Source organism: Triturus cristatus, chromosome 3_1 (genome assembly GCF_964204655.1).
Source record: "Triturus cristatus chromosome 3_1, aTriCri1.1, whole genome shotgun sequence".
NCBI classification, from domain to species: Eukaryota; Metazoa; Chordata; class Amphibia; order Caudata; family Salamandridae; genus Triturus; species Triturus cristatus.
The window spans coordinates 873,378,990-873,804,061 of record NC_140583.1 but is presented as its reverse complement, the minus strand read 5'-3'; the positions used below and the strand labels follow the sequence as shown (position 1 = coordinate 873,804,061).

The following is a 425,072-nucleotide window of genomic DNA, read 5'->3' as shown; positions in this document are numbered from 1 at the left end:
ACGGCGCCCCACCGTAAACGTAACCCCTTCAGGGGAAAAAACTTGCCGAGATATCCAATGCGCGCACATCAGAGACCTGGCGACAGGAAATCAGGCATAAAACCATGGCCAACTTGGCCGAAAGTTCTTTCAAAGAAAGTAATTATTGGGATGCCAAGAAAGGAAGAGATTCAAGACCATATTGACATCCCATAGGACAGAATAGCGCGGCTCCGGGGGTAAAGAAAGCCAAATACCCCTCAGAAGTCTCCTGACAGAGTCCCAACAGGAGCTCCGTCCACCGGACAACGAGCCACCGAAATTGCAGAATGTACCGCGTTAATGGTACGATACGCCAGGCCGTCCGTCGCCAATTCTGCCAGAAAGTATTGAATGAGAACGACACCTGCGACCATGGGATCCAAGTCCCTTCAAAAACACCAACGCATCCACTTAGTCCAGTCGGAACGATAGCTCTTTGAGGTACTGCTAGCCCAGGCTTTTGATAAGAGGGCCTCACCCGGTCCCGAAAGGCCCGGGAGCGACCAACGTCGCCTGAAATCCGCCATACCATGAAGCGGAGAGAACCCTGGGCGATGAGGTGATGCTGCTCCTCGTCCGGATTGAGAAGATGATGAGGAAACGGGGGGAGTAGGATTGGAAAATCCCAAGAAAGTTCCAGCAGAACTGGAAACAAAACTTGGTACCTTCAAAATGGTGTCACCACCACCACCTCTGCCTTCTGTCGGCGGATCTGTGCTGCCGCCCGCACGATCATGGAAAAAGGAGGGAAGGCATAACTCCGCTCCTGACCCCACTCATGGAGGAACGCATCCGTGGCCTCCGCGAGGGGATCTGGCCTCCAGCTGAAGAAGCATGGGATCAGGTGATCCAGGCGGGAAGCAAAAAGATTCAGCGAGAACAGCCCCCATAGGTTGTTCAACCACTGGAAGACCTGTGCATCCAGCTTCCACTGGCTGGAGTCCTGCAGATGCCTAGAGTGCCAATCTGCCACCTGGTTGGCTTGGCCTGGTAGATACTCGGCCGACACGGATATGTGAAGAGTCAGGAAGAAGTCCCAAAAGTCCTTTGCTAGGTTCGCTAGCGAACGAGGACCTCCCAAGTGGTTGATGTAACGGACCGCTGAGACGTTGTCCATCTTTAACAGGACACAGGAATAAACCTTGTCTCTCGTCCAGTATTGAACTGCTAGGCGCTCCAAGCAATTGATGTGTAATGCCTGTTCGTCTAATGACCAGGCGCCGCCGCCAGTGAATTCCCCGCAACGGGCGCCCCATCCCGACCTGCTGGCGTTGGATTCTATAACTAGGTCCGGGACCGACCCGGAGATCGCCCGGCCGTTCCAGGCTTTCATGTCAGTGAGCCACCATGACCTTTCCCCCTTCACTTTCGTTGAGAGGGGAACCGTCTGATCGTATGACAGATCCTTCCTGAGATGGTGCGCCTTCAGGCGTTGTAGGGCACGATAGTGCAGGGGCCCCAGAAAGATTGCCTGGATGGACGAAGAAAGAAGGCCCACCAGCCGGGCAATGTGACGGAGCGAGGTATGAGTTTTGCAGATGGTCTGCCTCAACTCATGCCGAATCATGGCCATCTTTCGAGTGGGCACGCTCAAGGAAGAGCAAATTGAATCCACGACAAACCCCAGGAACACTATACTCTGGGTAGGAGCGAGGACTGACTTGTTGTCGTTGATGACGAAGCCCAACCATTGCAAGAGCGAAACCGTCCGTTGTAATTGAAGAGCCAACTTCCTGGGACATTGAGCCATGAGTATGATGTCGTCCAGGTACAATCATCCGTATGCCCTGGCTCCGAATGAACTCCACTGCTGGATGGAGCACCTTTGTGAAGCACCGAGGTGCAGAGGCAAGCCCGAACGGAAGGGCGGTGACATTTGGAATCTGGTTGTTGCATTGAAACTGCAAGAATCGCCGGTGCAGAGGATCGATGGGTACCATCAGATAGGCATCTTTGAGGTTCAGCCGTACCATCCAATCGCCTGGGAGAAAGATGTTTCGAAGGAGGTGGATCCCCTCCATTTTGAAGTACAAGTTACTTACCTTCGGTAATGATGTATCTGGTAGAGACTATGCTAACCGCAGATTCCTTCATGTAGAATTATCCCCTGGCGTGAGACTGGATCCGGAATTTTTTTTCTCCCACAGCATCTCTGCGCGCCGGGGGGCGTCCCCTTGTGACTCCGCCCTGACGTCGTCCGCGGACATGACGTCAGCGAGGTCACATAAGTCCCACCCCAGGGCGCTGACGTCCGTTTTCTTTAGAGAACTTTTCCACGCCACAACGCGGAGCCATCACAAACAAAACTGTGAGAGTATGGGAACAGTGTTCAAAAAAGTTAGTGAAACAGAAAGGGAAGAAGCGAATGGTGAGGAACAGCACCATTAGGGACAGTGCCAAGCACTGCGTTACGGAAGTCATGGAAAGGAAAGACCAGAGCACCGCTCCGAGGAGCAACCCGGCACAGCGAAGGCGATTTCCCCCTTGGAGACAGAAAAACATGTGAAAAATGTCGGGCATAAGTCTGCAACTCCAATCTATAACAGTGAAGGGCAACCAGTCCAGAACAGAGGAGGAATGACAATTTATCCCAAGATAACACCATCAAGGAGTGTCGTATCCCCTGTAAAGAACTAAAGGCCGAGGCACAGCCAAGGCACCCCAACCCAGAGGACTGCAAAGGAGTCAGAAACCCCAAGCAATGAAAAAGGGAGGGGATTATAAGGATAGGATAACCATTTATAAAGCGCAACGAATGCCGAAGCGTCTTGGCGCTGGTGAGTAGAGAGAGAAAAACCCCATCTTAGCACCGGATCTCATCAAAAAGCCGTGTTTTTTTTAGCAATTTTCTGAAAGCTTGATGACTATCTATTAGTTTCAGAGAACAAAGAAGCTTGTTCCAGAGACTAGCAGCATGAAAAGAGAAGGCTCTGCCGCCCCATCTGGCTTTCCTGACACGTTTTAACTTAATAAGGCTTTGAGTGGAGGACCTAAGTGCCCGACCCTGGGAGTAAGGAATGAAAAGCTTCTGAACATCCTTAGCTCCCCCCCCAAACACAGCCTTGTGTACTAGGCATAAAGCCTTAAAATCTATACGCTGCTGAACTGGGAGCCAGTGAAGTGCTTTGATTCCCTCAGCAATAGACTGATCTCTGGGCACGTCTAACAGGAGTCTGGCTGCTGCGTTCTGCAGAATCTGCAATCTCCTCATCAAAGTCTTGTTTATTCCTAATAGCAATGCATTACAGTAATCCATTCTAGATAGCACTAAGGCCACTACCACATTCCTGCGAAGATCAGGTTCAATAAAAGGGAAGATCTTCCGCAACGTCCTTATTAAATAGGAGCAGGAGGACGCAAGATTACTGACATGCGCTGAGAAATTGAGCTGATTGTCGAACAACACTCCCAAGTTTCTGACCTTGGGCACGGGACAGGGGCATTCGCCAGCCTCTGCCGGCCACCAAGAACCATTCCACACGGGATTGCCCAGGCCAAACTCTATAATCTCTGTTTTCTCCGTATTGATTTTGAGGAAGTTCTCTCGCATCCAACTCTCAATTTCTGACAGGCAACTATGGAACTTAATAGCCGTGTCATTAGCTTGTTCACCAGCTGACACAATGAACCCCATAAGGGGGCCCCACACTGGAAAACCAGGGTGTACGGATTCAGAAGTACACATGAACCTACCATCCGATCACCAGAAAGGAAGGAGTGGAACAAATAAACAGAACTAAGCATCCTGCCAGGGAGGAAGTGAAAGAGGGCACCCGCAAAAGACAAAGCCACCCGGAGGGCGAGTGCCGAAGACCAGCTGAAAGGTCCTTGCAGAACGGGGAGGAAGGGCGGGTCTCTACCAGATACATCGTAACCGAAGGTAAGTAATTTGCACATCTGATAGACTACTAGCCGCAGATTCCTTAACGTAGAATAGATACCCCAGCCATACCCAGAGGGGAGGAGGGTCTGCGAGAGAACCTCACCAGCTTGGAAGAACACAGAGCCCCAACTGGGCATGTGTCATGGGGACAGGAAGGACAGCCCAGCCCCCACCAAGCAGAACAAGGAGAAGGAAAGGCCAGGATACCACAAGCCTATTCGGGGGGCAAAGGGCGTCCGTTAGAAAACCCGGAGGGACAGACGACACCAAGAGAGTACCAGAGGAAGAAAAGAATCTCCCACAAAATCCAAGGAGAAGAGGTGGAACGGAGGCAGAGCCCGCCTCAGGAGAACACACACACACAGCAAAGCGGACAGCCGAACAGGCATCAGCCCCGAGACAGGGGACAAGGCAGGAACGGCTCCACAGCCAATAAGCGCATACGTGAGAAGGAAGACACAGTTGCGCAAAGCTCCAGCAAAGCACCGGACAGGCGCACACGAGTACACACCGGGGCCCATGGAGGTGGACCGTAACGACCAGGCGTGCGCAGCAGACCGCTGGTAAATACTATGAAGTAGTGTGCCCAGAACAGCAGAGCGCCAAACTAAGACAGAGGCAAGGGAACCCCAGAACAAGCCCCAGAGAAGGACCGTCCCAAAGGCACAACCCGGCCCACAAAGAGAAGTGGGACCGGCAAGGAGATAAAGAGGAGAAGAACCAGAACACTAGGAAACAAAACCTATCTCCCTGGAACACAAGGCAGAGGGCCAGACCGAAACGTCGGAAAATAAGGTGGAGACACCAAGACACGACGCCGTAGACGGCACAACAAAAGTCGGGCTGTCGACCCAGCAGCTGAAGGCGCAACGCACAGAAGCAGACATCCTGCTGGAACAAGGGCAAAACGTACGACAGGCAATCCCTGCAGAAGAAGGGTAGAAGCACCCTCGGATACTGAGCGGGACAGAACCCGGAGCAGCACAAGCTGTTCCAAGGCAAAAGAGACCGCACCAAGAGGCATACAGTGACACCAGGAAATGCGAGGAACCCGAGAGGGTAACCACACCCGCTCAGCGGAGGATAGAGCCATACAATAGCCAACAAGTACCCCTAGGGTATGACACATCCCGAAACAAACCGGGGGAACACCTCTTAGGGAAACCCGCAGCAGAGGCCAAGAACAGAAAAGACCTGTAGGTATCACCACAGGCAGCTTATCAATCAGCCAAAAATACACAGATGGTCCAACCTGAGGACCTATACGAGTTCTCTAACAGCCAAAAATCACACAAAAGTCAAAGTGCTGTACCAGCAGCCAAAGTACAGAGGGGCCAACGTAAGGACCCCGAAGGCATTCCAAGCCACACACAGCACACAGACGGGCCAACCGAACACTAGGCCCAACGAGAAAGGTGGGAGAAACACCTCCCATAAGACTCCTGAGGACTGACAAGCTGAAGCTTACGGAGGGGAAGAGGACGGAGCCCCGCAAGAAGGCGCTGAATAGCGGAGTCCGCATGGGTGTTAAACAAAAGAACTCCATCAAAGGGCAGATCAACAAGACACTCCCGAATATTCTCCGGGAAGACACTATCCCGCAACCAAGCATGGCAGCGGAGGGCCACAGAACTCGCCATAGCGCGGGCGAGAGGATCAGAGACATCCAAGGCTGAACAGAGAATAAATGCAGCTAACTCCCGACCATCCAGCACACGGTGCCACAGATCAGCACGGGCACCTTCGAGTGAAGTAAGAGACAAAAGGGACTCCACGGAATCCCATAGGTCGGAGGTAGCCCTGGCCAACACACAAAGCGTGTTGAGCGCATGCAGAGCAGCACTAGTGGAAGCGAAAATGTTACGCCGCACGCAGAGCAGCACTAGTGGAAGCGAAAATGTTACGCCCCCAGAAGTCCAACCACCGGGACTCCCGTGACGGAGGGAGCACCACTGAAGGCAAGGAAGGAAAAGCAGTCTGCAGGACAGGGCCCTGGGCAGAGGGGTGGGAAAGAAGGCAGACTAGGCTGTGCGGAGCAGGACGATGGCGGTGGAGGAGCGACTGAGGCACCGGATCCCCTGTAGCAGGACGCCCCCAGAAGAGTCGTGGAGCGAAGCTTCAAATGGAAGAAGCGGCTCCCCTCCACCAGAGCCCTGGTGGAGAACCTCCAACATGTGGTCTGTCAGGAGTGGAGTGATCGGGTTGCCCATCTGCAAAATGCCGGCGGCCGTGGTGATGGCCCGGGCAAAGGGCGCACTCGCCTCGGTAGGGCGTCGTGGGGAAGAGAGCAACTCTTCCGTGGGCGAAGGCTGCAAACTAAGCCACCCATCCCCGTGCCCTGCTGGAGGAAGTAACGGCCAGCCCCTGTGGTATGGAAGACCCATGAACGTGTGAGGGGCTTGAGGGGTCTCCGGAGAAGGTGAAGCCGGCGGGGCAACCAACAGCAAGGAGTGGGAGAGTGGTTCTGGGGGACACGGAGACGGAATAGAACATGCCCCGGAGGCCGCAGGGGCAAAGGCCACAATGCGGCGTCCAGTCTCCAGTGAAGAGGAGACAAGGAGACGACAATCCTCCGGAGAGGAAGGTACATCCGGAGAAGAGTCGATGATCTGACATCGGAACGGCGCCGGGGAGTCCGCTATGGGCACCGGCGTGGCCTCGATGGGCGCCGAAGTGTCCACCAAGGGTGCCGAGTCGACCTCCAACACCACGTGCCTCAGAGGAGAAAGCGGCGGGGTCGGCACCGAAGCAGCCAATGAACGGCACCGAAAAGGCTCTGGCTTGACCTCTGACGAGGCAGCCACCTGCACAGAGGACTGAGAGGGACTCAGGGAGTTGCCCCGAGTCTCAGCCTCCACCTTCAGCGCCGCCAGGGCCGGGGAGGAAAGCTATCGGCGCCGGAAGGGCGTCGGCTCGGCCTCTGCTAAGACAGCCACCTGCCCAGAGGACCGAGGGGGACTCTGGGACGAGCTGGGAGTCCCGGCTACCTCCTGCGACACCACAGGGAACCCCACGGGGTTTTGCGGCGAGGTGGGGACGCCGTGGGTCGAAGAGAGGAACCCCGTAGGGCCGCACCTCGATGACACCACACCTCCAAAACCTGAAGCCGAACTATTCGACGCCATGCCCGAAGCCGCCGGCGAGTCGGCAGAAGGCCCCACGCATGGCGAGAGATCCGCAGACGTCCCAGGGAGAGGAGGGGAGCCCTAAGAAGCCTGCAGAGCCGTAGCGTAGTCCCTCATTTGGGCCCGTGTTGCCCCAAGGCCAGGCAACTGCGGATAGGGTGGCGACGGGCGAGGGCGCACGTCCTGAGAGGAACCCGCACCCTCCGTCGATTGAGGACAGGGCCACGGCGGCAAGCTGCCGGACTTACCGACGGGCGAACGACGCCCATGGGGCCTCAGCGAAAGATGACACCGCAGCCGGAATCGGCAACTTCTGGACCCTTCCGGGGACGGGCGCTGTGACGAAACAGATCTGGACAAGCGGGCTGAAAGCAATTTCATCCGGCGCTCCCACTGGGACTTCGGCTTGAGATGCTGACAAGCTTTGCAGTCCGTCGAATCATGGTGCTCGTTCAAACACCACATACAACCAGAGTGAGGGTCCGTCACCGACATCTGACGCGAACAGGAAGCACACATCTTGAAACCCGAAGGTGTTGAACACTGTTCCCCAACGCAAAGGCGTTAAAAGAGGCCAGAGACACTCTGGATCCGCATAGCACGTGGAAATGAAGGAAACTGACATCAGCGCGCCGGAGTGGGATTATGTGACCTTGCCGACGTCACGTCCGCATACAACATCAGGGCAGAGTCACGAGGTGATGCCCCCCGGCGAGCAGAGATGCTGTGGGTCCTCAACGCAAAGGCGTTAAAAGAGGCCTGACAACAGGCCAAGGGAACACACTCCGGATCCGCGTTGCACGCGGAAAAGAAGGAAACTAAGGTTAGCGCGCGGGGGTGGGACTTATGTGACCTTGCTGACATCACGTCCACGGACGATGTCAGGGCGGTGTCACGAGGTGACTCCCCCCGGCACGCAGAGATGATGTGGCCGAATTTTTTTTCCAGAATCAGTCTCACGCCTGGGGATAATTCCATGTGAAGGAATCTGCGGCTAGTAGTCTCTATCAGATATGTTGGTATACCAACCACCCGTTGAAGTTTTTGAGGTTGATTACCGGACAGCGGCCTCCATCGGCTTTGTCCACCAAAAAGAGGTTGCTTAAGAATCCGTTGGGATTGCAGAGCTGAGCGACAAATGTCCCCTTTGCGAAGCAGTTCGGAAACCTCCTCGTCGACCAGCTGTGCATTGGCAGCGGAAAATATGTTTGGATGCAGAAAGCCTTCTAGGCGGGGAAGATGGTAAAATTCGATATGAAACCCCTGGATGGTTTGCAGGACCCAAGCGTCCTTTGTAATGGCTGTCCAAGCATCCTGGAAGGCGGCTAGCCGGCCCCGATATGAACCTGAGTAGCCGGAAGGACACTTACCGTTGACACCACTGCCTGTGTTGGTCTTAAAGCTGCCTCAGCCTCGGAGTCGTTGCTCCCTGGTGGGGTAGAAATTTGTGTAATTCGGGGTGAAGTTGTACTGCCACCGTCCGGAGCCTTATCCCCTACTGGGAGTCTGCTGTCTGCCACGACCGATCGCACGGCCCCTGCCACAACCGGCCCCTTGGGAAAAACAGGGCTGAAAGACCCTCTTGATGTTGGATTGGGCCTTGTCCAGCGAGGTGAATGTGGTCACAAACTTGGCCAGTTCCTTGACAAAGGGGTCTCCGAAGAGACCCCCTTGTGCCACTGCCCCTGCCTCCGAGGAGGCCAAATCACCCAATTTGGGGTCTAGTTTAATCAGGAGTGATTGCCGCCGCTCTGTCGAAAGGACGCAATTGGCGTTGCCTAAAAAGATATTCGCCCGCTGGGCCCAATTCGACAAAACGTCGGGGGATATGGTGGAACCAGTCACCTTTGCCTCCTCTGCCATATCCAAAATTTATGTTAGGGGTCCTACCGCGTCCAAAAGCTTGTCTTGGCAGGAGCGCCAAGAACGATCAATGCCCTTGTGGGGATCCTTCATGTATTTGGCCAGGAAGGTGGCCATCTTTGTGTCAAGCGCCGGTGTAAAGGCCGCCTTCCCGTCCAACGTGGTCCATGGACACTCTGCCCTCAGACACCCCCTAGCCTCCTTCTCCAGGGGTTTGCAGAGGCGGCCTGCCACAAACTCAGCCACCTTGTCCCCAGGCGTCCAGGCCGCTGACCACGGATGAATTATCACATCCGGGTCTAGCATGCCTGTACTATCCTGTGGCAACGTGGAGGAAGAACTGGCCGGGTGTCAAGACCGCGAGGACCCCTCATCATCTGTATCTGCTGGAGAACCCCATCATGAGATGGCGACTCTGTCACAGGAGATTCAGAAGGTGCCGGGGCAGGAAGAGGCGCAGGAGGGGGGACAACCGTTTTTGCCAGGAAAGCACTTCTGAGGTGCTCAAAAGCATATTTGTCCACACCCTGCGCCCATTCCGGTCCACCCTCACTTCGCTCTTTTTAGGTAATGGGAGACCCTCCCCAAGATTTGAGTTATTAGAGGGGACCGTGCCCCCTAAGTGGGCGTATGCCAGCTTGGCGCATTCCACCATAATGCGTTTGGACAAGCGTTCCTCCATAGGCCCCACAAGCTCATTTACACATCTGTAAATGGAGGTGTGCACCGCCTCAAAAAAATCGTCTTCGTATGGAAGGTATTGCTGGACTTCCTCCTCCTCATAAAAATCTCCCTGATCCATTATGCCCAGTCATAGGAGTAAACACCCTGAATATGTGTGATACATTTAGGGAGGGAAGACAACTTGCAGGATGCCTCGAGGCTAAAAAAAACTCAATTCAATAATAGGCTGGTGAAGACCAGAATTCTGTGTGGGCAGACCAAATGACTGCGAGTATATGGCGCGGGACAAAACCGCAATAGGGGCTGCACTCGCCCCAAAGCGTGCCGGCCCTCAGAATACTGCCAGGGCCCAACCGCCACCCAGCGTGCAATATGTTTATTAAATTGAGTGCATGAACTTTCCTGCAGGTGATTTACGCGGTCGAGCCGCAGTACGGACCCCCGTCGGGCGTAAAGAATGAAATACGGGATAAATCCAGATACCGTAGGGCGTTTTGGGTGTAGCGGCAGGGGGACAGGGCTCACGGTGCTTGTGGCTCTCGCAGTGCGGCTTCTCATGTGAGGAGACCGAGCCGCGGGGGCAACGAGATGCACGAGCTCCCCCTAGCGGGCCCGAGAGGCACCACCTGGCAAAAGGAGAACACCGCGTAATGTTCGAAAACACTCCCACGGCCACAAGGGATCTGTGGAGGCTAAGATCAGCCAAATAACAATGCAGTCTCCCCCGGCACAGTCCGAAAAAGAACTCGTGCTGCGGGGCGCTTAAGAACAAGATATAGGGCAACACAATGCAAGAAAAAAGGGCACCTAAGATGGAGGAACCTTCTATATGAAATGGACACTGTGAAAGGACTAGTATTGTGTCATGCCCTATGGACTCATGGGATTTGTAGTCTGGATGCAGACTTGTTCCTTTTTTCTTGTCTTTAAATGATCTTTTCTCCCTATGTTGTTGGGATAAAATCTTATTTTTTACTGCATTTCTGGCTGCTGAAAAATTGGTATAGCGAATAAAGTGAAGAAAAAAAAGCATAATCGGAGCCTCCTGTCCTGACGTAGAATCTCAAAATAGTCACATCCTCAGGGCTTATGTGGAAAATTCATATTTTAGTTACCACGGTTGACATAGAATATTACATTTTCCCAGCTACCAAAGATCAATAGCCCCTGGCCAAATGGCACATTTGAAATTAATCTTGTAAAGAATGTTTCTGGAAAATGATAGAGAAATAGGCACTTGTTAATGAATATATATGTTTCAAACTCTCTCTGCAAAGTATTCTTCACTGTTATGGATATGTAACTGAGCATGAGGAACATGATACTCCTCCTGCAGTATTGTGGTTCAATACTTCATCTCATATCTGCGATCTCTTCTCAACAATATGAGATGACTTTTCCAACCGCAACGTTGCAGGAACCTTCTCATGAGCCAGGAAGTGTTGGCTTTGTATTGAAGATGATATGAATAAAATTATACAGGTGGAGAATATCTCAATTGTACATAACGATTCTTCACTTAATTGATCATTTAATAAATCTGACAAATGTATTGGTGGCTCTTTTTCTTCTGCATTTGGATACATGGACAACTCCAGAGGAGAGACACTGTAAGTTTGGGGTTCACTATGAGGAGTGGCCCAAGTCACTGTTCTTTGCAAGTGTATGAGATATAAGGTAGGTGACTGGTTTCATTCATGCTCAATCTAAAATATGAACGATACAAGTAATAGAAGCAACATGCAACTCCTTTTCCATATTACTTCGCATTGGATGTTATGGAAACTGTATTTATTACCACAAGGCATGCACTTAATCATTGCTTCATATTTTAATAAATACATGATTGAAATTTGATGAAAATATTTTCCAGTTTTAATAATATTTGCTTGATGCGTGCTTTTTTTTGTACTATATTTCTCAAATTGCAAGTCATAGTCCTGTTTGCCTTCTGTTCAATGGCCTTAAAATGATGAACCAATTAAAGACATTGATTAAATCAAATTTCAAGTTGGAGATAGCAAAAGGTTATACGTCTCCTCTTACAGTAGTACATACGTACTGTATAAAAAGTAAACAATAGCAAATGTGTTACATCTGTCCAACTATAACAAGGTGACCTGTATGAAAACAGTCACAATCAGCTACCTCTATAGCTCATAAACAAAGGATAAATAACAAATTGTAAATAGCATAACACATAAATTACTAAGCTTATCATACTGATCCAAAGGAAATATATACAGCAACGTTGTTAAAAAAACAAGCCAGTATAGCATAACAAAACAATTCAAAATAAATAAATTTATAGGGGTGTGTGTATGTATGTATGTTTGTGTGTGTGTGTGTGTGTGTGTGTGTGTGTATATATATATATATATATATATATTCACTTAAAAAACCATAGGTTTCACACATGTTATAGTTAGCTGGACATTTCCCTCGTAAAAAACTAATGAAATTCCCCCGTTGTAGTTAGTGCAGGCAACTATAACTCACGCGACCACAATCCTCTGCTGATGACGTCAGATATTACATCACTGTATTTAGACACCTATTTACCCATGTCTTCTTCCATTAATCTTTAGCTATACATATATTACAAATATTTATTTTTCAGAAAGACACATATGTAATCAGTGATGTAATATCTGACGTCATCAGCAGAGGATTGCGGTCGCGTGAGTTATAGTTGCCTGCACTAACTATAATGGGGGAATTTCATTGGTTTTTTACGAGGGAAATGTCCAGCTAACTATAACATGTGTGAAACCTATGGTTTTTTAAGTGAATTTGCAAGGTTTTTTAAATGCTAAGTTATGTATTTATTAATATTTTTTTTTCAGGTTTTTCACCGTGCGCACGGTGAAAAACCGCCAGTAGATAATATATATGCATATATATATGTGTGTCTGTATATATATATATTTATATATATATACATATGTATATTAATAAATCACTTTTTAAAGGTTAATTAGTGTCCCTGCAATCTCAGCACAATAAACACATACAAGCAATATTCTACTTATTCAACAAGCAGACACAATCTCAAAGCAAAAAGGGGAAAAAATTATCTGAGAGCTTGCACACCCACAAGGCGGGGGTTGTAGCCTGACCACGGAGATCAGGTGTCACAACCATTCAAGAGGAAGAAAAAAAAAAGCAAAGTACTTTCCGACTCCAACCATTACATGGCGGAATATGCAAAGTATGTGAATCTAGAAGAGTCTCTGCTGCAAAACAATTTTATTACAAGTAAGTAACTAGTTGTGTTTTCCGGTGCAATATCAGCAGACGCTGTTTGTGCCATTTATGCAGATGACCCAGGTATCCTAGCCTCCGGCACTGCAGAAGGAGATTCCGCCAGTCAAAGTTCAACAGGAGGCACCGGTTGCGCCCTTTCCGAAGTCGGATGGATCCGCTCCGGTGTCATATCACTTGACTCCAGTTCCGTTAGCTTCGTCTATGCAGGTGTTGAAGTCACCAATGCCGTTACCGACATCACTGATGCCGGTACTCGCTTCACTGATGCCATTGTTGAAGTCGAAACATAGATCGCAGAGGGAAGCTCAGAGGCTTCTTGAAGAGGAACAGTATTCCTTTGGAGAAAGAGAACTGGCAGACGGAGAAATAGTATCACTGGATCCAGAATTCGAAGGTTTAGGAGTACTAAGTGGGTTGTATACTTCCCCAGAATGGGAACTGTTGTCTCCAAAAGGTATTCCTCCCCTGGAGGTTACATCATGTCATTCAGTGATAAGGAAGGCAGCTGATATGTTGGAACTGCCTCTGCCATCAACTGAACTCAGTCTAATTTTCTAACAGAAGTGCTTCATTCTACTTCTTCCACATCAGAGCCTTTGTTACCTTTTAATTAGGCATTGACTGAGCCAATTCTAGAAATTTGGCAGACACCTCTGTCATTCTCTGCGGTATGCAGACCATTTGAGAGGAGATTCAAGCCTGCTCTAAGAGATCCTCTAATTTTATCCACTTATCCTTCACCTGAGTTTGGTGGTAGAAGCTTCCTGTTTGTCCACTTTATCCCTGGGTCTTTTCTGACATCCACAGCAGATAGGGAGTCAAAAAAGATGGAACAGTTGATGAAAAAGGTGTTTTCTTCTGGTAGCCTAGCTTAGAAGTCAACCAACGCAACTTGGTTGTTGGGATGCTATATTCATGCTTTCATGGACACGGCTAGAACAGTTCATCCGAAATTGCTTGAGGATGTTCAGGATTACTTTTCTCAGCTGCTGAACGACAGCCAGGCTGCTGCCAGACAGGTCATTCAGTCGGGCCAGGATACCACTTATTCGATTACAAGAGTTATGGGGACATAAGTCGCTACAGGGAAGCATGCATGGCTGAAGGTGTCTGGGTTCATACCGGACATACAAAATAACTTGATAGATTTGCCTTTGGATGGGTCGCGACTATTTGGGGCCAAAACGTACTCTACCTTGGAGAGGTTCAAGGATAGAAAGGCAACGGCAAGATCTTTGGGCCTTCAATAAAATGCCAGAAATTACAGATTCAAAGGTTCCATAGGTTTGGCAGGAACTTCTCCTTTCAAGGAAGGCAGCAATAGCAGTTGTCCAATCCCCTCTGTGCAATGCTAGAAGGCAGGCAAAGGTAGACAACGAGGAGCCGCCCAAAAGCCATCCTCCTCCTCCTCCTCTTCATCCTCCTTGGCCAACATCACAGGAAAGTAGCCCTAGTTTTACGGTTTTGGAGCACCCTTTGCTAGGGGGAGGATGGGTGTCCTAATTTCTACCACAATGAAGATCCATAGCGGATTTAAATATTGTTGAAAATGGGTACGCACTGCCCTTTTCTCCCTAACAAGGTATTTGTTCAGAAGACAGCCTTCTACTCCAACAGGAGGTCCAATGCCTACTTCAAAAGGGTGCAGTAGAGTTGGTTCTAGCACAGGAACAGTGTTAGGAATGCTATTCCTGGTAATTCCTGATTCCCAAAAAGAACAGTCCTTTGCGGCCGATCCTATACCTCAGGATTTTGAACTGGTTCCTCAAGCAGAAAAAGTTAAGAAATGCTGACCCTGCCACAGGTTTTTCTTGCGCTAGAGAAAGAGGACTGGATGGACTTTATCAATTTGCAGGATGCGTATTTTCATATCCCCATTCGATCGCACAGGAAGTATCTCCGCTTCATAGTGGGGTCTCAACATAATCAGTTCAAAGTCCTTCAGTTTGGTCTTATTTTTGCTGGATTCATGCTAGCCTAGCTGATGTGGGTGTTACCCGGGATGATAGTTTCTGGTACAGGGAAGACCTGGCTTGGCATTTCAGGCTGGACTGTTTCCATGAGGCACAGGGTCAAGACTGATTTGCATATGGCTGGGTCTCAACTGGGGTGGTGAAGTGAGCTAAAGAACGATGATGGATTCAACCCAGATCTGTGACTAGGGCTGAGTGTCTGAAAAGTTTCAGCGCTCCGTCCATCATCTCCTAATTTCTTTGTTCGCCCTAATTTGGCAGGATGTTCCCAGGCGTAGGTCCCTTGCTCACTTTGCCACTGTATTCAAGCTAGGCTGGCTGTTGAGGGGTGTTAACCCGAAACAGGCCCCAGGATGCTTGTTTCCGTTCCAGGGAAGATCTGGCTTGGCAGTTCAAGCTGGACTGTTCACATGAGGAACAGGGTCAAGACTGATTTGCATATGCTGGGTCTGAACTGTGGAGGTGAAGTGAGCTAAAGAACTATAATGGATGGATTCTGCCCAGATTTGTGACTGGGGGTGAGTTCTGAAAAGTTTCCACGCTCCGTCCATCATCTCCTTGCATTTTCTTTGGTCTTACTTCCGCACCTCGAGTCTTCATGAAGGTGATGGCAGTGGTCACAGCACATCTCAGAAGGATCGACGATTGGCTCCAGAGTTGGTGTTGCATCACTTGCAGTTGACTACTCAGGGCTTTTCTATCAACAAGCCTAAGTTCAACCTAGAGCCCTCTCAGCGCACCCTGTTCATGATGGTAGATGAGGGCCCTCCAGGGCGCCTCCACAGGCAGTGGTTTCAACACAATGGTAATCTCAAGGAGTCAGTCAGAATCTCCAGAAACACTGCAGCTGATCTTTGATGGTGCGGTGTGTCTGGCAATCTGTCTCAAGGAGAGCCCTTTTGCCCTCCACTTCCGGTGGCCACAGTGATAACAGATTCTTCTACTCGAGGGTGGGGAGCTCTTCTGGAGGTTCTGGAGATCAAAGGTCTTTGCTATCCAGAGGAACGATTGTTTCATAGCAATCTGTTGGGTTTGCAGGCCATACGACTGGCTCTCAAGGCCTTCCTCCCTTCCATTTGCGGTCAGTCAGTGCAGTTCTTAATAGAAAATCTTACCGAAATGTGGTATATAACCAAACGGGGAGGAGTAGGCTTGTATCTTCTATGGATAGAAGCGCTACAACTCTGGTCTTGGGTCATCAAATTTGTATCCTAGCAAATCACTTGGCCGGAGTTCTAAACGTGCATGCAGACAGTCTAAGCCAGCATTTTTCAGCTGACCACGACTGGTGTCTTCATCTTGAAGTGGTTTGTCACATTTTCTGGCTCTGGGGGACCCTTCAGATAGACTTATTTTCCACTCACAAGAACCCACACTGCCCGTCAGTCTACACCCTCCAGTATCCAATGCATTTTTAGGACACGTTTCAATTGGAACGGGGGCTCTCAGCTGTTTTTGTGTTCCCCCCCCCATACACTTGATTGCTCGGGTTCTGAGGAAGATTCACCCAGACCGGGCCCAAGACATATTAACAGCTTCGGACTCATCTCGAAGGGTGTGATACGGTACACAGACCTTCTTAACTCTCACTGTGCCCTCCACTCCCTCACCGGGCAAACCTTCTCTCACAATCACAGAGGCAAGTTCTACACCCCCATCTCCAGAGTCTGCACCTACATGCCTGGAGATTAAATGGTGCAACCAGAGTTCTTTCTCACTCCCCCTTGATGTGGTGGATATTATTTTATCAGGCAAAAGATACTCCACCAAGTCAGTTTCTGCTGGCAGATGGGCTAAGTTTGTAAAGTGGTGTGGTGAGATTTCTATAGACCTTTAAAGGCCCATTTGTCCAATATTTTACATTTTACACTGTCCTTGGCGCAGATAGGCTGCATAGTTGCAACAGTTAAGGGATATTTGTGTGCCCTTTCAGCATTCCTTAATTTACCTGATCAACCTTCTCTGTTTAAGTCTACTATAGTGTTAAGGTTTATTAAGGGAGTTACTAACAAATACCCTCCAATGCCGTTTATCATGTCTCAGTGGGATCTTACTTTAGTACCAACTTCCCTTATGTGTTCTCCTTTTAAACTTTTACGTAGTTGTCCTTTAAGGCTACTTACTTTAAAGACCATTTTTCTAGTTGCTGTATCGTATGCTAGACAAGTAAGTGAGTTGCAGGCCCTAAGTGTGAATTCTCCCTTCACGACTTTCTATGCAGATAAGTTAGTTTTAAGAACGAGGGCTGCCAAAAGGTGGTTATTCCCTTCCATTTGGGCCAGTCTATCGCCCTTCCTAGTTTACATCCTCCTCCACACTTATCTAAGGATGAGGAAAAGGCTTCATCATTTAGACCCTAAAAGGGTAGTTAACTTTTATGTGGACAGTACACGTGATATCCGGCTGGATTATCAGCTGTTTTTTGGCTATGTGAGCAAGATGAAAGGAAGAGCTGTGCACAAAAAAAAATTATCGAGATGGATCGTCCTTTGCATTAGTATCTGCTACACCATGGCTCACAAAGAACCTCCAGAAGGTATTGAAGCTGATTCCACTAGAGCGAAGAATCATCTACTTTTGCTTTAGCTAGAGGTGTTCCTATAGTTGGCATCTGTAAAGCTCCAACTTGGGCCTCCCCCCACACTTTTGCGAAGCGCTATTTCTTAGACTCTGCAGTTGGACGATCACTTTGCCCATTCTGGTTTACAAGATTTTTTTGTATAGACAGACAGGCATCGGCTTCTGAGTGCGGAACTGCTTGGGGATTCTATTCAGTAGGCGAGGAATCCACTGGTAGATGTATTCATCAGAAGAACAAATTACTTAACTTCGGTAACACTATTTCTAGTGGATACAAGATCTACCTGTGGATTCCTCACTGACGCACCCGCCTCCCCGTTGCAATGGGCACTTGTTTTGCCCCCAGCTTGGCAAACCTTTTCCTAGGCTGGTGGGAAGATTAGGTAGTGTGGGTGGAGGAAAATTAGAAGTACACAAAACATATCCAATCTGGATGGACCCAAAGCTTTGGCACAAGAATTTATAAATAAATTAGACATTAATGAGCTGAATCTAAGCTTTACACACAAACTTTGTGCCAGTTACTGTGAATTCCTTAATGTAGCCAACAACATTGAGAATAATCAAATGGTCACCAGTCTTTTCAGAAAGGACACAGCGGGCAATACTCTCCTACACGCCCACAGTAACCATCCTACTCCACTCATAAACAGCATTCCTTATGGGGAGTTTTTAAGGGCTTGTCGGAATTGTAGCTCAGAAGTGGGGTATAGAAAAGAGCAAAAAATCATGGAAGAGAGGTTTGCTCAGCGCAGCTACAGCAAGAAAGTGGTGTCTGAAGCCATAGAGAAAGTTGGTTGCTCCACACAAAATGATGTATTGTTTTGCCTCAAAAAAGACATGAAAGACAAGGTCATTATCCCTAGAATGATCACTACTTATAACATCAGGCCCAATCCCATTAAAAGAATCATGGAACGTCATTGGGGCTTGCTGGAAACGGATCCCGTAATAGGGAAACACATTGGCAAATCGCCCCAGGTAACCTACGGAAAATCCAAATCACTAACGGACCGTTTGGTCCATAGTTATCAAGGGACACCAGCAATCAATACCTGGCTAGGTTCACCCAAAGGCTTTGTCAGGTGCAGCACATGCAAAGCATGCAGGAACAGCAAAAGCAGAGATAAGTATAATATCTATGGTGATAGAACGAAACAGATTACTAAGCTCATAACATGCACAAGTGATTACGTTGTATACGTGCTGGAGTGTCCGTAGATATATTTGAAGCACCAAGTTACAACTAAAGACCAGAATTTTTCAACATATGAGAGCTGTTACTAATCTGGATTTCAGCTATCCCGTGGCCAGGCACTTCTATGAAAAACATCAGAGTAACAGCAAACTGTTTTTAGGAATTGACAGAACCCTGACACACCCAAGGGGCGGGGACAGGGAAAAGCAATTGGGTATCATGGAATCCAGATAAATAATTGAGCACAATACGAAAATTCCCTATGGGCTCAACAGTGGGGAAGCCACACATATAGGACATGGTTAACCTGTCTGCTAATCTGTATCTTCCTTTCAAAATAAGTATGCAGTATACTCACAGCCATAGGTTAGTTTTATTCTCACCTTCACTTTTATTAGGGATATGGAAGTAGCAAAGTAAAATCTGATCCGGATCTAATTTTATTGATCAGATATGAGCACGATTAATTTGCATATTGGAGATGCCAGCTCAATGGATGTGTCAGCTATATTTTGTCCATCTACTTTGCGTCTGAGTTAACGATTGATCTCTGGTAACCAGGGGGTAAATATTGATTAAATCACTCCCCCCTCGATCCCCTTTTATCACTTTTGTTTACTATTGTAAATACAAAGCATTGCATTCCGTGAGAGCGCACACACGTGATCCTGTCTCTGTACCACACATAGAGGTAGACATGGTTCAGGTGAGGGCAGAAATATCCTTGCTGCATAGAGATTTTTGAGGCACACTAGTGTACGTGCAACTAGATTATTGTGTGAGTACATTACCCATAATCACTTTCACAAATTGTTATCACTTTCACAAATTGTTATTCCTATTTGTGCTAATGGTTTAGGTGGCCATGATATCAATTGCTTTATTGCAAGTACGTTCTAGTCTTTTTTACTGCCTATGATTTTTTGTAGCGCAGTACTGCACTGAAGAATGTATTAATGTTGATTATAAATTCCCATTGTAATTAAGACTGTATATTTTTTCAGTCGATAAGATTATGGCATAAATAGTTTTGTTGCAAATTAAATCAGCGTGTGATGACAACGAAGTATTTCTTCACTGCCTATAATCGATTAATACGACAATGTAATAGATGATTGTATTTATATGGACATGATGAATTGACACTCATTTCTGCCACGTTTATTTACAAACATACAGATATACATGTTTGTTTATTTATATCTAGTTCCACAATTGTATGATTTGACTTCACAGTATGTCTTCCCTTTCCATGAACCCTGAATTGCATTTTTAGATGAGATGGAGCACAGGTTTTTCATTTGAGAAAGGCTTCGCTGAAACGCTTCGTTCGTTGTGTGTGCACAATAAGGTTGATTGTGCTGTCCTCAGTTGTGCCGCTGTATTTCTTCTGGATTCCCCAGAATTACTTGTACCGTGAATATTGGACGCAGCTGCCACCGTCGCAGGCACCGGCATAGCAGAAAGCGGAACGTCTGAGTGCAGCAGCTGTTGGGAGATATATATCGTCTTTCGGTGTTCTCTTTCACCGAAACCTCGCGCAGTGGCACAATCCAGGAAGGACAACGACCTATGAGTTTTCCATTCAATTTTATTTTCCCATTAATTCATGTGCAAGACTAATACACAATGTTCTGCTACATAGTTTCATCTCACACCGACGCTTTTCGGCTGACTCCTTCTACTATATATATATATATATATATATATATATATATATATATATATATATATGATTTAAAGTTATTGCATCCGTGTTTTGTTTCACCTAGAAGGCACGAGGGCCTCTTATTGACCTCACGCAGAGCTGCGTGTGGAGCCATGGGCCTTTTGACATCAAGAAAAGTTTCCAGGTATGCTGGCGCATTGGGATATTCAAAAGGTGAGGAATCCAGAGGTAGATACTGTATCCACTAGAAAAAGTGTTACCAAAGGTAAATAAGTTCTTTACTAGTAATGAGAATGGGGATTTTCTGCAACAATATCATTTATAACTTAAGAGTACTCTGGACACATTTTTGATCTTTCAAGTGCTTTTTTACAGATTGAAGGGCAGTGATCAGAAATGACAGCTTTTTGGCAAAAAGATGAGCATCTTCTTTAGTGAAATATTAAATGCATTTTTCATATACCCTGGTGACCTGCATTTATGTCTTGCATTCATTGTTGTTTAAGTTCATGCTCATACAATTAATACTGAAATCATTGCAAATGCCATGATTTTGGTTATTTTCCAATCAAGAGGTATAGATTGTGTGAACTTTACTTCCTAAGTTTTTAGGATTCCACCATGTTGCTTGAAGGATTTTTATAAAATGTACATAGTAATTTTAATATATGTTTCTAGTAATTCTAATACATTATTCTACCTACTTCATCTGGCAAAGCAACCTATTACCAACCAGGGTTGCTCAAAAGTTGGACAGTATTTTACGAAACCGGCATTGCTATAATTTAGGAGAAATAAATGGACCATAACATTTCCCCCATGTTTGGTTCCTGATTAAGGAATATCGAATACTCATCTGCCTATCTCCGGATAACACATGTTTGCATTAGTTGTCTAAATCAAAGTAGAAGTATAGGGGGGAACACCGTGACTGGTCTGACAGCATCATTTTTAATCTTGGAAGAGGATTCTCAAGCCTTAAATATATGCAGGTCAAACACTCAAACTTAAAACAATTATGGAATTTTGAAAAAGGCTTTAAAACCTGTAGCATTTCTGCGTTTTCAGATTTATTCACCTGATGGGACCCTTTATGCTGCAGATAAGCTGTTAGAGTGTAGTGTCCCCACAGTGAGATAGCCAAGTTTTTTCCTGTGATGCAACAGACATTTCAGTTTTCTTATTCTTGGGTCCAGTGTGATGCATGATTTACCTTCTCTTCAGTGATTTTATTTTGCACCAATGGCCTTTAGTACTTGCATGTAGCCCACTCTTTTACCCTTTTGTAAAATGGAACATAGCGGTAAGGCTCCTTCACCGAAAAGGAGTTTAGGTGATGTGGATTCTGATCCATAAAAAGAATGTTCTGAGGTGCTTATGAAGTGAAATTACCTAGTTATTGTTGCAGTTAACTATCAAAGTTGGTTTACTTTGATATATTCTGGCCTAGGCTGTTTTTCCCTAGTGGACTCAAGAATCTTTGAGCGCTGTGTTTTGCATTTGCCGATATGTTTGCCAGTTGTACATACGGTAGCTCTGAAAGTTACAACGTCCCAAAATTCTGGGTTGAAACCAGAATATGGCAGGCCTGACCTGACTTCTGGTGGCAGCTGATCGCAGTTCATGGACACCTTTTACCTGTACCCCTGGAGGGAAGATATCCTGCCTAACTCTTCCCAGAAAATTCAAAGCAATCTCCAATAACCGGATCTTTCTGTTCCCACGTGGTATGTGGCGAGACCTGTGACAAGGCTTGTTGCATGTGTGTTATACAATATAGATAGCGAAAGTACAAATAGGGCCCGATTAAAATGTACAGTAAGTACCTGGACAAAATGTTGGGTCCTTTCCATATTGCCTTTGTCCTTCCCCCTATGGATGTGACCGTCAGCATGGACAATGTCTTAGCGACCCTAGTGTGAAATTCTGTTGATGTCCTGGGAACTCTACCTGTGCTTCCCGCCTCCCAGTTTCTAACTAATTGGAAGCACAGTACTGCTGTGTTTTATCTCCTTATGGGTAATGTTCCCCAAGGGGACATATAGCTTGAAGAGGAGTAGCAGGAGATCCTCTTAAAATTGTTCATACTTCCCAGACTGACCAACTGGGAAGGCAGGGTTCTCAAAGAAAGAGCTCATCTCGGTGACAGAATGGTCTCAGACTTCCTTTATGTTTTTTTTCTGTGGGACACGTGCTTTAACTATCAGTACTATGCAGGACATTTTAGTTTAAGGGTCTGCCTGCCATGAGGGGTGGGGACAGGAGAAAACCCGGGCATCTGACCTGGATGCTTCCCAAAAGCGAGAGCCCGTATTTGTTTATCTACACCATTGTGCACAGCCGTGTATGTCTTGGTCATAGAATTTTTCTCTCGAAGCCCCACCCCATCTCAAAGCCCCTCCCCAAGTGCACTTCTCTGTCTTCGCTTGCACTAATTCTATTATCTATGCCCTCTTCCCCTTGATTGTCTGCTGCATATACTATCTATATACCCTGTCTGCACACTCCCTATGCCATCATCGCTCTGTCTGTTCCTGCCTCCTCTTACCCTCCCTCCGTTTATGTATATTCCCTGTGTCTCCTCTTCCATTCTGTCCACTGCCTGTCTTCAACATTGCTTGTGCTCCATCACTTCTCTTGTAGGGGATTTCCATGTATAGTCATAAGTGATGAATTGTCCCGCCCAACTGCGGGGACCCCAGAGCACTTTGTTCAGTATAAGTTCTTAAGTGATGAATTGAATTTCGCCTTTCTTCAGGAAGGCCTTGAAAAGTCACTTAAGAAGTCATAATGCAGCCTAGGGGTAGGCTACAGTGGTCAGAGTTCTTCATCTTCGAATGGCAAAAGAAGAGATTGTAATTATATAAGCTCTCAGAAGATCTATTTTTTGTAATGGCACAGAAAAAGAACCTTCACAAACCCTTTTGCTATGAGAACACTGATATGAAGAAGTGCAGGGCCATGTAGCCCATAAGCTGCCATTATAAGTGAAGAAAAAGAAAGCTGTGCCTTTAAGAGCAGAGAGACCAATATCTCATCATGCTCAGCTAGAGGCAGTTACCTCGGTTCTTTTTTCCAGCTCCTTCGGACAGGATCCTTGGAGCACTGAACTCGACCTTTTTAGTTTTTTTTCTTCAAATTTTGTCCTCTGTGGGGCAAAGTATTTCTCTCATAGAAAAGAGCTTTTTCCGGTTTAAAATGCCATCTCTTTTCGACAGATGTCCTAGATGTGGCAGAAAGAAAGCTAAAACAGACCCACACGCGGTCTGCTTTCTTTGTTCTTCCTCTCATCTTCCTGCCTTCTCTGTCATCTGTAAAACCTTCTCCAGATGTACCCTGCGTGACAGGGAGAAGATTCGCCTGCAGAGACGAGGAGAGGAGAAAACAGCAAGTAGCCGGTGGAACCTTTGAGCGAAGGAGACGTATATCTTCCACCAGAGCTCTTCCCTCAACCTCAAGTGGAAGTGGGAGGTCTGAGAGGCGTTCTTCACCCAGAAAACGCTTTCGCTCCCGGTCGACGTCAATTGTCACAAAATAACAGAGACATAAGGATATGATTTTATTTGAAGCTTATTGATATGATCTAAGCATCAATGAATGTATTCATTCATATGTTTTCAACCTTGATAAAGTGGCTTTCCATGACCCACTTGTTGGTTGTTGCTTGGATTGTGTTCCTCTGGACTGTTTGTGACTCGTGTCAGAAGGCTCCATGAGTGTTTTACTCTTGGCGGTTAAGCAGTTAAAAGAAGAAACAAGAAAAAGAAGACATAATAAAGTATATATGCAACAATGAATGTATATTTAAAATTGTTCACTTTTGTATATCCATTCTCATAAAATGTTTTAAAAATGTAGGGCAAATTGTGTTGGTGAGAGCATCTTATAAAAACAGTGGACCTCGTCACTTTACCCTTATAATCGCTGTATATAGTGGCGGCATTGATTGCATCCATGGCTGATGAACAAGGTATGGAAACCCTAGGACTTTGACAGATAATCTATTTCGGGTTTCTCACAAATGCCTTTTTTTTCAGATTTGCTTAAACGTCGACGCTCGATGTCCAGATCCACTCGAGCGACGTCGAGAGCTGCTTCGCACCTGCGACCAACGCCGAAACATGGATACGACTCACCGTCACCGAGAGTTAGAAGATTGAAATCAACAGCGTAGTTGACGACTGGATTGGTCGACGTCAAGAAGTCGGTCTTCGTCAAGTGGGCTACGTCGAGGAGCAGGTCGTAGTGGAAGGCCAGTCGACGACTGAGATAGATATCGAGGAGAGGAAAAGCCTCCAAGAGAAGATTAATTTACTCCTCATCTGACTGATTCCAGATCTCCATTATTGGTTGAGATACCTGGGTCTCCCACCCCGGTTTCTCCTGCACTGGACCCAACTGTCCCAACAGCACCACTTCCTCTGGCGCAACCAGCTCCTCCTTCTCCACTACCTCAGTTTCCGGTACTTCCAACATTACCAGAACCGGTCCTGCCTGCTCCGGGGTGCCTCAGATCACACCGGCTCCTAGGAGATCACGTTCCAGGACACACCATTGATCTCGACATGGATGCTCTCACTTCTCCACGAGATCACGACACTCACGTCGCCACTCCTACTGCAGGTCTAGATCACGCTCACAACGTCGGCACCATAGAGATATGTCTTTGTCTACTAGAGACTATTCTCCTACATTGTCCGATTCGCCGCCAACCTCGGTCCTCCCCGATTGATGACATCTATACGTTTCAGGAGGTCCTGGTTCGTGGTGCAACAAAACTAAACATACCTATAGAGACACCTACTCCATCAACATATGTCGTTTTTCAGACACTCCACCAACACACGGCCTCTAGACCATTGCTTCCGCTAGTGCCAGGCCTGCTGGACCCAGCCATGGAATTATTCCTTACACCTGCGGCACCAAAATCAGCACCATCAAGATTCCAAAAGAAATACCGACCACCGGAGCAGGATCCGCTGTCCCCCCTCCTGATTCAGTGGTGATTCTAGCGGCACAAAAATCATACGCCACTTCTCCATCTGCTTCTACTCCTCCGGATAAAGAGAGTAGGAAGGTGAATTCAGCACGGCTGCTACGTCCATGAAAGCGGCAAGTACCAAAGCCCTCTTAGGACGGTACGACTGTGCCTTGTGGGATTCCATCCTTCACTTTGCAGACCACCTCCCCAAACAACACCAACAAGACTTTCAAGAAATCGTCCAGGAGGGAAGGGGGCTATGGTCTCGAACCAAGTCATTAGCGCGCAAGCAGATTCTTCGCTTCTAGCTGCCCACGACTTCTGCCATGGAATCTCGCTACATCGGCACACATGGCTGCATTTAACATCTCTGAAGCCAAATGACCAGTTACGGCTGCAAAACGTACCCTTTTCTGGCTCCACCATCTTCGGCTCACACGCTGATGACAAAATGGCGCGAATGAAAACAGAAATGGATACCTTAAAAGCGGTAGGACAAGAGAAATCCAAAGAACGACGTTCATTCAGCCCTTACCACCGACGTTTCTCCGCACAAACCCCTCAAAGGCAGTCAAGCAGGTTGCAACAATATCAGCGGCCTTACCAGTCACAGCGCAAACCCCAGAATAACTAGCTGGGGAGGACGTCAACCCGCGGCAGCAAAACCCTAAATCCTCTCTTCCCCCCCTCTTCTGTTACCCACTCCAGTAGGGGGAAGCATTGTACATTATCTGGCCGAGTGGCAAAACATTACAACAGATGTCTGGGTCTTGAATATTGTCAGACGTGGCTTTCGTCTCATATTTACTGCCCGCCACCATCCATTCCTCCGAAGGCATCCATGTCTTGCCTCAAGCTCTTACAGGAAGAAGTCAACACTCTGTGACTCCAGATACTTCCTAGTCCAAAAGAAAGGCAGAAACAAGTTCAGGCCGATTCTCGACCTTTGCATTGCAAACAAGTGGATCCAGAGGGAAAAATTCAGGATGCTGGCTTTACACCAAACTTACCATCCGCTTCAAAGGGACGACTGGCTGTGTTCAATAGATCTCCCCAATGCCTATTTTCATGTTCTGATCACAAAGTGCCATCGGAAGTTTCTCAGGTTTGTCGTGGGACAGAACCACTGCCAATACCCGGTTCTCCCATTCGGCCTCAAGTCAGCGCCCAGGACATTCTCCAAATGCATTACAGTGGTGGCAGTGCACCTTTGGAAACAAAAAATCTTTGTATATCCCTATCTGGATGATTGGCTGATCAAAGCATCTGCATTCACAGAAGCACAAGAGCATTTCCTAGGGACGTGCAATCTGTTTCATCGCTTGGGTCTACACGTCAATGTCCAAAAGTCCACATTCTCTATCTTCAGCAGATAACCCATCTGTCAGTACGCATAGTCTCCTCCCTTCTCGGCTCGATGGCCTCCTGCATATTCCTGGCTTCCAATGCTCTCCTCCACATGCGTCCTCTCCAGGAGTGCTTGGAGGACAAGTGGAACCAGTTCTCAAGGAACTGGGAGGATAAGATCACCCTCTCAATTCATGCTGTGAAATCTCTCCAATGGTGGTGATCCCAGAAGAGTCTCCTGAGCGGAATGCCTTTCCACTAACACAGAACTTGGTCACAGACGCTTCACTGCTCGGTTGGGGAGCCCACATGGATCACTTACAGATACAGGGGACATGGTCCTTGAGAGAACAGATGTATCATATCAATCTTCTGGAACTCCGAGCAGTACACCTGGCACTCAAGGCGTTTCACCCTTCATTCATGACCAACCTGCTTCTTCAAACGGACAATGCAACCACCATGTACTAACTGAACAAGCAGGGGGGAACGAGGTCCAGAGCCATGTCGCAAGAAGCCCAATCGATTTCGTACTGGCTCATCGCCAGGTATCTAACGCTGGTAGCTGCGCATCTTCCAATGGAACAGAATATACACGCAGACGTGCTCAGCAGGGTTCTCGATGAAAACCACAAGTGGATACTGAACGAAGAAGTTGCACAAAGTATTTTCACTTTATGGGGCACACCTTTTATAGATCTGTTCGCCATAGATGAAAACAAAAAATTCCACAACTTCGCCTCCAGATTTTACCATCAAAGGTCTCTAGGAAATGCCCATTGGATCGACTGGTCAAACAAATTTCTTTACGCTTTTCCCCAATACCATTAATACCGACCATCTTAGAGAAACTGGTGTCCACAACAGCCCAAATGATACTCATCGCCCCAGAATGGCCGAGACAGCTGTGGTTTCCAGAGCTCCTTCACCGGTCCATCCGTCCACATCTCAGACTGCCTTGTAGACTGGAACGAAGTTCAGAGAAGTCAACTACTACACCCCAACATTTCATCTTTGAATTTGGCAGCATATCTCCTGAGATAGTGCAGTATGGTCATCTAAACCTGTTTCAGGACTGTATGGACATTCTAAAGGAAGCAAAGTGACCGTCTACACGAAGAGCTTATGCTTTTAAATGGAAGCAATTTTGTACGTGGTGCTCTTCCAACCAACTTGATCCTACATCTTGTCAGAAATACGTAATTCTCCCTTATTTATTACACCTTGCCAAGTCTGGCCTTCAATACTCTTCAGGCAGAGTCCACCTGTCGGCTCTCATGGCATACAGGAAAAGTCGTTCACAAATCTCTTTCTTTAGGATTCAAGTTATTAAAGATTTCCTAGAGGGGTTAAAGAAGGTCTTTCCTCCCATTAGATGCCCTTCTCCTCCATGGGAGCTGAATGTAGTACTGTCTGGACTCATGCTTCCTCCCTTTAAACCCATTCACAAAGCTTCATTACAGCATCTCCCATGGAAAACTGCTTTCCTGGTGGCCATTACTTCAGCGAGGAGAGTTAGTGAGATTCAGGCCCTTTGCGCATATGAACCTTACACCGTATTTCATTCCCCTAAAGTAGTGTTGCGCACACATCCTAAGTTTCTCCCTAAAGTAGTCTCAGATTTCCATGTAAACCAAACTATCGCTTTTCCCACGTTCTTTCCAAACCCTTCATGTCCAGCAGAGAAGGCTCTCCATTTGCTCGATGTTAGAAGGGTGTTAACATTTTATTTGGACAAGACCAAGGCAATTCGTAATTCACAACAGTTATTTATCAATTAAAGTCCAGTCCGCACAGGTTTACCTACTTGTAAACAGTCAATCTCTAGGTGGATTGTCTCTTGCGTTCTCTGCTGCTATCAGCTAGCCACCAAACATCTTTCTGGTAGGCCAAGAGCTCACTCCACCAGGGGCAAGGCAGCTACTACTGCTCTAATGAGGAATATTCCAGTAGCTGATATTTGCAAGGCAGCTACATGGAGGTCAGTTCATACATTCACTAGGCACTGTTGCCTGGACACAGATGCTAGAGCGGATGTGCAAGTAGGACAGGCATCCCTCCGAAATCTGTTTTCTTAACGGGGTTCATTTCTGGTATTTTTCTGTCTACTCCACCGCCTCGGGGGGGGGGGGATGAGCTTACCATTCTATTAATCGTTTATGACTATACATGGAAATCCCCTACGATAAAAGGTATAGTTGCTTACCTGTAAATCTGAAAGAAACACGTTAGTTAGATTCCTCACCTTAGAATATCCCCAGGCGTCAGACTGGATCCGGAAGATTTTTCGTCAGCAATACCCCTTGCGCGTCGCTAGGCGTCGTCTGCGGCTCCGCGTCCGTCGTCGGCGTCGTGCGCCGGAATGACGTCGTCGGAGTACTTAGACGCCGCCCTCGCGCGCTGACGTCAGTTCTTCTTTTTTCCGCGCCAGTAAGCGCAGATCCGGGAGAGCTACCCCTTTTAGTCTTTTTTGACTAAATCTTTTTTGATCACTTTTGATCCTTGTCTGTCGACATCTGGTGCCGGTAGGATGCCTGGGTTCAAGGCTTGCGAGGATTGCCATCGACTGATGTCGGTGACCGATCACCACCGCCGGTGCCTCTACTGTTTAGGCCCCGACCACGACGCGGAGTCGTGCTCCGATTGCCAGGCCCTGATTTCGAAGGCTCGGCGGGAGCGGTCCCGCAAGCTTCTCGAGCTTTGCCACTCGGCTCCGCGTCGTGCGCGATCCCGGTCCAGGAGGAGGTCCAAGGATCGCTCGCGGAGCCCTAGCCGACGCCACCATCGATCGTCTGGCTCCAAGTCGTCGGGTAAGTCCAAACGCTCTAAGAAGTCCAAGAGGCGACATCGCTCTTCGGACTCCCCTCGCGCGACTCGGCCGAGGGTCCGGGTGGTTCCACCCCCGCGGCTCCGGCGGTGCCGCAGGCGCCGCGCCCGTCCCCATACCCTCCGGTCCCTGGGACTAACGCGACGCCGGCGGAGGTCAGTGCCTTCCTCTCGGCCATGAGGAGCCTGGCCCCGCCGTCGACGCCCGCTGGCGCGCCTTCGGGCCCCGCGGACTCGACTGGGCAACCTTGCCTGCCGGCGGCTTCGGCCCCGGCGCCGTCGACGACTCCGGTCTCGACGCCGCAGGTCCCGCGGGGCCCATGCCTGGGCCCCCGTCGACGCCGGTTGACCTAACCACTCCTGCGCCGGCGAATGAACCACCGACGCCGCCACCGGTGCCGCTGGCGCAGACGCCTACACCTCCGGCGCCGCCGACGCCTTCGGTGCCGACTCCGGACGGCGTCCAACCCCAGTTTAGCCCTATTCCGGACCCGGCGCCGCAACTGCGTCGACCGACGCCGCGTCCGGCGCCGCTTGAGACCTATCATCTCTACAGTCCGGCTCCGATCATTTCTCCTGTTTATCAGGAATCGGAAGACGGGGGCGACTGGGAGGGGTTCGAGGACCCTATGGCTGTTCAGTCGCAGCTTTCACAGGACTGGGCAGATGAACTGGGGGAGGCCAGTGGTCTGGATACCTCGCCAGACACTGGATTCACTTCTCCTCCGACTGTGGCTTCGGAGGAGGGTGCAGCATTTTCTGTGGTGCTGCGCAAGGCGGCCGAAGCCCTTGGGCTCGAGCTGCCTGCCGTGGCTGTGAGGACTAACATCCTCACTGAGGTGCTTCAAACCGCAGCAAGCTCCACTGAGCCTCTGCTGCCGTTCAATGAGGCCCTCACTGACGTTCTGCAGGGCACCTGGTCCAAGCCCTCCACAGTTCCTCCTGTGGATAGGAACGTTGCCAGGCGCCACCGCCCTGCTCCGGGCGACCCCAGTTTCCTGTCCCAACACCCCACCCCCGAGAGTCTGGTTATCCAGGCCTCTACCTCCCAATCCTCCTTCCCGACCGCTCCGCCGGACCGGGATTCCAAGAGACTCGAGCAGTTTGGCAAGAAACTGTTCTCGTCCCTTAGTTTGGGCCTGCGGTCTTTGAACACCGCCTGTCTCTTGGACCGTTATTCCCATTCTCTGTGGGATACGGTGGAGGACGTGCTGCCCCTGTGTCCGGAGGAGGTCCGGACACGTCTTACCCAGGCTTTGGCCGATGGGAGGGATGCAGCGCGGCACGCCATGCGATGTGGGCTTGACACCACGGACTCGCTGGGTAGGGCGATTTCCACCACGGTGGCGCTCCGCCGCCACGCCTGGATGCGGTCCACATCATTTTCCGGGGATGTCCAGAACACCCTCATGGACATGCCCTTTGATGGCACTCGCCTGTTTGGTGAGAAGGCGGACAGTGCGCTGAACCGCTTTAAGGACTCCCGGGCTACGGCCCAGTCCTTGGGCCTCTCGGCTCCGCGGGCGCACACCTCCGCTTTTCGCCCCTTTCGTGGCCAAGGAAGGGGCGCCTCCTCACGTCCGCCAAGCCACCAGCCGCAGAACCAACCTGGTCGTGGACGTGGTTTCCGCCGTGGCGGATCTGGAGGACGACGTGGTCAGCCCACATCCACCCCGGCAGCATCCGCCTCAAAGCCTTCCTAGTCCGAGCTTTCAGGCCCATTCCACGCCAGTGGGCGGCAGAGTTCGCCATCACCTGCTCCACTGGCGGTCCATTTACATCGGACAGGTGGGTGCTGCAAATCGTCCGAAGGGGCTACTCCCTCCCCTTCGAGACGACCCCTCCAGCCATGCCACCGCAGCACCACCGTATCTCGGGGGATCATTTGAATCTTCTCCGCGAGGAAGTTTCGGCCCTCTTGGCCAAGGGGGCCGTCGAGCGCGTTCCGAGTCCAGAAGTAGGTCGTGGTTGTTATTCCCACTACTTTCTGGTTTCCAAGAAGGGCAAAGGGGGCCTACGCCCCATCTTGCACCTCCGGAACGTCAATGCCTTCCTCCGAAAGGAAAGGTTCAAGATGTTAACCTTGGCTCAGGTTCTAGCTGCCCTAGACCCCGGAGACTGGATGGTAGCGTTGGACTTGCAGGACGCATATTTCCATATCCCCGTCCTGCCGGCCCACCGGCGTTACCTGCGGTTCACGGTGGGCCAAGAGCATTTTCAGTTTACCGTGCTCCCCTTCGGCCTCACCAGTGCCCCTCGGGTGTTCACGAAAGTGATGGCAGTGGTCGCAGCTCATCTGCGCAGATCAGGGGTTCCAGTCTTCCCCTATCTCGACGACTGGTTGTTGAAGGCGGGCTCGCCCCAGGCAGTCGTCTCCCACCTCCAGACTACGGCGGATCTCCTGCATTTGCTGGGATTTTCCATCAACGTGCCGAAGTCACACCTGAGTCCCTCTCAGAAGCTCCTCTTCATCGGAGCAGTTCTCGATTCGGCGCAGTTCCGGGTCTATCCACCGGAACAGCGGGTCCGGGATATACAGGCCCTGATTCACATCTTTCGGCCTCTATCCTGGGTTTCGGTCAGGCTAGTGTTGCGGCTTCTGGGGCTGATGGCCTCCTGCATCCTACTAGTGCATCACGCCAGGCGGCGCATGCGGGCTCTGCAGTGGGACCTGAAGTTTCAGTGGGCCCAGCATCACGGCAACCTGTCCGACCATGTCTTGATCTCGGAGGGCACTGCACAACAGTTGCAGTGGTGGCTCACGGACCGCGATTGGGTCATGGGCAGGAGCCTCTCCCTTCCCCAACCGGAGCATGTCGTAGTGACGGATGCGTCCCTCCTGGGCTGGGGTGGCCATATGGGAGAGGCGGAGATCAGAGGCCTCTGGTCTCCAGCGGAGTCTCGTCTCCACATCAACCTGTTGGAGTTGAGAGCGATCCGACTTGCACTGAACGCCTTCCTTCCCTCTGTCAGGGGCAGTGTCGTGCAGGTGTTCACGGACAACACCACCGCCATGTGGTATTGCAACAAACAGGGCGGGGTGGGGTCGTGGACCCTTTGTCAGGAGGCTCTGCGCCTCTGGACGTGGCTGGAACCCCAGGTCGTCACCCTAGTGGTTCAACATCTGGCGGGCTCTCTGAACGCCAGAGCGGACGAACTCAGCCGCCGGTGCATGATGGATCACGAATGGCGTCTGAACTCCGACGTGGCGCAAGGTCTCTTTCAGCAGTGGGGAGAGCCTTCGTTAGATCTATTCGCCACCGAAGAGAACGCGCAATGTCAGCAGTTCTGCGCGTTGGAATTTCCAAGGCGGCACTCGCTCGGCGACGCTTTTCGTCACGAGTGGAGTTGCGGTCTGTTGTACGCCTTTCCGCCTATACCACTTCTGCCCAGAGTGCTGAAGAAGATCAGGCACGACCGAGCCCAAGTCATCTTGGTGGCTCCGGATTGGGCTCGAAGATACTGGTATCCCGAGCTACTCAGTATGTTGACCGATCCCCCGATACGTCTGCCCCTTCGGGAGGATCTTCTGTCGCAGCAGCAGGGGACGGTCCTCCACCCGAACCTGTCCAGCCTCCACCTCCATGCGTGGAGATTGAGCGGCGGCAGTTGATGCCATTTGACTTGCCTCCTGAAGTCTGTGATATCATTCTGGCAGCCAGGCGTCCCTCCACAAAGACGGTATACGCCTGCCGGTGGAACAAATTTGTGGCATGGTGCACAGCAAAGGCTGTGGATCCCCTTTCCGCCCCTCTTTCTGAGGTTCTCCTCTTTCTTCTTTCTCTGGCCCGGCTGCCATCTCCGCCTTCTTGCGGCTTCCTGATCAGCCTTCTCTTTTCAAGTCCCCTGTGGTTACACGCTTTCTAAAAGGCATTGCTCACACGTTCCCTCCTGTCCCTTTTGTAATGCCTCAGTGGGACTTGAATTTGGTCTTGACATTCCTGATGTGCGCTCCCTTCGAGCCTCTTCACAATTGTCCTCTTCGTCTTCTGACCCTTAAGACTGCTTTTCTGGTAGCCATCACCTCGGCTAGACGGGTGAGTGAGCTCCAGGCTTTATCTTCAAAGCCTCCTTTTCTCTCTGTTCATCCGGACAAGGTTATCCTTCGGCCTCGTCCTTCCTTTCTTCCGAAAGTGGTGACTCCATTTCATCTTGGGCAGTCTGTCACCTTGCCCACCTTCTTTCCGCCTCCGCATCCTTCCAAAGAGGAAGAGAGGCTCCACCGTCTGGACCCAAAACGTGCGCTCTCCTTTCATCTGGACCGCACAAAACAGTTCCGGGTGGACGACCAGCTTTTTGTTGGGTACGTGGGCGCTAAGAAGGGGAAAGCTGTGCACAAACGGACCATCTCTCGGTGGGTCGTTTTGTGTATCAAAATTTGCTATTCTTTGGCAAAAAAGGACCCTCCTGTTGGGCTGCGCGCCCATTCTACTCGGGCCACAGCGGCTACTACTGCTTTGGGACGAGGAGTCCCTTTGCAGGACATCTGTCAGGCGGCGACGTGGGCTTCGTTACACACGTTTGCCATGCATTATTGCCTTGACAGCCAAGTCCGGAGGGATGGCTTCTTTGGCCGTTCTGTCCTCCAGGACTTTCTGGTGTGATCTTGGTTCGCAGACCCACCACCGGGGATGGTATTGCTTTGGTATCTATTCTAAGGTGAGGAATCTAACTAACGTGTTTCTTTCAGATGAACAAGTTACTTACCTTCGGTAACGATGTATCTGTAAGAAACATTAGTTAGTTAGATTCCTCACCGACCCACCCATCCTCCCCGTTCTGCGAACTGACATCTAGGGTTAAGGTTGTCCTTTTCAGGCCCCTATATTTTATTTTTGGCACCAGTGTCGGTCTTTGCATGGCTCTGCGTTCCTGGCGCGGAAAGCTATGTACAAGAACTGACGTCAGCGCGCCGGAATGACGTCGTCGGAGTACTTAGACGCCGCCCTCGCGCGCTGACGTCAGTTCTTGTACATAGCTTAACCTTAACCCTAGATGTCAGTTCGCAGAACGGGGAGGATGGGTGGGTCGGTGAGGAATCTAACTAACTAATGTTTCTTACAGATACATTGTTACCGAAGGTAAGTAACTTGTTCTTCTAGTTCTCTCATAGGGGTATTTCCATGATAGTCATAAGCAGCCCTTCCTCCTCCCCGGTGGAGTGGACAATTAACCTCCCCCTTTGTTATTATCTGTTTAGTGTATCCTTCAAAAAGAACGGAGGTAACTGCCTCTAGCTGAGCATGATGGGATATTGGTGATCTCCCTGCTCTTAAAGGCACAGCTTTCTTTTTCTTCACTTATAATGGCAGCCTATGGGCAACATGGCCCTGCACTTCTTCATATTTGTCTTATCATAGCAAAAGGGTTTGTGAAGGTTTTTTTTCTGTGCCATTACAAAAAATATTCGGAGAGCATATATAATTAGTCTTTTCCTTTGTCATTCCAAAATGAAGAACTCTGACCACTGTAGCCACACCGAGGCTGCATTATGACTTCTTAAGTGACTTCAAGTCTTTCCCAAAAAAGGCGAACTTCATCACTTAAAAAGTATATTGGATAAAGTGCTCCGGGGTCCCCGCAGATGGGCACGACTTTTCATTGCATATGACCATCATGGATGTACCCCTATGAAAGAACTAGAATTACAGGTAAGAAACTATACCTTCTTCATGTCCTTTGCCATTCTCTCCATGTCTGTCTTTTTTTTTTCTGAACAAATTTTACCTCCTGCCTCTCCAACTTAGTGGGATTCCCTCAACTCCCCCTCCCCCTTCTATACATGTCTATCTGTCAATTGGCATAAAAGAGTGCACTGAATGGTCCTTCCAGAGCCCTTGCTGAGACCGCTTCCACAACTGGCATGTGAACCGCAGCCAGAGGGCATGTTTGTGGCTGTGCTTTGTACTCTGATTTGACACTTCCCACACAGCTCTGCCTGTCCCAAACACTACATGCTCCACACGTTCATGTGTGCGTCTCTGCTTTCCTTCCCCTGTGTCCCTCTTTTACCGCTGGCCCTACAGCACTTGCACATGTGCCTCTCTTCCCCCACCCTCGCTATATGTACTCTGGAAGTAGTGGTTAGACCATCACCCAGTTTTCCAGTCCTTGCGTTTGAGCCTGTGGATCCATTGTCCTCATTCCTGTGAGTGAATCACCAACAGAATATCTTAGCACCAATCTTGTGTCATTTACTTGAAACTTATTGGCCTAATAACTGCTGGCACCTTAAACTGTATCCCAACATGTGCACTGTCTACTAGATCGTAATACTTTTACACTGCTTGCTCAGTGGCACCCTCATACATCACTTTAGGCTAGGATGGGACCGCTTTTCTTATTCAGGCAATGGGCGGTTATGTTACTGGTATTACTGTACACAGCTGCAGTAACTCTACTCAACTCAGAGACCATAGGACAAGCACAGATGTATTCTATGAAACTTGAAACATTGTTGCATTCGGTCTCGTCCGTGTACCCTTTAAACTCATTGAGATAATGTCTATAGTGATCCTGAAAGTTCAGAGTTTATCAAGAACACAAACTCTTTCCAAAAGATCGACATTGACTATAGTGTCTCTTTAACTTCCTTGTTTTGTGAGCTCTGTAATGGTGTTAGGGGGCATTTTAAGCTCCAGCAGGTGTTTTCTCCTTTTTGTGTTTCATTATTTGAGCTGCCTATGTTTCCATCATGCATCTAAAGACCTCTCAAAGATCTGGGTCTTACTAGACACTTGGAATATGAATTTCTTGTGTCACAGACAATTGGTGGTAAATCCTCAGCTTGCTCAAGAAGTAATCGTTTACTGTTTGATTCGCTATCTTTGGAGTGTGTTTTACAAAGGTAATTTGGCTGTCCCACTAAGGTACCTCTGGCCCTTGGATGGCAATCTTGAAAGACACTACCTACCATGGATACTTCCTTATCCTCTGTTCCCTCCCTAGGACTTATTGTGTTTCCACAGCTGTTAGGCATTTATGCTGAGAACTATGAGAGGTACCATGATTGTTACCTTTACATCCAGGAAGTAGCAAATATGCCTTTAACCTTAGTTCCAGGTTTTATTTTAGAACATACATAACTGGATTTTGGGTATTTAATCACTATCAGGAGTCAGAGTTTGTTTTACTGAAATGTGGCATTACATGCATGTTTTCCATACTCTCATACTTTTTGATATTTTTATAGTGAAAAAACATTTCCCTTATGTGTCCCTTTCTTTTCTCTAGGCAAGTTTCCCTTCAGCAATTTGTTCTAAGGTTAGGGGAAAACAGTGTTAAAAATTCAAACGAGTATTGCAAATGTGATGCCTATTGGTGAAACGTTTCAAAGCAAAGATGTCCCCACATTTGCCATTTTTACATTTAACTTTGGATTGCCATTCCAAACTTTGGTTGTGCAAAACCGCTGGAAAAAAGTTCACCACATTTTTGTGTGACAACCTTTCCGTCACTTGGTTCTTTTGGTTGGTTTGGTGAATTTTTGTCCAGCCATTCTAGTGATATACGGCAAAATGTGCACATGTGCCTGTTATGCAACTTTATTTTTTGGCTTATGATCTTTAAAAAAAAACAAAGTAGAATCAATCACTAAGAATTAATATATATATTTTTTTTTTTAATGCACGTATACCACTTATGAGTATGCACAATAGACACTCCCACTCTCTTTCTTTGTCTGCAAACGTAGGGAGGTTAAAACACAGCAGCGTGCCACAGGGCTCCATATTAAGCCCCACGCTTTTTAATCTTTATGTGTCCCCATTTGCTAGACTAATTAAAGCGCACGGTTTTGAAACCGTGTCCTATGCCGATGATACACAAATTCTCATCACTCTTGGAACCGATCCCAGCAATGTCAAACTCAGATTTCAACAATGTATGATTACAGTAAAAGAATGGATGTCTAATAATTATCTGTTACTTAACGCAGACAAAACAGAGATTCTCCTTTTCGGAAATGCTCACAAATTCTGGAGCAACGACTGGTGGCCCCCATCCTTAGGCCCATGTCCCCCTCCCAAAATGTCAGCCCGAAATCTGGGGATAGTGTTGGACAACAAACTATCTATGTCTGACCATATTAATAGCATCGTACGTTCCAGTTTCGGGCTTATGCGCAACCTGAAGAAAATTTTCAAATGGATCCCTCTTCCCTCCCGTCTGCCCCTAGTCCAGGGACTAATTATCAGCCGCCTGGACTATGGTAATGCATTATTTGCTTCCATTAATGAAAATCTACTGAACAAGCTACAGGTCCTGCAAAACACTGCGGCTAGGATGGTCCTCAATCTCCCCTCTCGCACTCCCTCGGCCCCCAGTTTGAGGTCGTTACATTGGCTTCCGATAAAAAAGCGCATTGAATTCAAACTTTGTTGCCTGGTTCACAAAACTTTAAACGGCAAAGGCCCTTTATATCTTGCCAACAAGCTCATAGCCTATCACTCGACTAGAACTCTCAGATCATCCTGCAAGCAGTTCCTCTCCGTCCCCAAAGTTCGGACGGTCAGAAATGGAGACAGATCCTTTTCTAAAATAGCCCCTCTGATCTGGAACTCTCTCCCTCTCCCTATGAGACTTGAATCTAACCACCTAAAGTTTCGTAAACTTCTGAAAACCTGGTTATTCTGATTCCACTTGACCATCTGTTTATTATAGGAGTTTTCTGCGGGCGCTATGAAACCTACGGGTGATTTATGCGCCTTATAAATGCCAATACAAAATACCAAATACAGAGGCGTCGATACACCTGGGTGCATAAATGGGTAGGTGTTTACCCGCCTAAATATGCCGATCTCTTCCAAGCCTTTCATATATGCTAGGGAGAGATTCAAAAACCTAAAATGCCCTTCAATTCACTTGTACACCCCTTTCCCTAGGGCAGGAGTGCAACAGGCAATGTTCTAGTTGCTATCCAACATAGGGATTCTACCATGTATTATGTGAATATATATGCACCCATGTGTGTGCTGCTATTTTTATTTGAAGTGTTTAGTCATATGTGAAAAATAGTGCAAAAGGATCAGAGCTCCTTCTCTCAATTTGTGGGAAGGGCAATGTTTCGAGCCACAAGAAGGTACTTCCTTTGGTGATCGCGCTCCTTCCAGCATTGTCTATTTGAAGGCACCCTACACCGCTCGTGGGCACTATGCAGCCTCTGTTTCCTGCTCCTCCATGACCCCCAATACTGCCGCGGCACAAGGCCACCAGATGCCCACAAATGCACATCATCAAACGTCCAAACACACCATCAGAAACATAAACAGAAATGCCCCCGATCCCTTGGGCAAGGTGTGTGGACCAACATTTGCACTTGGGTAAGGTGAGGGTTGGGGGTAGGAAAAAGGTATGCTCCCGCCCTTCAGACCTGTGCAAGTGCATAATGTACCTAATACCCCCATTGAACAATGTGTACGGTGAGTAAAAAAAAACAACAAAAAAAACATTCACATGATTTTTTATTGTTTCTCAATATTTACACACATTGGGAGATATTAAAGAAATACCCTGCTGCATTTGGGAAGGATGGAGGGAGTGCGCTTCAGAATGTCTCCTGACATCCCCACACACATACCTATGCATACATATACACACCACAAATAGCCCTATGCACAGTGGACAAGCGTACACTATCTGGCAACCATGCACACCATCAGACACACATGTACAGCATAACACAACATTTGACATGCACTCACCATCATACCCCTATCTACACCATCAGACGCCAATCCCATTCTATCACACACTAGCGTATGCTATCAAAAACATGGATGGCACTGGACACCCATGCATGTCATCACACAGCCATGAGCATGATTGACACCCACACACATGGTTAGATACCCAGGCAGATTCACATGCACAAGGCCAAGCACCCATGCACATGGCCAGAGAGCCACTTTCCATCTGATTTGCACACATTTCACCCCCAAACATACACACGTCAGATTAGACACCCACCACCTCACACCCACGATCACACCAGCAACACCCACGCACGTCCCATTATTTGCCCACGGAAGCACCACCAAATGTGTGTACACACACACACACACGCGGAACGCACACACGTTAGGCAACCACACAGACATCACACAATCACATACCAACGAGCACAGCATCAGGCAACCATGCATACACCATCAGATGCCAACATCCACACAAATCACACAAAAAAACATCAAATATTAATGAATAACATGAAATTGACATTAAAACTACAATTAAAGGGGAATTGGAGTTGATTGATAAGTTGACTGGCTATGCCACTAAAACCTCTCAGAAATGAAAATGTTCAGGTATCACAGATTCACCTATATTTCGGAAAACTTTCACTAGAGCACATTAGTTACATAATACATTTCTGTTATATAAGATAAGGTTAAGTGATTAAATGGCTGGTGAAGGATGACAACGAGGACTTAACTTGTGAATGTCATGTATTTTTTTTTAGGTTTTCTCACTGACACCATGTCAGTCAAACTGAGCTCTCATTTTAAATTCATTAGGGAATATGCATCGGCATATAAAACCGTATTTCACAGGGACTGGAGAAATTGCCCTTATTTTGTAAATTGCATCATGAGGACAGCCTCTGCAGAGCTTTGCAATTGATTATTATTTAATTGATCTGTGAACGTTCAGCAAATCACGAACATTCTGAATGTTATCTGGGCCCATTGTTAGCTGAGCATTGCAGGAATAGCTTCAAAAACCTCTGAGCACAACCATTGTGTAATCAACTGTCCATTCATGAAAGCTGGGCTCTAATTGCAGTCCATGCCAGTTGTTTCTTCAGCCTTGCTGGAAGAAGCTTCAACAATCTGATTTGTGTTAGCAACAATGTGTTTCGTTAAGAAAGATAAGCCTGTTTTATCTGAAACACTGTATGAACTACATAATTACTTTTCCTCTTTCACTTGCAGACAATTAAACTGGATAGCCCAGTATTTCACTTACTGTCTTCAACAAACTTTTCCCTCTTTGAAGAAAGTATACATTTCAACCAAATTTGATAAACTCTTGTGTAATTTGTTCCTACATTTCCATCTCTGAGCTCTGGTGACATGTACATTACCACTGACCTGTGGTTTGTTGTTAATAAACCCCCTCAATGACAACATAGGACACCTAATTTATAAGGCCAGGCCCTGTTCCCTGCATGCCAGACCGTGAGCACCGGCTGCACACAGAGCTGGCGTCAGCCATGCCCTGTGCCCATCCTCCTGTGAGCCCAAACTTGCTAAATACTGTTTTAACCATGCCACAGACCCGAACTCGTACACACCCAGCCCCTGTTGTGCTGTGTAATAGACATGCTTGTTTTCAGCCATTTATAGCAAGCACTTGAAGCAGACTTTGAACTAGCCAGGTCATGTCTCATCCCCTGTGCTACCGAATCCGCTGCCCCAGTCTTTCAAGCAAATGGAGTGGGCTCTGGGAGTCTAGCCAGTCTCCGTTCCCGGTGCATGTCGTTGTGTATAAGCATCCTTTGAGCCATCCTCGAGGTCTGCACTGTTCGCTGTGCTTGGTCTTTAACATGCATAATTGCATTGTGCACTTGTTGTTTTATTTTGTAACATTTTTTTTAGTATTTTTGTTTGGTGGCTGGATCTGCCCCCTTGGCATCAATCCTTCAATCCCACATGCTCTCTGGGGTCAGGAGATGGTCACCCAGCTCTTATACTCACTGTCACATTTGTCAGGAGGCTGGTATTAGTGTGTAGCATTCTTTAATGGCTACCGTGTCACAACATATATACAAAAGTCTCAAACTATGCAACAGATCTACACCCAATAAAGCTAAAACACTCCCCTGAGAAGTTAACTATTTATTCCAAGTTTGATACGATTTCAGCATGTTTAGCTGTGAAATATTATGACCCCCTCGCTTAATATTTTTAATTTGAACGTTTTGTGCAGACTCGACAGATGGCACCAAAGTTATCTGCAAAGAAAAAGCAGCTTTTCAATGGAACTGGTTCTTAACCATAACTGTGCAGTGGCTGTTGCCACCGAGTCATAAATTGTATTAATGCAGATGTACAGCTTGTAATAGGCCATTTATAACTGTTATTGAGTGGGGAGTGGGGCAATGAATGACAAGAGGCAAAGCCTCAAGTGGATCATGATGCTCTTCCCCTCCTGGGATTTAACCAAAACTAGGATTGAAGGTGCAGTGAGGTACAATCACATTGAAGAGTCCTTGTGACTCTTAGCAGAGCTGCTTCAGTGTGCAAAGCCACTGTAATGCAATCTGTGAGGCAGCAAATCAGTGTGCAGTGTTCTTGAAATATCAGTTTTGTATGGCGGTATTGACATGGAATTTTACCTTTACACTGTAGTAATAAATGTGCAAACGTGTTTATTAGCATAGTTGTTCTAATTAATGTGTTATTGGGCCACATTTCTTATCCCAGCATGTAGACTATGTCGACAGTGGCGGTGGACACTGTCTAGTTCTTGTTAGGTCAATTTCCATAGGAAGGTCGTTTCTTGTTTTGCTAAAAACTTTGATTTAGTTTTATGAGCCTTCACAAAACTTTCCAACAAAAAGTTCATCCAGCACAGCTCCTTTCTGGAAAGTTTCAGAGTGATTTGACAAGCGCTGGCCGAGAAATAGGGAGAGGGTGGCAAAACATGGTTTCTCAATGAAAATTCTCATAGACATTTTTAAGAAGCGATACAGAAAAAGTAGCTAAACAGAGTTACACCAAATTTGGCAGGGAGCTAGGTTTTTACTCAAAGCGTACATGCTGTGATTTGGTGTAAATCTGTTCCGCCGTTTTGAGAGATTAAGCTTTCAAATATAGTGATATCTGGACTGTTGGTGTCCAGATATACTCTGAATGGCCACTTTAAAGGGGATTATTTAGTCCATCCCGATTGGTTGGTCAGAACCTGAACAATAATGTTGTGATAGCCATTACAAGAGTCTGGGACATGTTCCCTGTATCATGAAAATAATTTAAAAAAAATATAAGGGGTCATGGTGCACACACCCTAATCCCAAATGGCATGTGAGGGGTGCCAAAGGGACCGCCCCTCGATTAGCTGGCCATAACTAAGGAAAATATGTTGTGGCAGTCACATGCATGGCAACAAACCTGATTCAGGCTGGAGCCTAGATTTGTAAAGCCAAAAGTGGCTTTAATTTAGCTTTCCCTTCGCTGAATTTGTCCCCACTTCAATACCAGTCAATGAGGAAAATATATCCCCCGATTTATTATTTTTTCTTTTGAATCTTCCTCTTTCTGCTTTAAAAATGTTGGCATGCATTTAGCCATTCGAGCACTCTGGGACATGGTCTACAATGAATTGCATTGTAGTCAAAGCCTGTTTTTTGAGTGTCATTAAAAATGAGCACTATAAAGGGGGATTTTAGTAACAATATAAATGATTTATTGCTGCTACTATACTAATTTTAGGAACTGTATTGTTTTCCAATATAATTTTAGCCCTGTGTAAAATGTTGATAATTTGCTGGGATTTGATGAACGATGTTTGAGGGAAAATTGTTTTCTTTCACGATTTACTTTGTCCATATTATGAAAGATGCTCCAGAAGCTAAAATGAAAGCATATTTGTTTTTGCAGCGTGAATTCACATGCTGTGTATTATTCAACTGTCTAGTGGTTGGGTCTGGAACTCTCCTCTGGTATAATAGTAATTGTTTCCTTCCCCCTTTTTTTGTTGTTGGTCGTCGATGGTCCCCACCATTTTGTGCTTGTGACACCCTCCCCTGAAGTCCCCATGCATGGTCACCATCTTCTGATTCAGGGGGATATTCTCAAGAACGAGTGATAACTACCACAAAAGTAGCTTAACGTAACTCTTCACATCGCAGTCTATCGAGGGAAAATAACACTGTGTTAATGTGGTAGTCTCAACACGGCTGCACCATGCGATAGAACCACCACAACGCATCAAATGAACGCTCTAAAATCAACGCGACGCTGCAAAAATGTGAAACACAAACACGAGAAAAGCGGCAATGACGCAAATCACGATACAAAAATCAGTGAAAACCAGCCACAGGCCTGCAATCCCCAGGCGACATGCGGGAAAAAGCACTACAAAGTAGAAAAAAAACACATACAAAAGCCAAACAACAGCGAAGCACAATGGAGTCAGCTGAAGCAAGTGCAGAGGACAACCAGAACCACACAAGCCCCCCCCCCCCGCCGAGGACCAGCCTGGGACCTCGGGGTCAGGGAAGGGCAAGGACAAGAAGAGTAGGCAGAAGCAGTTCAGTCGCAGGAAAACAGGATCTTGATAACAGAGGTGATAGAACTCCATCGACTATTGTTCGTCACCTCCAATGTGTGTCTGGGAACTAAAAATAGAATATAAGATCAATCCTTAGCACACATATGCTAAGGATTGATCTTACTGGTTAGGGTTAGGGTTTTACCCATAATTCTAGGAAGTCTAGGTGGTTCTTCCTACCTTGTAGCACCGTTCGGATAAAATACACTAACTACTACAAATGTGAACTTTCTCTTGGCGCCAGATACCTAAATTAAATCCACCAAACAGGTTTTGACCTAAAAATAGAATATGGCAGACCATCATGGAGAAGGTGAATGCTGTCTGAGTGCTGAAGAGGACAATGGAATGATGTCAAGCGCAAAACCAAGCAGAAACTCGCAAACAACCGGAAGGCAGCAATGCAGACTGGAGGTGGGAGTCCTGCGCCACAGGAGGAGCTGTACGAGATGAAGGAAATGGTGTCCACAGTCATCATTGGGGACACGGTGGCAGGAGTCGGGGGCCCGGACACTGCTCAACATGACCAGACACAACAGCAACAGGGTGAGTAACGACCAGGGACTGGGGGGATGGGGGGAGATGGGCACAATGGCACACATGCACAATTAAGCATAGCACATCTGCGGACAAACCATGCTCCAGACCCCCAACTCCCACCAAGAGACCAATGCACCCAAGTATGCAACATCCCGGCACTGTATAAGCACAGAGGTCCGAAGCACCCGCATGCAAGGGATAAGGGGCAGCCAAATCAGAGCCGCAGGAGCGACTCCCCCAAAATGCGGCCCACACGCATCACATGCAGAGCACATCAACATTGACAGCGATGTGGCACAGTCCACGACACGTCCACAACAGAACAGAGGACACAACTGGTGCCGCTTGTGTGCAGAAACGGGCCAATCACATATGGCATCGCAGGGAAATATGAGTTGACAATGTACAAGTACAAACACACATCCGTGATTGTCGAAATGTCCACTGCCCCGCATCACATAGGCAGCTCCCCACAAACATTCACAATGTACACTGTCATCCAGTCCGAATGTAAACATGTACAATGCGTCGACATACATGTGAACACAATGTTAAACTGCATCTCCCCTTCACATTGAAGAGGGAAATTCAACACCTCCTGCAGAGCAGTCCCAACCTCTCTTCTCTGATGACGAAGAGGACCACCACACCTTCAACTCCAATGCCCTCCAATAGCTCGTGGACAGCCTCCGCCGCCCACTTCAAGGAGCAGGGCAGCCTAGCTGCTACGAGGAGGACCCACCCCCTGCACAGAACACACAGCAGTCAGAACCTACCACCACGGCTGCCTCCCAGGAACCCCACGACGAACACATGGCCTTCCAACGCCGTGTGTTGGGGTGCCAGGAGAAGCTGTTTGAACAGGTGCAGGTGGGGTTCGACTGCATGGCCGACAAACTGGACGCCAAACGTGGGTGTCTAAGTCCCATCAGGGACCACTCAGAGTCCCTAACAGACACCGACAGTCCGCTCCATGGCCTCCATTGAACCATGCCTGACATCGCGAGAGTCCTGACTGTGCGACAAGAATGACCGTCTAGTCAGAGTGGCTCCAGTGAGCTCACCCAGGAGTTGGGACTCATGCGGAGGCACATGGAGAACACGGAGCGGATGCATGCGGAAAGAGCGGCTGACACGGCTGCACACCAGCGAGATGTAGCTGGGTCCCTCAATGGCATAAAGACACTCCTCATGGCATTGCTGCCACAAGGCCGGGTGCTGATGCATGCCGCTGCTATCACTCCATCCACATCTCCGGCCCCTGATGTCTCAGTGCCACACAGTGCTGCACACATTCCACCTCCGGCCCCTGCCACACAGTGCTGGAGACGGAACACCACCACCCACATGTGAGGCACCTGAAACGGCAGAGGACGAAGATGCGGATGAATCTGCCATGGTGGTGAGAAGAAAGCAGTAGCATTCATCTCCGCCATATGGCCTGTTTCTGCTTGGTTCTGCCCTCTGCATCATCACCTTTCACTGTCCCCCAATGCACTATGCGATACTCCCCTTGGACCTCGACATGGACTGACGTTTTCTGTTTGCTCACCAATGACACAGCTATCAGACTGCAGACTGAACTCCTCTTCTTCTGATGTACCTGTCCTTCCCTCCACGGGCTATCAATGTAAAGCAGGGTTTGCATGGGCCTGTACTGCTCCAGCTACGACACTCCATTGAATGTGCATTAAACATTCATTGTCACACTGATGTGTCATGTCTATGATCTTGCAGGTGTGGAGGTACGGATGAATGTAGGGTCAATGATTCCCCCCTTACATTCATGTTGCTCATGTTGTGGGACTTGGGTCACAGGGTGACACATTGCCGATTGCGTTCCAGGTGGCGCCGACACTAGAATGGAGACACACTTTAGTCACTTCCTTGTCCAGCCCAGAATGGAAGCATGTGCTGGACACCATTTCCACTCTGTCACTGGGTTTCTACGTGTGGGTATCATTTCTGCCTGAGGGCCTAGGGCCCGGGTACAGCACATTGCCCGGTGCCGGGGGTGACATGATGGCGTCCTCACCACGGGACTCAATCGTAAAGGGTCCATGGCTTGCAGTGCACAGACTTGGTGGCACCAGATACACTGCGGCAGGCACAGGCACACCGCCACGGGAAGGTTTCTTTGGGTGCACTGAGGTAGGGGCACCTAAGGTGCCGAGCGGGTGTGCAGCCTACGATGATGTGCCGTTCCAGGCGGTCCGGAAAGGTGGCATTAGTGTGAGCCCTGCTGGACCGCAGTGTAGGCCAGAGCCAGCGGGCAGTGCGGGCCTACCGACACCTGGCATCGCCTCGCAGTTCGCAAAGTTAGTGGCACCTCTAGTGCTGAGCCGGTGTGCAGCCTGCGATGGGGCCGGGTGCACGGATATGTTCTCTGCCATAGCGAAATCAAGACCCAGAATCAATTGTGTGACCTGGTGGACACGGTGCGGCGCTGCATGATGTGGAGGGTGCCATGGTCGCAGCCCACGGGCTTGGGGCTCCCAGTGGCACTAGGTGGGCCCTCTTGGAGACACACTGGTGGGTGTCAGAAGGTGAGCAGGGAGTCCTAGTTGCGCTGGGGCAGGCAGTTTTTCTGCTGTTGGGTCTGGAAGCTCAGTTGAAGCTCTCGTACAGGATTTCTTTTGAGGAAATCTGAGATTATCGTCATAACTAAGTAAGGGAGATGTACTCAGAGATTCCACCAAATAAAACAAAAAAAAACACATCGAAGTGGAACTTGCTTTGAGCGAAGGACAGAGAATGTGCAGATATGGGTCTCCTTGCTCTGTTTGGAGAACACACCTTCGCATTTCTGCCTGGAATGCCTACATAGGTTTCACCAGTAGACAACCACCAGGTGTGCAACCTCTGCTTGCCGAGAGACAACAAGACCAACACATGCAAACAGTAATGCCCGGCATGCCTCTCAGGTGGCAGGGTGGGTGTGGTGGGGTCACACGGGGGGAATAAAGCAACAAAAAACTTTGCTTGAGGCCAGGTCCGGTGTCTCTGCTCCTGCCTCTGACAGCAGGAACAGAAAGAAGGCAGCCAGGCTCCATTCCCAAGTCAAATCACAATGTTGCAACGCAGCATTGTGATTGGTCTGAGCGCCTCGGAGAAGAGGCCAGTGTCGAAAGACAATCGAGGTGGAGAAGGCAGACAAACTTTGGAGACGAAAAAGAGAGTGGTGACTACAATCGAAAACAAAAAACGCAGCCTTGAAATAGAGTGCAAGAAAAGACGTCTGGAACCCAAAATGGCGGCAATTCTTCAACAAAAAGAAGGAATTTGATGCCTCCCTCTAGGGATTTCGCATACTCACCATACAAGAATCATATATGCAAATACACAAGGACAGAGTAGTCATCAAGACCGACCAACGCTTACTCCCGTAGCTCATATCCCACTTCACATAAATCAAGCTATTCAGATATAGAGTTTTTTCCAAGAACCAAAGACTCTAGCAGAAAGGCCATTACACACACTGGACGCCGGCAGGGCAATAATGTATCACATGGAGAAAACAAATGCAATCAAGAAAGGGAAAAAAGTCTTCAAATCGTTCGCAGAGAATAACAAAGGAGAACCAGTTAACAAGAGCACCATCACAAGGCGGGGTAACTCGGACAATTCAAATATGTCAATAGAGACTGGGCATACAACTAGAGACAAAACCAAGAGCACATTCGTCCAGAAATAAAGGTGCGCCTTCCTGGCCAACGTGCCAAATAACGACATATGTATGGCAGCCACATGGTCGTCAGTACACATGTTCACAAAACACTACTGCATTGACATATAAGTGAACAGAGAGGCACAAATGGGGTCATCTTTAGCCCAGCCACCACAATGAAACAATAGCTACAAAGTCAATGCATGGCATTCGAATCCAGAAAAGATTCATGCCGCAAAACGAAATGGTTACTTATCTGTAGGAGAAGTTTTGCAGCTTGAAGAATTTTCTCGATTCACATGCGACCTACCCGCCTCCCCAGGAAATGAGGCGAGACAAGTAAGCTAGGAACAATTAAGGAGTACAGCCAAAAAGCGCTCACGGGACATTAAATATACAAAAAATCGCCACAGGTTAAAAAAAGAATCTGAAGATAGCGACCACATGTGGGGATTCCGGGGAGGGTGTCAGATGTCAGGGGAGGCTGGAACAAGCACCAGATGGTGGGGACTGTCGCTGTCATACAAAAAAAAAAAAAGAACGATTATACAAGAGGGGAGTTCCAGACCCAGACACTAGATGGCGGAAAAATGCACAACATATGAATCCAAAAAAACACTGTAAGATACAAAACTACTCCTACAAGTAGATAACAATTATGTTCTGTAACTTAACACTAACTTCCACAGCCAGGTTGGAATAAAGTTGGACATACTGAATAAAACATGGACTTCCAACAACTGCAGCAGCCTGTCAGTTGAGTTTATGGCAAGACAGTAGGCTAGCACTTTGCAATACCTTTTATTCACTACCTCCAAGCAGCAACACTTCAAAGTTCTATAAGTAGAACACTGTATGAACACACAAAGAAAAAAAGAACACGTACTCCATAAAAACCTTCCCTCCATTTTTTACCTCTTTTGTTGCTGTATCTTAGCATGTAAGTACACACTTTTTAATTCTATATATTAATGCATGTTTTATAAGGCTTGGATGGAGTATATGAGGCAAAAACTCAGGTGAGCTGGGTTATGAAGAGAGTGCTGTTGGTTAGATTCTCATTTGATTTTAGGTTTTATATATAATATATCGAGTTTATGGGTTTTCATATCTATCAGGGAAATAGGGATACTTAAGATTTAATATTTTGTTCAATGAAGGGAGACATATTTATTAAAAAACACAGGAGGGAAACTGTGTATTAATGCTTTTTGTCTTTCAGTCAGCAAAACCGCTTAACAGACGTGTGCAAACTCATTTGAGACGTGTCCCGAACATGAAGTGCAAGTCCTTTAGTAAGGGCAAATAAATACAGGAAGGTTTCGAGGCGCCATAACTCAGGTGGCCATCTTTAAGAAGGCATCCAATTACAATGGGGTGTTTACCTATGGTAGGCCTTTTCTGAATGGTTTATATGAATTTCTGTAGCCAATGGGGTTTTTAGGACATGCACTGTTTTTAGGTCTCGCCTGGCATTAGCAGTGCGCATGCGCTGCTCTCGCCATGCTAGAGCCTTTTGGAATCGATACGGATTACAAGCATGCAAGTTGACGGACAGAAGATGTGCACGCGGGGACTGGATGCTTCACTGGCGACTTTTGTTTTGGGCTCGGCAAACTGTATTTTTTGCATGCTTGAGGCTGGACAATTTGGGTAATTAGCCCTCGGCTTTTCCAATTTCTGACAACCGTAAAAGAACTTTGCGAGGACACTAATTCTGCTAATTGGGAAGCAGAAAAGTACTTTATTCAACCTACTGAAAAGACCGCAAACATGCATACTTTTCCCTGATTACTACCTAACCGTTTACGTGATGGTTTCCCACCTCCTCGCAAAGATTAAAAAATCTGTATATTATTTTGCAGTTCTTTTATAAAGTGACATGCTCTGCAGAGGAACCGATATACAATTTTACACGTCACAAATTTCGACGGCAGTACAAGCCCAGCTAATGCCTCAGTCGGTGCTAGTGACAGAATTATGCAGCTGAGGCCCAGGAGCAAAAAACCCTCGCTCAGTGAACTGCATCTGAGAAACGAAAAAGCTGACCTCGAATCGCGAATTTTGCTTTCGATGCGGGATTGTTCCATTGCCTGACGTGCTCTTTTCGGCTGCGCACCTGTGACCTTTGGCAAGCACGCAGAGAGTAGGTGAATCCAGCAGAGACGACAAAGGCAGTAAGCTCACACTGATGATGTTCACCCACCTCTTTGCACTATCTTGCAGAATGGAAAATGGAAACAAGCATTTGCAATGCAATAGGTCTCGCATTTGCGAGAGTTTAAGCTATTGGCATTGTAAATGAAAATGCCTTTCATTTATGTTTTAAAAATCAACACATAAATATAAGAAATTGTCAAGGTTTTTCCACCATGTCCGCTCTTGATGACGACATGCCTACTTAAGTGTCCTAAGCCTGTCGTACCAGGGGGCTGATGGTGAGCGTCTTTTTTGAAAGGTTACCTTAAAGGGGGCCAGTTTGTTGGCTGCTCTCTCCAACCATTTAGAAAAGACCTCTGCCCCCCTATCTGAGTCAACTGGGATTTTCCAGGGTATACTATTTAAAGTTCTGGCCAGTGCTTCGGCCAAAACACCCTTCCGGTTTCTTGATTTATCCAACGAGCGAGGGGTTTTATTATTTCTGGCTGCGGGTAAGGATAAGAGAGAAAAGGCTACTGCGCTATGATCAGACCAGCTGATGGGAATGTTTTTTTGATAAGCCAATCTAGTATCATTAGTAAAAATACTGTTCAGTGTATGGCCTGCCCTATTAGTGGGGGCAGGTACCAATTGTGACATTCCAAAATTAGGAAGAGCCTCTATAAGGGTGCATGAATCTTAATTATTCAACTCTTCTAGGTGAAAGTTAAATTCTTTTGATCATAAATTATTTGATCCAAATTATGTGAAACATCCAAGTTCAGACTGGATGGCCTTTGGAGCATGTTGCGGAATATAATAAACAGCACATTAGAGAATCATTGGCAAGAGACAGAGAAATTTCACGAGAATGAAATGCTCCTGCCCAATTATTGACACTATGAAATAATCTAGATCCTGAATTAATAACTTACCCCTTTAGGTTAGGCAGAGATTCAAGGAAAGGATTGGAATGTTCAGTAACGCAATGTGAGGACAGGTTATTAGATGTTTCAGGCTATTTAGCCAGGATATTTGATGTGGTTGAAGAGACTTATGTCAAAGGAAATAGCATTGAAATAATACTGTTGAGAGGCGGAAGACAAAGACCAATCTGCTTTTTAGGTAATTCAAATATGAGCCTCATAGCAGAAAAAGGAAATCAGTCCTATATATGCATAAGCCCTAAATTGGGCCCCCTGAGCACGTAGAAACTCAGGAGAGGTATCGTTGGAAAGAGGAGGAGGGCTATCCCCAAGCAGGGATCCACCCACTAGGCACCAGGGAGGGGGAGTGGCCCCTTGGGCAAGGGCCTTTGCTCCCCCATACATTTTTTGGCACCATTAGTCTTTCTGCCCCCCCGGGGGGTAGATGGGGCCAGTAGCCCCCAATCTGCCCCCCAGGGGGGTAGAAAGCCCACTAGACACCATGGATTTTGTAATGAGGTATTCATTAGGGGTGGGGGCTGACTAAAAACGGGCATGCCGATGCCCCCACCCCGGCACAAAATGAGTCTTTCTTCCCGCCCTGGGGTGCAGATGGGGCAGTAGCCCCCAATCTGCCCCCCGGGGGGGCAGAAAGCCGACTAAACGCCAGGGAATTTGTTTTTGCCCCATTTTTTTTTTTTTAGGGATGGGGGCTGCCCGAAATGGGCACGCCAATGCCCCACCACCATTACAGCCTTTCTGCCCCCCCTGGGGGGTAGATGGGGGCAGTAGCCTCCAATCTACCCCCCTGGGGGGTAGAAAGCCCACCTGACACCAGGGATTTTCTTATGGTGTATTAATTGGGGTGGGGGCTGCCCAAAACGGGCATGCCAATGCCCCCCACCACCATTACTGCTTTTCTGCCCCCCGGAGGTGTAAAAAGCCCACTAGACGCCAGGGTTAGTTTGGGGCAAATTTGAATTAGAGTGGGGGCTGCCCAAAATGGGCATGCCCATGCCCCCACACCCTCCCCCGCAAAAATTACAGCCTTCTTGCCCCCCTGGGGGGCAGATGGGGCAGTAGCCCCCAATCTGCCCCCAGGGGGGCAAAAAGCCCACTAGGCGCACAAAAATTAGCAAAAATAGGCTACGTCCCAGAAAAATGCCAAAACTGTGTAAAAAATGTTGGTTTTCTGACAAAAGTCTGTAATTCTCTAAAAGCTGGGAAAATGGTGATTTCAGCCCCACAAACCCTTTTTTGATACCATTTGCAGAGAAAAACCCAGACGCTTTCATTTGCAGCCCGTTTTTTCCATTTTTCCCCCAAAAAACAAAATGTTGCTGTATTTTGGCTAATTTCTGGGACCCCTCCAGGGGAATCCACAAACCCTGGGTACCTTTACAATCCCCATGATAGTGGAAGAAAAGGACGCAAATTTGGCGTGGATGCCTTATGTGGTAAAAAAGTTACAGGGGCCTAAGCGCGCACTACCCCAAATAGCCAAAAAAAGGCTTAGCACAGGGGGTGGGGAAAGGCCTTGCAGCGAAAGGGTTAACAAACAGTGCAATAGCATAAGAATAAATAGCAAATGCACATATAACCCAAAATCAAAGTGTGCCAATAACAAGAGAGGAGGAGGGAAGAAAGGAAAGCTCTCCACTCAGTGGAAGAGGTTCCTCAGGACCGCCTGGCCTACAGCAGTGTCTTCCTGTGTTGAGGCCTCCAGGCAGTAATGTCTTGTGAAGGTGTGCACGCTGCTCCAAGTTGCAGCACTGCAAATATCTTTGATCTGGACCCCAGCAAAGAGGGCCGTAGAAGAAGCCATGGACCTTGTAGAATGTGCTCGGATTCTACCCTCTAGGGGTTTGCCAAGCTGCTAAATGACAAAAACATATAGCACTGACCACCCACCGAGCAATACCCTGATTGGACAGGGGCAAGCCCTTGCAAGGAGCGCTGAACGAAGCAAACAGTTGAGAAGATTTTCGGAATTCTTTAGTACGGTCCAGATAGAATTTCAAACATCTCTGCACATCCAGAGAGTGGAGTGCTCTTTCCGCCGGCGTAGAGGGCTGTGGGAAGAAAGCCTTAAGAATCACCGGCTCATTTAAGTGAAAGTCCGAAGGCACCTTAGGTATGAACCTTGGATTAGTCCGTAGAATCACTGTATTTCTTTTGAATTGAAGGAAGGGTTCCTGGATCATCAGAGCTTGAAGCTCTCCAATTCTTCTTGCTGAAGTGAGAGCTAGAAGGAGCGCCACCTTCCAAGAAAGGAATTTCAGATCTGCTCGATGAATCGGTTCAAAGGGATGCTTCATCAGCTGGGTGAGTACCAAATTCAAATGCCACGTCGGGGGCGGAGGCCTCACTGGAGGAAAGACTCTAAAGAGGCCTTTGAGAAATAGTTTGACAATCCTGGCTGACCATAGAGAAGGTCCAGATGCAGTGCGTCTATAGCGAGAGACTGCTGCCAAATGAACCTTTATGGATGAATGAGCCAGCCCCGCTTTAGCCAAAGACAGGAAATATGGAAGAACTTGGTGAGGTTGAGACGAAAAAGGGTCGAAACCCTCCTGCTGACACCAAATACGGAATCGTTTCCGTTTTAAACGGTATGTCTTGATAGTAGAAGGAGCTCTAGCCTGAGAGAGAACCTCCTTAATCTCCTCCGAGAGATCTAGGCCAAGAAACTCTCGCTGCTCAGGAGCCCTGCTGACAGGTGTAAGGAGTGAGGGTCTGGATGCCAAACCTGGCCTTGGGACATTGTGAGAAGGTCTGGAACCAACCGTAGAAGCCGTGGAGGTTCCAGGGAGAGCAGGTGAAGTTCCTTGAACCAGATCTGCCTCGTCCACTTTGGAGCTATTAGGACCATCCGGCACGGCTCTGTTTTGATCTTCCTGAGTATTCTGGGTATCAACGGAATGGGGGGAAAAGCATATACAAATGTGCCTGACCAGGCTATCGAAAGCACATTCCCCAGCGATCCGCGATGGTGTCGCTAGCTGGCGTAAAACTGGCATTTTTTGTTCTCTGGGGTGGCAAAGAGATCTATTGAGGGTTTGCCTCACCGGTGAAAAATTTCCTCCAAGACAGTCTGGTTCAGTTCCCATTTGTGGCTGACTGACGACAGTCTGCTGAGCATGTCCGCCTTTTCGTTTAGTACTCCTGGAAGATGTTCTACCTTCAGTGATATTCCGTGCAGGATAGCCCACTCCCAAATCTTCTGGGCTTCCTGTGACAACGGAAGAGATCTGGTACCCCCTTGTTTGTTTATATAGTGCATGGCCATGGTATTGTCCGTGCGGAACGAGAACCGCCGACCCCTGCAGCCATGGAAGAAAGGCCTGTAGTGCCAGACGAATCGCCCTGAGTTCCAGGAGGTTGATATGGAGAAGGCGGTGCTGTGGCAACCAATGTCCGCTTACATGCACGTCCTGTAGTCACTACCTGAGGAGCTGGATTGATTACGAAGGATAGACTTTGGGATATATTCTCTTCCTTCGTCCACCACAAAGCGGCCCTTCTCATAGCCGGAGTTATCACCACCTTGTCGTTGAAGGATCCGTCTACTTGTCGCCTTTGCAGGTCGAGCTGCTCCTGAAGTGAACACATCCGCAACCTGCAGTGAGGTATTAAAGGAATGCAAGAGGAAATTGTTCCTAGCAGGGAATTGTAACGGCGAACTGAAAGATACTTTCTTCTTCGCAACAGCTGAGCCATGGACATCAGTTTCTCTTGCCTTTCAAAGGATGGAGAAGCCTTGTTGAGAGACGTGTCCAGGATGGCCCCTAGGAATCATGCTTCCGTGGACGGACAGAGAGATGACTTCTCCCTGTTGAGAGTCCGGCCCAGATTGCTGAACAGACGCGTACATGCATCAACTGTATCTTCCGCTGCACGTCTAGTCGGGGCCTTCAGCAACCAATCGTCCAGGTAGGGGGAAGATCTGGAAATGCTGCTTCCTGAGGAAGGCTGCCACCGGCACCAGCACTTTGGTAAAGATTCTCGGAGCAGACCGAAGTCCAAACGGTAGAACTTTGAATTGGAAGTGGCTCTTGGCTACTGTAAACCGTAGAAACCTCCTGTGGGCTGGATGAATGGGTATGTGAAAATACGCATCCTCGAGATCGAGAGTGGCCATAAAGTCCCCAGGGATGAGGAGACGTAAAATGTCCTGGAGAGACACCATCCGAAAGGATTGTCTTATGAGATAGGTGTTTAGCTCCCTGAGATCTAAAATGGGGCGCCACTTCTCCAGCATCTTCTTGACCAGAAAAATCCTGGAGTAGAAACCCTCACCCTGCTGAGAAAAGGGGACCGGTTCTACAGCGCCCTTGAGGAGCATCTGATGAACTTCGAGCCGCAGAAGATGTTTCGAAGGCATGGCAGCAGGGAGCTTGGAAGGTGGAAGATGAACAAACTCCAGCGTTTGGCCACATTGAATGATGTTGAGTACCCAACGATCTGATGTTATCCGTTGCCAGTTGTGGAGGTATTGAGATACCCTGCCCCCCATAGATGTTGTCGGGGAGGGGGGTACAGCAGGAAGAGCCAGAACGCCGCTATTGTCGTTTAGTGGTGTCACGTCCCTGGCGATTCTGTTTCCCTCTAGAGTTAGACCTAGAGAAAGAAGAGGTCTGGCCTTTTCTTTGATGGTAAGATGGACGATAAGACTGAGGCGTTGAACTATAAGAAGAATATCGTTGCTGCTGGTATGAACCCCTGTAGGTTGTAGTACTTCCTCCTCTGGCTCCACAGAAAGGAATCTTTCAATATTGTAGGGTTCCCAAGGATCTTGCTGTCTCTGTATCCTTTTTGATGTCTTGGAGGGTATCATCAATATGTTTACCAAATAATGCCTCCCCATCTAACGGAAGGTCCAGGATTTTGTTTTGGACCTCCGGCCGAAACCATGTCGCCCTGAGCCAGCCTTGGCGATGAAGAACAGCTGCGCCTGCCAGCGAGGGGAAAGCCGTTGTGGCAATGTCCATTGCGCAGTCAATAATCTCAGCTGATGCAACCTCTCCCTCTTGCAAGATTTTCTTTGCATCCACCTTGGACTCCTGAGGCAGCTGGTCTAGAAATGGTGAGAGGTCACACCACATCTGACGATCATATCTGCCAAGAATAGCCAACGCATTCGCCACTCTAATCAAAAGACTTGCGATTGAGGAAAATCTTTTCCCAGCATTATCTAGGCATCTGCCTTCTTTATCAGGAGGAGTAGTAAGGGGCGCAGAAGGGTTGCGTGATTTCCTCTGAGCCGCCTGCGATATCACCGAATCCGGCTTCGGTTGACCTATTAAGGATGCTGGACTGTCATCAGGGGCCTTGTATTTTTTGTCCAGGCGCGGCAAGACTGGAATGACAGTAGCCGGATTCTTCATTGCCCTTATTTCTTCCTCCCAGACGTGGTTGACAATAGGAATCCTATAAGGTTCTTTAAAATCATAAAGAAAACACTCAGATTGAACTAAAGGCATGGGCAGTTGAAATCTGTGTGAGGCTCTCTCCATCAATTTGTGAAACCCCCCAATGTCTGCCGGGGGAGAATAAACTGCATCCGGTGTAGGAGAAGCTGGGTCCGGTATCACATAATCATCCCATTCCACATACTGGTCCGGCCTGCTGACATCGCCGTGATCCTCATCCGAGGAATCATCCTGCACCTCTGGAACCACCGTAGGTATAATTGGGCTGGTGACTTGCGGCTGTGATACCATCTGGGACGGTGGCCTTGGCAAAGCCACAGAAGAAGCTGGCAGAGAAGACACATCTTGTGTCAAAGGAAGCGAACAAGGAGGAGGCTGGGAGAATCTCCTCCTATAGTCCACCAATATGCCCTGAAGAGCCGCCAAGAGGGAAGTAGGAACAGAAGTCCTCTCCTGGCTAGTGTCCTCTTGACGATTAAAAGAGTGATGATATGAATGCCCATGAAGGTATTCACCTTCAGAATCAGTGTCCTGGCACTTGACTAGAAGCTGTGAGGGGCTATTGGCATAGCCAAAAGAATCATCCTCTCCCTCAGAATCCTCTTCCAGCAACAGCGTGGGAGGTAGGGGGGGCCACCCTCCTTGTCGAAGTCATGTCCGGCATGATTCTCTTCAAAGAAATGGTGATTCTTTCCGTCGACGAAGACGTCGTTGACGGTGGCGGAGAAGAAAAAGAAACCATTGTCGACGAGGTCGTCGACGGAAGATCCAGCGTCGATGAGCAGATCGTCGACGAAGAGATGGGCGTCGTCGACACTCCTGCTGTCGTCATCGTTGTTGATGCCCTAGTCGACGACACCGTCGTTGCAGCTACCGCCGTCAACACCCTCAGCGACATCTTCATCAACGTTGATGACCTAGTCTTCGACGAGCCCGTCGACACCGGCGTAGACAGATGGAGACTCGAAGGTACCGTCGACAAGCCCATCGACGGTGGTACCATTTTAACTTGTACCTTTGCCGCCTTCATCGACGGAGTCTTTCACTGCGTCGTCAACGATTGACTATCTTTGTCAGACTTCTCAGATGTTAGAGAAGAAGGCTTTTTGAAAGTTAAAGCAGACTCCACCACTGCTGCTGTTGATGGCAGTCCTTCTCCTTTGCACAATGGTGAGGAGATTTGCTAGGACTCAGGCTCTCAGACTCACGGGGGGTCTTTTTTGAGGTCTTTGCGTGACGCTCTGTAGATGGTGATGAGGAAGTCCTACCCCTCTTCACTGACCTTCTGGATGAAGTGGCAGATGATGAATCCTCGCTGTCACTTGACAGTGTTTCCTTCCTCGACTTCAGCTTTTGGAGCCAGGTGAGGAGGCGACCCTCATGGTCCCGGAGAGTCTTCGTTGAAAAGGTGCGGCATATTTTGCAGTCTGCTGCCTTGTGGTCAGGATACAGGCAGTAGATGCAGTCTTTATGCCTGTCCTCCACATACAACCTTTTCTTGCCACAGTTGGAACAAGCCTTAAAAAGGGCTTTTTTCTCTTTGTCAGACATTCCCAGAAGAAATACCCAACAATCCTGAAGAAAAAAACTGCTGAAAAAACAGTATAGAGTTGAAGTGAGCAGAGCTCAAAGGAGACTCCCTTGCACAACGTGCAGTAGAAAATCTGAGGCTCTGAGGTTCTCTCAGGAGCGTTCTATGGGGTGAGGCTAATCTGATTGGTTGTTGCATTATTTTGGTCTCTTTTACCATAAGAGGTGGATATGCTGCAAAAGGAGATGAGGCCTAGGCCTTTTCCTTTCTCTTTTGTACCTACTGCTATGGTATTTTGGTTACCAAGACTCCCATTCCGACGACGGGGAATGATACAAGCTATGGGAATCTATGAAAGTTCCAATACTGGAGTAAGGGAAAAGTAACTCACTCGCCCTATTGCTACAAGTACCTTATAGATGTTTCTGTAGAGCGTTGTTCCTCACCAGGCATGTAAAACCATATGCCCCTGCGATTCCTTTAATTGGGATGCCCAGGGGGCCCAGATCCAACACCCCTTTCGACTTGGTAGACTGGCACAATACAGGAATCCATACACTCGGAGACCTGTACTTCAACGGACGATCCGTAAAAATGTAATGATTTGGTGCGAGAGGAAGGGATGCCCCCGGGACATTTTCTTATGCACACCTCTTGGATTCGTTTATTACAAAACAAATGGGGGGATATTATGTAAGAATTACAAACTAGCATGGTACTCCAATACATCCATGTAATGGGGAATGGTAGCCACCTTATTTGCTGGTTCGCGGACGCCCTTTGCCTCCACACAGCGGCGGACCTGAACCCACTGCATACAAAAAGGGAATCTGATTTAGGTTGCTCCTGCACAGATACAGAATGGAATGTGATACAAGTCCCACACATGTTCCCCGCAACACTAGGCTTAAATGAATACAATTTTCCATAGTACATCATGCATACCTTACCCCAGAGAAAATCATCAGTATTTTTACAGAACCGACTCACACTGTCCTTGCTGCACCCATTTAGACGCAGACATTGTACTCATGTTATGGACATGTCACAAGCTTAGACAATTCTGGGAAAAGGTTATAGTACACCTATCTGAGTGCACAGGTAGACAACTTCCAAACTCCTGGGAATAATGCACACTGTGGTTATTCCCCAGGGGTAAAGCGCACAGGCCTACAAGTCTGTTCCTAGATTTGGGCCTTGCGGTGGCTAAAAGACTTATAACATAACTTTGGAAGTCTAGGGATCCTCTGGTGTTTTTAGCCTAGTCCTGCTCTGTCCAAAATTGGGCGACAGCTGAGGGCGTATCCCTCAGAAAAGAGGATACACTAGGGCTAGGGAAGTTTCTGCTCTTGGATAGCTGGAACACAATTCTTGTAGCGCTGTGACTAAATCTACAGTCTGAATCCGAAATACAACACTCACAACAAACCGAACACGAAATCAGTTAAGTTGAGAGATGGGAATTAGCCTTATGTGCGCTGGGAGGAATGCAGCGTCAGCACATATATATGGGACACTGCTTTATTTGGAGAGTATTGGATACATGACTTTGTGATTATACACAATCTCTGCTAAGGGGGATGTCTTGAGCCCTGTTGTTCACTGAAGATGTTAAGTTTGTTAATTTAGTATATGAATTCATCTTTAAATAGCATGTGGGAAATTGTCATGGTCTATGTAAACGAAGTGGGAAGAACAGAATACAATTTGGAATTGATAAGTATATGTACAATAATTAGTTCACTGAATGTAGTCAATTTATATGTTTCCCTGCTAAACCTGAGTAAAGATGCCTTATACACGTGTACCATGCACCTGGAAGAAATTACTGTATTATTATGTATTACTGTTAAAGTGACAAACATTAAAAAAAAAATAACAGCAGTGACTTGTATAAAGGGTTGGGAGGAAGCTTGTGAAGGACATTAACAGATATTGTAAAGGAACTGTAGGAGCTTTGCTAGAACATAAAAAAATGATTTAAAAGCACCATATTCAGGGAAGGAGAATGTGATAGTAGACTGGATTACATCGATTGGAAGTTGATAAGTTTTATTTTTTGGGGTCTATTAGAGGTAGATTTGTTTGTTTCCCATTTGACTTTTCAAATGAAGAAATATTTCAAATGGCATCCGGATCCAGGGGCATTAGCAATGGATGCATTCAGCCAGGGTTTGAAAGGTATAAGAGGCTATGCCTTCCATCCTTTTCAATGATACAGTAGGTGTTGGTCAAATAAGAAAACAAAGGTGTCTATCTTAGTGACTCCTTTTTGGACAATTCATTTTCGGTTTCCATCATTTATGAAATAGCTGTGTAAAATCCTTTTCTGATTCAGCTTTGCAGAGGACTGTTGGCAAGGCATTGAAGGGGAAGAAAATGCTGAGTCAGCTGTGCTCAGCCTTCCAGGCTGGAGAATTTCAGGAATTCAGGAAAATTCACAGAACTTTCTGGAGAGGCTTCAGAACTCCTTAACAAGTCATGGTCTCCTGGAACAAAGAAGATATACAGTAGTGCATGGATTGTCTGGTTAGGTCGGTACTTGGAAAGGGATTTGGATCCTGTGGAGGATGATGAGGTAGATGTTGCACATTTCTTGGTAGAATTATTTGGAAAAGGCATAAGTGATACAACAGTTCTTTGTTACAGGTCAGTTACAGCAGTAGATAATATGTAGAGTTATGAAGGGAGTTTGGTTGAAAAGGCCTTGGTATGAATGTCTTTGTGATGTCAGTTTAGTCTTCAAATTGTTTTGTGTTTTGGCAGATGACTTCGCTTTTACCTTTAAAGTAGTTAACATTGAAATTGGCTACCTTGATTTGATTTCGTTTGGAAGGGTATCTAATGTGAAAGTGCTGGATTTGAGTAATAGGTTTCATCTACCATTTTTTTAATTTTATTTTTCCTTTGGAGAAGAACTAAGACTGTCAGTCAATTTGACTTAATCTGGAATTTGAGGAATATCTAAAAGTTGTGTGGTAAAATGCATTATAGAATATGAATCAAAGGAATGGAAATAGATGGGCAGGTGTAGATCAATTGCTGATTTAGTATGTTAAGCCATATAAGGCAGTATCTATAGAGGCTATTTCAAGATGGGTTAAGTAGGTAATGAAGGAAGCAGAAGTAGATATCAACAATTTTAAGACTCTGTCCATGAGAGGCGCAATGGCCTTGTAGGTTATTTGTGCAGAGGGTAGATTAGAAGTGATAATGAAAGCAGCTGACTGATCAATTGCATAGGGTTTCATAAAAAATATTTTGAAATACTTTGAACATGCTTAATACTAGCCTCTTGTGTTGCCATGAAGTGCAGATTCTTAAGGCAATAGTGTATAAAGCATCGGATCGTGATTTATTGAAGACATGGATGCTAGCATTATATCCAACACCCACACTGGTGGAATCAAAAAATAGGGGGTTTAGTGGTAAGCGTGTGTTTGTGCATAGGAGGAACCTATAATCTAAAGTGTTATAGTAGTTTTTAAAGTTTTAAATTTGTAATGGTAAGTGTTTGTATAGAGTGAATATTACGGAATGATTTTATTTTATAGAGAATCAATATAAAGTGTTGGAAGATACAAAGTGGGAGAACTGGATGAAGAAGAGAGCAGCTCTAAAAGAGGATGTAAATGGAGCCGAGAGAGCGCTTGTGGACGAGACATTCTTTTCTTTTTTTTTGTGTGATGTGTTCATACAGTGTTCTTCTCATGGAACTTTGAGCTGTTGCTGTTTGGAGGCGGTGAATACAATTTAGGGAATAATTATAGCCTCTTTGGCTTTAAAATATATCATAGCATAGCTTTGAGAATCGGCATTCCTATTGTTCTACTGTGGCCTCCTGCAATGTTCTATTGAACAATTATATGTGATAATATTCTTATTTATGACAAAAGTTTGGGGCACCTGAAACCACCTTGGTTGGTTTAAAGCTGATTGAACTTAAAACATTTCCTTTTGAAATGAACAGAGAAAGGGGGTAGAGGCATGGACTCAGACGATGGAAGGTGGGAAGGAGGAGTGAGAGGGCAGTAAGCTGATCATGCTGGGTAGGTGGGAGGGGCAGTGGCAGGACAATGGACTGAGCACAGCCAGCAAGAGTAGCATCTCAATGGACTATGGCGGGCAGGAGGGCGGGGGACAGGGGCACAGACAATGGAGTGCGGGAAGCAGGGTAGGGACAGCAAGCTAACCATACAGGTCAGGCAGAATCGGCAGTGGCAGGAGAATGGACCATGGAGGGCTGGAGTGAGGGTGCAGGCATGGATTTTTGACAACAGGGTAAGGGACAGAGAAAAGTAAGTGGAAGGGGCCGTGGCATAAACAGGCTTCAGGGCGGATGTTGATAGGGGCAGCAAGATAAGCACAACGTACAAGCAGAATGGGCAGTGGCAGCACAAAGGACCATGCAGGGCTGGAATGAGGAGGAGGGCATAGATTACAAGCAGACTATGGAGGAAAGGCCTGCAGGCACTGCTCAACACCCCATTGAGAGCAGGAGTGAGGGGGCAGAGCGCACACACAGTGAATGAATAGCAGGGGGGCGAGGGACAGCAAGGTAACCATGAAGGGCTGGCGGGATGGGTAGGGGCACACAATATCTAATTTTACTTTTAAAAATCGAACCTCAGTGGCGCGGTGTGCATGCGGTGTTGCAAGCGGTCACGCATGTGACGCTGTTTCCCGAGGCTAGGAGATGTCTGTTGAATGTGTGGGAACCGACTGATTACACGGTGTCGCAAACGTGGTGGGTGACGCTGGGATATATGGTGGCCAAGCGTGACATAGCACAATTGTGGGGCTCCCAGAGGTCACCAACGGTTTCGGTATGGAAGGACAACATGGATTGGTGTATGTTTCGGGAGGAGGTAGTGTATGTGGCGAGAGGTAAGCCTGGGAAATGGGTGAAGGTGTGGGGCCCCTGGAACTCCTATCGTGGCGGGATTTGTACCCCGCCACTGACGCCTGACTTGGCAGCGGCCCAGTCTCCCTAGTCTGCTTGTTACCTTGATTCTGTGTCGTCATGCCCACTTTGTTTCTGTCCCGGCCCGTCCCCCCCCCTATTCCTGTGGATCGGTGGGGTCCTCCCGAAGGGAGCACATAATGCTGCTTAGACTTCTGCTGCCTTGTGGGTTTGTTTGTAGTTTTTCATTTAAAAATGGAACCGCCATTTGGGGGGTCTGGACGGTGTGGCCGCGAACGCTTCCTTCGACTTCTGGGACCTTTACCACTTACCGCTTGTGTTTTATAACTGTGTTTTATGGTCCCACTGCTTGCTAGCGGCCGGCCTGAAGGTTGTAGGCCCATACTTGTATATCTATTGCATTCTGTAATAAAGGTTTAAAAAAAAAAAAATCGAACCTCAGAAATTCACTTTAAACACCTAAGGTTAAACATACGTTATAGCATAACATTAAACTAAAAAAAAGTCTGAAGTTCACCAGTTATGACTTACTGCACTGACTAGAATTTGTGTCTCCACCATTCTCTGCTTATGACCCCACAGACTGCATCCCTCATGACATGTTCAATGACATAATTGATAACAGTTCAAATGACATCACTGATGACAACACTGAGCATGGTGAGACATAAGTTCTAGTTAGTTTAGTAAATTATAATTAATTTCAGAGTGTTATTTTTGTTTAATTTTAAATAGCTATGTTTTCACTGCCATTTCCACCCAACCATAAGGTCAATTTAACCTTTATTTTTACAGTGAATTTCTGAGGGTTTTATTTTTAGTGTAAGGTACGATCATATTGCCATGCACTATAACCCTTGTTGTTTTTTTTAAATATCCATTAAGGATTTCACCGCACACCAAGGAACTTCTTCAATAAAGTATAATGCATCCTAATGTGCTAATATGGGTATAATACTATAAATAGAAACTAAAGATGGACTCACATTTACCGTGAACAAGACCTGTCTGGGTTGAAATGAGTAGGTGGTGGTCGTGGGTTAATTTGCATGTTTAAAATTTAAAATAAAACTTTATTGAAGAAGATCCTTGGTGTACAGTGAAATCCTTAATGGATATTTGGTGATATATAGAATTATGAGGAGCAGTTTGCCCTCGATACCGGCACCCTCTGTGGGAATGAGCGCGTCATCACGAACGAATTGGTGGCAAATATATATATATTTATATATATTACCTACTGCGCCAGTAGGTAGTTATAGTTAGGCCCTATAATCCATAGGAAATCCGCAACATTCTATTTGGAATAACTTTGGTGCCGGTTAACGAATCTTCGCGAAATTTTCAAAACTGGTGGGCGCTCCGGTCCGCTCCTATCCTGAAAGTCTCGGGGTGATTCGTCAAGCGGGGCCCGAGTAAAAAAGGCAATTTTCAATAGGAACCTTTAATCGCAGCTACAGCCCGAACTGCTGAATGGAATTACACCAAATTTGGCAAAGAGGTAGGCCTTGGTTCACACTCGTGCCTTTTGGGTAAATGGTTTAAATCCTTTCAGGAGTTGCTGAGAAAATCAAAAGTAAAATCACATATATATCTATGGCCTCGGAGGATCCGCGCACCCTATGCGCACCCTCCCGATCACGAGCTGCATGCTAATTGGCTGTCAACTGGCTGTCAACACTCCAAAACAGGAAGTGTTGGCAGCCATTTTGTGCCTCGGTAGAAGCGAGGCTCAAGAAATCAGTGGATCAAGTGTGCAAAACGTATAAAGGGGGCAGGGTAGAAATACCATGACCCTCTAGACCTGCTTAGGGGGTCCCACAAGGATCCCCAGGGCCCCCCCAATTTTTTTTTGTTGAAAAAATGGCAAAATGCACACAGGGTGCGCGGATCCAGCCGTAAAAAAATAAATAAAACGAAGCGCAGGCTCCCGTGCTTCTTTAATAATTAGCCCTCGGGTGCCAAATCCCGGGGGCAAAAATATTAAATTTGATGGGGGCCCAGAGGGGCCCCCCAGCCCCGGGGACTGCCACCCCCCGGGGCTACAAAATAAATAGGTGGGGGGCTCAAAGGCCCCCCCAGCCCCGGGGACCACTACCCCCGGGGGCTTTGAAAAAAATGGGTGGGGGGGCTTAAATGTCCCCCCCAAGCCCCGGGGACCACCACCTCCCGGGGATTTTTATATTATGGGAGGGGGGCCGCGTGGAGCCCCTCCTGGAGCCGTGGATGGCCCTGGGGACTGCCACCCCCCAGGGCCGGCTCCTGCAGTGTCTCAGGGTGCCCACACCCGGGACACTGCTGTTTGCTATGGCAGGGCGGAAGCCGAGGCTCCCGCCCTATCAGAGAAAACTTGGTTTGGATCTTGAAAGAGAGCGCAGGAAAATCTGCTCTCTCTTTCAAAATGCAAACCATATTGCTTTTCCACACGGGGAGCTGCATGTTAGCAGCTCCCCGTGTGGAAAAGCAATGCCGGCTTCCGAAGGACGCTGGGAGCCGGCTGCAACCTTGGGGGCATTGGGGCTCCCCCCACGGTCCCCAATGTTGTATATAGGCCACAGGGGATGGGGTCCCCGGGGGAGAATAGAAATTAGTGATAGGTGCAAATTATTTTTACGGGCAAATCAGGAGTCGCGCGGCGCTCAGCGCGGCCCCCTGGTGTGCACGCGCTGGGTGCACGACTCCTAACGCGTCGAACACGTATATGACATCATGCGCAAGCGCAATGGCGTCGCGTAAAGTAATACGTATGTGTCGCGTATGCGCCTGAAGTCGCATACCGGTCGCATAGCGATCACGCATGAAAATACACACACATCGCACATCCTACGCGGATCCTGCACAATAATAATAATAAATGGCTGCTAGGTTCCGCGAAGCGATCGAGAAAGGTACGATTTGGGTGCGCGACTCCCTCAAAAAATTTGAAGAAAGAAAAAAACAATAAAGAAAATAATATAAATATATTAAACAAATATATAAAACAAAAAAAAATTACTTTCAATATTTAAAACATTTTTTTTCCATTTATAATAAAAATATGTCATTTAAAAAATAAAATATGTAGAAATAAATAGCTAAGAAATGTAGAAAATCAGTATCAAAAAAATAAATATAACTATTATTACATTTAAAAATTGTCATTTAAGAAACCTTTGAAATTCACTGAAAAAAAACATAGGTTTCAGACATGTTATAGTTAGCAATTAGCATTTAAAAAAACCTTTGAAATTCAATGAAAAAACCATAGGTTTCAGACATGTTATAGTTAGGAATAAGCATTTAAAAAACCTTTGAAATTCACTGAAAAAACCATAGGTTTCAGACATGTTATAGTTAGGAATTAGCATTTAAAAAACCTTTGAAATTCACTGAAAAAACCATAGGTTTCAGACATGTTATAGTTAGGATTTAGCATTTAAAAAACTTTGGAAATTCACTGAAAAAACCAAAGGTTTCAGGGGTGTTATAGTTAGCTGGACATTTCACTCGTACATAACCATTGAAATTCATCCGTTATAGTTAGTTCTACTAACTATAACTCGCACGCCCGCAATCCACTGCTGATGATGTCACATATTACATCATTCATGACATGGTCAGTGACATCACTGATGACATCACTGATGACATCATCCAGTAGATGTAATATGTGACGTCATCAGCAGTGGATTGCGGGCGCGCGAGTTATAGTTAGTAGAACCAACTATAACGGATGAATTTCAATGGTTTTGTACGAGTGAAATGTTCAGCTAACTATAACACCCCTGAAACCTATGGTTTTTGCAGTGAATATATAGATATATATATATTATCTACTGGCGGTCGCCAGTAGATAGTTATGACCGTGTTTCCATAGGAAATCCGCAACATTCTATTTGGAATAACTTTGGCGCCGGTTGACGAATCCTCGCAAAATTTTCAAAATAGGTGGGGCGCTCCGCTCCGCTCCTACCCTGAAAGTCTCGGGGTGATTCGTCAAGCGGGGGCCGAGAAAAAAGGGGGGTCCCAAAACACGTTTTCCCCATGCATTTTTCCATAGGGACCTTTAGTCCAAGGTACAGCCCGAACGGCTGAACAGAATTACTTGAAATTTGGCAGAGAGGTAGTCCTCAGGTCAGGGAAGTGCCTTTTGCAGGTCTGGTGTCAATCTGTTCAGTAGTTCCTGAGAAAATCAAAAGTAAAATCATATATATATGTGGGCGGAGCCTAACCACACATCTCATCCTGAGATCTGATTGGCTGTCAGCACTTCATCCAAGAAGTGTTGGCAGCCATCTTGGGACCAATATACATGATAGCTCCTCATTAAAAATCATTGCAGTTAATAGAAGGTTTTAAGACTTTAGTTGCATTATAAATCATTTGTTGATGGTACCATACTCATTTTAGGAATTGTGGTATGTTCTAAGGTGATTTCACCATGTGAAAAAGCCTTCTGCTGGGATATCATGATTGAGAGAAAAATATTTTCTCATGCTTTTCCCACAGAGGTTTGGAAGGTGATCTATAAGCTAAACTGAGAGCATATTTTCTGTAAATTCACATTATCTTTCTCAGTCATGTGAGAATGAAGTCTGACATTCTCAGTAAAACATGTACATCTAACAAGGGCAGAGACTGTCAGTTGATTCCTTTGTGTTCTACTGCAGCTTCCAGAGTGTTCCAAAGAACAACTAGAGCGCTAACAGTACTACTTATGATAAACGTATGGCACACCTGAAGCCATCTTGCTTGGATTAAAGTGGTAACTCTTAAAACATGTAATTTAAAAAGGAACAAAATGAGGGGGTTCATTTTTCCATAAAAAGTATGATTAGTGCTGCAGAAAGAAAAATTAGGGCACATTTTGAGTGACTTCTCAAATCCTCTTCTATTTCATTAAACAATTCTGACATGCAGACTGAAACATGCACTTTCAATACCAGCAGCAGTTTTCCCTGGTGAGCAGTAGCTTTACTACAGTGATCTAATGAGCAAAAAGAGTGCTAACATTCTGAATTTATGGCAAATGTGTGACACATCTGAATGCCTTCTTGATGGAATCAAAGTAAAAAACTGAAAGCATTTCCTACCGAGGAGACTGCAGTACATGAGGAAATTAGGAAACTTCATAACAAATAAATCTCCCAAAATGGCCACCGGAGACAAAAGAGCCCAAATGTAGCCCAAAATCACCCAGATGTAGCCCAAATATAGCCCAATGACAGAAGTGTGCATAACACTTATTATTTTGTGTTTTTGCAGTGTTATATAGTGCAGACTTGTCTGGTATTGGAGTGCTTTACATGAGCATTGGTTACATCACACAAGAACAAATTCATTTTGGTTGTAGACATGGGGAGACTAAGTGATTTGACCAGAATCACAGAATGTCGAGCTGAAGCAGAAACTCCAACCTGGTCCCCAGTTGCAAAGTCTGCAGTTCTGGAAGTAACACCACATCCTCTCCCCTAAGTGCAACATTTAATCAAGTGGTCAACTGGATAAAAAACATAAAGATAACAAATAATTTAAAAGTGCTTTGTCGCTATTTGAAAACTCAGAAAATATGTCCTTATTTTAGTCTTTTAGAGCACTAACCATAATTTTGATGCCAATAAGACCCTCTCATATATGTAATTTCTAAAGGAAATGCTCTAGGTATTACAGTTTTGATTACATCAAGATGACGTCAGGCGTTCCACACTTTTGTAATAAATATAGAATGTTAGCAATCTAGTTGTTCATTAGGATACTGTTGAGAGGCAGAGGCCAGGGGCACGGACTCTGAAAATTGAAGGCAGGTAGGAGGGTGCAAAGGCAACAATTTAACCACACTGAGCAGGCAGGAAGGGCCGAGGCAGCACAACAGACTATGGAGGGCAGTGGAAAGGGGGGCAGGGGCAACAAACCAACAAGACTTGCAAGAGAGGCTGTGGCAATGTAATAGACCATTGTGGGCAGAAGGAAGAAGCAATGGTAGTACAACCATACATGCCAACAGACCCGATTCAGCCAGGAAACGTCCAATGTTTTTAAGCTCAAATGGGCTTTATTTGATCTGTCTCCTGTCTACAATCTCCTCTTTTTCAATGTAACTCAAAGGGGAAAATCAATACCCCAGCTTTTTTTCAAAATCTCCCTCTTACCAAGTTCAAAATGTTCGCAAGTATGGTACATTGGATCATGGAAGGAAATGGGGTAGGGACATGGACTTGGATAACAGAGGACAGGAGGGACATGGAGAGGTGCACCAAACTGACCCTGCAGGGCAGGCATCAGGGTTTGCAGCAGCACAATACACCACACAGGGCATGCGGGACGGGAGTGCAGCACAACAATCCATAGAAAGCAAGAGGGAGGGGATAGGACCATGCACATGGACAACAGAGAACAGAGGGGCAAGAGGCAATGGTAGCTAGCTGACCATAATGGACAGACAGGAGAGAAAGCTGCAGCATAACAGACCATAAAGGGCAGGAGGGACGGATCAGGGGCATTACAATGGAACAGACAAGCCAGGAGGGAGGGAGTAGGGGTCTGCACATGTAAACAGAGGGCTGGGGGCAAGGGGCAGGGCAGGAGCAGCAAGATAGCCATGGAGGTCAGGCAGGATGGGCACTAGAAGCAAGACACACCATGAAGAGCAACAGTGAGACTGTGATGGCATACACACAGACCATGGAGGGAAGGTGGGAGGGGGTCAGGGGCAGCTAACTGACCACACAGGGAAGGTGGGAGGGGCCATGGCAGCACAGAAGACCATGCATGGCAAGTGGGAGGGTTAGTGGCAGCACAATGGCTATGATGGGCAAGAAGGAGGCTGCAGGGGCATGCACAAAGGACGATGGAGGATAGAAGGGAGGGTCAGGACCTGTGCACAGACAAAGTTCAGGGGAAGGGGCCTCACAACAGACCGCACGGGGCAGGCAGGAGGAGCAGTTGCAGCACAACAGACCAGGGAGGGCAGAAGGGTGTGGCAGTACAATGGACCATGTGGACAGGAGGAAGAGGATAGGGGCATGGCATGTGGACAGGCAGGGTGGAGGTGGCAGGGACAGGTTACAGTCATCTGACAATGCTAGGCAGGTGGTAGGGCAGTGGCAGCTCAACAGAACACTCAGAGTAGATAGGAGTGGCAGGTCCATGGAACATGGTGGGCAAAAAGGATGGAGCAGGGGCATGCACAAAGACATCGGAGGGCAGGGGGAAGGAGAATAGGGGCAGCAAGCTAAGCACAGAGTTTAAGCAGGAGGTCAATGATGGGACATAGAATTGGGCAATGGAGGGCAGGAGGAGTGGACTGGTACATCATACTAAATTGAGGGCAGTGGCAGCACATCAGACCATGCATGGCAGGAGGGAGGAGGCTAGTCCATGGATTCACACAACAGAGGATAGGGAGGAGGGGGATGGGGCAGCAAGCTAACTGTTCAGAGAAGGCGGGTATTAGGAACTTTATTGTTTTTAAAACGTGTGTCTGTGCGAACTACTTAAAATATGAACAAGTATGCAGCATAATCTCACTTTTATTCAGGAAGAAGAGGACGTTTGTGACTGTGACTCCGGGCTCACTTGGCAGAAACACCCCTTGACCCTCCACCCCCTATCGCAAAATGTAATGCCCGTGAAAAGGGTAGGTGAACACAGTGTTATATAGAACATAGTCCTGAGAGCACGATTGAAAATGAAAACTAGATATAGTGTATGGTATAAACTATGCACCAAAAAGTGTGATATAAGATGAACCGGACGTGAAATATAATATGCAATACATTGTGCGCAATGACAGATTCATTGGAGAGCGCGAGATAGCACAGGCACTAGCGCGTGCTATGCGATATGCGCCTTGGAGTGTAATATGCACAGGGCAGTGTTGTGTAACCTAACTAGTCTCTAAAGTTGTAATATAAAATATGTGCTGGGGAGTGTAACGTTGCATATGCACTGTGACAAAGATATGGATCCCAGATTGTAATATGTATGGCATAGCACTGTGCGTTAAAACATAGGCATCGAGGAAGGCACGTTAGATGGGGCAATATAACCCGCGCGAAGACAAGTGTGGCATGACATATTCACGGGGTGGTGTTACAGTGCACATGGGCTAGAGAGTGTCATAGCATATGCACTAGCTAGTGGAATACAACACAGAGGTGTGTGGCACTCAGCAGGCAATGGTGGGTGTAACACAGCATTGGGCTCTGCCAGGAGCACGCTGTGACTCTCAAGTGATGTTCGTCCCCTTTCCAGAGAGTAAAATAAAAAGTATTATACATCCGGCAGTGGATTGTGTTTTATTAATCGTGAGGGGGGTTTCTTGCATAGTTTTGGTCGAATTTTTGTCGAATCCCCTTTGAATGGCTTGGTGTGCATGTGTATTAAATGTGCCCGTCAATAGCTACCCATGTTTGTATAAATAAACGACAAGGGTGTCTACCGGGATTAGGCACGGTAGGGCATCAGACATGTCAGAGCTTCACTAGTGGTGTAAATACATTCCACGTGGATTCATTGCATGCATAGTCGCCTTTTAATGAATATCACGCAAATCGTCATGGTGATAGGTACGTACGGTTTGTCCAGCATGTCCTAGGTGTGTCTATAAATATATATTTTTTTTAAATAATAAAAAACAGTGGCCGGCCCTGGGGATTGGGGTCAAAAAAATATAATTAGGAGACAGGCCCTGGGGGATGGGGTCATCAGGGCCAATAAATTAGAATAAGAAGGGGAACCACACAGCCCCCTTCTTAAAAAATTAAAATAAATAAAAGACTGGCATTGTGCCGGAGGCGACGCCCCCTCCTTGCAGCACTCTGCAAACGCGCCCCCTGGCGAGTTGTAAGTTGGGGAATTAAATGCTGAGGGTCCCGGAGGGCCAACTAGCCCAACAGGCATCTCCAGTATGCACCAGGGAGCTGTGCTGCAGACAGGTGTTCTGAGGCCAAGCCCCTTTTTACACCTCTCTGCAACGCAGCTCTGTGGCGCTTACTGGAGGTACCTAGTGGTCTAGTTTGACCCTAGGGACCCTTAGGATTCAAGGGGACTTAATCTCTCAACTTAGAACAGCCACAGGGTGCGTTTACACAGTGGTGAAGGGATGGGACGGGGCCTGAGGTGACGTGTGCAAACACGCACTATGGCACGTTTTAAATTGGGGATATAATTTCCCTTCAATACTGAGGGCCCCTGGGGGCTAACTAGCCCACCAAGTGCTTCCAGTAAGCACCACTGAGCTGCATTGCAGAGAGGTGGTCCAGGCCGTGCCACTTTTTACACCTCTCTGCAACGCAGCTCTGTGGCACTTACTGGAGGTACCTAGTGGGCTAGTTGGACCCTAGGGACCCTCAGGATTCAAATGAACTTAATCTCCCAACTAAAAACGGACACAGGGCGTGTTTACACAGTGGTGAAGGGAGGGGACGGGGCCTGAGTTAACGTGTGCAAAAACGCCCTGTGGCCTATTTTAAGAGGTAGTTTTTAATCCCCCTGCCCTATTATATACTAGGGGTTACAGAGGAGGTCATGCTAATCACAGGGGGACCCCAACGCATAATGTTCCCTAGTGTATGTAGGTGTTTTCACTGTATTCTAAGTGTCTTTTAACATAGCACTGGCTCTAGGACTGGCTAGTCAGACTCAGTTACCACCAGTATCCGTCTGAAAAAGTTGAGGGTACAGGATGATTTTGCAACAAGGCTTCTTTCTGCTCTTCTTTTTGTTCTTTCTGCACGTTATCCTTCTTCCTGCACTTTTCTTCGTCTTTGAGGACTTCTGTTGCTTCTTTCTGCACTTCTTTTTTTCTTTCTGTGCATTTTTTCTTCTTTCTTCACATGTCCTATCTCTGTAGGCATAGTTAGAAATTAGCATTTAAAAAACCTTTGAAATTCACAGAAAAAGCCATAGGTTTCAGGCACATTATAGTTAGGAGTTAGCATTTAAAAAACCTCAGAAATTCACTGAAAAAAACATAGGCTTCAGGGGTGTTATAGTTAGCTGGACTTTTCACCTGTACAAAACCATTGAAATTCCCCCGTTATAGTTAGTTCAGCTAACTATAACTCGCGCGCCCGCAATGCACTGCTGATGACGTCACATATTACATCACTCATGACATGGTCAGTGACATCACTCATGACATCACTGATGACATCTCAAATGACATCACTGAGTCCAGCTAACTATAACACCCCTGAAACCTATGGTTTTTTCAGTGAATATATATATATATATATACACACACACACATACATGCATATAACGTTTTTATAGTTAGGAAAAATAAATTATGTATTGTTCCTATACAAGCCAAAGTCAAGCTATACAAACATTAGAAATTCTAAAGTTATAGCTATAACTTACATTTATAATTTATGCAACACCTTCAAGTTACTACAAGTCGTACACCTCCGAACAGTCTTATCGCCTCACGTGCCATACTACAATAACTATAACTCACCCCTTCTCCGTGAACTAATTATACCTTTGCATATTACATCACTTATATCATGTGAAATCATAGCAATCTTAACCATTATAACATCTCAAATTACATGATTTGTGAGAACACAGTGTATGATAGAGTAGCGAGTTATAGTTAAAAGGTCAAACGCAGCAATGTTGTTTTTATCACAGGTTTGCTTCATTCTGCGTTTTGCTGCTTTCTAAGATAGGTTCTTAGATATAGAAATTAGGTTTTATTGTTCGACACTACCTATTACTAATAGGTAGAATAATGTATTTATTATTTTCTACATATTTTTATAGCTGTTTAGCAAGAACTGTCCAATTTTTAAGTAGCTTAATAATTTGTAGGTATTACTGTGTTACTCTGTAGACTTTTGTTTTTGCATATTTAAATATGTTAAGAATAGAAAATACATTTTAGTACAGTACATTTGTAAAATATAGTGTACTATAATTTTTTTTTAATGAAATTTAAAATGTGCTTTTGGTACTCCTGAGGCAGTAGCGCGCTACTCTGTAAAACGTTAAAAAAAATATATAGAAACTTTTAAATATTTTCCCATACCTATTACCACTTTGCTAAAGTGGTAATAGGTACCGGAAAAATACCAAAACTAATACTTGCCTACATCTTAAGGCTTAATGCAGAACACAGCCAAACTGTACCTAAAAACAACATGGCTGCTTTTACCTTTTGTAATGGCAGTCATCAACGGCAGTCATTAGCCAATCACCTAATGACTTGTCATCGCTATTTACCATGGTACTTCTGCAAAATAATGTGAAATTTCGCAAACATTCCTACAGATATCACAAAGTTAAAATACCTCATTGCTTAAAAAATACTTACCCTATTTGCCTGTAGTACCCACAAAGATCATCTGTGCAACATATTGTCTAACCCTGCCAAATTTCATGTAAATCCATTCAGCCATTTTTGCGCTATGTCCAATACAAAAGTCTGGAAAATACATTGGTGGCAAACCGCGTCTTGGGATCCCCTTTTACCTTTGCATCCCCTTGACCAATCAATATTTGCATCTTCTGCCAATGTAGAAGGAAGCATAGGTTTGCAAATGTTTGTGGAGATTCATCAAACGGACACAAAGCTGATAATGGTGAAAAATTCGAGGACCTCCTATCTCTGTTCACTCAAACTACAGAGTGGCCACTCTGTAATTTATATATATATATATATATATATATAAATATATAAAATCGTGACCGTCAAAATCACAATCCAACTCGCAGTTCAAGGTTGCTTGCTGTGTAGATTTAATGGTGCAATCATAGAAAAAGTGGCCAAAGTATGTATAAGACAATTTCATAATGATAAAAGATGCATCAAATAACAAACCAATGGGTGTCTCATGCCTGTGACTCGCAGCACCATTGTGGTGGCTGATAGGAGTAATCAGTGAGAAGTATACACTGGTGATATTTTTTGTGTGCGTGTATATTGCGATTGCCACTCGGTAGTTATTGTATCGTTGCTTTTTCATAGACATGGCATTTTCAATAACTTCCTGGAAAGTTTGTTGTGACTGTCATCTGGGACAGAGGAAGAAAATGGGGGTTACTAAAAGCACATTTTCCTATGCATTTTCCATAAACTTCTTTAGGCAGCACTACCACAAAAACTAAATTTGGTAGGCTGCTAGCTATTGGTCTCCATATTGGGCTTTTTGTGATTTGGTGTAAATCCAGGAGATTATTTACCTTGGGCCCTCTTGCTCCAGTGGGAGTGAGTGCTTTGACTTGCTGCCAGCAACATGAAAAAACATGTTGCTGGCAGCTAATACAGGGCTGAGAGGCTTAGTCCCATGTCCTGAAGTAAAATAAAAGAAGAATAGGTGAAAGGGTAGGGATAACCTGCCTCTTAGGCCCTGTGTTTGGAGGACCCTTCTGGGGCCGAAATGAAAAAAACTAAATGGCTGATTTTTGCCGCAATCCTGTGAGATCGTGGCAAAAAAAAAAAAATGGTGCCTGCCATTATATATATTTGGAATTATTTTTCATTTCTGTGGAATTGCGACACCCACTGGGGTAAGAGACATTTCTGAGAACTACCAGCCTATAATGCCCTTTGATATAACGTCACATGACAATGTCACATGCAATCAATTAAAGGAGGTGTTACTAAAGAGGTGGTTTTTGGTGTGAGTCGCATTCCGCCTGCTGGCAGCCTGTAATCAAGCATATATGGTTCCAAAATGCGTTAGGATTTGGTGTAAATCCATTCAGCAGTTTTTGAAAAATCAAGGTTAAAAAATATTTGTATATGTGGACGGTTGGGTGCGCGAGAGTCTCTTAAGAGTCTTGCTGGATTGCCAATTAAAAAGTAAAGCATTCTTATTGGCCCAGGGAGATTATTTACCTTGGGCCCTCTCGCTCCAGTGGGAGTGAGTGCTTTGACTGGCTGTCAGCAACATGAAAAAAATGTTGCTGGCAGCCAATACAGGGCTGAGAGGCTTAGTCCCATGTCCTGAAGTAAAATAAAAGAAGAATAGGTGAAAGGGTAGGGATAACCTGCCTTTTAGGCCCTGTGTTTGGAGGACCCTTCTGGGGCCAAAATGAAAAAAACGAAATGGCTGATTTTTGCCGCAATCCTGTGGGATCGTGGCAAAAAATACATGGCGCATGCCATTATATATATTTGGAATTATTTTTAATTTCTGTGGAATTGCGACACCTACTGGGGTAAGAGACATTTCTGAGAACTACCAGCCTATAATGCACTTTGATATAACGTCACATGACAATGTCACATGCAATCAATTAAAGGGATGTTACTAAAGAGGTGGTTTTTGGTGTGAGTCACATTCCGCCTGCTGGCAGCCTGTAATCAAGCATATATGGTTCCGAAACGCGTAAGGGGATGTGCCAGTTCTATTGCAGATTTTGCAGTTGCCCTGGAACCAACACGAGTGCAGCTTTGTTCTCAGAGAAACTTTTATATATATATATATATATATATATATATATATATATATCAGGAGTACAGCCCCCTCCCATTATGGGCCCGGGGACCCAATCCCCCAGGGGCGAGTAATACAATCAAGGGAAGGGATGTGCAGACCCCTCCCAGAGCCTAATTAAGACCTAGGGACACCATCCCTAGAGGTGAAATGTAAATAAAAGGGGAGTAGTGTCGGAGGGTAGGGCTGTCCCCCCACTCCAAGCCTTAAAAAGGCCCTGGGGACCCCATTCCCCAGGCTATTACTTTAATTAAAAGGGAGGAAGGATGCACGGCCCCCTCCCTGACTCTTTAGAGGCCCTAGGCTGGCTCACTAACTGTGTCATTAGGGTGGGCAGGGAAACGTGTTTGCTCCCGCATTTTTAGAACTGCCGCCAAACAGATGCAAACACTAAGGGGCTTATTTACAAGCCCTTTGCACTGCTGGTGTGTCACTTTTAACATGGAAAAAAGTGACATACTGGCGGTGGAAGGGGTTTGTGTATAAGCCCCTAAGTCTGTTCTCAACCGCCAGGAGATTTAAAAATGCTCCCACCGGCTGGGAGCAGACTTGTGTACTGATGCACTGATGCTGCTGGGAGCAGACTTGTGTTCTTATGAGGGCAAAGAAACAGAATCTATACTGTTCCTGCCTGGAGCTGCTACCTCCAGGCGGCAGCAATGCTGACTTTCGCACCCTGCGGAGAGCCAGCCTGGACTACATCGGCCCCCAACGTGTGCTCTGTGGGTGCCCCAGTTGCACGAGCAACCAGCTCCTGCCCCAGGGGATGGGTTCTCTGGTGCCTATGAAGGCTCAGGGTGGTGCCCCCCCCTTTTTTTTATTATATCTAGCTCCAGGAATGGGGTCCCCAGGACCAAGAGAGGCTCAGGGAGAAGGGCCCCCTCCTGTTTAGAGAAAAAAAACACATGGCCCTGGGGCATAATACGCCTCGGGAGGAGGGTCTGCGCAGCCACCTCCCCCCCTTTAAAAAAAATCATATTTGGCCCTAGGGAATAGAGTCCCCAGGGCCCAAGAAGGCTTGGGGAGTGGGGCCGGGAGGCCCTCTCCACTTTAAAAAAAAAATTGTATTTGGCCCCAGGACATGGGGTCTCTAGGGCCTTTTAGTTCTTGGGGAGGGGCCCAGAGGGGGCTGCACGCCCCTCCCCTTAATATATATGTATAGACCCCAGGGGATGGGATCCTCGGCACCCGAAGGCCAACCCTATGGTGCAAACACCAAAGACTCTGTGCAGCTTGGGTTTGGCGACCTGCAGGGATTGGGATGCAGCCATACCCTATGGTTAGCACGACCAAAGGCCCTGCACAGCATCCAAATGGCTGCCAGTGTGGGGACTTGCTGCAATGTCTGGCCACAGACTATGCTCTGCAGCCAATATGCCACAGTGCGTGGCCTAGCTTCATTTATCATAATAAAATATTACTTAATGTAAAAAAACAAACTAGAATTTCACTGAAAAAGTAAAGTTTAAAGTAACGTTATAGTTAGGTGAAATGTTCAAGGACAGTGTAAAGTTTTACACTAAAAAAAGCAGGGAAATTCACCTGTTATTTTCATCTCAAGTAACTGCAACTCATGTCCTGAGGTAACTATAACTTGGGCCTTCGCCACGCACTGCAAATTACCCTACATATTGCATCACTCATGACATCTTCTATGACCTCATAAAATAATATCGCTGAAACATTTGCAATGAAATTATTGATGAGAAAACTATGTATGGCGGGGGCACGAGTTATAGTTACCTTAGGGCACAAGATATAGTTATTTAAGTAAAACTGGTGAATTTCTATGTTTTTCTCTTTAGTTTACATATTTACGTTGTTACTAGCTGTAATGTTATTTTAACCTTTATATATAAACAGAGGTGACAATAGCATCTGTGTAGTCATAGTTAGATTATAATTTCCTTTGAACATGTGCTTTTTGTTTATATCCATTCCAACAAACGTTATTTCGGTCAGTATAGACCATAAAAAGAAAACAGTACAAACAGTAACAGAGAGACTACATGGCAAAAACCAATACATAAAAGTAAAATGGAAATATAACTTAATTATAAACAGCATTCAATTCATCATAAAACAAGCATTGGCATAGCCAATAGGTCTCGCTTTTGGGACATTATAAGTATTTAGTTATGCAGCACAATATCCTTGGTGCACCAACATTAACTGTTGCATGGTTAAACACTTATAAGGTCCCAAAGGCGAGACCTATTGGCTATGCCAATGCTTGTTGCTCTTTCTTAGCCCAACAGCAGCAAATAGGAAGCGAGAAATGGTGGCACAAGGGATCAATCAGGTGATGTCATGAAGGCGGTAAAAGGGTACATGATGTCACTTCCACTACCGCTGGCCTTCTGCTCAAATGACATACAGAGGAGCTCCTGCTGGTGACATGTCCTGAACTCCCAGACCAAATAAGTATGTCTTAGGACATGCACCGTGAAGACATGCCCCAGATATGTGCACTCCAAAGAATTTTCTTACAGCATGCACCCTGAAGACATGCCCCAGACATTTGTGCCCCAAAGACATGTCTTGGCACATGTTCCCTAAAAACATACCCCTGACACCCAGACCCTGGAAACATGTCTTGGAACATGCACTGACACCCGTATCCCAAAGTTATTTCTTGGAACATGCTTCCTGAAGACAGTCCCAGGACACAAGCACCCCAAAGACATGTCTTGGAACATGCACCATGAAGACATGCCTCGGAGACTCAGAACCTAAGGACATACCTTGGTACAAATATCCTTAAGGCATACCCCGGACGTGTGAACCACGAAGACATATCCTGGAACATGCACCCTGAAGGCATACTCTCGACACAAGCACCCCAAAAACATCCTGAAGACATGCCGAAGATATGTGCAGCCCACACAGATGCACTTGAGGAGTTCAGTCATAATACACAGCCTGTCCACGTGCACCTGTGGGAGGAAGGGAGCCCAGGACAGCTCCATGTTAGCCTGGAGTTCAACCTTCTGCGTGACATTAAGAAGTGGGCACAGAGTGGTGAGTTCTGAAAAGAGGACAATGGATGCGCACAATTCTCACCCGCTGGACATGAAGCGACCCCCGTCACTCGGTCCGGACATCTCTCCATCCCTCCGCAGCTCTCTCCCATCTCCTGCGGTCCTCTGTGCTCTCCAGCTTGGGGTGCAGTCTCAGCTGCCTCAGCAGAGCAGGGCTGCAGCTGCCACTGCTCCAGGAGAGGGGTGCATAACAGAGGCGTGAGTAAGAGCAGAAACTGAGCCAGAGTCTGAGAAACGGAAGGGGGGCAGAGCATCTGAAAACATGTCCCCCAAGCAACCTCCCTTTAGCAGGGCATGGACCGCTCGTCAAGACAACACAGCGATATTGTATCGAATGGTAGCGTCTTCTTCCGGGAGAAAATAGCAGGGAGAGCCGTAAACATAGAGGGAAGAAGAACAGGGAATGAGCAAAGGAAAGGGGTGGAATGAGGGAAGTGTCAGGACGAAAGGAGAGAGAAGACAGAGAGAGGGAAGAAGGGCGAGTGCTGAAATGGACCGTCGGCAAAAGTGAAAGCGTTTCCCTTGCAGGAGCGATAATTGCTAACAAATGGTGCCAAAGCTCGCTCCCGCAAGGGACTCGCCAAATGTGTATGCGTCGTCATTGAAAGCAATGCAACGCGTGCATATTTTTAGGCCGAAAAGTGAAGCGATTCCAAAAGGTCTTTTTCGTATACAGCCCAATGCGCGCTGCGTAGGCGAGACCTAAAAACTCCATGAAGAAAATAGTGCTTACAGACTAAATAATACTTACCGTGCAACAACCTAGGTAAAAGGGCCAGTCCTCATGGGAGGATACAAACGAAGACAAGGCGGTACTAAGGAGAGACCAAGAAGCCCAATAAGGAATCAGAAGCCAGCATTTACTAAGGACAATAACACTAGCCACTGACAAATATGGGCGGATAGCGGGCACGACTTCAAGTACATACTCCAATACAGCATGGCCCGCAGCACATGCACTGCCCAGGCTCAACCTAAAAAGGAGGGCAATTTGGATTATTGGCACTGTAGGGATTTTGTTCCCCTGGCTACACTATCCAAGTTCAAAAGCAGCATTGTTCCCTAGATGCCGAAGAAGAAAACAAATAAATAAAATCAGCAGAAACTTTAACTTAAAATACATGATTTTTCTTTCAGACTAAGGTTGAAAATAATGCATGAAAATGAAACAATTTTTCACAACAGCAGATCAGGCATCGGACTAGTTCAGAAAATAGACATGAGAAGAAGGTGACAACAACATCTGAATTGGTGACCATCAGTTGCTGAGAAAGAAACTAGAGCAGACGAATCTTGCAAGCGACAGGGAGATCTACTAAAAACTGATGTGGTAATGGCTAACAAAGAAACTAGATCAGCCGAATCTCGCAAGCAACCGGGAGATCTAGTAGTAATGGATGTGGGAGATGGGGCCCTGGGCAATTAAAAACGTAAACGTATAAGGAGTAACAACAAAGAAAGAACAGAGGATGGTACAGGAATGGTACCTGTGACTGGGTGCTGGATCAGCAATAGCATAAGACTACACTGGACTGTTTTATTCGAGCAATGCTGAATGTATTTACTTGTTAGAGTAGTTCAGAGCACCAACGATGCCATCAGACAATATGAACCCACTGATTGAGAACATCATGCTTAGGTTAGTACAGTTTTGATAGAGGAAATCAGGGTGGGGTTCTATTTATTGTTACAGTTGACTGCATTAAGTGTCAAGAGATCCAGGTGTTCAATAGGAGGAAGAAAAGGAAAACCGGGCATATAGCGAAGATAGCTCTAGCTGAATGGTATAGATGGAAGATACAACTGTGTTGTTACTGATAAGGAACGTTTAAAAGATTTAAATAATTATGCAAAAAAAAAAAAGAGCGAGAATGGGGCGTAACAACCCAGACAAGGGATTCAGTTTGCAGGAAAGTCACTTACTCCAAGAGGAGCCAAACAATATGCATAGAAACCGCAATAAATAAATGCTTGCTGTTCATTTAACATCTTTCCAATGTTACTACAGAGTCAAGTAAACAGCAGCCCCCTGCTGATGTTGCCAAGAGGGTCACATGTAAAGGTCAGGAGGGCCGTACTTTGAGTATCACTGTACTAGAGGAACCCATCTCAACAGAAAACAAGCCTTGGAAATGCAATAGTTCTCACATTTGTTGGAGTTGGAGCTATTGGCATTGTAAATGGCAATGTTTTTTTATTTATCCTTGGAGTTTATATAGCGCGAACTTAACACTAAGGCATCAGATCGCATTACATGAGCACCAGTTGCATTACACAAGGACAACATCAGATTTCCATCACACAATTAACTCACGTGCTTAGGATTTGTTATCTCTCTCTCCGTCCTGACTGCCAACATGACCTTTTCACCAAACACCAACGAAATTATGCTGGAAGTCAACTATGTAAAATAAACCTTTTCTCAACCCCACAGGTGAAATCCTCACATTTTCAAAGAGCACCTCTGCTGACCTGACAGTGCACACATTTGACTTTTTCCCAATTATTGCATTCCCAAGTTAGCTATCGGTATCTGTAACAAGCATTGGGACATTTTTGTTATTGCCTTCTGCACTAAACATTTCCCTTTTAGACTAAACGGCTAATTGTGATATATTGTCATCAACCTGAAATGCGGTTTTGAAATTGACATTTATCTCGTATTGTTAGATTTTATAATGTATATTCAACTTTTAATCCTTAATTTTATTAAGTACCAATATGATGTTTGTATGTTACGGTTTTATTAACTGTATAATAAAAGAGGAGTCGGCAGACCACAGCTTATAATTAACACAAGAAAGGAATGCAGCCTCAAAAGAAGAGCAAGCAGTAGCAAGGAAAAGATGGGTAAATAGAAAAGGGAATGATGAAAGGAATATTGAATGAAGGGAAGGGTGAAAGAAAGGAAGGATGGAGGAATGAATGAGTAGGCGGTTCAATTAATCAGTGGTTGAATGAGTGTGTAGATGAATTGGTGGGTGAAAGGATGATTGGATGGATGGGGTTGGGTTGGTGGATGCATGGATGATGGCAGAGTGGATGAATGAGTGAATGGATGGATGGATATGTGGATGGATAGGTGGATGGACATGTGAAAGGATGCCAGAGTAAAGGGATGGATGAATGAGTGGGTGAAAGGATGAGTGAATGGGTAGCAGAAGGAATGGATTGGCGCAGATGGCTGAGTGGATGGATGTATGGATAGATGGATGGTAGAGTGGATGGATGACAGAGTGGAAGGATGGAGGGAAGTGTGGATAGATGGAAGGATGAATTGCATAATGGATGTATAGATGGCAGAGTGGATGATTTTCTGGCTACTCCCATGTGTGTGTTTGGGGGGGTACGTATGCAGGTGTGTGCATATCTGTCTCTGTTGCTGAGTGTATTGGGTGCCAGCATAATCTCTCTAAAGTAAGATTAGTAAATAACGAAGTCACTGGTAAGCATTAGAAAAACAATATACCTGTGTTCATTTCGACCTTATGGTACAGTTCTCATGATACAGCACACTGATGATGGCTACATAAGCGATGCTTATTAAACACTGACAAAGCGAGTAGAAAATGTTTGAACATTGTACACATTCTGAACATTCTTCAATATACACAAGGCAAATATTTTAAATCCGTTTAGAGACAGAATTTGCTGACAGCGGCAGGATTTGGATTACTGCTACTTCTCATTTTATTATTCATTTATGATAATGCAATTTCTCCTTTTTGCTGCCTTTGCTCAAAATGTGGGCACCCTATTATGGGCACATAAAGCTTTTATGCGCAACTAGCCAGGCAGTATAGGATCAGTGCTGCTGACAGATTCAGATACCTTGAACATACGACTGCTTACAAGAGGTGTCCCAGCTCTGGTGTTTGGACTCTCTGTGGGCTTTTCAAGCTTCCATGATTTATAAACAATACCACGGACACGAGCCTGCTTATACAGTGCCCCTGCTCCGATGTTTGGCCTCTCAGTGGGGTTTCAAGCTGCACTATGAGTAGGTCGGTGCGTTTATTGGCCGTCTTCCAGGAAGGCCTGAGGCTGGAAACAAAGGGACCAGCTCTTCTTGCAGCTGCTCCTCGCCTGGAGCCTCGGAGCACTCAGAGGAGCAGGGATTTTCACCGTATCGTTTACACGCTATTAATCAGGATATCCTGGTGACAGGAAGCAAGGGATGCGCTTACCCCATTGTACACCGTCATGTTTCTTCCAGTGCGATTAAAAAACTAAAACGTGGAAACAGATAAAGCATTGGCTGTGACAGGATTATCGTCCTCAACTAATATATTATATCTCACTCAAGCTCCTCCTACCACCCATGTTGTGATATAACTCCAGAAATTGTAAAAAATAAAATATATCTATACAGCAATAAAATCGGCTGGGCATAGGGGAATAATGTCCTGTTATTTATATATATGTATATAAAAAAAGCTTAGGGTTTGTGTGTGTATTTTTGTACGCTGTTCATGTTGACATGGGAACGTAAGCACGTGGAAATAGCTTGATTTGGCCAAGATCACACGGCATGTGGCAGCAGGGATCACAATCCATAGCTCCTGAATACAAAGGCAGACAAGTGGCTCCTATCGCAAAATGGGTATGAAGACTAAATAAATAATAAAGGCGGAGGAAGCATTCGGGAAGAAGGAAAGAACTTATATGTTAGAGAACACGTCGGGTGAAAACAAACAACGCAAGCGGGGCCGCTAAATTATATATATAAACAAGCACGCGCTTGCGCTGCAAGTTAAACAAGACAAGCCCGGCTTAGAAAAGGGTGCGAGCGCAATACTGGCTCACTGAGAACAGCGCGAAAGTGAAAGTGACCGTGATCAAGCGCGGCGAGCGATGAGCTAAATGAGCATGACTAGGAAAGCCATATGGCGCCTCTGCTCGTAAGCGCGCGCCTGCACACATGCACGCAAGCTGTAGGCCGGCCATGGTAGCATTTTTTGAAGCCCTTACTAAAAGACTCGCCAGTCCAGCGCATGCGCTGGGTCAGGCGAGACCTACAAAAGGGAGGGTTAATAAATTTTAAAACTTCTTCTCGTCATCCAACATTAGCACCATATCATGTTGATTAAATCGAGTTTCAGCTCAACAATAATACTAGTTTTTGGAAAGTGAAAAGGTTAAAAAGTGAGTTAAGAATTGGTAAAAAAGTTAAAATGATAAAAAAAGATTAGAATGCGGCCTTTGAATAACGGGGGCCCACAAACACGAGTGCAACTTGAAACGCCAAAGCAACAATAAAACTTTAACTGGGAAACAGCGGGAACTTTGAAGGCAAATAATATAAGCATTACAAAATAAATAAAAGTATTACAACATTGCTATCCGCATATTGGAAAAGAAAACAAAAGACATTGATTTCCCGTGACAAAAATGTGAGTCCTACAAATCCCAGCATGCCTGAAAACTGCATAAGAGCAGGCTGTAATTAGCAATTATTGAAATCAGACGCAAATACCACGGAGAAGAAGACGGGTTGTCGAAACACGTTGTGGTGTCTGAAAAACGTGCACAAGAATGAGGTTTGGTGAATGAAAGAAGTTGCCCAAAATCAGCCTGTGGGAGTGCAGCGTCTCAGTGTCTTGGTTTTGATATTATGAGTGTTTATGGTCTCAACCCTAACGCTGGCACCAGCAGTGAAGTAAGTGCACCGCATGTAGACCGCTTCGGTTTCGAATATATACATTTATATATACACACACGCTCATAACTTGATTTTGCCGTGATACAAAATGACAATTTGTTTATTAATATGAATATTTACTGTCCCCAATCCACAATTTTTTTTTATGTATATACGCAAATTCTGACATACAGAGCAAATAAAACAGTCCACAACTTACTTTATTACAGAGACAACAGTGAAATGTTTTGTGAAAATTAGGTGTTGCGTTGGAGGCCTAAAGTCATATAGTACACAATAGTGACACATTAGCTGCCAGACATGATATTTAAATTAAAGTAATGCGAGAAAATTAACACATTGAGGGAAAACAGTCACTGGATTACTATAAGTCACATTAGAAAGATAGCAAAGTTCATGCAGAGCACCTAGATTTTATCCCAGCTGTACTTAATTGGTTTTTATACCTGTTACTTAAATGTGTATTTTCTCTTTAAGGTTGTAAGCAAAGCATTTGCAAATATGTCCTCCTTTACCACGTAAAACCCAATTTTTTTCTTGACTTATTAATGTCACAGGGATCATAGATTTCTTTGATTTGTTGAGTAGTGCTACACTGGTAGGTAGGTAACTCAACCCCACTGCTATCTTTCGCTTTGTAACTAGGCCTGATTCCCCCCCTGTCTGCATACACTGGCCCTCGGCCGCCTCCAAAACCAGCATGAGCTGCTTTGACAAGAGGGGAAGGGTCTCCGCCAGACTCTATAACTGCGTCAATTACATGCTTTGCATACTCTTGGAATTTTTCTTCCTCCAAAGCAAGGATTTCCTCATTCTCTCTTTCATACTTTAATATCGCGTTTTTCTCATCGATGGATTTGCATCTCCTCTCAGCCTAGGGAAAAACAGAAAAAAACTAGTTACTCATTTATGAACGATCTGTGTACCATAAGAGGCTTGTTGCAGGAATGAAATTCCCTCTCAACATGTAGCGCCTTCAAGTCTTAAGGCATTAATGGTTCAGGGTGTGAGAACACAGCTTGACAGAGCGGAAAAGGCTGGGTGATAAATGTGCAGCGGCCACAGGTTATTACAGTAGAGAGATGTCATACCTGTGCATCTCTTTCGTCCCATTCATTATATGTTGACCCTCGCCTCGTACCGTAGACAAAGATTACCTAACCCAGCTAAATCATTTAAAAAGGCAAAAAACTATTTGTTGACATTCCCTGACTTTAGCCCCGCCCCATACCAATAGCACTCACGACAAAATCGGGAGCAGAACTAAACATTGGCTGTTTTGTTTGTATTTGATAAGGAGATGTGTTACCTGCTCCTGGTGTTTAGCAAGTAACCTTATCTAATTTGTTCTTATAATAGTTTGTGTTGAATCTGGTCCTGCTTCATTGCTTCTTAATGTATGTCTTTTATGGCAGCTAGCGAATTTGTAAAGCGTGTTTATCTGTGTATTTGAGGATCCTGCTTCAGCATTCCCCTTTTGCTTGAGTCTATGTGTTCTTTGTGCCTGTCTGGGTCATTGTTCTTTGCTTTGTCATCTCAAGTATTTTTGTTGGGCCCTGGCCAAATATATGTTGTGGCCCCCTGTCCATACCTACTTCGAATATTATTAACCATTTTCTGCGAATTGAAGCCCACATGATGCCAACCAGAATCTTGTAAATTGAGTTCACAAAAAACACTTGAAATATGTCTTTCCAGGACCTACAGAAATCTTAAAGGTACCACTGGGCAAAGAAAGACAAACTCGGAAGTAGAGGTAAGCAGAAAAAGAGGTGAGCTAGATCTATAGAAAGCTCACTTTCCAAGGTGACCCGTGGAAGCCGAGGGTCCTGGGAAATTGCCTACTTTGCTCATGCCTTAAAACATTTCTGGTTCTTTGTAGTTTTTAAATGTGTGTGCCTCTTCTACCGATGTGTCTATTTCCATGCGGTCTTAAAGGACAATACTAAAAAATCTCTCTTTGTATAGCTGCCCTTTTCCAGGTCCAAGCTGTGTGGTCTTCAGCTTGGAAAGATGGTCAAAGAGGTCTGCTGAGGATTAGAAATTGATGACTCCCTTATGACCATTCAAGTAGAGGTTAAGCAGGGGGTTTGAGAGGGAATTTGGTCTGTCCTTTTCTTCGAGACAGCAGAACCAGCCCTTTCAAGGCAAGGGTTGAGGCCAGGGGGAGGGGCACCTGATTCCAAAAAGCAATGGTACAGGTAATCCTCCACCCTCACCCGCAGATCTCCAAGTATAACTGTGCAAGGAAGTAGTAGGGGGATACTAATAAAATATGCAATGGTTTTAGGCTCCGCCATTGTGGACTCCTGTGTTCATTAAAGTTACAGAGTCCAATTTTTAGAAACTTCTCAAGTTTTCTAAAACACTTGAGCTCCTCTTCCCTGCAAGGCTGTGCTATAGGATTCAAGACTTGCTTGCCGGATCAGCCATTGTTTCCGTTCCAGGAAAAAAACTGTTTAAGAGATGCAATTCATTTATTTGGTTCAAAAACATTGAGAAGATTACTGCCCTGTCTTAGACCTCAGGAACACCATAACTTAATTTCACGTACTCCATTGAATATGGTGATACTTCAAGCAATTCTTCCATTGGTTACTTCACGGACCTGCCTTGCATCTTTCGATTTAAAAGTTGCTTACCTCCACATTCAGATGGACCCAGAATCCCAAAAGATTCTCTGTTTTTGCTTTGCTATCGACTTTTCCTCAGGTACCACCTGGAAAAAGTTTAATCTGAATTCACCTCAGGCTCTCCAGTTTATCTGGCAGTATCCCGCACTGATTCAGAAAAGCTTTTCTCTCTCCCTGCAGTAAGCATGAATTGACATCCTGATTGAAATTTCTGATGGAAAGACTGGGTTTCAGGAAAGCTGTAGCAGGGTGTTCAGGGAGAAATGGCAGCTTCCATTGCTGGATTTCCTTGGTCAGATGCCTTCCAATCTTTTGGTCTCCTACCGCCAAGGGCCACAAAGACAATTTGGCAGCCTCTTCAGTGGAGCTTAGTGCCAGACAATTTTGGAGTGGACAAAGGGGTTGGTCTTTTTGCTCCGGTAATAACCAACATGGATACCCGCAGCACAAAGCGATTCAGTCCCACTGGGCTCACATATAAAGTCTGGATCCTCCCAATTGGAATGAAGTGACAGCTCTTTTCTGAACTCTCCTTCATTTTCAGTCTGAGATATGCTGTGTGTATAAAGACAACAACAGGGTGTCCAGGTCCTTTGTGAACCATCATGAGTGACTAAGAATTTTTCCGTGAGCTTCCACAGGAGTGAAGAGGTTTTGCTGGGGAGACCAATCTTGGGTCACTGACAGCAGTATGTCGCTAACAGGGATACTGGGTCTTCCAATAGACTGAGTCGGATTTTGCCAACATCAACTAACTTTTAGGTCGAGCCTAGTGGCAGCACACATGCGCTGCTCACTCTGCGAAGCATGCTGTAACAGAGTATTATACTGTGTAAGCCCCGCCCATTCTCTGCCCATATATATATTTTTTTTTATTCATTTTCACAACTTCTTGTACAATGTACAGTTACGGAGAAAAAGAGGAAAATGAAATGATAGAAGAACAGCAGTATACAGTATATCTTGATCAAATTAAACAATAAACAAAAAGAAACAACAAAAAACACGTGACTATATCTGAAGCATACATGGGAAAGAACTTAAACACATTGACATCATTACGTACAGCATGTGGCATACATGTTTACATAGAATCAGCGACATGTGAGTCGGGCCCAGCAGCAGTACGCAAGTATATTAACAGGGGCTCCCAGATGTCAATGGGCCTTGAGGACGATGGTAACTCCCCCCCCCCCCATACAGGACTACATTTTCTTTACAAAATGACAGATCTTTAAGCCACTGTTTCGCTGTGGGGCTCAGTGCACTATCCCACACCATCGCCACCTGACGTTTGGCGACAATCAGTGCCACTCTCACTAACCTACCCACGGCACCTTTTATGAAGGGAACTAGACCCAGTAAGCATATCTGTGGAGAGCCCTGCAAAGCAATCCCAATGATCTTTGATAGAATGGTAATCACAGCAGCCCAGTATTCCGACACCCGTCTACAGGTCCACGCTAGATGCCAGATATCTGCCCCCAAAGCCCCGCATCGCTTATAAGCATCTGTGTCCCGAAGCCCATATTTAAAAAGCTTGTATGGGGTGTAGTAAACCTGGTGCAGATATTTAAAATGTATAATACGCACATTTCCATTAGAGGTGAGGACGCTAGTAAGTTGGCAGCTGATTTCCCATTCTTTCTGCATGAGCGGTGGGTCGAGATGCTCATTCCAGGTGCCAAGGCTCTTGCCCAATGTGAGGGGCAAGTCTTCCTGAGCAGTGCGATACAACTTAGTAACTAGCTTGTGTCAGGTGGGGGCCATGGTAAGTGTGCGCAGCGCCAATGCCTCCGGTGGCTCCATAGGGGATGTGGGGTAGTGAATCTGCAACGCCTTTTTCAGTCTATGCATGTAAAACACAAAGAGCAGTGTCTTATTCTGCATATAGTCCAGGTCAGTGGTAGTCACAAAAGTGCCTCCCGGAAATAGATCTGGCAGCTTAGTTATTACCACTTGCGCGAGTGTATGCAATGCTCCCTGCTCCTGTGTTACGGATATGCTCGAGTGGTAAGCCACTGGCAAGAGCGGGGAATATAATGGTAGTTTTCCTGCCTCTCGACCTAACACCTGCCAAGCGGCAATCGTAGAATTAATAGAGTTGAAAATATTGCGGGTGTAGGCCTATGATTGAGTTAATAATGAGCTCAATGGGGTGGGTGTTAGAATCAGTCCCTGTTCCGATACTCCTCAGGATTCGGGCGACGCTATATGGGGTCCACCTCTCGACGTCACCAACTTCCTGCACTAAAGGCACGGAAGACTGGAGCAATCAAGCGAGGGAAGGGAAGGATGGGAACAGCGGGGATTAGAACCTGTAAAGAAAGAATTAACAGGCAACACAAAACACAAGTACACTGCCAATACAGTTTACTACTCTCGATAATTCTCGCTACCAATTCAACAATTCTAGTAATGATTTCTTTAGTTCATTTTAAACATGCACACTCAGACTCGTATGCGCCAACACCCATTTGGGAGCCTGCTGACCCCAAAACAAATAGTAACCCCTGTGTCTTAGGGAATGTATGAAGAAAGATACATATAAACACAATGCAATAACAGAACACCCGACGTTTCTTTCTCTGGAACTTAGGTGAATTGGTATCAGGACGTTGCAACTGGACACTCCTTTCTATACTGCACACTATCCTATGGAATACCCTCTAACTTAACCTAAATGAAATGTTCTACTGTTCCTGTAGGACAAAGTCTGGAAGGGCTGCCTTACTTGTCCTGGCAGCCAAGGTTATGTACTATACACATCCATTACTCCCAGCTTGTACTAGAAATAGTGAACCGGTCGTAAATCAGGACGGTAATATGGCGGTTTCGTCACCGCTCAATCCCGACACCCCACACGAGAGAAGGAATATCCAGACCTTTCAGGAAAGGTAATTGAGGTGCTGTCGCTAGACGGGAGCTTAGATATAAAGTACTGAGTCCCCTTCTTCGAGGACTTAACAATGGCCACCACCCATACTTGCAGTTTGTGGAAACTCCGGTATTCGCCCGTCTCCTACACGCAGCCTGCGCGCGGAACTCGTACTCCGGAGGACACACTTCTTCGGTGTCCAAGTGAAGTGAAAAACAAAGGTCTCCGGTCCGTCCTCGTGCTGCAGGCAATCTCGCCGGTGCGGCCTTTCTCTTGGATGTGCGGTCTCTGCCGCCTGTGACTCCTAATGCCGATCTCGTCGGCTTCCACGAACAAAATTGCGGGAAACACCGTAACAAGGTCCCCGCTCCTCGAGTCTTCGGATTCGATAATTACGCACAACGTCGTGCGCGCGTTCAGGGCGTTTTAAGCCCGTGGCTCCTCCCACTCATGCACATTGCATTCTGGGAATCGTAGTTGTGGCAGGCGCTTTGAGCCCAGATCCTGACAGTAGGTCCCCCTCCAGGCGCCTCCTAGAACCCGGTTTATCGGGGTATTTCTTGTAGAAAGACTTGAGTTTAGCTGGCGCGTGCACGTTGGCACTGGGCACCCACGAATCCTCCTCAGCCGAGTACCCCTTCCAGGAGATTAGGAACCACAGGTTACTCCCTCGATACTTTGAATCTACCACACGTCGTACCTCATATTCCTGACCGACATCCGTGGTTAGTGCAGGTGGAGGCTTTCGCACTCCTCCCTTTGCTGGTTTTAGCAGACTACAGTGGAACACTGGGTGTATACGTAAGGAGCCTGGAAGCCTTAGCTTATAAGCTACCGGATTCACCTGTTTCATCACACTATAAGGGCCGATGTATCGTGGGTGAAAAACACTCCGTAGCTTAAACCGGAAATTCCTGGTGGACAACCACACCCGGTCCCCTTTTTTGTACTGTGGGCCCTCCCGTCTATGCTTATCCGCCCAGTTTTTATATCGGATCTTGGCCTTCACCAAATGCTTCTGTACTCTTAAGTGTCCTTGACGCAACACTCTCATGTGGTCTTGGATCGAAGGATGGTTGAGGACCCGGCCGGGCATGACAAACGGCAAAATCCTCGCATCATAACCGAAATTGGCCCTGAAGGGCGACATTCCAATGGAGCTGTGTGGGGCGTTATTATATGCCAACTCTGCCATCCATAGCATGTCCACCCACGATTCATGAGCGTTTTCTGCATAACATCGTAAGTACTGTTTTAAAGTTTGGTTTAACCTTTCGGTTTGTCCATCCGATTGAGGGTGGAAACTGGAGGACAACGCTGAGTCAATTTGCAGAGCCTTACACCACCCTTTCCAGAAACGTGCCACAAATTGAGGGCCTCTGTCAGACACGATAACCTGCGGTATGCCATGGAGCTTCACTATGTTTTTTAACAACAGTTGTGCTGTCTGCCCAGCGGTAGGCAGTGTCTTGCAAGGGATAAAGTGGCCCATCTTGGTGAGACTGTCGATCACCACTAGTATGGCCGTATACCCTTGATCCACCGGGAGGCCTGTGATAAAATCCAGGCTGATGTTCTGCCAGGGTGCACCTGGGGTAGGTAAGGGAACCAGTTTGCCTCTACTTGCGGAGGTGTCCGTCTTCCCCCTTGCGCAATCTTCACACCTCGACACCCAATTCTTTATGTCCTGGACTAATGATTTCCACCAAAAATATCTTTGTACCAACAGCGTGGTCTTTAGAATGCCCGGATGCCCTGCCAAAGGAGAGTCGTGGCACCATTCAAAAGCCCTTTTTTGAAGTGCCTGTGTGGGCAGGAACAATTTCTTGTTCATGAACGGCAGTCCCTCCTGGATCTTGCGTTCTGGGCCTTTGTCCGCCCAACGGCTCCAAGCCTCCTGACTCCTGTTTGTTCTTATGCCTTCCAGATACTCTTCCGCTCGTATGGTACAAATGACCTTGTGCGGTGGTATAATAGACTCTTTTACATCCGTCTCTGTTCCTTCCACCGCCATTACTCGGGACAATGCGTCTGCCTTTCTGTTGTCGGCCCCAGGACGGAAGGTGATGACGAAATTATACTCTTCAAAGAAAAGCATCCACCTCATTTGTCTAGGTGACAGACGTCGAGCCGTTCGTAGATATTGTAGATTCCGATGGTCGGAATAAACAGTTACCGGAAACCTAGCACCCAAGAGATACGGGCGCCATTCCTGGAAAGCCTTTTTGATCGAGAGGAGTTCTTTTTCAGCAATATTATAATTCCTCTCAGCAGGCAACATCTTTTGTGAAAGGTAGGCCACCGGGTGAAGCTGCCCTGTGTCTTTGTCCCTTTGTGAAAGGATTGCCCCTATCGCTTCGTTAGATGCATCCGCCTCTACGATGAATGGGACATCTAATTGTGGGTGTCTCAAGACCGGTGCAGATGTAAAGGCCTCTTTGAGATATTCAAAGGCCTGATTGGCTTCGTTGGTCCAGGCGAATACTACTCCCTTCCTAAGCAACCGGGTAATCGGAATGGCCCTTTGTGAAAACCCTTGTATAAATCTCCGATAGTAGTTCGAAAACCCCAGGAAGCACTGTACCTCCCTCACGTTTTGGGGAACCGGCCAATCCTGTACAGCCTGCACCTTTCGTTCCGACATACTCATACCATCCGGACGGAGTATCACTCCCAAAAATTCCACTTCTTTCACCCCAAACTCGCACTTGCTTAGTTTGCAAAAAAGGCTGTGCTTTCTCAGCTCCTGTAACACCTGTGACACATGTTCCTGATGACTGTCGACCTTCTCTGAATAAATCAATATGTCGTCTATATATACGACCACTGTTCTGTCCACGAAATCTTTAAGGACATCGTTCAAAAAGTACTGGAATGCCGCCGGGGCGTTACACAACCCGAACGGCATTACCAGATACTCAAACAGACCATAGCGAGTTTTAAACGCCGTCTTCCACTCATCCCCGTTACGTATGCGCACCAAATGATACGCCCCTCGGAGATCCAACCTCGTATAAATTGTTGCTTCCCTAACTTGATCCAAAAGAACCGGTATGAGTGGTAGAGGATACCGGTTCCGTACTGTATTCTTGTTTAGCATGCGATAGTCGCAGCACGCCCTCAAATCTCCATTAGCCTTTTTAACAAAAAACAAAGGCGATGCCGCCGGTGACCGGGAAGGGCGAATGAACCCTATCTCCACAAAATGGTCTAAATATTCTCTGAGATGTTTCGTTTCGGGTTCGGAGAGCGCATATACTCTACACGTTGGAATCGTAGCACCTTCTACTAGATCTATTTGGCAGTCATACGGACGGTGTGGTGGAAGAGACTCGGCCTGTTCTTTGCTAAATACATCAGAAAAGATCCGATACTCTTTGGGTAAGACCACCTCCTTTTCTGCGGCCGTGGCTGCGACCCATGTGTTAGCCAACACGGTGGCCCCCGAACACCCACCTAGCATCATATGCTCTTGACAATCCTCCGAGAAGAACTGAACGGTTCTACGTCTCCAATCAATGGTGGGATTGTGAAGGCTGAACCACGGCATCCCCAGAATAACCTCATACTGAGGCGCATCAATGATATTTAAGGCCAACCAGTCTATGTGACTCATGTTGCCCGCTCTACAGGTTAACTTGACAGTCTCGGTTTGTTCTATGAGCAGTCCGGAGGTGAGAGGCTTGCCATCAACCGCTAATACTTCCTCGGGGATATCGCGCTTTGTCTTTCCTATAGCTAATTTGTCCACTAATCCTTGATGGATAAAATTACCCGTGGCCCCTGAATCCAACATAGCGGTGATCTGAAAGGTTTGCACTCTGGTTTCTAACCACATGCTCAATTCCAAATGTCTTTCTGTCTCACCCTGTGGTTGAGTGTCCAGGGAGGGAATCGTCCACCTGGGAACCACTACTATCTCTGCTGTTTCACTCTCCTTTACGGGAACTTCTACTCCCGCCACCGTGGCGATAGCCTTTTTGTTCCTGTAGTTTCCCCCTGGTCTTTTGGGCCTAGCTGGACACTCACGGACATAGTGCCCCTTCTTTCCGCAGTACATACACAAGCCTTGTGTTCGTCTGCTCTCTCTTTCAGTTCTTGACAATTGAGCACGGACCGCTCCCACTTCCATGGGCTCCGCAGCTGTCTCACTTACCGTGGCCTCCTTCCTACTTCTCTCTACCCTAAACCGATCCCCACCTCTGTCGGTAATACGACCATCCAACCGCAATGCCAGACTAATGAGAGCCTCGCATGTCCTGGGCTGAGGATCGATTCGAGCGATTACGTCTTTTAACTCGTTACATAATCCCTGATAGAAAAGAGACATTCTCTTCTCTTCTGGCCACGCCGCTTCCGCTACCAACCGATTGAATGTGGTTAAGTAAGTTACTAATTCCGTTCTCCCTTGTTTTAACTCCAATAGCTCCTTGTCAGCGCTAAAAGTGGTTGTTCTCCTGTCAAACACCCCCTCCAAAGCGGCTCGAAACTCGTCCCAATCCGATAATACCGGATCATTATGGCGTACTAAAGGCACCGCCCAATTGGCTGCATCTCCAGCCAAGTAGGAGATAGCAAACGCCACCCTAGAATGGTTAGTAGGGAATGAGGAAGGCCTACAGGAAAAATGCATCAGTATCTGAGTTAAAAATACCTGTATTTTCTGTGGGTCACCTAAGTACCGCTCAGGATTCGCTAAAGGAATGGGAGGAGATACATTAACCTGAACGGGATGCACACTTGATCCCACATCAAAAGGGTTCCGTGACAGTCTATCCACTTTATCACGTAGGTCCGCTGTTTCGGCCCTAGAGGCCGCCAACTCTCGCTGTACTGCGGCTAATGCAACTAAGACCTCTTCCATACTGCGTCTTTACCCACCCCCCGAACCGGGAGGAGTCTCAATACATGGGTGCGTAATTCTGTTAGAATCAGTCCCTGTTCCGATACTCCTCAGGATTCGGGCGACGCTATATGGGGTCCACCTCTCGACGTCACCAACTTCCTGCACTAAAGGCACGGAAGACTGGAGCAATCAAGCGAGGGAAGGGAAGGATGGGAACAGCGGGGATTAGAACCTGTAAAGAAAGAATTAACAGGCAACACAAAACACAAGTACACTGCCAATACAGTTTACTACTCTCGATAATTCTCGCTACCAATTCAACAATTCTAGTAATGATTTCTTTAGTTCATTTTAAACATGCACACTCAGACTCGTATGCGCCAACACCCATTTGGGAGCCTGCTGACCCCAAAACAAATAGTAACCCCTGTGTCTTAGGGAATGTATGAAGAAAGATACATATAAACACAATGCAATAACAGAACACCCGACGTTTCTTTCTCTGGAACTTAGGTGAATTGGTATCAGGACGTTGCAACTGGACACTCCTTTCTATACTGCACACTATCCTATGGAATACCCTCTAACTTAACCTAAATGAAATGTTCTACTGTTCCTGTAGGACAAAGTCTGGAAGGGCTGCCTTACTTGTCCTGGCAGCCAAGGTTATGTACTATACACATCCATTACTCCCAGCTTGTACTAGAAATAGTGAACCGGTCGTAAATCAGGACGGTAATATGGCGGTTTCGTCACCGCTCAATCCCGACACCCCACACGAGAGAAGGAATATCCAGACCTTTCAGGAAAGGTAATTGAGGTGCTGTCGCTAGACGGGAGCTTAGATATAAAGTACTGAGTCCCCTTCTTCGAGGACTTAACAATGGCCACCACCCATACTTGCAGTTTGTGGAAACTCCGGTATTCGCCCGTCTCCTACACGCAGCCTGCGCGCGGAACTCGTACTCCGGAGGACACACTTCTTCGGTGTCCAAGTGAAGTGAAAAACAAAGGTCTCCGGTCCGTCCTCGTGCTGCAGGCAATCTCGCCGGTGCGGCCTTTCTCTTGGATGTGCGGTCTCTGCCGCCTGTGACTCCTAATGCCGATCTCGTCGGCTTCCACGAACAAAATTGCGGGAAACACCGTAACAAGGTCCCCGCTCCTCGAGTCTTCGGATTCGATAATTACGCACAACGTCGTGCGCGCGTTCAGGGCGTTTTAAGCCCGTGGCTCCTCCCACTCATGCACATTGCATTCTGGGAATCGTAGTTGTGGCAGGCGCTTTGAGCCCAGATCCTGACAGTGGGATGTGCATTCCAGTGTTCCACAGCCATATGAGGGACAAATGCATGCGGTTCGAACCAGAAATGTGCGTATTGTGCATGTGCACAAGGATAATAAAGATAAAAATCAGGTACATTGAAACCTCCGTGTTTGTAATCTAGTGTGAGAGTCTTCCAGCTCACCCGTGTCTGCCGGCCCCCCCAGACAAGGCGAAGCAGCAGTGTGCGCAGATTTTAAAAAAATTGTTGCGTGAGTTGAAGCGGTATGTTACTGAAAAAATATAAAAATGTGGGTAACACCACCATTTTGACCAATGCAATACGGTCTGCAAGCGAAAAGGGGAGTTTTACCCATCTAGCCACATGTTGTTCCAGCATCGCTGTGGGAGTCTCGTAATTCTCGCGTATAACAACCTCTGGATTACGGTGGATCCATACCCCCAAATATTTTATTGAATCTGTGGTCCATATGAGGGGAAATTCAAGTTTGTGTGAGATGGTGCTCTCCGTCAGCGGCATCACTACGGACTTGAACCAGTTAACATGGAGGCCACAAAAACGGGCGAAGAGGATATACTCACGTAGAACTGGTGCTAAGTAAGTGCAGGGCTCTCATATAAAAAGCAGCATATCGTCTGCGTAAAGAGATATCATGACAGGCCGATGAAAAAAATTGAGAGCTGCGCACCTATGAGATTGTCTAATAAGGCAAGCTAGGGCTCCAGTGACAGAGCAGATAACATCGCTGATAGTGGGCACCCCCGCCGAGTGCCCCTGGTGATTTGTATTGGGTCTGATGTGTAGCCCTCCACCCGCACGCGCGCCGTTGGTCCAGCAAACAAAAGACGCACCCAGTTAATAAAGAGAGGTGAAAATCCTATCCGCTGCAAAACATAAAAAAGATAGCCCCATTCTATAGAATCAAATGCCTTTGCGGTGTCAAGCATGTCCGCCGCCGCCGGCAATTCAGGATTGAGAGTGTGGAGTGTAGCAAATAGCGTCCATAAATTATGGGAGGTAGAGCCCTTTGGAATAAAGCCAGATTGGTCGGGCAGGACCAATATTTGCATGAGCGGCTGAAGGCGAGTAGCCAGAATCCGCCAGATTTTACATCTATATTAATCCGTGACAGAGGCCTTTAAGATTCACAACTAGTGGGGATTTATCTTTCTTGAGTAGCGTTATGATTAGTGCCTCGCAGAGTGACGGCGGTAGTCTGCCTACATCATATGCTTCAGCATATATTTCTAATAAATAAGGGGTGAGTTCTTCAGCATAAGCCTTGTAAAATTCACATGGGAAGCCGTCAGGGCCCGGCGCTTTCTTATTAGGTAATGCTTTTATCGCCATTCGAATATCTTCCACCGTGAACGGTTGATTGAGGTATTCCCTCTGACCATCTGATAACCATGCAATGGCTATCTGTGAGAGGTGTTCATCAAGAACGGCAACATCGGTCCCATCTTGGGAGGTGTACAATTTCTCATAAAATTGCAGAAATTGATTTGCTATGTCTGGAGCACTGTAATAATCTTGGCCCGCCTCATCTGTAACTTTAGTAATTATCTCTCTCTCCAGGTGGTGTTTAATCTTATTAGCTAAATGATTTCCCGGCCTGCCACCCTCTCCATAGGCACAAGCTCTATGTCGTTTAGATATACATCTCATCTCTTCCTCCGCCAAGATTGCGTGTTCAAGAACAGCCTCTTTAAGGGAAGCTAGGGTCGACTCACAAGGCACGGCTTCATAATCCTGCTCCAGTTTTTTTTAGAGTAGCCTCGAGCTTAGATAATTGTCCTCTCAAATGCTTTACTATACCAGATGTCGTGCTGATACAGGTGCCCCGAATAGTGGCTTTAAACCCCTCCTGAAGCACCCCAGCGCTATCCACAGACCTGTGGTTATGTGTGAAGTATTGTGTTATGGCTTCTCGGATCGTCTCTATGTAAACTGGGTCCAACATTGCTTCAGGCCTAAAGCGCCACGTGAAGAGCCTAGGGACAGCCTGCGGGACAGAGAGAACGAGGCGGACAGGACAGTGATCTGAGAGTGTACGCGGCAGCCCAACCACGTCCTCCACCCAGCCCACTGCCTCCTCACTCAGCAACTAGTAATCGAGACGGGACCAGCTGCCATGGATGGTGGAAATGTGTGCCCTCCAGTGTGTCAGGGTGTCTATGGCGCCAGACATCTAGCAATCCTAAGTCTGCAATTCCATCATTAATTGCACGCGCTGCCCCAGGAGAGTGACCCTCCCTGCCACTAGATTTATCCTTAGTTGGATGCAAGTGTGTATTAAGGTACCCGTCCCAGAGAATTATAGCATCCGGGCGCGCATGGAGAGCAGCAAAAATACGTTCATACAATATAGGGTCATCAATGTTAGGAACATAGGTATTGACAATAGTAACGAGCGTGCCCATCAGCTTCCCATGCAGGATAGTATAGCGCCCTGCTGTGTCGGCATGTGTTTGGATTGCAGTGAATGGGAGACCTTTTTTGACAAGGGTGAGGACGCCACGGCTGTAGGATGAATATGAAGAAGCAGTCCGATATCCAGCTCAGCGACACCCCACTAGCCTATCCGTGATTTGTGTCAGATGCGTTTCCTGTATAAGGGCAATGTCAATACCATGGCGATCCAAGTGTGCCAGAACTTCACAAATCTTTTTGGGCGAATTGAGCCCCCGTACATTCCATGTTAAACAGGAGATGGACATAGCATTACTATGGACAATTACAGCAAATTATATCTCAGACGCACATAGCCCAGTGCATCAAAAAGCCTATCCTCACATGGAAGCGAGAACTGCTGTGGTTGTTTGAACGTACATACATGCCGCTGTTAGAGGATGTAAAAACAAAGACAGTCACGTTAACAATCCCTACCACACACTCCCACACCCCCCACCCACTTTAGCGGCCCCAATATGCCAAAGCCTTCCCAAGCCTCCATGAACAATTCCCAAGTGTAATACCAAGGGAGAAACCAGTTGCGGGGATCACCCATAAGGGAGGCGCTTGAGCACAGTAACCCTCCCAGTGAGAACAGGAGGTGGCCAAGCCATCATTATAACACCCGCTTGCTAATTGTTACATCACCTCGCAATAACTGAACCATCAGCGCAAAACAAATATTTCAACCAAACATCAGGATAGCATTATAACAGTACATATCAGTTATCAACACACTGATGTTAAAGGCCAGTGTGGCAGTGCGGGTAATGGACGACAATGCAGCTCAGCAATAACACAATAAACAAAGTTGAGGCATCACATGCGGACAGTGGACATTATTACTCATCCATCAGTTCACTACTTCCTCCGGCATCAGGCCCCGCACTAGAGGTTGGGGAGCGACTGCGTCGTGTAATGTTCTTAGCAAAAGTCATCGCCGACTTCGGGCAAGTGAAGATCTTGTGTTTCCCATTGTCTTCTATTCGCAACCTTGCGGGGTACAGCATGGCATAAGGTATTTTCGCTGCGATGAGAAGTTTCTTTACAGGTTGATACTCTCTCCGAGCCTCTTGAACCGCCACTGTGAAATCAGGGTAAAAGGCTAGATTGTTCCCTAGATGTGTGATGGAGCCCTTCTCGCGTGCCAGCCGGAGCACAGTGTCCCGGTCTCTATAATTCAAAAGGCGGGCAATGATAGGGCACAGAGGCGCACCTGGAGGTGGGCGGGCAGACAGAGAACGATGAGCACGTTCCACTATCAGGACCTGAGACAACTGTTCCGCCCCGAAGAGCTCACGAAGAAGATTCTCCACGTATGTTTATAAACGTACTGTGTTCGTGGATTCTGGTAGGCCCGTAATGCGCACATTGTTGCGGCGCGATCTAGCTTCCAAGTCTTCGTTACGGGCCTGTATGACTGCCAGCACCTTCTCCATAGATGCCGCTTTTTCATTAACTTGTTGCAGACCATCCTCCCGTCCGATATGCGGGTCTCCGCTTCTCCCAGAAATTGCGCGTGCTTATCCAGTTTCGCGGACATGTGGTCCATGCGTAGATTCAGATGATCAATCTTACCATCTATTGACTGAAGACTAGCCTGGACCGCTAGGAGAGTTTTGTCAATGTTAGTAAGATGATCAGCGGGAGCGTCCGCCTCAGAGTCAGAGGCTGCATGTTGAGAGGCCCGGTTGGTCTTACGTGGCTCAAACGTGAGCCGCAGCTGGCCGCGTCCGGATTTGCCCATGATGGTCGGAGCAAGGCCCAGACAGAAAAATAAAAAAGGAGGTGAGTCCCTCTTTCTCTGCCCATATTTTTAATTGGCATATATCATTGTCGTAAACGCTGGCTTCCGATTCATTATGAGGCTTGTTAGTCCCTCCTTGGTACCGCCTTGTCTCCATTTGTTACCGCCCATAAGGACTGGACCTTTTACTTGGCTCATTACACGGTCTGCTTTATCTAGTGGGGAGCACTTTTATTTTTTTTATTGCACCCACAACCTGCTCTCTCCTAAACCTGCAACTTCTTTTTTGTTTAAGCAGCGGACCCCTCTTTGTTATTTTGTGTGGTTTTAAAGTGATGCGGTTTTAAGACGAGCTTTATGTTCTTTTGTCATGTTCGAGAATGGCGCCGCTCATTTGCTTGGCTGGCCGAAATCAATTTAAACCCACTTAACAATGGCGCACAATCCTTGCCCCTCATCCACCTCCTGCCTCCAGGTGCCGTGCTTTAAGTTCAAGCACGGCGCCCGCTTTCATAATAACAACATGGGCACTGAGCTCAATATTTTAGCGCTGCACCCGTTTGTATGATTGTGTTGTTTTTTTTTTAGTTAGCATGACGCCCGTTTCATGGACCGCCATGCACATAAATCTGCACGGGCACCAAGCTGCCCGGCAAAAAAGCTTCTCAAACCTGAGCCTGTGGCTGTTAAACCAGTTCAAGTGGGTGATTATTTTATAAAGATGTTTTTCTTTTCTTTTTTTTTGTGTGCAAAGCTATATAAACTGCTTTGGTTAAGACATGAGTACAAACGTTAAAAGTTGCTTTAGTCCTTCTGTGCTGTATGTGTGCTGCACGACAGCCTGTAAAAATAGACACACCCCGTTTTACTGTTGTCCTTGTCGCCCACAGAGATCAAGTATTTGCAATGCAATAGGTCTCGCATTTTCGCGAGTTTGAGCTACTGGCATTGTAAATTACAATGCCTTTTATTTATGTTTTGAGTTTTAAAACATAAATAAAAGGAATTGTCATTTACAATACTAATATCTTAAACTCGCGAAAATGCGAGACCTATTGCATTGCAAATGCTTGTTGATTGTTCTCATAGGACTTTCAATAGATTACTTTTTGGTTCTGGCTCCCTTGGCTGGACCTTTTGCCACAAAGAGCAACAGTATACTCCTCAATTTCTTCTCTCTTGTTCTTTTATCTCCAAGAGCTTGGAAAAGGGGGTAGAGGAGGGAAGGGCCCTATAACTAGCATGCCCCAGGCGTCTACTTTATCTGTTCTCTACATTTCCCTTGCTCTCCAGGGTCTTGAAGAAGATACAGGATAATCAAGCTCAGGTGTTTCTAGTTGTGCCACATTGACTCAGATGTCCCTGGTTGCATTTTATTATCCAAATGCCATCCCAACATCTGGAGAACTTCTTTTTGAACCACATCCCCTCTTCAAGCTCCATCTCTTCAACTGATCATTCTCAAGGCAATGTGGTTAGGGGGCTTGACACTCAACAGGAGGACATCAAGGGTCTTCAAGCTGTTCATCAGAAGTTGCAGAGTGTATACAAAAGTCTTGTCAACCTTAGACTCTGAAAGTCTATGGTACACTCTGGGAAAAACTATCAATCTCTCACAATGTAATGCTGCATCTTGTGACCCTATGAAAATTTTGGACTTCCTCAGGAATGGCTTATTGTTTTAGAAATCAAAGGGCAGTTATTGGAGCCTTCAGGAGCAAATATATTTCTTCTATTCTTTTTATGCAATCGGCTTCTGAGAGGTTTTTTTCTACAGTGTCCGACAGTCGACTCGTGTCTACCTTCCTGAGATTTAGTGGTTGTTTTTCAATGTGAGTAGACTTCCCCATTTGAACCTCTTATTGCATTTGACTTGAAATAACTGTCAGGCAAAATTCTTTTTTTAAGTTCCCATCTATTCAGGAATAAGGGTGGGAAAGTTAGAAGCCTTAATGTCTGAAGAACCAGTGAAATGCTTTTTACCAGATAAGATGGTTTCAAGAGCTTCTTTGTACTTTCAGTTTTCCCCTGATCCCAAAACCTGTTCTCTCAGTTTTGCTTCACTTTCCCTCTTCAGAGACAGAGGAATGCTTGCACATTTTAGATCATTGGACCATAGCCATTTATTTGAATAGAACTTCTGCTTTTCACAAGTCAAGCGTATTCTCATCACTTGTGGTTCAACAGGATAAGGAAAGCATCCTTCTTCATCTACTATAAGCCATTGATGAATGTTTGCTATATCTGCATCTTATCTTGCCATGGGTGTTAATATCCCGGATCGACTTCAAGAGCGTTCAACCAGATTTATTACTGCCTCCTTAAATACCTTTAGGGGACATTTGTAGTACGGTTACCTGATTTACCCGCCACACATTTATGTTGTATTAGAAGTTACAGGTGGACGGGGAGAGTGCAGAGAATTTGCTACCCATTTTCTGAGTGCTGTAAACTCATAATATGTTTTACCTTTGATTTTCTTCTTTCCATCGCTGTGTATGTGACGGCATGATGGTGTCCCAGTGAGAATCTTTTTTTATGCTTTAGTACTGCCTAAACATTTAAGGAGTGGGAATAGGAAGATAAATGGGAAGGTAATTACCCAGTTACTTACCAGTAACCTTCGTTACTCCAAGTCCATGTCTTCTGTTTTTGGTTTGTTATTCAGAATGTATTTAGATCTGTTTCAGCTTTGCGGTGCGAGTGGCATGGAGCACGGCTATAGTCATGGTACGTCAACAGAATAATAATCTTTAGCCTTTGTCAAGGATTTAGTTGAGATAGATAATCGCTGTCAATGGTAAAAGATAATGTTCAAAATGTAAGGACTGTGATGAGGAAGACATGAAATCTGAGTAATGAAGGTTACCTGCAGTGCTTAATTTAAGTCAGTGTTTGCCGTTGCGGTCCACTGGCACTCAGTGTTGGGGCCCAACACTTATTTTTATTCATAAGACATTTACCAACAGCAACAGAGAGAAAAACACACAAAGGAAAATGAAGGAGAAAGAGAGATAGAAAAAATGTCACAGAGGCAGAAAGCAGGAACCTGCAAGAGGGCGATAAATGGGCAGGAAGTGACTGGTCGTGGATTAAAGAGGCAGTAGATGGGTTCCAGACTATGAATCTTTAATATTCGTTTTTTTTTAAGTGTTTAAAAAAACTTTCAGCTTTCATACAGCTTATAGATTAAAAGCAGTGCGTTTCATATCTCGTCAAAACAACAGTGTAAAACAAACAAATCCCACCCTCACAGTGATCGATCAATTCATTACTGTGGTTGTTTATAGACACATTCCGACAACCCATGTATACATAAAATAGTACATGTCATACGCAGACAAATTCAACCCTCCATTGAGGTGGTGGTGGCTTCTTGATCTTTAGTCCGCAGATAGTGCACTAGCGGCTCCCAAATGTCTTTTGGTCTCGACGTTGCTGGTAGATCCTCAGCATAGAGCGCAAGATTGTCCCTGCAGTATACCAGGTCCCTAATCCAGTGATCCGGTCTCGGTGCGAGTGAGCTCTCCCATGTCATTGCCACCCTCCTCTTCGCCATTAACAGTGCAACTCTAATAAATCTGCCAGTGGCACCCTTCAGGTGTGGTTTGAAAGTTAGCAGGCAGGTCTGGGGGTGTGTGGCAGCGTGACAATGGCAATTGCCTTGATTCTGACTAGTACATATGCCCAAAACTCAGCCACCCGGCCAGATTTCCAGGCCAGGTGCCAGAAATCTGCACCGGGAGTACCACATCTCTTACATGCATCGCTGTCGCGGAGGCCATATCTAACCAGTTTAGTTGGCGTGTGATATGCCTGATGTAAATATTTTAAATGATTTATTCGCAAATTACCATTTGAGGTGCACTACCTAGTGAGCTTACAACAACTTTCCCATTCCTTTTGTTTGAGCTGAGAATTGAGCTTAGCGTTCCATCTGTCCAGACTTGTATGGTCTCTCGTTACTTTCTCGTCCCTGGCTGTCCTGTATAATTTTGTTATGAGCTTTCACCGTGTTGGGATGACTAGGAGTAGTTGGAGCGTTAGCAGTGTCTGTGGCTCCTCCGGAAATGTGGGGTTGTGTGCCCGGACTGCCTTCTTGTGTCTGTGGAAAATAAACTTGAAAAGCGGGGGGCTGTTGTGAACATACCCCATCTCCTCATCCGTGAGGAAACTGCCATTAGGGAAGAGGTCATGCATTGTGTTTATCCTTGCCCGTGTATGCATAGCGCCTGTTTCCCGCGTTACTGATAGCGCTGCATGCTGTGCTAACGGGAGCGATGGGGCATACAGTGGGAGTTTCGCAGCCAGTCGGCCTATATCTTGCCATGCCGCTACAGTGGTGTCTATTGTGTTGATTTCTTGTCTAGGGGTGCCGCTGCGTGTTTGCGATAGTATACACCTTAGTGGAACTGGAGGAGCATCTCCGTCCTCCACCGCAACGTGCGGCATGAATTCGTGGTGACTACGCCAGTAATGCGCATACTGCGCTTGCGCGCACAGGTAATACAAGTACATGTCAGGCACGCCGAACCCACCCTTGTCATAATCCAGTGTTAAGACGTCTAGACTCACCCGGGCTTGCTTCCATTCCCAGATTAATCGCATCAGCAGTGAGCGTATCGTTTTGAAGAAATGTTGCGTCAATTTTAGTGGTATGTTGCTGAACAGATACAAAAAGCGGGGCAGGATGACCATCTTGAAGAGGGCTAGGTGGTCCGCCAGTACCAGTGGCACTGTTGACCACTGGTCAACTTGCTGCTCTAGTTTGACGCATGCCACCCCATAGTTCTCACATATGACTATGTCTGGATCTCAGTGTAGCCACACCCCCCAAATACTTGATAGGGTCAGTGGACCATACAATGGGGAATTCTATTGGATATCTCTGCGTGCATTGAGTCAGTGGGACCACCAGAGACTTACTCCAGTTTATGCTAACTCTAGAGAAATACCCAAACCTGATGTGCTCTTGCATTACAGGTGCCAGGTATACTTGGGGTTCTCGGACGAAGAGCAGCATTTCATCGGCATATAAGGAGATGCTCACAGGTCTGTGTGCAAACCTCAATGCCGCTTCCCTATGCCTTTGTCTAATAATGCAGGCCAACGGCTCTAGCATCAAGGCGAAAAAGAGTGGTGATAGGAGACACCCCTGGCGGTTGCCACTACCAATCCATAGGGGGCCCGACGTGAACCCTCATACTCATATACGTGTCATTGGGTTTGTGTATAGTAACCTCAACCATATAATGTATCCTGCTGGAAATCCTACAAGGTGGAGGATGCGGAATATATACCTCTATTCAATCGAATCAAACGCTTTGGCCGCATCTAACATGACTGCCACTGCCTGCAAGTCAGGGTCAAGTACATGAAGCATCGCAAAGATGGTACGTAAATTATGTGATGTTGATCTTTCTGGTATGAAGCCACACTGGTCTGGCAGGACCAGGTTCGGCATCAATGGCTGAAGCCTGTTGGCCAGAATTAATCTTTAATATTCGTTGCGCTGACATCTAATAGCATGGCCACGTGCTTCTGAGCAGAGCTTTAGTCACTGGCGCTCATTCTTATACAAGTTAAGCACTGATTACCATTAAGTAACTAACTGGGTCATTAGTTTGAAGACTCTCTGAAGAGTATTAGTTTTAAGCTATGTTAAGGGTAGCATGTACATATATAGAAATTATGGAAAACCCATTTAGTTGAAAAACAAATTAAAATAAACATTTTCAAGTTTCAAATGAAACTGTGCACTCCACAGTGAATCCTAGTTAGAGAACATTGGTTTAAAATGTAATAGGAAAAAAGAGGTGAGCCAATAAAGGCAGAGTGAGGCATGGTAGTATTAGGGTTAAGTGAAAGAACAAGAGTATGGAATGGGACACCGAACAAAAAGCAAGAATTAACAAGACAATAGGTCAGGCTTCAAAGTACCAACACATGTCAACACAGGTATTCTTAAATGCTGTTTGGATGCACTGTATGCACAAAATGTTATCACATTAAAGCTTGTCCAACTGGATTTGCCAATGCTGGGAAAAAGTAGCAAAAAAGGTTGCTTTCTCTATATAATGCATATAGGAGAAAAATAACTGAAGGTGACAAATAGCATAGTTTTGTTTAATTTTCTTTTTTAGAATAATCCCTCATGCATTCTAATACAAACACTTCCTGGAAGAAGTATTGATACATGTTGATACAAGACCCTTAGCACACAACATAAATAACATCACAGTGTTCTTAGTGTAAAAATTCAATGAACAGCCAATTCAGAAAGAATTTTCTGATGCAAGACTTGTTCTTTTTGGTTTTCTTCGAGGTCCTTCTTTAATAACAAGAGCTGTGATTCAGTTGGAAAGCCAATGCCAAATGCCAACACGTGTTTCGTCGCCTTCAATAATTTACATGTGACTTTTTCAAGGCTGTATCCGCTATAATCAGTATATATTAACGTGTGGTTTTAATTCCGACCCACACGGTCCTCCGGCGTGAGTAATATTTCTCTACAGAAGTATGGTACATGGAAAGTAATATCGTGCGTAGATAGCGAGTCCACGCTTGAAAATGCAAAGTCCACCTCACGCCGGTTGCCTCGAGTACAAGTTGTGTACTGTATCTTTCAGTCACAGTCTTGTTAGTCCAGTGGTTCTCCTCTCCCCTTTTAGCACCATACCAAACACTTAGACCCAATAGATATTTTTAGTGAATATTTCCAGGAGCGCCTTCCCTATTAAAAAATACCACTAACTTTGCAATTGAAGTATTGATACATGGCCAGCTGATAGCACAAGGTGAGACAGTAACACTCCTTAAGTGGAGCCAAGAAAGCCCGCTCTATGTACATTTTAAATTGCGGAAAATACGTCATCTGGACCTAAAAAGGGAGGTTTAACATACCTAGGTAGGCCATTATTATGAACAATGTCATGGACTAATATTTGGTGCATTTTGTCATTCATGGACATACTACTTGGAGGTCACTTGAATATGTGGGAAGCTGTAAAAAGTCTGGCGTGAAAAGAGGTTTTGATTACATTTCAAGGTATTTTTAAATTTACAGAAAAGTACTGCTTTCCATAACTATTGGTAACAGAGTACAAGCAAAAAGCTGGAGCTAATGTTATACAGATAACTGTGTAATGACAGAGAGAAACAATGCTTGCACATTTTTGTCAAGATGTGCAGTGATGTCAGGATAACAGTAAAACATCTGCCCACCTGGCATCTGGAACAAATTCTGTGATTCTTTTCCCACCCCCACCCAGTCTAAAACTCCTTCTGTCTCATGCCTGCTCCAGGTGGCACACTACTCCTTCCAGAGAAGCCTGCGCTTTACAGCCACAACTGTTTCCTATGCCCGTACGTGCTAGGCTACCCGGGAACATGGGGCTCTCTAACATCCTACAGCGCTGGCATTCTGTGTGAATAACGACCGTGGGTTATCCTTTTCAGGGTGGCAATCTGGTAGGCTATGATGAACTAGTAGACCACTTCAACATTCATGAGAGGCAGTTCCTAAAATATTGAGCATTGGTTTATGCTTTGTGCATCAGCAAGAATATTGCGAGAACGAAAACACCCACCCATTCCCTTGCACAATATCTTCACACTATGGGCAATGGGTGAAGACTTACCAGCTAGTTGACCAAGGCTAACTGAGAGCCCACTTAGGTCTCTCTCGTCATCCTTCAGGACAGGTGGGAAGAAACAAGTTATCTTTCATAGATTCACATGCCTGAATCATTCCCCGTGGTCGTAGTGGGAGTCCCACGGTACATAAATAACAAAGTAGTAAGTAGTAAATGGTACCTTTCCATAGGCTATTATGGTAGCAACCATCTATTCTATAGCCTATTAGTCTCCTATTACAAAAAGGACCAAACTGAAAACTCAGCCAATCAGCACCCAGCACCCTCTAGAACCTTCCCAAGAGAGAGGAGTCCCTCAGATTTTCCCTCACAAGTGTAGTCAGTACTGTATCCTAGAGGTGCCTCTCCGGGGAGGAGTGTGGGTTGCATGTGAATCTATGAAAGATACCAATACTGGATAACTGTAGTTACAGGTAAGTAACTTGTTTCTTATTCAGTATTGGGGTATCTTTTATAGATTCACATAAATATATATATATATATATTATCTACTGGCGGTCGCCAGTAGATAGTTATAGTTAGGACCCTGTTTCCATAGGAAATCCGCAACATTCTATTTGGAATAACTTTGGCGCCGGTCGACGAATCCTCGCGAAATTTTCAAAATAGGTGGGGCGCTACGCTCCGCTCCTACCCTGAAAGTCTCGGGGGGATTCGTCAAGCGGGGGATGAGAAAAAAGGGGGGTCCCAAAACGCGTTTTTCCCATGCATTTTTCCATAGGACCTTTAGACACAGCTACAGCCCGAACGGCCGAACAGAGTTACTTGAAATTTGGCAGAGAGGTAGTCCTCAGGTCAAGGAAGTGCCTTTTGTAAGTCTGGTGTAAATCTGTTCAGTAGATCCTGAGAAAATAGCATTTAAATCAATATATATAGCTGAGCCAGCTTACGGTGCGCTTACTGTGCGCTTACGGTAAGCTTACCGTACGCGTACGGTGACGTGCGCGAGCGCGATTCTGATTGGCTGTTAGATCTTAGTAAACATTCGAATCGGTCGAAACCAGGAAGCGGCGGCCGCCATTTTCTCTCTCGCACTCTGAGGGGGGGAGGAAAAACAAAGGCAAAAAACATGTAAAGGGGCTGTTTGGACAGCTCCTAACCACCTAGCCTTGATGATGGTGTCCCCAAAGAACCCCCAAGGCCAAAAAGTCAATTGTATTTTTTTTTTTAAATTCGCCGATTACGCTTACCGTACGCGTACGGAAAAAATAATTTACAAAAAAAAAAATCATCCATACTCTCCCCACCCCGTGTGCAAATGGTGCATTTGTGCATTGCCTACACATAACCAAAAAATTTAAAAGATTACCTTTCACAACGAAGCGCATAATATGTCCTCCATGTGCGCACGGTGCGCGAAGCGCATCGTGCGTACATGGCCCATCCAGCGTAACGTGGGCACGCGGTGCGCGTAGCGCACCGCTTGCTCATCGTGCGTGCACGGCACTAACTGCGTAAAGTGGGCGCGCGGTGCACGAAGCGCACCGCGTGCTCACTGTGCGCGCACGGTGCGCGCACGGAACGAACTTAGCATTTAAAAAAACGTACAAATTCACTGAAAAAACCATAGGTTTCACACACGTTATAGTTAGGAATTAGCATTTAAAAAACCTTGCAAATTCACTGAAAAAACCATAGGTTTCACACATGTTATAGTTAGCTGGACATTTTACTGATAAAAAACCAATGAAATTCCCCCGTTATAGTTAGTGCAGGCAACTATAACTCACGCGACCGCAATCCTCTGCTGATGACATATGTGTCTTTATGAAAAAAAAATATTTGTAATATATGTATAGCTAAAATTTAATGGAAGAAGACATGGGCAAATAAGTGTCTAAATACAGTATTAGCATGGACTACAGATGCGTCCACTTCAACTTCAGGAGAACCATGACCCACAACCACCCTTAACAGGTTCCCCGCAGAACCTGGAGCAAGATCACCGCCGACCAGCTCACCACCTCCCTCAGCCAGAACCCCCCCACCAATACGACGGACCCCAACGAAGCAGCCCGCAACCTCACACAGTGGCTCACCAACTGCCCCGATGACCTCGCACCACTGAAGAACCCCCCCAGCAGACACGGCAGCAAGAAAGCCTCCTGGTTCACCAACAACCTCAAAAACTCCAAGAAAACCTGCCGTACCCTCGAGAAAGCCTGGCGCCACGACCAGACTACAGAAAACATGACAGCCCTCAAGAACGCCACCGGCAAACACCACCAACTGATCCGCACCACCAAAAGGACCACATTCAAAGAACGACTGGACAACAACTCCCACAACAGCAAGGAACTCTTCAGCATCGTCAAAGAGCTCTCCAGCCCCAGCGCCTGCAACAACGACATCACACCCTCGCAGGACCTCTGCGACTCACTCGCCTCGTTCTTTCACCGCTAGATTGCCGACATACACAACAGCTTCGGCGCACAGACCGCGCACCCTACCACCGATCCGGCGTCCCCCACCACCACCCTCCGCACCTGGACGACGGTCAGCACCGAAGATACCACCCACACGATGAACACCATCCACTCCGGCTCCCCAACCGACCCCTGCCCACACCACATCTTCAACAAAGCCGACTTCATCATCGCACCACAACTCCGGAACATCATCAACCGCTCCTTCGCATCCGCCACCTTCCCAGAGAGCTGGAAACACGCCGAGCTCAGCGCCCTCCTGAAGAAACCCACCGCGGACCCCACGGACCTCAAGAACTTCCGCCCCATCTCGCTCCTCCCCTTTCCGGCCAAAGTCATCGAGAAGATCGTCAACAAACAACTCTCCGCCTTCCTCGAGAACAACGGATCCCTCGACCCCTCGCAGTCCGGCTTCCGAGCAAACCACAGCACCGAGACCGCCCTCATCGCAGCCACCGACGACTTCAGGTCCCTGCCCGACAACGGGGTAACAGCTGCCCTCATCCTCCTGGACCTCTCGGCAGCCTTCGACACCGTATGCCACCGCACCCTGATACAGCGCCTCAGCAACATCGGAATCCAAGGAAAGGCCTTGGAATGGATCATCTCGTTCCTCGCCGGCAGAACCCAGAGAGTCCGCCTTCCCCCGTTCCGGTCCGTGGCCACCGAAGTCATCTGCGGCGTCCCGCAAGGATCCTCGCTCAGCCCCACCCTCTTCAACGTCTACATGAGCCCCCTCGCAGACATTGCACGCCAACACAACCTCAACATCATCTCCTACGCCGACGACACCCAGCTGATCCTCTCCCTCACCAACGACCCCGCCTCAGCCAGAGCCAACCTCCAGGAAGGAATGAAAGACGTCGTGGAATGGATGAAGCTCAGCCGGCTGAAACTGAACTCAGATAAGACGGAAGTCCTCATCCTGGGAACATCCCCCTCCGCCTGGGACGACTCCTGGTGGCCTCCTGCCCTGGGCTCCGCTCCAAAGCCAACGGACCATGCTCGCAACCTGGGCTTCATCCTGGACTCCTCCCTCACGATGACCAAGCAAGTCAACGCCGTCTCGTCATCTTGCTTCAACACCCTGCGCATGCTCCGAAAGATCTTCCGGTGGATCCCCACCGACACCAGGAAGACGGTCACCCACGCCCTCGTCACCAGCCGACTGGACTACGGAAACACCCTTTACGCTGGAACCACAGCCAAACTACAGAAAAGACTCCAGCGCATACAGAACGCCTCTGCACGACTTATCCTGGACACCCCCCGCTTCAGCCACATCTCTCCCCAGCTGAGAGACCTGCACTGGCTCCCCATCAGCAAGAGGATCACGTTCAGACTCCTCACCCACGCACACAAGGCTCTCCACGACATGGGACCCACATACCTCAACAACCGCCTCACATGCTACACACCCACCCGCCACCTCCGCTCCGCCAGCCTCACCCTCGCCACCGTCCCGCGCATCCGCAAGACCACCGCCGGAGGAAGATCCTTCTCCTACCTGGCGGCCAAGACATGGAACTCCCTCCCCACCCACCTACGACTGACCCAGAACCATCTCTCCTTCAGGAAACAGCTCAAGACCTGGCTCTTCGAGCAGTAGCGGATCCCCCACCCCCCAGCACCTTGAGACCCTACGGGTGAGTAGCGCTCTTTACAAATTCATTGATTGATTGATTGATTGATTGATAGAATACTTGCAGTATTAACAAGCAAAGTAGTAAAAACCATTATGCATAGATACAGTTAAGAGACATAGACTGCAATCAAACCTTTCCTGAAAGAGGCTTACCTTAAGAAAATAGGTTTGTTAACACTGCCTGTCCCACAGATGCGTCAGCACGTTGTGATGACTCCAGTCAGTAATGCTGTGCAAATGTGTGCGTCGTCTTCCACGTAGCAGCTCTGCAGATTATTTTCAGGTGGCACTCCAGCAAATAGAGCAGTAGATGCTGAAACTGCTCTTGTGGAGTGCGCTCTCACAGTTCTTGATAACGGCTTACCAGCCTTGTCATGGCAAAATTGAATTGCGCTCGCTATCCACCTGGATATTGTAGCTTTAGAGACTGCAGTGCCCTGACAGCCTTGACCATAAGCTATGTATAGCTGATTTGATTTCCTTATGACTTTAGTTCTTCGCAAATCAAATTTAAGGCATCTCTTGAGGTCTAGAGTGTGTAGTACTCTTTCCGCAGGCGTGGAGGGGTTAGGGAAGAACGTCCTCAGAATGACTGGCTCATTCAAATGGAATTGTGTAGGGACTTTAGGTATGAATTTGGGGTTCATCCTCAGAATGACCATTTGATCAGTGAAGCGCAAGAATGGATGGGATATGGTGAAGGCTTGTATTTCACTAACCCTTCTTGTCGAAGTAAGTGCTAGAAGAAGTGCGACTTTCCAGGTCAAGTACTGCAATTCTGCCTTATGAATGGGCTTGAATGGTGGTTTTAGCAACTGAGACAACACAACATTAAGCTGCCATTCTGGAGGTGGAACTTTGATGGGTGAAAAAGCTCTAAACAGTTCTTTTATAAATTGCTTTATGACTCTTGATGACCATAAAGGTGGGGTATGAAGCGATCGTCTGTATCTTGACATAGCAGCTAGGTGAACTCGGACTGACGAGTGTGCAAGACCAGATTTCGCTAGAGAAAGCAAATAAAGCAGGACCTCTTCTGGAGCAGAGAGAAATGGATCTATCTTCTTGTGTTTGCACCATACACAGAAACGTTTCCACTTAAGCCTGTAAGTCTTCTTGGTGCATTCAGCTCTAGATTTGCCAATAATGTCTCTGCAGTCTTGTGCAATGCTCAAATCTCTAAATTCAAAGAATTCAGGAGCCATGCATGCAGTTGCAGAGAAGCTGGCTCCGGGTGGCGCACTTGGCCTTTGTTCTTTGTCGACAGCGTTGGTGTCAGCAACAGACGGATGGGCTGCAATTCCGACAGAAGGAGGAGCTCCGCGTACCAGTGCTGTCTGGGCCACCTTTGGGCAGAATGCTCCCATTTCATCTTCGTGAGGACCCTGGGTATCAGAGGAATGGGGGGAAAATCGTATGCATAGATCCCTGACCAGTGCATCAAAAGCGTATTCCCCCGTGAGTTTGGGAGAGGGAATCTGCTTCCGAAGAACCAACATTTGGAGTTGTGCTGGGTCGCAACTAGGTCCAGCGCTGGTTTCCCCCAGAGTGCAAATATCTCGCCCAGCTGTGCTTGTTCGAGCTCCCATTTGTGACAGCTCTCGATTGTTCTGCTCAAGGTATCCGCCAATATATTACGGAGACCCGGGACATGTTCTGCTGTCAAATAAATGTGGTGAAGCGTCAGCCAGTTCCACAACTGCTGCGCGTCCTGTGACAGAGTTAGAGATTTTGTGCCTCCTTGCTTGTTGATATAAAACATGCTTGTGGTGTTGTCCGCCTGGATCAACACCGATGATCCCTGTATTCCAGGAGGGAAAGCCTGAAGAGATAGGAAAATGGCTTTCAGTTCCAGTCTGTTTATGTGCATCTGCCTCTGAGCCAAGGACCACTTCCCTTGTACTTGAAGGTCCAGTAAGTGTCCTCCCCAGCCTTCCATAGAAGCATCTGTTGTTACCACGTAATCTGGGATGACTGGAAGAAAAGACTGACCTTGGGACAGATGTGAAGTCTGAGTCCACCACCTTAGGGCCTCCTTCATCCGAGAAGTGACGTTGATTACGTCGTCGAAGGAACCTGAGGTTTGAATCCATTGACGTTGCAATTCCTCTTGAAGAGGCCTCATGTGCAATCGAGTTAGCGGCACGAGATCTACTGCGGAAGAGAGCATCCCCAGTAGAGATTTGAACACTCTCACAGAAACACACTTTTTTCTGTACAGCTTGAGTGCCAATGCTCGTACCCTTTGTTGCCTTTCCTCGGAAAGGAAAGCTTTGTTCTGGATGGTGTCCCGCTTGGCTCCCAGAAATGCGTTATCCCGTTTGGGAATATTGAAGATCTCTGAAAACTGACTGAGAGACCCAGTTTGTGAAAAAGAGTGAGGCAATCGTTTGTTGCATTCTCCACTAGGCGAGAAGATGGCGCTTTTAGCAGCCAGTCGTTGAGGTAAGGGAATACCTGATGATCTTTGCTTCTCAAGGCTGCTGCCACTGGAGCTAGAAAGTTTGTGAACGTCCGTGGGGCCGATTTGAGGCCAAATGGAAGACTCGGAATTGATAGTGGGTACCAGCCACTGTGAACTTTAGGAATTTCCTGTATTTCGGATGAATAGGGACATGGAAGTATGCATCCTCTAGATCCAATGAAGTCATAAAATTGCCACTGTTGAGGCGCCGTAGGATGTCTGTAAGAGTAACTATCCTGAATGATTTTTGAGAAATTTGTTAAATTTTCGACGCCGAGGATAGGCCTCCACTCTCCCGACTTTTTGCGAATGAGAAAGAAGCAGGATTAAAAGCCTTTTCTCCTTTGGATAAAGGGACCTTTTCTATCGCCCATTTATGAAGCATGACATGTGCTTCTTTTTTTTGAGTAAGTGAAAGTGAGGGGGGTGCGATCCCCTGGGAGGAGTATTGAGAGGTTTTTGGATGAATTCCAATGTGTGGCCATAAGAGATGAGATCCAGGACCCACTTGTTTGAAGTGATGTCCCGTCACTGGTTGATATGCTTGGAGATTGTCGCACCATTCGGGGGAAAGGAAAAGCAGCTGGTACCCTGTTGTAATCACTGCTTGCGGCTGGTGTCACGGCCTTGGGATCCAGGCTTTCGTTTGGAGCCTTGCCTGGAGAAATCAGCTGTATTCGCTTGGCGGTAGGATTGCTGCTGATATCCCTGACAGTATTGCGGCTGGTAGGTCTGACAAGACTGCGAACGTTGGTAAGTCCCTCTATAATTGGAGAAGCCCCTACCTCGGGCTCCTCGAAAGGGCACCTTGCGGTACTGCAGGGTTTCAAGAGCAGTGTCAGTATCTTTCTTAAGGGCAGTAAGCACCTCATTAATATGGCTGCCGAAAAGGCTGTAACCATCACAGGCCATATCCAAGATCTTGGTCTGAACTTCTGGGCGGAAATTTGTCGCCTTTAACCATCCTTGACGTCTTAAAACGGCAGCTAATTGCCTAAAACCAATTGTGGATATGTCCATAGCGAAGTCAATTATTTCTGACGCTGCTCGCTTTTCTTCCGTGAGTATTTTAAGAAACTCTTCCTTGGTATCTTCTGGAATTACATCCTTCATTGAACTGATGACTATCATAACGGGCTAAAATGGCCAAAGCGTTAGCCGCCCTAACTGAGACTGCCACCATTGATGAGAACTTTTGCCCATTTGAATCAAGACATCGACCTCCCTTGTCTGGTGGAGAAATGATAGGCATAGTTGGATTTTTTGATCGTCTCTGAGCTGCCTGAGAGATCACAGAGTCCGGTTTAGGGTGACTTGTAAGGCACGCCAGAGAGCCGTCCGGTGCTCTATATTTTTTATCCAACCTTGGCAGCACAGGAACCACAGAAGCTGGTGCCTTCATGACCTTGATTCCTTCTTGCCAAATATGTTATGTTAATTTATTTTTATAATGCGCACAACTTCCCAAAAAGGGTTTCCCAGCGCAAGCCTGGAAGGAGCCTCTGAAAAAGATAAAGATCATTGATTAAACAGCCAAGTTTTTAGTTGTTTGCGAAAATTTAAATACAGTGTTTCTTTGCGAATTAAAGAGGGGAGAGAATTCCACAGGAGTGGACTGAGGTAGGAAAAGGAGCGGCCACCCATTCTTACAAGTTTGATCCTAGGAATCTCAAATTTTTCTTGAAGAGAAGAGCGTAGCAAACGAGAAGGTTGATAGGGGCATACCAAGTTTTGCAGGTATTTAGGTGCAGTGCCGGTCTTGATCTTAAACATGTAGCTCAGGGCTTTAAATTTTGTTCGATTTTCCACCCTGAGCCAATGCAAGTATCTCAAGGCATTAGAGGTAGGGGACATTCTTGGGATTCTGCAGAGCAGTCGCTGCAGAATTCTGTATCACCTGAAGATTACGCAACACATTCCTATAAGCGCCCAAAAAGAGGATGTTCGCATAGTCCAGTCGGGATGTTACAAGTGCCTGGACAACATTCTTTTGGGTAGCAACAGGGAGCATCCAAATGATTTCCTTTAACCATTTTAAGATGGTAAAGCAGGTGGCTGCAATTTTTACTGCATGTTGTTTCATAGACAATTTATTGTCAATAATGCATCCCAAATTGTGGACCTGAGTAGAGGGCATGGGTAAAGGCCCCATTACATCAGGCCAATGTTGAGGACCCCAAAGATCTGTATTTTTTCCAAGAATAAGGACTTCTGTTTTTTCCCCATTGAGCTTGAGTAGATTTAATTGCATCCAAGATGCGATATTACTCAAGCCCAATTGCAGGGTAGAAGGTCCAGATATTTCTTTCACCGATAGGGAAAAAATAATCTGGGTGTCGTCGGCATAAGAAAAAAGCGACAACCCCGCTTCTTCTGCAATTGCATCAATGATGGGTATTGATCTGACAGTCTTTCTTGCCTGGTCCTTAAAATCATAAAGCAAGCAGTCCAATTGATGCACAACTGTTGGAATGTGAAACCTGCTAGCGGCTCTGTCCATAATATTATGGAATCCTCCGATATTCTCTGGGGGGGGGGGGGAGGGAGTCCGAAGGATGATGAGGCGATGGGGATGGCGTTGGCGCTATGTAGTCATGCCACTCATCCACTGGTGGAGGAAGTTCTGGTATCTCTCCTTCCTGCTCCTCCTCAGATGTAGTAGGGTCTTCTCTGGGAAGAAGAGGAGTTATAGGACATGGTGCCATCCCAGGAGTGACAGGAGGTGGAGGCAGAGGTGCTTGAGGAGCTACCTGCGGAGGTGGAGGAGGTACGACAACATCCTCTTGAGGAGGAAACCTTCTCTTATAGTCTGCCAACATATTCTGAAGGTCTAGAATTAGTGCCAGAGGAAATTGTGCAGACTGCTGTCTAGGCTGCTCAAAATATTGTTGGTACTGATCAGGAGGGGCCGAATAATGCTGGTAATACTGTTCTTCCTTCTCTTATTCATCATCCTCTTCCTGATATTTAACGTTCAGTTCAGATGGACTACTTGCGGTTCGAAACTGACCTTCATCCAAATCCGAATCCTCAACATCCAGAAGATGGCTGGGAGGTAAGGGAGAAATTTTTGGTGTCCTGAATTGAGACTGTGCAGAATGCTGGAACGGGGTTGATGGACCTGCATAATAAACCTGATTTTTCGAGGTTAGTGTAGTCGTCGACGGAGAAATTCTCGTTGTTGACGGGGCCATCGTCGATGGCAAACCAGTGATAGTCGACGGTACTGTCACAGCCGGTGGGATTGCCATCGATGGAGCAACTCCAGTCGATGACGGTGTCGTCGTCAACGGTGGCATTGTCGTCGTCGTCGACGGTTTCATGGTCGTCGACGGTTTCGTCGTCGACCTCATCGACGGTGGTGTCATCGTCGATGTCTTCGTCGACGACAGCTTCGCTGACAGGCTCGTCGACTATGAGGTCTTTACTCTCATCGACGGTCTAGTGGTCGCCGATAAAGGTAGCGTCGACGGTATGGAACCTTTTATACTTGCCGTCGATGTGGTAAGCGCCGTCAACGATTTCAACGACGAGAGAGTCACAGTAATTGTCGTCGAAGTAGAAACAGGTGTCAACAGTGAACTTGACCCAGAAGAAGACTTGTGGCCAGTTATTCCTTTGGCATGGCTAGTAGACTCTGGTTTAGCCTTTGACGTTCCTGAAGTCTGAGGGGATCCAGTCTCTGAGGAGAACTTGGGCTGTTTCTCCTTTCTAAGAGTTTCCTTGGCCACATGAGAGACTTTAGAGTGTTTCTTTCTCTCTTCAGGCTGACCCTCAGGCGACCTGGGCATCTTGAGTGACATAGAGGACGTGTCGCTATCCACATCAGAAGAAGCAGATTGCTTTTTTTTAAGCCAGATTAGAAATCTTCCTTCTCTATCCCTCAAGGTCTTGGTTGAGAAGGTACGGCAAATCTTGCATTGTTTTGTCTCATGGCTAGGATAGAGACAATAAAGACAATCCTTGTGGCCATCGTCCACATGTAACCTCTTCTTCCCACAGGTTTTACAGGCTCTAAATAATCCTTTTTTATCACACATTCTTCTTAAAGAAATCTAAAAGAGACTAATCTGAGAAACTGAAGAAAACTGAGCAGAGCTCAGGGAGACTCCCTTACACAACGAAGTGCGGTGAAAATCTGTGGGACTCAGCCTCTCTTGGGATGGTTCTAGAGGGTGCTGGGTGCTGATTGGCTGAGTTTTCAGTTTGGTCCTTTTTGTAAAAGGAGACTAATAGGCTATAGAGTATATGGTTGCTACCATAATAGCCTATGGAAAGGTACTATTTACTACTTTGTTATTTATGTACCTTGGGACTCCCACTACGACGACGGGGAATGATTCAGGCATGTGAATCTATGAAAGATATCCCAATACTGGATAAACAAACTGAGCTGAATTAAGGAATGGGAAAATTGTGCTGACTTAGCCGGCTGCCTTCTCTAGGAGCACAAGCTTCACACTCCTCCAATTCTTCATGGTACATCGGGGCATACCTACCACCAAGAATAATTAGTTTTTTCCTGGGGCGGCTACCTGCTGCCCTCATCTCCACTTCCCTAAAGCCGACTTGTACCAAATGTTATGGTCCTGCCCGTCCCTGTCCCAACACTGGTCAGCAGTAACTTTGCAGTTTTCACGGAGACCAGACTCGCCATCCTGCACAGTTGAGAGGTCTATGCCTTGGGTGTTTACCCGCATACAAAGATATACAAAGCAACAGCTCTTTTTTTTTACCTGGGCCTGCTAATCAACAAGCGCACTGTCACACACCAGTAGATGGCTTCCCTGACCCCTACTGTAACGGTGAGGCAACCACTGCTGTTTTTTTGGGCTATGGTAGAGAGTGCTGTGAGGCCTCCAGAAGCATCTAATTTCTTTAGCATGGCCCAATCTGCTACTCCGCATTCAAGTGTTGACCAAGGAGGACTTTGGCTCCCTTACGGGATGCGCACCTTCCCGTGATCACCATCTCCTTCCCCAATCGCATGTCTAACCTATCCTAACCAACTCCCACTCGCTATCAATGCCTATGTTACACTTTTATTTTTATTTTCCATTGACTTTGTTTATTTGTGCTATGGTAGCGATAACTCAATATTAACGTCCAATGTCTTAAATGTTTTTACTTGATAAATTCCAGTAGCCCAGACCTCAGAAGCAGTAATGTATATCGTTGTCACAATGCTATCATATTGTTTGCTACTGTATTCATAACAAAAAACAATAAAGAAAAAAAAAAAAAAGAAAAACATCTGACATTCTGTAATTCACTCATGTTCACGCCCATGTCTCTTAAATGACAATGCAAAACAGCTCCACTGTACATAAACAGCAGAATGCAGTCTAGAAATGCTTCCACTTCATGACCTAAAAATTTTCTTTTAGCTCTTTAAAGAGGTAATATTTTTCATTTTGCTTGACGTCATAAAGTGCCTTATGAATACGTCCTGATATCACAAAGTAACTCCTCCCCAGACTTCCCAATACCGGGGGCATTCATAACTCGTGGGGAAGGAGGTGGCAATAGAAATAACAGAGATCACAAGTGGGACTCTGATGGCCCTCTTAGAAATGAGGAATTACCTTGGGAATAAGTAATTTGAGTCCCATTCCTTCCCATTATTTCATCCTTAGGCTCCAGGTGCTTGATGCAGACAGTTCCTGAGTGAGTGTTAGGGTTCAGAGAAGAGCAGCATTAAAGGTAGTGAGGGGAATTTAGGGTTCAGGGAAGAGTAGCACTAAGGGATAGTAAGGACTTTTAGGATTCAGGGATGTGTACTGTTAATGGGTAGTGGTGCTTTTTAGGTTTCAAAGAAGGGTAGCGTTAAGGGGTATTTAGTGTTTTTAGGTTTCAGGTATAAGTAACATTAAGGGATAATAAGGGGTCTGTAGGGTGCAGGAAGGGTAGTGTTAAGGGGTGTGTAGGGTACAGGGTAAGGTATTGCTAAGGGGTGGTAAGTGTTTTTTTGAGTTCAGGGTACCATAGTGTTAAGCAGTAGCAAAGGGTTTTTAGGGTTAAGGGGTAGCAAAGGGGTCATAGCTTCAAGTAAGGGTAGTGTTAAAGGGTAATAAAAACCTTTTAGGTTTCAGGGAAGGGTAGCATTAAGGTATAGTAAAGGTTTTTGAGATTCGGACATAAGTAGCATTAAGGGATAATAAGCAATTTCTAGGAGTCAGGAAAGGGTAGCAAGCAGAGGTAGTAATGTTTTTTAGGGTTCAGGGATTACACTCTTAAAGGGATGTACAAGTCTTTATGATTCAGTGAAGGGTATAATTAGAGGGGTAGTATGGGGTTTTAGGGTTTAGCAAAGGGCAGTTGTGAAAGCTAGTAAGGGATTTTTAGGGTTCAGTGAAGGGTGGTGTTAAAGGGTAGAAAAGGTTTTTTTTTTTAGAGTTCAGGGAAAGGTAGCCCTAAGGGGTAGCAATGTGTTTGTAGGGTTAAGGATTAGTAAGGAGTTTTTATTGTTTCATTAAGGGTAGCTGAAAGGCTAGTAAAGATTGTTTAGGGCTCATGGATGGGTAGCATACCTATCAAGGAAGTGCAGTGTCATTGGTTAGTACAGTTTTCAGGCTTCATTGAACAGTCCCCCTAAATGGTAGCAAGAGGATTTTAGGGTTCAAGGAGAATTGTGTTAAGGGGACAGTTAGGGGGTTATATGGTTCAGGGATGGGTAGCATTAAGGGGAGGTGAAGGGACTGTAGGGTTTCAGGGGTGGGGAGTGTTAAGGAGTTTGTAGGGATCAAGGAAGAGTAGTTTTAATGGGTAGAAAAGGTTTTTAGGGTACAGGGAAGGGTGGATGTAAGGGGTAGTAAGGGATTTTTAGGGTTCAGGGATGAGTTGCATTAAGGAGAAGTAATGTGTTTTTAAGGTTCAATGGTTGGCTACGGGGTAGTTAGTGTTTTTAGGGTTATGGGGTGGGTAGCATCAAGGGGTATAACAGGGTTTGTAGGGTACACAAAAGGGTATCATTATGAGGTAGTAAGGAGTTTTTTTATAGTTCTGGGCAAGTAGTGTTAAAGGGAAGCTAGGGACTCTTAGGGTACAGGGAATTATACTGTTAAGTGGTAGCAAAGTCATTAGGGTTCAGGGAAGAGTAACGTTAAGTTGTAGCATAGGGATTTTAGCGTTCAGGAATGGACAGTGTTAAGGAGTAGTAAGGGTTTTTTAGGTGTCAAGGAAGGTAGCTTTAAGGGGTAATAAGGATTTTTTTTTAGTTCAGAGTTGGGTAATATTAAGGGGCTTTACGGATTATTTGGAGTTTGGGGAGTGTTACTGGGTTGTAAGGGTTTGCAAAGTTCAGGGAAGGGTAGAGGTAGGTAAAGAGCTTCTAGGGTTTAAGGATGGGTAGCTTTAAGGGATGATATGGTTGATAAGGATGGGTAGCGTTAAAGGGTGGTAAGGCCTTTTAAGTGTTCATGGATGGGTTGCTATAAGGGGTGGTAATATTTTATTTATATTTCAGGGATAAGTAGCTTTAAGAGGTGGTAAGTTTTTGTAGGATTCACTAAAAGTTAGCATTAGTTCAAGGGTAGGTATCGTTAAGGGGTAGTAAGGGTTTTTAGGCTTCAAGGATGGGTACTGTTAAGGGGAAGTAAGGGAATTGATTTTAGGGTTCAAGAAAGGGTAGTTTTAAGGGGTGGTTAGGGTTTTCAGGGTTCTATGATGTGTAGCATTAAGGGATAGTAAGGGCTTTTTAGGATTTAAGGAAGGATAATGTTAAGGGATGTTAGGGAGGTTTTAGACTTCAAGGCCTGTCTTCGACCAGTAGCATCCCCCCCCAGCGCCTTGAGACCCTCACGGGTAGGTAGTGCGCTTTACAAATGTTATGATTGATTGATTGAAGGAAGGGTAGTGTTAAGGGGGTAGTAAAGGTTTTAGGGTTCAGGGATGAGTATCGTTAAGAGGTAGTAAGGAGTAAAGTGTTTTTAGGGTTCAGGGAAGGGTAGCTATTTAAGACCAGTAAGGGTTTTTAGGGTTTCAGGAGGGGGAGCGTCAACGGATATTAAGGTGTTTTAAGTTCATGGAAGGATAGCATTAAGTAGTAGTAAGGAGTTTTTAGGGTTCGGGAAAGTGTAGTGTTAAGCAGCATTACGTTGTTTGAGGGTTCATGGAAGAGTAATGTGAATTGGTAGTAAGATGTTTTAGTGTTCCGAAAAGGGTAGCGTTAAGAGGCAGTAAGGTTTTTTTTAAAGTTCAAGTAAGGGTAGCGTTAAGGATTAGTATGGGTTTTTATGATACTTCGAAGTATAGTATTAAGCAGTAGCAAGGAATCTGTAGAATTTAGGGAAGAGTACGTTAAAATCACACTGAGTTAACTAAGTAAATACATTTTATTTAACATATAAAAATAATACATTTGAAGTAAATTAAATATAGTTTTAGTAATGTAATTACAAAAATTAAATACTAAATTAAAATTATTAATGAAATTAACTTTTGGGAGTCAAGAAGCTTAAAAAAAGTATCTCCAGAACATAAATCTTAAAACTAGAAATTAGAAATTAAAAACATATATATTCTTTCAAGGAGTGACATGTTAAGGTATCTCTGAAGTTGGTGATGGGAAGGAGTATGGCTGGGACTGCAACACAGCCACACATTCCTCCTGACTGCCCTCCTCCCATCTGCAATGCTGCCAGAGAAGAACAAACATCACAATTATATAATTATCTAGGAGATATATAGCATTGTATGTGTTTGATGTGAAGGTCAAACTCTTATAACATATTAGCTAGACTTGATAAAGAGTTCTGGCTCACACAACTTGATAAACAAGTTATTACGGCTCTTGGATGGTAAGCTACCTTTTAGGTCGAAGTCTACCAGACAGTGCAGCTGTCCGGTTGCAAAAAGACTTCTTGGGGACATTCTGAAAGCTTCCCTGTGCATGCATTCCATGCATAGCTTACCACTGGCTCTTTGCTGGCTTTATTTGTTTTAGGCTGTTCAGTATGTCTTTGCCCCTTCCTGGAGCATAGCTTGTTTAGCATCCCTCATTGTATTCTTCTATGAGTGCCGGCATTCTGTAAAGAGGACTTTAAATGTTGTTCTTATCTTGTCCTATTTACTTCGTATTCAATTGTCAGGCTGTGCCTTCTGAGGGACCTTGTTGTTTACTTATCTTTCAATGACTTCAAAATGAGAGGATTTATGTGGCAATCTTGTTGGATACTGGTGGTGGGAAAGGAAAGTTTTTGTTCTAGCACACAACAACATGTAAATGTCTGTAGATGAACTGTGCAAATATTTCAGAATATATCAGAATTAGGAAAGCACAAATGAAGCCCTTTTTATAATCCTGAAGTGTGGTGGAAACAAATATTTTAATAGGATCAAAATAATACACTAGGTAAGTCATTTCTACTCATGGTCATTTGTGTGCTGTATTGTTTTATCAGTAAAACTGTATGTGCAAATGTAATGTTATGTTAATTTTTTTTTATATAGCAAGCGTGTACTCGTGGGAGTCTTGGTGCTTGCTGAGCTTGAGCATACTGAGAATGGAGCCAATTAGTTGTTGAACAGCCACATTTTAAGCTTCTCCCTGAAGGAGAGCAGGTGGGAAGCAGCTCTGAGATGTGGAGGGAAAGTGTTCCATACCTGGCCGTGCTGGCGGCAAAACTCCTTCACCCTCAGTTAGCTGTTTTGAGTCTGGCAGTGGCGATAGTTCAGGTTGTAGCCAAACGCAGATGTCGGTTAGAAGTGTACCACCTTAAATGGTCCCATCAGAATTCAGGTCCAGCCTGATGTACGGCTTTGTGAGCCACACAAAGGGCCCTGAATTTAATTCGCTTGTGAACTGGCAGCCAGTGGAGCTATTGAATTCCTGAGGTGATCTAATTACATTTTGGAAGATTCCGAATCATTTTGGCTGCTGCATTTTAGACCAACTAGAGCCTTTTAATCAATTTCTCCTGTAGATTCATATACAGTCCGTTGCAGTAGCCCAATTTTGAGAGGACTAGTGCTGTAATCATGATTTTCCTGGTGTTGCAGGGAATAAAAGGGAGGATTTTCCTTATTATCCTAAGGGTATGAAAGGAAGACAAAACTACCTTAGATACTTGTGCTCCAAATTTGAGCCTATCGTCAATAATGAAGCCCAAATATGTGGCCTTTGTCAAAGGTGAAAGTGGGTTTCCAACACTGCCTGGCCACCAAGCTGGGGACCATGCAGGGAGGAGGTTTCCGAACATGATTACCTCGGTTTTACCAGAGATGAGTTGTAAGCAATTCTTACTCATCCATAAGCAGGTGGCACCCATGGAGTCTTGATGGACCTGAGGAATCTATCAACTGCTGTTACTACAAACTGGGTGTGTCATGGGCATGGGAGGTGGGATTCAAATTGAAGCTTTTGGTTAAGGATGCTAGTTCTGAGACATAAATGTTGAACACAGTTGGGCTCAAGGAAGAGCCCTGTAGATCCCCACAAGGCCATGTAAAAGGTAGAGAATCATATTTGCCCAGCGTCAGTTTGTGTCCGCTCTGAGAGGAAGGACGAGAGGTGGGAAAGGGCCTTTTCTTTGACTCCTAAGGCATTCAGGTGGTGGACCAGAAGCTTATGGTCAACTGTATCGAATGCCGCAGATAAGTCCAGCAAAATGAGGGCAGCTCAACTGTTATCTGCAATGCCAGTGCGCTACCCCACCATGCATACTCCACTCTATGCCAATCCACTCTATGCCACTTAAATCTACTTCACGACCCTTCACTCTATTCCACGACCCTCCACTCTATTCCACGACCCTCCACTCTATTCCACGACTCTCCACTCCACAACTCTCCACTCCATGACCGTCCACTACATGACCCTCCACTACATGGCCCTCCACTACATGGCCATCCACTACATGGCCCTCCATGACGCTCTACTCCATGACGCTCTACTCCATGACGCTCTACACCATGACGCTCTACTCCATGACCGTCCACTCCATGACTCTCCATTACACGACACTCCACTCAACTCTCTCTACGCCACTTTACTCCACTCTGCTCCATGCCACTCCAATCTATGCAACTCCACTCTGACACTCTTCTCCACTCTACCCAAATCTACTCTATGCCCCTTCATGTCACTCTACACCACTCCACCACTCAACTCTTCCCCATTCCACTCTACCACACTCCACGCCATGCTACTCTACTCTATGCCACAAACTTTTTTTTGATTGATCACATAAGGTTTGGTGACAGCTGCACTGTCAAGCCAGACCTGAAACGGCACATAGGAGAGGCAATTATTAATCAAGTTTAAAAGTGGGTGAAAATAGAGGTTTGCGGATGATTGTCAGCCCACAAAAAGTAAAATCAAGAGAAAAGGTAGGCAAAAGGAGGAGGAAACCTCCATAGAGAATCCATGTTAGCGATAAATGACATTTACATTTTACAAAACGCGCAAATGTACTAGTAATTTTAGAAAAAAATCACATTCTATCAATTGGTTTCCACCAAATGGTAAATGATACTCGTCTAGAAAAATTCTATTTAACAGTTTAGCTGAAATACTTTCTCAGTGTTGGCATTCTATGAATCTGCACAATCAACCATGGGAAGGTGGCCATCTCTTTCAGATGTTTGTTTATCTCTTGCTGATACCAGGTGGTATTGTTCTCTTAGGTCTGGGTAATATGCCAGCTCATGTTTCTAAAACTGGCAGGGAGAGTGCAGTCAAGAGGGATAAAGGGAAAGGATGAACTGACCTGCCTAATGGGAGTGCTAGGGCGAAGGTGGCATTTACTGCCCTTTAGATGAGCAGAGTTGAGGGCCCTTGTCAGATGCTGCATGTGAAGCCTTCTGCTGTCAAATGGCCATATTGGTAATTACCAGTAATAAATACAATAACATCAATTTATTTTGCCACATGTTGTGTGCTATCTAATACTAATCTAATAATTCTCTCCTGTCACCCCAGTCCTAATACTTGTATAGGGGGCAGAACCTACGGCACAACTCAGGAAATCGACATTTTCAATATTTACCATTTGCTGGATATGGACTTCTTGTGTCTTTTTACTTTCTTCCTCTTGTCTTTTCACTTTTTCCTGTTCATGGAACATAAACATTTGTTCTGCTTGTTTCATGGCATAAAGAGCTTGTAGGCCCTTTATTTTTTCCTCCTTTGCCTCGTCTTCTTTTCTCTTTATCTGAATGTGTGAAAAAGAAATAACCAAGAGAATCCTCATTAGCACCTGGCTCTCTAGTACCGATCCTTGTGGTAAGCGCAGCAACACACAAAATAAATGCAAAATAGTTAGTGGGGTAGGGTGAAGTGCCCACTCGCATAAAGAATGAATTTCCGTCCAATCCTAGAATAATGTCAGCACTCTGATTAGCAAAAAGGGTGAAATCTATGGAACCAGTGACGGTATCGGGATGCCAAATAAATGCATGTCTCCTTTTTCAAATCTAACACACTGTAATGTAAATCTTTGTCTGATTAATAAAAAAAGCATTACAATCAAAGGAAGTGTAAAACCATAAGCACGTGAATTCGCAAAAGAAAGAGTTAAGGAGGAAAACGTAAAAGCAAAGCAAATGAGAAGTTTCATGGAATTCCAAACAATTATCCTACAGATATTAAGATTATTTAGGGATAAATCTAACACACATAAAGGATGAAAGGAATGCTTCCAATTATTTCTAGCCACTGGCAGTTTATCCCAACCCATCATTTAAAAAAAAAAAAATTATACCACTGTCCCACCTCAGATAAGACCCAGTGATATGCATATCTGCCTTGGCTCTGCTCCAGTAGGAACAGTCCAGCCCAAACGTCCAAGCCAGGTTCTCTCTTAACTGTAACAAAAACATCCAAAGACCTACTTTGGCCAAGTTTGGTCCCCTTCATTCGGGTGCAACTTGGTTCCAGTAGCACAGTGAACTCTCTTTTAAGCAAGCTGACATTTCTGTACCAAACAAGTCAAACAGGCGCTGCCTGTGAAGTACAAGCTATAGCACAAGCTGCTGTGTACCACTAAGTTAAAGGGAAATGCACCCACTCATTTTTTAAGATGAATGAAACACTGAAAACAGTGGATCAGGGGATAAAAATATATGCAAAGAGTTATGAAACGTTGTAGCTAGATATGAAAACCCTTCTGCCCACTGGGTAATTAGTTCTGTGCAAGAACCCAAGAGAAGGCTTTCGTCTATCGTTACTCCTTGAACCCGTCCCCTGATTTGCTGTCTTTCCGTACAAAACCCTAAACTTACAATGAGGGCCAAGCTATCAGTGGCAGATTTTCTGATACTGTAGGTCAATTTTCCAAATTTTTCAAATCCTGTGAACCAGAATGAGAAATTTCCAATCACAGTTGCTTATTTTTACATCTATGGTAAATAAGATACAAATACCACTGTAAACTGGGGCCTTTAGTCATTTCCGCCAGGTGCTCAGAGTTTAAAACTGTGTCTCATCCTATTCTTAAATAAGCATTGACGAAAACAGAGTCTACATTTTCGTTTTTCAAATAAAAAAGTTTTCTGTTTAGGATGTAGGCAGCATTAAAAATCTGTCAAAAAGGTAACCCTGAGAATGCTAAGAGAATGGTAATTGATAAGAGATTTGGCAAATGCTCTGCATGGGAGGAGAGTGTTGCTGTCCATCCAGCATAGACCACACTATTGTGAAATACTGGGTATTTTAATGGAGTCATCCTGTAAATTATGTCACAATATGTCTCAAAACCCAAGCTGATATCAACAAACATTCTGGACAGCCTATTGTTGATGACTATTACCAACGCTGGACTGGGTAAATAAAACTGTAATTTTTCCTTTACATTGATGGCCCTTGCAAAAGGCCATCCAATTTAAAATCCCCATTAACCACAAAAACTTAAGTTGACCTCATCAAACCAATAGACAGGCTATAATCTCTATTATTGGTCATTGTTGGTGGTGCAGGAGTGGCTAAATAGAACTGTTGCTTTTACTTTTCATTGGAATGCCCCTTTAAGGTATGCACAGTTGCTCTGTTGCTAAGTAGACTAGTCACAAAACGTTATCTTGTTTTTCCAAGTAAAATTTACCATCTCAATTCGGTGGTCTGCAATGGACTTCAAGTCCCCTTTTAACTTTTCTTCTTTTTCTCTGAATTCTCGTTGTGCCTTTTCTTCAAGAAGTGCAATAGCGTTTGCAATGCTGGTATCTTCAGTGTCCAGTTTTTCCTTCAGCTGAGCGGATAGGAGCGCACCGATATTGTCTCTATGTTTTTGCATATCCCTGCAACAAAGTGCAATTTGTGTTACATACCAAATGGAGATAAACACATCGTTTATATTTCAAATCCATCAACGGACTGGAATGCACAGCATTCTCACTTATTTAGTTTACAGAAAAGATATGGTCACAGATACTGTAATATGCTTTTCTCTCCTTCCAATTCTTTATTGAAGATTATTGAAGTGTTTAATGAGTTGTTTTTTTTTCTTACCTCCACTTCACCTGCGTATGTAGAAATATTCCATGGCAGATGGCAGAGGTAGGTTTTTACCACTGAAATGTAACGGTTTGTCAGGTGGTGACAGCAACTCTATAGTTACAAGTAATTTTCCTAAAGAAATATCTGGTGCAGCTACAGCAAAAACTGACGGATGGATTTTAACGAAAGCTAGATGAGGTATGGTGGCCTGGACAGTTCACCTGCCATTTTAGATGTTAGATTTGCTATGACAGATAATCAAAGATAGAAACATTCGGTTCACTGTGTATGAGGATATCTTCCCCCCCCCCGGTCCTATTTGGATTTGAGGACCTGGGCAGGGTCAACAGGCCTGGCTGGCTGCAATGGAAAACATTTGATGCAAGGGTCATTACAGGATGAAAGGCATTGTAGCCAGCATCCTAAATCAAGAATTGTCAAAAACGACATGTCTTGCCTATGTGAGACCCATTGGCATTGTCAATGTCTTTTAGCGTGGCTGCTGTTCAGCATGGCTAAAGGGTAGCATATAGTAGAGTGGCGTAGAGTAGAGGGAAGTGGAGCAGCGTAGAGTGAAGTGGTGTAGAGTGGAATGGAGTGGCGTGGAGTAGAGTGGCACAGAGGGGAGTAGAAAAGAGTAGACTGGTGTAGGGTAGAGTGGCTTAGAGTGCCGTAGAGGGGCAGTGTGTGGAGCGGCATAGAATGGTGTAGGGTAGAGTGGAGTGGCATGGAGTGGAATGCAGTGGCGTAGAGTGGGGTGGGATGGTGCAGAGCAGAATGGCATAGAGTGGGGTGGCGTAGAGTGGTGTAGGCTAGCATGGTGTGGTGTAGGGTAGTCCAGTTTGGGTGCAAGTAAATAAAGCTCCAATAGAGACGGCAGATAGGGTGAAACCAACATTAATAAGTATCCGTATGCCTGTGCTAAAATAGGAAAGCACATTGCACATCCAGGAATACTGAAACACTCATACAATAAAAACAATTGTGCACGGCAAAAAGATGAGGAATGGTCCAGGGAGAAGCTAACGCAAGAAAGGATGGGAAGCCTATGGGAGGTGAGCAATTGAAAGATTGCAAATGAAAGTGATAACGAAAATAATTAATGGTATGCTTTGGCGGGTTTTAGGCCCACTGAATTGTAAACGCAATGCATGTTGTATGCTGTGTGTAGGCAAGACCTAAAAATGTACGGTCCATTAGGGCCCAGGAAGGAGCATGCCTGGATTCCAGGGAGCATGTAGGAGGTTTCAGGGGACAGAATCTGCCTCAAAAAAGAAAAAAAACACCCCCGGTTTTGCTACAGGATTTCTGTTGATTTGCAGATCCCTTGAGTAGACATTTTACAAGATTCGCAGAAACAGTGGAATAATTATAAAAAATAGACTTTTTTTCAAGTTGCTAATCCTGAAAAAAGGAACACAAGAAAATCCACAGTACAAAAGGCTGCGCACAGTAAGCAACTGTGAACACGTAGGATAGACGTAGGGTATATAGATAGTGAAGGTGGAATGGGTGCAGGGCCTGACAGTAGTCCTAACTTTGAGCCCAGGGCACATAGCTAGGCACACTTGGGTTGGCAGGGATAGAGGCTTAAGTAGAGCATTCCAGTGGCCTCTGGCCAGGGGCAGTGTCCAGAGACTGCTGTGCTTGGCTGAGCTGGTTCGATGTGACAGGGTGGGAGTATATATTGGTTTTATTTTATGAACTAATTTATTATGAGCAAAGAAAGGTTGCTATAGCTATGTCATCTTTTTTTCAGTTGCACAGTTTGATAAATGTGCATATTGGTAGCTAATTGGAGCGTATAGCTAGCTTAGTGTTGGTGTGTTCAGTATTGTGCACATTCGTAAAGGCCGAGATGAACAAGTTACTTACCTTCGGTAACGCTTTTTCTGGTAGATACAGTATCTGCCTGTGGATTCCTCACCTTGGGAATATCCCCTGCGCCAGCAACATTCGGAAACTTTTGTGAGCAGTCCACGCCGATGTGGTCGAAGGCGACGTCACAGAGACAAGGCTCCGCTCGCGACTCCGCTGACGTCACCGGCTCCATAAGAAGACCCCATCGGCGTGATGACGTCAGTTCCGCCCCTTTTTTCCGTGCCTTCGAGGCACACGGACGGACTGACAGCAATATGTACATAAACAGTATACACAGTACACAATATGCATATCAACACACACAGTGTGGAGAATAAACATAAAAGCACTAGAAATAACATAATGCCCTTGACAGTAAAAAACACATTTGAAACCATCAATAGAATTACAGCCATAGAATTACTGGTATAGAAGGATGGACAACGGGGAGGCGGGTGGGTCAGTGAAGAATCCACAGGCAGATACTGTATCCACCAGAAAAAGCGTTACCGAAGGTAAGTAACTTGTTCTTCTGATGGATACATCTGCCAGTGGATTCCTCACCTTGTGAATAGATTCCACAGCAGTCCCCACTCCCGGAGGAGGGTGTCCAACCTTCTACACCAGAAAATCCTGAAGAACAGAACGAGCAAAATGCCCGTCCCTCCTCACCTCAGTATCTAAGCAATAATGTTTTGCAAAGGTGTGAAGGGTGGCCCAAGTTGCCGCCCTACAAATATCCTCCACAGGAACCCCCTAGACAAAGCAGAGGTGGAAGACTTTGCTCTAGTGGAATGAGCTCTTAAACCCTCCGGAGGCTCTTTACCGGCCAAAGAGTAACAAATCTTGATGCACAAGACAATCCACCTGGAAAGGGTGCGCTTGTGCACCGCTCGGCCCTTCCTGCAGCCAGCAAAGCCCACGAAGAGCTGATCATCAATTCTGATGTCCTTCGTCCTGTCCAGGTAAAAGCTCACCGCCCTCTTAGGGTCCAAACGGTGAAGCCTCTCCTCCTCCTTGGAAGGGTGAGGGGGAGGATAAAAAGAAGGAAGGGTAATGGATTGCCCCAGATGGAAGAGAGTTACCACTTTAGGCAAAAATGCAGCCCTGGTCCGGAGCACCATTCGTTCAGCATGCACAGTCAAGAATGGGGGTTTTGAACTAAGAGCTTGAAGCTCACTTACCCTCCTTGCCGAGGTGATTGCAATGAGGAAAACCGTTTTAAACAATAACAGTCTCAAGGGACACTTATGTAAGGGCTCAAAGGGAGAACCCATAAGATAAGTCAGTACAAGGTTTAAGTCCCATTGAGGTACAATAAAGGGAGTAGGAGGAAATTTATTTGTGAGGCCCTTGAGAAACCTAAGCACAATAGGTGATTTAAATAAGGACGGCTGATCCGGCAGGCATAGGAAAGCCGACAAAGCCGATAAATATCCTTTAACTGTAGCCACAGCAAAGCCTTGCCGAGCAAGAGAAAGGGCAAACTGCAGAATGTTAGACAAACGAGCCTTCAAGGGATCAATTGACCTCTCTCCACACCAGAGAACAAATTTAGACCATCTATAGGAGTATATGGATTTGGTGGAGTGTCGCCTGGCCGATAAAATAACGTCCACCACATCTGGCGGGAGAGAAAAAGAATTCAGGTTGCCCCGTTCAATCTCCAGGCATGAAGGTGTAAGCTCTGGAGGTGGGGGTGTAGAACCTGCCCCTCCGACTGCGAGAGGAGGTCTGCCCTGAGAGGGAGACAGAGCGGAGGGCACGAGGAGAGGTGGAGAAGATCTGTATACCACACCCTTCTTGGCCAATCCGGGGCGATCAATATGACTTGGGCCCGGTCTTGGCGAATCTTCCTCAGAACCCGAGGAATCAAGGGTATGGGAGGAAACGCGTAAAGGAGTCGTGAGCCCCAACTCAACTGAAACACGTCCCCCAATGCTCCCTGCATCAGATACTGGAGACTGCAGAATGACGGGCAGTGAGCATTCTCGTGAGTGGTGAACAGGTCCACCCGAGGAGCTCCCCACATCCAAAAGACATGACGAACTACCTCCGGATGAAGCCTCCACTCGTGGTCGGCGGAGAACTGTCGACTGAGATTGTCCGCACGCACGTTCAGAACCCCGGCCAGATGATTTGCCATCAGACTCATCCGATGGTCCTGAGCCCAGGACCACAGACACAGGGCCTCTCTGCAGAGACAAAGAGACCCCACTCCTCCCTGTTTGTTTATATACCACATCGCGGTAGTGTTGTCCGTCAGGACTTGAATAGACTGACCGCGAAGGGAAGGGAGGAAGGCCTTGAGTGCCAAACGTATCGCCCGTAATTCCAGAAGGTTGATATGCAGCAACCTTTCCTCCGGAGACCAAAGACCTTTGATCTCCAGATCCCCCAGATGAGCACCCCACCCTAGAGTGGATGCATCCGTTATCACTGTGGTCACCGATGGAGGTAGATGAAAGGGCTTTCCTTGGGACAGATTGCCCTCCACGCTCCACCAAGACAGATCCGCTGCAGCTTCTCTGGAGATCCTCACAGACTCCCTGAGATCTCCCCTGTGCTGATACCACTGCTTGCGGAGGCACCACTGGTGTGCCCTCATGTGCCAGCGTGCATGGTTGACCAACAGGATGCAGGAGGCGAACAGACCGAGCAGGCGAAGGACCTTCAGAACTGGAACGACCGCTCCGTTGAAAAATAAAGGAATCATTTCCTGTATGTTGAGAATCCTTTGAGGAGGAGGGAATGCTCGACACACAGTAGTGTCCAGTACCGCACCTATGAACAGGTTGCGCTGAGAGGGCACCAGGTGAGATTTGGGCACATTGATCGAAAAACCCAATTTGTACAACAGCCGAGTTGTATCCTGCAGATGGCGCAGCACCTTCCCTGGCGACTCCGCCTTGATCAGCCAGTCGTCTAAATAAGGGAAAACTGAAATCCCCGACCTTCTGAGATGGGCTGCCACCACCGCCATCACCTTTGTGAAGACTCGTGGTGCCGAAGTAAGACCAAACGGGAGGACCGCAAACTGATAATGTTGCGACCCTACCGTAAACCGGAGATACTTCCTGTGCGACTTCAGAATGGGGATGTGAAAATACGCATCCTGCAAGTCGAGCGACACCATCCAGTCCTCCTGATTCAGCGCCTGAAGAACCTGCGCAAGGGTGAGCATCTTGAACTTTTCCTGTTTCAGGTAAAAGTTCAGGATTCTGAGGTCTAATATCGGACGCAATCTGCCGTCCTTTTTCGGAATCAGAAAATACCGGGAGTAGCATCCCTGACCCCTCTCCTGCTCTGGGACCACCTCTATCGCACCTTTCTGAAACAACTTCAGGACTTCCTCCTGCAGGAGAAGACGGTGGTCCTCCGAGCAAGCCCCTTGGCAAGGAGGGTAATTTGGGGGGAATTCCCGAAAGGGAAGGGCCTACCCATTTTCTACAAGATCCAGAACCCAGAGATCTGTAGTTACAGAATCCCAATCTTGTAGAACATGGGTAAGCCGGCCCCCCACAGGACCAGCATGATCCGGAATGTCGAATCTAGGGCTGCTTTGCGGTGGTGGGAGGGGCTGAGGAAGAGGAAGAGGAGGAGGAGAGTTGCCGGCCACGTGAGCGACCCCTAAGTCTTCCTCTATATCCCTTGGAGCCTTGCTGCTGTTGCTGCTGCTGCTGCTGCTGCTGGGTTGGTCTATAAGAACGAAAACTCACCCTTCCAAATCCTCTGTACCTCTTGAAAGTACCTCTCGGCTGGGATTGAAGGCCCAACGACCTAGCCGTAGCCTTACTCTCTTTGAAGCGCTCGAGAGCAGCATCAGCCTTCTTCCCGAACAGACCAGACCCATCAAAAGGTAAGTCCAATAAAGTTGACTGGACATCAGAAGAGAATTCGGAGGACTTAAGCCATGCACCCCTCCTGGTGGTAACTGAAGACCCCATGACCCTGGCAACTGAGTCTGCTGTATCCAGGCCACTCTGAATAACCTGGCGAGCAGCCGCCTGGGCATCCGATAGAACTTCATTGAAGCCTCCTCTATCCTCCTCTGACAGTTTTGGCGCCAACTTTTTAGCCGAGTCCATAAGCGCATTGATATAGCGCCCCAACAGACAAGTCGCATTTGAAGATTTTAATGCCATACTGGCTGATGAAAAGACCTTCTTGGCCGATTGGTCCACCTTTTTTGCCTCCCTGTCCCCTGGGACTTGAGGAAATGCCCCTTTCGACCGTCCAGAACAAGCCGCCTGAACTACTAGGCTTTCAGGTGAAGGGTGTGAAGATAAAAATTCAGGATCCCCTGGAGCCACCCTATACCTTCTTGCGACTACCTTGGAGACTGCAGGAGCTGAGAAAGGCTTGCGCCATACATCCAGCACAGGTTCCAAAATTGCTTCGTTGAAAGGCAACAGAGGCTCTGAGACCGCAGTTGGAGAATGCAACACCTCAGTTAAAATATTGGACTTGAATTTGGTGGATGGCAATTGAAGGTCCAACAACTCCGCAGCCTTTCTAATTACTGCATGATAGGGTGCTGCGTCTTTAGAGGGTTCGTCTGATGGCGGAGTGATCTCCCACTCCGGAGACAAATCCAGACCACTTGCCTCCTTCAATTCGTAGAACACCTCATCGGATTCGACCAATTCCCCCTCTTCAGCCTCTTCCATCAGAAAGCGTCTCTCCTCCAGCACTCTCTGCGCCTCCCTTCTCGAACGGATCCGCACCTGCGGCGTCGGCGGCGCCGTGATCGAATCCGACGGCGCCGGCAGTGGAGTCGAACGCGGATCAGCTGGAGCAGCCGGCGTCGAACGAAGTCGAGTCGGCGCCGGCGAAGAGGGAAGCGGCGTCGATGTTCTCGGCGCCGGCAGCTGCCAAGACGGCGTCGCTGGGAAGAACGGCATAAACGGTGCTTGAGGGTAAACCTGCGGCACTCCCAGATTGAAAGCCATCGGACCCATAGGTGCACCAGAGGTATACATGGCCCGTGAGAACACCCCATACATTGCATTGAGATAATGCGAGGGGTCCTGACCTGGAGTAGGGAAAGCAGGATACTGGTCAGGTAGCACCGGACTCGGGCCTATCGGCGCTGACGGTGGAGCAAGCGGCATCACAGACTCACCCGGAGCCTGACGATCCTCATCCTGGGCCGGAGCCGGAGCCAGAGGACTTGCAGGATCTGGAGATGGAACCGGCACCGGGGATTCAGCCGGAGCCGGCGAAGGCACCGGAGAAGATGGAACCGGAGGCGAAGTCGGGACAGGAGAAGGAGACACTGACTCTCTCCGACGTCGAGCTGGCGATTTCGACTTTGACGTCGAAGCTTTATGATGCGACGAATGCCTCCTCTTTTTCTTATGCTTCTTGCTCTTTGAAGCATGTCCCGAAGTCGACTTGGAAGCCGACCTCGACCTGGATCTTCTTCTTCCTCTTGTCTCCTTCTTCTTCATCCGGGCGATAAAGAGCTTTGCTTCTCTCTCCTTAAGAGCCTTCGAGCTCATTTTCCTGCAACTCGAACAACCTCCCACATCATGGTCCGAGGACAAACACCAAACGCAATCGTCGTGCGGGTCGGTGATGGACATGTGCTTGCCACATTCTCGGCAAGGCTTAAACCCAGACTTCCTTGTCGACATTTTTAGAAGATAGACAGAGAAATCCAGAAAACATACAAAGTAACCAGAACAGCTACCAGTAACGACTCCCGAAATCCGTTGGCGTCGTCGGCGCGGAAAAAAGGGAACGGACGTCATCACGCCGATGGGGTCTTCTTATGGAGCCGGTGACGTCAGCGGAGTCGCGAGCGGAGCTGTGTCTCTGTGACGTCGCCTTCGACCACATCGGCGTGGACTGCTACAAAAGTGTCCGAATGTTGCTGGCGCAGGGGATATTCACAAGGTGAGGAATCCACTGGCAGATGTATCCATCAGAAAAAAATAGAGGCATTTTACATCCAATAGGAATGTTTTGCTCTCTGCTACAGAAAAAAGTGCTAAACGGAAATAAACCAAATATAGCATTAAGACAGAACGTTACCCAGTGTAAGCCCTTTTTAGGTCTCGCCTGGCATGGGCTGCGCACATGCGCAGTCTCGCTGGCGAGTTTTAACGTTTTGTGGTATTTTCTGTAGAGGGCGTTAAGCCCCGCCCCTCTTTTCCATTGGCTGGCGTCACCGTTTATGCTAAACGGTGGCCACCCATTGGGAAAGAGCTGTTCATGACGTTTTCGTTTCGCTTTTTGAGCCGTCCCATTTGGACAGGCTCGTCTGCCTTCCGTGCGTCGCGAAAGGTTTCTTATCTTTATGGTAGGCCATGTGTTTCAAACACATGGCCCCATAAAGACAAGAAAGCTTTCACAACCGACGAAAGTGAAAGCGGACCGTGCTTGCTGTTTTTGTTGATACGCTTGTTTCATTTCCAGCACTGCCCTGGGAAAGTTGCGTGACTGAACACTCCCTACTGAGGATCTCTTGTACAGTGTCAAGGACGAGACATATGGGCGCTCTCTGAATACAATTGTATTTATTTATGTATTATTATTTTATGCAGTTTTATGTAGCGGGGATCTGGCCCGAGGGTATGAAAAAAGACCCAGATTATGTTAAACATGTTTTAAGGCGTGGTGAGATTCAGTGATTTGTCGAGAGTCACGGGATGTTGAGCCGACTCCGGGATTCAAGCCTGGCCCCCTCCTTCCAAAAAGGGCAGCTGAGGCCGTAGGGCCTGATCTCCTCCCAACAGCTGCGTGATTTGAATGAAGGCACGCACACGGCACCGAGACCAATCTGAGGGAAGCGCACGCCCTAACGCTGCCCACGAGGGATATTCTAAAATGAGCCTAACAGGCAGAGAGCTTGGCGGGCTCCTCGCATCTCCAAGCGCCTCTCAGCGAGGGAGTCATTAGCTCTCTGCTGAACCATAACTCATCAGAATAATGAAAACGCGCTCACGAGAGGCCCTCTCTGGCGCGCGGCGGAGAGGGCCCGGGTTCCTCCCCGGCGCACATGCACCCAGAAAGCCAACTTCCGCGGGCGACAGAGCCGTGCTTCTTGGAGCGAAGGCATATCCTCATTGGCAATTACAGCACTTGGCCATAACTGGGAGCCTCGTTAGGAGCGCCATCTCGTCAGCCTCGTTCTCTGCACCCCATTATGCCGATGGCGGTGCCGCACTGACCCGTTCCACATGGAGCGTCGACACAGGAGCACCTTCCCGCGCTCGACAGCTTTATCGCGGGCCATCATCCAGGGCCTCCTGTCCCTGATATGGGAGAGATGTACGAGTGTGGAAGGCAACAGAAGAGATGTGTGTGTGTGTGTGTGTGAGAGAGATAAAGGGAGAGAGAGATGAGAACCTATGAAAAAAGCAAGAAAGAGAGCTTCAGTGGAAGATCGGGGTGAGAAATGAAGGAACGAGGACCGTGTGAGGAGAGGGCTCATTTGGAATTGCCTGAGAAAGAGAGCAGTGGTGCAGCAATGTGAATCACCCGAGAGACGTGTGAGAAAGAGCTGTGGAGGAGTGGCAAGAAATAGGGAGATTGAGACACTTCGAGAACGCCCCCCCCCCCCCCAAAAAAAAGAAAAACTCACTAGAGTCCTGTGTGAGAAAGAAAGCAGCACGGAGCTGTGTGAGAAAAAAAGAATGAAAACCATTTTTATGAAAAAAACAAGCATTGAAAATGCAATAGGTCTCGCCTTTGATTAAGTTAAAGCCATTTCCTTTGCTAATGGTATTGTATAGCAAAGCAAATGGCTTTGACTTAATTAAATGTGAGACCTATTGCATTCTCAATGCTTGTAAATCCGTCACTTTTGGGAATGCCTAACAGGGCGTGTAATGATTTGGAAAAACAATGAAAACCCCTTGATTGTCTATTGTTGCAGAAACATTTCTGCCGCAACAATAATGTGCTTAATGCGCAGACTGCGTGTCGAAAAAATAATAATTAAGTTTCCTTCAAAAAAGGGCTTCAATCCACCCACACTTTCCTTTCCCGGTAGTAGGTTTTTTAAGGACACGCCTATCCTCTGCTGAATTAAGGGCAGCTTTGTGGGTTACCAAACGTGAAGTTGGGGTAGGTAACTGGTAAGTCATGGGTTAAATTCCTCCGCTACCATTCCTTATTCCGCAGTTAATTGTGTGCCAATGAGTTAGTAATAATACTGCATGTAAATGCACTGCCACACACCTGTGCTACACTAACAAAAATCCAATGGTTATTGTTAGCATGTTACATTGAACAGTTCCCATATATGTAAGCATATATAGCCACATTCAGCGGGAATGCAAAAGGCGGTTATTGACGAGCTGGCAAAAAAGTTGACTTGTAGGGAGTATAATGGGCAGAGGTGCCATTCTCAATGGCAGAGGTCTAGCTAACTTCAAAGTTATTTTTTAAGAAGATTTGTCCAATTCAAAGTCTCTGGAGAGATGGACAGAATCAAAGGTAAGGAAGAGGTAAAGTAATAGGCATGTTGATGCTCCATTTGAATCCATTCCAGTGTTTAAATCAACCCGTGTGGAAGTCTGTGTTGCTTTTGTGCTACAGCCATACCAGAATCTGTTTTGGTATTCTAAGAGAAGTTTACTTTTTTCAATGAATGTAGCTTTCTGTCTTGACGCCAAGCCTTTACTCTTTTTCCCTAGAAACAGTTTGTTATTGCCTGGAAATTAGAAGGAAGCCTTGTTTGAAGTCCTCTTTGTTTAGGGAGTTAGTTTAAGACGAGGCCTTTATCCTAGGAATTGTTGATAATTCTGGCTATATTAGTTGCAGAGATATTAATGCAGGTGTGACAGGCATGCAGCAAGGGAAAGTCCAGAGGCCTTTGACAGTGGTGCCAAGGTATTAGGATTTCCTAAGGTACTGCCACTTCAGGTACTGTGGTTAGAGGACCCTTGTACATGTGAACTCTTCCAGTGGCTCTGTCATCTAGAGGCCCATCGTGGGGGCGTGGCCAAGCAGGCTACGATGGCGGACGTGCCGAGCTGAGGCTCTGACAACAGGCATGAATCTCGCCAGCCACACCGCGCCAAAAAAGCGGAAAACAAACTCACAGCCACTGGAACATCACAGGGGGCATATACCGGACTCCCTACCTCACAGGGGCCATAAATCGGTTCTAACACACACACTGAGTCGAGACTGGCATGCGGGAAGGATGGCAGCTGCCAGGCTCCGAAGGCGGCGTACACCCCAGCAGGCTCCAAGGCAAGCGAGTCCGGGGTCCCCACGAAGTTGTCCCAGGGACCGAAGAAGACATCCCTCAAGAACACCGTAACTCAGTGCTATTACGCGCACAGAGGTAAGACGGGCAAGGAGTTAAGATGGAGGCCGCCGGGCGGCATCGGAGACCCCGAAGATAACGCTCACTCTTACGAGCTACCGGATAAACTCCTGCTACTGCGTCCTGGACAATAGGCGATCCCATCACGGATCCGAAGAGGATGAGTGGCAGTGAAGGGGGGGAGGTTACTGGCAGAAGTGCATACGCTTCCGCCCGACACTCTGCCACTCCCCCCGCAATCGGCAACACAACGGTGGTGAGTGTGGGTGACCACAAAGCACGGAACTGCGCACCTGAACACGGGGTGCTAGTGCAACAGCCCCGGTGAGCAGCAGTGACAGCCACAGCGCTAAAGACATTGATAGGTCCCCTGCGACAGGGCCCCCGACACACACTGCGGGAGCAGACACTTGCAGCTCGCCCACGCCTACCCGAGCAGCTATACTGGGACACGCAGGCACTGGCCAAAGCATTGGGCCACAAACTGGAGGAACCAGAGCCCAATATCGCACTCAAAGGCCTTTCCCACGGCAACACGCGACAGAACAGAGCAAAGCGGCCCTTTGTGCCGGCCGCGCCCAGATGTGCCGGCTGCCCCCAGATTAGAGAAAAGAGTTCTAGGCACCCATCAAACCCGCTCTTTCCCGACTCCGAATATACAAGGCGCAGTGGACTGAACACACTGCACGCAACCACCCCAAAGCAGGGCACGGTTGAGCGAAGCAAGCAAACGTGTGCCATAAATTCCCTACACCCACATGCATTCTTGGATGACGCCTACCGTAGAGAGAGGATAAATGGCTAAATAGGCACATTTCCATCCTAACATAACGCCCGTCCACTGAGTCCAGATCAGAGGTCTACCGAATAATCGTCCTTCCATTCCGGGCCGGAATACAGACCTCCCCAGAGAGCAACCGCAACTAACTTGACATCATGGGTAAACAGTGCGCCAATGCGAGCTCAATGACACCGGCGGCAATGCAAGACCATCCTACAGCCGCTAAAATACCACAGAAGGATGCGCCAGCTGTTCCAGAGCTGACCCTTTCTGAAAAGATGGATAAGGTATTGGACGCTATCGAACATTCTAGAGTATCAATTGAGGAGCGATTTGGTACTTTGACTACGGATCTCAGCTTGCCTAGGGACGATCATCGTAAGCTTGCAGACAGGGTAACAGATGGAGAGAAAACAATCACCACCATGTAACCCACAGTCAAGATGCATCAAGAGACTTTACAGACGCGATTATGCCAGATGACAATTATGGAGGAACGCACTGATGACCTTGAAGTTCGTTCAAGACACTGCAGTATTCGAGTGCTGGAGCTTCCAGAAGGCGTTGAAGGTGCAGATTCTATTAGCAAACACAAGGAGATGATGGACGGAGCGCTGAAACATTTCAGACACTCACCCCCAGTCACAGATCTGGGTTGAATCCATCATCGTTCTTTAGCTCACTTCGCCACCCCAGTTCAGACACAGATATATGCAAATTAGTCTTGACCCTGTGCCTCATGGGAACTGTCCAGCCCGAACTGCCAAGCCATGTCTTCCCTGGACCGGAAACAAGCATCCTGGGACCGGTTTCGGGCTAAGAGCCCTCTTCAGCCAGGCTAGCTTGAATCCAGTGGCAAAGTGAGCACACATGGAAACATGGACTAAGTCATTCACTCCAGATGCAGACTGCACAGCATTCTCTCCATAGAGAGGGCCCACAGAGAGCCAGCCTGCAAACCTCCGCCTGGATCCCCACCCAGCCTGATGCTTGCAAAGTTCTTACACTACAGAGATCAGGAAGCTGTGCTTAGGGCAGCCAGACAGCCTGGCCCCATCCAAGTGGAAAATAAACAAATAATGCTCTTCCCGGACTACTCCCGAGAGGTGCAGTGGCAACACTCCTCGTTCCTGGAAATAAAGCTCGACTTCAGCAAGATGGAATTCAGTACTCCTTCTTGTTTCCAGCCAGCCCGTCTCAAAATAATACATGGAGGAACCACTGTCTTCTTCACAGATCCAGAGGAAGCCCACGATTGGGCGGACCAACACTGTCACAAACACCCAAGTGCAAGCGTCAAGTATGTAAGACGTCCCTCAATACAGCGTGGCAACATGCGCCATCCAAAACGACAAAGCAAATGGCTCCACCCTGAACTCCATAACCAGTCCTTAGGATCGCCAGACTTAGAGCACATCGTAATTGAACGTTGATAAGCCCTGCAAGCCGCGGCGGAGCTGCGGCTGCCCTCACTTGCAACAGACACAGACAAGGGACCACACATCTTCTCATCGAGAGAAGAAGAGGGCAGCGAAGAGACGATGTCACAGCTGGACTCTGTGACCCCACTTCTGGTCACACCACAGACTGCTGACACTCTGATATAGCCAGGTGACAGCTGGCCCTACGAACTATGCAGTTTACTGAGCCACAATGTAATGACAATTGAGGTATGTGACAGATAGACACGCATAGCCAGTGCTAGAACCTCACTAGGCCTACAAGCGCACGATAATCCTACAAATGCCACGGCATAGAATCGCCCCACAGACACATACCGCCACCCCCACAATACATTAGAGTTCTCTTCTTACACCATGCTAAGTTTGGATATATCACCAGTTGCGATAAGTCTCCAGTATTGGGATTGCATCCCAACCCAGTTGTTATTCCCTACCATGTCACCAATCACTACACTGTATATCCACCTGCAAACAGATGAGGCACTACAGCTAAATCAAGAGCACAGGACGAGGGATCAGGAGGGATGGGGTCCGCAACATGGATCTGCAGTAACACCCCACCCTGGACCCTCCGAATACCCCATGTCACATAAGGGTAGAGTTACCATCTGAACGTGTGAGATATGCACACGGCGCGAAAGCGATACGCGGTATATGCATACATAAAACGGCAGAATGCGCAGATTGCACTACTGCAGAAAACTCATCTAGTGGCGGGAGAACTCGAAAAGCGCTGGTGAGGGATATTTTGTGCCACAACATATTCAGCGTATGCGCAGGGAACACTTATTTGGCTGCGACCTGGGGTTCCATTCCAGGAATTGTTCAGAACAGACACAGAGGGTCGCTATGCTCTGCTGTAAGGGCTCCTTGATAGGCCACCAATAGTAGTGGGAAGTCTTTATGTGCCAAACACAGACCAGGGGAAAGTCTGGGACTCCCTCTTCCATCCATTCAGCTCACACACCCAGGCACCATGGATATTAGGTGGAGATTATAATTGTGTGCAAGAGACCCTCCTGGATAGATCCTACCCGCCACACCCAGCCTCCCCGAAGATGGCACAAACATAGCGCTTTACTGCATGGATAGCGCAATGGGCACTAGCCATACTTCCCAAGGTGCGGGAAGCTGAATAACTGGGTCCGGTCCTGTGAGATCATGATGCCCACACGATTACCCTAACCTGGCAACCCCCCAAGCCACCGGTAACTGCCTGGCACCTGCCCAGGGAGTGCCTAGAGGACTCAGTGTTTAGGCAAACCCAAGCAACACATATACACAATTACTTACGCGAAAATGCCCGCAGTTGTAGTTATAAGGGGCAGGTGCATTCAACACATCTCAGGAGTTTGTAAAACCTTAGTGAGGTGCATAGTAGAAAGGGGACCTACTTTAGCCGCATTGACCAAAGCAGCAGATAGAGATGAGGCCACACCGGCCCGAGTGGCGGAAGCTAAATCTGCATACGCGGAGGTGCTTGCAGATCTCTGCAGATATCATTTCAAAGTGCATGCGGCTAGGGTACACAAGGAAGGTAACAGGGCAGGGGCACTGCTAGCATGGCTCGTGAAACAAGGCGCCTCCATGCAGCCGATCACTGTGATACGCACTGCGGCAGGAACCCTAGTCCACTCTCAAGCCGCCATAATGGACGTATTCAAGCAATATTACATGCAGCTATACGCTGCCCCTAATCCGGTGGCCCCAGAGACACTAAACAGATTCCTGGACATGTATCCCCCATGTATCCCCTGCCCTGTATAGTGCATAGTGTCTGCCACACCCTAGAGGATGGTATAACCATGACAGAAGTCACACAGTCACTGCAAGCCCTGGCTACATGCAAGGCGCCAGGACTGGATTGCCTTCCACTAGAATTCTTTCGCAGCTTTTCATCACAGCTGGTTACCGGACTAGTAGAAATCTACAAGGCAGCACTGGACGAGAGCAAGTTACCACAATCCATGCGCCAATCAGTAATAGTCTCATTAGATGGAGTTCCAAAGGACCCCCCATGATAAAGAATGGGAACAGGCATAAGAATTTCCGAAAAAAGTATTGCGCAACTACTGCTTCAAAAACATACAATATTTCATATTACACCGCGCATATTTAAAACCCGAAACCCTCCAACGCTATTATCAAACACGCAATTCACTTGCCCCAGGTGCTCGGAACCCATTGCATCTTTTCTTCATATGTTCTGGAGTTGCCTGACGCTCCAGTCCTTTTGGGCCAAGACACATGCCACATTACGTGAGGTAACAGAACTCACTGGTATCAACACATGGGAAACCTGTGTGCTGGGCATAATCAAACACCGGAAAAACCACAAAGTAGAGTCGCGATTCGTGACCCTAACCATCTGGTTAGCCAAGAGAAGCATAGCAACGCACTGGAGGACACCAGCAGGACCACCGTTGGCGGCCTAGAGGGGAGCAGTTAGTAAGTGGGGGGCATCAAAAGAGGAAGCACTGAGGCTAGAAGAAATCCGAGGCACTTGCAAACACCACATATCTATGCAATGGGCAACACTATTACACACCTTCAGACAAGAAGCGCCAAATGCAACGCCCACACGGTCTACCCCGCCCCTCTCTCAAGCCACATGTGAGGAAGCGTGTCTGAATGATGTGCAGCACATCCCCTTGACGACGACTAACCTGCAGAACGCAGACACCACGCCAACACAAATAGTAACCCTCGCACCCATTCCAAGCCACTTCCCCCTAGAACCCAGGTCCATAATGCCCATGTACTGAAGATTTTTAAGTAGTCCACCTGCCTCCAATACAAAGCAGGCCCTCCTACACAGTGTATCCCAGTTGTTGTTCTCCTGTTACACCGTTACGTTCTCCATTGAGATACACTGATTCGTGCTTCCAACATCACTATCACTGATAAGTACCCTAACTGTAGAACACTATACAGACAAAAGCTCTTACTATCCTAACACATCTTTCTCACACGGTTTCTTAAATAACAGCTGTACCAGTACTATACTAACGAATGATTATGCCCGATGTTGACACGACGATGCACTGCATTGTATGCAGAAACTCTACTGTGTAACTCCAATGATTATTTACCATGTTTGTAATTTGAATACAGCAAAATTCTAATAAAAATAATTAAATCTAGAGGCCCATCGTCACCTCCCCCTGTTAAGATCTCCTATCTCATGCTTAGGTCTCTTGACCATGGGCTACTCCTCAGGACAATGGTCATCTCTATAGGTCATAGGGCAGGTTCCTCTAAAGGAAGGCAGGCATCAGGTATCTTCGCTCCAGTCAGCTTTCCCTGCTACCTACTCGTAATTCTAATACATATTCCGGCAGGACAACTGTGCACTACCTAGCTCCATGGAGTCACTGTCATTCTCTTTTTTAAGATTTCAATGAGAGTCCAAGGCACAATGGGTGCAGATAGTAACTGTGTAAGATTAGTGGCAATAAATGCGACAAAGGAAAGAAATGGAAACTATGATTTTGAATAAAACTAAGAGTGTTAAAAAACCATTGCACTGCTTCTGGATAATGAGTTATACCATGGCAACCCAGGACATACCTTCATGCGGTAGTCTAGAAATTTTAAGATACTTGCATATTGCTGTGATGCCCTTTTTTAAAGCACCATTGCAGCATTATACAAGTAGTAACACTATGGAAGCAGATTAATCCACTTTAAAAAAATGAATATTACAGCATCCAATTGATCTTATGAAATGCTTACTACTTTGGCAAACATTGCCTTTTTATCCAGTAACACTTTGCATGTTGGTATTTTCAGACCCAACATACAATATGAAAAAAAAGAACCATTGTGGTGAACGGAAAGCCAGGAGTGGCTGATGGTGTCAAACAGTACAATGGGTAACTATGTAACAAGTTTAAAAACAAGTTTCACTTTGCAATTTTCGGTCTAATTTTTTTTAACCAATCAAAGATTAATCAGTGAAGTGGTGAACACGCAAAGATTCCATGTAATGTGCAGATGTTAGAATTCAAGTGATAGCTGACAAACTAATCCTCAATCCCCCAACATCCTCTAAAGCCTTAGCCCTGATTTCCCTTCTTTTGCCATCACTCTCCCCTCTTGCACCGGCCACGTAGTACCAGTTAGAGCTGGGTACAAATCTAGTTTTGTGGAAAGAACAGGTATTCTGCAGGTGCCTTTTCTAGAAATGTAGATATTCATGCTAGTTGGGTCATTTTTAGGTCTCGCCTGACCCAGTGCATGCGCTGGGCTGGCGAGACTTTTTGTGAGAGCTCAAAAAAGTGCTACCATGGCCAGCCTAGAGCTCCAGTGCATGTGCGCGGGCGCGCGCGTCGTGCTTGATCGCGATCCCTTTCACTTCTGTGGCCGCACGGCCGCTTTGATGTTCTCCGTGAGCCAATGCTTGTTTTTTTCTGTTTATTACTTCTATGTAGTAATGGTGGCACCCGTGCTTTAGCTTAAAAATATTAGGCTAAAGTCGGGTGCTGAGATTGCTTCAAAAGTAAAGAAATAGACAATTCTTTACTTTTTAAGCAATCTCGGCACCCGACTTTAGCTTAAGATGTTTAAGCTAAAGCGCACGGGTGCCGCCATTACTACAGAGCAGTAATAAACAGAAACAAGCATTGGCATAGCAAATAGGTCTCGCTTTTGGGACCTTATAAGTATTTAGTTATGCAACTGTTGCATGGCTAAACACTTATAAGGTCCCAAAAGCGAGACCTATTGGCTATGCCAATGCTTGTTAGATCTTGCCAGTGACAGAGCATGCGCGGTTTGCGCATGCACTCTCACTTGCAAGACATATTTTATACAACAGGGGGCTTTGCCAATGCTTGTTGTGTGTGCAGCATAAGAGGTTTACTCATGTAAGTGCTAGGTGATTGTGAATAGTGTGAGTGAATGCAGTGTGAGTTTTGCAAGCGTAAGAGGAAAGCTGTACCGATGAGAGAGCAGGGTGAGCTAAATGAGTGCAAGGGGGGAGAAGGGTCCATGTGAGTATCGGGTGAGAGGAATGCATATAGAGTCAGAGGAATGTGTGCACAGTGGGTGGTTCAAGCAATGTAAGCACAGAGTGCGTGGTGTGCCTGTGTGCTTTCTGGGTGACCAGGGTGTCTATGTGAGTGCAGGGTGAGCGGCGAGAGTGAAGGATGAGCTGTGGGAGTGACTGGTGAGCGCATCAAAAGAGCAGTTAGTGCAGTGTATGTAGTGTGTCTCTGTGAGTTCTGGCAGACTATTGTGCCTGTGTGCAAGAAGCGTGAGCTGTGTGAGTGATGCGTGAATGGAGTACCTGTGTGAGTGCAGGCATAGTGCGCCTGTGAGAGAAGGAAGTGTGGGGTTAGTGGTATGAGTGCAGGGTGAGTGCTTTGCCTATTTGAGTGGTGTGAGTGCAAGGTGAGTGGTGTGCCCATGTGAGTGAAGAGTGTGCTGTGTGAGTGACCGAGTGCCTATGTAAAGGCAGGATGACTTATGTGGCAGTGTAAAAGTAGGGTGAAAAGGAGTGAATGCAGGGTGAATGATGTGAGTGCAAGGTGAGTGATGTGCCCATTTGAGTTTGAGTGTGGGTGAAAGTGCAGAGGAGGAAGAATGAATGCATGGTGACTAATATGCATTTTTGAGACTGAGTACAGGATGAGTGGTGACACTGCAGGGTGAGCAATGAGAGTGACAGGTGAGTGAAGTGTCATGTGAGTGCAGGGTAAACGACGTGAGCAGGGTCAATGCCGTGAGGGGTATATGTACAGTGTGACTGCTGTGAGTGTAGGGTGAGTAGGGAGACTGAAGAGTGAGAGTGACAGGTTAGTGCAGTCTCATGTCAGTGCAGGCTGAGCGGTATGTTCCTGTGGGTGCAGGATAAGAGGAGAGTGAACAGCGTGAGTGCATGGTGATTATTGTAAATACAGTGTGATCGCTGTGAGCTCAAAGTGAATGCTGAGAATGATGGGTGAGTTGTCTGAATGGTGGCAAGACACTCTGTGTAACTCGGCATGTTTGTTATCCGTGGTCGTGAGTGGGGTCTCAGATATAATTTTTTCTGTTATGGCAACGATCAAGGATGGAGGGTGGAAGAAATAAATAATTTGTGGGTCCTGCAACAAACTTTCAGACTACTGATATATTGATATGCCTTGAAATTGGGAAGGATGTGGCATAACTGCCAGAGCTACTGGCTTTGAATTGGCGAACCAGGTTCGAGTCTCAGCGCCAGCTCAACCTCTTGTGATTCTGGGGCAAATCACCTAAACTCACCGTGCCAACAAAATGAATGTGTCCATGTATAATGTAACTGGTGCTCATGTAGAGTGCCTCATACTTTCAGGTCGAGTTTGAGCTATATAAAACTGAAAAAACCCCAAAGCATAAGGTTACATTTCAGTAAATGCATTCTCACACTGCTGCAGCAAACATAATTTGCAAATGTAAGGAATAGGCGGAGTGGAGACATGGGGGCTCCAGGAACCGGTGAAAAAACAACAAAGCCTTGTTAACAGGTAAATGGTCTTTTAAACGCGACGGGGGGGCTAAAGCCCTTTCAGTCCTATGGCTATTGCACGCCTGGTTGGGATCATATGTCAAGTCCCACATTGCACTCCTGATATTGTAAAACCATCTGGTTCTGTGCTTAGGAAGGAATCTCTCTGGGGTTAAGCATTCCCCCCCACACTTCCTTTTAAACCATTGCCAGCCAGGCCCGGAAGATAGACAGACACTCAAAGAAAATGTCCCCCGGCTACTTGTGGTACACTGGCCTGCCCAGGGTCCAGGGAGGAGGTGGGGCAAGTAGTATGGTACCTCATTTGCTTACAGCCAATCCATTACACCACTGACTTGACCAAGGGTGAGTCGTCAAGTACGTGCACGCCTGTGCCCCTTTTTTTCATCCTCTCATACTGACAGGAAGCAGTAATCACGTAATACATAATAAAATTGTGCGTGCTTGAGTAGCAGCAATGGACACACCTAAATAATTCACTGCCTGCTGAGATCCCCTATGTTATCAAGATGTGTGGCATCAGAAGCCAGCTGGGCACCCCAAGCCCACAGGTAGGGAAGCGGCCCAAATCAGACGGTTATAGAGATACCCTCTCATAGAGTTGGGACATGCTGGTCACCATAACAGGCAGCAACAGACTGTCAAGCATTCCCAAATTCTCAGAAATTATGAAGAATATAAATTCAATTGTACCCTCCCCAATAGAATTTGACAGTATGCAAAAACAAAATTGCTAAATCCCAACAACACAAGTGTTACATTTCTCTGTACACTTATAAACCAAAAATAAACCAAAAGGTCCACCCTGACCAAATAGTAGATGTGCACGGTCTGTAGAGGTTTATCACTGACTTTAGAAGTTTTATATACAATTATAAAAAAGAGAAGAGAGTAAGTGAATCCATTCAGGGCTACGGACTAGTTGTTAAGCCTGCAAGTGTGCGTACAATGATAAGCAGAGAGTGAACTCCTAGCAAATCCCTCTGGCTGTATGCAATGTCATGAAAAAATGTAAACTAAGAAACCCCAGTAGAGGAAACCAAAGTATGGAAAACCGATTTTAAGGATTATTAATTGAGGAAATACAAATAAATTGAAAATTAAAGGAAACATTTTAATGGAAAGATAATTTTGGAATTGTAATTGCATGTATATAGTGCCTTCTACCACTGACGAGGTGTTGAAGCCTTTTACGTCAGGCAGCATTCTGATCCCTAATCCAAGGTTAGTGGTAAGTCTAGTGTTATTTTTTACTATTGTTTTTTGGGATTAGTCTAATGTACTCAAGCAAACCATTGCATGCCTTCACTCCAGTTTCTCTGTGAACGATTAAATTAATATGAGTTTGATGTTATAATTGGGGGGGTAGAGTGCAGATGGTTGGTGGGGTTAATAGATGTCTAGATGAGGTTAGGTGTTGTAGGTTACAGGGGTGTGACCTTTAAAACACGAGAGGTGGTGATCTTTAAAATCAGTTGTGGGCGAATACCTTAATAGCGATTAAGGTAAACAGGTAAGTGACTGGGAAAAGTTGTGCTCAGATAAAAAACACGCAGAGTGTGGGAAAGGAAGATGATCGTCAATTGAAGGAAAAATGAGAAGTTCAACATTTTAAGAAAAAGTTAAAGATCAGTTTTTTATGCTGGAGTTTATGAATAAAAAATACATTTTGAGACAGCAGGCAATTTTAAGATGCAAGACTTTAAACAGAATCAACATTATTTGCAAGTAAAGATAGTGCTGTAGTCACTACTTTTGATAGGCATAAGAATTGGGTGAACAGTTTGTGCGACAATGCTAGGCTGCCACTAGACCACCACATCAGCAAAGAAAACTGATTAACTCAGAGGTTGAAAGCTTAAAATAATGCCTGGGTGCAAACCTTGAAAGGAGGTGCTGGAGTGGATGTCTACTCAAGTGTGGCTCACAGTATATTAATTGTAAAGCAAGATGGGATCCATGTTCCATGCCTCTGGTATGACAAAGCACAAGATGGAGGGTGAGTACAGCTTTCCATGAGAGTGGAAGTGTATCACAGGCATTCCAGTAGTTGGAGGTTGGACACACTGACACTGAAATTCAATAGAGACTTTGTTAGCAAGGGGCTGCTGATTAGACTTAATGAAACAATCAGCAATCCATAATTACATTACCCGTGGGGGAGTTTAGGGATAGTGAAGGTTTTTTGGGTTCAAGGATAGGTGATTTGTATGGATGATGAGGAGTTTTTAAGTGTCAGGGATGGGTGGAGTTCTGGCATTGAAAGGAGTTTTTAGGGTCCATGGATGGATTGAGTTTGGGGTGATCAGGAATGGGTGAAGTTAAGGGTGGTGAGGAGTTTTAGGGTTCATGGTTGAGTGGTGTTTATGGGTGGCTAGAGGTTATTGGAGTTCTGGGATGGCTGGAGGTTAGGGGTGTTGAGGATTTTTTAGGGGTCACAAATGGGCAGATGTGAAGGCAGGTGAGAGTTTTTAAGGTTCAATGATGAGTAGAGTTTAGGGGTAAAGATTTTTTATGGTTCAAGATTAAGTGGAGTTTAGGGTGGTGAGGAGTTTTTGACGATGATGGATAGTGGTATTTAGGGGTGGTGAGGAATTTCTAGTATTCAAAGATGGGTGGAGTTTAGGGGTAGTGAGGAATTTTAAGGATTCAGGAATAGATGGGTTTTAGGAATATAAAATATATTTTAGGGTTAAGGAAGGTGTGGGGTTTAGGGGTAGTGAGGGGTTTTAGGGATCAGAAATAGACAATTTAGAGGTATGAAGGTTTTCTAGAGGTCAAGATGGGATGGGTGTAGTTTAGGGCTGGTAAAATAAAAGGTTTTTAGGTGTCGGGATGGGTGGTATTTAGGGGTGGTTAAGATTTATTTTAGAGTTCAGGAATGGGTGGAGTTTAAGGGTAATGAGAGGTTTAAAGGGTTCCCGGGATGGGTGTGGTTTAGGAGTAGAAACGAGTTTTTAGGTATCAAGGAAGGGTGTAGTTTACGTCTAGTCAGGGGTTTTTAGGACTCGGGAAGGGTGGAGTTTAGGGATGATATTGGCTTTGAGGGTTTAATGATGGGGTGAGTTTAAGTAAGTCAGGGATAGTGGAGTTTAGGTGTGTTGAAGGCATTGCAGTGGGCAGGGATGGATGGAGTTTAGGGACTGTGAAGGGTTCAGTGATTGATGGTGTTTTGAGATAAAAGGGGTCAGCAAATTAAAGAGATCCGAAGTAGTTGTTAGTCAATGTGAAAGACATAAATCTAAAACAATGTCCTCTGAAGCAAAGCATGTAAAGAAATACTTCAGACAAAAATATTTTTGAGGCTCCACCCACAATGACTGAATGGAGAATGGGGATGGACTAGTGCGGGGCACTAGAGAAGGCCATCTGCCCGGCGCAGGTTGTCCCCCATAAACATGAACGGATATGGGGATAATGGTTGGACCATTATGGTCTGAGATCTCTCTGTGTCACTGTGTAAATATATATTCTTGCTTGGGAATGAGGCAGTGCTTACAACTGTTCTGGCGATCAAAATTGTTTATAATTTGTTCATAAATTGGAAAGTGATAAAATAAATCCTTTAAAAAAAAGGTTGCTGAAAGTAAGACCTGCAACCATTACGCAAAAGCCATTTTCGAGAAAAACACATGCTAAGAATTATTTTCCATTAAAGAGGAAAGGAAAATCATCTTGCAAATTTATATAAAAATGTTTAGGTGAAATGATTTCTCAGTAATGATATTCCATGAAATCTTTTTCGGTTGAGCCCAGGGAGCGCATAAGCTGCTCTGCGAGGCATGCTGTATCCAGAAAATCTGCTTGAAGCACATCCCATCTTTTCTATTGGCTCCTGTTAGTGCCCTTCCTAATGCCTGATTGTGTTTGGTGGATATGCTTAATTAGTCCTGCCTTTTGGTGTTTCAGACCCTCCCAGCCAACTGACCATGTTATGTGCAATCGTACTCTTTTTTTTTATGTATGTTCCTTCCTGCACACTCTTTTTTTTTTCTTTCCCTTGCCTCGTGTATCAGCAAGGCGCCCGCTTCACGTACAATGCACTTCATGTTTTGGATGGTAACGCTGTTCTGTGCTTAGCTGACAGCAATAGGTTTGCTACTTAGCTCGTCTTTGGTCTACTCACAATGAATCCAACGACACACATGGATTTATTTGCCTCGCCACGGTGTTGGGCCCCCTTCGGAATATGTTGAAGCCGACCCCCCTTACCCTCACTACACTCATCTCACACCGCCCATCTTCCTAGTGTGTTCACTTCTCCTGCTCTGCAGCTGCCCCCTCTCTCTCTTTCCTCTTCTTCCCTCTCTTTCTGTTTCTGTCTCGCTCCTCCTCACTTGCTGAAAACCATGACTTCAACAAACGGCTCTTACCTTCACTTTCCTCTCCTTTCCTTTATTTGTTCCCCTGTGAAATAGATCCAAAAAAGAAAGAAACACTTTGGCTGCAAATGTTATCTTTTTCTGACATTTTTCTATTCCAAAGTGCAGCCTCGGGACGGAGAGAAAAAAGGATAAAAAAACTAAAAATAAAGCAAGACAGTCCACATTACAAAATTTGCCAGTGAAGTGCTACTTCCGTTTTATTGTCTTTCTTTGAAAAACATTGTTTCCCCGGGTGGGGAAGTGCACCATTCTTGGAGGTACTGCAATACCTGGTTGGTGCGTGCAGTGGAAAACGTTTAAGTTTGTTTCTGCTTTGGTCTACTCGCAATAAATCCAACCAATCTCAGGGATTTATCTGCCTCACTATGGTGTGGGGGCCCCCCTTCTGAATGTGATAAGCTCCTCCCCCTCACCACACTCATCTCACACCACCTACCTCCCTTTTTTTCAGCCAGCATATTACTTTTATTTCCCCTCCCTCATAATATATTTCCCATTTTCTGGTTCTCTAGCGATGCAAGGTCATACGAATGGCAAGAGCGCTATGCAAATATCATCACTCCACTGCATACAAAAAAACAAAACTAAAAAACATTGTCAGTTTCAATGACAAGAGCTCTCACTTTCACAAATAACGTTTACGGATGAAATTTTGCTATTAACCCCTTGCATGTTGAGGACGTAATGGTTACGTCCTCAGCTGCGGTGCTGCTGTGCCAAGTACGTAACCATTACGTCCTGGCACCTACCCACGGGGGAAATACTGGCACTCCCCGTTGGGCCACCTATTTTCACCCCCAACTGGTGGTGGCAGGGGAAGGGCTTCCGCTGCCACCCCCAACCCCACCCTCGGGTATTTAATGATGTTAGCGGGCTCACGGAGCGCCAATGTCATCAAGTGCAGCCAGGGATGGGCTGGAAGTTATTTGCTTCCATCCCATCCAGGGAGAGGACGTTATTTTGGTAAGTCCTTCGTGTCAAAATACAGATGCAGGGGGAAAGGACTTTCCTCCTGCGTCTGTATAAAGTGGATTCCTGCTCCACGATAGCGGGTGGGGCCGCGATCCTGGAGCAGAAATCCACCCACCACACCACCAGGCTTTGTTTTTGGGCAATTTTGGGGGGAGCAACCACTTAGGCAAGGGTTGTTCCCCAGGGAGCATATTTGGTTCCATGTTTCGCCACCCTCTAGGGGTTTGATTCAGCCCTTTTCTAGGCCGATCAGCCCCTCAGGGGATCGAAACCCCCTAGAAACCAGGTATATTTTTTATTTAAATGCATACGGGGAGCGACCTCTTGGGAAATGGTCGCTTCACCCGGAAGACTATTTTTTTTAGGAATTCCGCCCCCTCAGATGGCAGGTGTTGGACCTATATCCTAGTGGTAGCTTGGCTCAAGCCAACAGGCTTCCATTCCCTCAGGGCATCTCGTGCTTGCATCACACTCAACTCACAATCCAACGCAGCACCTCTTAAAAATGACACTACACCGATTAAACTTCAAAAGTCACCTGAAGTCTTTATCTTATTCTTCTCAAACAGGGTTATTCGGGATCATTTCACAGGATACAAACATTTCATCATTTCACAGGATACAAACATTTCATCGCATTTTAAATAGTCAATACTTGTACATATGTAATTTTGCACAACAACTACTTTTCATAACATTACAAATGGTCATCTAGCTTGCACAGGCCTCGCCTGCCAGATGGACTCCCTAATAGCCACCGACTCCCATGACTATCTTGTCTTCAACAACTAGCTGATTTTCCTCAGACACTGACGAGTCAAAGACCAGGCGGCTGGCAGTTGCCTAGGGACAAATATGCAGTCTCGGGATAGGTTCGCTGTCACCCAGTGAATTCCCTACTGCAGTACCCCCCAACCCCTCACTGTTCACCAAAACTCAGGTTGCGGTTTGACCCACTTAGGCACAAAAAGCTCTACTTCCTCTGCTGCCATTACACGTGGAATTAGGACCAACAGTCATTATTTTTAAGCTGGGCCCTCGTTTCTCCACTACCCAACACTCGGGTTTACCTGGGTATGTCTGTTCGTTCATACGGACACTCAGGGCCTTGATGTCCGCTCTTTTCCCTCCCTCTGATTGTAAGCCCCACTTACAGAGTCTCAAAACTCCTCTTCTCCTGTCGACGGGCGACGAGAACCCACCTCCTTCAGGTAGGCGGAGCTCGCTGGGTCGGTGAAGTCCCCACAGAGGGAAGATGCAAACGAGGCCCCACTGACCACCCGCCTTCCACCAGGGTTACCTTTCAAGGGGGGCTTCTCTTCGGATGGGAACCACTTTGGCGGGGTTTCAATCCCTCACTTTCACCCCTGCTGACTCCGTGACTCTCCTCAGGTCGGGGAAGGGTTTCCTGGCCAATCCACTTCCGCATCCACGGCTCCGGGCTCCCGCAGCCGCCAGAACAGCGCGGCCTACGGGGGCACGGCCTCCGCCTCACTTGAATCCGCCCTCCGATGACAACGGCGGGGGCGGCGCTACTGCTGCGGCCCCGCTCACGTGATACGAGAGGTCGGCCTCAAAGCCGGAATCGCCCTGCACTTTCACACCGGGGGTTTCTCCTCAGCGGCCTCACGCGAAGCCGGTCAGCGCTTCCAGAGGGTCCCGATCACTTCTCTTCCCAGTTTCTCTGAAGTCCACGCAACACTCCCCAATAGCCACGGCCAGTTTGTCAGCCCTGGGGGCGCGGCGGTGAGTACTCTGGGAAGGGGATGCGGGCAATGTTGCTGTTAAGGACGCCGGACCCACATCACCGCTGGTAGGACAGTTAGCCAATCATTATAGATGGAGCTAAATCCCCTTTTCAGTCGCCAGGGACAGTGGGCAATCACTAGTGCCAGCTGGTCGGGGGTTCCCACGTTAGCTATGAGGGACAGGTGGTTCCGGTTGGCTTCTCTCTCCTGGATCCCAATCTGCCAGGATTCTGACCACCTTGGGGCTCCCAGGAAAACGTCCTCCCCCACAGACTTGGGCTGTGTTCAGGGACCGGTCAGAAGGTTGGGGGTGGTATCAGCGGAATTGGAAGTCATGCAGACCCTAGAACCTGTCACTTCCCTATCCAGTGCCGCCACCTCCCCACACAGGTGCCTTCCTCCTGACTAACTGGCCGCCCAGCTCTAATTTAAAATGGCCGCCCTCCTGTCACCTCTATTTATCACCTTGGGCCTGACTTGCCAGAGGGGTCCAGAAGGTTCCGGAACCTCCCATGGCAGTCATGGTCCAGGTGCTGAGGTGACAGTTGGTGCCACCATTTTGTGAATCTCACCTCCCTTCTCTAGTTTTCCTCAGCGGAGCACCTTGCGCCTCCCCCTCAGGTAGTGAGGGTGAAGCGCCCAGAACCTCTACATCAGCACCCAAAAAGTTTGGTAGACAGAAAAAATGAGAAGGGGGAAAGGGACAAAAATAATAAAAATGAGGAGGGAACTGCCAAAGGGCTGACAGGTCTAACAGCAGGTCAGCCATTTTTAGGACAATCTGCAATCTGGTGGGGGCAGAAGCCTACTAGACACCAGGGATATTATGTTGTATCTGTCGAGGAGTGGACTTTTGACTGTTTTCTGCCCCCCTAACAACCCTCCCCCCACATAAGGAGCCAATCAGCCATATTTTTAGGTCCATCCACCCCCACAGGTGGCAGAAAGCCTCTAGACAACCATGTATTTTATTCTATTTGGTGCAAAATGTTTTGGGGAGCGGCCCATTGGGCAAGGGTCGCTCCTCTTCTGGGGGTGAATATTTTTGCTGCTTCTGCCCCCTTATATGTTTAGGCCCACTTGCCCCAAAGGAGGGCAGAAGCCACCAGACAACCAGGGATTTTATTATATGTCATGCATCATGTTTTGGGGAGCGGCCCCTTGAGCAAGGGTCACTCCCATTTTTGGGGTGAATGTTTTGCCTGTTTCTGCACCCCTTGGAGGCAGATCGGCCATATATTTTTAGACCCACTTGCCCCAAAGGAGGGCAGAAGCCACTATACCATCAGGGATTTTATTATACGTGGTGCATCATGTTTTGGGGAGCGGCCCCTTGAGCAACGGTTGCTCCGCTTTTGGGGGTGAATGTTTTGGCCATTTCTACCCCCTTTGGGAGCAGATAAGCTAAATATTTATAAGCCCTGGAGACACCAGGGAAAGTTTATGTGTGAACTGTAGTTTGGCTGATGGTCTGCGTGATGTGGCGTTTGGCTGGCTGTGTGTAGACTGGTGCTTGGCTGGCATGGGCAGACTACAAAGTGTCATCATTTGCATTTGTGATCATAATGTTTTTTCTCCTTTTTATTCTAGTGCAAAGCTTTTGTTGTGTTGGAGTTTCGTGCTTGCAGTTTCATCACTGGTTGATCTGAAGTTTGTGTTTGTATAGATGCATCTGTTTGGTAAGAACATGTTTTTTCTACTGCTTACTCCAAATGAATATGATTGCCCTGCATGAATGTGTTTTTTGTAAATGGTATAATAGCAGAAAATGTAGCTTCTATTTTATTTGTGTGAAATTCTCCTTGTATTTGTGAACGGTGTGTATGGTGTTGTCTTGTGTGTAGTTTTCTGTTGTTTGTCCTTTCTAGTGGGAAATCGTTGGTCCTTGCTATGTCTGTGCAGTGTAGGTGCTGGTGAGTCTAGCCATCTCTGGCAAGTGAGTGATATTTACAGTGTATAGGTCTTTGTGTGCTTTGATTTGATTGACTTTACCTTGCAATTGCTATTTGCCAATAGTTTAACTTTTTGTTTGATCAAGCCACACTATCGTTATTACTTATTTTACACAGTGTTGGGCACTGTTGACTTGTTTGTCATGGTACTTGTTTTAGTAAGGATTATGGCTAGCCGCAGGATGACTGCTCAGCAGGTTGTTGGTATGCTTTTCGAGTCTTCTTTGAGCATGATTTAGAGACTGACTCTGCAACTGAGGCAGAGGATGAAGGCCAGGATCCTGGTAGTGAATTTTCTGTAGGAGAGGAATCATCTGATGATGAAGCCACTCTTCCGCTTTTAGAGGACGACACTGATGTGCCAATAGTGTAGCAAGAGGCCTCTAGATTGCAGCCTGGGGCTGAAAGGCTTCCCACTGGAAGTGCTGGACTCTGGGTTGCCCCAAACATGGTGCAACCGGTGTTGCCTGCCTTTAGTGGTGTGGCAGGCTGTAGAGTGAGTACTGAAACCTTTTTGCCTTTACATTTTTTTCAGTTGTTTATGGACAATGTATTTTTGGATGAGATTGTTGAGCAGAATAATTTGTAGGCTGAACAGTATTGGAGGGACATCAGTGCCAGACTTAAGCCCCACTCTAGAGCTAGCCAGTGGGCTCCCACAAATCTAGACGAGTTTAAGAAGTTCTTGAATGTAACTTTTTTGATGGATTTAATAAGAAAGTCGTCACTGTCTTCATAGTGGGCTACTATTCCCTTGATGGCAACGGCTGTTCAAGGGCCGGTTGGTTTTTAGGCAGTACATTCCTAGCAAGAGGACACGTTATGGAATTAAAATGTATATGCTGTCGAGAACAGTACTGGGTATGTCTATAATTGTAGGATGTACACTGGTTGGGATTACAGTATTGACCTCCCTGGATGTCTGTCTGCTATCAGAGTTTGTGAGAAAATTGAGTGGGAACCTGGTAGAGGACTCTCGAACAAAGGTCACCATTTACACACAAATAACTTCTACACTGGTGTGTAATTGTTCTGGAAATTGTTCAAAATGGACCCTGTTGCTTGTGGCACAATCTGGTCTAATCGTAATGGTTACCCAAAAGAGCTTGTTTGTAAAGAAAACTGGAGAAGGAACAGTGCAGTGCCTTGTAGTGATGAATTTCTAGCTGTGAAATTTTCTGACAGGATAGATGTCTACATGCTGACTACCATCCATGATGAAAGTACTTCACCTGTGACTGTTTGGGGTCTGGTTGCTGAAGTGCGCATACCTGTGTGCATTTTAGACTACAATAAGCAAATGGGTGGTGTAGATCAGAGGTTGAAACCTTACACTGCTTTTGTAAGGCTTACGTGTGGTATAAGTATCTGGCTGCCCTTTTGTTCCATTTAGCAACCTTCAGTGCTTTTGTTGTATTCAAGGATTATTCTCTAGAGTCACAGATGGATAAATTACTTACCTGTAATCCTAGTTCTCTTCCAGGGGTATCCTCATCAAAGTCATAAGCACTGAATATTCCCGCCCATGTGCGGGGACCACGGAAAAAATAAAATTATATATGAAAAACACATATATATACAGCTCTGTATATGTATAACCATATATTATTTTTTCCAAGCAAATGCAGCCCCCATAGTAGGCTAGACAATGTAGATATAAATATCCAATAAACACACCATAGGTATAATAATACACCTAAATCTTTCTTTTTTTTTTTTTTTAAATGAGGTAAAACTCATGAGAAAGAAAAGAAAAAACACTGTGTAAAACAAAACACAGATCCATAAAACATTGTCTGCCTGCAGGCTGCATTGCAATACAATACCATAGAGGCTGAAAAGCCTTGTACAGGTAAAAACTGGCACCGTGCCTTTAAGGCAGCCCTGATTCCAATATCCCATCATGCCTCAGGGGTGACAGTTGGGTCAGTTGTTCTTTGCGGGACCGTAGTCCTAAACACAAAGATATACTTCTTCCATATTTACTAATACAGTCCTCTCATTTGCCTGGGGAGGCGGGTGGGTTGCTTATGACTTTGATGAGGATACCCCTGGAAGAGAACTAGGATTACAGGTAAGTAACTTATCCTTCTCTTCCAGGGGATCCTCATCAATAGTCATAAGCACTGAATAGAAAAGCAAGCCCATCTTCCACCGCAGGCAAATGAGAACTGCATTATACATTGAAGATAACAACCGAAATAATCAGTTGTTGAACAGATTCCTCAAGGAGGCTTGCCCTACTTGAGTGTCTGCTCTGGTGTCCGAGTCCAGACAATAATGTCTCATGAATGTATGGACAGATCTCCAAGTAGCTGCTTTACAGATCTCGGAGAGTGGGACATTATTGAGAAACGCAGCAGTAGCCGCTTTCCCTTGTGTGGAATGTGCCTTAGGTAGAGGCCACAACGGTTTTTGAGCTAGTTGGTAAGCCAATTTAATGCTTGACACAATCCATCTGGCAATAGAGCGTTTAGATGCTGCAAAACCTGTACGGACAGCACCATAATTCACAAACAGCTGGTCAGACTTTCTGACAGCCTTAGTTCTGTCTAAGTAAAATTTGAGAACTCGTTTAACATCCAAAGAATGCAACGCCCTCTCAGCTGGCGAGGAGGGATTGGGAAAGAAAGTTGGTAGTGAGATAGACTGATTCACACGACAATCGGACACCACCTTAGGTAAAAATGAAGGATGAGTTCTCATCACCACCCTATTAAGGTGAAAAACTGTATAGGGTTCTTTTGAGCAGAGGGCCTGTATTTCACTCACCCTACGTGCTGAGGTGATAGCTACCAAGAAGGCTGCTTTCCACGTAAGGTGCTGTAATGTAGCCTTATGTATGGGTTCGAAAGGTGGACTCATAAGCTTAGAAAGAACCAGATTCAGCTCCCAAGGAGGCGAGGGAGGCCTCACTGGAGGGTAAACCTTCTTGAGTCCCTGCAAAAAATCTTTTACCACTTGAATCTTAAAGAATGATTGCTGAGATGGAGAGCGCCTATAGGCCGTAATGGCCGCTAGGTGCACTTTGATGGAGGAGAATTTTAACCCCACCCTGGCTAAGTGAAGCAGATAGGGTAATATCACATCTTCTTGGCATTTAGTAGGATTATGATGATTTTGCATACACCAAAAATAAAATCTCTTCCACTTACAGAAGTATGAGTGTCTCGTAGAAGGCCTCCTAGCTTCCTTCAATATGGTCATACATTCCTGGGGAAGGTTTAAATGGCCATACTGGAGGACTTCAGGAGCCATGCTGTTAAGTTCAGCGAGGGAAGGTTGGGATGGTAAATCCTCCCCTGCATCTTGGTTAGCAAGTCCGGCCTGCACGGCAGACGCTTGTGCGGCCGGATCGATAGGTGAAGGAGATCTGGGTACCACCACTGCCTCGGCCAGTCCGGTGCTACTAGGATCATCTTGGTGGTCGAGTGTTGCAGCTTGGTCACCACTTTCGGGATTAGCGGGAGAGGAGGAAAGGCGTACACAAATGTAATTGACCAGTCGATCAAAAGGGCATTCCCCAGAGACCCTGGTCGATAGTACCTTGAGGCGAAGCCTCGGCATTTTGTGTTGTTTTCGTCCGCGAAGAGGTCTACCTGCGGACAGCCCCACTCCTCGAAAATGTCCTCTAGCACTTCGTCGTTGAGGACCCAGTCCTCTGGGTCTTGAAAATGGCGACTGAGTGAGTCCGCTAGAACGTTGAGCTCGCCTGGCAGGTGCACCGCCGTTATGGAAATGTTCCTTGCCAGGATCCAGTGCCACAGGGATTGAGCCTCCAGCGAGAGTGTCCTGGAATGAGTACCTCCCTGCTTGTTCAGGTAGTACATCGTGGTGGTATTGTCCGTTTGTACTAGAATGGAACTCGTCCTGATTGAGGGCAGGAACGCTCTGAGGGCTAGGTGGACTGCCCTGAGCTCCAGCATGTAAGATGTGATACAGCTGTTTGCTGCTGGACCAAAGCCCCTGAGTCTGCAGGGATCCCAAGTGCGCACCCCAACCCTGCAGCGATGCATCGGTGATCAACGTCTGTGATGGGGGTTCTTGATGAAAAGGAATCCCCACCTGAAGATTGAGTGGTTTTAACCACCACTTGATCGACTGCCTGGCCGCTGATGAAAGACAGACTTTTTCCTCCCACAGGGAATTCTTTTGGTTCCATTTGTCCTCCAGATCTTGTTGGAGAGGACGCATCCGCAATCTGGCGTTGGGCACTAGGAATATGCAAGATGCCATGGCCCCTAGCAGAGATGATATCTGCCGCGCTGTAGACAGACTGTTGGCTATAATCTGCCTGCCTTTTTGGGCAAGGGATAATCGTCTCTCCTCCGAAGGAAACACTTTTCCTACTGCGGAGTCTATAATTGCTCCTAGGTAGTGAATCCTCTGCGTTGGTGTGAAGGTGGATTTCTTGTAGTTCACCCTGAGTCCCAATCGGTGGCACAAATTCAGGCAGCGTGTCAGCTGTGAGTTTACACTCTGAGGCGATGGACCTTTGAGTAACCAATCGTCTAGATAGGGATAAACGAAGACTCCTACGCGCCTCAGTGCAGCCGCTACTACCGCCATGCATTTTGTAAACACTCAAGGAGCTGATTTCAGGCCAAATGGTAGAACCTTGAATTGGTAGTGAGAGGTCCCCACTACGAATCTTAGAAACTTCCGATGACTCTGGAAGATGGGAACATGAAAGTACGCGTCTTGCAGGTCCAGCGAGCACATCCAATCTCCTCGACGGAGATGTGGATATATTTGGTGAAGCGCAAGCATGCAAAACTTTTCCCTTCTGATATGCTTGTTGAGTGTTCGTAAGTCCAAGATGGGCCAGAACTCTGCTTTTGTATTTCTTTTTTGAATTAGAAAGTATCTGGAGTAGACTCCTTTCCCTCTCTGCGCCCTGGGAACTCTTTCTATTGCTGATTTGAGCAGAAGGGTCACCACTTCTTCTCTTAGCATCTTGAGTTGATGAGATGAATGTACAGGGTGGATCGAGGGAGGGGGACTCCGGAAACGAAGCGAGTATCCATGTCGCAGTATATTTAGAACCCACTTGTCTTTGGTGATGGATTGCCACTCTCGAAGATGTTGTACAATGCTTCCTCCCACCGGAGCGGTGGACGGCATTGGAGGAAGCGATCGCTCATTGCTTTACTTGAGCCTTGTTTCCGCCGCTGGACTGGCGGTTATTTCCACGTCCCCTAGATGATCTGCGGGACTGAAATTGCTGCTTTTTCTGCCCTTGCTGGTCTTGATTTTTCTGCCAGTGAGGGGTTTGAACCCTCTGTTGGTAGCTACGCCTGTCGGTTCCCCTACGACGACGGAATTCTTTTCGTTTCTCTAGCCCCACGGCTTTCATGGTCTCGAGCTCTGATTTCATGCGAGCCATCTCGTCATCCGTATGTGAACCGATAAGCGAGCTCCCAGAGAAAGGCAGATTCAAAATTCTTGCTTGTGCTTCAGGCTTCAGAGCCGTTAGCCTTAGCCAAGATGATCTTCTGGCAGAAATCCTATGGGCATAAGAGTGCACTGCCAGCGTCGCTCCATCCGCTGCTGCACTTATCACCTGATTTGATACTAGACTGCCCTCTTGCAATATCTCATCAAAGTCCTTTCTATCTTCAGGAGGAACTTTTTCTATAAATCTTTGAAGAGAGTCCCAGAGTGATCTGTCGTAGCGCCCCAGAAGCGCTGAGGCACTGGCCACTTTTATGCTGGAGGCCGCCGACCCACATACTCTTCTCCCCCAAGAGTCTTGTGTCTTACTTTCCTTATCCGGCGGCACTGTGGATGACAAAGCCACTGAGTGAGTTTTTCTGGCTGCAGCAGTGATCACAGAGTCCGGTGGAGGGTCTGCCTTGAGAAAAAGAGGATCCTCCGGGGCTGGACGATATTTTTTTAGTATTCCCGCCGGAGCTGATTTGATAGTTGCCGGCGTGAGGAAGATATCCATGACTGGTTTAAGCAACCCAGGGACCAGAGGCAACAGTGGACGAGACGCCGCTTGTTCGTGAAGGGTCTCAAAAATGACAGAGGAAGTGGTTTCCTGAACAGGCATTGGAATGTTCAATTTTGCCGCTCCTCTGCACAAAACATCTTGGAAGGTGCTAATGTCATCCACTGGCAAAACTCTAGATGGTGGCGTATCTGAGAGTGTGGGTGAATAATCTCTTCTGGACGACTGGCTTGACGAAGAGGATGTAGGAGACCTACGTAGTATCTCTCCGATCCCACCGACTCTCTCCTACGAGAGGTGGACCTGGATCGTCTCCTGGGCGAACGTGAACGCCGTTGATATTCTCTTCCTCGAGAATGGGAACCTGCTGGTCTTAACGGTTGAGCCAGATTCCTCAATCTTGCTAAGGAAATAGTAACCGCCTGTGCCATAGAAGTGTCCTGAGGCAGTACTCTGGTGGGGCTGTGACTCAGAGTATGAACCTCCTCCTGTCTTAATGATCTTGTCTGCGTTCTCACTTGAGAGCTCTTTTCTACTGGAAGAGCTGGAGAGAGACTCCTCACCTCTGGCGATCCGGATCTTGAAATAGACAAATGAGATCCTGAGCCTTCTGAGGCTGAAGGTGAAATTGAAATAGGTCGAGATGAACCATGTTCCGATGTGGTATAAATCAGTCTATGCGGAGATTTGCGTCTCGACACTGGTTTGAACGTCAATCGAATGTGTGACGTTTCGTGGTACTCCTCCGCGAAGGACCGTCTCGACGGTGATACGCCTATCACTGGAGATCTGGACTTCGACGCCGAGTGGATAACCGGCGATATGTCCTGCCTCGACGTCGAGAGCATTGTCGTCGACGGAGGACTTGCCCTGGACGGAGGCCTAGAACCCAACAGGGAACTTCGCCTCGACGTCAGTCTCTTCTCCGACGTTTTGGAGGTCTTTGACGACGGAGGCACCCGCCTCGACGTCGACCCCGACGGAGGCACCTGCCTCGACGTCGAGTGTTCCGATGATGATCCTCGTCTCAACGTCGGTAATGCTTTCGACGGCGATTCAGGTCTTGACGTCAAAGATCTTCCCTGATCTTTTGACAACGATCTTTGCCTCGACGTCGCTGTAGATTTCGACGCCGAACGCTTACGTTCTTCTTGCGACATCGACTTTTGCCGTGATGTTGATTTCGACGTTGATCGACGATGTCTATCCTTTGACGTCGAACGATGTTTTCTTGACGTCGAACGATGATGTCTCTCCTTCGACGCCGATCGATGTTTTCTTGACGTCGAAGTTGCCGACGACGAACGAAAGCGCTTCGCCGCCGGATCATGTGTCGACGTAGATTTTCTCTTTGATGCATGACTCTCCCTGGACTCCTCACCTCTCAACGATGATCCCGCTGCTGGAGTCTTCGACGCCGAGCCCGACGCCGATGGAGAACACACAGGGATCAGCTGCTTCGACGTCGACCGTTCAGAAAGGCCATAAAGCCTAATTCTCTCTCTCTCTTTCAAAGTCCTCTTTGAAAGATCCTTGCAGTGACGACAGGACGCAGGAGAGTGTGAATCCGGTAGACAGACGATACACACATGTGTGTCTGAAGAAACCTTTTTGCCACAGGAAGGACAGGGCATGAACAAAGAAGGCATTTTTCTGACAGAAAAAAGTTCTTAAATCTTGTCAGAAAACACAGGAAGTCTGCTTCTCCAACAGGATATATTAAGAGGAAGCAAAAAAGTAACTTGAAAAGTAACAATTCTTGACTAGAAAGTCAAAAATGAAGAGAGCTGAATTCCAGGGTCCTGACTGAAGGAGCCGGAAAGAAACACTTACCCAACTGTCACCCCTGAGGCATGATAGGATATTGGAATCAGGGCTGCCTTAAAGGCACGGTGCCAGTTTTTACCTGTACAAGGCTTTTCAGTCTCTATGGTATTGTATTGCAATGCAGCCTGCAGGCTGACAATGTTTTATGGATCTGTGTTTTACACAGTGTTTTTTCTTTTCTTTCTCATGAGTTTTACCTCATTAAAAAAAAAAAGAAGAAAGAGATTTAGGTGTATTATTATACCTATGGTGTGTTTATTGGATATTTATATCTACATTGTCTGGCCTACTATGGGGGCTGCATTTGCTTGGAAAAAATAATATATGGTTATACATATACAGAGCTGTATATATATATATGTGTTTTTCATATATAATTTTATTATTTCCGGGGTACCCGCACATGGGCGGGAATATTTAGTGCTTATGACTATTGATGAGGATCCCCTGGAAGAGAAAACATTTGTTCAGTTTCTGCAGTCTGTGATACGCAGCCTAGTTGTATGGGAACAGGCAAGAGTTCCTAGAGTTGCAGTGGTGGAGGATGTGGTAAGATTAAGAGTTCACCATTTTCCTGATCACATTCCTTACACACCGAAAAAATACTTTCCTGCTAAGAAATCTGTGCCCGAAGAGGTGTGCGGAAGGAGAGTCATATGTACTGCCCTGATTGTCCTTCCAATCCTGGGTTGTGTGTTCCCACATGTTTTAAATTGTACCACAAGCAAAAGAGATTTTGGTTGCAACCATGAGCATAAAACCAAAGTAACTGGTCTGTATTGTTTTATATTTTTTGTTAAAATTTCTTGGTTGGCATTTGTGTGATGTATTTAGTTAGAGCTGTTGTGTTTGAAGTTATAGTTTTGTATCTGCCTCCAATGGGTTTGTGTTTTCTTTTTTGTTGAAAAAATGTTATGGGAGTAAGCGTGGACTGGTATTTGGCTGGCGGTGTGCATGAACTGGCGCTTGGCTGGCGGTGTGCGTGGGCTGGTGCTTGGCTGGCGGTGTGCGTACACTGGCGCTTGGCTGGCGATGTGCATAGACTGGCGCTTGGCTGACAGTGTGCGTGGACTGGCACCTTGCTGGCGGTGTGTGTGGACTGGAGCTTGGCTGGTGGTTTTTGTAGACTGACGCTCGGATGGCGGTGTGTGTGGACTGGCACTTGGCTGGTGGTATATGAGTAGTGACTTGCTGCTGGTCACTACACACCCTGATAGCCAAATACCAGTTCACACACTCCGTCAACTGCCAGTCAGTGAGGTTGCTAAGTCAGTCATGTGGATATATGAAAGTGATGGGCCCTTGACTGGCGCTGTCTGTTGATGTGAGGGTTGTAATATGCTGGGCCCGCGTGTGAATGGTCTTGTATGTGTCACGTATGAAATGTGTGTGAATGGCCAGTAAAGAGATTGGTGCCTTGTCGCAGCTTTACAGCTCATGAGCTGCGAGTCATTGGTTCAGGTTTTTTATCTTTCAATTGTTAACAGTGCATTTCATTTATGTCAAATGTCTGGTTATTAAAATGTTATGCTCTGAACCTTTACTCACCCTCATGCCAAATCCAACCAGTATGTGTGTGTACTTGAGGAGTCGATGGATGGGAAATCATATTTGTCTTTTTTGTCTTTCTCTGCCAATGTGTACATTGTCTCTAGGGAAAATCTTCCAATTCTAGTTATTTTCATGAACTAAAAACCCAGGGGATGGTGTGCCTCTTGTGGATCCCAACACGTTTTTTTACCCACATTTTCCTTGCATTACTGTGCCATATTCTTCCAGAATCATAAAGAACCACACATTTCCTACAACTCAGTGTTCCCCCATGTCTCCCGATAAAAATGCTACCTAACTTATGTTGGTGGGCCAAGTGACAGGGAAGGGCCCAAACATACTGTGGAGAACATATTGTAGAGACATCAGAAATTATCGATCACAAGGGAGTCACCTGCGTTTTTGGTCATGGGTTTGGCGGCTATGTAGAGAAACCTACCAAACCTAGACATTTCTGAAAACTAGACACCTGGGGGGAGTCCAGAGACGTGTGGCTTGTGTGGATCTCCCAACTTTTTCTTACCCAGAATCACCTGAAAACCTTAAATTTTGCTAAAAAAAATCATGGTCTTCCCGCTGCTATTCTTTATTTCTACAGCATGACTTTAAGAGTGGTGTACTTAAATCTGATCTCAAATTTATGAGTTAGCCGTCAATTAATGGTCCTTATTGGGGAAGAAAGGAGGGTGGGGCTCCATGCCAACAAGGACCAACACTCTACCCCATTTCTTTTTTCTTTTTGGTCTGCTGGGTTTTCTGCCCCCTAATGGGGTGGTCAGACCAGTGGTAAATTCCACAATCTGACAGGCTGGGGCTGTTTAAAAGGTTTTCCCTCATGGTGTGCCCGGGGCTGGGTGGGCAGAATGGCATGTTTGCCCTCAATCTGCTCATCAGACCATCAGGAAAAAAGTTTGACCATTTCTTTTCTCACATTTTTCCCTTGTCATTGGGTTGCACCCATCACCCTAGGGCCCCAGGAAGTCTTTATGCCCCTGTTTTGGGGCAGACTAGATCATTCACCTCCAATCATCCTACCACTGGGGACAGAAAGCCCACTAGAGATTAGTGTCCAAACTGCCTGCATGGGTACAGAAAGACTGTGTAGGGTATGTGGGTAGGGGCCGTCTCAATGCCAGGATGCATTAGCCCGCCACCCACTCCCAGGTGGGCAGATTGGTGCTAAATAACCCAATATGTTGCTTGAGGGGGCCAAAAGGCAGGCTGGGATCCAAGGAATTGGTGGGCAACCTGATGCCAGGAAGGGCTGTCCCCACCATCCATTGTTTTTAAAAATATTATCCCTGTTATCTAGTGGACTTTCTGCAGCCTATGGTGTAATCACATTGGGGGTAAGTCACCTAATCTGTCCCACAAGGGGCAAAAAAGACTACAATGAGTCTGGGCTTGCAGCCTGATGCCATGATGATCCCCCACTCCATTTCTTTTTGTGGTCACCAAACTCTGATGTCTAGTGGGCTTTCTGCCCCACTTGAGTAGTTAGATTGAGGATAAACACCCTAACCTGCTGCCCAGGGTGGGGCGGAAGACTGTCAAGAGCATGGTAGTGGAGGAGAAGGCTCAATGGCAAGGCAGGCCGTTCATCCACCGCTTTTCTAATTGTTAGACCTGGCCCTTTTTGCAGGGTTCTCCCAAACCTTTTGCCTTCTTCTGTTTATTGGTTGTTTTAGGACTCTGAGCACTTTACCACTGCTAACCAGTGCTAAAGTGCATATGTGCTCGGTCTAAATTGTATTGGTGAGTGGTTTTTCCATGATTGACATATTTGCTCTATTAGAATGTCCCTAGTAAAGAGAACCAGGTGTGCTCAGTGCTGTAAATCAAATGCTACTAGTGGGCCTGCAAAAGACACACAATTGATGGACGGAATGCAGAACAAATCAAAACATTCACCCCCAGTCAAGAGATCTGGGTTAAATCCATCATTCTATTGCTCACCATGCCAGTCCAGCCCGAACTGCCAAGCCAGGTCGTCCCTGGACCAGAAACAAGCATCCTAGGACCGGTTTCGGGGTTTCACCCCTCTTCAGCCAGGATAGCTTGATTCCAGTGGCACAGTGAGCCCAGCACCCACGTGGGCCTGCAGCACTGGTTGTACCATCCACATGAGTAGTCTTGCAAACATGTCTCAGACCTGCCACTGCAGTATCTCTGTGTGCAGTTTTAAACTGCCATGATGACCTGGCAAGTTGCAAGGCCAAAACCTTCCCTTTTACTTCATGTAAGGCACCCTTAAGGTAGGCCCAAGGTAGCCCCATGGGCAGGGTGCAATGTATTTAAAAGCTAGGACATGTACTGTTATATTATACATGTCCTGACAGTAAAGTACTGCTAATTTTGTTTTACATTTTTGCAAGGACTATCTCGCCCATAGGTTATCATTGTAGCTGATTTATAACCTCCTACAATTGTTGCTTCAAATTGGGAAGAGATAGAGATATGGAGTTTGGGGTCACCAAGCTTACAATTTAAAAATACATCTTTTAGTGAAGTTGGTTTTTAAATTGCGTACTTGAAACTGCCACTTTTAGAAAGTGAGCATTGTCTTGCTTTACCATTCTGTGCCCTTGCCTGCCTGTGTAATCCACATCTAAGGGAGGGTGACAGTTGAGCTGTTTGTGCATTTACTCTAGACAGTCATACAAAGGGAGCTAAGGTGGGCACTGCATATTCTGATGGCCATTCACCAGGCTGATGGGTCTTCCTGAGCTAGAGTGGTGGGAGAAGTTGACAATGACACCTGAATCGGGCTGTGTCTGTCCTCATACAAAGCTGTCTCCACCCCTTGTAGTGTGCCTTGAACCAGGTCAGGGAAAGGCAGGGTATTGTGCACTTCAAAGACTTTTCTTTGAAGTTTGCCTACTTCAAAGGCAGGAACTGGTATAAGTACTGGAGCTATGACACCATAACTTTGGAACACTTCTGGACTAAGAAGACATTCTGCCAGGAAGAAGAGCTGTGCTGTAGGAGTAACTGACACTTTTCTTGTTGCTTAGTTGCGCTGGCCTGCCTCTTGCTGCTTCTGTCCTGGGAGTGAAAGGACTGTACTTTGCTTTCTATATCCTGCTTCCCAAGGTTCTCCAAGCATTTGTGTGTGCTTGCCTCCTGTTACAAAGTCTCAGGGGCATCACAGAGTTCACCTACCAGTATATTGGCTCTTCTGCTGAGAGCCCTGACTTGCTGAGTTGTGCAAAATCCAGTTCCTGAGCCCTTGGAAGTAGAATCTGGTAACCGAAGACGAAAATCGATGCATTAACTCCCAGCGCCTGATGTGCAGCAAAAAAGTCACCGCAACCCGAGCCCCGTGTCACTGACGTCCGTGGTGCACGCTCCGACTCGGGCCCTACTGTGTGGCTGAAAAATTGGTGTACCACCTGCTTTGCGGCTATGAAATAGATGCAGTGCCTGTGACGCCGCAGCAATACAGCGTGACTGGATTTTCAACGCATAGTCCCTAGGTGCCTAGTTCTTCATTGACGTAGCCCAGCAGTAGGGAACCGAGGCCATGGGTTCGGAGATCGACGCATCACCTCCCCACACAGTAAGGAACCGACGCCTCACCTCCCCTGACAGAATGGAACCGATGCATCACCTCACCTGCACTGCACTATGGAACCAACGCCTTACCTACCCTGCGCTGCAGTAAGGAACCAACGCATCACCTCTCCTGGCAGTAAGGAACTAACACATCACCTCTTCTGGGAGTAAGGAACCATTGTATTGCATTGCTTTTCTGCTGCCTCACCTACCCTGCGCCTGTTTTCATCTTTGATTTTGACACATCCCAGGTACTTTGTGATACAAGTGATGCATCCATAGTTTCCTATGGACTGAACTATTTTGAACCTTTTTAAAGTAATATCTTTACCTGTGTATGTTGGAATTGTGTCCTTTTGGTGCTGTTTGATTTAGATAACCTGATTTAACCTGGTGTGGTGTTCATTTGTAGTGTTTTCACTGTGTTATTGTGTGTGTAAGTACAAATGGTTTACACAATGGCTCAAGAAAATCCTTGGCTGATTCCTCTAAGTACCCAGAGTGCTACAGGCCCTGTTAATGTCCAGATTGGACTATGGGAATGTACTGTATCTGGGCGCTGATAAATCCTTGATTCATCGCTTGCAGATCATCCAGAACATGGCCGCCCGCCTTCTTTTACGGCTGCCTAGATATGCTTCTGTCTGTCCCTTGTTCCACAAATTACATTGGCAGAAGGTTGACAAACTTATTAAATTCAAGGCCTTATGTTACATGTTTCGACCTAGACACGGTTTCGCCCCTTCTTACATCTAAGATATGGTGTCTCCTTAAGTCCCTACCTGATCGCCGAAATCAGCTAACCTCGCACTGTTTACCACGCCTAGGTTTCGTCAAGCTCGTATTAAGGCGCGCTCCTTCTCCTTTTTGGACTGAAACTCTGGAACTCTCTTCCGGTAGCTCTCAGGAACTGTAACTCATTGTTTACTTCCCATAAGAACCTAAAAACCATGCTCTTGGGGCGTGGCTAGCAGCCGACAGTGATGGCTGCAGATTAACGCGGCTCCGTAGCCCTAACCACCTATCCTACATCAATCCGGCAGAATCCTGTAGCCTACTCCAAGGGAAAGTGTGGTCCCAGCCCCAAAGCTCGGGGGAGCAGTATGTGGCAAGAAAACTGAGTCAAACATCACCGCAACCAGCGATAGCCTGCCGACGCGGCCGGAGCCCGGTGGAGCACTATGGCGGCACGCCCTTGCTCCGCAGCCTCCTGATGCAATTACACAGTGGGGCTATCGGCGCTGAAGGACTCCTGGAGAGCTGCTACTCGGCGGAGGAGAACCTTGCGTAGCAGCCTTAATTCACGGCATGTTGGGACTGACAATTGGGCTGCTGATGGCTCCTTGAGGCAGGGCAGACCCCTCTGGGTCCCACAGTGATAAAGCGGGGATCAGCAGTGAAACAGTCCGCATAGCAGTGAAACATTAGAAACGATCTCGGGCACAACCCATAACTTTTTGGGAGTCCCTGCAGGCCTGGGCACCTGAGTAATCACCCCCAGAAACGGGCAAGAAGTATGAACCAACGACGTGGGGCTGGCTTTAATTGGATCTGAGACCCAGCAGGGTGGTGTGTAAAGAGCACATAAGGTTTATTGGGCTGCCTTCTTGACTTGGCTGTTGCCGAATATATTGCTTGGTACACCAGGGGCGCAATCCTGGCCTGTTCCTACCGCACACTCAATCCAGGCGCGGGAAAGCCCAGAGGAGGGATACCGGTGGGGAGCTGCCACCATACGAGTGTTCCACACACCTTTATCAGCTGTGGCCCCCCGGCAAACTACCCCTGATCGGCCTCTCTTCCACAGCGGTGGCGCATTGACTCAGCGTGCCGCCGGGATTGTCCTGAGATTGAAGCGCCCGGGAGGGGTTCGTGGAGCTGGAAGTGGCGGCGAAGACCGAGTCCCGCTGGGGGATGCTAGAGAGGACTTGGGGTGCACAGTTTTGAGCAGGGCAGGTGCGCTGGCATTGCTGTGGTCAATGGAGGCGGCCCATCCTTGAGGCGGAAGAACATCCCTTGCCTGCCTTGTCTCGGCCGGCCTCGCCCATCCGTGGAGGGTTGCTGCCTGTGGTGGGGCCCGAGGCCAGGACCCATAACTGCTGTACCGCCCTGACATCGTCCAGGGGCGCCACTGTGATCCCAGTGCCGCCGAAACACGTGTGCAACTGGAGCGCCTGGGAAGGGGTTCCTACGGGCCTGTAATAGCGACGTGGATTGTGGCATGGCTGAGGTGTGCTCGAGTGGATAAAAGGCCAAATTTAAGAGGCGAATCTCCTGGCAGCCTGCCCTGCGGAGGATCCCTGCATCTTATCCAGAGACGCTCTGTCGTTTTTTAAATCTACCAGCTACAGAAGTTTGGAGGAGGTCAGGATGGACCGCGTCAAGACCGGGGGAGCCCGTGGTCCCAAGAATACGCAATCGAACAAACTGGACCGATATACTGTCCCTAAGGATGCACAACAGGCCCGAACGCCCAGCGACTCCGGGCCCAGGGGCCTGGGCGAGGAGGAGCAAGAACTCTCGCTTAAGGACGTCATGGCCGCCATCGCTGGGGTTAAGACTTCTCTGGACATTGTGGCCATAGATGTCAACATCATTAGGGCTGATTTGGGAAAACTGAACGAAAAAGTCAAGCAAGGAGAACTCACGACTGCTAGCCTCGTACAAGATGTCTCACAGCTCCGGGGAGAGATCCGGGAACTCCACGATTTCCGCAAGTTTGCCGACCTCAAGTTGGACGACTACGAAGGCCGCATGCGTCGAAATAATCTACGCATCCTTGGGGTTCCGGAGAAATCGGAGGGGCAAGCACCAGATCTTTTTGTGGAGGACCTCATCCTTAAATATTTGCAACCCAAAGGTTTCAGTAAGTTTTTTGTCGTTGAGCGCGCCCACAGGGTCCCGGGCAGCCGTCCCAAGCCGGGCGCTCCCCCGCGGCCCACGTTGGCGCGGGCCCTGAATTTCCGCGACAGAGACGTCATCCTTCAACACTCCAGACCTTGCGCCCCCCTGCGCTACGAAAACTCGAACATATTCTTCTTCCCGGATTTCACTCAAAGGGTCCAACGACAGCGACGGTAGTTTATGTCGGTCAAGCGCGTCCTCAGAGACCAGGGAATGAAGTATTCCATGTTGTTCCCGGCCCGTCTCTGGATCGAGGCGGATGGAAGAGTGTGGTTTTTTGAACATCCTGAGGCAGCAGCAGACTGGATCGAGAGCAGAGGAATGAGAGATCTGGCTGACCGCAGTGGGAGAGACAGCGAGTGTGGTCAACTGGCCTGAGCAGATACCCGTCCAATGGCTGGGATCGAACTAATTGTAGTGAGTGGTGGGACTGGGTGGGGGGCTTCTGGATTCATGGCCTTCGGATAAGTGGACTCAAATAGACCTTTATTTTCTGTTTTTGGGTGGTATAAAGGTAGACCTGTTGGGCTGGGATGGGGCGGGCTCTGTTTTCACCCCCCCCTCGTTTTTCATTTTCTCTCTTGAACTTTTTTAGGGCGATAGGCACTCTGCAAGTTTTCCATGGGCATTTGTATGCCTAGTGGGCAGGGCAGCGGGGTGGGGGCTTGTTGGGTGGGACTGTTTATTTTTTTATTTGAAGTTTTGATTACATCAGCAACTGCTATTGATACAACGATTGAGGGAGTGGTAATGCATTTTGTGATTTCCAGTGTATTTAGTTATGGCACCAGTGGGAGACAATGGGGTTAAACTGTTAAGTTGGAATGTCAATGGGCTGGGGGACAAAATCAAACGTAGTGTGGTTCTCCAGTGTATAAAGCGCCATGCTCCTGACATCGTCCTGTTGCAGGAAACCCATCTAGTGGGAAATACATTTAGGGCGTTGCATAGAGGGGGGTACGTATTACTGGCTCATGCAGGTTTTACCACGGGCTCCCGAGGAGTTGGTATACTGATGAAAAAGTCCTTGCCCCTTGTAGTGCAGGATACTTGGTCGGATGCTAGAGGGCGGTATGTTGGAGTCTCTGGCACGAGGAAGGGCCACCCTGTCATCTTACTTTCGATTTATGTTCCCCTGGGTCTTCAGGGAACTACGTTCGGAGACCTGGGTACACTGCTGTTGGAGATTCCGAAGGGCCTCTTGGTGTTGGGAGGGGACTTGAATTCGGTGGTCTATGGTGGCCTGGATCGTCACCCTCCGCATGACCTCCCTCGTTCGCAATGCTGGCTGCCGGACTTCCTGGAATCTATGGGGCTGGTGGATGGGCGGAGGGCATTTCACCCCGACACGTCTCAATACACCTTTCACTTTGGGGCTCACAGGAACCTGTCTAGAATGAGACTTGTCCCTGCGTCTCAAATTTCCCATGTCCGGGAGATAAAACACCTAGCTAGAGGCATCTCAGATTATTCGCTGGTGTGGCTCCAGATGGTGCTTGGTTACCAACAGGTGGGACGGGTAGCCCCCATCAATCCGTGGTACCTACGGGATCCTCATATCCGTCGAGAGCTCGTTACGACCATTGCTAATTATTTTAATGAGAATTAAGGCTCGGTGGAATCCCCACAGGTGCTTTGGGAGGCCTTTAAGGCACTGATATGAGGCCATGCCCTCTCCTTGATTTCGGGGGAAAAGAAGGAACAGCGCAAAGAGTTGGTGGCGCTGGAGGCACAGGTGGGGAGACTGGAGGCAGACCTAGAAATGGATGTCACACCCGATAAGCTCCACCTTCTCAAACTTAAACAACAGGATTACAGGGCACTAGTGACAGACCAGGCTAAGGCCATGGGAAGGGCGGTTCAGGGTCGGTTGTACGAGGTGGGCGACAAAGCCGGGAAACTCTTGGCCTGGTTGGATAAAAGAGAGTGGGCAAGCAGACTAGTACCTGAACTCAGAGGGCAAGAGGGTGATTCCCTGTGGGACCCGCAAGCTATTGTGGACCGCTTTGCGGCCCACTTTAAGGCGGTCTACACCTCAGTTGCCCCCTACCCTATAGAGGCTCCAGCCAGATGCTCGCTGATGTTATTCTACCCAAGCTGTCGGTGGTCGAACGTGACTTCATGGACAGCAACTTATCCAACGAAGAAATCGCGGCGGCAGTGCGGGCGCTCAAACCGGGCAAAGTCACTGGACCTAACGGGCTACCAATTGAGCTGTACAAACTCAAACCAGACAAGTTGGCCCCGTACCTGAGGGCCATGTATGAGGACTCGAGGCAAGCGGGTCTCTTGCCATTGAACCAAAGTACTGCCACCATAGTTACCATTTACAAGGAAGGGAAGCCCAAGGCCGAATGTGGCTCTTATCGACCGATATCCCTATTGAATGCGGAGCCCAACATCCTGGCTAAGCTCCTTGCTACTCGCCTCTTGACGGTGATTGGGACCTTGGTCCACCCGGATCAGTCAGGTTTCATACCGCACCGCAACACTGCGCTTAATCTACGCAGAGTTCACGGGGTATTGGGCAGAGCGGCTTTGCTACTGGAACCGACTGTTATAGTCTCCCTAGACGCAGCCATGGCCTTTGATACCATTGAATGGCCATACCAGTGGGCGGTATTGGAGAAATTGGGGTTTGGTCCTAAGTACACACAATGGGTGCGGTTACTGTATTCCCAACCTATGGCCCAGGTGGTGGTCAACAACAAGAAGTCAGCCGCCTTTGAGCTGGGCAGGGGGACCCGTCAGGGTTGCCCCCTGTCCCCATTGCTGTTTGCCCTAGCGCTGGAGCCACTGGCAGCTTGGATACGTCCGGATCGGATGATCCGGGGTATGCGCTGGTCTTCGGATTGGAAGGACCGTATTTCCCTCTACGCGGACGACATCCTTCTATATTTGCCCTTCCCCAGAAGATCTTTGATAGTGGTTATGGATATCTTCGAGATCTTTGGGCGGTACTCCGGTTATTCCATAAACTGGAGCAAATCCCTCCTGTTCGTGGTGGCAGGCGAGCCTCCGATCCCGCCACGTGGGTGCCCACTTCAAATCTGTTCCGAAGGCTTTACATATTTGGGTATTTTCCTGTCTCTAGATCCCTCTCTCCCGCAACCTCCAGCCCCCGCTCATTCAGCTGCGCAAAGATACCAACAGGTGGAAGTCGCTTCCCCTCTCCATGTTAGGCAAGGCTGCCCTTTTTAATATGAGGTCTCTGCCCGATTCCTGTATGCGCTTCAGAATTCCATGGACCCGATACCTGAATCATATTTCTGGGAGGTTGAGGGCCTCCAGAGGGACCTACTGTGGAACGGCAGGCCCGGCATCGCTCTGAGCAAACTTTCCCTGGAAGCATAAGCCTCCCGGACATCAAGCTGTATTACTGGGCGTCCCATCTGTCCTCCATTAACCACTGCACCTACGCCCAACCTTACGACCCGGGATATAACATGGATAGGTGGCTCCTCTCTGGAGGAACCTTCAGTAGAGCCCTTTACTCTAGGCCCCGGCGCTATCCACTTACGGGCCCCACCAAGCATGCAGTACATGTCTGGCATGCAGCCAGCAATCGCCTGGGTTGGAGACGTAAGCTAACGTTTGCAACACCGCTGTGGGACTCTGAGCAATTGGGCGATCTCTGGAGAAGTAAGGGATTCGACAAATAGGATCTCATAGGTATCGCATACATAAGGGACTTGTGGGACAAATCAGATATTAAGTCTTTTGCAGCGCTGGTGGGCGTGGTCTGCCGAGCAGCGAAATGGCCGCTCTTTGAGTTTGCTCCGCGGGCTGGGACAATGATCCTTTCAATATCCTGCATTACGGTGGGGCCATGAGACTGTCACCGGCATCCTTACCTCCTTGACCAGTTGCACATCGATACGCTGTTTGTCCCGAGCTCCGGGCGGGCTCTACGACGTTGGATCGTGGGAGAGTCTCGCTGAGCCCGTGGTGCCTGCCTGTGGTGGTTGCTGCGGCCGGAGAACCTGAAAATTGAGCCCGGGGCTGGAGTGACGGAGCAGACCTGTACGAGCGGCAGTGCTGCTGATGCCTGGATCGGCAGACGCGGGTCGCAGCTGCAGTATTTGAGGCGGACCTGCGCTGGAGGAGCGCAAGAAGATCGGGGAGTTTGGACGCGCTCCGTGCTGGCAGAAGACCCGGAGGGAGGCGAGGGATTGCTTCGGCGAAAATAGGAGGGCCTGAGAGTGCCATCTTGAGGAGTCGCGTACGTCACGGAGATCACAGCAGTCCCATGAGTACTGTGTTCCTCTTTCTCCCCTCATCTGCGGTGGACCCGGGCGGAGTGCTGTGAGAAGCTGGGCCCCGTGTGATGTCTGTTGTGGTCCCAGAAACAACAACAGGGGTATACCCAAATGACCCTTAGATACCTAGGTATAAACACGTAGTTATATACAAAGAAAAAGAGGTATCAAGGAAGCAATACTGATCAATTATATGGATCGAGCACATTTAATTACCCTCTCCAGAATAATTCATATTTACACTGAATATATCAAACTCAATTTACAACACATATGGGCAAAACGCCTATTCAAAGAGAAAGTGCATGACATATATCACATTACAAATTGCATGACATAAACAACATAAAATATATACAACAAGGCCAGTAACCCTAAGATAATTTGTTCGTAATAGTGTCCCCCTTAGAGAATTCTGGGCGATCCACTTGGAGGTACTCGAAACGTAAAACACTGCAGGGCTAATAACGAATTAACCTAGCTTATAGTGTGTCACGGTAAGGATTTCAAGAATCACTAACAGTCCTATGACTCCTCCTTTAAAGGGTCTGTCGACGTGACCACGTTTCAGCCATATCTTCATTGGCCTCTTCAGGACAAGGGTTATACAAAAATATCTGCGTAAAATAGGACGCGCAAGGTCCCACACGCTGAACAAGTTTCTTACCTTCGGTAACGCTTTTTCTGGTGGATACAGTATCTGCCTGTGGATTCCTCACCTTGTGAATATCCACTGCGCCAGCATTCCACTGAACATTTTTCCCCAGCTCTCTACGCCGACGTGGACGACGTCACAATGCATCGGCTCCGCTCGCGACTCCCTATGACGTCACTGGGGCCATAAGAGAGCCACGTCGGCGTGATGACGTAAGTTCCACCCATTTTTTCCGTGCCCCCGAGGCGCACAGGTGGACCAACGACAAAATCAAAGTATACACAGTATACAACATACAATCAAATATACATAGTACAATACAAAAGGAAAGCTAAATAAAACAAGCATTTCCTACCAATGTACCAGAAAGCATTACAACATCTCAAACAAGACTACTTTTAAGGTATACAAAGGTGGACAACGGGGAAGCGGGTGGGCCATTGAGGAATCCACAGGCAGATACTGTATCCACCAGAAAAAGCGTTACCGAAGGTAAGTAACTTGTTCTTCTGATGGATACATCTGCCAGTGGATTCCTCACCTTGTGAATAGATTCCCACAGCAGTCCCCACTCCCGGAGGAGGGTGTCCACCTTTCCTATACCAGAAAGTCTTGCAAGACAGAGTGGCCCTCCCTCCTCATCTCGGAGTCCAAGCAATAATGCTTTGCGAAAGTATGGAGGGAGGCCCAACATAGCCCACGAAGAGCTGATCGTCCAGACGAAAGTCCTTCGTTCTGTCCAAATAAAAGCTCACAGCTCTCTTTGGGTCCAGGCGATGAAGTCTTTCCTCCTCTTTGGAGGGATGAGGAGGTGGATAAAAAACAGGGAGAGTAATAGACTGCCCCAAATGAAATGGAGTAACTACTTTAGGCAGGAAAGCAGCCCTGGTCCTAAGTACCATCTGTTAGACCTGTCAGCCCTTTGGGTGGTCCCTCCTCATCATTATTTATTTTGTCCCACTTCTGCCTCAAACCCTGTTTGAATTTTTCCTTTTTGGGAACCACCAGACTTTTTCGTGTTGCTACAGATTCAGGGAACCATTTTAGCTACCCCTGAAACTTCTGTCTGAGGGCCTGGAGCACAAAATGGTGGCCACCTGTGACATCACCAGCATCCACTGGAACCTACCAGCACCTTCCAGAACATTCCAGGAGCTTCCAGAACCCTGTGACCGTTGGAGGCGGTTTAGAATGTTGGGAGGATAAGAGAGGCAGTTGGCAGTTGGAGCTGGCAGTTGGCACCTGACTGGTGAAGAGAGAGGAGCACAACAGTGAAGGAGGAAGGAGTGAAGCAGCAGGGGTGGAAACTTGTGCCTGGAGTGGGGTCCATAAACCCACCCTTGATACTTGTCCCTACTGATGGATCCCAGCCTATAGCCCTGTGTGGGAAGAAGACAGAAGAAAACCATCCTAAGGACCTGGACAGCAGGAACAGGCCTTAGAACCAAGAAAACAGCAAGATTCTGACCTGAGAACTGGTTTCCCTGGAGTCCGGCGTCGAGTAGCCTGAAGACCTGGAGCCCGAGGTGGAGAAGCGGCGCTGACTGAAGTAGCAGACGTCGTACCCGGAGCCGCCTGAGGTCGTGAGAGGGCGCCGACGGGGGTCGAGAGGAATACCAGAGGTCGAGGAGGAAGTGAACCGAGGTCGAGCGAGCGGCGTCATCGGAGGAGTGAAGTCCGCCCTCCGGAGTCGTCGGAGACCGAGGTAGAGGAGCACCGGAGGTCGGGAGTGAGGATCGCACTCCGGAGTCGCCCGGAACCTGTGAGGAGGAGCACCGGAGGTCGGGGGTGAGGATCGCACCCCGGAGTCGCCGGAAGTCGACATCGAGGCCAGGCCGGCCGACGTCATCGGAGCCGAGAGCGCCATCGGACCGGAGCCGCCCGAAGTCGACATCGTGAAGAGACTGCCCGACGTCGTCAAATCGGAGGTAGAGATCGAACCGAGGCCGCCGACATCGGACCGGAACCGCCTGCCGGCGTCGTCAAAGAACTGACATTGTGCCGAGGCCGCCGAGACCGAACCGGAACCGCCTCACGGCGTCGACACGACTCCAGCGGCGTCGGAACATCAGAAAAAGGGCAGTAAGTGGAGTAGAGGGCGCCTAAGGCCCTGTGGAGACCTGAGAGACTGCTCTAAGGGGCTAGGGAGGTGCTGAAACCCACCTGACTGTGCCTGGGGTGAACTGGGACTAACCTAGAGAGGTTGTGTGGAGAAGGAAAGCCAGGGCATTGGTATTCCCCCCCTTTGATCTACCTCAGTTTAGGCCTCAGCCTTGTCCCAGCCAGGGAGTAGCCTCCCCCCTCAAGCCTTCCACAACCCTACAAGCTGTGCCTGGGCCAAATCAGCCCTTAAGAAGTGAAGTGTCATCTGATTATATGAGGGGTGCTGTATACTTGTAATTATTTATTGGGGATACTGTATTTATTGAATTTTTATCTATTTATTGCTGCACTATATTTATAGGTCCACAGGACTTGTTGGTGTACAATATTTATTGGTACAGTATTTATTGCCTCAAAGTATTTAATTGTCTGTATATATTGCACTTGTATTTATGCCCTGTTATTTATGATCACCCCTATTTATTTCATCAAACAGCCGATATTTATTTGACCTGCACTAATTGAAACTTGTATATTGTGATTGACCTATTTATTTTTCCAATCAGCAACTAAGAGAAAAAGATAAAGAAAGAATATTTTCATAATTTTTACGGTGTAGAGTCGTTTTTGGAACGGATGCACGCATGGTTATTGTATGGGTATATTGTATGCTTAGCACTGCGCCTGTTTCCTGACCACTCGAGCCAAGCTACCACAGTGTGTTCGGGGAGTCCACCACCACCCTGCGGAGTGGGAGTGGGCTGTTTCCAACATAAATTGGTGTTCAGTGGTGGGATAGAGCTGTGCCTACATATACTCAACAATAACTGTGGGTAGTCCATAGGCCTACACCGGGAGTTTTCTCACAGCGGCCTTCCTAATTGTGGGTTTTTGTTTTTTCCAAATTTACTCTGGTGGTGGGAGGAGGTATTACTAAAGGTACCACCCTACATTGTTACTGCACAAAACCTGTCCTCTAACCTGAGTGGGCAAGATGGAGTTTGTACTAGAGAATCTAGAAACGTACACTGTGGCCCAACTCAGGGAGTTTTGCCAGCGGGAGGGGGTGTACTGTCCCCCAGGAGCAAAGAAGGGTGCACTCCAAACCAGCTTAAGGGCTTGGGGGGAGGCACGCCGAGAAAGCAAGGCTGAGGAGGAAGACAGGGATGGAGAGCCTGACCCCGAGGGGGCTGAGATGTACCAACCTGAGGTGGGGAACCTGTCAGCAGGGCCCAGGACACTTTCTAGGAAGGGCAGCACTGTCTCTAGTGGGGGCTTATCCGAAGTGGAGTTAGCAGATCGGAGGGAGAAAAGACAGCTCACATGGGACTTAGCAAAGCTGGAGAAGGAGAAGGAGGAACAGAGGATGGCTCATGAGACGGAGAAACAGAAGATGGCTCATGAGATAAGACTGAAAGAGATAGAGCTTCAGATCTTAAGAATTGGAGCACCAACTGTTCCTAATGGTGGCAGCCAAATCCAAGAGTCCACCAGGGAACCCAAACCTTACCTGCCAAAGGACATAGTAGCTAGCTATGGGGCGGGTGACGACATCGCCAAGTGGCTAGCAGCCTATGAGGTCTCGTTGAGGGCCCATGGGGTTCCAGTGAAGTACTGGGGAGGGGGATTGTATAAGTACATGCCTCCAGCTGGTAGGGATGCTTTATTGGCCCTCGAAGAGGATGAGCAGACCCACTACCCCGCCATGAAACTGGCGCTCCTCAGAAAGTTTGGACTAACACCTGAAAAGTACAGACAGAAGTTCAGGGGTAGTCACAAGCTGGGCACACATAATTGGGTGGACTTCCTGGACTATGCAAAGAAGGCACTGGAAGGTTGGATTCAGGGCAGTGAAGTAAGGAACTACGAGGAGCTGTTTGACCTAGTACTGAAGGAACACCTACTCGAGAAATGTTTCCCTGAACTGCGGCAACACCTGGTGGATAGCAAGCTGACCAGCCCCCGGAAGCTTGCTGAGGAGGCGGACATTTGGGCTAGTACCCGGGTGTCCACAAGGGGGACTGGAGGGGATACTCAAAAGGCCGGACAGGGCGCCCCCCAGAAGAAAGAAGGAGGGGAAAAGAAAAAGGAGTTCTCCAAAGGCCCCCAAAATAACTTCCAAGGGAAGGGAACAGGATTCACCTCTAAGGCTAACCCACCCAGAAACCCTAATCCTGGCCAGAGTCAGCAGCCAAGGGTTGTCCATTGCTATGAGTGCGGTGGCGTTGGACACTATAAAGGAGATCCGAAGTGTCAGAAACGATCACCCCCTCCCACTGGAGGAAAGCCCCCCGGAGTAGCTAGTGTAGTGCTCGGGGAGGAGATGCCCTTAACTAAGGGAAGGGAGTGGGCGGGTGTCACTTTAGTGTCCCTGGGAGAACGGGAGATGGTTCCTAAGATCCAGGTGCCCGCAAATACCGCAAAGTATGGGCAGTGGATCACCATCAACGGCCAAAGAGGGGAGGCTCTGAGAGACACAGGAGCCAGTATGACTATGGTGCGTAGCCAGCTGGTGTCTCCAGAGCAGGTAATTCCCGATGTACTCCACCCAGCCGCGATGGCTGACGGCAGAACAGGCCACTATCCCGTGGCCGAGGTTCCCTTTGAATGGGGGGGGGTTGCAGGTTCACTTCGAGTTGCCGTAAGCCCTGCCGTGCCAGTCGATTGTCTGCTGGGCAATGACATGGAGCACAACGCTTGGAAGGAGGTGGAATACCGGACTCACACCGAGATGCTGGGTACACCTGACTGGGCCTGTGTTAGCACAAGGTCCGAGACTACCCGAAGAGGGAGTTCATTCCGGCTGGAGCCTGGAACAAAGGCCCAGCCAGCTGCCAGTCAAGGGAAGAACCGAGGACAGGAGGAGCCTGCCTCGGCGTCTCCACCCCGTAGGACGGATAGGCCACCGGAGGTGGTGGACCAGGAGTCTGCGGAGGGGGACGTTACCAACCTGGAGGACCTACCCATCCCGGCCGAGTGGCACGTGGAGGGAGGCCCGTCCAGGGAGGAATTCTGCCAGGGCCAGAGGGAGTGCCCTACCCTTGAGGGGCTGAGGCGACAGGCCGAAGCCCAGGCAGCAGGGAACGTTGAAGGGAACTACAGTGTTTACTGGGAGGATGGCCTCCTCTACAGTGAACCCAAGGCACCCCTACATGGATCGTCACGAGCCTTGGTAGTTCCTCAACGTTATCGAGCCTTCCTTTTAGAGTTGGCTCACGAGATACCATTGGCAGGACACCTGGGGCAAGACAAGACCTTCGCCCGTCTTGTCCCACACTTTTATTGGCCTCAGATGAAAGTGTCGTCCGATACCTACTGCCGGACATGTGTGTCTTGCCAAGCCAGTGGGAAAACAGGGGTGAAGCTGAAAGCTCCCCTGGAACCACTCCCTGTCGTTAGCACCCCCTTTGAGAGGGTGGGCATCGACATTGTGGGTCCATTAGATCCACCAACTACAGCTGGTCACAGGTTTATCCTGGTTCTGGTGGATCATGCCACACGGTACCCAGAGGCAATACCTCTGAGGACCATAACAGCACCTGTTGTGGCTAGGGCCCTGATGGGAATCTTTACCCGAGTGGGTTTTCCCAAGGAAGTTGTGTCCGACAGGGGGACCAACTTCATGTCAGCATATATGCGGGCAATGTGGAAGGAGTGTGGAGTGACCTACCGGTTCACAACTCCTTACCACCCCCAGACCAATGGTCTAGTGGAAAGGTTTAACAAAACCTTAAAAGGCATGGTCAGAAGTCTGCCTGAAAGCCTGCGGAGGAAATGGGACGTCCTCCTACCCTGTTTACTTTTTTCCTACAGGGAAGTGCCACAGAAGGGAGTGGGCTTCAGCCCCTTCGAGCTTCTGTATGGGCACCCTGTACGTGGACCTCTTAACCTGGTGAGAGACGGATGGGAAAGAACTCCCAGAAAGCTCCCCCAGGATGTGGTGAGCTACATGCTGGCCTTCCGGAGCCAAATGGCTAAGTTGTGGAAGCAAGCTTCTGACAACTTGGAAGCCAGCCAAGCAGTAATGAAGGCGTGGTATGACCACAACGCTCACCCGGTGGAGTTGGAGCCTGGCCAGAAGGTGTGGGTGATCGAACCAGGAGAGCTTAGTGCCCTCCAGGATCGCTGGTCAGGACCCTTTGAGGTGTTGGAGAAGAAGGGTAAGGCTACCTACTTGGTGGACCTGAAGACCCCTCGTCAGCCCCTGCGGATGCTGCATGCCAACCGCCTCAAACCCCACCACGAGAGGCCCGAAGTCATCTTGATGATGGTGACTGACGGAGGAGAGGACGTGGAAAGCGAGCCTCTCCCTGATCTGTTTGCGTCTCAAGAAAAGGATGGGTCGGTGGAGGGAGTGATTCTCTCCCCATCTCTAACTCCTGAACAGCAGGAGGACTGTCGCCAGGTCCTGGGGCAGTACTCTGCGTTGTTCTCCCTTGTCCCGGGTAGGACTCACCTGTGCGTCCATGACGTGGACACAGGAGACAGCCCACCTGTGAAGTCCAAGATCTACCGGATGTCAGACAAGGTGAAGGCCAGCATTCATAGTGAAGTCACTAAGATGCTGGAGCTAGGAGTGATTGAACCTTCTAGCAGCCCCTGGTCTAGTCCGGTGGTGTTAGTACCGAAAGCTGCACCACCGGGTGCCCAACCAGAACTGAGGTTCTGTGTGGACTACCGGGGACTGAATTCAGTGACAAAAACTGATGCTCATCCGATCCCTAGGGCGGATGAATTGATTGACCGGCTGGGAGCTGCCCAATATCTAAGTACCTTTGACCTTACTTCGGGGTACTGGCAGATCTCTTTGACTGATGGAGCAAGGGAAAGGTCAGCCTTCTCCACGCCCAATGGCCACTACCAGTTCTGTGTGATGCCCTTTGGGCTCAAGAACGCACCTGCCACGTTTCAGCGCCTGGTAAACCAGATCCTCACCGGAATGGAGAGTTTCTCTGCTGCTTATCTGGATGACATAGCCGTCTTCAGTAACAGCTGGGAGGATCACTTGCGTCACCTGCAAGCTGTTCTCCAGGCCCTGAGACAAGCTGGATTGACGATCAAGGCCAGCAAGTGCCAGATCGGGCAGGGGTCGGTAGTGTACCTTGGACACTTGGTGGGTAGGGGAACGGTGCAACCCCTCCAGGCGAAGATCGAGGCCATCATGGCCTGGGAACCCCCCAAGACACAGACTGAGGTCCGAGCATTTTTGGGCCTCACGGGATACTATCGCCGCTTCGTGAAGGGGTACGGTACCATCGTAGCCCCTCTCACGGAGCTCACGTCCAAGAAACAACCTCGACGGGTAGTCTGGACGGAGGCTTGTCAGCAAGCCTTTGAGAGATTGAAGAAAGCCATGTGCGAGGCCCCGGTCTTAAGGGCCCCAGACTTTTCCAAGAAGTTCATTGTCCAGACAGATGCATCAGAACATGGCATTGGGGCAGTGTTATCGCAACTCAACGAAGAGGGTCTGGATCAACCCGTGGTCTTCCTATCCCGGAGACTACTTCCCAGGGAACAGAAGTGGAGTGCAATAGAGCGTGAAGCCTTTGCAGTGGTATGGGCTCTGAAGAAGTTGCGGCCATACCTGTTTGGCTCGCACTTCCTGGTTCAGACCGACCACAGACCCCTTCGTTGGCTGATGCAAATGAAGGGGGAGAATCCCAAGTTGTTGAGGTGGTCTATTTCCCTACAGGGGATGGACTTTCAGGTGGAACATCGGCCTGGAGTGGACCACGCCAATGCAGACGGTCTCTCAAGGTATTTCCGCCTTAGTGATGAGAACTCCCAAGGGGTTGGGTAGCTCTCCCCACTTTCAGCTGGGGGGGACGCGTGTTAGACCTGTCAGCCCTTTGGGTGGTCCCTCCTCATCATTATTTATTTTGTCCCACTTCTGCCTCAAACCCTGTTTGAATTTTTCCTTTTTGGGAACCACCAGACTTTTTCGTGTTGCTACAGATTCAGGGAACCATTTTAGCTACCCCTGAAACTTCTGTCTGAGGGCCTGGAGCACAAAATGGTGGCCACCTGTGACATCACCAGCATCCACTGGAACCTACCAGCACCTTCCAGAACATTCCAGGAGCTTCCAGAACCCTGTGACCGTTGGAGGCGGTTTAGAATGTTGGGAGGATAAGAGAGGCAGTTGGCAGTTGGAGCTGGCAGTTGGCACCTGACTGGTGAAGAGAGAGGAGCACAACAGTGAAGGAGGAAGGAGTGAAGCAGCAGGGGTGGAAACTTGTGCCTGGAGTGGGGTCCATAAACCCACCCTTGATACTTGTCCCTACTGATGGATCCCAGCCTATAGCCCTGTGTGGGAAGAAGACAGAAGAAAACCATCCTAAGGACCTGGACAGCAGGAACAGGCCTTAGAACCAAGAAAACAGCAAGATTCTGACCTGAGAACTGGTTTCCCTGGAGTCCGGCGTCGAGTAGCCTGAAGACCTGGAGCCCGAGGTGGAGAAGCGGCGCTGACTGAAGTAGCAGACGTCGTACCCGGAGCCGCCTGAGGTCGTGAGAGGGCGCCGACGGGGGTAATGTAATGTAGCATGTAATGTTAGAAAAGGGGATTTAGAACTTGAAGCTCACTCACCCTCCTTGCCGAGGTTATGGCTACAAGAAAGACCGTCTTAAAGGACAAAAGCCTCAGAGGACAGCTATGAAGAGGCTCAAACGGGGACCCCATCAGAAAAGTTAAGACAAGATTAAGGTCCCACTGTGGCATTACAAAAGGAGTAGGTGGAAACTTGTTTGTAAGGTCCTTGATAAACCTTAGTACAATCGAAGATTTAAATAATGACGGTTGATCAGGAAGACATAGAAGAGCCGATAAGGCCGAAAGATAGCCCTTGACCGTGGCCACAGCACAGCCCTGCTGAGCCAAGGAAAGAGCAAACTGAAGCACATCAGAAAGATGGGCTTTTAAAGGGTCAATGGATCTCTCTCCACACCATTTAACAAACTTAGACCACCTATATGAGTAAATGGACTTGGTGGAGTGTCGCCTGGCCGATAAAATAACATCCACCACATCTGGCGGGAGAGAGAAGGAATTCAGGTTGCCCCGTTCAATCTCCAGGCATGAAGGTGTAAGCTCTGGAGGTGGGGGTGAAGAACCTGCCCCTCCGACTGCGAGAGAAGGTCTGCCCTCAGAGGGAGACGGAGCGGAGGGCACGAGGAGAGGTGGAGAAGATCTGTATACCACACCCTTCTTGGCCAATCCGGGGCGACCAAAATAACTTGGGCCCGGTCTTGGCGAATCTTCCTCAGAGCCCGAGGAATCAAGGGTACGGGAGGAAACGCGTAAAGGAGTCGTGAGCCCCAACTCAACTGAAACGCGTCCCCCAACGCCCCCTGCATCGGATACTGGAGACTGCAAAATGACGGGCAGTGCGCGTTCTCACGGGTGGCGAACAGGTCCACCCGAGGGGTTCCCCACGTCCGAAAGACGTAACGAACCACCTCCGGATGGAGCCTCCACTCGTGGTCAGCGGAGAACTGCCGACTGAGACTGTCCGCACGTACGTTCAGCACCCCGGCCAGATGATTTTCCATCAGACAAATCCGATGGTCCTGAGCCCAGGACCATAGACGCAGAGCCTCTCTGCAGAGAAAATGCGACCCCACACCTCCCTGCTTGTTGACATACCACATCGCGGTAGTGTTGTCCGTCAGGACTGGAACCGACTGACCGCGAAGGGAAGGGAGGAAGGCCTTGAGCACCAAATGAATCGCCCGCAATTCCAGAAGGTTGATGTGAAGCAACCTTTCCTCTGTAGACCAAAGCCCTTTGATCTCCAGATCCCCCAGATGCGCACCCCACCCTAAAGTGGATGCATCCGTTATCACTGTGGCCACCGATGGAGGTAGATGGAAGGGCTTTCCTTGGGACAGATTGCCCTCCACGCTCCACCAAGATAGATCCGCTGCAGCTTCTCTGGAGATCCTGATCGACTCCCTGAGATCTCCGTTGTGCGGATACCACTGCCTGCGGAGGCACCACTGGAGCGCCCTCATGTGCCAGCGTGCATGGTTAATCAACAGAATGCAGGAGGCGAACAGACCGAGCAGACGAAGGACCTTCAGAACTGGAACAACCGCTCTATTGTGGAATAAAGGGACCATCTCCTGAATGTCGAGAATTCTTTGAGGAGGAGGAAATGCTCGACACACGGTAGTGTCCAGTACTGCCCCTATGAACAGGTTGCGTTGAGAGGGCACCAGGTGAGATTTGGGCACATTGATCAAAAAACCCAAGTCGAATAACAGCTGAGATGTTACCTGCAGATGATGTTGCACCATCTCTGGGGACTCTGCCTTCAGAAGCCAGTCGTCCAGGAAGGGGAAAACCGGAATCCCCGACCTCCTGAGATGGGCTGCCACCACTGCCATCACCTTCGTGAAGACTCGAGGTGCGGTAGTAAGACCAAACGGGAGGACCGCAAACTGGTAATGTTGCGACCCTACCGTAAAACGGAGATACTTTCTGTGCGACTTCAGGATTGGGATATGGAAGTACGCGTCCTGCAAGTCGAGCGACACCATCCAGTCCCCTTGCTGCAACGCTTGAAGAACCTGCGCAAGGGTCAGCATCTTGATTTTCTCCTTGTTCTCTGTTCTCTGAGGTCCAGTATCGGACATAATCTGCCGTCCTTCTTGGGAATCAGGAAATACCGGGAGTAGCATCCCTGACCCCTTTCCTGCTCTGGAACCACCTCTATCGCACCCTTTTGAAGCAAAGCTAGCACCTCCTTCTGCAGAAGAAGTAGATGGTCCTCTGAGCAGTAACCCTGGCAAGGAGGGTAAGGGGGAGGAAACTCCCGAAAGGGAAGGGCGTACCCAGTCTCCACGAGGTTTAAAACCCAAAGGTCGGTTGTAACAGATCTCCAACCTCGCAGAAAGTGGGACACCCGACCCCCCACAGGTCTTACATGTTCCAGGATGGGGGATCTAGGGCTGCTTCCCTGAAGCTTCATTGGGAGCAGAGGAGGTAGAAGATGAAGAGGGGTTGCGGCCATAACATCTCCGACCTCTTTGTCTCCCTCTATAGGACCTATAGAGGGGATTCTGCTGCTGCTGTTGCTGCTGAGGCTGCCGGAAGGAGCGAAATGAAGACCTCCCAAAACCTCTGAACTTTTTAAGCCCAAATCCTTTAGCAGGAGCCTGCAGACCTAAAGATTTCGCCGTCACCCTGCTCTCTTTAAACCTCTGCAAGGCGGAATCAGCCTTTTCACCAAAAAGTCTCTGTCCGTCAAATGGCAAATCCACCAATGTGGCCTGAACGTCCGTAGAGAAACCAGATGAACGAAGCCACGCTTGCCTCCTAGTGGCTATAGATAACCCCATTATCCTTGCCACCGAATCAGCCGTATCAAGCCCCGACTGAATCACCTGCCTTGCAGCAGCCTGAGTGCCCGTGACCACTTCCATAAAGGATGCCTTATCACCTTCTGGCAACTTAGGGGCTAAAGATTTCATTGAGTCCATAAGAGCATGAACATAGCGCCCTAGCAAGCAGGTGGCATTAGTGGACTTAAGCGCCATGCTCCCAGAAGAAAAGGTCTTTTTAGCCGCCTGATCCGCCTTCTTAGACTCCCTATCCGCAGGAGTCTGAGAAAAGCCCCTGAAGCATGCTTCGAGCATGACGCCTGTACCACCAGACTTTCTGGAGAAGGGTGTGAAGATAGAAAACCTGGATCCCCAGGTGCCACCCTATATCTTCTCGCCACCTGCCTGGAGACTGCCGGCGAAGACAGTGGCTTACGCCAAACGTCCATAACTGGCTCCAAAATAGCCTCATTAAAAGGCAGCAAAGGCTCACTAGTCGAGGTAGGCGAATGTAACACCTCCGTCAGAAGGTTAGGCTTATACTCCGCAGAGGGCAACTGCAAGTCCAGCAACTCTGCGGCCTTCTTTATCACAAGATGGTAAGGAGCCAGTTCCTGCGGCGGAGAGGACCTAGAGGAAGAATGCTTCCACTCCAGAGTCGTATCCAGGCCACTAGCCTCTTGAATCCCTTCAAATTCGTCGGAAGATGTATCCACCTCACCTTCTTTCACCTCCACTCTATAACGCTCCTCTTCCAAGACCCTCTGGGCCTCTCTCCTTGAACGGATCCGAGGAGCCGGAGTCGGCGGCGCCGTACGCGGAGTCGGTGGAACCAAACGTGGAGCCGGAGGTGTCGGGGTCGGCGGCGCCGGAGTCGGCAACGGCGTCGAGGAAGGCTCCGAAGAAGGTCGATCCAATCGAAGCCAAGATGGATCCCCAGACGGCGCCGGAAACTGCCACGAAGGCGCCATCGGCAGAAAGGGCATAAACGGGGCCTGAGAATAATGCTGCGGCACTCCCAGAGTATATGTCATAGGACCCACGGGACCAGTAGGTGCGCCGGATGGGAAGGCAGCCCGTTGGAAAATCCCATACATCGCATTTAAAAAATGCGTCGAATCCGCACCCGGAGTCGGGATCTGCGGATAAGGGAATAATCCCGGATCCGGCTGAGGAGTACATGGTACCGGAGCCGCAGTGTCCTCAACAGGCGCCGCAGGATCATCCAGCTGTGTAGAAGGCTCTTTCTCTTGCTCTTGCTCGGCCTCCGAAGCAGAAGACTCCACTGGAACCGGTGACTGCGCCGGTGACTGCGCCGGGGACCGCGCCGGAGTCCGCTTCGGCGAAGGAGATCCCTCCAGAGACTTAGATGGAGAAGGAGACACATCCTTACTTCGACGTCGAGGCGAAGTCGATCTCGACGCCTTGCTCTTCGAAGACCGGCGCTGAGAGGAATGCTTCCTCTTCTTATGATGTTTCTTCGACTTCGAAGAATGCGAAGTCGACGACTCCGGTCTCGATCTTTCCTTCTTCCTACCTCTCTTCTCCTTCTTAGCCTTGGCCATGAAGAGCTTCGCCTCCCTTTCTTTCAAGGCCTTGGGATTCATCCTCCTACAGCTGGAACAATCTTCCACGTTGTGGTCAGATGAAAGGCACCACAAACAATCTTCATGGGGGTCTGTCATTGACATGTGGCCCCCACATTCCCTACAGGGTTTAAAACCCGACTTCCTAGTTGAAGACATGACAATTTTCTCCAACAGTAACACACTAAACGACTGCAAAGGTGCAGGAGAGTGCTGGAAAAACCTTTGTGCGTCGACTGCGCGGAAAAAAGGGAACTGACGTCATCACGCCGACGTGGCTCTCTTATGGCTCCGGTGACATCATACGGAGTCGCGAGCGGAGCCGATGCATTGTGACGTCTTCCACGTCGGCGTAGAGAGCTGGGGAAAAAAGTTCCGTGGAATGCTGGCGCTGGAAATATTCACAAGGTGAGGAATCCACTGGCAGATGTATCCATCAGAAGAACATATTTACTGCGAACAGGTGGCCCAACCTTCCCGTTAGTACGTGGGGCACACCCTCTGCAAAGGTATCTAAGATAAATAGGGGTTTCTCGAAACTGGCACCTCCCGAATTAAATGGGAATACGACTTGTAAAGTAGATATACGATCCCTCGCTTGATAGAGATTCTCTCACGCCGCCCGACTGAATCCTAAACGCGCGACTGTTGTGGTCCCGGCGCTGCCCCCGGAATTATCTAAGCGACGAGCAGTGCTCGAGGTGCAGTGAGGGCCGAGGGCAGCCGATGAACTGGTGACACGGCGGATGGGCACATAACCCCAGGGCAGAGATTGGAGGTGTTGCAATAGGCCCTATGCTACCGGGGAAGGCAAGGAGCCCAGGTACACTGTCATTGCAGAGCCATGTGGATATGATCCTTACCAGTAATATGCTGTATTTGAGCCCTGCTGAATTATCCCCCCTGATTGTATTGTAAGCGCCCAGGCGTCGTACACATTTTGCAACCTCAGGCGATTTGCACAGAGCACTGCTGGGACTTGACTTCCGACCTGTCCTGCCACTCCTGATTGTGGTTTGCTGCCGTGGGTCACTGCGGGTGATCAAGAGTGGTGTTGAGGTGGCGCGGTGTGCTTCGGGATCGAGGTGAGCTGCGCTGCTGACCCACGCTGGGAAGTTTGCTCTGTGAAGATCCGAGGTAGGGTAGTCTGAAGACACACTTGAGCCCTGGGGTTCTGGTACTGTCCTGGCGCTCGTAACTTGGCGCACGATGGGCAAGCATGATGCCAAGCAGCCGAAGCTGACTTTTGACAAGAGAGCCACGCGCCAAGCTGAGTTGACTTCTGACGCGCAGTTGGAGGAACAGCAGGAAATGCGCTCTGAGGATGGGGGAGAAGATTTACGCACTTTAATGTTAGAAATGCGCTCTAGCCTGCGCAATATTGATTCCAAGTTGGACACCCTGACCTTGCAGTTGGACTCGGTGAAAGCCCAGGTTCACGTGCACGACATTCAATCAGATGCTCTGTGTTAGACCTGTCAGCCCTTTGGCAGTTCCCTCCTCATATTATTCTTTTTTTTTTCCCTTTCCCTTCTCCCATTTTTTTTCCTGTCCACTAACTATTTTTTTGGGTGCTGATGTAGAGGTTCTGGGCGCCCTCTTCTTACTATCTGAGGGAGAGGCGCAAGGTGCTTCCATGAGGAAACTAGAAGAGGGAGGTTAGTCTCACAAAATGGTGGTTCCAACTGTCACCTCAGCACCTGGGCCATAGACTGCCATGAGAGGTTCCGGAACCTTCTGGGCCACTCTGGCCAGTCAGGCCCCAGGTGATAAATAGAGGTGGGAGCGGGGCGGCCATTTTAGGACTTAGTTGAGCTGTGAGGGAGACAGGAGTAAGGCACCTGAGTGGAGAGGTGGTTGCGCTAGGTAGGGAATGGACAGGTCCTAGGGTCTGCGCGACTTCCCTCATCAGTTGACACCACCCTTCACCTTCTGACCGGTCCCTGAACACAGCCAATGACTCTGGGGGCTCGCAGTGTGGAGAGACCCTGAAGTGGGACCAAGGGGAAGAATCGCCGTCCGGGACTACCCTGCCCTCATCCTGGTTGTTGCCTGGGAGTTTGACCCCGATCGGCCCTAGTGACTGTCCATCTTCCCTGGTTGTAGGGGAAGGGGTCGTGCCCAATACTCCACAGACTGGCGGGCCTACTCAACTGCTCTAATGAGAGCCTCGCACCCTTAATTTCCGCCCCCCTCTGCCACTGATCTCTACCCAGTATCCTCACCGCCGCAGCTCCGAGTTTGTGGGGTTGCCTGGGAATCCCCCGTGGTGGCCTGGGAGCGCCGGGAGGTCTGGGGAGGTGTCAGGACTCCTCGGCGAAGCCCCCGCAAGCCGCGCTGCCACTGGCGGCTGCGGGTGCGCCTGACTGAGGAAACGGAGCGGAGAAGAATCGGCGCCTGGCCGAGGGGGAATCCACTAAAGAGTGGAGCGGCAGCGGGGTAGTCGGCAGGAGTGCGCCAGCTGAGGAAATCACCTCACGTGGAAGCCCTTTGGGGAGGTGGTCGGTGGGTGTACCCTGTCCTCAACCCCAATAAAGAAGTCCCCCTCTTGGACAACCGGCGAGCCCCGCTGCGTGAGGAGGACTCCGGGTGCATACAGTAAGCTGGGCATGATAACAGGGGGAAGGTTCTGGAGAGTATACGTTCTAGGTTAAAGGATGATCTGTTAAATCCAAGTACTGATGTATTGAAGAGATAACGGTTCAAGCTATTTATACCGGTGCTGTGGTAAAACTCCCCACGTGTGACTGAAGTAAATACATTGACGTTTTCAAGCATAGCACCAGAGATAGCAGTTCGAAGCCTAGCACCAGGATACGTTGTATGTGCTGCTTAATTGTAATGGAACTGTATCAGTGAGAAAGGAACCTGCAAGTAAATTGCCTTGATGTGGCTAATTAACTGCCAACAACATTGTTGATCTCAATATGTACCTCAATATGCAAAGGGGCTGATTAATAATGACGGTATAAGGGTTAGAAGGTATAGCAGCTAGGGAGACCATCTATCAGACAAGCGCTGTATAGACTGAGGTGAACATCTAAAGTCGTGTATTATATAAATGTTCTTTGGAGCGCAGTCTGAGGGGATTCGAATTGGCACTCCAGCATTAAGGCAGGGTGGAAGCCTCAGGGAGTGTTTAAGTATCTGCTGTGCCAGAGTTAATATCGAAGGAACTGTCATTGTCAAATGAAATGAAATGTTTTATCCTGAAGTGAAATGAAATGTTTTAACCTGAAATGTAATGAAATGTTTTATCCTGAAATGTAAGGAAATGTTTTATCCTGAATTGGGAAATTGAGTAACCATGTTTGAGAAGGAAAGATAAAGACTTCTCGGAAACTTTAAAATTAATCGGTGTAGTGTCCTTTTTAAGTGGTGTTGCGTTAAGCTGTGAGCTGGGTGTGATGCAAGCACGAGAGGCTATGTTGGGATAAAAGCCTGTTGGCCTGAGCCAAGCTACCTCTAGGACGTTAGGTCCAACACTCTGGAAAACCGGCATACCGAATTCCACGAATTTCAAGTGGAAACGAAAGAACAACTGTTAAAGATGGACAAACTCTTGGGAGTTATTCGCACCAAAAATGACAATTTAGAAGCGAGGTCGCGCAGAAATAACCTACGCATTACCGGGATTCCGGAGACCACTGCGATCACTAGGATGGAGAGCTACGGGACGGAGCTCCTGCATATGCTGTTCGACCCTCAGCTGTCCCCGGTCTTCTTGGTGGAGAGGGCGCACAGATCCCTGGGGCAACGACCACCGGTGGGGGCGCTGCCTAGACTGATACTGGTCAAATCGCTGAACTACCAGGACCGGGATACTATATTGAGAGATTGGCGAGAGAAAAAGGTCAATTGACACATCAGGGTAATGCCGTGTCATTCTATCCGGACTTTACACCGGCTGTGCAGGCAGCAAGACGTGAGTTCCTACAGGCTAAACGTATACTCCTTCAGGCGCAGATCCCGTACTCCTTGCTTTACCCCACAAGACTGAAGGACTTCTATGATGGTACTGCACACTATTTTACTGATGCCAAGTCCGCACTAAAGTTTGCCAAGCATGTTGGAGGGAGGAAGGGTAAAGAGGCCAGCGGATCGTCAACGCCAGCGTCTGGACACCTGAGTGATAATGACTGATACAGAGTTTGATCCTCATTGAGTTACACATGTACTCAGTATAATTCCGTAGTATGTGGTTATTCACTCAAATACAACTGTGGGTCATTTTCTAGTAGCGTGCTTTTGGGATGCCGGGGGTGGATTTGTGGCCGCACTACTGGGTTCCCAGCCACCCTGTTTACTCAGGGGTGATTGCTGACACCACCATGCCCCCATGGGAAGTTTCCCTTACAATGTTCAAAATTGGGTATGCTTTTGGTTGTTAGGGTGGGTTATTCTGCAACCTGATTGGGGGGTTGGAATGGGTGAGGGGTGGGGTTTGGGGATTGTTTGGGTTTTTGACGCCAGTATGATTCTGAGCTGTGAGCCACTGTACACCTTTATTGCTTTGCTGGTTCGCACAGCGGCACACCAGCCTCTTACTGAGGAACTTTGTCTGGGGACTCTCACGCACAACCACTAAACTTGTTAACATGGAACATCAGAGGGCTGAATGATTGTCGGAAGGCCAGATTAGTCCATGCTTATTTGGCTAGGCATAATATTGACATTTGTCTGCTGCAAGAGACACATCTGAATACTGCTCGTTCTCCGAAGCTGCGGCATCGCAGGTGGGGGCACACGTACATGTCCATATATTCCAATTATGCCAGAGGGGTGGCTGTGCTGATCCGACAGGGGATGGACTGGCGAGTGAGGGAGGAACACAGGGATCCTGAGGGTAGGTTTGTTATCATCTGTGGACTGTTGGGGGGGCTCCCCCGGTAATTGCAGCGCTATATGGTCCCAATACCGATGCCCCGGACTGCTTCCATGATGTATGGTCTAGAATTAAGGCAACAGGGTATGACACCTACTGTGGGGGGGATTTTAATGCCGTTCTAGACGATGCTACAGATAGGAGGGGCGCGGCTCATGCCCTACATCCGGCGGCTAGCACAGCTCTGCAGTCCATAATTCGAGATGGGAACTTAGTAGGCATATGGCGTAGCAGGCACCCCCTGGTTAGGGAAGGCACATGTATATCAGATCATCACTGTGTGTGGTCCCGCCTGGATTTCTGGCTGGTATCGAGGGATGCGGCAGCCTGGACTGCTGATGTTTCGCACTTGCCGCGCACGTTGTCGGATCATGCCCATGTCTGTTGCAATTGACACTCCCGGGGGCATTCCCCCGAGCGTTCTCCTGGCGGCTCCCACCGCATGCTCTGATGGATGAGGTCTTCAGGGAAGAGATACGGAGAGATATCCTTGACTATTACACTAATAACGAAGGGTCGGTAGAGACTGAGGCTTCACTCTGGGAGGCATTTAAGGTGGTGATCAGAGGCCAATGCATTGCGAGGCAGGCAGGGGTACTTAAGGCGATTCGTGGCACGTTGGCGTCCTTGGAGGCCCGGATCAAAGAACTAGAGGGGGTATTTTATTCCGCCAGTGACTCCCATGTGGCGCAGAAATTAAAGGCTCTTCTGTTGGACTATGCGGAGGAGGCGCAGCGTGAAACGAAATTCCTAGGCAAATACGCTGAAGCGCGTAGATATGGTGAGGGCGACAGACCGGGTCACACACTCGCTGGTATGATTAGACCATCTAAATCAGCGACGTTTGTTCATGAGATCTGAAACCCGCAGGGAGATATGATTAGGGGTCACATGGGGGTGTCGGGTGAATTTGCTGCATTTTATCATAAATTGTACACGACCACTCAGGGATCATGTACAGAGGAACTGGATGCATTCCTTGATACCTTGGCGTTGGTCTGGTTTAATGGTTCCCATAGGAAATATATGGACCTCCCCTTTACAGTGGAGGATGTGGCGCAGGTTATTAAAAGCCTACCTATGGGTAAGGCTCCTGGACCGGACGGTCTAACCACTTCCTTTTACAAGACTTATGCTGAGGAATTGGCGCCTCGCTTATTGGAGGTTTATGGAGAAACACTGGAGGTGGGGATACTGCCTCATTCCATGAGAGAGGCGACGATCATTACGCTCTTAAAACCTGGGAAGTCGGCGGAGGAGCTGGACTCCTACCGTCCACTTTCCATGATCAATGTGGATGTAAAACATTTTGCAAAACTTTTGGCTAACAGGTTGCAACCACTCTTACCAATGATAGCCCTCCCGGACCAGTCGGGTTTCATTCCGGGGAGATCCACATCCCATAATTTAAGAACGATTTTTTCAGTCCTCCATTACCTGCACCCAGACGAAAAAGCTGCGGTGGTATTCTTGGACGCCACCAAAGCGTTCGACACACTTGAATGGCCACAATAGGCCACCAGGACGAACATATGAATATACCGCCGGTGTGTCTTCACGTTTTAAAAGAAGGTAAGGATGCTAAATGCGAGTGCGGGGTAGAATTATTTTCGTATGAGATAAACTCTATACAAGGGAACATAAGAGCTGGCTTTTTCACATGTAATTGAGGCCCAAAAGATAGAGACACGAGGTTCATAATCGGATAGGAATTAACAACAATCTGGATGGTTGTTTTGATAGATTATGGCTTTTGAGGAGAGTGAGTTCTGGGAAACATGATGTCTGATAGAGTCCTGGTCTCACTCGAATTAACAAACAATTTCGTGAATGGCCACATGTAAATAAGAGGCCACATCTGTGGCACGAAGATAATGACGGGCAAATGAATTAGAATCAGCCTTAAAAAATATAATACTTTTTTGACAAAAAAAGATAGCACTGAAGTGTTAAGAAAAATGGGTGATAAAAAGTTTAGTGACATGCGTCTAATACTAGTATAAGGAGATTCCAGATTGCTAAGGAACAGCTTGCTCTTCTTTTAAAACCAATAGTTTAAAAACACTACACTCACTAAGACCCTGGTCTTATTTTATTGTAGCGGATGATGTCTCCAAGAACAACTATATTGGAGCAGTAAAGCAAGTACTACGAAAAAAACTACAAATGGAAATCCATTGATTGAATTTATGAATATAAGGCTGAATACAAGGTACGCAAAACAATTAGGAACTTGTCAATTATTTTTTAGAATTGAGTTAAAGATACAATGAGGTCAATAAATATGAAACTTAAGGTTGAATTTCTATTTATATATCTTATATCAAGGCGGAAACGGTTGCAGTGACTGTATAAATCCTATATAAGAAAATACACCAAATAGGACACCAATTACCGATTAGAAGGTATGTATGATATAGAAATATTAAATCGAGTTTAGATTAATGAATTAATACTCCACAATGACTCTATGAATTAAAAAAGTATTTTTGTTTGATTTAGGTAGCAAATAGCAAAACCAAAACAACTGCTGAAATTGGGTCGTTGACACACATTGAGGGCTCCATTTCACACAAAGGGTCCATGGTAAGAGATGAAGGTCCAACTTTAATTCAGGCCTCCTAGTAATGAACAGCTGAGTAATATTGGATCTGAGATAATTTACAATTACTAATACATCTGACATATATATATATATATTGTTTAATTTAACTACGTGACTCCCAACATGGTTGTAGAGGAGAAAAGGATTGTTTGGGATTGTATCTATATGAATAGGTTCCATTAAGGACATTAGGGCAAGTGATGGTATCTTTGCCCCAAACGAATCATTCTTATATTGTAGATATCTCTAGAATAGAAACATTGATATATATAAACCAGGGAAGAAAAAGTAAAAAATACCAAAGAGGTTTATATTACCCTAGTTTCTTAAATTTAAATCAAAATGAGAGATGTGAAGTATGATTGGTGGTTGACATTGGTCTTTACCAAGGGACATCCTTCCTTTTGGGTTTATGGTACTGGCATATAATATTCTTCTTGGTCTAGCTCACTTAGAGAGAGACAAATGCAAATTTTTTAAAACTGTTCTTCATAGCACAAATATGAATTGTATTATAAATGATATAACTTTACTGAATTTTTAATTGATTCATTTATTTTTGTAGATTCGAAACACGAGAGTAACACAATCCATTGTCTTGAGAAAGAAGATTCCATATAATTATCCCTTCGAAACGCGTCGATGCTTTTATGTAACAACAAACCTGGGTGTATGAACATTTCCCCAGATATATAATAATTAGGGGATATCGGGGTTTATGTGGTTAAATAGATACACCAGTTGTGGCAAACAATGACAAAGAATATTGTCTAGGCAGTATACTCTCATGTATAATATGCTGTAGATAGTAACTTGATGAGTTGGTTTTTAATATTGATTACATTGTAATTGTTTTACTGTTTATTGTTTTTTACCTTGATAAAATTGTATCTAATTGTGGTAAATCTGAGGAATAAATTGCTTTGATATATTTAAAAAAAAAAAAATTTGGGTGTATTAATTTCAAGTATTTGTGCCAATACGTAATAGACTCAGAGAGGGTGAGTTGTATGAATGAGATACGAAACGCGAGTAAGGACGAAGGTGTGGTTGATCAATTCCCCCAGAGGACACTTCTATTTCAAAAATACTTTGTTTGAACCCCAGTCCTTTGGGTTACCAAGGGTTCCTCTCTTTCTTTTTATACCTATTTATTCTGCATCATAAAGCGAATGGGTTTCAGCCCGCTTTTTATGCAGTGCATCCAACTGCTATACACCTCTCCCTCGGCGCGCGTACGGGTAAATGGTTTGTTATCTGACCCCTTCTTGATCTCGCGTGGGAATAGACAGGGGTGCCCCCTATCCCCTCTCCTGTTTGCTATTGCAATGGAGCCCCTAGCGGCCCGAGTCAGACAGCACCACACCATGAGAGGTATCGGTTTTAGCTCCCGGAACCTGCTCATATCTCTATATGCTGACGATGTCACGTTATATATCATAAACCCAGAAGATAACCTGGACCCGTTGCTGAGGGAATTTATCCGCTTTGGTGGGCTTTCGGGTGTTTGCATTAACTGGACTAAGTCTGTGATCTTCCCGTTGACTGATGGCACCCCCAGGTAACATCGGAATTCCCCTTGCGCTGGGAGGCGGGGGAAGCTAAGTACTTGGGTGTCTGGGTGAGCCGTGACACGCAGGAAGTGTGGTGTCTAAATTACGGCCGTACGATGGTGTGGCTGGAGGACAAAGTGAAAATATGGGCGAGACTGCCGCTGTCCCTGACAGACAGAATGGCCCTCGTCAAAATGGTCATTCTGCCAAAAATGTTATATTTGTTTGTCAACATACCAATCCCGGTCACCAAGCACTTTTTGAACACACTTAGGTCTCATCTTCTCACGCTGGCATGGGCGGGTGGGCAGGTCAGAGCTTCCTGGGATCTTCTCACTCTCCCACTGAGGCAGGGCTGTCTGGGAGCCCCAGATATGCACCTATTTGCGCTGTGTGCGCAAGCCCAGTTCTTGCATTATTGGGTACACCCGACCCCATTCCAGCCGCATGTAGCGGTCGAGGCGGAAGTAATGGCCCAAATCCCACTTAAGGTGGCGCTGTATCAAAAGCCCCGCCGCCCTCGCGGAGATATAGATTCGGCTGGAACCCTGTGCTGGGCGTGGGACGAATTGCGCAAGAGGGCGAGACTCCCGTTGATTTATGCTCCTTCAGTCCCTCTGCCACAGAACCCAATGATGCCTTGTGTACAAGACAGCATAAGTAGGACACTAGTTACGACAATGAAACTCCAGACGTTTGGGGACTTATACCCCAGAGACACATTTCGTCTTCCGCCTGCCGCGATCGAGGGACAGGCAGTGCCTTTTGCTGAAATCTTTTTATATCATAAAATTCGCACGGCGTGTCGCTCCTTATGGGTGGACTTCCCGAGGGCACCGCTGACTATGTCTGCACTAGACAATCTGCTGAAATTTCCCTCCTCGCGGAAACTGGTTACTCGCTTGTACTCCCGCATGCAAGACACTGCCCCGATCGTAACACCAAAATCTCTTAAAAATTGGAATGCGGAGTAAGATGTAGATTTATCTGAAGAGCAATGGGGATATTGTTGTGGACAGTTATCGGAGCTTACCCCGAATTATAAGTTACGTTTGATACATTTTAAATATTTCCATAGATATTATAGAACCCCGGTTAGTCTTCATCGTATGGGTCTTCGAGCGGAGAGTGATTGCTGGAGATGTGGCTTTGCGCTGGCTACGTTTCTGCATGTGGCATGGAATTGCCCCAGGATAGCTGATTTTGGGCGGAAATCTTTGATGCAGTGAATGACATATTGAGGGTGGCGCTGACTCCATCTCCAGTGATAGGCCTGCTGGGATATGTAAAGGACACGCCACCTAAGCTGCGTAAACTGCATGCCCTCCTCCTTCTATTTGCAAAACGTCAGATTGCAGTGCACTGGGGTAGGCGGAGGGTGCCCTCCGTCAAGGAATGGTTCAGGGACATCACATACGGCCACACCCAACTAAGTACATATTGGGAGTTGCTGCCACCCGCTTCCAGATCCTGGAACATCTGGGATCCATTCTTAACTTGGACAACTAACTCACAAGGGGAAGCTGAGACGTCGGAGGTGGCAGCATCGTAGTCACCCTTGTAGTTGTATTATATTATTGCCTTACATTTATTTTTATTATATAATGCAGGAGACACAAGTCTGGGTGAATAAAGGGGTGTGTGACTCTGGAACCGGCCCTCTCAGGCAAAGACAAGTCAGGCAATCATATGTTTGTAGCACATCCGATATACTGTGAGTATACTAAGACATTGAAATTCGATGCACCATATATGTGATTTTGGGGAGGTGGTTGTGGTGCGTTATATCATTACTATTATGTACGAAGTGGACTCATTTGAAACGGACTGTTGATTATTTGATATGTAGCTGGCTTGTTCGACTGGTTTGTATTTGTTGAGCTGAAATGGCAATAAAAAAAAAAAGTATTTTGCAGCGCTGCAACAGCAATATAACCTGTCCGAATCAGAGCGCTTCCGTTATACACAGGTTCGGCACGCAGTCCGTACACACCTACAGCCCAAGACCACACTGCCGGAATCATCCCCACTGGAGGATAGAGTGCTAGTCGGTCATCTCCCTGACAGCACCATTTCCCTGATATATAAAAAACTGATCAATAACATCTCAGACCCTCTCCGAGCCCTCCGAGAGAAGTGGACAGGGGATGGCATAGAAATGGATGACGAGGAGTGGCAGGAGGCCGTTTCCTCTCCCAGAGTTGTAGCAATACCAGATCGTCTCCGACTTGTACAACTAAAACCCCTCCACCGTATTTATGTAATGGGGCCCCAATTGGTACGAATGGGAAGGGCAGATGGGAGTGCCTGCAGGCGGGGATGTGGCCAGCTGGGAACCTTCTTACACATAGTTTGGGAATGTGAACTGATCCAACCCTATTGGCGTGAAATTCATGGCATCATCAATACCGTTCTGTCAGTGCAGCTCCGAGTGGAGGCCCGTAGGTGTCTCTTATATATCTGGGAACCAACTGATTTAAATGTTTGCTTGACGCAGTGGGTTACGTTGGGGCTAATGATTGCCAAGAGGAATATCGCCCAGCGATGGGGGGCATCGCTCCCACCTACAGTACATGACTGGGAAAAAGACTTGGACTGGGCAATGTTCAGGGAAAAGACTGTATATGTAGCTCGTGGATGCCCCGGCAAATGGTCTCGTGTGTGGGGCCTGTGGAACTCCTATTGTGGAGATATATGTCAGATACCCTTGGCTCCTGCAGTGGATGACCCCCCATCACCCTAGACCTTCCATCATGTATGCTTGTATTCTGTAACCTACCTACTGTACCGCGGATGCTTATCGTATTGCTCCCTTATTGATGTCACTGTAATGCTGATGTTTGTTTTTTTCAATAAAAAAAAATGTTTTACAAAAAAACAAAAAACAAAAACATGCTCTTCAACTGCCCTGACTGAGTCCTTTTGTCACCTGGTATGTTACAGTGTCTCCAGCTTGATTTAGTATCTCTGCTTACTGTCTGCCTCAAGCGCCGGGAGACCCTTTTGGGTAACTGCACGCTCTATAAGCTTCTTAAATAAATAAAGTAAATGCCTCTGAGATAAACCTGACTGCACGTGCCAAGCTACCAAGGGAGTGAGCAGGGGTTATCTTAGCTATCCCCCTAACCCTGACTAGAATAAGGGTCCCTACTTGGACAGGGTACAAACCACTGCCAACTACAGACCTCCGTTTCTAACATTTATTATATATCAAAATACCTATTTAATTCAAATATGGTTCATAAAAAACCTTTCTGAAATTTTTTAGACTCAAAATTGAATACAAACATTTTTATTATAGGATTTCCCCTCCTTATTCAAACTATTATTTCAATTAGCTGAGCAATTTCAAAGAAGCTCCACATCACTTGTGATTTGCGAGACTTAGAACAGTGTGCAATGATGATCACAGTTGTCCCACTGCCTTCTAACAAAAATACAAAAATGATTTTAAAATGTTGCAATGGATTAAATGGAGAAAATACTAGGCATACTTTTTTGGTAAAATGCATGCATTACACATCATGTCTCTTCCTTGCCACATTCTTCAATAACGGCGCCATCAAGTGATGAGAAAACACAGTTGTCTTTACCCAGTCCTTCATCTGTAACAGTCGGCAACAATAAGCATTATAAAATGTTGCTTTATTTGATGTCAGCTGGTGTTTTGACATGTACTGTGGCATCATTTACTGAATGGCGCTTTTAAGGGAAAGATTAAGAATAATGGAGGTTACCAGTTGGTTATGAAGATTATCAATAAGTAATCAGAGTATTATGAATTCATGCCTCTTTGTTGTAACTATCCTTCCAGTAGAAATCAGTGCAATGAAGATTACTTGTCAGTAACTGAGGCATTGCTTCTTTTTCCTCATGAAGATCCTTACTAATTCAGCACTAGAATGAGTAAGAGGACTCAGTGTAATGACGGTTACCATTCAAGAAATCACGTCTTTTTGTCTCTTCTTCATCACACTCCTGCATTATTAAAGTCTTTGAGGATGAAGAGTAAGGACTGGTATGAGGAACAGTAGGACTAAGTGTAATAAACATTAATAGTAAGGAATTGGGGCAATACTTGTGGCTAAGCTACCACCATGAAAAGTTGAGGAGTTGGACGAACAGATACCTGGAAAACCCCTCATGATTGATTGTTCATTTGTCGAATTAGCAATTTATCATGAAGCTTTCTCCCTGAATAATTGACCAAGAAATCCTCACCTTACCTTTCCATTTCTATTTCTTTGTTCAGCTTAAGCTGGGCCATCTTCTTCTTTGCCAGAATGAACAGTCTGATTTTTTCATCTTCTGCCTCTTGATTTTGTTTTTCCAGGGCCTTGAGGAAATTTCTATCTTCGAGATACGACTTAAAAAATAAAATCTATTAAAACGTGTATATAAATGAGTGAGTCCAACATGCATAAAATAATAAAACAGCAATGCCACACCCCAGGCTTTGCAACGTTTAGCACATAGACATATTTTCAAAGTGTAGTTATGGAAATATGAATGGCGTCTCATTTTTTAGGTGCTTCATTTTCTACTTACAAGATAGTTCTTCATATTTTCTTCCTTTCCTCTTTTATTCATTTCATGAAATTTACGCATTTCCAGCTCATATAATCTGGTTAATCGTTGAATTTCAGCACCTTCTTTTCTATCCTTTTCTTTAAGTAGTTCTAGCTCATGCTGGTGTTCCTTTATCCTAAAAGTGGCACAGAAATGTCTTATATTTAATAAATGTTAAAACAGAAACATTTCCTAACAACAAATATTTTTTGCGCAGCAGGTCTTATCAGATTCTTATTTACTTATATCACTTCCAAAGTGACTCTGTATAACCAAGAGCGATAAACAATTCAACTGATACTTTAGACCAGGTGAGTCATACCAGAAATCTATGGAAGATATTCTCAAGAACTTGTGATAATCATCGCAAAATTAGCTTAACGCAACTTTGCACATCGCAGTCTATCGCGGGCAAATAACAACGTGTTAACGTGGCATTCTCAACCCGGCGACACCAAGAGATAGGCTCACGATAACGCGTCAAATGACCGCGTTAAAACCAACGCGACGCTGAAAAAATGCGAAACACGAACGAAAAAAAAGCTGTGATGAGGCCAAGCGTGATACAAAAATCAGCGAAAACCAGCAACAGTCCTGGAATTCCCACGCGTCATGCGGGAAAATGCACTATAAAAGCAGAACAAGAAAAACACACCAAAAACAAAAGAAACTGCTTAGCAACATGGATGCAGTGGCCACCACGAACCCCACAAGCCCAACAGACCACCAGCAAGGAACCTCGGGGTCGGGGAAGGGAAAGGAGAAGAGGAAGAGGAAGACTGGGTGCAGTTCGCAGGAAAACCAGATCAGCGTCACGGAGGTGACAGAACACAAACACCCACTGAACGTCAAAATGACAAACGTGAATGCAGTTGGAGTGTCGAGGAGGTCTATGGAGGAGTACGGGAGGCGCTGGCATGATGTGAAAAGCCAAACCAAGCACAAACCCGCTGCCAACAGGAAGGCTACAACGGCGACAGGAGGTGGGAGTCCTGCGCCACAGGAGTGGCTGGAGAAAACGGAGGCCACAGTCATCAGAGTGGAGATGGCACAAGGAGTCAGGAGTCCGGACACAGCTCGATAGGACCTGACACAACAACAACAGGGTGAGTAACGACCAGGAACTGGCAGGACAGTGGGGGGCGGGCACAAAGGCACACATGCACAATGACGTGTAGCACACCGCACACCCACAATGACCCTCGGTCATGTCGCTCATCCCTGTGGCACACTGCAGCACACATACAAACATCAAGTAGGCCCCCGTCCAACATGTGCCCAAAGGGGTCACACCCTACACATCGCCAATTCCCCAACACACATGCACCCGTGCAAAACACAGCAAATATGCGTATGTGAGAGCCAGACAGTGCTTTAAATGGGAAAAAATAAGTGGAGGTACAAATGAGCTAGAGGTGTGGCAAGTGGGCGGGGCTAGGGGCGGGGCTAAGGGCAAGACATGATGATACATAATGACTTCTATACCAGTTGCAGCACATATTAAACAAACAGGAGAAATGTGTTTATGTAAAGGTTTACTGATTACACAAGATGAAAGCCAAATATATATATATATATATATATATATATATATATATATATATATATATATATATATATATGCCTGCTCCAATGCACCTTTCGAAACGGATCACTCGCTGGCGGGTGCTGCTCACACGGTGGTGCCCCGTGTATAATATCTCGCTCCAAGGTTTTCCTCTCTCCCGTCCGGGAAGAAGATAGCTGCACTCGGGTTATGTTGGTAACCAGTTTTTATTTAGCGCTTCACAAACGCTTTTCGGGTCTTCCCTTCGTCAGTGTGTTGTATGACAGATACAGCTCGGCGCCATTTTATATACAAAAAATACATCACATTGTCCATTACGGGCACTAGAAAGCAAGGAAGGACTATTGCCACATAGTTTGTGTGGGCGCCATCTTTCAGTATACATGTATCGTATTCACACTTGTTTGTTAATAAAGTTATATACAATATTTACAACAATGTTATCGACAGAATTCATTCTTTATCAAGTGTACTTCATCATAAGTTAAATCTTAACGGAATTGATATCTCGCCGTGGATCGGCATTAATGGTTCCATTGAACCACTCTATTCCTCCTCACTTTCATTTATCTCGCCGTGTATCGGCTAAAACCCCCAGAATGTGTGTACTTTATATTAAGAGGTATATACAGATTTGTCTATCTTTTTAGTTTCTCACCTAGACCCCCAGGTGCACCGTTAACTCTTCATTACTATTCAAACCTTTCGGGCTTTTTGTTTGTAGATCAATGATAAATCTCGACTCCAATCTCCTCAATTTAAGTACCCTGTCCCCTCCTCTGGTATGGAGAGGCACATGATCTAGCCCAAAAAATTGAAGTAGGTTCCTGTTGCTTTGGTGTTTGATGGCAAAGTGTCTCGCCACTGGATAGCTCATGTCCCTGTTTTTTATAGCACGCATGTGCTCTAGAATCCTGATTTTAACACTATGTATAGTGCTCCCAATGTATCTTAGCTTACAGGGACACATCAGACAATAGACTACATGTGTAGTTTGACATGTGATGAATTTTTTGATGGTTTGTTTTTCTTTCATACCCTTAATTTCATAGTTAAGGGTTCTTTTACTGAATGCACAGGCTTTGCATTTCCCACACGGGAAAAATCCCCTTAATTCACCAAATGCCCCTTGTTTGGCTGTAGGATTTTCTAGATGGCTATGGACCAATTTGTCTTTTAGTGATCTCGCCTTTCTAAAAGTCATTAATGGGACAGATGGAATATCTTCCCCAATAATCTGATCAGTTTTCAAAATGTGCCAATTTTTTCTGAAAATGTGTCTTAAGGAATCTGCATCTTCAGAAAAGGTCGTAATTATACGGAATTTGCCCTCTTCTTTCTTTCCTTCCTTTGTGTTAACCTCCAGCAGTTTTTCTCTCGGTATCTTATTGACCTTTTCTAGGGTGTTGTCTAGTAACTTCAAGTCATAGCCTCTGGCAGCGAATCTATCAATGCTCTCTTTGGCTACATTTAAGAAATCGCAGTCCCTTGAGCAGTTGCGTTTCAAACGCAAGAGTTCCCCGTATGGGATGCTTCTCTTCAATTTTTCTGGATGGCCACTAGTTGCGTGTAAAGTACTATTGCCTGCAGTCGGCTTTCGATATAGAGCCGTAGTAATCCTGTTCTCTTGAATCCTCACTTCCAGGTCGAGGTAGTTCACTGCCACCGAACTAATCTCGCCTGTGAAGTGTAGATTAAGATTGTTGTTGTTTAGATGGGCTATATAGTCTTTGGCACTATTGGCAGACCCTCTCCAGATTATAAAAAGGTCGTCAATGTACCTGTGCCAGGTCACTATGTTGGCTGTCCATACGGCATTAGTGGGGGACCGGACCACCTGCTCCTCCCACCAGCCCACGAACAAGTTTGCGTAGCTGGGGGCGAAGCAGGTACCCATCGCGGTCCCCGACACCTGCCTATAGAGGTCACCTTGGAAAAGAAATATGTTGTTATATAGGCAGAACCGTATGAGCTCAATTAGCATCTTACTATGTTCTAGTAGTTTGATCGCCCTTTTATTCAGGAAATATTCCACCGCCTCCAGTCCCTGTTTGTGGTCTATGCATGTGTATAGCCCTGTGATATCCAGTGTTATAAGGACAAATGATGACTCCCATCTAACATTTTCAATACATGCAATGAAATCTTTAGTATCTCTTATATAAGAGGACAACTGTAGGACAAATTGAAATAAAAAATGATCCACAAAGACAGACAACTTTTCTGTTAGACTACCCAATGATGAAACTATGGGTCTGCTAGGTGGATTTACTTTTTCCTTGTGGACCTTGGGCAAATAGTAGTATGTTGGAATTATAGGATTGATGACTCTCAGAAAGAGAAACTCCTCCATAGTTAGCATCAGTTTGTCCTGCCATTTTTTAATCATTTGATGGTACTCATTAATGCTCTCCTCATATCTCTTCTTGGTTGTCAATTCGTAATTATGTGTGTCAGTCAATTGACGTAGGGCTTCCCTCACATATTGTTCCCTCGGTATCAGGACAATGTTACCCCCTTTATCGGAGGGTTTGTATACTACTGCCGGATCCTTTTGTAGTTCTCTTAAAGCTTCTTCTTGGGCTTTAGTCAGGTTGCGTTTTGTAGTTGGAGAAGTGTGGCTCAATGGTTAGAGTGGCAGACCTCGATGCAGAGCACTGGTCCGGGACCAGGGTTCGATTCCCGTCACGGCAGGGTCTCGGGCTATAAATTCCGCGGACCGGATATTCTCGCCTCAGTGCCTATTCTAATCATGGGTCCCACGCTGCAACTCTGGGCAATAGCTTGCTTAATCTCCACAACGGCCCCAACAGCGCTGGGATGCCTGGCCTCACCATGGGGGTGCCCAGGAGTGGACACCTCACATGGAAAGCCAGGAAGGGTTCCACAGCGGTATGAGTAAAAGCGCCAGGATGCCCCCGTTGGGGGTGGCAGTGCGCTATACAAGTACAAACACATTTACACATTTACATTTAGTTCTATGGTTTTCTATCTCTCGCAATTGAACGAGATCCTTTATCACCGATTCAGAAAAAACATCAATTGCATCTTGAGGCATTTGAGGTAAAAATTGTGAAATCGGTTTAAAATTGCTACGTGGTGCCTCCTGATCAATCCCCAGGGTCCTGGCTCTTTGTGTTGTTGTGAATTCATTATCTTCTGTAGTCAATTCCTGTCCTTGTCGTAGTTCTTCTAACAGTTCCAATGTAGTGAGATCGTCCACCGTTAGTAAATCAGTTTCTTTCGCATTACCTTTGATTAATCTGGCTTCTTTGTTCGTTGGTTTTATTTTAAAGAATTTGTGTAGCTTGAGTTTCCTAGTGAATTTAAATAAATAAATCCTCGTTTGTGTAAATTCGAACTTCGTTTGTGGACAGAAGGATAGCCCCAACTTCAATACTGATTCCTCTGTCTTTGTTAGTTGTTTGGATGTTAGATTGATGATGGTAAGGTTGTCCTCTTTATTTACCATCTTGCGCCTCTCTTGTTCCGTTTCGAAAGGTGCATTGGAGCAGGCATTTAAATATAACGGAAGCACCGCCCTGGTAAAGAAGATATCCAAGAGAGGCAGTTCAGGAACAACGGACGACGGAGGCCAACCGGGTATGATACCTAAAGACAGTCCGGTAAGCTGAATGCCGTAAAGGACTTTGAATGTAATTTGACCAGGGCTTGGCGAGGGGAAGACGGAAGAGACCAGTTTTTGAGCGCAGGAGCCCGGGACCGGTGCTCCAGTTGAAAACAAACAGCATGTTCAGTGAATCAGCGCGAAGGGAAGCGGCTGCTGATATGTTTAAGAGGAAAAATACAGATATAACAAGTCTAGCCACTACGGACAAATCGACTACATGTAACAACTTGCAAATGAAGTTTATCAAGTTAGAGAGACTGTATGAACGCGAAATGCGCAAATGGTGGGAGGCGACCTCCCTCCAAAATTATATCGAGGTTGAGAGGGTCCCACGAGGTTTGCGCATTTACACGGTGCCTGCCTACGAAAATCCGGATCCACTCCTGCTGGAGGAATGGGCTGCACATATAGCCTTATCATGCAAGGGGAGTTTGGAAATCCTGGTTAAGTTCGCGTGGAGCGACAGGACAAAGACCTTAGCGGAAATCGAGAAGGTGGCGGAAGAGATCGTAAAAGATACAGATAAAAATAAACAGGATGAACTGAGGGACAAAATGAAAAAACGATTACAACAATATGAATTAAAAATACGGCACAGAAAACAAGAAAAGTTTGAACGCGACGAAAGAGACTACCTTATGGGGAGAGTACTAACGTTCGCGAAGAAGTTTGATGGACCCCGGAAAGAGATGTCTAAGAGTAAACAGACACCAACACCAACATCAGAAAGAATAGAGACCTCAGAATCAGATGTGACCGAAAACGAGCAGTCCGGAGATGAAACAGCGGGCCCTTCTGGTGAACCAACTAAAACTCCTTTTCACGAAGAGTTCAATTTGATTCGACAGTCATGGTTGAGGGGGGGGGGGAAGAGCAAGCCCCCAGAAGTGGACGGAGGCAGACCAGAAGGAGCGGCTGGAAGAGGAAGAGGAAGGGGCAAAATCACCCGGAACAAGAGAGGCCCAAGATGGTAAATAAAGAGGACAACCTTACCATCATCAATCTAACATCCAAATAACTAACAAAGACAGAGGAATCAGTATTGAAGTTGGGGCTATCCTTCTGTCCACAAACGAAGTTTGAATTTACACAAACGAGGATTGATTTATTTAAATTCACTAGGAAACTCAAGCTACACAAATTCTTTAAAATAAAACCAACGAACAAAGAAGCCAGATTAATCAAAGGTAATGCGAAAGAAACTGATTTACTAACGGTGGACGATCTCACTACATTGGAACTGTTAGAAGAACTACGACAAGGACAGGAATTGACTACAGAAGATAATGAATTCACAACAACACAAAGAGCCAGGACCCTGGGGATTGATCAGGAGGCACCACGTAGCAATTTTAAACCGATTTCACAATTTTTACCTCAAATGCCTCAAGATGCAATTGATGTTTTTTCTGAATCGGTGATAAAGGATCTCGTTCAATTGCGAGAGAAAGAAAACCATAGAACTACAAAACGCAACCTGACTAAAGCCCAAGAAGAAGCTTTAAGAGAACTACAAAAGGATCCGGCAGTAGTATACAAACCCTCCGATAAAGGGGGTAACATTGTCCTGATACCGAGGGAACAATATGTGAGGGAAGGCCTACGTCAATTGACTGACACACATAATTACGAATTGACAACCAAGAAGAGATATGAGGAGAGCATTAATGAGTACCATCAAATGATTAAAAAATGGCAGGACAAACTGATGCTAACTATGGAGGAGTTTCTCTTTCTGAGAGTCATCAATCCTATAATTCCAACATACTACTATTTGCCCAAGGTCCACAAGGACAAAGTAAATCCACCTGGCAGACCCATAGTTTCATCATTGGGTAGTCTAACAGAAAAGTTGTTTGTCTTTGTGGATCATTTTTTATTTCAATTTGTCCTACAGTTGTCCTCTTATATAAGAGATACTAAAGATTTCATTGCATGTATTGAAAATGTTAGATGGGAGTCATTATTTGTCCTTATAACACTGGATATCACAGGGCTATACACATGCATAGACCACAAACAGGGACTGGAGGCGGTGGAATATTTCCTGAATAAAAGGGCGATCAAACTACTAGAACATAGTAAGATGCTAATTGAGCTCATACGGTTCTGCCTATATAACAACATATTTCTTTTCCAAGGTGACCTCTATAGGCAGGTGTCGGGGACCGCGATGGGTACCTGCTTCGCCCCCAGCTACGCGAACTTGTTCGTGGGCTGGTGGGAGGAGCAGGTGGTCCGGTCCCCCACTAATGCCGTATGGACAGCCAACATAGTGACCTGGCACAGGTACATTGACGACCTTTTTATAATCTGGAGAGGGTCTGCCAATAGTGCCAAAGACTATATAGCCCATCTAAACAACAACAATCTTAATCTACACTTCACAGGCGAGATTAGTTCGGTGGCAGTGAACTACCTCGACCTGGAAGTGAGGATTCAAGAGAACAGGATTACTACGGCTCTATATCGAAAGCCGACTGCAGGCAATAGTACTTTACACGCAACTAGTGGCCATCCAGAAAAATTGAAGAGAAGCATCCCATACGGGGAACTCTTGCGTTTGAAACGCAACTGCTCAAGGGACTGCGATTTCTTAAATGTAGCCAAAGAGAGCATTGATAGATTCGCTGCCAGAGGCTATGACTTGAAGTTACTAGACAACACCCTAGAAAAGGTCAATAAGATACCGAGAGAAAAACTGCTGGAGGTTAACACAAAGGAAGGAAAGAAAGAAGAGGGCAAATTCCGTATAATTACGACCTTTTCTGAAGATGCAGATTCCTTAAGACACATTTTCAGAAAAAATTGGCACATTTTGAAAACTGATCAGATTATTGGGAAAGATATTCCATCTGTCCCATTAATGACTTTTAGAAAGGCGAGATCACTAAAAGACAAATTGGTCCATAGCCATCTAGAAAATCCTACAGCCAAACAAGGGCCATTTGGTGAATTAAGGGGATTTTTCCCGTGTGGGAAATGCAAAGCCTGTGCATTCAGTAAAAGAACCCTTAACTATGAAATTAAGGGTATGAAAGAAAGACAAACCATCAAAAAATTCATCACATGTCAAACTACACATGTAGTCTATTGTCTGATGTGTCCCTGTAAGCTAAGATACATTGGGAGCACTATACATAGTGTTAAAATCAGGATTCTAGAGCACATGCGTGCTATAACAAACAGGGACATGAGCTATCCAGTGGCGAGACACTTTGCCATCAAACACCAAAGCAACAGGAACCTACTTCAATTTTTTGGGCTAGATCATGTGCCTCTCCATACCAGAGGAGGGGACAGGGTACTTAAATTGAGGAGATTGGAGTCGAGATTTATCATTGATCTACAAACAAAAAGCCCGAAAGGTTTGAATAGTAATGAAGAGTTAACGGTGCACCTGGGGGTCTAGGTGAGAAACTAAAAAGATAGACAAATCTGTATATACCTCTTAATATAAAGTACACACATTCTGGGGGTTTTAGCCGATACACGGCGAGATAAATGAAAGTGAGGAGGAATAGAGTGGTTCAATGGAACCATTAATGCCGATCCACGGCGAGATATCAATTCCGTTAAGATTTAACTTATGATGAAGTACACTTGATAAAGAATGAATTCTGTCGATAACATTGTTGTAAATATTGTATATAACTTTATTAACAAACAAGTGTGAATACGATACATGTATACTGAAAGATGGCGCCCACACAAACTATGTGGCAATAGTCCTTCCTTGCTTTCTAGTGCCCGTAATGGACAATGTGATGTATTTTTTGTATATAAAATGGCGCCGAGCTGTATCTGTCATACAACACACTGACGAAGGGAAGACCCGAAACGCGTTTGTGAAGCGCTAAATAAAAACTGGTTACCAACCTAACCCGCGAGTGCAGCTATCTTCTTCCCGGACGGGAGAGAGGAAAACCTTGGAGCGAGATATATATATATATATATATATCACTGAAAAAACCATAGGTTTCACACACGTTATAGTTAGCTGTACATTTTACTGATAAAAAACCAATGAAATTCCCCCGTTATAGTTACTGTAGGCAACTATAACTCACGCGACCGCAATCCTCTGCTGATGCTAATACTGTATTTAGACACTTATTTGCCCATGTCTTCTTCCATTAAATTTTAGCTATACATATATTACAAATATTTTTTTTTCATAAAGACACATATGTCATCAGCAGAGGATTACGGTCGCGTGAGTTATTTATTGGCCTTGTGGGTTGTTTGGGGGCCCGTATATCATTGCTGGGTGATTATTATTTCAATACACTGCCCCTTTACCCATTTTTGGGCTTCATTTATGCTGCCCTACTCAGAGTGCGAGAGAGAAAATGGCGGCCGCCGCTTCCTGGTTTCGGCCGATTCGAATGTTTACTAAGATCTAAGAGCCAATCAGAATCGCGCTCGCGCACGTCACCGTACGCGTACGGTAAGCGCACCGTAAGCTGGCTCAGATATATATATTGATTTAAAGGCTATTTTCTCAGAATCTACTGAACAGATTTACACCAAACCTACAAAAGGCACTTCCTTGACCTGAGGACTACCTCTCTGCCAAATTTCAAGTAATTCTGTTCAGCCGTTCGGGCTGTAGCTGTGTCTAAAGGTCCTATGGAAAAATGCATGGGAAAAACGCGTTTTGGGACCCCCCTTTTATCTCAGCCCCCGCTTGAAGAAACCCCCCGAGACTTTCAGGGTAGGAGCGGAGCGTAGCGCCCCACCTATTTTGAAAAATTCGCGAGGATTCGTCAACCGGCGCAAAAGTTATTCAAAATAGAATGTTGCGGATTTCCCATGGAAACAGGGTCCTAACTATAACTACCTACTGGCGACCGCCAGTAGGTAATATAGATATATATCACCCTCTTTGTCAAAAAGGATGTCGCACTCTCGGGCGTTTGAATGTAGTTTATTAGATCAAATGACCAGCAGCACAACAGACGCGTTTCGGCGAAATGCCTTTTTCGATGTTACCAAAGCATCGGAAACGCCATGTTTTTCAACATCTCCCACGTCCACAAAATAGAAAAAGGACTGAAATGAGCGCAGTAACATCAGCGCCATTTTGTAATGGGTGCACATTCATATTCACTGCACCTTATCAATTATTCAAAAATAACAATTTATATTTCAGTTAAGCGTGTCAGTTTTCGAACACATCTTATATTAATAACGAAGAGAATCGGCCTCCGTTAGAAAATTACAATTCCTCCATTTCAACTGGACATGTCAATTTTCGAATACATTGAACATTGATAAAGCCGTGGATCGGCCCATATCACCTCTGTGTATATGTGTAACAGGGATGGTTTCATTTGATTATATAATACTATACATGTTCTTATTTCTTTGTCTTTGATTTTCATTTTAGTGAATTACAGTGCTAGACATGTTCAGACAACATACATGATTACTTTCAATCTTATTTCAGACAAATTATATAGTTCCAACAGCCGTTGGAAATATTCATATATATATATATATATATATATTCACTTAAAAAACCATAGGTTTCACACATGTTATAGTTAGGTGGACATTTCACTCGTAAAAAACCAACGAAATTCCCCCGTTATAGTTAGTTCAGATAACTATAACTCGCGCGCCCGCAATCCACTGCTCATGACGTCACATATTACATCACTCATGACATGGTCAGTGGCATCACTCATGACATCACTGATGACATCATCCTTTTGATAGAGTGGGGGTCGCGCGAGTTATAGTTATCTGAACTAACTATAACGGGGGAATTTCATTGTTTTTTTACGAGTGAAATGTCCACCTAACTACAACATGTGTGAAACCTATGGTTTTTTAAGTGAATTTGCAAGGTTTTTTAAATGCTAATTCCTAACTATAACGTGTGTGAAACCTATGGTTTTTTAAGTGAATATATATATATATATATATATATATATATATATATATATATATATCTCCACCTCGAGTTGGCTCGCTTTCCTGGAAATCGGCGCTCTGTGGCGGTGCTGTTTAAGATACGGCAGAGCCAAGCCGTTTGTAAATACACGATTTTACCCAACAGGAAAAGTTCCAAACAGCACTCACGGATATAATCGGTGTCCAATTCTGTTAATTTTCCTTCCTGGCAACAACATAACTGGGGCAACACAGCACAGCCCAACGCGTTTCAGTCTTATAAAGACCTTGCTCACAGGTACATAAAGCGCTGCCTTCTCGCATTGAAAAAATACAATTTCAACATGATTATATCACTTCCATTTGGTTACACGCTTTGCATTGTGGGTGATGTAGTGTGAAATGTGGAAAACACCTCGTTTTGTTGGTACCACCACCTTTTGTGTAGAATTTAGTGCATTTTTTCTTGTTTTAGTGATCTCATTCAACATATAAATTGAATACCTGTGCATAACGCATTGTTTCTAATGGTAAAACTGTGGCCAGTTTTTCACTATATGTGTAAAGTATCATTGTTGGAATAGTTCCCTATCACAATACATCCAGTTCGGGACATTTTTGGAATAGTTCCAAATTTCAACTGAATCACGCCCTCCAGTGGGCAGACTGTTTATACATGTATTTTGCTCAATGAGCCACTGTATATTCCTTAGATCAAAACTTTTTTTCAAACTTATGCACTCTGCATTATTTATCTTGATGAACTGCAACAAACTTAAAAAGGCGCCTCTGGACTTTAGCAGCGTCCCTGCAAAAGTCTGCTTCACAGGCTCAGTGCGATTGCGAGATCCGGAAGTAGAGCAGCATCTGTCCTGCGTTGGACGAGATACCGAACCCGAACCTGCCGTGCCATCAATCAGGGTACTGGTACGCTCCCTGACTCAAGAAAAGTGCCGGTACTGACGGCTAGAAAATTTGGAAGTGCCGGTACTCAGTACCGGTGAGTACCAGCCCATTTAAAGCACTGGAGCCACACTGAGACTGCAAGTGATACCACATGACGAGCAGCATGGCTGGAGTACAATCACCATGACATTGTGCACACCACAACACTGAGGTGGCAGAGTGTGGCTGGACCACATCCGGAAAGGAGCAGGTCACACTCTGACACATCCACGTGCCCAAACAACCACTGACGTCAACAATACATCTGCACAAGAGTACAAAAACCGTCCAAGAGCACAAATGCTCCGAGTCGCCAACATCACAGCACCTTAAAAGCACAAAAGCCAAAGGCACACTGCCTCCAAGGGATAAGGGGCAGCAAAATCACAGATGCAGGTGCGACTCTCCCACAATGCAGCACACACACATTGCAATGACAGCACATCCACATGGACGACAATGTGGTAACACAGTGCAACACTTACACTGTAGAACAGAGGACACAACTGGGTCCGTCTGTGTGTAGAAAATGGCCAATCACATCTGACATAGCAGGAAACTGTGAGATGAAAATGTACATGTACAACCTTACCTACGGCATGTAGTACAAATGTCCACTGTCCCGCATCAAATATTCCGCCCCTCCCAAACAGTCACAATGTACATTGTCATGCAGTCTGTATGTAAACTTGAACAATGCGTCAACAAACATGCCAACACAATGTCAACAAGCATCTCCCCTTCACATTGCAGAGGGACAAACAACACCTTCAGCAGAGCAGACCAGACAACTCCACAGTGATGCTGAAGAGGACCTCCACACTTCCGACACAGACGCCCTACAACAGTCCATGAACATCTTAGGCAATCGACCTCCAGGAGCAGGGCAGTACCACTGCATCGAGGATACCCCACCCCCTGCACAGACGCACCCACCACCCCGGCTGGCTCCCAGCAGCCCACCGAAGCACACATCTCATTCCAAGGCCAGGTGTCAGACTGCCAGAAGGAGGTGGCCAAAAATGTGCGGGTGGGGTACTACCTCATGGAAGCCGAACTAGATCACTTATGTAGGTGTCTAAGTACCATCAGGGACAACCTACACACCCCAACGGAGACCCACACTGCGACAGAGACACATGCCTTTGCACATTTCCAGTACTGAACCACACCCAGAGCCAAGGGATAATCATCCACACCCCCACGCAGGAACGGCGCACGCCGGCCCAGTTCACTCCTCTTACGTATTGAGTGGGGGACGAAAAAGCTACATGTGCAAGGTCTCACCTGCTGCCTGCGGTGACATAGCTGCGTCCGCTGTACACGGCATAATGTAATGTTGTAATGCATACATAATGAGCACACAGACACACTCAGTTCGTTGAACTGGCTACGGGCACGTGCGCTCCACACCTTTATTGACATGGTCACATGTACAGTGACACATGTGCTGGATGTGTGTGGGGTGAGTGTAAGCCAGCACACATGGAGTTGTTAGTGCTGGCAACAACTTGAACAGTGATCACAATTAAAGCAGAAACAAAAAACACCAGCATGCAGGCAGAATGGTCCATGATTTGTGGTGCACTGAGTTAGTGGCACCTGAAGAGCTGAGCAGGGTATCAAGCTGATGATGGCATCCACGACACGTATGAGCAACTTTGATAGTCTGGCAGTAAGACACTTCCGACTCTGGCACCTGTTGTTTGGAGTTGGTCCTGGTGGTGGTGGCGTGTGCATCCTGCAGTGATGCGACATCCAGGCAGGCCAGCATTAGATGTGTGAGCCCAGGTGGACCGCAGTTGAGGCCGGAGGCAGCGGACAGCGCATGGTCACAGACACATGGCCTTGATGACCCCCAGTTCATCGACCCAGAGGCCATCCAATATGCTATCGGACAGGGCCCATGACTTGAGCTGCACAGAGTTAGTGGCCCCGGATGCACTGCGGCTGGCACAGGCACACCGCCACGGGACGGTGACTTGCAGTGCAGTGAGATAGGGCCACGCGAGCTTAGCGGGTCCTCGTCGACGTTGAAGGTGAATGTAGCGGAGGGTTGCAGGAGACAGTGGAATGTGTCCTTCAGGGCATGATACAGAGGGCAGAAGCCGTCAGGAAGCGGCAAATGGAGGAGTGGAATGCTACAGCCTTGTTTTTGCCACAAAGTCAGTATCACCGACATGATGATGACAACCCCCAATCCATCGACTCAGTCGCCACCAAAGTTCAACCAGAAAGTGTCCAATGATGTAGGGGAACGGACTTAGTGGCACTGGAGCTGAAAGGGTATGCAGCCTGCGATTATGCCAGTACAATGATATCAAGGGTGCCATAAATAAATCATGACTGAGTTCCCAATGTGAGACCTACTCGACCACAGTGTAGGCCGAGGCAGCGGTCATTAGGGGCCCACAGCCACGTGTCGTTGGCCCGCGATACACAGAGTTAGTGACACCAGGGCAGTTGTCTGCAGTGTTCGATCACCTCCGTAACGAGGATCCTTTTCTGCTCTGGACTGAACCGCGTCTTCCTCTTACTCGTCTCCTGGTGTACAATGATATTAACTCCGCCGTACAGAAATCAAGGCTCAGTTGCAAGTGTGTGACCTACTCGGACTCGGTGTAGGCCAAAGGCAGTCGTCAGCAAGGGACCACAGACAGGTGTCGTGCGGATGCTTTGCACAGACTTGTTGGCACCACATCGAAGGGAGTCTAGTGACATAAAATCAGCCATAAAGTGTGTACTCTGCCATTGCATAATCAAGACTCAGTTCCAAATGTGTGACCTACTTGACCGCAGTGTAGGCCGGAGGCAGCGGTAGAGTACGTCAACGAGAAAGGAGTATAGCGGGCCTGTGTCGCGGAGGCCGTGATGGTCTGAGGAGGCTGCCAAGGTCGCGGGCCTCAGGCTTTGAACTTGCGTCAGCACGTGGTGGGCCCTCAGTGACACACGCCGGTGTCGGCAGGTGAGCAGTGAGGTCTGGCTGAGAATACCAATATGCATTTTAATTTATCCTTTAGCAGCTTTGATCCATGTACTTGTCACAACTTTATAGTAAGTAGGCCGGGCCCCTAATTTCTCGGCTTTTCCCTGCTTAGATTGTTAAGTGCGTGGTGCGAGTGCAAACATTTGAAGGCAGGGAGTTAAACTGTTTCCACAGCGCCTGAAAAACACGGATCATGCTTGCATGGTCCGAACATGGAAACTTCCAGAATCAATCAGCACTGAGTGGCTTCATTAACCCTTGGATGAGTTTGAGGCTGTGTGCTTTGCTTTGGAATTTAATTTAATTTAATTTTGATTATCGAATGCAGCCGGCTAAGACCAGTAAAGGCTGAGATATGGTGGTCAAACTTTCAGCTGCCTGTCAGAAGTTAAAAGTGCTTGAGCAGTACAGCTCTTTTTTAACTAGTTTTTTTTTATCAGACACCATACCTCACATGCAGACAAATATAAAAGTTATTTTAAAAAATCCCGTCCGTTCAAGTGGGGCCTGCTTCAGCTTTCATACTCTCCATCTAATAGTTTCTGAATGGGCCCCATCGTTTGGTCTGGCTATAATCTGTTGCAATATTGCGTGTTTTGCTGCCATTTCACTGCAAGTGGTTGCGTGTCTCAGCCCTTCTTGAACTTTTTGGGCTGAACCCTACATCTATATTTTACCTGGCCTACACTTCAGTCATAATATTAGCTGCACAGCACATCCACCACACACCCTAACGTTTCGCTCTTTTCTGTGTGTGCTTTGGGGGTTATTTCTGAGGAGCGCCTCTTCGGGGAATTGCAGCTAAACCCACTTGTGTTGGCTACGTCTCTGGGAGTACTGTGCTGGTATTAAGTACTCCATGTCGAGGCATTGTTATTTTATCGGGGGTCGATATTAATGTTGTTTGGAAGAAATAAGTATTGGTGTGAGGCTCACCTATGGGTCTTTGTTTGCGTGAACTGCAGAGCTTTGGTGACGTTGTGGTGGTTGGGCACTGTCTGCAAATATACATTTTTCGGGGCAGTGTCAGTCATATGTATAGGGTGACCAGATGACTCTCACCAGGGCACAACTTTTCCAGTTTTGATTTGCCATACCAGTGCATTCTGGGAGATGTAGTCTAGGTTAATTTTAGTTCAACCAATTGGTCCAACACACTAGCTAATAATGTAAAAGCAAAGCCTAGGTCTGGAAAAGTTATTCTCTCCGTAACTTGCAGGCATCTTGTAGCCTTACATATGTAGCACCAACGGGCAGTGTCTCAGAAAGGAAGAAGTCTTCCTTGGTGTATTTGAGAGATGCAGTTCTTTTGAAGAAGTGTCTGCAAAGCGCTATGCTTCGGTTGGGATCTGTGTGAGGTGTCACTATTTTGGACAAAATGTAACCTGCAGCTCCATAGGGGCCTTGTCGGTGTAAAGTGCAGCTCTTTAGGCAGGAATGGGTGTGGAGACTACGTATGTGTGTGTATGCAATGGTGTCAACATGGGGTGTGCATATTTGAAGCCACTTCTATTGGGCTAGCACCTGGAGAAGTATCTCTTTGGGATCAAACTAATTAGCTTCTCATTGAAGGATGAAAAGGAGCAATGAAATCAGCACAGACAAACTTTACAGTTGAATAAAGTTTGTGTTATTAATGAGACAAGAAAAAAATAAAAATAATTCCCCACTCCTTTAGTGTTTAAATTAATAGAACGGTCAACGAAAAACTAATACATCATACCATTACCATCTACTATGTAATAACCTAGCCTGTATGTGACTCTCAGCTATCTCTCTCACCACACCACTTTACCTAGTTCTTTGGGTTCTAGACCCTGTCCACTTTGCATTGGCATATTGGTCTCCTCTTAGGCCTACCAGACACCTTCTTCACACTGATCTTTTAGTCCTTTCTCAAACTTACCGGTATCAGGCCAGCACTGCCATATCTCAGTGATTCCAGGGATTATGTCTGACCCGGACCCTCTAGACAAATTAAGAGGTAGAATGTTCACTTGACTGGCTACCCTACCCCCTTTTTGTTAAAACTAGAAGCAACTGTATTTGTCCATCTCCACCTTTTGGTCATCCCTCATCAATCCCCAGCAAGTCTTACTTGATATGATTTATTTCTTCCGGCCCTGTCTCTTTAGCAGATTACTTTTCTCCTAAATGTATCTGTTAGCCCTGGGCATCTGTGTCCTTGCTTTAGCAACACCAGAAAGAGCTGGGGCTACCTCATAATCCCCCTCCTCCCCTGCTCCATCTACAGTACTTTTTAACTCTCACCACATCACCTTTTTATTAAGTGACCTCAAAACACGGTTTCTTCACAAGAATGGGCAAGGCCCCTGAATAACGTAAAATACGGCATCAAGCTCGTCCTCCATTTAATTGCCCCCCTACTCCTAGCTGAATGTAACTCCCAAGTCTCTCAGAACTCCATCTCATCAAACCCATGAACTCCATTCTGTCGATCCTTATTGTTTGCCTTTTGGTCTCTGCCTCTGTTCTAAAGAGGTGTGCATTGGAGGACATGTAGCCCTGCCACTTCCATGTTCAATGACTTGCAGAGTACACCTAAAACCTACCCATTTATCAGTTCACTGCTTTCCTTGTTTCAGTTTTCCTGCACATGGCCTTTACTTCTGCACTGAGATCTCCCTCTCTAACTTTTCCACAGACTCTAAAGAGGAGGTAGGCATTCTTCTGTCCATGTTGAAACCTGGCTTTCCCAATGACTCGTGCTGTGTGAGAATATTACAAGGAACTTCTACTACCAGTGTCTAGGAAATTGCCAATATTCTCAATGCATTGTTCACAGCTGGACATGTCCCCAAAGTTTGGAAATCCAGTGTTGTTAGCCCTCTGCCTTCAAAAGATGGTTTGGATGTTCCAAATGTTTATAACTCTGATCTCATGGTGCTGTAACCCACTTTGGAAAAAATAGACAAAGCAAATAATGTCTGAACAACTTACCCACCAACTTGAAAAATCCAATGCTCTGGACACTCCTCTGTGAGTTTCTGTCCAAGTAGATAGATGGAATCAGTCATGGCTTTGGTACTTAATGAGTTGCTTCATTAATATTGTTTAAGACAATGTGGCTTAGCGAGGCCGATCCTACTAGCTCTTGAATTTGACACAATCGTCCACTGTATCATCATTGAAAGGTTTGATGATGTGGATCTCTCTAGAACCACATCAACATGATTTAGACTTTTTTTTGTTTTTTTCCGGACATTTTTAGTTTTTCCCTCTGTTTCATTGTAGTTGCCAGGTCGTCTGCTGTGGCGCCTCACAAGATTTTTCTCTTCCCCCTACGGGTTTCTTTGTTTATTTAAGCTCTTTGTCTTATTAGATTTTTTTTAAATGTATTTAATAATTGTGCTCAATCATGTCGGAGGATGGTGCTGAAGTTAAAAATTTTGCCCCCCGTGGAAACATTTCTGCGGATGCCCATGACGACAGGTGTGAGGAATTTGGATGGGGCTGGCTGTGAGACTCCTCCGACTCTGGCGGTTGTTGGTTGGGAGGTACCAGAGGCCAAAAGGTGCAGCACAGCCAGCAGCTTTGTCTGCGGAGCGATGTTGGCTGTCCGCTGTGTTGGTACCCTCAGCCTGTATTGGGCATTGACATTGTCTGATGTTGGGTCTGTGAGGCTGGTTCATTTCCAGAAGGTCAGCCGTCTTTGTCTGCGCTGCCTCAGTGGTGGGCCGGGGGGGATATCTGGGGCGGGGCATTCCTGGGGGTGGTGGCGGTGGGTGTTGTTGCCCTCTCGGGGCTGCGGGATGCATGGTGAGTGGCTCCATGGCATCTGTTGTTCTTCATGTTTGGCTCTGGGCTGTGCTCCCTTTGATGGTGCAGGTTGTCGTCCGACTTTACACCAGGTCAGAGCAGGTGTTAATTTCCTGCTGCTAAAGCGCCTTATCACCTGTTTTGTGTTCTTATCGCTGATGTGGCTGGTCGTTGAGAATGTTGAGGTGTGGTGTCGCAGCTTTTTGCTTGGGAACGCCAACTCTACATCTCATTAGCGATAGTTGCCGGGGTCATCTGTAGCAATGCTTTTTACGGATGCTTTCGCAGGTAAACTGGTGGTATCGTCTGTTAGCACCAGCTTGTGAATGGGGCGATAAATTTATCACGACGTTAGGTGCGATAAAGTGCCGATAACTCGGCGATAGCTCCTAGAGAATATGCTCCTATGTTGTACAAATCCTCAGGTTCCTGAACTATTGGTCAGCACTCGAGAAGCAGATTCAGATATATTTAATTTTCAAAGCTTCAACTCTATGAATTAGTCCTTTTTCCAATGTACCCTTTTAATAATTTGTATTCTATGTTTTCCACTAATATCCCAATGAATAGTTGGTTCCGTAGTTCAGTTCATACCCATATCACAACTTCATTTGATTTTATGATTAGCCAACCTTTACCAATTTGGTCTTTTCATCATTCTTTCCATTGGCTTCATATATTTTCTTTATTTTTCTTAAATAAATATATTTCTACACATTCCTGGGTTCCTGGCACGAACGCACCAACTGCGCTAGTATCCCTGAGCTTACCTGAGCTCTTTTGAGTCTTGTGGGGCTGCTGAGTTCCTTGCTGCTCGTTTTTTCTCCCTCCCGCCGCTGCTGGACACTGCGGCCGCTGTATGGGGGAGACAAAGACTACAACACCCAAGATCCCTTGCCCGGAAGGGGAAGTGACGGATTTCGCGCCCGCAGGCGCTACAAAAGTAACCCCACCCCCGGCAAAGCGGGGGGGTCCTGGCACGAACGCACCAACTGCGCTAGTATCCCTGAGCTTACCTGTGCTCTTTTGAGTCTTGTGGGGCTGCTGAGTTCCTTGCTGCTCGTTCTTTCTCCCTCCCGCCGCCGCTGGACACTGCGGCCGCTGTGTGGGGGGCGACAAAGACTACAACACCCAAGATCCCTTGCCCGGAAGCGGAAGTGACGGATTTCGCGCCCGCAGGCGCTACAAAAGTAACCCCACCCCCCGCGTCGCAGGACTGCGCGCGGGCTAAGCCCGGGCATAGGGCGGGCCCTCTGTGGCCCTCAGAGGCACAAGGAGGCCGGGCCGGGCCACATCCATTGGCGTAAAACCCAGGTATTGGGGCTGACATACATGTAAGACTTCTTCGTTCCTCCTGTTAAAATCAGACTGCTGTATAGACGCTATAGAACTTAAAAGCTGGACACTGAGGTTGTGTTGCATGATTGGTCATTTTACAAATTGATATACACGACATGCCCTTTGTTTCTGTGTAGCCAAATGTTAAATGCTAAACACTGATTAATATTTGGCCATTCTGCTTTGACCATATTGGGAGAAAGGGGGCTGTTAATTGAAAGGGCGCTATGGCTACGAAACCTAAAACAAGATCAACTAAGCGTAAAGCAAGTACCCCGCTGATTACCACACATAGCCAATCGGACACTGACATTGCAGTCGGATATTCGGCTCCTCCAACGGCCATAGATTTAATGTTAAGGAAGGTCATTGGGGCAGTAAATGGGGAAATTGAACGCACCCAGAGACGCCTATCAATGACCCCTACAAATAACTCCCACACACAAATGCAAAGCAGACCTCTGCAAGCCCCAGAAGTAAACCTTTGTGATAGTTTACAGGAAAATAGCCTGGATATTTCATATGGAAACTTGCCTTGTGGCCAGCAGCCACCAGAGGCCGAACCATCTGTTTGCAAGGCAGCAAAAAGACCAAATTTAAGTAAGCCTAGGTTGCCTAAAAAAGGCTCAAAGATTATGTAAGCAAGGAAACCAAAATCCATCAATAAGGGTGGGAAGAAACAACCATCAGAGGATGAGGTCATAGAAATAGGTGTACCAAGCCCATTAAGTCCGCCAGGATGGCTACAATCAGTCATAACTGATTTGCAAAAACACCTGGAAACCTTCATTATTGCCCAAATAAAACCACTGATTAGCAAATTAGATAGAATGACTAATGAGCTCCAAAAACAGGCGAGGCCGAAGGAAACTATTAATCCCACCCCTATTGAAAATATTACACCAACCGTGATTCTCCCCCCAAGGCCACCACCTACGAATAATATTACTACAAGAAATGTGCTATTTACTACCGCTCAGGTTCATGTCCCAACCATAAGTAGAAACCACTTGCAGGATAGATGCCCTGCTGAACATATGAAAGATTGTCACCCTAAAACTCATGATCAGCTTAGAATACCTCAGATGCAGCCAGGACAGGTTGCATCTCATGGCCCGGTTGAAGCACAGCAGAAAGCCCCTGATAGTAAGGGAAAAACTTATCCTCCCCCTCCCGGAGTAAATTTACCTCCCCAAGCTAGCCCCTATGTTGTGGTCTTTGCCGGGGTTCCTGAACTTAGGGTGGGCCAAAGGTACCAATACCAAGAGTTAAAAAACAAGATCATAAACTGGCTAAACACACATAGACCTCTCCAAGGGAGGAAAAGGGGTGAAATCATCCATGTGAGAAGAGTTCCATGGTTGGGCAACAGAGGGAAGGATATTGAAGGGGACTGTATTATTGCAAATTTCAGAAATCCAAATCTAGTGGGGTATGTACTGGGCAATTACAACAAAAATATAACCAGCACCATACGAACCATGCCATTGGGATATTTTTACCCTAGAAACAGAACTATGTACCCCTCGCCCCATAATCTAGGTTGGATGGAAGGAGGAATAGATGGATGTCTGAAAAAGAATCATGAATACAGCCATCCACCATTACTAAATTTGGATGGCCTACAGTGGAAGAACAGATTTACTCCCCTCCAATCCCTGGATGAAAATGAATGACTAACTAAGGTAGAGACTTGCCCGGTAGGGAAGGAAATAAGGACGGCCACGAATACAAATGAAACAATATCTGAGGGAAGGCATACACTGAATCCCCAAAAAACTTTCCCGCAAAAACAGACTGGGGAGAGGAAAGATCTCCTGCCTGAAGGGAGGGGGGTAGATAAACCAGATTCCAACGGCCCAAGTTTGACTGGGATACAGGGAGGTAAGGTGAAAATTACGTCTTGGAACATAGCAGGACTAGCTGGAAAAATAGCTAATGTAGAGTGGAGGAACCAACTAAGGGACTTTCAAATAATAGCCTTACAGGAGACTTGGGCAGTTGAGCCCGACATTTATCACTTGGAGGGCTATAAGTCCTTATTTGTCCCAGCGCAGGAGAGTAGGGTGGGTAGAGCAAGAGGAGGCTTAATAATATATGTTGATGTTAATTTAAAGGGGAGATGGACCGAGCCATCCTGGACTTCAGACAACTTGCAAGCAGTAACTTTTCAGGGGCAAGGGCTGAGGGTACAATTATTTAATATCTACAACCCTGGCGCAGGAAGTGGCACTAATACCGTGCTTGAGGAATTGGATGTTAGACTGAAGCAGGAAACCGACCTTAGAAAAGGTGGGGAATACTCATTCGTCCTTTTAATGGGGGATCTAAATTGCCATCTTTGCTCACGCCTGATACCGGTAACTATAGACTGGGATGCTTGCCCACGTAGAAAAGGGCCACATTTTGAGCATAGCTCTGAGGGCACACTATTAACAAAATTGATAGGTAGTCACTCATTAGCACACACCATTGACTTGATAACCCCAGGACCAGAGGGCACCCTGATACCGACTTTTAAAGGAAGGGGATGTTCGTCTATTATAGACTACATTTTGATATCCACCTTCGCCAAACACTGGATCGGGATGGTAAATATTAAATGGAGTCCCTTTAGTGATCATAATCCTTTGTCCATGGAAATATTGTACAAGGGCTACACTAAAATGAATAAGCAGTTGGACACCATTTTACAACCCACAGATCAGGGAAGGCATTTAAAATGGGCAAAAATCAATGCCCCTGAATTTTACACTGCACTGGTCGTAAAGGGGAGAAGGTGGGTGGAGGATTGTTTAGATCTCCAAGTAGAGGGATTTGACCTAGTTGCCGCTTTTAGGGAACTAACTAAACTCGCTGACAAATTACTAGAGGCAAAAGGTCCTAGAACATCAGGGACACATCCTAGATGGTTCGATGTAAACTGTGCACGAGCATTAAGAAATTTAAAAGCAAGTCTTAAGGCAAATCCAAGGGACATAGTGGAAGTGGCAAAGTATAGAAAAATCTATAAAATTAAGACCAGAGAAAGGAAGTCCACTTTAAAATTAGAACTATGGGCAGATTTAAGAGAGGCTGGAGAAAACAGGGACTTCACTGAATTTTGGAGGATCATAAATAGGCCCTGTTTTCATGACTGTACCACTCCGGTCCTCAGTACAAATATTCTCCCACAGCAATGGGTATCCCATTTTGAGAGCCTTTATAATCATTTTAATGATTCTAAACAAGAAGGGGTATGGGTCGGAAATAGGAGCTGGGTGCAGGATTTCACACTTACTGAGATTACGCAGGCAATTAAACGGCTAACACCAAACAAAGCCCCTGGGCCCGACGGCACTCCCCCAGATCTGTATAAAAGCAATGTCGATCTATGGGCGCCAATTTTAACGAGAGTGCTAAATGCAGCCATTAAAACAGGACTCCCGAGGTCGTGGTCCACTGCCCTAATCGTACCCATCTTCAAAAAAGGAAATAAGGACAACCCCCAATGTTACAGACCTATATCATTGATTGATGTCTCGGCCAAAATATTGGGGCGGGTGGTTTTAAATCATTTAATGGCCTGGACTGAAGAGCATCATACAATAGTTGACACCCAGTATGGCTTCAGAGCAGGAAAATCGACCAGTGATCAATGCTTAAATTTATACCTACTGGTCGCCAAATATACCAGAGCAAGTAATGGTACTATTTATATGGGGTTTATGGACCTGGCGGCGGCCTTTGACAATGTGAATAGAAGCAAGCTCTGGGAAAGGATGAACTCTTTGGGGATTGACCAGGGACTGATAAATATCCTGAGAGAGCTACACTGGAACACTACAGCGAGAGTTCGCTATAGTATGGAGGGTGGGCAAACTGATCCCTTCCCATGTTCCAGTGGAGTAAGGCAAGGGTGCATCGTTGCCCCCTTCCTATTCTCACTATATATTAACGACCTGGAGTCATCACTCATAGCCCAGGCAACTGATTGTCCTAGGGTAGGACAGCGTCAAATACCAGTCCTTTTGTACGCGGATGACGCGGTCCTCCTCGCTCGGACTCCGCGAAGTCTACAAATATTGATTAATGGATTTGTAAACTTTATGGAAAAACTGGATCTTTCCGTAAATTTGAGTAAATCCTTTGCATTGATCGCAGGCAAGAAACCGACTAAAAAAACGGTATTTAATATTGGGACACATACTATGGGCACTGTAACCACCTTTCCGTACCTAGGCCTATTATTTGATGGGAAAATCCAATTTGACACACTGCTGGAGGAACATTGTACCAAAATAGTTTCGTCTTGTGGTGCAATAATGAATTTTGCCCAAAGACTGGGACGCTGGTCCCCGGAGCAAGTAATGAGCTTATATAGCTCAATAAGTATAGCCAAAGCAGTGTATGGAGCCGAGGTGTGGGGCTTCAGGGATGTTAAACAGCTACAATTAGAAGAAGATAAATTCATCCGTAGAATCTTGAAGATCCCACCCACAATACCAGCTGAAATTGGTCATTCTGAACTCGGTATCCCATATATCGCAGATCAGGTTATGATTAGACCAGTTTTGGCTTGGTTTAGCATCTGGGCTAACCCGGATGCTGAACTAAGCAAGGAAATTCTTACGGATTGTTTACAAAGGGACAAAGGAATGTTAATCCCATGGCTGAAATATGTCAAAATATCCTTAGAATCCGTAGGCCAGCATACCCTTTTTAGTACCCCTGCTCTAATCTCAAGAAATAGCAAATTACAAATTAAGAGATTATTGCTGGATAAATGGGAGATGCTCAGGGAAACTAAAGCCTTAACATTAAAACGTTCAGTTGTAGCGCATCGCCTAGTTAAAGACACAGCGGGTATGGAACCCTACCTATTTTTGCTGCATAATCAGCAGGAGAGATTTTTAATGTGTCGTTTTAGGCTCAATTTGTTGCATAATATTTTATCTTATCCGTCTGGTTTTACTGCAACTATTGAGCAGAAGGGTGCCTGCGGCTGCGACAATTTGTCTCCGCAGGACACCCTTCATTTTGTATTATTGTGTCCATTTTATCGTTCCCCTAGGCGTATGTTTTTGGTCGATATTCAAAAACATGGAAAATTCCGTCATGCGAAAGTAGCCCTGTTGTTCCTACAAAGAGCAAATGACACGCATACTTTATGCTCAATAGTAAGCTTTTTGAAAGCTGTTGTAAGATTAAGGAACACTAGAGACTAACCTATTTTTAATTCTACATTGTATTTTATAGGAATTGAAACAGTTTGGTCGATGGTTATTTTTATAATAATGAAATGTATACATTATATGTGTTATTGTATTTTATATTATGTACTTTTTATGATGATTTTTTAAACCATCGAAATAAAGAACTTGAACTGAACTGAACATTCCTTTAGTGTGTTTTTAAATCTTTGAATACTGATCACAATACATTTCAAATGTGTTTTTTATATGACGATTATTTTATGTTGCTAATCAATTGCCTTGTTTGATTTAGCATATCTGCATTCTTGTTCAATTATTCTTCACTCTTGTATTTTCTTTAGACAAAATGTGTTTATTACATATGGACAAAAAGAAGAAACAAATTGGAAAGGAAAAACAAGACGAGAACAGGAATAAGGAAACGAAGGAATAAATGGGCAACAAGTATGGAGAAGAGAAACGAGACAAAGTAAAAAAAGAACAATACAAAATAAAGAGCAATAAATCTATTCCAACATGAATTAAGAAGTGATGAAATACAGGTATTGGAAAAAGGCCTCAACGTTTGCCCAGAGTCTCACCATGACTTGCCCGAAACCAGTACAGACACATAAAAAAATTAATGAATGAATTTTGAACTTATAAGGCACACTGTCACTCACAATAGAGCATCTTGATGCTAGAAATTAAATCCGAGTAATCTGCTGAGAAAGAGGGAATGTTAGACCCTCACTAAATAAGGGAGTGGCAAAGAGCATCCGAAGCAAGGAAGAGTCAGGTCTTCAAGAGCTTTTTGAATAGGGCTTCTGATTCAGTGGAATTCAAGGCGTTTCGGAGCTAATTCCATGCCTTAGATCGTAGGACCAAGAAGGATTTACCGCCTCAGGTTTTTAGTCTGTAGAGGGATGTCTTGAGAAGATTTGCATGGGAGGATCTCAGAGTTCTTGAGGTTGTGTAATGTCTGAATCTGGCAGTCAGGTTTTTAGGTCCAGAGGCTCTGAATGCTCTGAAGACCGTCAGAAGGAATTTAAAGAGGATACTTTTGTGCACCGGTAACCAGTGTAGAGTTTGTAGAGCAGCGGAGGCCGAACTCCATCTAGGGAGTTTTAGCACAAGTCTGGCTGCGGCGTGTTGCACCATCTAGAGTTTATGAAGGGTGAGTTTTGACACTCTTGCATGAAGGCTGTTATAGTAGACAAGTCTGAAAGTGATGAGAGCGAAAGCAACTGTTTTCCTGGAAGCTAATGAGACACATTCCTCCCACTGCAAGAACTTGAGGGCGGAACGAGAGGGAGGTGTAAAATTGTATTCCTAAGTTTCTTGCCACTTCTACCGTGGCAGGGGTGGGGCCACAGCGTTCGGCCACAATTGAGTTGGGGAGAAGGAATTGGCATAGCCGAATAACAGGATCTCTGTTTTATCTGTGTTGCAAGACGGTTTGATTACATCTACAGAATAACTTTGGTGAGACTGTTTCTAAAGTTTAGTTCTGACCAGTTTCTAAAGTTTAGTTTATCCAGGGAAAGAATTAGCTGTGTGTCATCGCATAAGATGTAGTGGTGATTCCAAATGAAGCAATCAGGAAGATTAGGGGGGCCATGTATATACTGGCTAGTGCAGGGCTAGTGATGAGCCCTGAAAACACCTGATGCTACTGATCTTTCTGCAGAGGAAAAAGGTCCAAATGTGACTGTTTGTCTACGGCCAGTTAGGAAAGATTTGATCCAAGCTAGGGCTTTATGGGAAACACAACAATCCTTGATTCACTGTAGGAGTATGCCATGTGAAATGATGTCAAAAGCAGCAGAAAGATCAAGTAAAATCCATACCACATAATTTCCAGCGTTCAGGGACAATTTTATGGTATCCAAAACTTTCAACAGGGCTAATCTGGTGGAATTTTTCGGGCGAAATCCAGATTGGTGGGGGTGTAGAGCATTGGAATTTTTAAGAAAGGATATTCGTTGGGCGTTAGTGAATTGTTCAAGCATTTTGCTCAATGCAGGAATTAGTGAAATGGGGTGGAGGTTAAATAGTGTGGAAGTGGCTGTAGGAGATTTGTTTTGCAAATGTTTCATGACTGCTATTTTCCAGGCTGCAGGGACATCAACCATTGTTAGTGAGGTGTTGAGGATTTTATTAATATGAGGGTTGACAATGTCAACTACCTTGTGAGGAATGGCCGGGGTATACAAGGGTCATTGGAGGAGCCAGATTTACAAGCGAGGATGGCCTATCATGACTGTGACAAGGTCATCTCCTTAAAGAATACCAAGGTTGCGGTTCCTGCTTTAGGGAGACTATCCGATAAATCCTCATCAGAAGGGATCGCAATGGTGGAAAAATCCCTTTGAATGGCCTGTATTTTTTCTTTTAAAAAGAAAGAGATCTTATCACATAGCATTTGTGAGGGGTGATATCCCTGGCCAGTGACTTTGGTTGAAGAAAAGATTTGGAAATACTAAAAATAGTTCTGGGATCAGACCGGGCCTCTTCCATCTGGGTGGAGAAGTATGCTTTTTTTTGCTACCTTAATCTGGGCATGAAAGAGTTTGTGCACCTTCTTGAATCTGAGCAGGTCCTCGGGGTTATATGCTTGCCTCCATTTGCTTCCTTATTGTTTACAAAGCAACCATTGCTCTGCTACAGTTGGGGAGATCCATGGAGCTGAAGGGTGGGATTTGTGCTTCTTCGCAGAGGTTATCCGGATAGTTCATTGGCTGCTTTGGTAATGCAATTGTTAAATAAAGTGAGATCTGCAGCTAGAATCCCTATGGGGGTAGGAGCAGAGGTTGAAAGACATGAGGTTAATTGGGGGCTAGCTCCATCTTGATCCATTCACATAGGGAATGGGGGCCTATAGTAGTAGTGGACAGAGGGGGGTTGTCTGGGTTAATCAGGGTTATAAGAGGGATAAGGTAGTGATCTGATCAAGACTGTTGAATCGGGCCTTCAACTACCAGGATGGGGTTATTAGAGCACACCCCATCCAAGATGTGTCTTGGGGTGTGCGTAGGAGAAGTTACTAACTGATTAAGGCTGAGAATATTTAGGGTGTCAATTAGATTAGATACAGCAGGATTATTGCTAATCTCGACGTGATAGTTAATGTCTCCAAGAATGGTAAACTTAGTAAATTGAAGTAGGAGGGGATTCAACACTTCTCCCAAAGAGGTTAGGAAGATAGATCCAGAGGCAGGAGGGCGACAGATTAGACTTTCTGCAAAGGACTGCCTGGGTCTGATCTTAAAACAGAATCCTTGGCTCTCTGCTTCCTTCAGAGAATTAAGGTCGAAGGTGCAGCATTGGAATGGATCACAGAAAATGATAGCCAAGCCGCCTTCACGTGACCCACCTATCTTGCCTTAGGATAGTATATCCTGATAGAAGCGCTGTGGCACTATCCGGGTTGCACCATTCTTTAACCTAGGATTCTGTAATGAAAAGGAAGTCAAAATTGAGATCCTCGGTCAAGTCGTGGACCTCTTGTGCATGTCTACTTAGGGAGCAAGCATTGATAAGTCTGACAAATAATGATTGGTATGGGAAATATGGGTTTGAATAGTAGCAAATGACTGCTGTGCTGGGAGTCCAAACTCGCTTTTACACATTATATAAGACAGCGGACTATTGAGACCGGATGGATCTAAGGTGTGGCCACAGTAGGGTGTGAGATACCTATAGGATTTCAGATAGTCTGGAGAAAGAGAAACATCTGAGGTGACACAGACAGGGGGGCTGGCCGTGGTCTGGACAGGCACACACGGGCGCCAGTGGTGAATCCGCACTGTAGTGCACACTTAAGGGCTATGAGCTCCAACAGGCTACACCCACCCTTTTGCTGATTTGAAAGTCCTAAACCAATCAGAATGCACCCTCAAGCATCGATGAACAAATGACGATGTGGCAAAGTAAAAACATATCTGATTTTAAAAAGCCTCCAAAGTGTTTTAAGTATTATGTCCCTCAAGATTTAGCAGTTCTGACAGCAAAATAGTGAAAAGTATGTGAGAAATATAAAATTGGTGAAGATTCATGCCATGCCATGAACAAAACAGAGAAGTAAAAGATACACAGAAATATACTTGGAGCGAGTTTGACAATTGGTAATTTGGAAATATTGAGAACCCGATACAAATTGGAGATTCATGAAGAAACAAACCCATACATTTCAGTCACACAGATCTGTGGTTCTTAATCTCGCCTAACCCATTTCCACAATTTGATCCTCAAAGTAGTACACAAAATACAGAAAAAGTGTACATAATACAAAAACATACAAAATAAAAAAATATTCAAAATGAAAAATGTAACATAAAGGAGAAATTTGAAGCTTTTAAAATGTTTATTTTATTTCTTTATTTGTCAGCACAGTCTAGCAATTCAGCTGAAGTCACCAACCATCCATACAACTGTTTGCTGTAATTGCACTGCTCCTGTGAATCAAGCTAAGGATATCACCTTTATTTTTAGCCTCTAATTTCAAATGCCTTCAGATTGACAAAGGTTTATGAAATTATCAGTTTTCCATTTTGCAGTTTTATGTGTATATACTTTATGAATTTGCTAATATAAATTTTCAAGACAGTTGCGGACCCCTGAGTAGTCCTTGTGGTCCCCCAGGAGTTCACGTACCACTGGTTAAGCACCGCTGATATAGATACAACTAATTGTTGAAGAAAATACCAATGTATCAACTGAGCTAAAGAGAAAATCCTGACTTTGTCCAACACTTTCAGCAAGAAATAATTTTGATTTATTTAATGTAGTTGGGGTAAAGCACCTAAATCAGTTGAAAAAATAAGAAATAAAAAGAAAAGGAAACTAACAAAATAAGAAAGAGAAGCCTTTACATCACTAAAAAATTATGAAGAATTGAAATTTAAGCTGCGGACAAAAGAGCAAACATAGAGATAATGAAAATGTAATGCTATCAGGAAGAAGCTATGAGACAACTTGGTAACTATCTGAACAAAGGAAACTGGGACAAGTCTGTTATTATTCCACTGACTGAATCTACTGGGAGACCGGATGTGGAGTACCCACTGGTGTGGTCTACGGAACTGGTTAAATACTTAGGGGTATGGATCCACAGGGATCCATGCACAGTGATACGAGAAAATTATGGACAGGCATGTGCTAGATTGGAGACGCAGGTGGATAGATGGATTCAGATGCCGTTGTCACTGGCGGACCGCATCGCACTCATTAAGATGGTGGTTTTACCGCGGTTTTTATATTTATTTATCAACATCCCGGTGGTGCTCACACAGAGGTTTTTTCACGAGATTCGTAGGGTCCTATTACGACTGGTTTGGAGTGGCAGACAGGCTCGCGTTAAATGGACAACTCGCACTAAGGGATATGACAAGGGAGGGTTTGACGCGCCAGATTTTTATGTATACTATCTGAGCGCTCAGGCTCAATATATATATTATTGGCAGAGACCGCATGTGTTCACGCCACATGTGGCAGTGGAGGAGGGAGACGCTGCTCCAGTGCCGTTGCGCAGTGTGCTGACCCACCACAGGCGGGGCACATCGAAAACTGAAATAAATGCAGTGGATACTACCATAGCTGCGTGGCACGCGATCGGGCAATTGGCACGGAAACTGCCATTATATGCGCCAGCTATGACCATAGAGCAGCATGCCGCGATGTCAGTTACTAAGGAAGAACCATCGATGAGATTGTTTCGTGAGGCGGGATTTAGCAAAATGCAGGATATATACCCGGAGGGGAAGTTTGTCATGCTGGACTATCTACGATTCATTAGTAATCAAACCCTGTTATTTCGATTTGCAATGCACAGATTGCGATATGCGGTCAGGGAACACTACACCACATATCCACAGGAGCCACCCACGCTAGTGTCCTTACAATATGCTCTTACCACCCCCACCAATAAAAGAATGATATCCCGACTATATAAAATGATAAAAACTGAAAGCGTGTCTGCATCGGATGGAAGTCTGGAGAGATGGAATGACTGTCTTACTGAGCCCATTGTAGAAAAAGACTGGCACTATGTGTGTGGACTGACGGGGACTCTTAGTATAAATGGGAACCTCCGTATAATACACTTTAAGTTCTTACATCAAGTGTACTACACTCCAGTACGCCTACACAGGTTTGGATTGCGTGAGACGGATAGATGTGTGCGATCTGGACAGGCGGGGGCAGATTTTCTGCATCTTGCCTGGAGCTGTGGTAAGGTGTATGAGTTCTGGGGAGAGGTGGTTGAAAAGGTGAAGACCATGACTGCGGTAGAGCTCCAATGCAACCTGCTTGTCTGTCTGTTGTGTTGTGTGCCGCAGATTCGGGGAGTGAAAGGGAAATTTGTTCGGCTGGCTCTGTTGATGGCGGCGCGCAGGGTGGCGGTCACGTGGGGAGGAAGGATACGGCCGAAAGTGGAACATTGGTTAAAGGACTTGGCATACTGTAGGGAAAATTTGGAGACGTATGCGGAGGAGCTGCCAACACGGTCGCGACCGAGAGACATTTGGGAACCTCTACGATTGTATCTTCTACGTGGCACAGAGGAAGGGGATCGAGGGTGTAGGGAGGAGGAAGGGCGCAGCCTATACGAGGACAAATAGATGATATACTAATCCCATAGGGTGATGCATTGTTGGCATAGAAAATGTGATTGGATGTGGTGAATCTTTTTTTTGTTTCGAATTTCTTTTTCATATTGTATGATTTGAGAATATGATAGTTTTTCACATTGGCTGAGAATACACAGAGAGTAGTGTTGTATTGTTTTTGTGAAAAAAAATTAAAAAAAAAAATTATAAAACTGTCAAACAAAGGACAATTAAAAGAAATCTCAACACTGAAAATCAGGGAAAGGTTTGATGAGAAACCATGAATCTTCCTTGAGTCCTCCGTTATTTAATCTATATGTTAGACCACTGGCAGAGATAGTGGAAAACTTCAGCCTTGCACTTTTCTCATATAAAGATGATACACAAATTGTGAGATGTGTGATATCAGATAAGGCATTATAGGCCCTGCAACTTTCAAACTTTCTAACCACTTCCCCTACTCTTCCTTGCCTGAAATACTAAGAAGACTCTCCCAGGTTTGGCTGAGTCTCCTGGCCTTTGGGCTGGGGGGACTTGTGTAGGAAGCTGGGTTTCTGTTGCAGTAATCCCCCTTTTTGCCATACTACCGATGCACTTTGACTTAATGTGCCCTGGGTCCCTGCCAATAAGGTTCCCATGGACTGTGTTCTTTCCCAAATATACCCCAAATTGGCACTCTCTGGCCACAGGGCAGTCCTTTGTAAATGGTACCACAGGTACCGAGGGCACTGAGGCACTGTGGCTAGGAAAGGCCTCTAAGAGCTGCAGCACTTAATGTGCCACCTTTAGAGCTCCTTTACCTTTACACTCACAGACTGTCTTTGCAGGCTGTGTGTTTTGGTGCAGAGCAAAGTGAAGAGTCGGCATGGCCCACATCCCTGTGTACCATGCCTACAACTCACCGCCCGGGCATAGATCATCCACCTCTCTAGCTGGGTGCACTATACCAGTGGTGAGGGTACAGGTGCATGAGTCCTGTACCCCTGCAGTGTCTAAGCCAATTCTTAGACATTGTAAGTACAGTACTGCCATTAAGAATATATGGTGCTGGGAGTTTGTCATTACGAGCTCCACAGTACCATAATGGCTTTGCTGAAAACTGGGAAGTTTGGTATCAAACATCTCAGCACATTAAACCCTCACTGATGCCAGTGTGGGATTTTATGAGAAATGCACGCAGAGGGCATCCTAGAGATGCCATCTGAAAAACGACCAACCTCTGGTGGGTTCCCTGACTGGTACACACCAGCCTACCACCACAAGACATATTTCCGGAACCCTGGTGTGGGAGCACTTCACTCCCGGAGCCCAGAAACAAAGGCTTCCCTGGACGGAGGAGTTCACACCTCTCCAGGCCAGGAAGAGCCATCTGTGGCACAGGAGTTTCAAAGCCCTTGCCCCCTTTGTAATGCAACCCCCAGCCTCTCCTGCGATCAGGAACAAGGCCCTTTCTTGTCTCCCCTCTTTTTCGGCTGGAAGACACGCAGAAAAAACTAGCCAGCCCAGGCGAGGTGAGGACCACTCTTCAGTGCCCGCCATCTTGCAGATGGCAGGCACTCCCCAATAAGGATTAGGGATTGTGCCCACTCCCCCACATGGGGTGAACACACCAAGGATGTAGTCACCCTCAGATCAGTAGCCCATTGGCTACTGACCTCACGACCCCTAAAATGCCCCCTAAATTCAGTATTTAGGGGGCAACCCTGAACAAAAAAATAAGATTCCCGCAACCTAAGAAGAAAAAGGATGAAAGAAGACGCCCAGTAGAGGAGACTGCAGAGAACAACGGACTTGGCCCCAGCCCTACTGGCCCATCTGCAGTTTCCAGAGATCCTGCGCCAAATGTCGCCTTGTCCTGCAGCCAGCGTCCTCCAGAACCCCTGGAAAGACTGACTGCCTTCAACAAAGACTGCCTGCTGAGGACAAAGAAACCCGATTCCTGGAACCACCACTGCACCCGTCGCCTACGGCCCGAGTTGCCCACCAGTCCCAGCAAGGTCCCCCAGTGCTCCAGAGGCCGAGTCCACTGTGGGATGACCCCTCCAGGACTCCCGGATGTCGCCTGCAGCCTCTGCACAGAGACCCCCCCCAACCGTGAGTAGCCCAGTAAGGTGAAATCCGGCCTCAAAAGACACCCCTGCATCCAGCCGCCCTGCGGCCCGGAGAAAAGAACCCGAGGTGCACCTACATCCCCGAGCCTTCAAACCAACCCGACGCCAAAACAGCACCCTGCACCCAGCCACCCCTGCGCCGCTGTGGGTGCACTTTGTGTGCTAAACCGGATCCCCCTTTGCCCTGAGCCTAACACCAGGAGCTTGGCTTCCACAACCTTGTGGCCTGCTCGCCAGCAGCCACCAACCGGAGGCCCACATCCCCCATTGGATAACATTGGGCCTCAGCACCCGGCCGCCCTAGTGCCGCTGGGGGTGCTTTGAGAGTGCATCCTCGACCCTGGGGGGCCCCTGAGTCAAACCCCAGAAACCCAACTCCCACAACAAAGTACTTACCTCTGAACCGATAACACAATATTCTCCCATAGGATAACATGGACTGTTTTTCTGTGAAAAAGTTTTTAGGTGTGGAGTTGGAATATCTATAATAAATCTTTAAAAATAAAACCAACAGAGGAGGAGCCTAGCGCTTGACCAAGATGGCCGCGTGAGCCTTGAGCTCCCGCTACCCTTGCGCCCTCCTGCAATCATCCTGGCCTAAATCCTGATTTACATGCACGGCATCCTGCAGATGAGTCACAGCTGGGGCGACTGACGTTATCCGGGCTAAGATCGCCCACCGGGGACCGGAGTTGTGCGCGGCGGAAGATTGCGGCCTACCCCCGAAGGATGCCAGGGGCTTGCGGTGGCAGGCTGCCCGGCCACTAATTGAACAACAACGGCCTTGGGAGGAGTGAACTGACGGGCGGACGCTGCCGCACTTTCACTTTCGCTTTCTCGCCCTTTGTTTGCTCAGGGTGGGGAGTGCTCCGTGCAGGCCCTCTATTGTCTGGAAGACCTCCACACGGTCCTGACTAGTGGCTGAAGACCTAGTTGGCCTTGTTTCCTCTAGCGGAGTGAGGGACGTCCTTTTGCTACTGACCGTCCTGCTACTCGAGATGTCGACCAAATCAGAGGCGGACAGGTCGAAGTCTAAGACTACCAGGCGAGGCGGCTATACCCAATCCAATAATATGGATCGTTATGCCCAGCAGAAGGGGTTGCCTGGTGGATCGGGACAGTCGCTGGAAGCACAGAAGGCCGATTCATCCCCTGCCTCGGAGTTATCATTGCAGGATATCAAGGGGGCGATAGATGGGATGCAATCTTCGAGTGGCTGGCAGTTCGAGACCCTGGCGCACAAGGTGGATATGATCTTGGCTGATGTCAACTTGATTCGCGCGGATCTGGGCAAAACCAACGAGCGGGTCAAGTCCTTTGACCTCCAGACCACTGGCCTCGCGGCCGACGTCTCGGAGCTTCAGGCCGAGGTTCGCAAGTTACGGACCGCGAATGACCTCTCCGCCCGCCGGCTCGAAGACTTTGAAGGTCGGGCCCGGCGCAACAATGTGCGCATTATTGGGGTCCCGGAAACTTCGGAGGAGCTCTCTGTGGATTTACTCGTCGAGGACTTGGTGGTGAATCATCTTGCGCCTAAGGGCCTCGGCAAGTTTTTTGCGGTGGAGCGGGCTCACCGAGTGCCTGGCGGACGGCCTAAGGTGGGAGCCCCCCCACGGCCGATTGTCGGCCGGATCTTCCATTTTCGAGATCGGGACGCTATCCTGCAAGCATCGAGGGTGACAGGCCCGGTGCCTTTTCAGAATGCCTCTGTGAGCTTTTACCCTGACTTCACCCAGATGGTGCAGAAACAGAGGCAAAGTTTTCTGGGGGTGAAGCGGCGCCTCAGGGATATGGACCTGAAGTATGCCATGCTTTTCCCAGCCAGGCTGCGTGTGGTATATGAGGATCGGACTTTCTTCTTCGAATCACCGGACATGGCAGGGGACTGGTTGGATGCACTCCCTCGGCGACAGCCCCGCCGGGACAGCGTGAATGGGGCGGAAGGCGACCGGGATGGACAGAAGTGATACCTCCGGTGTTGGCCTGTTTTGATTCAGCCCCGGACAGTGACTCGCACCTTATTGCAGTAATGGGAGGGCGGCGGGGGGAAGATAGGGGCTCTTTCCTCCCTTGGGGTACTTTTTGTAGATTTGTTTTTGATAGGGCGACAGGCACACTGCAAGTTGGGGGGGCTTTGTAAGCTGACGCAGGGGTGCAGGGTGGGGGGGGGGATTTAGGATGTTGGGGTTGTTGTTTGAGGTTGTTGTTTTTTTTCTTGCAAGGCGTACCAATGACTGTCAGAATTGTCCGATTGTGGTTCTCCGGGGGGGGGGAGGTCTCTTTGTGTTCAGGGATGGGGGATAGGGGCTTAAACATAATTAGCTGGAATGTTAATGGCTTAGGGGATCGTATTAAACGGGGGATAGTACTGCAATTCTTGAAACGGACCTCGCCAGATGTGGTCCTCCTGCAGGAGACCCACCTTATAGGGAATATGTGTTATGCACTTAACAGAAAGGGCTATAAATTCATTGCTCACTCAGGGTTTTCCTCGGGATCCAGGGGTGCGGGCATACTTGTTAGAGCTTCCCTACCATTTGAGGTTGACTCCACCATTGCAGATGATAGGGGGCGCTTTGTGGCCGTGGCGGGGAGGTGGGAGGGCAGAACGTTGGTATTGGTTTCTGTTTATGTCCCTCCTGCCCTGCAGGCCTCCACGTTTGCTGATCTGGGCAAGGCCTTGTTGGAACTCCCCGAAGGGATGCTAGTTGTGGGAGGAGACTTTAATGCGGTTGGTTCTGGAATGCTCGACAGGTACCCGCCCAGAGACACCGGGGGTGCTCAGAAGTGGCTTCCCGACTTTATTGATACTTTTGGTCTGGTAGATTGTTGGAGGCTGCGGCACCCCACTCAGAGACAATACACTTTTCATTCTGGGGCCCACGGGAGTCTCTCTCGGATTGATTATTTGCTCACTCTGGCGGCACACGCCTCTTTGGTATCTGAGGCTAGGCACATGGCACGGGGCATATCTGATCATTCACCGGTGTGGGCCTGTCTGGACATTGGCCGGGTGGTGGGGGGCAGGGTGGCTCCCATTAACCCCTGGTACTTTCGTGACCCCAAGCTGCGCAGCGCATTGCTGAAGACAGTCGACCACTATTTTCGGGATAATCAGGGCTCAGTTGAATCCGCGGTGTCCTTGTGGGAAGCTTCTAAGACTGTACTGAGAGGGGAGGCCTTGTCCTTGGTAGTGGCCGCCAAGCGGCGGAGGGACGCCGAGGTGATACAAGTAGAGGACGAGATAGCGGCCTTAGAGGTGGCCTTGGAGGGGGATGTTGCGACGTCCACACTGCATAATTTGAGCCTGAAGCAATTGGAATATAGGGATCTGGTGACGAACGCCGCCAGGACCCTCCACAGGGAGCAGCAGGGTAGATTGTACGACGTTGGTGATAAGGCCGGGAAATTGCTGGCATGGCTAGATAAAAAGGAGCGTGTTAATCGTGTGGTGCCGGAGTTGTTGACGGATGGGGGAGAGGTTGTCACTGATCCCGACGGTATAGTTCGGTGTTTCTCGGACTATTTTCGTACAGTATACACCTCGGTCTCGGATAGGCCGACTGAGGACTCGTGTGATCTTCTGCGTGACATCGCTCTGCCCTGCCTTTCTGCCGTTGATAGGGAGGACCTCGATGGTGATATCACGGTAGACGAAGTGGCGGGTGCTATCCGTGCGTTGCGCTCCGGTAAGGCTTCGGGCCCAAATGGTCTGCCGATAGAGCTGTACAAGCTTTGTCCGGATAAGTGGGCTCCTCACCTGCGCGCCATGTTCGTGGGAATGGGTTTCTTCCGCTCGATCAAAGGTTGGCGACGATTGTGGTGATACATAAAGACGGAAAGCCCCGGGATAAGTGTGGCTCCTATCGGCCGATCTCACTTCTTAACGCCGAGCCGAAAATCCTTGCAAAGATTCTCGCCAACCGCCTGGTCCGGGTGCTTGGCGACTTGATCCACCCGGATCAGTTGGGTTTTATCCCGCACCGTAACACTGCACTAAATCTTAGACGCCTCCATGGAGTGATTGCTAGGACGGGCACGATGCGAGAGCCGGCTGTTGTGGCGTCCCTCGATGCCACGATGGCCTTTGACACGGTGGAGTGGGCATACCTGTGGGCTGTGCTAGCCATGTTCGGATTCGGGCCTGGATTTGTGGGATGGGTGAGGCTGCTCTATGAGGGGCCTCTTGCGAGCGTCGTGGTGAACGGGCGGGCGTCGGCACCGTTCGAGCTCGGGAGAGGCACCCGGCAGGGTTGTCCCCTGTCGCCGTTGTTGTTCGCCCTTGCTCTTGAGCCGTTGGCGGCGTGGATACGGTGGCACCCGGATATACGTGGAATTCGTTGGTCGCCTGACCACGAAGACCGTATTTCACTCTACGCCGACGATATTCTGCTATACCTTGCCTCGCCCAAGAAATCTCTGATAGTGGTTTGTGACGTCTTGACATCTTTCGGTAGAAACTCGGGCCTAGTCATTAATTGGGGGAAGTCATACTTGTATGTCCTGTGTGGGGATGTCCCGCCTGTCCCGCGCAACTGCTCGATCCAGATAGCCCAGCAGGGCTTTTTGTATTTGGGGATCTATATTTCCACCGACCCCGATTAACCATGGTGTATATGGTCCGGCGCTGAGCCCCGGCTTCGCCATGGACCGATGGTTGCTCCGTGGGGGTAATTACCACAGAGCGTTGTACTCGAAGTCGTCGGACTTCGCCCTTACGGGGCCCACCAGAGTGGCCGTTCATGTATGGAAGGTGGCGACGGACTCGTTGGGCTGGAAGGGTAAGCTTACCCTTGCCACCCCTCTGTTTGACTCCGACATTCTGGGGAAGCTTTGGCATACAAAAGGGTTCGAGAAATGGGACCTGATCGGCATATCTAGGGTTGGAGACCTTTTGGTTAAGGGTAGGATAAAGTCCTTCGAGGAGTTGCAGAAGGAATACGAGCTGGGGAGCACGGAGTTCTTCCGATATGCTCAAGTGCGCCACGCCTTGCGGTCAGTCCTTGTAGAAGGGGAGAAGGTGCCCGAGTCCTCCCCGTTGGAGGACCGGATCCTGGATGGCCATATGCCAGAGAGCACGATTTTGCTCATTTATTAGAAACTTATTAATGTTCGGGCGGATCTTCTTCTAGGGTTGCGGGATCAATGGACCAGGGATGGCCTTGAACTAGACGATGAGGATTGGCAGTATGCAGTTTCTTCTCCCAAAGAGGTCGCTATCCCCGCGCGCCTGCGGCTGGTGCAGCTCAAAATACTCCATAGGGTCTATGTGACGGGGCCCAGGTTGGTCCACATGGGTTTCTCTGAGGAGGGCTTATGTAAGAGAGGCTGTGGTATGGTGGGTACCTTCCTACATATTATTTGGGAATGCGGTGCGATTATGGAGTTTTGGAGGCGAGTTCACGAGGTGATGGGGGAGGTGACGGGAATTGTCATGCAGCCTGAGGCGCGATGTTGTCTCCTGAATGTCTGCAGTCCTACTGACCACAACGCGGCACAGACTCAGTGGGTGACCCTGGGGAACATGGTAGCCAAGCACGATATTGCTCGGCTGTGGGGCTCCAATAGGCCTCCTACATTGACAGCGTGGATGGAAAACATGGACTGGAGCATGTTTAGGGAGAAGACAGCGTATTGTGCTCGAGGGCGCCCTCGGAAATGGCACTCTGTATGGGGGCCATGGAACCAGTACAGAGGGGACATATGCCTGCCCCCAGACCCGGACCTGCCTGAGGAGCAGCTTTCCCCTTAGCTTTCTTTCCGGCTTTGAATTTCTTGCTGATGTGTTTGTTTTCTTGAGTCTCTGCCTTTCCCTCCTTTCCCTTACTATAGACCTGTGTCTGTTGGATGGAATGGGGCTCGTCCCCCCTGATGGGAACCTCTTTCGGTGCTTATGGTACTTATCGCCTGGATTGCGTTTAGGGTTGGATTTATGTTTATTCAAAACAGAACCTTTGACTCTCCTGTCAGTAAACTGTGGACGCAAGCATGTGTTGAGTCTGTAAAGCTGCCGTACCTCCGGGTTGTCGGCTGAATAGCTGTGTCACTGATTTAAAATAAAGGTTTAAAAAAAAATAAAAAAAAAATAACTAAAGCACTTTTACTTACCTGTTTACAGGAAATGTTCCAGTTTAGTATCCAGGTATACTACACGGTGTAAGAAAAGCAATCTGCAAAGTAACTTGTTTGAATTCTAACTGAAAAGCCTATACAAAGTTTATGTACAATATCTCAAAGTAATGCATTACTAGTGATTACACTGTATTTCAAAAGTATATTTACTACTGTAATTCAAAAGTGCATATACAATTGCAATTCAAACTGTTTACAAACTGCATTACTACTGTAAAGTATTTATTGCTTTCCTTTGCCAGGCTTACTTGGTTCTAGAAAATAAAATAACTAAAATAATATTTTTATACAAAACCAATTGGTCTGAAGTTCAGTCTTTGAGTATGTGATATCATTTGCTGATTGAGTGTGTACAACAAATGCTTAACACTACCCTCTGATAAAGCCTTACTGCTACGTTTACCTCTGCCTGCCTTCGGGGATCCACTGGACTCTGTGCACACTATGCCTCATTTTGGTATAGTATATACAGAGCCAGCTTCTTACACCATGCCACTATCAAGTTCTAAGTATCAAATGGGTAGGTCTGTGGCGGATGCTGTGTGAATTGTGTTAAAGTGCCCTTGCTTTTAATAGCTACCAATATCCAACTATGTGCCAGTGCCGCATGGGAACTTTGTGTTGTTTCATTTCCCCATAATGGCCTTTGATCTTTCTTTGAATATCTCTAGAAACTTTACCATCTGGATGTTTAGGCGTGTATAATCCGAATTAAGTGCAGTTTTTAAGAGCTTGCCTTCATGATCGAATGGTGGCCTGGTTGAAAGCACCAAACAGCATCCTTCTTTAGTCAGGTAACATTGACAGACATATACAAAGAACGTGTATTAAAGTCTCCTTTTCCACGCCATAAAGTCTGCATTCTGTTTTGACAGATTTTCGCCAGGTGGGTAATTGGTCCAATGTTGGTTGGATTCCTAAGCGGAGACACATAAGCTTAAGCTTGATATAGAATGGGAATCTAAAGTCGAAGTAGGGCTGTGGTTTTAAGACTTGTAGGTATTAACGACTTGCCAGTCATGGGCTCGCTTTGCTAGAGTTGCTTTATCTTCTTGCATATAGAGGAATTTGGTGGTTCTATTGGGGACTTTTTGAAACACGCCAGTTGATGCCTACGCAGTCCATAAATCAGTGGTTTACAGAGCCTGCAGGACATCGCTTAAGCAGTGACTGAATACTGACTTCAAATTTTGCTTGTTTATTTCAAGCCAGACGCGTGCAGCTAATGAACTGACCTCTGCCAATCTGAATCTGTGGCACATTTTTAGATAAGAGCATTTCATGGCAAAAGATTGTTTTATTAAACCCAAATCTAGGCGCAGTTGTGCCTGGGATGTATAATTTGGGAGCCTCTAGCCCGTCCGATACGCTTTTGTGATTAGCAAATCTAAAACCCTTGCCACCTTCTTTCCTACGATCATTTTGCAGCCATAAGTGATGGATGGGACCAACTTTGCCGCTATGGCCTTTTGTAGTGTCCCTAAAATGGGCCTTTGAAGTGATCTTGAGAGTGCATAAAATCCTAGTCAGAGGCGGCTTTAGATTTTATTGTGTACCTGTGTGGAACGAAAAAGTGCCTCTAGAATCAAACACTATCTCAAGATATTTATATTTTTATTCAACAGATAGCTGGCACCCATATACAATTCATGATCCAGGTATGTTTAATTTCTTTCTAAATTTCACAGCTTTTGTTTTTTTATGATTGATTTCAAGTTCATCTCACATTGTGCAGCCTGACAGAACGTCTTAAAGCTGTTGCAATCCTACCAGGGTACTGCTCATCAAGAGTAAAACTCCTTGAGAGTTGTTTCCAAGATCGGTTGGGCTGCAGACTTTGCCTTGTAAGCAGGATTAAGATAAACATTCAGTAGCATTAATGGATGTTTTTTCTCTTGGGACCAGCCCTCAATTTTGACTGTCTGCAGACAATTCTATCAGCACATTATCTGTTTGACCTATAGTTTTAACTGGAATAAGATGTATATTGCTAAGCTCCATTTCGGCCATCCTTTGAGACTTGATCTAGTTCCAGTCTTTGAAAATACCATATACCCCTTCAGCGGCACCGAATACTCAGCTCATGACTCTTGTAACAGTATGAATGGAAACCTCATAAAGAAATCAACCACTTACCAGTTGGTAGCCATGTGAAGGATTTCTGACATATTCCATAAGCAGATGTGAATTGGAGTTGCAGTCAATTCGTTGTTATCAGTTCCCTGTTTTCTGATAACAAAAAATGAGCTAGGTTCCCCACTAGCAAATCCCTTTTTCTGCCAGTATCGAGGGGAGCTAGGACCAATCAGGTTTTACAGGGAGCACTGACACGATGGAATGCTTCCGAGATGGATTGTACGATCTCTAGGTCTGTCCGAGATTCATTCCATTGACTCGAATTTGCAGTGCCAATAAGGTTTTTAAGAATGGAAAAATGATTTTGTGACAACTGCTTCTTTTCAGTCTGTGACCCATTAACAATTGTTCTCTGTAATAATGAATTGCCCAAGCTAGGTTTTCGTTCAACTGATGCAGTCTAATGTGACATTCTCACTGCTCACATTACCTTTAAAGACTCATGAACAATGGCAATTTTGGTAATAGAGCGAGATCTTCATTCCCCATTGCCAGTATTTTCCCTGGGTGGATTAACTTTTATCACACTGATACTTGATGTGCCATAGTTACCCTCTGCAGTGATGGCTTCAGCCAGGCTAAACTGATAAGTGGTGTCCCCTGCCACAGCTGATCCTCCTGACTGGGCTGCGTTTTAGATGAAAATTGGACATTTCTTTTCAGAGCTCTTCATTGCCTGGGCACCAATTTTGAAATTGTGCTTTCTTCGTTTACAGAGCATTTTGCGCACTTGCTTTGACAATGGGTCACATGTGCTCTTGATCTTATCGACTATCGACCCTTTGTTGCGGCCTCCAGGGTTTGATGTGTCTGATTCTGAGTGCCAGTTATTGATATATCATTATTTCCAGACTTAGCAGGCACCTGTAGATGAATATTTGAGTGGCAAATATCATGTTTATTCATTTGCCAGGGGGGCCACTGGAGGGGCCAAGTGGACTATTGGTCTCAAAGTGGCCTCCTTTGCATCCATGGTATTATCGGTAAGGGGATCCAGCCATGGACCAGATGTTGCTCCAGGTGTAAGGGTTCTTAGCCTCAAACGTATTGCTTTAGGTGAGAGTAATGCTGTATGAATCCCATTGTGTCTCCTTCTCCACCTGCTATGCAAATGTGACCTGTTGAAGAGAGTACATTTAGTATACGTCTTAGCTTTCCTTTTGAACTTAGCATCTTTTTCTAATGGTGGTTTGCACATGTTTTCCACTAGTACGAGAATGTGTTATGCATGCATTTATTTCTGTTATTCTGTTAGACACAGTCATAGCTTCGGCACTCCGTCTATGACTGTGTTGCCCTCCGTGATCAAGCGTGTTCAGGATGAGCACGGTCAGGAGGCGGCGGTCGAGTGGGGAATGAGGCTTGTCGGTGTGTTCGACGGAGTTGCTGATCTCATCCTTGCTAACGTCAAGGGAGATGCGGTTAACTTTCAAGTGTTGAATGCCCTGCGCCTCGTCGACGACGTCGATAAACCCCGGCAGTTACCGAAAATTATTGCGGAGGCTTATAAGACCATTGGCCGCAATAGTTTGGGTGTTAAGCCTTTTGCTAAAACAACAGCGCAACCGCAAACTCAGACGGTTAAGTCTACTAAAGACGACCGTCCAGCTTTTCCTAAACAAAATTGGAAAACTAAGAAACAGGGGAAGCAGCAACAGAAACAAGGGTCTCGTCCCGAGTCACCGATACCAGTGGCTACTGAACGCACTTATGAATTGCGCGATCGCACTAGAATTAGGTCTCCTGATAGATTTCAGGTTCCTGAACAACTTTCTCCTCGTTCTTCACAGGAAACTTCGGTCTCACAATCCGGTGGAGGAGAACGTGGCAAAGGTCGGGGTGACCCTCAAGGACGAGAGCAGCCCCTCCCGGCTGATGGTAAAGGCAAGCAGGACAAATCTGCACATCAACGACCTCCGTTTCAGAAAAAGAAAGTTGCTGCACTAACAGCGAGGTATGCCACAGATAGTGAGAACACAGCTTCAGAACCTGACATGGGCACTAACGCTGCTAGACAGCGCAGCGGAGGTTACAATTGTGCGGCAAGCACTGCGTCCATATCTGAAGGCGACAGCAACTGACACATTTATTACTGTAGAAACTGCTGACCCTCGAGTGGCTCCCCCTGACAGACTATATGACATAGTCCTTTTAATTGAAGGTGACATACAGCGTACCGTAAAAGGGATTTTTTGGGAGAATCTGACCTCTACTATGACATCTTGTTAGCAGAGGCGGACTGGCCCCCAGCTTTCGTTTTGGCCGCCCCTAGAGGGGAGGAGGTAATCCTCCCGTCTTTCGCGCACACAGTGCCTAAGGAGCAAGCTCAGAACTTTGCAGAAGAGTGGGCACAGGTGCTTGCTCCGGCGTTATACCGTACTCCGGTTGGGTGGGATGAATTATGACCAAGCCATGAGATTCCGTTACGGTCTTTGCCACAGCCACAACCCCAATATCCCATACGCCGAGAAGCTAGATCTCACGTTGCAGAAATCCTTGAACAATTGGAATATCAAGGTGTAATTGAAACATGTGTGTCACCCACGAATAATCCTCTTTTCACTGTAACCAAACCTGATGGGTCGTACCGCCTAGTTGTGGATTATCGGCATTTGAACTCTCACTGTCAGACGTGTGCAGTACAAAAGAACTCAAAGTTCAGCCCTCTTTGATAGTCTCATGAGAAAACGGTTTAAGACCCCACTTGACATCTCCAATGGTTTTTATAGCCATAACCTGTCCTCTATTAGTAGTCAATGGACAGCATTTACTTCGGGCAGCAAAAAGAAACAGTTTAAAAGATTAGCCATGGGCTATAAAAACAGTCCTAGTGTCTTTACCGCACATGTAGTCTCTCTGTTGGAGAGCATTGACCCTGATACGTACTCGTATGTTGATGATATTTATCTCACAGACGACGAATTATGGCCGCATCTGTATCGCGTTGACTGCATCATTGTCATGTTTGCGGACTACGGTTACAAAGTTAACTTTGCAAAATAACACATTGCAGAGTATACAGTGTTGTTTTTGGGCTATGAACTCAACAATGAAGGTCGAGGTTTAGCACCTCACTTCCTGGAGAAATGTGCATGTTTGCCCGCTCCAACAACTCTGAAAAAACTACAATCGTTGCTGGGTTTTTTGAATTTCGGGCGTACTTACATTCCCGATTATGCCCAGCGTATCAAGCCGCTATATGCCTTGGTACAACCAACTTTTCCAAATCGAGCTGGCTGCCAGAACATTCAGCTACCCTGCAATCTTTGCAGGCTGATCTTCTTGCTTCTAAATACTTGATAACCACACTAACATTGTAATAAGAATTGTGCCTGGCGCAGTGGGTTTCGCGTACGTAACGTTTAATGAGGGAGATACAGTCCCTATTGCTTACAAATCACACTTGTACCCTTCGGCTGAAATGCGCTTTTCAGCAGTCGAAAAGGTTTTGACTGCAGTGCAGATGGCGATTCTGAAAGAGAGAGCGCTGTCGCAAGGGAAACGCAGGTTGGTTGTCACACTGTATCCTGCCCTTGAGGCAGTGACGAAAGCCAGTGTACCGAATTCAAAAGCTTTGCATCCACGTTGGATACAATGGGCCACTTCTTTGACATCTCCGGATGTCACTTTCATCTTTGATGCCTCATTGCAGACTCAGCAGTATTTGCAGTATGAATTTGTTCATCCAGCTCCTCTGTCTTTGCGCCCGCTTGAGGATTACCATTGTATCACTTACACGGACGGTTTGGCGCAACCGGCGACGGATTCTAAGCACGCATATTCAGCGGCCTGCGCAATAGTGGCTGGTACTTTTGTGAATGGAGAATTCAAGTCTGATGTCTTGCATACGCAGACATTGGGTGATAGTACCGCTCAGTTGGCAGAGCTATGTGCTCTGGTGCTTGCACTGGAGTTTGCTGATCCTCGAGTGACTACTCTTATTGTGAGTGACTCTTTTTACTGTGTTCAGTCTTTCAACAACAATTTATTCTTTTGGTCTCAAAATTAATATTGGGATTCCAAAGGTAGCACAATCATACTTGAAATACTTTGGGTTCGAGTCGCAGAACTTAAACAACGTCTGCCCCTCGTGAATGTAATTCATACTCTTGGTCACCAGCGCGTAGATGTCCACGCTGTTGGCAATAGTTTAGCTGACAAAGCTGCGAAAACGGCAGTGGCAACATATCTGGTAGCAGCAGTTACAAGATCCAAAAGTAAGATTGATGATGACATCTTGGCAGCTATTGCTGCTACAGAGAAGGGCGATAATTACCCTAGAGGTACCAGGGTCCAGCGTTCGCCTCTAAGGCGTACAAGGGTGCCATGAGATCTTTGGAGGTCCAAGTCAAATTTTCATCTCCATACCGGCCTGAGGGCATTAGTGTTGTGGAGCGAATGAACCGTGACTTAAAACAGTCCTTAACAGCTAGGGTTTTAGGTACTGGCAGGAACGGGTTGGCCCATTTGTATGGCGTTCAACGTGCACTTAATGAACTCCCTAGAAGGTCTCTGGGTGGGCGGACCCCATACAAAATGCTCTTTGGCATAAAATTGTTTGTCCTGGACCTTGATGGTCTAGACATGGCGGCGGCGTCCGCACCCTTTGACATAGATGATCATTCTGCTGTGTTACAGAATCTACAAGAGACTCGAGACAGCCTTGCAAAGGAACACTTGCCCTCCACAACTGATGCTGCACTTTAGATTCCGGTAGTTGGCTGGCTACCTCGAGTTGGTGACCTGGTCCATGAGAAGGTGGAGAACAAGGAGGAGTTTGGCCCCGCTTATCGTGCACCGGTTCCAGTGCTTGGCGTGCAGGGTACAAGAACAGTCATTTTAACTCCACTTCCTGGTCGCAAGGATAACAGGTACAGCTCCATTGACAATGTCAAACTACGAGTGGCCGATTTTTCTTAGTATGACTCCAGCATTCTCTTGTCCAGCAATGCTGACAAATTCTGTTTTGGCTCCGGCAAGTACCAACAGGCCTGACATTGCCATCGAGATACATACAATTACTAATCCTTTATTGACTCCACTGGCTGATGGTCCCCATGAAGATACTGAGTATACCTATCCCACAGATGTGTCGTTGCCTGGTGTGCAATCAAGTGCAGTTGACCAGTCACGTTTTTTATTTGACACTAACTCTACAACATCAAATGCCCCATCGAAAATTTCTATTTTTGCTGTTTGGTTTAAAAGACATTTTTTAATTCCCCCTTGGACTTACATTTGGCTGGTGCTCATATCTATTTTTTTGTTCATGTCAATTGGATTTGTGGTTGTATTTTTTCGTCTAGTCAATGGACATTATCTTACAGAAAGATCTGCAATTAGATTAATTGATGGAACTTTGGCACCCCACTCCTCAACACACATCATGAAGAGGGTCCAGAAAAAAAATCGCATTCTTCTGTCTTAATGCAGAATAGAAAGCATTAACCTTAAACTTTATGTCAAAAATATAAAACACCAGTATCTATGAGAGGACAAAGATTAGCAATGACTTAAAAGCTGTTCAGACCAGTACTGACATTTTTGGGAACTATGGCAATTTTGCATGTGTCTTCCACTGTTCAGTGAAGACTCAGTAATGAGTAAGACCCCTTGAAGATCTTGAAACACAGCTTTGTTTGGGCTCAAAGTATAGTGTGGGGGGATGGGGAGGCATGGCCTGTAATAACATTAAGGCAACTACAGGCAGCTGCCTCACAGCACCACCATGAAAGGCCAGAAAAGGACCTGAGATAGTCACAAATAGCCTTAATACAGACTTGTTGCTAAAGACAGTGGCGTACTGAATTAGAAAAATATTTTTGTGGTTGCTTGCTACCTTCTCTTTGGGCAGTCAACGCTAAGTTACTCCAACTATTTAAGGGAAGTTCTGACTCTGATACGCAAATCAATTCTCTTTCAATTCAAGAAGACGTGGTTGATAATAATGGGTGATTTCTCTTTGTGATTTGGGCTGGTACATGTCATCTGTTTTTGTTAACAATTTGGCTTAATGCTAACTCACCCACGACCTATGAATATACTGGACGGAAATGTATTGCTTATCCCAATACTTTGGTGATATGGAGAGGGTGGTTTCAATCTGATGCCTGACCACAGCAAATCTAGGACAGTGGCCATCCAACTTTGATCATTGAGATCCTTGTTCCCATAGAGCACCCGGGAAAGCACTTTACCGCCTACAACATAAGGACAACATAATACCTGAGAACATATTCTACTTGGTACCAAAAACTGGAGACACCCTCAGTGGATCAGGCAATTTTTCTGGACAAACTATGTAATCTCACATGCAATGCCTCTGTAGGATTTGACTAAACTGAGTTTGAAAAACTGAAATACACTAGAACTAGGATACGCGGGACAAGAGCAAACAATTTAGAAGGCATATGGTAAAACCACATTTATGTTGAGGCAGCATCACAGCAGTGAAACACTGTGATCCATTGGCAGCAGAAAAAGACTGGCAAGAATACCCTCCAGAAAACGCCTACCCAAAAACATGCTGTAAATTGAATGTTAAATTCACTGTTTATGTCAAACAAGCAGTTAACACTGCCCCTATGCGGTCATCTACAAGATATGTTGGTCACAGGCCGTGCAAAGCTTCAAGCCTTAAGCAATGGCTTAGTCGCATGCACCACAAAAAGGAAACCAAGAGAAGAGGACTAAAAAAGGAACTGTGTTGGGTCAACGTTCTCCCACAGATGCTTAAATAGAGAAAGGAAGAAAAATCTGGAAAACAATGACTAGACATTCAGGACCACAAGCACGCTTCAGCAGGGCCAGGATGGCTGAGAAGAAGAATGAGGTGGATTTGTAAATGACGCACTTTAGGAGGAGAATTAGGTAATGGAGTGCAGCAATTACGCTGCAGTGGCTTCAATTGTTGTTTATAGAACCTCTGTAAAAGAGTATTTGGTCCTACCAATGGGCGGCAGCATTTCCCATGTGCTGGGAAAGGACGGGGACATAAAATTAATTTAAAAAATAATACTCCTAACAGCACAAAAATATTGAAACAGGCAGTCAGCAAGCGATGATATGCCTATGGAAATTGGCATAATTAATTAAGAGATGTTCTGAAACAATGTATAGAATTAGCGCAATGTAAAAGTGTTAGACCTGTCAGCCCTTTGGGTGGTCCCTCCTCTCCATTATTTATTTTGTCCCACTTTTGCCTCAAGCCCTGTTAGTATTTTTCCTTTTTGGGAACCACCAGACTTTTTAGTATTGATGCAGATTCAGGGAGCCATTTTATCTACCCCTGGAACTTCTGTCTGAGGGCCTGGAGCACAAAATGGTGGCCACCTGTGACATCATCAGAACCCACTGGAACCTACTAGAACCTTCTGCAACATTCTGGAGCCCTGTGACAGTTGGAGGCGGTTTAGAATGTTGGGAAGCTAAGACAGAGAGTTGGCAGTTGGAGCTGGCAGTTGGCACCTGACTGGTGAAGGGAGAGCAGCAGAAACCTGAAGGAGGAAGGAGTGAGGCAGCAGGGGTGGAAACTTGTGCCTGGAGTGGGGTCCATAAACCCACCCTTGATACTAGTCCCTACTGACTGAGCCCAGCCTGGAGCCCTGTGTGGGAAGAAGCAAGAAAAACCATCTTAAGGACCTGGACAGCAGGAACAGGCCTTAGAAGCAAAGAACAGCAAAGTCCTGACCTGATTATTGGTTTTCCTGGAGTCCGACGTCGAGAAGCCTAGAGACCCGGAGCCCGAGGTGGAGAAGCGGCGCTGACTGGAAAAGCAGACGTCGTACCCGGAGCCGCCAGAGGTCGAGAGAGGGCGCCGACGGAGGTCGTAGAGAGTACCAGAGGTCGAGGAGTAAGTCACCCGAGGTCGAGTGAGCGGCGTCGACGGGGGAGTGAAGTCCGCCCTCCGGAGTCGCCGGAGACCGAGGTGAAGCGTGCCGGAGGTCGGGAGTGGAGATCGCACTCCGGAGTCGCCGGAACCTGAGGAGAGGAGCACCGGAGGTCGGGAGTGGAGGTCGCACTCCGGAGTCGCCGGAACCTGAGGAGAGGAGCACCGGAGGTCGGGAGTGGGGACCCCGTTACCACCACCCTTTCCGGTGTGGGAGTGGGGTATTTCCAACAAAAAGATATTTTCAAACCAAGATACCGATGCCATCTAGATACATTGGGACTTTGTTTGAGCCTCATTCATGAAACGTAGATATAGCTGTCGTGTCATGCAACATATTAACAATTCATTTCTGACATCAGCACTGCCAGAATTAATATAAAAGCCATTTGATGCAGAATTTCTTCCTTGATGAAAAGTTCTCTGGACAATGACTTCTGCAATTCCACTGCATTGGAGAAAAACGAGCGATGGCTTCTCATGTAGAGTTTGTCACTTTACCGGTGCTGATAAAAGTATAGAAGGTTCCTTCAAAAACCCATTATAAAGTAGACAATGAAAACAAGGTGTACTGGCAAGAGGCTGTATGGGCGATGCTTCCGTAAGCAATCTAAAGATGCTGTCCAAGGTGCCACTATTAGGTGGAGTCATATTACAAGGTAAACAGGGAGGAGCTTCAAAATCGAATTTCTATTTTGCTTTCAGAGCTGAGAATCCACGCATATTTTCTGGAGGACATAGCCAGCAAGTTCTCTTTAAGAAAAGAAGCGCAGAAAGACGAATGCAACAACAACACAGTAAGTTTCTATTGCATATAAACTCTGGTGTATCTAAGATGCATAAATTACACCAAATCAGGTTGTGACTAGCCTACCTAGAAGTCTGAACAATTAGACATATAGCTGAATATTTCAAGAGTTAATAAAATAGTAAGTTAGGGCTTTAATATGCTTGAAGAATAGACCAAAGCAGTCAAACCAACCCAAATGAGTGGGGTATGGTCACACAAAAAGAGACTGGTTGAAAAGTATAAGAAGTTGGATGAAGTGCAAAGAAAGGCTTCTGCCACTATTAATCTCACATCTTTTACCAACTAACTAGCCTCATCAAAGCAGGGCCTTTTGTATGCAGCCATCTTGGAATTCCAAAGAAAATCGGTAAATTCCCTCAATTCCCTTGAGGTTTACTGGGTCCACACCATCTACACCAGCCCTCGATAACTTGGATCCGGACACAGTATTACTACACAACTCAGGTCAGAGTAGCAAATCACCACCACTTAAGTGCTCACGAAGCACACACGGAACAAATTTGCCCTTCCTTACTTTTGTAACATTTGTCTCAACTCAAGTAGTCACTGTCCTAAGGTGGTGTTTTAAAGTAAAGAAAAACACAGCAGTGATTATGTCCAATCAAAGGGGGGCGGATCTACATATGTATAATAGATAGATTGTTCTCCATTCCCTTTCACATGCCATGTAAGATCATTATTTGTATTTCTAATTTGTTTGTAAAGTTCTATCCACAGCCTAGAACTGCAAGCTATGAATCATTAAAATGTAAAAAAAAATAAGTTGGGCCTCCCATGGTTCTTAATATTATTATTTATCATGATTTATGTTAAACACCAAATTTAAGTTTGGCCAATATTCACTAATTAAAAATAGACTCCCTTACTTACTGTTGGAGAACATCATCTGCATTTTGTTTTCTTTCCATGAGTCGTTGACATGCCTTTTGTTGGTCCTTGATTGTGTCTTCTTCAATTTTACGTTTTAGTTGATCATCATCCTGTTTTTTTCTAGAAGCTTCAATCTTTTTTCTAAGTTCAATCTGAGCTCGTCTTTCCTTAATCGCCTCAGTCAGCAAAAGAGCGCCCTACAAATAATAAATGGATCACACACAAATTATTTCATTCACTGTTAATTCCTTTTTCTTAAAAACACACCAGAAAGTACATTCAATTGTACAAGTAAATACATAAATACATTACATGAAATGTTTTGACTTTGTCATTCTGACAGTAGAGCTTTGTTTTTGCACTCTCAATAGCTTGTCTCCGCTTTTCTGCTTGGTACTCTGCTTCTTCCAAATCAATCTGTTTTTTCTCCTCTTCTTCCTTTTCTTCACGTTCTTGTTTTGCTTTAAGCCTCATTTGTCTTTGGCCCTAAAGTATCATAAATCAATAAATAATTAAAACCTATAAAAACAAGGAATAGAATATACATGATACATTTATCTAGATCATTGTCCTTCACCTAATAGGCAACAGGATTCTCTTTGTGAGTTTTTCTAAGTAACCTTTTATTCAATTAACAATTATTTCACAACTAGTGGGATATTTTCCACAATTGAGCTTCGTATTTCACAAATACGCCAAATACAAATCTCTTAAAGGAAACTCAGAATTGTCAGCTTGGATCTTTAAGGGGAAAATACCAGCCAGCTTGAGAAGATGAAAGTCAGAAGCCAGACCAGATAATCCTCTCTATGTTTAGGAAGGCTTCTCATTACTACAATACATATCAGGGTACATTAGAAGATGGCGAAGACTTTCAGAGAGTCCTGAATGTGGATACATGATGCCAAAGAGCCTGCGACTCGCTGCTAAAATGGAACCAGATAGCCTATTCTCATAATTCAGTAAATGGTGATTGAAGGTATGACTGGGGAATTGCAGTGTGGCACTACACCTGTCTGCGACCAGCGAGGATGTTGGGTAATCTATACTGACTTCTTGTGGGTGTGCAGAGCCAGCTTCAAACAGTGCTAAACTGGAAAGGGAAACTGAAATGCAGGAGAGCATAGCTTGAAAAGACATTGCTCAGTTAGAGAAGGAACACTTTTGGCTTGCTTCTTACCCCCTTAATTGACTTCTAATTACAGCCTGGTGACACAGAGGGCTCCTAGCCTATTTAATGCCCCTGATGCACCTGCCCCAGGTCCACAACTACATAAACACCACTGGAAACAATCAAAGGAAGCATTTTGAGACTTTGGCAATAAGGCATTACTGAAAGCCAGAAAAAGATTTATGGAAATTACAGTGCACCCTTAGCCTGATAAGGTGAGCTGGTTTTCCAGTTGTAAAAGGAACGTTTACGCTTAGTACTCCTGACAACGGTGAAGCACAAATAGCAGCATTTGCTCAAAAATATTTAGTTTCATTATTTTCTTTTGGGAGAAAAGTTCACTGCTGAAATACCATGCCAATGGTTGAACTCGACTGCTATGCCTACTAACTGCATGATGGAGCTGGCATTACATATGTCTCTTTATCCTCAAAGTTCCCATTCTGCCCTCAGTAATCTGTTGAGATGATTCTGATTGTGATAGTGATTTATGGTGCAGTCAGTGCTGGTACCCACACTTCCTGTTAGAAACATGCATTTAATTCCCAACGTGGGAAACCCTGGCAGGGGGGATTGCCAATAAAGGTTTTAAGAAAACCCTTTTAAACTTGACTGGCTAGAATTATAGTACTCCATAAATTAATGATGCACCAATAGGAAACAATTAATTGCTATTGGAGGCTATTAACGTACCCTCACTCTAATGAAATTTGTAATTCCTCTCTAATGCCGGCAAATATACCAGAGCAGGCTACCCTGGGAGCAAGGGTGATTAGAGTAAAGGCGCAATATATGCTTATACTGCCATCAATGTTTATTCTTCGCTGTTAGAACTCCATGTATTTCTCAACAAATTGAATAACCGTGGGAGATACCACCTGAATTTCAGCTATCCCTGGATGTTATACTATTATGACTTTGCACCAGACATATAATAGCCCTGACTGCTCATTGTGGTCAAACTCGGATAAGAGACTAGGATGATGCTGCCGCCATGACATATAACCACTCTGACCAGGCACTGACAATTATCTACTCTATTTCCAGCATTGCACCAACTTGAGTGAAGACCATCATCTATATGGTATCCATCTTTAAAGTGAAAATAGAATAACTTGCCAGATTATTAAGACGAACATTACAATGATTTGAAAGAAGAAAACTTATAAGCCACAGCATATTGAGAAACACATACCTGGAAGGTGAACTAGTAACAGGATGGATACCTAGCCTAATTAGTGAGCAGTAAAAAGATTTACCCTTCATAGAGTAATTTAGTCTATTAGACTCAGTCGAAAGCAGCTGTATGCAAAACAGAAATGTAATGCTGACAACATGCAATTTTTCCAATTACAAACAAATAGTTCCTAGCAAGGAGGTGAAATACTTCCTGCATCCTTGTCCATCATATTGTAACTCTACTGGACGTTTTATGGTGTGTCCTTGCACTGAGGAAGCATTGTAGAAAATGGATTTCAGTGCCCTAGAAGAACCTGGATCAGTTTAAGTTATGGTGAGGCTATGGTGGCGTCCGTAATGGGAATGCTAAAAGCAATGGGGATGAAAACACACAATAACATTATCCAGGCTGGAAAGAAAATTAAAGTACTACATTAAACTAAAATCTAAGTTTGAATTAACTCAGATCCAGAGACTTCAGGTCAAGGAATATGACTCAGCATGCAATAACTCTTCAAAACAGCATTTGGCAAACTGGGCAATGTCAAGCTCAGATAAAATGAAAATAGACAAAACCTGAATATCTTGTACTCTTGACAAGTTCTTCCTACTTCGGGGTGGGGGTCACTGAAAGTACTGAGGCGATAATCATTTTAATAGCTCCCTACCCTCTAATAGACAATTTTACTGCAATCACGTCATACATAAACAAGAATGCTCCAGGCTTGTGTTATGGGGAATAGTATTTTAGAAAAGCATCAACATCTGTAATTCTTGCCCTGAATATCCGACGGGGCTATGTGAACATAAGCGCATGTGCATCTTCTACAATGCACACTCATAGTACTAGATTTGTGTCAATCGCTGTTCTCACTTGAACACACACAGGCCATGTTGAAGATCCACTACATGCTTGTTGACAAGAGTCTTCGTTTGCCTGCAGCAATCTGCCCGGCATTTTCCAGTGTTAGTTCCTTCAAAAGCTGACACTATTTTCTCTGTGTACTGAGCATTAGGTTTATAATTTAAGACAGTAAATGAGAGACAACAAAAATCCTGTTTAAACCATTATGTCAAGAAACACAATGAATATATATAAAAAATAACATATTAGGAAACAGAAAACCTGTTTTTTTTATTCTTGAATTTTAGTATATAATTTAGAATTTGCAAAATGAAAAATTCTCTACTTCATGTAGCTAGCCAGTGATATTTCTAGAAATTGTTATTTAGACGTTGTTGTTTTGAAGTTCTGAAGATTGGAATAGGAACAATCTAAGAACTTCAGGATTTGGAACATGATCTGTTGATACTGGCACACATTATAGAAATTAACTGAAAAGTTTAATATCATTATAGAGCAGGAAAGGAATGTTTTTCCGTTAGCCCTTAATGTCTTTTCAGATTTGGATTTAAATATTTACTTCTTGTTTAACTTCTCGAGTAACCATGATGTAAAGTTTGACTTGTCCATTTGTAGGAAGACATTGAACTCAGTGTAATTCTGATCTCTGGTTGTTGCAGATCTGTTTTCATTAGGTCCCTGCCTTAAACCATAATCTCCTAGCTATAGTGTACCTGCTGGCGTGTGCAACAATCAATACTCAGCAGCAAGGATTTGGTAGAATGCGCCTTTCTACCTTAATCAATGACTGTGGGGGATTTGCAGTTTTAAATACTCTTCCAGCTCTAGAAAACGTAATTAATCTCAATAATGAATTGGCCATCTAATCACTCAGGGAAGGGAGATCTTTGATTCCTATATCAATGGAAGTGTATCCCAAAACCGGTGTCAGGACCTTTGGGAACACCCTTTAAAATTGATCCAGAAAAAACTAAAAATGCCTGATGGGCCTCCAGATTGGGTGCATGAAAGTACATAATCCATGTATACTATGAATTCCACTGGAAATGATGGGCTGAATGGAGCTCATCGTGAAATGGGCTGTTTGTATGTTTGAGTGCCATTTTTGGGGTTAACATCCAGTGGCCACCCAATATTTATCTGTACATCAAACACACAAGAAACATTCCCTACCAAAATTCCAGTAGTGGTACTGAAATGATGGCAGCTGATCCTGAAACCCTGTGAGATGCTACCCACTAGACTGGGATTGCTCTTCAGTTGCTTGGATACCGGTATCTTTTGTCCAGAGCGAGAGAGGGAAAACACACACAAATGGGAAGGAAGAACAATAAAGAGAAAGAAAACCATCACAAAGGGAGAAAGCTGAGACTGGCAAGAGTGAAATAAAAGGGCAATGAGTGTCTGGCAGTGGAGAAAAGAGGCCAGTGGTGAATTAAAGACTACACAGCCCTGGTTTTCGTCCCACCGCCATTTTATAATGCCGGCCACACAGTACTTCGTAGAGCTGTGGCACCGTCACTTATTCTTTCACACATTAAACTCTGCCAGTAATGGCTTGCTGTTCGAACTTCTTTGCTTAGAAAACAGAGCAGCCAGAAAAGGGGCAGGGCAGATACATCGCAGCAGCAGCAGTAGGGCAGAAGCAAAATGAACAGCGGGAGTCCATGCTTCTTTGCGAACACATACATACATACATACAAACACACACACAAACGTACTTGCACGCACACAGACACACACACACACACACACACACTGCAGTGAACAGTTTGTTACTAACACAAGAAACACACAGAAGAGGTACAATGAGGCAGTGCTAGTCACACACACACACACAACGGCTATAGACAAAGTTTTTAAAACAGAAGTGCAATGCAATTGTAAACATTTCGACGTATCACTGAAATGAACACACCTCCTCTTATGTTTTTTTTACATTTCTTTCTTGTTATTCTGCTGCTTCCTATGGTTGCTAACAAAACACACAGAAAACTCCAATATTTGAACAAAATATGCACTACCATATCAGGAGAAGTGAATATAGTTTTTAATTATCAATGAATGCATTTTCAATGCCAATAGGTCTGTGTCATTGGTGGACTCAGTAAGTCATCATTCATACCTCCGTGTCTCATCTATGCATTCATGCATCCATTGTCTATCGCTGTTCTAAAATTCCAGCATGAACGATACATTTAGAACCAGCGAACTGGTCATCTTGGAATGGTAATTCAATGATACACTATGGACAATAGCATTTCATAATATTCGCCAGATGTAAAGGAAGTGGCCACGCGGAATGTGTCGCACTGCAGCTAAAACGAGCTGCATGCAAACAGCCTGTTAGCATTGGCTACTGAGCTGCAGTGTCCTCTTAAGAAAAAATTAAATGAAAAAAGGAGAACTAAGAAATTAAAAGGGAACTGTAAGAGAAGAAAATTAAAAACAAAATAACTGGTCAATCAGCCCTGACGCCTAAGTGCACTCATTTTTAAGTGGATGTGCACGTGATCAGAAACGGTCATCATTCACAGGGCAAGAGAACCAATTACTTATGAGTGCTGAACCATTACTCCATGCAGTGCACTGTCATGGATAGACGCAGAGTGTAAAAGACACTTTGACCAATGGCAGAAGCCGACTGACCCAAAGGCCCTCTATATATCCATAAGGACATATATTTATGTATGTATTTTTTTTAAAAAAAAGATTCTAGATGGCGATTAAGCCTGTCAGATCTTCCAAAGAAATTCTACCAAGAATTATGACAGTGTAAATTTTCAACCCTTAGGGTTTGTCACAGGGGGCAGCCAACACAAACATCCTTCCCTACAATGTTAATCTGTGAAATTTATGTAATAAAATACCAATCTGTAGGCTTTAATATAGAGTAATAACAATCCACCTTTAAATGCCTATTAACTTTAACTTATGCCTTTCATAATCAATATGTAAGGCCTATTTCCTTTATGAAACCTTTTCATTATAAACAATCAGGCATATAACCTTCATCAGTATCTTGTCACCATAACCACCTCAGACCTATTGTGTTGAACATAAGCTTTCCCACAAGGCGTCTATCAGGCCTACCTAAATAAAATTTAAAATATGTACAAAATTACAGTTGTCAAAACAATATAAATTTCCTACTAAAGGAGCTTAGTGAGGATTACCATAGTGCAGTTGTGATTTAAATATTATAGTATTCATGTATTTTTCCAGTGTTTCTGTGGAGTGTACCATATCAGGGTTGTCACATAGGGGAAGCAGACATGCTGTTTGACAGTGGACCCTCTCTTTTCAGGGCCTTGTGCTGCCACTTCTGTGAGTTTTTGTGATTTTGTGATATATTCATGATTATTAACTTCTTTTTTATTGGCATTTATTATTACAGGTGTTACATATTGATATTTGACCACATTAACATGAAACATGTATGTCCAATCAGCTAGTAGCATTATAGGCATTTACAATTACTTCAACTTCATGTGGATGCTGTATGCGTTATAGCAGGTGTTTGCCAAGTAAAGAACAAACCGGGGCTGGGAATCGAACTAGGGGTCGTCATGGACTTTCAGATGGTGTAGTCAGGCTAGGGTACGTATGGCCCCTCAGGCAACTAAGTAGCGGTACGGTTACCTCCCCCTACCTAGAACATGGGTGAACAGACGGGCTTGCAGTATAGGCGAATGGGTCGGGATGGTGGGTGCGGGAGCCCACCAGCCCCCGGATAGGTGTGAACTGTCGGGGGGGGGGTTCCGCCTGCGTGGGCTTGTACCGTAGTCGGCTGTGTAATATTAGGGGTTGTCGCGCTTGTGCTCGAATCATCCTGGGACTGAGACTGTTTGAATTGATGTAGTAGGAGCGCCCATTCCAGGGACATTGGGTTTTTACGTATGCCTTTCGCTTCCTCCTCCCGCAGGGCATTCTCCTCAGCTGCGGCCCATTTGAGCACCGCCCCCACCCATGCTGCAATCGGGGGGCCTGAAGGGGAGCGCCAATGCATAGCTATGCAGCGTTTAGCCAGTAGGTGCGCTAAGGAGACAAAACGTATGGGCACTTTGTGACGTTTCCTCCGGCCAATTATTCCCAGCGCGCAACACACCCATGTGGCCAGATGGGGGAGTCCGGTAAGATCGCGGAGGGTCGTGTGGATAGCTGCCCAGTAGGTCTGGATATCCGGACAGGCCCGAAACATATGGTGGAAATCTGCACCTTGCGCCTGACAGCGGGGGCAAAGGAAAGTTGTATCAGGGTAAAAACGCTGTAGGCGTGCTGGTTTCAAGTAGGCCCTATGTAGAATGTAAAATTGTATATTCTTGAACCAGGCGTTCCTGGACACTTTTTGGGGGAATTCGAGTGCCCTTTCCCACTGATTATCATGGAATGCCCGTCCCACCTCCCCCTCCCATAGAGTCCGGAGAGGTTCTAGTAATGGAGGTGTCAACTCCCTGATTGATTTATACAGCCATGTGGTGAGGTGGCGGCCCGCTCCCATTCGTAATATCGTATGGAGGACTGGGTGTGTGGGGGGCTCCCCTAGTGTAAGATCATAGTACGGTCGGTAGTGGCTGAGGAGTTGACGGTGCCGCAGAAATTGCCCCGGGGGGAGATCATAGTCGTCGATAAGTTGTTGGAATGGCCTAAGTTGTCCCTCTTCGAATAGTATTTATGCTTCGGTGACATCCCTGGATGTCCATTCCCGGAGCATGGCAGGAGTAAAGAATTGGGTGTTTCTACGCCAGCCCACCAGTGGCACAGCGGCGTATACGGGGGTCGGTCTGGCGTCATGCGGTGTATGCGTTGGATACACCTCCGGGCTACCCCCACCTGGAGGGGACAAGTCCCTGTGGGACGGGATCCCAGTATGAGCAGGCGGCACAGTTCCGGCGTCGCTACCCGGCCCGCGACTGTGTATGTTTCGGACGTGTACCTGTCAGCCGTCCAATAAGAGAGCCACTGAAGCTGCGCCGCCAGGAAATAGGCCTCGAATGATGGGGCTCCAAGGCCCCCCTGTGTCGTGGGTAGTTTTAATTTTGCCAGTGCGATTCTGTGTCGTCCTTTGCCCCATATCAGGGACCCCAGAAGTGTGTCCAAATCTTTAAAGAAGGAACGGGGTGGGATTACTGGAAGGTTGGTGAAATAATAAAGTAGTCGTGGAACCAAAATCATCTTCGCGAGGGCCACTCGGCCAATCGGGGCCAGCGGGAGATTCCGCCAAAACCCGATGGTGGATCGTATACTGGCGAGTGCCCTACGATGGTTACCCTCGAAGATGTCGGTGGGTGAATGATATAAACGAATCCCCAGATAATGAGGGGCCTCCGCGGTCCAGCTGATTTCCTGGTCACCAATCCAGACCTCCTGAGGGGTAGCGTTCGGATGCAGGGGGTACACCACAGATTTTTCCCAGTTCACCTTCATTGTGATATATTCATGATGAAGCAGATAATATTACTTAGCAGTAAATAGCACCATATAGTGGAGTTCTATCGAAATGTGTCCCAGGATATTGTTTATCTTTTGAAGGAGGTCCTTTTGCACCAGAGAGTGAGCCCGCATGACGTTTGTGACTCAAGTCACATAAAATCATCTGAAAGTCTTCTATCGTAGCAAATTATGCACAAAGCAGCTTCAGGAAGACAGGAGCGGCTCCTCGTGAGAGCGGTGGATCGTCACCCCCCCTAAAAAAATTCCCCAGAGCAGCTAAAAAATAAAATGGTATTAAAGTTTATTTATTACCATTTTGTTTCGAAGCAACCCACCCTGAACCGAGTGTCAGGAGGGGGTGGGGCCAGTGCTGCAGACTGGCAGCATGGAGCTGTGCACTTATGTTTAAAGTGCACCTGTCTCTTTGGCCAGCCATTTGAGATGGCCAGCCAGACATGCGCATTTTAAACTTCTCTAAACTAGCTGTCTTAGACAGATAGGCTCGAGAATGCACAGGCCTCCAGTGCTTTTAGGAGAGGTGCGAGAGACCGCTCCATCCTGATGAATCAAACACACAAAAGGTGATGGAAAATGCTTGCAATAAGTCTAACTGACTTATTGCAAGCATTTGTCCATCACCTTTTGTGTGTGTGATTAATAGAAGAAAACATGCTAAAATAAGTGGCTAAGGTAAATGATTGATGGTGGAACACTTGGTTGAAGAAGTAAACTCCGTACACATAAATGAGTGCATGCATGTGGAAATAGATGAACACACCGCTCGGGGTAGCCTTGCAGTCCATTGCTCTTTAGGCCACCATGTCACCTCTGATTAGATCCAGTCATATGCAAATCAGTCTTGGTCCTGCTACAGTGGCAACAGTCCAGTCCAAACTGCCAAGCCAGGTCCTCTCCGAACTGGAACACAAGCAACTCAAGACCAGTTTCACCCTGACTGGGGCTCTTTAGTTGGGTGCAGCTTGGTTCCAGTAGCACAGTGAGCAAGGGACCTACATCTGGACATACCCTGGGCCACTTAAGGCGGCACATCAAACATAGAAAAGGTGATGGCAGGATACTTGCAATAAGTCTAACCACTGGCAAACGTTTGGGTAGCAGTCAAACCCAGCGTTCTTATTCCCACCATGCCACCTTAGATTAGGCCCAGCTATATGTAAATCAGTCTTTACCCTGCTCCCTTGATCACTGTGCCACTGGAACCAAGCTACACCCGACTGAAAAGCCCCAATCACGGCAAACCTAGTCTCTGGTTGCTTTAATTGACTTGGCAGTTTGATCTGGACTGTTCCCACTGGAGCAGCACCAAGACTGATTTGCACATGGCTGCCTCTAATATGAGGTGGCATGGTAGGCAAAAGAATAATGAGTTGGAGTGCTATCCTGAACGATTGTCAGTGGTTAGACTTATAGCAAGCACCCTCCCATCACCCTTTGTGTATTTGTTGTTCTTCTAATAACATATAAAATTATTTATTAGCACATTTATTCACTAATTAGTTAGTTCATCCATTAACATATCCATCCATTCACTGGCATAGGTGTAGTCTCTTCCTTAGCAGTGCATGGCATACATAACAAGCATTGGCATAGCCAATAGGTCTCGAGTTTAGGTCCTCATAAGTGTTTAGCCAGAGCTATTGGCTTTGGCAATGTTTTTAAGATTTGTTGTAGAGCAGTGTGGCTGCTGTGAAGCATGTTAAAAAGTTGCAATAAAAAAGTGTTATAAGTATTTTTGTTACAGTAGATATAACACAGAAGACATTATGAACAACTAAATGACCCTATTAAAAAAGAATGATCATTAAAAATGTCTTTTTTTTTTTCTTCTTTCCAATGCTGGCAACGTCTTCCTGTCTTTTCTAATGCTTATTATAACTAAATTTTGCTATGCGGGTGGCGGGGGAAATATAAACATTGGGAGGGTGGAGGTTGGGAAATAGTACCTAAATTACAACACGAGCAGCAGACGGACACTAGGGGAGAATCAACAGATGCCAGATTCCGAGGGCAGGCTGAGGTGGTGCGGAGTGATGCTGAAGTAGTGGTGTGCTGGTGCAGAGGTGATGCTGAATGATACTGAGGTAGTGTTGAGTGGTGGTGTGTTGGTGCGGAGATGATGCCAAGTGATAATGTGGTGGTGCTCGGGTGGTGCTGTGCTGGTGCTCAGGTAGTGTTGAGTGCTGCTCAGTGATGCTGAGTTGGTGCTGTCTTAGTGCAAAGTTGATGCACTGGTGCATAGGTGATGCTGCAGACATGGCGTTGAGCTAATGCTGATTTGGTGGTGCACTGATGAGGAGGTGGTGCTGTGTTGATGTTGAGCTGGTGCTGTGCTTATATTGGGAGGGACTGGACCAGCACAGACAATGTTGGCGGTAGGATAGCATCGTAGGATGAATAAATTACTAACCTGTAGCCATGGAAAATCAGTTTTAGATTATGTGCGCCTTACATTAGAAATATATGAAATTCCACAATCTAAAACAAAAGATGACCAAATCCCACACTTTGATTTTCAATGCACTTTCAACCCAGAAATTCAGATGCTTGTTACTTTCGCTTGGTTGTGTGACCTCTTTTAAGATGCTTCACAGAAAGAAACCTTCCTCACCTCCAATGGCCCCCCAGTGCCCTTTCTTGTGTCTTAAAATTTGAAACTGAAAACAAATTTTACTCAGCCTTCGAAATTACTTAAAAAAAACTCCAATGTATAGCATCCCGGGCTAAATTGGCTAGTACAAAGTTAGCACAGAGTATGTTATTACAAGTGTTAAAATGAGAGACTGAACACAATGAACGACAAAGAAAGCAAGTAAGAAAGATGCAAACGGTGGAAGGAAGTTATGCAGGCAGGCTGGCTAGGGAGGGGTGAAAGGCGAAGGAAATAGGAATAGAGAGATGGGTTGGAGAAATTAGCCTAACATAGAAAATGCAATGAGAAAGGGTGAGGGGATAGATAGGGAAAACCAGATAACATTTTAAAGTCAAGTGAAGGATGAAAGAAAAGAGGGACAGAAGAGTAAACCGAAGGAAAGAAAAAAATGAGAGCGAGAGAAAGGAGGGTGACTAATATAAAGATGAGAGGACAAAGCGTGAAGGGAGGGAGATATAGAGATAGAAACAAAGAATGACACTTGTGAGCAATATGCAGGGGTAAAAAACAGAAGACGTGTAGGAGAAAGGAAATAGGCTGGGGCAGGAAAGCAGGGATTAAGGAGATACAGAGGAATACAAGGAAAGAGGGTCACAGAATAGAAAGAAAATGAAGAAGAAACGGTGAGAGTGAGACAAGTGAGGGACAAGTCGAGGAGGCGAACAAGGCTAGATTGAGCGGAGGTGGAAGAAGAGAGGTGGAAACTCTGAGCTCAGCAGCCATCGGGGGCTGGTAGCGTGAGAGAGGAGAGGCTAGTTAAGACAGAGCATGGGGCGCGCCCAGGAGGAGGGAGCGAGTGGCATTGCAGAGACACCTCAACGAGGAGCAGCACCTGCTTGGGACACTCGCCGAACACCTGGGACCCCAGGGCGCTGGACCCAGCCCCTTCACTAAGTTTATCCGCTTCTGTGCCGAGGTAAGTGGTGCGTCCGCGTCAGTGAATCCCTCCGCGACAGTTTCCTGTACGACAGCCCGAAAATGATTTTTCCATTCCCAATGCATAAAGCAGATGGTTACGGACGGGGTGGAGCAGCGCTGACGGTTTTGCATGCTTCCGTTTTATTATCGGCAGTGACAGGAAGAGGACAGCGGTTCACAAAGTAGTGTCGAGTAAAAATAAAACATTAGCGCCGATGCCAATTCGTGACTAAATGAAAAACAGAAAAAAGCACATGTGCACTACAAATTTCCGGAGCCTCGTGACTATCTACTTAAGGTTGCGCCTCTGATGGCAAGACCAGCGCTGTGCTGTGTGATGAATGCAGATAAGTCAACAAAAGAGATTATGGGATTTGAGATGCAAACAAACTATGTAACCAGAAGGCATTGTCCAAAACTTGGGGCTGGTGTAGAAATCGGGCAACCTACTTTACCATTTTTGCTGGGATACGGAATGGGCGGATTTTACTCCAGTTCCTACCGCTGAAAGGTTATTGCATCAGGGCTAGAATGTAGAACAAGGACTGCGGAGCAATGTGCAAAAAATAATAAATTCCTTGAAAATCATTTTTCATAAGCCTTAGATATTTTAACAAAGAAATTCGAATACACGAGGAACCCTTAAAAATAAAGCTACCTGACAAGCCCGGCTTTGAAAGTGGTGCGCGCGAAAGCGCCCGCCGCGGCGAAAGGGAAAGCAGCGCGTTTGCACATATGTTTCCAATGAACGCGAGATGCGGCGGGGGAGGGGTGGGGGAGCGTTGAGAGAGCAAGCGAGAGGGAAGCCAGATAGCGCCTGATCGGGCGCTGAAAGCTGGCGGCTGCTGGCGGCTGCGCGCGCGCCCACGCGCATAGCCGCCAGCCCTAGGCCAGCAAAAGCGTGTGGTAGCACTTTTAGAAGCCCACTTACTAAATGTCTCGCAGCGCATGCGCTGGCTCAGGCAAGACCTAAAAAGGGACAAAGGAGGGGGGCGCTGCTGCTCTTTGTCCTCTTCAATGGAGGGTACGTACTTTAGGTTGCCTCAGCTGTGGTAGTAGTGCGTCTACTGGACCATCTGCGCAGATTAAGTTGTGTGGTATCATGTCGATACTGCTTGGACAGATGCTGGGATAAAAACAAAGGCAGGGTGCAATGGTGATGCCTGCTAGACTGGAGAAAGCACAATGGGCAAACTAGACAAAGGACTATATGGGGCAACTGCATACACTCTCATTGGTCAGAACCAAAGGCTTCCGTTGCAATAGAGTAAACGGTACAAAAGGGGGTGGTGATGGACGGAGCATCAGAACCAATCAAACACTCACAACCAGTCAACAGATGTGGGTTTGATCCATCACCGTTCTTTAGCCCACTCTGCCACCCCAGTTCAGACACGGCCATATGCAAATCAGTCTGACCCTGTGCCTCATGGGAACAGTGCAGCCCGAACTGCCAAGCCATGCCTTCCCTGGACCGGAAACAAGCTTCCTAGGACCGGTTTCTGGCATTTCAGCCGTCTTCAGCCAGGCTTGCTTGAATCCAGTGGCAAAGTGAGCAAGGGACTCACGTCTGAGCATACCCTGCCAACTTATGGCGAACAAAGCGGTACAAAAGGGGATGGTGATGGACGGAGCATCAGAACCAATCAAACACTCACAACCAGTCAACAGATCTGGGTTTGATCCATCACCGTTCTTTAGCCCACTCTGCCACCCCAGTTCAGACATGGCCATATGCAAATCAGTCTGACCCTGTGCCTCATGGGAACAGTGCAGCCCGAACTGCCAAGCATGCCTTCCCTGGACCGGAAACAAGCTTCCTAGGACCGGTTTCTGGCATTTCAGCCGTCTTCAGCCAGGCTTGCTTGAATCCAGTGGCAAAGTGAGCAAGGGACTCACGTCTGAGCATACCCTGCCAACTTATGGCGAACAAAGCAGTACAAAAGGGGGTGGTGATGGACGGAGCATCAGAACCAATCAAACACTCACAACCAGTCAACAGATCTGGGTTTGATCCATCACCGTTCTTTAGCCCACTCTGCCACCCCAGTTCAGACATGGCCATATGCAAATCAGTCTGACCCTGTGCCTCATGGGAACAGTGCAGCCCGAACTGCCAAGCATGCCTTCCCTGGACCGGAAACAAGCTTCCTAGGACCGGTTTCTGCCATTTCAGCCGTCTTCAGCCAGGGTTGCTTGAATCCAGTGGCAAAGTGAGCAATGGACTCACGTCTGAGCATACCCTGCCAACTTATGGCGAACAAAGCAGTACAAAAGGGGGTGGTGATGGACGGAGCATCAGAACCAATCAAACACTCACAACCAGTCAACAGATCTGGGTTTGATCCATCACCGTTCTTTAGCCCACTCTGCCACCCAAGTTCAGACATGGCCATATGCAAATCAGTCTGACCCTGTGCCTCATGGGAACAGTGCAGCCCGAACTGCCATGCCATGCCTTCCCTGGACCGGAAACAAGCTTCCTAGGACCGGTTTCTGGCATTTCAGCCATCTTCAGCCAGGCTTGCTTGAATCCAGTGGCAAAGTGAGCAAGGGACTCACGTCTGAGCATACCCTGCCAACTTATGGCGAACAAAGCGGTACAAAAGGGGGTGGTGATGGACGGAGCATCAGAACCAATCAAACACTCACAACCAGTCAACAGATCTGGGTTTGATCCATCACCGTTCTTTAGCCCACTCTGCCACCCCAGTTCAGACATGCTCACTTTGCCACTGGATTCAAGCAAGCCTGGCTGAAAACGGCTGAAATGCCAGAAACCGGTCCTAGGAAGCTGGTTTCCGGTACAGGGAAGGCATGGCTTGGCAGTTCGGGCTGGACTGTTCCCATGAGGCACAGGGTCAGACTGATTTGCACATGGCCATGTCTGAACTGGGGTGGCAGAGTGGGCTAAAGAACGGTGATGGATCAAACCCAGATCTGTTGACTGGGTGTGAGTGTTTGATTGGTTCTGATGCTCCGTCCATCACCACCCCCTTTTGTACCGCAATAGAGTAAACAGCAGATTTTGCTTAAAAATGATCACTGCAACATGCTTACAGTGGTGGTATGTAGTGTCACATAATGCAAATCCATGAAAGCACTCTTACATAAAGGGAAGAAAAAGAGGAAATGTTATTTCATTGAAGTTAATAATTCCTTCCAGCTTACGATACCAAGGCAACCATTTGCCTCTGATGCTGCCAAAGCACAAATAACCAAAATTTCAAAAGAAGATAATTAGCCAGCATCCTAGTCGATTTCTCTAATACTCAACACTATCAGTAGGGGCTAAACGGCAGACAACAATCTTGGGAACACACCACTAAGGACCATAAGGATATCCTGGTGCTTTCCCAATTAATTTCTAGCCATCTCCCTTATGATCTCTTAAATATGAACTGAGTGCAGTGTAATGTATGCAAGAAACCATCTTACTGCTAACACTGAATTTATAGGAACTAGGTTTCTATCTTTAAAAAATATGCTTGAAATAAAATGATCTCATGTCCTGGTATCACATATAGGTGTTGAGCCTTTTTTCACTGTTTTAGGTTTGAATCTCTTTTATTGGTTTCAAAGGAATATAAAAATACAAACATGACCGATTTTAAAACTTTTTGAGGGGTACTCTGGATACCGGATCAATTGGGATAAGTCCCTCCCATATATGTTGTCGAATGGGCCACCACCACAGCTGGGTGCTGACTCCAAGCTCTAGATTAAAGATGGGTTTAAATATCTGGGCATACAGATAGAAAAAACATATACAGCATTTTTGGCGGGGAATCTAAAGCCACAACTGGATTGCCTGAAGAGAGATGTCGCCCACTGGAGGAAATAACCGATCGCCCTTATGGGAAGAGCGGTCCTCTTCAAGATGATGTCCTTACCACGATTATTGTATGTAACACAAAACACTCCCTGTCAGATACCAGACAAATTCTTCAGAGATGTGGATAGCGAGTTGAGAATGTTGTTATGGGACGGGGGGGGAGGGGTGGGCGGCGCACAGATCGCACTGACCAAATTACAGAAGGGGGTATATGAGGGAGGATTAGCCATCCCAGACCTTCAAAAGTATTATTGGGTGTCACACCTAATGGTCATTAATGACTGGGCTTTTGCAGATAGGAATGACCCGGCGTACAGGGTGGACCACTAGGCGATGGGGGCCGGCGGCTATTTAAGGGCACTGTATGGCCGGGAGAGATAGGGTGGAATGCCCCCGCACACTCAGACAGTGTTGACAGAATGGGTCAAGGCTAATCGGTTCCTGGGTTGGGCTGGCCAGCTGACGGAACAGACTCCTCTGTGGACTAGTGAAAGGCTTCGGGAGGTGGGGCAATTACAGGGCTTCTCGAAATGGAAATTAATAGATATCATACGTCTGGAAGACGTGAGGCGGCGACAGGCGGTGCGGTCGTTCTCAGAACTACAGATAGATTTTCAATTGACACCCACAGAACACTACAGATACTTGCAATTGAAGCATGCGCTGGGCAGGTACCTCAAAGATGATGATCAGATTCCTGAATTTAGCCCAATAGAGGATAGGTTATTGCTGGACCCAGTTCCGGAGAAAACACTGTCCTGCACATATAAGAAAATATTAAACAATTCACTAGACTTACTGATAAAGTTGGGGGAGGCGTGGGAATCCGAGGTGGGATTGCTAGAGGATGGTGATTGGGCAGAGGCAGTGCAGAGTCCTTGCGAGGTGGCTATCCGGGCACGATTTAGATTGATCCAGCTGAGGATACAGCATAGGTCCTATTATACCAGCACACTTATGTTTAAGCTGGGGCAGATATTAACTGAGGAATGTCAGAGGGGGTGTACTCAGAGGGGCACATTCTTCCATATCTTGTGGGACTGCCCGATCATACAAAACTATTGGAAGAAGGTAGTTCGAATTATGTCAGATGTAATAGAACAGGAAGTCCCCCTGGACACCAGGTGGCATATACTGGGCGTTTCTGGGGAACAGATTTGGCCCAAATATCAAAGAATTTATTTTGAAAGTTTTATATAGCGCTGGCTAGACCCAGATGTATCAGAGTGCTTTACAAGATAAGGAGAGTATAAGGCAAATAAGGTATAAAAGCATATGAAAGGTAAAGCAACAAACATTTGAAATATACAAAGTAAAAACAACACAAGCATTATGCAAATCAAGATAGATAAACAGGGGCTGGGGCTATACATTTCAAGTAATTAGGTAGATGGTGTACAGGAAAAAGGACACATATTACTGAACAAATATAGTATGGTGATAAGAGATCAGGTGTAGGACACAGGTTAGGATCCCCAATAATAATTGAGGAGGTGGGTTTTGAGGTCTTTTTTGAAACTGGAATAGGAGGGATTAAAGAGAAGGTTTTTTAGGAGGGCATTCCAGATAGTAGGGGCATTGCCAGAGAAGGAGCGAGATTGTGTGGCTTTCTTTTTATGCAGAGGTGGGATTACGAGGAGGGTGTTGGTGCTTCTCAGAGGTCGAGTGGAGCCCGCAATGAGGAGTTTCTTTGAGAGGTACTGGGGAGTGTTTTGGTGGAGGACTTTATGAGTAATGCAGGTGGTTTTATAGACAGATCTGCCTTCGATAGGGAGCCATTTAAGAGATTTGAGAGCCGGGGATATATGATCTGGCTACAGATGGCTGCAATGGTCGCCAAGAGGAATATTGCAGAGGCATGGGGGGCAATTGGGGGCAATTCAGCCGCCAATAGTGTCCCAATAGAAAAGAGATCTGGATTGGTGCTGTGCGTGGAAAAGACAATCTATGAGAGTCGAGGATGCCCTAGAAAATGGGGGAAAGCTTGGCAACAATGGGAAGATTATAGGGTGTATGGGGAGGCATTGAATAGCTAGGAGGGGAAGGGTTGGGGGAGGGCGATTTTACAGGCGAACACAACTTGTATTAGTATTATTCTAACATATCTATAAGTCGCAGATTGTGAAAGTCACAGTGAAACATGTAATTCAATCTATGATTATGTAAATGTTTATGGATGCTGACACCTGGTTAATAAAAAAATAAATTTTTTTTAAATACAAACATGGACTTCATCTACATCCACTGGCCAGCAAGGTATAATACTAAGGGAAGAAAATAGACAAACCAGGGTGGGTAACACGAAGGGGGAAATCTTGGGGGGAGCAGATGAATCCAGTCCAATGTGTGGGGGGAGAGGAGGGAAGGGATTGTAAAGGATAGTGAGGGAAGGGAAGGGAACTGCTCAACATTTCTAGATGCAGTGGGGAACCATTGGTATTAGGTTGCTGGAAGAGCATGGAAATCCCTAGTCCATTTTTTCTTAGTCACTCATTATTGGACTCTGTGCTTCTGAGTCTAAGCATCCACAGTTATGCCGGGAACTTGAACTTCTGGATAGTTCTCACAAAATGGTAGGAGTTTATGGTCTACAACAGCTGTCAATTTTTCCATGCCTAATAAGTCCCATAGTTTACGTAGCCAGTCAGTATGAGATAGTGTTGTCTCTGTGCCCGACTTGGGCAAAATAACTTGTTTGGCCGCGTGGAGCGCTAGGATTATCGTCTTCCTATCGCCAAACATAAAGGGTAAGTCAGGGTGTTGGGGAGCCGCTGCAGAATGCAGCTGGGAAACTTAGGGATAGCTGTGTCATATATTTTGTTAATATCGGCTATCATGTCAACTCAGTATTGTTGTAGTTTAGGGAAGTGCCAAAGAAGGTGAGTTAGAATACCTGAGAGGCTTAGACACGTAATTGAAGATGGGAGCAGTGTCAACATATTGATGGGTGTTTGACACAACATCATCCCCTTTGTTCACAGAGCGGGCCCCCTACCCTGAGCTGTCGCCAGGTTTAGGTGTGGCCACTTGTCCAAGAACTTTGGTTGAGTGCAACAAGAAAAGACATACTCCTCATTCCTTACTTAATCTAAAACATAACATGAGTGACTGATTGATAAAAAGTTCTTTTGTTTTCTCCCCTTCTTTTTTTTTGTCTCACTTTTATAGGCACAACCAGTAATATCCGAAAACTGAAACTGATGGGATAACTGGTTTGATATTACCACTACTTATACACAGTCTTTTCCACCAGGCAGCAGCAATCTTCTTAAAGTCCTGACGAAAACCCAGATATTCTTCGGATCACCTAGGGCAGAAACATGTAGACCCCTCTTTTTGAACACAGAGCAGTTTATATCCATACTGCTTCTTGCACTGTATTTTTAATCCTGTCAGGAGGAACAAGCTATTAAAGAATCTTTTTGTTCCTGACTAGGTAGTTTTAGCTTCACCATTTCACTAGTTCTATTGTTTTGCGCTGCGTCCTCACCATTTATCTTTGAGCATCTCTCATCTATGGGATTTAGTGTATCTCCCATAGGGTAGGTCCATTTAAAACATCTCTGAGCTCCCTCTTCTCAGAGAAGAGGTTGTAGCCCTTGGTGGGACTAGGTTTTCCCACTAAAGAGGAGATGTCCAAATGATGAAGCATGCCACCTTCGATGGGTGAGGGCATTCGTCCTGAAAGGGATTTCTCACACTAGGGAATAGTGTGAGACTCTAGTCTGTCACTCGGCATGTTCAGTTTTGTAAAGTCTAGACCCAAGGATGTCTGTGTTGATACAATTTAATCCTATCTCATGTCCCTATGGTTGCCCTTACCCCGGGTGGACGGTGTTTTTTGGGCAGCCAAAGGATTTTCCATATATGGATCCCGGCCATCGATTGATCAATAAAACCCCAGTGCTTTTCTACATGTGTCCTACTCCATTCCACTATAAAATCGCAGTTGGGCTGCTAGTAGTAATGGGTCAGATTGGGAATGCCCAGGCCACCCTCTGCCACAGGTAAGGAGGCTTGTTTCTTCATCATTTTTGCCCTCTTACCGTCCCAAATGTATGATTCAATCAGTATCTGCAATTTCCCAATGATGTGTGAGAGAGGTTGTAAGGGGTGGGCCTGCATGGTATAGAGCAGGGGTCGCCAACCTTTTTAGCAATCAGAAATACTTAAGTTGAATTAAAAACATCCCAAGCTACTCATACTACCACAGTTGTAATGGTGACCATGTTAGACAAGATTACTTTAGTGGCCACCATATGCAAGGCTTCTAGCAGTGATCAGTTTGGTGCACGAGGCAGAGTTGCCAGGATTAGATAAAAAAACAACAAAAAAACAGATTTGGTTAATTGTGAATGCCTCTACATGGGTAACACATAAGCACCATATCTGCAATGGCCCTCGTACCAAATTGATTATTTTAGTAATTAGTCTTCCCTATTATGCCTGATGATTTTATCATGCAAATATGACCCTTGAATACCAACCAATGAGTTTTAAAAATACACACAATTTCCTCTTGAATACTCGTTCTCAATTTTGGTATACATATATTAATTCAACCAAGCAAAAGCTTCTAAGTTAGTAGGCTCGGCTGCACAGAGGAGAGATACTCACAGGTAACTGGAGAGCTACCAGTATCTTACGAGCTACTCGTTGGAGAAGCCTGGTATAGAGAATCGTTGGAAGAGGTTCATCTTAATTGTCGGTATTCTATTATATTTGACGGCCTAAATATTGGACTCCCCGTGTAGCCCATAGGAACAGACAGAGACGCTCTAGCTAAAGTCTGTTGCTCTGAGAAATATTGAGGTTCAGGGCCTGTGATTTCTGTATGTTGATTGTGAAACCTGAAGCTTTGCCAAAGGTCTTAAGCTACTGCAAAAGTGGGGGTATCATGCTGTGGTGCTCCGTGTGTGCGATCATTACATCGTCCACATAAAGTGCGATCGTATGTTCCTGGCGACCCATAGTGATACCCGGGGGTATTTACAGATCCATTCAGCAAATAGTTCCATATATAGGGCAAACAAGAGTGGGGATAAGGGGCAGCCTGTCTCGTTCTCCTTGCGATTTGGAAGGATCACAATGTCAATCCGTTAACCCTTACAGTGACTGTGGGCTTTGATCAACTGCACCATATCCACTTCCGGAAACTGGTGCCCAATCCTGCCTTAGCCATTATGAGCTGGAGGAAAGGCCAGTGCACACAGTCAAACACTTTCTCAGCCTCAATCAATAGCAGAAGAGCTGTGATCCGGGAACAGTGCATTTTATTTATAAGTTGCAGGAGTCGTTTCGGATTGACATTGCAGCCTCTTTTGAGTATAAATCCAGGCTCGTTGGGATCGACCAACCCTTGCATATAAGGGCTAAGTTGCGCCACGGGGTGTTCGTGAAAATCTTGGCAACTACATTAAGAGAGAGATAGGCCTATACAATGAGCAGGGGGTGGGATCTTTCCAGGCTTAGGGGTTACAGTGATAGTGCCCCTCCTATCTTGTCAGTGAGTGTGCCCCTGTCACTGAAGGAGTTATAGAGGCGGGTGAGGATAGGTGTCAAGTGTGCAGTGAAGGTTTTGTAAAAGTCGGTGGTGAACCAGTCTTGCCCTGGGGCCTGGCCTGCTTGAAGCAGAGCTGTGAGGACTTCATCCTCCCATATGTCCGTCTCCAGCTGGAGGGCATTGACAGCCAGTAGGTACACAGTGGATGTGCGTGCCACATATTCTGTGGGGCCCTTATAATTTAGTACTTCTGCTCTGTATAAGTCAGCATAAAAGCATTCAAATTTCTGTGCCACAGATTCATTTGTTTGCACGTGTTGGCCCTGCGGTCCCCAAACCTTAGTTTTTCTCTATTGTGTGCCTGGGCCCTCAGCCGGTGGGCAAGAAGTCGTCCTGCTTTCTTGCCCCCGCACATTATTTCTGCTTGTATGGAGGAGAGTATACTCTGCTTTGTCCATAGCTAGTGCTTTAAATTGCCTTCTAGCTAGTGTTAGTTGCCTCCTCACTTTATGAGAGCCTGAATGTTTATGGGCCTCCTACAGTTCCTTCACCTGGGTTTCCAGGCTGGTGTGCTTATCCTTTCTATCTTTGTTAAATCATGCAGAGAATGGCTATGAAAGCACACCGCAGGACCACTTGAGTGTCCCAGAGTAAAGTTATGGAAGCGCCAGGTATGTCATTTGTGCTGAGGAATGTGTGGATGGCTTCCTTAACTTCTTTTAGAATGAAGATGTGGTCCCCGCTCCGCATTCTGGTTCTCTGTCCGGGGATCGCGCCTTTGAACTATTCCACAGGCTTCACTGCGACCCCATCTTGGCTATGTTCACAGCCCCACAGCATCCGAGTCCTTCCACCACGGCAGCCACCATCAGTGGAGGGCAGTCCCAGCCGCTGGAGACTTCGCTGATATGTACCCCTCTGTAATAAGGGGTCTAAGCAGTGGGGTGCCAGCCAGATCTGCCCATTTGCTATTTCGGGCAGCGGAACTCCATACGGGTGCCCTTGCACAGCAACATGTTGGACACTGCCCCCTTTTTTCATTGTTTGTAGATACTATTTAAAATGTTACTAATGCATTTCTATGGATATAATTGTCCTATTGTTATTCTGTGTATGCAACTTCTTAATGATCTTATTTACATCTAATTGAACAACAATGTATATTCATATAGTTAAATATAACGATGATCAATTAATTGATTGTTCTTGGTCATTTTCATAAGTTAATAATTTGAATGCTGTACACAAGGTCTTTCTATTTTATTTAACTATAGATATCAGCACATCATAAATATCCACATATGGGGCACTCGTCTATAAAATCAAAATAAGCTTCATTATGTTGCACTTACTGCAATGGTGTTAGTCCAGTGCTTCACAACTTCTTTGGAACGCTGATGCAAAGCTTCCTTTTCTCTTTTTTCGGCACAAATCCGATTAGCTTCTTTGTCCAAAGTGTTGAGGTTGTTTTGAATTCTTTCCCACTCTGCCTTTGGAAGCAGAGTCATCTGACGAACATCAATACCTTTTGGGAATAATGATCCTGGCTGCTCATTTTCCAGAGGCCGGCCAGCTGCAATGGAAACAATGGAATATCATTAACAATGCTGTTGATAGAGCAGCTCAGCAGGAAGATATTAGTATTTTAATAAAATGTCAGCATTTTGGTAGGCTGCAATGTGTGACAACTCTTGACAGTCAACAACTTGAATGTTCAACCCAAGTTACCATTTGCATGAAGACAATTTGTCTACAGGAAACTGGGTTAGCCAAATTGCAATTTATGGTGTTCTATTCAGAGAAACATATTAAAGTAACATTATGACCTTCACTTACTGATAACAGCATGCATGACATCACTTATGGCAAATGTGTGACATCAGCTATGATATTAGTGAGCACAATATAATGACACAAAAACACTGTGGTATGTTGGAAGGCATGACTTGCCAGCTAGCAAGATGGGCAAGCTCTGTCTGACCCTTCTACATTCTGAGCTGAAAAAACAGGAATAGCATAGAAAGTGAGGTCAAAGGCATAGATTTAGGATTCTATAGCATTGTGGACAGAGAGAGAGAAACACCAGACATGTAACAACAGTACGACAACCAAATGGTGCAAAAGCGCAGAACAAAACTAAGAGCATTTATACATTATATAATGGAATATATAGTAGCAGATGAATACCCATCACTATTGCATAATAACCTTTTGACCAAAGAACAGGACTTTCATGGTTACCAAGACAGTGAAAGGGTTCAGGCTTTGTATGATGCAACAATGTCAGCCACAAACCAAAAGATTACGAGCTAACCTTACAGTATCAAATTTCCCTGATAAATACTGCTACTTCTCCTGCTCATCCTTCTTTTTCTCAAACTCTGAAGCCCCCTAACTCTTACTATGGGTCAGGTATTCTCCTCCACACTTCCTAGAATCCTTCTAACTCTTTTCTTTTGTTCCCTGTTTTAGCTACCACTGAATTTCACTTTATTTCATTTATTCACTCACTTCCTATTTAATTATCTTGACACTTGTCCTCCTTCTGCAATCATTTGGACACGCTGCTTGAACACTTCCTTCTGTCTGTTCTGCACTTTTCACTTTCAGGGACTTTAATATTCACCTTCTATCCGCACATGCTGACTCCATACATTTCTATTCTAGACACCTATCATTAGTCCCAACGTTCCACCACATCGTCACAAACCTCTGGTTCCTCGCATGATGTAATCTTTTGTCTCCTTAATGATTACCTGTCTCAACTCTCCAACTCCTATCCTCCAACCACTCTCATCTTTCCTTCTCCTTTCTATTTGGAACCACACAAATTTTGACAGCACCTTTCGGTCAATCACATCATCAATTTTCTGTTGCCATTCTACTAACCCCTTCCGTTAGCCTCTCCTACAAATGCACCAACCTCTCTGCTCTCACCATGCATAAGTAGGTAAGGCTGAGCAATGGTGGTCCAAAATTTGCTCTTCATTACTTTCTTTATGTAACTCCACTATGCTGTCCACGAACCATTCTATTTACAAACACTTTTTACTTCCCTTTCCCCCCATGTTCCTCCACGTTCACGTCTCTACTTTCAACCATCTTTTAGAACTCCCGACTCTCTGATCTATTATCCCGCTCATTTTGTTCAGTTTCTGATTTCACCAACTTTTGCACTTACAAGCTAAATTCTTTCTTTGCCTAACTTGCCTCCTTCTCACTTTTTTTCCCTCCCACCTGAAACTCCAAACTCCCTTTCTTTCTCAAATCATCTACACCGACCACAGTTCCATCTAACATATATCCCTCACCTTTAATTCCCAAACACTATCTTCTTCTCCTTTCCTTTATTACAGCTCTGTCCAATATTTCCATAATTCCTGGACCTACCCTCACTCTTTCAGGCATGCGGTTATTCTACTTAACAAAACATCCTGCCCTCCATTCTTCTGTGTCCTTTAATTTTCGACCCATGTCTTTACTTCCTTTCCTCTCAAAACTCTTGGAATGCACTGTATATCATAAACTGGGAACGTTCCTTTATTCCAACCTACGTTTCAAGCATTTATTGTCTGGTTTTCTTCCCATCCACTCTATTGAAATTGCCCTTCTTGCTGTCACTAACCACCTTCACTGAGCCCACTATATCAAACGCTCCTCTTCTTAACCTGTCTGCTGCTTTTGAGCCATAAGATCAACACATTCTACATACTACCTTGCACTCTCTCTGCCTTGCCAGCATATCTTTCTAATCATATTCATTCAGTCTCTTTGGGGGGCTCCTGCCCTTCCTCCTTTCCACATCTTTAAAGGGTACCAAAAGAATTTCTCTTCTGCTTCCTCCTTTCCCTTTTTTTTCCATCTACACCTCTCCTGTTTCTTCCATTATTTAATCGTTTAATCTTTCGTACCATTTCTATGTCAGTATCTCCCAGTTTTTCCACCTCAGAAAGGTCCTTACGGGCTGGGTGGATAATCATTACTCAACTATTTGCCCCGTTGTTCATTGTCTCGAATTGGGGGCCTATCACCACGTCAATTGTTATGCTAGGCTCTCTCACGGTTTATGTATTTCAAAAGACCAATAACCTGTTTTAAAAGACATCTCCTAGCTTTTTATCTCATTTTAATCTTTCACTTCTAATATTAAAACTCTATTTTCCTGCCACGTATCTATAAACTCTTGGATGTTCTTCCACCCACTGCACTCAACCCAGCTAAAACTGACATTCTCTGTTTTGCAGCAGCTTCCCCCCATTTCCTCCCACTGCTTTCCTCAATCTTCTTTGGTCCTTCATTTCACTCTCCTTTCTTTAACCCATCATATATGTTATTTGTGACTCCAACATCTTTCATTTAGCACACCTCTACTGTCTCTCAGTCTTGCCATTATTAGTTTTACACCCTATGCGAAATTTGTATGTATCAAAACTCTAATTCTAACTCTTACCTTTTCTCATCTTGATACTGTTCCTCATTACACAGTGCCATTCCTGCTCATGCTTTTGCCACTCTAAAATCTTTTTACGCTTTCTCTTTAAACCTCTTCAGCCAGTAGGAGTTAGAAACGGGGTTTCTGGTAGGCGGAGGTATCCACCCAGGCCAGGCAGGAACCACCACTCTAGTCAGGGTAAGTTGGTACACAATACGAGATAGCTATATTCACCCTCCCGTAGCTTGGCACAGAGCAGTCAGACTTATCTAAAGAGGCAATGTGTAATGTATTTGTGAAACACACACACACACAATACACCACAAAAAGACTAAACAAATATTTTATTATATTATAAGCCAAAAAAGACTAAAACGATAAAAATACAGTTAATATGTTTCAAGTTATAACTTTCAGAAATTGCATGTAAAAATAGTGCTCAACACAGTCTTCTTACTGCAATGAATATGGACAGTCATGCTGGACTGGTTGGCAGCGACCACGATCCAATCTCTGGTCCACCTGAGAGATTGCCGCCTAGTGTCTCTGTCACAGTACCTTTGTGGGGATGTCAGCAGGCCTCGCAAACAGGTCCTACATTGCCTGGTGATTCCAGACAGGGAATCACCAGCGTAGAACACACAGCATTGGTCGGGAAGGTGGAGACGGGTTGACGAGCCTTTTGTCTCGGGCTCGCCCCTGGTTTCCTGGGCAATGCGACGTTGAAGAGCTGCAGTGGAAGGTGCTGCAGATGCTTCGGCAGTGATAAGCACACACAGCCTCGGAGGGTTGCAGCATGGGTCAAATCTGATGCGCTGCTCTTTGAACAGAGCAGAAGCGCTTGTCAATCAATAATAGAACTGGCAATCCAGTACGGTCCACTCCCGGCCACAGGTTCAAATGTGCAGCGATGATCCTGAGCAAGCAAAGCGCTTGATCTGTAGGCAGGCAAGCTGACAATCAGGCACGCTCTGCTCAATGCCGGACTCACAGATCGCAGAAGCCTACGGTGATGGTAGAGTGATGAAGTGTTTGATGACCTTGAGACTCCATGAACAGGGAGTAAGCCAGCAACCCCTTGGAGATCACTGGGAAGAATGCAGTCCAGCTCTCCTTCAACAGATTCAGAGAGCAGCAGGGCAACAAGCAGAAAAGCAGTAGTTCCAGATAAACAGTCCACATGAGTCCTTTGGGCAGCACAGCAGTTCCTCTGACAGAGCTTGGTTACAAGTCCAGCAGTGTCTGCTTAGATGGGGTCAGAGCACCAGTACTTATACCCAAAAGTGCCTTTGATGTGGGGGTGCCTTCAAAGGAGCTCTTTGAAGTGCACTGGTTCCCCTTTCAGCCCAGTCCTCTCTCCCAGCCTAGCTATGGGGATAATTCAGCCCTTTGTGTGGGGACAGGACAATACCTATTCAAATAAAATGTTGCCTGCTCCCCTCCCTCTTGCCCAGGATGACCCATCAGTATGCAGATGATTGCAGGTGCAGTTGAGTGTCCTGTGTTGTAGCAGTCTAGAGGGAATGCACATATGTAGCTGCGACCCAGCCCAGACCTGTATTAGAGACAGGCTGTCAGGCACACAGAGCAGTAAATGCAGAGAAATGCCGACTTTCTAAAAGTGGCATTTATAAAATAGCAATATTAAATCACCAGGAAGTAGGACTCATCAATACCGTTTCAAACGTATGAAACATCAAGAAACTACTGCTCTCTGACCAGAAATTACAGCTTAAAAGAGTATTAATGATTTCCCAACACTACCCTATGAGAGGGGTAGGCCTCACAGTAGTGAAAAACTAAATAGGCTGTTTGTCACTACCAGGACATGCCAAAACATAAATGTACATGTCTTTCCTTTTACTTACATAGCACCCTGCCCTTCAGGCCACCTAGGGCCTACCTTAGGGGTGACATATGTAATAAAAGGGGAGTTTCAGGCTTAGCAATTAGTTTTAAAGGCCAAGTCGAAGTGGCAGTAAACTGCACACACACACCCTGCAATGGCAGGCCTGAGACAAGTTGAAAGGGCTACTTCTGAGGATGGCACAATCAATGCTGCAAGTCCACTAGTAGCATTTAACTTACAGGCCCTGGGGACATAGTGTACCACTTTACAAGGGACTTAATAGTAAAATAAATAGGTCCATCAGGTATACACCAATCACAAACAAGTTTAGGGAAGACGTACATGCACTTTAGCATTGGTTAGCAATGGTAAAGTGCTCAGAGTCCTAAGGTCAAAAGCAAAACGTTTAGGGGAAGACCCCCCTAAGGCTGACAGGTCTAACAGTAGGCCTCTTCCCACATCTTATCTTCATATATTGCTTCACGATCATTACCATTGTTTATGCATAGTTTTTAAATGTGTCGAGAGTTTTGCAGCCCATATTTTTTTTATCTTCAGTTCATTTCCATAACCCACTGTTGTCTTCACTAGACCTTCCAGATTTACTGGCCTCGCTTCTTCTGTCTGAAACTCTTTCCTATTTAAAATCATTCCATCTTCTTGCTTCTAAATTCTGAAACTCTCTTCTACTTTCCGTATGCTCTTCTCGGACTCATTTCTGAATTTCCTTAAAAACACCCCACTAAATTCTTCTCTTTTCCTCATAACTGACCCTCCGACTACAATGATGCTTGTTCACCAATAATTATCATTTACAGCGCCATTCCAATTGAATGTCATTTGTTCAGCGCATAAAAGTATTCAGTAAATAAATAAAATAAATTAAAAAACTAGACTTATTTGGTCATTCAGAACAAAGCATTATACTCTTGAGTGGAAAGAAACCATGGTAATCAGGTTGCAGGAATATTTTCCACTGCAAAGCATTACATTTATGGAAATTACCAGATAGTCAGACTGTAATATGACACTCTTCTTGATAATGTTCAGAAATGTTTCTGATGTTTCTGGCAGTCTTTTGTTGCCAAAGAAGACATCTGGGAATGAACAGTGGAAGTATCGTTTTTGCCATTTATTTTACTAATTTTTTGAGGCAGCTTTCAAATATGTCTGTTATGGTCTATGGCTGTAAGTTTTAACCGGGAATTACAATAGCCAATATATTTTGAGAACTGTTTCAAGCATGAGGCCACACATACTAATTATTGTTTGGAAAACCTGGTTGCAACGTGCGACGAGAATGTTTGCAACCAGAAATAATTTAACTAACAGACCTACGTACTAATACGTTGGTGTACTAAATTTTGATTCTCAGTGGGTTGCAATCATGAATAATAATGAAGTAGGTCCAGGGATGTGGAATTCCTATAGCCGGTGCCCGGGACATATTGTTTGAGGTCAAGGGCAACAAGTTTTCATGTGTATTTTGTCCTTGGGACAAGTAGGCCCAACCCCCTGCAGCACAAACCCTTTGGCTGCCAGTTTACAGTACCACATTATAGATCAGGGAAAGGCATTGCCTGCAGTTAAGGTAATATTTGTGTCCATGTGTTAATGCTGTTCAAACTTGTATTTATGATTCATTAATGCAAAGCCTTTATTATTTGGGTGAGCGCTCTAAGTAAATGTTGTAAGCTCAGACTGCACTACTAACAGTGATTCCAGTATAAAAAGGTGTGCACACGTTTTCAATGTTTACCAATATGAGGGTATGTATACTGCTCCCAGAATGCTGTGTGATTAGATGCAAATATTTGCAGAAGCTTGAATGCAAAGTTGATGATTCTTTGCTTTCAAAATAAAATGTTCACAAAAAAATGCAAAAACCTTTCGCTAAACTACTGAAAATTTTAGCTACCATTTCTTTGCAGCATCATTTATTAAAATGTGTTAAAGTATGCTAGTATGTCCCCAAAATATTTATAATGGGAAATCAGTGTAACCAGTTTTAATAATATTATGGGAAACATTAAAAATAAACAAGCATTTGTAAAGCCAGTAGGTCTGAAATTGTTGGTCAGCATTTTGGTTTTGTCAATGTGTGACTTGTTTTGGCATGGTTTTTGTAAAAACCTATTTGGTGTGGGAGGTGCCAGGCCCTCACCATTATAGCAAACATTGGCAAAAGCAAAAAGAAATTGGTCTCAAAAGTACACATTCCCACAGTAGTTCCTGGCACTGAACAAAACGACTGTGTGTCGATATGCTCCTTGTGAAAGAAAAGAATTCGGTCACTCACAGTGAAGCTAGTCGATAGAGAGACAGAATTTTAATAAACACAAAAGGTCATGGTTAACGCCAGACCTAATTAGGGGCCCAGTTATTAAATAAAGTCTCAAAAGTACACCCATGTCCTTGCATTAAGTGCAGATATACGACTTTTGTGAATTCACAAGACTTTACACAAGTAGGCCAAGAAATAGTGCTCATGTGAAAATCTGAGTGATTGCAAGTTCTCTTTCCCTCCAACCAATTTTTCCCAACCCTGGTAGAAGTTTTATGTCTGCCATTGTTAGGAGTAAATTTCCAACCTTTCTCAGTATGGGAAAAGAAGAGTTGGTGAAAACCCTTAATATATGCAAGTTAGTAGGTTTGCGCATACTCAAAAGGGCATTCCAACCCTGGAACTGTTGCCTACCATTACCTTCAGTCTCAGTATGTAGATCTGCAGAAACGTGGCAACATAAGGGAATTACTAGTATTCAAACCCTACTATGAAAGGAGCCCTGGCATAATAAGAGAGGTTATTTCAGAGCTCTTATATATGAGATTGCTGCCATAATTCGTCGCTGCATTACATGGCACAAAAGGGACAAGTGGATTTTGTTACAGGACAAATAGATTTATGAAGCAACCTGCCCCATGGACAAGTAGATATTTTACTAAATTCCACACCCCTGAGGTCGCAACGTGAGATTCACTCCCATGGAAGAGATCACAGTGTTGGTGGCCTTGTAGTGGCAACAGACCACCATGTCTGTGATTACCTTTCTATAAAGCAAACATTTTTCTTAAATGCAGTGTAAGAAATTGGGTTATTGGTGGAGGCGGGATGGAAACTCTTCTCAAGCAACAACCTCAATCCTTGTCAGGATGAACCACAAAATAAACTAAATGAGCCTGTGTTCAACACTCTGGCACGCAAGCAGTCAGGCTCAACTTAGATGCACTATGTAGAGATTTATGCAGGATACATACAGTAATAAACTGAAAAAACAACACAAGAAGAATCCCACACCACTTTAGAAAAATAGAAAACATTTTAATAATTAGAATGACATAAAATTGAATTAAATCCAATCAGTAAAACCAGAGTTATGGATTTTGAAGGTTTTAAGTGAAAAATAGCACCTAGAAGTTCAATGCATCAGCTACGGGTAGTAGGTCGCGCAGGACCGGGTCAAAGTCAAAAGGTAAGGCTGACCGCAATGGATTGGGCCATGTGTCGGTTTACTGAGAAGGTAAAGTTCAGCAGAGAAAATCAGCCAGCGGTGTCAGAGGAGGAGGCGTCATTGCAGAGGAGCCACTAGACGGAGTTATGGTGAAGGTTTCTACCTTCGGACTTTGTCCCTTTTGTGGAAGTTGAAAATCTCCAGTGGGACGAAGCTGCAGGCTGTTGCCGATGGGGGCTTTACAAGGACGAATACCTTCGGTGAGAGGTCCAGCTGAACATGATTTGCTGCTGTGGAGAAAAACATAGTGGGAGCTACCGGGGAGTCAGTGTGACAGGCAATTCCCCCTGGCCGGGTCGACGAGCAAGTAGGCTCCTGTCTTCTGTTGGTTCCCAGGTCACTTTTTGATGAAAAATGTTTAATGTCCCAACTTCTAGGGTGACTAAGGAGCAGCACCTTCAGCATTACCACCAAGAGTCCAGAACTGGAGAGGCATCATTTGGGGTGGTCAGGTCTCACTCCTGCAGTGGCCAGGTACAGGGTTTAAGGTCTCTGGAGCCTCCTATGTCCCAGTAGCTCACACAGAAGGCCATCCAACTAGTCCTTGGAGACACCCTGGTGGTCGTGGTTTCATTCAAGCAGCAAGGTAGGCCTGAAGCAGCAGGGCAGTGCTATGGGGAGGAAGGCAAGCCTCAAGCAGCAGGGCAGTCCTCTGGTAGCAGCAAAGCAATACTCCGATGTGCATGCCAGGCTTCAATCAGCAGTGCAGTTAGATGGAGTCCTTCTGATGTCCTCCACAGGTCCAGGAGTGTACTGAAGAAGTGGTTCAATACATTCAATATTTATGTCTGGTGACAGCCTGACTACCCCATATCTATTTTGGAGGTTTTTCACTTTCCATGCCAAGGCTCCAAGAAGTCTGGGGTGACAAAAGACAAGTGTCAGGTTTCTTTGTGAATGTGCTGGAGGTAGCCATTTGAAATCTAAGTGGGACATGTTTTACGTTTAACAAGTTTATTTGCATAGTTAATTAAAACTATTACAATACAAATATACAGTCTGTACAATAAAATCCATCAAATACAGCAATAAGACATCTACGATCTATCATGCACATATGGCTTGGGAACTTAGACGTGTATGGTCGACAGCCAGGCCTCAGAATCAGTAAACAGAAATCTGTGATATACCACTTGGGTGTTTGAGCAGCACAACAAGAGATTAACTCCCTGAGCTGGAAATACCTTGGGAATCACCTCTTAAAGGTACCTAGGAATTCAAGTAAAGGACGACCGGGACAGGTGGACAGCATTAAATCCAGACAAACTTTTAGCAGTCATACAAAAGTAGATTCGATTATTGGATATCCCTCCCCCTACCCATGATGGTTAGAAAAGCCATAGCAAAAATGCTGGTGCTCCCCAGATGCTTACACTTATTTCAACATAGTACGCTCCCAATCCCTCGTGACATGCTCATAAAACTCAAATTGGTACTGATTGGCCTGACACAGGGTGAAAATGGAGCAGGGTTAAAATAGACAACGCAATGCACATATGAACAGAGCGGACTTCGGATCCCTGATCTGGAAGCATACTACCAAGCATCACGATTACAATTCATGGCAGCCTGACATAGCACAGATAATGGTATAGACAAGGCCCGACTAAGCAGTTCAGGAATGCAGTTAGAACTCATACAGACCATGTACAGAAAGAGAGGCACTCAAATGCCAGACGAGTGGTTTCTGAGTCAGTCACTGCAAGCCTTGGATATGTTGGGCGCACACTGGGGTTGTGCCCAGCCCTATTCTCCAGCAACACCACTATGGAACCTCTCTGGGTTTCAGTGTTAGACGGAGACCTGAATATGAAAATTTGGAAACTGGAAGGCAGCCCTAAAAAGGGTGACTGGAATGTTGAGGACACATGCACACATGGGACAAGGCACAAGGCTTCTTTCAGGTAGGAGGTAGACAATTTATCCATTATACGGATATTCGCCAGATGGCCTAAAAAAACATGGGGTGCTCAAGATGCTGTACCATGGGTCTCAGCATCACTGACACTGCTCATGCAGACGGATGGGTTACAGGGGTAATAACATGCCTCTACCGGGCAATTTGCATAGACACCGTCAAGCTCATGTTTCACGCTAAACAGAAATGGGAAATGGCCTGCAATATACAGTTTCAGGATAAGCAATGGCACAACACACTCAAGCTCGTTAAAACCGCATCTAGCAACAATAGATTTCGCATCATACACTTCAAGTGTGTTCACCATAAATATATAACCCCAGCCATGGAAAAATTAGACAACCTTAAGTCTCTCCAATGTCCCAAATGTGATCAAGTTGGGATGACATACCATCACCTAACATGGGCATGCAACAAAATAAGGGGCTACTGGGAACAGGTGTCAGTTGTATATCAACAGAGGTTATACATTGACCTACAACACAACCCACAACTCTTCTTACTGGGAACTGGGGTACCCGCTACGAAACGCCCGACAAAAAATAATTTTTTGACTTCACCTTACTGTTGGCCAGGTTCTCCCTGGATGAATGCCTGCTATGAAGAGGAATACTGACAGACCGCAAGGGATGTCAAACTTCTAGTGAGACAAACAAGAGCCTGTGGCAAAACTGATCGCAGAATAGTTATGCACTTCTACTGTCTAACCTCTTACTTATGTAATCTTGGAACCTAAATAGGTTGTGCATATGTATGACATGTGATTTTTGTAATTTTATGTTGATTGGTAAGAACAGTTCTGTTTCCGATTTGACAATTCTGAAATTGCACAACCCTGACAAGCAAACGCCTTCTCTGTAACATGAACATCTACAGCAAAGGTGTACCAGAGGAACTATTAGAAAATGCAATAAATAAAAGTTAAAGAAAAAAAGTGACAAATGTATCATGAAATGCCCAACCCGGAGGCATGTGTCAATACACTTTTATTTCTCTGCGGAAGGGCCAGAGCACAGCAGATGTCAGTACCAGGAGCCACTAAGCCAAGTCCCCACTTTGCTATTTTTGAAGGTATGTCTCTCAGTAAGATTTGTTATTATCTTGCAAAATGATCAAGGAGCGTGGCAAGGCCAGCTTTCGAATAAATAAAACAAGTTATTTTTATGAATTATTTCATAGTTATGCTGTGAATATTTGCACCAGTTTACAACTGGTCTTTTCAAAGTTCTTGATTCAAATGACTGAGGTCTCCCTGAACATGGCTTGTATACTGCAGGGGACAAATAACATAATGCACTTCAAATCATCATGTCTCTATGTGAACATTTTGTATAATTAATTTGGTTAGTAATTATATTTGTAATATTATGTCATCTAAATATAATATACATCCTTTACAGCCCTGTGCCCCATACACTCCCCTTGCCCCCACACAGTGCATTTGACCTACCTCACAATGCCATGAAAATTATTTTATGGAGAACGCAGACAACACCAGAACTACACATGACCTAACCACCATAGAATGAGACAACAATAATCATCCATCAATGCATACTTTCAATACCTTGTCACAACAAGATTTCCTCTATATTATCATTGCAAGCCAGACCATCGATATTACCTTCAAACTCAACACCGCAAAAAATTGTTAAAGATATGTTTCGCTCCACCTGTGCAGAGGAGGTAGATAGATGCCTATTCAACAAATCCCTAGAACTAGGTTCATTCCCAACTGAGATGAAAATCTCCCACATTAGATCTCTTCTCAGAAAGGAAAACCTCGACCCATGTGACCCAGCAAACTACAGGCCCAATCAACTGGTCATTCTCAGGAAAATGTTTTGCGAGAGCAGTGTTAACTCAACTCTTTAACGTTACAAAACATTATGGCTTAATGTCAGACCAACAGTCCAGTCGCAGACCAGGCAGAGGCACAGAGTCAGCCATAAAATCCTTCCTTATGGGATGATCTAAATCTCACAGTAGACAAGAACGGAGTTGTTGCCTTGTTGCTTCTGGATGTATGAGCTGCATTGGGCGCTGTTCGATTATGTATCTTCACAGCGCATGTGAATACATCGCATGCCATTACAATGCGGTCGTTACAACGACCCCGTTGTAACAACACAAACCAGTACATCGCAAGTCGTTACAACAACTTTCTGTAGGGGGCGCGCTGGACTTAGGAATAGTATTATTTACTATTCTTCCTCCAGTTTGTGCAACAGCAGGGAAGGTTGTAAATCCAACACCAGTGCGCTCCCTAAACCAAGTCATTGAAACGACTTGCGATGTAATGACGCGTGTGGTAAAAACACGGCCGTTGTAACAACCGCGTTGTAAAGGTACCGCGTTGTGGCGATATCGTTGTAAACGCTGTTTCCCCACTGTTCACCACCATACGCTACTACAAAGAATCCACGATCTAGAATCCATGAAAATGCTCTCAAATGGATTACTTCTTATCTCAAAAACAAACAAAATGTAGCCTACCTGCCACATCACCTCCTCAAGTATACACACCACTGTAGCATTCCTCAGGGGTCCATCATATCCCCTCTATTAGTCAATATCTACCTTAACACCCTTATCAAATTCAATTAAACCATACAACACTGCTGAGATCTACATCATTTTGAAAATGGATAGACCTGAAGACCTCTACAATATACAACTTGATGACTGCTTCCATGTCATAAACACATGGATGAGCAATAACCATCTCAAGCTAAATACCGCTAAGACAGAGATTATGACCTACGTACAATGATAGAAGTACCAGCCTACCGCTGTATGGCTTAAGGAACCTGAAACCCCTCCAACAACATCAAGAGAAGTAAGAAACATAGACGTAACTATGGATTCAGACATATTCTTGAACCTGCATGTCAAAAACATCACAGAGTGCATTCTACACAATGAAAACACTATGTCACATCCAGTGGCGGCCGGTGATTTTAGGAGGGGGGGCGGACTGGCACACATGCACACATACAAATATACACTCACAGCCATGCATTCACATGCACACACAGACACACACACACACACACACACACACACACACACACACACACACACACACACACACACACACACACACACACACACACACACACACACACACACACACACACACACACACACACACACACACACACACACACACACACACACACACACACACACACACACACACATACATCCATCCATTCACAGCACTCCTTACCAAACATTCATACATACACGCACGCACCCACCAAACATTAATCCCAAGAGGCTTGGGACTGCTGCCTTCCCTCACTGGCTGAACCAATGTCAGCCAATGAGGGAAAGCTGCAGTGCCAACGTCATCACAGAGTGGTATGGGGTCAGTGAGACTGCTAACCCCACCCCATTCTGTGATGAAGTGTCACTGATTGACACTTGACCCTGCACGCTTCAGGGCTTAAAACTGAAGTGCCCAGATGCGAGGCAATCAGTGACGCTACCCCTCATTACTGAGGGGAGGATCTTAGGGACCTTTGCTGAGCTGAGGAGGTCATGCCCACAGGAGCTTTGACTTCCTCACCCCAGCAAATTTCAGCTCAGGCAGCCAGGAGCATGCACATTAAGCGCATGTCTGGCTCCTGGCTGCCTGACCTGAAAATGAACAGTGTCTGTCAGACTGACCTTTGTTCAGCCTGACAGACAGTGTTCGTGAGGGGAAAAAGGTGGGGGGGCATGGCCCCTCAGCCCCACTGGACCGGCCGCGGCTGGTCACATCTTCCCTAAGCCCTGCATACCAACTTGAACTGCAAGCCATCCTCACAGTCGTTATCTACAAGCTTGACTATGTCAACAGCCTATACCTTGGCGCACCAGCATTCATAATACCAAATTACCACTCATCCAAAATGCTGCTGCAAGGTTTCTTCTCCGTCTTCACTCAAGACAATGCATAACTCCAGTCCTGCAATCACTCCACTGGCTACCTATAGCTTGAAGGGAAATTTTCAAGGCACTCTGCATTGTTCACAGAGCCTCCCAATGAAAAGGACCTCTATATCTACAAGTTAAATTCAATATATACAAAACAAACAGAACACTGTGCTCCTGGCTTGCACCATTTAACAACATACCACCTTACCATAAAAGATCTGTAGGAGGCCCTGCTTTGTCAGTACTAGCTGTCAAGCTCTGGAACTCACTACCATACAAAATTAGAAGCACCTAGGAGCATTACACTTCTGAAGACACTGAATACATGGCTAATTTGTAGTTGCCTGCACCACCCACATCCTGGCAACATAGCCCAGAAAACAGTTTCACCCTCAAGAGCAATCATCAGCTTACCACCCACAAGTTTAAAATGACTCAAGCAGCAAACTGCTTTTGATATGCAGGTAAGCTAAACAGGGCTGACCTATGGTTTGCCATGGTATTGTATAGTTATGTACTTCCATATATAACAGTTATGGCCCACAATAATACTAAGCATAACATGCAGAGGTCAACAGCAAATGATAACTTATGCTTCTTAGTTTCACATAATATAATCTGCATAGAGTGTTGTCCATCACCAGCACAGTACAACCAAAAAACCAAACATCACAAAATGAACAGGCGTGGAATGAATAACTGAAGAGATCTGTCACACATTGATGGAGAATCCGGAGGACTTTAATATAGCCCACCATAAATTTGGATTTGGACCGGGCTTTATTAGCTGGGTCAAATTGTTGTACTCGGGCCCCTTGGCGCAGGTGGTGGTGAATGGGCGAGTCTCGGCCCCATTCGCGCTGGGGCGGGGCACGCGACAGGGTTGCCCCTTGTCACCTCTCCTGTTTGCACTGGCCCTGGAGCCCCTGGCGGAGTGGCTGCGGTGGCACCCTTCCATCCGTGGTCTCCGCTGGACCCCCGAGCATGAGGACCGTGTGTCCCTCTATGCTGATGATATCCTCCTGTATCTCGCCTCCCCGCGTAAATCACTGATCGTCCTGGTTGATGTTTTGCGCTCCTTCGGTCGCAACTCAGGCCTTGTCATCAACTGGGCGAAATCCTGTGTATATGTGCTTTCCGGGGAGGCTCCGGCCCTACCACGGGACTGTCCGATCCAGATTGCCTCCCAGGGGTTTCGGTACCTGGGGATATATATCACTCTTGACCCGGAGGCCCGCTATGAGCGGAATTTGCTGCCCCCCCTCCAGCGCTTGAAGGAGGACGTGGTGCGCTGGCGGCGTTTGCCGCTTTCGCCGCTCGGCCGAGCGGCCTTGTTCAAAATGATGTCCTTGCCGCGCTTCCTTTACGCCCTCCAGAATACTATGGACTTGGTTCCGGCACGCTACTTCCGTGAGGTGGAGGGCCTCCAGCGGCGCCTGTTCTGGGACGGGAGGCCGCGCATTGCTCTGGCTAAATTGACGCTCCCGTGGTACGATGGGGGGGTCGCCCTCCCGGACATTAAACGGTATTACTGGGCCACCCAACTGGCTGCAATTAATCATGGCCTTTACGGGCCCGCCTTGAACCCGGCGTTTGAGATGGACAAGATGCTCCTGCCCGGTGGCGACTACAATCGAGCGCTTTACTCTGCCGCGCCCGACCCCCGTCTGACGGGACCGACGCGTGTCATGGTGTGTGTCTGGCACGCGGCTAATGCAGCTATGGGGTGGAAGGACCGTTTGACCCGGGCGTCACCGCTATATGCGTCTGAGAGGTTGGGCTCCCTGTGGACATCGAAGGGCTTTGAGAAGTGGGACACGATCGGAATCAGCACTGTGGGAGATCTCTGGACGAGGGGGGGATTCAAGACTTTTGCGACGCTGCAGGCGGAGTTTCAGCTGCAGGGCAGTGAGTACTTTCGGTACCTACAAGTCCGCCATGCGCTGGGCTCCGTCTTCCCGGATGTCGCGTCCATTCCGGAGTCTTCCCCCCTGGAGGACAGAGTGCTGGATGGCCATGTCCCAGACAGCACGATCTCCCTCATATATAAAAAACTGATCAACGACAGATCGTGCCTGCTGACTAGTCTCCGCGAGGCCTGGGTTGCTGACGGGCTAGAGCTGGACGACGAGGATTGGATTTCCGCGGTGGCCTCTCCAAAAGAGGTGGCCATCCCGGCTCGCCTTCGTTTCGTCCAGCTTAAGATCCTTCACCGGGTTTACGTGACGGGGCCAAGGCTTCTACGTATGGGCTCTGCTGGTGACGGAATGTGTAAGCGTGGCTGTGGCGCGTTGGCAACTTTCATGCATATACTGTGGGAGTGCCCAAAGGTGGAGCGATTCTGGCGTGGTGTGCATGAGGTCCTGCGTGTGGTTACGCGTGTCGCGCTGTTGCCTGAAGCGAGGAGATGCTTGCTGAATGTGTGGGAACCAAATGACTATTCGGTCCCGCAGACGCGGTGGGTGACTCTGGGATACATGATAGCTAAGCGTGACATTGCTCAATTGTGGGGATCCCAGAGGCCCCCTGCGGTGTTGGCCTGGAAAGAACATATGGATTGGTGTATGTTTCGTGAAAAGGTGGTGTATGTGGCGAGGGGTAAGCCCGGGGCGTGGGTGAAAATCTGGGGCCCCTGGAACGCCTACCGCGGGGGTATTTGTGAGCCGCCACAGCTACCGGCTGCCTCGCCTGCTCCGTCTCCCTAGATGGCCCCCCTCCCTCGGCCTTGGGCACGCGGTCCCCCAGTCCCTGATCTATTCCCATTCCCCTCTCCAGAGTTCTGCTGCTGGTTGGGATCCCCCACTTATGGAGCACGTGCTGTCACTTTGGATCGCGGGTTGCCTTGCGGGTGTGGTTTTTTGTGTTGTTTTGTTTTGATAAAAGGGAACCGTACTGTGGGCATGGAGCTATGCGGCCTGCAACATTGATTTCTCCTGTTTTTGCTAATCTGCACTGCCAAGAGACTCTTACTGTATGTATGCAATATGCTTTTGTCACTCTAGCGGCCGGCCGAGTGGTTGTAGGCCCATACCTGTAACTTTTTCAAACTGCAATAAACGGTTTCAAAAAAAAAAAAAAAAAATATAGCCCACCATGGCAGGTCCCAAATATTGATACAATCTGACTGCTTCTTTAAATCTCACAAAGACACTCAGATATGGGATGATAATAAAAGTTTCCATCCCAACAGATCTCTCCACTTCTATCTCCCTCTAGCCATGTCAGCTTAGGACCACAACCACATGGGTTGTCAGACTGGACAACATAGTGTAGTAACCAGCTAAGCATACTATATGTTGAATAAAGCACTGGATGCAAGATGAGGTAAAATCCTTTATTGCTGAGGAGCACAGGAAGACACCACCAGCTTCACCGGTGTCCTTCCAACAGCTGTCTCCAACCTCCCCACAAATTGAATTCAAACATTCCAGGAATGCTTGCTAACCAAGCATTCCTGGTAACTAAACAACTACAACACACACCCTCCTTTAACAAGAAGAGTAATAATAAACAAGAAAAACAAATGAAAAAAAACTTAAAAAAACAAAGAAAAACAATGCAATTGAATAACTACCAGAATTGCAACAAAAATGCACTTAATACATGAATTACTCAATCCATATAATGTATTTAAAATCATGAGTTGTTCACCACAAACTCTTTCAACCAAGCTGGAGCCTTCCTTTCTCTTACACTTCTTTGAGCAAACTCCTGGTCGGTGTGAGGAATAACTTCCTTACTAACTCCAGTGGCAAGGAATGAGTTCTCTTCCCTTGCGGCAGAGTTAGGGGCAGTAGGTGGATCCTCACTATTACAATAAGTAGACTCATTGACTTCACCATCATCCATCCATTGAAAATTACTTCTGGCATTATCATCTTCCTTCACATTTCCACATTTGGCCACTCTCCCTAAATTCCAAACCTTACCAGTCCTACACCTAACAGCATTCTGCAAAATTTCCACAACTTCCTCTGCATCAAAAAAACTATCACCTTTACTTACAAAACCAGGTTTTTTACCACGTACCCAATCACCAATGGCAATTTGGGGTGGTTTCACAACATGTTTATCGTCAAAATAGTTCTTGCTTTTGTCATATGCACTCTTCATTCTATTCCTTACTTCCTCTCTTGACCATTGTTCCACACCAGATGTGCATAACCACTCAGGATTGAACTTGGTCCTAGGTCTGCGTTCCCACATAATCAAGAAAGGGGGTAACCCCGTGGCATCAGAGTTAGTGACACGATAAGCCCAAACCATCTTCCTAATCTGAGTGATCCAATCCTCACCAGCATTCACGGCCAACTGGATGGTGTCCTTTAACGCCTGGTTAAACCGTTCCACCATGCCATTCCCGCTGGGATTGTATAGAGATGTAGTCTTATGTTTGATGCCCAGCTTTTCAAAGTAAGTCTTGGCCTTTTTAGAGAGAAATTAAACACCATTATCACTCAAACACGCAGGAATACCTTCAGAAATAAAAAATATCATCAAGGAACTTCAACACCACATCAGTATCAGTACTATCCACCACTTTCACAACAGACCAGCGAGAAAATAGATCCATCAGAACCATAACATATTTGTGTGAGCCTTGGAAGCAATCCAAAACAGGACCCATGATATCAATAGCAACAATCTCCAATGGTTCCATGGGAAGAGGTTTATCACACATAGGTGGACGTAGGGTTTGCAAGGATTTGTCTGCACTATAACAAGTAGTGCACTCTCTCACCACTCTCTCCACCACTTTGTCCAGACACGGCCACCAAAACACACTTTTCAAAAGTGACTTGGTCCTACAAATGCCTGAATGACCTTCATGACATAAATCCACAATTACTATACGTAAACTTTCTGGTGGAACAATTTTTTCACCTCGCAAAAGAAGCCCTTCATTAGAGGAAAGTTCAGATCGGACCTCCCAAAACGGTCTTGCAGCCTCACTAAGTACATCCTTACGAGGCCAACCATTCATCACATAAGGTATTATTTCCTGTAAAACAGTGTCTTTTTTTAATTCCAACTGCCATTCATTTTTATTAAAGGCAGAGTGACCTTGATCATGAATGAATGCAACCTGAAAATTGTTCCACTTGTCATGTTCAAACTCTTCCAGCATGACTGGCATTCTGGATAAAAAAATCTGCCATAACATTACTTTTACTTGGGGTATAGACAATTTTGTATTTGAAGTTTTGCATACGCATAGATATCCTTGCAAGTCTAGAAGAAATATTGGTAGAACTCTCCGTGGTCAAAATTTTGATAAGTGGCTTGTGATCACATCGTAATGTGCATACTTTTCCCCAAATAAAAGACTTAAAATGGTCTTTAGCCCAAGCACAAGATAATGCTTCTTTTTCGATGATATAGTACTTTTCTTCGCATGGGGACAATGATCTGGCTGCATAGGCTATAATGTATTCTTTCCCTTGGTTATAAATTTGAGACATCACAGTCCCAAGGCTCTTATTACTAGCATCCGTGGTGACAATACTATCAGCAATGGGGTCAAAACTGCTTAAGGCAGTGGCTTTAGCAATTGCTGTTTTGATACATTTGAAATCCTTTTCACACTCAGAAGACCAGAGGAATTTACAATCTTTTTTGAGCAACGGGCGAATATTGTAACATTTGCCTGCAAAATTTGGTACATACTTAGCACAAAACTCAGCCATACCTAAAAAGGATCTTACATCATCCTTGGTGAGTGGTGTGTGAGCATTTTCAATTGCAGATACGAGTGAAGGTTTAGGTCTAACTCCACTATCATCAATTAAATGACCTAAATACGTAACACTATTGCTAGCAAAATTGCATTTTGAATGTTCAACTGGGAGACCCTTTTCTTGCAAGATCCTCAAAACTGTAAGCAGCCTGGACTCATGTTCTTTCGTGGTCGCACCAAACACTAGGATATCATCCTGAAAAAAGGTAACACCTTTTACATCATTAAATAGTTTAAACATGAGGAGTTGAAAAACAGCTGCAGCGGAAGTAAAGCCGAAAGGCATTCACTTGAATTGATAACAGCCGAAGAGTGTTATGAAGGATGTATATTTTTTAGACTCACGTGACAGTGATATTTGGTGGTATACTGATGAGAGGTCGATGGTAGAGAACCATTTCGCCCCTTTCAAACAAGTGATCATTTCATTAATTTTAGGCAATGGAAACCTGTCCACCACTGTGTTATTATTTAAGTGGCGCAAGTCCACACAGAGCCTAATTTTTCCATTGCTTCGCCTAGCAATGACCACCAGAGAAATCCAGTCAGATGCTTCAATGGTCTCAATTACATCAGAAGTCACAAATTTGTTAAGTTCTTTTTCCACTTCACCTTTTATTAACAAAGGAACATTTCTACATTTATGGACTTTGGGTATAGCAGTATGCTTAAGACGGACTAAATGTTCAAAGCCTAAAAGATTTCCCAATATGTCATTAAAGACACTAGGAAACAGCTCTCGCATTCTTTCACCCAAGTTGCTGCTTTCTTCCACTATTAGTACCTGTTCCTAACTGTTAGAATCCAGTATAATGTGTAATTCCTTTTGATCCAGCCAACTCAAAACAGGTGGACCAGTTTTAACTACATATAACTTCCCACAATTCTGCCTCTTTTTGAATTCAAAGGTGAACCATCTATAGCCCAGTAAGTCTATCTTTTCTCTACTGTATCCCTCTGGATGTATATCGGGTTCATACAAATGATGCCCAACCTTTAAAACAAACGAGGATTTCCACAAGTCCTCATTAATGATTGCGTAAGGAGATCCAGAATCAGCATACATTTTAAGTTTTACACCTCCAATTTTCATCCAGCACTCAGGTTTGTTCCCACATACAGGATCATTAATGTTAAGCACTAAATTGTTTCTCACATTCATAACCAGATTATTAATAGGGATATCCTCCTCATAGCACTCCTGAAAACTGGGATCTTCATTAGTTTCACCTACAAATGTAACTTTAGTATTCCTCCTTTTGCAAACTTTAGCATAGTGACTGATAATGCCACAATTACTGCACTTATGTTTCGCTGCAGGACAGTTAATGCTATGAGCAAGGTGGTCTGAACTAGCACACCTATAACACCTTGTTTGTTCTTTGGATATAACTCTCCCACGACCAAATTTAGGTGGACCTTGTCTATCGAGCCTTGCTGAACTAAGCCTGTCAAACTTTTCACCACTATAGTTAACTTTACTCACTATGGCGTCTTGTACATCATCTTTTATAACAACAGCACACCTACTAGACATCTCTGCCTTGCGAACCAAGGCTAGGATTTCGTCCAGAGACGCACCACCATTGACCCAAAGTATTTCTTGGATAGCTGGATTACATGCATGCATAACCACTTGATCTCTTATAAAGACATCATGCAACGTACCAAACTTACAGTCTAAGGCTAACTTTTTAAGTTCTGAGACATAACTATCCAGTGTCTCTGATTTACCTTGCTTCCTTTGGAAAACATTGCATCTAGTAATGCCTATACACACTTTTGGCGCAAAATAATTATCAGGGTGTAATAAAGCCAGATCAAAAAAATTGATATCACCCAAAACAGTAGGTTTTGTCATTTAGTTGTACACCTTCAATCCAGCCGGACCTAAGAATGTAAAAGTAATCTTTTTTTCTGAGCTGCAGCCATCTTTCCATCTTTATCCACCGCTTCAATATAGTTCTTGAAGTATGCTCTCCCTTCCAACCATTTTATGGGTGGTTCAGATCCACTTGCCCAAAAAGCCTGAGGAGCACTGATATTATAATTGGTGGCCATGGTGTATGGACTAGTTCAGTGTCCGATTCACTGTCCTAATTTCACCACACAGAAAAAGAAACACTTCACAAAATTCAATTCAATTGATGAAGCCAAGTCGAAGATACAGTAATGATAAGGGAAATGGAAAAAAATGATAATGAAAAGTGCATAGCTTCCATAAATACCGTGTGAATAATAGTAGGGTCAAATCCGGTATCCTGTCCAGACGAAATCTTCCACAGCTGATTGTAATTTGCAGAGTAACACCTCAATCGGTGACGAACTTGCTGGTGAATTCTGCAGGTCCGGCAGTGAAATTCAAAATGGCCACCAGTAAGATCACGCTGCGTAACTCAATGTCGTGACATCACTTCCATAGCGTCAGTATGCTGAACAAAGCGGCCGGAGACAGACAGAAGCTTGTCAAAAGCGCACTCCGAATGCCGCAGAAGGCGCCCTGGCAACAATGGATGCACGCACTCACTTGGCAACCAGGCAGCTTGTCAACACGCACTCCAAATGCCGCTGAAGACGTCCTGGCAACAATGGATACACGCACTCACTTGGCAACAAGTTGGGTTTGATGATCACTGTAACCGTTACTCATCTGAACAGCGATGCCGATCTTCCACCAGCGTTGAACTGACTAAGTCCAAAAATGTTCCGCTGAATTTCTTCACATAATGCGCAGCACAGCGCATAGTTCCCAGCAGCCGCACACGCAAAGTACTTCACTGCTAATCAGCTATAGGTGAAATTCTCAAAATTGTTTACAGTAGCTGCAAATGCTTCCTTGGTAAAATCTTGTACACGTAGGTTCTATAGCTGCAAATGCTTCCTTGGTAAAATCTTGTACACGTAGGTTCTATAGCTCCTCAGCGCTCATCGCCAGAGTTGACTAAAGCACTGGATGCAAGATAAAGTAAAATTATTTATTGCTCAGGAGCACAGGAAGACACCACCAGCTTCATCGATGTCCTTCCAAAAGCTGTCTCCAAACTCCCCACAAATTGAATCCAAACATTCCAGGAATGCTTGCCAACCAAGCATTCCTGGTAACTAAGCAACCACAACACTATATCATAAGAAATATCATAAAAGGACCTGCAGAGCTGTTCAAAGCTAGCAGCATGCTGAAAACCACCAACCTTTGTGTCTGTCTTCTTACACTTCATCATCCACCACACTGCTACGCACGGTGTCCCATAACATGATAACCGCACATCAGTAGTTATCCTGGGCAGCTGCAGCTGGCATCTAATGGGGGGGAATATTAATAATAAAAACAAAACCTACCGGAAGTGAGGCACGACCACTTCTGCCCGAAACCACATGGAAAGTTAGCAGTCTAGCTTACCTCCCTACAAAAACACATGCTTGGACGGACGCGCCGTTGGCGCGCCAAAGGCAAGCCTAAGGCAAGCCTGTCTGCACCCGGCCGCGCCGGGTCGTCGCCAGGAGCAGGAACCCCTGCCGGTATGGACCAAAAACTAACAAATAAGGTGAGGACTTTTCACACCTACACCAGCAAAGAGCTGGTTAATATTAATGACGGCTTTACAAACAGATTGACAGCAAATAAGGCATGCACCATACCCACAGAAGTAGTGGGTCCGTTTTCATGCATTACCTCTAAATTCCAAAGTATACAATCTCAGCCTCAGAGAGTCAATATCGCCACCGATCAGGGCGCTAGATCCCATCATCATTCCACCAACACTAAGTGCTCTCCTAAGACAGATCGTAGCAAAGGCTGGAACTGCTTTCTGGCCAATGTAAGGTCTCTGCCAAAGCATGCAGATAATATATGGGACCTGTTGTCCTCCACTAACCCTCATATAGGGTTCCTGACAGAAACCTGGACTAAGCCATGCTCTAACCCGGCAATCGCAGAGGCACTTCCAGAGAGCTACCCCATACAAAAACTAGACAGACTGCACAGGGCAGGAGGAGGAATAGCCATAATTTACAAAGACTCTATCACATTCTCCTTCCTAGACCAAATATGCAACGACCAGCTGGAAATATTGGTTATTAAAATGGACTTACACCAAAGTCTTAGCTGGAAAGGAGCTTTAGTATATCGCCCCACGGGACCACTATCCAACACCACCACACAGCTTATGGAACTCATTGCTCCGCATGTTATATCAGCCAGGAATTTTTTACTTCTTGGAGACTTTAACGTGCACAGCGAAAACCCAGACAATCCAGAGGCGTCGTGCCTTCTGACAGAACTGTCCTCACTCAATCTAACTAAATTAAATAAAGACCCTACCCATCAGGCAGGTCATACTTTGGATATAATACTAGCAAACTCCCCCAATATATCCTATGGAGCAACGCACCCCTTGACTTGGTCAGATCATTCCATGATCGAGTTCCGTGTCAATGGCCCCAAGGCACAGACTGTCCCCAAGTACTACCCTAAAAAAAACTTCAGACACTGGCATAAACTTACGCCTTCACATTTTCAAACAGCTTTTAATCCACCCAAACACTCTGAAACGGACAATGTAGAATAACACCTAACCTCCTTCAATTCCAGCCTATTATCCACTATGGACAGCTTAGCTCCTTTGAGACAGTGCCACATAAACATAAAATAACGCCAGGCACCGTGGTACTCTGCCACCCTGCGGCTCATGTTTGAGCCCCACCTTGTTTAACATCTATGTTACTCCCTTGGCGAGACTGCTGAGGAAGTTGGGATTTATCGCCATAAGCTACGCTGATGACACCCAACTGCTCCTCTCATTTGACAAATCCGATTCCAACATTCAGAACACCTTTGCAGAAGGAATGAAGGCCATAGCGGAGTGGATGAAAGTCAATTTTCTTCAACTCAATGCAGCTAAGTCGTAGATTATGCTATTTGGTGAAGCCACTGTGAAATGGTCCCCTAGCTGGTGGCCAGAGGAATTAGGTCCTACCCCATGTCCCAAACAGGTGGTAAAAAACCTTGGAGTTCATTTGGACCACAAACTCACATTGGGAGATCATGCCTCCTCTACCACTGGGTTCAAGTATGGAGCGAACTTGCACTCCAGATCCAGGGGCACAGCTGAATGTCACCTGATGGATGATTTATGTCTTTCTTTTCCGTTCACATTAATCCAAAAATAATCCATGTAATCCAAAGCTTTCAATTTAGTTTCATTTTATTTGTTCTTTCCACACGTGATTGGCATTTACGTATTTTCAAAGCTTCTCATGCCATGGATATGCACATCCATGCCTTTTTCCAGGCACGTCAAAATACGTAAAACATCCTCAATTGCTAGTGAATATAATACCCAATGCATTTCGGGCTTTCAAAGCCCTTCCTCAGGGGTTCACTAAAAAATAAAAGAACGTGACTGTTACAATTTGGTTTCAAACCTATATACCTAGCATGCCAAAACTGTGCTGTATATCGAGTAAACCCGTGTATGGCGCTTTCCCTCTAATACGGTAGCTACAATCCTACCATGTCTAAACATGAAGAAATAATAGTGCCACCCTTTTTACCATACAACCTGAACCCACCTTCTCTTTGCATGACTACCCCTCTGCTACATCGTTATTCTACTTTTTTGTCTCTGCTTTTACATTCCCTCTAATCTACCCCGAGAATCCCTTACACTCAGTCCCATACCTGTGCAACTTCGTTCTGTTTACTGGTTTTTCACCACTTTTCCCTCTGAATGGCAGCGTTGTAATGCGCGCCATTGTTTTCACCTGATTTAACTACTCTCGAGTTGCCACGCCTCCTGAGTTTAGCCTGTCATTACCGTTCGCTCAACCCCGGTGTAATCACTCCTGCCTACACTCCCCATAATGCATCTTATCTTAGATCGTCAATCACAGTGATGGTGTTCTCTCCCCATCACATTAATCAAATCTATTGTGTCCCAAACACTCTGAAACGGACAATGTAGAATAACACCTAGCCTCCTTCAATTCCAGCCTATTATCCACTATGGACAGCTTAGCTCCTTTGAGACAGTGCCACATAAACATAAAATAACGCCAGGCACCGTGGTACTCTGCCACCCTGCGGCTCATGTTTGAGCCCCACCTTGTTTAACATCTATGTTACTCCCTTGGCGAGACTGCTGAGGAAGTTGGGATTTATCGCCATAAGCTACGCTGATGACACCCAACTGCTCCTCTCATTTGACAAATCCGATTCCAACATTCAGAACACCTTTGCAGAAGGAATGAAGGCCATAGCGGAGTGGATGAAAGTCAATTTTCTTCAACTCAATGCAGCTAAGTCGTAGATTATGCTATTTGGTGAAGCCACTGTGAAATGGTCCCCTAGCTGGTGGCCAGAGGAATTAGGTCCTACCCCATGTCCCAAACAGGTGGTAAAAAACCTTGGAGTTCATTTGGACCACAAACTCACATTGGGAGATCATGCCTCCTCTACCACTGGAGCATGTTTCCACAGCCTCTGCATACTCAGAAGAGTCTTCCCTTTCCTGTCACTATCAACTAGGAAAACCTTGATCCAGGCACTAGTCCTAAGCCGCTTGGACTATTGTAACACGCTGCTGATCTCAGCCAATGAAAGTTCCTTAAACAAACTCCAGGTGGTTCAGAACACCGAGGCCCGACTGGTGACCATTGCCCCCAAAAGAACTGCATCACTACCTCTGCTTCAAAAACTAAACTGGTTGCCCATACGGAAGAGGATTAAATTTAAGATCTGCTGTATGGCATACAAAGCATTGAACAACCTAGGCCCCAGCTACCTAAACTATAAATTTGTTAACTATGTTCCCACCAGACCCCTCCGCTCTGGAGCTAAAGCACTGCTCCAAGTCCTGCGCTTTAAAAACACCCTCCTAGGCGGATTATCTGGCATTCAGAAAGCTGTTGAAAACCTCGCTGTTCTGATGGTCCCTCCTTAGCTCACTTTTGCAGTCCTAGCGCGGAGATACCCTTATGGGGTGATTCGGGCGCTCTATAAGTAAAAAAATAAATAAATATAACTTACCTGAACCGAAGTCGACGTCCTCCGCTCCGGACCTCTTCAAAGTTACTGGATGCTGCAGTGCAGGCACCAATCCTGTAGCTGCTCTCATGCTGTGAGAGCAGCGCTCGAATGGGAGGGAGCAGCCTCACTGAGCGCTCCCCAGCACCCTGGAGGCCTACACTTACTCTAACCCAGTTGTCTTAAAACAGCTGGGTTAGAGGTTTCAGGACAGGAGGATGAAAAATAAAATGGTAATGAATTACCATTTTATTTTTCATCTTTGGGGTTAATTTAAGTGAGACGATGCTCCTGATCACGGGGGACATGGAAACACTTTCAAATTAGGATCAAAACAAAGACAACATCGTTCCAACCACACACCCTACATGGCGTAGCTTGCTACCCCGTAGCAGACACTTTAGCGCCCCACATAGATGTAGTAAGTGCTTTATAAATGCTACAATACAATAGAATACACTGCCCTTGGCCCCACACGAAGCCCTGAGTTGTACTTAGCATTATTATGTTAGCCCTACTTCCCTTTCCTTTCTTCGACCTCTTTACATTCTTTCCTGTAATTCTATTGTTGTTATGGTAATGGACATTCTGTTTTAGTCAGTTGGCTCCCTGGTCAGCTGTGAGGTATCGGTTACGCTGCTGGCTCCAATAAAAGTCAGTATCTTCAATTTACCTGAAGTCTCCTGCGTAGTCACTTCACAACATATTTTGGCGACTACTTCTGCGTGCTCATCACGAGACTCCCGACTTAAATCCACTACATGCTGACCAGAAATACTCTCGGCAGTACGCAAACTTCTGCAGTACATCTGTCAAGCATCGGAGAGAACAGCAGTGGACACTTCGGAGCCCTGCCCCACGACGCACTCCTGAATTTCATTTGGGGTGAGATTACTTTGAAGTGACAATACCCTCTTCAAGCATGGTGATGTCATCATCTGGGTCCTTTGCACACGTCATTACGTGTTTACGTACGACGGCCATCTTGGAAGAAAGCTTTGGCCTTTCAGGAGTTAGCGGTGCAGCTCAGGCTTGACATAAAGATGTTACGTGAAGCGGCCATCTTGGGTCTTTGTTTTCACATAGACATCAGCTGAATAGCTCATCGTTTCCACGGCAACTGAGCCTCGCAACGTAAATCAGTCAATTTCTTTCATTTTTGCCCAATTCCGGCACGAAGTTCCTACGGCTCATCATTCTACACGTCCAGCGTTCGTTGATGTCAACTGTGATACAGACACTATCCGCATCTTCAGGTGACTTCCTCAGCATAATCTGCGTGTGTTTCAACGGTGACACGCACACCTCAGGTACTTTACAATACTACATTTATATTTTACTTCTGCCTCAGCGTGTGACTCAACGGTTGCATGCACACCTGTGACATTTTTATTCTTTTCATTCTTTAAGTGCACGTCATTCACAGTGATGTGCACACCTGTTACTTGTGATTTCTTGATATTTTATATATAATTTCCTTTTATCACAATGTCTATTCCACAGGTATCTGTTGTCCTCCCTCCTCATTTCTTACAACAACCTGGCTGTCCTTCTGTACCATGGAAAGACTGGCTAGTCATGTTCGAAAATTATTTAGATGCTTTAGATGGCCAGGAGTTCAGTGCAAAAAGGAAAAAGGCACTTTGACTCAGTACCCTGGGTAAAGAGGAGCAAAGGATTTTCAGATATCTTCCTCAGGCTCTTCAAGCCAATGCGGAACCCTTGCCAGATGAGTATAAAGAAGCTGTGTGTAGACTTGAAGTGAGATATGCAAAAGAAGAAAATTTAGTGATGAATCGCGTTAAATTTTATACTCATCATCAAAAGAGCGATGAAACCATCGTCGATGAGTTTGTTTCCAGATTAAGGGAACTTTCCATTAAGTGCAAATTCGGTGGTATGTCAGATGTATTAATAAGAGACCAACTAATGGTTCAATGTAATAACAAACAAATCCAAGAAAGGTTATGGACGGTTAAAAGTAGCCATTGACCTAGCTAAGGTGGTAGAACAAGTCATGAAGTTGCTGAAATTTCAGGCGACCATTTTTGCGAGGGTAGTGATCTAAGAAACTACGATTCCAGCAATGTAGCACTACTCAAAAACAAAAGCAAATTTAGCAATAAGAAAAACGTTCCTTTTACTAAATCGTTTACAAAGTTTTGTTCTATATGTGGTAGTAGTGGTCATGCATCAGATTCTAAATTCTGTTTTGCATCAAACAAGGAGTGTCTTAAGTGTGGTCGCCTAGGCCATTTTGCTAAAATGTGCATATCTAAATCACGTCCCAGAGTTGCTTCGATCCAAGATTGTGAAGTCTGGAAGAGAGACTTACATGACAGAATACTTAGTGTTGATGATTTTGATGAACCTGTGGACGAAGATAAGAGAAGAAACAGACCTAAAGCTTTGTTTATAGTTGATGGTCAACAGGTGTCACTCGTGGTAGACACTGGCTCTAGATATACCATTATTCCCCAAACAATGTTTGACCACGAGTGGGGAGGGAGATCGTTGTTTCCCAAAGATATTTCTCTAGCAGGTTATCAAGAAGAGTCCATAAATTTGATAGGGTATTTTGTAGCTCAGATTACAATCTCTAATAGATCCACCAAAGGAAAGATATATGTAAGGGAGGATGGACCTCCCATTTTAGGATGGATCCACCAATACGATCCACACATAATTGTAAATCCTAGAGCGTCCTCTCAGGTTATGGTGGTGGATGATGAAAGTTTAGATGACATTCTTAGAGGGGCTGACATAGTGTTTGGAGAAGAGTTGGGCCTACTCAAAGGTTATGTCCACAAAATTGTGTTATCAAAAAAACGCTATTCCGGTTCAACACAAATTGAGGAGAGTACCATTAATGGTCAGGGATGACGTGAAATCTCTTATTAAAGTCATGTTAGATGGTGGAGTCATTGACCCTGTGGAAGCCTCCGATTGGGTATCTCCGGTGGTAATCACCAAGAAGGCTAATGGCAAACTAAGATTTTGTGTAGACCTGAGGTCTTTTAACAAGTGTGTAGTTGCGGACACCTTTCCTTTGCCTAATATAAACAAGTTAGTGTCCACCTTGAAAGACGCAAAATTATTCTCGAAACTTGACCTTAAGAGTGCATACCATCAGATCAGATTGCACGAGAGTTCTAAACACCCAACGGCATTTATCACCACTGAAGGCACTTTTCAGTTTACACAACTGCCTTTTGGCTTATCATCTGCCACTAGTGTGTTCCAACGTATGGTCACAGATATTTTCAAAGGTATAGATAAGGCAGTTTTCTTTCAAGACGATATCCTCGTGTTTGGAAGTTCTGGCTCTGAACACAACCAAGTCCTTAAATCAGAGTTACAGAGAATTGCAGATGTTGGCCTCACGTTGCATAAGTAGAAATGCTCTTTCTTGGTGGAACAGATTGAATATTTGGGGCATGAGAGCTCAGCACTAGGTAAAAAACCCAGGAAGAATTTGTTAAGTGCTATTGAGCTGGCTCCTGCACCCACGGATAAAGATCAATTGAGATCATTTATGGGTCTCATAGAGTACTATTCCAAGTTTGTACAATTCTTTTCGGACAAAACTTTATGTTTACGACAGTTGCTAAAAAAAGGTGCAAAATTTGAGTGGGGTGAACAACATGCTTCTTGTTTTAATAACATCAAAATCGAGATTTGTAAAGCTGATGTTCTGGCACCTTTCGACATAAAACTTAAGTCTGTTGTGATGGTCGATGCTAGTGCCACCGGTTTGGGGGGTTGTATTTGCTTCAAGGACACTTACTACCTCTGAGCAAAATTATTCTGTGATAGGAAGGGAGGCACTCGCAGCAGCCTGGGGTGTAGAATACTTTCGCAGCTATCTCTGGGGTACAAGGTTTATTGTCAAGCGCTGAATTCTCCACAGAGGCAGAATGTTGCTAAGTCCCAATGCCCTCTTCCCAGAACACACTGCTTGTAATTGCAGCTGCTCTAGAAAGGGGGAAAGGGGTTAGGGGCAGAGAAGAGACACTCCGACTGATCCTGGATTCCCTCTTCTTCAAAGGAGTCTTCTAGTATGCTCCACTGGTATGATGGGGAGAATTCCTAATGCACAGATGGAGACAAACTTAAAACAACTTTCTCTCTAAAACGCTAAACCTGCCTTACTTGAGAGCCTAACTACCCCCCAACCAGGTTCTGCAAGAGTATTGCCTCTCTTCTATCTTCTTTGTAGATCTTCTGCCACAGTTATTCTCTCATCAGGGATACCTAGTGCACACAGGAGATATAACTGATTATAAACATCACCGCCTTCCCTCCCCATAATGGTATGTACAATTTCACAATTCCTACCTATGGATTCAACTCAGGTTCCCTATTCTGTGCTGAAGTATCCCAGTTTGCAAATGTTACAAGATAATTGAAAGTACTTGTTAGTTTTTATCTTTTCGTTGTTCCATACAGTTCTAATTATACAGCTTATGCAAATTCCAGGGCTGCATCAGACGGGAACGCGCAAAAAGGATAAAGGGAGGGAAGACAAGAAGGAAGAGTAAGGAGAGGACACAAGGAGGCAGCGAAGGAACTGAGCTCAAGTTCAAGTTCTTGGCTGAAGCGGTTGAGCTAATTAGTTGAGTCTTACTTGAATGCTGCCGGTTATTTAGTACTTCAAACTTGCCTCTTCTATACTCAGAATGGATATCTAGACTCAGTACTTCCACAAGTACTCACAAGGAGCTGACAGAAAGACGAGGAGCGTCTTTCAGAGTTCACCTCTCGAAATAAGGAATTTTCAAATAAACTCGAAAACTGATGTGAAACCTCACCGGAACAAAGGTCTCTTAACAGGATCTCAAACGGACACTGGAAACTGAGATGTAGCGCTCCCGTAAACTCTATTCACGGAGCGAACTCAAGACGAACTTCTCTTCTCACAGGAAAAATTGAAGTGCGCAGATGACTGCGCAATCTCGTGGCTCGAGCATTCAAGTCCACCGAGAATTCAGGTCACCACACAAAACTATTTACAAAGGTAACTAACGTGGTAGCCATCTTAAGACTTGTCCCACCTATCCAACATTCAACCACAGGTTGTTGGTAGATGGTTTTACGATGGCGCTGTGCCTTTTGCATTTACTACAAACAATGGTATTAATTTGGTACCTTGATACCTACATGTGATTAATTTGCTTCCTGACATTTATACTGACGACTGACCATAAACCTTTGGTTAGAATTTTGTCTCCAGGAGGTGCAGGTAAGGGCTCTGCAAGGTTGGCTAGACTTGCACCCAGGCTACAGGAATACGAGTATGAAATCACACTGTTAGAAATGGGGATCTCTAGTTGGCAGCGGCTGGCGCTGATGTCCAAATAGGGATCCTTCTTCCTAAGTCAGAGTAAGGGGCTACACCCTTTGATAACCCCTGCTCAACCCTGTGGTAACGTAGCACGAGCAGACAGGCCTATCTCAGAGGCAGTGTATGAAGCATTTACGACCATACACAATAACGCAGTGAAGACACTACAAAGGGACACCACACAAGTAGATATAGAAAAATAAGTATCTTTATATAGGCTTAACACAAGGCTCAAAAGCGATCAAGAAACCACAATGTACATAATTACAGGTTCACTTCAAAAGCAATAGAGGCACTCAAAATGCGTGTGGGAAAAACTTAGTTCAAGGCGGGGGTCCACGCGACCCGGTGATGCACAATATACCTGAGATTTAAAGGGGCACGGCACGCAGCCTCACAAGGAAGCCGCGGTGATGACAGGCGGACTCGCAGCGGCCACAGCTCCCCGTTGTAGCGGTCCGCGGCGTGCACTCATGATAATCCTGGGACGGGACTTTAAGGCGGGCACCCAGCGGCACCCGCAGGTGATACAAGATCCTCGAAGTGGTGACTAGTGTGGTCACTCAGCGGCACAGCTCCTCAGCTGCAGCAGCCCACCATAGCGATGATTCTCGTGGGACAGCAAATGCGGGCACTCAGCGGCACAGCTCCTCAGCTGCAGCTGCCCATAATAGCGATAGCGATGATTCTCGTAGGACGGCAAATGCGGGCACACAGCGGCACAGCTCCTCAGCTGCAGCGGCCCACAATAGTGATAGAGATGATTCTCGTAGGATGGCCAAGGCGGGCTCTCAGCGACAACAGCTCCTCAGCTGCGGCGACCCACAATAGCGATCACGATGACTTTGGTAACACAGGCAAATGCAGGGTTCTCAGCGGCAACATCTCCTCAGCTGCGGCGGCCCACGATAGCGATCACGATGACTTTGGTAACTCAGGCAAATGCAGGCTCTCGGCGGCAACAGCTCTTCAGCTGCGGCGGCACACAATAGCGATGTGATGACTTTCAGCCTGCGTTACCCTCAGAAGAACCAGAGGCTCTGTAATTCTCAACAGAGGCCTCACCTGCGAGTAGAATTCTCTCAAATAGAAATTCGGACGGTTGATGGGTGAAGTCTCATGTCCCTGAGACTTCAGCAGTCTGCAAGCTCAAATCAGGCCCTTGGTTGCTTCAGCAAGATGGATGAAAGTTTCAAAGTCCTTTCCCTCTCGTTACACGGACAGTGGTTCATCTTGACATCCAGAAGTAATGCACCGTGTAGGGGTTTCAGCACAGATCTTTATACCCCAAAAGTCTTTGTTCTCAAAAAGTCACAAATCACTGAACCCACCCAGAACCAGTTTGGTGTCGTCCTGGAGCACTTTATTTATGAGGCTACATCCTGCCTTTCAGGGAGAGGGGGTCTGCCATCAGACGCACAGTGGGAGGTGGAGCCATCATTCGCCTTGCCAGGCACAGCCTTGCTCAGATCAAAGGGTCACCCCTCCCCATACTCCAACAGCAGATCTCTCTATTTAATCCCGGTCGGTCTCAGCCTGCCCTGACCCTCTAAAACCAGACAGCCAATACAGGCAAGAAAATACCTACTTCCCAAAAGTGGTAGTTTTAAACACAGAATATAAAAATAATCGTCACTAAAGATGCTCTTTAATATTTGGATCTCAGGCATACTAAATTTGACTTTCCTATCATGTTCCTTGGGTCATTTAGGATTATACCAATTCATACAGTCAATTTACAATAGGGAGCATTTGCGCTGTGGCACTGAATGGCAGTGGCACAGCGCCCAGAGCATCTAACACCAGCAAACACAGAGGGGACAAAAGCAAAAAATGGCAGGGAGACCCACGCCAATGGTGCCAGATCAAACACACACACATTCAAGGGTGGAAAAAACACCAGGCAGATTGTCTTTCTACGTTGCCTCTCAAATGGGAAACGGTTGATGGCCCAGCCATCACGGCTTCTGGTGAAGCAGGTTCTGTTGCTTCACTCCAAGATGTGGTAGATGTGGTCATGGTTGATGAAGGAACATTTACTTGTGAAGATTGGTGCAGAGAAATGGAAGCTGATAATGTTCTTAAGGCTGTTGTAGACTTCATCAAGTTGGGTTCCAGGCGTGAAAGTTGTTTGACTGTGATGATACGTCCTTTTGTCAAAATTTTGGAAGAATTGTCTGTTTGTGGTTCAAATGTACTTATGCGTGGGGACAGGTTTGTTCCACCTTTTGGCTTAAGGTCCAATTTATTAGCTCTTTCTCACGAAGGACATTTGGGACAGACTTTAATCCAAAGCTGTCTCAAAGATAACTTTTGGTGGCCGGGAAAGGATGAACAGGTGACTTCCTGGGTAGAGAATTGCATGGTCTGCAAAGAAGGCGAGAAAAGACTCAAAGTAGGGTCTAAAACTGTGTTGGGTCATATCAGTGACCCAGGCAAAGCATGGTATAGCATAGCATTTGTTTAGACTTTTTTGGTCCGATGGACGAACTTCCTTCTTGCAATAGGTTCGCCATTGTGGTCATTGATGTGTTTTCTACGTGGTTGAGTGTATAATTTGTTAGAGACATCACCACTGAGAGCACTATTTCATGTTTAAATTCTCTGTTTCATGCAGAGGGTTTTCCTTCTATTATCATCACCGACAATGTTACACAGCTAACTTCACGTGACATAAAATCTTTTCTCACAAAGTGTGGTGCTGTGCATCATTGTACTTCCTTGTACAACCCACAGGGGAATGGTTTGTGTGAGAGAGCAAATTGTGTTGTTAAAGGGATCATTCAAATGGCATGTGTTAGTGGTAGTGTTGCTCAGACCATGGTGGAGGAAATGGTTTGGGCTTATCGTACCACTAAACTCAATCACTGTGACAAATCCTCCTTTGAACTCATGCGGGGAAGACCTCCAGGTTCCAAATTGGTCCCATCTTGGATCAAGGAGTGGGTAACTAGAGGAGGACAGCCAAGTGCAGCAAAACATTTTGATACTGGTATCAGAGGTCCTCGTTTTATTAAGGGCGATCTAGTCAAGATCAAATCAGGGAGGATAAATAAAGGTCTTTCTAAGTTCAAGGGCCCTTTTAAAGTTAAGTGTGTTTTTCCACATTTTGTAGTCTTGGAGAATGCTAAAAGATGGAATTTGCGTTGTGTAGCCTTATACCAAAAGGCGATTCAAGCAACAGAGATTTGTTCTCCTCACCTAAAAAACATTGTTTCTCAGGACAAGAATGTCAGTACTAACAGTGGCTAACAGTGGCTACTTGTTGGCTCGGGATTTTGACTCTTACTACGTTTTCTCCAGAAGCTAATGAGAGGGGTGGTGGAAATGGTGATATAAATCGTTTTCAGAGCCATGTTTCCACTGATGTAAATGAAGAAAATTCTCAAGTTGTTAGAAGTTTAACCACCTGCATTTTTAAGGGATTTTGTTTGATAATTTATGACTTAACTTCTACTTCTTTATCTCTTTTGTTCTGTTAAAGGAGGAAGATGTGTTGTACTTAGAATTATTATGTTAGCCCTTCTTTCCTTTCCTTTCTTAGACCTCTTTACATTCTTTCCTGTAATTCTATTGTTGTTATGGTAATGGACATTCTGTTTTAGTCAGTTGGCTCCCTGGTCAGCTGAGCTGTGAGGTGTCCGTTACGCTGCTGGCTCCAATAAAAGTCGGTATCTTCAACTTACCTGAAATCTCCTGCGTTGTCACTTCACAACACCCTGCCCCCCACCCCAACCATCCCTGAACGTATTCACTCATTCATGCGGTCACTATTTTTCATTCACTTATCCAAACACTCGTTAACTGAACAATTCGACTATAAGTTCACTCACTCATCCAACACATAACCTCGCCAATAAATGAAGAAACTATTTTTACTTTTTAAAAACCATGCATATTGGCTTTGTCATTCCTTTAAAAAAAAAAGTTACAATCAACACAAAACTAGTGAAACTAATATAAACTGTGTAAAAGCATAAATGCATTCGGGATGAATTCATTATTTAGATGAGGTGTTGCACCTTCGTATCTCGTTTTCGAGGCTTTCGGGCTCCCTATACCGTGGGCTGTCCGTGTCCCAGACGCTGCCGTTATCTTATTGTGCTCTCACCTGAGCAGGCCCGGCTAAGACCTTTCCTCCGACCGTACTGCACCTCCGTGGCCGACATGGTGCCCATCGCAGACAGGTACTCCTCTGCCCAAGAGACACCTCGCCGCGTTCTGTTGCCTCAAAGAGCTCGTTGCCTAGCAACCACGATGCCTGGTGTTGTGAGAACCAAATCCATTCCCAGGAAGTGACTTGCAAGGACGTGTTGTGTCACGTGATAAATACGTAGCCTTTGGAGGTGACGCTTGCGCAGTGTTACAGCCAGCGAAGAACTAGTACCTAGCTAAAAGGATTGAATTTAGGCTGTGACAGCTTCAAGATAATACACCACTTTTGTTGCACTCTGACCCTGGAGAAGGAATGTGCCCGACGGCGGGGACTGCTTGAGCGAGCAGAAAGGTAAAGACCGCGTAGGATCTGTTAAAACGGAGGGCTTTCAGAAAAGAAAGGGGGGAGGGGGGGGGGGGGGGGGGGTGTGTGAGGTATAATTGTAAAACATGAAAGGTTACGAGAGCACCATTTTTAACCCTTTTAAATGTAACAAGCACAGGCAATGCATATGGGTCTGGCTTTAAAAGAATGTTGTTTTATGTTCATTTGAAATATTACTAGAAGATAGCATGGAATGGATTTGTATTTTTGTGTAAGCAAAGAACTATCTATATAATAATATTGGTGTTAATTAACCCCTTCGCTGCTAGGCCTTTCCCCCCCCTGTGCTAAGCCTTTTTTTGGCTATTTGGGGTAGTTTGCGCTTATGCCCGTGTAACTTTTTTACTACGTATGGTATCCACGCCAAATCTGCGTCCTTTTTCCAACACCATGGGGATTCTAAAGGTACCCAGGGTTTGTGGATTCTATTACAGCACCGGAGGCTTCGTATTATGCTTCTCTTTCTATTTATTGCTACTCACAGCAGCCAATGAAAACTTGTATTATGTAAACAAAAACTACATTTCCCATGATGCATGTATTACATCACATCCTGCAATGCCCCATAAGAGCCACCAACACCGGAACCTGTCCTCTTTCTTTGCTGTTCACGCAGAAAGTTAAGTGCTCTAGAGTTTTATCTTGATTCAAATATTAGTGATGCTTTTATTATACTCTACAGCCCACGCTGCTTCATGTTTATGTATTTAAAGTGTATTTATTTCATCCGCTTTGCTGTGCGATTATTGTGCTAGCCCTCGGGGCGCTGGGACACTCCCGCTGGGAGTGCTGACTATTTTACGTGCCAGACAGCCCGCTCGGACTTGAGCGCATTGTTTTGAGTGCGCGTGTTTTGCGCTAAGCACAGCTGACTCTCCGGGTGTTCTGCCCGCTTCGTTTGTTAGAGCTTCAAGCGCTTCTGCATAACATTCATCTCTGGCAAAGTAATGGTACCGCTCAGCTCACGGCGGTGTTTCCAATGCAATAAATTATAGCACGAGGCTCCCCTCATCAGCCGGTGCGCTTGGAGCCTGTCACTTTCGTTTTTTGTCACGTTTCCACGTATGTAGCCCAATTGGGCTATATTTTGGTAGGATTGGGCTACGCACGTCGATACTGCCCGTTTTTCTTTCGTTTTTGGTTATTCCACCGGGATCTTCACCTCTGAGCATTGCCTTACGCCTGTCTGGCTGTAAAAACGATTTGGGCCTGGAGGGAGCACACCTCCTTGGACATTATTGGCTCTTTGGCTCCACTACACCCTGAGGGCTGAAAGAACTGTGATACAGCTTATGCTGAGGAGCTAGGTACCTTTTTTCCTGATCTGTGCTGTGGGTTGGCTCCCCCTTACTCCTCCTTACTACTTGCCTGATGAGCAAGTATATTTATAAATTTGGTTCAGCAATGGAGAATTGGGTTCATTATGAGGAGGATGATACCTTATATGAGGAGGAAGTGGGTACCTCTTCCATTGAAGAGAATATTGTTGAGGCTCTGGACGCCTCGGTCCAGGAGTCGGTCAACAAGGCCCTGGAGAAAGCAGCTCCGGGAACTGTGCAGCAAGCGCTAGCTACTGCGTTGAAACCTAAAACCAAGCAACTGGAGAGGTTTGCGAAGCGCCATGGCTTCACTGCCCCAGCAGGGGCTCCCACAGACGGTTCCCAGCCTAAGCCGTGACCTCATTCTGCCTCTTACTCTTCGCTTCCTTGTCCCGATGCTGACAAAGATAAGGGTCAGGATTCCGATACAGATCCAGTTCTGATACCCCTGACGATTCTCCTCCTAAGAAGAGAACGAAGAAATCCAAAAATGTGGAGGTTCCACAAGCAATCCCCTACTCCATTTACATTTAACCCCGCTGACATCGTCCATCCCAGATCCTCGAATTGGCTGCCCGCCCATGAGGTGGCGGCGTATTTGCATGAAAATCTCCGCAAGAGTTTTGATAAGGAGGTGCACAACAGACTACGCTCCGAATGCCCTCGTCCTGACATCTCGGATAAAGTGGCCGTAACCCCTGAGATTGCCTCTAGCCTTTTGACCTTCCTCAAGAAGTTCGCGAAGCACCCCAAGAAAGGTATCGATCGCGCCTGGCGAGGGTGCCAGGATAAGCTCTTGGATGTAGTCGGCCCTCTGGCCAAGATTCTGGAAATGGCCTTGGAAGCTCAAGAATCGGGGAACACTATAGATTCCCATGTGTTGGCGGGTTGGACCCAACGAGCCATATGCCTTCTGGGTAATGTCAACTGCGCCATTTCCACAGAGCGGCGCAAATCCATACTCATGCGCATGGACTCTACCCTAACTGAGTTGGCAGCAGCAGAACCTGGACCCTTGGCGGACGGAAACCTTTTTGGGGACCGTTTCGTCAAGGATGTGGCCAAATATGTGGGCACATTCACGACCTTGGATAAGGCGCAGTCAGGAATAAAGCGAGTTTTTCAGGCTGGGGATTTCAACAGGGCCAGACGAGTCCGGGGACGCTCGTTTGGCCGTCAGTTTTCACAAGGTCCTCAGAGAGGAGATTTCGGTCGTGGCAGGGGAGAGTGAGACTCTACCCGTGAAGGAACCTTCTACCCCACCAGGCAGCGCTTCAACAAGCGACGCTTTAATAGAGGATCTTATCGGGGAGGCTTCCAGAACACCGAATCTACAGGTGAGTGCCCCGGAGCTCTTCCTTCTACCCCTGGGGGGACGTACTCAGTTTTTCTATCACAATTAGGTTCAACTATCTCAGGATGCCTGGGTCTTGCAAACAGTTCAGGGTATCCATCTAGATTTTTTCCAGACTCCCTATCAGGCCCATCGGCCCAGACAGCTTTCTTTTTCCCAACAAGAGTTCGATTTTAAAGATTCCGAAATCGAAGGATTGCTGCAGAAACACGCAATAGCGCCTTGCGACGAGGGCCCTCGCAGTTTCTGCAGCAATATTTTTCTGGTGCAGAAGAAGGGCGGAGGTTACAGGTTGGTACTAAATTTAAAAGACTTCAACCATTACATGACTTACAAGCATTGCAAGATGGAGGGTATCCATCTTTTGGCAGATCTCCTGAAACAAGAGGACTGGTTGGTCCGTCTGGACCTGAAAGACGCTTATCTGTCCATTCCCATATTTTCCCCACATCGAAGATTTCTTCAGTTTCAATGGCGGAACCGGTGGTACGAATATTTGGTCCTTCCTTTCGGACTTTCCTCGGCACCGTGGTGCTTCACCAAGGTTCTGAAGCCAGTGATAGCTTACCTCAGGGAACAGGGGGTTCGCATGATAGTCTATCTAGACGACATTCTCATTATGGCGCAATCTCCACTTTTTGGCAGCTCAGCAGTTGCGCATGACCATCCGTATCTTACAAAACCTGGGGTTTGTGATCAACGAAAACAAATCTGTTCTGTGCCCTACCCAGACGATAGATAGATTATCTGGGGTTCGTCATAAACTCTCTGTAGGACTTGGCCCTTTTTCCCTCAGTTGTTTTCATTATTCATATTGATGCAGATTCAGGGAGCCATTTTAATTACCCCTGAAAACTTCTGCCTGAGGGCCTGAAGCACAAAATGGTGGCCACCTGTGACATCACCAGCATCCACTGGAACCTACCAGCACCTTCCAGAACATTCCAGGAGATTCCAGAACTCTGTGACAGTTGGAGACCGTTTAGAATGTTGGGAGGATAAGAGAGGCAGTTGGCAGTTGGAGCTGGCAGTTGGCACCTGACTGGTGAAGAGAGAGGAGCACAACAGTGAAGGAGGAAGGAGTGAAGCAGCAGGGGTGGAAACTTGTGCCTGGAGTGGGGTCCATAAACCCACCCTTGATACTTGTCCCTACTGATGGATCCCAGCCTATAGCCCTGTGTGGGAAGAAGACAGAAAAACTCATCCTAAGGACCTGAACAGCAGGAACAGGCCTTAGAAGCAGAAAGCAGCAAGATCCTGACCTGAGAACTGGTTTCCCTGGAGTCCGGCGTCGAGTAGCCTGAAGACCTGGAGCCCGAGTTGGAGAAGCGGCGCTGACTGAAGTAGCAGACGTCGTACCCGGAGCCGCCTGAGGTCGTGAGAGGGCGCCGACGGGGGTCGAGAGGAATACCAGAGGTCGAGGAGGAAGTGAACCGAGGTCGAGCGAGCGGCGTCATCGGAGGAGTGAAGTCCGCCCTCCGGAGTCGTCGGAGACCGAGGTAGAGGAGCACCGGAGGTCGGGAGTGAGGATCGCACTCCGGAGTCGCCCGGAGCCTGTGAGGAGGAGCACCGGAGGTCGGGGGTGAGGATCGCACCCCGGAGTCGCCGGAAGTCGACATCGAGGCCAGGCCGGCCGACGTCATCGGAGCCGAGAGCGCCATCGGACCGGAGCCGCCCGAAGTCGACATCGTGAAGAGACTGCCCGACGCCGTCGAATCGGAGGTCGAGATCGAACCGAGGCCACCGACATCGGACCGGAACCGCCTACCGGCGTCGTCAAAGAACTGACATTGTGCCGAGGCCGCCGAGACCGAACCGGAACCGCCTCACGGCGTCGACACGACTCCAGCGGCGTCGGAACATCGGAAAAAGGGCAGTAAGTGGAGTAGAGGGCGCCTAAGGCCCTGTGGAGACCTGAGAGACTGCTCTAAGGGGCTAGGGAGGTGCTGAAACCAACCTGACTGTGCAAGGGGTGAACTGGGACTAACCTAGAGAGGTTGTGTGGAGAGAGAAAGCCAGGGCACTGGTATTCCCCCCTTTTGATCTACCTCAGCTTAGGCCTCAGCCTTGTCCCAGCCAGGGAGTAGCCCCCCCTCAAGCCTTCCACAACCCTACAAGCTGTGCCTGGGCCAAATCAGCCCTTAAGAATTGAAGTGTCATCTGATTACATGAGTGTGGCTGTATACTTTTAATTATTTATTGGGGGTACTGTATTTATTGAATTTTTACCTATTTATTGCTGCACTATATTTATAGGTCCACAGGACTTGATGGTGTACAATATTTATTGGTACAGTATTTATTGCCTCAAAGTATTTAATTGTCTGTATATATTGCACTTGTATTTATGCCCTGTTATTTATGATCACCCCTATTTATTTCATCAAACAGCAAATATTTATTTGACCTGCACTAATTGAAACTTGTATATTGTGATTGACCTATTTATTTTTCCAATCAGCAACTAAGAGAAAAAGATAAAGAAGAATATTTTCATAATTTTTACGGTGTAGAGTCGTTTTTGGAACGGATGCACGCATGGTTATTGTATGGGTATATTGTATGCTTAGCACTGCGCCTGTTTCCTGACCACTCGAGCCAAGCTACCACAGTGTGTCCGGAAGACCACCACCACCCCTTCTAGTGTGGGAGTGTGGTTTTCCAACATAAATTGGTGTTCAGTGGTGGGATAGAGCTGTGCCTACATATACTCAACAATAACTGTGGGTAGTCCATAGGCCTACACCGGGAGTTTTCTCAAAGCGGCCTTCCTAATTGTGGGTTTTTGTTTTTTCCAAATTTACTCTGGTGGTGGGAGGAGGTATTACTAAAGGTACCACCCTACATTGTTACTGCACAAAACCTGTCCTCTAACCTGAGTGGGCAAGATGGAGTTTGTACTAGAGAATCTAGAAACGTACACTGTGGCCCAAGTCAGGAAGTTAACAGACCGGAGGGAGGAAAGACAGCTCGCATGGGACTTAGCAAGGCTGGAGAAAGAGATGGAGGAGAAAAGGAGGGCGCACGAGCTTTGGATGAAGGAGATGAAGCTGCGTGCCCTCCAGATGAGTGTGTCCAGCGAGGACACTGGTGGCAGCATACCAGAAGCTTCACAGGAGCTAGAAGTTTATTTACCCCAGGATGACATCACCAGGGTGTCTGAGGAGGCATTGGGGTGTGAACCTGAAGGGGGTAGTGCAGGGATCTTCCAACCCAGCGAGGTGAGAGAAGTGGCAGATAGCCCAGCTAGGTCCCAGGGAGAGAGGGTTGTAGGGCCTCACGACCTATCTGTAGGAAGGCGTGAGACGGGGAGGTGTCCCGAGGTGCCCCAACCGAAGTCTCAGGGCCTGGAGAGTTCCGCAAGGGAGCCCCAGGTTGGGAGCCTAGGCTGTCCCGATGTGCCCTCCAGTGCAGGGGAGCCCCTAGTGTCAGGAGGACCCAGGGCGACTGTAACCAGCGCGCCTGAGGTTCTGGGGTTGGCCCAGTTTCAGGGTTTAGGTCCTGGGCTGGGATGCCAGGCTCAGGGGTTGCCTGACCTGGCGGGTGGGGCCTCTGTTAACAGGGTCCCCCCAGAATTGACTTCCAGGGGTACTTTTCCCGTTAGGAGGGTGCTGAAATCTGGAAGGGGGTGCAGAGGGAGGATGGTCTCGCCTCGGGCACCGACTCAGCCTAAGGGTTTAGACCCTAGGTTGAAGGATCAGTTGAGGGGTCAAGGCCCTAGACTGAGGAGGAAGTGTTGGTCTGAGGGTGCCTCGCAGGGTAGGGTGAGGAACCCCAGAAGGAGAGTTAGGGGGAGGAGAGTCTCGCCCCTGAAGGCTGGTCAGCCTAAGGGTGTGAATCCCAGGAGGAAGGACCAGAGGCAGTTTAGGACTGCAAGGAGGAGGACCGGAGTGGTCAACGGGCACTACAGGCCTGGGGCTACTGCCCCCCACTCCGCGAGATCACCCGGGCCAGAGACATCTGGATGGCCCAGGGGCCGGTCCTGGCCACAACTAGCTAGGGAGCCCCCGTGGGGTGGTTTTGTTGGTCCAGGGAGGTTTGTTAGGGAACCATTGGGTTCCAGAGCGGAGGAGAACTTGCGGGTGCTCCTGCCGTTGCGGGCCTGCGTCCACCTTTTCTCGCCCCAAGCAGGGAAGACCATCAAGGCATTGATCGGTCTACCCTGGCTTTTGGCTGGAAGGGGGTTGTGTAGGACTTGGCCCTTTTTCCCTCAGTTGTTTTCATTATTCATATTGATGCAGATTCAGGGAGCCATTTTAATTACCCCTGAAAACTTCTGCCTGAGGGCCTGAAGCACAAAATGGTGGCCACCTGTGACATCACCAGCATCCACTGGAACCTACCAGCACCTTCCAGAACATTCCAGGAGATTCCAGAACTCTGTGACAGTTGGAGACCGTTTAGAATGTTGGGAGGATAAGAGAGGCAGTTGGCAGTTGGAGCTGGCAGTTGGCACCTGACTGGTGAAGAGAGAGGAGCACAACAGTGAAGGAGGAAGGAGTGAAGCAGCAGGGGTGGAAACTTGTGCCTGGAGTGGGGTCCATAAACCCACCCTTGATACTTGTCCCTACTGATGGATCCCAGCCTATAGCCCTGTGTGGGAAGAAGACAGAAAAACTCATCCTAAGGACCTGAACAGCAGGAACAGGCCTTAGAAGCAGAAAGCAGCAAGATCCTGACCTGAGAACTGGTTTCCCTGGAGTCCGGCGTCGAGTAGCCTGAAGACCTGGAGCCCGAGGTGGAGAAGCGGCGCTGACTGAAGTAGCAGACGTCGTACCCGGAGCCGCCTGAGGTCGTGAGAGGGCGCCGACGGGGGTCGAGAGGAATACCAGAGGTCGAGGAGGAAGTGAACCGAGGTCGAGCGAGCGGCGTCATCGGAGGAGTGAAGTCCGCCCTCCGGAGTCGTCGGAGACCGAGGTAGAGGAGCACCGGAGGTCGGGAGTGAGGATCGCACTCCGGAGTCGCCCGGAGCCTGTGAGGAGGAGCACCGGAGGTCGGGGGTGAGGATCGCACCCCGGAGTCGCCGGAAGTCGACATCGAGGCCAGGCCGGCCGACGTCATCGGAGCCGAGAGCGCCATCGGACCGGAGCCGCCCGAAGTCGACATCGTGAAGAGACTGCCCGACGCCGTCGAATCGGAGGTCGAGATCGAACCGAGGCCACCGACATCGGACCGGAACCGCCTACCGGCGTCGTCAAAGAACTGACATTGTGCCGAGGCCGCCGAGACCGAACCGGAACCGCCTCACGGCGTCGACACGACTCCAGCGGCGTCGGAACATCGGAAAAAGGGCAGTAAGTGGAGTAGAGGGCGCCTAAGGCCCTGTGGAGACCTGAGAGACTGCTCTAAGGGGCTAGGGAGGTGCTGAAACCAACCTGACTGTGCAAGGGGTGAACTGGGACTAACCTAGAGAGGTTGTGTGGAGAGAGAAAGCCAGGGCACTGGTATTCCCCCCTTTTGATCTACCTCAGCTTAGGCCTCAGCCTTGTCCCAGCCAGGGAGTAGCCCCCCCTCAAGCCTTCCACAACCCTACAAGCTGTGCCTGGGCCAAATCAGCCCTTAAGAATTGAAGTGTCATCTGATTACATGAGTGTGGCTGTATACTTTTAATTATTTATTGGGGGTACTGTATTTATTGAATTTTTACCTATTTATTGCTGCACTATATTTATAGGTCCACAGGACTTGATGGTGTACAATATTTATTGGTACAGTATTTTTTGCCTCAAAGTATTTAATTGTCTGTATATATTGCACTTGTATTTATGCCCTGTTATTTATGATCACCCCTATTTATTTCATCAAACAGCAAATATTTATTTGACCTGCACTAATTGAAACTTGTATATTGTGATTGACCTATTTATTTTTCCAATCAGCAACTAAGAGAAAAAGATAAAGAAGAATATTTTCATAATTTTTACGGTGTAGAGTCGTTTTTGGAACGGATGCACGCATGGTTATTGTATGGGTATATTGTATGCTTAGCACTGCGCCTGTTTCCTGACCACTCGAGCCAAGCTACCACAGTGTGTCCGGAAGACCACCACCACCCCTTCTAGTGTGGGAGTGTGGTTTTCCAACACTCTCAGACTGCTCAGCTCAGTCTTCCACGCTCCAGACTTCGAGACAACAAGAAGGAGCTTTATTCCCTATTATCCAAACAGATGGTCTCACTCAGGGTGATTGTCAGGATAGTGGGTTTTCTCGCGTCGTCCATTCAAGCGATTTTTCCGGGACCCTTACACTATCGAGCCCTTCAGAGGCTCAAGATTCAGCACTTGCAGAAGGGTCTCTCCTACACAGACCTAGTACCTCTTTCCCAAGAGGTAAGAGAGGAGATCCAGTGGTGGCTTGCACACATAGAGGCATGGAACGGCAGAGCCATTTTCGGCTCTCTGCCGGAGGTCGTCCTAGAATCCAACGCCAGTCGTTTGGGTTGGGGAGCGCGCTGCGGAAATATTTCCACAGGGGCACGTTGGTCCCTAGACGAGCTAAATCTCCACATCAATTGCCTGGAACTCCTGGCAGGGTCGTTTGCGATCAGAACACTATCTCCCAAACAAGTCTCGTGTTGCATCCTTCTGTGGATGGACAACATCTCGGCGGTTCAATACATCAACAAACTGGGGGGCACGAGATCCTCAATGTTGGTGGAAATAGCAAAGGACTTTTGGCATTATTGCCTGAGCCATCAGATTTCGGTCATAGCCGAGTACATTCTGGGTCAGTCGAATGTAGTGGCGGACTGGAATTCACGGCATCTCAAAGATTACAGCAACTGGCAGCTCCAACCCCAGATAGTTTAGTGGTTACAGGAGATCTGGGGCCTTTGCAAGATCAACCTTTTTGCCTCCAGACTGAATCGTCAAATGACCAAGTTTTTCAGCTGGAGGCCGGACCCGATAGCTCTGGCGACGGATGGTTTTCACAGGATTGGACTCCGCGTCTGAATTATGCGTTTCCACCCTTCATTCTAATTCCCCGCGTGTTCACACAGGTGATGCGGCAGAAGGCGGAAGTGATTTTGGTGACTCCCTTGTGGAAGTCGCAGCCTTGGATCCCGATACTGTTGGAGGCGAGTTGCGACTTCCCCAGGAGGATCCCATGGTCCTCAACGATGCTCCAGGGCCCTTATGGAGAGATGCACCCGATGGTAATATCGGGGCAGTTGTCCCTGATGGCTTGGAGACTTTCCGGCAGCGTTGGCAAATGTCAGGTTTTTCAGACCAAGCTTCAGGCTTCATCAACCAAGCTTGGGCCCCCTCTACCAAGAAACGGTATTCTTCAGCCTGGAGGTGTTTGGTTCGTTGGTGTGTGGAACAACACGTGGATCCCGAGGGGGCAGACTTATCCTTTGTTGTAAATTTCCTGTCCGAAAAAGCTTCTGAGGGTTTGGCATATCGTTCTGTTAACAATTTCCATTCTGCCATATCGGCGGGCCACTCTCAAGTTGAGGGAAAACCAGTAGGGATGCATCCTCTAGTATGTAAACTCTTAAAGGGTATTAGAGTAGCTAATCCACCCAGGCCGAAGTATTCTTCCTTGTGGGATGTCTCGTTGGTTCTTTCCTTATTTAATCAATGGCCCAGCAACAATATGTTGACAAGTAAACAACTATCATCCAAACTGGCCATGCTGTTATGCCTGGCGGCCTGTAGACGTTCTTCAGACGTGAAGGCTCTAGATAATACAGGTAGAGTATTTACTCCTGAAGGAGTTTCTTTTAATATCACGGCTAGGACTAAAACTATGTCACTCAACGTAGAATATCATGCCTTTCCTGATAATGCTAAGCTTTGTGTGGTTCAATGTCTTAAGGCCTACGAAGAATGTACCAGGTCTACCCGGCCTGATGGTGTGGTGCAATTATTGATTGCCTTGCAGAAACCTTCCAATCCTTTCACTGCGGCTACTATAGCCAGATGGTTAAAAAAAGGTTATGCAGGAAGCGGGTATTAATACTCAAGTCTTAGGTGCACATTCTGTCCGAGGCGCCATGGCCTCTAAAACATTCATGTTGGGTTCTACTGTTCAAGATATCATGCGTTCTGCAGATTGGTCTTCTGAGTCAACATTTAAACAGTTTTATTATAAACCGGTGGGTGATATATCCTCTGTGGTCTTTAATCAGCGTTAAACTAGCATAATACGAAGCCTCCGGTCCTGTAATAGAATACAAAATTAGCTAGCATTCGCAGCAAGAATTTTCAATTCTATTAAGGACACGGAGGCGAGGATTATCCTACCCGGTTACATTACAGTATTGTAATTATTACTCCCCCCGTTTGCATTTATATTCTGATTACGCAGAAGTTACGGGTTGTTCTATCTCTCCTTCTTTCAGGGTCTGAGAAGAAGATGGATTAAATGTAATCCTGGTTGAAGATGACGTTCCTCCCAGCTGGTCTGGTTCTTCCACGTTGGAAGCATTGTTGAACTTTTAGTTATATTATTGGACTTTAATGTTCGAAGCAAAGAAAGAGGACAGGTTCCGGTGTTGGTGGCTCTTATGGGGCATTGCAGGATTGGATGTAATACATGCATCATGGGAAATGTAGTTTTTGTTTACATATTACAAGTTTTCATTGGCTGCTGTGAATAGCAATAAATAGAAAGAGAAGCATAACCCTCGCCTCCGTGTCGTTAATAGAATTGAAAATTCTTGGCGCGAATACCAGCTAATTTTTTATTCCCCTGGAGGGGACCCAGAAATTAGCCAAAATACAGGTACATTTTTTGGGGGGGGGAAATGGGGGGGGAAAAAGGGATACAGATGAAAGCGTCTGTTTTTTTTCCCTGCAAATGGTATCAAAAAAGGGGTTGTGGTGCTGAAATTACCATCTTCCCAAATTTCAGGGAGAAGCAGACTCTTGTCAGAAAACCAACATTTTATATACAGTTTTGGCATTTTTTCTGGGACATAGCCTATTTTTGCTGCTTTTTTGTGCTTTCAACCTCTTTCCAGTTAATGGTAGAAATGGGTATGAAAGCAATAATGGATCCTGGAAAGCTATACATTTTAGAAAATTAGACAAAATTCTGAATTCAGCAAGGGGTTATTTGTGTAGATCCTTCAACGTTTCTTTATAGAAACTAACCGTTGAATATAGGAAAAATTGAAAATTAGTTGAAAAAAACAGCCATTTGTGTCAACGTTTTCACCTGTAACTTCTTCTAATTATGACAGCTGTTTGAAAGCAATATACCGTTACATCCGTTGGACCTTTCTGGTTGTGGGGATATATAGGACTTGTAGGTTCACCAAGAACACGACGAACCCAGAGCCAATAGCTGAGCAGCGTTTTGCAATGGTTTTTTATTATGTACCGGGTACATAGCAATTAATTTGGGAAAATATATGCATGGAAAAATCGGTATGAAAGACTCCTATGTATTTCTGAAATTGGAACAAAATATAGAGTTTAGAAACAGTAAATATTTGCACATTTCCGAAATTGTGAGTACCCATACTAGCATGAGAATTATAGGTCATTTTTCAAAATGACTTCTTTTTTACACATTGTCTTTAATTTGGAAGGCATAAATGCATCGAAAGTCAATAGGTAATCACAGTTGCTCTACAATTCCGTGTTACCCTAAGTCTCCCGATAAAAATGGTATCTCACTTGTGTGGGTAGGCCTTGTACCCGCGACAGGAAACGGGTCAAAACGCAATGTGGACACACTTTGTTTTAACAGTGAAAACTGACCCTTTTTTTGTAAAGTGCCTAGCTCAAGATTTTGAACTCTAACTCTGCCAGCACCTAAGTAAACCTAGCAAACCTATACATTTTTTAAAACTAGATACCCAGGGGAATCAAGGATGGGGTGACTTGACTAGCTCTCACCAGGTTCTGTTACCCAGAATCCCTTGCAAACCTAAAGATTTTTTTTTTTTTTAAACACATTTTCCTCACATTTCTCTGGTGGAAAGTTCTGGAATCTGCGTAGATCCAAAAAATTTCCACTCACCCCGCGTTCCCCAAAGTCTTACGAGAAAAACGGTACCTCACTTGTGTGGGTCGGCCTAGTGCCCGCGACAGGAAACGGCGCAAAACGCAACGTGGTCACACCTCAATTTCGCAGTGAAAAGGGACCCTTTTTTGGCAAAATGTCTAGCTGTAGTTTTTGAACCCTAGCTCTGCCAGCACCTAGGGAAACCTAGCAAACCTATACATTTTTGAAAACTTGACACCCAGGGGAATCCAGGATTGGGTGACTTGTCTGACTCTCACTAGGTTCTGTTACCCAGAAACCCTTGCAAACCTCAAAATGTGTAATAAAATAAAAAAAAAACACACATTTTCCTCACATTTCTGTAGTGGAAAGTTCTGGAATCTGTGTGGATCCACAAAATTCCACCGAGACCGCATTCCCCAAAGTCTTCCGATAAAAATGGTACCTCACTTGTGTGGGTGGGTCAAGTACCCGTGACAGGCAAGGGCCCAAAACCTATTGTGGCGACTTCAAAAATACCTATCACAAAACAACCTGGTTTTGCAAGGTGGGGGTTCAGTGAGTTTTTTGCCCCAGGCTTGGCGGCGATCTAGGGAAACCTACCAAACCCACACATTTCTGAAAACTTGACAACCTGGGAAGTCCAGCAAGGTATGGCTTGCATGGGTCCCCCATCATTTCCCTAACGAGAATCCCCTGCAAACCTCAAATTTAGCTGGAAAAAAACTATTTTTTCTCACGTTTCTGTGTGGGAAAGTTGTAGGATCACCGGGCTGACACAAATTTCCTACCACCCAGTGTTCCCGATAAAAATGGTACCTCTCTTGTGTGGATAGGCATAGTGTTTGCAACAGGAAATGGCCCAAATCCTACTGTGGAGACTTCAAAATTACCTATAACAAAACTACTTGGTTTTGGAGGGGGGGTGGGGGGGGGATGGGGGCTGTTAAAAGGTAACATCTGATTCTTTCATTTTTTTTTATTAGGCTGTGCTTCATCTATTTTCACCCCTGCCCTACTTTCAGCCTGGCTCTCTTTTTTGACATCGCATCTGTATAAACATGAGTAAAGAATTGCAGGTTGGGATATTGTAGGCTGTGTAAACATGCAGAGTTAGCTTGCTCGAAGGTTTTCAGGCAATAGTTAATCCTCAAGTAAAGTCTACTAATAGCATATCTTGTTGTCCAGCTTTAGGATGTACCAATTGCACAAGACACCGAGGCTGTTGATTCTTGCCTTGCCTCATTTGTGTGTTCTTTCCAAAGTTATATCTACCTCTGGGCGTTCCTTGTTTGTGATCTGCCCTATAAAAACCCATGTAACCATCGTTCAAGTGTGCTCTCTCCTTGGGTATCTTGATGGTACCTGTCAGATGGAGACCTATTAATGAATGATTAAATGACCTATGGTTTGACTTTGCTCCAGTGTCGTTTCCTCCTTACTTGATAAGAACCCGTGGCGAAGTGGCGTGACCCTGCACCAGCAGATTATGAATAATTTGCTCAGCGGGGGCACCTGGGGTTTTGGTCCCGGGCTCGATGCCATCTATGGAAACCTACCTAACCCACACATTTCTGAAAACTAGACACCCTGGGGAGTCTAATAAAGTATGGCTTGCGTGGATCCCCCAATGTTTCCTTACCCAGAATCCCCTGCAAACCTCAAATTTAGCTGAAAAAACATATTTTCCCCATATTTGTGTGTGGAATCACCGTGGCAGCACAAATGTCCTACCCCACAGCAGTCTCCTTAGTGTCCCGAGTAAAATGATACCTCACTTGTGTGGGTGTGCAAGGCAGAATTGGCTAAAAACGTATTTAAAAAAAATGTAGCACTTAAAATTCTCGGTGCTATACCCTTATTCCCTATGTTTTGGGCTCTTCCCAGTCACAGGCCCTTGCCTCACCCACACAATTAAGGAATCATTTTACTCGGGAGACTAAGGGGAACGCTGTGGGGCATGTGCTGGCATGGTGAATCCACCCAAAAATATGTGGAAAATGTTGATTTTTCAGCTAAATTTCAGGTTTGCAGGGCATTCTGGGTAGGAAAACGTTGGGGGATCCACGCAAGCCGTACCTCGCTGGACTCCCCCCAGTTGTCTTGTTTTCAGAATTGTGTGGGTTTGGTAGTTTTCCAAGATGGCCTCTGAGCCTGGGGCCAAAAACCCAGATGACCCGTCTTGCAAAACCAGGTTGTTTTGTGATAGGTCATTTTGATATCTCCTCAATATGTTTTGGGCCCTTGCCTGTTGCGGGTACTTGAGCCACCCACGCGCGTTAGGTATCATTTTTATCGGGAGACCTGGGGGAGCGCTGGCTGGTTGAAACTTTGTGGATCCACGTAGATTCCAGAACTTTCCCACGCAGAACTGTATTTTTTTTTAAAGTGATATTTTTCAGCTAAATTTGAGGTTTGTAGGGCATTCTGGGTAGGAAAACGTTGGGGGACCCACGCAAGCCATACCTCACTGAACTCCCCGGGGTGTCTAGTTTTCAGAAATGTGTGGGTTTGGTAGGATTCCTGTTAGACCTGTCAGCCCTTTGGGTGGTCCCTCCTCATCATTATTTATTTTGTCCCACTTTTGCCTCAAACCCTGTTAGTATTTTTCCTTTTTGGGAACCACCAGACTTTTTAGTGTTGATGCAGGGTCAGGGAGCCATTTTCCCTACCCCTGGAACTTCTGTCTGAGGGCCTGAAACACAAAATGGTGTCCACCCATTGTCACCTGAGACATAGCTGGAACCTACTAGTACCTTCCAGAACATTCTAGAACCCTGTGACAGTGTGAGGCAGGCTTAGAATGTTGGGAAGCCAGCTCAGAGTTGGCAGTTGGAGTAGGCAGTTGGCACCTGACTGGAGAGGAGAGAGGACAGAGAAACAGAAGGAGGAAGGAGTAAGGCAGCAGGGGTGGAAACTTGTGCCTGGAGTGGGGTCCAGAAACCCACCCTTGATACTAGTCCCTATTGACCAAGCCCAGCCTAAAGCCCTGTGTGGGATAAAGACCAGAAAATCATCTTAAGGACCTGAACAGCCGGAACAGGCCTTAAAGGAGAAGAACAGCAAGTTCCTGACCTGTTTGGTGGAATCCTCCTGGAGACCCGACGTCGAGAAGCCTGGAGACCTGGAGCCCGAGGTGGAGAAGCGGCGCTGACCGAAGGCAGACGTCGTACCCGGAGCCGCTAGATGTCGAGTGAGGGTGCCGACGGAGGTCGTGGAGAGACACCGGAGGTCGAGTAGAAGTCACCTGAGGTCGAGGTGAGGCGTCGACGGGGGAGTGAAGTCCGCCCTCCGGAGTCGCCGGAAGCTGAAGTAAAGCGCGCAGGAGGTCGGGAGTGGAGGTCGCACTCCGGAGTCGCCTGAGGTCGAGGCGAAGCGCGCAGGAGGTCGGGAGTGGAGATCGCACTCCGGAGTCGCCGGAACCCGAAGTGGAGCCGACGGAGGTCGGGAGTGGAGGTCGCACTCCGGAGTCGCCCGGAAGCGGGGGAACCGTGACCCTGTGACGCCGGAACACGACATCGAGCCGAGGCCGCCCAGCGACATCCATCCGGAGCCGCCTCACGGCATCGACCCGGCGTCAGGTAAAGCAGATCGACGCAACATCGAACCGAGGCCGGCCAGCGACATCGAATCGGAGCCGCCTCACGGCATCCACACGGCGTCAAGTGGAACAGATCGACGCGACATCGAACCGGAGCCGCCCAGCGACGTCGACCCGGCGCCGAGCGGAGCCGATCTTCGTGAAAAGGGCAGTAAGTGGTAGAAAGGGCATCTGAGGCCCTGTGGAGCCCTAAAAGACCATTCTTGGGGCTAGAGGGGTGTTAGGACCAACCTGAGAGTGCTAGGGGGTGAACTGAGACTGGTGCAGGGACCTGTGTGAGGGACTGTGTAATTGGAAGAATCAGAACCTTAGGTTTCCCTCATTCTACCTCAGCTTAGGCCCCAGCCTTGACCACTCTAGGTGGGACATCCCCAGGCCACCCCAGTGACCATAAGCTGTACTTGGGCATGGTAAAATCAATCTACCTCATAAATGTGATCTGATTTGCAATTGTTTGATTGCTTATATTATTTATTGAAGGTGTCTTATTTATTGTCTGACCGTATTTATTCCTGCCTTGTATTTATTGTCTGACAGTATTTATTTGCCCTATGTATTTACCGCACCTCTATTTATTCCTTGTGTATTTATGACCTAATCCTATTTATGGCACCTGCAAAGTGTTATTATTTAATTGACCTGCTATTTCTGAAGAAAATCCTTTTGTATTGTATTTGTGTCATAACCCTGCAACTAAGAGAAAAAGTAAGAAACACAAAGATTCTTTCATACATTTTTACGGTGTAGAGTCGTTTTTGGAACGGATGAACGCATGGTTATTGTGAGGGTGTGACGTACGCTTAACACGGTGCCTGACCCCCGACCGCTCGAGCCAAGCTACCCCTTGTGTTGGGAAAAACCGGGTGACTGCTAACCCGGTTGCCCGGGGTTTTCTAACATAATTGGTGTTCAGCGGTGGGATTGAGCTGTGCTTGCGTCCACTCGATAATAACTGTGGTTAGTCCATAGGCCTACACCGGGAGTTTTCTCAAAGCGGACTTCCTAATTCTGAGTTTTGTTTTTTTCAAATTTACTCTGGTGGTGGGAGGAGGTATTACAAAAGGTACCCCCCTGCATAGCTTCTGTAAACACCTGTCTCCTATTCTGAGTGGGCAAAATGGAGTTTGTGTTGGAAGATGTGGAAACTTACACTGTGGCCCAACTCAGAGAGTTTTGTCAGCGAGAGGGGGTGTATTGTCCCCCAGGTGCCAAGAAGGCTGAACTCCAGACCAGCTTGAGGGCTTGGGGGGGAGGCACGACGGGAAAGTAAGGCTGAGCAGGAGGACAGGGATGGAGAGCCTGTTAGCGAGGGGGCTGGGTTGTACCAACCTGAGGTGGGGAACCTGTTAGCGGGGCCCAGAACACTTTCCAGGAAGGGCAGCACTGTCTCTAGCGGTGGCTTATCTGAAGCAGAGTTAACTGACCGGAGGGAGAAAAGACAGCTCACATGGAAGTTGGCGGAGCTGGAGAAAGAGAAGGAGGGACAGAGGATGGCTCACGAGTTGAGGCTGAGGGAAATAGATCTCCAGATCCTACAAGTCGGGGCACACACTGTTCCTAATGGTGGCAGCAAAGACAAAGAAATCACCAGGGAACCCAAACCCTATCTGCCAAAAGACATAGTAGCTAGCTATAGTGCAGGGGATGATATTGCCAAGTGGCTAGCGGCCTCTGAGGTCTCCTTAAGGGCCCATGGGGTGCCAGAGAAGTACTGGGGAGGGGGATTGTACAAATACATGCCTCCAGCTGGTAGGGATGCATTATTGGCCCTAGCGCAGGATGAGCAGACCCACTACCCCACCATGAAACTGGCGCTCGTAAGAAAGTTTGGACTAACACCCGAGAAGTACAGACAGAAGTTCCGGGGTAGCCACAAACTGGGCACACAGAATTGGGTGGATTTCCTGGACTATGCAAAGAAGGCATTAGAGGGTTGGATTCAGGGCAGTGAGGTGAGGGACTACGAGGGGTTGTTTGATTTAATGTTGAAGGAACACCTGCTCGAAAAATGTTTCCCTGAACTGCGTCAACACCTGGTGGATAGCAAGCTGACCAATCCCCGGAAGCTTGCTGAGGAGGCGGACATTTGGGCTAGTACCCGGGTGTCCACAAGGGGGACTGGAGGGGATACTCAAAAGGCCGGACAGGGCGCCCCCCAGAAGAAAGAGGGAGGGGAAAAGAAAAAGGAGTTCTCTAAAGGCCCTCAAAATAACTTCCAAGGTAAGGGAACAGGATTCACCCCTAGGGCTAACCCACCCATCAACGGCCAAAGAGGGGAGGCTCTGAGAGACACAGGAGCCAGTATGACTATGGTACGTAGCCAACTGGTGTCTCCAGAGCAGGTAATTCCCGATGTACTCCACCCAGCCGCGATGGCTGACGGCAGAACCGGCCACTATCCGGTGGCCGAGGTTCCCTTTGAATGGGAGGGGGTTGCAGGTTCACTTCGAGTTGCCGTAAGCCCTGCCGTGCCGGTCGATTGTCTACTGGGGAATGACATGGAGCACAATGCTTGGAAGGAGGTGGAATACCGGACTCATGCTGAGATGCTGGGTACACCTGACTGGGCCTGTGTTAGCACAGGGTCCGCGACTACCCGGAGAGGGAGTCTGTTTCAACTGGAGCCTGGAACAAAGGCACAGCCGGCTGCCGACCAAGGGAAGAACCGAGGACAGGAGGAGCCTGCCTCTGCATCCGCGCCCCGTGTGACGGAAAGGCCACCGGAGGTGGTGGACCAGGAGTCCGCGGTGGGGGATGTTTCCAAACTGGAGGACCTACCCATCCCGGCCGAGTGGCACGTGGAGGGAGGGCCGACCAGGGAGGAATTCTGCAAGGGCCAGAGGGAGTGCCCTACCCTTGAGGGACTGAGGCGACAGGTCGAAGCCCAGGCAGCAGGGAACGTTGAGGGGAACTACAACCTTTACTGGGAGGATGGCCTCCTCTACAGTGAACCCAAGGCACCCCTACATGGATCGTCACGAGCCTTAGTAGTCCCTCAACGTTACCGAGCCTTCCTACTGGAATTGGCTCACGAGATCCCCTTGGCAGGACACCTGGGGCAAGACAAGACCTTCGCCCGTCTGGTCCCACACTTTTATTGGCCTCAAATGAAAGTGTCGTCCGACACCTACTGCCGGACATGTGTGTCTTGCCAAGCCAGTGGGAAAACAGGGGTGAAGCTGAAAGCTCCCCTGGAACCACTTCCTGTCGTTAGCACCCCCTTTGAAAGGGTGGGCATCGACATTGTGGGTCCATTAGATCCGCCTACTACAGCTGGTCACAGGTTTATCCTGGTTCTGGTGGATCATGCCACACGGTACCCAGAGGCTATACCTCTAAGGACCATTACAGCACCTGTTGTGGCTAGGGCCCTGATGGGAATCTTTACCTGAGTGGGTTTTCCCAAGGAAGTTGTGTCCGACAGGGGGACCAACTTCATGTCAGCATACATGCGGGCCATGTGGAAGGAGTGTGGAGTGACCTACCGGTTCACAACTCCTTACCACCCCCAGACCAATGGTCTGGTGGAGAGGTTTAACAAAACCTTGAAAGGCATGATCAGAAGTCTGCCTGAAAGCCTGCGGAGGAAATGGGACGTCCTCCTACCCTGTCTATTGTTTTCCTACAGGGAAGTGCCACAGAAGGGAGTGGGCTTCAGCCCCTTCGAGCTTTTGTATGGGCACCCTGTGCGTGGACCTCTCAGCCTGGTGAGAGACGGATGGGAAAGAACTCCCAGAAAGCTTCCCCAGGACGTGGTGAGCTACATGCTGGCCTTCCGAAGCCAAATGGCTAAGTTGTGGAAGCAAGCTTCAGACAACTTGGAGGCCAGCCAAGCAGTAATGAAGGCGTGGTATGACCACAACGCTCACCCGGTGGAATTGGAGCCTGGCCAGAAGGTGTGGGTGATCGAACCAGGAGAGCTTAGCGCCCTCCAGGATCGCTGGTCAGGACCCTTTGAGGTATTGGAGAAGAAGGGTAAGGCTACCTACTTGGTGGATCTTAAGACCCCTCGTCAGCCCCTACGGGTGCTGCATGCCAACCGCCTCAAACCCCACCACGAGAGGCCCGAAGTCATTTTGATGATGGTGACTGACGGAGCAGAGGACGTGGAAAGCGAGCCTCTCCCCGATTTGTTTGCGTCTCAAGAGAAGGATGGGTCGGTGGAGGGAGTGATTCTCTCCCCATCTCTAACTCCTGAACAGCAGGAGGACTGCCGCCAGGTCCTGGGACAGTACTCTTCGTTGTTCTCCCTTGTTCCGGGTAGGACTCACCTGTGCGTCCATGATGTGGACACAGGAGACAGCCCACCTGTGAAGTCCAAGATCTACCGGATGTCAAACAAGGTGAAGGCCAGCATTCACAGTGAAGTCATTAAGATGCTGGAGCTAGGAGTGATCGAACCTTCCAGCAGCCCCTGGTCCAGTCCGGTGGTGCTAGTACCAAAAGCCGCACCACCGGGTGCCCAACCGGAACTGAGGTTCTGTGTGGACTACCGGGGACTGAACTCAGTAACCAAGACTGATGCTCATCCGATCCCAAGGACGGATGAATTGATTGACTGGCTGGGAGCTGCCCAATATCTAAGTACCTTTGACCTTACTTCTGGGTACTGGCAGATCTCTCTGACTGACGGAGCTAGGGAAAGGTCAGCCTTCTCCACGCCCAAAGGCCACTACCAGTTCTGTGTGATGCCCTTTGGGCTCAAGAACGCACCTGCCACGTTTCAGCGTCTGGTGAACCAGATCCTCACTGGAATGGAGAGTTTCTCTGCTGCTTATCTGGATGACATAGCCGTCTTCAGTAACAGCTGGGAGGATCACTTGCGTCACCTGCAAGCTGTTCTCCAGGCCCTGAGACAAGCTGGTTTAACGATCAAGGCCAGCAAGTGCCAGATCGGGCAGGGGTCGGTAGTGTACCTTGGACACTTGGTGGGTAGGGGAGCGGTGCAACCCCTCCAGGCGAAGATCGAGGCCATCATGGCCTGGGAACCCCCCAAGACTCAGACTGAGGTCCGAGCTTTTCTGGGCCTCACCGGATATTACCGCCGCTTCGTGAAGGGATACGGTACCATTGTGGTCCCCCTCACGGAGCTTACGTCCAAGAAACAACCTCGACGGGTAGTCTGGACGGAGGCTTGTCAGCAGGCCTTTGTAAAACTGAAGCAAGCCATGTGCGAGGCCCCGGTCCTACGGGCCCCAGACTTTTCCAAGGAGTTCATTGTCCAGACGGATGCATCGGAACATGGCATTGGGGCAGTGTTATCGCAACTCAATGAAGAGGGTCTGGATCAACCCGTGGTCTTCCTATCCCGGAGACTACTTCCCAGGGAACAGAAGTGGAGTGCAATAGAGCGTGAAGCCTTTGCAGTGGTATGGGCTCTGAAGAAGCTGCGGCCATACCTGTTTGGCTCGCACTTCCTAGTTCAGACAGACCACAGACCCCTTCGTTGGCTGATGCAGATGAAGGGGGAGAATCCCAAGCTGCTAAGGTGGTCTATCTCCCTACAGGGAATGGACTTTCAGGTGGAACATCGGCCTGGAGTGGACCACGCCAATGCAGACGGTCTCTCAAGGTATTTCCGCCTTAGTGATGAGAACTCCCAAGGGGTTGGGTAGCTCTCCCCACTTTCAGCTGGGGGGGACGCGTGTTAGACCTGTCAGCCCTTTGGGTGGTCCCTCCTCATCATTATTTATTTTGTCCCACTTTTGCCTCAAACCCTGTTAGTATTTTTCCTTTTTGGGAACCACCAGACTTTTTAGTGTTGATGCAGGGTCAGGGAGCCATTTTCCCTACCCCTGGAACTTCTGTCTGAGGGCCTGAAACACAAAATGGTGGCCACCCATTGTCACCTGAGACATAGCTGGAACCTACTAGTACCTTCCAGAACATTCTAGAACCCTGTGACAGTGTGAGGCAGGCTTAGAATGTTGGGAAGCCAGCTCAGAGTTGGCAGTTGGAGTAGGCAGTTGGCACCTGACTGGAGAGGAGAGAGGACAGAGAAACAGAAGGAGGAAGGAGTAAGGCAGCAGGGGTGGAAACTTGTGCCTGGAGTGGGGTCCAGAAACCCACCCTTGATACTAGTCCCTACTGACCAAGCCCAGCCTAAAGCCCTGTGTGGGATAAAGACCAGAAAATCATCTTAAGGACCTGAACAGCCGGAACAGGCCTTAAAGGAGAAGAACAGCAAGTTCCTGACCTGTTTGGTGGAATCCTCCTGGAGACCCGACGTCGAGAAGCCTGGAGACCTGGAGCCCGAGGTGGAGAAGCGGCGCTGACAGAAGGCAGACGTCGTACCCGGAGCCGCTAGAGGTCGAGTGAGGGCGCCGACGGAGGTCGTGGAGAGACACCGGAGGTCGAGTAGAAGTCACCTGAGGTCGAGATGAGGCGTCGACGGGGGAGTGAAGTCCGCCCTCCGGAGTCGCCGGAAGCTGAAGTAAAGCGCGCAGGAGGTCGGGAGTGGAGGTCGCACTCCTGAGTCGCCTGAGGTCGAGGCGAAGCGCGCAGGAGGTCGGGAGTGGAGATCGCACTCCGGAGTCGCCGGACCCCGAAGTGGAGCCGACGGAGGTCGGGAGTGGAGGTCGCACTCCGGAGTCACCCGGAAGCGGGGGAACCGTGACCCTGTGACGCCGGAACACGACATCGAGCCGAGGACGCCCAGCGACATCCATCCGGAGCCGCCTCACGGCATCGACCCGGCGTCAGGTAAAGCAGATCGACGCAACATCGAACCGAGGCCGGCCAGCGACATCGAATCGGAGCCGCCTCACGGCATCGACACGGCGTCGAGTGGAACAGATCGACGCAACATCGAACCGGAGCCGCCCAGCGACGTCGACCCGGCGCCGAGCGGAGCCGATCTTCGTGAAAAGGGCAGTAAGTGGTAGAAAGGGCATCTGAGGCCCTGTGGAGCCCTAAAAGACCATTCTTGGGGCTAGAGGGGTGTTAGGACCAACCTGAGAGTGCTAGGGGGTGAACTGAGACTGGTGCAGGGACCTGTGTGAGGGACTGTGTAATTGGAAGAATCAGAACCTTAGGTTTCCCTCATTCTACCTCAGCTTAGGCCCCAGCCTTGACCACTCTAGGTGGGACATCCCCAGGCCACCCCAGTGACCATAAGCTGTACTTGGGCATGGTAAAATCAATCTACCTCATAAATGTGATCTGATTTGCAATTGTTTGATTGCTTATATTATTTATTGAAGGTGTCTTATTTATTGTCTGAACGTATTTATTCCTGCCTTGTATTTATTGTCTGACAGTATTTATTTGCCCTATGTATTTATTGCACCTCTATTTATTCCTTGTGTATTTATGACCTAATCCTATTTATTGCACCTGCAAAGTGTTATTATTTAATTGACCTGCTATTTCTGAAGAAAATCCTTTTGTATTGTATTTGTGTCATAACCCTGCTACTAAGAGAAAAAGTAAGAAACACAAAGAGATTCTTTCATAAATTTTTACGGTGTAGAGTCGTATTTTGGAACGGATGAACGCATGGTTATTGTGAGGGTGTGACGTACGCTTAACACGGTGCCTGACCCCCGACCGCTCGAGCCAAGCTACCCCTTGTGTTGGGAAAAACCGGGTGACTGCTAACCCGGTTGCCCGGGGTTTTCTAACAATTCCCAAGAAGGCCACCAAGCCTGGGGCCAAAAATCCAGGTGACTCCCCTTGCAAAACCAGGTTGTTTTGTGATAGGTCATTTTGATCTCTCCTCAATACATTTTGGGCCTTTGCTTGTCGCTGGTACTTGACCAACACACGTGAGTGAGGTATCCTTTTTAATCGGGAGACCTGAGGGAACGCTGGTTGAACACATTGGTATGCCCCCGACCCCACGCATAAAAAGAGCCAGCGTAATCACTGGCGCCTAGTGGGCTTTCTGGACTGGAATTTCTCTTGGGGGTGGGGGGGGGGAGGAGGGAGGTATTGTCATGCCCATTATGGGCAGCCTCCACCCCTACATGAATTAAAAAAAAAAAAAAATCCCTGTTTTCTTGTGGGCTTTCTGCCCCCCGGGGCTACTGCCCCCATCTGCCGCCCAGGTGGGGCAGAAAGACTGTAATTGTTTTTGGGGGGGAGGGCATTGACATCCCTGGCGTCTAAGTGGGCTTTCTGCCGCCCCACCCCCGGGGCAGATTGGGGGCTGACAATTGTTTGGGGGGGGGGGGGTTGGGGGCATTGACATGCCCTTTTTGGGCAGCCTCCACCCTAATTTCAATTGCCCAAAATAAATCCCTGGCGTCTAGTGGGCTTGTTGCCCCCCGGCAGGGCAGATTGGGGGCTACTGCCCCCATCTGCTTCCCGGGGGGGGGCAGAAAGGCTGTAATTTTGTTGGGGGGCATTGGCATGCCTGTTTTGGGCAGCCCCCACCCTAAGTAAATTTCTGGGAAAAAATATCCCTGGCGCTAGTCGGCGGGGCAGATTGGGGGCTACTGCCCCCAAGGGGGGGCAGAAAGACTGTTGTGCCCAAAGCACAATGGGGGGAGCAAAGGCCCTTGCCCAAGGGGCCGCTCCCCCCTCCCTGGTACTATTGGGTAGATCCCTGCTTGTGGATCCTGCAGGGATCCACTAGGGAATGGTACCATTGGAAAGGGGAGATTCTCCCCTTTCCAACGATACCTCTCGCAAGTGTTTCGGTGCTTGAGGGGCTGAGATAGCCCCACGAGCACTGAAACACTGAAACTAAGTTTCAGTTTCGTTTTCAATGTATTGGCAACAGCGCGCCATGCGCGCGATCGTCATTGCATTGAAAACCAGGGAGGGTCCCCAGGAGGTTGGGGAAGCTCTCCCCCCCCCCCCCCACCTCCCAAGGCCCCCAAAAAATGGAAATCCCTCTGAGATTTCGTGCCCCTGTCCTCATGACGGAATGGTTCCGTCATGAGCACAGGCGCACCGGTACTCATGACGGAACCATTCCGTCATGAGCACCGAAGGGGTTGAAAGGTAAAGTGACAGTTGCACAGTCAAGCCGGTCCTAAAATCCATGTAGGTTAATGACTGTCCTCCTTCCATCTGTGTTGCTGCCAGAAACCCCCCCCATAAATGATCTAGTTAGTTAGGAAACTTACAATGTCATGAGTGTCCCCCTGAAAGTTCAAAAATGATCACAGCTGTGTAGAGGACTCTTTTATGTGTTAGCATACAACTTGTGCCCATACAACTTGTGCCCAATCTAAACATGTACTCCTGCTCCCAACATGTCGATGAGGCCAAAGCCCCTCTCCAGGTGATTCTCACATAATTGTCTGGAGACAGCTACACTGTCAAGCCAGACCATTAAAGTGTCAGAATGTCAAAATGTGATGTGTATTATTGTGATGGGCTACACAAATTAAACACTGTGGAGGGTTTTGAATACTCCAATATATGAAACCCACCAACTAAGCTGATGTTGCAAAAGATGGAGGGGTGTGTCCCGAAACAGAAACCAGCAAAAGGTTGATTTGTTATCAGTGTTTTTAGGAAAGAGGGTATGACGTTGATAGCATTCATCGTTTTGATCGGGCAAGAAGGCACTGTAATAATACGCTATACCCAATAGAAGGCTACTTTAATAGCACAGATCTGGAATAATAAACCTACATAAACTCTAGACAAACATTGCCTTGCAAAACTAATACTTCACAACAATATATTTCCTCAATAAACTCACCCCCCTACTAAAATTCCAAGTGCCTCACTCCTTATAACCTCCTTTCATTCACACACCCACATCTGGCTTACTATTGATACCCCACTGACGTCATCACCCACTCCGCTGTCTACTTCACCCAATCCATCCACCTTGCTCCCCTGCCGATAGCCCTTACCTCACTGGTCTGTGCTTCTCCACCATTTGATGTCCCCCATACTAACAATTCATCGGGCTGACCCTGCCTAAAACACATACTCCAGACCTGCCTACCAGCAGCAACATGAAGAAAACCCTTAAGCACAATTCAAATGGACCTGTCCTCTCAATAACGGTCCTGTGCCCTCAACAGCTATATGCAAAATACCTGGAAGTTGGGAACAGATAGAAAACGTTTTTTGAATCCACCTATCAGGATGATCTAATAAACACATTTTGGGATGGGGAAAAAAACTTGACACTCCTTGCACCTAGGTGTGATGATTGCCAAAGATGCTGTGCCACACCGAGCACCCACCTACCTGTCACTTTGACCCCTCCCTCCTTGTAAACCAATTGTGGCATAGTGTCACCAGGCCACTCCACTTGCCTGATATGCCTAGGGAGACTGGGTATGCCCAACTTCACCGGGTCAAGACTGCTCTCAAATTATACATTCCTCCACAATATAAAGGTAAAAAGCTGCTTTAATAGCTTATGTATGGAATAATAAACATGCATAAACCCTTTGAAATATTGCTTTACTAAACTAATATGTCACTAGACAGTATATTTCCTCATTAAACCAACCCCCTACTAAAATTCAAAGTGCCCCCCTCCTTATTATCTCTTCCCCTTCACACAACCAAACTTTCCTACTGTTCATGCCCACATGACGTTATCACTTGCTCCACTGTCGCCTTCACCAATCCATCCACCTTGCTTCCCTGACTATAGCCCCGTCCTGTGTGATCCACCCCACCATACCAACAATTGATCCTGCAGACCCCAACAACCATAAAACGCAAAGTGTTTTCCTGCTCCACACATCCCCAATCTTGCTACGAAATGCACATTTTAAAGAATAAACACTGTTAATGCCATAAACGCTCACCCAACAATTGAGCATCAAATATATGCAACTCCAACAAGTAATATTCATTCCCAAAAACTGACAAATGAACACCACCTTGCCGAAAAAGAGTGATCCTCGTGTACAATCTCCTTATGCTGAAGAACAGAAATTCCAACATCCCTACAAAAACCACGCATCTCCTTATTCACTTTTCTGCACTGTTTCTCTATTGCATTAGGCTTCCATGCACCCCTCCAAACCTGTCTCTACACCAACTCTGTCCACGCTACGTGAGTTCCGTTCCAAACCTCTTTTATGCTTGATGAATTTGCTTTCAACAAGCCAACGCCAGAGAGCTACACCATGGGCCCTATTATGTAAAGGACGCACCTTCCTTGTCTGCGCCCGGTGTACCTATAAAACAGGTGCACCAGGCGCAAAGAGGGAAAGTGCTCCCCATTACATGGAATGTGTTGCCCTTAGGGCAGCTGCGAACACGTGCTGCCCTGGTGGCAGCGCTTTCAGGTGAAAAACGTAGTAGCTGTATTGAAGCAGTTCTATGTTTCGTAGTTCAGGGGGCAACTCGGCGGCACTTTTAAAGTGGATTAGAGATCCCCTTGCCGGCGGGGCAGTGATTGACTGCACCTGCCTGCTAGGGGATGTCTGGGGGTCCATAGGACCTCCTTTCACCCCCCCAGAAGGCTGCAATCAGCAGGTGCCTTGACAATGCTCCACCTTTTAGGTGTTGTACTGTCATTGTGCCTCCTGACAGCTTCTTTGCCTCTGTGCCTGTGTCTACAATACGGCGTGCAAATAAGAGAACACCCTCTGAAGAGAGCGCTGCCGCTTATTGTACACCAACCCCATCAGTATTACAGAACGGGATGCACAAGCGTCTGCACCCCCTTCTGTAATACCAAAGTGCCCCAGGGGTGTGCACAGCGGGTGCAAATGCCCATTGCGCCCCTGGGGCACTTCCATAAAACAGCCCAGATAATTTTTCCCAAGGTGCACCACTAATAATTCCGGGCACATTCTTCCGGTATTCAACTTAGATAGCATTCCAATTAACTCGCCCCATCTTATGCCACTCTTCCCCACAAAGAGAAGACTACACGATCTCCATCCCGCCATAACTGTTTTTAAAAGTCCTTTTTCTGCCTGCTTAGCAGCGTACCGAAGCAACGAATGTCCAACAACCCAGACAATTGTTATCACTGGATGGGCCAGAAAACAAAATATATTAGCAAGGAACTAGCACATCATATATTTATTTATGCAACAGAAAATAGCGTTTATAGCAATCTGAAGAACATCTACCCAAAACTTATAGTATCCCAGCTGACAAACCTACCCGGTTTGCTTCAGTTGCTGAACCAACCCTAAACGAAAGGGTGCCATATTCATTTGCTGCTAAACCCAAGTCCTATAAAGAAAACCTCAACACACCAAGAATCTGAAAAGCCCATAAAAGCGACCCATCTGCGTGTGTAAAAACTTGCCCTTGAAATTCACCTTTTATCATGATGAAATCAAACCCTCAATTCACTGGACAACAATTCTGTATATCCGACCTGTGAAGCATCATCTCTTGACCTCTGCCCAACTGATCTGTTTTACTCTTTTTCAACCTGATCCTTACCTTATCTGCAGATACCACCACCTTTGTATGTGTTAAACCGGGAAAACCTTTTACACCCGGTAATTCAGAAATGCACCGGCATAAAGCCACACCTTGCAAAGAGAAATGAAAGACACTTTCTTATTAATGTGCAAATAACAAGCAACATAGCTAAAATATCTTGCAACAATGACAAAGAAATAGACCTCCTTCTATCCTGCCGCACCCCGCTTCCTAGCCCAACCTGCCAAAAGTATCCTACAAACTTCCATCATAGGATCATAACCTCAAAAACATATCCTGTAACATGTAATATTTACACATTTTCCTGAAATAGTGACTGATGGCAAACCCTTTGGAAATCTCACTCATAATAAACCTCACTGCAGTCTTCTGTCTGCGTTCCGTAGAATAAACATCTGTCCCACGTATCTGTGCCCCAGACTACAAAGATTCCTACCATGCGAGTTGATAATCTTTTTTTAGTGGAATGTGATACCACCTTGTCGATCAGATCAAGTATCCTCCTCTCCCCATCTCCCAGTGATTCCAACGTACCCTGCTCTTCTCTGCTCCTGGTGCAAGACTACTGAACCTTTTTTGCGCTCCTCTGGTGCCAAGAAATTGATGGTGCCCAGATTTCATAGGACTAACTTGAGTGGTCAGTGTTTTGTAACAGGGACTGTATCTGACTGGAACAACCTTCTCCCACACATCAGGGCTTTACCCTCCCTCGCCGTATTCAGGACGGATTTGAAAACGTGGCTTTTCAACAAGTAATTTGGCCTTCCGGTTGTGTTACAATGTGCTCAGCGCCAAGACACCTTCACGTAAATGAGCTCTCTACAAATCTTTTAACATTAACTTCTGTCACTGTAACCGAGGTATTATCTACTCTGGATACATATCTCGCCCTGAAGATAATATTGAACTTCAAACATGCGCATAGTAAAACCTGCAACAAAAGCAAAACGTTCTCATCCTTGGTCTTTTGAGAATTCCCAAATGCCACCACGGTTTGGTTATCTGCATTAAATGTGACTATCCTGTTTGCTAGTAGTTGTCCCCATATGCAGACAGCAACCACCAATGGAAACAATTCTAAGAAAGCAATAATCCTTCTATGTGCCAGTCAGTCCTCCTGCCTTGATTCTGCTACTCATCCCAAAACAGACCAAAACTATGGGAACCTTAAGCATCAGAATAAATCTGAACCTGCCACAGCTACTCATCGTGCAAGGACAATATCGTCATACCCTTAAAGTCTTTCAGAAGTGTGATCTAAATCCGCAAATCTGCATGCACGCTGGCTCTCAACTGTATTCTATGATGAGGCAATGTAAATAAATAAAATTGTAAATTTGATACTTGTATAGCGCACTACTCACCCGCAAGGGTCTCAAGGCGCTTGTACGAATACCGCTGTGGAACCCATCCTGGCTTTCCCTGTGAGGCATCCACTCCTGGGCACCCCCAAGGTGGAGGCCAGGCATCCTTAGCGTTGTGGGGGCCGTTGTGGAGATTAAGCAAGCTATTGCCCAGAGTTGCAGAGTGGGACTCCATGATTGGAATGGCACCGAGGCGAGATTTATCAGGTCCATGGAATTTTTGAGCCCAAGCCCCGCCGAGGCGGGGAATTGAACCCTGGTCCCAGGCTAGACCTCTGCATCAGGGTCTGCCGCTCTAATCATTGAGCCACACTTCACAATGTCGCACCTGATAGCGAAAAACATAGTCTTCTACAGAAAGTCTGTCTAGCTCTGACTGCTTGAAAAGCAAAGTTTAGTGACCCAAAAGACATTGCACTTTCCTCAATTCCAACTTCTTTTTTTGTTTTTTAACAACACTTTTTATTAATCAAGTAGGCAAGGGCTGCAGGCCCCTGACAAACCAGGGGAAACTGCCACATAGTAAATAGCAACAACACTTGACATTTTGTCGTATAGAGGAACAATGAAGAGCTATTCAGACGGCCTTGATCAAGAAACCCCCTCCCGCACCACCGCCAGACACCACCAGAACCATCACCACACAGTTAGTATGCCGTACCACGCATGGTATTCAAGGAGGCCCCAAATCTCCATCCTCAGGGACCGGTGCCAATTCCATCTTCTTTGACGTAACCGCTTCCTCTAACAGTTGTAATAACACCTGTGCCTTTTCTTGTGGTAGGCGCACTTCTATCTTCATAGAATCAAACTCGATACCTAGAAAAGTCAATGTAGTCAAAGGTCCATCAGTCTTTTGCGGTGCCAAAGGACACCAAGCTTTGTCATTAGGACTTTAAAAGCAGTCAATGCTTTACCATATTCCCCCACAGTCTGCCTTTCCAACAAACAGAAAGTCATCTGAATAATGTGTTACTCTTCTAAAACCACTTCTGTATTAAAAATAATGCTGCACAGTGAACTACATAATTCAAATAACGAACAAGAAACTGAACAGCCCATCAACAACATTCTGTCAACATAAATACAGCCTTCAAACTGCAGACTTAACAATGAAAATTCTTTGAGGGAACTGGTAGCAGTTGTAAAGAGGACTTTATATTGGACGCCCAATTCCTCTCCTCTTCCACAAGCTCATACCAGAGCAATGGCATTATCTACAGAAGCATAATTTACACCAGCATCCTCACCTGAAATGCAGTAATTAATGAATTCACCTTGGAGCCAAGATAAATTATGTATTAACCTGAACTCTACTTTCTGTTTTTTAGGAACTACTCCCAGTGGTTAGATGGTGAGATTGTCCATAGGCCATTTGTTAAAAGGATCAGCTATTCTACCTTCTGGCACTTACCTACTTAATTTTCCCCCTGACTTTAAATTATTGGCCCATCTGTGCAACCTAGGCCCTTGATAACACAACTTGAAACCTTCCTTAAAACTCAAGCAATAAGACTTAACTTTGTCATACTTTAAAAAAAAAAAAAAAACGTATTCAATCAGTCAATCAAGTCAACTTTATTCGGTTTCATAAAAGTAAAACCGTAAAAGTTATCAATACATCAAATTTCATAAAATATCAACACAAATTGTCACAGTTAAAATACTTTCCACAGCAATCCATGGTAATCTGTAAAATAAGATGCAAAATGCAAAAAAGCGTTCCACTAAAATTATCACGTCCCACTGGTGTATATACATTTTAAAAGAGATCTTGAACCATGACCCTTGTTAGAAATGTATTCAAGACAAGCCCTAGACTTCACCACAGATTTCAAATAACCAAGGACAAAGAAAATACAATAATCATTTAGCAGTTGTAGATACAGAAGAGCAGGGCTAGCCTGTCTAAAATTCATCCTATTTAAAATCGGAACAATAAAAAACTTCCGGGGGACCTCATAAGATTTACAAAATAACACAAAGTGTAGCAAATCCTGTGGAGACTCTCTGTCGCAGCCACAGGGTGCTAACAACTGACCTCTACTGCTCCTCCTAGGTATGGCAAGCAGGAGGTGAAAAAGATCCTACCGAAACCTGGTCAGTAAAAAAGTTCACAGACAGATAAAAGCCCCACAAGGTAAGGCTCAGCTGGAGATGTAGTCTTTAACATGAGAAATCTACGGACACTAGGCTTCCGCAGTTGCAGCTCCTCCCTCTCCAGTTTACTGCTAAAAGACTCCCTTGTTATCCCCACATTCTTTTTAGGTCTCGCATAGCGTTGCTGCGCGCATGAGCAGCTCGCTCGGCGAGATTTAATGTTTTTGAGGACTTTTAGTAAAGGGCTTTAAGCCCCGCCCCTCTTTCCCATTGGCTGGCGTCACCGTTTATGCTAAACGGTGGCCAGCCATTGGAAAAGAGCTGTGTGGGTTACCTCCCTTTGGCTTTATCTGCCGTCCCACTTGGACGGGCTCGCCTGCTTTCCGTTCAAGTCGCAAAGGGTTTCTTATCTTTATGGGGCCATGTGTTTAAACACATGGCCCCATAAAGACAAGCTTCGCAGCGTGTTTATTTTTGCCTCTCGCTTTCACTTTTGAAAGCGCAATGCAAAAATAAACCGTGGCTGCCTGGCGAGCACTTGTTTTCTTAGCTGCCAAGATGATTTGGCGACTACGCTGCTATCTTAGAGTCAATTTCTTCCTCTCCTGGTTTCACCTAATCCATCTAGGGTGCTTTTATCAGCCACCGCGGAATTGTATTCAGTCTAATTTCAATGAGGGCCAGGCTGGCAAAATTCTCTGCTTTTTCGGCTATTTTAATAATTCTACAGAGACTTTTAAAAGGACGAATTTCATTGCAAGCGCATAATAACTAAAAGTGAGAAAAGCTGCTGATGCTGTGTGGCTTGTAGACTACCGTATCCAGTGACACCGAAGTTCTTCTTGTGTGGGGGAAAACTGTGTGGAAAACTACAATGCTCCTGCAGCACGTTTGGCGCTGTAAGGTAATGAGAATGTTCCATGCAGGAGGAGCACGTGGCCCTGGGTTAAACGGTTTGCCAGCAGCTGGGTAATGTACGCGCTCGCCCCCCCGACCCCGTCAGTTGCTTTGCTGAGGCACCGAGGGGAGGTCGTTTTAAATGTACTACTGCTGTTTCTGGCACATTTGGATCCAACGACAGCTATACACTTCGCCCCTTTTACTGTACAGCGCCTAGGGTCCCCTGGGCATCTGACCTCCGCTTTCCAAATGATCAGAGGGTTTTAGAGAGTAGTTGCGGTATTGCGTCACTATGTTCTCTTCGTAATGCATTAGCTGCGCATTTTCTGACGTTGGTGACTTTGTGCGTTGTTTCTGTACACTTTAATTAATCCTTCAAGTGTTAATGATTTATAATTGTTATTATGGGGCTCTATTTATATTCGCCAATGAAAATCGGGGCATGTTTGAGAGAGGATTGTGAAACTTGTACAAAGGGCCTCTGTTACATCTGTTCGGTCCACGCAGGTTCTCCACGTTGAAGTCACGCAATGTCACCACACATGGAAAATTTAAGTAATAGGTGATGATGGCTGTGGGAAAGGTGAGCCCTGTGAGGAAGAGAACAGCATGCGGATAGGTATTAAACCAGATGGGTCAGCATCCAAAACTAATTTGGGATGAGGCTTTTGTTTTCAAGTTCTGGCTATCAACAGCTTGAGCTGTTTAGGCAGACCACTTACCACTTACCACCACACAACACAACAAAACATACATACATATACAGACAACCATTGGTAAATGCATTAAGTTTCACCTATGTGATTAACATTAAGTTGTTTGATGTTGAAATGTGTTGTGTGTAGTAGAATTATGCAGTGTGGATTTGTGAGTTATAGAATTGCTTGCCACTTAATTGTGTGGAGTTGTTGAATTATGTAGAGCTGATTTATGTGGATTGCAATTATGTCGTATTGAGTGCGGTTGAATTATTGGTTGTAGCATTGTGTGGCATGGAGTGGAATTATGTGGAGTGGAAAGGGATTGAGTGGTGGGTGGGAGAAGAAGAAAGAGGGATGGTGCAGGAGGAGATGTATTCAAATACAAGTCACCTGAGATTCGTTATTGTTGGTTTCATTAGGTAATTGCGTGAAGATTGTTTTACCCTTTCCTTCCCCAAACCAGAAGTCAAAGTGCATTAAAAACAAATTTGAAGTGTGACCTTAAGTGCATTGGGGGTGGTCAGAGAGCATGGCAGCGAGGTCAACAGGCTGGGATAAAGACCCTGTGTAAAGACAGCTAAAGAGAGACTGCTGTAAAGACGAGTAGAGGAGGACTTCTCTGCAAAATGAGACGTTTTGCGGAGACAGGGGGTTAATATAGACAGCTCTAGTGTAAATGCGCTTTTCTAGAGAGGAATGATACCACACATGGACACGGGGGATCAGAGACTGTTTATAAAGAATTGAGACTGAGAGGGATATTTACAAGGAAGTGGCGAAGAGAGACGTTAGCCTTCTTGGCTTAACGCCTCTCTCTGCCACTTCGGAAACGCAAGGCTGCACCATATTCACAAGGATATGGTGCAGCCTTGCGTTTCCCCCTGAGACGGCGCTAAGTTTAACGACTTGGCGCCAACGCAGGCACCCTTGCACCAGAGTGCAAGGGTGTCTGTGTGCAGGGGAGGATTGTTTATGTGTAGGAAGGTGTCCCTTTCTGCACATAAACAATCCTAAATGTAATTCTCTCACTTTCATGTGTGCTGCTTTATGCAGCACACATGAAAGTGACGGAATGGCATTTTTAAACCAGCATTGGCATAGCCAATAGGTCTTGCCTTTGGGACCTTATAAGTGTTTAGCCATGCAACAGTTAATGTTGTTGCACCAAGGATATTGTGCTGGATAACTAAACACTTATAAGGTCCCAAAGGCGAGACCTATTGGCTATGCCAATGCTTGTTTGTTATTTGTTCAGGGTTGGTGTACAGTTCAACTCAACCTAACTTTTTGCTCTTAATGTATCGGAGCCAAGGTATATTGAGTGTGTTGTCAAGGGTCATACACTCTTGTAGAATTGACTGGCTCAACGATAATCCCTCGTTCAGCCAGATGTTTAGCCAGAACGTTAGGGGACGGAGTGCCAAAAGGTCACTTAAATAAGGCACTCCCAGTTCCTCATGTACCACCATATTAGACTGGCCATGCGGTACACCCAACAAATGCTTCAAAAATGTGTTCTCGGCCAGCTGGAGAGCGTCAGTGGTGGTGTGCCCCCATGTTTTGCTCCCATAAGAGGCTGTTGCAACACTCTTGGCTTGGTAGATCTTCAGCAAAGCTGCAATGGGTCTATTTCCTAATTTAGAGGCGAAGTTGAAGATGGCCGCATTCAACCGTACCAGATCCCCCTTCTTTCTTTGTTTAAGAGGCCCCCATTCTATTTGATCATCCAGTATGACCCCCAAATATGAAAAAACGTCAGTGCGAGGTACCTTTAGCAGGGCCTACCCTGAATTGAAAACATATTTTTGAGCGTGTCCCCACTTGCGTGACGTAAGATTTTGAGTTATATAGATCAGTCCTGTTCTGACATGAAGTCGGAGAAAGCATCAAGCAGGGTTTGAAGCCCCCTACCAGCCCTAGATATAAGAACTGCGTCATCCGCATAGAGTAGAACAGGGAGACCACATCACCCTACATGCGGGTAATCTACCCCTGTTGATAAGAGGGCCTTATCTAGGTCATTGATGTAAAGATTAAACCGGAATGGTGCCAAGATACATCCTTGGCGTACACCTCTTTTTATATCAAATTCTGGGACACACATAAATCCTGCGAGAATCTTAACGTTGGCCTTGGTTGCCCTGTGAAGATCTTCTAAAAAATGGACGATATTACTGTCTACCCTGATATCTTTAATGGACTGCCACAGTTTAGCCCTGTTCACGTGGTCAAACGCGGAAGATAAGTCCATGAAAGCTAGGTAGATGGTGCCGGAACGTGCGACCGTGTATTTATTAAGAATCATGGTAAGATTAAGGCACTGGGCCACGGTGGACCGGCCTGGGCGGAACCCGTACTGTACATCTGAGAGTATCTCATGTTCCTCTGCCCAGGTGGACAGCTTATCTAAAAGCACACGGCCCACCACCTTGACCACCGAATCCAAAAGGGAGTTTGGACTATAACAGTGCGTACTGTCACAGTCACCCTTTTAAAAAAACGGTACTATAGTCGAGATAGCCCAGGACTCAGAGCATCCATTCCTTGCCGCGGAATTTAAATACGGCAGCAAGGACCGGTGCCCAAAAGGTTGGGTCAGATTTAAATAGGTCCGGAGGGATACCGTCGGGTCCCAGAGCTTTATTACTTGTTAGACCAGCGATACCCCCCTCAAGCTCCCCCAACCCAAAGGTTAGAACGGGGTTATCTACCTCTCTCTCTGTCTGGCGGGCACTCAAACATGGTTTTAAAATAGAGCACCCACTCATCCTTGGTAATGTGTGCACCCAATGTGCTGCCTTCGTCATGCTCTAAAAACGGGCTATTAATAATGCTCCAGAATCTAGAGCTGTTCCTCCGAGTACTTGCCTCCGTCAACTTCCCTCCATGCTTTCTCCTTCAGAACAGACTTGCGTTTGGCCAATTTCAGTTTATAGTCTTTACGGCACGCTCTAACCAGGGCCTGGTTTCTCAGACTCCCATCAAGGGCTTCCCGCAACTTTCTTGCCGCCAGCAAGCAGGAGGAGTCAAACCATCTAGGGGTCGGAATGACTATTCTGCGGGCCGGGCCACTTAAAAGGTCGCCTACTTTAGCAGAGATAGTATTGAACGCAGTGATAACATACCCCTGGGATGTACATGACTAGGTACAAAGAGCTAGTTCACTGGCACAGGTTTTTTTACCGATTTATGTAAACTATCTGGGGAAATCTGTGTCCACTTTAGCCGTCTTCTTGCATCTGTTGGTCTCATTGAACCTTTAGTTCCAACTCTTTTAAATGTCATTAAAGGTCCACAAAGTTTAACACATAGAGGATTATGGTCACTATAGGCACTTTCCTGTATAGAGAAACCCCGAAATTAGGATTGTAAAAATGATGAGATTAATATAAAATCTATGAATCTGCCGCTCCCTTTAAAGGAAGGGACGGGTGCCTTGCTACAAGGATCCATTAGTGACATAAGTAACATTAGGTCAAATTCGTGAAGGAGATTATTCATAACATCCCCCTGAGTGGAATGTTCAAAGTGGATCCCCTTCACATGTGGGCAACCCAGTTCAGCCAATCTTGTAGCTTTAGGATCTCCACATAGGTGTATATTAAGATCACTGGTAATCATTAATTTTTGCAGTTCTGCTGTACAATATTGCCTTCTAAAAGACCCCAACAGAGTAATATAACACCCACCGCATGATACCGAACTATAAAAATTAATAAGAACCATTTTGTTGGACCCCTTTCCTAAGACCAGAGATTGTATACACTGGCTTGTCGATGACAGGACCTGTATCTGGCATTCTAGCACCAAGGAGATATAAATAACAAGACCGCCCTTTGTTCTACCTGCCTTAGAGGGGGAGGCCGGGACAAAAAAGGACTTGTAACCCTCCAAAAATATACTACAATCCGCCAACCATGTTTCCTGCAAACAGATCACACAAAATTGTTTCACAAATGCTATCCATGTGGGATCAGAAAACTTATTGGCCAAGCCTGCAACATTCCAATATAATACATTATTATCATGTACATGTAGGCCCTCATCGCTTTGCAACAGTGAAACCTGCTGGGTTATCGAGTTCTTTAGGGCCATCAGTGGGGGACTACTAAGTCAATCACAAGCATCCTTCGTAGACAGTGAAATAAATCGATTAAACAATTCCAAGGGTGGGGGACCAAGATTCTTTCGGCATACGGGTCTCTGATTTGAATAAACTGTTGATGGGGAAAAGTTCAGATGACCATTCCTAGCGGATAAAGTTCTCTGCATTGGACTATCAAATGGAACCACATTGGTAGTGTTCATATGAATATACCCTGATGGTTCCGGTTTATAGAAGTATCCAAGAGGTAAAGCCACAATGGTCGACTTTAAACCGCCAGGAGCAAAGTGTGAATCCGTAAACAAAATCCTTTCTGCTATGCGAGGCCTGTTAAAATTTACAATAACACAATCCCCCATACATGATTTACGAGAGCTACCTATCCAACTGACTCTTCGCACCATGTTGATATTTTACTCCACCCTTATTCCCAGGGTTGTGTTGTGCGATAACCAATATATAACTTTATTCTTTAACTGGAAAAAGTCCTCCTTCGTACCCTGTGGCAAAGTTAGCACATTCCCCATTACCACTACATAGGGGGTAGATTCCGGTGGTGTATAAATTACTGGTATCCGCTGGACGTGGCCTTCCTTTCCCCCTGGGGCCGTCCACCTGCTGGATAGTTCTCTTCCGGGACATGTGCCTGCGTGGGGAATCTATCCCTGTTGTTGTGGCTTTCACTTTGTATTGGCGCTACCTGGCTAGCAGTTACTTGGGCCCCCCCCCCCCCTCCCAGTGGATGTGGATGTGGCTGTGGTAGTGGCTGTCCCCTACTCTTTTTTTTTTTTTAGGCAGTCTGTCTAGAGAAAGGGGCTCCTATAAAGTACTTTGCCCTGCTTGGATAGCTATCCCTCCGGTGAGTGCAGGTAAAACACAGCGTTTAAGGTCCAATAAGCTATTTTCAATCAGCGTCAGGCGATGGATTATCGGGCCCAATTTAGAGTCCAACAGATTCATCAAGGTTACCTTATTTTTATTTAAGCACTGCATTAAGGATATCTGTAACAGTTGTCATGCACATACATTTACATCTCAACAAATTGTGTCATTGCAATAAAGTATTGACATGACTTCACTTTTCCCTTCGCCCTCACTACCAGTTAGTCGAATGGCTTCGAGAAGCAGTGCATTTTCAACTAACGCTCAAACATATAAACAATAATATAATAATAATAATCAAGAGAAACAGCGACCGGCAAGTAATGCTGTTTCCTGATGAGGTCAATCTAGCAGTGTATCTGTGGCTAGTTTGTAATACACGTAAAATATGGTGTGAGAGGGCACTTACGTTGTTGTTGCATTTGGTTGCGATCTGGGCTGTGTGGATGGTGAACTGTGTGTTTTCATCCTCATTTTGCGTTATTGATGCAGGCACTGCAGTCAACATTTGGCCCCATTCAACTTTGTCATACTTAGAGTAAAAACGTAACTAACAACGCACTACTCCCAACTTAAGGACCCTTTAGGCCCTTTTTTCCTCCAGTATTTTGCTGTTCCCTAGCCTGATACTGGCCCCTTTGCCAATTGAATGGCAAGTACTCAATACATTGCATGCCTAGGTGCCTTCCTCCACAGTTGGAATAGTCATGTCTAAATTTACGCTGTGCCCTAGTTCATTTTCCTCAATTAATGGACCAGCATGCTCCATTCTGTGGCACTTGTCCCTGACCTGAGAAACCCACCCCAAACTCGGTGGGATACCCTTGAAAGGGCCTATATGGTGGGAGAGGTGACGGAGGCAGCGCGAGTGCGTGAGCTGCCTGGCTACTGCTTCTGGACCGTGATGCCCCCCTGGGTCTTAGCTTGATTCATCGCTCACATGTGGGGCTGGACGGCTGCAGCGGAGACTCCCGGGGTTCCGACCGATGCCATCTTCCCTGCCCCCCCCCCCCCGTATTAAGTCACAGATGAAGAAACGGAAAGACCCAAATCCACATAATGCCAATAGCGCGTTCTTTGCCCCGTTATTGCCCCACCGCTGGCTGTCGGTCATTTCTCTGGAGCAAAGGACTCACCCATACTGCGGCCACAACTCCCCATCCAACTCAAGAAGTCCTGGCTGAAGCCATCGGATGTCCAGTCGTTATATCGAAGCTATCTCCACTTTGGCACCGCTCTCTCCCTTCTAAGGTAACCTTTCCTCCTACGGCAACTTTTTCCCTTTGGGCACCCTACTCCTCCACCCTATATTGGTGTGCTCGTTTTTGTCCCTCTAGATATCCTTAAGATGGCGGCAACCATAGTTATGCTTGCCTAAAATGGCCGAGACCATAAATGTCTCACCACTGAGCCATTACCACTGACATAGGACTATCTCTCACCCCCATCGACATTGAAGCTAGTTCAGTCCCAATGAGGCGGCCATCTTAGACTGCCCCCACCCTTTACCCCTGTTAAGACTGACCTTATCTTCTTCTCTCCACATATCAGATTTTCTTTATATCCCTCACTCGACATATCGCTAGCCTCTCTACTTCTAAACCCTTGTTCTTTTCCTTTTCCTTTTCCTTTTCCTTTTCCCTCCCTCTTGTACTTCTCATCCTTACCTGCACACTGCACCCGGGGCTAACATCTACTTCAAGTGTGCCACCCCCCATCTTTCCTTTCAGCCCATTTCTACATCACCCCTGGCCTCAGCTTTCTCGCTTCTCCCCCCCCATACCGCCCCCCCAGCGCGCTTCGCACTGCATTGGGCGGTTCGCATCATGGAGCGCGCAGGTACACACACCTACAGCATCATTTATCCCCCTAACCTCACAAAACAATCAGCCAAATGTTTCAAGTATAATTTCATAACACTGCACCCCGTAACTCTTTGCGGACCCTTATTTCTCACCTCGTAGCGGGTTTACTACCACTGATTTCATTTTCCACACGAAATGAAGAGCCCAATGAAGAAAAGCATTCCTAGCTTCTCTCTCGATCTCCTCCACGAGGAAAACCACGCATGGGACAGCCTTCGGTATTTCCCCCCTCCCAACTCTTTCATGCGACAGCCACCATCACCATATACAATAACGGTACTATCCTCATTCAAGCCACAGACCGTAATTTAAATCTCTTGGACAGCATCTTCCCCATCATTAAAAACCTGGTGTCTATACCCCAGTTGGCTACTCAACCCGCTCCCTGCGGCAACACAGAGCGGATAAGTCCTCCCACCCTGGCAAACAATACCTCCCCGCTACCTCCCTGTCCTCTTCCGTCCCCCACACAATTGACCCCTCTCTCCCACACACTGCACTTCACCTCATCCTCACCGCCCTGCTCGCTTGACACCCCGCCATGCTTAAGCCCCGGCCACCGCTGGCACCGGTGCCTTACGGCACTCTTCTCCCCCCCCCCCTACCATCCACACTCCTCCCGTCACTGCACCCGACCCGTGCACTCTACTGCCTAGCACGACTGAGACAGCCTGCGTGCCTCCCTTAGACGGGGAACCTATTCCTCTGAAGCCCACCATTCCTCTCCCCCTTTACAGCTTATCTCCCACTGATTCCATCTCTTCCGCCACCTCCCCTTTGCCCCACACGGCCTCTCCTGGCATATATTCCCCACAGCTTAGTCACCCCCCCCATGTAGACTGCGGGCTCATAACGTATCACCTCACCATCTTTCTGAAACCACGCTTCCTTCTGAGCAAGCCACCCTCCATACTATCTCCACTCCTTCACAACAGCCAGCCACCCCCACTATACGCCCTCCCACACAGCCATCTTCAGGCATAACACACTCACCAACATCTCTCTCATCCGCACCAGACTCTAGACTAGATGAAATTATGATCGCACTGCACCAAATTAAAGAGGAGCTTCATTCTTTCAAGGTGATGTTGTTGCGCTTCACTCCCTCAAAGACCTATAAATTATACGAGCGCCCGGACCTCATTTTATCCACCTCTAAAATGCCTCCACCCAGCTGGAAAACAGTTCCGTCCCACAACACACTAACACGCCCAATGCGCAGCATCAATCCGTTCTCGGAGAGCGATCTTCTCTCTCTTCTGCACTCTTACGAACACTCCCTTACGTCCTCTCAGATGACCATCCCGACTATCCCCCTCAACCCCTGCAGACCCGCTACACACAACAACAGAGGAGTCGGTGATAATAACCTAAAAAGAATCCCTCTCACTCAGGACCCCTCCTCTTCCCTCATTTCACCCCATCTGAAATGCACTCTGCTAAACTGTAGATCGGCCTCCAGACATGCAGCCGACATAGCTGACCTCATCATCTCTCAGGAGCTGGACATGTTATTTCCAACTGAAACCTGGTTAACAGAATCCTCCACCCCTCTCCTCGACATCCTAGTACCACTCAACTACGACATCATTAGATTAGACGAACGGACAAGATAGGGGGAAGGCATAGCCTGTATACATCATAGCAGCATCACCATAAACAGAGCCATATCGCCTACTTTCCCATCACGTGAATACTTATGCCTGGACATTAGCTGCAATGGCAAACCAGTATGCTCACTCCACATCATGTATCCTCCTCCAGGAGACAACCTCCTCTTCATCGAACACCTCATGGACTTGATCTCTACTAACAATGGGCGGCAAAATACCCAAATATTCCTTGGCGACTTCAATCTCCATTGGAACGACAACAATGACTCAGTGGTCAACAGCTTCAAAAACTTCCTGGAAGATCTAGCCCTCATCCAATCCTGCAACAGCCCGACACACAATAAAGGCTCAATCCTTGATCTTATAATCTCCAAAATTGACGTCATCCATTTGGAGTAGATCCAACCCTGTGACTGGTCGGACCATCATATTATTGCCTTCTATATCAAGGGAACTACTAAACTCAACTCAGCGCAATCCACAAAACCAAAGATCTGGAAAAGAGACTTGAAAAAACTCAACCCCAACTCACTACCCTCCTCCAGCTACAACCTGCTCCAGCCCCCTGTAGGCACCTCTGACGTCCATGATCTCACCAACCACTATCTTAACGCTATGACCACGATAATTAATGAGGTAGTCCCTCTGCAACTTAAGAGAGCTCCCACTAAAGACCCCAAGCCCTGGTACAACGTTCTGCTTAATGAGGACAGACGGGCCCTCAGATCCTTGGAATGCAACTGGAGATCAGTCCCATCTGCTAACCACCTTAAACTACTAAGGAAAAAGAGAAATGCCTACTACAAAAAGATTAAGCGCACTAAAGCAGACTTCTTCAGCCACCAACTAGACCAAGCAAAAAATCGCCCCAAAAAACTTTTCGAATTAATCAAGAATCAATCCAAGGACCCGCCCCAACAGCTACAAGACCTAGCTCGCCCACCACCCAACTGTGAAGAATTCTCTACCTTCTTTAATCTGAAGACCGACAACATCATGAAGGATCTCCGCAATGACCGTTTACTACACAGTGCTCCTCATACGGAAATCAGCACCTCATTTCCAACCGCGCCATGCCAACTCCCCCCTGGCCCTAAAAACGAGGCAGCATGGTCTTCCTTTGACACGTACACTGAAAACGCCCTAGGCAAGATTCTCAACGCCCTGAAACCGGCCAAACACCTCATTGACCCTCTCCCTGCCAACGCAGTCAAAGACCTTTCACCTTGGCTTCTTTCACTTTGAACCAAAATCATTAACAGCTCACTTCAACAAGGCTGCATCCCGGACTCCCTCAAAGTAGGTCAAGTTTCACCTATCCTAAAGAAACCCACAGCTGACCCTACGGACCTTAACAACTATCGTCCCATATCCAATATTCCCACCTTGGCCAAACTTCTGGAAAAATGTGTACACCGACAACTGACTAATCACATAGATCACTTTGACCTCCTAAATAAACACCAATCAGGTTTCAGAGCAGGTCACAGCACAGAATCAGCCATGACACACATTATTGATGATGCGTTACAAATCCTTGACCAGAACGGATCGTGCTTACTCATCCTGCTAGACCTTTCCTCAGCCTTTGATTCGGTCAAACACCAAAAACTAATAGATCTCCTGGAGCATAGAATGGGTCTGTCAGGCACAGTGTTAAACTGGTTTACCTCCTTCCTCCATAACCGTACACAAAAATTCAAGGTCAACAACACGCGCTCCAATTCCTTACCTGTAACACTAGGGGTTCCGCAATGGTCCCCACTTTCGCCGACATTATTTAACTTGTTCATGGAACCTCTCACTGAAATTCTACAGGCATCTAACGTACAATTTCATATGTACGCGGACGACACACAACTATATCTCAAGATCAACTCCCTAGAAGACATTAAGGTGCTTAACTCCACACTCAGGAACACCCAGTCCTGGCTATCAGAAAACCATCTCAAACTGAACGCGCTAAAAACAGAATTCCTCCTCATAGCACCACCTGTCAAAGTCCCCTTAATGTTTGACTTGATTAAACAGCTTACCGCCTTCAACGTTCAACCAACCATCGTGGAGTCAGCAAAATCCTTGGGAATTACTCTTGACAGCAACCTCACGATGCAAAAACACATTAGTAACACTACAAAGGGAGCAAATTTCCAGATAAACACACTGAGGAAGCTGAAACCCTTCCTGCCAGTCGATGACTTCAAGCTGGCAGTACAAGCTCTAGTTATCCCTCGTGTGGAGTACGGAAGTGTCTCCTTATGTGGCCTCCCAAAAGCTGCAACAGCGCCCCTAAGCGCTTCTATCAACGCTGCAGCAAGACTCATCACTGGCTCGAAAAGAAGTTCACACATTTCCCCTGACCTTAAAGCCTTGAACTGGCTACCATTTGAAGCTAGAATCCACCTAAAAGTTGCGTGCATGACACATAAAGCCTTACATCATAGTACTCCCAGCTACCTCGCGCAGAAACTGACGATCTCTGGTGGTCTAAGATCCTCAAGGAGTGCCGAAAACCTATTACTGAAACCGCAAAGGTTCAACAAGAAGAAAACTTATAAACGATCCTTCTCAGGGATGGCGCCCCAAATATGGAACACACTTCCCCCTGAAACCAGACTGAATGCCTCTACCGCATCTTTCAAAAAAGAAGTTAAAGCGTTTCTCATGGCAAAATTTACATGAGCACAATCTATTCAGGCCTGAGTTCTTTATACCCTGTTATAATATCCATTACCATGTTTAAGACTCCTACGCTATTTGCACGAAATGTTGTTTTATACGAGTGTTACCTGCACATTCTTGTTTGTTTAACTTACAGTTGGTTGTTATGTAAAGCGCTCTGATATCCGCAAGGATCTTGTTCGCGCTCTATAAAACTTTCAAATAAATAAATAAATGAAATAGGAAGCCCACTTACTGTATGAACCAAAGGGAAAGGCGTCGTCCACTGCATCAATTATTCAATATCTACCTCTCCCCATTCTTTTTCTGTATTCACTGCCAACATTTGCCTGAATCTCATACATGTACAAGGCAAAACCACCATAGTCCATCTGTACCCTACGCACCACATCCATGTATTTGAAAAGAGTGACACATTGCTCCAGATGACGTTCATAGTAAACAATTGTATATATTAAAGAAGCAGAAGTCCAATTCTTTATTGTGGTGGGGACTCTAGGCCGCCTTGCTAACTTCGTTATTCCTCCTTTGAACCTTCTTTAGCCTGGATTTCCCTGTGTAACAGCTTAAAAACATCGATACATTCTCTCTTTCAAATTTTCTCTTTGGTAGCTTGTGTCAAATGTGCCCCCAAAACATAGCAACCCCCATATAAGGCCACCTTTTGTTTTTTACCCTGTCTCCTGTCTTATCCTTGCTTACTGCATTCTTTGCCTTAGCGTCCTCTCCCACTTTATCACCATTAGTCTTCTCCTTAACTGCTGTACCCACTATATCCCTTCCGTATGGCTTACCTGAAGGCTTAGCTGGGCTCTCCTTACCTGTAGCAGTAGCTGATTCATTTCCTTTTTCAGAACTGTTATCAACCCTCAGAGAAACCACCCGTAATAATTTTGGCTCTTTCACCAACTCTTCCCTTAATTCAAGTAACTTTCAACAGCTCCCTACCTGACTGTAAGATCCTTGGAACAACTTGCCGTACAACCCCTGCTTTCCTCACCACCGACAACTCAACTTATGTATGCGTTCCCTTCTCTTCAATCTTCAAAACACCAACCCTCCACGTTTTGTTAGCCGCACCTCCATCCCTCTTTGACAAGACATCCTGTAGTGTCTCTGCAACAATCTACTTGGCTTAATCATCCACAATCTCACCTGCTTCCACTGATTTGTCATTTCTAAAATGTAACTCTAACTTCCACACTCAACCCCTCCACCCAAACCTCTACTCATTCCTGCAGTTGCACTTGGGGAAATACAAATCTTCAACATTGCCATCAATCATGTATAAGATCTTTCACGTCTTCTTAATAGGAAGGTTGTTCTGTACTTCTCCCTCTATTAGGCTCAGTGCCCACAAATCACTCCAGATGTGACTGGGATCAGGAACTTTCTAATGACCTCATGTGTCAGTATTGCTGCTGCCTTTCCGCCCAATTTGTGAAAAATTAGAGACACATCACTCCTATTGGTCCCACCAGCTGTCCAAAGCTGTCTCCGTTCAAATTTCTGTGATCTATCCTCAATCCATACCCACAATTGCCTGCCTGATTATCCCTTTAACCTGTTAAATGCACACTTTCACATATTGACATGTCAACAAAAACAGTAGGCATAACTGCCCTGTTCTCATCTTTCCACCTCTGTACCTTATTTACCATTGGACTGCATTGCTTAATAATAACCTGTATGTTTCTTAAAACAGCAGCACAGCCCTAACATCCTTGTCTTGTTTTTGCAATACATGTTTTCGCCACTGAAACCACCCAACTATTTCCTCACATCCTTTGTCACTATCATCCTCTGATACTATTATTGTTTGTAGTTCCATGTAACTGGAGGTTGCCATATTGGTTGCTGCCCACAGCCTTTCCTCAAATGTATGATGCTTCATCATGGCTGTAGGAAGGACACCTGCCCCCTCTTTTGCAATGCGTGTTACAGCTCTCTCTTCAGCATGCAGGAGGCTGCTTCCGGCCCATGAGCTCTTCCAGAGACCCACCCCTCCTTCTTGATAGACGCACTGAACAGCGCTGGTAAACCTCCACTGCTGATATTGATGGAGGTAAATTCTCTGCCCTGCACACGCCCTGCGTCATCATTATGGTTGCCGTTTGTCTCTCTCCCTGCACCTTTGTTTTCAATGTCCTTTTTGCCTTATACTTCGCAACTTTCAAACGTGGCGGTGAGCATGCGATCACTGCCCCTGCCCTCTTTGGGCACCACAAACCCACCCATGCTTGTTCTAAAACCCCCTCCCTCAATAAATCATCCCGAACCTCATTCTGCAGCACTTTTAAGGCGGTGACCACTTTACTGACACCAGCCATGATGGCAAATACCCAGTATTAAACCAAATTGCACTTTGACAACCAGCTGCTTTGTCCTAACCAGGGAAAATAATGCCTTCCACTATTTTCTCCTAGCTGTGACAATGGCCAAAGAGGTGTCATCAGACCACCCCACTTGCGTGAAATGCCTGGGGAAAGGGCAACGCAGCCCCCCTCCCCTTCATGAAATCAGCCTGGTGATAGCCTCCCTGTGGCATGGGATAATTAAATGAGGCCTGGGCACGATTATATTTTTTTTACCCCACAAGAGTATCACTGAATTGCAGCATTTTTTGAAGTTTTTTGGGGGGGGCTCCAGGGAGTCTGTCGCTCCATTTTTTTTAATTGGCTCTCCTACAAGAGTATCTCGAGGCTCCTGCAGACTCAACCGTCCAGATATCTATATTTATTTGACACTTAGTTTCTCAAAACTACAGAAGGGATTTACACCAGATCACAATCTGCGGACCAAGATCTAGCTTCCTGCCGAATTTGGTGTAATTCCGTTCAGCAGTTTCAGCTGTACCCTGTCTTAAAGAAGTCTATGGAAAACGCATGGGGCTTTTGCATTTGGGACTGCCCCCATTTTTCTCGCCCGGTGGTTTATGGATTACCACAAAACTTTCCAGGAAGGAGCTTAGGTGGATGAACTTTTGTTTTGGAGAGTGTTGTGAAGATACGTCAAAAGGGGTCAAAGTTGGGGGCGTGGCCTAGCTTCGAAGCAAGATGGCAGTGTAGCTCTTCAGCTCCGCCGAAGACCTCCTCCCTGATTAACATCCTGTAAATTATCCTGACTACTAGTGCTGGAATCGGAGTCCCTGATGTGAGCGGTGCCTTTTCATGCCTCGAGGATTCCCGGCACTGCCTCCAAGCCTGGGAGGTGGGTCCCGTTATCTGAGGCCCGGGGGCAATCCTGAAGCCTGGGGCTAAAGTGTGCCTGCATATCGGCACGGCACAGCGGCAGCGGCGGCCGCCCTCCACCGGAAGTCGCCGGTCTGCGGAGCGCCCTTTGAAAACAAGCGGCACTGCGACATCTGCTGTGGCAGCCTCCCGCCTGTGTTGATGAGTACATAGTGCATAGCCCCTGCTCCCCCCCCCCCCCCCCCCGCGCCAGTACGCTACGGCAGGCGGCGGGTCTGACGGGGACCCCCTGGGGGCTGCATTGCTCCTTTGATGTGCGGTGCCTTTCCAGGACCCCCGACGTTGCTTGTGGATGACCTTCGAGACTCCATCATCGATGACCCCCCTCCCTCCTTTTGCGGAGGACTTCAACGGGCGATCACCGTTTTTTTGAGGCTGCGGTGAAGGAGGCACCACTCTGATTCGCTCGGAGCGTCAAGAGACTCACGCCGGGGCAGAGTGGCCAAATACGGAGGACGAGTGGAGCATTGTTGCCTGAGGTAGGGGAGTGGGACATAAGTATTGGGCTGGGCCCTTCTTGACTGCCCTGATTGTCGTGGGATTGTGCCCGGGAGCGATAATCTGGAGCGACGTCTGCAGGGCTTGACTATCTGCGCTACAGGCAGCCCTGGCCTCTGGAGTTGGGGCGATGCAGCGCCTTGGGGGGACTGGCGCTGCTGCCCTCTGTGGCTCCCCCGTGGATCCGTAATCGCAGAAAGCTGGAAAGAGACTGCCACGCGACGAAAGCGCACTGGGAGACCTGATATTGCCTTCTGGGGTCCTGGGTGCCGGTGTGCACGTGACGGGACCCTGTCGTGGCGGAGTGGCTGGGGAGAGACGAGGGAGATCCGCTTGACCTGCTGGACCCGCGGACTGTCGCGGGACACCGCTGTGTGGCGATTCACCTGCGTGCCATGTACTAGGTGACATATCCGGGGCGGCTATTCCCATAACCATCCTGCTCTGGTGCCTTTCTTCGTGAGGACTAGCTTTGCGTCTTCGCTGGCTGGGCCGGGGGCCCCAACATGCCCAACTCAAAGGGCGCGAGGGCGTCCCAGCAGAGCAAACTTGACCGCTACACCTGCCTTAAGGCGGACCTACCTGATAAGAAGGCAGGAGGAGACATGCACCAAGGTGGCGCAGAGCAGGACCCTCCTGAACCCACCATGAAGGACCTAATGGCGGCAATAACTGGAGTTCGAACGTCCATTCATACCCTCTCCTCTGAAGTGACATTAATTAGGACGGACCTCGCCAAATATTGGGAAAAGGTAAAACAACTCGAGACCACCACCACAGGTCTAGCAGAAGACATCTCGCAAGTGCAAACTGATGTTACAGAACTGCAAGCCTTCCACAAATCCACAGAAGATAAGCTCGATGATTATGAAGGGAGACTACGGCGCAACAACATACGCGTTCTGGGGGTGCCGGAAAAAATGGAGGGCCCTACTGTGGACCTGTTCATTGAGAACCTGATCACGACTAAATTGCAACCAAAGGGTCTAGCCAAGCTTTTTGTGGTCGAAAGAGCACATAGAGTACCCGGGGGTCGCCCGCGGCCGGGAGCCCCGCCCGATATTGACCCGCTTATTGAACTACCGAGATAGGGATACGATCCTACAAGCCGCCAGAGTCCCCCCCCACTCCACCTGGACAACGCAGTTGTTACTTTTTTTCCCGACTTTACTCGCGCTGTGCAGATGCGTCGGCGCTCATTCCAGTACGTCAAGCGACGACTACGGGCCAGAGAACTGAAATACGCCATGCTCTTCCCTGCGCGTCTGCGTGTCGAGGTGGATGGGAAAACCTATTTTTTCGATCTTCTGGAGGCCTCATCTGACTGGTTGGACAGTCGGAGGGACCTTCCGGAAAGTGGCCCCCTTGGCAGTTGAAACAGAGGAGGTGCCTGCGCTGGAAGTCCTATACTGACTACGAGGCCACCGTCTTCCATCGTGGACTGGAACCTGACCATGACTCCTTAATACCCACCGGTGCTGAACTGTGCACTTTATTATGGCATAAACCAATTCTCCCTAGCCCGATTTCCTCACACAATGTTTAGATGGCTCATTATGATGGAAGGGAGGATCGGCGGAGTGCCACAGCCTCCCCTTACATTCTTCTTTTAGCTGGTTTTTCTTTTCTTTTTTTTCTGATGGGCGACAGGCACTCTGCACTTTTTGTTCAGATGGGCAGTTTTGAGCCCAGAATGCAGGGAAGCAGGGAGGGGGGGTGTTGGGGGGGGGGGGGGGGGGGGTATTGTTTCTTATTGTCATTTGTTGTTTATATGTATTCGACGGCATAGTCCCTAACTGTGAAATACAGTGCTCTATTTTGTTTGTATGCAAATGGGTGCGCAACGGAACAAGGAAGTTAAAATCTTAAGTTGGAATGTTAACGGGTTAGGAGACAAAATTAAGAGAAGTGTGGTGTCACAGCACTTAAAACGACTTTCCCCTGATATAGTCCTGCTTCAGGAAACGCATCTAATAGGCAACAAGTGTGGGGCGATGTGCAGGGGGGGATTCTCGATGGTGACACACGCGGGCTTTACATCTAACTCGAGAGGGGTGGGCATAATGGGAAAAAAAAATCATTCCCGTTATCTGTCACGTCCACATACATAGACGACCGCGGATGATATGTTGGTGTCACGGGCACGTGGGAGGGTCAAAATATAACTTTCCTGTCTGTTTATGCACCCCCTGGACTACAACATGCTACTTTCGCTGACCTTAGTGCTCTGTTGCTGGCGCTGCCTGAGGGGCACCTCGTTGTCGGTGGGGACTTTAACTCCGTCGTATCGGGCGCGCTAGACAGACATCCGCCTCGTGTGCTACCCCCAACAGCACACTCGTTCCCTAGCTTTCTGGAGACAATGGGCTTAGTAGACTTATGGAGAACCTATAACCCGGACAAAATACAACATACTTTTTACTTTGGTGCACATAACAGCCTCTCCCGTCTGGACTTCATACTTGCCCCCGCTTCCCAGGTCGCCAACATTTATGAGGTCAGGCACCTTGCTAGAGGTATATCTGACCTCTCCCCTCTGTGGGCCCACATAGTATTAGACTACAAACAAATAGGGCGCATCACCCCTATAAATCCCTGGCACCTCAAAAACCCCAAAATACGTAAAGATCTGATTAAATCCATTGATGACTACTTTACGGAAAATGAACATACAGTTGAATCCCCACCGACGCTCTGGGAAGCCTTTAAAACGGTGGTCCGGGGTCAGGCCTTGTCCCTCATAGCGGGAGCCAAAAAAGAAAGACTGAAAGACATCTCCGACGCTGAACAGGAGATCTATCAACTCGAGCAAGACGCTAACTCAAACCCCACGCCCGAAACGCTGCATGCACTCCAGCAGCGCCAAGACGAATATAGGGCTCTGGTCACTGACCGCGCCAAATTAATGGGGCAAGAAAGGCTGGGCCGGATCTACGACTGGGGAGACAAAGCAGGGAAACTGATTGCCTGGCTTGATAAGAAGAAGCGAGCTAACCGCCTTGTCCCAGAGCTTAGAGGAGCTGACGGCAACCCCATAACGGATCCCCAAGAGATAGCCAACCAATTTGCAGCCCATTTCTACACAGTATATAGCTCTGTGGCCCCATATACAAATGCAGATTCCCTGGACCTTCTAAAGCAGTGGTTCCCAAACTTTTGACTCCTGGGGACCCCCCATTGAGTCACCACTGGAAGCTGGGGACCCCCTAGCAATTTGTCGGATTTAAATTTCAAACATTAAAACAGTAATACATTTTTTTTTTAAAAAACATGTGTGCACACAAAACAAATACTTGCATTACTAAGGATTTTAGGGGCATATTTACAAGTCCCTATCGCCATGGGAATGTCATTTTTTGCGATGTTCCTGTGGCGATAGGGGCTTCGCCTTATTTACAAGGCAGCGTAAAGCCACTTATTGTGGCTTAACGCTGCCTTGTAAATAAGGTCCCCTTTCACGCAATGCTTAGCGTGAAAGAGGTGTGCAGTGGGAGTTGCAGTGGGCGTTCCACCCCAACCCCCATTGATTTTGACGCTGCCCTCTATTTACAAGGGCAGCTTAAATAGGAGACCGCACCTAAATTAAGACCATGAAAAACCTGGTCTTAACTTGGCGAAACGAGGAGAAATGCCTTATTTCTCAGCGTTTTTGCTTTTTCCCAAGGAAAAAGCAAAACACCTTCGGATTGTTTATGTTCAGGAAGTTGACCCTTCTGCACATAAACAATCTTTAATAAAAATGACGTTTTGTAAATTCCATGTGTGCTGCATTAGGCAGCACACAGAGGTGACAAAACGGCATATCAAAATTGTTCATGTGCAGGAAGTGGGAACTTTCTGCACATAAACAATCTTCCCCTGCACGCAGACACTCTTGCACTATGGTGCAAGGGTGCCTGCGTTGCCTCTACACTGCTAAGTGTAGTGCCAGCGCAGGGGGAAACGCAAGGCTGCACCATATTCTTGTAAATATGGTGCAACCCTGCATTTCTGAAGTGGCGGAGTGTGTTGTTAAGCCAAGGAGACTGACACGCTCCGCCAATTCTGTTGTAAATATCCCCCTTCGTATTTTATATTGAAAGAATTTGCAAAGAAACCGAAACTTTCAATGGGACGGTTGGTGCTGCATCTCCGTGACTAACTTTTGAATGGCTGGTTTTATTTCGCAGTACGAGGCTCCTGCCAGGGCCTGAATGGAAACCCAAGCAGCCCTGGCAAATGTTTTCAGACCAGTCCCTATACGGTGCACACAAAGTGCAGTGAATGAGCCTCACCACTACAAAGGGGGCTTTGGGAGGCTCTCCCCCCAAAAATTTTTAGGAAACAACGGTGCTGTCTACAACACAGTTATCATTATATAATGAATTGTATTAGCTTTTAAAGAATAGTAAATAAAGACCTTACTATGCACCACGATACGACAATCTTTGTTGGGGTTCTTCAATGATTCTCTTATTATCACCCTCCAACAGTGCCTCTCATCTCTCCATAGCCCCACTGTCACATGTATTTCATTTGTTTTAGCATCTCTCATACCATTGTAGGATGTCAGAGCACTTTACATCACACACATAGAGATAATGAATCATACGTGTAAATCAGTGTATAGAAAATGTTACATAAGGCAATGGGACTACAAGGTGTAGGATTCACATGTCATTCATACTGGTAGGCATTTTTAAAGAGTGCTTGGTCTGGAGAAGCACAAACTCAGGATTCAGAACATAACACAGTGGTTAGCATTGACTTTAACAAGAAAAATGTATTTCCACCCTAATAAACCTTTTTAGCAGCATCAGGATAACGATAGACTGGGAATAAACATATGTTACTAACTTTTACCATGCAGTTTGCAAGCTGCTCTTTGACAGTTTATAGGTCGCTGTGCTAGATTACGATTGTCACTTATGAACTGCACAGTAAGAAAAGAATCTGCATTGTACACGTTCTTTGCGGTAGGTATTAACTCTCTGTCACATTAGATAAGTCAAAGCTGCCACTGGACAAAACTCTCATCTCTCTCTCTCTCTCTCTCTCCAGCAGGTACAATAATCACTGGCATTTTCTTGACACTTTTATAGTTGCTGGAAAACTGCTAATTTTACAATGAACTTTGCAGTGCTTTTAAAACTGCTGCCTGCGGACCCCCTGAGAATGTGCCACGGACCCCAGTTTGGGAAACACTGTTCTAAAGAATATCTCTCTCCCTACCCTCCCAGAGGCAGATCGCCTATTCCTAGATAGTTCCCTTTCCGTTGAGGAAATCGCATTAGCAATACGAGCACTACGTCCGGGTAAAGCTCTCGGCCCAAACGGTATCCCTATTGAGCTGTACAAGCTTCGCCCTGACAAATTAAGCCATTACCTGAAATCCATTTATACTAACAGTCTGGAGGAGGGAATACTGCCCCTTGATCAACGTTTGGCGACCATTGTCACCATATATAAAGACGGTAAACCCAAAACCGACTGTGCCTCTTATCGGCCCATCTCCCTGCTTAGCGCTGAGCCTAAAATCCTGGCTAAAGTACTCGCCAACAGACTAATTAAGGTGATAGGAGACCTAGTACATCCCGACCAATCAGGATTCATGCCTCGGCGAAATACTGCCCTGAACCTACGCAGAGTCCACGGGGTGCTGGGTAGGGCCCCGACCATTCGTGAAGAGGCAATCATAGTGTCAATAGACGCCACTATGGCATTCGACACCCTTGAATGGCCCTATCTCTTCGCAGTACTAACAAAACTAGGATTTGGCCCGATATTCATCAGCTGGGTGAAACTCCTCTATAACGCGCCTCTGGCGCAAGTGGTAGTGAACAACAAAAAATCCAACTCCTTTACACTTGGTCGGGGCACCCGCCAAGGCTGCCCCCTCTCTCCCTAGCTGTTCGCTCTAGCCCTTGAGCCTCTTGCAGCATGGATCCGTAAAGATGTAACAATCCGAGGGCTGCAATGGTCTGCAGACTGGGAGGACTGTTTTTCTCTCTATGCGGACGATATTCTCCTTTACCTCGCCTCCCCCAAGAGGTCCCTGATTGTTATATTCGACATCTTAGACGTTTTTGGGAGATATTCTGGATTTCGAGTCAATTGGCAGAAGTCACTCATATATGTTCTCCATGGGAACTCTCCCCTACTGCCCCGAAACTGCCCCATCTCAATAGTTACTGAAGGCTTTAATTATCTAGGTATATTTATTTCTCTTGACCCGACGATCAGGTATGCCCGCAACCTGGTCCCACCCCTGCAGCGGCTTAAAAGTGTCATCATAAACTGGAAATCGCTCCCGATCTCTCTATTAGGCAAGGCAGCCCTATTTAAAATGATGTCCTTGCCCCGTTTCCTCTATGCATTACAAAATGCGGCTGACCCTGTCCCAAACTCCTATTTTAAGGAAATAGAGGGACTCCAGAGGGACCTCCTTTGGTGTGGGAGACCGCGCATTGCCATACCAAAACTCACGCTTAGTTGGTACGACGGTGGAATCGGGTTACCAGACGTAAGGAAATACTACTGGGCTGCACACCTCACAGCAATAAACCACGGCACCTACGGCCGCCCTGACGCTCCGGGGTTCCGTATGGACCGCTAGATCCTCCCTTACGGGACCTACACCCGAACACTATATTCCAAACCTGACAAATACCCACTTACAGGACCTACCAAACACACAGTCAAGATCTGGCATGCTGCGACCCAATCGCTGGGCTGGAATAATAGACTAACACTTGCTACCCCACTCTGGGACTCACAAACACTAGGGTACCTGGGTAACACCAAAGGTTTTGACAAGTGGGACCTGATTGGCATTTCCAATATTGGAGACCTGTGGGGCACAGAGGGGGTAAAACCATTTAGCGCTCTTAAGAGTCAGTATTTATTGGTGGACTCTGAGTTATTTAGATATCTCCAGGTCCGACACGCACTACAGTCCGCATTGCCTTGTGACGCCTCCCTACCGGACAGTTCCCCACTTGAGGACAGACTGCTAGATGGGTACGTGCCTGAAAGGGCTATATCCCTAACCTACAGAAAACTTATTAATAACATGAGCGATCCCCTGACCTCACTGAGAGAGAAGTGGACCGGGGACGGTATCGAATTAGACAACGAAGGATGGCAGACGGCAATTTCATCCCCTAAAACAGTATCAATATCAGCGCGGCTCCGACTGGTGCAACTCAAAATCCTGAATAGAATATATGTAACAGGCCCCCAACTGGTGCACATTGGGGGGTCATACGGATGGGTCTTGTAGACGGGGGTGCTCTCAACCAGGTATTTTCATTCACATCATATGGCACTGCGGGCTAATCCAGGAGTACTGGCGTAAAATACATGTAATCATGAGTGAAACTTTAGAGGCTGAGATCCAGCCAGAAGCTCCTAGGTGCCTCCTTAACATCTGGGAGCCGACAGACCTCAACGCCTACGCCACACAATGGGTCACTCTCGGTTGCATGATAGCCAAAAGGAACATTGCACAGCTCTGGGGGGCCTCGCATGCACCCACAATTGCGGACTGGAAAAAAGACCTTGATTGGTGTATGCAACGAGAAAAATTTGTATATACGGCTTGGGGCTGCACCCGTAAATGGTCCAAGATATGGGCCCCTTGGAATTTATATCGTGGAAACATATGTACCCCCCCTCGACTACAGGACGAAGATGTCTCCTCCTCCCTGTAATTCCTACTGCATAAGCTTACTGTATCTTGATGCATCTTTGTTTTGCGGCTACCTTTACTGTGATTCTGTGATACTATGCCTTGTTGTCGAATTTGTTCTAATAAAAAGATTTATTAGAAAAAAAGGGGTCAAAGTTATTAGCAAACCAAAACACACTGTTACTATGGAAAAGCAGACCTTACTATAACTACCTGGTATAGTAGAGATAAATGTATATCTCTCTCCTATACTGCATCCTGCGAGTGCGTGTACTGAACTTTGTGGGTGTTATGATGGCTGCAATGCTCTGCCGGCATGCGCGCCACTTCCATGGGTCCTTGAGTTCCAGAAGGAGCAAGGAGTTAAGTGTATATATATATATATATATATATATATATATATATATATATATATATTCACAGAAAGAGGGCTGTCGTCGGGGACCCCCAACCCTGCAGGGCGGTCGTGGCTACAACGGGAGACAGCAATTCCCGTCAATAATATCCACAAGAACAAAGCGCCACCACACCGGTTTCTGGAAAGAGGCTTTATTTGATTGGCGCAGGGAACAGCATGTAGGAGGCACCTGACGCGTTTCGGCCAATTGCCTTTCTCGAAGGTGTTGCCCCATCAGTGCAGTGTCCCAGGTGTAACTTGTCTCAAGATCACATGTCCCACACCTACCACACTACAATTCCCATGATTCATCTGGGATGGTAGCGTAGTGTTGCTGCAAACGAAATGATGTTTTTTGCTGCTTTGCCAGTCCCATAATGATGTTGCAGGTAAGTGTGGCAGGTGGGAGAAGACTGGTGCACAAAGTAAACCTGCTGTTACCCTCGAACTGCCCATAAGCGCTGTGTCCAGAACCTGCCTTGGATAGGCGTCTGCCTTCCTCAGCTCCCTTTCTCTCCTTACTGCACAATCGCCGGAAATCCTTAGGCTTGCAGGTCAGGTGAGCGGGTCATGTCCCCCATCAAAATTCACAGAAAGAGGGCTGTCGTCGGGGACCCCCAACCCTGCAGGGCGGTCGTGGCTACAACGGGAGACAGCAATTCCCGTCAATAATATCCACAAGAACAAAGCGCCACCACACCGGTTTCTGGAAAGAGGCTTTATTTGATTGGCGCAGGGAACAGCATGTAGGAGGCACCTGACGCGTTTCGGCCAATTGCCTTTCTCGAAGGTGTTGCCCCATCAGTGCAGTGTCCCAGGTGTAACTTGTCTCAAGATCACATGTCCCACACCTACCACACTACAATTCCCATGATTCATCTGGGATGGTAGCGTAGTGTTGCTGCAAACGAAATGATGTTTTTTGCTGCTTTGCCAGTCCCATAATGATGTTGCAGGTAAGTGTGGCAGGTGGGAGAAGACTGGTGCACAAAGTAAACCTGCTGTTACCCTCGAACTGCCCATAAGCGCTGTGTCCAGAACCTGCCTTGGATAGGCGTCTGCCTTCCTCAGCTCCCTTTCTCTCCTTACTGCACAATCGCCGGAAATCCTTAGGCTTGCAGGTCAGGTGAGCGGGTCATGTCCCCCATCAAAATTCACAGAAAGAGGGCTGTCGTCGGGGACCCCCAACCCTGCAGGGCGGTCGTGGCTACAACGGGAGACAGCAATTCCCGTCAATAATATCCACAAGAACAAAGCGCCACCACACCGGTTTCTGGAAAGAGGCTTTATTTGATTGGCGCAGGGAACAGCATGTAGGAGGCACCTGACGCGTTTCGGCCAATTGCCTTTCTCGAAGGTGTTGCCCCATCAGTGCAGTGTCCCAGGTGTAACTTGTCTCAAGATCACATGTCCCACACCTACCACACTACAATTCCCATGATTCATCTGGGATGGTAGCGTAGTGTTGCTGCAAACGAAATGATGTTTTTTGCTGCTTTGCCAGTCCCATAATGATGTTGCAGGTAAGTGTGGCAGGTGGGAGAAGACTGGTGCACAAAGTAAACCTGCTGTTACCCTCGAACTGCCCATAAGCGCTGTGTCCAGAACCTGCCTTGGATAGGCGTCTGCCTTCCTCAGCTCCCTTTCTCTCCTTACTGCACAATCGCCGGAAATCCTTAGGCTTGCAGGTCAGGTGAGCGGGTCATGTCCCCCATCAAAATTCACAGAAAGAGGGCTGTCGTCGGGGACCCCCAACCCTGCAGGGCGGTCGTGGCTACAACGGGAGACAGCAATTCCCGTCAATAATATCCACAAGAACAAAGCGCCACCACACCGGTTTCTGGAAAGAGGCTTTATTTGATTGGCGCAGGGAACAGCATGTAGGAGGCACCTGACGCGTTTCGGCCAATTGCCTTTCTCGAAGGTGTTGCCCCATCAGTGCAGTGTCCCAGGTGTAACTTGTCTCAAGATCACATGTCCCACACCTACCACACTACAATTCCCATGATTCATCTGGGATGGTAGCGTAGTGTTGCTGCAAACGAAATGATGTTTTTTGCTGCTTTGCCAGTCCCATAATGATGTTGCAGGTAAGTGTGGCAGGTGGGAGAAGACTGGTGCACAAAGTAAACCTGCTGTTACCCTCGAACTGCCCATAAGCGCTGTGTCCAGAACCTGCCTTGGATAGGCGTCTGCCTTCCTCAGCTCCCTTTCTCTCCTTACTGCACAATCGCCGGAAATCCTTAGGCTTGCAGGTCAGGTGAGCGGGTCATGTCCCCCATCAAAATTCACAGAAAGAGGGCTGTCGTCGGGGACCCCCAACCCTGCAGGGCGGTCGTGGCTACAACGGGAGACAGCAATTCCCGTCAATAATATCCACAAGAACAAAGCGCCACCACACCGGTTTCTGGAAAGAGGCTTTATTTGATTGGCGCAGGGAACAGCATGTAGGAGGCACCTGACGCGTTTCGGCCAATTGCCTTTCTCGAAGGTGTTGCCCCATCAGTGCAGTGTCCCAGGTGTAACTTGTCTCAAGATCACATGTCCCACACCTACCACACTACAATTCCCATGATTCATCTGGGATGGTAGCGTAGTGTTGCTGCAAACGAAATGATGTTTTTTGCTGCTTTGCCAGTCCCATAATGATGTTGCAGGTAAGTGTGGCAGGTGGGAGAAGACTGGTGCACAAAGTAAACCTGCTGTTACCCTCGAACTGCCCATAAGCGCTGTGTCCAGAACCTGCCTTGGATAGGCGTCTGCCTTCCTCAGCTCCCTTTCTCTCCTTACTGCACAATCGCCGGAAATCCTTAGGCTTGCAGGTCAGGTGAGCGGGTCGTGTCCCCCATCAAAATTCACAGAAAGAGGGCTGTCGTCGGGGACCCCCAACCCTGCAGGGCGGTCGTGGCTACAACGGGAGACAGCAATTCCCGTCAATAATATCCACAAGAACAAAGCGCCTCCACACCGGTTTCTGGAAAGAGGCTTTATTTGATTGGCGCAGGGAACAGCATGTAGGAGGCACCTGACGCGTTTCGGCCAATTGCCTTTCTCGAAGGTGTTGCCCCATCAGTGCAGTGTCCCAGGTGTAACTTGTCTCAAGATCACATGTCCCACACCTACCACACTACAATTCCCATGATTCATCTGGGATGGTAGCGTAGTGTTGCTGCAAACGAAATGATGTTTTTTGCTGCTTTGCCAGTCCCATAATGATGTTGCAGGTAAGTGTGGCAGGTGGGAGAAGACTGGTGCACAAAGTAAACCTGCTGTTACCCTCGAACTGCCCATAAGCGCTGTGTCCAGAACCTGCCTTGGATAGGCGTCTGCCTTCCTCAGCTCCCTTTCTCTCCTTACTGCACAATCGCCGGAAATCCTTAGGCTTGCAGGTCAGGTGAGCGGGTCATGTCCCCCATCAAAATTCACAGAAAGAGGGCTGTCGTCGGGGACCCCCAACCCTGCAGGGCGGTCGTGGCTACAACGGGAGACAGCAATTCCCGTCAATAATATCCACAAGAACAAAGCGCCACCACACCGGTTTCTGGAAAGAGGCTTTATTTGATTGGCGCAGGGAACAGCATGTAGGAGGCACCTGACGCGTTTCGGCCAATTGCCTTTCTCGAAGGTGTTGCCCCATCAGTGCAGTGTCCCAGGTGTAACTTGTCTCAAGATCACATGTCCCACACCTACCACACTACAATTCCCATGATTCATCTGGGATGGTAGCGTAGTGTTGCTGCAAACGAAATGATGTTTTTTGCTGCTTTGCCAGTCCCATAATGATGTTGCAGGTAAGTGTGGCAGGTGGGAGAAGACTGGTGCACAAAGTAAACCTGCTGTTACCCTCGAACTGCCCATAAGCGCTGTGTCCAGAACCTGCCTTGGATAGGCGTCTGCCTTCCTCAGCTCCCTTTCTCTCCTTACTGCACAATCGCCGGAAATCCTTAGGCTTGCAGGTCAGGTGAGCGGGTCATGTCCCCCATCAAAATTCACAGAAAGAGGGCTGTCGTCGGGGACCCCCAACCCTGCAGGGCGGTCGTGGCTACAACGGGAGACAGCAATTCCCGTCAATAATATCCACAAGAACAAAGCGCCACCACACCGGTTTCTGGAAAGAGGCTTTATTTGATTGGCGCAGGGAACAGCATGTAGGAGGCACCTGACGCGTTTCGGCCAATTGCCTTTCTCGAAGGTGTTGCCCCATCAGTGCAGTGTCCCAGGTGTAACTTGTCTCAAGATCACATGTCCCACACCTACCACACTACAATTCCCATGATTCATCTGGGATGGTAGCGTAGTGTTGCTGCAAACGAAATGATGTTTTTTGCTGCTTTGCCAGTCCCATAATGATGTTGCAGGTAAGTGTGGCAGGTGGGAGAAGACTGGTGCACAAAGTAAACCTGCTGTTACCCTCGAACTGCCCATAAGCGCTGTGTCCAGAACCTGCCTTGGATAGGCGTCTGCCTTCCTCAGCTCCCTTTCTCTCCTTACTGCACAATCGCCGGAAATCCTTAGGCTTGCAGGTCAGGTGAGCGGGTCATGTCCCCCATCAAAATTCACAGAAAGAGGGCTGTCGTCGGGGACCCCCAACCCTGCAGGGCGGTCGTGGCTACATGCTGTTCCCTGCGCCAATCAAATAAAGCCTCTTTCCAGAAACCGGTGTGGTGGCGCTTTGTTCTTGTGGATATATATATATATATATATATATATATATATCTCTTCACTGAAAAAAACAGAAGGTTAAAGGGATGATATAGTTAGATGAAAATGTCACGTAAAAAATACCGTTTGAAACCACTGAAATTCCCCAGTTATCACAAGTAACTGTTTAGGGGAGTGATTGTGGCGTTAGGACCAGAGCTTCTGACTTTAGAACTGGGGAACCAGCTTTGAGATTTAGTGTCAGCTCAACCTCCTTTGATTCTGGGAAAATCTCTAAATCTCCCCTTGCATAAAAAAAATAAGAAAATGAATGTATCCTTTTATAATGTAACTCATGCTCATGTAAATCACTCCAAATCCTTTGGTTCATATACACGCTATATAAAACTGCAACAAATAAAATAAAAATTACACGTTTTGCACTCTTCTGCCACCGGGCTATACTTTGGTGCTATTTAGGCTACATTTGAGCTCTTTTCCTTTCGTGGCAATCTTGGGAGACTTTTTTTGTTATGTGTTGGAAAAACCCCACTCCCACACCGGAAAGGGTGGTGGTAACGGGGTCTCTCCAGACATACACAGTGGTAGCTTGGCTCGAGTGGTCAGGGGTCAGGCACCGTGTTAAGCATACGCAATACCCATACAATAACCATGCATGCATCCGTTCCAAAAACGACACTACACCTTAAAAATTATGAAAATATCACTGTTTATCTTCTTTTCTCTTAGTTGCTGATTGAATAAATAATAATACAATCACAGTACACAAGCTTCTCCTTAAAAAGTGCAGGTCAAATAAATAGTAATACTTTACAGGTGCAATAAATAGGATCAGGTCAAATAAATACTATGAGGGAATAAATACTGTACAGAAATAAGTTAGCTCAGGACAATAAATACATTACAGGAATAACTTGGATAAATACAATAAATACAGTACCCTCAATAAATAATACCAGCCAACAATGACATTTGTAAAATCAGATCACATTTTAAATACTATGGGCTGATTTGGCCCAGTCACAGCTTGTGGTTATGTGGATGGCCTGAGGGTGTCTCACCTAGCTTGGGTAAGGCTGAGGCTAAAACTGAGGTAGATCAAGGGTAATCTAGGAATCTGGCTCTCCCAAACTACACCACCCCTCACACCGGTCACTGTATCAGTCTCAGTCCACCCCTGGCACTTCCAGGCGGGTTCTAACACCTCTTTATCCCTTAGGATGGTCTCTTAGAGCTCCACAGGGCCTTAGGCGCCCTCTATTCCACTTACTGCCCTTTTTATGAAGCTCCGACGCCGCTGGAGTCGTGTCGACGCCGTGAGGCGGTTCCGGTTCGATGTCGGCGGCCTCGGCACAATGTCAGTTCTTGACGACGCCGGTAGGCGGTTCCGGTTCGATGTCGGCGGCCTCGGCTCGATGTCGATCTCCGATTCGATGACGTCGGGCTGTCTTGGCTCGATGTCGACTTCTGCCGGCTCCGGAGTGCGACCTCCACTCCCGACCTCCGGCACGATTCTCTTCAGGTTCCAGCGACTCCGGAGTGCGACCTCCACTCCCGACCTCCGGCACGATTCTCTTCAGGTTCCGGCGACTCCGGAGTGCGATCTCCACTCCCGACCTCCGGCACGCTTCACCTCGGTCTCCGGCGACTCCGAAAGGCGGACTTCACTCCCCCGTCGACGCCGCTCACTCGACCTCGGGTGACTTCCTCCTCGACCTCTGGTACTCCTCACGACCTCCGTCGGCGCCCTCTCTCGACCTCTGGCGGCTCCGGGTACGACGTCTGCTTTCCAGTCAGCGCCGCTTCTCCACCTCGGGCTCCAGGTCTCAGGCTTCTCGACGTCGGACTCCAGGGAAACCAATAAACAGGTCAGATTCTTGCTTTTCTTTACTTCTAAGGCCTGTTCCTGCTGTCCAGGTCCTTAAGATGGTTTTTCTTGCTTTTTCCCACACAGGGCTCCAGGCTGGGCTCAGTCAGTAGGGACTAGTATCAAGGGTGGGTTTATGGACCCCACTCCAGGCACAAGTTTCCACCCCTGCTGCCTCACTCCTTCCTCCTTCAGGTTTCTGCTGCTCTCTCTTCACCAGTCAGGTGCCAACTGCCAGCTCCAACTGTCAACTCTGGCTTAGCTTCCCAACATTCCAAACCGCCTCCAACTGTCACAGGGTTTTGGAATGTTCTGGAAGGTGCTGGTAGGTTCCAGTGGGTTCTGATGATGTCACAGGTGGCCACCATTTTGTGCTCCAGGCCCTCAGACAGAAGTTCCAGGGGTAGGTAAAATGGCTCCCTGAATCTGCATCAATACGAAAAAGTCTGGTGGTTCCCAAAAAGGAAAAATACTAACAGGGTTTGAGGCAAAAGTGGGACAAAATAAATAATGATGAGGAGGGACCACCCAAAGGGCTGACAGGTCTAACACGCGTCCCCCCCAGCTGAAAGTGGGGAGAGCTACCCAACCCCTTGGGAGTTCTCATCACTAAGGCGGAAATACCTTGAGAGACCGTCTGCATTGGCGTGGTCCACTCCAGGCCGATGTTCCACCTGAAAGTCCATTCCCTGTAGGGAAATAGACCACCTCAACAACTTGGGATTCTCCCCCTTCATCTGCATCAGCCAACGAAGGGGTCTGTGGTCGGTCTGAACCAGGAAGTGCGAGCCAAACCGGTATGGCCGCAACTTCTTCAGAGCCCATACCACTGCAAAGGCTTCACGCTCTATTGCACTCCACTTCTGTTCCCTGGGAAGTAGTCTCCGGGATAGGAAGACCACGGGTTGATCCAGACCCTCTTCGTTGAGTTGCGATAACACTGCCCCAATGCCATGTTCTGATGCATCTGTCTGGACAATGAACTTCTTGGAAAAGTCTGGGGCCCTTAAGACCGGGGCCTCGCACATGGCTTGCTTCAGCTTCACGATGGCCTGCTGACAAGCCTCCGTCCAGACTACCCGTCGAGGTTGTTTCTTGGACGTAAGCTCCGTGAGGGGGGCTACGATGGTACCGTATCCCTTCACGAAGCGGCGGTAGTATCCCGTGAGGCCCAGAAAAGCTCGGACCTCAGTCTGTGTCTTGGGGGGTTCCCAGGCCATGATGGCCTCGATCTTCGCCTGGAGGGGTTGCACCGCTCCCCTACCCACCAAGTGTCCAAGGTACACTACCGACCCCTGCCCGATCTGGCACTTGCTGGCCTTGATCGTCAATCCAGCTTGTCTCAGGGCCTGGAGAACAGCTTGCAGGTGACGCAAGTGATCCTCCCAGCTGTTACTGAAGACGGCTATGTCATCCAGATAAGCAGCAGAGAAACTCTCCATTCCGGTGAGGATCTGGTTTACCAGGCGCTGAAACGTGGCAGGTGCGTTCTTGAGCCCAAAGGGCATCACACAGAACTGGTAGTGGCCATTAGGCGTGGAGAAGGCTGACCTTTCCCTTGCTCCATCAGTCAAAGAGATCTGCCAGTACCCAGAAGTAAGGTCAAAGGTACTTAGATATTGGGCAGCTCCCAGCCGGTCAATCAATTCATCCGCCCTAGGGATCGGATGAGCATCAGTTTTGGTTACTGAATTCAGTCCCCGGTAGTCCACACAGAACCTCAGTTCCGGTTGGGCACCCGGTGGTGCAGCTTTTGGTACTAACACCACCGGACTGGACCAGGGGCTGCTAGAAGGTTCGATCACTCCTAGCTCCAGCATCTTAGTGACTTCACTGTTAATGCTGGCCTTCACCTTGTCTGACATCCGGTAGATCTTGGATTTCACAGGTGGGCTGTCTCCTGTGTCCACGTCATGGACGCACAGGTGAGTCCTACCCGGAACAAGGGAGAACGACGAAGAGTACTGTCCCAGGACCTGGCGGCAGTCCTCCTGCTGTTCAGGAGTTAGAGATGGGGAGAGAATCACTCCCTCCACCGACCCATCCTTCTCTTGAGACGCAAACAAATCGGGGAGAGGCTCGCTTTCCACGTCCTCTGCTCCGTCAGTCACCATCATCAAGATGACTTCGGGCCTCTCGTGGTGGGGTTTGAGGCGGTTGGCGTGCAGCACCCGTAGGGGCTGACGAGGGGTCTTCAGGTCCACCAAGTAGGTAGCCTTACCCTTCTTCTCCAACACCTCAAAGGGTCCTGACCAGCGATCCTAGAGGGCACTAAGCTCTCCTGGTTCGATCACCCACACCTTCTGGCCAGGCTCCAACTCCACCGGGTGAGCATTGTGGTCATACCACGCCTTCATTACTGCTTGGCTGGCTTCCAAGTTGTCAGAAGCTTGCTTCCACAACTTAGCCATTTGGCTCCGGAAGGCCAGCATGTAGCTCACCACATCCTGGGGAAGCTTTCTGGGAGTTCTTTCCCATCCGTCTCTCACCAGGTTGAGAGGTCCACGTACAGGGTGCCCATACAGAAGCTCGAAGGGGCTGAAACCCACTCCCTTCTGTGGCACTTCCCTGTAAGAAAAGAGTAAACAGGGTAGGAGGACGTCCCATTTCCTCCGCAGGCTTTCAGGCAGACTTCTGATCATGCCCTTCAAGGTTTTTTTAAACCTCTCCACCAGACCATTGGTCTGGGGGTGGTAAGGAGTTGTGAACCGGCAGGTCACTCCACACTCCTTCCACATGGCCCGCATGTACGCTGACATGAAGTTGGTCCCCCTGTCGGACACAACTTCCTTTGGAAAACCCACTCGGGTAAAGATTCCCATCAGGGCCCTAGCCACAACAGGTGCTGTTATGGTCCTCAGAGGTATTTCCTCTGGGTACCGTGTGGCATGATCCACCAGAACCAGGATAAACCTGTGACCAGCTGTAGTAGGTGGATCTAACGGACCCACAATGTCGATGCCCACCCTTTCAAAGGGGGTGCTAACGACAGGAAGTGGTTCCAGGGGAGCTTTCAGCTTCACCCCTGTTTTCCCACTGGCTTGGCAAGACACACATGTCCGGCAGTAGGTATCGGACGACACTTTCATTTGAGGCCAATAAAAGTGTGGGACAAGACGGGCGAAGGTCTTGTCTAGCCCCAGGTGTCCTGCCAATGGGATCTCGTGAGCCAACTCCAGAAGGAACGTTGAGGGACTACCAAGGCTCGTGACGATCCATGTAGGGGTGCCTTGGGTTCACTGTAGAGGAGGCCATCCTCCCAGTAAACACTGTAGTTCCCTTCAACGTTTCCTGCTGCCTGGGCTTGGGCCTGACGCCTTAGCCCCTCAAGGGTAGGGCACTCCCTCTGGCCCTGGCAGAATTCCTCCCTGGACGGGCCTCCCTCCACGTGCCACTCGGCCGGCATGGATAGGTCCTCCAGTTTGGTAATATCCCCCACCGCAGACTCCTGGTCCACCACCTCCGGTGGCCTATCCGTCCTACGGGGTGCGGACGCCGAGGCAGGCTCCTCCTGTCCTCGGTTCTTCCTTTGACTGGCAGCTGGCTGGGCCTTTGTTCCAGGCTCCAGCCGAAACGAACTCCCTCTCCGGGTAGTCGCGGACCTTGTGCTCACACAGGCCCAGTCAGGTGTACCCAGCATCTCAGTATGAGTCCGGTATTCCACCTCCTTCCACGCATTGTGCTCCATGTCATTCCCCAGTAGACAATCGACTGGCACGGCAGGGCTTAGGGCAACTCGAAGTGAACCTGCAACCCCCCCCCCCATTCAAAGGGAACCTCGGCCACTGGATAGTGGCCTGTTCTGCCGTCAGCCATCGCGGCTGGGTGGAGTACATCGGGAATTACCTGCTCTGGAGACACCAGTTGGCTACGTACCATAGTCATACTGGCTCCTGTGTCTATCAGAGCCCCCCCTCTTTGGCCGTTGATGGTGACCCACTGCCCATACTTTACGGTATTTGCGGGCACCTGGATCTTAGGAACCATCTCCCGTTCTCCCAGGGACACTAAAGTGACACCCGCCCACTCCCTTCCCTTAATTAAAGGCATCTCCTCCCCGAGCACTACACTAGCTACTCCGGGGGTCTTTCCTCCAATGGGAGGGGGTGGTCGTTTCGGGCACTTCGCATCTCCCCTGTAGTGTCCAACGCCACCGCACTCGTAGCAATGGACAACCCTTGGCTGCTGACTCTGGCCAGGATTAGGGTTTCTGGGTGGGTTAGCCCTAGGGGTGAATCCTGTTCCCTTCCCTTGAAAGTTATTTTGGGGGCCTTTGGAGAACTCCTTTTTCTTTTCCCCTCCCTCTTTCTTCTGGGGGGCGCCCTGTCCGGCCTTTTGAGTATCCCCTCCAGTCCCCCTTGTGGACACCCGGGTACTAGCCCAAATGTCCGCCTCCTCAGCAAGCTTCCGGGGATTGGTCAGCTTGCTATCCACCAGGTGTTGACGCAGTTCAGGGAAACATTTTTCGAGCAGGTGTTCCTTCAGTACTAAATCAAACAACCCCTCGTAGTTCCTCACTTCACTGCCCTGAATCCAACCCTCTAGTGCCTTCTTTGCATAGTCCAGGAAGTCCACCCAATTCTGTGTGCCCAGTTTGTGACTACCCCGGAACTTCTGTCTGTACTTTTCGGGTGTTAGTCCAAACTTTCTTATGAGCGCCAGTTTCATGGTGGGGTAGTGGGTCTGCTCATCCTCCTCTAGGGCCAATAATGCATCCCTACCAGCTGGAGGCATGTACTTGTACAATCCCGCTCCCCAGTACTTCTCTGGAACCCCATGGGCCCTTAACGAGACCTCATAGGCCGCTAGCCACTTGGCGATATCGTCGCCCACTCCATAGCTAGCTACTATGTCCTTTGGCAGGTAGGGTTTGGGTTCCCTAGTGAACTCTCTTTCTTGGTCTTTGCTGCCACCATTAGGAACAGTTTGTGCCCCGATTCTTAGGATCTGAAGATCTATCTCTTTCAGCCTTAGCTCATGAGCCATCCTCTGTTCCTCCTTCTCTTTCTCCAGCCTTGCTAAGTCCCATGTGAGCTGTCTTTTCTCCCTCCGGTCTGTTAACTCCACTTCAGACAAGCCACCGCTAGAGGCACTGCTTCCCTTCCTGGAAATGGTTCTGGGCCCCGCTACTAGGTTCCCCACCTCAGGTTGGTACATCCCAGCCCCCTCGCTGTCAGGCTCTCCATCCCTGTCTTCCTGCTCAGCCTTGCTTTCCCGTCGTGCCTCCCCCCAAGCCCTTAAGCTGGTTTGGAGTGCACCCTTCTTTGCTCCCAGGGGACAATACACCCCCTCCCGCTGACAAAACTCCCTGAGTTGGGCCACAGTGTACGTTTCTAGGTCTTCTAGCACAAACTCCATTTTGCCCACTCAGAACAGAAGACAGGTTTTTGCAGAAGCAATGCAGGGGGGTACCTTTAATAATACCTCCTCCCACCACCAGAGTAAATTTGGAAAAAACAAAAACTCACAATTAGGAAGGCCGCTTTGAGAAAACTCCAGGTGTAGGCCTATGGACTACCCACAGTTATTGTCGAGTATGCGTAGGCACAGCTCAATCCCGCCGCTGAACACCAATTATGTTGGAAAAACCCCACTCCCACACCGGAAAGGGTGGTGGTAACGGGGTCTCTCCAGACATACACAGTGGTAGCTTGGCTCGAGTGGTCAGGGGTCAGGCACCGTGTTAAGCATACGCAATACCCATACAATAACCATGCGTGCATCCGTTCCAAAAACGACACTACACCTTAAAAATTATGAAAATATCACTGTGTTTATCTTCTTTTCTCTTAGTTGCTGATTGAATAAATAATAATACAATCACAGTACACAAGCTTCTCCTTAAAAAGTCCAGGTCAAATAAATAGTAATACTTTACAGGTGCAATAAATAGGATCAGGTCAAATAAATACTATGAGGGAATAAATACTGTACAGAAATAAGTTAGCTCAGGACAATAAATACATTACAGGAATAACTTAGATAAATACAATAAATACAGTACCCTCAATAAATAATACCAGCCAACAATGACATTTGTAAAATCAGATCACATTTTAAATACTATGGGCTGATTTGGCCCAGTCACAGCTTGTGGTTATGTGGATGGCCTGAGGGTGTCTCACCTAGCTTGGGTAAGGCTGAGGCTAAAACTGAGGTAGATCAAGGGTAATCTAGGAATCTGGCTCTCCCAAACTACACCACCCCTCACACCGGTCACTGTATCAGTCTCAGTCCACCCCTGGCACTTCCAGGCTGGTTCTAACACCTCTTTATCCCTTAGGATGGTCTCTTAGAGCTCCACAGGGCCTTAGGCGCCCTCTATTCCACTTACTGCCCTTTTTATGAAGCTCCGACGCCGCTGGAGTCGTGTCGACGCCGTGAGGCGGTTCCGGTTCGATGTCGGCAGCCTCGGCACAATGTCAGTTCTTGACGACGCCGGTAGGCGGTTCCGGTTCGATGTCGGCGGCCTCGGCTCGATGTCGATCTCCGATTCGATGACGTCGGGCTGTCTTGGCTCGATGTCGACTTCCGCCGGCTCCGGAGTGCGACCTCCACTCCCGACCTCCGGCACGATTCTCTTCAGGTTCCGGCGACTCCGGAGTGCGATCTCCACTCCCGACCTCCGGCACGCTTCACCTCGGTCTCCGGCGACTCCAGAGGGCGGACTTCACTCCCCCGTCGACGCCGCTCACTCGACCTCGGGTGACTTCCTCCTCGACCTCTGGTACTCCTCACGACCTCCGTCGGCGCCCTCTCTCGACCTCTGGCGGCTCCGGGTACGACGTCTGCTTTCCAGTCAGCGCCGCTTCTCCACCTCGGGCTCCAGGTCTCAGGCTTCTCGACGTCGGACTCCAGGGAAACCAATAAACAGGTCAGATTCTTGCTTTTCTTTACTTCTAAGGCCTGTTCCTGCTGTCCAGGTCCTTAAGATGGTTTTTCTTGCTTTTTCCCACACAGGGCTCCAGGCTGGGCTCAGTCAGTAGGGACTAGTATCAAGGGTGGGTTTATGGACCCCACTCCAGGCACAAGTTTCCACCCCTGCTGCCTCACTCCTTCCTCCTTCAGGTTTCTGCTGCTCTCTCTTCACCAGTCAGGTGCCAACTGCCAGCTCCAACTGTCAACTCTGGCTTAGCTTCCCAACATTCCAAACCGCCTCCAACTGTCACAGGGTTCTGGAATGTTCTGGAAGGTGCTGGTAGGTTCCAGTGGGTTCTGATGATGTCACAGGTGGCCACCATTTTGTGCTCCAGGCCCTCAGACAGAAGTTCCAGGGGTAGGTAAAATGGCTCCCTGAATCTGCATCAATACGAAAAAGTCTGGTGGTTCCCAAAAAGGAAAAATACTAACAGGGTTTGAGGCAAAAGTGGGACAAAATAAATAATGATGAGGAGGGACCACCCAAAGGGCTGACAGGTCTAACATTATGCAACTCCCCAATTTTCACATTTACTGCAGTATCCTCAGTTGATAATGCTATCAGTTTTCCACTTCGATTCCATGTAAATGGCGTTCAGATGTTCCACAATTTTGTCATAAATTCAGAAGGCTAGCACTGCAGTTGCTCACTGAAACACTGTGGTAAAGCTGCAGTTGATCACCCTGGTGTTGAAAGTGCATGTTTTAGAGTGCATGTCAGAATGTTTTAATGAAATAGATGAGGAAGCTATTTAAAATGTGTCCTAATTTTGCTTTCTATAGCACTAACCATAATTTCTATGACCAAATGAACCTTCCCATTTTGTTCCTTCCTAAATTAACTGTTTTACGTTTTAACAGCTTGATTCAATCAAGACGGCTTCAGGACGTTTGTCATACGTAAGACTGTTAGTGCTCTAGTTGTTCTTTAGAACAATCTTGGAGGCTGCAATAGAACATTAACTAACAGGCTGCTGCTGTTGGAAGTACAAGTTTTACTCAGAATGCCAGGCTTTATTGTCAAATGGCTGCAAATGGCTGAGGAAGAAAGTGTGAATTTATAGAAAATATGCTCTCATTTTCGCTTCCAAAGCACCTGCATGAAATCTCAGCAGCTGTGGATAGCTGCTCACACTTTATAAGTACTTTAACGTAAAATATTGAAGGTTTACCTAAATGGATAGAATCTGATAATGGTGTTCAGTTTCTTTCATGCAAGTGCAGCATATTTTTTAAGTCTTTAGGTATTTCACATATCACTGTTTCTTTATATAGTCTCAGTCCAGTGGTTTGGTTGAGAGGGCAACTAGAAGGTTCAAGGAATATTTGCGACTTGTAGTGTCTCCAGGTTGGATATTGAAGATAACCATTCAAGAGTGAATATGAACTACCATATAACACTTCAGTCAACAACTGGAATATCACCTTTCAAGTTGTTGAAAGGAGAGAATCACAGTCTAGTATTAAACCTGGGTGCATGTGTGACATGTCATGTGAAAGTGTGGACATGGATCTGGTTATGCAGAGGGTGCTAATGAAACAGTATAAGAGTAATGTGTATTATGGATCTAAATGGGGTGCCAAACAACTGATATTAGAGCCTGGTGACATTGTGAAAGTCAGACGTCCTGGTAAAATTTAGAAAGGTTTGTCGGAATTCTATTCGTCCACAAGAGTGTTACGAGTATCGAAGGGGTGAGGGAAGATGAAAGATGGACGTTTTGGAGTAAGTGGAATATGGTGTTGGTGAAGAAAGGAGTTTGTTTAGATTAGAGGTAAAGTAGTAGTAGTAGTGGTGACAAAGATTGTGTTAGTTCAGAGGGTGATGATGCTAGTGCAAGCGGTCATGTTTGGAGTACTTATGATCTGTCTGTTGTTTGAGAGCAAAGGGTAATGAAAGTGTTGAGTAGTTAAAATATGGGTTCTAGCTCATCAGTGGAAAGTATTGCAGGTTAAGAAACTACAAGTGAGTTGCAAGGAAGTTATGGTAATGTGATGAATATGCGTTTGTGAAAAAGAAAATGTGAGGGAACCTTACAGGGGCACCTAGACGTCACTGTGATTTAATGTGTTGTAATGTTGAATATTAGTTTGTTTCGTTAAGGGAGGAGTGATGTTGTATTGAGGTTATTCCTAACTGTGTTTACTGTAAGTTATTTCTTAGTTATATGTATGCTGTTCTTCTGGAACACTAGGGTGAGAAGGCTTTTTAGCGATACATTTCTTTATTATGTTTCAACTGGGTGCTGGGTTCGAACAAGTGAAGCCAGGCAGTTGCCGGTAGCACTCCATTGGGAAAACACATTCAGGCTTTGATGTTTCATAAATCTGAAATTATTCAAGCAATTTATGTCCAGGGAGTTAATCTTAAAACACTGCTACTGGGCATGAGCAGAGAATACAAACACATGCACGTACAACCCTTGAAGTTTAATTATATACATAGCAAATGTGAACAGGTTTACTCAAGCAAGCAAAACTGCTGAAATCTCCATATTTACAATGTGTGAGGGCTGTGATCAGTTGGCGTCAGCCTTTGCCTTCCAGTGTCTGGAGATGAATCCTTTTACTTCAATTATTTTTTACATAGCGCAGTCTGGCTGTTTAAATTTTTATATGAACTAGCTAGCTGCCCGTTGATCAGAGAAGTCCGATTAAATGGAGGGGACTGAGGAGATCAAAGGACTGGAATGTTGTGGTATAGAAGCCAGAAGGTTATGATTGGGAGATCGTAAGTTGTGGGTTTGGTTATAGTGCATCATGGTGGTTGAAAGGTAGCTTCTAAAAGTAGTTATTACTACACACACTAGTAACTGGTAAAGTGTCTTATTTGATCATTTGGAAGGTCACCGTCGAAAAATGGTAATTTTTGTTTTTGTCCTCATATGCCAACAGACACAATGCTCCACACCGAAAGGTGTCCACTGCTGAATCTCAGGGGGAGCGAGAAAAAAAGATGGGGGTGGAGAGGAACCTTCGAACACCAACTCACATCAGCTAGTTAGACTTAGTCATAGGAACAGAGGAAATCAAGATTGCTCTTGTTCTGTATAATGTAAGCTGTCCAAAGGTCTTCCATCTTCCCGCTTCTCTTGAATGAATGAATCTCAAACGTATAAATCACACTGTCCCTCACGAAGGAGCATCCTGGCGCTCCAATTAAATCTGATACTCAGCTGAAAAAATAGAGAATGATGGACAGATGGCTAAATATGGGAATAGCAGAGTATATATCCGGGGCCAGGAAGAGCCAGGTCTTCAAAAGTTTTTTGAATAGGACTTCTGATTCTGTGAAACAGAAAGAGCTGGGGAGTTGGTTCCATGCCTTAGAACCTAGGACCGAAAAGTTTTTACCGCTTCGGATTTTTAGTCTGAATAGGGTGGGGCTTGAGAAGATTTGCATGAGAGGATCTCCGAGGTCTTGTGGTTGTGTAATGCGTGAATATGGCAGTCGAGTATTTTGTTCCAGAGGCTCTGAATCGCTAAAGACCAGTACACGGATCTTAAAAAAGATCCTTTTGTGTACCTGTAACTATTGTAGAGCTTTTAGGGCAGCAGAGGCAGAACTCCGTCTAGGGAGTTTTAGCACAAGCCTAGCTGGAGTTTGCGGAGTGTAAGTTTTAAGGCCACTACATAGAGACTAATATCTTTATTAGATTTTCCATGAAAATCATAAAAGCACAACAACTTACAAATAAATTTAATTTACAACAACTACTTGCCCTCTCTTTTAATTCTGGTGAGGTTCCATTAAAATGGAAACAAGCCACTGTCATAGCCTTACAAACGAAGCCTTCTAGTGATCCTATGGTTTTTGATAATTTATGTCCGATCTCATTACTCCCAATAATTGGCAAACTAGCTAAGAAGGTGGTTAATAATCAACGTACTCATTTTATCATCACAAATGATCTTTATCATTCAACCCAATCAGGTATCAGGCCATCCTACTCAACAGAATCGGCTCTCTTGTTAGCCACTGAAACTCTAAGGCGATGCGCGGATGCAGGTCAGACAGCCAAACTAGTCCTTTTGGACTTAAGTGTAGCCTTTGACACGGTTTCTCACTATCTCCTTACTCAAAGACTCAACAGCTGTGGGATTGCAGGCCCAGCTGGATATGCTCATGAATGAATGAATGAATGAAGATGTTCTTATATAGCGCATGGCTACCCGGAGGCATCCCAGTGCTGCGGAGATAGTCAAGAAGGGGATAGAATTTACGGAAATAGCCAGGTCTTAAGTTGTTTCCTAAATGACAGATGGTTGGCTTCTTTGCGGATGAAAAAAGGGAGGGTGTTCCAGAGTTTCGGAGCGTTGTAAGAAAAAAGGCGACCTCCTGAACGAGCCTTTCTGATTCTGGGGACTGCTGCTAAATGAAGTTGATCTGAGCGGAGATTTCTTGTGGGTTTGTAGGGTTTAAGAAGGTTTTTGATGGCGGGAGGGCCTTTATTATGGAGAATTTTATGTGCGATACAGAGGGTCTTGAAATGGATTCTTTCCTGTATTGGGAGCCAATGCAGTGTGTGCAAGGCGGGTTTGGCTGAACTGCGGCTATTAGTTTTGGTGAGAAGCCTAGCGGCTGAGTTCTGAACGATCTGAAGTTTAGAGATTACTGTTCTCGGTGCGCCCAGGTAAAGGGCATTGCCATGGTCCAGCCTGGACAAAACAAGTGCCTGAACCACGAGTTTTCTTGGGTGGGGGGGCAAGAGGGGAAGTACTTTTCGTAAAGTGCGGAGTATACCATAGCAGGTAGCCGCAGTTTTCCTTGCTTGTGTCATAAAAGTGAGATCCTGGTCTAACCATATGCCCAGACTTTTTATTTCTTGTTTGGGTAGTGGTGCAGGTCCCATGCCTGTAGGCCAAGATATGCTGGGAATGAAGCTAGCTTGATTACCCAGCAGCATGAGCTCTGTTTTGTCCCCATTGAGTTTAAGATGGGAGAGGCTCATCCAGCTATTAATTTCTTTAAGGCATGAGCAAATATTTATAGAGGACTGTTCTTCCTGATTCAGAGCCACAATGAGCTGGGTGTCGTCTGCGTAGGTGATCAGCTGGATTCCAAACGGAGAGACTATCTGAGCTAATGGGGACATATAAACATTAAAAAGGGTAGGGCTCAAAGAGGAGCCCTGCGGTACTCCGCATACGAGAGGGACAGGTTGAGACTGAGTATTCCCTTCAAATACCTGGAAGGATCTGTCTTCCAGAAATGATTCCAGCCAGGATAGGGCTGTACCCGTCACTCCCACGTTTCTGAGACGGTGAATTAAAATGTGATGGTTCACCGTATCGAAGGCGGCGCTCAAGTCTAGAAGGATGATGGCTGAGGATCCTCCTGCGTCCAGAATTTTCCGAGATTCCTCAACCACCGCAATAAGCGCCGTCTCGGTGCCCTGACCAGGGCGGAAGCCAGTTTGTGAGAAGTGGAGCAGGTTAGAGGTTTCCAGGTGGGCCGAGAGTATTTTATTGACATACTTTTCCGCGGCCTTGCTAATGCCTGGGAGCAGCGAGATAGGACGATAGTTGCCCAATTCCAGAGGATCGAGGTGAGGTTTCTTTAAAAGTGCCTTCACCATCGCCTTTTTCCAGTCCTGGGGGACTGTGCCTGCGGCTAAGGAGGCGTTGATCAAGTTGGTAATGGGAGGGATAATGGTAGGCAATGCCTGCTTAAGGATTTTGAAGGGTGCCGGGTCGTAGGGGGAGCCACTTTTTATTGCCTCTAAAATGTGGCAAAGGTGTTCCTCTGAGAGAGGGGCAAAAGAATCAAGACATCTATAGTTCTCCAGGGGTTCCGGGTTCAAAGCATAGTTCGTCGTGATGGGTGGGAGAAGGTTGAGGATTTTTTTAATTTTTGAGGAGAAGAAACCTGCCAGGTCTTCACAGTGCCGGCCAGTGGGGTCTGCCGCCTGTGGGGGGTCGGTGGTGCGTGTGAGTGTTTTTATAATTCGGAAGATTTCTTTGGAAGAGTTGCTTGAGGCTTGAATTTTTTCTTCAAAGTAGGCGGTCCGTGTTGTTCTAATTTCTGTTTTATAGGCAGCAATAGCTGCTCTATAGGCAACTTTTTTCTCGTAAGAGTAATCTTTTCTCCAGGCTCGTTCCAATCTTTTACATTGTTGCTTCTGGGTGCGAAGGCAAGGAGTAAACCAGGGACATTTATTAGGACCACTTTTCTGCAGACTGTTTTTGCGGGGGAAGTACTATGTTGAGTGAGTTTTCAATCCATGCGTGAAACTTTCTGTTTGCGACTACCGGATTGGGGTCGGGACTAGGAATAGTCCGTTCGAGTTCGTGGGTCCAGTTCTTAATGTTAAGTCTGGGCCAGTGTCGCGCCCAGGTTCATGAAGACACCAGAGGGGTGTGTGTCTGGGGGAGTTGCCATTCGAAAGGGATCAGAAAGTGGTCTGACCAGGGAAGGGGGATGGGGTCCAATCCCTCTAACTCATTAATATTGGAAAAGATAGGGTCAAGAAGGTGGCCCTTCACGTGTGTGACAAGGTGGTTTTTCAAGTGGAGCTGATACACTGCGAGGTCATGCATAAGGTCAGTTGACACTTTGTTAGAGGGCTCATTGAGATGTAAGTTAAAATCTCCAAGCAGAGTAAAATTAGACGAGGTGCAGGCTAGATTTAGTGTGGTTTCGAGTAGCGAGCTGCAGAATTTTCCAGGAGGTCCTGGAGGGCGTTATATAAGGATCCCAGAGAGGGTAACTAGAGAGGTAATTTGGATGGAGAATTGAATATTTTCACAGTCCAGCAGGGGGCTGTGTAGGAGACGACAGACTAACTGGTCTTTATGAATAATGGCAATTCCTCCACCTCTGCTGCCTATTCTGTCAAGGCGATGGATCACGTAACCCGGGGGGAGTGCTTGAATCACATCAGGGTCTGAGTTGGGTGAGAGCCAGGTCTCTGTGAGAAATAGGATGTCTATTTCTGACTCGTCTAATAGTAGAAAAATTTCTATGGCGTGCTTTGGCAGTGATCTGCAATTCAGCAGGGCCATGTTCAGTTGTTTGCTTGCGGGGAGCGAGGTAATAGGTTTGCGGGCAAAGTTGTAACCACAGTGGGGACACTTATCTTTAGGAGCATCCAAGGAGATAGGGTGGACACAACATCTATTAGCGTGACCCCTGATAGCTAGCAAGTTTTCTCTCGAGTAGGTAACAGAGTTTGGGGAGTCCAGCCCAGCGATCCTGGGCCCTGAGCCTGGTCGGCCGCGGACGGGCGCAGACGGGCTTGCCTTTGGCGCGCCCGCTGCGCGCTTCGCTTTGCATCGGGTTTTATGGAGTGAGGCACAGAGAGACTGGAGCGCTGACCCAGTACCGGAAGTGAGCTCCCTCCACTCAATCGGGACAGAAACCCGTGGTGGACCGGGGAGTGACCGGATGGGCTACGCGCTATAGTACAAAGATCAGGTAAAAATTTCTAATGGGTGATTTCACAATTTTCAGCTAATTTTCATACCTACACGAACAGAGTTTCCAGGTTTCCCAAAAACCTTTCCTTCCAGAAAGCGTGCCTCTTGCACAAGGCCTGCCTCAGGGCTCCATTTTAAGCCCATCATTATTCAATCTCTAAATGGGCCCACTGGCAGAGATTGTGGAACGTCACAAGGTGATTATAGTGGCATAGGCGGATGACACATAACTTATAGGCACACTCTCTCAAGACTCGGAAGCCACAGCCACCCGCTTCTATGCCTGCTTGGAAGAGCTAGCATCATGGATGACCAATCACTGCCTCAAGCTAAATAGCAATAAGACCGAGGTACTGGTTGTAGGAAAGGTCCCATCTATATGGTCATCAGCATGGTGGCCCAATGCATTCGGTCAGGCCCCCACGCCCAATAATTCAACAAATAATCTTGGGATTTGGTTTGATTCAAATCTCTCCTTTGATCATCAGATCAGAGTAGTTGCTAGTAAGTGTTTCGGCATTCTTAAAATGCTAAGGAAATTGATTGATCTTCTGCCGATACCTGCCAGAAAGACCATTGTTCACGCTCTGGTCATAGCATGTCCTTTATTTAGGTGCCAGCAAAGGAAGCCTGACAATACTCCAGCGTATTTAGAATGCTGCAGCTCATCTGGTCTTAGCGATTCCCAAGAGATTGTCTGTCTCAAAAGCTCTGGCCAATTTACAGTGGCTTCCAGTGGAAAAGAGAGTTATTTTTAAGGCAATGTATTACTGCCACAAAATTTGGTGGAACAAGGGACCCAGCTACCTGAGAGTTCTCATTAGACCTTACTGCCCTTTTTGTACTTTCCGATCATGTGGAACCCTGCGGGCAATAGTCCCCAGAGTCTACAGGGCTAGAATGGGTGCTCGCTCGTTCAGCTACCTAGCAGCAAATACATGGAATTCTCTTCTGCTCTTCCTGAAGGCTTGCTGTACTGAACGAGCCTTCCGTAAAGATTTGAAAACATGGCTTTTCAGGCCCCTCTTAATCCATCCACTCTTGCCTAGTTCCACTCGCCTCCCATTTGTCTTGTTTCAGCGCGGGGACACACCGTTTGGTGTAACCATGCGCTCTATAAATGACTAGGATGAGGATGACCCTGTCCTCTAGAATATACTCCCTGGTAACATTGTATTATCAGCAATGGACATCATAAAACACAACATGTCCGCATCACAACCTGGGCAATCACAACGTATATCCATATTGCTATTGATTTGGAAGCTTCAGACACCTTGTTCTGGTCGCGTACCCTAGCGACGTATTAATGCTACAAGCCTGCTGTTTTGTCAGATGATAAGATGAAAACAATTACTCATGGCATGCAAAGATGCGACATACACTATATTACACATAGAAAAATTAGAGAGGCTGCTGTTCACTGTTGCTGAAACACTTTCCCAGATTGGATAATCCACAGGTACATTACTCTGCCGATTCTGACATTCTATTTCCAATGCTGCTTAAAACATCATGAAGTGGGCCGATATGAAGCATTAGGGGAAGGGTATGTACATGGGTATTGGGAATCACCTTTCAAATGTTGGTGTCTAAATAAGGAAACTGAAGTTTTTCTCAGTGGTTCAGGCTTCAAAAGTGCTGTAAGTGCTTCCTTAGTGTGCAAGAAGGTTTCGCTCCATGGGGCCTGTAATGCTTCCCTTGCAAACTTATCTTGCTACTTGAATGATTCCCTGGTGGCCATGATTCGTCCGACCTTCAGATTACTCTTGAATCAGTGTTATTTATCGATCAAGGTTGCTGCTGGATGAGACTGGGTATTGCCTATCTTGTCACGGTTTCCTCCGTGGTCACTAGGTGTACACAAATATTGTTTCCACCTCCCCATAGAGTTAGGTAGGCTCCACTGTGGCCTTCGATTTAAGCTTTCGAATGTGCATTTTGATGCCCTGAGCAAACTGAAAGCTTTACTGTTTCAGAAAGATATGGCCTTAACATCTGCTCAGACGTTTGATCTTCAAGTAGCCAGGTCTTCTTCTGATATACAGTCGCTACTCCGCACTAATTTCGGCCAGCATTTTGGAGAATTAGTGCAACACATTTTTAACATGTCTCATACTGTGGGGGTAGCACGCTTATTTAAACGTTTAGCCTCTGGCTTGTTTAGCACCTTCCAGACAGTTTCAAAGTCATTCCATCATTTTGTAGGTCTGCCGCTTGTCATGTTCCCAATTGTCGGGACAGTGATTAAAAATTTTCTCTTCCACAATGGATGGCCCATTTCAAGATTGAAGGGAACTGGCACTACAACATGAGCACCTGCGCCGAGAATGCATGGTATATGTTTCGGCGCACCCTGCTTCAGGAATTAAACTAGCAATGGTTCTTGTCATTTAAGCCTGTGTGTCTTCACCGCGTGCAGCCGGTATTCCCCTGTCGACTGTGCACTTTCGAGTGTGCCTGGACTTGTGCCTAGGGACGCAACTGGTTCATCCTCTGGACATACACATACTGGTGGACCCCCCCTAAAAGCCCCTTTGTATCGTTGTCCTGTGCATATTCCATTGCTTCTGAAAACATTCTATGAGCCTTCCTGGGATGCTTCTGCTCCTGGTGAATTGGATCTTGGCTCTGGTCCTGCGGAATTTCACTGGCTGTGGGCACTTCTTCAGTGGCTGCTGTGGGGGTTGAATGGGAACACATCTGTTCCATAAACCTACTCCAAGGTGGGCCTCTGGGATCATTGTCTGCTGGAAACAGAAATGTTTTGTCTACCACTCGGAACACAAACCATTGGCTCTTCCTTTTGGTAAAAGCATTTTGATTTGGCCTATATATTTTAACATCATAAATTTCTTTTAAAACTTGGCTTTTATTTGCTCTTACATTTTTAAATGATGGTTTTCTGTATGATTTTGGTTTTCAAACTGTATGATTTCCTATTCTAAATATATGTTTTAGACTTTTGGCACATTTTATATATGTAGCATTGCTATGGATAGCCTTCTTATAATGAGATACATTTTAGTCGACTTATGTCCGAGGAGTGGGTGTCAAGTAGCTAGGTTAGGCCCAGGAAGAAACACTGCCATTTTACATGTATGCGTTTCTAAAGTTCGCCTTCTTTTTCCACCCAATGACTTTTGAGACACATTTGCTTGTGTGAAAGTGCAGGGTTAGATTCTATGAGACCAAATTACTTACAATACCACTTCATAAGTACACTATCATGACCCCTTGAACACTCAGTACAAGGCCTGAACACGCATTGTGCAAATGTTGTTGTTTAATATTCATCAATAAGGTGATGACGCTATCACAGAGGCAATAAACAATGTCAGCTTGGCTAAAATCTCGACACCGAGGCATGGGTTCTGTTATAAATGCTCATGTTCTTCCGCACTCAAATTAGAGGAGCACTCTGCTGTCATTGCGAGGTCATCACTATCATCGGAGTCTCAGCCCAGCTGCTTCCGGTTTACCCTCTGCAAGGAGGGTTGTTCAACTTGTGACCTAGGCCGGGTCCTACACACCTTGCCTTCAGGTAATGGGGATTTAGATCATCCAGTAGGGGATTCTTGACTGAACACCTGCCCTAGGCAACTAGGTTAGGGAACGCTTAGTAGGAGTACACCATATACCGTATCCATATGACGGCATATGTACACTGTTTTTAGCATGATGGTGGAATCGTTCATTCTTTTCACTGTCCTTGTATTGCTAATCACTTTTGTCTGATCCTGTCTATTAATCATTGCTGTGCATATATTTTATACAAGAATCACAATGTGTATTCCTTGTATATCTCTCTGAGTGAGCACAAATGATTGAGCGAAAAGGTTCTAGATCTGTTACTATGATCTCTTGGGGACTTGAGTTGTCATGTTCTGAGGTTGTTCAAACTATTTGCTACCTATCTAGGATTAGGGGTGCTTGTGGTGGCACTGTGAGCTAGCATGTCTATAGGTCAACATATCCTGAGGGGGTGCATGGAATCAGTCAGGCGCCATCGTAACGTTTATGTTGTCCAGCAAACTAAAAGTTCCTACTGAGAGGTGGAAACTGTACGACACCGCTCGCCAAAACAAAAGAAAATCATTGGTGGTCTAGTGGATGCGATCCTGCTGCGCGATTGTGGCCCCACCCACGTCGCACAACAGGAATGCCATGCAAAGAGACACCATAGGGGTGAAAAAACATTCTTTCTCCTCCCCCTCCCCTGTGCTTCTTTGCCCTACCTGAACCCTACCTGATGGAGAAACATGCATGTTTCTCTGACACGCTGGAAGCAAGTGGCTTCCAGCGCATCCCGGCCTCTTTTGATGACATTGCACAATAGTGTCATCAGATTGCTGAGGCAGGGGTCGGGTGGCAGCGGAAGTGATTCTGCTGCCACCCCCAATGGAGGCATGTTGCTGGAAGGGCCCTTGGGCCCATGGCGGAGGATGGCTTGAAGCTGTCCTGATTGCCCAAGGGGTTAACCAAAGAGCTCTCTCGGTTTGCAAGGTCGAGCCCGTCCAGCTATATTAGGTATCTGGACAAAGACTCCATGATGAAGCATGCCACTGGGAATTCTCTTGGGCGAGTCCTTTTAAATACCCTACAGGATTCCCCCCAAAGGAAGGTGAAGAAGAGGGATAGACCGATTTAGATGAGGGGTTCCTTCACGTTGTTTGTTGGCATTCATTGACCAATCCCAAAATAAAATCGATGTCTCAAAGGGCAGAGTAACAAGACTTTGATGAATTCAAATGGCTAATACCTATTATCAAACTAAATTCAAAAGGATGTTCCCCTATTGTCTTAACATCTGCCCTGAGTGCTTTGTCGAACTGGCCAGACTGTGAACATTGATGGTGTAAAATGGTGTGCCCCAGTGGTCAAAAAATTTAACTCGAGTTGCATTTGCTGAAGCAGGATTAATACCCATACCCCTTTCCATGCATACTCGATCTCAACAACCCTAACCTGACCTGTACGCTTTGTTTGTTAGTTCCCAGTGCCCAAGAGTTTTTAATTAGATTTGAAGCCGAATACTTAAGGCCTGAAAGAGACCAGGCTAACCCAAACTTCTACATGCCATCTACTGAAGGCTCTCCAACAGTATCAAGTCATGTTTCTGGTTGAAAGGACTAGAGGTAAATTGGGTGAAGAATCAAGCATAGCTCCAGGAGAGAAGGGAACCACACCTAAGCGTGCCGAACCTGGGCTATTACCACTAATAAAGCATGCTGTCTGTGAACCTCCGCTAGATATCTGGATGTCATGGCAAAGGGCAGAAAAGCGTAAATAAGACCACTATAGCAATCCTGTATAAATGCATCTGTTGCAAATGTGAAAGGATCTGGTCTAAGCAGAAGAAATTAGGTAATTGGGTATTGAGCTGGGACACAAATAAAATACCAAGAGCAAATTTACAGCTTGAAGTCTAAATCCTCAAACAACTCCACTCAAAGGTTTGACTTGGTACTCCCTAGATAAGTGTTTCCTAAACTCTTTATAACCACGACCCAATTTTTAGAGCAACAAATGTTTGCGACCCACCTAACTTTAATAAACATGGTGGGGATCTTTCATTTATTTTACTTTACGACCGTTTTAAAATATGTATTATTTAATATAATTTCACACAAAAAAGGATCTATTTCTCATAATGAGCGTGTGTGAAGGGCGAGCTCTGTCCTGGCTCCTTCCCTTTTGAGTCTGTCTTGGCAGCTGCTATCCCCCGGGATGCTAGCTCCTTTTTTCCTCCATCTCTGCCTTTCATTTTGGCCCCGAAGAACAAGGGGGGTTCTGGCTCAATTGACAGCACGGCCAAACCAAAACTAATCTGAAGAACAAAACAAGCGCCAATGCTGTATGTATTTCACCTATAATTTACGTAGTGAACTGAATAAAACAGGGACACTAGCAACCACTTTGTCGTTGGATTTAATCCAAAAAATGTTTACCATTTTATAAACACTGCATTTTTTTGTTTTTTGTTAATGTTAATAAAGCAAGCTCATTACAACAAGAGACAAAAAAATCAGACAACAACAAAAAATGACATTTCAACTACATTTGATACAATTTGACACCTGTGCAAGAAAAGGAGAAATCTGCTCTACCTTACATACATCTCAATCATACAACACATTCAACCTCACTAGACAAAAAAACACATTATAATAACAATATATACAATCTATATACAGGCCATCAATATATAGCAATTGGCATAGTCATGAATCAATACACTATTTTCTTAAAGCAAAGATTGGCCAGAAGCGGAGAGAGGTCATTTTGGCCCAGCTGGACGAGTTGGCTCCATGTCCACTTATGTTTGATTGACCTAAAAATATTTTGAATTGTGAGTATACCTTTGCTGTCCCACTGTTTCTTTTTTCTTTAGATAGTTCCCTGAAGAAGGGACGCTGACCCGAAATGCATTGGGCATCAGTACCTTGACCGTGCATCATGTTTATGTTTATACTTCTGTATTAGTTTTCATCATTATTTTCTTGAAATGTAGGTACTGTTGCAATAACAATATTTATGAATATTTACCAAAAGTGTATACAAAAGCAGAGGTTTTAAACGCTTCTGAACTATGGTGTAGGTTACGTCTCAGAATTGACTCATGTCTGGTTAACACACTGAAATATTTCCCATATCACCTTCATCATAAATGTGCATCCTAATTGAACCCGCTAGGTCTGGTTCGCATTTTAAGTCCTGACTAAATTATTAAAAAAACAAGCATTTGCAATAGAATAGGTATCGCATTTGTCGGAGTTAGAGCTATTGGCGTTGTAAATTACAATGTCTTATCTATATGTTTTGGTTTGGAATGTAGTGGATGTATGAACAGAGACACCGCTGCAGAACTGCCTAGAGGACTTAGAATGAGGACTTCCCACTTTGAGTAGAGACTCAACCGGAGCACTGTATGGTGAACTTAGAATGAGGAATTACCACAGTGGCCATAGAAGCAGCTGCAGCACTGCCTAGAGGACTTACAATGAGGAATTACCCACGGGACCAGAAAAGCAGCTGCAGCACTGTCTAGAGGACTTAGAATGAGGATTTACCACTGGGACCAGTGAAGCAGCTGCAGCACTATCTAGAGAACTAAGAATTACCACTGGGACCAGAGAAGCAGCAGCAGCACTGCCTCGAGGACTAAGAATGCGTAATTACCACTGGGACCAGAGAAGCAGCTGCAGCACTACCTAGAGGAGTAAGAGTGAGGAATTTCCACTGGGATCAGAGAAGCAGCTAGCAGAAGTTTCTAGAGGACTATGAATGAACTACAACTGGGAACACAGACATAGACGCATCACATCAGAAAGGGATGTTCTAGAACAGTGTTGCCGGCGGGTGGGGGGTTGATTGATATGGCATTAGTGAAAGGGAGCTTGGGGCATTTTGGACGATCCCTTTAGGAGGTTGCAAGAAACCACCAGGGATGTAATTATCTTAGCCTACAAGAGTACACATTATGCCCGGGCACCCAGAGTCGGCCCTTGTTTATGTTGATACATTAAGGCACTTCAACCCCCATCTCTCCTCTCTCCCCTCTCCAAGGGCAGCATCTGTGGCTGCCCCTTCTTAAGACCCCACATACTCCCCCCCTCCCTTCCAAGCCACTATTGGCTCACCTCACTTGAACCCTGCAAAAGCACATTCTATCCGCCAACAAAATGGCATTATCTGTGGATAAACATGTGAGACTTACTTATCTTTTTGAGGACAGCTGCTTCAACCGGGCACCAAAGCTAAATAAAAATAAAACACATAGACGCAGCTGCAGCCCTGCAACAGTCAGCAGCAGTTTAAGTTTCCTACAACCAAGACGTTAAAGGGGGAGGGGGGCATTTAGCCAGTCAGCCGAGAAACGGGAATAGAAAGTGTTGTAAGGAGAGGGAGATTGTAAAGAAAAGAACCATGAAGAGAGAAGCAGGCGGCAGAACTTTCTGTACAATTCACGATCTGGTCGGCTGAGTCCCAGCTGGGGAGTCGAACCGACCTCCAAGTCAGCGCTGGCAAGATCCAGTCCGTGGTTTGTAGGTCTCTTCCCCGTCGACTGCGAAGGATTCCTGTGAAAAACATACAGCATTGTGGTGAACTGGAAATGGAGAGCTGAAACACCGGACTGGCTATGTTTGGCCACCCGGAGCCTTTCCGGAACGACTGTCTATGCTCCTCTTTCAGAAATCGAATAAATGACAAGTACTGAATGTGTGTAAATAACGCGATTGTTACTAAATGGGCAGATAAGGGTTCGTTTTATAAACATTATTTTTGATTTTACTTTCCGTCAACCGCCAGTTTATGTGCATTGCCTCTCGGGCTGTTTTGAAAGCGTTTCTGTTGCGGAGAGACCAGTAAATATGATATTTATAATCGTAAATATTTCTTCGTAGCGTTGTGATAGGGCATGTCCTCAGTGCTTAATTTGTAAATAAACAAGTGCCAGGGCCCTCGTCAGGAGGCCACTGCAGCTTTCACCATCCATTGCCCATGCCAATGTCCGTGCCACCTACAAATGTGACATTTTAGACTATTCCAAACCCCCAAAGCTATAAGGTAGTAGTAAGTTTCAAAGGATATTGAATTAATAAACATGTGTTTTGTGCTGAGCACTAAATTAGACAAGCAGTGCCAGAATGTGGCAGACTGCCATAAGTATCGGTGCTGAGCACTGGAAACCACTGGGTCAAATTAAGCACTGCATGTCCTGCAGGTAGGTGAAAACCATTTAGCGAAATATTGCTTGGAAGCTGCAGTTAAAGCCTACAGAGTAACAACACATGTAACAGGCATTGTCCTCATGGGAGGTTACAAAATGAGATAAGGCGGTACTAAGGAGGGACTACTAAGCCTATTGACCACTGAAAAGCCACAGTTTACAGTGGACAATGACACAAGCCAATGAAAAATATGGGCGGAGAGTGGGTGGAGCTTCAAGTCCATACCTGAATACAGCATGCCTCGCAGTACATGCGATGCCCAGACTCGACCTAAAAAGCTACAGCGATTACAAAGCAAAAACTGTTGGTTTCTGTATGTAATACATCCATGAGATAAGGAATTTAATGTTTGATTATTCAGAGTTCTTTTGTGAATAGTCCCTCGTGTTTTGCACAGAAAGCATTCCATAGGAGGTGTAATAAAAGAGTAAAAATCTAACCACATGAGGTGACCGAGAAATAATCCTGTGGGTGGAGCTGAAGTCCATAGTTTGTAGATGTATAATTGGTAACTGTAGTTCTTGCTAATAAATGCGCTGTCAAACCAAACGTAAAATGGGATTTTTAGAATGTTAGCACCTTTGTAGAAAGCATATTTAAAAAGTGCAAATGCACATTCCAGTCGATCTGCCACTGTTTTTAGGTCTCGGCTAGCAAAGGCTGCGCTTGCGCAGTCTCGCTCGCGAGATTTAATGTTTTTTAGTACAGGGCTTGAACCCGTCCCTCTTCTCCATTGGCTGGCTTCCTAAACGGAGGCCAGCCATTGGAGGAGAGGGGCGTCTGTCCGTTTAAGCCCCGTCTTTTTCGGATTCGGGGGCGTGTTTATTACTTTCTTTCTCTTCTCTGGAATGTAAACATTCCAGCCAATGGCAAGAGGAGAGAAAGAAAAACACGCCCCCGAATCTGAAAATGCCGCTGCGTTTCTCCGAGGCATTTCTGCTTGGCCTCTTCACGCAGCAGCCTGCCCCTACACAACCACATGACTTCTTAACACAGCAACAGCCTGACACTACACAAGCACACAGCCTCTTCGCGTGTCCTCGCACTGCCCAACACATCAGCATAGCCCTTCAAAGCAACCAAGCATAATACCCAGATTGTACCACACAACAGAACTGCCGCCTGGCCATCACACCGCATCGGATCCTACTAGCGACCACCACCCACCCTGTAGACAACGCGCTTCTTTTAGACTCTCTCCAATCTGACCCTCTAACTGCTCACAACAGCACAACCTCTCCCCAGCCTAGCCTGTGTCCCTTCAACAGCACGACCTCTTCGTTGACACATTACCACCGCCTGCCCCTGCATAACAGCAGTGCTGGTGTCTCCTTTCACACAGCACGGCCCGTGATCACAGTACCGAGCCCCGCCATGCCGCAGCAACCAAACACACCGTATTGTGTCCTGCATCAGTATCGAAGGACATTGGAAGCCTTTGGAGGGGCATATAGTGTGTCTTGTTTGCAGCTCATCTTTTCAAGTTCTTACAGTTTTAGACGTGTCCCTCAAATGCTTGCTAGCAATCCTTCCCCGCCAGCTGCCAATCTATACCACACCGCCCCTGCCCACCCTGCAGCTGGGTGCCTCGATGCCCTGGTCCGCCCAGATACACACATTGCAGCATGCCTTTCATTCACCACACGGGAGCCCAGCGCACCTTGCAGGAACAATCGTCCTGCGTGTACGCCATGCAGCAGTGAGTGTACGCCAACCATCTACAGGAGCAGCCTGCGTGCACCAAAACTGAACGCCCCACAACTACAGGAGCAGCATGCTCTACACCGCTGCAGCCTGTGTGCATCAGAGCCTGCGCGTTCACCATCTACAGGAGCAGCCTGCGTGCACCAAAGACTGAACGCCCCACAACTACAGGAGCAGCATGCTCCATACCGCTGCAGCCTGTGTGCATTAGAGACTGCGCGTCCACCACCTACAGGAGCAGCCTGCTCCACACAGCTACAACCTGTGTGCTTCAGAGACTGCGCGTCCACCATCTACAGGAGCAGCCTGCGTGCACGCCGTGCCCAGAGACCTCCATCTACAGGAGCAGCCTGCTCCACACCGCGTCCCCGCAAGCACACCGCAACCGTTCGTTGCAGCTACCGCAGGCTAGCTGCACTTTCTGCAGCCGAGCCTCTGCGCCCCGCACACACGCCTGCTTTCACCACAGCAAAGGCGGGGGTGTGTGCCAAGAGCAGTCCAGCCCATAAACAGGCGACAGACGGCCCTTCTCCCCTCCACATCTGCATTGGATGCTCCATCATGATGCCCGCCTCCCCCGCACCCCGCCTGGCCACACACAAACGCAGACATCCTTCCTGCCCGCACACGCACCCAGCAGCCCGTCCCTCCCTCGGCTGGGCTGCGTGCCATGCACTGCAGGATGGGCGGAGCCGAGTTCCAATGCCATGCAGGGTAGTCCTGTGTCTTGCTTCTAGTGATGCCCCCCCACCGCCTGCGTGCCATGCACTGCAGGATGGGCGGAGCCGCGTTGCAATGCTGTGCAGGGTAGTCCTGTGCCTTGCTTATAGTGATGCCGCCCCCCCACCGCCTGCGTGCCATGCACTGCAGGATGGGCGGAGCCGCGTTCCAATGCCATGCAGGGTAGTCCTGCGCCTTGCTTCTAGTGATGCCCCCCCACCGCCTGCGTGCCATGCTCTGCAGGGTAGGCGGAGCCGCGTTCCAATGCCATGCAGGGTAGTGCTGTGCCTCCCCTCCCCCCGCCCCCCCCCCCCCCCCTGCCTGCATGCCTGCAGTACTAAGGATACTGGAAAATCCGGAACTACTGTAGGCCAACGTTGTGGGGCGCGTACACGGGGTCATTCCTAAATGAAAGGTCATTCGTGGTGAGTGCGTACCCATCCCTCAAAGGCATTTTAATACCCGATGGCAGAACTTGAGACGCCCCAGTCTGGAACGAGTTAACAACTGGTATGTTCTACACATGTCTGAGGGTTTCCGCTCCCAGCCCTTAGCTCAAGAACCTCTGTGCATTCAGAGGCATCCGTTTGTTTTGGAGCACAGGGGCCTTTTGCAATGTAAATAAATGCCGAAGTAGTGGGGGGGTGGGGAGTCGCTCTGTGTGTGTGGGTGGCTTTGTGTGGGTGGCTCTGTGTGTGGGTGCAAATGCAATAGGTCTCGCATTTGAGAGTGATTAAGCTATTGACATTGTAAATAACAATGCCATTTCTTTAAATGTTTTAAAAACCAAAACATAAACAAAAATAATGTCATGAGCAATGCCAATAGCTCTAACTTTAACAATGCCGAGACCATTGCATTGTAAATGCTTGTTCACTGAGCAGTGGAGGGAGGGGTCTTATTAGAAAGCCAGCTCTATTGCCTCTTGTTTGTTTTGCACCCTTCCCCTTTAGGTTGCAACCCTGCCATGCTTTATACTCCTCAAATGTATCTGTGCGTTTGTTGTGAGCAGGTATTGTGTTTTAGTAATATGATCAGAAAAGCTTACTTCGACATTTATGTGACCATATACTGAACTGCAACCTAGTTCACAAATGTTGTAAGTAATTGTGTGTCTTCTTTTTGTCTATATCTTAATAGTGATTTTCATCTTTTTTGGTTTTGTTTTAGGTATTAGCAGTACCAGTCCTATATCGCAACTATGAAGTTTCTCGTGGTCTTTGATTTTGACCATACACTTGTAGACGAAAACAGTGACACTTGGATTGTAAAGTGTGCTCCTGATGAAAAGCTTCCCAGTGGATTAGAAGATTCTTATGAAAAAGGAAAATGGACTGAATACATGGGCCGAGTCTTTAAATACTTGGGAGACCAAGGAACCCGAGAAGATGCAATGAAAAAAATCATGACAACCTTACCCTTAACCACTGGAATGGCAGAATTGTTGTCATTTCTTGAACAGAAAAAAGATGTATTTGATTGTATTATAATTTCAGACTCCAATGAGCTGTTCATAGACTGGATTTTAGAAGGATCACATTTTCACCGGGTGTTTGACAAGGTGTTCACAAACCCTGCTGCATTTGATGACATTGGTTACATGACTGTGCAGAATTGTCATGCTCATCATTGCCCACAATGCCCCCAGAACCTCTGCAAACGAAAAGTTTTACAGGAATTTCTAGATCAGCAGGTAAACCGTAACGTGCGGTATACGAAAGTCATCTATGTTGGTGATGGAGCTAATGATCTTTGCCCGGTGACCATTTTAAAGCAAGGTGATGTGGCTATGCCAAGGCATGGTTACACCCTACACAAAAAGATTGCCCGCATGTACCAGGACGGGGCTCCCCTTGATTCATCTGTTAAGGTTTGGTCAACAGGTATTGACATCCTTTCGCAGCTACAGTTACTTTTGAAGGAATCAATACATGCTACACCTGATGCATTGAAATAAATTTGGGGGGTTTGATGGTAAAAACAGCCCGCACATCTGGGCTCAGGATCAAGAGGACAGATGTCGAACAAGAAGCTAAACTACTTAATCCTAGTTTGTGGTGTTACTTGTTTGGGTAGATAAGGGTCGCCTATGCTGTTAAATGTACTAATTAGTCACATGAGTATCGTGAACTAAGTTCAGGGAGTTTGAATTCCGAGGTGCTATTTCAGGCTTCTCGTTTTCATTGCTCTGGGTTCTGGCATGTTTTCTTGCTCCTCCTTGCCCAATTATTTCATCTCAAAGGAAAACTGTACCGTGTGCACAAAGGTTTAATTTGAGGAGAGAATGGGACACAACAAACACTGTTCTAAAAACATTCCCCCTCAAGAAGGTTTGCATCATTTGTAACGTACGATGATGAAAGTTGGAGTAATGCAAACTGGCTAGAAATAATATTGTTTTAATTTATCAAACGATAACGTATTTCTTAAAGTGCAACCTTCTCTGAAATGTGTGGTTTGCAGGAAATGTTGTTTGTTCAGCATAGTCACAATTTGTTTAACAATGCAATGCCTTCTCTTGCAACTTTAGGGAGTGCATCGTATCCATGGTTCTCGAAACAAAATAACCTTCCAGGTTTTAAACGTGTTCACTTTGTACTTTTCGTTCTTGCCCATTTCAGAACAACCTTCAATACAACAGAAGGAGGAGGGATTTTAGGAAACAAATGTGAACAAGACAGGTGGCTGTCCTGTAACGAAGATAACGTTTTCAAAACTTTCCAAACATCGTGTATTGTGACACAGTAAATTCAAGATTATCACTCAATTTAGAATATATGTCGTTACTACGCATTCCATTGCAACGCATGCCTTTACCACGCATGCGTTACAACGGAATGATTTTTCTACGCATATCCTTTACCTCGATTATTCCTTTACCACACATTTTTTTGGGGGGGGGGGGGGGGAGGGACCCCCCCCCCCCCCAGCCCCCTTTTTTCTTTTTTTTTTTGCCTTTTTCTCAAGTCTTCTCCGACACTAAAAAAGGACTGAATCGGATAAGGAAGACGACGTTCCGTGAAGACTTTGCTTGCGTGGTAAAGACGGTCATGGAAGCAATACGCGTTGTAAAGACGTTTACGAGGTAAGTGTACCGTTGTAAACGTAAAGCGTAGAAAAGCCTTCGTGGTAAAGGCTGTTTCCCCTCAATTTATAGCAGGACCCAGAATAAATCATTAATGCTCAAACTGTTAAAGGCGGGTGTTATGCAAACTGTTGCTAACAAACAGAGGCCTAAAAATAATTTCTGTAATAAAGATAGTTTTATATCAACTTCTTTTTGGATTAGCAGATCTAGACGGAATCAAGATTTTCCTACCTAAAAGAATGAATTCCTGGCAAGCAAATGATTTAAAGTGATTTTTAGGTGTATCTCAATAGACAAATCCACTATGACTACGCGTATCCTCCAAATCTTGCGTAGCAAGAAACCCTTAATTCCAGTTCACCAAACCATAGTTTACTTTTATCTGATAGCACGATTAAGTGTCCCCTAAATCAACCCAACCTCTTTAATGCTTTGTAAATGGTTCAGATTTGTTTACAATTTTTTTGCCAACCCTGAAATTAATATTTATTGCGAGTATCCTGTTACACCAAACCACTGTTTTTATTGATATTTCTGATGCAGTCTTCTGTATGGTTTATTTATGTAGCGCTCTACTCTTGATTGGCATTGTCTCAGTATGAATTTTATATAAGCACTTTACTTGTGTCCTATAAATTACTAAGCTAAAGAAGTGACCAATTCCTCACCTTTCTGGAGTTAATGGGTGCAGGACAATGAGTCCTACTACTGACAAGGAATGATCTAATGTATTTGTCTTGATGCTCACTGCGATTGTCTAAATACCCCTTTGAGGAGGCTTCAGATCATTTAGAAATACTGAAATAAATGGGGATTTTAACACCATTTAAATCCTATAATGAAGAATTCATTACAGTGGAAGTTGCAATGATGAAGGGTTCAGGATGTATATCGAGCCTGCAGTCTATATGTTTCAGTACTGATATGGGATCCCGTACTCAAGATGCAGCGTGTGTGTTGTATAAACGGATAACTATGCAAGGCTGCTCATGTCTCATGCTCTTCCACAACACCACATACGTAGGCACTCTGAAACACCAGGCGCTGTCTTTGAAGCATGTCTTCGACAAAAGAGCACCTCAGCCCAGTCTTCCACATAAGACATTCTACATCCACCACCCCCTAAACCTACACTCTTCGAAAAGACTGCCACATATCAAAGAAAATGAGAAGACTTTACAGCCTCTTTATGAAGCTCTAACACGTGCTCCAATACAATACTGTCATTAAAAGAGGTAGATATATGCTGTTGGGTGGGGCAGTGTTAGGGGAGGGAGCGTTCTTCATATTTAACCTATTTACTCCCCCCTACAGTTCAGTTCCTCATTCGGCCATCAAGAAGCGACCTCCGACTCGGATTTGGTAAATAGGAGTTGAGAGGGGATCCGGGGGGAGCGAGAGTAGAAAGGCATCAGTAATGAAATGGTTCTGTGCATATTTTAATGTATTTTAGGTACTTAAAATGACGAGTCTTCACTATACCATATACAAACACTCCACCTTCACCCCCTTCAACAAGGTGTGCAGCCCCCACACATGATAATCTCTTACTCACCGACTCAGTCACCCATGAGGGTAGCCCTCTGGCTCAAGTGCAAAACTCTTGGTCCTTTCGGCCAAGAACATACTGATATAAAGACCGGTCTCTCAGCAAGCTCATATATCCCCTGTATATTTTAGGTCATATGCTGAAGCTCTCTTTTGAGAGGAAGTGCAGCTGCAGCACATGTATAGGAATAATACTTTCATTAGAACCCAACTACGACAAAAAATGAGCCCACTCCCTCAATAGACCACAGTCGCCACTTGAATCACTTGTGAATTGCTAAAATCACTTGAACTGCTAGTCTCAAACCAAAGCTCAAACTCATCTGAATATGGCCTTAGTCCTATTTAGATCACTTACAGTTCAGGCATCACAGCGAGGATATCAAGGCCTACCAGGGAGACGGGATCGTTTTTTGGAGTATACCTGCTGATTTGCAGTGCACACTCTGTTCACTGGAATGTCTGACTACTTCTTTTTTAAATCAGTGCATACTAATAGTATCTCTGAAACAGCTAAACAAATAGGCCTTCTTTATGCACTTGGATTGGGGTTGGTTTTCTGAATCCAAAAACAAATCCAATTCCTTAGTTTGACACTGAGGATGGAGTGTCATACACCCCTTCATACCACAAGTCTGCCATTTTTAAGGGCAGATAGAAACTGGTGTTAGACATACTGAGTTTTGTGGCGCTTTTTTTACTCCCCTATGAAGGATGCACTTACCTCAGAAGGGTGAAAGACTGCTTTGTCTTTGCTACGATTTGTATTCATGACCAGCAGATCACTGGAGTTCAGTTGTGAGTGATTATAGTTTGTCATTTAGCCAGCTTGACAGCATTAAATAGGCCTGTGGGAGAAGAAGCTCTTTTGCAGGATTTTTCAGACTCTTCCATACAGCTTGAAATACAAATTAGTGAGTTTTGGAGATCTGTTGCCATCCTATATATCTGGGCTTCAACCCCAATCCTAAGACTCAAACTCGCTGGGCTCCCTTTAAAACAAGCATTGGCATAGCCAATAGGTCTCGCCTTTAGGGCCTTATTAGTGTTTAACCATGCAACAGTTAATGTTGTTGCACCAAGGATATTGTGCTGCATAACTAAATACTTCTAAGGTCCCAAAAGCGAGACCTATTGGCCATGCCAATGCTTGTGACACGTATGCATTGTTCCCCAGGGTTATTTAATACCCACACTCTTTTTTGTGATTTAGTTGTCTAATAAATAGGAAATGTGCAGGATTTTCATCCTCTTTCTCTCTCAGCGAGATGGCTTAACTTCACTGTTTAGCGACATATTTTAAATTTGAAAACAAATTGGGCAAGATCCTCTATTTAGCTAGGCTTTTAAATAGTCACTACAATCAGAGGCAGGCTTTAAAACATTGAGAGTTTTGTTGCTTTTAGTGTCACCATTCCAAGCGTTTCTTACATTCTCAATATTATGAATTCCAATCACAAACACATAAAATATCACAAATGAACCGAAACAGTGATATTGCGGAAAAATATACTCCCTAAAACTCTTGTCATTTCTTTATCGTCATGACTGCGCAAATCAGGGAGGGTGATGGAAGAAAAGTAGAAACAATCATTTTCAAAGCCAATAGATCTTGCCTTTCGGACCTATTGGCTTTGCCACTGACTTTGGAGATGCTGTTCAGCAGAGACATGATATTGAACAATATGGCCATAAGGTTAAAAAAAGGAAAAACAGAAAAGAGCATAACTTCGTCATTTTCTATGGGCGCGCATGCTTGATAACGTATGCATGCAATTAATGATTATGCATGCAGCCTACAAAATGAAGCACGCACCGTTTTTTAAAAATTATTTACTGATTTGAGATTGATCAGTAAATAAAAAAAATGAAAAAGTAGTTGCGTGAGAGTGGCTTTCTTAAAGTGGAGGGAATGGCAGCAATTTGCTGCCTAGTCACCACCCCCAAAAATGTAAAACTAAAAAATAATTTTAAAAAAGATGGTGGCTGTGGAGCCCATATTAGGAGTAGGTGGGTCGGTGTGGGCGGGGGTACTCAGGCAACGGGGAGTGGGTTGGCGGCAGGGAAAACCAGCACACAAGGGAAAGCAACATGGGGGGGGTTGCACACAAGCGAGAAAGCGACACATAGAGTGAGGGAGGCATGGAGATTGATGGGGGAGAAGTGTAGTGAAGATTGCTAAGTTAGCATAACCGCGTTAGATGTTAGAAAGCCATCTTGCCGCTTTTGCTGCTTTTGCACACGACACTGTAGTTACAGGTTATTAATTGAGAAATGCTTGCTCGACTTTGCTTCACATGAGAACTGTCTGTTGTTCACATCCCAAACAGTGAGCAGCGACCTTGGTCTGCACATCGTGTAAAGAAACAGTCTGGGTCGCTAGACGGTGCATGTTGTTGGGTTCAGGTTGATCGGCCCACTATTTAGCCATAACACGCACGCAGCTGCAAATACCTGAAAGTCGGGTGCTTTTAATATTGCGGTGTTGCATGTTTTTCATTACATTCGGAAGAAGAGCTTTCCCAGGAGCAGAGCCTAGCTGATCCTGTGATGTGATCTCACTGACCTGATCTTTACGGTATGGGGTTCCCCATTCAAGCCAGGAGACCTTTTACTAGTCTAATAATAATAATATTAGTTTGCTAGCGAAAGGAAGGTGGCTGAGATCCACTGTCATTTTAGTATGATTACTCCTTTCATTTTCTATGGTATTGTAACTATGCTGATGGTTTTGATTTTAATCATTTGTCTGCTTATGTTAGCCAAAGTACTGCATCTTAGGACACAAGGTTTATAAAATAAACTCTTTAAACTTTACCGTGTCTCTGTTTATTCTGTTGTGGACTGATATGAGAATAATTACGAACAGGTATTTCTGATTCCCACCATTCCTGAGAAATACACTAAGTCGCTTGTTCTGGGTTGTCTATACATTGGGACCGCCGAGATAAACCTCGGATAACGAATGGGACACTGATGCTGGTCGGATAAGGGGTTCTGGGTTCTGAGGTGAGTTTTTGGTACACCACAATTCACTGAGGTTCTGGTTTCCTGTGCATAGTTTTGTGCATAAGCAGAATCCCTGCAACAGAAGCACACGAGAGATTGCGAAATGAGGGAGGCAGCAATACAGATGGCAGGGGCAGCTATTTGGTGGAGGAGAAGCGAACGAGCGAGGGTGCTGAAAAACACATGAACTCTAATGGGGTGCTTAATCTAAAATAAAAAATTAGGTCTTTAAAATTGAGAAATAGAAGGATAGCAGCCAGCTGGTCAGAGAGATGGTAAAGAGACTTTGCTTCACTGGAGGGACAAATGCAAGTTGGACAAGCTGTGACAAGGAAAGCCATCGACTAACAATCAAGCAAATGAGAGTGACAATAAAGCCAATCATTTGTTTGTAATCAATATGTGGCTGTAAGCCCCGGCAAATTCGTGGTATATTAGACTCGACCCAAAAAAAGTCAAGAGCACACACGTGTGTGCGTGCATGCGTGTGTGTGTGTGTGATGGAAACATGATTAGGCTGTACTCTGAGAACCAGTTTGGAGTGTATGTTTTGCACTGCCACATGGATATTTATTTTTGTTGAGGGAGGAGGGGAGTCTTCCAGACATTGTGTATGAGTTATATGTGTGTCACTCACAGGCGCATGGATGTTCATGTTTGGTGTCTGAGTGGGGTGGTATGCATACTTCACAGTTGGGGCTGCTTGGAGATCGTGTGTATGGATGTGTGCCTATACAATGAGATGTGGATTTTCATGTGCTTGTGTATGTTTTGTACATGTATGAGGGAAAAATGCATTGCTTGTGCTTTAGGGACCTTTCCAGGGCTGTTTGTGCATTCACACATAGATGATCGTGTACGTGTGTGCGTGTGTTTGCGGTGATCTGAGCTTGTACACCCAACAGTCTAGGGCCCGGATCGACCGCCGTGTGAGTAGGTGTGTGTGTGTGCTTGTGCACTTGTGTTCGTGTGTATTTTTGTGTGTGTGTCTATGTGTGAGGGAAGTGTATATGGTGCAGACTCGGGGGAACCCGTTTGGAAGTCCTCCCTTTTAGTGTGTTGTTTTGAACTTATGCTCGTGTCGGACTGTGTGCGCGTGCCACCCCCGTGCCCCCCCGTCGCTAGGTTGCGGTGGCAGGAGACTATATTTCATGGCACAGACTCTGACACAACGAGTAATCCCTGCTCCTGGTTCTCTGTGTGCCCTTTGTCTGGCCGCTCTGCAGTGAGAGGTTCGTCTGACGTGTCTTTGGCTGGGGGATGCTGCGGGCCAGGATTTATGGAAACTCCTGTCAGAGGTTGTACTTTCAAGCAGCACATTTGAAATTACAGGCGCTGCAATACGAGGGATTTAATCTCACCTGAGCTGCGGGTCACCAAGAAACGCCAAGAGAAAGAATTGAAAACAAGTTCACTTGAGACCCGCGTGGAGATCGAATTCCATTCCCAGAGATTACAAGCATAACTAACTCGTGTGAAGACTGGAGACTCACCTTACTTAATGACAAAGTTCTTGGAAGCAGAAAGCATGGCGGCATCACTGGAAAACAAGCATGCGCGCCTCGCGCTCACAAGTGGGGGAAAGTGGGAGGCACACAAAGCATTTCCCTTGCGGGATCGAGCCAGGGGCACCGTGTGTTTGCAAGTTAATTACAAACATATGGTGTCAAAGCTCGCTCCCGCAAGGGAATCGCCTGACGTGCACGCGTTGCCATTGAACACCTTCCTCAAATATGTTAATACGTTGCCTGGATTTGTCCATATCATCCTTTTCTCCTGAGTTCCCCTAAATTTTAGTATTAGAAATCAAATAATCTATCCTAGAGGATGTTTCTATTTTTATTCACTTGCGTGGTTTTTGTAATACTTAATTCCATATTTTGTATATAACAGAACTCTTTCATCCCAATTTCCAAACTGTGCACAGTAGAACCTTTCAAGTCCTGCAGTGGCTAAACTTGCCATATACTGAGCTAATGCCGGGGATTCAGTCCAGCAATTAACTTCATTTCTTCACTTCTAATTCTGCTTACAAGATTATTCCAGAATGAAGTTAGTACTGCGCAAGAGAAAAACGTGCATGGGCAGCATTTGATAACTTGCATCTAAAAACTAGAATTGGGATGGATCTTATCCAGGATGGATGTCATATAATAGGCATTGTCGATAACAACCTGTTGGATATGGGTCAGGTATCTTTGCAGACCAAAACGTCCTGAGACCTCAAATATAATGTTAAATGCGTTACCCATTTTGCATTCTCTGCAGAATTTCTTTTACAACCATGTTACAATTTTTGTAGAATACTAAGATGAGTATGTAGCACTAATAAAGGAATGAGAATTTGAGAATAGTTTCGACAACAACATACAGAGTAAAGTATTTTTCAATTGATAATCTTGTATTCAATAATTTAGATAATAGTTTGTAATCAAAAAGCATAATATTGCTCATGACCATTGTGCTTAGCCAGTATATCATCAAAATAGTAAATTTACTTTATCTGTAGATTTAAAGATGTCAACAACAGAAGGAATCTTAAATTGCCTCAAATTCCTTTCCTACAAATGTGGTAGATTACGGATATATGATATTTTTGAATGTCAAAGCAAATCCAGGACTGATAGTAAATTATCTTGAACTTTGTTTGACTGTTTGGGGGGGATTCATTTTAGTTTAATGGATATGTTGGATATAGGAGATCGGATCACATTTATCAACTTCACACCTGTAGTTTTGTGGACGTGCTGCCCAGTAATATCCCTTTTAACCAGGGTGTTCATCTCCTACATCCTCCAGATCACAGTACAGCTTCTTTCTGACAATTATTAGAATATAATTATGCCCATTAAATCTGTCTATTCCTGCGTAGTAAATAAAATATCTGGGGTGTAGGTGGTTAATTACTGGAATAGAAGATCCATTTGGGGATAATAACTTTTAATGAGATTCACCTTCACAGTCCATGAAGTAGGCAAATTCTGATAATGATCCAATATTTGATTGGCCTCTGCCCACCTATTAAGATACTATTAATTTTCTCAAAATTGCTTGCTAAATGTACACCTAAATAACAAATGTGATTCACTGATACCATTGTTGAGGGTACTGTGCAGCTGTTTTGTGTGGATACATGCCACATCATTAACTTGGATTTGACTTTTAAATACTCTTGTGTGCCCTTGTTACTCCCTTACAACATGTTGCCATTTATGCAAATGAGATATTTTTCCTAAATACCCTTGATCATCTTCTAATCCCTACCTTTTAGGATGTAATCTCATCCATTTCTTTCAATATATTAAAAGATTTGTACACTCAGAATCATGTTTAAATTGTCTGCCTCCGATATGCAGCACTGTGTATAATGTTTCTTTCTACAGCTTACATCCATTGATTGCTTGCTATCTCAGAAAGCCTTCTCCCACTATACTCCTAAAACCCTGGAACAAAATGTACCTCGACTTTGCTCCCCTTTGACAGCTCTCCTTTCTTTCTTCCTCTGCATGCCTTCTCTTCCTCAGTATAGCATCTGCTCAATCTCAGGCCAGTCTGCCTTAATCCTTCGTATTGTAATTCTGCAATTGTTGATACCTCATTTCATGGCTCACAACCTCTACTCTTTAAATCCCTGCCTCAGTAACCTAACATTACCTAATCTCCGCCAGCCTATCTATCGCCCCAACTATTCACCCAAAACCACATAGCCAGCAATGATCACATCTAACTAGTATTTATAGAATTGATCACAAAATAACTGGAAAAAATGTGTGGAACTTTTTTCTGGAGAGCACATGACTAATCACAATAACCACGGTATTAGTCATGACCCTTGATTCTGGAGTAGCATGCTACTTGCTGCAAAGTGCTTCAAAGCCTCGTGACTGGTAGTTAGTGCTAAATAAATACAATTACAATATTCATTGAGATTTTCAAGCTGATAATATCACTGCAGAGTTCAAAAACTATTCCATTGCCCAAGAGTACTTCTCCTCGGTCATCAATCCTGCTGAACTTAAGTAGAGAAGAAGAGGGTATCCGGGTAACCAGTGACGTTTACTCTGCGCTTAATTAAGCCATTTGAATCTTGGAAAGGAACTTTGGTTTGAAAGAACATGCATGAAGGGCAAGCCATTTGCATAACGACGCTTGTTTTAGGAGTGTAAATTCATGTTTGGAAATCGCAAACAATGCTTTTACATTCGCTAATCTTACGGAGTAGGTGGTCCGCGTTCTAGTACATTGATGCCTTGGAAAGTAGGTGAGAACCCACACAATTGTACTTCTGTGAGTATTAACAAATTTTAGCAAGGTATACTCCCATGCTAGATAGAGTATGAGATGTCCTGCTATCAAAGTAGAGGTAAATGTGTGACTTCGATAGAAATGGGGAAGGAACACCTCCAAAAATGGTGAGCGGTGTAGGAGAAGGGCTTTCTCCACAGAGGGAAATATTTTCCCATGGGAAAAAAAAAAAATATATATATATATATCACATCACTTTGGGAAACAAAAAGAACTCCAGGGCAACCTTAAATCCAATAATTTATTTTCTTTCCTGCAGCATCATGGCGGCACCAGTGCATTTCGTCTCGACTTCTCACAATCAGATGTGGACTAGATGCCACTGACTTGCAGGACAGAGCATTTTCCTCGATGGTGGCCTTAAGGCGCCTTGCCTCGCTGCAAACAACTGGCTTTTCAGGGGATGTCCAAGCATTGCTTATGGACAAAGCTCCCATCTCTTCGGAGAGAAAGCGGATTCAGCACTGGAGCGCTTTAAGGACTGCATGGCTACGGCCAGGTCAATGGGCCTTTCCATGACCCCATGCCATCCCCAATAGACGCAGCCTTCCAGCTGCGTCTATAACCTCCCAGCCACTGTGGCACACAAGCTTCCCAGTCTGTGTGTCTGGCAGCCAGCGGTCAGGCCAGTCCACCACCCCCTCAGCAGTGCTTCATCGTGCTTCGGTCTATCTTCGTCGTGTTATCAGGCAGCAATTACACAGCACTACATGGGATATCATAGCGGGGGGACTTTAATTTGGTCTGGGACCCTGCAATGGACAGACATGCATCTTCGTACCAGTGTACGGGGCAATTTCCACACAGCTGAAAAGAGAAATAGCGGACCGGGCCATGTTGACGCATGGCATTATATCCAGACACTAAGGATTACTAATTTTATTCTAATTTTATTCCCATGTGCATACCTCATATTCCTGAATTAACTACCTGTTTTTGACACACTCCCTTCTTCTCACTCTTAAAATGGCTGAAATCTCTGTTATCTCCCTCTCTGACCACGCACATATAGACCTTACGTGGCCCACCATAGATCCTCGTACTAGCGCTGCCCCAAGGTGGTTTCATGACCCAGTCGATGTTGAAGAGAGTATAGTTGACTACTTTGCCCATAACACAGTGCAGGATGTTACTCTGCGGGTACTGTGGGACGGGTTTAAGGCCACCATACAGGGGTTAATCTCGTGGATAGCTATTGCATGAAGCCGAGAGGCGCGTTTAGTTGAAAACAAACTGACCGAAGAAATAAAGGCGGTAAAGGAACAGGACAAGGTGGTGCCGACTTAGCACCTCAAAAGACAGCTAGCAGTGTTAGGAGGACAGTAGCGCACTCACCAGAGGAACAAGGCAGAGTGCTCCCTTTTGGTACTCAAACAAATATATTATGAGGGGGCAACAAATGGACACGCTTCGGTTGCATAGACTGCACCATGCACGAGCAAAAGCGCATATTGTCAAACTCAAGACGGCGTCGGGGGATTGAGCGACCGCGGAGCATGGCAAGTGAAGATAATTCCATAGCTACTATCAGGCTCTGTATGATAGTGAGGAGGCTCCACCAATGCTGATAGCAGCATACCTGTTACAGCGTGACTGGGAGCCCATACTGTCCCAACATGCAAAGCTCCTGGAGGCCCCTATTTCAATGGAGGAGCTACATCTGGCGCTGCGAACGCTACAGATTGGCAAAAGTCTCCTGTGCCGGATGACCTTCCTGTCAGTTTTTACAGGCTGTTCCTGTCTGAACTGAGTGATCACCTGATTGGCCTGTTCAACTTATTTACGCAGGAAACGGGCTTTACTGCCACAATGACTGCTGCATAGTTTTCGCTCATCCCTAAGCCGGGCAAGGACTGGCCCTTTGCTCCTCCTACCATCCCACTGCCTTGTTAAATATGGATGCAAAAATCTTCACTAAGATTCTGGCAACAAGGATCGAGCGCTATCTGCTTTTTCTAATAGACCCAGATCAGGTGGGTTTCATACGTAATCAACAGGAAGCTGACAATGTTCGGCAGGTAGAGCACCAGGTGGAAAAGGCATACCGCCACCAGTTGCCGGCATGCTTTATGTCATTGGACAGGGAGAAGGCTTTTGATCGGGTCAACTGGGCTTTTCTTTGTGCAGTCGTAGTTAAAATAGGGATGGCCCTAAGATGATCCACAGAATCATGGCTTTGTGTGTCGCTCCGGTGGCCACCATTCAAGTCAACAGTCAGAACACGGACTCTATTGCCATTCGTAGGGGCACAAGGCAGGAGTACCCGTTGTTGCTCCTCTAATTTGCTCTGGCACTAGAACCCTTGGCATTACTATTCAGCTCGCCAAGGATATAGAAGGTATAATGTTTGGGGACCAAGCACATAAGATCAATCTATGTGCAGATGATCTGCTTCTCGTGCTCTTGCGACCTGCCACCTCCCTCCCAGGGGTAGTCTCCAACCTTAAGACATTTGAGACCATTTCGTGCTTAAAAGGGAATATGTCCACATCAAGCATACTCAGACTCACAGTCCTGGCAACGGAAATAACCCAGCTTCAGACTCTGGCCCTGTGTAGATGATGCTTCAATGAAATCAAGTATCTGGGCCTATACCTCACCCCCACACTTGCCACATGTACACAGTATTTTGCCTGCATAGAGTTCGCTTGCTTTAACCCTCCTCCTCTTAGGGCATTGCAGCCATTCCCTAAACACTCACCAGATATTGGTTCTTGCTTAGTACCACATATACTCATTGTGGCTCTGGGCGCAGCCACCCCCCACGACATGTGCCAGTTTCTCGCAGTTACGATCTGTCACAAAAAAAGACCTGCACTTTGTTCGTAGGAAATATTGTTTCACTGACTAAATGTTGTTTGCCTTTCTTTTTGTTTCCCTTCTCTTTCCTCTTTTGTTTCGTTTTTATTTGCATGCTAGGCACCTGATTTATGACTGCAGTGGTTGTCATGACCTTTGTCTTAAACCCATTTGCTTGGGCTGCAAAAAGCACAGTGGTTGAAATGGCAGATATTATGTAATGCATAACCTTTTACTAGACATTGGTGCTGGATTTCTGTTGTTCCTGTACAGCATATATTTTTTATCCCATCTTTTCAATAAAGAGACTCAAACAAATAAAAATTGGTGCAAGGATAAAGGGGGGGGGGGGGTCACAAAACTTGTTTTTCCACTAATGCATTTTCTACGGACTATTGTATTTGATGTAGCGCAAAAACAGCTGAACGGAAAACATGGCATTTGGAAGGACTATGCATTATGGTACACAGATAATGCTTTTTTGGTACTGCAGTTAAAGTTAAGTAGGATAAGTATTTTTCAAGTTGTACGGCATTTAAATGTAGTGAGTGATATCTGTCACCTCTGTACTTGTGCAGAATTTCTCAAAAGTTCATGAAAATACCACGGTACATGACTGTAAACCTATTTTACATTTTTTTTTTTTTTTAAGAAATTCCCTACCTGTTTTAACTTTAATAAAGTGGTAATAGGTAGGGACCTACTACTTACCTATATCTAAGGCCCTAACACTGAACACAGGCAAAGTTTAGTAAAAACAATATGGCTGCCTTTTCATTCTTCCGTGTACCATGGTACACTGCAAAGTTGCAGCGGTATACAATGGCCAAAAATATAGCTAAGGCTTAGCTGTATTAGTGGATTGTGGTACCCTTGCGTCACGCATAGTGTTGCATGGGCAATGCAAAACTTCAGTCAGATTTACAAAGCAATGCAAGGCCACCATGCGTGGCCCTGTGTTTATTGGTAAATCTGGAGAAATGCAAGGCAATGCAATTCACTGTTTTGCCTTACTCTGCACACCGTAATCTAAATTGCTGCTAAATTTCACATACATCCTTACGCCACACCACTGTACTCCACTCCACTTTGCACTATTCCACTCTGTCACTCCATTCTATGCCTCTCCATTGTACGAGATTTCCCTCTACGCTATTACACGCTATGCAACTCCACTGTACGCCACTCCACAATACCCTGTTCCACTCTACGCCATTCCACTGTACGCGTCTCCACTCTACGCTATGCCACTCCACTCCCCAACACTCCACGATATGCTATTCCACTGTATGCTACTCCACTCTACGCCATTCCAGTGTATGGCACTCCACTCCACTCTACGCTATTCCATTGGCTGCCACTCCACTGTATGCCACTCCACTGTATGCTGTTACACTCTACCCCACTCCAACTGTTTGCCGCTCTACTGTAATCTACTCCACTATACAATATTACACTCTGCACCACTCCACTGCACAACAATCCACTCTATGCTATTACACTGTACACCACTCCACTCTACACCTTCTCCACTATATACCTCTCTGCTATATGCTACTCCAGTATAATGTATTCCGCTCTACGATATTCCACTGTACGCCACTCCATTCTATTCCACTTTATGTCACTCCACTGTACAACACTCCATTGTATGCTATTTCACTGTATGCCACTCCAGTTTATGCCACTCCAATCCATGCTATTTCTTTGGATGCCTCTTCACTGTACGCCACTCCACTATGTTATTACACTCTACCCCACTCCAGTCTACACCACTTTTCTTTACGCCATTGCACTGTATGCTACTCCACTATACACTATTCTACTCTACTCCACTGTACACCACTGCACTCCACACATTTCCACTGTATGCCACTCCACTATACGCTACTCCACTCTATGCCTCTCCAGTGTACACCACTCCACGCCACTCCACTCTACGCTAGTACACTGGATGCCACTCCACTATATGCACTTCCAGTCTACACCATTCCAGTGTACACCACTCCACTCTACGCTATTCCACTTTACGCAATTCCACTGTACTCCACTCTAAGCTATTACACTGTACGCAACTTCAATCCTTTCCACTCTTATTGTATGGCATTCCACTCTAATCCACTCCACTGTATGCTATTATACTCTACCCCACCCCACAATACACCACTCCAGTCTACACCACTCTACTGCACTGTATGCTACTAATCTGTACAACACTACACTGTATGCCATTTAACTGTACGCCACTCTAGTCTACGCTACTCTACTGTATGCCACTCCAGTGTACAGTACTCCACTATATACTATTACACTCCACGCTATTCTATTTTATGCCACTACACTGTACGCTATTCTACTCACTCTACACCACTAAAGTTTACTCTCCTCCACTCTATGTAAGTCCACTCTACAAAATTCTACTACACTCTATTCCACTCTATTAGACTCTACACTCTATCCCCGTACACTCCACTGTCCAAATTTGTACTCCACTCTATTCTCGTATACTCTATTGTACAACACTCTACAAGTTTCAAACACTGTATAATACAACACAGCACTCTACTGTATGAGACACTACTCCGAATGACAGCAGTTTCTTCGACTATGGTACGCCTCTTCAATATAGGCCTCCCCAATCTGCGCTAATCGACTGTACACTACTCCACTCAATACCACTCCAGTGTACACCACTCCATGCTATTCCACTCCATGCTACTCTACTCTTTTACACTCCACTGTACAGTACAATATTTCATTGTACACTATTCCACTGTATGCTACTCTACTACATTAATCTAATCTACACCACTACAGTGTACTCCACTCCACTCTACACTGTATGGCACTCTCCTCCACTCTACATAACTCCACTCTGTAAAAGTCAACCACATTTTATGGCACTCAACAACATTCTACACCACTCTATCCCCATACACTCCACTGTCTGTCTCTATACAACACAGCACTCCACTCTGCTGTACGAGACCCCACTCCAATTTATAACAGTTTACTACCTATGCTATGCCACTCTACTCCATGCCACTCTACTCTACGATACACCAATACACTCTAATGTACTTTACTCCACACTATGTTACTCTGCTCCACTTGACCCCTACTCCACACGACTGTACTCTATCCAACTCTATTCCCCTACACTGTATGCCATGGTCTGAAACTTTACCCCAGTCTATACCCCTACACTCCACTATATAACACTCCACTATACTGTATGCCACTGTACAACACTCCTCTGTGCCGCTCTACGATATTCTAGTCCACTACACTGTAGGCAACTCTTGTATGCCACTGCACCACATTTTACTCCACTCTACTTTGACACAACACTCCATGTACTCCACTACTTCTCTGTATGCCACTCCACTCGACTTTATTCCATTGTACTCTATAACACTGTATGCCATTCCACTCTACCATACTCTGCAACAATGTATTTTATGCCACTCCACAGAAATCAACTAGACTGTATGCCACTCTACTCTACTGTAGTCTACATCACTTTCCAATACTGTACGACATGCCGCTACTCTCAATATGGTACACCAATTTGATACTTTACTCGACTGTATGCTACACAACTCCACTCTACTGCACTCCGCGCCACTGTAGTCTGACATGCCACTCCACTCTGACATTTAACTCCACTCTACACTACCCCACTCCAGTGTACTCCTCTCCACTACACTCTACTCCACGTTATACCACACTGTGCCATACTCCGCTCTACGCCTCTCCACTGTCTCACACTACGCAACTCCATTTTACAACACTGTACTACACTCTCCTCCACTGTACTCTACAACATTCCACTTGACGATACTACATTCTACAACACTCTACTTCTCCCTACTCCACTCTAAAACACTCTACTCTGACCCTACTCTACTGTTAATCACACCAGTCCTCTGTGTACAACTTGCTCCTCCAGTCTACAATACTTGACTCTACTATATGAGACACCATGCCACTGCAGTATATAACCATTTACTACACTGTACAACACACTACTACACTCTACTCTACCCCACTCTATTCCAATCTACAATACTCCACTCTATGATAATATACTTTACAACACTGTCCTTCAGTGTACTGTATGACACTCCACATAACAACTCTCCACTCGCGACACAGGACTCTACGATTCAAAACACATTTTTGTTAGGATTTTCAAAGAACATTGAAATTCAATGACAAAACCAAAGGTTAAGGCTTAGTTGTAGTCAGGAAAAC

At 46.6% G+C, this 425,072-nt stretch overlaps 2 protein-coding genes across 4 annotated transcripts; one reads left to right on the top strand and one right to left on the bottom strand.

The window, feature by feature from the left end:
* Nucleotides 1-85,162: 85,162 nt before the first annotated feature.
* On the bottom strand, nt 85,163-317,190 carry CFAP210 (cilia and flagella associated protein 210). Of its 3 annotated transcripts, XM_085645349.1 has the most exons (10): nt 317,016-317,122; nt 299,095-299,224; nt 280,517-280,737; nt 257,902-258,075; nt 257,590-257,786; nt 205,691-205,847; nt 205,369-205,508; nt 129,051-129,243; nt 126,999-127,163; nt 85,163-85,854 (listed from the first exon to the last, which is right to left on the bottom strand). In XM_085645349.1, the coding sequence occupies exons 2-10, from the start codon at nt 299,150-299,152 to the stop codon at nt 85,492-85,494; spliced, it is 1,668 nt and encodes a 555-aa protein (XP_085501475.1). In that variant the 5' UTR covers nt 299,153-299,224; nt 317,016-317,122; the 3' UTR covers nt 85,163-85,491. The 3 variants fall into 3 exon arrangements, with proteins under 3 accessions (XP_085501475.1, XP_085501474.1, XP_085501476.1); XM_085645348.1 differs by lacking the exon at nt 299,095-299,224 and having other exon boundaries at nt 317,016-317,190; XM_085645350.1 differs by lacking the exon at nt 299,095-299,224 and having other exon boundaries at nt 316,927-317,059.
* Nucleotides 317,191-317,239: 49 nt separating this feature from the next.
* On the top strand, nt 317,240-413,517 carry PHOSPHO2 (phosphatase, orphan 2). Its single transcript, XM_085645351.1, has 2 exons — nt 317,240-317,411; nt 407,237-413,517. The coding sequence occupies exon 2, from the start codon at nt 407,268-407,270 to the stop codon at nt 408,021-408,023; it is 756 nt and encodes a 251-aa protein (XP_085501477.1). The 5' UTR covers nt 317,240-317,411; nt 407,237-407,267; the 3' UTR covers nt 408,024-413,517.
* The last annotated feature ends 11,555 nt before the right edge of the window (nt 413,518-425,072 follow it).

What these genes read in the sequence shown, in the direction of transcription:
- CFAP210 (XM_085645348.1), bottom strand. Translation starts at nt 317,082, where the DNA reads ATGGGCACCATGTCGGCCACGGAGGTGCAGTACGGTCGGAGGAAAGGT. An exon ending in ACAAAGTCAAAACATTTCAT is followed by an intron (nt 257,787 to 257,901) that starts GTAATGTATTTA and finishes TATTATTTGTAG; the next exon opens with GGCGCTCTTTTGCTGACTGA. An exon ending in AAAGAAATAGAAATGGAAAG is followed by an intron (nt 129,244 to 205,368) that starts GTAAGGTGAGGA and finishes ACTTTGTTGCAG; the next exon opens with GGATATGCAAAAACATAGAG.
- PHOSPHO2 (XM_085645351.1), top strand. Translation starts at nt 407,268, where the DNA reads ATGAAGTTTCTCGTGGTCTTTGATTTTGACCATACACTTGTAGACGAA.